The 574,525-nt window shown below is 39.9% G+C and overlaps 4 protein-coding genes across 6 annotated transcripts; 3 read left to right on the top strand and 1 right to left on the bottom strand.

Annotated features, from left to right (window-relative positions):
• Positions 1 to 33,124: 33,124 nt before the first annotated feature.
• LOC115930192 (large ribosomal subunit protein uL22-like) lies at positions 33,125 to 33,737 on the top strand. The gene has a single exon (XM_055372262.2). The coding sequence runs from the start codon at positions 33,149 to 33,151 to the stop codon at positions 33,680 to 33,682; it is 534 nt and encodes a 177-aa protein (XP_055228237.2). The 5' UTR covers positions 33,125 to 33,148; the 3' UTR covers positions 33,683 to 33,737.
• Positions 33,738 to 113,754: 80,017 nt separating this feature from the next.
• Positions 113,755 to 163,500, bottom strand: SELENOF (selenoprotein F). 2 transcript variants are annotated; one of them, XM_019025241.4, is made up of 5 exons: positions 163,046 to 163,495; positions 152,267 to 152,434; positions 131,646 to 131,709; positions 119,059 to 119,108; positions 113,755 to 114,639 (listed from the first exon to the last, which is right to left on the bottom strand). In XM_019025241.4, the coding sequence occupies exons 1-5, from the start codon at positions 163,127 to 163,129 to the stop codon at positions 114,508 to 114,510; spliced, it is 498 nt and encodes a 165-aa protein (XP_018880786.1). In that variant the 5' UTR covers positions 163,130 to 163,495; the 3' UTR covers positions 113,755 to 114,507. The 2 variants fall into 2 exon arrangements, with proteins under 2 accessions (XP_018880786.1, XP_018880834.1); XM_019025289.3 differs by lacking the exon at positions 119,059 to 119,108 and having other exon boundaries at positions 163,046 to 163,500.
• A 136-nt stretch (positions 163,501 to 163,636) lies between these two features.
• Positions 163,637 to 360,093, top strand: HS2ST1 (heparan sulfate 2-O-sulfotransferase 1). 2 transcript variants are annotated; one of them, XM_004026089.5, is made up of 7 exons: positions 163,637 to 164,178; positions 324,883 to 325,121; positions 336,138 to 336,223; positions 344,456 to 344,594; positions 350,082 to 350,179; positions 355,681 to 355,838; positions 356,716 to 360,093. In XM_004026089.5, the coding sequence occupies exons 1-7, from the start codon at positions 164,055 to 164,057 to the stop codon at positions 356,940 to 356,942; spliced, it is 1,071 nt and encodes a 356-aa protein (XP_004026138.2). In that variant the 5' UTR covers positions 163,637 to 164,054; the 3' UTR covers positions 356,943 to 360,093. The 2 variants fall into 2 exon arrangements, with proteins under 2 accessions (XP_004026138.2, XP_018880911.1); XM_019025366.4 differs by having other exon boundaries at positions 163,643 to 164,178; positions 356,713 to 360,093.
• Positions 360,094 to 383,873: 23,780 nt separating this feature from the next.
• Positions 383,874 to 421,507, top strand: LOC101126927 (uncharacterized). The gene is made up of 4 exons (XM_055380543.2): positions 383,874 to 383,975; positions 384,216 to 385,440; positions 385,900 to 386,004; positions 420,439 to 421,507. Exons 1-2 carry the CDS (start codon positions 383,874 to 383,876, stop codon positions 385,203 to 385,205), a joined length of 1,092 nt encoding a protein of 363 aa, XP_055236518.2. The 3' UTR covers positions 385,206 to 385,440; positions 385,900 to 386,004; positions 420,439 to 421,507.
• Positions 421,508 to 574,525: the final 153,018 nt, after the last annotated feature.

Here is a 574,525-nt window from a genome sequence, read left to right as displayed (position 1 = left end):
CCATATGCTTCAATATATTTGGACCCCAGTATTAGGAGCAATAGAGTCCTACTCTATTCCTAAACTATAAAATGTTACTATTCAGCCCAGACAGAATGTTTTATTGCAAAACCACCTAGCACAGAAATTGACTATAGACTTTGGAATCAAAAAAGCAAATTTTCAAATCTCAGCTCTACCACCTTATTAGCTGTGTGTTCAGTAAGTGATACAACCTGAACCTGTTTCTTCATCTACAAAATACAGATTAAAATGCTTACCTCCTAGGTTTGTAGCAAACAGTACTTCTCAGACCAGCAGCATCAGCATCACCTAGAAATTTATTAGACATGCAGTCTCAGGCCGCTACTGAATCAGAAACCCTAAGGATGGGTCAAAGCAATTTGTGTTTTAACAAGCCCTCGGGTGATTTGATGCATGCCAAAGTTGGCGAAACACCAGTTGCAAGGATTAAAAGAAATAATGCACATAAGGGCTGGACTCAGTAACTGGCATATAGTAAATACTTAACAATTTCTAACTACTATTTTGTCACTATTACAATTTTTAAAGAATGAACTACACACTTTTCAGGCAAAGTTTCGTATATATTTCTCATAACAAAGCTTTTCATAGACATTTGGCAGCTGAAGGCTGGAGGTTAAGATCTCAAGAATATGGAGTACAAATCCTTATATTTTAACCAATCATGTAGAAAATGAGTTTAAATTCTTTTCACTAAAAATTGACTGAAATCTATATAGAAAGTCACTCCACTTCTGAAAAAAAAACAGTACTTGGAGAAAGGGTCAAGATTTTTCTCAGAAAACAGTCAGGGTCTGCTTCTACACATGGAAAACTGGGACAATTGAAGCTTCAATAATGGAGCTGCCAGCCCCATTATTGCCACAGCAACTGCCACATCATAGAATATCACCATGATCATATTCACCTGAAGTTTTTCAGAGCATATGCTTCCAATTGCATGGTGTGATTATAAAACAATTTCTATCATATACTCATAAAATGACCAGCTTTATTTCATGTAACTTCCTGATGAATGCCTCAAGATAAATTTGTTTTATAATAACCCTAGGAAACTAATTGAATTTACCTTCTACCCAGGCTGTTTGAATGTAAATCAATTACATGTTACAGAAGACTGAAATGATAGTGGTTTTATAATCGTCCACAAGCCATTCTTTCTGAGAGCATTTACCTAGCAAGTCCAGTAGAAATTAAATGTGTGGTTGTGTACCTTCAGGCAAATTATTCACTTAATTTCTCAGCCCCACAGATTTTTTTATCTGTAAAATAAAAGGATTAAACCAGATGATCTCTAAGGTCCGTCTAGCTCTTGCATCCTAACGTGTTCTAAACAAGCCAAAGTTGTTCATGTTTTAATAATAACTAATGTTAAACCCACAATTATGAATTAACTTGAACAGCATACACATTTCTACTGGGAGCTCGTTGATGGGGTTGTTTTCTTTATATTTTAGAGTATAAAGCTCTTCAGTCTGAGCTTTCTACAAAAGGCTGAATAACACCTTGTGAGAAATTCTTTAGAAATCCCTCTCTACCTGGACTGACTTAGACCTCAAAAGGACCAACTTTGTGCTCAGACATTCTAGTGAATTCTAATGAGTATATAGGAACAGTGGCACTCACAGTCTTAGGCATCATTGGGCTTTTACATCCCCTTGAAAAAGTTGCTAACACTTATTGAGCACTTTATGTGCTTTACCTTCTTTAAACCTGGCAAGAAAGTATACTTTCCCCCATTCTACAGACGAGAAAACAGAATTTAGAAAGCCACACAACTAGAAAAATGGCAAAGAAGTCTCATTGCTTGCCTTCCCAACTCCAAAGCCCAAGCTCTTAATAGTGTGGAACACAGACACCTATTTTTGGAATGTGCCCCCTACATATGGTCAATGGTCCATTATTTCCTGCACTCTTCCCAGGTTAGTACTTTTCTTGGGGCAGAAAAAGTATTGCTCTTAACATAAAGCAGCTATAAACTGCTGCTTAACCAACTAAAGAAACCTACAAAGGTCGTCAAGCCAAGCAGGGAGCTGCCAGTGCCATCACTGCCACAGCTGAAAGTGCAGAGAAATCAGTGTTGGTGTAAGTCAGGGCTTCTCAAAGTGCAGGCCCTGGAATCTGTCAGGGGTGGGACTCTGCCATCTTGTGGTTCAATAAGCTCTCCAGACGATTCTGATGCACATGTTTGAGAGCCACTTGTTTACATGTAGCAGAGAAACCACCTGTCTCTCACCTCAAAGCTGACTCACCTGCAGAAACAATGAAAGATGATAATGACAGCCCCCCCAAAATTCCTCCAAGCTATCAAATGAAACTAAAATGTAGTATCATTTTACTGACTCTATCCAATAAATAGACCACTCATTAATGAGTAATTTGGTAAGCACGTGAACATGCTCAGGATATAATTTTTCCAGGAACAGGGAAAAGAGTCCATGGATTGGAAGTTTATTTTGAAATTCAGCTGTAAGGGAATATGTTCTATGTATCTGTCTTTTATCAAGGTAAGACAGCAATATAATTTTATTGTTTCTTTCTAGCCAGTGTCTCAGTTTCCACTGAGGGGTTTATATGCCCTATTCAGCAGGACAAGAGCACATTATTTTAAAAATAGATGCCAATCATTGGCATTTACCACATGCCAGTCACTGTGTGGGGTGCTTTACACATTCTCTAATTTCATTCCTGCAATAATGCTGTGAGGTAGAGATTGTCCTTGCTCTGCAGATGAGAAAACCAAAGTTTAGATAGAGACATTAAGTGTAAATCTGCTAAGCTCATTTCAAGGCTCCTGAGTCTCTACAGAAAATAGATTTCCTGAGTAACATCTCCCTTTTCTTCTTTCTCTCGATGCTAATGCAACATTCCTTTACCCCAAGACTGCCAGGCACAGGAAGCCGGCGCTCTAGACCTTCCTTCATGGCCCATTCCCACTTTTCCTTTGACTCCCAGCATCATGCCCACTCTAGCAATTTTAACACCATTTTCTGCAAACTTGAGCTCCCCAACACCCAGATAGCTGAGCTAAGTGGGCTGCTGAGACTAAAGGATCTATGGGTCCTGGGGGGAAAGAATGCCCCTGGAGGGAAAAGAAAGAAGGGCAGTAGGTAGCGAAGGCGTGGCTTGGATGGGGGAAATGTGTCAACAGTGATACTGACCATGAACACACTGAACAACTAGCAAAGAGAATGGCTGAAAATATGACTGCTCAATGGAGGAACTAAGGAAAATATAGTCATATTTGTAAATAGTTTATCATTTCTGTTTCACTGCCATACAGCACAACAACTAGGGTGTGTATTATTAAATGGGTTGGATTAACTTTGTGGGTTTGGATTATTTTGCTGGAATAGTGACTTCTTTACTACTGTGACAATGCTATACTACAGAGTTTGCTGAACACACAGCACAGCTGTCTGTTCACTACTTCAGAATTGGAGAGACCACTGGTCATATCTATATTTCCCTAGTTTGGAGAACATATATCCACCAATGGTGCATATATTCCAATGCAAAATGCAAAAACAATGATCTGAGTTTGGTAATAGATCCAGAAACTTGTTAAGCTCTTATCAGCCACGTGTCTATATTAAAAACCACCTGGGCCAGGCGTGGTGGCTCACACCTGTAATCTCAGCACTTTGGGAGGCCGAGGTGGGCGGATCACGAGGTCAGGAGATCGAAACCATCCTGGCTAACACAGTGAAACCCTGTCCCTACTAAAAAGACAAAAAATTAGCCAGGCGTGGTGGCGGGCACCTGTAGTCCCAGCTACCGGGGAGGCTGAGGCAGGAGAATGGCATGAACCCGGGAGGCGGAGCTGGCAGTGAGCCAAGACCGCGCCACTGCACTCCAGCCTGGGCGACAGAGTGAGACTCCGTCTTGGAAAAACAAAAACAAAAACAAAACCACCTGGCTGCAGTTGAAAGATCACCTTCTATTTGCGGTCATTCACTATATTTGCGGTAACTTCACATCACTGATCACAAGAGCTACAGTAATGGGCAGGGTGGCTGAGCAGGGATTCCTTTGCCTGTCTTCCCCAGTCCGTTCCCCAGTTCCTCTCTCCCAAAAGTCCTATCAACAGAGACCTTGCAACTTGAGGCAAAAAGTGAAAGAATAATAGCTGCAGTAACTTAAGTACTTGCTGCATACAAGGCGCTGTGCTTAAAGTGATTTACATTCATTATCTCATTTTAACAACCTGAGAGGTAGGTATGACTCTTATCTGCGTTTTACAAAAGGGGAAGTGAAGGCTCTTAAATCACATAGCCTGGTAGAGTGGTAGAGCCTGGGCTTTGACCCAGGGCTCCCTAATTCCAAAACACTTGCTCTCAATGTCTACAGAGGACTCCCCAATGCACTATTATACCATTTAACTTGGCCAATAGCCAGTGTTTAAAATGGATAGGAGCAGAGACTTATCCTATCTATAACCAAGGTAGAGTGCAGCCTCTGAAATACAGCTGAGCAAACAACTCAAGCACAGTTTGATGTTCCTGCCCAGTGGGTGCTATTCCAGGAACTGATATCCCTTCCCTCATGTTCCTTAAACATATGTGACACCCACTATTATGGTATTGACAATGGGCTGAGAACCCCCTTCTCAGTGTAAGCAGGTACTCTTTCTAACCTCTCCCTGGTATAGGAAATGAGCACCTCTTCTATTCTGTCTCCAGTCTACTTAGCTCTGTCAGTAACTTGTCTAAAGCTTCTTTGGAAACTCAGTTGATTGGAAAACAGAGTACATTTTATATAATATAAATGGTGATGAGGCTTTTAGGTCAGTGCACCAAAGCCTACTTAATCTGCAACGTGCCTGAAAATTGATGGTGCAGCCGAACCCAGAACAGTGCAGAGTTGTTGAAGACCCCTAAATTTCTCCAAGCCCAGGCTTTTTTATGCTCCTCTAGTTCCAGGGCAGTAACCAGCATGTAGTAGGAAATAATACTAGCTCGTGTTTTTTGAGCACTTACAATGTGCTTGACAGCACCGTACATGCATGATCCCATTGGGCCAAGGCAGCTCTAGGCAGTAAGCACAATTATTAGCCTCAAGTAACTGAGGCGTAGAGAAGTTAAGCGACTTCCCAAGGTCACAGAGGTGAGAAGTGATGGAGGATTAGAACCCAGGCAGTCTGGATCCAAAGTCAGTGGGACCAACCACCTGTGGGCCTTTAGTTGCCTGAAAGCGGGGAAGAGGACCCGAGGCTGGGCTGAGGCTCTGCTGTGTAGGCAGCTCCCACAATGCACACATGGAAATCACACACACAAGCAGGTGGGGAGTGGGCTGGACAGGAGCTCTGGTGAATCTCTCCACAAAGGTGAGGGAGAGTATGACAGAGACATCCACACAAGCTTCGGTGCCTCTAGAAGAGGAGGAGGTCCGTGAGCAGGAAGGTGTCCGTGGGGTGGGCCAGGGAGAAGACAGAGCTGCTTGGACTGGAGAACAAACAGCTTGCTCCGTTCTCCACAGTTTCTACTGCTGCTTTGAGGCATGACCTTGGGCAAGTTCGTCCCCTTCTCCGTAAAGGAAGGGCCGTAATAGTTCCCACCTCTAGAGTCTTTGTGCGGATTAAGTGAAATAACTCACTTTGCACGGTGCCTGGTGCCCACTCACTGAGAACATCCTCTTGTGATTAGGACCATTATCATTACATCAGAATGTCATTTGACTCTGAACACAGCCAAAGCCCACGAAAAAGCCTTTCGCAATTGGCCTTGCTAAGACAGGCTTGAGGGTAAGGAGGTTTTGCCCCCTACACTAGGACACAGCGCTGAACGGCAGCCGCAGGACCCCACCTCCCTTGCCTCTGCTGATGAGGGCCGTAGTTCCAGTTTCCTTTCCCTGCCAAGCCCTTACCAGCACCACCAACAAGAGGCATAATAAACTGGCTTGAGTCCCACCTCTTCATTTCCGCTTCTGTACTCTCAGCAGCTAGGGCTAAGAAGCTGTGAAATGAAGGAATGCCCGTTGGCAAGAAGAAAATAGTCACCAAGCCAAGCAGGCCCTGAATAATCAGGTTGGAGAACCGGCCATAATTTACTATAAAACAGTCTCTACTGGTGATGAGGGGTGGGGCAAGAACAGAGGAGAGAAAACAGATGCCCCTTGAAGTTTTTCACCAAAACTCTAATGAGCCATGACTTATGAATGCGATGGTGTTTTGCAATCCACACTGCAATTCTTCACAATGTCTAGGTCCACAGCCAGCTCTCTGTGCTGAGAGGAAGGTTGCTATCTATACCACCACTGGCAAAACAAAAACAAACAAAACTAAAGGCAAGATGGTTGGGTCCTAAACTTAACACTTAGTTTCCCCATTTCTGTTATAAATTAGCTGAGGAGGCATTTGGAAGACCCCACAAAGACATTATATGTAAATCAATAACAATTTTTGTTTTATGTTCAAACCATGAACACTGACTAGCTAATTTTGATGGCATCCCTATAAGTGAGTTTTATGATCCTGCTCCAGTTCAATTCTTCTTCAATACTGTAATCAGCTTAGATGATTTTTTTAATGTATTTCCATAAAATGATTTTTGCCAGCACCTTACATTTTCATCAGATTTTCTTGTCGTAGCTGGATACGGCTGGCACAGACAGTTAAGTGTTGTGAAATGGAGTGGACTGACAAGGATGGAGAATCAAACAAGGCATTGGCATGGGCAAACGTGGAGGGCTGCAGGGAGCAGGCAAGGGGGCATGACCCGGCTAGAAGTGCCTGGGAGAACAGCCTAGTGTTTGTCAGCACAATCTACAAAAGCAATAGCATAGATTAAAAAGCAGGAGCCCAAGCAAGGGTCTTAATAGCTGAGGATATAGGACATTTGACCGCTGTAGAGGATTGTCTCCAAAAGGTGGGTAGACACACCCCTTACTCTTACCTCTATGAGAGGAGTGTCCTTGGCTGCCCCATTGATGGTGGGCTCGGCTACATGCCTTGCTTGGTCCTATGGGTTGTTAGTAGGCATGATAAGCAGAGGCCTGTAATGTGTTTGCACAGTTGGGCTTGCCCTCTTGGGCTTCCGCCAGCACCATGAGAAATGTCCTCCCTGGTAGCACTAGTTCAAACAGGATGAGAGACCTGTGGAGCAGACCTGGATCACACCCACAGCTCAGAGCAAGCCCAGGTAAACACATTTATCAAGCATATTTTTAATGACTTCTTATCCTTCTAGTTGCAACTTACATGTCACTGTCTCAGAGGTCCCTGCCCTGACTCTCCTCCAGGCTAAATTATGCCTCTGTGTTAACTGTGTTTCAATGAAAGAAAATAATTAGGAAGAAATTATTTGCTTATATGTTTGTTTCTTCCATTAAATTACATTCCTTGAAAGCAAGGAGCATATCTTATATGCTTAATATATTCTAGAGATTGTGCTAGAGTTCAATGAAGTCTATTAGGCACTTAGTAAATATTTGTAGAATGAAATATAGAAAGCACTCCTGGAAGATGAGACCACAACTGCTGCAGTGGTGACACAGAACTCTTCTCTCAAGGAACTTTGCATCTACAGGGCCAGACCATCAGCCACTGCACAGTGATAGGCTAGAGCTACTTAAATCCTTTCTCCCTGTGGTCAGAATTGACCTGAGAGACTGAGACAAGGTGTCCAGTTAGCTATTGCCATGGAACAAATTTTGACGAAATTTAGTAGCATCAAAGAACAATTACTATCTCTCAAGGTTTCTGTGGATCAGGAATTTGGAAAGAACTTGGCTGGGGCCGTTCTGGTTCAGCGTTTCTCCTGAGGTTGTAGTCAGGTGGCAGCTGGAGAAGCTGGAGGCTGGCCATACATCTCTTTATTCTTGTAATCTGAGGGCTACTTCCTGTGGTCTCTCTGCACAGGTGAGTTGAGCTTCCACCTAGCATGGCAGCCTCAGGGTAGTTGGACCATGTTCATGGTGGCACAGGACTCAAGGGCAGGTTTTACAGCAAGCAAAGTGGAAGTTGTATCACCTTTTTCTTTTTAATGTGGTTAAAAACACATAACATTATCTGGGTGCAGTGGCTCACACCTGTAATCCCAGCAGTTTGGGAGGCTGAGGTGGGCAGACCACCTGAGGTCAGGAGTTCAAGGCCAGCCTGGCCAACATGGTGAAACCCCGTCTCTACTAAAAATGCAAAAACTAGCTGGGCATGGTAGTGGGCGCCTGTAATCCCAGCTACTCAGGAGGCTGAGGCAGGAGAATCGCTTGAACCCAGGAGGCAGAAGTTGCAGTGAGCTGAGATCATGCCACTGTACTCTAGGCTGGGTGACAGAGCGAGACTCCACCTAAAAGAAAAAAAATAATAAAATCTTCCATCTTAACCATGTTTTAGTGTATGATTCACTAGTGTTATGTACATTGACATTGTTATGCACCCAATCTCCCGAAATTTTACATCTTGCAAAACTGAAACTCTATGCCCATTAAACAGCAACTCCCCATTTTCCTCTCTCCCGAGCCCCTGGAAACCAGTGTTCTACTTTCTGTTTTTATGTATTTGACTACTTTAGATACTTCATACGAGCAGAATCATGCAGCATCTGTCATTCTGTGACTGGTCCACTTCATCCAGCACAATGTCCCTGAGGTTCACCCATGCTGCAGCACACGACAGGATATCCTTCCTTTTGAAGGCTGAATAGTATTCCATTGTGTGTATATGCCATATTTTCTTTATCTATTCATCTGTTGATGGACATTTGGGGTGCTTCCACCTGTTGACTATTGTGAATAATACTGCTATGAATATAGGTGTGCAAATATCTGTTCAATTCTTTGCTTGTTGCATCACTTTTTATGACAGCCTCAGAAGTCACAAAATAATACTTCTTTCAATGTCAGAAACCCACTCATATTTAAAGTGAGGGAGCATAGATCCCACCTCTTGATGAGAGGCACATCAAAGCCACATTATAAGAGGAGCATGTGGAGTAGGAGATATTGTTACAGCCATCTTTGGAAAATACAACCTTCCATGCAAGGATCCAGCTAGAAATGGAAGGGAGCAGAGGGAGAGATTAGGGGAGTGTTGTCAACCGTCAGAGGTTGGCATTCAGACATCTGCCATACCAATGAAGGTCATGGGCAAAGACCTTGCTGGCCACCAGCCTGCATCCTATACGAAATAGCACTCCACCACTTTCTATCTCCTTACCCTGCTTTATTCTTCATAGCACTTACCTTCCCCTCGGTACTTAATTGTTCAATTGCTTATTATATGTCCCTCTCCACTAGAATATAAATTCCAAAAGAACAGGGACTTTGTCTTTTTGTTTGCTGCCATACACCAGAGTCTAGCATGGCAGCTGACACAGGGTAGGCACTCAGTAAAATTTCATTAAATGAACGAATGGATTCAAGAAAGATGAAAATTTGATTTGAGTTCTGTGTTATAAAGCGGAATCAGGGTCATCTGGTGTAGTCAGACAAACCTGCACGTAACTCCTAGTCTCAACCCTTACTGTCTGTGTGGTCTTCAAGGAGCTATTTAAGAAGAGAAAAGGGTGGGTAGCAAGGTAGCTGATGCTGAAACTCATCATCAGTATAGTCACAGCCAACAGAAACATGGGGTCAAGTGATAGAATATTGACCAAGGGACCCCTCAGAACCTATGAAGTCCACCTCCCTCATTCAGCGGAGAAGAAAGCTGAGGCCCGGGGAAGTGAAGATTCCTACCCAAGACCACACAGAGGCAAGACTAAAACTTGGGATCCCAAGTCCTCCGACTCATCAAATGATTGGGTCCATCAGAACTCAAAGTTGCAAATGATATAAATGTATCCCAATAACTAGCCTAGGCACAAGGACAAGTCTCAGCCCCACCTGTGTTTTCTCATGAGTGTGGCAGATGCCCTTGTTGCCCTGCATCTCATCCCGTCACCCACACCTGCAGCTGTGATGGATAGTGTCACGTCGAGTGTACCCTGACTCTGTTCTTCCACCACAAGACTTTCTCAAAAGGCACAGGAGCCCACTCAGCCCACACTCATGTTCAGCCAGAGAGAGAGAGAGAGAGAGAGAGTGTGTAGTCAAAGCCCCCAGGGACCACTCTCAACCACAGAAAAACAGGAGCCATTAGGCAAATGCCCCAACCTTCTCTCCTATGGGTGGACAATTCTGGAGGCTTCAGTGGTCCCTGCAGAGTTGAGCCCCTTTAGCCTAAAGCAGTGACCTTGACAATGCACACTTGATTGACTGTTTCCTTTTCCTTGTGCACTCTCCCTGTCCCCTCACACCTGCTTGCTGGGATCACCTCACAAATAACTACCTTCCTCTGTAAATCCTTGACTTGGGCTCTGCTTTAGGAGAAACCTAAACTAAGAGGTCAGTCTATTGGTGATGTAGCAAAAAATTGAATATGTCTTAGTTATGCAGATATTGATCATTAGGGATAGGTACAGAAGGTAGAGGTTAACTGAGATAACATAAATAGTGCCTAGCCCCTAATGCCTAACCATCATAGATGCTTACTCAATGTTACCATAGTTTATCTATTCTAAGACACACCCTGTCTTTCACATTTCAACATTTCTAAAAACAAGACATACCTTAAAATCAGTGATATCTTACAACTATAATTGGCAGGTTTTTTTTTTTGTTTATTGGGGATATATAAATATTGGATGCATCTTGCAATCATTGTCATTTTAGAGTCTTAGGTATTTTACAGTTCTCACTCAGTTTCTTCCTACACCGTGAGTCAGGGAAAGGAAATGAATTGTCAAAGTACGAAGGCAATACGTGGAACAGAGCTAGTCGAGAGACCCATATTTCCCTAAAACATGATAAACCTGAAAATCCCCCAGCCAAGAGGGAAAGAGACTGGGGGAGCCTAAAGGTCATGCAGGTAGATGTTGAGATTCCACTCCAAGCAAATCAACAGAGACTGCGTTTCATTCATCCTTAGCACCTGAGCACCTGGCTCAAGGCAGAGTCTTGCAAATGTTTGTGTACAGAAACAAAGTGAGTGGGATGCCGAGGTGGTCTGTCCTGCCCATCCCGGAAGCTCACATAGGAGGTGGAACAGGTAGGGCAAAGAATGGGGGGTATCTTTGGAACATCAGGAATATCAATGTGCTGGTCCAACTAAAGAGAGTGAGCCAGCCCATCGGCACGGCCTCTCACACTGGGGAGGGGCTCTCACTTGAATGGGTACATGCTGGGGGCTACAGACCCCACAGGGCATAGCTAACTTGCATTCGCTTCATCGCCTACCCTTTTTTCTCACTTCATATGGCTCTGAGAGCTCCCCACACAGGGCTCCCAGTGCCTTTCTCTTTCTCCTCCTGTTTGCAGTCTTTTCGCTTCACAGGTTTATCTGACGACCACAAGCACTTTGGAGCCTGGTCTTTATAACTTTTTTCTTCCATCAGCACTTAGTCACTCTGGGTCCCATCTGTTTAGGCTAAGACCACTCTGTAACAAACCCGATGGATGCATCTGGCATTCAGGGTTGATAATGAGTTATCCCTGTGAAGAACCTTTCTATCTTAGGGACTTTTTTTTTTCTTTTTTTGAGACGGAGTCTCACTCTGGCGCCCAGGCTGGAGTGCAGTGGCATAATCTCGGCTCACTGCAAGCTCCACCTCCCGGGTTCACGCCATTCTCCTGCCTCAGCCACCTGAGTAGCTGGGACTACAGGCACCCACCACCACGCCCAGCTAATTTTTTGTAGTTTTAGAAGAGACGGGGTTTCACTGTTTTAGCCAGGATGGTCTCGATCTCCTGACCTCGTGATCCACCCGCCTTGGCCTCCCAAAGTGCTGGGATTACAGGTATGAGCCACCGCGCCCGGCCGTATCTTAGGGACTTTCTATGCCTTAAGTTCATAATGACAAACATATACTAAGTATTCCATAGTTAACTCACGGGGGCACGGTGGAACATTTTAAATTTTCTCAGGGGAAGCCCAGACACATCTGTCAGACCCTAAACAAATACTACTATTAAGTTATTTGGACTTACTTAATAAACAGAAGTGTTAGATATTTCTTTTGGCTTTTTTCATGAAAAAAGTGTTGAGACACTAAATGTGCTGTAAAATAAAAAAAGTTTGGGAGCTTCTTTTCTTTCTTTCTTTCTTTCTTTCTTTTTTAAATGTGATAGGATCTCGCTCTGCTGCCCAGGCTGGAGTGCAGTGGCACAATCATAGCTCACTGCAGCCTCCACCTCCCAGGCTCAAGTGATCCTTCCACCTCAGCCTCCCAAGTAGCTTGGACTACAGGCGTGCACCACCATGCCTGGCTAATTTTGTATTTTTATTTTTTCGAGAGATGGGGTCTTGCCTATGTTCCCCAGACCAATCTCAAACTCCTAGACTCAAGCGATCCTCCCACTTCAGCATTCCAAACTGCTTGGATTACAGGTGTGAGGCACTGCGCCTGGACAAGTTTGGGAACTTCTACCTTAGACCAAAAGAGTCAGTAAGGGTAGCATTTGCAGCACCATAAAAAGCCTTGGGAAAATAATCTATGGGCCAAAGAACCCCTTCAGGAGCCCTAACTCACACCATGTAGGTAGGTATCCACTCTTCCTGTGGGTCAAGATCCCCAGCCTTGTCACCAAATCCCTAGTCCCATCTGAGGTGATACCTAACTTCAGGACTATCTGTCCCTAAAAGTACAGCCTGACCATGACCCCATGAACAAAAAGTCATGTGCTTAGGGATTATGCACTTCAGTGGTCAGAGCTGGTAAGAGCCTGCCCTTTCAGCCCTTCTCATTGCAGGAAGGAGTGGAAAGCAGCCAGGTCCAAGATCCATTTCCATATGGCCTGGCCTTCCCAGACCATGTTAAATGACCTCCCCTTCCCTTCTACTATGCAAATGTTTTCTTCAAGATCCGGGTATATAACATATATATTATGTTTATTCTGAATCTGAATTCTTCACTAAAATGTAAGCTCCATGAAGGCAGGGACTTCATTTTTTTACAACTGTATAACCAGTACCGATAAGAATGCCTGCCAGAAAGTAGGCACTCAGTAAATATATTGAATAAATGAACTAGAGTCCATGAAAGAATTAAGCCTTAATGTCCCAATTATTCACTATGTGAATTAACTTTTCTACTATGCTTCATGAATGGCACTAGCTATGTACCATTTTTGGAAGAATCGAGAAGATAGTCATCCAAATCAATTTCTGTGTGCTATGGTTCAGGTGAGGAACCATTGTTGAGAAAGCCTGAGTTCATGAGCAAATTAATGGGTAAAAAGACCTACTTCTTCCAAGTAACCTCCTCTGATCATCCCAACCACATGATGTTGTAACTCTCCCTGCATCTATTAAATATGTCTTGGATTGGAAATGGTTAAGAGTGAAAGGCTCCTGCTTAATGACCAGTGTGCATTTAGTGATGCTCAACCATCCCTGTAAGGTGACTTTTAGGACCCCACAGTTAATGGCTCTGTAAGCAGATCCAGCCTTTTAAAGGTTTCACAGAAGAACACTCCCACAATTGAGGCTGCAGTCTGAGTACTGTCTGGTACTGATAAGGCTGCCTGGGAATGCCCTGTCCTATCCCTTCCCCAAATCAAAAGCTTTTTGAAAGGCAGCCAAGCATTTGAGACCAACCAAGCAGTACTAAGTACATTATCTTGTCTAAGCAAAGCATGAGAAGTAAATTAAGATCCCTGCTGACCTCACTGACTAAAGAAAAAAAAAAAACTCTGCTTTTACCTAATGTATGCTCATGGCCATAAAGAGACTCTCCTCCTTTCCATTAAAATTATATTTAGCCTAAGGAGATTCAGTACTCTCTGCAGTGTTATTTTATTTCTTTTTTAAATAGTTTCCACTTTTATTTTAGATATGGGGGCACATGTGCAAGTGTGTTACATAGGTATATCATGTGATGCTGAGGTTTGTGATACAAATGATCCTGTCACCCAGATACTGAACATAATACCCAACAGTTAGTTTTTCAGGCTTTGCTCCCTCCCTCCCCCTATATTAGTCTCCAGTGTCTATTATTGCCATCTTTATGTACTCAATATTTAGCTCCCACTAATAAGTAAGAACATGTGACATTTGATTTTCTGTTCTGGCATTAATTTGCTTAGGATAATGGCCTCCAGCTCCATCCATGTTGCTGCAAAGGACATGATCTCATCCTTTTCTATGGCTACATAGTATTCCATGGTGTATACATATCACATTTTCTTTATTCAATCCACTGTTGATGGGCATCTAGGTTGGTTCCCTGTCTCTGCTGTTGTGAATAGCGCTGTGATGAACATACAAGTGCATGTGTCTTTTGGTAGAATGATTTGTTTTCTTTTGGACATAAACTCAGTAATGGGATTCCTGGGTTGAATGGTAGTTCTGTTTTAAGTTCTTCAAGAAATCTCCAAACTGCTTTCCACAGTGGTTGAACTAATTTACATTCACACCAACAGCGTATAAGCATTCCTTTTTCTCAATAGCCTTACCGGTATCTACTGTTTTCTTGACTTTTTAGTAATAGCCATTCCAACAGGTGTGAGATGAAATCTCATTGTGGTTTTGATTTGCATTTCTCTAATGACTAGTGATGTTGACCATTTTTTCATATTTGTATGTCTTCTTCACAGAAGTGTTTGTTCATGTCTTTTGTCCACTTTTTAATGGGGTTATTTGTTTTTTGCCTGTTGAATTGTGTAAATTCCTTATAGATTCTGGATATGGACCTTTGTTGGCTGCACAGTTTATGAATATTTTCTCCCATTCTATAAGTTATCTATTTACTCTGTTGATAATTTATTTTGTTGTTCAAAGCCTCTTTTGTTTAACTAGGTCCCACTTGTCAATTTTTTGTTTTGTTGCAATTATTTTTGAGACCTTAGTCAGAAATTCTTTCCCAAGGCTGATGTCCAGAATGGTGTTTCCTAGGTTTCCTTCTAGAATTCTAGAATATAGAATCTATAAAATATAGATTGAGGTCTTATATTTAAATCTTTAATCCATCTTGAGTTAATGTTTGTATATGGTGAAAGGAAAGGGTCCAGTTTCATTCTTCTGCATAACTAGCCAGCTATCCCCAGCACCATTTATTGAATAGGGAGTTCTTTCCCCATTGCTTATTTTTGTCAACTTTGTTGAAGATCAGATAGTGGTAGATGTGCAGCTTTATTTCTGGGTTCCCTATTCTGTTCCATTGGTCTATGTGTCTGTTCTTGTACCAGTAGAATGCTGTTTTGTTTATTGTAGCTTTAGAGTACAGTTTGAACTTGGGTAGTCTGATGCCTCCTGCAGTGTCATTTTATAAGGACAATTCTGTTTCAACTTTCTCCGGTCATTTCTAAACCAATTAATAGCAACAGGAATGGGATTACTATAATTAGCTTAGACTTTTTGACTCTATCCTAGGAACTGGGGATGAAGTCTCCTAAATCATATGAGGAAAAGGTAGATACCTGAAAAGAAAATGAGGGTTCTCTTAGCTGGGAAGCAAGGCATGGACTGACTATGCAATTAGTATGCATCGTGAAAGATTTAATAGACAGTACAGACTTTTAGGGTAAAGATAACAACTTTAATGTTGACCACATTCAATACTGAATGTAAAAAAAAAGTCTCTATTATTATCTCTGGACTGCTTTTTCAGATGTTCTCTGCCATCTGCAGTGGCCCAGTGGTTAAAAGAAGAAAAAAAAAAACCTAGTTGTTTCTTTGAAGTGTTGCTTTTTAATTACTGCATATCATTTATGTGTGATTTATATATCAGACTTCATGCACCTAACAGCACAGTGGAAATCAGTGACAAATAAGTAAGGGATTATACACCAGATCAAAAGTGCAAAGCTACGGGCAAAGTATGATAGCGGACAGAAAAGAAAGTATTTACTTTCAGCTGGAGGGATTGGGGGATGTCTCCATTGAAGAGGTGGAGTTTAAGCTGATATCAGCAGGATTGGCAAGCATTTCATCCTGCAGGGATGACGGAAGCAAGAAGCACAAGGAAGAAAGCAAAGGAATGTTTCTGTGTAGGAGTAGGGAAGTGTGTTAGTTTTCTATTACTGTGCTAACAAATTGCCACAAACTCGGTGGCTTAAAGAATACGAATATTTTGTATTACAGTTCTGTAGCTCAGAAATCTGACTTGGGTCACACTGAGCTAAAATCAAGGTGCTGGCAGGGCCACATTCTTTCTGGAGGCTCTGAGGGAGAATCAATTTCTTTGACTTTTCTAGGTTTTCAAGACTGCTTGCATTCCTTGGCTTGTGGCCCCCTTCCTACTTCTTCAAAACAAGCAACAGTGAATTGAATGCTTTTCCTATTGCTATCTCTGGTTCTCTGTTTCTAAGGACTTGTGTGATTAGATTGAGTCCTGCACAATCCAGTGTAATTGTCCCATATCAAATCCTTAACCTTAATGACAGCTGTGAAATTGCCTTTACAATTGTAAGATAACATATTCACAAGGTGGATTAGACATGGACATCTTTGGGGGCCACTATTCTATCTACCACAAGAAGGAGAGCAGCTGGCTCAAGAACTGGCCCAGCAGAGGGATTAAAGAGTGTGGAAGGAGATGGAGGTAAAATTTCTACATATGTGATACTTCTGGGTCTAGAGTTTTTGATAATGGAATTTTCTACACTTTCAATTCATATTCCCTTCATCCCGTAGATCTTATTGTTTAGCCTAGAGCTTCCTCAGAAACCATATGTGACTTGTGTGCTTCCCCTTTCCAGCTCAGTAATACAAAGAAGAAGCGTTCCCTCCACCAGCACTACCCCTCTGTCAATTAGAATAGGTTAAATTTTTCTGTGATAATAAATAGTCTCCAATTCTCAGTTGCTTAAGATAGCAAAAGTTTATTTCTTACTGATGCAACATGTCCACCACAGGTTGACCAACAAGCTCTGCTCCAAATCTCCTCACTCCAGATCCCAGACTGATAGAGCAGCCACTATTTCAAACATCACCAGGTGCCACAGCAGAGGGAATGAAAGTTCTGGAGGGTCTCACACCAGCTATTATATGCCCCAGCCTGGAAGTGACACACATCAATTCTACCCACATCTTATTACCTTGAACTCTTCACATGACTCTACCCACATGAAAGGTCCAAGAAGTATAAGCTTATCATGTACACACAGGCAGAGAGCTAGAAATGTGTGAGCAGCATTAATGATGCTACAACCCCCTACTTTAATTTTTATATGAATGGTACCCATATTCTTCCAATGTCTGGGGTTCCAAGCCTTGGTGACCTTTTTAACTGACTCTTATAGCCAATCAAATGTTAAGTCCTGTCCAGGCATGATGGCACACACTTGTAGTCCTGGCTACTCAGGAGGCTGAGACAAGAGGATCCTTTGAGGCCAGGAACTGCACTTCAACCTGGGCAACATAGCAAGACTCCAAGAAAGGAAGGAAAGAAAGAGGGAGGGAGGGAGGGAAAGAAGGAAGGAAGGAAGGGAGGGAGGGAGGGAGGGAGGGAAAGAGAATGAAAGAAAGGGAGAAAAAGAGAAAGAAAGAAAGAAAGAAAGAGACAAAAATGTCATGTTATGTCCACTCTTGCTTCAAAGCGTCCCTCCCGTCAATCCTTTATTTTCTACTAGCACTATCACTACTTAGTTCAGGCATAAAAGTATACAGTACTTCATTTTCCAAACTTTTTCACTATGATCCATAGTAAGAAATGCATTTTACATTGAGACCAAGTACAAACACACACTTACACGCACACACACACACACACATACATAACTGAAAAGTTAGTAAAGTTACTCTTATTCTGTTCTATTCTCTTTTTATAATGCTGGTTATGATTCATGTATTAGAGTTCTCCAGAGAGACAGAACCAATAGGATGGATGGATGAATGGATGGAGAGACGGAGGGATAGATAGATAGATGATAGATAGATAGATAGATAGATAGATAGATAGATAGATAGATAGACAGACAAGAGGGATTGATTAGAGAAATTGGCTCATGTGATTATGGAGGCTGAGAAGTTCTGTGATAGGCCATCTGCAAACTGGAGAACCAGGGAAGCTGGTAACATGGCTCAGGCCAAGTCTGAAGGCCTCAGAACCAAGGAAGCCAAGGTGTAACTGACAGTTTGAGGCCGAAGGCCTAAGAACCTAGGGGGCCATTCTGGTGCAAGTTCCAGAGTCAAAAGGGCAGAGAACCTGAAGTTCTGATGTCCAAAATCAGGAGAAGGATGTTTCCATTCCAGAAAAGAGAAAGTGAGAGAGAGCAAATTCACCTTTCCACTACCTTTTCGTTCTATCTGGACCCTCAGCTGATTGGATGAGGGTGGATCTTCCTTACTCAGTCCACTGATTCAAATGTCAGTCTCTTCCAGAAACACCCTTACAGACACACACAGAAACAATGCTTTGCCAGCTATCTGGACATGCCTTAATCATAAGCCACTAACGAGTTGTGACCTACAGTTCGATAGACAACAAAGGAAAATTCCTATATACTTTAGAACTAAACTCACTTCAGAAATGACTTCACAACTCACTACTTATACAAATTTAGACATCATCTCCTCAGCTTTCAGACTACAACAGTGTTTCCTACCCCACAGGTGGGAATTAGCTTGATGACTAAAAGTCCTTGGTACCTAAAACTACTTAGCAGTATTAGTCCTTTTTTCCTAGTTTGTCCCTCTTCACCTTTCTTTTGGATTTCTTTTGTTCATTTTTTCATTCATTAATAAAAAGTTTATTAAGATCCCATTGCTTGAGGGGAAATGTGCCAGGCCCTGGGGCTACAAAGACAAATAAGACATAATCCATGTTCTGGAAACGTTTACAGACTAATAGAGGAGATCAGCATGTAAACAAATGATTGCCATGACATGCCAATCCTATAGCAAAAGAATGGAAATGACTTTATGGAGATTCGGAGGAAGAACAACACACCCTGAGAGAAGATGAGAGAGATTAACATTGATTAAACTCTGCTTTGTTCGTGTGGCTTAAAATCTAGATTTCTTTATGGGGCTTTTAAAGCTTTTTCTAACTTGCCTTATTGCCCATTCACCTATTCAATCTGCCCTCTTTCTACTCCCCAGCAAGTGAGATATTAAATCTTTTCAGGCTAAGACAGGTGACCAGCGTTATTGTTCCTACCATTCCAATGGTTGTTGTCCTGAGACTAAGCTGGTCACATTACCATCTCTCCACTCATGTTTGGTACAACCTCAAGTTGTACCAAACACATTATCCTGTTGACACTAAATAAATAACCAGACAGCCTTTCTCTGCCTTTTCACTTTGAACTATCTTACCATCCTCTAAAACCCAGCTCAGTTCTAGCACTTCAAGAAACCTCCTCAAATTGCTCCAGCCTAGACTAGCCCTCTAAGAATCCCTAATGCAGTTGTCAAATTTTCTTGTATATTTCCTTAAATTTTTTTGAAAAATAATCTATGTGCACTCTACATAATTTTAAACTAAAAAAAATGTTAATTATAAGCTTAATTCCCAACATGTTCTATGATGCATACGGGCTCTGAATATATTTTTTTTGTCAAAATCTTGGAACTGTATACTAAGATCAATTTATAGGCAACATCCACCATAGAACTTGGCAAACCTAGTCATTGTCAAACCAGTCATCTAAATCAGACTTACTTTCTGTCAGAAAAAGTCTTACTTCATTTTTCAATTCAAATAAGCATATTTATGCTCATCCCTGGGACGATCATCTCACTTTTAAATTCTAATTGAAAGATGGATGAGTGGATAGACGGATGGATGGATGGATGGACGGATGGAAGAATGGATGAATGAGCCCTCAGAGCCTTGCCAAGAGTTTCCCTCTTGGATAAGAATAAAAAGTTCCCTTCAACATTTCCTTCTGGCACCCATGGGACTCCCCTCAGGAGCAAGGCATCCTGGAATTGTCCCTTCGATTAGTGCCCTGGGAAATCCACATTAATAGGATTTAGAATGGATGAGAGGTTTGTTTGTCATTAATAAAAAAGGGAATTTTAAAAGGAGGTGGGAAGAGCCAACCAATCACAGACTTGGCAGATCAATCTTAGGAAAAATACAGTTGGAAATTGAGAATATAAAAATTAATTTCCTTACAAGAAATGTAAGGGCCTCATGGAAAGTCATTTGCTCTCCTCCCAAGGGTGGGCATTCCCGTTGGGTTGAAGACCACTGCCCGGAGGTCAAAAGTCTAATTTCACACATGGACTTGTGTGAGTCTAAGCATTAGAGCTTGCCAGCTTTCTGACCCACCTCTTAGTTTCAGGAGACTCCTTCGAGGTCATGTACTCAATTCCTCTCAGCTTTGTGTCAACTGTTCATTGTGGCCTATTTTCATTTTATTTCCTTTATAAAGTTCTAAATTTCTCTGTTTTTTTTAAAGTAAATAACCACTTTCATTCTAGTTTTCTGTGGTTATGTAATTGTAGTTTAGTTTATGTAATCATTTTTAGTTAAAATTTCTTATTGATACATGATTGTATATATTTATGAGGTGCATGTGATATTTTGATACATGCATACAATGTATAATGATTAAATTAGGGTATTTAGGATATCCATCACCTCAAACATTTATCCTTTCTTTGTGTTGGGAACATTTAAGTCTCTTCTAGCTATTTTGAAATATACAATAAATTATCATTAACTATAATCACCCTACTGTGAACACTACTGTGAATGGCTATCAAATACTAGAACTTATGCCTTCTATTTAACCTCAATTTCTTGAATGAAGAGGCTGTGAAAACTTATTTTAGCTTCTCTCCTCTTTCTCTCTCAAAAAAATTCCTGGCCTGGGCATCTTTTTCCTGGTTGAAAGGTGTCTAGATAACCACCTTGGTAGTTTCAGGTGGGTTGGTGAACACAGAAACTGGATTTGGAGTTGGATAGTCTTACATAAACCTGTGGAAACATCTTAGTAACTTTTCATGCCCCCACAAAGACCACACACCCCTCTATAGAGATAGGAGTATTTTTAGTAAAATATGCTTCTAGTTGCAGGTTGATTTTCAGCCTGCCATTTTCTGAAGTCCTACTAGACTTGCTGGAAACTTGGAAAATGCTGTATCTGCTCTAGTCTACAGCAGTAGGACACCAAGCAGTCCACTGAGTTCAGTTCAGCCACAGTTATTACACTTTGTGCACCTACTAAACAAAAGAAAAACACAGTATTTCTGCCTTCGAAGAGCTCACAGATTACAGGTAAATCCAGGGTATATACACATACAATCTCAGTTATGATGGCTGCCAGGCTAACCACCTTCCTAGTGATTTAGGCTGCTGAAAGTCTTAGAAAAGGACTGTAAAATCTCCTAACATAAAAAGTGGCTAAAAGAGGTATTAGGAGTTGATCACTTGGCTCCACTCTCTGGGTCTTGCCCAACTCTAGCCACCACGACAAGCATCCAAGTTAAATTCTCACTTCCAAATCTAATACCTGCTTGAAGAACTTCCCAGTTGCCTCTTAGCTTTGCTTCATGGCACATTCCTGGTAAATCAAAATTCTAAACAAATTTATCCTGTCAACAAGGGACTATTTACCACTCCATAAATCAACCCAGATTTTTCATCCTGCTCTACTATATACGATGGGTAAAGTATTCTAAGTGATCTTTGAGCATTTTATCTCTTTCTTGAGAGAGGCAGATTTGGGGCACGATTCCAAATCTTCTGGGGCAGGCAGGTGCTCTCAGACTTTGGTTTTGATGTAGTGGTGACAGCTGTGGTCTTCACTGCGCTACAGGCCAGCTGACAGGGATGTTGCTCTCCTTCCAACCTGGGGCTCTTGGTTATCCTCGAAGGAGAGGAAGTGAAATCTTCTTATTTTAATGACCTAATCAGAGGAGTTGAATCAAAACACCATTTGGCAATACCTCGGTACATGATTCTCTAAGGCTCACAAAAAAGTTTTGAAGGAAAGGGTAGTTTGTACTTTCTATCTAAATAAACATTTTCTGAAGTCACAGTACAAAGAGTAGACTACAAGTCCTAATGACCATGGATATCATATACAAAACAAGATTAGTACCTGAGCTTAGGAGGGAGTATTTGTACTTACAACATCTAAAACATCAAATTAATGAGTCAGAACTTTGGCCTTCACTCTATCTGCCTTTGTAAAACATATCTCAGACTTCTCAGGGTAAACTTGATCTGATTCAAACTGGAAACAAGGTATCTCCTGGCCGAGATCTTCTCCTTTCAGATTAAACATTCTGAAAGGAAAAATGGGATTTTCCCCATTTTAAGAGAATAAACATGTGTCTCTGAGGGGAAAAGAAAATGAAAACATTCTATCAACCAGCACAGCACACTGAGGAAGAGCCAGGTGCAAGCTCAGGGCAACAAGACACGTTTTCTCATTCTCCTTCACTGCCACCGTCCTTTCCCAACCCCTGCACTCCCTCTGTCCCCCTCCATCCCCATTAAAAAACAGCAACAAACCGCTATGATTAATGACTAAAGAATAAGAGCAGGTGTACAATCTTTATACATTTTAGATTTGGATCAAATTCACTCTTCTCAATTCCTCTTCCTAAAGCCCCACCGATAATCCTTTGCCATCTGCCCCTCCTCCCCTTTCCTTTCTGAGGCTGCTAATGAAAGTGGGGCGGCCAGGACTGAAGAAGGACTTGAGCTGGTTGTCTCTGATGGACTCCTAGCTATCTCGTGCCCCCGCTTCCTGCTGGCAGAAAGCAATGCAAAGTGACTGCTGTAGGAGCAGCTGCTGAAGCTCATTTCCCTCCCCCGATGCCTGTCACATTCTTGGGCAATATTTCAGAAGCTTACTCATCCTGCCACTCACTTCCCCCGCCCCCATACCCCTGCCCCCAAACAAGACATTAGGAAGGAAACATGAGAGATTTTATTTTATCCTAATTGAGCAACAGCCCTTACTTCATCTTGAGTAAGATAAATGGGCTGTCCAACTTCACTTCTCACTTTATCTGTAATGAGGTTTCTCTCTCAACTGTTTACCAAAGTATTAAAAAGCACTTGGTAGCGCCAGCTGGTATATTCCATCAAAGAGAGTCAATAGAACAGATGAAGACATATGAGAAAGTCAGGAGATAAGGTGCCTTTTATGAAAGATCAGATTCCAGACCTATTAAAAAGAACTACTTCCCCCTCTGTGAATTCAGGGACAAAAAAATCAACCTTTTCCTCTTTGACAGTAAGGTGGTTTCTCATAGGGTAGGACAGCACCTGGCAGGTTTTCCCAGAGTCTGATCGAGGTGAATAATTAATTGTAGTCATTAATGTCCAGGTGGTAAGAAATTGCCAGAATTGTAAGATCCTAATAGGCCATTAGCATCTCTATACTGGATGCACTTTAGTGGACTCTTCCTCTGACCAGCAGCGATGAAACACTGTTCTGTTCTTGCTCAGGCTCTGTCTCCAGCTATTCTGGAAGAGTCGGTCACATTCAGATGTTGAAAGGTACAAGATAGGGAGTCCAAGGAGCAGACCCTGCTCAAGATTTTGACACTAAATGCTGTGTGACCTTAAATGAGCCACTAAATCTCACCACTATATAATTTCTTCCCTTACAAAGTAGGGAGGAACTATCTCATGCTGATAAGTGTTCTGATAGGAAATCTGTTTGATATATTGTGATTTTTACCTAAGAATTAAGTATGGATATTCTGTTGCATTATAGCCTCAGTCCTGTTTGTAGTTGTCATTCAACAGTGTGAGGGCCTACTATGCCTGTACTTGTGGTAGGGAGGAAGACAAGACATATAAACCTGAAAAGTGAAATAAAAGACACAGCCCTATTGGAATGGGAAGCCAAATTTCTACTCCTCATTCAAAACCTCATGAAATATCTCTCCCTGACTGCCTGCCCAGCTATCTTGGCAAAGAGTGCATTCCATAGAAGATCAGGGCCTTTATCACCTTGTGCAGTCATCCGTCTTTTCAACCTCCTCTGCCAGCCTGTTATCTTCTAAAAGAAAGGACAGTGTCCTGCTCATTTCCTTATTCCCCCATCCCTAGCATAGTTCCTGAAATATGGTGGGCATGCAATATTTCTACATAAGTAAATGGATGGAGTGAATAATAAATGCCAAATACAGAACATAAGATACAAAAGAGAGGCAGCCATGGTGGACAGAGCCCTGAAATAGGAACCAGAAGATCAGGGTGCAAATCATCAACTTATTATTCCATGAAACTCTGACTTTGGGCTCTCTGTGACCCAGTGTCCACATCTGAAAAGTGCTAATGCCCAAACCAAACAGGGTTATTGTGGGAATTAGGTAAAATGCTCTAAACAAAATTTAGCTCCCTTATCTTGTATTCCTTTTCCCTAAATAGTTGGAATACAACACTGGAGTCCAAGTTGCAACCCAAGGTGCAACTACAGGTTTCTAGGTTATCCAAGAAGAAAGAAGTTGTAAACCACAGGAGTAGATGAATTCTCAAGGAGAAAATGAAGAGAAAGAGGCTGATAACAATATTCAAAGGAATATACACGATTACAGGGCTGCAGAGATCACGAGCTAAAGAAAAGACTGAAGAAAGAGGACATTGTATCATGCATCTAATTCAAGAACAGTACGGTGAAGTCTACGGAATGTCATAACAAGGTCCAGGAAATAAAAGACTAATTCATTATGCATGATTATTTTGGCTTCTAGACCTTAAATCTGGGTCACGGTTTAAAGCTCTTCTAGTTGGATGACCATAAAAATTCTCAATGCATTTTCAACAGTCTTACAAAAATGGAAGACAAATTTTGTGATGGGAAAGAGAACTTATGAATATATCCTTTTTCCTTTCTTCTTTCTTTTTTTTTTTTTTGTTTTTTTTTTGTTTTTTGAGACAGGGTCTCACTCTGTCATCTAGGCTGGACGGTGGTGGCATGTTCATGGCTCACTGCAGTTTCAACCTCTGAGACTCAAGCATTCCTTTCACCTCAGGCCCCCACATAGCTGGGACTACAAGCATGCACCACCAGGCACCACTAGTTTTTGTAGAGACGGGGTTACACCATGTTGTCCAGGCTGGTCTCGAACTCCTAAGCTCAAGCAACCCACCCACATCAGCTTCCCAAAGTGTTGGGATTACAGGTGTAAGCCACCACGACTGGCCAAACATCCTTTTTAAAATGAGTCATATGAAGACTTTTTAGGCCCAGGCATGGTGGTGCGTGCCTGTAATTCCAGCTACTCAGGAGGCTGAGGCAAGAGAATCACTTGAACCCAGGAGGTGGAGGTCGCAATAAGCCAAGATCGCACCACTACACTCCAGCCTGGGTGACAGAGTGAGACTCTGTCTCAAAAAAAAAAAAAAGACTCTAGACCAAGAATGGACCAAAACAGACAATAGTGGTGGTACACCACTTGTCCTGGACACGCTACTTCTATTATTCTATTATTTCATCCTTGGGTTGCACTCATGTTTGTGGCAAACTCATTCTGGCTCATATTAAGTCTGTGGCTGACTAAAGCAACATTACTGCTTTTTTTTTTTTTTTTTTGAGACAGTCTCGCTTTGTCACCCAGGCTGAAGTGCACTGGTATGACCTCGACTCACACCTCCACCTCCTAGGTTCAAGCAATTCTCGTGCCTCAACCTCTTGAGTAGCTGGGATTACAGGCACGTGCCACCACACCCAGCTAATTTTTACATTTTTAGTAGAAACAGAGTTTTATCATGTTGGCCAGGCTGGTCTTGAACTCCTGACCTCAGGTGATCTGTCCACCTCGGCCTCCCTAAGTGCTGGGATTATAGGTGTGAGCCACTAGCCCCGGCCAACATTACTTTTTTAAAGTGTAATTTAAGCCCAAATTTGCTTAACAGTCTACTCACCTAATTAATTATTTTGAACTTAAGTTAGGTTAAACTTGGACTTAATTGATTCTGTCAAAACATATTTAAAGGATTGATTCAGACATTCAAATTTGAGTTAGTCCTCCAAGATTTTTGTCACCTAAAAATTTGACTGTCATGCCTTTGCTGTGTTTCCTTACCATTGATTGTTTTTTAAGATTGAATAGCATTTTACTAGAAACAGGACCCCAGTTAACTATTCCTTAATCCATACACTTCTGTTTTGTTTTGTTTTTTTTTACTTCTTAGAATTAATCTAAATAAAAATCCACTAAATTAAGGGCTCCTTGAGGGCAAGAACTGGGCTTATGTAGCTTAATATTTCGATCAAACCAAGGCCTGGCAGACAGTTGTATCCAGCTACATTTCTCCCTCCATGTCCTTCAGGAAGTGCGGTCTAACTCTCTGAAAGCCAGACCTCCTGGGTCTGCAACTTCCCATGGTCTCTAACTGGGCAACCAACATTTTTAGTAAAAGCATTACTAATTCCTACCATGTTCTTTCTGGCTCAGAGAGGTGCCACTTTCTTTTCTTAATTTTCACAAAACATCTATTTTTTAATCTCGCCAAGCTTATAAGTAGCTTAATACCTGTAGACATAGTCAAGAAATAGTTTGAAGAACTAGCCTTATTTCTAGGCTTTACAAGATTGAAACCATGTTTTTCTGGGATTAGTTTTCTTACTTTTCCTAACGTGATTCAGGGTGGACCTAATCCCGTCATTCCTTACAGTTACATGCTCATCCTGGGCTTGCCCCCATGTCTGAGCAGGAGGCAGTGGCACACAGGCAGTTAAAATATGATGGATGGAGAGAAGAGAACCCACAGCACCTTGCTCTGCAGAGACCTCTCCTGGGGTTAGGTGGCCGTAGGGATGAGTGCAGACAGTGGTTTCACAATTCTCTCACTTCCATTTTCTGATTCTGCTGCAGAGCTATCCCAGTGCTTGGCTTCATCCCTGGATTCAGCCCATTAGCTCCCCATGGACACACTGAGTCTCACACCCTAAGCAGAGCTCCCAAAGGCAGGCACAGACTCGGGCACTTAAGTCAGGCCTCTTTGGGCAGCCAAAGAGTCTCGTGACCTAACAGAATTTCAGGCCTATCCTGGAGGCCTAGTCAGCATAGGCAGGGAGTGACTTTTTTCTGATCGCAGCCTCTACCTTATTTTTCTTTTGGAGGTAGAAAGAATCATGTTCTGGTTACCTTCCAGAGATAAGAAACCATCATGACTCACATTTATGCCAAGTGCAGTTTATAACACACTTTTGCAATGAATTCCCACAATAACTTCCATTTTTCAGTTACAAAAATGGCTGCACTACAAAGTCAATTGACCTACCCAAAATCACCTAATTGGTAAGTGGCCATGTAACAAACTCTGGTATGTTTGACTCCTGATGCCTTGTTCTTCCCGTTGCACTACCCACATTGCTATCTATTCAACAAGTATTTATTGGGCCCTGATGATGCCAGGCCCCAGGCCAAGTTCCAGGATATACTAGTGAACAAGCAATAGAACTTTCACTTACACATGGAAAACAGAGAGTAAATAAACACATGCTGAGAAGAACAATTATCACATAGTGGTTAAAAGTTTAGGTTCTGAACAAGATGCCTGTGTTTGAATTTATACCATTTTATTTTATCTTAAGGAAGTTAATTAGGTTTTCTATGTCTTAACTTCTTCATGGGGATATAATATTACTATCAATCTTACAGGTTTTGAGGACCAAATGAGTTAATACGTGTCAGCGCTCCTAATTGGTGCCCAACAGTAGCCGTGATAACAGGAAGCTCTGAAAGAAATGGGGTCTCTTACCCTACGGGAATGCGGATGGGGTAGGGATTGCTGAGGTTTAAGAAAGTTTTCCTGAAATCAATGCAGTCTAATCTGAGGCCTGAAGGATGAGGAGGAGTAAGGTCTGCGGAGGCTGAGTGCATGTGAGAGAGAGAATGTTGAGAGGTGTGGAGGCAAGTGCAGGGTGGAAGAAAGAGCTGGCAGAGAACAGCGCGTGCATAGGATCCATCAGACTGTAAATTGAGCCCATAGTTGCTACATCTCAGGGCTGGCTCCATTCCCAGATCTTACTAAAACACTTGTCAGGGTAAAGGTGGGAAGTTTATCAGAAAGAGAAAACTTAAGGCTTTTAGCCTCTGTCTTATCTCAACGTCTCCTGCTCCTTCTCCCTCTCGCTTTCTCAGCAACATACAATGGGAAAAGCCCCAGACTCCAAAGGTAACACTGGACTGATGCTCTGGCTCCATTTCCCACACCCATGACCCTGGGCATTCCATGTCTTCTCTAGGTCTCAGATTCCTTCTCTGTAAAAAGTGGTAACAACAATTCTTCCTTCAAATGCTCATAAAATATGAAAGTTGCACAAACCTACTCAGGTTGAATTCTCAACTTTGTTATTGTGTGACCGAGAGTAAGCTACTTAAACATTTTGAACCTCATTTTTCTCATCTGTAAAATGGGAATGATAAGAATAATGTCTCCTAGGGCTTATCTCCCCAACTTTTTATTTTGAAAAATAATTTTATAAAAAGTTTAAAGAATACCTTTATAATCTTCGTATAGATTCATCAACTGTTGACATTTTGTCATATATTTGTTCATCCCCTGTACATGTATGTGTGTGTTGTGACATTGTGACATTTCCGCCGTAAACATTCCAAGATAAATTTCCTAAGAACAAGGAAATTCTTTTACGTATCTACCATACCATTATCACACCCAAAACATTTACCATTATTTAAAAATACCATCTAATAAGCAGCATATATCCAAAGTTACTCAATTATCTTCAAAATGACTTTTAAGGCATTTTTAAAAACTCAGAATCTAATCAAGCTTCATGGACCTATTACCTATTATATCTCTTTTGTCTCTTTTAACACTCTCCTTTTTTTTTTTTTTTTTTTGGTGGGAGGTGGAGGTTCATGACATTGATATTTTTTAAGGATTTATGCTAGTTGTCTTTAAATTGTCCCCAGATTTATATGATTATTCCCTCATTATTAGATTTAGGTAAAATGTTCTTGGCAAAAAGACTGCATAGGTGATGGAGTTACAGCAGCAAGATGGTAGAATGGGAAGCCCCAAACTTTATTCCCCCATGGAGACATTGATTTAACAACAACATACTGTCCAAAGCCTTTATGAAAACTTCAGAAACAGTTCAGAAGTTGCAATATCCCAGGCAAGCTCAAAACCAAAAACACCACATCCAAATGGTTAAGAAGAACCATTTCATTTCGGTTGCATCAGCCTTTCCCCCAAGTTGGCACAGCGTATTGTAACTGGGAAAAAGTATCCAGCTTACACCTTCTCCCTTGGGAGAGAAAGAGAAGATTGGAACATGTGTCCAACATTCTGGCTATCTAGATGGCTGGCCTACGATCTAATTTCTATCTACCTGACCCAGAGTACTAATCAAATAAGCATATGTTGGATACCTGAGGGCCACAGTGAACAGAGGAGAGATCATCAGCTTGATACAATGCCAGACAGTCTGCAATATTCCAGACAAACACCAGAGGGAACAAGATATTACAAACTCCTTTTTAAAAAGCAAGCAGGCAGGGAGCAGTGACTCACGCCTGTAATCCCAGCACTTTGGGAGGCCGAGGCATGCAGATCACTAGGTCAGGAGCTTGAGACGAGCCTGGCCAATATGGTGAAACCCCGTCTCTACCAAAAATACCAAAAAAAAAAAGATTAGCCGGGCACAGTGGTGAGCACCTGTGATCCCAGCTACTCAGGAGGCTGAGGCAGGAGAATCCCTTGAACCTGGGAGGTGGAGCTTGCTGTGAGCCGAGATCGTGCCATTGCACTCCAGCCTGGGCAACAAGAGCAAAACACCATCTAAAAAAAAAGGGAGCAAATGTCTCTAATTGTAAAATTATACACACAAACTGAGAGAAGATATAACCCCACAAAAGGTTTCAGAGACCCCAGAATTGCTAGCCAGGATGATTGCTAAGGTTCTTCCCTTGCATGAAACCAGTCTATAAGACCAGGAGAGGTGGCTGAGTTTTCAATTGCCCGAGTCGCAATTACCTGCATCCCTGCCAGCCCCCACTCCAAAAAAAGGCACACAAAGAAACAGGGAACATGATGCAATACACACACACACACACACACACACACACACACACACATATGAAAATCTCCAGAAACTGAACCTAAAGAAATGGAGATTTACAAGTTACCTGACAAATAATTCAAAATAATCTTTAAGAAGCTCAGTGCTCAAGAGAACACAGATAGACAACTAAATAAAATCAGGAAAACTACACGTGAACAAAATGAGAAAATCAACAAAGAGAAACTATAAACAAGAACCAAACAAAAATTCTGGTGCTGAAAAATACAATAATAGAGTTGAAAATTTAATCAATAGATGACTCGATTGAGCAGAAAAAAGAATCAACTCACAGATCACTTGAAACTATCAAGTCAGAGGAACAAAAAGAAAAATGAATGGAAAAAAGTGAAGAAAGCCTAAATAGCTTATATAACACCATTAAGTGGACTAATATACATATTATGAGAGTCTCAGAAAAAGAGAGAAAAAGGTGGAGAGCTTATTTGAAGAAATAATTGCCAAAAACTTCCCAAATCTGAGGAAGGAAATAGACATGCAAATTCAAGCAGCTCAAAGAATTTCAAATAAGAAGAATATAAAGAGGCCCACACTAAGTGACATTGTAATCAAACTGTCAAAAATCAGAGTCAAAGACTCTTGAAAGCAGCAAGAGAAAAGCCACTGGTCAAATACAAGTTACCTCTCATAAAATTTTCAGCAACTTTATCAGCAAAAACATTACAAGCCAGAAGTGAGTGAAATAATATATTCAAAGTGCTGAAACAGGCTGGGCATGGTGTCTCATGCCTATAATCCCAGCACTTTGGAAGGCCAAGGCAGAATTGCTTGAGCCCAGGAGTCTGAGACCAACCTAGACAACATGGTGAGATCCCATCTCTACAAAAAATTTTTAAAAATTGCTGGGCATGTTGGTCATGCTTGTGGTCCCAGCTACTGAAGAAGCTAAGGTGGGAGGATCATTTGAGCCCAGAGGTCAAGGCTGCAGGGAGCCATGTTTACACCACTGCAATCCAGCAAGTGAGCAACAGAGCAAGCAAGACCTTGTCTCAAAAAAAAAGTGCTGAAAGAAAAAAAAAAAAACTACCAGCCAAGGATACTATATTCCCAAGAAACCGTCCTTCAAAAATTAAGGAGAAATAAGTATTTTCCCAGATAAACAAAAGCTGAAGGAGTTCATCACCGTTAGATATGCCTTACAAAAATTGCTAAAGGGAATCCCTCAAGTTAAAATGAAAGAGCACTAGACAGCAGCATAAGAATAGGAAAATAGAAAGATGATAATCCTTTTGGTCAAACGTTGATGAAAAGAGAGCAGAAGTGGACATACTTTTATCAGGCAAAATATAATTTCATAAAGAAAAAAATATTATGTAAGGATAAAAGGGTGATTTCACCAGAAAGATATAACAATTATAAACGCACCTAACCACAGAGCACACAAATATATAAAGCAAACATTGACAGAATTGAAGAGAGATATAGAAAGTAAAACAATATCAGTATATTTCAATATCCCACTTTCAATAATGGATTAAATCAACCAGACAGAAGATCAGTAAGAAAACAGATGACCTTCACGCCTGTAATCCCAGCACTTTAGGAGGCTGAGGCGGGCGGATCACGAGATCTGGAGATTGAGACCATCCTGGCTAACACGGTGAAATACCATCTCTACTAAAAATACAAAAAATTAGCCGGACATGGTGGTGGGCGCCTATAGTAACAGCTACTCGGGAGGCTGAGGCAGCAGAATGGCATGAACCTGGGAGGCGGAGCTTGCAGTGAGCCAAGATTGTGCCACTGTACTCCAGCCTGGGCGACAGAGCGAGACTCCGTCTCAAAAAAAAAAAGAAAGAAAGAAAACGGATGACTTGACCAACGCTAAAGACCAATGGGATGTGACAGACATATACCAAATGCTCTAACCAACAACAGCAGAATACACAGTCTTCTCAGAAACATATATAACATTTTTTAGGATAGATTGCATATTAGGCCACAAAACAAGTATAAAGAAATTTAATACCAAATTTTTTTCAACCAAATATTTTTTCTAACCACAATGAAATGAAACTAGAAATTAATAGCAGAAGGAAAACTGGAAATTATATAAATATATGGAAATTAAGCAACACACACTTGAACAACCAATGAATCAAAGAATACCTCCCAAGGGAAATTAGAAAATACCTTGAGATAAATAAAAATGAAAACACAACATGCCACAACTTAAGGGATGCAGCAAAAATAGTACCAAGAGGGAAGTTTATAGTGGTAAATGCCTACATTTAAAAAAGAAAGATCACAAATCAACAACCTAACTTTACAACTCAAGGGACTAAGAAAAGAGCAAACTAAACACAAAGTTACCCAAAGGAAGGAAATAAATAAAGATTAGAGAATAAATAACAAAACAGGAAATAGGAAACATCAGAAAAAAATCAATAAAATAAGAGTTGGCTTTTTGGAAAAAATACAAAATTGACAAACCCTTAACTAGAATAACTACAAAAAAATACAGAAGACTCAAATAACAAAAATCAGAAATGAAAAATGAGATGTTACATCTAATGCCACAGAAATAAAACAGATCATAAGACACTACTATGAACAATTGTATGCCAACAAATGGAATAACTCAGAAAAAATAGACGAATTTCTAGGAACATATGATCTACCAAGATTGAATGATAAAGAAATAAAAAGCTGAACAGACCTGTCACTATTAATAAGGTTGACTTAGCAGTCAAAAACCTCTAAACAAAGAAAAGCCCAGGATCAGATAGATGGCTTTACTGGAGAAGCAACAAACATTTAAGGGAAAGTTAACATCAATTCTTTCCAAACTCTTCCGACAAATTAAAGAGGAGGGAACATTTTCTTTTTCATTTTGTCTTTTTATTTTTATTTTTTTTTTTTTTTTTGAGACAGAATCTTGCTCTTCCACCCAGCCTGGAGTGCAGTGGCGTGATCTCGGAAGAGAAGGGAACATTTTCAAATTCATTTTATCAGGCCAATATTACCTGATACCAAAATCAGACAAAGATACTAAAAGAAAGGAAAACTACAAATATGCACAATGAATATTAATGCAAAAATCATCAACAAAATACTTGCAAACTAAATCCAGTAACACATTAAAAGTATTACACATCATGACCAAGAGTGATTTGTGGAATATAAAGATGGTTCAGCTCTTTCCCTAAGCAGCCTGAGGTAATCTGTGAAAATGGTTCGCTATTCACTTGACCCGGAGAACCCCATGAAATCATGCAAATCAAGAGGTTCCAATCTCCGTGTTCACTTTAAGAACACTCGTGAAACTGCTCAGGCCATCAAGGGTATGCATATACGAAAAGCCACGAAGTATCTTAAAGATGTCACTTTACAGAAACAGTGCATACCATCCCGACGTTACAATGGTGGAGTTGGCAAGTGTGCGCAGGCCAAGCAGTGGGGCTGGACACAAGGTCGGTGGCCCAAAAAGAGTGCTGAATTTTTGCTGCACATGCTTAAAAACACAGAGGGTAATACTGAACTTAAGGGTTTAGATGTAGATTCTCTGGTCATTGAGCATATCCAAGTGAACAAAGCACCTAAGATGCGCCACCGGACCTACAGAGCTCATAGTCGGATTAACTCATACATGAGCTCTCCCTGGCACATTGAGATGATCCTTACTGAAAAGGAACAGATTGTTCCTAAACCAGAAGAGGAGGTTGCCCAGAAGAAAAAGATATCCCAGAAGAAACTGAAGAAATAAAAACTTATGGCACGGAAGTAAATTCAGCATTAAAATAAATGTAATTAAAAGGAAAAAAAAAGATGGTTCAACGTATGAAAATCATCAGTATAATACACCATATTAACAGAATGAAGAGCAAAAACCACACGATCGTCTCAATTGATGCAGGAAAAGCATTTGACAAAATTCAATACCTTTCACGATTAAAAACTACTCAAAAACTAGGAAGTGAAGGAAATTAGCTCAACATAATAAAGACCATATATGAAAAGCCCACAATTAACATTGCATTCAAAGGTGAATAAATGAAATCTTTCTCACTAAGATCAGGATTAAGGCAAGGATGCCCACTCTTGTCACTTCTTCCCAACATAGTAGTGCAAGTCCTAGCCAGAGAAATCAGGCAAGAAAAAGAATTATGAAGCACACGAATTGGAAAAAAAAGAAGTGAAATTATTTCTGTTCACAGGAGACAGATTTTGTCTGCAGAAAACCCTAATTTCACCAAGATTTCACCAAGAAAAACCTGCTAAAACTATTAAACTAATTCAGTAAAGTTATAGGATACAAAATCAACACACCAAAATAAATTGTGTTTCTATATACTACTGATGAACAATCTGAAAAGTAAATTAAGAAAAGAATATCATCTATGATAGCATCAACATCAATAAAATGCTTAGGAATGAACTTAACCAGGGAGGTGAAAGATTTGTACACTGAAAACTACAAAACATTACTGAAAGAAATTAAAGACACATATAAATTGAAAGACATGCTGTCTACATGGGATAGAAGAATACACTGAATCTGTAGATTGTTCTGGGTAGCATGGACATTTTAATATTGCTAAAACAATAATGTTAACAATATTAAAATGTCCATGCTACCTAGAGCATTCTACAGATTCAATGTAATCTCTATCAAAATCCCCATGGCATTTTTTTTCCAGAAATAAAAAAGAGTTCTCAAACTCATATGGAATCTCAAAGGACTCCACAGCCAAAACAATATTGAAAAGGAAAAACAAAGCTGGAGGCCTCACAGTTTCTGATTTCAAAACATATTATTAAGCTACAAAAATCAAAACAGTATGATACTGACATAAAGACAGACATGATGAACAATGGAACAGAATAGAGAACCCAGAAATAAACCCTAACATATATGGTCAAATGATCTTTGCCATATATGTATATGCCAAGTATACATAATTAGGAAAGGATAGTCTCTTTAGCAAATGATGCTGGGAAAACTCGATATCCAATTGCAAAAGGATGAATTTGTACTCTTACCTTATGATATGGTTTGGATGTTTGTCCCCTCCAAATCTCATGTTGAAATGTAATCCCCAGTGTTGGAGGTAGGGCCTGGTGGGAGGTGTTTGGATAATGAAGGCAGATCCTTCATGAATGGCTTAGCACCATCCCCTTGGTGACGAATGACTTCTCTGACCTCACACGAGATATGGTTGTTTAAAAGCATGCGACCTTGTAGTCCCAGCTACTCGGGAGGCTGAGGCAGGAGAATGGTGTGAACCTGGGATGCAGAGCTTGCAGTGAGCTGAGATCACACCACTGCACTCCAGCCTGGGTGACAGAGTGAGACTCCATCTCCAAAAAAAAAAAATGCATGTGGCACCTCCCCACTCTGTCACTCCTGCTTTTGCCATGTGACACTGCCTGCTCCTCCTTTGCCTTCCACCATGATTATAAGCTTTCTGAGGCCCTAACCAGAAGCAGATGCCAGCACCATACTTCTTCCTGTATGGTCAGCAGAACCATGAGCCAATAAATTTCTTTTCTTTATAAATTACCCAGCCTTAAGTATTCCTTTATAGTAACACAAAATGAACTAATACACTTTATACTATATATAAAAACTAACTCAAAATGTATTAAAGACCTACATGTAAGATCTGAAACTATAAAACTCCAGGAAGAAAAAAAAAATAAGGAAAAAGATTTATGACATTGGATTTGATAAAAATTTCTTGGATGTGACACCAAAAGCATAAGCAACAAAAGTAAGAATAGATAAATGGAACTACATCAAACTTTAAAACTTCTGGGAGCAAAGAAAACAATCAACAAAGTGAAAAGGCAACCAACAGAATGGAAGAAAATATTTTCAAACCACATATTGGACAGGGGTTAGTAGCTAGAATATATAAAGCACTCCTTCACCTCAGCAACAACAACCAAAACAAATAATTCAATCTTAAGATGGACAAAGGACTTGAATAGATATTTTTCCAAAAAGATACACAAATGGCCAAGAAGCATATGAAGAGATGCTCAGTATTACTAATCATCAGGAAAATGCAAATCAAAATTACAGTGATATATCTCACACCCATTAGAATGGTCACTATTACAAAAACAGGAAATAATGTGTTGGCAAGGATGTGGAGAAACTGGAGCACTTGTGCACTGCTGGTGGGAATTGAAAATGTGCAACTGTTATGGGAAACAGTATGGAGGTTCATCACAAAGTTGAAAATAGAATTACTATATGATCTGGTAATTCCACTTCTGAGTATATATCAAAAAGAATTAAAAATGGGATGTCAAAGAGTTATTTGCACATGTGTGTTCATGGCAGCATTATTCATAATAGCCAAGAGGTGGGAGCAATCTAAACGCCCATCACTGACAGATTAATGAATTAAAAAAATGTGGTATATACATACAATGGAAAATTATTCAACCTTAAAAAGGAAGGTGATTTTATCATATGCTGCAGCATGGATGAACCTTGGGACATTATGCTGGGTGAAGTAGGCCAATTTCAGGATAGATACTGATGCTTCCACTTAGGTGGGGTATCTAGAGCAGTCAAGCTCTTACAAACAAAAAGTAGAATAGCGATTGCTACAGGTTGAGGAGACGGAAAAGAGGGAAGTTGTTTGTAAATATACAGGTTGGTTTTGCAAGATAAAAAAGTTCTACAGATCTGTTGACAACAATGTACATATAGTTAATGCTATTGTACTGTACACTTGGGAGTGGTTGAGATGGTAAATTTGTGTCATGTGTTGCTTACCATTATGAAAAAGAAATACTGCATGGGTGATGTGTACTTCCCTTTGAACCACATCAGAAATCACATGATGCCAGTTTACCCTGTTATTGGTGATTCATTGTTTATTTAGCGTATTTCTAGGATTCAGTGAGTTAATAAAGGGAAAGAACAGTACAGTGGCAGTCAACCATGCAATAAGAGACAGCTGTTATAGTGATGATTATTTTTTTTGAACCGCCTTCCCTGTGCAAAACTCCTTATTTCTTTTCTTCTGTCACTGTGGTACAGTCTACTCAGGAGAACTGCCCACAATCTTGTGGTTGGATCTGTCAAAGTCCCTAGTTTTTAGTCTGTGCATAGAGGCTCTGAATCATTCCGGTAACAAGATAACAGCATGTTCCCAGAATAAAGATCTCTGAACTATCTTTGGAGTTAGTCTGACCACTTCCCTATGGGAATAATTGATCTAGTAATGTCCTCATTTATCTGAATGCTGAGTAATTTTTTTAACATGAAGCAATCAGTCTTTCTTAGCCATCTAAATTTAGAATCAAAGACTTCATCAGGGCTAGAATAGGAGATTTCTTCATTCCCTCAATCAGCCAACATAACAAGAACTGACCAGGCGCTGGCACTAAGACATGGTCTTTACTCCAGAAGCTTGCAGTCTCATGAGGGAGACAGGCTTCCAAGCCGGCCCTCATAGAGGAGTGCAATGCTGAGGGCAGTTCCGTGTGCACGGCATGGAGCTGTGGTACTGGGGCGGGGGACACAGGAAAGGTTTGTGCCCAAGTCAAAAAGCATCATTCACACCATGTGCTCAGATTTGGTCCTTGTGTGACTTCTTTCTATCCCCTATTTAAGTAAATAGACTCAAGTAGGAAATAGACTAAAATAAATAATATCCAGTTAGCTAAAAGACCACTCACAGAAGTGAAAGAGTTGAATTATGTAGGTGCCATGAAAATTGGCAATAGAGAATGGGAAGGAAGAGCACAGAAACTGAAGTCAACTGAACTGTCCGACTTTACTGCTCTCTCAACCTTTCTGTGCTTAAGTTTCCTTATCCGTAAAATGAGACAATAATGGTACCCACTCACAGTTGTTGTGGGGGTTACATGAGGTTTTACGATAAAACATTTTCCCCTAGCAAGCATGAGCACTAGCAATGTTAGTTGATCTTTTCATTATTTGGGTATAGACATAGTCTTTTTTTTTTTCTTGTCAACCAGGCTGGAGTACAGTGGTGCAACCCCGGCTCACTGCAGCCTCATCCTTCTGTGCCCAAGCAATGCTCCCACCTCAGCCTCTCAATTAGCTGGGACTACAGGAACACACCACCATGACTGGCTAATTTTATTCTATTTTTGTAGAGTTGAGGTCTTACTATGTTGCCCAGGCTGGTCTTGAACTCCTGGGCTCAAGTGATCCTCCCACCTTGGCCTCCCAAAATGCTGGGAGTATAAGTGTGGGCCCAATCTAGACATAATCTTTAGTTTATATGTAATTTAAAATATAGTAGTAAGGATCTGGCTTCCTATGGGGGCAGCTGGAGAATTTCTCCTGCTAAAATGCAGAGGCAGCCAACACCTGTGTAGAGAGCCATGGCAGAATTCCCCAATGGCAGAATTCGAGTCATTTTATCCTTGATTCATGGATGATTTGGGCCTAATTTGCTGGTCTTTATTATCCCCTGTGGTTGAAGACAAAATTACTTTCCCCATACACCCCAGAAACCCAATTCAGTGGCTTTATTCTCCCCTGGAGTTGCACTTATGAAAATCTCACCACCATAGTATTCTAATTTAGTCCAGATTTCCTTGTGGTACTGTAATTTTGTTTTATCAAATTTTGCTTGAAATAAGTAGACATGCACCAGAACCTGGATATCTTTTAGCTATTTGATTGTTCTGGTAATGAGATTTGACCAGAAAAGAACTCACTAGGCCATATTTAAAAATCACAGATGTTACAGAATCATGGTGTGGAGAAAAGAAAGCAAATAAACTATTTTCTAAAAGAATTTTAGGCCGGGATCAGTGGCTCATGCATGTAATCCTAGCACTTTGGGAGGCTGAGGTGGGCAGATCGCCTGAGGTCCGGAGTTGGTGACCAGCCTGGCCAACATGGTGAAACCCCGTCTCTACTAAAATTACAAAAATTAACTGGGCGTGGTGGTGCAAACCTGTAATCCCAGCTACTCGGGAGGCTGAGGCAGGAGAATCCCGAGAGGCAGAGGTTGCAGTGAGCTGAGATCTTGCCATTGCACTCCAGCCTAGGTGACAAGAGCTAGACTTCATCTCAAAAAAAAAAAAAAAAAAGGATTTTAACAATCACAGATCCGAGAAGGCACTTAAAATTATGTCAGGTCCATCACATTGCCTAAATGGTGCTCTCATCTTTTAGAAAATTTATCAGAAAAACTAACAAGTTGGACTTCATCAAAATTAAGAATTTCTGCTCTTCAAAAGACTATGAAGAGAGTGAAAAAATAAGACACAGCCTGAAATATTTGCATAGCATACTGTATCTGATAGAGGACTTGTATTCAGAATATATAAAAAACTTGTAAAAATAAACAACCCAGTTTTTAAAATGGGCAAAAGATTTGAACAGGCACTTCATATATATATATACACACACACACATATATATATACACACACATATATATATATACACACACACAAAATATACACAAATGTATACAAATATACACACACACACAAATGGCAAATAAGCATAGGAAAATATGGTCATCATCTGTAATCATTAGAAAAATTCAAATTAAAACCCAATGTGCTACTACTACACATCTATTAGAATGTCCAAAATTAAAAAGAGTAACAATATCAACTGTTGATGAGGAGGAAAATTGGAAGCCTCATATACTGCCGGTGAGAATATAAAATAGTACAACCCCTTTGGAAAGCAGTTTGGCCATTTCTTTAAAAATTTAATATATTCTGGGCCAGGTGCAGTGGCTCATGCCCATAGTCCCAGCACTTTTGGAGGCAGAGGCAGGTGGATCACTTGAGGCCAGGAGTTTGAGACCAGCCTGGCCAACACGGCAAAACCCCATCTCTACAAAAATTACAAAAATTAGCTGGGCGTGGTGGTGCACACCTGTAGTCCCAGCTACTTGGGAGGCTGAGGCACAAGAATGGCTTGAACCTGGGAGGCGGACGTTGCAGTCAGCCAAGATTGTGTCACTACACTTCAGCCTAGGTGACAGAGTGAGACCCTGTTTCTGGAAAAATAATAATTATTATTCCTACCACATGATCCAGCCACTCATTCCTGGGTATTTACTCCAGAGATCTGAAAGTGTATGTCCATACAAAGACTTGTACATGAATGTTTATATTAACTTTACTTACAATAATCAAAAACCCAAACAACACAATGCCTATTAACAGGTGAATAGACAAATTGTGGTATAGCCATAACCCTACATTGACACATCGTTATGGTGTAGAAGTGTATACATATGTCAAAACTTTTCAAATTGTATACTTTAACCACGTGCAATTCATTATATGGCATTTGTATTCCACAAATGGAATATTATTCAGCAATAAAAAGAATAAACTATTGATAAGTACAACAACATCTTCTAAAAGAAGTCAGACAAAAAAAGAGTACAGAATGTATATTTCATTTATATAAAACTCTAGAAAACATCACTAATCTTTAGTAACAGAAAGCCAATCAGTAGTCCCCTGGGGATGGGGAAAAGTGAGTGTGGGAAGGACTGGCCCTGGAGAGAAATGATTACAAAGGGTCAGAAGGAAACTTTTGGGGTTGATAATTCTGATTGTGGTGATGCACTTTTTTTTGTAAATCTTTTTTTAAATAGACTTTCTTTTTAGAACAACTTTGTGTTCACAGCAAAATTGAGAGGAAGGTAGAGAGATTTCCCACATCACCAGCACACACACATGCATATCCTGCCGGACTATTAATCTCCCCCCACCAGAGCGGTGCGTTGCTTACAACTGATAACCCTACATGGACACGTCATTATGGTGATGGACTTTTTACAAGTGTATACATATGTCAAAGCTTCTCCAATTGTATACTTTAACCATGTGCAATTCATTATATGGCAATTACGCCTCAATAAAGCTGGTTTTAAGAAGAAAAATTATCAGAGGGCTTACACTATTTCAATTGGAGAATGGGCTTCACTGTGTTTTCCTTAATATTCAGCCTCTTTTACCTAATGTCTAATTTACTATGCACCACAAATAGAAATAAACTCATTGCATATTTTTCTCTTCTTTATATTTCTGGTATTGCCCTCAGCAGTTAGTAACTACAGTTCTAGAAATCTGTTTCCACCCTCATAATACATCTCAGCAGCTGCCAGTGGATGGAAGCTACCCAAGCCCCATGGCAACTGTTCAAACAGCTGAGGGAAGCTTTAGGGTGGAGAGTGGGGCCAGGCCGGAGCCAGTGAGAGCCGCAGGCAGGTAGAGTGGCACGCACCTGCCACAGGACACCTGGCTGACACACAGCCCTGGGCACAGGAAGGGAGGACTTAACACACACAAAAACTCATCTTTGATGGCAGTTCAGCTCCTTCTCTCTCCTGTCCTATTGACCTCTTAGACTTTGTCACCTTTCGGGAGCCAGTTGTATTTATCTGTCTGCCATGCTTGAGACTTGCTCACAGACGAGGGCTGGTTAGCAAGCCTGTCCCTTTGTTCCTAAGAGGCAGAGAAAGAATCTTTGACCCTGATTTCTAAGCACAGTAAACAAAGGCCTTCTTGGCTGCCAGTAAGCTCAAAGTGTTCATTAAGCAAGAAGTTTTCTGGCCAGTGGTTGAAATGACATCATGCTTCCTCCTGGAATCCAACCAGAGATAAAAATCAGGTCATTCAATTTACAAAGAGAGAATGCTCCCTTCTGCTGCCAGCATTCAGGGGCTGCTGGCTTTCAAAGAGATCGAGGGCAAGAAGAGCCTATTTGAACCCAGGCTTTGAGATGGTCTCTGAAACTACCTCCACTTAATTCCTCATGATATGCAAAGAAATTCCACCCCAAATGTCCTCATGTCAGAGAGCAGCTTATCTTTGCTGATTTTTCAAACTGAGTGTTTAACCAGATGTGGCAGTGAGCAGGTAGGTCTTATTAGCCGATAATGGAATAGTCCTTCAGGCCCTCTAAATACAAGAGGATGGAAGAAATGGATTATCTTCATCTTTTGACACCATTGATCAAAATTTGAAGTGGGGAAGAAAAAAGTATTGTGGTCTTAAAGATGTCCATTGAGATTCTTTTCAGAAAAAAAAAAGTACATTTTTCAGAGGACAGTGATCTATGTCCTGTGTCTGTCTGTCTTTCTTTTTCTTTCTTTCTTTCTCTTCTTTCTTTTTCTTTCCTTTTTAAGACCACTGTAGGGCTACTTAAAACAACCAATAGTCAGCAATTTTTTAAATATCCAAATGAGGGCCAAGCACGGTGGCTCACACCTATAATCCCAGCACTTTGGGAGGCCAGGGCGAGTGGATCACTTGAGGTCAGGAGTTTGAGACAAGTCTGGCCAACATGGCGAAACCTGCCTCTACTGAAAATAAAAAAATTAGCCCGGCGTGGTGATAGGCACTTGTAAACGCAGCTACTCCGGAGGCTGAGGCGGGACAATCATTTGAACCCGGGAGGCGGAGTTTGCAGTGAGCCGGTGGAGATCACGCCACTGCACTCCAGCCTGGGCAACAAGAATGAAACTCTGTCTCAAAAAAAAAAAAAAAAAAAAAAAAAATCAAATGAATCGGCCGGGCACGGTGGCTCACGCCTGTAATCCTAGCACTTTGGAAAGCCGAGGCAGGTGGATCACCTGAGGTCAGGAGTTCGAGACCAGCCTGGCAAACATGGTGAAACCCCATCTCTATTAAAAATACAATAATTAACTGGATGTGGTGGTGGGCGCCTGTAATCCCAGCTCTCGGGAGGCTGAGACAGGAGAATCACTCGTAATTGGGGTTGGAGGTTGCAGTGAGCCAAGATCGCACCACTTAACTCCAGCCTGGGCAAAAGATGGAGGCTCTGTCCCATCTCCCCCACCCCCACCCCGCCAAGAAAAAGATTCTAGTATAACAGATGTTTTCCTAAAGATTCTTTCCCAGTAAGGAAAATCTGGACATCTGTAACCAGTTTCCAGATCCAGAATTTCCAAATAATTTCATCAAAATACTAGATACACTTAATAAAAACTAAAACAGAAAACAAAACTCCTACATGATAGAGAAACTTTGTTTTGATAATTTATGTTACATGTTTTATTCAATATCAAAATGTGCTGCATTTATAATTTTTAAAATGTCTTTAAAACGTATTTTGTTGTTCCAAACAAGTGAAATGAGTGTTTCAAAACATATACAAACACACACACATTTCACAACTTACTGATCTGCCACTAAGAATGTCACATTCATTAGCCCACAGATTACTTATAAGCCACCATAAAAGTCTCCTGTTGGCCGGGCACGGTGGCTCACGCCTGTAAACCCAGCATTTTGGGAGGCCGAGGCGGGCAGATCACCAGAGGTCGCGAATTTAAGATCAGCCTGGCTAACATGGTGAAACCCCATCTCTACTAAATATACAAAATTAGCTAGGCGTGGTGGTGCGCGCCTGTAATCCCAGCCTCAGAGACTGAGGCAGGAGAATCACTTGAACCCGGAAGGCAGAGATTACCGTGAGCCGGGATCTTGCCACTGCACTCCAGCCTGGGCAAAAGAGTGAGACTCAGTCTCCAAAAAAAAAAAAAAGTCTCCTGTTGCTCCAAAAATGATTCCAAACTTGGAAATAAGTAAAAAAGATAACTGGGTGACCTTTGATCATGCTAAGCCCCATCTAATGTGAGTAGGGTCTAACATTGTTTGACTTACTAGTACTAATTAATCAGTGACCCAGACCCATTCTAGTCTATAAAATTAGAGTTCATCTCTGTAGAGTTCATCTCTGTAAGTTATAATGATATTTGTTCCTCTAAGTAATAACATAACTCAAAGGTTATGATGTAATTCCCCTGTAGGACATTAAGCAGTTTTACATCTAATATAGCAGTCTTATTTCAGCATTCCTTTTTTCACTGACTACACACATTGAATCAGCTTTGTTATCCTGCCAGTTCCCTCATAAATGAACTAAATAAAGCCTTGACACATGCATCTATTTGTATGGGAATTATCTTTATAGTAGTTTGGAAATTATGCCTTGATACTCTATCAGCATGTAACAGAATATGAAATAGCAGAAATTTTAAACAAATGAGTCTGTCTTAGTTTGGTTTCCCAAGAAGTAAACCCTAGGACATAGATTTGAGTAGAATAGCTTATTTTAGAGGTGCAGGGACTACTAGAAGGGAAGTGAGGAAATGACAGAGGGAATAGCAGGCAGCCACCAAAGGGTGGTCATTAAGCCTGCTACCATCCTGGGCAGCGATGCAGCTCAATCCACAGGGAAACTGCAAGACAAAGTAGAAAATATGTGTGTCAGAATTATCCCACTCAAAACTGGGGGAGCTGGGATATTTATACACCAATTCCTATAAGTATTAATTGAAGACTGCTCCTGGGTAGTATCAATTCCCCAGCACTTCCTGCCACCTACATGGCAACTTTTCTCAGTGCTGGAGAAAGTTCTTGTGCATGAAGAGACAGACACAAGCCACAGGAAATCTTGGCGTTTACTGAAATGGTAGCATCCAAGGGATATAGACAGGATACTCAAGACCTTTTTAAAAAAACAAACAAAACATTCGCATTTAGTGGGAAATAATGTTATACTCAAGGTCACAGAACCCAAGTTCAATGCATCAACTTCCTCATGAAACAAAATAACGCTTTTTTTTTTTTTTGATGGAATTTCGCTCTTGTTGCCCAGGCTGGAGTGCAATGGCATAATCTCTGCTCACTGCAAACTTCACCTCCCAGTTTCAAGCGATTCGCCTGCCTCAGCCTCCCGAGTAGCTGGGATTACAGGCATGCACTACCACGCCCGGCTAATTTTTGTATTTTTAATATAGACAGGGTTTCTCCAATTTGGTCAGGCTGGTCTCGAACTCCCGACCTCAGGTGATTCATCTGCCTCAGCCTCCCAAAGTGCTGAGATTACAGGCGTGAGTCACCACGCCCAGCCTAGGAACTCTTTTTTAACTCTTTTTTCTATGATAAAATATCCAGATTTGATTCTTCATCAAAGGACCTTTCCTCACGATTAGTCAACTGCAAAGTACTCAGAGCACAAGGCAGCTGCTTTTCTAAAAGAAATCTCTATTTCCAGACACTTGAGGGGTCTTGAGTAGTACATTTGCCATCAGAAGTAAATGTATTAACTATATAAGATGGTAAATGATCTTTTTGCAACATGAATGGAAATTATTGGTCAAATATTTCATTGTGTCTTCTTTAAGGCATATTTAGAACTTTTTATAATTAAATAGAAGCCTTTACAAAGTATTGGCCTAAATCCTAAATTATTTTCAAAAGTATTGATTTAACGTGGTTTAAAAAAAAAAATGGCCGGGCACGGTGACTCACACCTCTAATCCCAGCACCTTGGGAGGCCGAGGCAGGTGGATCACCTGAGGTCAGGAATTCTAGACCAGCCTGGCCAACATGGTAAAACCCCATCTCTACTGAAAATACAAAAAACTAGCCAGGCGTGGTGGCAGGCGCCTATAATCCCAGCTACTCAGAGGGCAGAGGCAGGAGAATTGCTTGAACCCGGGAGGCGGAGGTTGCAGTGAGCCTAGATCACACCATCGCACTCTAGCCTGGGGGACAAGAGTGAGAGTTCATCTCAAAAATATATATATATTATATATATTATATATATTTTATATATTATATATTATATATATCATATATATTTTATATATTATATATTATATACTATATATATTTTATATATTATATATTATATACTATATATATTTTATATATTATATATTATATACTATATATATTTTATATATTATATATTATATATATTATATATATTTTATATATTATATATTATATATATTATATATATTTTATATATTATATATTATATATATTTTATATATTATATATTATATATATTATATATATTTTATATTATATATATTATATATATTTTATATATTATATATTATATATATTATATATTTTATATATTATATATTATATATATTATATGTATTTATATATTATATATTATATATATTATATATTTATATATTATATATTATATATATTATATATTTATATATTATATATTATATATTTATATATTATATATTTATATATTATATATTATATATATTATATATTATATATTATATATTTATATATTATATATTTATATATTATATATATTATATATTATATATTATATATTATATATATTATATATTATGTATTATGTATATTATATTTACATATTATATATTATATATATTATATATTTATATATTATATATTATTAATTATTAACATAATTATTATCATATTTATTATAATTATTATAATTATTATATTATATTATAATTATATATAATTATAATTATTATTAATATAATAATTATTAATATAAATATTATTATATATTATATATAATATATAAATATATAATATATAATATATTATATATAATATATAATATATAATATATAATATATTATATATTATATATTATATATGATATATTATATAATATATTATATATAAATATAATATATAATATATTATATATAAATATAATATATAATATATTATATATTATATATTATATATAATATATTATATATTATATATTATATATAATATATTATATATTATATATTATATATAATATATTATATATTATATATAATACATTATATATAATATATATTATATTATATATAATATATGATATATTATATATTATATATATGATATATTATATATTATATATATTATATATGATATATTATATATATATTATATATGATATATATAATATATTATATTATATATCATATATAATATATTATATTATATATCATATATAATATATTATATTATATATCATATATAATATATTATATTATATATTATATATAATATATTATATTATATATTATATATAATATATTATATTATATATTATATAATATATTATATTATATATTATATATTATATTATATATTATATATTATATATTATATTATATATTATATATAATATATTATATTATATATTATATATTATATATTATATTATATATTATATATTATATATTATATTATATATTATATATTATATATTATATATTATATATTATATATATTATATATTATATATTATATATTATATATATTATATATTATATATTATATATTATATATTATATATTATATTATATATATTATATATTATATATTATATAATATATATTATATATATTATATATTATATAATATATATTATATATTATATATTATATAATATATATTATATATTATATATTATATAATATATATTATATATTATATATTATTTAAATAATATATATTATATATTATATATTATTTAAATAATATATTATATATTATTTATATATTACATATTATATATTATTTATATATTATATATTATATATTATATATTATATATATATTATACATTATACATTATACATTATATATTATACATTATACATTATATATTATATATATATTATATATAATATATTATATATATTATATATTATATATTATATATTATATATATATTATACATTATACATTATACATTATATATTATACATTATACATTATATATTATATATATATTACACATTATATATTATATATATATTATATATTATATATTATGTATATATTATATATTATATATTATATATATATTATATATTATGTATTATATATATTATATATTATGTATTATATATATTATGTATTATATATATTATATATTATATATATTATATATTATATATAATATATAATATATATATTATATATAATATATATTATATATTATATATTATATATATTATATATATTATATATTATATATATTATATATATTATATATTATATATAATATATATATTATATATTATATATAATATATATTATATATTATATATAATATATATTATATATTATATATAATAAATATATTATATATTATATATAATAAATATATTATATATTATATATAATAAATATATTATATATTATATATAATAAATATATTATATATTATATATAATATATATATTATATATTATATAATATATATATTATATATTATATAGTATAATATATATTATATATTATATATATTATATAATAAAATATATATTATATATAATAAAATATATAATATATAATAAAATATATATAATATATAATAAAATATATATAATATATAATAAAATATATTATATTTAATTACATATATTAATTTAATTATATATTAATTTAATTATATAATAATTTAATGATATATATTATATTTTATATATATATTATATATATTTAATTATATATATATAATTATATATATTATATATATTATATATATTAAAATTTAATATATATAATATATTATATATAATATATAATATATATTATATATATTATATATATGTTATATATAATATATATAATATGATATATATATAATATATATAATAAAATATATACTATATAATAAAATATATATACTATATAATAAAATATATACTATATAATAAAATATATACTATATAATAAAATATATACTATATACTATATAATAAAATATATACTATATACTATATAATAAAATATATACTATATACTATATAATAAAATATATACTATATTATACTATATAATATATATACTATATTATACTATATAATATATATACTATATTATACTATATAATATATATACTATATTATACTATATAATATATATACTATATTATACTATATAATATATATACTATATTATACTATATAATATATATACTATATTATACTATGTAATATATATACTATATTATACTATGTAATATATATACTATATTATACTATGTAATATATAATATGTATAATAAAAAATATATATGATGTGTACAATAAATATATAATATATATAATAAAATATATATATATATATTTTTCACCTTACAAGAGGATTTCTTGGCCTGGTACCATGGCTCATGTGTGTAATCCCAGCACTTTGGGAGGCCGAGGCAGGCAGATCACGAGGTCAAGAGATTGAGACCATCCTGGCCAACGTGGTGAAAACCCGTCTCTACTAAAAATACAAAAATTAGCTGGGTGTGGTGGTGGGCGCCTGTAATCCCAGCTACTCGGGATGCTGAGGCAGGAGAATTGCTTGAACCTGGGAGGCAGAGGTTGCAATGAGCCGAGATCGCGCCACTGCACTCCGGCCTGGCGACAGAGCAAGACTCTGTCCCAAAAAAACAAAAAAAAAAATTAGCTAGGCATGGTGGCAGATGCCTGTAATCTCAGCTACTCGAGAGGCTGAGGCAGGAGAATTGCTTGAACCCAGGAGGCGGAGATCGTGCCACTGCACTCCAGCCTGGGCAACAGAGCGAGATTTCATCTAAAAAAAAAAAAAAGGAGGACTTCTAGATACCAAAAAAAAAAAGAAGGAAGACTATGGGGCAGGAGAATTGCTTGAACTCAGTGACTCGAGATTGTGCCACTGCACTCCAGCCTGGGCAACAGAGCAAGATTCCATCTCAAAAAAAAAAAAAAAAAAAAAAAGGAGGACTTCTAGATACCAAAAAAGAAGGAAGACTATGGACCACACCATCAGATTTATAAAAGAGAAACTTCCATGTTCCTGGGTTGCTAAAAAGCCCCATTGTGAGCCTGGGGGAACTTTATGAATGGTCCAGCTCAGCTGTGCTGCTCTGAGGCCTCCGAAGATCCACACTGAGGCCACATCGGCATGGTAGTATGTCCTGTGCACTCAGAGAGTGAGCAAAAATACCTCCCCTCAAGTGACATGGGCACAAAATTAAAACTACTTCAACTCAAATTCTTGCTCAGGATGTTCTCTATTTGTTTCCTGAACACCAGATTATCTGGGTCAAAAACCAAGCCTCCAGCCTATAACTAGAAAATGAGGGTTCCTCAGAGTTCTACCCAAATCACAAGGGCATGATCTCCCACGCCACCTTCTTTGCATTGTTACATGCACATATGCAAACACATACACTGCAACCAGAACTCAGGATTTCCCCTTAAGTCCCCTTCCTCTCTCCCCAGGTATTTCTGAAATGGGAACTCCATGTAGGCCCAGGCAACACTGTCAGCTGCAGGTGCCCACAGCAGCTACCCTGTTCTTCTGCCTGGCTCCCACACCATTTTCTGTGAGTAGCTGTCATCAGCCTCACCCCCTCCCAAGTTTCACAGAGAATCACTAGAAAATAATTCCTTTAGTTTCTTCTAACCAAAGAGACCAAGATGGGAAGGAGATCTATACCATCTATACCATTCAGCACTCCTCCTCCAGCTGCTTCTCCTTCTGCTCCTTCTTTTTCTCCCCCACCTCCTCTCTTTCTTTCTCCTTCTCCTCTCAACCTGGCCCTCAACCATAACTCTTCTCTCCTTCCTGAGTTACAGAGCTGAAGTTTCCTGGCACATCGAGGGATGCAAAGAGTTACAAATGGCAGTGGGAGAAAGAGCCTTTAATACATCTTTCAGCGGTGCTGACCTGCAGCCAGAATTTACCAGCCCTTCCTCTGTTCTAGTGCCATTGATCACCAAAGCAACAAGAAATATCTGAACTAGAGGGAGCCACTCCAGTTTATCTGATTTCTAAGTTGCTATCGCTCAAAAAAAATCCTAATATAAATCAGGCACTGTGTAATGTGCGTGTCCTAAGATCAACATAACTTTTTTCTTCTTCTTACTATTACTACCTTAGTTCAGACCACCAACACCCCCTCTCACCTAAATTACCTCAATGCCTCCATTTTCCCCAACCCCAACATATTCTCGTATGGTTCCCAGAATAATTTGTCCAACAAAACATTTGATGGTGTCAATGTTGTAAAGAAAAAAGCGAGTTATCTTTTAAAATCTTTAATACATTCCCTCAGAACTCACAGCAAAGTCCTAACATGGTAAAGCTTAAAAGACCCTTTGTGATCTACCTTCTGCTCATTTTTCCAGGCTCATCTCTTGTCCCTGGCCTCCCTGGAGATGGCCAGAGATGCCCCCTTCTCTCTACTCATGCTTCTCACAATTACAGGAATACGCTCTTCTCATCCCTTCATCTGTTAATTCTCATTAGTCTTCAAAGTCTTAGCCTAGGCATGAATTCCTGTAGGAAGTGTCCTCTGACTCAAGGCTGGGTTAGAGTCCCTCCTGGAGTTGACACCTTTGGAAGTATCTAATTAGCCCATGAGCCACACCTCCTTCTTTAAGAACTGAGCCTCACTTGCCCACTCCCCCAATTTACAATCACTGGCCCCAGAGCCATGTTTTTACTATGCCTTGCCAATTAGACAAGGGTTAAACCCTTCATTGAAGGGGGACAAATTAAATTCCCCTCCCCAAGAATTTGGCATAGGGGCAGGCCATCCAGCCTCCTGGTCAGGCTTCAACATGTAAACCCAGGAATGAGCTGTGGGATGGTCATATCCCTCTGTGGGGACAAAGAAGCATGAGGCTAGGCTGCAGAGAAAAGTGCAGCCCACCAGCAGAGAAAGACTACTTCTGGGGCTCCCAGTGGCTCTCCAGTTCCTGGTTCTATAATAGTCCTATTTGACATACTGCTACATTTTTATTTTTTTAACTCCTCTCTTTTGTTTAAGAGAGCTCAGTTGTTTTTTGTTTCTCTAAGCCAAAGTCTTAACTAATACATCCTTCTTGTGCTCATTTACCACATGCTTCAATGGCCTGTTCACTAGTTTGTATCTTTCATTGAAAGTTGTAACCTCCTTAAGGACAAAGATTATGTTTTATTCACTATTGTTGTATCTCAAACACAGTGTTTGGTACATCATAGGTATTCAAAAATTGTTTATTGAATGAAGGTCATAGTGAATACTTATTGCATACTGATTATGTACCAGGCACTATTGTATTCACTCATTCAATTCTCACAAGAAAAAGTAATTACTGTTTTGTTTTGTTTTGCTGATGGACTCTCGCTCTATCACCCAGGCTGGAGTGCAGTGGCGCCATCTTGGCTCACTGAAACCTCCGCCTCCCGGGTTCAAGCAATTCTCTGCCTCAGCCTCCTGAGTAGCTGGGATTACAGGCATGCGCCACCACCCTCAGCTAATTTTTATATTTTTAGTAGAGACAAGGTTTCACCATCCTGGCCAGGCTTGTCTTGAACTCCTGACCTCATGATCCACCTGCCTCGGCCTCCCAAAGTGCTAGGATTACAGGCATGAGCCGCAGTGCCCAGCGCTAATTACTGTCTTTTTATACCTACTTTACAGATCAGAAAATTAAGGTGCAGAAAAGTTACTAGCCCAAGACCACAAAACTAGCAAATGGAATTTAAGTCTATGCAATTTAAGTGGGATTTAAGATAAGCTGGGAATTAAGTCTATGCAATCTGACTCCAGAGACCATGCTCTTAAGGAGGCCTCGCCCTGCTTAACAGAAATAAGAGAGAAGGGATGCAGGACACAGTGCCTTTCCCAGAGTAGCTTATAGCATTCTTTTCTATCTTTCCTATGGTTTTCATGGTTTCGTGACACCCATTTGGTACTGTATCTTATGCAGTCACGTTGTGTCTAGAATTGGTGGGTTCTTGGTCGTGCTGACTTCAAGAATGAAGCTGCGGATCCTCACAGTGAGTGTTACAGTTCTTAAAGATGGTGTGTCCGGAGTTTTTTCCTTCTGATGTTTGGACGTGTCCGGAGTTTCTTCCTTCTGGTGGGTTCGTGGTCTCACTGACTTCAGGACTGAATCTGCAGACCTTCGCGGTGAGTGTTACAGCCCTTAAAGGTGGCGCATCTGGAGTTGTTTGTTCCTCCTGGTGGGTTCATGGTCTTGCTGGCTTCAGGAGTGAAGCTGCAGACCTTCACAGTGAGTGTTACAGCTCATAAAGGTAGTGTGGACCCAAAGAGTGAGCACCAACAAGATTTATTGCGAAGAGTGAAAGAACAAAACTTACACAGCGTGGAAGGGGACCCGAGTGAGTTGCCGCTGCTGGCTAGGGTGGCCTGCTTTTACTCCCTTATTTGGCCCCACCTACATCCCTACATCCTGCTGATTGGTCCATTTTACAGAGAGCTGATTGGTCTGTTTTGACAGAGTGCTGATTCGTGCATTTACAAACCTTTAGCTAGACACAGAGTGCTGATTGGTGCATTTACAATCTTTTAGCTAGACCCAAAGTTCTCCAAGTCCCCACCCAACTAGCTAGACACAGAGTGCTGATTGGTGTGTTTACAATCCTTTAGCTAGACAGAAAAGTTCTCCAAGTCCCCACTTGACCCAGAAGCCCAGCCAGCTTCACCTCTTAATCCCCCCCTAAACAGGACACCCCAACTGCTGTTGGGAATTTGGCTGATGACCGCTCTAGCTACTTCCTGCTGGATAGGGGTGAAGAAGGGGCCCTGCAGTTGTAGTGTCCTCCAGAGGGGAACTCTTTAGGCCAGTGGAAGGGCCAGCGGGTTGGTCCAGGGGTCCTCAGTAGAAGTTGTTAGTTGAACTCATTTGGGGTTCCATTTGTAAGACCATCTGTAGCTTGATGGACTTAATTCTAGGGGAAACAAATTTGACAAGGAGGTTAAAAACACAGGGCCTGAAGGCAAGTAATAGCAAGATGGCTACCACGGGACCTAGAAAGGGGAGAAGCCATGTTGCCCAACTCCAGAGGTTGGTATAAGAATTGTGAAAGGTGTTTTCTGATTTCAGAAGCCTTTTCCTGTAATCGCTGGGCAGCATCTCATACTATTCCTAACTGGTTAATGTAAAAAGAACACTCTTCCCCTAAGAAGGTTCAGAGTCCTCCTTTCTCGGCAGTGAGGAGGTCTAGGCCTCAGTGGTTTTGGAGAGTCACTGCTGCCAAAGAATCTATTTGGGATTGTAGAGTAAGGATAGATTTCATTATTTCTTGCAAACTGTCTGAGAAAGCCTTTGAGAGTGTGTGGTAGTAAGATAATGCATGTTACACTGTTAACTTTTAGCAAACTCTACTTTAGTAGAAAACCTTGTAAGTTTGGAATTTTAATTTTTCTTTGCTATTAATAAAACCTCATTCAGTCCATATTAACTTAGAATTGGTATAGATGTCTCCTTCCTGATTCTGTAAGTACTTTAAGATTTGGTTTAGTGCAAACAACTCGCACATTTGAGCAGACCAATTATTAGGCAATTTTCCTAACTCTGCTTCTACAAGAGTTTCCTTAACATTTACTGAATACCCATTGTGTCTTTTTTCCTTAATCGCCCAGGAGGAACCATCTATCCTCCTGTCCTAAAGGGAGTTCCTCCTCTGTCTGGTCGGACCTTCAGATTTAGATCCCCTGTTAGGAAACCTGCCAGGTTAAGGATTTTTGATAGGAAGGCTACGGGTTGTCAGTGGCCTCAGTGCTTTCGGGCTACCCCCTTGTTTACACTAACAAGGTGGTATTGGAGTGTTATAGGGTCACAGAGAAGACCTTCAATTATCAATTATAGGTTTTAAATTTACCCTGGCTTTTAAAGGAATATGGTACACTGTTTTTTCTTTACTACTTCCATCTCCCTTTCTTTCTCTTTGACTTCTTCATCTCTCACTTTCTCACTCTCTCTTTGTCTGTCTCTTCCTCTCTTTCTTTGACTTTCTATGTCTTTCTCTTGCTTTCTCTGTCTCTCTCTTTGACTCCTTCTCTTTGTCTCTCTGTTTCTTCCTCTCTCTCTTTTTCTCTTTCTGTCTCTTTCTCTCTTTCCTTTCTGCTGGTCTTTCCCTGACTCTGCTAGCTGCTTATGCTGCTGTTCTCCCTTCTCCTTCCCCTTTTTGATGGCTTTGGCAGTGTAAGACTGCCAAATCCTTGGGTTTTTGCACTGTGTGCAATAACTCTATGATTTCCTTGTGGTATTTAATGGGCGTCCTCCAGAGGTTAGGAACTCCCTTTCTTTCCATATTGCAGCATGGGCATGTAAGATTAGATAAGCATACTTGCTATCTGTATACACATTTATTCTTCTTCCATTTCCCAGTTCTAAGGCTCAGGTAAGTGCCACTAGTTCTGCTAACTGGATGCTGGTCCCTTGGGGAAGAGGCTTACTTTCAAGTATGGTTACATCACTAACTATGGCATAACCTGCCCTTCATATCCCATTCTCCACAAATGAACTTCCATCAGTATATAGGTTAAGGTCATGATTAGCTAAGGGGACTTCTAAGAGATCATCTCAGGTGGCATAAATCTGGACTATAATTTGTTGGCAGTCATGCTCGACTGGTTCCCCATCCTCTGGGAGAAAAGTGGCAGGGTTGAGGGCCATGCATGTATGTATTTGAAGCACTGGTCCCTCAAGGAGTAGTGCCTGGTATCTAAGTAGGCAGTTGTCTGATAGGCATAAACTTCCTTTGGCACCTAGTATGCCATTTACATCATGAGTAGTCCAGACAGTGTGATCCTTTCCTTGTATTATTTTGATAGCCTCTGACACTAAGACAGCCACCGCCACAACTACCCTTAAACAGTGAGGTTAGCCTTTTACTACTACATCAGTTTCCTTACTTAGGTATGCCACTGGTTGTGGGTTTGTCCCATGAGTCTGAATAAGGACCCCAAGAGCTATTCCTGCTCTCTCTGTGACATATAAAGAGAAGTTTTTTCCTGTGGGAAGACTTAAAGCTGGAGCTTGTACTAGGGCCTGCTTTGAGGTTTTGAAGGCTGTTTCTGCCCCTGGTTCCCATTCTGCTAGATGAGTATTTGCTCTCTGGGTCTCCTTGATTAGAGTATAGAGGGGCCTGGCTATCTCACTGTATCCGGGGATCCATAGTCAGCAAAAGCTGGTGATTCAAAGGAACCCCCACAACTGTTTTAATGTCTTAGGGTGAGGATAAGCCAGTATAGGCTGTATTTGTTCCTTGCTAAGGGCCCTGGTTCCTCTGGCTAAGATTAGGCCTAGATATTTGACCTGCTATAGGCAAAGCTGGGCCTTCGACCTAGATGCCTTTTACCCTTGATTAGCTAGAAAGTTCAAGAGTAGCCTGCTGGCATGAGGCTTCCGAACTGGTAGCCAAAAGTAAATCATCCATATACTGAAGGACCAGAGTGCCTGGACTTGAGAAGTGGCCTAGATCTTGGGCCAGTGCCTCACCAAACAGATGAGGGCTATCCCTAAACCTTTGGGGCAAGACCATCCACATAAGTTGGGACATGTGGTCTGTGGGATCCTCAAAGGCAAAGAGAAACTGGGAGCCAGAGTGCAGGAGAATACAGAAGAAGGCATCCTTGAGGTCCAGAACCATAAACCATTCTGCTTCCTCTGGTATTTGAGAGAGCAGGGTATAGGGGTTTGGTACAACTAGATATACAGGAATTACTGCCTCATTGATGAGTCTAAGATCTTGCATTAATCTCCACTGACCATTTGGTTTTTGTACTCCTAGAACTGGGGTGTTGCAGGGAATGCTGCATTTCCTTACTAAGCCTTGAGCTGTTAAATGTTTTACAATATCCTGTAATCCTTTATGAGCTTCAGGCCTTAAGGGATATTGCCTTTGATAAGGAAAAGTGGTGGGGTCTTTTATCCTGATTTGGACTGGGCAGGCATTTTTTGCCCTTCCAAATTGTCTTTCCAATGCCCAGACTTCAGGGTTGATTCCCTCCTCAAGTAGGGGACAACAAATGGGTAACTTGTTCCCCATATTCATGTAGATAATAGCTCCACCTTTGGCTAATATATCCCTCCCTAATAAGGGTGTGGGACTTTGAGGCATAACAAGAAAGGCATGTGAAAAGAGCAAAGTCTCCCAATTACAACTGAGGAGGTGGGAGAAATACCTGGTTACAGGCTGTCCCAGGATTCCTCGGATGGTAATTGACCTTGAAGACAGTCATCCAGGACAGGAGATTAATACTGAGAAGGCTATGCCAGTGTCCAGGAGGAAGTCAATTTCCTGGCCCTCAATGGTTAAACGTACCCAGGGCTCAGCGAGGGTGATGATATGGGCTGGTGCTTGCCCCGCACAACCTCAGTCCTGTTGTTGGATCATCTGGTTGGGGGCTTCTGACCCAGAGAACCTTTGCACTCTGGGGCAGTGTGCCTTCCAGTGATTGCGTCAGCATAGTGGACATGGATGAGGGGGCGGCTTGTTTCTCGTTGCACAATCTTTTTTAAAGTGTCCTTGTAAACCACACTGATAACAAGCCCTACTGGGTGATTGGCCTGCTCCATATTCTGTCCTCTCTGAACCACCAAGGTTTGTTTGTCTGAGGGCCCTGACTAAGGCTGCAGCCTTTCTCTGATCTCGCTTTTCCTTTTGGGCCTGTTCCTCTTGGTCCCTGTTATAGAACACCAAGGTTGCCAGGTTTAATAATTCCTCCAGATTTTGTTCAGGGCCCAGGGCTTGCTTTTGGAGCTGTCTCCTGATATCTGCAGCTGATTGGGTAATAAACTTATCTTTTAGAATCAATTGACCCTCGAGTGATTCAGGTGACAGGGGAGTATATTTTCTTAAGGCCTCTCCTAGCCACTCGAGGAAGGCAGAAGGCTTTTCTTCCTGTCCGTGAGTTATAGTGGACATCATTGAATAATTCATGGGCTTTTTCCTAATTCCCTTTAGTCCTTCTAGAACACAGGTCAACAGATGTTTACGACTCCAGTCCCCATGATCTGAGTCAAAGTCCCAGTGGGGATCCATAGTGGGGATGGCTTGCTGACCAGTAGGGAATTTGTCCCTTTCTTTGGCTGTCATTCTATCATTTACTTGACTAAGATACCAGGTATCTCCAAACTCTCAGGCTGCAGCTAAAGCTGCATTCTTTTCAATAAAGGCTAGGGTTTGATCTAACAATAGCATGACATCTCTCCAAGTGTGATCGAATGTTTGCCCTAGACCCTGTAGGATATCAATGTACCCATCAGGATCATCTGAAAACTTCCCCAGGTCTGCCTTGATCTGCTTTAAATCAGAGAGGGAGAAGGGGACATGGAGAACTTTTGTGTCTAGCTAAAGGATTGTAAATGCACCAATCAGCACTCTGTGTCTAGCTAAAGGTTTGTAAATGCACCAATCAGCACTCTGTCAAAATGGACCAATCAGCTCTCTGTAAAAGGGACCAATCAGCTCTCTGTAAAATGGACCAATCAGCAGGATGTAGGTGGGGCCAAATAAGGGAATAAAAGCAGGCCACCTGAGCCAGCAGTGGCAACCCACTCGGGTCCCCTTCCATGCTGTGGAAGCTTTGTTCTTTAGCTCTTCACAATAAATCTTGCTGCTGCTCACTCTTTGGTTCCACACTACCTTTATGAGCTGTAACATTCACCGTGAAGGTCTGCAGCTTCACTCCTGAAGCCAGCAAGACCATGAACCCACTGGGAGGAACGAACAACTCTGGAAGTGCCGCCTTTATGAGCTGTAACACTCACCATGAAGGTCTGCAGCTTCACTCCTGAAGTCAGCGAGACCATGAACCCACCAGGAGGAAGAAACTCTGGACACATCCACACATCAGAAGGAACAAACTCTGGACACACTATCTTTAAGAAATGTAACACTCACCACAAGAGTCCATGGCTTCATTCTTGAAGTCAGTGAGACCAAGAACCCACCAATTCTGGACACATTTTGGCGACCACAAAGGGACCATTGCTTATCACCAAGTGGTGAGACTATCACCTATCACCAAGTGGTGAGTACCATTGAACCCCTTTCGCTTGCTATTCTGTCCTATTTTTCCATAGAATTTGGGGGCTAAATACCGGGCACCTGTCAGCCAGTTAAAAGCAACTAGCATGGCTGCCAGACTAAAGACACAGGTGTCAGGCTTTCTGGCAAAGGGCTCTCTAACAACGCCCAACTACTTCCCTCAGGTGGCCATTTTTCCCCATCAAAGAGAGAATATTGGGGCCAGGCCATAGTGCAGAAAAAAGTGAGCTGCCTCTTTTTCAGGGTTTGTGGGTCAAATTGGTCCCAATGTCTTACAATGCATTTCAAGGGGGAGCCTGTTGATGCCTGAGTGTTTCCCATCTGAAAGACAAAACCACCCATGGTTTTGGTTTGTTTTGTTTCTCCCCCTGCCCAAGAACCCGCAATGGGTCCCTGGACCCTGCTGATTGGAATAGTTGCACTCACTGATGCAGTAGCAGAAACAACCCCTGCCCAAGTACCCGCAATGATCCCTGGGTTGTGCTCACCGACGCAGCAACAGAAACATTAGTTTTCCTCCCAGACCACAAGGAAGACTGACGAAGGTCAGATTTTGTGGCTCTTACCAATGCATTCTCAAAAACCTGCACCCTTTCCTGTCCTCCTAGATCACAAAGAGGACCGAGAAAAATCAGATTTAGTGGCCCTTACTGATGCATTCTCGAAAAACTGTTAGAGTCCTAAGCATTCTCCTGTTAGTATTGGGACCTTACCCATGTCCTATAAAGATGTTATGTCCCAAAAATGAAATGCAGGGCCATACCCTGAGGGAAGGAAGGGCTCTCCAGAGTTGGAAGAGTGATGCCTTTTGTCCCCACTTATATGAATAGGAAGGATACAATTTCTGAGGCTCCCCATATCCTAGCTTCAGGAATAGCTTTTGTTAGGCCTGCTAGTCTGAGGAGGGATCCTAAAATTCCAGATAGTCCCCCCTATGATGGGGCTTTGGGCAAAAATTATGTGTTTCTGATTGGTGAGCCCGGGTGCCTAAAGAAGGTAACAGAATCCTGGAGTTTATACTAGATATCATTCTTATAGGAGAAACTAGAAAAGCCCAAGAGACAGGGAGTGGTTTTTTAGAAGCGGGACTAGCCTCGGAGAAGAGAGGTGAGACGAAGTTTTTCTGGCAGGCGTTAGGACCCAGGGAGCAAGGGTCAGGATAGATAGGAGAGATGGGTGAGTCTCACTTGGGCAACATGCCTTTGAGAGTTCCGCTCATGGCCACAGGGCCAACCAACTTGTTGCGACCCCGGAGCTGAATGGCTTTCCTCTCTGTTAACCCTCAGTTCAGCCCAGAAGTACAGGAAAAGCAGAAGCTGGTTCCAGGCAAACCAACACTCCCAACTCCGAAGAGTCGGGGATTGTTACAGAGCCCTTTGCCAGAAAGCCTGACACCCATGACTTTAGTCCAGCAGCTGCACTAGTCGCCTTTAACTGGCCAACAGGTGCCCGGTATTTAGCCCCCAAATTCTACAGAAAAATAGGACAGAATAGCAAGTGAAACGGGTTCAATGGTACTCACCACTTGGCGATAGGTGATAGTCTCACCGCTTGGCAATAAGTGATGTTCTCTTCATGGTCACCAAAATGTGTCCAGAATTGGAGAATTGCTGGGTTCTTGGTCTCACTGACTTCAAGAATGAAGCCACAGACCCTCACAGTGAGTGTTACAGTTCTTATAGATGGTGTGTCCAGAGTTTGTTCCTTCTGATGTTCAGATGTGTCCAGAGTTTCTTCCTTCTGGTGGGTTCGTGGTCTTGCTGGCTTCAGGAGTGAAGCTGCAGACCTTCACAGTGAATGTTACAGCTCATAAAGGTAGTGTGGACCCAAAGAGTGAGCAGCAGCAAGATTTATTGTGAAGAGCTAAAGAACAAAGCTTCCACAGCATGGAAGGGGACCCGAGTGGGTTGCCACTGCTGGCTCAGGTGGCCTGCTTTTACTCCCTTATTTGGCCCCACCTACATCCTGCTGATTGGTCCATTTTACAGAGCAGATTGGTCCATTTTGACAGAGTGCTGATTGGTGCATTTACAAACCTTTAGCTAGACACAGAGTGCTGATTGGTGCATTTACAATCCTTTAGCTAGACACAAAAGTTCTCCAAGTCCCCACCCGATTAGCTAGACACAGAGTGCTGACTGGTGCATTTACAATCCTTTAGCTAGACAGAAAAATTCTCCAAGTCCCCACCTGACCCAGAAGCCCAGCTAGCTTCACCTCTCAATGTCTAATATCTATATTCTTCTTCTGTGCTGCTCTACTTATCCTATAAAAATGTCTCATCTTCCTAGCTATATTGGAAGCTCTTTCTTTGATGTCAGAGACTGAGATGTACACGTCTCACTATTGCCCTTACATTGGTTAAGGTGCTTTTATTTGCAAATAACAAAAACACCAACTAAGACTGATTCAGATAATCAAGAGATTTTATAGATGTTTGCACTAAAAGGTCCAAAGGTAGATCTAGCCTAAGGTAAGGATTGATTCATGACTTCACATCACCAAGGACCTTGTTTCCTTTCTTCCCCTATTTCTGCCTTCCTCCAAAAGATGGCTTTTGGAGTGGTCCTCCAAAAATATCTGCCAACAGCAATAAAGACCCTTTTCTTCCTTACTCTTATTTAGCATAAAAGAAGGAGAACTGGCCGGGCACGGTGGCTCACTGCTGTAATCCCAGCACTTTGGGAGGCTGAGGTGGGTGGGTCACCTGACATCGAGAGTTCAAGACCAGCCTGACCAACATGGAGAAACCCTGTCTCAACTAAAAATACAAAATTAGCTGGTGTGGTGGCGCATGCCTGTAATCCTAGCTACTCGGGAGGCTGAGGCAGGAGAATCACTTGAACCTGGGAGGCAGAGGTTGCGGTGAGCCAATATTGCGCCATTGCACTCCAGCCTGGGCAACAAGAGTGAGACTCCATCTCAAAAAAAAAAAAAAAAAAAAAAAAAGAAAGAGGACACCAGTTTCAGTATTCCTAGCAAATTATTATGATTTACTTTAAAGGATATGCCCAGTAATTACTGAATCAATCACCATAACTCTGTGTGTGTGTGTGTGTGTGTGTGTGTGTGTGTGTGTGTGTGTGTGTGTGTGTCAGAGAGAGAGAGAGAAAGAGAGAGAGAGAGAGAGAGATGAGTTCATCAGTTTAGCCCAAGACACCTGGTGGGCCACATAGAATGTGCTCCTAGAATAGTGTGTGGTGTTCAAACCAAAATGGAAGTGGTTGAGAAGTGGGACACAGAACCTCAGGATTGGCAGAGGCTTTGAAAGTTGGTCAGTACAGCCTCTCTTATAGTGCTTCTACCTCCTAGAATAATCCTTTTCTTTGAACAATTCAGTCTTTTAGAATACTAATATCTGAATCTAGACCCTAGTGGTAGGTCCAAGTTCACTTAGAATAAGCCTAATCTCTTCTCCATGAGGATGCTTTTTGCACTGGAGCATGGCTATCCTGCTTTCCTTCAGCGGTTCCAAGTGGCAGGGTTCACACTCTTTCACCACCTGTTTATTGCACAGAAGCCCCCAGGAAGCCCTGATGTTGGGAAAACTGGGAGCTCCCAATACAATGAGCTTCCTTGATGACCCTGCCTACTCCCACTGCTCTGGGCCCAGTTCTTGTAGGGAGCAGGGACAGTTGTTTCTCGCTGCAGTGGCCCGTGAGGCCCTGTCTGAGGCTGCTGATCTTCCTACTGCAACACACCAGGGCTGGCAAGTGTCGAGCTTTCAGAAGCATATCTCTAAGTATTTTTCCCTCTAACTCGGTTTCTTGCTCTCTGGAGAAAAGGGAAGATGCGACCACAGTTCTTTATTTTGTTGACACCCTGGAACAGATAGAAATGTCTAGCTGCTACAGAGAGTAATCTAAGGAAAGAAAGCCTTTTGTGGCTTCAGAAGCCATTTGCAGAGGGCATAAGTGTTAACACACACCGCTTAGATTCAAAAGCCCAATTTGGCCCTCAGTTAGCTTCTCAGGATTGTTTCTACTCCCATGAGCGTTGCCTTGGCTGCAGTTGGAGAGAAGAGAAAAAGTAAAAGCATAGCCTCAGAGTGCCGTGCAGTGCAGGGAAAGCAAAGTTCACCAGGAGAGGGGGCAGCTGTGTGCGGTGCCTCAGGGCCGCTATTGATTTGCCAATGAGATTCTGTTGCTGGAAGCTGAACTTATTTTGGGTTCCAAAGCAGGTAAGAAGAGGAGAGAATGGGAGTTATCAGACTAAAGGAGACAGCAGAGGAGGTGTGTTTTGTTTGAAGCACCCTCAATCTTTTGCTTTTTAAAAACTGAAATACAACTGTTGAAGATAAGAACGACGTGCTAGTTCTTTTTGTTTGTTTGTTTTTGAGATGGAATCTTGCTCTGTCGCCCAGGCTAGAGTGCAGTGGTGTGACCTCAGCTCACTGCAACCTCCGCCTCCCAGATTCAAGTGATTCTCCTGCCTCAGCCACCCAAGTAGCTGGGATTACAGGTGCCCAGCTAATTTTTGTATTTTTAGTAGAGACGCGGTTTCGCCATCTTGGCCAGGCTGGTCTCGAATTCCTGACCTCATGATCCACCTGCCTCGGCCTCCCAAAATGCTGGGATTACAGGTTTGAGCGACCGCATCCAACCAGCGAGGTGCTAGTTCTAACGCCGAGCAACAGAAGGCAGGGCTCATCCCTTTTCACAGTGTGGAAAGCAATGAGATGGGGCCTTCCTTCTTGGTCCTGAGCATATTCAGCTCATTGGCATTTTGGAAGGGGAAACTGAGGCATTTTTGCACCAGTCAGTCTGCTGCTTAGGATTACACAAGCCAAAGCATTCCATCTTAAAGCAAACAATGACAGGGTTCTGGATGACGTCATGCTCTTTAGGAAGTTCTAGTGCCCAAACGTAGGCCCTCCTTCACTTAAGGTAGAAAATTGGATTTTGTGTGTGTGTGTCCGGGTGGGGGGGGGGGGGGGATTGGTGACACTGTTCCCATCACCACCACTTTACTGTGTTTGATGCCCCCTCCCAGAGCCTTCACTCATTGTTCTGGAAGTGCCCATTTCTCCCTCTTTGACCTCCATTGCATTTAGCATCCTAGCAGCTGAACTACATTTTCTAATTATTAGGTTGGTAAAAAAGTAATGCAGTTTTTGCAATTACTTTTAATATTTCTCTTCACAAAACCTGTATGCTCTTGGAAGGGAGGGGCTAACATTTTTGAGCACTCCATGGGCCAGGCCTGGGGGCAGGTACTTTTACATCCACTTCTGTGAGATACTTACACCTACCCATATTTTACAGATGAGGAAAGTTCAAGTTGTTCACCCAAGACCCCACAGCAAATAGGTGTAGAGCCAGGATCCTTACCCAACCTCCAGGACCCCCTCTCTGCTACACCAGCAGGCATTATCTCGTATTTGTTACATTCCTGTCAGCATGTGTTAGATTTGGAGTAATAGTCACTGATTTTTTAACAGTACTTTTTAGTTTTTAATTTTTTTTAAAGACGGGGTCACACTCTGCGGTGCAGGCTGGAGTGCAGTGGTGGGATCATAGCTCACTGCAACCTCAAACTCCCCGGGGCTCAAGCAGTCCTTCCACCTCAGCCTCCCAAATAGCTAAGATTGCATGTGCACACCACCACACCCAGCTAATTTATTTATTTTTTTAATTTCTGGTATTCTTGTTCACTTGGTTACATTTGTATAAAGTTCTGATTGCTGGTTGCTCAGATAACAAGTAACAAGGCAGAATTCTTTAAAGCATTAAAGTTCCTTAAACCTAAAGCTAAATCTTGAATACATTATTGAATTCTTTAATATCCTGATGGCAAAGAGATTGATAGCTGCACATTTGGCATGCTTTGTTTTTTGGATTTTATTTTTCATCACAGATTTATTCGGATATGTTACAGTAAATTTTGGAAACCTGCATCAGGTTTATGAATAAAGAACCATTTAAAAATTTAAAAACAAACAAACAAAAAAACAAGTCTCTCTGTTGCCCAGGCTGGTCTCCAACTCCTGGCTTCAAGCAGTCCTCCTGCCCCAGCCTTCCAAGTAGCTGGGATTACAGGCACAAACCACCTTACCAGCTCACTGCTTATTAACTTCATGTTTACCATGTCTATCTGAAATCTGATTTGAAATTAACTAAGAGTAGAGGGGACTGTAGCCAAGATGGCCAAATAGGAACAGCTCCAGTCTACAGCTCCCAGCATGAGTGACGCAGAAGAAGAATGACTTCTGCATTTCCAACTGAGGTACCAGGTTCATCTCACTGGGGAGTGTCAGACAGCAGGTGCAGGACAGTGGAGGCAGTGCACCGAGCGTGAGCCAAAGCAGGGCGAGGCATTGCCTCACCTGGGAAGCACAAGGGGTCAGGGAATTCCCTTTCCTAGTCAAGGAAAGGGGTGACAGATGGCACCTGGAAAATCAGGTCACTCCCACCCTAATACTGAGCTTTCCAATGGTCTTAGCAAATGGCATACCAGGAGATTACCCTCCAGCGCACCTGGCTTGGAGGGTCCTACGCCCACAGAGCCTTGCTCATTGCTAGCACAGCAGTCTGAGATCAAACTGCAAGGCAGCAGTGAGGCTGGGGGAGGGGTGCCCGCCATTGCTGAGGCTTGAGTAGGTAAACAGAGCAACTAGGAAGCTCAAACTGGGTGGAGCCCACCACAGCTCAAGGAGGCCCGCCTGCCTCTGTAGACTCCACCTCTGGGGGCAGGGCATAGCAAACAAAAGGCAGCAGAAACCTCTGCAGACTTAAGTGTCCCTGACAGCTTTGAAGAGAGTAGTGGTTCTCCCAGCATGCAGCTTGAGATCTGAGAACGGACAGACTGCCTCCTCAAATGGGTCCCTGACCCCCAAGTAGCCTAACTGGGAGGCACCCCCCAGTAGGGGCAGACTGACACCTCACACAGCCGGGTACTCCCCAGAGGAATGATCAGGCAGCTATATTTGCTGTTCATCAATATTCGCTGTTCTGCAGCCTCTGCTGCTGATACCCAGGTAAACAGGGTCTGGAGTGGACCTCCAGAAAACTCCAACAGACTTGCAGCTGGGGGTCCTGACTGTTAGAAGGAAAACTAACAAACAAAAAGGACATCCACACCAAAACCCCGTCTGTACGTCACCATCATCAAAGACCAAAGGAGACAAAACAACAAAGATGGGGGAAAAAACAGAGCAGAAAAACTGAAAATTCTAAAAATCAGAGCATCTCTCCTACTCCAAAGGAATGCAGCTCCTCACAAGCAATGGAACAAAGCTGGATGGAGAATGACTTTGACGAGTTGAGAGAAGGAGGCTTCAGATGATCACACTTCTCCGAGCTAAAGGAGGAATTTCGAACCCATGGCAAAGAAGTTAAAAACCTTGAAAAAAGATTAGACAAATGGATAACTAGAATAACCAATGCAGAGAAGTCCTTAAAGGACCTCAAGGAGCTGAAAACCACAGCACGAGATCTACGTGACGAATGCACAAGCCTTAGTAGCCGATTCGATCAACTGGAAGAAAGGGTATCAGTGATGGAAGATCAAATGAATGAAATGAAGTGAGAAGAGAAATTTAGAGAAAAAAGAATAAAAAGAAATGAACAAAGCATCCAAGAAATATGGGACTATGTGAAAAGACAAAATCTACATCTGATTGGTGTACCTGAAAGTGACGGGGAGAATGGAACCAAGTTGGAAAACACTCTGCAGGATATTATCCAGGAGAACTTCCCCAATCTAGCAAGGCAGGCCAACATTCAAATTCAGGAAATACAGAGAATGCCACAAAGATACTACTCGAGAAGAGCAACTCCAAGACACATAATTGTCAGATTCACCAAAGCTGAAATGAAGGAAAAAGTGTTAAGGGCAGCCAGACAGAAAGGTCGGGTTACCTACAAAGGGAAGCCCATCAGACTAACAGCGGATCTCTCAGCAGAAACTCTACAAGCCAGAAGAGAGTGGGGGCCAATATTCAACATTCTTAAAGAAAAGAATTTTCAACCCAGAATGTCATATCTAGCCAAACTAAGCTTCATAAGTGAAGGAGAAATAAAATCCTTTACAGACAAGCAAATGCTGAGAGGTTTTGTCACCACCAGGCCTGCCCTAAAAGAGCTCCTGAAGGAAGCACTAAACATGGAAAGGAACAACCGGTACCAGCCACTGCAAAAACATGCCAAATTGTAAAGACCATCGAGGCTAGGAAGAAACTGCATCAACTAATGAGCAAAATAACCAGCTAACATCATAATGACAGGATCAAATTCACACATAACAATATTAACCTTAAATGTAAATGGGCTAAATGCTCCCATTAAAAGACACAGACTGGCAAATTGGATGAAGAGTCAAGACCCATCAGTGTGCTGTATTCAGGAAACCCATCTCATGTGCAGAGACATACATAGGCTCAAAATAAAGGGATGGAGGAAGATCTACCAAGCAAATGGAAAACAAAAAAAGGCAGGGGTTGCAATCCTAGTCTCTGATAAAACAGACTTTAAACCAACAAAGATCAAAAGAGACAGAGAAGGCCATTACATAATGGTAAAGGGATCAATTCAGCAAGAAGAGCTAACTATCCTAAATATATATGCACCAAATACAGGAACACCCAGATTCATAAAGCAAGTCCTTAGAGACCTACAAAGAGAGTTAGATTCCCACACAATAATAGTGGGAGACTTTAACACCCCACTGTCAACATTAGACAGATCAACGAGACAGAAAGTTAACAAGGATATCCAGGAATTGAACTCAGCTCTGCACCAAGCAGACCTAATAGACATCTACAGAACTCTCCACCCCAAATCAACAGAATATACATTTTTTTCAGCACCACACCACACCTATTCCAAAATGGACCACATAGTTGGAAGTAAAGCTCTCCTCAGCAAATGTAAAAGAACAGAAATTATAACAAACTGTCTCTCAGACCACAGTGCAATCAAACTAGAACTCAGGATTAAGAAACTCACTCAAAACTGCTCAACTACATGGAAACTGAACAACCTGCTCCTGAATGACTACTGAGTACATAACGAAATGAAGGCAGAAATAAAGATGTTCTTTGAAACCAATGAGAACAAAGACACAACATACCAGAATCTCTGGGACACATTCAAAGCAGTGTGTAGAGGGAAATTTATAGCACTAAATGCCCACAAGAGGAAGCAGGAAAGATCTAAAATTGGCACCCTAACATCATAACTAAAAGAACTAGAGAAGCAAGAGCAAACATATTCAAAAGCTAGCAGAAGGCAAGAAATAACTAAGATCAGAGCAGAACTGAAGGAAATAGAGACACAAAAAACTCTTCAAAAAATCAATGAATCCAGGAACTGGTTTTTTGAAAAGATCAACAAAATTGATAGACTGCTAGCAAGACTAATAAAGAAGAAAAGAGAAAAGAATCAAATACATGCAATAAAAAATGATAAAGGGGATATCAACACCGATCCCACAGAAATACAAATTACCATCAGAGAATACTATTAACACCTCATTGCAAATAAACTAGAAAATCAAGAAGAAATGGATAAATTCCTGGGCACATACAGCCTCTGAAGACAAAATGAGGAAGAAGTTGAATCTCTGAATACACCAATAACAGGCTCTGAAATTGAGGCAATAATTAATAGCTTACCAATGAAAAAAAGTCCAATAATTAATAGCTTACCAACGACAAAAACCATATGATTATCTCAATAGATGCAGAAAAGGCCTTTGACAAAATTCAACAGCCCTTCATGCTAAAAAAGTCTGCAGAGGTTTCTGCTGCCTTTTGTTTGGCTATGCCCTGCCCCCAGAGTGGAGTCTACAGAGGCAGGCAGGCAGGCCTCCTTGAGCTGTGGTGCGCTCCACCCAGTTTGAGCTTCCTAATTGCTCTGTTTACCTACTCAAGCCTCAACAATGGCGGGCACCCCTCTCCCAGCCTCACTGCTGCCTTGCAGTTTGATCTCAGACTGCTGTGCTAGCAATGAGCAAGGCTCTGTGGGCGTAGGACCCTCTGAGCCAGGTGCTGGAGGGTAATCTCCTGGTATGCTATTTGCTAAGACCATCGGAAAGCGCAGTATTAGGGTGGGAGTGACCTGATTTTCCAGGTGCCATCTGTCACCCCTTTCCTTGACTAGGAGAGTGAATTCCCTGACCCCTTTCACTTCCCGGGTAAGGTGACGCCTCAACGAAAAAAATTGAGGCAATAATTAATAGCTTACCAACGAAAAAAATACCAGATGGATTCACAGCCGAATTCTACCAGAGGTACAAGGAGGAGCTGGTACCATTCCTTCTGAAACTATTCCAATCAATAGAAAAACAGGGAATCCTCCCTAACTCATTTTATGAGGCCAGTATCATCCTGATACCAAAGCCTGGCAGAGACACAATAAAAAAGAGAATTTTAGACCAATATCCCTGATGAACATTGATGCAAAAATCCTCAATAAAATACTGGTAAACCGAATCCAGCAGCACATCAAAAAGCTTATCCATCATGATCAAGCAGGCTTCATCCCTGGGATGCAAGGCTGGTTCAACATATGCAAATCAATAAACGTAATCCAGCATATAAACAGAACCAACGACAACAATCACATGATTATCTCAATAGATGCAGAAAAGGCCTTTGACAAAATTCAACAGCCTTTCATGCTAAAAACTCTCAATAAATTAGGTATTGATGGGACGTATCTCAAAATAATAAGAGCTATGTATGACAAACCCACAGCCAATATCATACTGAATGGGCAAAAACTGGAAGCACTCTCTTTGAAAACTGGCACAAGACAGGGATGCCCTCTCTCACCACTCCTATTCAACACAGTGTTGGAAGTTCTGGCCAGGGCAATCAGGCAGGAGAAGGAAATAAAGGGTATTCCATTAGGAAAAGAGGAAGTCAAATTGTCCCTGTTTGCAGATGACATGATTGTATATCTAGAAAACCCCATCATCTCCGCTCAAAATCTCCTTAAGCTGATGAGCAAGTTCAGCAAAGTCTCAGGATACAAAATCAATGTGCAAAAATCACAAGCATTCTTATACACCAATAACAGACAAACAGAGAGCCAAATCATGAGTGAATTCCCATTCACAATTGCTTCAAAGAGAATAAAATACCTAGGAATCCAATTTACAAGGGATGTGAAGGACCTCTTTAAGGAGAACTACAAACCACTGCTCAACAAAATAAAAGAGGATACAAACAAATGGAAGAACATTCCGTGCTCATGGGTAGGAAGAATCAATATTGTGAAAATGGCCATACTGCCCAAGGTAATTTATAGATTCAATGCCATCCCCATCAAGCTACCAATGACTTTCTTCACAGAATTGGAAAAAACTACTTTAAAGTTCATCTGGAACCAAAAAAGAGCCCACATTGCCAAGTCAATCCTAAGCCAAAAGAACAAAGCTGGAGGCATCATGCTAACTGACTTCAAACTATACTACAAGGCTACAGTAACCAAAACAGCATGGTACTGGTACCAAAACAGAGATATAGACCAACAGAACAGAACAGAGTCCTCAGAGATAAAGCCACATATCTACAACTATCTGATCTTTGACAAACCTGAGAAAAACAAGCAATGGGGAAAGGATTCCCTATTTAATAAATGGTGCTGGGAAAACTGGCTAGCCATATGTAGAAAGCTGAAACTGGATCCCTTCCTTACACTTTATACAAAAATTAATTCAGAATGGATTAAAGACTTAAATGTTAGACCTAAAACCATAAAAACCCTAGAAGAAAACCTAGGCAATACCATTCAGGACATAGGCATGGGCAAGGACTTCATGTCTAAAACACCAAAAACAATGTCAACAAAAGCCAAAATTGACAAATGGGATCTAATTAAACTCAAGAGCTTCTGCATAGCAAAAGAAACTACCATCAGAGTGAACAGGCAACCTACAGAATGGGAGAAAATTTTTGCAATCTACACATCTGACAAAGGGCTAATATCCAGAATCTACAAAGAACTCAAACAAATTTACAAGAAAAAAACAAACAACCCCATCAATAAGTGGGCAAAGGATATGGACAGACACTTCTCAAAAAAAGACATTTATGCAGCCAAAAGACACATGAAAAAATGCTCATCATCACTGGTCATCAGAGAAATGCAAATCAAAACCACAATGAGATACCATCTCACACCAGTTAGACTGGTGGTCATTAAAAAGTCAGGAAACAACAGGTGCTGGAGAGGATGTGGAGAAATAGGAACACTTTTACACTGTTGGTGGGACTGTAAACTAGTTCGACCATTGTGGAAGTCAGTGTGGTGATTCCTCAGGGATCTAGAACTAGAAGTACCATTTGACCCAGCCATCCCATTACTGGGTATATACCCAAAGGACTATAAATCATGCTGCTATAAAGACACATGCACACGTGTGTTTATTGCGGCACTATTCACAAGAGGAAAGACTAGGAACCAACCCAAGCGTCCAACAATGATAGACTGGATTAAGAAAATGTGGCACATATACACCATGGAATACTATGCAGCCATAAAAAATGATGAGTTCATGTCCTTTGTAGGGACATGGATGAACCTGGAAACCATCATTCTCAGCAAACTATCGCAAGGACAAAAAACCAAACACCACATGTTCTTACTCATAGGTGGGAATTGAACAATGAGAACACATGGACACGAGAAGGGGAACATCACACACCGGGGCTTGTTATGGGGTGGAGGGGGGAGGGATAGCATTAGGAGATATACCTAATGTTAAATGACCAGTTAATGGGTGTAGCACACCAACATGGCACATGTATACATATGTAACAAACCCACACGTTCTGCACATGTACCCTAAAACTTAAAGTATAATAAAAAAAAAGAAATCAACTAAGAGTATTTATAAGTGGAAGAGCATGATAAATAATTTTTACAATGTCTATCTTAGACAGTTCAGGCTACTATAACAGAATACCATACACTGGATGGCTTAAACAACAAACTTTTTTTCTCACAGTTCTGGAGGCTGGGAAGTCTAAGATCAAGTCACTGGCATCAAGGGGCTCTCTTCCTGGTTTGCAGATGGCCACCTTCTCATCATATCCTCACATGGCAGAAGTAGGTGGGAGCCAAGCTCTTGCATCTCTGCTTAGAAAGGCACTGATCCCACTCATGAGGGTTTCACCCTCATGACCTAATTACCTCCCAAAGCCCTACCTCCTAATATTATCACACTGGTGATTAGGTTTGGTTTTTTTGTTTTGTTTTGTTTTTGTTTTTTGAGACAGAGTCTCACTCTGTTGCCCAGGCTGGAATGCAATGGTGCAATCTCAGCTCACTGCAACCTCCACGTCCCGGGTTCAAGAGATTCTCCTGCCTCAGCCTCCTGAGTAGCTGGGACTACAGGCGCGTGACACCACACCTGGCTAATTTTTGTATTTTTTAGTAGAGACGGGGTTTCCCCATGTTGGTCATGCTAGTCTTGAACTCCTGAACTCTTGATCCACCCACCTCAGCCTCCCAACGTGCTGGGATTACAGGCATGAGCCACCGCGCCTGGCCATGTTTTGGTTTTTTAAGACGGAGTCTTGCTCTGTTGCCCAGGCTGGAGTGCAGTGGTGCGATCTTGGCTCACTGCAACCTCCACCTCCCAAGTTCAAGCGATTCTCCCTCCTCAGCCTCCCGGGTAGCTGGGACTACAGGCATGTGCCACCATGCCCAGCTAATTTTTTGTATTTTTAGTAGAGATGGGGTTTCACCATGTTAGCCAGGATGGTCTTGATCTGCTGACCTCATGATCCACCCACTTTGGCCTCCCAAAGTGCTGGGATTACAGGCGTGATCCACCACGCCCAGCCAGTGATTAGGTTTTAAGATATAAATTTGGGGAGGATACAAACACTCAGTCCATAAAAATGTCTAATGATATCTTGTAACTCATGTCATATTATTTACTTGTCTTGATAAATTTTTATTCAATACCCATAATTTCTACAAAGCTAGTGTATTTCCAGTTCCATAGATGAAGGTAAACTTCCATCTCCAATCTCCATCTTCTTTTAAGCTTTTATTTCAGTTGTACCTGTGAGTAATAGAAATGGCTCTTAACTCATTCTTCCCTGAAAATAATGGACAAACAGTAGTTTTGCCACTATGTCAATGACATATATTCTCTGTGTGTGTGTGTGTGTGTGCATGTGTATGTGTGTGTAGCTAGAACTTAAAAAGCAGTTAGTATCAGCCATCCTAGGAGCTTCACCTTGATGTTGCCTCAGGGGTAAGTACTGTTGCTCCATTTAGTAGTTGGGGAAACTGAAGCTCAGATGATTTTGACTTGCTCAAGGTCACATAGCTAGGAAGAGGTCACACTGAGGCACAGACCAGGTCTGATTCCAAAGTCATGCTCTTAACCACTGCATATACTGCTGCCTCATTTCCCACAGCAGTGGTCAGCAGCCTCTTAAGAAGAAAGAGACTAAGGAGGATCAAAGATAAAGGATAGCATAACAAATAGAAGAGGTTGACAGACAGCATTTTTAAGATTGGGGGAGTGTAGAAAAACATTTCCCACATGTAAAACTATAAAACGACTTTCTGCATATTAAGCCTTGTACAAATAGTTTTGTGACAGCAGTGACTGATGGAAAACACATTAACATGGAGAACAAGCAGCAAGTTAATAATCTGAATTTTAAAGAGGCTTTTTTTCTGACAGATCAGAATCATCTTATAAATTTTTAAGAAATGTGAATAGTGTCTGACATGAATGATTAAAGGGGAACTATTTAGTATTGCAAAATGAATTAAACCTCTAAAATGTCTCCACGCAATTATGGGTAGAGGCAAAACTGTTAAAACTGGAGGAATAAATTGGGAAATTGCCACTTCCAAAAAGAAAAGGAAAAATCTGAAAGTTATCCTTCTGCAAACAAAATGCTCTTAATGGGGATGGGCCCAGAAGGCAGGGGTCTAAGCCTTAAGGGTAGGCATTGATAGGTTGTGAAGCCCGAGCCTCCTAACAGGCACTGTGGTCTGGCAGAGGGAAGGCAACAGCATTGCGACTGGTACCATGGCTTCCTCTTTCTGTTTCTCCTCCCCTGACTCCAGCTGTGCTCTTCCTTCTAGACATGCAATTTCTGTTGAGCACATTCACTGCTTCTCACAGGTGTGATGGCTCCATCATCATACATTTAATAGTTTTCCAAAATCAATACCTCTTCAACATAGTGCTTTTGAAGTCATAGTTCTCCACTGAAAAGTACTCATGATGGTCCGTACTTGATAATAACTTCACCCACCAGGGAACATATTATAAAGTGGGCTTGAGAGCATGGTTATAACACAGGGTGTCCATTTTCTTCATCTGCAGCTAATTCTATGGTGTGGAAATACTGCTGACACCAAGAACTTCATTCTGTAATTTAGAATAGAAAAAAAATCCCGACCATCCGTATTTCTTAGGAAAGCATTTTAGGAAGGAACACAGGGTTTATTCACAGTTCTGAACTCATTGTGAGGGGCAAAAATTACAGATATTTGTTAATGTCATAATTTTTCTTTCCTCAAATGGTTATTCTTTATGGACGTGAATTTACTCAAATATTTGATGGAAAAGGAAACTGCGGTATTTCAGGCTGACAGTTTGAAGGAGTCTGGGAACTGGAGGGTTTGAATTCAACTCTAGTGAAATAAATGCCATGGTGGTTGATTGGGAGAGTGTTTAAAACCTTCTCACACTGATTACCCCTTGTTGTCCTCTCCCAGATACCTCTCTGAAGATAGAGCTTGTCCAATTTTGGATGGATGGTTTAACAAATTATCAACTAGCTACATAGTAGGAAGCCATTCAAAAGGAAGATGCAGATAAGCAGTTTTCACGCCTTTTTAAACCAGCTAAAAATCTTCTGCAGAACCCAAAATCACAGAGGAAAGTAAAGAGAACAGCTTTGCTGTAATCCAAGACGGGGACCTGAAACGCTGTCCATGTGTTCTCTTGGGTGCAGGCCAGACACTTCCATATCCCAAGTTCTCTGGAGCACAGTTTAAAAACCATATTATATGTCAACATGCAATCAATGGTTTTCTTTAGATGATGGAATTAATCTTTCTTTCATTTTTTCTCTCTGTATTTTTTTAAATTTCCACAAAAATGTATTTTTATAAATAGCAGAAAATAACAATTGTTTTCAAGTGACATATATAAGGAAGCCGAAAAAAGTATAGAACTCAGCTTTCTGACTCTTACTGGGGAACAAATAAGTGACAAAATAAAGTGATCCATTTTGGGTTATGTGAGAACAGAGGATTGTAGGAGAGAGATATTTGGTCTTTCCTAATTCAAAGGCTCATGTTTACTTTTCCTTCACCTGGAGATAGCAGGGATTAACAGATGTTTATTTTAACTCTGCCCTAGATACCCTGCAATAGCTCCCAGCAAATACAGTGGCCAAATCTGCTCTCCCACTGTTTAAGATTGAAGAACAAGACTGACTTCATTTTGGGAACTCGGGGGGCTCTTGTTACTTAACCTAATGGGCACTGAGGGTGGTCACTTTTGAGAGAATGATGTAAATTACCTGCAGCATTTCTACCTGAAACCTGTTCCACCCTTTCTTTTTCTAACATGCCATCATCTCCTTTTAAACTCTGAATCTCTGCGAGCTCCTTTGTTCAAGTGCTTCTTATTCCAGTGCTGTTTCCTAGCCTGGCTTTCCAGTCTTCCTGATTTCCCAGCAGACTACAGCCAGACCACATCTATCATTTGATGGAGTTTACACTGACAGTGAGTTCAAAGTCAGTGTAAGGCTGGGCGCAGTGGCCCATGCCTTTAATCCCAGCACTTTGGGGGGCTGAGGTGGGCAGATCACGAGTTCAGGAGTTCAAGACCAGCCTGGTCAACACAGTGAAACCCTGTCTCTACTAAAAATACAAAAATTAGCCAGACATGGTGGTGCACACCCGTAGTCCCAGCTACTCGGGAGGCTGAGGCAGGAGAATCACTTGAACCTGGGAGGTGGAAGTTGCAGTGAGCTGAGATCATGCCACCACACTCCAGTCTGGGTGACAGAGTGAGACTCTGTCTCGGGGGAAAAGAAAAAAAAAAGTCAGTGTGATGGGGTGATCCCAAGAGCAAATAACCTACTAGTTATAAAAGTACCTGCTTTGGAGTCAAGCAGTCAGACAAAAATCCCTGCTCTGCCATTTCTATGCTGCATGACTTGTGCCAAATTACTTAATCTCTCTAAGACTCAAGTTTTTCATTTAAAAAATAAAAATAATAAATAAAACCTGCCTCACAGCGTTGTGTCACAAGCTTGCTGTGAGAATTAAATGAAATCATTTATGTAGAACACTTGTCACAACTTGTGGCATATTTTTTAAGAATTCAAATGACAGCTATTAATTATTATTATTATATGCTTAATATTTCTATTCTAGATTCTGGAACAAGCGAGGTGATGACGGTGGGGAGGAAAAGATCATGGACTTGTCCAGGAGACCTCAGTTCTACTTGCTCAACCTCTGTGCTGTGAAGTGAAGCTACTGTACTAGGTGAGGATCTCACCAGACAGGGTCCCAGTAAGACACAGATGGTGAACTTAATGGGTGAATTAAAAGGAGTGTAATCAAGAGATTATGTACAGAGGTGTGGACAGGGTTAAGGGAGACCATGAAGCATCCAGGGATTCACATCAGCAAGGAGCCATTGCCACCCTTGATCCCCACCTGAAAGGAACAAGGGTAGGGAATGGTGTTACTAGAAGCTGGTGAGAGTTGGAGCCCTGGAAGAGAGCCAGCCCACAAGAGCTGTAGTTATGGAGGAATTCAGGCACTACAAAAACCCTAGCCCAGCAGGCAAAAGCAAAGGAATATATTCCAGATTTGTCTCTCCTCTGACCACTAATCACTGCTGGTGCCTCGCTAGTTAAATCCATCAGAAAACCATAGTATGTGGAAGTCAGCGTGCTCCACAGGGCAGGGCAGAGAAGGGAGGGAGAGTAGGCACAGAGAGTAACCAGCCTGGCAGATTTATGATTCTGAAAGTCTCAGAGAGTCTGCTACACTGGCCTGGTCATCCTGGCCTGGAGGAATGTGTTAAATAGGTGCAATGGCTCAGCAATAGATGCCCTAACTCCTCCCAGGAAAAGTGAGAACCCAAATTGCTGATCTTAGGTTGGGAAATAGAGATCTCAGATATACCTTGGGACGTGAACTATGGCTCTAAGAATGATCTGAGAGGCAGCTTCAAAAAAGCAAAACCTAAATTACAAACCAGGCAGATGATCCAAAAGAGGTGTCGGGCTGAAGGAGCTGCGTAGAGATAGAATTCTGGGAAAAGGATAATGCAGAACCCTCAAGTAACTAGTGATTGATGATGACGTTTGGAATACAAGTATGAGGCTGGGACTGGGGACTTTCTGAGACACTAAAGTGCATTCGTCAGAGCTCTTCCAGGGCCTCTGTGGTTCAGGAATAGAATGGTATGCAATTCATTTGCTCATTAATTAATTACTTAATTCAACAAGTATGTAATTTTTTAAATTGAGATGGGGGTTGGGGTCTCACTATGGTGCCCAGGCTGGACTTGAACTCCTAGGCTCAAGCAATCCTCCCACCTCAGCCTCCTGAGAAGCTGGGATTTTTAAGTGTGTACCACCATGCCTGGCTCCAACAAGTATGTACTGAATTATCTTGTCTGTGCTAGGCAGGGGGCCAGGTGCTAAGGCTAGAACAATCAAAAAAACACAAATCCTGTCCTGAAGGAGCTCAACTAGATGATTCCTCAAATAGGGTCAACAGCCAATCACAACACAGTATGTATGATGAGTGGTCCTGAGGGATCACAGAAGAGGGACACAACACTAGTCTGGGTGGGTAAGGAGAGCTTCTCAAGGAAGGGACCTCTATACTGACCCTGAATGCTGAATTAGCCAGAGAGGACAGGGTCAGAGAGGGAGGTGGGAACAGCTGGAGGAAGCTCCCATGTATTTAGGGGACTGCTAACAGTTCAGTAAAGTTAAGTGGGAAGTGATGAAAGTTGAGCCTGGAGGGGTAGGCAGAGGCAGATCCTAATAAGCATTCTTTGTCAGGGTGAAGACACTGAAGTCAAAGGACAGAGGAGTGACATGATCAGATTTGAATTTTAGAAAAATCATTCTGGTTCCAGTGTGAAGGACAGAGAAGGGGAGGCTGGGCACAAAAGACAGGGAGACCAGTAAAAAAGATGTTTCAACTACCTGAGAGAGAAACCGTGATGTTTAGGTGTGCCTGAACCAGGTAGCACCAGTGGACATGAGTGAACAGACTCAGACACATTTAGTGGAAGAACTGGCCAGGCTAGGTGACTGTCAGGATATCAGGATGAGAAAGAGGGAGAACTCTAGTTTGGTCACTGGGTTGCTGCTAATGCCAGTCACTGAGAGTCAAGCCACAGATGAATGAGGCACAGCTGGGTAGAGGGCAATGTGGGAACAGTTTGATAAAGATGTATCTCTATTTTTAGTGAGTCAGCATGCTTTATATGACTGAGAATAAATCATTAAACAGATTACACTTCATGCTATATTCTGAAAGTTTGTATTACCCCAAAATTCATATGTTGAAATGTAATCCCCCATGCAAAAATGACTGACATTATTAAGAGGTGGGATCTTTAGGAGGAGTTTAGATCATGAGAGTGGAGTCTTCATGAATGGGATTAGTGCCCTTATAAAAGATGCCCAAGGGAGCTTGCTGGCCCCTTCCTCCATGTAAGAATACAATGAGAAGGTGCCATCGATAAAGAGGTGGGCCATCATCAGACACCAAATCCGCTAGAGCCTTGATTTTGGACTTCCCAGCCTCCAGAACTGTGAGAAATAAACTTCTGTTATTTATAAGCCACCTAGTTTATAGTATTTTTGTCATAGTAGCCCAAACATACTAAGATACTTCATAAATGTGTTAATGGTATTGCTGGGCTGGGGTCAGGGAAGTGTCCCCATCCTATAAGATTGGGAAACACTGAATTAAATGAAGCTAAACAGTTTTTGTTATCTCAGAACTTCTCAGAGTCATTAACAGCCTAGGGCCTTTGATGTCCTAAACAGGATATCACTTGCTGTATTTATCAAATCTATTTTAGCCCCATCCCCCCACACCACCACACAACACCTATTTATATCCCTTGTAAATGTATTTCTCAGAATGGTGTTACTTAAAGTGTAGCCCAAAGACCAGCTTCAGTGTGCAAACTATTATAGTCTATGACAAGGTAAGTACAGAAATTGACACTGCTTAGAAAATTTTAATAGCAATTTTGTGTCTTTGAATCTAATAAAAAATCTAGGTTTGTATGTTGTGTGTCTGCTTTTTCATCTTATTTTTCTAGTGAGTTATTTCTTTGTATTTTACAAAAATGTCAGTTAGCAAAGGATTGAAAGTTAAAAACAATAACGACCACACACACACACACACACACACACACACACACACACACACACAAACAAAAAAACCAAAGCTGGTCCTTTACCACTGGTAGTTTGAGTGTCTCAGAAGACCCTATGGAAACATGCTAGCTCAGTGGCTCTCAAACTTGGCTACCTGTTTTCATATCCTGAGGAACTTATACAGATCCTGGGTTCCACCCCTGGAGAGTATGACGTAATTCATCTGGGAAGCAGCCTGGCACTGGGATTTGGAAAGATCCCTAGACGATTCTAATGTGTACCCAGGTTGAGAATCAGTGTGGCTCAAGGGAAAGCTCAGGTTCCAGGTATTCTTGGTTGTACTCTCACACACCTGGACAAGGATCAAGGGGGAGTTGGGAGGTGTGGGGTGGGCCCTGGCTGTACAGAGGAATCATCAGGACTCTTTAAAATGGACTTAGGCCTGGGACCCTCCTAAACCAATGAGATCAGAATCTTTGCTCATAGTTTCTGGGCACTGGTATTTTAAAGAAATGATTCTAGATCATTCCTAAGGCAGTCAGGGTTGAGAACGATTGGATTAGGAAGTCTAGTTGCAGATGGGACAGTGTGAAAGTCATCACAATAAAAATGGAGTCACTAATGTTTTTTTAAAAAAACCTTGGCAGGCCGGGTGAGGTGGTTCACACTTGTAATCCCAGCACTTTGGGAGGCTGAGGCAGGTAGATCACAAAGTCAGGAGTTCGAGACCAGCCTGGCCAACAGGGTGAAACTCCATCTCTACTAAAAATACAAAAATTAGCCAGGTGTGGTGGCACGTGCCTGTAGTCCCAGCTACTCAAGTGGCTGAGGCAGAAGAATTGCTTGAACCCAGCAGGTGGAGGTTGCAGTGAGCCAAGATTGCACCACTGCACTCCAGCCTGGGCAACAGAGCGAGACTCCCTCAAAAAAAAAAAAAAAAAAAAAAAACCTTGACAAGAAGCAAAAAGGCATGGCTCGTTATGCCTGAAGTTGTAGCCTTTGTGCTGAGCAACCACTTTCAGCCCTTGTGACAGCTGTGTTTCGGCACGTTCCATTACTTCCTAATGTGTCCTCTGAAAGAGTCTAGCTGTTTATTTCCATCAGTCACTGAAACGGATGCCTTTTACTTGGGGAAAGCACAAATGCATTAGGACTTTGTGTCTAAGAGAGAAAAAGAGAGAGGAAAGGGGAAACACATGTAGTGTAAAGACTGGCTCTGACATTTGCTGGTAGAAGTTGGGGGCAAATGATTACAGCTATTTAACAAAAATTTGTAGGAGAGTGATGGGACAGGCCTGGAAGCAACTGAATATGCCCATTTTGTTGCCATGCTGCTAAGTATGATAACAGTGATTTCTCACAACAAAACTCTGGAACATACCATTGTCTTGCCTATGTGACTGTTATGGTCTGAATGCTTGTGACCTCCCCAAATTTGTATGTTGAAACCTAGTCCCCAGTGTGGTAGTATTAAGAGGTGGGGTATGTGGGAGGTGATTAGGTCATGAGGGCGAGTCCTAACCAGTGGGATTGATGCCTTGTGAAAGAGGCCTGAGGGAGCTTGTGTGTCCTTCCTGCCATGTAAGGACACAACTATTGATAGAAAGCACAAACTGTGAAGCAGAGAAACCTCACCAGACAGCATATCTGCTAGAAAGTTGATTGTGGACTTAGCCTCTAGAACTGTAAGCAATACATTTTACTGTTTATAAACGGCTCAGTCTAGGGCATCTTTTGTTATAGCAACATGAGTGGACTAAGACATTAGCCAACATCAATTTTACCAAATGCTACAGGACAGTAATATTTGAAATTGTCTTGAAATACAGCTTTGTATTGAAATTCTTAGTTCAAAAAAATCTATTTTAAACAATATGAAACTCCAAAACCAAAGAAATATTTAATAACAACAAAAGCTCAGTAAGTAAGATCTCTTTACCCCAGGGCACTCAGCCTTAGAGAACATAAAAAGGTGTCATAGTTTGGTTTCTAGTTTGGAAAGCTCACAGACTATTTGGACTATGTAAATACTAGTAATTGTTTATGTCTGTTGTGTTATAAACTGTTCAATAGTTGTAATTTTGCTATTGCTGTTTTACACAACTTAATCATTTATCCAAAACCTCAAGTACTTACAATGTGCTAGGCGTAAAGAGCCATCGTGTTAGGCCCTGGGTTTCAATCCAAAAATGAGCAAAGCAGGCATGGTTGTTACCTTCATGGAGTTTTTCTTTTAGTGGAGAAAATAACCATCAAACAAAGAATTTATTACGATAGTGGTAAGAGGTCCATTAAAAATGTACGTGACTGGGCTGGGTGTGATGCCTCACGCCTGTAATCCCAACACTTTGGGAGGCCGAGGTGGACGGATCATGAGGTCAGGAGATTGAGACCATCCTGGCAAACATCGTGAAATGCTGTCTCTACCAAAAATACAAAAATTAGCTGGGCGTTGTGGCGCGCACCTGTAATACCAGCTACTCAGGAGGCTGAGGCAGGAGAATCGCTTGAACACGGGAGATGGAGGTTGCAGTGAGCGGAGATTGTGCCATTGCACTCCAGCCTGGGCGGCAGGGCAAGACTCCATCTCAAAAAAAAAAAAAAAAAAAACACTATGTGATTGGCCAAGTGCAATGGCTCATGCCTGTAATCCCAGCTGCTTGGGAGGCTGAGGTGGAAGGACCACTTGAGCTCAGGAGTTTGAGGCTGCAATGAGCTATGATCACACCACGGTACCCCAGCCTGGGTGACAGAACAAGACCCCATCTCTAAAACTCTAAGAAAGTAAAAACTAGGCCAGGTGTGGTGGCTCATGCCTGGAATCCCAGCACTTTGGATTCTAGGCCGAGGTGGGCGGGTCATGAGGTCAAGAGTTCAAGACCAGCCTGGCCAACATGGTGAAGCCCCGTCTCTACTAAAAGTACAAAAATTAGCCGGACATGGTGGCGGGCGCCTGTAGTCCCAGCTTCTCAGGAGGCTGAGGCAGGAGAATCGCTTGAACCTGGGAGGCGGAGGTTGCAGTGAGCCGAGATCGTGCCACTGCACTCCAGCCTGAGTGACAGAGCAAGACTCCGTCTCAAGAAAAAAAAAAAGAAAGAAAGTAAAAACTACAGAAGTACATGATCATCTCTTTCCTTTCCTTCCCTTAGAAAAAAACTATTGTCTCCCTTTCTCCTTCTCCCTCCCTCTCTCCCTTCCTCCCTTCCTTCATTCCTCACAAAGCCATTAGGTAGGCCCAAACAAGGCAGGCAGAGTGGAGGAGACAGGCCTGAGCCAGGATAGCCTATACAAGAAGGAGCGGCAGTCCAGCAGGGCCAAAGAGATCGGCTAGAGGCCAGGTGCAGTGGTTCATGCCTATAATTCCAACACTTTGGGAGGCTGAGGCAGGCAGATCACTTGAAATCAGGAGTTTGAGACCAGCCTGGCCAACATGGTGAAAACCTGTCTCCACCGAAAAGTACAAAAATTAGCCAGGCATGGTGGTGTGCACTTGTAGTCCCCAGCTACTTGGGAGGCTGAGGCAGGAGAATCGCTAGAACCCAGGAGGCAGAGGTTGCAGTGAGTTGAGATCATGCCACTGCACTCCAGCCTGAGCGACAGAGTGAGACTCTGTCTCAAAAAAAAAAAAAAAAAAAAAAAAAGAGAAAGAGAGAGACAGAGAAGATAGGCTACATACAGGAAGACTGGACACATATGTAAATATATCAAAGGTTAATCTAAGCCAGATTTCTCACAAGGGAAGCATAAATATGGAAAGAAGAAAACTTGAACAAACCCTTGGGTGTTGAATTGAAATTGGAGGTATTGAAGTTCTTGGTTTTCAATATATACAAATAGAGAAATAGAGATGTAAATGTGTGTGCATATACATGCATGTATTTTCCAGCTCTGTCAACTGAAAGGAACTGGGAGCAATGAGTACACCTACTACCCAGATGTTGGTTTGCAAACCCCTCTCTCCACCAAAAGGAAGCAGGCCTCCTTGGAGAAATGGCTGATTCCAGGATTGGGGCAGGGAAATTACAAGATGAGTCTAGACTATCTATCTTTTTATGGCCAAAAATAAGGAGGTGTTCAAGCAAGATGAGGACATGTTAAAAGGACACAAAAGGCAGCTTGAAGGGGCTCCCACTGGTCAAATCTGCAACAATTCATACATCAAAAAATGCCAGTAGTAATAAAGCATAATCTATTGAACTAAATAAGAAACCCATGAGTCCACATTGGTATAAATAAATGAATTATTCAGTAAAGGGGGAGAAGAGAAACTTCCTTTGTGTATTAGAAAGCCTACTAATAAATGTAAAAGGAGTTATAGAGTTAGAAAATCACCATTTGGCATCAGTAGTAATTATAGCAACAATTAGGCAGGAAGCATCAAAGGATGCTAAAACTTACGTGTGAAAGTGGGGTAAGTAACAGGAATTTCCACAGTCTCAAAGTTGCTGAGGAGCAGAATCATAGCCCCTCAAAGATGTCTCCATTCAAATCCCCAGAACCTGTGAACAGGACAAGAGAGACTTTGCAGGTGTGAGTAAATTAATGATCTGGAGATAGGGAGGTTGTTCAGGTGGGTCTGATGTAATCACAGGGGTCCTTGTGAGTGAAAGACAGCAGCAACAGAATCAGAGAAGGAGATGAGATGATGAAAACAGGAGTCAGAGTCTGAGAAAGATTTGAAGATGCAACACTGCTGGCTTTGAGGATGGAGGAAGGGGCCAAGGAATAGAAGCTGGAGGAAACAAGGAAACAGATTCTCTTTTAGAGCCTCCAGAAGGAACGCAGCCCTGCTGACACCTTGCTTGTAGCCCAGTGGGACTCCTTTCAGACTTATGACCTTCAGAACTGTAAGATTATTAAAATTGTGTTGTTTTAAGTCACTAAGTTTGTGGTAATTTGTTGCAGAAACAATAGGAAACTAACACCATTACAAAAGAAAAAAGTAAGTTTACAGTGGAGAAATTTTGACAGATACTATCTTAGTGAAAGTAACCAAAATTAACACCATCAGAAACAGGCCAATAAGGGTGTACTACCAGATAAGATAGTACAATCTTATTGTATGCAATGAAAAGACACAGCATCTGTTATGTTTTAACCAAAAAATGCGTAAGGAAAAGACACAGCATCTGTTATATTTTAACCAAAAAATGCGTAAGGAAAAGACACAGCATCTGTTATATTTTAACCAAAAAATGCGTAAAACTGAGGCATAAGACAACATCAGACAAGCCCAAATTGAGAGACATTTTACAAAATGCCTGGCATGTAACTTTTTAAAATGTCAAACTTATGAAGGTCCAGGATAGGGTGGCAATTTACAGATTGAAAGATACTAAAAACAAACAAAAAAATGACAACTAGAGCAATGTATGACCCTGGACTGATTCTTTGCTACAAAGGAGCTACTGAGGCAACTGAAAAAATTTATAATGATACTGGGAGACGGATCAAGGGGAATTCTTTGTACTATTCTTACAATTTTTCTATGTAGAACTGTTTCCAAAAAAAAATTTTAAGTGGATGATTGTCATGGTAATACGAGTCTTGCGCAAGCCTAATGGATAAAGGATGTCAGAGGATTGGTGGGAGATGGGCGGGGGGTATGAAACGTGAGGCTGGACAAGATAGCACATTTGTAGGATGGAGATAATGGCCTGAGAGTGTTTCTGATTTGACCGGTGAGGCCCTTGTTCCTGAATGGAAATTAGGCTGGAGCCGCCTTTGCCTGAGTCCCTGCGCAGTCAGAGCCTCATTTAGAAACTTGGAAAACATCAACGTGATGATTATTTTAACTTAATATGGCCAGCAGATGGCAGCAGGCAACTCAGGGAAAGAACAAGAGCGAGAGACCTGGAGATGGGAGGCCCGTGGTTGCTGCTTCAGCTTAGCCAGGAGAGAGCAAAGGCCGGCTGGCTCATTGAATTGTTGGCCATCTTTGAATTAAAGGGTTCCTGCCAGGCAACAGAACCTCTGACGGCCCAACCTCACCCCCTGGACATCATGGCGGAAAGAGGAGGACTGAGAGAAATGTCTTCATTGTGTTTTAAAGAAAGAAACGCTTACTTTTTCCTAGTAATATAAAAAAGAAAAAGATAAGACATCATTTAATGGAACCTGAATTAGATGCGTCGAGAGACCCAAACATTAAGAACAGAAAGAGCTGGATTCACGAGTCATGGGGCCCAAAATGGCATCAAGTATTTCTGAGGCCGGGCGCCGTGGTTCACGCCTGTAATCCCAGCACTTTGGGAGGCCGAGGTGGGCGGATCACAAGGTCAGGAGATCGAGACCATCCTGGCTAACACGGTAAAACCTCGTCTCTACTAAAAATACAAAAAAAATTAGCTGGGCGTGGTGGCGAGTGCCTGTAGTCCCAGCTACTCGGGAGGCTGAGGCAGGAGAATGGCGTGAACCCGGGAGGCGGAGCTTGCAGTGAGCCGAGGTCACGCCACTGCACTCCAGCCTGGGAGACAGAGCAAGACTCCGTCTCAAAAAAAAAAAAAAAAAAGTATTTCTGACAATGATAATAAAAATAGAGCCTCAGTTTATTTACCTGTAAAATGGGAACAGAGTATTTCGCAAATCAGATGAGTCAATATATGCAGAGTTTTTTATTATTTATTTTTTTGAAACAGGGTCTCACTCTGTCATCCAGGCTGCAGAGAGTTTAGAATAGTGACTGGCATGTGGTCAGTACTTAATAAAAATTACCTGCAATTATTATTATTTACTGAACACTTACTGTGGCCCAGGCATTCAGTTAAGTGTTTTATGTATGTTATTATTATTTATTCCTTACAGCAGTCTTGTACTATATATTTTATTAACTCAATTAAAAAATTTCAGACTCAGAAAATTTAAATAATTTACACATGTACCGAATTCCTATTAGGGACACTGTGCATTCAGTAGGAATAAGGACAGACATGGTCCCTGTCCTCCTGTAACAGCCATCTGTCTAGTTAAGGGTCATATAGCTAGCCAGAGTACAGTCAGAATTTGAACCCAGGTCTCTCTAATTCAAAAGCCTTGCTCCTCTTTGGCTGCCTTCCATAATAAAAAGAGTGAATTGGCTGGGCGCGGTGGCTCACGCCTGTAATCCCAGCACTTTGGGAGGCCGAGGTGGGCAGATAATGAGGTCAGAAGATCGGGACCATCCTGGCCAACATGGTGAAACCCTGTCTCTACTAAAAATACAAAAATTAGCTGAGCATGGTGGCGTGTGCCTCTAATCTCAGCTACTCAGGAGGCTGAGGCAGGAGAATCACTTGAACCAAGGAGCTGGAGGTTGCAGTGAGCCAAGATTGCGCCATTGCATTCCAGCCTGGCAACAGAGCGAGACTCTGTCTCAAAAAAAAAAGTGAACTTTTACGGAATACCCATTGTGTGCCAGGAACTTTACATACTATGTAGTTTACATATTCCCCAACCCAATGAAATAAGAATTATTGTCACCACCATTATACACATGAGGAGATAATCAGTGACTTGCCCAAAGACCATGCCACTAAGGAGCAAGCACAAGTACGTTATGTATTTGAAGTCCATGCTTTTTCCATGGCAACACACTCTAGATGCTTCCTAGGGTTAGAAGGGATCTGCACCAGCATCATCCTCATTCTGTCCACAAGTTACATCAAAGTCCAACCCAGGCAGGTCATGCAATCAAAAAGATATCTTGGTAGTAAGGATCCTCTGAGATCTTCAGATTCAACTCTTTGAGCAACTTTTTTTTTTTTTTTTTTTTTTTTTTTTTTTTTGAGACAGAGCTTTGCTCTTGTTGCCCAGGCTGGTGTGCAATGGTGCAATCTCGGCTCACCGCAACCTCCGCCTCCTGGGTTCAAGTGATTCTCCTGCCTCAGCCTCCTGAGTAGCTAGGATTACAGGCATGTGCCACCTCACCCGGCTAATTTTGTATTTTTAATAGAGACGAGGTTTCTCCATGTTGGTCAGGCTGGTCTCAAACTCCCAACCTCAGGTGATCTGCCTGCCTTGGCCTCCCAAACTGCTGGGATTACCCGTGTGAGCTGCCGCGCCTGGCCTGAGCAACGTATTTTAAAGTAGACACAGAAATCCCTATCAAAACTGGCACAGCAAACAAAGGGAATGTATTGGTTAAAGTAATAATTGGTTGATTGATGAAATACTCAAGGAATACTTCAGCTTCAGAAATGTCTTCATTAGGAACGAATTTCTCTCTCACTCTATCATTGGATGCCTTTCTTCTGTGCTGGCTCCATTCGCAGTCCATTAGAAAGAGAATTCTCACAGCTGAGTTCTAACTCAATCTTTGCCACATTCAAACACAAGTCTTGGGTCTGATTCTCATTGGTCTAAGTTGGGTCACCTGCTCATCACTGAACCAATCACTTTGGCCAATTAGGGCCTACCCTTGAAGCTGAAGATTGTCAACCTCTTTCACACCTGATGAGATTTAACAGCAGGGAGGGGTTATTCTCCAAATACAATTTGGGGCATCTTTCTACTCAAAGGATGAATGATTGTGGTGGTTGGATGACAAAAACAGCAGATGTCTCCCACACCTACATTCTAATCAAACTGAACTATTTTGTAGTGTCTGAGGCACATTCTGTACTTTCCTTCTGGCAGGCTGTTGGTCACATTCTTCTCTTGATTAGTACACATTGTTCTCTTGGAACACTTGATCTCCCCCTTCCAATATTTCCCAAACAATCCTCTCTGGCCTTCACAATTTAAATACTATCTCCTTATTTCCAATGGATATAATCCCTTCTTTCTCTGAGTGTGAACACCTCTCACAGTTCTCTTATCTTCCCATTATATTTTAGTTATTTATATAAATATAAATAATCCTAAATTTTGAGTTAGATTCCTTATGTTAGTGAAGAAGATGCTTATAATCTACAGAGGAAAGAATTATATTTAGAAATTTTAATCAATAGCAAAGATGAATACCTTAGTGAGTTCCTTAAAATCTACATCGGTAGACTCCAAATGAGTGAGAATTTACTATAACTAGAGACAGATTACATTTTAACAGTAAAATTTATTTTCAGATTAACTGAAGTTAAGCACCACATTTCCATTGCAACCCTTAATGAAATATTTGACACTGGGCCATCTTTAATGCTGTAAGATATCTCAGTGTCTAAAAGTGAATCATTCTGGAAATGGGTATTCCTCCTTGAGTGAGTGCAATAGGTAAATTCCTCAGTTATTTGTCTGTCCCTCATGGGTCTGTAAAATCCTTCACACATATGCTGGACTTATATCACTACAGCCAAACACAGTGCTTAGAATATTTCAGGCACTCCATAAATGTTTGCTAAATGAAGAAATGAAGGAATAAAAGCAACAATGATTGAGAAAAGTATATGTTTATGTGTTTATCCTTTTAGATGTTTTGAAAAACAATCTCCAGATGTCAGTTTATTTTGCTGTCTTTTGCCCGCTTCTGCTGAAAAGGGAGCACTAAAATAATTTCCAATGAAGGGTTTTAGGTCATAGGTTGAAAGAATGCTAGTGCTAAAGGAAATATCCACTGCCCACTGTTCCTGGCAGTTAGCAGACACTAAAGTGGTGTGAGAATGGATATAAAAGAAGGATAGGTGACTTTTACTATGCATAAAACCATAAATCCTGAAGTCCTAACAGATTATACAGTCAAGGTTCTGATGGTCCACTTAAAATGCGCGGATGAGGAGTATTTAAGGAAGAAACTATTTACAAGGGTATAGACAGAAATTGAGCACATTTTCGTTTTCCTTTTTTTTTCTTTTTTTTTTTTTTTTTTTTGAGACAGAGTCTTGCTTTTGTCCCCCAGGCTGGAGTGCAATGGTGAAATCTCAGCTCACTACAACTTCTGCCTCCCAAATTCAGGCGATTCTCCTGCCTCAGCCTCCCGAGTAGCTGGGATTACAGGCATCTGCCACCACGCCTGGCTAATTTTTGTATTTTTAGTAGAGACAGGGTTTCACCACGTTGACCAGGCTGGTCTCAAACTCCTGACCTCAGGTGATCTGCCTGCCTCGGCCTCCCAAAGTGCTGGGATTACAGGTGTGAGCCACCACGCCTGGCCAATGGGGCACATTTTCATTGCAACAACAAAGCAAAGGATAGTGATGCACCCAAGGGCTACCAACAGTAGTGAGCCATTGTCATCCCCAAATCAGGTGGGACCAGAGAATGGAGCAGTTCCCCAAACTCAGAAAGAGCTGAAAAGGAGGGCCAGTGAACATGAGTTGGGGTCTTTGAACTCAGCCACACAGCTGGGGAAATTAATACCTAACCTTTCTCTTCTTTTGCCCTTTGTTTTGCTGCTGCTCTAGCCTACAATGGGAAGCCATAGTACAGGGAAGCTGTTGATGTGGAGTCCGTACAGGTCAGCCACCCAAGGCACAGAACAGGATGGAGAAAAGGGAGGATGGGTTTTGCAAGAGCAAGCAAAGAATATTGACAGAGATCTTGAAGATCTTCTAGTCTCATGGTTAAAAAAAATTTTTTTTTTTGCAGGCACCTTTATTTTTTACATATTAGACATAAGAAGAAGCCCAGTAGAAGCCAAGCATGGTGGCTTACACCTGTAATCCCAGCACTTTGGGAGGCCGAGGCGGGTGGATCATGAGGTCAGGAGATCAAGACCATCCTGGCTAACATGGTGAAACCCCATCTCTACTAAAAAGACAAAAATTATTAGCTGGGCATGGTGGCAGGCACCTGTAGTCTCAGCTACTCGGGAGGCTGGGGCAGGAGAATGTCATGAACCCGGGAGGCGGAGCTTGCAGTGAGCCGAGATTGCGCCACTGCACAACTGAGCAAGACTCCGTCTCAAAAAAAAGAGAAGCCCAGTAGAAAGCAATAGCAATGATATGATAAAATAAATGTGAAGGCCGGGTGCGGTGGCTCACGCCTGTAATCCCAGCACTTTGGGAGGCTGATGCAGGCAGATCATGAGATCAAGAGATTGAGATCATCCTGGCCAACATGGTGAAACCCCGTCTCTACTAAAAATACAAAAATTAGCTGGGTGTGGTGGTGTGCACCTGTAGTCCCAGCTACTGGGGAGGCTGAGGCGGGAGAATTGCTTGAACCCGGGAGGTGGAGGTTGCAGTGAGCCAAGATCATGCCACTGCACTCCAGCCTGGCAACATAGCAAGACTGCATCTCAAAAATAAATAAATAAATAAAATAAATGTGAGGGAGCAATTTTGGGGTGTTCCCTTGCTCCCTATGGCAGACTCTAAGGCACTGCTACAGCAGTTGCTACACTCTATAGAGCATAGTTTGAAAATCACCCCGGATTAATCTGTTCATTTTACAGATGAGGAAACTGATATAGCATAAATTGAGTAAATAACTTGTTAAAAGTCATCCAATAAGTTAGTGACAGAGCTGTTCACTGGAACTCAGGCCTCCTGGTCCCCAGTTCCGTGCTCATGCATTATTCAGATGGTGAGAGTGTGGCGGGACATTCTCAGAAATGTGAGGCTCTACTGGGTTGGAGAGGCAAGACAGCATTGCCCAAGTTTGGAGTTAGACAGAACTAGCTTCCAATCCTGACTCTGGGACCTTTAGGGCAAGTTTTTATTAAACTCATTCTTAGTTACCTCATTAGTAAAATGGAAATAAAAATGCCCAGTTTTTAGAGTTGTTGGGAGGATAAACAAGATAATGTTTATTAAGTGCTTAGCATAGTGTCTGGCACTGAACATCATCAAAAACTGGTCATTGTTATTAATAGTAACTGATTTAAGGGTCTGAAATCACACAAAGATCTCATTGATATGCTTTAAGAAATGTCCAAGATCAGAATGTGACCAACCAAGAAGTGGAGGGAAAGTTTTTATAATGGGCATTTGTTGTTTTGGCTTGCTAACATCCTTCCCCTTGGAGAACCTCTCCCTGATTCTCAGTCCATGTGACTTGGCTTGGCTGACCCAACCCTAGCACCAGGGAAGGCGTTGTGACGTAGGCCAAGCCAATCAGTGTGACTCCATTCTCCTTGCCACAAGACATCAAATCAAAGATAGGTACCTCACTGAAGTTGTCAGTTTAGAGTAAATGCAAGGACTTTTGCAAGAGTTACCAGAAAAGAACTGGTCTTTTTCACCTGGGATTGTTAGCAGAAGGAATATCAACATGCGGCTGCTGTGGACCATGTAAAGCCTGAAAGTGAAGCCATCTCAAAGAAAGATCACAGCCAAGAGATGGCCAGAGAATACTGATGACATCATCTGAGCCCCTTGACCAGCAGCTGGCAAACTTTTTCTGAAAAGAGCCAGCCAGTAAATATTTCAGGTTTTGTCAGCTATGAGGGCTCTCTTGCAAGGACTCAGCCCTACTTTTGTAGCTTCAAAGCAGCCTTAGATAATATGTTTAAAAAAAAAAAAACGAGCATGGCTGTGTGCCAACAGCACTTTATTTACAAAATCAGTCAATGGGCTGTTGTTTGCCAATTCCTGTCCCAGGCCATGCCCAAAGCCAGAAAACTCTGGGACTTTTCGGTTAGGTTTGCTATTAAATTTCATTTTTAGCTTGGGTTGGTTTGAGATAGATTTATATCATTACATTGGAAAGAGTACTGATGCAAGCCTCCATTTGATAAAATATGGCCTTAACTAGTCCAGTATGTCATAGATTGACTAATGGTTGAGAAATTGGTAATTCCTGTCATCAAATAAACATTCTGGGCTGGGCGCGGTGGCTGTCGCGTGTAATCCCAGCACTTTGGGAGGCTGAGGTGGGCAGATAACTTGAGGTCAGGAGTTCAAGACCAGTCTGGCCAACATGGTGAAACCCTGTCTCTACTAAAAATATAAAAATTACCCGGGTATGGTGGCGCATGCCTGTAGTCCCAGCTACTCGGGAGGCTGAGTCAGGAGAATCACTTGAATCCAGGAGTTAGAGGTTGCAGTGAGCTGAGATTGCACCATTGCACTCCAGCCCGGGCAACAAGAGCGAAACTCTGTCTCAAAAAAAAAAAAAAAATCCTGGTAGAGGGGGAAGTCCCCCCTTTTTCCCTAAGTCCATTCTGCAATTGCTAGTTATTTGGGGTCATATGTTGCTGCCACAAAAGTTGAAGTTTAACTGGCATTTATCTCCTTCTTGCAACAAAGGAAAAACAAGTACCTCCGTAAGTCTTTGCCTTAGAGCAAGCAGTTCAATAAGAGACCAAAATACTCATTTGAATCTCTGCAGGGCAAAATGATCCCAGAGGCTGTCATCCTCAAATATTTAAGAACCCCGTAGAAGAGTTCTTATTTAATTCATGTAAAAACAGGGCAAGGGTGTGTTGTGTGGAAGGGAAGGATGGGCTCTTTAGGAAAGACAGGCCCAAATGTTCCTGTCAAGGGAATTTATCACCCTTATTAGGAAATGACTTTGCTATATGGGAGATCTCATGTTCCTTGGATCAGGGCTGCTTGTTCTATTCTTTCTGACTAATTTCTTGCAGTTACTCAGACTTTCCTGGAATAAAGCTGATTTATTTGAAAGCTGAACACTGCAATCCTGATCTTTAAAACATGTGTGGAGCTTCTGCTGGAAAGGTGTTAGATATTATATCTAAGTGTCTAATTATAAGGAATTTTGGTATCCACTGAGCAACCATAGGTGCTAGGAGCAGCAAAGATCCTAACAGTCAACAGCATCTTTACCTGAATATTGAAAGAATATCGCCAATGTGGGATATAATCATAGGCTAAATTCTATAACACAAACTTGAAATGCCATCCCCATTAAAAGAGTAGATTAGTGTGGGTTAGAGAATTTGAGGAGGGCCTCAGAAGGACATTCCAGGTAGAGAGAATTATTAGGACAAAGACCCAGAACTGTGAATGAGGATTTCATTTAATTTAACAAATATTGGCCAGCCACGGTAGCTCATGCCTGTAATTCCAGCACTTTGGGAGGCCGAGGCAGGATTGCTTGAGCCCAGAAGTTCAAAACCAGCCTGGGCAAATAGCGAGACCCTGTCTCTAATATTTAAAAGAAAAATAATTAGGAATTTAAAAAATAAAAATTGTATAAACAAGTTTTAAATTTAAAAAAAATTTAACAAGTATTGACCAGGCACGGTGGCTCACGCCTGTAATCTCAGCACTTTGGGAGGCCAAGGCGGGTGGATCACGAGGTCAGGAGATCGAGATCATCCTGGCTAACACGGTGAAACCCCGTCTCTACTAAAAATACAAAAAGTTGGGCCAGGTGAGGTGGCTCACGCCTGTAATCCCAGCACTTTGGGAGGCCGAGGCGGGCAGATCACGAGGTCAGGAGATCAAGACCATCCTGTCTAACACGGTGAAACCCCATCTCTACTAAAAATACAAAAAAATTAGCCGGGCGTGATGGCGGGCGCCTATAGTCCCAGCTACTCGGGAGGCTGAGGCAGGAGAATGGTGTGAACCCGGGAGGCAGAGCTTGCAGTGAGCCGAGATCATGCCACTGCACTCCAGCCTGGGTGACAGAGCGAGACTCCGTCTCAAAAAAAAAAAAAAAAAAAAAAAAAAAAGTTAGCTGGGTGTGGTGGTGGGTGCCTGTAGTCCCAGCTACTCGGGAGGCTGAGGCAGGAGAATGGTGTGAACCTGGGAGGCGGAGCTTGCAGTGAGCCGAGATCATGCCACTGCACTCCAGCCTGGGCGACAAAGCGAGACTCCGTCTCAAAAAATAAATAAATAAATAAATAAATAAATAATTTAACAAGTATTTATGAAGCAGCTCCTTTGTGCCAGACACTGGACTTAGCCCCGTGAGTACAATGGTAATAAGAGAAATATGGTCTCTGCCCCTGCAGCACTTACAGGTTAGTGGGGTATACACGGAACATCAGAGGAGGAGATGGAATATATTTGTGTTAAGTGTTAAAGGCTAGTTGGAGGGAAAGGGCAGGCCAGTGAATTGGGGGAGGATGGATATGACGCAACTGCTTCAAGGGAGCACTTGATGGGAATGCATGGTATTTTTATCTGTGGTATACAGGGGAGCTTGAGGTAGGGGCAAGTGGAGGAATGGAAACCAACATGAGTGTGGGAGTGTGGCAGGAAAGCCTGAACTCAGGCCTTGTGCTTCCTTGTGTGTCTGTTTTTATCTGGTACTCCTACAACCTGAGTCCTCTTTTATTAATTAATTAATTAATTAATTTTTGAGATGGAGTTTCACTCTTGTTGCCCAGGCTGGAGTGCAATGGCCCAATCTCGGCTCACTGCAACCTCCGCCTCCCAGGTTCAAGCAGTTCTCCTGCCTCAGCCTCCCGAGTAGCTGGGATTACAGGCATGTGCTACCACACCTGGCTAATTTTGTATTTTTAGTAGAGAGAGGGTTTCTCCATGTTGGTCAGGCTGTTCTCGAACTCCCGACCTCAGGTGATCGGCCCTCCTCAGCCTCCCAAAGTGCTGGGATTAAAGGCGTGAGCCACTGCGCCCCACCGAGTCCTCTTTTATTTAGTCAGTTTAAGGCAAGACTGTTTCACATGTTTAGAACCCTGCAAAATGAGGGACATTGGTTCTTGAGCCAAACTGAACTGCCTCTGCTGAGCTGGCGATTACACATCATGAGGAAGAAGAAGAGTGATACCTTTTTAGTGTCAATGAAAAGAGTCAAACTCTGTAAAATATTTAAAGAGATTTATTCTGAGGCAAATATGAGTAACCATGGCCCGTGACACAGCCCTCAGGAGGTCCTGAGAACATGTGCCCAAGGCAGTCAGGGTTCAGCTTGGTTTTACACATTTTAGGAAGGCATGAGACATCAATCAAATACATTTGAGAAGTACATTGGTTTGATCCAGAAAGGCAGGACAATTCAAAGCAGGGTGGCAGGGGTGGTGGGGGTGGGGCGTATGGGTGGGTTGTTAGTGGGGAGGTTTCCAGGCTTTAGGTAGATTTAAACATTTTCTGGTTGACAATTGGTTGAGTTTGTCTAAAGACCTGGGATCAATAGAAAGGAAATGTTCAGGTTAAAACAAAAAATTGTGGAGACCAAGGTTTTTTTGAAGTCTCATTGTGGCTGCCCTTAGAGACAATAGATGACAAATGTTTCCTATTCAGAACTTTTAAAAGGTGATAGACTCTAGTTAATCTCTTCAGGATTGGAGGGCCTGGAAGAAAAAGATCTAGCTATGTTAATAGAGATTCTTTACAGATGCAATTTTTCCCCACAAAGGATGGCTTTGCAGAGCCGTTTCAAAATCTGGCAAATAAACATGTTTTCGGGTAAAGTATTTTGATTTTCTTCTTTGTCCCATAATGTTATACCAGAGTCAGATTGGAAAGTAAGTCATGACATATAGGGTTAAATAAAACCCATCTCATGAGAATTTATGGTTTGCACGGCATGACTCCCCAGACCCCTTAGATAGGAATTTGGGCAAGATTTTAAAAATCAGAGCTTAGTCCTCATTAGTCTTTGCTCCAAGAGAAATTCCTCTGGTGTCTTCATAACAGCTTTTGCAAACATGAAAAGTACTGTGTGAGGTTGTGCATCATTTCGAGAACGTTCTCAAGCAAATACTTTCTGATTTTTTTTATATTGTTTACTCTGTGCAAGAAAAAGCACCTTCAGATGTTGTGTTTTCATGCAGATTCTTTATTAAATCAAATTTTCTCACAGGAAAGTTGAACTTTAGTGAGAAAAGATGTTAAATAAATACATATTTCTGGTTGCTAAACCTAAGAAAATAATCTTTCAGCATTGCACCGGCAGAGCATAAAGAAATAAGATTTCTGGATGAAGAAGGTGAGTTCTTCCCTTCTTATAAGCCATGGTGATCACTTATGAACTCTGCATAAATGTCAGATATAACAGTGTAAGTAAACTCTAGGTGGGTATCACATATGGGAAAGAACCTCAGAATGCAGGAAGGTGACACTTCTAAGTTAGAAAAACAGAAGGCCCTTTGGAAAACTTTAAAGATAAAAATGATATCACTAAGAGTAAAATGTTTGCATCATATTTAGAAACAAATGTATAAGTGAACTTCTGGGGTAGCCTGTTTTACATATTAAAAGTAAGTCATGCGGCCGGGTACAGTGGCTCACGCCTGTAATCCCAGTACTTTGGAGGCTAAGGTGGGCAGATCACCTGAGGTCAGGAGTTTGAAACCAGCTTGGCCAACATGGTGAAACTCCCTCTCTACAAAAATACAAAAATTAGCTGGGCATGATGTTGGGTGCCTGTAGTCCCAGCTACTTGGGAGGCTGAAGCGGGAGAATCACTTGAACCCTGGAGGCGGAGGTTGCAGTGAGCCAAGATGGTGCCACTGCACTCCAGCTTGGGCAACAGAGCGAGACTCCTTCTCAAAAAAAAAAAAAAAAAAAAAAAAAGGATATCATGTTGGGTGACTTAGGACCCTGAACTCAAATTCAGGAATGATTACTGATGTATTCTGCAGAGGTTAAGTGGTACACAAAACACCCTATAAATGGGTCCTGTCCTTAGAGTCTTGGACAAGAAGACCTGGTTTCTGAGAACAGCTCTGTTATTAAAAAGCCATACGGCTTAGTCTATAAAGTTTTTTGGCCACGATGGTATTTAAAAAGCTTTCAGTTGTAGGTGCCTTCATATGGGGTATGCGTCTTCTCTTTGCCAGAGTCCCCACGCTACCTATTAATTATATCTGACTTTCATTTTACCTACCTGGCCTAGTCCCTGCTACCATTTGAATTTCTGACACTTGACAGCAGGAGGGACAATGACATTAACCCTGGGACAACTGCAGCATTCCAGGGGTAGGTACAGGAGTAAGAAGTAATCAGTGAAGAAAGATAGAAGGTCACTAGGAAAAAAATGCTGTCTTGGAAACAAAAGGTCTTTCAATACAGAGGTGATATTGGTACAGAAACTTCAAATAAAGGCCGGGCACAGTGGCTCATTCCTGTAATCCCAGCACTTCAGGAGGCTGAGGTGGGTGGATCACCTGAGGTCAGGAGGTTGAGGCCAGCCTGGCCAACATGGTGAAGCCCCATCTCTACTAAAAATACAAAAAATTAGCCAGGTGTGGTGGCACATGCCTGTAATCCCAGCTACTCGGGAGGCTGAGGCAGGAAAATCGCTTCAATCTGGGAGGTGGAGGTTGCGGTGAGCCGAGATCACGTCATTGCACTCCATCCTGGGCAACAAGAGCGAGACTCCGTCTTAAATAAAAACAAAACAAAACAAAAAACAACATCAACTAAAAGAAAGTTCAGATAGAATAAGAACAAAGTGTTGGCAATTAGGAGATTACTGGTAGTGAAGGAAAGTTTCAGTGGTACAGTTGGGACAAAAACCAGATTGAAATCATGTTAAGCAATGTGAGAGGTTCAAATACGACTAATAGCTAGTGTAACTTTGACTGTAAAGTCATGATTCAGACGTGGAATCCAACCCTCCCACTGATATGTAGCAATCATCACCAAGCTAATGCATTTCCAGAAAAAATAAACTTTCAGTGATGAATCTTAGCTACATTATCATACTGACTCAGGTTGATAGAAGGATCTTAATGGGGTCACTGGGGAATATAAATGAGACGCCAAGTAGAAAACATGTTAATTTCTTGGCACAAGGAAGCCCGAGGTGTTCTGGAAGCCACTAATGCATTTTACATGATTGCTTAATTTCAGGAAATCCTGACTCACTGCCCCTATAGGGTAAGAAGCAAAGGCTGGTCTCAATTTACAATCCTACAAACCAGCTTTGAGTAGAGCTTAGATTATTCCTGGCATCAATATGTCTGTTCAGTGCCTATTTTAATTTGAAAATGTTTTGGTATATGTATATTCTATTTTCTTTGAGAAAAAGCAGGCTTCATTTGGAATGTCCTGAAAACCACTGTGACTAAATAGGTAAGGTAACACCTCCTCACTTAACTTTTGAATGGACATGGAGTGGCGTCATCATATCTACAGTCAGACCACTGAGCCATTGAAAATGGTCCAGGTGAAGCTTGAATAAAGAAAAATAAGACGAAAGTTAGAACTAGCTTGCTAGCATTGGGTAATGAAAGAAGCAGAATGATACTCATAATGTCACTGAAAATGCACCCATTTTATTATTTAATGTTCCCAATAATGCGTTCATAGTAGTTATTATTAACCCTACTTCATATAGGCGAATAACATGAAAAGGAATAATTAGACAATTTAGCTAAAGTCACAAGGTAAACCAGTGAAGATCCAGGGTTAGAATTCAAATAGGATCAGTGTCACTCCAGATTTGTCCTCCATCTACTCCCTCTCCTACCTTCCTCAGCAACAATTCCAAACTTTCCTTACAAGCCCATCACGCAACACTTAGCTGCTCTCTCAAATCCTGATGAATGGCCTTGTGTCCCACTTGGCTGAGAAAGCTGAGATCCTTTCCTTTCTGTGTTATCTGATTGTGTGCATTCCTACCCATCCTCATCTCTTTTCCCCTAGGCTCTCTTCCTTCCATGTGAAGCCAAGCACCCATGTGTTTGACCCATTGCCTCTCCCACACACACCTTTTTTTTTTTTTTTTTTTTTTTTTTTTTTTGAGATGTAGTCTCTCCCTGTCACCCAGGCTAGAGTGCAGTGGCGCAATCTCGGCTCACTGCAACCTCCGCCTCCTGGGTTCAAGCAATTCTCCTGCCTCAGCCTCCCAAGTAGCTGGGACTACAGGCGCACACCACTGCACCTGGCTAATTTTTGTATTTTTAGTTGAGACGGGGTTTCACCATGTTGGCCAGGCTGGTCTTGAACTCCTGACCTCGTGATCCGCTCACCTCGGCCTCCCAAAGTGCTGGGATTACAGGTGGGACCCACCGTGCCTGGCCTCCCACACACTTTTATTTCCTCTTCTTAACTGGTATCTTCCCCTCAGCTTATCAACATCTTGAGTTTTTCCCAGGTTAAAAAGCTCTTCCTTTGATTGTCAAAGCCAATCTAGCTGTTCCCTGTCTTATTCAGATTTCTCCAGTTGTTTCTACTTCCCACCTCCCCATTTCTCTTCAATTCACTTATCTCCCCACTACCCTGAAATCTGGTTTCTTCTGAAGTGTGTCCCTCCACTCCCATCCCAAAATTATATGTTGAAGTCCTAATTTCCAACACCTCAGAATGTGACTGTATTTGGAGGTAGGGTCTTTTTTATTTTATTTTATTTTATTTTGAGACAGAGTCTCGCTCTGTCACCAGGGTGGAGTGCAGTGGCACAATCTCAGCTCACTGCAACCTCCGCCCCCGGGGTTCAAGTGATTCTCCTGCGTCAGCCTCGCAAGTAGCTGGGACTACAAGCGTGTGCCACCACGCCCAGCTAATTTTTGTATTTTTAGTAGAGACAGGGTTTCACCATGTTGGCCAGGCTGGTCTTGATCTCTTGACCTTGTGATCTACCCTCCTTGGGCTCCCAAAGTGTTGGGATTACAGGCATAAGCCACTGCGCCCCACCGAGATACGGTCTTTAAAGAGGTAATGAAGTCAAAATGAGTTCACAAGGGTAGGCCCTAATCCAATATGACTGGTGTCCTTATAAGAAGCGATTAGGACACAGATACATGCACAGATGGACAACTGTGTAAGGCCATGTGAAGACACTGAGAGAAGACAGTTACCTGCATGTCAAGGAGAGAGGCCTCAGAAGAAAGCAACCCTGCTGACACCTTAATCTCTGATGTCTAGCCTCCAGAACTGTGAGAATGTAAATTCCTGTTGTTTAAGCCACCCAGTCTGTGATACTTTGTTACGGCAGCACTGGCAAACTTATCCAGGCAGTTTGAAAGAGTTCTTACTAAGGTCACCAATGACCTTCCAATTGTAAAAATCTAATGAACATATTTTCAGTCCTTATGCTACTGGAATTTTCTTCTGTATATGACATAAAAGACCAATGTATTGGTGTCCCTGATACTCTTTGGGGCTTCTTCATAGCCTTTTATTTGTTTCCTTTCTTTTCCACGGGTTCTTTCCTTCTCAGACACTGATGTTCTCCTGGATCCAGTGCTACACCACTGCTCTTTTCATTACATTCTTCTCTAGGATGATCTCATCCTTTCTTACGGTTTTAATATAGCGGACTCAGAAATTGGAAGGGAGGCTCTAAAATTAGTGTGTAAGGCAAAAATATTGCATGTAAATTTACCCTTGAAAATTCCTTAGCAAAGTACGTAGAATTAGACATAGTACAACAAAGTGGCTTACCTGTTAGTAATGTGAGGAACTGAGATGAAATGAGGGAAGAGACTCTCATTTTCCATTGCAAACTCACTTTGGTGCATATGCTGAGTGGGGAAATTATTCTGTTTAGTTTGTTTTTCTCTCTCTCCATTTTGCCATCTGTGTTTGATTGAATTTGCACAGGTTAAATGTACATGTGATGATGTACATTATACTGGCATACTTGCTTATCCTAAACCTCTCTCTCTCAGATCTTTCTTCTGAGCTTCAGACACATACAGCAACTTCTACCTGAACGTCTCCCCTTGGAAATCTCAGACTTCTTAAGCTCAAACTCAAAAAAGATGCCTTCATTTTTCCCTTAATGGCCCTTTGTTCTGAATTCTCAGTGTGAGCATCCATGAGTCAGTTAAGTCATCCATGATGTTTCCCTTTTCCTCTTCATCAAAAAAAAGAGGTTGCAAATGGATCTGTGGGCCATCGTGTTTGGCTTCCATTGAAAGAATTTAAATTTGTTGCCACTATTTAAAAATGAGGATGTTTTGCATTTTAAATGCCAAATTCTAGATTCTTTTGAAAAACTAGAGTCTTTGGTAACATTGGAGCCATACTCCAGTATAGCCAAGATCAGCCAGAAGAGAAAGGCAGCGTTTTTTTTTTTTTTTTTTTTTTTTTTTTTTTGAGATGGAGTTTCACTTTGTCACCCAGGCTGGAAGTGCAGTGGTGCGATCTCGGCTCACTGCAAACTCCACCTCCCGGGTTCAAGCTATTCTCCCACCTCAGCCTCCCAAGTTGCTGGGACTACAGGTGTGTGCCACCATACCCGGCTAATTTTTGTATGTTTTAGTAGAGATGGGGTTTCACCATGTTGGCCAGTTGGTCTCAAACTCCTGACCTCAAGTGGTCCACCTGCCTTGGGTTCCAAACTGCTAGGATTAAAGGCGTGAGCCACCACACCCAGCTGCAGCTGTCTTCTTTAGATGGGGGCATGCCCTGTACATCTGTCACTACTTACAGTCTTTTCTTGAGTCTCTGCACTTGTTTATGTTACCTGACTAGCTCCTATAGGCATTTTAATTTAGAACTACCAATATACTTTCATATTTATCTTCTCCTTTCAGTCCTTACTAATATCCTGCCCCATCTCCATCATTGCTTTCTTGGGCTACTGAAATAGCCTCCAAACTGGTCCTTCTTCCAGTTCATCTGCAGCAAAACCCATTTAAAATACATGTCTGATCATGCCACAATACCACACACTTGCTTGGGAGCCTTTAGTATCTCTCTTCCTACAATAGTGTTTTTCAAAGTACGGTCTAAGGACTTTTTTTTTTTTTTTTTTTTTTTTTTGAGACGGAGCCTCACTCTGTCGCCCAGGCTGGAGTGCAGTGGAGCGATCTCGGCTCACGGCAAGCTCCGCCTCCCGGTTTCACGCCATTTTCCTGCCTCAGTCCCCAGAGTAGCTGGGACTACAGGCGCCCGCCATCACGCCCGGCTAATCTTTTTGTATTTTTAGTAGAGACGGGGTTTCACCGTGTCAGCCAGGAATGGTCTCGATCTCCTGACCTCGTGATCCTCCTGTCTTGGCCTCCCAAAGTGCTGGGATTACAGGCGTAAGCCGCCGCGCCCGGCCAGTCTAAGGACTTTCTATATCGCAATTACCTATGGTGCTTGGACAAATGCAGATTACTGTGTCCAACCCAGACTTACTGAACTGGAAGCTCTGGGATTAGGGCCTTAGATTCTGTACTTTTTAGTAATTTTCGTAGGGAATACTAATATACTCTAAACTTTGAGACCCACTGATCTATAGAGTAAAGCCCAAGCTTCTTAATATGCATTGATGAGTTCCTGAGAATTCCTTGTTAAATTTAAGCCATAGTTTAAACATATTAAATTTTGTCTTGTAAAGAAAATATGTGATGTGTTACTCTATAAAGAATCCCTTAAAAATGTAGTTCTTTTAAAATTTTTTAGAAAGTGCGAGTGATATGATCTTTATGTGGGACAGACTCTAATACCAACAGCTGATAATTCATAGCAGTGGAAGAAGGGTACATTGAGAAGGTCAAAATCCGAATAAATCTTTAACTCATACTTGTAGAAATCTTAGAGGGCTTCCCCTGGACAAGAGCTCACAGCTCCAATGTGCTCCATGAGAAAAATCAACAAAATGCCAAATATTAAAAAGAAAGCACAGAGGGTCAACCTTTACAGATGACTGGCACTATGAAGTGTAAGATGTAGAGGCAAATTTATATCCTATTCCAGGACAAGGCACAGGGAGGGAAGAAATAAAAGTCAATCGCCAATGGAAAAAACGACATGGAATTAAAAGAATCCCCAATTGTTGGTACCCTTTTCTCCTACTCATGGCTACTTACCGCCAAGTACCATAGTTCTAGGCACAGTCATATCACAATGGAAACCTGAAGATGCCACTTGCTTTGCTCTTGGTAGTGATCTATTGAAAATGAACCCGGGAGGCGGAGGTTGTAGTGAGCCGAGAACGCACCATTGCACTCCAGCCTGGGCAACAAGAGCAAAACTCCGTCTCAAAACAAAAAAACAAAAACAAAAACAAACAAACAAACAAAAAACTGAGAACAAATCCTTTAGCATTCTCAAATACACCCACTTAAGAACTGAGGTGTTAGATTATGTTTTATTTTTCCTAGTTTACAAGTAACTAAGTAATGTCAGACAGGATAAAATACCTGGCTACATTGAGGACAAATGACATCCATCACTTCCTCCCATTCCAACAGACAAATAACTCTGTTGAAAAAAATTACATTAATTTGACAAGAGGTATTTCTTCCAGAGCTATGTTGGTTTATTACTTGATAACTTTTCCACTTCTGTTTGCAAATCAATTACAAAACATATTTTCCCCACTCTTGTTCTGCCTATCAGAAACTTCTGAACCAGTCAACATCACTGTTTATACTCAAAAGATACACGTTTTTTTTCATCTGTTAAGTCTTTTCTTGTAAACAATGTTGAGTGACTCACTTAATCAACTTTGAGGGTATATACTATGTACAGCTAAATGTAAACATAATCCCATACATTACTGCAAATGAGGAAACCATCACCATGTTGGCAATGGCACTTTGGCTAGGTGGCTATGAGGAGGAGACTGTCAAAATTTTGTCCAGTATCACAGACTGATTGTGTTAGTCCATTCTCGAGTTGCTACAAAGAAGTACCTGAGACTGGGTAATTTATAAAGAAGTTTAATTGGCTCATGGTTCTGCAGGCTGTACAGGAAGCATGATTCTGGCATCTGCTTGGCTTCTGGGCAGGCTTTCAGAAACTTATAATCATTGTGGAAGATGAAGCAGGAGGGGGGCACTTCGAATGGCCAGGAGCAGGAGGAAGGGAGAGACGGGGGAGATGCTACATGCATTTTTTTTTTTTCTTGAGCCAGGGTCTTTGCTCTGTTGCCCAGGCTGGAGTGGAAGTGGTTCAGTCTCGGTTCACTGCAGCCTTGACATCTGGGCTCAAGTGATCCTTTCATCTGAGCCTCCAGAGTAGCTGGGACCACAGTCTTGCACCACAACGTCCAGCTATTTTTTTGTATTTTTGGTAGAGATGAGGCTTTGCCGTGTTGCCCAGGCTGGTCTCGAACTCCTGGACTCAGGCAATCCACCTGCCGCTGCCTCCAAAAATGCTGGGATTACGGGCGTGTGCCACCATGCCTGGCTGCTGTGTACTTTTAAACAACCAGATCTCAATGTAACTCACTCAGTATCGTGATAATAGCACCAAGGGGTGGTGCTAAACCATTCATGAGAATTCGTCCCCATGATCTAATCACCTCCCATCACGCCCCATCTCCAACATTGGGGATTACAATGGAACATGAGATTTGGGTGGGGACAAAGTCCCAAACCCTATCACTGATAGCCTCTGAACATAGGTTGTATACAGAGCCTCTGACAGTCTAGATTTACGTTGATTTTTTTCCTTGCAAATCTTTATAAGTTCAAGTTAATCATTAACACACAGAATATTACAAAAGGTGAGTTCATGCTCTCTAGAGAAACAGAGCCAATAGAATCTCTCATTTCTTTCTGTATCTAAATATATTTTAAGATTTTTTTTCTATTTTAAATAATTGGTTTATGCAATTGTGGGGATTGGGAAGTCTGAAATCTGTACTATAGTCCAGCAGGCCGGAAATGCAGTTAGGAGCTGATGCAGCAGCTTTGAGTCTGAAACCTGTAGGGAGGGCCAGCAAGCAGGAAGCTCAAGCAGGGTTTCTATGTTGTAGTCTTGAGGCAGAATTCTTTCTACTTTGGGAAAGCTCAGTCTTTATTCTTAAGGTCTTCAACTGATTGGATGAGGCCACCTACATCATAGTGGTAATCTGCTTTTATAAATGTTAATCATGTCTAAAAATTACCTTCACAGCAACGTCTACACTAGTGTTTGACCAACAGTTGGGTACCATAGCCTAGCCATGGTAACACATCACAAGAGGGAATGTCAAACTATTTAAAACAAATCACTGGACTCATGAATATGATGCTCAGGTACACCACCTACAGATAAGGAGACCAGATATACAGAATTATTGACTTGTGTAGGGGGGTAGTGGGCAGGTGTCCTATACTAACTAGTTCTACTTTAAGGTTGAGAGGGTCTTGTGTGAAGATAACTTAGAGATGTTTATATAGCATTGGCATTTTTTTTTTTTCGAGACAAAGTTTTGCTCGTCTCCCAGGATGGAGTGCAGTGGCACGATCTCGGCTCACTGCAACATCTGCTTCCTGGGTTCAATCGATTCTCCTGCCTCAGCCTCCCCAGTAGCTGGGATTTCAAGCGCCTGCCACCATGCCCGGCTAATTTTTTTGTATTTTTAGTAGAGACACGGTTTCACCATGTTGGGCAGGTTGGTCTTGAACTCCTGACTTCAGGTGATCCGCCCGCCTCGGCCTCCCAAAGTGCTGGGATTACAGGAGTGAGCCACCGCACCTGGCCTGGAAAGTACCTTACAAAGCTGATGAAGTTGCTTTGCTCTAATTAGAAATCTAGGAGGCAAAAAAAAAAAAAAAAAAAGAAATCTAGGAGGCAAATTCTCGTTTCCAGTTAAATCATTGATGTGCCTGACCAATGGATGTCACTCAGAATTTCTCGAACAGTCCTAAAAACAAGTCTGAAGTGAGAAAAATACCCCTTAAGGCAAAATAAACATATATTAAATATATATAAAAATCACCCAAATGCATTGAGCCGTAGATGAGTAGGTGTGGAATTTTTCAAACACGGCTCTAAGATTTTTTTGACACCCCTACATTCAGTCTATGTCCCCTTCTCCTGAATCTGGCCTTTGGGACTGCTTGACCCATAGAAGATGGTAGAAATGACGCTGTGCCATTTCTGGGCCTAGGCCTCAAGAAATTGGCAGTTTTCACTTTCTGCCTCTTAGGATGCTTACTTTTGGAACCCAATCACCATGCTGTGAGGAAGCCCAAGCTGCTTAATGAAAAGGAACTGACTGCCAGTGTCAGTGTCAGTGTCAGCTGTGTGAGTAATCCATCTTGGACAGGCATATGCTAGCCCCAGTTGAGCTACTCCAGCCAATACCTTGTAGATCACAGATAAGGGCTCCTCACTGAGCCCTGCCCAAATTAGATTTGTAACGCAAATAGATAATTGCTTTTTAAATTTTTGAGACAGAGTCTCGCTGTGTCGCACAGTCTGGAGTGCAGTTGTGTGCTCATGGCTCACTGCAGCCTCAACCTTCTGGGTTCAAGTGATCCTCCCACCTGAGCCTCTTGAGTAGCTGGGACTACAGGCATGCAACAACCAACCAGCTAATTTTTTATTTTTTGTAGAGGAGGGGGTCTCACTATGTTGCCCAGGCTAGTCTTGAATTCCTGGCCTCAAGCAATCCTCTCACCTTGGCCTCTCCCAAAGTGCTGGGATTACAGGTATGAGCCAATGCCCACCTGATGTTTTAAACCAGGGATGTCCAACCTTTCGGCTTCTCTGGGCCACATTTGAAGAACTGTCTCGGACCACACATAAAATATGTCTAATACATAAAATAGTCTAAAAATAGTTAATGAGCTAAAAAAAAAATTGCAAAGGCTGGGCGTGGTGACTCACACCTGTAATCCCAGCACTTTGGGAGGCCAAGGTGGGTGGATCACGCGGTCAGGAGATCGAGACCATCCTGGCTAACACGGTGAAACCCCATCTCTACTAAAAAATACAAAAAATTAGCTGGGTGTGGTGGCGGGCACCTGTAGTCCCAGCTACTTGGAAGGCTGAGGCAGGAGAATGGTGTGAACCCAGGAGATGGAGCTTGCAGTGAGCCAAGATCACGCCACTGCACTCCAGTCTGGGTGACAGAGCAAGACTCTCTCAAAAAAAAAAAAAAAAAAATTCTTTTAAAAAAAATTGCAAAAAAACTCATAATGTTTTAAGCAACTATGAATTTATGTTAGGTTGCATTCCAAGTCATCTTGGGCCACAGTTTGGACAAACTTGTTTTATTTATTTGTTTATTTATTTGAGATGGAGCTTCACTCTTGTCACCTAGGCTGGAGTGCAATGGCATGATCTTGGCTCACTGCAACCTCCACCCCCCGGGTTCCAGTGATTCTCCTGCCTCAGCCTCCCAAGTAGCTGGGATTACAGGCAGGCACCACCATGCCTGGCTAATTTTTGTGTTTTTAGTTGAGACGGGGTTTCACCATGTTGGCCAGGCTGGTCTCGAACTCCCGACCTCAGGTGATCCGCCCACCTCAGCCTCCCAAAGTGCTAGGATTATAGGTATGAGCCACTGCGCCCGGCCACAAGCTTGTTTTAAACCATTAGGTTTAAGGGTGTTTTTTAATGCAGCAATAGAAACTAGACCAGAAGAGGCTTAACTGGGCTCTGGGCTGTGCCTGTGCAGGGTAAAAAGTTGATAGAGTGGATAGGCAAGGGACAGAGCTGGACAAGATTTCATTCCATGTGGAGAAGAACTGAATCCTATATTGTTGGGCTAAAATGAAGAGATATGGACTTAAAGAAGACAAGTTAGGATGGGTGTGGTGGCTCACGCCTGTAACAATCCCAGCACTTTGGTTTGCTGAGGTGGGTGGATCACCTGAGGTCGGGAGTTTGAGACCGGCTTGGCCAGCATGGCAAAACCCCGTTTCTACTAAAAATACAAAAAATTAGCCAGGCATGGTGGCAGGCGCCTGTAATCCCAGCTACTTGGGAGGCTGAGGCAGAAGAATTGCTTGAACCCAGGAGGTGGAGATTGCAGTAAGCCGAGATCGCGTCGTTGCATTCCAGCCTGGCAACGGCAGAGCAAGACTCTGTCTTAAAAAAAAAAAAAAAAAAAAGACGAGTTACTCATTGTTCATAGGAGAAGGTTAGGCAGGAAAATGTAGAAATCACATCAGTTTGAGCTATAGGTCAGTATCCAGATGTTCATGTTAAAAGTAGAAACACGATTCAGGCCAGGAGAATAGATTTTAAAAATCTGTTATGGCAAATAGGGTAGTCTACATGGGCACATGAGGATTCATGATCTGGGAGATCAGGCAACAGGAATCAGGGACTTAGGTGGAAAGTCTGAATGCAGGAGGAGGTAAAACCAGCCCCAAGAACGCTTTGTATTAGTTACAGTGGGGATGGGGACAGAAAGTGAAGATCTTAGATAAGGATCAAATTATTCCAAGAATGGAGCTCCATGGTCTTTCATTGGGCCTAGAATTGAGATTAGTATTTAGCTCAAAGATGGGGGCGGGGGATAGTGGTAGAATCAATGACCAAGTATGGTGTGAACTAATAGGCACTTACCATTAGTTAACATAACTAGGGAATAAAGATCCTTTAAGCATATTTGAGAATATTAAAATGAACATTGGGATCTCAAAAAATTTAACATTTATACTTAGGTTTGTCTTTTTTTTGTTCTCAAAGTAAACTGATGTGTAGTTTTAAAAAGAAAATTGTAGGCCGGGCACGGTGGTTCATGCCTGTAATCCCAGCACTTTGGTAGGCCGAGGCGCAAGAGGCTGAGTTCGAGACCAGCCTGACCAACATGGTGAAACCCCGTCTCTACTAAAAATACAAAAAGAAGCCAGGCATGGCGGCACGCCCCTGTAGTCCCAGCTACTCAAGAGGCTGAGGCAGGAGAATTGCTTGAACCCGGGAGGTGGAGGTTGCAGTGAGCCGAGACACGCCATTGCACTCCAGCATGGGCGACAGAGCGAGACTCCATCTCAAAAAAAAATAAAAAGGCAAGTCGTAGCTGGAAAGGGTAGCGGGGAAGTGGTGGTTGGGGAATTGGGGAGAGTTAACGGGTATGAAAAAAATAGAATAAGACCTAGTATTTGCTAGCACAGCAGGGTGACTACAGTAAAAAATAATTTTTTTTTTTTTTGAGACAGAGTCTCGCTCTGTCGCCCAGGCTGGAGTGCAGTGGCCAATCTCGGCTCACTGCAATCTCCACCTCCCGGGTTCACACCATTTTCCTGCCTCAGCCTCCCGAGTAGCTGGGACTACAGGCACCCCCCACCACGCCTGGCTAATTTTTTGTATTTTAGTAGAGACGGGGTTTCACCGTGTTAGCCAGGATGATCTCGATCTCCTGACCTCGTGATCCGCCTGCCTCGGCCTCCCAAAGTGCTGGGATTACAGGTGTGAGCCACTGCACCTAGCCAAAAATAATTATTGTACATTTAGAAATAACTAAGAGCATAATTGAGTTGTTTGTATAACAAAGGATAAATGCTTAAGGTGATGGATACCCTATTTACCCTGATGTAATTGCATGCATGTATCAAAATAGCTCATGTAATCCACAAATATATACACCTACTGTGTACCCACAAAAATGAAAAGCAAATTGTATACTAGAAGCTCCTAAAGAGGTTAGTGGTCATTAATGAAAGCACTAGATAAAGCACTTTGTGTTTACGTAGGCATAACTGAATATCTGCTGATTGTTCAAGACCTTTAGAGTTGATCTTATTAGATTCTGTCATTCCATTGTTTAAGGTTTTTTCCATTCTGGTTTTATTCTAAAAGTAACTTAGAATACAGCTAAATTCTCAAGATGGGATGAACTGTATCCTCTTTGCTTACCTTTTCAATCTCATTTCCCTACCACTCTTGCCCCTGGCTCACTAGGTTCCAGACATGTTGCCCTTCTTTCAGGTATGTGGAACTGCTAGACTTTCTCCTAAGTCAGGTCATTGCACAGGCTTTTCCCTGACTGGAAGGCATTTCAGTTTACTCTTTCCCTGGATGGCTTCTGTTCATCTTTTAGGCCTGTTTAAATGTTACACCCTTAGACATCCCTAAACGCATTTATGCCCCCTTTGTAATTCTCTCCTAGTAACTTTTCTTCATTGCTTTTCATGTAACTGTAATTGTGTATTTGCACTTTAGGTGTTCAGTGGTGGCCACTCCCATTACAATGTGACCTCTACCAGATGGGAGGACATTATGGATTTTTTCATGACTGAAGCTCAGGCACAGGAAAATGAGTCAAAATCCAATAAAGTGAGAGAAGGCAGAAGAGGCAAATTGAGAGAATTAAAAACACCTTTCAAAGAATTGCAGTCTCACAACTTTTTGGGGGAGAGCAAAGTGCTTTATTACATCTAAATGGTCCCAGATTGAGTCTTCTCTTCATGAGCGATCAAGAAGGTCTAGGATGTGCAGAAGTTGGAGCCCTCATACCTTGCTGGTGGGAATGCAAAATGGTGTAGCCGCTTTGGAAAAGTTTGGTAGTTCCTCAAAAAGCTAAACAGCATGACTCAATAATTCCACTCCTAGGTATCTAACAGAAATGAAAACATTTGCACACAAAAGTTGTACATGAAAGAGTACAGCTGCATTCATAATAGCAAAAACAAAAACAAAAAAAATCCCCAAATGTCTACCAAATAATAAATAAAATGTGGTATATCCATACAAGGGAATGTTGTTCAACTATAAAAAGGAATGAAGTATACGCTATACTAAGGATGAGCCGTGAAGACATGCTAAGTGAAAGATGCCAGACAAAAGGCCTAAGTGATAATTCATTTATACAAACTGTGCATAATAGGGACATCTAGAGACAGAAAGTAGATTAGTGGTTGCCCAGTGCTGGGGAAGTAGGTGTGAGGGTGACCCTTAATAGATATAGGGTTTTTTGGGGGGGATAAAATATTCTAAATTTAAATTGTGGTGATAGTTCCACAATTCTGAATATCAGGTTGAGCATTCCTAATCTGAAAATTTGAAATCCAAAAAGCTCCTAAATCTGAAACTTTTTGGGCACCGACACGACACTCAAGGGAAATGCTCACTACAGCATTTCAGATTTTTGGATTAGGAATGTTCAACTGGTAATACACGTATCTCCAAATCTGAAATTCAAAACACTTCTGTCCCAAGCATTTCGGATCAGGGATACTCAACCTGTCTTAAAAAGTCATTGACTTGTACACTCCAAATGGGTCAACTTTTTATGTGAATTATATGTCAGTAAAAATGTTTAAAAAGATGGCCAGGTGCGGTGGCTCACGCCTGTAATCCCAGCACTATGGGAGGCCAAGGCAGGCAGATCACCTGAGGTCAGGAGTTGGAGACCAGCCTGGCCAACATGGTGAAACCCCGTCTCTACTAAAAATACAAAAATTAGCCAGGCACGGTGGCAGGCATCTGTAATCCCAGCTATTCGGGAGGCTGAGGCAGGGGAATCGTTTGAACCCAGGAGGTGGAGGTTACAGTGAGCTGAGATTGCGCCATCGCACTCCAGCCTGGGGAACAAGAGCGAGACTTCGTCTCAAAAAAAAAAAAAAAAAATTAAAAAAGTGACAGATTACTCTTGTTACCTATGGTAAAGTCCTTGGAGCCATTGAATTAGTGAATGCTGAACCACTGCTTCCAGGAAAAATAGAGAGGTTCCTGGGAGACTCTCATCACTGACTTCTGTCAGTCAATCAACATGTAACATTGTTTTTACGTTGTTTCTGTTTAAAGACATATTATTTTATATTAATATATTAAAATTGAATGGCCAATAGCACTGTAACTCATGCCTGAATAACGCTATCTGAAACACATATTTTTTCTGGGAGGTCTCTTGTACTCAGAATGCCAGATAGCACTTTATTACTAAGCTTGGGGTCATTTTAAACAGTAAAACCCCAACAAAAAGGAGAAAAATGTGAAATATGTGGCACTAAATACTGTTAAAAGGACACTCATTTGTAGTATGAGAGTTGAAACAATGGTGTCACCTTGTTCGACCTCAGCTGGGAACATGTAGGTTGGGCACTCAAATATTTGGATGCTCTGTGCATACTGTGAATGACTATGGAAGTGCTGTATTACGGGGTTACAAAGACATTTTAGCAAACAGGTGAATTCAAAAAAGGAATCTGTGAAAAATGACGATAAAGTATATGATAAAAACCATTTCTATCAAAAAAAATTTTTTTTTTTAAGTTCTGAATTTCAAGGTCTAAACTTCAACTTCTTCATACGGCTGGATAGATAAAATACAGAATTTGAGATACATGTTCAGGACTGGTTAAAAGGAAAAGTCTGTTTTAGAGACTTTAATCCTTAGTTTTATTCTTTCAGTATTTCTTCATAACCATGTTTCAGGCTGATTCCTGAGTCAAGGGACAGTTCAAAGGTTAAAGTGTTGTTTGTATTTCATCAGCAAAAGTCTATTTTGAATTTTTGATCACAAATGCAGGACCTATCCTCCCCATAAAGAGTCCTCTGCCACAACAGGATTTAATTAAAAGGCACTTTAATTTTCAAATAAAAGAAATACTTACATCTGATATGTAAGTATACTTATATCTGGACTATATATATCTGTAGTAAGTTGCTCATATCTGGAATCTGTACTCTTACTTCCCATGTATTTGTACATGTTTTCATATACTAGCTACTGCCAATTTTAATGTCTAAAGTTATTTGCAGTATTTGGTTTCAAAATTTTTATTAATTTTAATTTTAGAATGGCTTTCAAGCCTCAACTCCTCTTAAAACAGAAAATGTCAGTTCTTGCTCATAGCTCCTTGTAAGAGGTTTTTGCCAAATTCAGAAATTTAGAGATAAATTAACTGCATTAGGTTATAAGTAACATAATTTTGGCAGGGGGAGCAGTCATAAATATCAAATGACTATTACACATCATGTTTGTGATTATGAATAAGCTTAATCAAATGTCTGATTTTGGCTACAAAATGGTACTTTTTGGATCAGTATTTATACCCCTTTATTGGTAATCAGCAGTTTTGTTTCTTTAAAAAGATGTTCTTTGATTATAATTGGTGAAATACAATTGGAATTGGCTGGTTAACTTGAACTTCCCAATTAAAACAGTGGGGCTTTGGTAGACACTTTTATTCATCAGCTTGAGAACTTGGAAGCACTAAGATACTGTGGGGCTCTTCAGCCTCTTTGATCTCTCATAATAACTTGAATACAATAGACTTTTTAGGCCTCTCTTCACTTAAAAAAAAAAAAAAACAAACTCAATGCCAGATACTCATTCAACTAGCTCTTCCTGCCTAGAAACCAGTCCAATTAGTTCTCTATGCTAATCGCAGAAGTTTTGAAGTTTCATTCTTCAGTCCCACTATTCTTTTGTATGTGGTGGCAACTCCTCTCTTGCTGTTTTTTCCACTGTCTGTAACTAGCTTATTCTTCCTCTTGTTCTAAACTAGTAATAACCAGTGGGGATTAGTGGCACATTTAACCAGGGCCTTGTACTATCAAAATGATGGCCCTCTCCATTGCTATGGGTGATCAAAAGTAGACCACAGTCTGCCAGGATTTCTTACTTTATTTTGATTAGCCAAATTACTCAGGGCTTATATTCATTATCTTGCTGGCTTTAAAAATATATTTCTTAATTTTAAATATTACATAACACAAACTGCTAGTAAAGATTAGTAACTCATCTCTATTCAAAATAAATGCTTTATAGGCCAGGCGTGGTGGCTCACGCCTGTAATCCCAGCACTTTGGGAGGTCGAGGTGGGCAGATCACCTGAGGTCGGGAGTTCAAGACTAGCCTGACCAACCTGGAGAAACCCCGTCTATACTAAAAATACAAAATTAGCTGGGCGTGGTGGCACATGCCTGTAATCCCAGCTACTCTGGAGGCTAAGGCAGGAGAATCGCTTGAACCCAGGAGGCAGAGGTTGCTGCGAGCTGAGATCACGCCATTGCACTCCAGGCCTGGGAAACAAGAACAAAACTCCGTCTCAATAAATAAATACATACATACATACTTTATAAACATTCTCTGATAGAGCTGCCTTTATAGATTTCCAACTATCCTTCATTAAAATAATTTAATTCAAAATCAACAGTTAGGGAAGTTTCTAGATTATGAAGAATTTATCCTGAGGTAAAGCCGACATAATAGAATATTAGACCAATTTGATACATCTTATGAAGAAGTCACCTTGAACCACACAGAAGGTTAAGCAAAGAAAAATCATTTTTAATATAAAAATTCTATATCAAGAGATATTCCTTAAATAATATACCAATGAAAATGTGTTCATAAATGAAAAAACTTTGAAAAATAAAATCAGACAAATATAAAGCACTATTACCAACAATAAGATGTTATAAGTTTTAAATATTACAGCCATTTTTATATTTTGGCTAAAAAAAGGGCTTATATGAAAAAAATGCACTGAAAAACATCATTTTTAAACATGAAAGAACAAACCAGAAGAATTCCAAATTCAGATAGATTTTTGAAACTTTTTATTTATATTTTGGTCTTACAAATGATCACTTTTAAATGGACTTTTCTGTAAGAATGTAAAACTCAAAAATTTGCCAAGTATGTATCTGATCCACACAAATCCTTAGAAAGGTTTTCTGTGTAGTCTTCATTAATGCAAATCTTTGTGAATGTTTCACTCTTACTGTAGGATCTTGAATATGTTTTACAATAATGAAGCTACAAAGTTTTTATGCAGTGCATTCATTATAAACTATAAATAACATTTGTATTAAAAAGAAAGCTGGGTAATACAAAAATAGGAGAGACTCTGAGGAGCAGGCAGTCTGTTGAGGCTCAGTATATCTTATTTGCTTTGTAGTCTGCTGTCATTCCTTTCAAAGAGCACAAAGCACATGAGGCATAGTAATCATCTGTCTTGTTAACCTCTCTAATTTAAAAATCTGTTGTTCATAAAACTGGACCAATTATCACAAACTATCATTTGCATAATTAACCGCAAGTCTGTTACAAAGCATTTTGTTAGTGGTATCAACAAATGCAGGAGGATGGAAATTTATAAAAAATGGGTTTTGTTAAGCTTGCCAACTCCTTAGATATCATGGACTATACTGCCATTTCACGATTTAATTAGATATTTAATGCCTCAAGTAAAAGACTGATCAATGGAAGCAAGCAAAACTAAATTATTTTCTAGGTGCTGTAATATTTCATTTGATAAGGTAACAAAAGGATAGGACAAAATTTAAGCAAGATTTATATGCGTTCCAACTTTTCACTCAGGAATTCTTCTACACTGTCTGTGTTCCATTTGAGAATGCTTAGTTCTTCAGCAATGTTCCCATTGTCGTCCAAAAGCTTTAATACAGGGTCTGAACCACGGACATACTACAAAAAAGAGGGACATCATCATTACTTTCTGTTCAGAAACAGCCTTCTCAGCCTCATCTAAGACAAAGCAATTCAATCCAGTTTAAATTTAGTAATTAAAAAAAGGCTTTTAGACATGACAATAAACAAGTCTTAAAGGAAATCTTTAAGGAGAAGAGTTTTACAGGATTTCGGAAAAAAAAGGAGAATTAAAAAAATCATTCATTCATTCATTCATGAGAAAGGGTCTTGCTCTGTCACCCAGGCTGCAGTGCAGTGGCACAATCTCAGCTCACTGCAACCTCCACCTCCCGATTTCAAGTGATCCTCCCACCTCAGCCTCCCTGGGACTAGAGGCAAGTGAAATTACTTTACTTTTAAAGAGAAAAATATCTATTAGTAGCAAGACAGTTTATTGGGGATTTGAGCTTATTATTGAAATTAACAAATATGTAATGCCCACATGATACTCTCAAATGAACTTAAAATTGAATGGAGGCAGACAAGTTGAAAATAGTTGAGAAAATGATGGTATAAGAGCAATGTTTTAAAATAGGCTGTGCATATAAATTTGCAGACACAGAATCAATCACACACTGGATCATACATTTTTCTTGGCTTAACAAATCTAATGATTTTATTTGTAATCAGTTTAGAATTAGGCTGGGTTCCTGAAACTTCAAATCCATTAGTTGGGTCCAATATTTCTCCAGAGAGCTCTGAGAAATTCTAATTCTGGGTAAATGTGACAACAGCCATTCATTAAGAGATCAAATATCCAATTTTAAATTAAGTAGCATTGGATAACTAAAAATGTAGTTATGTAGTTCGGCAGTGATGACAGAGTTCTTAGAACTTCTTCCAGAATTACGCTTCAGTTTATCTAGGGAATTCTGGGGTTGTGAACTCCAAAGATGGAGACTAGCTCAGATGTGATTATTAACACTTGGTATATTCCCAACCCATTTGTGGAGTTTAGAAAAATAGGCCATCCAGGCTAATGAATCAATAATAACATTACTACTTAACCATTTTTGGTCAGGTTACTTTTTTTTTTTTTTTTTGGGACGGAGTTTCGCTTGTTGTCCAGGCTAGAGTGCAATGGCGTGATCTCGGTTCACTGCCACCTCTGCCTCCTGGGTTCAAGCAATTCTCCTGCCTCAGCCTCCCGAGTAGCTGGGATTACAGGCCCCTGCTACCAACCCGGCATTTTGTATTTTTAGTAGAGATGGGGTTTCACCATGTTGGCCAGGTTGGTCTCGAACTCCTGACCTCAGGTTATCTGCCCACCTCGGCCTCCCAAAGTGCTGGGATTACATAGGTGGGAGCCACCGCACCCAGCCGGTCAGGTTACTTCTTAAGTTAAGGATTTTTTTTTCTTTTTTGCTTGGATTTGAGATCCCAATATTTAAAAATATTTATTTATTAAAAAACTTATTATAATCCCAAAAGGAAATAAGAAATTAGATATAATATAGTTGTAAAAATCCTCAACAAAATATGAGCAGTCAAATCCAGCAATGTGTATAAGGAATTATATGCCACAATCAGTTGCAAAACACCTATCTGATAAAGAACTTGTATTCAAAATATACAAAGAACTCTTAAAGCTCAGCTTACCAAACAAACAAACAAACAAACAAAAAACCTCAATTTAAAAGTAGGCAAAAAAACAAAAACAGTAACAGGACCACTCAAACTTATAAACTTCAGTGCATCAAATGAAACAATGAACAGAATGAAAAGACAACCCAGAGAAGGGAAGAAAATATTTGCAAATCATATATATCTGATAAAGGTTTAATATCCAGAATAGATGGAACCTCCACAACTTAACAACAACAACAAAAAATCCCAATTATAAAATAGGCAAAGGACTTGAATAAACAATGTTCTAAAGAAGATAAACAAATGGTCAACAAAATGTTCAACACCATTTATTTTAAGAGAAATGCAAATCAAAGCCACAGTGAGACAGTACCTCATACCTATTAGGATGGCTACTACCAAAAAACAGAAAATAACAAGTGTTGATGAGGATATAGAGATATTGGAACGCTTGTGCCCTGTTGGTGGGACTGTAAAATGGTGAAGTCATTATGGAAAACAGTATAGAGGTTCCTCAAAAAATTAAAAATAGAATTACCATATGATCCAGAAATTCCACTTCTTGGAATATAGACTCCAAAGAACTAAGAAAAGGGCCTTGAAGAGGTATTTGCACACCCAAATGTCACAAAAGCATTATTTACAATAGCCAAGGGATGGAAGCAACTCAAATGTCCACTGATGGATGCATGGTAAAGAAAATGGGAGCTGGGCACAGCGGCTCATGCCTGTAAATCCCCGTTCTTTGGAAGGCTGAGGCAGGAGGATCGCCTGAGCCCAGGAATACAAGACGAGCTTAGGTAACATAGCAAGACCCTATCTCTATAAAAAAATAAAAAAAATTAGCTGGTCATGTTGGTGTGTACCTGTGGTCCCAGAATCTTGGGAGGCTGAGGTGGTGGGATTGCTTGAGCCTTAGAGGGTGAGGATGCAGTGAGCTGTGATCACATCACTGCCTTCCAGCCTGGGTGACAGAGTAAGACCTTGTCCAAAAAAAAAAAAAAAAAAAAAAAAAAAAGTGTGTGTCTCTGTGTGTGAGTGTGTGTGTGTAGTGGAATACTATGCATTCTTAAAAAGGAAGGAAATCCTGTCACACAATACAACATGGATGAACCCTGATCCAAGTAAATCAGTCACAAGGACAAATACTATATGATTCCACTCATAGTAAGTATCTGAAGTAGTCAAAACTATAGAAACAGAAAACAGGTAGTTGTCACAGGCTGGCAGGAGGGCGGGGGTGGTGGTGGGCACAGAAAGATAAAATTAAGTGTTTAATGGGCGTAGAGTTTCAGTTTCACAAGATGAAAAAGTTATAGAGAACTGTTACAGAACAATGTGAAAATACTTAATACTGGACTGTAGTACACTTAAAATTGGTTAAGATTGTACATTTAATACTTTTTACCACAATTTAAAAAAAGAGGGCAAAAGATCTGAACAGACATCTCACCAAAGACACACAGATGGCAAATAAACACATGAAATAATATTCAAATCATGTATCATTAGGGAATTGCAAATTAAAACAACAATGAAATAACATCACATACTTATTAGAACAACTAAAATCCAAAACAGTAACAATACCTAAAGCTGGTGAGGATGTGGGGTAATAGGACCTCTTAATCACTGCTAGGGCAAATGCAACATGATGTCATCACTTTGGAAGACAGTTTTGCAGTTTCTTACAAAGTTAAACAATCTTAACTGTATGGCCCAGCAATTGCACTCAGTTATTTACCTCAATGAGTTGAAAACTTATGTGTACACAGAAATTACACAAAAATATTTATATTAGATTTACTCAAAATTGCCCCAAATTGGAAGCAATCAAGATGTCCTTCCACAGGTGAATGACAAAACTGGTAATAATGAGTAATATTCAGTAATAAGAAGCCAATCTGAAAAGGCTACATATTGTATGGTTCCAAATATATAACATTCTGGAAAAGGCAAAATTATAGAGATAATAAAAAAACCAGTGGTGGCCAGGCGCAGTGGCTCACACCTGTAATATTACCCAGCACTTTGGGAGGCTGGGGCAGGTGGATCACTTGAGGTCAGGAGTTTGAGACCAGCCTGACCAATGTGGCGAAACCCCATCTCTACTAAAAATACAAAAAAACTAGCTGGGCATGGTGGCGTGCTCCTGTAATAAAGCTGCTCAGGAAGCTGAGACATGAGAATTGCTTGAACCCAGGAGGCGGAGGTTGCAGTGAACCAAGATGGTGCCACTGCACTCCAGCCTGGGCAACAGAGCAAGACTCCGTCTCAACAACAACAACAACAACAACAACAACAACAAATCAGTGGTTGCCAGGGGGTGGGGAAGAGGGAGAGAAATGACCTGAACGTGTGAGGACTGGAGATTTCTTAGGGCAGTGAAACTATTCTGTATGATACTGTAATGGTAGATATGTAATATTATGCATTTGGCAAAACTCCTATAATTATACAACACAAAGAATGAATGCTAATGTGAACTATTAAATTTAATTAATATATCAATATTAATTCATCAACTGTAACAAATGTACCACACCAATGCAAGATGTTACAACAGGAAAACTGAGGGTGGGGGTGGGGGCCAGGGAGTATATGGGAATACTCTTTCCTTTGCATTCAAATTTTCATAAACCTAAAAGTGCTCTAAAAAATAAACTCTATTAATTTAAAAAATTATTTTTCAGTGAAATTAAAAATTTAAATTGATACATAATATTTGTACATGTTTATGGGGGAAATCATTTATTCAAATATTTACTTTAATTATAAAATAAAGAAATTAAGGCTGGAAAAAAGAGATTTCCACTACAATCACCTTACCTTGATTTGCAGTCCTCTGAACAGTTTGGGTTTATCACTCCTAACAAAAGCTTATAAAAAAAGAAAAAAAGATTCAGTAGTTCACTTCCAAATCCAAGCTAGCTAAAAAGATTAATATAAAAGTGGAAATAAACAACAAATCAAACATTATATCCTATATGAAAAAACTAAGAAAATTTAAACATCTGTGGATAAATGGAGAGACATACCATATTCTCCAATATTTTAAGACACTAATTGTTTCAAATTAATAGAAATCCCAAATTCCAATAGGATTTTAAGATTTGACAAAAGTGACAGACAGTACAGCTCAATTTTAAGAGTAATGTGTAAGAATAGTCAGGGCAGTTTTTAAAAAGATATGGAGAGAGAATTTGTTCCATTGTTATTAATATACTATGTGATACTGATACCAGAACAGATAAAAGAATAGAATAGGAAATTAAAAGAGATAAAAATGTCTGTAAGAATTTTTTAATGTGCTAAAGCTATCAAATCAGAGAGAGGGAGAGGGGAAGGGGAGAGGGAAAAAGAGATATATGTTTGTCTGGTGGTATGTATGAGTTACTCAATAAACACTTCTGAGAAAACTGCCAAACTGTTTATAGAAAAAAAAAAAACACAGAACTAATGAGTCATAACAACTGCTAAAAAGGAGAGGTTAAAAATACTACCAAAGCCTATAGCACAGACAACTTACATAAATATGGAACACAAAAATCTACTCCTAAGCATGACCCAAAAGGAAATGTTTTATAGATATGCCTATGTAAAAATGGAAACATCAGGACAGCAAAACACCACTATAAGCAAATTAAAAATAAAAATGATAAACTGAAGAAAATTATCTCTACCATCTAATATATAAAAGGGCTCTTACAAATAATTAAGAAAAAACACTATGTATAGCAATATGTACAAATATACAAATGGTCAATAAACATTTGAAATAAATGTTCAACTTCACATATAATTGAAGAAATGCCATAACAATGAGGTACTCACATTCGGAATTACAAAGATTACAAAGAATACTAAAGGTTAGAGAGGGAACAGGGACAGGGATTTTGCTGGGAATGAGCTATGGGAGGAATATAAATAGGCACATCCTTCCTGAAGGGTATTTAGCAAAATCAACCAAGAGTCTTAAAATGTACGTACTTTGTAAACCTGCAAGTACACTTCTAGGACTTTATTCTGAGGAAATAACTTATAAAAAGTCTCGCTAAACCAAGTCTGAAAATTTGGAAATAATCTAAATGTGTAAAACGATATTGGTTAAACAAATTAATATGTACCACATAATCATTGAAAAATTATGGTCTATATTTAGTGACAAAGAAAACTTTTATGTGTAAAAAGCAAGGATTTTTCCTTTCTTTTTCAATTTGTTTCCTACTGTTTTAAAAAGGCGAATATTTTCACGTGCAAATGAAAAAGCTCTAAACAAATCTTAAAATATATAAAGTGGTTCAAAAAATGTTTACTGTTATTATTTTAATAGAGGCCTATACATGAGGCATTTATTTGGGAAAGTTTTAAATGAATATTTTCCCGTTTTGGTTGTTATCAATCTATACTTTACCAATTTTCAATAATGATCATGCCTAATAAATTCAAATTAAAAGGTGTGTAATACATTTTTCTTTCTTTCTTTCTTTTTTTGAGACGGGGTCTCACTCGGCTGAGCGCGGGGTCAGCCTCGGTCTTGCCCAGGCTGGAGTGCAGTGGCGCAATCTCGGCTCACTGCAACCTCTGCTTCCCGGGTTCAAGTGATTCTCCTGCCTCAGCCTCCCAAGCAGCAGGGACTACAGACGCGTGACACCACACCTGGCTAATTTTTTTATTTTTAGTAGAGATGGGGGTTTCACCATGTTAGCCAGGATGGTCTCGATCTCCTGACCTTGTGATCCGCCTGCCTTGGCCTCCCAAAGTGCTGGGATTATAGGCGTGAGCCACTGTACCCAGCCTGTAATACATTTTTCTAAAATAAAAACAATTGTTTCATTTAGATACTTGATTGTTAATACCAGTTATTGATCATTTGCATAATTCTCATCTTAGATTTTATAGTGACACATGCTTTTGAGAACTTATTTTTACTTTAGAATTAGATAGCAATAGCACTATAGATTTGCTTCATTATGAACGTCTTCACACATTTGACTCAAATATCTCACCTAATCCCCTACAAAATTTATTTCAAAATGAAACCAATTATGCTATTCTGGCTTATTAAAATATCATTTCTAATATTAACTTTATCCTTTAGGATTTTTCCAGATATTCTGCAAACTCCTGAATCCCCAAACAAAAATGATCTTATGATTTTTAATGCCTTTTATGCTGTTCCTCTGGCAAATGCTATTTGCATGTCTGTGCAAAATACTATGTAACATGCAGTAACTGGGTCTATATGCCTTCTCTACTACATACGAAACCTTCTGGTAAAAGGACTATTTTTATACATATATTTTTGGATCCATAACAGAGCTTAGCATAGTTAATAAATAGCTCACTTGTTAAAAATATATATATATATATATTTTTTGAGATGGAGTCTTGCTCTGTCACCTAGGCTGGAGTGCAGTGGCGCGATCTCGGCTCACTGCAAGCTCCACCTTCCTGGGTTCACGCCATTCTCCTGCCTCAGCCTCCCCAGCAGCTGGGACTACAGGCACCCGCCACCACGCCTGGCTAATTTTTTTGTATTTTTAGTAGAGACGGGGTTTCACCGTGTTAGCCAGGATGGTCTCGATCTCCTGACCTCGTGATCTGCCCACCTCGGCCTCCCAAAGTGCTGGGATTACAGGCGTGAGCCACGGTGCCCGGCCAGCTAAAAATATATATATTTTTTTTAACAGACTGCAATAAGTGAACAAATTTAAAAGGAATACTAAGATGAGTCACTAATTACTATTTTTCATCAGTTCTTTCCTTTTCTCTCTCTGCTAAACGTAGATCCATAGCTTCCTAATTTTGAATGAGAATATGTTAAATACCTTGTAGCAGCAAATCACATTTTACAGGCAGTAAATAAATCTTTTAACAAATATTTGAGTACTCATTATATACACATGGCATTCGATAAGCTACATGAGAATATGAGGAAACTGAGTTCTTTAATGTCAATACATCTACAGTCTGCTTAAACAGATCTGCAACAAATAGAAAGATAAGGTGATAATAAAAACAATGTCGTTAATTTAACAATTGACAATAAGTACTCTAAGTTCAGAGCAAGGAGATCTTAGTATGTTAGAGTCATAAAGAAACAAGAAACAAAATAAGAACTGAGAATTTATGTTCACTTGAACATAAAACAGTCCTTCTTTTGACATAATTCTAAAGGATTCAAAAGAATTTTCTCTTACTACTTCAAAATACTCCTAAAATTTGATATTTCTTAATAGTCAAAATAGCCCCAAAGTCAACTTCAAATGTTTTACTGAAGAAAGTAAACTGAAAAAGTATGATAAAAATGTATGCTAAGAAAGGCAACTGTGCTGGTGGATCTTCAGCCAGTCAGGAAAAACTACAGTTCCTCAAGTTCAAAGATTTTGGCCTCTATTTTATTACTAAACCTACCACTGTTATTTCATTTCTCAATGTAAACATACATCATGGCTCATTTATGAATGAGAAAAAAACTCAAGATGTTTTACAAATTATAAGCAAAATAACGATGGTGAATTTTAAAATTGTATAAAAAGATTGGTATTTGAATACATAGTATTATTTGTTGTATTCTTCTGACTTGATCACATTGTAATCACCTCGTGCTCTATAGCTGCATGAGTCATTAAATATGCAAATAGCAAATAAAGTCCAAGAAAAGAAATAATGGAGCTTATGGCAACCTTAAAGAGACTTTTTTTTTCTTTTAAAAGATTCTGGAGGAGGGCAGCTGGAATATTTTATTAATAACTTTCGGTATACAAGAAAAAATAGTCATCACCACCATTTACCATCTGGGTTCAGTGAACTCTGTTTATTTTTGTATTTTTAAATGATTTTATGAATAATTTTACGAAAGAAAGGGATAGTGAAAAACAAATCTATTCGAAAGTTTAGTATTAACCACATAAACGCAAATATTTATTCCGTATTTTCCTGATTTTGAAGGTAAATATAACCAAAATGAGCAATGTGCTTTGAATGCAACTAACTGCTCATTGACTATCATGCATGAAATGGGAACACAGCCAAGCTGTAAATACTGATTCCAGATTCCAAATACATTTCTAATAGGCTGTAACTTTTTACTCTGGCTCTTTTTTTGTTTTGTTTTGTTTTTTATTTGAAGCATAGTTTCGCTCTTGTTGCCCAGGCTGGAATGCAATTGCACGATCTTGGCTCACCACAACCTCCGCCTCTCGGGTTCAGGCGATTCTCCTGCCTCAGCCTCCCGAGCAGCTGGGATTACAGGCATGCGCCACAACGCCCAGCTAATTTTTTTTTTTTTTTTTTTTGTATTTTTAGTAAAGATGAGGTTTCTCCATGTTGGTCAGGCTGGTCTCGAATTCCCAACCTCAGGTGATCCACCCGCCTCGGCCTTCCAAAGTGCTGGGATTATAGTCGTGAGCCACGAATGCGGGCAGATCACCTGAGGTCGAGTTACAGACCAGCCTGGCCAACATGGTGAAACCCCGTCTCAATACAAAAATTAGCCAGGCACAGGCCCGGCGTGGTGGCTCACGCCTGTAATCCCAGCACTTTGGGAGGCTGAGGCAGTTGGATCACGAGGTCAGGAGATCGAGACCATCCTGGCTAACACGGTGAAACTCCGTCTCTACTAAAAATACAAAAAATTAGCTGGCGTGCTGGCAGGCGCCTGTAGCGCGGCTACTCCGGAGGCTGAGGCAGGAGAATGGCGTGAACCTGGGAGGCGGAGCTTGTAGTGAGCCAAAATCGCGCCACTGCACTCCAGCCTGGGCGACAGTGTGACTCCGTCTAAAATAAATAAATAAATAAATAAATAAATAAATAAATAAATAAATAAATAAATAAAATAAAAAATAAATTAGCCAGGCACGGTGGTGCATGCCTGTATTCCCAGCTACTTGGGAGACTAAGGTAGGAGGATTGTTTGAACCTGGGAGGCAGAGGTTGCAGTGAGCCGAGATCCCGCCACTGCACTCCAGCCTGGACAACACAGCGAGACTCCGTCTCAAAGAAACAAAACAAAACAAACAAAACTATTATTTCCTTTCTGACCTTGGTAATATATTGTTTACTCACTCTTGACTTCTGAGAAAATTCATTCAGGATATTGTCAAATGAGGTATCAGAGTCTCAGCTTCTGCTCATATGATCAATTTTACTATCATTAGAGTCTAGAATAGGACTTTCTAATAGAACTTTCTGAGATAAAGGAAATATTCTTCATCTGTTCTTTTTGGTATGGTGGTTACTGACCATCTGAAATGTAGCTAGTGTGTCTAAGGAACTGAATGTTTAATTTTATATAATTTAAAAAAATTAGGCTGGGCACGGTGGCTCATGCCTGTATTTCCAGCACTTTGGGAGGCTGAGGCAGGCAGATCACCTGAGGTCGAGAGTTCAAGACCAGCCTGACCACCATGGAGAAACCCCGTCTCTACAAAAAATACAAAAAATTAGCTGGGCGTGGTGGTGCATGCCTGTAATCCCAGCTACTTGGGAGGCTGAGGTAGGAAAATCACTTGAACCCAGAAGGTGGAAGTTGTGGTGAGCCAAGATTGTGCCATCGCACTCCAGCCTGAACAACAGGAGTGAAACTCCGTCACAAAAAAAAAAAAAAAAAAAAAAAAAAATTATTTAAAACAGCCATGTTTGGCTAGTTGGTCACTCCAGGTCTAAAGTGTTATTTTATCCCTTTGCATTCATTTTCTGATCCATTTAATCCTTAGAAGCGTTTCTCTCAATTTTCTTCTCTACCATTATGGGCAGAAAGCAAAAAATTCCAAATTCTCAAATGTGTTCAATGAAAGCTTAAAAAAAAAAGACTACAGAAATGGTGTCATACTATGTGGGTCACACAATAAAAAAATCAAAGAATGATTCCCTGTTAATTTTTTTTTTTTGTATATTTAGTAGAGACGGGGTTTCACCATGCTAGTAAGGCTGGTCTCGAACGCCTGACCTCGTGATCTGCCTGCCTCGGCCTCCCAAAGTGGTGGGATTACAGGCGTGAGCCACCTTGCCCAGCCACAAATTTGGAGATTTCTAAAGAAAATCCAATCACTCTAATTTCCAGAAAATGTTCCTATGTCAATTTAACTATTTGTCACTAATAAAGGCAATTTTGTAAATAACACTCAGAGTGATCAAACAAACAGAAGTGATTTAAAGACAGATTAAATGTTTCAGTTTTTCCCTTAGGACTATTAGCAAGTCATTCATGCTGCCCCCTAGAAGAGCTAAGTTTTGCTATACACACTGCTCAGAATGTCAAGGGATTTAGAGCTAACTTTAAGGAGTATTAAAAAGGAGTATTTTTTAAAAAAGTATTAAGGAGTATTAAAAAAAAAAACCCCAAAACCCAAACCCACATCTGTCCTCCTCCTTGTTCTAGAAAGAGGGTATATGTGGAAATGGGGGAAGTATATGTTCTGAGGTTAAAGAAAAATGTTTGAATTATGTTATTTTCAAAATCACAAACACGTGAAAATATAAATGAAAAAAGAGACAAAATATACTCGGACAAAATATAATCCTGTTGATTAGAAATAAGTATATTTGAATTAGAACATACTCTAAATAACAATGTCATACCATATCCAGAAACATCAATATAGAGAATGGCAACAATAGACAACCTAATTCTCAACTGCGTTCAACAAAAGCTATTCAGTAATCAAAAAAGTATTTCTAAAACAGAAAATTGGCTGGGCATGGTGGCTCACGCCTGTAATGCCAGCACTCTGGGAGGCCAAGATGGGCAGATCACCCGAGGTCAGGAGTTCCAGACCAGCATGGCCAACATGGTGAAACTCCATCTCTACCAAAATACACACACACAAAAGTTAGCTGGGTGTGGTGGCGCATGCCTGTAATCCCAGCTACTCGGGAGGCTGAGGCAGGAGAATTGCTGGAACCTGGGAGGTGGAGGTTGCAGTGAGCCGAGATCACGCTACTGCACTCCAGCCTGGGAGACAAGGTGAGACTCCGTCTCGAAAAAAAACAAAAAAGAAAAGAAAATTTACTATTATATACATCTGGGCTGCAAAATTGTGTCATCCCATTAGGACAATTTAGAAGCACTTGAAAACAGAGAAGGGAAACTTAAGAGAATGTAGGAAGACTGGAGGTACAAAATGAAGACAAGACAAACTAAAAAAATTATGACTTTTAGGAAAAGATGAGAACTTTTTATAAATGTTTGAATCCTGTAAATTCATCAAGGGCATATAACAAATGGAAACACAGGCTTTTCACCAGATTCTCACTTGTCAAAAGTGGGGGCATCCCTTGAATTAGATAGATTTAATAAATCAGTGCATTCATTCCATAAATATTTCAATTCCTCTTAATACCAGGTGCAATGTTACATAGATTTTGGGTATATCAATGATTAAAAAACAAAAAACAGAACACAAACTTTGAGTTCTAAAGACTTCCTAGTTTGATAGAGGCAAAAGACCAGTATGCCAAATATAATCTTATGTAGGAGGTGTTATGGAACATAAAAAGAAAAGTAAAACACTGTTTAAACACCACCCAAAAACAATGCTGGAGCTAAATTTTGAATGAACTGGAATTTGCCACAAGAATTAGGAAGCAGCACAAGTTAGCAAGAATATTCAGTGTGTGCAAACACACAGAAGTCAGAGCTCAGAGAGTTGCACATAGTTTTGCATAAACTAGAGATGTGAATCTAGAAAAGAGAAACCATGTCATGGCGGGTCTTGTATTTGATTTTGTATGTGACAGAGAACTATAAAGGATTTTAAGCAAGAGAGAGACACAATCAGATTTGTTTTATGAAAAGGGTCTCTTTTGGTTGTTGTGTTGAAGAGGTAATGAAGTAAGAAAAGGGAAAAGAGGCAGACTAGATAACAAGTACCTAGTCCTTTTGGATAAAGATGTTAAGGTCCTGATTGAAAATACAGAAAAGAGAAAGGGACTATGAAGGTTATTACTGACGGAAAAGAGACACAACATGGTGACTAACTGGATATAAAGTGTGAAAGATCAATCATGATTCTTGTGTTTCATGCTTATGCCTTTGCCTGATCATAATGCCATTTATAGAAACAGGGAAGATGGTATACTTTTAACAGAGAAGAGGATTAATACAATTTTTGGACATGCTGTGTTTAAAGCCTTTATATTAAAAATGTGGACCACAGTCTGTAGGACTGTAAGAAATATAGACTCTCAGGACCCATCCCAAATTTATAGAATTATACTCTGTATTTTAAGAAGATCTCCAGGTGATTCTTATATGTATACTGGTTTAAGGTACCTATGAAATCATCTAAATGGAAATGTCCCATGGAAGTAAAAAAATATAAGAAATACAATTTCTAACAAAACTTTATGTAAAGATATAGATTGGGAGTCACCAGATAAGTACTGTAATTGAAATTGAGGGAGTGGGACACCATTCGGTAGAGTCAGAAGAGAAGAAAATCTGAAGATAATAGACCCTGACTAACAACAACGTTTGAAGTGCAGGCAGTAGAAGAGATGCCAGAACAGAAGAGAAAGATATGTTGAAAGTAGCAGAAAGCTAGGAGATAATGAAGTCACACAAGTGAAGACAGTTTCAAAGGCTAGGGCCAAAGATTTAGTAGTCAGGAGGTAAAACAGTAGAAAGAGAAGCCCTATTAGGGTACTTTGAAAAATGGCTAGAGGTCAATATTCAGAATATTGCGTATGAGAAAGGCTGCAGTTATAATACATATTGACTTGAATGTTTTTTAAAGATGGCCAATATATGAGTATATAAATGTTTGATGGTTCATAATTGAAACTTATTATTAACCAAGGAGCAAATATAAGATACAATAACAATACTTACCATTTAACATCTTCATTACTGGAATAGTGATTGTCATACAGTAAGCATCAATACATATTTATAGAATTATGGAATGATTTACTCTGTTTTTGGTGGTGCCAGACACATACTAAGTGACTTACATGTTATCTCATTAATCCTCAGAACAGCCCTATAAGGTAGATATTTAACCTACTATACCTCATCTGTAACCCATTTTATAAACAAGAGAATCAATGAAGATAATGCTAATGGATCAGTATTCTTTCCAGCAAAACTCCAATGAAGCACTGTAACCTTAAGCATGTCTACCAATCAATCATAGTTGGCATGAGAAGCAGGTTGAGTATCCTTAACTGAAATGCATGGGACCATAAATGTTTTATTTTTTGGACTTGGAAATACTTGCATATATAGAATGACATATCTTGGGGATAGGACCCAAATATAAACCTGAAATTCACTTATGTTTCATATATACCTTATACATATAGCCTGAAGGTAATTTTATGCAGTATTTTTAAAGTTTCAGACTTCGGAGCATTCTAGATTTCAGATTTTTGAATTATGAGGATGCTCAATTTGTACTACATTATTTCAAAACTCCTTTTTGCGTCTGAACGTTTATGATTCTAATACAGAGGTTGCCAAACTGAGGCCCATGGGCCAAATCTGTCCTGCTTGCTTTTGTTAATAAAGTTCTACAGGAACACAGTGACGTGCATTCGTTTAAGAACTGTCTATGGCTGCTTCCATGCTATAATAGCAGAGTTCGATAGTTATGACAGAGCCCATGTTGCCTATGAAGCTGAAAACTTTTACTATCTAGTCCTTTATAGAAAGTTTGCCAAGCCCATACAAAATTAGGGACAAACCACATTACTTTCTGAGAGACAGCCACATTCTTAATACAGAAGACTCAAGCGAGAGAAAAAAAACATGATTACTTAGGATGTCACAAGTGAAGTGACAGAATACTAGACAAAATCTACTATGAGAAATTATTATAGACAGCCTTCTATATTTAAACAACTAGAATAAGGAAAAAAGGTATTTCAGAAGGCATATTTGGAATTGACTAAGAAATATGATCTGAGATTTTTTTTTACACAACTGTGAGTGGTTTAATGTGGGTGAAACATACCAAAATTTAAATCCTTCCTCCTGAAATAATTTAACATTAATTTACTCTTGTTTCATGAAATGGTTAATTTAAATTAAGTGACCTTAAAAACTGACAATGTATTATAAGCTAGAGTATAATGAAGGTTATCATGATAATCCCAGAAGCTACTTGATGTTGAAGATAAAGAATATGAAGCAGTGGCTGGGTGTGGTGGCTCATGCCTGTAATCCCGGCATTGGGAGGCCAAGGCAGGTGGATCACCCGATGTCAGGAGTTCGAGACCAGCCTGGCCAACATGGCAAAACCCCACCTCTACTAAAAATAAAAATAAATTAGCTGGGTGTGGTGGCGTGCGCCTGTAGTCCCAGCTACTCAGGAGACTGAGGCAGGAGAATCACTTGAACCTGGGAGGCAGAGGTTGCGGTGAGCTGAAATTGCGCCACTGCACTCCAGTGTGGGCGACAGTGAGACTCTGTCTCAAAAAAAAAGAGAGAAAAGAATATGAAGCAGTGATGACATGAAAGTTAGTTTGGTATTTGTAATTACTGTGTAAATCAACAACTCTCCATGTTCTATTTCAGAATATCTTTAAGATGGAAATTCTGAGGGTGGGAATTTAATAATGATTTTATCACAATTATAACAACTTTTCATGGGCTCAGAAAATATTGGTATTATACATAACAATATTAAATACAGTTACACATTATGGAATTAATAATTTTTATTTTAAGCAAGTAGATAAATATTTACACAAAGCATTAAAATTCAATTGTTTTCAAAAGGAAAAGACAGTATGATATATATACCCTAAGGTTTGATAATTTACATAAGAAATATATATTACCGTAGATAATAAAATCTGATATCATAACTAGGAAGGCTAATCACAGTATCTAAGCTACTCTTGATTCTCATGAAAATGTAAGTTTTAAAATGTTGTTTTTAATAAAACAAGTAAGTATAAATAATCAATGCAGCTAAAAATCAATTGCTAAAACTTTCTAGAAATAAGAATGCTCACACTATCATTCAGAGAATGGATATAAAAAAGCCAAAACAACTGTGGTACAATTCTGAGTTTAAGTGTTTGACGCAAAATAAATAAATAAATAAATCAGAGTAAGAAATTTTTTTCCCAAGCAAAAGTAAATATCTTCTTTGCTACATCAGAATGTGTTATTCTAACAAAGACTGTTTTTGATTAGATATGTATCTGCTTTGGGCCTCATTGAGTATCCCAAGTCAAACTACTATATTACATTTCTGTGCCAAATGATCAATATTTTATTATAAACAATTCTAGGTCAGCAATATAAAGCACGTGCTAATACAGGCAATGTTATAAAATATTAAATCCAAAAAATTCTCTTGCCATTAACTAAATAAGGCAAGAAATCACGGGAATGTCAGCAAAAATCGAGGTAGAATGAGGTATGTAAATTGAATACTTATGTATTTCAGTTAAAAAAAAAGAGAAAGCGTTATTACCTTCAGACAAGTTCAGTTTCATAAAACTGATTTTCAAAGTGACATGCAAGGACAGAAGACAAAAGCCTTAGTTCAAGCCTTTCTTGGCAATGCAAAGCTCCTCATTACTATTGGATGTCAACCCAAAGAATATACCTTCACAATTATCCTTTAACATGTTTACCCTTAAAATTCCCTGTGAAGATATATACATATGACTTTCTCTCTTTTGTATTTCAAATTCTTTGGCAATTACTTCTTTCCTTGGTGATTTGTTATTTTGTACAGGTCTACTCTTAATGCAATTGTTCCACATAAATCAATTCACATTTAAAATAAACTACAGTGGTGTGCTACTTAAAGAAATTACACTTACATCTTGTAAAGGAAAGGCTCCTGCAAAATTCCCACCCAGCAAAGGAAAGGCTCTTCTTTTAAGAAAATAACCCCTTCATGTGTTGTATTTTAAATCTGAATTTCTTTTTTTTTTTTTTTTTGAGACAGAGTATCGTTCTGTCGCCCAGGCTGGAGTGCAGTGGCGTGATCACGGCTCACTGCAACCTCTGCCTCCCGGGTTCAAGTGATTCTCCTGCCTCCGCCTCCTGAGTAGCTGGGATTATAGGCACCCGCCACCGCGCCCAGCTAATTTTTGTATTTTTAGTAGAGATGGGGTTTCACCATCTTGGCCAGGCTGGTCTCGAACTCCTGACCTCGTGATCCACCCACCTTGGCCTCCCAAAGTGCTGGGATTACAGGCATGAGCTGAGTGTGACCCACCACGCCTGGCCTCTAAATTTCATATATTGTGTTTTTTTAAAGTAACATAGCATTCACCAATTACTTTAACAAACCACCTCCATGAAAACAAATTGAAAAAAAAAGCATATATTGTTAAGAAAGTATAATCCTAAAAATTCTTATTCCTGGGAATATATAGTGAAAATGATTCACATAAAATGTTGATTTTAAATGACTGAACAGTTTATTGGAGTAAATTTTATATACCTTGGACTTGAGGGAACCTTCCCAATTTTCATCCACAAACTTCAAGAATAGCTCCTGCATACAGCTACAAAAGGAAAAACAGGAATTTAAAAAACTGCTATAAATTAAAAATGTACTTATAAAATAAATATAAATTTTCACAGTATAAACATTACAGTTAGCAGATATATAGATCAAAGAAATGTCAAAGCTGGTTAGCCAGACAGGACCATGTAGTTCCAGTCTAATGGAAGAGAAGATGGAGGCCCAAGTATAATAAATGGTAGAGAAACTTCCAACCTACTTCAATTATTCTTAAACCTAGCCAAAAAGACCGAAGGAGATAAGGAGATTTGACAATAAACTTTAAATAGGTAAGATGTCCTAGGAAGCTCTACAAAATATTAAAGGTTTCCTACCTTTTTTTTTAGGGTGATATGAATATAGGTATATATCATCTATCCAAGATAGTTACTTAATAAAAATTCTTTGTTTGCTTTTAATATTAAGTGATCAAAGTTTTAAATTAAAACAATCGTTATAGAAAGCACTATGTGGAGATATTATAAGAAAAGCAGTAAAATCTCATTATAAAGAACTCAAATGCAAATATTTTCCTTTAATGAAATTTAGCTGAAATGGATTCAATGGTAAGTATCTCTTTTCTAGCTATAGAACCTGCACATTCTCTTTATAGTAAAAGCTCATTATAAAAAACTCAAATGCAAATATTTTATTGCAATGAATTCAGCTGAAATGGATTCAATGGTAAACATCACTTTTTTTGTACTTGCAGAGCCTGACTATTCTTTTTATAGGGCAGGAATATACTTGGAAATGCTGTGACCATAAGAGAAGGCTGGCAATTTTAAGAACGTATCATATCCATTTCATTTCTTCTTGGTTTTTAGATTTGTTTTTTATGGAGGTTCAAGAAAGATGGACTTTACTTTTTCAGGTTCTAAAACAGCATTTACTTAATTAAAAACAACAACAACAACAACACATGCCCTATGCATGTTTATTTAAAATAGTTTGGAAAATACAGAAAGGCATAAAGTAGTGATTAAAAAACTACCTTAATGTGACCTAAAAAGACAATGATTCTTAACAGTTTGATGACTTTGGGCTGGATCAATTCTTACGTTTTTGGGGAGTCACTGACCCTTCTGAGAATCTGATAGAATTTTGCTTTAATGCAGGCTGTTCATGGACTCTGAAACCAATGACGGATTTCAGATTAAGAATTCTGATGATCTCTAAGGGTCACTGCAGCAATAAAACTTTAAGAATAGGTTAATTTAGCCAGGCATGGTGGCTCATGCCTGTAATTGCAGCTCTTAGGGAGGCTGAGGTGGGCGGATCACGAGGTCAAGAGATAGAGACCATCCTGGCCAACATGGTGAAACCCCGTCACTACTAAAAATACAAAAATTAGCTGGGCGTGGTGGCGCATGCCTGTAATCCCAGCTATTCGTGGGGCTGAGGCGGAAGAATCGCTTGAACCCAGGAGGCGGAGGTTGCAGTGAGCCGAAGGTTGCAGTGAGCCGAGATCACGCCACTGCACTCCAGCCTGGCAACAGAGCAAGACTCTGTCTCAAAAAAAAAAAAAAAAAAGAAAGAATAGGTTAACTTAATTTTATGCAATAAGTTGCTTTTCAAAAAGATATGGCTAATCTTGGCTAGACAACTCCAGAAAAAAAATCTTGAAAAATATAAGGCCATATTACCAATAAGCTAATGAAGCGATGGTCAACATTACTAGAGATGAGGGAAATGCATATCAAAACCACAATGAGATCCCACTTCACATCACTGGGATAGCTATTATTAAAAAAAAAAAAGAGATGAGGATGTGGAGAAACTGGAACCCTTGTACACTGCTGTTGGGAATGAGAAGTGGTCCAGTGGCTATAGAAAATGGAATTGCAGTTTTTCAAAAAATTAAAAATAGAATTACCATATGATCTGCAATTCTACTTCTGGGTATATACTCAAAAGAAGTGAAAGCAAGGCCTCAAACAGATATTTATACACCCATGTTCACAGCAACATTATTCACAATAGCCAAAAGGTGGGAAAAAACTCATGTGTTCATTAACAGACGAATGGAAAAACAAAATATGGTATATACATACAACAGAGCATTATCCAGCTTTTAAAAGGAAGCAAATTCTGACCGGGTGCAGTGGCTCACGCCTGTAATTCCAGCACTTTGGGACGCCGAGGTGGGCGGATCATCTGAGGTCAGGAGTTCGAGACCAGCCTGGCCAACATGGTGAAACCCTGTCTCTACTAAAAAATACAAAAATTAGCTGGGTGTGGTGGCAGGCGCCTTAATCCCAGCTGCTTGGGAGGCAGAGGCAGGAGAATTGTTTGAACCCAGGAAGCGGAGGTTGCAGTGAGCTGAGATAAAGCCACTGCACTCAAACCTGGGGGACAAGAGCGAGACTTCTCTCAAAAAAAAAAAAATTCGGACACATTACAATATAAACGAATCTTATTACAACATTAATGACATCTGGCTAAGTGAAATAAGGCAGTCACAAAAGGACAAATGTTTAAATGAGGTAACTAGAGTAGTCAAAAATTCACAATGGTAGTTGTCAGTGGGGGCAAGGAATAGGGAGTTATTGTTTCATGCGTGTAAGTTTCAGTTTGGGAAGACTCCGGAGAAAGATGGTTAACACAGTTGTACAACAATGCGAATGTACTTAATGCCATAGCACTCTACACTTAAAAATGGTTAAAATAGTGAATTTTAGTGTACGTTTTACACTAAATAGTGTATAGTGTACGTACACTAAATAGTGTATAGTGTACATACACAGTGTATAGTTAAAATAGTGAATAGTGTACATTTTACTACAATTAAAAGCATATAAGGCCATATTTAGATTTGGTTATTAGATTTATCTTTTGTTTATAAGACTTTAGAAACTCTTGGTGGAGATTCCACTACCTTACCTAATAATATTTCTCTACACCACTGTTTCTTTATATCATGATACATGTGGGAAATGATAATGATTGTACGGAGAACTGCAGTAAAAGGATGAAGCAGCTTTTAAATGGGCAAGACTAGCCTGGGAGCCCTGCTTACCTCAGGCCCCACTTGGTTGTCTCAAGGGCTCAAGGACTCAGTATCTTACCACACCCATAACCCACTCATGGGAAGCTTGTCTCTGCACCACAAAATATCAACTGATTAACCAAAAATATTAGAAACATATCCTTTAATGAGCAGGCAGCTCAGATGTGACCTTTTTCAAAAAAACTTTTGTTGATTTCCTCGTCTCAGGTAAGGATTTTCCTAGTAAACTTTCACAGAACTTTGTTCTCATCATAATGTGCATCAAATAGCCTGTAACTTGACAGCAGACAGGAAATGTCTTAATTTTCCCCAGAATCAGACACAAAGCTTCTCAATATAGGTGTGCTGAAGGGAGATAACTATTCATATAACAAAATTAAATGCCTCTTTTTTCATGACAAAACTTCAAAAATATTTCAAGTTCCTTTGACAAAGTTTGTAGAGTAGTTCCAGTCCAGGGTAAACAAAAGAAAATGGATAGAACTCAAAGTTGCAGAACATTATTAAAAGTCAAACTCTAAAAGCATTAATGTGTGTTGTTAGCGGGCACACATACATATACACACACACACATATATACACACACACATATATATACATGCACACACATATATATATATGATTTGTGGTGTTCACTGGAAAATATTTGTTTTCCATGGCGAATAAATAACTACAGATTGTAGTAAATTTAAAATGCCATATAATCCTAAGTATCTTTGGCACTACATACAAATTCACACACAATGAAATATATGCTACTTATAAATAGTAGAAATTCTCTAGCGCATGAAGAAATGACAAATAAAGTTAATTCCTCGATTTAACCAAGTTCCAACCTCAGTATTTTTACTTTTTAAAGTGACTAGCATACAAAATTTTTAATCTTCAAACATTTAGGGAAAAATACCATTACAAGAGAAAAATCAAAGAAGAAAGTCATATAACTTCTAACAGCAAGTTGGTAGGCCTTTTTAAAAATAGGAATTAGAGGAGTCTTACTTGTACAGACAATCTAACTCTAGCCCATTATTGTATTAGGACTAGGGAAATGTAAGAAATCATTAGGAAAATATGAGAACGATACACAAACTGCATCTTTTCCCTTTGGAGTCTCTATTTCCACGTAACTTATGACCGTCAGATTTTTCTAAACTTCTGATATGGTTCTCTGGGTGGGGGAAGTAGAAATGTCTAACTACCTCAGCTCTATCACTAATGTGCCTTAGTTGTAACAGGATTTTAAAATATGCGAATTTCCCATTTAAAAAGGTGATTTTTATTCATTAGTCTTCGGATAAATTCCAGCTTTGTGGTTAGTTGATGTTTTTCCAGTTTAAATATTTTAAGTACTACAGGTACTACAGGTTGAGCATCCCAAATCTGAAAAAAATCTGAAATCCAAAACACTTCTAGTCCCAATAATTCCAGATAAGAGCTACTCAAACTGTACTGAGATTAGTAAGGGGTTAAGTGAGGTTTCACATGTAGAAAAAGGCCACACTATTTTTGTAGCTATCTTTGTTATAATTAAGGTCCAACTAGTTGCCACAAAAATGTTCAAAAAGCTGGTCTATGCTGTTTCTCACCAGATAGCTAGATTCCAAAATAAGTTCATTTATAACACTGAACAAAGGTGACACTTGAGAATTACACACATTTTCTGAATTTTTTAAAAAAGTGCAGTATTTGTTAACTCTTGTGCCATCATCATACCACTACCACCACCACCAGCACCATTACACATTTATAAACCTGTCCAAGTCAGAAATACTCTACTACTTTCCAATACGAAGCACTTAAAGTATTTTTGTTGGTAACAATAACCACGGCTCTAAAGAAACATGACCTTAAGAAAACCTTGATAAACTAATTATTTAAGTTGAGTCAAACTAAATATCAAATTTTCACACGGCATGGTATAGTGAAAAGAGTCCAAGTTGTCAAATCAAAGTTGTATGTGGTCCAGTTCTGGCTCTGCCACTTACAAGCAGTATGCCCCCTTGGGTAAGTCATTCACTGAGCTTCAGTTTACTGTCTCAACAAAAGGGTTATTTACCTACCTTCCAGAATTGCTATAAGAAGTCACCAAAAAAAGCGAAAAGCCTGGATTTTTTAGATGCTCAATATATAACATCTTTTATTATAACATTAATACTTCCACAGTATTGGTTAAGTTCAAGTTGTGTACGTGAGGCCATTATCATGCCTACTTAATAGAATTTTCAGTTCAGGGACTATTCAGGGATATTACTCATTGTTCGTCTGTAATGAAAATGGCCACTCCAAATTTTCTTAAGCTTTCAAATTCAAACTACCTTAGAGCAGAGTTCTCAACCCTGACAGTACACTAGAATCACCTGGAAATATTTTGAACATTACTGATCCCTAAAACCTACCCCAGATAAACTAAATTAGGATATCTAGGGGTGAGATCCATGCATCAGTATTTTTAATTACTACTCAAATGATTGTAATGGGCAGGCAGGGATGAGGAATACTGCCTTATACTATGTTATATTAATAGGGCAAAAATTGCAAAATGGTAAAACAGTAGGCTTTTTGTTCAACAGATTAACTGCATTAATCTGAAAAGGTAAACCATAAACATTGACTGAAGCAAGACAAATGTTACAGTACTTTTTTTTTTTCCCTTTCCTTATGAGGTACTGCTTGTAGCTATAGATTCTCATTTTGGAAACTATTTTATTTAAAATCGAAAGGTTAGTATTAAAGCAATTCCACAGTACCAACAGAAAAAAACTAAGATATTTTAAAAACTGTAATTAAACTTGGTTTTTATCCTCCTAAAGTGCTAGTTTTGTTTATGTTAAAAGAAGTTTTTCAAACCAAGTTAATATAACCATTAGCATAATAATTATAAATGCTATGTAGCAATATGAAGAAAATGCTGTTAGGTGAACAAAAGCAAAAATTTTTACTGCTCAAGAGAATTCATATCTGAGGAATAACTGTATTTTATAGGTCTATTGAAGGTTTGCCTTTAAATAAAATGAAGGGATTTTAAAATAAGGAAGCATGGCTATAGTATGATAAAAGCTGAGCACTGTATTATTTAGATATTCCAATGAAAAATCAATTATGATACACTCAAATATAAATGAGTCACTTTTCCAAACACTAATAGTATCCAGTATAATTTTAAAAAATCAACTTTATTCCTTTCATACAGCAGAAAAATACATCACACAGAAACTATTTTTAGCAAAATTTGGTCAGCGAATTCTCAGGGAAAGTATTATCACCTAAACCATGTTTAGTGATCTGCTGGTGTTTTAAATTTGCTGTTCATCTTCAAGTCCTCCCCATACTTTCTGATTAATGACACTTTCATACTCACTTTGAGTGATGGCATTCTTGCTTAGAAACAATGGATGAATACTGAGGATTAGGGGAAAAAAAATCAGCGTTATAATTTTAACAAACAAAGCTGGCAAATATAATTCTCCAATACTAAACCTGAGATTAAATTACTACTCATCTTGGAGTGCTTTTTACTAAATTCTGAAAAAATACAAAGCAATGAGTTTATGCCTAAGGAAACTCACTAAGTTTAAAACTTATTTTACTATACCATTAAAGTGTTATTCCTTTTTGTATCTTTAGTTTCTGCCTTGAAACTGAGAAGAAAAGTTATAAAACAAGCAAGTAACATCTACCTTGATTTAAACTAGGCTCTACAGATGCTAAGAATACATTGGAGGAATCTTTCCATAAAGATACAATGTTGAACTAAAAAGCTCAATGAAAATATACAAAAAAACCCCCTGAAAATGAAAATGATATCAATGCATTCTAGATTAGACCATTCTAACTATGAAACCTGAGAGAAAAAAGGACTAGGTTTCTTTCAATACTGTGATGACAAACAGGAGTTCTATATACACCTATAGAATTTACATACACACCTAAAACAAGGGGTAAGACTGTAACGATGAGACTCTCATTAGGAAAAAAAATACATCCCCAGTCCCCACCCCTATGTATACTTTAGCTACAAGTATGAATGATCCAGGGTCATCACTTGGGAACAATGCATTCAGTTCTGCCAATACTTAGGAAATATCACATGACGAAAAAAAAAGTAACTTGAGGAAATGAGAATGTGACCACTATATTTTCTGAGATCCAATATCCAAAGAATTGGTAAAAATGACTCAAAGCGGCCAGGCGCGGTGGCTCACACTTGTAATCCCAGCACTTTGGGAGGCCAAGGTGGGCGGATCACCTGAGGTCAGGAGTTCCAGATCAGCCTGGCCAACATGGTGAAACCCTGTCTCCATAAAAATACAAAAATTAGCCAGGCATGATGGCGGGTGCCTGTAATCCCAGCTACTGGGCAGGCTGAGGTGGGAGAATCACTTGGACCCGGGAGGTGGAGGTTGCAGTGAGCTGAGATCACCCCACTACATTCCTCCAGCCTGGGCAACAGAGTGAGACTCCATCTCAAAAAAATAAACAACAACAAAAAAACAAAACCAAAACAGACTCAAAGCTTGAATACCATAGTAAGTGTTTTTAAATGAAACCAACTACCCCCTTGGTAATACTAAAAGTATTTTAGAAAATGGAAAACTGAAAATGAAGGTCCAATAATATATGGAAGCAAGGATGCCTTTCAGAAGAAATCTTTTTTTTTAAACTTTTTGTAGAGATGGGGTCTTGCTATGTTGCCCAGGTTGGTCTCAAACTCCTGGACAAAGTGATCTTCCTGCCTTGTTCTCCCGAAGTGTTAGGATTACAGGTGTGAGCCACCGTGCCCTGGCAGAATAAATAATTTCTTTGCATCACTGCTGATATTATCCCTCCAATACTGAACAACCACTATTTGTCATAAAAAGAATAGTTATGATCAACATTTTTTTTTTTTTGAGACGGAGTCTCGCTCCCATCGCGCAAGCTAGAGTGCAGTGGTGCGATCTCGGCTCACTGCAACCTCCACCTCCCAGGTTCAAGCGATTCTCCTTCCTCAGCCTCCCAAGTAGCTGGGATTACAGGCGTGCGCCACCACGCCTGGCTAATTTTTGTATTTTTGCCATGTTGGCCAGGCTAGTCTTGAAATCCTGACCTCAGGTGATCCACCCCCGCCTTGGCCTCCCAAAGTGCTAGTTTTACAGGCGTGCCTGGCCAGTTATGATCATCTTTAAGAAAGATTATAAATATCTGAAAACAATAAGAAACAAAGCTACTAAAACAAATTCAATTATGGTATCTCCCTATAGATAGTAATCACCTAATACATTTGAACTTTAAAAAGATACAAAAATAAAGCTATAATAATCCAAGAGTTTCAATATTATACAAAATTTAAGAGCAGCAATATAAAACTAGAAAAAAAAGAAACGAGGCCATTCCACACATTTAAAATTTTTGCTTTACTCTGTCAATATACTATTTTAGAATTCACTATGGCAGCCAAATAAAATTCATGGCCTTTTAAATTAAAACTGTTTTCTTCAAAAAAGTTTTTCTTCAAAATAAATTTTTCTTCAAAAATAAAACTGTTGGCTGGGCGCGGTGGCTCAGGTCTGTAATCCCAGCATTTTGGGAGGCGGAGCTGGGTGGATCATGAGGTCAGGAGTTCAAGACAAGCCTGGCCAAGATGGTGAAACCCTGTTTCTACTAAAAATATGAAAATCAGCTGGGTGTGGTGGCACATGCCTGTAATCCCAGCCACTGGGGAGGCTGAGACAGGAGAATCACTTGAACCTAGGAGGTGGAGGTAGTAGTGAGCTGAGATCACGTCACTGCACTCCAGTCTGGGCGACAGAGCAAGACTCCATCTCAAAAACAAACAAACAAAACAACAACAACAAAAAAACTATTTACAGCTAAGGGGTATGCTTTATTAAAAGTTATTCTGTTGCTGCCCCTTCTCTCATCCATTATTGCCTTAATGGGCCATCTTGTAAGTAGCTGGTCTCTCTCCTGTGTTAGGGTTACCAGTTTCTCCAGTAAGAACACTGGGAAGCATCCCCACTTACCCCTTTTCTCTCCAATTCAGTCTAATAAATCCAAATAAATAAATTTATTGCCTAAATTGATTTCAAATCTGTCCCTTTTTCATTTTCACAGCCAATGTGTTGGTTTAAGCCCTTGTATCTTGCCTCTGGAAAACGGCAAATTATTTTTCTGGCATAAGTATTCCCCTCTGCCTTATCAACTATTGTTCACACCAACAAAAGTTATTAAAATACAAATCTGATACCAGTTTACTCTTTATAATCCTTTAATTTTGTCCCCTGCATATAGAATAAAGTTCAACTTCTTATGAACGTATATAAGGCCCTCTATTATTTGGCCCCTGCTTACCTAATCATCATCTTCTCTCATCATAACCCAGCTATCTGATTTATCTTAGATGGCCATACTCTCATGCCTCTGTGCCTTTCCACTAACTTTTCCTTTTGCGAGAGAAAAGGCCTTCTCTCAACCATTTGCCTACTTACTATAAGCATTAACTCCTACATAAGCAAGTGGTGATATTTACCTGTCCTGCCAAGTGGTTATGCCCTCCTTCTAAGAGCTTTCATTGCATACATGCATGTTTTGTTTATAGCACATATCTCATTGAATTCTTTTAAAAAAATCAATGCATGTGGACATAATAAAAAACAGTATAAAAGGGTTATAAAATAAGAAGTAAACATTTCCTCTGCCTTCTACCCTCCACTTAATAACTCTTTTTTTCTTTTTTAATTTGGAGACAGAGCTCGCTCTGTTACGCAAGCTGGAGTGAAGTGGTGTGACCATGTATCACTGTAGCCTCGACCTCCTAGGCTCGAGTTATCCTCCGGTAGCCTCAGCCTCCCAAATAGCTAGGACCACAGGTGTGTGTCATCACACCCAGCTTTTTTTTTTTTTTTTTTTTAATTTTTTGTAGAGATGGAGGTCTTGGTCTTGCCATTTTGCCCAGGCTGGTCTCAAACTCCCGGCCTCAAGTGATCCTCTCGCCTTCGTCTTCCAAAGTGTTGGGTGGGATTACAGGCATGAGCCATCATGCCTGGCCTACGCATTAATATTTAAACTGTTTTTAGTTCTGTTGGTCACTTCCATAAAGATTAATATGGTTGTATCTATAGCTCATGAGATACCAACTTTAAGAGCTCTATTAGTTCCCCTTTCCTTCCAACTTTAATTTAACTTAATTTAATTCTTTTAGTGGTTACCTTCGTAACATTAGATATTATGTTTTCGCCCAACAAACAGAATATCATATCAACAGTACTCTGGCAGTCCAGTTTCCATGCCTATTTTTTCTTTTTTCTTTTTTTTTTTTTTTTAGACGGAGTTTCATTCTTGTTGCCCAGGCTGGAGTGCAATGGCAAGATCTCAGCTCACTGCAACCTCTACCCCCTGGGTTCAAGCGATTCTCCTGCTTCAGCCTCCCGAGTAGCTGAGGTTACAGGCATGTGCCACCACGCCTGGCTAATTTTGTATTTTTAGTAGAGATGGGGTTTCTCCATGTTGGTCAGGCTGGTCTCAAACTCCCGACCTCAGGTGATCCGCCTACCTCAGCCTCCCAAAGCGGTGGGATTACAGGTGTGAGTCACCACACCTGGCTTCCATGCCTATTTTTTCTACTCCTTGAAGACAAGGAGTCTTGTTTTTCTTTGATCTTAACCCTGGAAGAAATATTTAGTGTATAAATGGAAAGTTTATTTTGATTCTGAGGTGGGTATGTCTAGGAAATGCAGTTGTAAGGCAGTTTGAATTACTTTAAGGGTTTATTTTCGTTTTGAGCATTGCAGTCTGCAAATGTGGCAGAAAGTTGTAATATGTTTAGATAGAATCTGATCCTAATTTGTAATTATGTAAAAGAACTGACTGCATTTATATTTCATATTAAAAGCAGATATAAAAAAATTTTAAATAATATTTTGGGTTCAATTAAATAACATCATAAAATAAACTTAAAATTCTGTTATACAAATACATGAAACATATATTGATACTTAATTCACTCTATGATCTTAGGTAAGATCTCTATGCCTAAGACTCAACTACGAAATAAAGATAATAATGGAATTTACCGAGTTGTTGTGAGGTTCTATAAATTCATTTAAAGTGGCTGGAACAGTACCTTCAGATAACAACTTAATGAATGTTAGTGGTTATTATTAAATAAACATTTATGTTATTATTTAGTTTTTTTTTTCTTGAGATGAAGTCTCGCTCTGTTGCCCAGGCTGGAGTGCAGTGGCATGATCTCGGTTCAATGCAACCTCTGCCTCCCAGGTTCAAGCGATTCTCCTGCCTCAGCCTCTGGAGTAGCTGAGATTACAGGAGCCCGCCACCATGCCCAGTTAATTTTTTTTGTATTTTTAGTAGAGACGGGGTTTCACCATGTTAGCCAGGATGGTCTCGATCTGCTGACCGCATGATCCACCCCGCCGCACGTGGCCTCCCAAAGTGCTGGGATTACAGGTGTGAGCCACCGCCCCCGGCCTATGTTATTATTTAGTATTACTGCTACTCAGGAGTCTTAGTGATTCTTACATTGAATGTGAACTGTTGCCAAACATTATTCATACGTTTTAAAAAACCTTCTTTGTGAATAATGCTTTTATACTATAATTAGAATATGTTAAAGACATTTAGATTTTTGCTTTGAAGATACCAGTCCATGTACTGACGCTTACAGACACACGACAAAAGTGAAGCTATTTTAAGCAACTGTGAAATTTCTTTAGTGACTACAATTTCACGCACAGTTAGCTTAACCTCCATTTCATTCTTCTATGTTTTACACATCAGTAGCATTCTCTTTCTGACAGCCTGAAGCTTAAAAGTTGCCACTGTCTTGAATAATGCTGTTTAAGCTGACTTATGAGTAACTGCAACTGGCTACACAATAGCCACGCAAATTGAAAACAACTAAATGTTTTGATGCTCTTTTACCGAATTAAGAAAAATTACATGATTTATATAAAATATTATCTGGCTGGGCCTTAAATAAAGCCCAATTTGGGAACATATTCTTGAAAAACACCAAGTGACAGGAGCCATTAAAGTCTGTGGTAAGTGGTAAACTGAGAAATAAGGATTTGGTAATTTTAAATAAAAACTAGTAACGAAATTCTATTATTAATATTGTTAAGTACAAATGGCAAAAGGGGCCTTCAGAAAGGCAGCCCGGTGTTTTATATTGAACTCATTCAACTTCTTAAAGTAACTCTGAAGCAGGTCTTACTATTAACATTTTCAAAATAAAAGGTAAAATAGCACAGAGGTTTAAAAACCTGGGGCTCTAGAATCAAACAGACCTGAGATAAAACCAGGTTTTGGCATCTAATCGCCAGCTAACGGTAGGCAGATTATACCCTAGTTCCCTCTTCTATTAAATAGGGATAATAGTATTTACATTATAGGGTTGTTGTGAGGATTAAATAGATAATGTAGGTAAAACACTCAGCGTATAACCAGTGTAAAATAAACACTAATGTAAGGTAATGTAATTATGACAAAATTGAAGATCCTGGAGTAATTTGCTAGCTCAATCACAAAGTCAGTAAGAAGCTGAGATGAAAATTAAACTCTTGGCTAGGGTACGGTGGCTCACGCCTGTAATCCCAGCGCTTTGGGAGGCCAAGGTGGGCGGATCACGAAGTCAGGAGATTGAGACCATCCTGGCCAACATGGTGAAACCCCATCTCTACTAAAATACAAAAAAAAAAAAAAAAAAAAAATAGCCGGGCGTGGTGGCGCACACCAGTAGTCCCAGCTACTCAGGAGGATGAGGCTGGGGAATTGCTTGAAACCGGGAGGCAGAGGTTGCAGTAAGCCAAGATTGCACCACTGTACTCCAGCCTGGTGACAGAGCAAGACTCTGTCTCATAAATAAATAAATAAATAAACAAACAAATAAATAGAAAATTAAACTCTCTCAACAATTCTTATAAAAAGAGAGAAAGAGATAAGCTTCTAATGAGGTATACATGTTAATTAATATTACTTCTGTACTGTCTCTGGCCTGTTGAAGTGCATGCAAATATCAAGGCAGAGTGTAATACATATAAAAAAATGATAATGCTACTATATAAAGCAGGTGACTTAAATTAGTCTAGTTCCAACTAGGAAATGGGAGTGGGAAGTGGAGGGCATCCAATTATATTCATAAATTTATGTTATACACTGCTTAGGTCCACTTATTCAATTCTAGTATAATAAGATTAATATTGAAGATAAGTATTTTTATTATTTTCCTATTATCTGGAAAGTAGATCTTTAAGTGAAAACAAAAGGCTTTTATCAAATCCCAGACCTGTTGAATTATTTGCCAGAAAAAGTAATGGCATGATTTGGTGATCTGCAGCCTGTGCTTCTACTGGTATTTTGTGAAGGGGACCAAGATGTTCTAAAACTCAGATAAATGTCTTCTCAACCTGGGGTTTTTTAATATTACTTTTAAGCTTTTCTCTTCCTAATTTTTCTTAAGCCTTTGAAATCTGTTACCAGGTGATAGGTTACACATATAAATAAGAGAAGAATATTAGTAGAAAAATTTGAAATAATTGTGATTCGTTTGATAGCTTGCTTTGTTTTTTTATGAAATAATTATTTTCATATTACATATAGCTCAATTTATTTTCTGCTATAATGTTACTTCTAATTTTAAAAATATCATGGTTTCCTCCTGATCTGTCATCTGACTAGTAAAAACCAATAAATAATATATTTTATTCTAAACTGACTTTAAAATATGAGTCTCCTTCAATTTTCTGACTAGGTTTGTCATAGAAAATTGAGCTCTACCTTGACAACTGGGTGTGTTGGCTTATGCTTGTAATCCCAGTGACTTGGGAGGCCCAGGGAGAGGATAGCTTGAGGCCAGGAGTTCAAGACCAGTTTGGGCAACATGGTGAGACCTTGTCTCTACAAAATAGAAAATTAGCTGGGGGTGATGACGCATGTCAATAATCCCAGCTACCTGGGAGGCTGAGGCAGGAGCATCACCTGAGCCCTGGAGTTGGAGGCTGCTGTGAGCTATGACTGCACCACTACATTCCAGCTTGGGTGACAGAGGGAAACCCTATCTCTAAAACAACAACAAGAACAACAACAACAACAGCAAACAAACAAACAAAAAAACCAAAGAAAATTAAGCTCCACTTTAACATTGGTCTTGAGACATTTTTTATTAGCACAACCTTTTTTCCTCCAAATGCAATCTTTCATACATTTTCAAGTGATCAAAACGGCACACATTTATAAAGTGGAAAATTTGTAGTATTTTCCTTTTTAAAATGTGTCAGTTGAAAGGACTTAAAAATTTGAAAGTAGGATTGTGTTTGACATAATTTATGTCTGTATTACGTTTCATACAAGTAGTTATAAATAGTAAAAATTTTCATGCCAATTCTGTAAGAATATATTTCCTCTTGATTCGACTAATCCAGGAACTTGAAAGTGGAATAACAGAAAATATTGCTCCAAATTTTATCACTGGCAAATCTGATAGTTTATATTTCATATCTATTTTCTTTTACCCTATTTTGTCAATAGCAATTATTATCATGCTATTCTGAGTTCTCCAAATTTTCTGTTCTTTCTGGCTTTTATCATCAGCAAACCAGATTACTACTACTACTATTACTGCTGCTGCTGTCATTGCCACCTGCAGCAAGTATTTACCTACTACTTGTTATATGCTAGACACAATTTTAAGCAGTGTATGCATATTAACTTATTTAATCCTCATAATCACCCTATGAGACAGGAACTATAATTATCCCCAATTTATAGTTATAAAAACAGACACACAGTAATCAGGTAATTTGTCCAAGAACACTCGCTGAGTAGCAGAGAATATCTGAATCTAGGCAGTCTGGTTCTATAGTCTATCTTAACCATTAGTCTAAACTTCTTTGTTTTTAATCAAAACTGAACAATAAATTAGGCTGAAATAATTTGTTTATTATTTCACACAGATAAGTAATTCAGCTAAGTGAATTCTTATCTCCAGAGGTGCTCTGGTTTGGTACCAGCTTGACCTTCAGAATAGTAGTTCAGAAATAAGGCAAGTATAAATGCAAAAGACTAAAAATGCTAAAACCAATTATATCAAAATATTTTGAAGGAGGAAGAAAGAAACTACAAGGACCTTGGGAAACCAAGATTTAAAAAAGAAAAGGTACTAACTAAAGAAATAGTGGGATATAGGCCAGGCTCGGTGGCTCACGCCTGTAATCCCAGCACTTTGGGAGGCCGAGGGGAGTGGAACACCTGAGGTCAGTAGTTTGAGACCAGCCTGTCCAACATGGTGAAACCCCGTTTCTACTAAAAATACAAAAACTAGCTGGGTGTGTTGGCAGGTGCCTGGAATCCCAGCTGCTTAAGAGGCTGAGGCAGGAGAACTGCTTGAACCTGCAGGAGAATTGCTTGAACCTGGGAGGTTGCAGTGAGCTGAGATCCTGCCATTGCACTCCAGCCTGGGCAACAAGAGCAAAACTTTGTCTCAAAACAAAGAGGGGGGGAGGGGGAGGGGCGGATATAGTTAGGGAAAAAAAAGTTCTAAAATAACATCTGAAAGCAGCTGAAATCATTATTAAGAACTTTGATTAAGGAAATAATGAAAAAAAGCATCCAGCAGCCATAAGCAAGTTCAAGTGCACAGAATTTGCAAGATTATAAAAAGATGAGAAAAATAACCCACTTATTTAACCCACTAAAATACTACACTTAATCTTATACATCTTAGAAAATAGTGAATAGTTCAAAAATTCTAACAGAAAAAATATTTATATGTATCTCAAGAAAATCCCAGGAAACAATTTTAATCTGATGGTCATGTACACTTTGAAAAAATACCTATTAAGGTGAGTGGTCAAATTGGAATCACTAAAAAGTTGTGCTAAATAATTAACATTATCTCTTTTTAGATAGATTTGGGATGCTTATGGCATCCTTGTAAGTAAAATGTAGAAATGGGAGATCTATATTTGTAGTTAGATAATTATAACCAAAGAGTGTTACCAATGGCTAACTGCCAAAATGGAGACAAGTTTCCTTATTCTTTCAGTTTTTAAAAATATATTTCAGGATATAAGTGAAATATATGAAAAAGATATTTATCAAGTAGCTATAAAGTTATGTATATTTTCCACATAGCTTTTAAAAAAATCACCTTTTCCAACTTGTTCTTAGTAAAAACAGCCTCATTCAAGGGCAAGAACTTATGAAATACTGTGTGCTAAAGGCTGGAGATTCATAAACATTTAAAAAAAAAAATCAAAGAGCAGGCCGGGCACGGTGGCTCACGCCTGTAATTCTAGCACTTTGGGAGGCCGAGTTGGGTGGATCACCTGAGGTCAGGAGTTTGAGACCAGCCTGGCCAACATGATGAAACCCTGTCTCTACTAAAAATACAAAAAATTAGCTGGGCGTGGTGGCGGGTGGGAGGCTGAGGCAGGAGAATCTCTTGAACCCAGAGGGTGGAGGTTGCAGTGAGCCGAGATGGCACCATTGCACTCCAGCCTGGGCAACAAGAGTGAAACTCCGTCTTGGCGGGGAGGGGGGTGGTGGAAAAAAATCAAACAGCATTATTTTCTGGGAGAGAAAGAAAAGCAAAACAATAGATATAATATAGTGTAAATCAAAGTATCCCTAAGTGCTTTGGGAATACAAAAGTGTAGCTAACATAACCTGGGAGTGATACTGGTGGTGTGTAAGGTTGGGGAGAAGTCTAAGAAGACGGGAAGCTGAGCTAAATCTTCTAAATCATCTAAAGTAGAAGTGGTTTACTCCAGTAATTGAGGAATAAAGATATAAAATATCTAGAGGACTGCTTACCTAGTACCTAGCTCTGCTCTTTACCTGAGAACTGCTTCATCTGTCTGCTTTCCAATACACCATTCTACACAGCTACTATGCAGCTAACAGGTTCTTGCATTATTCCACAACCCTAGCTAATAAGTGGTTAGTGATCCAACTAGGACAAACAACAATCCTTGTCAAAAATTTCAAAAAAATTTTTTGAAAGCCAGTCAGTAGTGAGACAAAGAATATGCAAAAGCAAAAAAGAGGCTGCAAGAGCCTGTCAGTCTCCGATTTTTAGCTGCTCCTTCCTCCCAGGTTGCTGCTCAACTGTGGAGTCCATGAGTCAAAAGATTAACTACTTTCCTTAAACCAGCTAAAATGGTTGGACAAGGAAGTTCACATACAAGATCAATGGGAAGAGTTATACTCAACTGGACTGGGTATCTTTACCCTTCTAAAGATTCAATATATAAAGCTGAAGTCAGTTATATGCCTTAGTAAATATTAACTGTACAAAAACAGTACTAAAATTTAAGTATGTTTTGTTTCATTAGTTTACATTTTCTTCAAGCTACAAATTAGTTATGATTTTTACAATAAGTCAACATCCTTACCAATAATGTCTGTAAATTATACCCGGGTTGTGAGCAAAGCCATTTAAAACAGTAGTAAAATAACTGATCAAAAATCTCATTCTAGCTTGTATTTGAGACGCTGAGTAGGTCTTTTATGATCAAAACTGGAAGGGAGGGAGACCAAATAAAAATAGTGGAATATCAATCAGCAGAATGACAAGGGGTTTCAAAGACATTTTCTGCTTTTTTGGGAACAATTTCTAACAAAAATTTTATGCTTCTGGCTACCAAAGGCTAAATTCAGTTGAAAAAGTGACCATTACTAAAAATGAGTCTCATCCTTAGATAGACCTATATAAAGCATCCAACTAATTAAGAACCAAAAATGAATGTCCTGGTAACATTTTTTTATTATGTACAAATAGCTAAAGTTTATATAGATAAACTCTGACTTTCTCCTCTTCTTTTTTTTTTTTTTTTGAGACAGAATCTTGCTCTGTCGCCCAGGTTGGAGTGCAGTGGTGCGATCTCGGCTCACAGCAACCTCTGCTTCACGGGTTCAAGCGATTCTCCTGCCTCAGCCTCCCAAGTAGCTGGGACTACAGGTGTGTGCCACCACACCCAGCTAATTTTTTGTATTTTTAGTAGAGATGGGGTTTCACCATATTAGCCAGGATGGTCTCGATCTCCTGACCTCGTGATCTGCCTGCCTCGGCCTCCCAAAGTGCTGGGATTACAGGGGTGAGCCACCACACCCGAGTTGACTTTTTAAAGAATTTATACTCACGATGATTCCACACACACAGAGCTATGTTTAAATATATGTATCTTTTTTGAGACAGGGTCTCTCTCCGCTGCTCAGGCTGGAGTGCAGTGGCATGATCTCAGCTCACTGCAACCTCTGCCTCCCAGGCTCAAGCTATCCTTCCACCTCAGGCTCCTGAGTAGCTGGTACTATAGGCGTAAACCACCACACTTGGCTAATTTTTGTATTTTTTGTAGAAACGGGGTTTCACCACGTTGCCCAGACTTAAATATTTTTAATGTAAGGCACTAGTCTACATATTAGACTTTTACTTTTATTGACAACTAAATTAAACTGTGATTTTAAATTAAGCCTTGAGCCAGAGTTGAGTGACACAGAAAAGTATATTATATATATTGTGTTATCCATGATCATGTACCAAAAATCCAGAGAACAATATTGCACAGATTAAATCTAGCACTATTTCTATACTTGCATGTGGTTTGCATCTAAATGGGAGGATTGCCCAACATACCGTACTTTTATATTTCCAGTAATATTTTTAAGTGTTTTTTGCTATGTTTTGGTTTCACTAGTCTTACTAAAAAAAAAAAAATTCACCAGTTGTGTGCAAAGAGTGCTAGTCAATGCTAATAAAAAGTACATCTTAGAGATTAGGGGCTAGGAGCAAAGTTAAAAACACTGGATTCAGTGTAAAAGATGCATTAAGACAGGCTTACTTGTACTTAGATACGATAATCACTCCAGCTTGTAATTAGCTGGGCACATATTAATTGGCAGATCTACTTTTATTGCTGAGCTGCAACTGCTGAAATGTGTCAAGATACAACATATAGCTCCATTAACAATGAAAATTGAATAGGAATATAATTAATTTTAGAAGTTTGTGGTGCAAGTTTGGTTCTACTAAAATTATACCAAAAAACTGGGGTATTATGAAGAACTACTAAGAAAAGGCAGTAAGTAAAAATAGCTTTTACATGCATTTGGTTTACAGTTTTGGCAGATCTGTTGTCAAATAGCAGACCTCTCAATTTACCCTAATCACAAGGGGGTGTGTGTGGTAAACACTGTTTATTATAAAATGCCCCTTGTTCTTCAGTCCTTCCGAGTTTGGTGTTTCAGTGAAAAAGGATGTTGGTTGAGTAGTAGTACAGCCCATAGAACAGCTTAAAGATAAGGAGAGGATGGCTCATACAGATTTATTCAGCAATTTGTCCCATGTGAATACCTCAGCAAAAAGAACAGAGGGGCAGCAAAAGGTCTACTAAACTAGTTAAGTTGTATGTCTTAAATCTATTTAAAATCAAGTTTTAAAAACTTGTTTAGATTTTATTTACATGCAAGAAAAAGAATAACTTACATGTAAAGAAATCTTCTAAACATTAAAATGTTTTACTGGTATATGTGAACCAGTAAAGTGAAAAACATGTAAGGCTTTGCAAGCCATTTTTGAGATACTTGGAATTTCAGGTTCAGATACAGAGAAATCAAGGGTTAAATTTTGGCTGAATACTAACATTTCAAAGCTTGCCTGCTTGTTTTTCTTTTAGAACTCCGAAAATGTACTTACTGTTAAAAACAAACCTTTACTACCAATAATAATAACACATCATTATGCCTGAAAGCTTTACAAACCATAATACTTCAAACAGAATTCAGCATGTACAAGTCAAAGACAGTACTGGAAGGAAACAACAGAAATATGCTAACATTTTTTTCTCACCACAAACACAGGTATCTTACCAATTTAGTTTTAACTGGATAACTCAAATGATCTTTCCAGTCTACTTTATAATTTAAATAGATCTAAGAGTTTTGATGAAAATATTTAAAAGATGAGCAAGTTCACTATTAATTTGTTTGAACAGCAGGTTTTAAAACATAGTAGGTTTACCTGGAGAGACTGAACTACCTATCCTTGGCTCTATTTTCAGATGTTAAAGGTGAGGTTAGGTGTCTCAAATTACTAGCAATAGGTGTGTAAACAGTCCATATTCTTTTTAACCAGATTTCATGTTACAATTTATTGTAGACAATTAAGTGCCAGGTATTATGTGCTTTACTTTCATTTCAAGTTTCATCCAACACTGGGTTCTTACTATAAATGAACAAAAGCACCTATTATTTTTTGGCTTCATTTGGCCAGAAGTTAGGAAGACTGGAGAACTACAGGATCAAAGCATGTTATAGGGATTCTACTTCCCCTTTGCTTGACAATCATGGTGGAATGGGATCCTGGTATGCAACCATACTTCGCCTTCATATTTGCTTTGATTGAACTAATAGGCCAGACAAGAAATCAGTTGAGTTTTACTAAAAAATGTAAAAGCTTAGAGGCTTTTTTACACTTAAATTGATTAAGCAACTTACATTTTTACCTTATCTCAACTAAACCATCCAATGGAAGGAATATACTAGAAAACAGTACCTTTTTGGTTTCAAATTGTGCTTCCTCCTGACAGCATCCTCTGCAATCAGGATCCAGCTGAAGCAGGTTGAACTGTCCGAGAAGATCACAAGAGCTGCAGAGCAAGTTGCTAGAAAAGCCTAACTCTCTGCATGCCTCTGATGAAAACTCTGCCCCAAAAGCAGACACCTGAAAATAAAAAATGGAAAATAAAACACAATTCCATATTTATATTACAAAGCTTTCCAAAAAGAGAACACGGGGTTGTCAAAAACTAACACATTGAAGACAAGTTACTGAAATGTTTCATTTGGAGATAAATTCTTTTAAATTTAAATTTAATTTAATTTTTTTTTTTTGAGACGGAGTCTTGCTGTCGCCAGGCTGGAGGGCAGTGGTGCAATCTCGGCTCACTGCAACCTCTGCCACCTGGGTTCAAGTGATTCTCCTGCCTCAGCCTCCCTAGTAGCTGGGATTACAGGCGCACGCCACCACGCCCAGCTAATTTTTGTATTTTTAATAGAGACGGGGGCCACGATGGTCTTGATCTCCTGACCTCGTGATCCGCCCACCTTGGCTTCCCAAAGTGTTGGGATTACAGGCATGAGCCACCTCGCCCAGCAATAAATTCTTTTTTAAACTCTGTAACCTTATGTAATAGTCTGGTTTCTCCCACCTCCCCTACAAGCTTTTTTTCTTAAACATCCATCATCTTTCAGCTTAGCTAAAATATGGATTAACAAGAAAAGACATATCATTGTTCATGATGTTTATCACATAAATGTTTTCTTAAAGATTTATTGTTTAAAAAGGAATTTTCTTATAAGAAAAAATAATTTTTGTTTCATTTTAAGAACTCAACATCTGTTCATATGGGTCTATGGAGTAAGATTAACTGTAGGGTTTATCTACAGTTACATCCAGCAGAAGAAGGACGGGAAAGGGGATGGTGCAGGTAAGAGCACGCCAGAATTCAAACTTTTGGTTTTAGGTAATAGTGCCACCACTTACAAGATTCGTGACCCTGGGCAAACTATCCTCCCTAAGCTTTAATTTCCTCACTCATAAATTAAGGGGCAATACTTCCTACATAAAACAGATTGCTATGGCTACTTTACATAAATCGCTACATTTAATCAGAGATGATTTAATCAATCAGAATGGCTGACAAAAGCAGGCTTTCAACAATATTCCCTTCCCTCATCCATTCTTTTTTACCTATCAGTGAATGTGGTATACCTCCATTTGTCTAAGGCCAATCCCTCTACTTCCTCTTTGGATTCTATCTTAACAGATACTTCATTTCATCAATACTTCAAGCTTTAGCTATATTTAAGCCCTATGGTCCTAACTGCTCTTCCCACGTTCTGTCATTTCTGAATTGTTACTATAACTTGGTTTCTATTATCTTTATTTTTTCCTAACACCCCAAACTCATTAATATAGCCTGGTTTCTGCTCCTACTACTCCACAAAATTTGCCCAAAATTACCAAATGCAAAGGCATTCAAAACTGTTCTGCTTCAACTACCCTGTCCAAAGGCCTGTCCTCCTTTACTTTTCTCTTCTATGCATCTCTTAAACGCTATTGTTTCCCACAGTTCTGTTTTTGGCTCTCTCTTAGCTTTACATGCCTTCTATTTATTACTGCATATTTATCCATGGCTTCAGATATGCATTTATTGAAAACTCTCAAGTATTTCTCTTGAATGTCAGGCTTCCAAAGCCAACAGTCCACTGAATATCACATTTAGGTGTTGAATATGCATTGCAAGTTCAAAATCTGCAACAGTGAAACTTATATTTTTCTTAAATCTATTCTTCCTAAGGTATTCAGTATCTTAGTAAAATGGCATCATTTCTCTGACAAGCTAGTTGCCCAGATCAGTCATCCTACTGACCTACACTCCATATTCTTCACCATTCTCACAACCAATTAATATATTTTCATAATTCTCTTAAAAAGCTCTCAAGTCTTTTCCTGCCTCAGTGGCTTAAATGCTCACTGCCAAGGCTACTTCTCATTACTTCCTCAATTCCTCCTGCTATAAGGAATTCCTATAGTACCTTGAAGTATAAAAAGCCCTACTCAAACACACTTTTGCTCACAGTCTCCCCTATATTTAAGGTTCTGTTTCCACTTCTTCACCTTGTAACATCCTACTTATTTTCAAGAATCTAATCAGTATTAGTCTTTTAGGAAGCTTTCACTGACCAAAAAAATCAGATCTCAATCATTAGCCAGAGTACTTTTCTTCTCCGAGAAAGTTGTGCACAGTTGTAAAACAGTACCGTTCGTGACACTGTACTATGTAAATCTGACTCCTCAACAATACTATGAACTCTTCTGAAGGCAAGCTAATTAAGTTGTTTCTCTGTCTTTCCCTCACTTGTGACAGTTTTCATATATCTGTTGGATAAATAAATTGGACAAAGCCATAGCTTCAGGTAGGGGAAATTTCAGATTGACTGCAACTGACTGATCTTCTAGACTAAGGGTATGCAAACTTTATGTGAAGGGCCAGATAATTTTGTTAGGCTTTTGTGGCCATATGGTTTCTGTACAACTATTTAACTCAGCTATGGCAGTGCAAAAACTAGTCACAGATAACACATGAATGAATGAATGAGTGTGTCTGTGTTCCAATGAAACTTTGCTTCATTTTGTTATTTATGTTAATTTGTTCTACAAAAACCGAGTTGACTGAATTTGGCCCACCAGCTGCAGTGTGTCAATCCTTTTCTAAACTCACCAGGTAGATTAATATCCAGTGGCATTTCCCAATGAAAAGAAAATTTAAGTACTTGTTGGCATATTCACCCAAAATGCTGATTTGATATTTTATACATCTTTAATCCTATCTCTGTAATAATGTCATATGTATAATTTTTCAAAACAGATGAGACATCCCAGCCTAGTGGGAGGGAACTGTGACTTTATTGGTTAATTTGTGTGTTTGATCTCTCTAGTTTAACTATAAGACACTTGCTACCATACTAGTACTTTGGGTAATTTCTCCATCAGTAAAGTGATCTGCCTCATTTATTTCACAGGATAATTTGAAAATCAAATATAACAATGAGCAGATTGTGTTTTCCAAAGACAAGACAATCAACATGTATCGAAGGCTGCATCAATGTGTACATATCATTTTACATGTTCTTACAATGTTAGTCCTCCACTGAGAAGTGGGGTCTATGTTTCCTCCCCTTGAATCTGGGCACGGGCCATGACTGTTCTGAACAACAGAGTTTAAAGGAAGTTATGTGATTCTGAGGGTAGGTCGTAAAAGAGCAAACAGCCTCCGCCTGGCTAGTATTCTTTCTTTCTAGGAACATCAACTTTGGAACTTAGCCAACCTGCTGTAAAGAAGTCTATACAAGAGAGACAACATGGAAGGGCCCATGTAGAGAGCAACTGAAAACTCCAGCTGACAACCAGTATCAGCTACTAGACATGTGAGTAAACCACCTTCAGATTTCAGGCCCTAGTGTTTCAACTGAGGTCTGAGACATCATAGAACAGACAAGCCATCCCTGCTGTGCCCTGTCAGAATTGCTAACTCACAAGATTTGAAAGCAAAATAACCAATTGTTTTATGTCACTAAATTTTAGGGTAATTCTGTTTTGCAGCCATAGTTACTGAAAGAGGCAATAAGAATGAAATTACTTTGGAGACTGTGAACTCCTTAACAAATGTATAAAACTGTTACCAAAACCTTTTAAACAACAAAATAAGAACCTCAAATGAATAATCATGCAATTATACTATTTGGTTTTATTCTGGCATTTATGGAGCACCTACTGACAGGTAGCATGACTATGCAAAACATCATGTATTTCAAAGTCTTAACACACATCTAGATTCAAATGCCATCACAGAGCAACCTTATTTCTAAACAGGGAGTATTATCATTTATCTCGTGGAGTTTTGAGGATTAAAGAAGCAAGTGCACAGAAAGCATCTAGCATCCCACCCAGTACACAGTAGGTACTGAATACATGTTGGTATTAGGCTCACCTTCCACTGTGAAAGCACACTTAAAAATTACAAAACACTATATAAATGTTTTTATCACTATACTAGACATGGGATAAAAGATAAGTATAGGGGAGATACAAGGTATCGAGTTTCTTAGGTAAACTACTTTTTTCTAGCTGTTCTATCACTGGTTTTGCAGACTTAAGGCTTTGAATTTAAGGACATCAGAAAGTATTTTTAAGTACCTGACAGATAAATGCTAATATATGAGAGTTTGATATTATTCCTGCCATCCTTTTATTGCCAAAAGTAACTGATTGGCATTTAAATTTGCACATTAAGATCAAATATTAAATTTTAGATTAATTAGCCACACTTGTAAGAAAGACAAAGATTCTAAGGACAGGGTTCCTGGCTAGGATAACCATTTAGCTTTCTCTATTTCAAAGCAAAATTGACAAATTAAGAGGTTCAGCTGGATGCGGTGGCTCACGTCTATAATCTCAGCGCTTTGGTAGGCCAAGGTGGGTGGATCACCTAAGGTCAGGAGTTCGAGACCAGCCTGGCCAACATGGTGAAACCCCGTCTCTACTAATAATACAAAAAAAATTAGCCAGGGTGGTGGCGCACACCTGTAATCTGAGTTACTCAGGAGGCTGAGGCAGGAGAATCGCTTGAACCCGGGAGGCGGAGATTGCAGTAAGCTGAGATTGCACCATTGCACTCCAGCCTGGGCGGTAAGTGTGAATCGCCATCTCAAAAAAAAAAAAAAAAAAAAAACAAGGCTCTATTCCCTCCTTCTCTATGCATTACTCATTGTTTTATTTTTCCAGTACTAATGAGTTCCTTCTAGATGAGAGTTGGCAGCAGAGAAACTGGGTTAACTATACTATACCATTACCTTAAAAATCTGATCTAGCTATATATTTTGTTACACTTACACCTACATATTCGTTGTCTCTTCACTGGTCTTTATAACTTTCAGGAAACTCAGAGGTTTCTCATGTAATTCTGAGCAAACTCCAAATCTGAGACAAAAGCAAATAGATGGGATTACAGAATGAACTCCATGAAAATGAATACCAGAAACATGGCCATTACAGCAAGCTCTTATAAACCAGCAGATATTTTGTTAAGTACTTTACATTATTATTCCATCTAATCTTAACCATCTTGTGAAAAAGGTATTGTTATCACCATTTTATAAAGAAAGAAACAGGTTTAGGATAGTTAAGGTAATTTGTCTAAGACCACACAGGAAACAAGAGATGACAGCAACAAGATTCTAATTCTGGCCTGCTCTCTATGCCCCTAACCACTGTTACTGACTACCATATTTCACAGAATCCATGATACACCATTATCGTATGTACCACTAATAACAAAAGCACCAACAATTTTAACTGTGTGATCCATAAGGCCCAGCGAGATATTAACCTGGGAAGAAATGGAGTGGGGGGCATCTCAGAAAGAATGATACACAATTATCATTCTATACTGCTTTTTAGTGTAGTGCCTTTTTGAATGAGAAAATATTACACATGATCTGAATGAAGGATTGAATATCATCACTTAGTTCTGGGGAGCGTTAATAAACAGCTCCCTAAGACTGTACTAAAATATCACTTTTCTATTGCTTATTTAAGCATACTCAATGTATTTTCAGATTAAATCACTTTATAACCAGTTGTTACCTCACTGAAATATTGACAAATATGCAGTTATTAACTTGAAATTAAAGCTATTCAGAGGAGTAGACAGTGATAAAAACTCAACTTGTCAAGTATAAGAAACTCAGAGGTATCAATTAACAAAACACGAGTGCAGTCCCAATGACAGTTTTATCCATAGCAGTATCTCAATCTCAAAGTGTCAAGAAATTGTTCCTTCATCCCCCTTTAATTCCTATGGAAGTTTCCAAAGATTTCACTACTGCCAACTACTTATGCCACCTGATCTTTTTTTCCCCTTGGGCTAACTGTGACATGCAGTTTCCAACTTCTTACTGTTTTTTTCAACAATTACCTATACTCCTTTTCATTTTCAGGGTTTTTCTTGCTTTCTTTTCTTAAAAGCACTAGTTACTACAGAAGAGACATGAATAAACCTTAGGGAAGTTATAACAGTTCAATAAGGGTGAATTGTCCAGTACTCTCTCTTTTCTGAGTCATTTTTGTATTTTTGAGAGTGGTTGGGCTTCCTCACTGCTCTACACAAATTGCAAATATCCTGATGACTTTGATGGCATGGAGCAACAACACAAATGAACTGGGGCCATTTACGCTTCAGAGGGATTTAAATGTACAAATACATATGAGACACAATGAAGGGAATATAAAATAAAAATGGTCCCTGTATTCTCTTTGGCTACATTCTAATTGGCACGGGGACAGGAGGAGTGGAGGGATACTAACACACACACACACAGAGCTATGATTTGGTTAAGACCATGTGGATTTGTGTAATACAGTATAAAGTATGATGATACAAGGCCAGGGGTGGTGGTTCAAGCCTGTAATCCCAGCACCTTGGGAGGCTGAGGCGGGTGGATCACAGGGTCAGGAGTTCGAGACCAGCCTGGCCAACATGGTGAAACCCCGTCTCCACTAAAGATACAAAAAATTAGCTGGGCGTGGGGGCGCGTGCCTGTAATCATAGCTACTCTGGAGGCTGATGCAGGAGAATCGCTTGAACCCGAGAGGCGGAGATTGCACCACCGCACTTCATCCCGGGTGACAGTGCGAGACTTCGTCTCAAAAAAAAAGAAAAAAAAAGTATGATGATACAATATGCAAGGGAGAAATTACATCTAACTTTGCAAGTCTGGAAGTGGAATGTGAGTTAAGCTTTGCATTCTACTGAAACATCTTAGTTCAGGGAGAAAGAGATAAAGAAACAAAGGCCAAGAGTAAATTAATTTGCCTTAGTCAGTTATTAGAAGTTAAAACTAAAAAATACATTTCGTTAAAGTAGTGTACTTCCCACTAAATTATACGTCATGAGTATGAATTCAATAGGCAGAGTTTGATAGAAAAAGGCTGTGTATGATGGCTGTCTTTGGGAATATTTGGTGGAATGGTGTGGCTGTGGCTGATAACCCAGTAGTTTTATTTGATGGTAAGTTAGGATGTTCCATCCTGTGGGGGTCACATTCACAAAAAAATGGGTAAGTTGATTCCTGCCTCAAAAGGTTTCAGTCTGGCTGGGCACGGTGGCTCACGCCTGTAATCCCAGCACTTTGGGAGGCTGAGGCAGGCAGATCATGAGGTCAAGAGATCAAGACCATCCTGGCCAACATGGTGAAACCCCATCTCTACTAAAAATACAAAAATTAGCTGGGCGTGGTGGCATGCACCTGTAATCCCAGCTACTTGGGAGGCTGAGGCAGGAGACTGGCTTTATCCCGGGAGGCAGAGGTTGCAGTGAGCCGAGATCATGCCACTGCACTCCAGCCTGGCAACAGAGCAAGACTCCATCTCAAAAAACAAAAAAAGGTTTCAGTCTAACATGTACTTACCAGCTAGAGTTGCACAGCTACCACAAATTTTTGAATCATATCCAAGGCAGAGTCCAAGCACGTGTATTTTTTAACCTCTCCTCCTCCCAACAATTTTCATCTACACACCTCCAGTTGGGATCACTAATAATAGAGCTCTATGAAGGTAACTGAAGCTGATTTTAATAGTTTCCAAACAGATTTCATACTTCCAGGTTTTCAGACCTTTGCTTGTGGATTCTCTAATTCATTCATCAAACATTTCACTTATACATCAAGTATAGTACTACTCTGTATATGTGTCACTAGAGATAAAACAGTATATGTGTCACTAGAGATAAAACAGTCAACAGGAAAGACAGGGTACTTCCCTTTGGGAGTGGGTAGGAGAATGCCAAAGAACAAGAAATTATTAAAGAAAACTATGGAACGTATCTCAGAGAATAAATATTGATCACCACTGGAGCACATAGAAAGACTCTTAATCCAAACTTGAGGTATAGCGAAGCTTTGTTGGAGGAAGTGATTTCTCTGCTAAGAACAGAAAGAGAGTAAGTAGAAGACAGCCATTTTTGTTGTAGGGTAGGAGAAAGGGAGGAAAGGATGAGAAGCTGGGAAGCGGCTTCTAGGTAATGAAAACACCATGCTCAAAGGTCTGGTGAGGGAGAATACAGTATGTGAAATAAGCTAAACAAGTGATGCCAATTCTCCACTTGTACCTTTCTGCTCTCCTAATAGAAGTAAATGTTGGGGAATAAGCCTGGATAGACAAACAAGTGCCTCCTTAAGGAACACTGAGGAAGACAGACTTCACCTTAAAAACAATAAGCAGCCACTGAAGAGTTTTAATCATGACAGATTTAAATTTTAGGCAGATCACTTGATGCACTGTAGAGATTGGAAATGAAATAATGAGATGGGAGACTAGTTAAGGAAGCTGTTGTAATTCTAGGCAAAGATAGTAGCCTGAATATAAGTACTAACTGTGGAAACAAAAGTATTAAGTGGACTGGCTTAGAGATTTTTAAGGCTTTAACGACTAATTGAATTCAGACAGTGAAAGGAAAGAGGATTTAAAATGACTATCTTTTTTTTTGAGACAGAGTCCTGCTCTGTTACCCAGACTGGAGTGCAATGGTGCAATCTCGGCTCAGTGCAACCTCCGCCTCCTGGGTTCAAGTGATTCTCCTGCCTCAGCCTCCCGAGTAGGCATGCGCCACCACACCCAGCTAATTTTTATATTTTTACTAGAGACGGGGTTTCACCGTGTTGGCCAGACTAGTCTTGAACTCCTGACCTCAGGTGATTTGCCCACCTCAGCCTCCCAAAGTGCACTGGAATGAGCCACCGCAACTGGCCAAAAATGACTAATTTTTGGCTTGGGCAATTGGGAAGCTGACAAAGGCAAAGCCAACCATTTAGATTCTGAATACAGCCAGGGATAATTCAAACGGTGAACCAAGACGCTGTTATTTCTGAGGAGAGAGATGTTTATGGCCTGAGTGATTAACAATAAGTGGATGGATTTGAGATATTTAGGAATTAAAATCAGTAAGTTTCAGTAATTCCCTGGATATGAGATATGTAAGGAAAGGAGTCAAATATGACATCCAAATTTCTGGTTTGGATTCTGTGCACAGTCACTGTGGTACGCTGTTTAATTAATTCCTATCATTATTACATATGGAATTAGTTAATTCCATAAATACCTCCTATCCTGGTATGCACACTTCGCAAAGTGACTGTCATTCCTCCCACGTAGAGATGAAATCTATTTCTCCATCCCTGAAATGTGAATTAGTCTTGTGACTTGCTTTGAGAAATATGTGATGGAAGTAATATATGTGATTTCCAAGGCAAGGCTTTAGAAGGCATTGTAGCTTTTGCTCTTTTGGAGTGCTGCCCTGAGAGTGCCATGAAAAGAAGTTGGTCTAGCCGACTGGAGGATGAGAGGTCACACGGAACAGAACCAAGTCCTCGAGCTGACAGCACCAACTATAAACAGTGGTAATCCTGGAACCTTTCGGTTTAGCTGACATACTAGGTCAACAAAAAGCATAAATGAGGCAAGGGGAAAACCAACATAGGTGGAGCAGTTCTACTCCACTGACCCAGAATTATGAGAAATCATTGCTGTTTTAAGCTACTAGGTTTTAGGGTGGTTACACAGCTATAGACAACTGACAGTCAAAGACAGAGGGAGATCAAAAAAAGACAACCTGAAATGTTATTTCGAATGACCTAAAGATGTGCAAAAACCCTTAAACAGTAGAAAGTTTAGGGAGAGGTGATCCAGTAATTCCTAGCGCCAAATACCTGAATAACAAGATAATTGGAATGTTAATCACAGAAGTTAAGAATCTACCTTTTGGTTAAAGTAGCCAAAGAAAACAGCCAGGATGCTTTCAAGCTCTTTGAGAAAGGTAAGTACAGGTGTTCATAGAGGACTCCGGTGTAGTCCCTAACACCCTCAACCTTGGTGAGGACCTAAACCAGGTCTCCTTATTAGAGACTACCCGAAGAATTAAGCTAGGATAAAAAAAGTAAAAGCTTTCAGCACTGTGCCTAAAATTTTACTATTCACACAGCAGAACATGGATATGAGAAGAAATAAGTTAAAAGTACACTTTTCCCATTCAAAGGTCACCCATCTATTCTGCCAACAGAGAAAAATGAAATAAAAAACACTGCCTTATTTTAAAGAAGACAACCAACATCATTTAAAAAACTAACTTCAAAAATGAATTATACTTTGGTATAGATAGCTCCTTTTACTCCAACAACATTGTTTAAAAGCACAAATCGCACTCAAGCGCAACCAGCCGTATATGAATAGCAGAGGAGAACGGAAGTTAAGAGACTAACAGAAGTAGTGAAAATGAGAGGGCACGCGCGCGAGAGAGGTAAACAGAAACTGTTCGCCTGGACCAACGACTTGAAGACTTGCCTCTAAGAGTTGGAAGTCTCGTCATGAGTCTCTTGCATTTCTGTCCATTTAAAAACAACCTCCACTTCTTGCCAAGCTTTATTATTCTCCCCTCCCACCTGGTGTGGTTTACAGATTGTTTTTAGCAAGAGCCGTATAAGAGAAGCTAAGTACCCAAGACAATCTGAAGTCAAGAGAAAACTGCTGCTAGAAACCCAAGGCGGGGAAGGAGAAGGATCAACCGAGAAATTAAGCCACGTTGCATTCTGGCCGCAGCAGTCATTAAGGAAGCGCAGTCCTCCCCACCCTTTTCAACCAGGACCGAATGTTGCGTCTTCCTCAGCTGCAATCTCTCCTACTCTCCCTGTGGCAGCTGCGAAGGTGATCTGCACTCACCGCTTGAAGCACAGTCGCCAACAACAACCGTAGCCCAAACGCCGGCACCAGACACCCACTCGGCCCAGCCGCCATCGCTCCCATTTTCCGCAGATTTCTGGCTGCCTAGAAGGACCCCTAAGCTAGGGGCGTCCACTCCAGAGCCTGATCCAAAACAGAACGCTAACGGCCGTTGCCCTTACATCTCTCATTTGGAAGTGACAGGTATTAAATAACGGCATATGAAAGCTTAAAAGTCATCAAATACAATCACTGGGTGCTTTCGATTACCCAAATCAGGCACTTTCCTAAACTCCCCACTTCTTTACTTCTGCGGTCTCCTTTCTTTCATTCACGACACTTCGTCAAGCAGCCAAGAAGCCACGCCTTCGCCAGTTTTAGCCCCGCCTTCTTCTCCAAGTTTACCCAATTGAATGTCGTCTTGATTGAGCTCTGTGGCAGAGGAAACCAACCGTAAACCGAACCAAGAGCGAAGCGCAGGAGCTCTTCCGTCCAATAAGCGGACCCGAACGGGAGGAGGGGCGGGGCTTCTGGTTGCCGAGCAGCGTACGCGGATGCGTGCGCGTGGTGGCGGAGGGGGATGGGCGGGGGCGGGGATGAGGGCGGCGCAGCCGCAGCGCCGGTGGAGGGGCGCGCGGCCGCGAGCAAAGGAGGGAGGGAAGGAAGGAAGAGAGGGAGGCGGGCAAGCAGGCGGGCGCGGGGGTCGGGGACTGAGGCAGTAGAGGGAGGCGAGAGCCCGGCAGCCGCTTCGCGCTGTTTGCTGCGCGGGCTTTTGGAGGGGGCGGCCGTTGAGTCGGCTGAGGAGAAGCGGACACCAGCACCGTTGGTGATAGCGCCTGGGGGAGGGGGACTGGAGAGGCAAGAAGGGGGGTCGCTGCGGTGGTTCTCTCGCTGTCGCGCTCTCTTTGCCTCGCTCCCGGCTCGGCGGGCTCCTCCCGGCGTTTCTCTCGCCTCCGGGGCCCCGCTCCCCGCCCCCCGCGGTATGTCTTGATCCCGAGCAGCGGGTTTCATGGGGCTCCTCAGGATTATGATGCCGCCCAAGTTGCAGCTGCTGGCGGTGGTGGCCTTCGCGGTGGCGATGCTCTTCTTGGAAAACCAGATCCAGAAACTGGAGGAGTCCCGCTCGAAGCTAGGTGAGGAACTGAAGTGCCCCGGGCTGAGTGCTGTGGAAGGGGCCGAGGAGGCTCTGCCGCCGGAGCAAGTGGGCGTTCATCTAACCTGGGGTCTGGCTCGGGGGCTGAAAGCGGTTTCAAAGAGAACCGGGAACGAGGGGCAGCGAGAGCACGAGCTCCAAGAATGGGTTGAATTAAGCTTGAGCGGCGTGCTGGGCTCGCGAGGTCACGGGGCAGAGGTTGCAAGGTTGGGCTTCCCTAGCCAAAGGGTAGCCCCGAAGTAGGCATTCCGCGGAGAGAGAGCGAGAGAGAAGACCGAACTCAGTGGGGAGCGTGTGTTGCTGGTCTCCGGAGACAGAAGCGCTTAGCATCGCGTGTTCTCTTGGAAGTCGTACAGGAAGCCCTGGCAATGTCAGACGAGGGGTATTCTAATTTGAGCTATACGCATCTGGATACGAATTCTTTTGGGGGCTCATGAAGGGATAGGTGCGCAGAAATGGAAGGAGATGCTGGGATGACGGAGAGCAACATGTGAACACTGTAGCGAGTTGCACTCTTGTGCTCCGGGCAGCAAGGGACCTTGTAATTGCCAGCTGAGGGAGGCTGGCCGGGTAGTGCAGGAACGCGAGTGAAAAGCTTTATCGAAGTACGGAAATGAGGGTCCGGAGATTTAAATTCTTCTTTAGTGGCGCTAAACTGATGAATTGGGGCTTGAGAATAGGGATGCCTATGTATGTTGCTTCGCGGCAGTGTTGATGTGAATTTCGAAGAGGAGGGAACGCTGAAGGGGAATTATGTAGTGAAGTTTGTGTTTGTTAAAGGAAAAGTAGGATTATGCGGAAAGCTAACCATATGGTTAAATACCTTAAAGGGTTAACAGGTGCTTTCATGGGTGAGGGGGTCTAAAGTACAAAAAGTTGGTGTGAAGTTGTGAAAGGCCAGAAAAAAGCACAGATAATAGGTACTTTCGGATTAATAGGGCACTTTGGCATTTGGAAGAGCTCAGCATGGAGAGCGAGAGTTAAAAGAATGACAGTGATAAATTTTGATTTAAAAATGTACATGGCACTTAAAAATCAGCTCAAGAGGATGTAATTTGAATATGGAAAAGTAATATGAAGTGTTTTTTGCATACTCTCACCTCAAAATCATTTTAAATACCTTTTGAGAAGCCAGCAAAAACAAAAACAAAAAACCCTCAGCAGTGTAATTTAGACTAAGAAATAGATGTTACTGTGAGTGGATGATTAATTTTTAGGAAAAATGTACCAGAAAATAATTGTAATATTATGTATAGTAGCTATTTTGGTACAAGGCTTTGCAAAAGCCTTGACATTTTAAAGAGCCTTGAAAGAAAAACCATCAAGTAAATCTGAGTGAAGTGCAACTAAAGTTGGAGAAAAACTAGAGATACTTCCAGTCCTTAATTCTGGAGTAAAATTTGAAGAGATACTCAGTTTATTTACGAATTCTTTTATTAATATGTATCTTGTGTGGTGGAAAAAAATGTCCACTTTAAATATTGAAGGTTATCCAGTATGGTTTTTCTTTTCTTTTGGATCCATTTAGCGACATTCAGGGTCATATTCTGGCGTTATTAATGATCCAGCTCTACAGAAAAAAAGACTCCTCTTGAAGTGGAAAGTTATATTAAAATTAAAATTTGTACTTATTTTTTGTTTTGTTACTATTTGGAATTCTCTGGAGTTGATCTCTTAGACACGTTACAGTGGCTTAGAATGACTTAAGTTTTTGATTTTCCTCCTTTCCTAACATTTCTTTCCCCATATACTTGAAAATTGCTTCCATAGACACAATCTGAATGATTTTTAAAAGAAAGTTATCTGAAGATGTATAATGCCACAGTTAAAATATAAAGTGCTTTCTTGTGGTACAAGAAAGAAAATTTCATAAAAAGTAGTAAATATGCATCAAAATCCTCCTGGGACTACAGATGGGTATACCTGGGACTACAGGTGGGTGTTACCATGCCTAGCAGAGGAAACCATATTTTGACAACCAGATTCTGTACTAGGCACTTTTCATCGTAGATACTCGTGTTTAAAGTAAGAACACCATTTAAAGCCATTTTTGACCAGACACGGTGGCTCACGCCTGTAATCCCAGCACTTTGGGAGGCAGAGGCCGGCGGATCATTTGAGGTCAGGAGTTCGAGACCAGCCTCGCCAACATGGTGAAACCCTATCTCTACTAAAAATACAAAAATTAGTCGGGCGGGGTGGCGGGCGCCTGTAATCCCACCTACTCGGGAGGCTAAGGCATGAGAACCGCTTGAACCTGGGAGGCAGAGATTGCAGTGAGCCAAGATCACACCACTGCGCTCCAGCCTGGGCAATAGAGTGAGACTCAGTCTCAAAAAAAAAAACCAAAAAACAACAGAAAGCCATTTTTGCAGATGCAGGAACAGGCTTAGAGAGGTTATATAACTTGCCCAAGACCACATCGCATTTAAGTGGCAGAGCCAGGATTGCAACCCAGGTATGTATGATTCCAAATCAAGTGCTCCTTTAATTATGTCCGGCTGCTTAAGACTTTATATTGACATTACGCTGAGATTTAGGTATTTGAATAGAGTTTTAAAATTGTAATATCAGTGTTTAATTGCATTTATTGCTAAGAATGAATATCATTCAGAGAAAATTGAATTTCTGATACAAAGGAATTGGTTTAGTGTAACGTCTGCCCCTTGTTTATATTCATGTAATGAACATAATTATGTTGCCCAATGAAACAACTGAATTAGATAGCTTATTTTTACTATAGGAAAGAAAAATCTAGCTGTTTTCCATACGTGCAAAATCACAATGTTAAAAAAGCATTTTTATTTTGGCATAAAAAACCTATTAAACATTTTGTCCTTAAAAGTAGTTATTATCATTTTCATTGTAGAAGATTCCAAAGGATAGTATTATCTGGTAGTGGCTTTAATATACCTTGATTTGAGAGTACAGTATTTTGATGGTGAGACTTCTAATAGAGCAATAGATGTATTCAAAACTGAGGTGTACTCATTGACTACTTGGGAAATTCACTAATTAGGAATTCCTAAAAAAAAAAATTCAGTAATACAGCTTTTTATTTTTAATTTTTAAAAAACAAATATGGCATTGTAGTCCACATATTACAATGCAGCTTGCTTTTTTTGCCTTGAATGTTATACACATCTTTCCAGGTCAGTACATATAGATGTGACTTACTCATTCTATTAATAATAGCTGTATAGTATTCCAAAGTATGCATGTATCATAAATTATTAAGCCATTATTCTAGTAACGGACATTCAGTTTGTCCCCCATCTGTCGTGTGTGTGCGTGTGTATATATACATATATATATAATTTTTTTGAGTGTTTCTTTTCTTTCTTGGTATTATAAACAATTACAGGAAACATCCTTATATGTCCGTTTAATTCATGTTGATGTCATTTTGTGCTAGGATGAATTCTGTATGTGAGATTGCTGGGACAAAGAATAGACATATTTTATAATTTAACAGATTTAAAAATCTACTTTTCAACATTTTTTTGTTTTTCAAAAGATGTAGTAATCTACACTGCCAGCACACATTCATTAGCACTAGAAGATAATCAGCTTTTAATTTTTGCCAGTGTGGGGCTGTGAAATGATATATTCAATTAATTTACCTTCTAATTTCTAGGTAGGTTGAACATCTTTACATATGTTTATTGCCCTTTTATTTGTTAATTTTTTCTATTTTTCTATTGGGTGATTTACTTTTTTTTTTAAATGTTAGAATTAGTAATCCTTTATCTGTCATATGTCTTTTTTAAATTTTTTTATATTTATTTATTTATTTATTTATTTATTTTTGAGATGAGCCTTGCTCTGTCACCCAGGCTGGAGTGCAGTGGCACGATTTCGGCTCACTCCTGCCTCAGCCTCCCAAGTAGCGGGGATTACAGGTACGTGCCACCACGCCCAGCTAATTTTTGTATTTTTAGTAGAGACAGGGTTTCACCACATTGACCAGGCTGGCCTTGAACTCCTGACCTCAAGTGATCTGCCCCCCTCTGCCTTCCAAAATGCTGGGATTACAGGCATGAGCCACTGCACCCGGCCTCTTGCATTTGTTTTTGTCCAAGTTTGCCATTTGTTTCTTGACTTTATGGTGTGTTTTGCTCATATAGAAGTTTTAAAATACACACAGTTAAATCTATCAATTTAGGGAAGTCGTTTTCATATGTTGCTTAGGAAGACTTACCCAGAGCCAGGATTGTGTACATTTTCTGTATTTTATTATAGTATTTTATAGTTTATTACATTTGGCTCTTTAAACCATTTGTGTGTTTACAGAGATTTACCATGATTTTCTCAGTAAATCATTTTTTCCAACTGTATGTTAACATTCCTTCTTTTAATCACATACTAAGTTTTCATATGTTCTTGGATCAATTTTGGATGCTATTTTCCATTAATCAGAGATTCTTTAAACCTCGGGGACCCATAAATAGGCTTCAAGGTATCAGTGAATTCCCTGAAATTATATACATAACTTTCATCAGATTTGCAAAGGAGTATGTGATTCCTTTAATGGCAAGGATCACAGATTTATAGATGTTTCATATTTAGTGGACTTTTTGTTGTTTTTAGTAACATAACATGCAGATGGTGAGTTAAATTTAGGAGATAAGCTTATTACCTGTGAAAAAGAGAAGTTTTTCAGCTTCAAATGAAGTTAATACTTCATTGTATTAAAATGTAGACTTAATTTTCTAGTGAGAAATGGAAAAGGACAGGGAATCCAAATGAAAACTATTTAACTGTGACTCGTTACTATAAAATGTCAGAATTTGTGGCTGGTAAAAAGTAGTTCTTCCCGAATTTCAAGAGCGCACTTGTTGCTAATATTGACTGGTCGAACAGTGCAGTGAAACATTTTCTCACATAAGTGATAGAACTATGTGCTTGGTAACTTTATTTTCTATAGGGTTTTAGCATTGTAAATAATATTCGTTGACTGTATTCTTACATCCCTATATGGATTTATGAGCACATTAGGAATAATCTTTTACATGGGGAAAATAATTGAGAATGGATTATGTAATCATCCATTGGTGAGAATTAATGTTAGTCATTATATTCTTAAAACTCTACTAGACTAAACAACTAATTCCAGGGCCAAGGTTGAGACTGCTTTTTGGAATTTGGTAGTTTTTACAAGTAAGTTCCTGAAACCATGCAGCAATACCTGTAAGATGTTCCAGAGAATGCTAGATTTCCTCACTTCTGAAATCATTTGGAAAACCTCATAGTAGCTACTGTGTTGAGGACTTTGGGTTAATAGGAATACAGTTATTCTAGAATTGGTAATTGGTGCCTCACTTATTAGTCTTGAATAGGATGTCTAGTGCCATGGAGTGGTCACCTGAAATAGTTGATCTCAATTAAGATAATTCCAGGATGTCTGTCCACCACTCTGGTAGGCCTTCTAATAGCTTTTTGGCACTTAGAGAAATTGAAATAATAATGAATGTTCAAATATTGCTCTCTAGAAAGACCATTTTTGAAGGATGTACTTATAGATGAACTTCATAATCATGGTTCACTATAGCCTAGTTGTTTTTAAGATCTACCCACCTACCAGTACCTGTACTTACGTATTCTGCCTTTCTGCCTGTTAACAATAGATGGTAACTGTCAGTGCTCCTGTTGGGTCATTTGTGCACCTGATTCTGTTGCCTCACTTACCTGAAGACATGGTTCCCAAAGCTTTCCCTCATTCTCCTGTCACAATGTATTCTTGAAAATTGCTAAGAGAGTGGATTTTAAGTGTTTTCACCATACCAAAAAAAAAAAGTATGTGAGGTAATGCATGTTGTGTTAATTAGCTTGATTTAGCCATCCATGATATATACATGTTTTAAAACATGTACATGATAAATATATACAGTTTTGTCAATTACAAATGAAAAAAAAACTATCTTGGTAAATGTTCCAGGTGAACGTGAAAAATATGTATTCTGTTGTTATTGGCTGAAGTATGCTGTAGATGTCAGTTGGTTGGTAGTATTGTTAAGGTGTTTTGTATTCTTGATTTTTTTCTGCCTCTTCATCAGTTATGGAGAGGGGTTTTGAAATCTTTGATAATTGTGGATTTGTCTGTTTTTCTTGTAGTTATGTCACTTTTTGCTTCATGTATTTTGAAGTGCTGTGATTAAGTATATGCACATTTAGGCTGTCATGTCTTCTTGATGGACCAACCCTTTTTTTTGTACAAGATACCATCTTTATCCTTGGTAATATTCTTTGCTCTGAAACCTACTGCTGTGGTGTTAATGTCTCCCCCAAAATTCACGTGTTGGAAACTTAATCTCCGATGCAACAGTATTGGGGCGGGGGGTGGAGGGTGTTTAGGTGATGAGGGCTCTCCCTTCATAACTGTATTAATACTGTTATAAAAGAGCTTGTGGCAGTGCGTTCTCTTTTTTCTACGTAAGAAGACAGCATTTGTCCCCCTTTTGCCATTTCTACCCCCAACCATGTGAGGATGCCACAAGAAGTCCCTCAACAGATGCTGGTGTCTTGATTTTGGACTCTCAGTTTCCAGAACTGTGAAGAAATACATTTCTGTTTTCTGTAAATTACCCAGTCTCAGGTATTTTGTTATAGTACCACACAATGGACTATGATACTTACTTTGTCTAATACTAATACAGACACTTCGGTTTTCTTTTGATTAGTGTCAGGTGGTATATCTTTTGCCATCCTGTTAATATTAACCTACTTATGTATTTATATTTAAAGTGGATTTTTGGTAGACAGCTTCTGATCTTTCATCTAATTTCACAATCTCTTTTGTTAATGGAATGTTTAGAACACTAAATGTGATTATTGATGTGGTTGGGTTTAAATTCGTGAGTTGCTATTTGTTTTCTGTTTGTCTTAACTGTTCTGTGTTTCCTTTTTTTCCTTTGTCTTTAGGATTAAAGGGGTATTTTTAAATTCCATTTTTTTATTTGATGACTTACTAGCAGTGCTCTTTGTTGTTGTTGTTTTTTTTTTTAGTGGTTGCTTAAGGGTTTATGGTATACATGATAGAATTTCATGTGTAGTATAAGAACCTTAATATATTACCACTTTTTTCTGGGTTCTTGCTATCATCATTATACATTTTACTTCTATACATGAGTCCTACAATACATTCTTATTTTTGCTTTAACTTAGTTATATTTTAAAAATATATAAAATGTTTAAAAATTTTTTAAAAATTTGCTGACATATTTACCATTCCCAGTGTTCTTCATTTTGTGTGTGTGTGTATGTGTGTGTGTGTGTGTGTGTGTATGCAGATTTTCATGTGGTACCATTTTTTTCACTCTGAAGAATTTCTTTTAACATTACTTACACTTAAAAATATACTGGTGATGAATTCTTTTCATTTTGTGCGTCTGAAAAAGTCTTTATTTGCTATAGTGTTTGAAGGATATTTTTGTTGGGTATAGAATTCTAAGCTGACATTTTTGTTGTTTCAGTACTTTAAAGAAGTTGCTTCGTTGTCTTCTGGCTTGCATTGTTTCTGATGAGAAGGTTGCCATCATTCTTTGTTCAACTATATGTAGCGTGTCTTTTATTTTTCCTCTTTTGCCTACTTTTAAGAGTTTCACTAGGTTTTTAATTATTTAATTATAATGGCCCTTGTATTATGTTTCTTGTGACTGGGGTTTGTTGAGCTTCTTGGATCTGTGAGTTTACAGTTTTTATTACATTTAAACATTTTTGGCTATTATTTCTTCACATGTTAGTTTTTCTATGCTGCTTCTCCTCTCAGGAACTCAAAATACACTTACATTAGACCACATGAAATTGTTCTACAGTTCAGTGATGTTCTATTCATCATTCTCAGTCTTTTTGTGTGTGTGTGTTGTTTTAGATAGTTTTTACTGCTAGGTCTTTAATTCACCAATCCTTCTGCAGTGTGTAATCCACTTTTTAATATTACCCAGTTTATTTTTTATCTCAGGCATTGCCTCCCATCCCTCCCCCTGCCCTTCTAGAAGTTCAATATAGGCCTTTAAAAAATTATCTATCATTTCTTTCCTTAACATCCTGTATTAGCCTGTTTTGACGCCCGAGACTGAGTAACTTACAAAAGAAAGAGGCTTAATTGGACTTACAGTTCACATGGCTGGGGGAGCCTCACAACTGTGACAGAAGGCAAGGAGAAGCAAGCCACATCTTATGGTGGCAGGCAAAAAATGAGAAAGCTTATGCAGGGGAACGCCTTTTTTTTTTTTTTTTTTTTTTTTGAGACAGAGTCTTACTCTGTTGCCCAGGCTGGAGTGCAGTGGCACAATCTCAGCTCACTGCAAGCTCCGCCTCCTGGGTTCACGCCATTCTCCTGCCTCAGCCTCCCGAGTAGCTGGGACTACAGGTGCCTGCCACCACGCCTGGCCAATATTTTGTATTTTTAGTAGAGACGGGGTTTCACTGTGTTAGCCAGGCTGGTCTTGATCTCCTGACCTCGTGATCCACCCACCTTGGCCCCTCAAAGTGCTGGAATTACAGGTGTGAGCCACTTCGCCTGGCGGGAATGCCTCTTTTTAAAACCATCAGATATTTTGAGACTTATTCACTATCATGGGAACAGCATGGGAAAGACTTGCCCCCATGATTCAGTTACCTCCCACCAGATCCCTCCCACAACACAGGGGAATTCAAGATGGGATTTGTGTGGGGACACAGCCAATCCATATCATTCCACCCCTGGCCCCTCCCAAATCTCATGTCCTCACATTTCAAAACCAATCATGCCTTCCCACAGTCCCCCAAAGTCTTAATTCATTTCAACATTAACTCAGATGTCCACAGTCCAAAGTCTCATCTGAGACAAGGCAAGTCCCTTTTGCCTATAAGCCTGTAAAATCAAAAGCAAGTTAGTTACTTCCTAGATATATTGGGTAAATACAGCCATTCCAAGTGGGAGAAATTGGCCAAAACAAAGGTGTTACAGGCCCCATGCAAGTCTGAAATCCAGCGGGGCAGTCAAATCTTAAACCTTCAAAATGATATCCTTTGACTCCATGTCTCACATCCAGGTCACGCTGATGCAAGAGTTGGGCTCCCACGGCCTTGGGCAGCTCCACCCCTGTGGCTTTGCATGATATAGCCCCCCACTCCTGGCTACTTTCACAGGCTGGCATTGAGTGTCTGTGGCTTTTCCAGGTGCACGGTGCAAACTGTCAGTGGATCTACCATTCTGAGGTCTAGAGGACAGTGGCCCTCTTCTCACAGCGCCACTAGGTGGTGCCTCAGTAGGGAATCTGTGTGGGGGCTGCAACCCCACATTTCCCTTCCACACTGCCTTAGCAGAGGTTCTCCATGAGGGCCCCGCCCCACAGCAAACTTCTGCTTGGGTATCCAGGTGTTTCCATACATCTTCTGAAATCTAGGCTGAGGTTCTCAAACCTCAGTTCTTGACTTCTGTGCACTCGCAGGCTCAACACCATGTGGAAGCTGCCAAGGCTTGGGGATTGCACCCTCTGAAGGCATGGCCCGAGCTCTACATTGGCCCTTTTCAGCGATGGCAGGAGGTCTGGGACAAAGGGTGCCAAGTCCCTAGGTTGCGCATAGCACGGGGACCCTGGGCCCGGCCCACGAAACCATTTTTTCCTTCTAAACCTCTGGGCCTGTGATGGGGGGGCACTGCCGTGGAAACCTCTGACATGCCTTGGAGACATTTTCCCCATTGTCTAGGGGATTAACATTCAGCTCCTTGTTACTTATGCAATTTCTTCAGTGGGCTTGGATTTCTCCTGAGAAAATGAAATTTTCTTTTCTATCGCATTGTCAGTCTTAAAATTTTCCTAACTTTGATGCTCTGTTTCCCTTTTAAAATTGAATGCCTTTAACGGCACCCAAGTTATCTCTTGAATGCTTTGCTGCTTAGAAATTTCTTTCACCAGAAACCCTAAATCATCTCTCTCAAGTTCAAAGTTCCACAGATCTCTAGGGCAGGGGCAAAATGCCGCCAGTCTCTTTTCTAAAACATAACAAGAGCCACCTTTGCTCCAGTTCCCAACAAATTCCTTGTCTCCATCTGAGACCACCTTAGACTGGACCTTATTGTTCATATCACTATCAGCAATTCAACAAGTCTCTAGGAAGTTCCCAAACTTTCCCACATTTTCCTATCTTGTTCTGAGCCCTCAAAACTGTTCTAACCTCTGCCTATTACCCAGTCCCAAAGTAGCTTCCACATTTTTGGGTATCTTTTCAGCAATGCCCCACTCTATGATACCAGTTTACTGTTTTAGTCCATTTTCATGCTGCTGATAAAGACATGCCCAAGACAACAATTAACTAAAAGACATTTAATAGTTCTACATGGCTGGGGAAACCTCACAATCATGGTGGAAAGCAAGGAGGGGTAAGTCACATCTTATGTGGATGGTGGCAGGCAAAAAATGAGAAAGCTTGTTCAGGGGAACGCCTCTTTTTAAAACCATCAGATCTCATGAGACTTAGTCACTATCATGAGAACAGAATGGGAAAGACTTGCCCCCATGATTCAGTTACCTCCTACCAGGTCCCTCCTACAACACATGTGAATTCAACATGAGATTTGGGTGGGGACACAGCCAAACCATATCACATGCTTTTCCTAATTTTTTTTGAACAAGTGGAATATTGTTATAATAACTCTTTCTGATGTTGTTGTCTACTAATTCTATCATCTGGGTCGTCTCTGGGTTGCTTTCTATTGATTTGCTTTTCTCTACATTATGGGCCATATTTTCTTCTTTACGTATCTGGTAATTTTTAACTGGATGGCAGACATTATTTTACCTTGCTAGGTACTAGATATTTCCATATTCCTGTAAATACTTTCAGACTTTGTTTTGGGACATACTTAAGTTATCTAGAGACAGTTTTGTCTTTTTGAGGCTTGCTTTTAAGTTTGTTTGATGGCACCACAAAGCCTTTAGCCTAGGACTAATTTTGCTCCATTACTGGCAGTCCCTTGTAGTGCCCTTCAGAGTATTCCACCCAGTGCCCTGTGTATTACAAGGTTTTGCCACTTTGGCTGAAGGGAACACTGGTTGAGTGAATCCCCAAAATTGTTCCACCTGCCCATTTTGAATGGTTCTTTTTTGGCCTCAGTTTCTTAACACATATACACTGAGAGGTACTCTGCTGAAAATTCTGTTTTTAGCTCTGTCCTCTTCAGTGCACTGCCTGGCAAACTTCAGCTGCCTTGTCTTTCCTAAAACCTTGATTCTCGCTCCTTAATTCAAGGAGAATGTTGGATCCCTGAATTAGACTGAGTTCTCCCTCTCTGTGCTATAGCCTAGAAACTCTCTCAGGCAGTCATAAGACTCACTTCATTTCCTTTTTCTCAGGAATCCTCATACTATGCTGATTTCCTGTTTAATGTCCAAAGTCTGAAAATTGTTGTTCTCTATTTTATCATTTTGTTTTGTTGTTTCAGGTAAGAGGGTAAATCCAGTCTCTTTTACTCCATCTTGGCTAGTGGTAGAAACTGGGTGAATCTTTGATTGTGTATCCCCAAGTTGACTGAGGGGAAAGTAGTGAAGTTGGATCATTTGAATTATACTTAGTAATTAAAACTAATATTGTAAATTCAGGGAAAGAATCATGGTTTTATTATGCCTCTTGATTTCTTCATAATCTCTAGCATGGTATTGAGCACAGGCCTTAGCAAGTTGTTAACTGAAAGTTAGGCGAGACTTATCCATGATAGTCCCACCTTCCTCCTTCCTTATAGAAGTTTCAAGTGTATGTTAGTTAATTCTTTGAAGTGTTATCAATTTTATTCTGATTTTAAGAAACCAGGCCTTTTGTATCCCTTTAGATACAGCTGAGTCTAAGAGGAAGACTCTTTCAGACTGGCTGATGAACCATCTGGCTCCAGAAGAGGTTTTTGCTTTTCCTGTTAGTATGGTTCTTGAGCTAACTGGTCACATTCTTACTGGGTGTGGCTGGATAAATAGTTCTGTTCAGAGGCTTCTTTCCTGTATTCCTTCCAGAATACCTTTATACCAAGCTAAGTAATGGGGAAGAGAATCAGAGGGATGGTAGTGCTAATAGTAGTTATATTCAATATGTTGCATGTATAGAAAATGCATATAGTTTGCCCTATGGTGAATATTATCATTATAGTCCTCAGATCTTCAACGTGGCATGGTACAATTCTTGCTAAAGGTAGTTAGGTTGTGCTGAACCTGTGAGTACTCTAAAGTGTCAAGGAGAAGTCTTTTAAATTGTAACTCTTGGCTTCTCCTGTGGGAAGGTAGTGATTTGAAAATGGTGAATTGATTTGCTGCTTATATAGCAGCTTAAAACTGGATTTAGAGGGAAAGTAATGTCCACTTTCCTAAATTCCAGCACAAGTTAGGAATAATCCCATTAGTATCACCTTATGTTTTTCCATTATTTATTTTTAAATTCGTGACATAGCTAGAAATAAGTGATTTGTACAGGTAAGCACTCAGAAATGACTAGAGAGAGTGATCAGATGATGTCAGTTGGGAAAGGAGAGTTGTGTTGAAAACCCTTAGATTTTTGCTTGGTATGGTTAAGGATTTGAGGTTAAGTGGCTATGCAAGTGCAGACTAACTCTCGGCATATTTATTTCTAATTATAAACTACTTTTGAGTTGGGCTTAATGAATGTAATTTAAAGATGTTATTGGTTCATTGATAAGCTTCTGCTATGTAGTCCCTGTATGCTGTGAAGCAAAACACTATAGGAAATGGGCTAATCAAACTAGTTTTATTTTTTTCTGCTGCGTAAGTTGGTAGTCTGAGTCTCCATAGCTTGTCTTCAGACAATGAATTGTATATCAAGTACTCTGTTACTATCATGCTTTCAAAATAATGCTTTATTACAGTATGTCTTTGTTAATAGTAACTTAAAAATTGAAATCTTTAGAAGAAACTAACTGCACAGCGTAAAACATTCGAACTAAAATCTTGCTGCAAACCTGAATTTTTATAGTGTATTCAGTAGAGTTGTAAATTCTGCCCTATTTTTGTTCTAAGACTTTGATGATTAGGGCTATCTGCGTCTTTCAGTTTCTAAGGTGTGATGTAAAAGGACATTATCTAAGTTTTCAGTGATAAAAAATATACTATTTTAAATATAGGCAGGAATATTAGAGCTTTGAGTAAAATTGAATTACTGGATTAAAATCAATAAAATCCTTCTTCAACCTTGTATTTGATTAACTTGTTCAAGTTTTGTCCATGACAAACTGAAACTGGCTCAGCAGTGAGGTTTGACACTAAGATTCTTGATCTATATTTAGATTTGATCTGTATTTAAGATTCTTGATTTATATTCTGTATTTGGGTGTTAAGAAAGTGCCTCCAATTGCCAGTATTTTTATTTCAACACAGTCTTATTGCTTTTCAACACACCCACCTCTTATTAACTGTTGGATGTTCCCAGAATGTTATACACCTCTGGCAGAAAAACTCAGTTGTTTCCTCTATAGAAGGGCTGATTAGAAAGACTGGCTTAACATGATTTTAATGTATTTTAATAGATAGTTTCAGCATTTTTAAAAATAAAATAGAAGAAAACATTCATCATTGTCTTCTAGGACATAAATTTCTTATCTTTCCTTCCTACTTTGAAGGTTAAAACAAAAAAGCAAAGTTGTGTGATGATATTTTAGTGTCTTGAAATGGATTTCTCAGCCATTAAAATAAGGGATATGTATGACTTTTGCACCTCACCTGGGATTTGTCAGTGATACTCTCTGACTTGATATGTACCTTTTCAGGTTTGTCTTATAGATAAGATGCCATCGTGTGCCCTTTTTCTTTTACCCTAGGTTGGAACTTTGCGTTTAATTAGTAAGCCATCATGACCTCTGAACCTTCACTTGTAACAGACAGTAACTAACAGTTATAGAGTACTTACTGTGTGTTTATAAGTGTTTTATGTGTATAGTTTCATTTAATGTAAATGATACTTGTTTTACTTTCTTCAGAGAATTGCTGTGAAGTTAAATGATCTTCAAATGAGATAATGAATGTTTGTACAAACACTTTAGTTATAAATTGTTATTAATAATGACAATAATATCTAACTACTTTCTCTTTGCCATTGTTGTCTTTAAGGTTTAATATAGTCTACAGCCTACATTTTTTGGTGCTGTAGTTTTTCCCAGTGCCTCATCTCATAGGATGACACTTGTCTGATAAGTCCTCAGATAAATCACATGATGTTACATGAGTTATAGATTTGACATTCAGCTTAGCTTTTTATTCTTTCCTTCCTTAGGAAGAAGTAATAATCACTGGCAATTCATATTGTTATTTGCCTCCTTAAAGTAGAAATCTATTTGTTTTCATATAAATTCTAGAAAAGCTATGGCTTTTTGATGTTACTGGACTCTCTTCACTCTTTCCTATTAATACCTGTGAAATTGACAATTTAAAGATAGATTTATAAAATGCAAATTAAATTTAAATTGTGATGGAGTTTTTGCATGTGTATATGTATGTGTTTATGTGCGTATACATGTATAAAATAACTCTTTGGCCTCTAAATTTTTAAAGGATTAATGATAGTCAAATTAATGAAAGAAGAAAGAACCTAAGCCTATTTCTCCATTTTAGAAAAAGTTTTGTGTGATAGTTGCTTTATTATATTGTCAGTTTTCCCATGGTGATTCATTGTCATATCTCAAATAGAGGAATATGTTCTGTGTCCTTTATTTAAATTAGGAAAGTTCAGTTTTTCTTACCTTTTTCACTCAAATACAGAACAGCATAGGCTGTACATTAATATTTATTGCCAAGATTTTGAGGATGACTTTAGAAAAGACAAAATTCTTGAATCTTACACAGCTTCAAACACTATTAACTCAGGTAAAGAGTTACTTGCCATTCTACAATCAGAAATTTTGGTAGACTGAAATGGTGGACTATGAGAGGTAAACTGTGTTGTGATCACCTATTTTGTCATATATATTGCTGCTACTTTTTTTCAGGAATTATAGCATTATTCTTAAGTACAGGTCAGCCTTACTGTTGAATTTAACATGTAGCTGTTGTGTACAATTTGAAGAGTAGAGCAGTGATTTCATTTGCGTATTATAATGTTTTATGTTTATGGATATCTTTAAAATTTTTCCTAATTAGCAGTGAAAACATTTTGAAAGAAATGCTGGATTTGTTGGAAGCTCAGCTTGCATTTTAGCTATACCTTTAAAACTTTAAAAAATTCATTTCTTAATGACTTTACCAATCTAGAATTGAGAAAGACAGAATGGAGAAACAACATGAACCTTTTACATTTCACCTAACCTTCCTCTATCCCCACATGAAGCGTAATACCCCATAGGTGGAAACTGTCTTAAATTTTATTTTGTTTCCAAAAACTTAAGCATACGTTAGTCTGGGCTTTTGGGAGTTACCTTGTAGAATAAGATTATTAAAGGACCTTACCATTTTCTAAGTAGATTTTATCCTAAATTTATAATTGCATTGGAAAAGTGGGCTTTTTAAAAAAATTTAACCAATGTCATATGACACCATCCTCCCCATTCCTCCCACCCTGAGTTACCAGTTTAATTTGAAAACTTTGAATTTCCCGCCTATCCAAGTATGCAAGATTTTGCATTGTCCTCACATAAATGAACAAATCTTCAAAGCACGAAAAGTTTAGTATTTGTTTTATGTGCTCTTCATCTAGGTGCTTGTAGTAATGTTGGCACTTACAGGAGAAATTAAGAGATGAGGCAGAGAGGTGAAGAAAGGAGTCTTTAAAATAAGTGATTAAATTTTGGGCATTTATAGTATGTTGTGTGAGTACTTTTTGAAAATGACCAGTTAGTGGGGGAAAATAACATTTCTACCTTTAAAAAGAATGTTCTTTGAAATGAGAAGTAGTTTTAAAAGTTACTTAAATAAGAATGGTAGGTTATTTTAGTTACAATCTCACAAAAATGATGTTGTAGTATGTGACATGAAATATAGTAGGTTTTGAGAGTTTTGACTATGTACATGACGTTGAGTGTAGTCAAAAGTTGGCAATGTAATTTTTAAATTGAATTGTATTATACATTATTTCACATTTATTATTCGGTTTAATTCTACCTTGTCCTGAAAAAGAGTTGAAGAGATACACAGATGTGTTTGTGTAATGCGGAATGGGTAAAAAGGCAAATGAGGTAGGAAAATAAGTCAAAGTAAAGTATTTGTATGGATATTAAATAACTTATTTTAATTTTGTAGCCTATTTGTTTTGTTTTGTTTTTGTGGGTAGTGAGGTATTAAAGTACCAAAAAGATCTCTATGTGTAACCCTTACTTCAGATTCTGAGGTAATTTGGAGTGATAGCATTTTTGCAGCCTTTTATTTAAGGAGCCAGGAAAGCAGATTTCATACTTGCATTTTGGTCACAGAATAAAAGTGAAAGTTTTATTAAATAATAACAAGGATAGTTTGGGAAGATGAGGCATCTAGTGATAAGAATTGAGTTAGGATTTTTGCCATACATGATTTATGATAAAGCTTTTCTTACTATGATACTAAAGGCTTTGATTGTAAGTTCAAGTAGTTTTCAATGCAGAATCCATCAGTGTGGAACCTTATATAATGATTGTTGAGCACATTTTGACATAATTTAACATCATGTTGTTGCTTATTTAGAAAAAATGCTTAATACCAGTAATCTTTTTATTTTTTCTATCAAGTATATTTTGTTTCTGAGAGCATTAAAAATAACACGGTGCACTGAAGTGATATTTCTTGGTGGTTTTTAATTTAAGAAAATCTGATAAAGTAGTTTATAACTTTTCTTTCTTCTTTTTGTAGAGACAAGGTCTTGCTTTCTTGCCTAAGCTGGTCTTGAACTCCCGCCCTTTAATGATCCTCCCATCTTAGCCTCCCAAAGTGTTGGGATTACAAGCATGAGCCACTGTGCACAGCTAGATAGCTAAGAGAAATATGGATTAAGTTGACTATTATAAGTTACGGTTTTCAAATATGATTTAAAATAAATATTGTTAGATTAACATTAAGGGCTAAAGTGAAATTACCAAAGCACGTATTAAAGACAAATTTGGGGCGATATCACATGTTCTCACATATGTGAGAGCTAAAAAAATTTGATCACATGAGAGTAGAGAGTAAAAAGATAAGAGACTGGGAAAGGTGAGTGTTGGGGAGAATGAAGAGAAGTGGGTTAAAGGGTGCAAACATGCAGTCAGACAGACGGAATAAATTTAATGTTATAATTCCCCTGGTTTGTTCATGATATACCATGTACCATTTCATATAATTCATGTAATATACCCTCTTATTTTATAGGCAAAGCAACAGCAGCCTAAGTCTTGCTGGGGGATAAAAATATTTCTGAATAAATAAAGTGATATATAAATCATACAACTTTCATTTTAGGCTAGGGTCATGATCAAATACATTGATTTGTTATTTGTAAAATTAAAATTACTGATTTAATAAATAGTGGTACCTGTCTTTTCCTCTGTCTGTATTAGAACAGCATTAGTAATAGGAAGCAAGCAGGATAGTCACTAAAAGCACATGCAGTGTCAGAAATAAGAAGTGGGATCTCTTTTCAAGGGGAGGAGACAGAAGAAGGCAGGAAAAGTGCAGCAATCCAGGTTAGGTTATTGTGGTAAACCTCTCTTTCTCAGAAGCTTCTGAGCACAGTTCTGAAGAAGGCAACAATTATAATGTGCTTGTAAAATAATGGGGCAAAAAAATATTCTTCAAAGTAGTTACCTTGAGGAAGTTATACATTAGAAAATATAATTGCTAAAAATATTTTGAAATTCTTTATGAAATTGGTTTCAGAACCTTTTAAAACTGCAAGATCATTTTTGTAGCCATAGATTAAAATTATAATTAAAATTTTTAAATTGTAAAAGTAATTATAGAATATTTAGAGAACATGAAAAGTAACGCTTTTTTCACATACTAATAAAACCATTGTTCTTTGCAAAGTTTTTTCATATGGATTCTTTAGATAAAACTTATTTTAATCTACTCAGGTGTAGATTTTTTGGTGTTTATCCCTCCCCTCTTGAGTTCTTTGAGCTTCATGGATCTGTAGTTTGGTGTCTGTCAGTTTTGGAGAATTAACCACCATTATTCACATATTTCTTCTGTTTCTTTTCTCCTGATATTCTCATTATCCATAGTTACACCTTTTGTAATTGTCCAACAGTTCTTAAATGTTCTGTTACTTTTTAAAAAAATTCTTTTTGCCTTTCAGTTTGGGAAGTTTCTATCAACGTATCTTCAAGTTCACTGATTGTTTTCTCTGCTGTGTCTAGTCTGCTGTTGAATCCATCAAAGGCATTCTTCATTTCTGTTACTGATTTTTGTTATTTCCATTTCAGTTTGTCTTAGAGTTTTCATGTCTCTGCCTACAGTGGGCATCAGTTTTTGAATGTCGTGTAGTTTTTTCCATTAAAGCCCTTAGCACATTAATTATAGTTACTAAATTCTCACAGTGATGATTCCAAAATCTCTGCCATATGTGAGTCTGGTTTTGATGCCCGCGTTGTCTTTTCAGACTCTGTTTTTTGCCTTTATCATGCGTTGTAATTTTTTTTTTTTTTTTTTGGTAAGCTGGATGTGACATAAGGGGTAAAAAGAACTGAGATAAATAGGCCTTTAGTGTGGCCTAGAGGCCTATCTGGCTAGGAGTTAGGCTGTGTTTACTGTTTGCTGTAGCTTTGGTGTCAGAGATTAAAATTTCCTCTTGTGTAACTGCTTTTGTCTCCTTTGTTGTCTTTGGGTTTCCCTAATAACTCCTTCATAAGTAGGTTCCAAGGCTTGTAGTTATTTAAGCTATAAGCCCCTGTTATTACACAGGAGCCCTATTGATGTGGTGTGTGTGTGTGTGTGTGTGTGTGTAAAAGTGTTCTATAATCTTATGATTAGCTCTTAGTGAGCCTGTGTCTTTGGACTGTGACCTTCATGAGTGCTTTTTAGCTCCTGCAACCTTTACCGCCCAATACTTAAGTGAGAAAGTAGGAAGGCTGGGAGGCGGCTGGAGTTTTGTATTTCTCTTCCCACAAGTTGGTTAGTTGGTGGATAACAAACTGGAATGTGAAACCTCGGATGAGGGGAGGCTACTGTAGTTTCTTTTGAGGACAGGTCTTTGTTATTGAGAACAGAGATCGCTGGGCAATTTCAGAATGGTTATTTTTTCTCTCCTATTGGAAGCTAGAGGGAATTTTTCTTTGATCTTCACTTGTGAATCTCTGATGGGGCACCTGGAGGTAAAACTCAGGAAAGTTTCCTCTCTCTCTCCCCCAGCCAGACTGCCCATCCCCTGAGCTTTTAATTCTCAAGCTAGTCCACGTTGAACCTCCAGCAATTTACATTACAGTGTTCCTATGGATACTGGCTCCAGCTGTGTGTTTCTCTTGCTGGGGTTTGTGATACCCGTAGCTGTGGTTTTCTATAGTCACATCTCTCTCCAGTTTTGGGAGCAGCAGTTTGCCCTGAACCTCAATTCTCTATTGGGTCTAAGAAGAGTTAACTGATTTTCGGCCGGGCATGGTGGCTCACGCCAGTAATCCCAGCACTTTGGGAGGCCGAGGTGGGCGGATCACGAGGTCAGGAGATCCAGACCATCCTGGCTAACATGGTGAAACACTGTCTCTACTAAAAATACAAAAAAATTAGCTGGGCGTGGTGGCGGGCACCTGTAGTCCCAGCTACTTGGGAGACAGAGCCAGGAGAATGGCGTGAACCTGGGAGGCGGAGCTTGCAGTGAGCCGAGATCCTGCCACTGCATTCCTGCCTGGGCGACAAAGCCAGACTCCATCTCAAAAAAAACAAAACAAAACAAAACAAAACAAGAAGAGTTACTGATTTTCAGTTTGTTCGGCTTTCTGGTTGTGAGGATGGGAGTGTTGACTTCCAAGCTCTGTCCACGTCAGACCAGAAATCCTTAATGATATTTCCTTTTCTGTACCTTTTTGACTGTTTCGTTCTTTAGTCTATCTGGAATTTAGCTGTGTAGGGATGCAGGGAATAGGATATGTGTCTAGACCATCTGATTATGCTACTTTGTCTAATAGTTCTTGTGTTAGGATTATACTATTTTAATTTTTTATAGCATTAAATTCTTTAGTATCTGGTAGGGCTAATCTTGCTTTACTTTCCTATTGTTGCATATGAACCTCAGAATTGTTTTGTCAAGTCATTAAAAGAAGGAAGTAGAATTATAAATAGAACTGCTTAAAATTAGTAATATAATTAGAATGATAGTGTTATGATGTTTGGACTTCTCTGGAAATTTATTTCTCTTTGTTGACTCAGATCTTCTTTTATGTTTTGGAGGTTTTGTAATTTTCTTTTTCTCCTTTTTTTTTTTTTGAGATAGAGGCTTGCTCTGTTGCCCAGGGTAGTGTGCATTGGCACAATCTCGGCTCACTGCAACCACTGTCTCCAGGGTGTAAGCGATTCTTGTGTCTCAGCCTCTTGAGTAGCTGAGATTTCAGGCGTGCACCACCACTCCCAGCTTATTTTTTATATGTTTAGTAGAGATGGGGTTTTGCCGTGTTGACCAGGCTAGTCTCAAACTCCTGGCCTCAAGTGATCTGCGCACCTCGGCCTCCTAAAGTGCTGGAATTACAGGTGTGAGCCACCACACACGGCCTCATAATTTTCTTTGTCTCATTTATAGAAGTTTCTTGTGAGGTGTATTTTCTGCATTTTTAAAGCCCTTTTATTTTGAAATAATCTTTAATTCACATGAAAGTTGCGCAGATAGTACAGAGTTCATGTGTATCCTTCACCCAGTTTTCCCCATCATGACAGCTTATGAAACCGTAATACAATTATCAAACACGGGAAATTGATGGTGGTATGATACTATTAACTAAACTATAGACCTTATTTAGATTTTACCAGTTTTTACCTGTACTTTTTTTGTCATATGTATAGTTTTGCTATTATTATTGCAATGGCTTTCTACAACATTTCTCTCTCTCTCTCTCTGTGTCTGTCTCTTTGCCTCCTTCCCTGCCTTCTGAAGAGTAAAAATGGTGTTAATTTTCAGAAGCTGCTTTGCTAATAGATTTTAAATTCTGAGTTTTTAGTTGCTTTCATTGAATGTTTTTTAAATTTTTAAATTATTTTTAAATTTTTTCTCTTCAAAGGTACTGATCATTGAATTTTTAGGGATGTAATTTTCTCATTTGCTAAAAATGTTATTTTTGTTTCTATAACATGTCATTGCATTGGCTAGGCTAGATTTCCAAATTATACTTTTTGTGCCTAATTTTTGTATAATAGTCTTCGAGTTTCCCTTTAAGAGAAAAATTAGCTACTGTGTACATTATTAGTTGATTTCTCTAATATCTGACATTAAAATTAATCATTGATATGCAATGAATGCTTTACCAAGTTTCAGGAGTTATAATCATTTCAGATAAATCATGTAATTTAACCCTTACAACCTCCTAAGATAGGTGTCAATATTATTCCTGTTTACAGGTGAGTAAATTCGGTTGGGTTAAATAATTTGTTTGTTCAAGGTCACATAGTTTAGGTAAGAAGCTCAAACCTTAGTTTTAGGTTTCTTACTCATTTTGCATTTAACCGTTCTTTTATATTCTCTTCTATTGCAATAGAAAAGATCAATTGTAAACTATTCAGATGAATTTCATTCTACAGCATACGTTTATTCCATGGAACTGGCATTCCAGAATGGAGTGAATTAGGGCATGGTGGCTCAGGCCTGTAATCCCAGCACTTTGGGAGGCTGAGGTGGGTGGATCACCTGAGGTCAGGAGCTTGAGACCAGCCTGGCCAACATGGTGAAACCCCGTCTCTACTAAAAAAAAAAAAAAAAAATTAGCCGGGCATGGTGTTGCATGCCTGTAAGTCCTAGCTGCTCGGTAGGCTGAGGCAGGACAATCGCTTGAACCCGGGAGGTGGAGGTTGCAGTAAGCTGAGATCATGCTACTGCACTCCAGCCTGGGCAACAGAGCAAGACTGTCTCCAAAAAAAAAAAAAAAAAGAATGGAGTGAATTAATTTCGTAAAGAAAATTCAGGTTAAACACTATTTGCAAACTGATATTCCCGAATTTAAATAGACTTATCAAAATTGTATGTTTGTATTTTAAAGGATCAAAATACTGAGCCTGCACCTTCCTCCCTCCTTCCTTCCAGAGGTATTAATTAAGTATAGCCCCTATTGAGAACCTAAATATGTCAAAATTTACTTAGGTGGATATGGAATTAAGTGTGGGAATACAAGGAAATTAATATTTTATATTTAAATATGAAGGACAATGTATAGTTAGCTTTTTGAAGAACATCAAATATTAACTTTTCTGTCATGCAAGTTGTATGCATTCTTTCTTATTTGTGATAACTTTAAGATGATGTCAAAGTTTCACTGTGACTTAAGAGTGAGTAAATTATAAAACAGTAGAATCATTTATTTGAAAGAGGCCTTGGTTTTACTCAGCTTCCTTCCCGTTGTGGGAATGCCTTCCTCTCCTACATTTTTTCAGCATCTTATTTGGGAGAAAAGGTTTAATTTTTTATTCCTAGCTGCAGTCTTTAACAGTTTTCTTAAAATATTTATTCTTCTCAGATTGCCTTTCCTTCTATCTTATATATATATAAAATCCCTTTCAAATCTGAGCTAATCAGTCTTTTTTTTTTTTTTTTCTGGTAGCTATATTGATTTCTTTAGGTACCTTTATCTTCTGCATTGGCATTTGTTGGTACCTTCTCTTCCACCTGTCCTACTCTTATTTCAGTTATTTAGATGAGGTAAAATTTGTAAAAATCACACTTGCGCTTACAGATCTTAACTATATAATAAAACTTTAAAAATGCATTATATTTTTGTCATTGACCTTTATTACATGTGTACTCAGACAATAATCATTGTCTGATATTTAACTAGAGCATGTGTTTAGCATGAATACCTAGCACTGTTCTATTACTGTAACATTCATATTCTGAAATCCTCTGGAAGTAAACAGTAAGATTATATGTTGATTTCTTCTTATTTAAGGAAAGATTCATTGGTTGAACATGGTTTTCTGTTTTGTGTTTGGAGATGAACTGTATTTAGAGACATCTCTTTTTTCCCCCATAAGTTCTGTTTTAAATTAATGAGAAATTGGGTGAACTTATTTTCTTGCTGAGGTACACAGCTTGAAGTTTTGGAAGTAAAGTATACATAGTCTTTTCTATATGGGAATGGTGGAATTTTCTAGACTTGATTAAAGTACTGTTGTTTAATTTTTTAATGAGAACCTTCTTTCCCAATACTTAGAATGTCAGTACTTTCAATTAAGTTGCTGTGAATAATTCCTCCTGCCCATTTTTTCTTCAGCTTTTTTATTTTTCCAAGTTGAGTTTTGAATTTCTGATCTCTTTTGACAGCCTTTTTTTTTTTTTTTTTTTTTTTTTTGGCTAGGACTCTACATAACTTTTGTGATAGTTATGGAAAACAGTGGGATAGATGTTCAGATGTTATAACTTCTCTTTTTTGGCTGGGATGGGGTGGATGAGTAAAAAGAAAAAATGAATAAGTCAGTGAATGTTGGCAGGTGTTCAGAGATTTTTTCTGTTGTGTCATTCACCGTGGCACAGTTAAGTAACTGCTTATGATTGTTTTTCACAGTCTCAGAAAATAAGGAGTTTCAAATAATAATGTGGGTAACTGATTAGTATCCAACTAGCAGTGGTGTTGGATGGATTAATTGATTCTTAGAGAGTCTAGGAAATGTCAGAACAGTATACATTCAAACTGCTGTTACGACAAAGTAAAAGTTACCTTGAAAAATAAGTAATTCAACTGGTAGAAGAAACTTTAAGGGACAGACTAGATTTGGTTTTCTATATGGTCTTTCATTCTGAATACTAATTAGTACTTGAACATATGTAAAGCTCAAGTGTTGTTTTTTTAGAAATACAGTTGTGAAGTGGTTATGCAAATAAATTCAATTTGAATTTCTTGTCATGTAAAATGTGTAGAAGGACTTATTGAGGTTACTTTCAGTCTTGTTTTTTTCTCAGATAGCGATGAACCATTTTCATCATTATTGTTTGGACTTTTATTATATTTAAGGACAGGAGTTAAATGTAAGTCCTGAAGAAAAACAAATGTTTCATATCACACTTACTTCAGAGTAAAGCTTAGTTGTAGCTGTGTACAATAATCAGTTGTAAAAAGGTGTTTCCATTCCTCCATTGTCCTTTTGGCTTATTTCTCTTGTCTTATTCAGTTTGCTGTGGATTTGTTTTTGTAGTGGGAAAATTAATTTGAGCTGAAGTGTGTCAGGATTACTTAGCAAAAAATTACTGTTTGTTGTCCCACAAAAAAAGTAGATACTACTTAACCTTTTTTACTCCATGTCATTGATGCACTTATGTTTTCACCTTGTGGAATACTGAATCAAGTTTACACTCTTAGGATCTTAGAATAGTGGTTTTCGCTTTTGGCTACATGTTGGAATCATGTTGGAAGATTTAAAAAATGCTGGTGCATGTGTCCCACCCTTGAAAGATTGATTGATTGCCTTGGGGTGTGGCCTGCGCCTCAGTTACTATGTGCACTAAGGTTTAAGAGCCTCTAGAGACTCACACACAATAACACGTGTTAAAATTGGCTCCTAAAAATTGTCATATAGTCATAAGATTAATATATCATGAATGTGTAAAATGATATTCTTGAGTGTGCCGTGTCTTCTAAAATGAGCAGTGTTAATAATACTACACATATTTTGAGAGGTGTTTACCACATTTGGCCAAAAGACCAAAAAGCTCAGCAATTAACTGCCTAAAGTAACAAAGCAGGTAGAGAAATAATGTTTTCTTAGTTAGCCTAATAATGTATATTTCAAGGGGATGGATAAGATTCCAGTTAAACTATTTACTGTTAGCAGTATTTTTTTGTAAGCTGTTTTTGTAAATCCACAGTGTGCCTTCTAGGTTTTTTTTCTCTTACTCTCAAAACTGAAATAGGCTTGGTACAGTGGCTCATGCCTGTAATGCCAGCATTTTGGGAGGCCAAGGTGGGAGGACTGTGTGAGGTCAGGAGTTCAAAAGTTCAAGACCAGCCTGGACAACAATGTGAGATTCCCCGTCTCTACAAAAAATTAAAAAATTAGCCAGGCATGGTGGCGTGTGCCTGTAGACCCAGTTACTCAGGAGGCTGAGATGAGAAGATAATTTGAGTCCAGGAGGTAAAGTCTGCAGTGAGCTATGGTCTCGCCACTGCACTCCAGCCTGGGCAACAGAGCAAGTCCCTATTAAAAAGGAAAAACAAAAACCTGAAACAGATGATCGAAGTTGCATGTATAAACGTTATTAAAAAAGATTCATCATTTGAATATTTAGTTACTATTTACTAAAGCTGCGTGTTTAAGAGTTTCTTTAGGTGACTTCACATATATTAGTGTCATATTCATTAGGCTATGGTAGGAAGTCCAGTTAGATTTAAACTGATGCTTGTTCTACTCAGAATAATTTATGTCACCTGAAGAGAGGCTGATGGCTGTATTCTTATTTCAGCATATTTGGATATGGGAAAATTGATTAAACTAAAATTCTCATATGACTTTGGAAATGACTATTGAAAACACACTGGTGACTGGGCACAGTGGCTTACACCTGTAATCCTAGCTAGCCCTTTGGGAGGCTGGGGCAGTAGGATTGCTTAGGCAAGGAGTTCAAGACCAGCCTGGGCAACATAGCAAGACCCCATCTCTACAAAGTATACAAAAATTTACCATGTGTGGTGGCATGTGCTTGTGGTCCCAGCTACTTGAGGGGCTGAGGTGTCAGGATCACTTGAGCCTGGGAGGTGCAGTCGGGTGAGATGGTGCCACTGCACTCCAGCATGGGTGACAGAACAAGACCCTGTCTCAAAAAAAGAAAAAACACATTGGGAAGTAGAAAAGCTACTCATGAGCCATCTAAGTGACATGTAGCCCAAACATCTGTAATATGCTGTAGAACTGGAACAAAATGATATTAAGGATAATTTTAGAAGCATCTTCATGAATAGTTACTGATGTAGGCCAGTTCTTGGCAAAATTATGTCATTGGTTTGTATTTGGTCCTTGCCTGTTTTCTGGAGACCCTCCTACTCTGTCCCTAGTGCTGTGACACTTTCCCTTTCATTCTTCTCTGAAGTATCTGGATTTGTCTTCCTATAAATTATATAATATTTCTCCATTTTTTCTTCTCCTTTGACCAAAATCTTTTCTTAGCCATGGAGTTTTTATTCTTGGGGAGGGGCTGCCAGGTTGAGAGACAAAGCAATTATACCATTTTCTCCCCAATTATTTACTTAACCATAAATCTGTGTACCTACTACTTGGTTTTATTAAATATTAATATACTTCTACATTTATAAAAAAAAATTACAGCCGGGCACGGTGGCTCACACCTGTAATCCCAGCACTTTGGGAGGCTGAGGCGGGTGGATCAGTTGAGGTCAGGAGTTGAAGACCAGCCTGGCCAACATGGTGAAACCCTGTCTCTACTGAAAATACAAAAAAATTAGCCGGGCATTGTGGCGGGTGTCTGTAATCCCAGCTACTCAGGAGGCTAAGGCAGGAGAGTGGCTTGAACCCGGGAGACGGAGGTTGCAGTGAGCCGAGATTGCACCACTGTACTCCAGCCTGGGCAACAGAGCAAGACTCCATCTCAAAAAAACAAAACAAAAAAACTACAGCTATATCAAAGCCCCTGGCACCTGCTACTGAACCTGTTTTCCTCTGTTCTGCTCACAGGTAACTGCCAAGTAGAGTTTATCTTTTTCAGAAACATTTTCAGAAACCAAGTCAATCTTTTAAGTAATAAATCAAAATGAGTGAAATTTAGGAGGGAAATGTTTATGAGCAGAAGCTTAATACTGTACTTAGAGGTTATAAATAGTTGATAAAACCATTTCTGGATCTGGATTGTTTTCATCCTTCTGTGTTTGACTATTCAGAGCTAATTGTTTACAGACTTTCCTAATAAAAATTTGAAAATGCTTGCAAACCTAGGCTATAAGGAGACACAAAGGATTAATTCTACTTTGTTAAAATCTACTAATGTGTGTTGAAATGTGATTATGGCTTGTCGACAAGGAACCATTGGATGAACAGAATTCAGTGTTTATAGAACTAGATTGTTGGCAGGCACACTTAACTACTGCCAGCATCACTCAAACCAGCCAACTCTTTCATCTTTAGTAAATACTTTGTCAAATAAGTTATCAGTCTCTTTAAAATTTAGATAATGAATAGAATTCATTTAGTTGTTAGTTAACAGTGCAGTTAAAATAGGCTATCTTAGATTATTCTTCTGTTCTATTTGGTTTAGATTAAAAGTGCTAAAGGAATGCTGAAGAGGGTGGAACAAGAGCATAAACATTTTTGAGAGGGTGGAACAGAGAACATATACATTTTTGGAGTTCTAAATCTAAATAAAATTATTTCAGAAATAATGAAAATATTTTGTATTATTTCTGAGGAAAATCAGCTTTTTGGGGGGTACTTTTTCTGCAGCACTGTTTAGCTATTTTTGGCAAATGAAAAAGGTATTGGGGTAGAGACAGAGATTTCCTATTTGAAGTTGAGGCAATGAATAACTTCTTGCCCCTACTCTAATCTCCTTAAGAAGAAATAAGCTTTTCTTCATTGATAAGGTGAAGTTAGTTTTATACTGTTTATTTAAAACACCACCACCACCAGCATCTCAGCTCTTCCCCCAAATTAGCTTTGTGTCTGAACTCTACTTTAGGCAATGATTCCTTTATATTTTTATATCTCTTAGGCTTGAAAACTAGGAGTCATCCTTGATTTTTTTTTCCCCCTTATCTACAATCATCAAACTTTCTGGCTCTGTCTCCTTGGGGCTTGCTTTAAGCTTTACATTTCATAACAAACATGATATGTTAGTGGTTTCTTTCAGCTTTAAAATATTATGACCTTTAAGATCTAAAATTAAATGTTGAAATGTAAAATTTAAAGGCTTATTGAAAGAATATTAATAACTTTTTAAAAAAGTACTGGTTTAAGATTAGATTCTCCTAACTAAAAGGATCCTAAAAATTAAGAGTAAGATATTTAGAACTTTGTACTAAGTGTAAAGTCTTAGTATTACAAATAAATCATTGGGTATTTATTATTATTTAAATGTCTGATACTGAGCTTTGCATCTTATTATGGAGAAAAACTTTGGATTCCAATAGAAACGAGAAGAAATTATTGTTATATCTTAACCAGCATCTAGGCAACTTGGACCCTTCAGATACTGACACTGAGAGAACTTAATCCCAAAATAAATAAAAATTTTGAATTAACATTCTTTTTAGTCCGGGTGCAGTGCCCCACGCCTTTAATCCCAGCACTTTGGAGGCTGAGGTTGAGGCTGGTGGATCACTTGAGCCTAGAAGTTTGAGACCAGCCTGGGCAACATGGCAAAACGTTGTCTCTACAAAAAGTACAAAAATTAGCCAGGTATGGTGGCAGGCACCTGTGGTTCCAGCTATTCGTGAAGCTGAAGTGGGAGGATCTGAGCCCTGGGAGATTGAGAGTACAGTGAGCAGTGATTACACCACTGCACTCCAGCCTGGGCAGAACTAGACCCTATCTCAGAAAAAAAAAAGAAATAAAAAATTCTGGCCAGGCAGGGTAGCTCACACCTGTAATCCCAGCACTTTGGGTGGCTGAGGCAGGTGGATTACCTGAGATCAGGAGTTTGAGACCAGCCTGGCCAACATGGTGAAACCCCATCTCTACTAAAAATACAAAAATTAGTTGGGCGTGGTGGTGGGTACCTGTAATCCCAGCTACTTGGGAGGCTGAGGCAGGAGAATCGCTTGAACCCAGGAGGTGGAGGTTTGCAGTGAGCCAAGACTGCGCCATTGCACTCCCTGGGTAACGAGTGAAACTCCGTCTCAAAAAAAAAAAAAAATTATTTTAAAAGTCACCTTGAAACATTTAATGTTGTTTATTTCCTTCGTGGTGGGTAGGGGGTGATAAATTGCAAAAAGGGATAATGTATAGGTTGGTCTTATGCAAATACCCTAAAATTAAGAAAAAAATTATTCGATAGTGGAGGATGTCCAGGAGAATTAATAGGAAGCATAAACAGTTTTGAAGACAGGGAACTTCTGAGGGTATAACTTTTGAGGTAGAGTGGGTGATAAATTTGAGTAGATAACTTAGAAAATGTTAAATGCCAGAATGACATGGACGTTTTTTGGCCTAGTGATTTTAAAAAATTGACATGTTTTTCTTTTTTATTTTTTTGAGACAGTCTCATACTGTTGCCCAGGCTGGAGTGCAGTGGCGTGATCTTGACTTACTGCAACCTCCCCCTTCTGGGTTCTAGGAGTTCTCATGCCTCAGCCTCCCGAGTAGCTGGAATTACAAGTGTGCACCACCATGCCCGGCTCATTTTTGTATTTTTAGTAGAGATGGGGTTTCACCATGTTGGCCAGGCTGGTCTTGAACTCCTGACCTCAAGTGATCCACCACCTTGGCCTCCCATAGTGCTGGGATTACAGGCGTGAGCCACTGCGCCCTGCCAAAATTGACATGCTTTTCTGAATGGTGTCTTGCTATTTAGGAAATTTTATTTTTAATGATAAAAGCATATTTGCTTGAAGAAAATGCTGTGGTGTGCCTTTTTCTCTACTAAACTATCCCCATTCCTAAATCTGCATAGAACCATGAAAAATATTGTTTTTAAGTTCCTAGGCCTTTTTGCTTATGTTCATTAAGTCAACTCAAATTGTCATGAAGCAACTCCTGTGTATACTAGATACTCCGCTGTTTTTACCCCACTTCCATTGTACGTTTAGCTTCAAACGTAAGATTCATTCCTTTGGCCTATTTCTAATTTGCAACCTGCTATATTCTACTTTCTATGAAACTAGTGTGTATTATCTCTTATATCCCTCTAAATTTTCTTGACGGTTAATAGTATGTTTCCCTTTGATCACCACCAGCAAGCTTCGGGGGTCAGACTGACTCTGAAAGGAGCAGATATTTGAAGTTCTCTTGAAGGAACATGAGATTTTATTAAGGATTTTAAGAATGGATAGGAATTTGATGAGGAAAATTCATGCAGAGAGGATGGCATGATCTAAGGTGTGAAAATGGAGTGCTCAACGTAAGAGATGTGATATGGTAGAAATATAGAATATTATTGGGATATAGTAGGGGATATCATTGGGAAGATGGAGAAAAGATCATCGAAATGAGTTTCTGGTCATTTAGTAATGTCTGTCATTTATTGAATGCTTACTGCATATCCAACTGTGTTAGGCTCTTTATGAAAAATCTAATTATGACAACAGTTTTGTGTGGCAGATATTATTCTCTGAAGAAATTGGGATTTAGACAGACTAAATAGGTTATAAGACTCATGGAGCTAATAAATTATATTTGATTCCACATCTCTTTTAAAATATGCTGCCATCATAAGCCTCTTCAATTAATTGCTTTGCAGTGATCTCTAGATTCTATACAAGAAGAAATTTGCGACAATCTTGAACTTGTACTTATAGACTAGGTGGTTATTTTAACAGGGAAGAACCATGATTATGAATATGCCAGGCATCGGAAGAACTTCAAATATAAATCTACTACAGGAATATGAACTGATGGCCTGAAAAAGACTGCATTTATTTTGGATAACAAAATAATTTCTTGGCCAGGTGCAGTGGCTCATGCCTGTAATCTCAGCACTTTGGAAGGGCGATGCAGGTGGATGGATTGAGCCCAGGAGTTTGAGACCACCCTGGGCAGCATGGCAAAAACTGGTCTCTACAAAAATAAAAATAAAATAACCTTTATCCGAGGCTCTTTAAAACAAAATTCAAGTCTCCAAAACAAATACTGAAAGCTGTATGTTCAAAGAGGTCTTCATCGCTCTTTCTAAGTCTTAAGTATTTGACAGTTTAGGTCTGGGCGAAATAAACATTGGGTTTTACTAATAATATGGTTGCCTATTTTGGCACCTTAAATTTAGAAGTTGGTTTTTATGTGTTAAAATTTTTTTTAATCCAAACGTAACATTGTTTATACCTTAAAAGAATGCCAGACTGACGTATTTTTGTTATTATTGTTTAGTTTGGTAGGATAATAATGTTTTCCATTGAACTGCAACATTTACTGCAACTGGTAGCATGTAAATTAAAGAATTTTAGAGTTGAAAGGATCTTAGTGATTGTCCAGTAAAGTCTTCTTGCTGTACAGATAAGGCAAATGAAGCACTTTTGAATTAGATGAATGTGGCTCCAGTCAATTAATGCTGTTCTAGGATTAGAACTCTTTTTACCAAACTACACTACTTCAGTGTTTATAAGAGGGTATATGTAGATCACCACCATAACAGTACATGATTCTGTTACTGGTTATGAGGCTGGCTTGCCTGAAGTAATGGTCTTAGCTGGGTAAGATATAGATGGTCACATAACAGAATCTCTTAGGATTCTTTTTACAAAATACATATACCAACCCCTCTTTGAAATCCACTTGGCTGAAGAGACTGTCAGATTAAGAGCATCTTTAATCAGTAAGCATAGGCCCCCTGGCAACAAAAATAGGCAAAATATTCTTGTGCTTTGGAAATAGGTGTCTAGAAAATGTGTAGCTTAGTAACCTAATTAATGCACATAGCATTGCAGATGTGTACCATAAAGCTATCCTTTCCACTGTTCACTAACAAAAGACATTTGACTCAGTTACCATATATGTTCTGAAAAACTATTAGTAAAAAACTTAGACTTGTGAGACCTCTTATTTTTTCATATTATTATTTTTATGGATGTACAAATTCTCCTTGTCAAGAATTGTGAAGGGTCTGAGATTTTATTGCAGGCTAATAAATTAGCCTACTACAGGATAGAAATTATGGATAACTGAAGGTAAAAAGACATGAGTATCAACATGTTTTGCACCAGTTTTCTGAGCTCTAGCTACCATAGAATGACATGAAGTGGGCTGGATGATATCTGCACATGCATGGGATGCAGACAGGAACCTTAAGTTGAGGGAGCTCACATTTTTGCTCCAGAGGGAGACATACTTTCTTTATCTTCCAAGGTTTTTGCTAAGTAACCACCCTTGAAAAGATAGTCTGAAGCAAAGAGCATGTTTGCAGCTTGCAGGACAGGCAGAAATGTGAGAGACCAATGGAGAATTGTCTCCTAATAGGCATTATATTATATTAGACCAATGAGACCATTATTTATTCTCAATGTAAATGAAATATGTTCAGAAATTCTTAGTGTGTTAGGAATGTGACCTCTGTGCACTTTGTTTTTAATTCCAGAAAAATATCTGTTGTTTGCATATTACTTGCCCTTGTTTAGTATAGTAACATGAAAGTTAACTTGCTTTAGTTTTGATGAAGGGTGTTCTGGTTAATTGGATTTTATTTTTAAATATTTAAATTCCTTTATGCCAAATGGACATACCCTGTTCCTTTGTCCCTTCTCCTTTTTTTTTTTTTTAAAGTGAAAACCTTTATCCTCCATGTTTTAATTTCAGCAAATACTTAACAGTGTGCCTATCATAGGCCAAATTCTGAATGCTAGCCAGGTGTATAGATAAGAAAGATTGTGCATTCATTTATTCAGAGTTATTATATGGTGGGTGTGTTTATATTTATTTAATCCTCTCACCAAATGTGTGCCGTTTGAGGGAAGGAGACACAAGTTAGGCTAAATATTAGAATGATGTTCCTGGGAGAGCAAATAGTATGTGCAAAGGGTTTGGAGAAGATGGGATAGGCAGAAAAGCACATCCCAAGAAGAAGAGCAATATATATGGAACATTCAGAAGAGAGAAAGAATGTAGGTTGTGAGTACTTCATGATACTGATATTAACCTATTTTTAAAACTGAACTTCCAAATTTAAACTGTTGAGGTTCTTGCAAAGTATACTGTATCAGGGAGTGAAGTTTGGATATCATGGATCTCTGGTTGTGCTTACCATATATGAAGCTTTCCATGAAGACTTCTCAAAGCTCCAGAAACAAAAAAAAACAAAAAAGACTTCTCAACTCTTCTTTGGGAGTGCAGGGGGAGAAACATCTCACTATATATCTTTTAGGTTTAGAATGCTACAGTATAAGAAGTATATTTTTTGAGGAGACTGCATATGAGTTTGCTGGGGCTTTTCTCATTAGTTAACGTTTATTTGTATAGAGACTAGGTCTTGCTATGTTGCTGAAGCAGGACTGCAGTGGCTGTTCATGGGCATAATCATAGTGTACAGCAGCCTGGAATTTCTGGGCTCTAGTAAACCTCCCACTTCGGCCCGAGTCTAGCTGGGCCTACACGCCTGTACCACTGCACCTGCAAAGTTTGCTGTTTAAAGCATAGCGTTCATTCATGTGTAGTTGTTAGTAATGAAATTTTCAAAGTAGATTTATTTAACCAGGCCTCTTTTACTTAATGACCAGAATTGTGGTTTGTTTTTCACCTGAAAAATTGGTCACTTCTTCCAGTCACAATATGGTCTATATTCTTAAACTGTCCAGTGACATTAGAAATTAATGTGCCATTTATTTTTAATTAGAATAGTAAAGGTGTTGCTACATTCAAAAAACAGTCTAACAATTAGAAGTTTCCATTAACTATTGGTTCCCTCTAACTTACGGTTTTAGGATCTGTTATTAAAATTTTAGCACATAAAAATGTAGATTACATTAACATTTTAAGTGGCCCTTGTTTTTCTGAATGTACTTTGTTCAAGAGAGCTCTGCTATAATTAATTACAAGGGTGATTTCATTATGAAAAATTTCTTAAAAAGGTTTGTTTAGAGTCATAGCAAGGCTTAAATGAGAGTCTGTGTAAAGTACCTGTTATAAAATTTGGCCTACAGAAAGTTCTCAAAGTAATAGTTACTACTTCTTTTACCGTATTATTATTTTAAAAAGCTGATTAAGTTTCTGTTACATGTATTTGCATTTAGGTAGGAAACTTCCCTTAAAAAATGATAAAAAATTTATTTTATTTTATTTATTTATTTTAAGATAGAGTCTTGCTCTTTCGCTCAGGCCGGAGTGCAATGCTGTGATCTCAGCTCACTACAACCTTTGCCTCCTGGGTTCAAGTGATTCTCTCACCTCAGCCTCCCGAATAGATGGGATTACAGGCGCATACCACCATGTCCGTCTAATTTTTGTATTTTTAGTAGAGACAGGGTTTCGCCATGTTGGCCAGGCTGGTCTCAAACTCCTGACCTCAAGTGATCTTCCGGCCTTGGCCTCCCAAAGTGCTGAGATTACAGGTGTGAGCCACCATGCCCACCCAAGAATCTTCACTTTAAATTTTTTATATTTTTTGGCCATACGTCTCTACAGAAATAGAGGCTTAAGCAGGAGAATCACTTGAGCCCAAAAGGCAGAGGTTGCAGTGAGCCGAGATAGAGCCACTGCACTCCACCCTGGGTGACAGAGCGAGACTCCATCTCAGAAAAGAGAAAAAAAGATTCTCTAAGCTTACCCTGTCCGATACAGTAGCTACTAGCTGTATGTGGTTGTTTAAAGTAAATTAAAAATTCTGTTCTTTGGTTCTACTAACCACGTTTCAAGTGCTCAAATATCCACGTGTGGCTAGTGGTTCCTGTCGACGGTGCAGAACATTTTCATCTTTCCAGAAACTTACATTGGACACTGTTGTTCTAAGCTATGTTTTCAGTTTTACCCCCAATAATTAGACTCCTATTATCATAACATTTTAAATAGAATACCATATAAAAAGGTAGTGAGATGCAGTTGTGCTTTTCAGGAGATGCAAAATCTACTTCATTTAACCTCCCCATGGCCTTCAGAACACAGGGCTTTTAGGACCCTAGTTGGCCATTTGTTCTTTGTTTTAAACAACTAATAAATGTAGAAGGAATTATAGAAAATCCATAAATAGAAAAAGCACTATAGAAACATTTGATTAAGATAAGATGCTGAAACCATTTGGTGAAAGATTGTTGGGACTGGATTTGGAGAAATCTGACCAGTTTAACTTAATGATCAAACTTAACATCAACATTATGGGACAAACTGACGTTACGTATTCCTTGATGTGGTGCGCTGAGAAGAGTACAACTTCACCTGAGTGATACTTAATGCCATTTTTTTCTTTTTGCCAGAACTTATTGAAGAAATAATAAGGCAGTTCTAAATAGGAAATCTTCATGTCTTGGACCCTTCAAAAATGCTAGTAGTTGGTATCATGAAAGACTAGATAGATACATGGGTGGGTAGATAGATAGATAGATAGGTAGGTAGATAGATAGATAGATAGGTAGGTAGATAGACAGACAGAAAGTTAAAGGAGAGACGTGGAAATTAACTGTGTTGTGCAGTGGATCCTGCATTGGGTCTTGGACTGGAGGACAAAACAGATATAAAGGACATTATTAGGGTGACTGGAGAAATTGTAGAATGGATTTGAATGGTGTAATATGAATATTAAATTTTCTGAGTGATAATTTATTCTGATTACATAGGAAAATACTCTTCTTCTTAATGGGGTACATGTTGACATATTTAGGAGTGAAATGTCATGATGCTGCAAGTAACATTCAAATTGTTAACCAAAGAAAAATTGTGTCTGTGTAAGTATGTGTAAAGAGAGAAAGCAAATGTGGCAAAATGTTAACAATTGGTCAGAGACTGAATAATTTAGATGAAGAAGGAAGAATGTACTTCATTGTATTTTTTTACGGCCTTTTAGTAGGTTTGAAGTTTTCAGCATAAAAAGTGGGTAAAAGAAATGACCTCTTTATTCTGTCTGCTTAGCAGACAGTTCCAGGAAAAGCCCCTCCCTCTTTCCGGCTACATGATTGCAATAGAATGGATCTGTCAAGTTTCTACAGTCCTTTCCAGAGAAATTGATGTGGAGCTGAACCTCTGATAGAGTGTTCAGTTGGATTAGTAGGAAAGCAGGCATTTAAGGCAAGGAAACACATAAGTAAAACATCTTAGTAGTTTGTAAGTTTCAATATTTGTTTCAGCCAGAATTTATTAGCAGTACATGCTTCAGATTTATTCTTTCCTTTTAATGGCAAATTGGGAATGCATATGAAAAACATTTACATATCAGTTCTCTAGGAGCACTCTCCCTCATCCCCCCCTCCATGCATAGTCTCAATGTCTTAAAGCTAGGCAACTATAGGTAGACTCAATTGGAGACTGCCTGTTTCTGCCTTCTTAACATTCTGGTGACCACCTGGATTCAGATATTTGTTATAAAAACAGGCATATCTCAGAAATATTATGGGTTCAATTCCAGAGCACCGAAATAAGGCAAATAGTGCAATAAAGCAAGTGACACGAATATTTTGACTTCTCAGTGCATGTAAAAGTTATGTTTACACTATGCTGTAGTCTATTAAGTGTGCAGTAGCATTATGTCTAAAGACAATGCACGTATCTAAATTAAAATGTACTTTATTGCTAAAAAAAATGCTAACAATCATCTGAGCCTTTAGTGAGTTGTAAATTTTTTGCTGATAGGAGGACCTTGCATTGATTTAAATGACTGCTGACTAATCAGAGTGGTGGCTGGAGGTGGGGGTGACTGTGGCAGTTTCTTCAAATAAGACAACAGTGAGGTTTAGATTTCTCTGTAGCACGGAGTGCTGTTTGATAGCATTTTACCCACAGTAGAAATTCCTTCAAAATTGGAGTCAATCTCAAACCCTGATGCTGCTTTATCAACTATGTTTACGGGATATTCTATGTCCTTTGTTGTCATTTCAACATGTTCACAGCATCTTCACCAGGCATAGATTTCATCTCAAACCATTTCCTTTGCTCATCCCTAAGAAGCAACTCCTCATTTGTTCAAGTTTTGTCATGAAATTGCAGGAATTCAGTCACATTTTCAGTCCCTGCTTCTAACTCTAGTTCTGTTGCTAATCCCACCACGTGTAGTGACTTCCTCCATCGGAGTCTTGAACCCCACAAAGTCATTCATGAGAGTTAGAATTCTTCCAAACTTAATATTGATATTTTGAAATCCTTCCATGAATCATGAATGTTCTGAATGGCATCTAGAATGGTGAGTCCTTTCTAGAACGTTTTCAGTTTACTTTGCCCAGATCCATCAGAGGAATCACTGTCTGTGGCAGCTATAGCCTTACAAAATGTTTTTCTTAAATAATAAATACTTTTTTTGAGATAGAATCTCGCTGTGTTGCCCAGGCTGGAGTCCTGTGGTGTGATCTTGGCTCACTGCAGCCTTTGCCTCCTGGGCTCAAGTGATTCTCCTGCCTCAGTCTCCTGAGTAGCTGGGATTACAGGCACGTACCACCACGCCCGGCAAATTTTTATGTTTTTAGTAGAGATGGGGTTTCACCATGTTGGCCAGGCTGGTCTTGAACTCCTGGTCTCAAGTGATCTGCCTGCCCTGGTCTCCCAAACTGCTGGGATAACAGGCATGAGCCAGCATGCCAAGCCAAATAATAAAACTTGAAAGTCAAAATTACTCCCTGATGTGTGGGTTGCAGAATAAATGTTGTGTTAGCAGTTATGAAAACAACTTTAATCTCATTGTATTCTCCATCAGAGTTATTGGGTAACTAGGTGTGTTGTCAATGAGCAGTAACATTTTGAGAGGAATCTTTTTTCCTGAGCAATAGGTCTCAACAGTGGGCTTAAAATATTCAGTAAACCAGGTGGTAAACTGAGGTGCTATCAGCTAGCTAGTCTTTGTTGTCCCATTTATAGATCACAGGCAGAGTCGATTTAGCATAATTCTTAAAGGCCCTAGGAATTTTCATATGGTAAATGAGCATTGGCTTCAACTTAAAGTCACTAGCTTTCTTTAGTTCCTGGTAAGAGTCAGCTTGTTCTTCGAAGGCAGACATTGACTTCTTTGTAGCTATGAAAGTCCTAGATGCCATATTCTTCCAGTACAATGCTGTTTCATCTACATGGAAAATCTAAAGTTTATTGTAGCCACCTTCATCAGGTATCCTAGCTAGACTGGGATAACTTCCTACAGCTTCTGCATCTGCACCTGTTGCTTTACCTTGCACTTTTATATTATGAAGATGGCATGATTCTTTAAACCTGTACTAGCTTCATACTTTACTTCTGCAGCTTCCTCACTTCTCTCAGCCTTCTTGGAATTAAAGAGAGTTAAGCATTTGCTCTGGGTTAGGCTTTGACTTAAGGGAATGTTGTGGCCAGTTTGATCTATCAAGGTCACTTAAACTTTCTCCATTTCAGCAATAAAGCAGTTTTGTTTTCTTATCATGGTGTGTTCACTGGAGTGGCACTTTTAATTTCCTTCAAGAACTCTTCCTTTGCATTCTCAACTTGACTCTTTGGCACAAGAGTCCTAGCTTTCAGCCTATCTTGGCTTTCAGCATGCCTTTGATTTAAAGTGAGTGATGAGGGAGTGATGGCTCATGCCTGTAATCCCAGCACTTTGGGTAGCCAAGGCAGGCAGCAGATCACTTGAGGTCAGGAGTTTGTGACCAGCCTGGCCAACATGGTGAAACCCTGTCTCTACTAAAAATACAAAAATTAGCTGGGCATGGTGGTGGGTGCCTGTAATCCAGCTACTCGGGTGGCTGAGGCAGGAGAATCGCTTGAACCTGGGAGACGGAGATTGCAGTGAGCTGAGATTGCACCACTGCACTCCATCCTGGGTGACAGAGTGAGACTCCTGTCTCAAAAAATAAAAAAATTTAAAAATAAAGTGAATGACGTGGGACTCTTCCTTTCACTTGAGCACTTAGAGGCCATTATAAGGGTTATTATTAGGCCTAATTTCAATATTGTTGTATACCCAGGAATAGGGAAGCCTGAGCAGAGGGGGAAAAATGGGGAATGGCTGGTCTGCGGAACAGTCAGAAAACACACAACTTGTATTAAGTTCACTGTTTTATGTGGGCATGGTTTGTGACGCCCCAAAACAATTGCAATAGTAATAACAAACATCACTGTTTTTTTTAAAAAAAAAAAAAAAAAAAAGGCCGGGCTTGGTGGCTCACTCGTCTAATTGCAGCACTTTGGGAGGTCGAGGCGGGCAGGTCACAAGGTCAGGAGTTTGAGACCAACCTGGCCAACATGGTAAAACCCAGTCTCTCTAAAAATACAAAAATCAGCCTGGCGTGGTGCCACACGCCTGTAGTCCTAGCTACTTGGGAGGCTGAGGCAGGAGAATCACTTGAACCCGGGAGGCAGAGGTTGCAGTGAGCCAAGATCGTGCCATTGTACTCCAGCCTGGGTGACAGAGCAAGACTCTGTCTCCAAAAAAAAAGGCAGTATCTGTGAAGTGCATTGACGTGAAGTGCAATAAAATCTATGTCTGTAATATTTGGTTTAGGTTCTTGAATTAAGATTTATGATAAAAAAGACGTTGATTTGAGAATAACTTATCCATGCTCAATATGAACACATTGTAATAGGCTTACCAAATTGTTTAATTATACATTGTTCAACTAATTATAAATATCCTGTATAGGATCAGTAACCAGTGTGAATTTTATTTGAACCATTAATTCCTTTCCTCTGGGAAATTGTTGATAACGATTCATTGGTTAGAATTGGCTGAGTCAAAGCACCAGTCTGTTTTGTTCCACTTTCTTCTCATGTATGTTACAGGGTATTTTCAGGTTTCTTCTGAATCTCAGTGGGGAAAAATAGGATCAGTATAAAATATATATTCAATGAGAAAAGAGTCAAGTTTTTTAGCATCAGGACAAAATATATATCAGAATAGAAAGGCCAGATGATAGGAACATTAGAGTACATATGCTATCTCAAGAGTCTGAAATCCACTTGAGCCCAGGAGTTTGAGACCAGCCTATGCAACATAGTGAGACATCATCTCTACAAAAAATAGAAAAAATTAGCCAGGTGTGGTGGCTCATGCCTGTAGTCCCAGCTACTCAGGAGGCTGAGGTGGGCGAATCACTTGAACTGGGGAGATCGAGGCTGCAGTGAGCTGTGATCGTGAGGTGAAATTTTTTATTTATCTAGAGTGAAATGTACAAATCTTAAGTGTACAGCTTGATAAATTTGAGCTATGAATTTGGTTCTGCATTTCTGTGTCTAAAGACAAAAATAATTTCTTAGAGGAGATTAAACTTTTCTTAGTGCTTATTTCTGAAATACAATTTTTGAATGAGACCTCAATATAGGGAATATTGAGTCATGTAGTGTAGGAGTCCCCAACCCTGGGGCCACTGACTGGGCCGCACGTGAGGTGCAGGCCAGCATTAGCACCTGGCAGTGGCATTAGATTCTCATGGGAACGTGAACTCTACTGTGAATTGCGCTTGCCAGGAGGGATCTAGGTGGTGCTCCTTAAGAAAATCTAATCCCAGGTGGAACAGTTTTTATCCCGAAACCATTCCCACCCACCCCCTGTGGAAAAATTGTCTTCCACAAAACCCGTCCCTGGTGCCAAAAAGGTTTTTACAGTATACCAAGTGAAATCTCAGGTCATGAAGCTCAGGTGCAATTTTTAATGGAAGTGAAGGGTGGGGAGCTAAATAAATAATCTTCATCCAAAAATAAAACCTAGAGTATATAAAGAAATTGGACACTTTTTGGCTTCTTTTGGTTTCCTTGTAATCGAAATAAAACAAAAACAAAAAAATGGCCAGTACAGTGGCTTACACCTGTAGTCCCAGCACTTTGGGAGGCCAAGGTGGGTGGATTGCCTGAGTCCAGGAGTTTGGGACCAGCCTAGGCAACATAGCAAAACCCCCTCTCTACCAAAAATACAAAAAATTATACGTGCATGGGTGGTGCACGCCTGTGGTCCCAGCAACTCAGGAAGCTGAGGTGGGAGGATCACTGGAGTCCTGGAGGGGTGGAGGTTGAACTGAGCTGTGATCCTGCCACTGTACTCCAGCCTGGGTTGCAGAGTGAGACCTGTTTCAAAAAAGATAAAATAAAAAAAGGAGAAATAGTTGATCTGCATATTCTGTAAATAAAATAGCTAAATAGCTGTCTCTCCATACATATATGTGTGTATATATACGTAAGTGAATATATGCACACATGTGTAATTTCTTTGAACATATTTGTTAAGAATTAGGCATGGAAAGGACTTCAGCAACAATTGTTTGGGGTTATTTACTAGGGGTGGATCTATTGCTTTAAGGAATAAGTAAGCAAGTGATAATATTGACTCCTTTTCTGAAAATTCCAGATTAAAAAAAGATTTCCTTTTGATTCCAAGATTGTCCCACATTCAGAGGAAAGAGTAATAGAGAACCTGCAGACAAAGCCAGGATTTTTCTGAAGGAACAATTCTGTGTTTGATTCAATGCCTGAAAAGGAATCAGTTAAGTCCTCAAAGTTCTTTAAAACAGAGCATGGCCTAGATCCTTTTAGCTGGAAAGATAGCTTAAAACAAATGTTTCCACTTGGTCACTATGGCTGTAGAAAAATAACAGTACTGCTCCCATGAAAATCTGATTTTCAGCAGTGTGAACCTGCCCAGAAGGAACTGATGGTGAGAGGTACTTTTTTTCTTCTATAAATTCTTTGTGATGCCTACCCTAAATCACTTTCTGTGATCTGACTTTTTTGGCTCTGCTACCTTGATTTTATGTTATTAGAAAACCTGTAGCTTAGTTAGGGGAGGATTGACTTCTTTATAGGTTGCCACCAAGAATACTTTTCACCAGAAAAAATATATTACCCTATGGTGCTCGATGCATCTCTGTTGTAACTTACCCTGCATTTAGAGAGGTTTATACTTCTACATGGTTTTCTCTTTACACTTTGAGTAACGTGTTCTTGCTAGTTGAATTTAAGGAGTTAGTAGCATATATTCAGTAATTGCAAAACAGACCTTCTTTCCTCACCCCTGAATCTTTGGACAGTAAAAATACATTATATAACATTGAAATCATTCACAATTTAGTGGTTTGAAATTCCAGATGGTAATGCCATGAAAAGACCTGTCATATTTTGTACCTTACATTATGAAGAGGGTTATATTAATCACAATTAGCAAGTGAGTTGTGGGCTTCAAGTTGTCAAGTGAATTTTTAGGTAATGAACAAGTTTCAGGACATTTATAGTCTAAGTTTCTTGAATAAATTTTGTCATTTTAAAGAGCAAGGATAAATGATTGAAAAAGAATTTCTGAATTTAAATTTTTATATGAATTATTTAATTTGACAATTTAATTCTTACATGGGTAAGTAATGTTAATCATCCCATTTTACAGAGGAAGAAACATGACTCTCATAGGACAAATGGCCCATCACATGTTTAGCAAGTGATGGAAACCAGATTTAAACTCCAGCAGTCTTATGCTTAACCACTTTGCTGTGCTTCTCAAAATGTGTAGAATAAACACAATTGCAACATGTGATGTCTCAGCTCTCTCCTAAGACTGAATTGCTAAGGTCTCTGCTCTTTTATTTTACTTCTCTTTTTACTTCCTAATCCCCAGTTTTTGCTTGTTTTAATAATAAAATCTAGAGGAAATAGAACTGTTACAGTTAAATATACCTGGATTGAAAGACCAGATCTTTTATTTATTCATAGCTACATGACAAGTTACTTCATTTGAGCTCACTTAAAAAAAAATGTAATAATGTACTAATAAGGGAGTTAAAAACATAATGTTTTGTTGTGAATAGTACACAGGTATAATTTTTAAAGTATTGAAATCGTTACCTGGAAGATATTAAAGGTTTTTTTGGATTTTTTTTTTTTTTTTTGAGATGGAGTTTCATTCTAGTCACCCAGGCTGGAGTGCAGTGGCGTGCTCTCAGCTCACTGCAAACTCTGCCTCCCGGGTTCAGCGTTTCTCCTGCCTAGCCTCCTGAGTAGCTGGGATTACAGGCATGCATCACCACATCCAGCTGATTTTTGTATTTTTAGTAAAGACGGGGTTTCACCATGTTGGCCAGGCTGTTCTCGAACTCCTGATCTCGGTGATCCACCTGCCTCGGCCTCCCAAAGTGCTGGGATTACAGGCATGAGCCATCACACCCAGCTAAGGGGTTTATATATAGGTAGCTACAGTTGACCCTTCAACAATGAGAGGATCAGGGGCATCAGCGCCCCTGCTGCACAGTGGGAAATCCACATGTAACTTTTGACTTTCTAAAAAACTTAACTACTGATAGCCTACTGTTAACTGGAAGACTCACCGATAACATTAACAGCCACTTAACACATATTTTGTGTGTATGTTATGTGTATTCTGTACTGTATTGTTACAGTAAAGTAGCTAGAGAAAAGGTTATTAAGAAAATCACAAGGAATAGAAAATGTATTCCTGTTTATTAAATGGGAGTGAATCATCATAAAGGTCTTCATCCTTGCCGTGTTCACACTGAATAAGTTGAGGAGGAAGAGGAGGAGTTGGTCTTGCTGTCTCAGGAGTGGCAAAGGTGGAAGAAAATTCTTGTGTAAGTGGACGTGTGCAGTTCAAACCCATGTTGTTCAAGGGTCAACTACAGTGTTATTTTGTAATTAACATTATGCATATTATTATCTACATTTCTACTTTAAAAGCTAAATGTTTTATTTTTAAAAATCTCCCTGATTCTACTATGCATTTAAGGAAGAAATTATACCAGTTCTCTACAGTCTCTTCAAGAAAATAGAAACAGAGGGAATGCTTCTTAACTCAGCATTACTCTTAATACCAAAGAGTACCTAATACCGAAGACCATACAAGAAAGGAAAACTAAACTACAGACCAAAATCTTTTGTGAATATAAATGTAAAAATCCTCAACCGAATATTAGCAAATCAAATCCAAAAATGTATAAAAAGAATTACATACTATAGCTAAGTGGGATTTATTCCAGGTATGCAAGGCTGGTTCAACATGTGGAAATCAATTCATGTAATCGATCACATCCACAGTCTAAATAAGAAAAATCATACGGTCATATCAGTAGATGCAGAAAAAGCATTTGATAAAATCCAACATCCATTCTTGATTAAAATCTCTCAGGAAACTAGGAATGGGGGAAAATTCCTCAACTTGATAAAGAAAATCTACAAAAAACTTACAGCTAACATCATATTTACTAATGAGAACATAGATCCTTTTCTGTTATGATTAGGGAAAAGGCAAATACGTCCGCTCTCACTACTCTTCAGCATCATCCTGGAAGTCCTGGTTAATGCAATAAGACAGGAAAAGAAAATAAAAGGTATACAGATTGAGAAGGAAGAAATAAAACTTAATTCACAAATGACATGTTGGTATATGTAGAAAGTCCCAACAAATCACAAGTGCTCTGTAACTAATAAGTGTTTATAGTAGGTTGGGTGCAGTGGCTCACGCCTGTAATCCCAGCACTTTGGGAGGCAGAGGTGGGCGGATTGCCTGAGGTCAGGAGTTTGAGACCAGCCTGGCTAACATGGTGAAACCCTGTCTCTACTAAAAATACAAAAATCAGCTGGGCATGGTGGTGCACGCCTGTAGTCCCAGCTACTTGGGAGGCTGAGGCAGGAGAATCGCTTGAACCTCGGAGGTGGATGTTGCAGAGAGGTGAGATCATGCCACTGCTCTCCAGCCTGGGTGACAGAGCAAGACTTTGTCTCCAAAAAAAATAAAAGACTATAGCAGTGTTGCAATACCATTTATATTAGCACAAAAAAATTAAAATCCTTATATATAAATCTTGCAACATAAGTACAAGATCTATATGAGGAAAATGACAAAAATAAAAAATCGAAGATCTAAATAAACAGATATTCCATGTTCATGCTTAGGCAGACTCAATATTGTTAAGATGTCAAGTTCTTCCCAACATGATCTATAGATTCAGTGTAATTTAATTCAGAATCCCAGCAGGTTATTTTGTGGCTATCAGCAAAGTTATTCTAAAGTTTATATTGGTCAGAGACCTAGACTAGGCAACACAATATTGTAGGAGAACAAAGTCAGACTGACACTATTGTACTTAAAGTCTTATGAAGCCACAGTAATCAAGACATTGTGGTATTGTTGAAAGAATAAATAGATCATTGAAGCAAAATAGCGCATAGGTAGACCTACACGAATATAGTAAATTGATCCTTGACAAAGGAGCAGAGACAAGGAAAAATGGTAATTTTTTCCACAAGTGGCACTGGAATAACAGGATATCTCATTCCCCTCCCCGCCACCAAAAAAAAAAAAAAAAAAAAAAAAGAATCTTGACACAGACTTTATACCTTTCACAAAAACTACCTCAGAGTGAATTGTAGCCTTTAATGTTAAGCACAAAAACGTAAAACTCCTAGAAGATAATAAAGGAGAAAATCTGGTGACCTTAGGTTTGGTGATAACTTTTTAGACAAAACACCAAAAGCATACTCCATGAAAGAAAGACGTTGTTAAGTTGGACTTCGTTAAAATAAAATATGTACGTTTTGTGAAAGATACTGTTTAGGGACTAAAGAGGTAAGTCACAGACTGGGAGAAAATCTTTGGAAAATAACATACCTGAAAAAGAACTGGCATCCAAAAATATTCAGAGAACCCTTATAACTCAATAATAAATGAACAACACAATTAAATGGACAAAAAAATCTGAACCTCCTTGGAGAAGATATACAGATGGCAAGCAAGCATTTCAAAAGATGTTTCCACATATCATTAGAGAACATGCAAATTTAAACCACAGTGAGATACTATACACCTATTAGAGTGATGAAAATTCCAAACACTGACAATACCACATGCTGGTGAGTATGTGGAGTAATGGGAATTCTCATTCATTGCTGGTGGGAATGCAAAATAATAACCTTCAAAAGACACTTGGGCAGTTTCTTTAAAAGCTAAACATATTCTTACCATATGATCCAGCAGTCATGTTCCTTGGTGTTTATCCAAATGAACTGAAAACTTTAAGTCCACATAAAAATCTGCTCATACATGTTTGTAGCAACTTTATTTGTAATTGCCCAAACTTGGAAGCAGCCAAGATGTCCTTCAGTAGGTTAATGGATAAACAAACTGTGGTACATCCAGACGATGCAATATTATCTAGCCATAAAAAGAAATGAGTTATCAGGCCATGAAAAGATATGCACAGAGTCTATTTAATAAAAAAAAAATCTCCTTGGAGATTGAGGTTACAGTGAGCTATGACCACACCACTGTACCCCAGCCTGGGTGAACAGAGTGAGACTCTGTCCATTAAAAAAAAAAAAAAAAATTCCTTGAACTATATAAGCAATAAAATGAACTACAGATGTGATGAATATTACAAATACAGTGGTGAGTACAAGAAATCAAGGGAAAACATACACTATGATGAAATTTTACTATATTGTTTAATGTTTGAATAAGAATATATTGTTGATAAAACAAGAAAAGCTAAGAAATGATTACTGGAAGGATAGTTTTTATCTCTGTGGAAGGGAGAATCAAGAAGGAACACTTGAGAGATTTCTGAGGGTGGTGGAAGAGTTTTATTTCCCATCATCATGGTGGTGTGTTATTTAAGTACTCATTTTCTAAGTCTTTAAATTGTACATATTTTTCTTCAAATACATTCTTTTAATTGAGGTGAAAATCACTTCACAGTCAAATAATCATTGTCAAGTGTACTTTTCGGTGTTATTTAGTGTATTCATAATGTGCAACCAAAACCAACAGCTCTTTCTAGTTTCAAAATTTTTTCATCACACTCCAGAAACACCCTATACTCCATTAGGTAATCATTCCCTAACCTCCCTCTACGCAGGTCCCCTCATAACTTTTAATCTGCTTTTTCTCTATATGGATGTGCCTGTCCTGAATGTATCATAAAAAGGAATCATACATTATGTGACCTTTTTTGTGTGGCTTCTTTCGTTTAATATAATGGTCTCAAGATTCATCCAAGTTATAGTATATATGAGTTTTTTTTTATGACTAATATTTCATTATCTGTATATAACTGTTCACCCACTTATCACTGATGGACATCTGGTTTATTTTCGTATTTCGAGTATTGTAAGTAATGCTGCCATTAATGTTCTATACATCTAGTTTCATGTATTGCAATATATGTAAGATACATATTGTGAAAAAAATAAGAAGGAAAAACATCTTGTTGGGACCGTGTGCATTACCAATAGTGGCATTTTGTTAAATATTGACAGACACAAAGATAAATTAAGCATGATCCTTACCCTCAAGGGTATGTACGGAATTTTGTTGTGGAATTACAAAAACAGTAATCTAACATTGCATATTTTAGAGCATCATTGTAGAATTGAGGCTCCCCCTTGAAGTAGTTTTAAGGTAATACAAATTGAGATAACACAGATAATTATAAAATATGAAGTTTGTACACGGATGATTAAGATACTTGGATCCTTAAGCATGATCATGATTAAGCATAATCCTTACCCTCAAGGGTATATATGGAATTTTACTGTGGAATTACAAAAACAGTAACCTAACATTGCACATTTTAGAGCTTCATTGTAGAATTGAGCCTCCCCTTGAAGTAGTTTTAAGGTAATACAAATTGAGATAATGCAGATAATTATAAAATATGAAGTTTGGACACATGATTGGGTAAGATACTTGGCTTGCCTGGATGCTGTGTTCAGCTAGACAGCTGTGATTTACAGATGAATTACAAAAACCAACAACAACAACAAAACAAAACTACAACTCTGAGATTCCTAATGATCATTGAAAAGAGAGCCTAGTCTGTACAATAAGAGATTTTTTTTTCAAAGTAAATATAGGTTATAGGTAGTTGTAGATAAGTTTTTGGATTGGAACATACAGTTTTATTTTTTTCCCAAGCATCCTCTAAAAGATATGAAGTCATATATCCATTGCCTAAAGTCAGTAAGTTCCATAAGTGAAAATAATTGATTTCTTCAATTGATAATTGATTTCTTCTCTTCCAAGGTAGTGATTCTCCTCTAGTCTTCAACCACTAGAAAAAGGTGGTAGTATAGAAAGAGGTGGTATTGCTATATTTATTTTTGGATAAGCTAAAAGCAGGGGGCTAATTCTCTATTAGTAGCTAAAAACAAAAAGTCCTGAGAAAGTTCGAATTTTTTTTCATATTTTTCTGTCAGAAGGTACAGAAAAATTGTGTTTATTAAATCTTTTTGTTTGTTTTGTTTTGTTTTTTTTTTCTTTATTGATCATTCTTGGGTGTTTCTCGCATAGGGGGATTTGGCAGGGTCATAGGACAATAGTGGAGGGAAGGTCAGCAGATAAACAAGTGAACAAAGGTCTCTGGTTTTCCTAGGCAGAGGACCCTGCGGCCTTCCGCAGTGTTTGTGTTCCTGGGTACTTGAGATTAGGGAGTGGTGATGACTCTTAACGAGCATGCTGCCTTCAAGCATCTGTTTAACAAAGCACATCTTGCACCGCCCTTAATCCATTTAACCCTGAGTGGACACAGCACATGTTTCAGAGAGCACCGGGTTGGGGGTAAGGTCATAGACCAACAGCATCCCAAGGCAGAAGAATTTTTCTTAGTACAGAACAAAATGGAGTCTCCTATGTCTACTTCTTTTTACACAGACACAGCAATAATCTGATTTCTCTATCTTTTCCCCACATTTCCCCCTTTTTTATTCGACAAAACCGCCATCGTCATCATGGCCCGTTCTCAATGAGCTGTTGGGTACACCTCCCAGACACGGTGGCGGCCGGGCAGAGGGGCTCCTCACTTCCGAGAAGGGGTGGCCGGGCAGAGGCGCCCCCCACCTCCCAGACGGGGCGGCGGCCGGGTGGAGGCACCCCCCACCTCCCGGACGGGGCGGCTGGCCAGGCGGGGGCTGCCCCCCACCTCCCGGATGGGGCGGCTGCCGGGCGGAGACGCTCCTCACTTCCCAGATGGGGCGGCTGCCAGGCGGAGGGGATCCTCACTTCTCAGACGGGGCGGCTGCCGGGCGGAGGGGCTCCTCACTTCTCAGATGGGGCGGCCGGACAGGGACGCTCCTCACCTCCCAGACGGGGTCGCGGCCGGGCAGAGGGGCTCCTCACATCACAGACAGGGCGGCGGGGCAGAGGCGCTCCCCACATCTCAGACGATGGGCGGCCGGGCAGAGACGCTTCTCACTTCCTAGACAGGATGGCAGCCGGGAAGAGGCGCTCCTCACTTCCCAGGCTGGGCAGCCGGGCAGAGGGGCTCCTCACATCCCAGACAATGGGCGGCCAGGCAGACGCTCCTTACTTCCCAGACGGGGTGGCGGCCGGGCAGAGGCTGCAATCTCGGCACTTTGGGAGGCCAAGGCAGGCAGCTGGGAGGTGGAGGTTGTAGCTAGCCGAGATCATGCCACTGCACTCCAGCCTGGGCAACATTGAGCACTGTGTGAATGAGACTCCATCTGCAATCCTGGCACCTTGGGAGGCCAAGGCTGGCAGATCACTCGAGGTTAGGAGCTGGAGACCAGCCCGGCCAACACAGCGAAACCCCGTCTCCACCAAAAAAATACGAAAACCAGTCAGGCGTGGTGGCGTGCGCCTGCAATCGCAGGCACTGGGCAGGCTGAGGCAGGAGAATCAGGCAGGGAGGTTGCAGTGAGCCGAGATGGCAGCAGTACAGTGCAGCTTCGGTTCGGCATCAGAGGGAGACTGGGGGGGGAGGGGGAGGGGGAACTGTGTTTATTAAGTCTTAAAGCTAAATATCTTTAAGAATATTCTTTAGTAATTGCTTTCTTTCTACACACAGACACACATGTATATTTCTTTATCATGAATAAGTGACAGGTGATTCAGTGCCAATCTGAGTTCCTAAAGGTTACACAGTTCAATTTATTTGTTTTTATTGTTTTGTGATTAGCAGCAATAATGTTAGTAATAGTAGATATACTGTCTTCATATGTGAAGACTGATGATGTCCCGTGTGCTTAGAGCTATTTTTCTAGTAGTCATGGTAGATTTGCACTAGTTTACTCATTCTAGATCTCCTTTAAACATTATACATTTGTAGTATTACTGGTAATGTGTGTAAATGACTGGTCTGTTAGCCAAGATTAGGTGTGTCTGGGTCATATTTTAAGTGATCCCCTTAATTTCAGACTTGTTTCAAAAACGATTTTATGCATCTTTCAGTAATAGAGTAAGACAAAGTAATTAGCTAAGGAAATCAGGATGACTGGAAAATGAGCATAATTGAGTGGCATTTTGTGCCTGGTACTTTTCTGACCATCTACTGGCTCTCTCTTTTTCCTTCACCTTACCCTGCTTGGGGGCTTATCTCTGCTTGGTTCCTTACCATTCATTCATTAGTTCCCACTTGAGCCATGGCATTTATCCCAGAATTCTTGAACCTCAGTGGGCTTTTCCCCCCTCTGCACAGCTCCTAAGGGACTAAGGTACTAGGGCCCCTTATTTTTTCTTTTGTGGCCTTCCAGAATAGTTCCTTGCTGCCCTCTTCTGGCTGAGACCTTAGGGTGTTGTTGAGCAAATTTTGGTTTTTAATCCTTTTAATTCCAGCAATATTTTGGATAAACCAGTGGTTCTCAAGCCTGGCTGCGTATTAGAATCACTCTGGGGAGTTTTAAGAAAACTACCACTGTGTGGGCCCCACTTTTGGAGGTTCTGATTTAATTGGTCTTGGGGTGGAGGTGGGAGGCTGTTTTTTTTTTTTAGGGGATTAAAATCTCTAGCCAGTGATTAAGATCTAACCACTAGGACAAATGACCCTTGGAATCCTGAAGGGCTTGTGCTACTTAGATATAGTCCTCACATTTTTAGATATCATAATGGATTTTTAAAAAATAGCATTAAAGTTAGAAATACAGGAGTATTTCTACCCTCTCAGGAAAAGAATAGTTTATACAAGGAATGATATGAATAAGCAATAGGATCTAAGGTCTTTGTAGTGTCTACTAATACCAGAAGAGATTTTGGGAAGATACTTTGTGTTATCATTTGCCTGTTTGGTTTTCTATTTCTGAATTTTCATTTCCTCTGTTTCTGTTTTAAGGGCTGAGCCACAGGCTTCTGCATGAGTTTGGCCATTGACAGATACTAGCGGAAGATTGGAGGACAGGTAGAAGGGAGAAGCCAGGGTATTTTTGGTTGTCATGTCTGGTAAAGGCTATTTCTCTGGTAGTGGCTTCTTGTCCTTTGTGACTTTAGCTCTTATCAGAGAGCTCCTCCTTGCATGGTCCAAATGTGTGCTGGAAAATTTCCTGTATTAGTAGCTATGTCTTCTATTAAATATATGGAGAGGTTTCTGTTTTCTTGATTGGACTCCTATTTGATGTACCCTGTAAATACTACAATATGCTTCTCTTTCCTCTCTTCTGTGTTTCTACCTTTCCTCCTGTCTGTTCTTTGGTACTTTTCCTACTCCGGTGATAGCCACCTGAATTCTGAACAATATTTATAACAGTTAGGGTTAGGGGGCATTGCTCTTAAATTGGAGTCTCTAATTTTATGGAATGTTCTAAGTTTTACTTTTTTACTTTCTGAAACTTGTAAAGCATTCATACGATATTATTTCTTAGTTGGATTAGAAACGTGATGGGAAATAAAACTTTAATATGAACTTGTTGAATACAATTTGTTAGTAGATACAATTTGTAATCATCATCCTGTTTTGTTTGCTTGTTTTTGTTTTTTGTTTGTTTGAGGTAGAGGTCTTACAGCCCAGGCTGATTTTGAACTCTTGGGCTCAAATGATCCTAACCATTGAAACCTCTTGAGTAGCTGGTAGATTACCAGCACATGCTACCATGCCCAATTTATCATCTTTTTAATAATGCTTTTTGTTTGTTAATTATTTTGTTAAGAATACTGTTGCAGCTACTTTGTTTTTGACATTTTGACCCATGATACAAATCTCTCTTACTAAACTTTAGTTTGGGTCATTTAAGAAAATAACAGAGTGCATTCTTTTTTTTTTGAGGCGGAATTTCGCTCTTGTTGCCCAGGCTGGAGTGCAATGGTGCGATCTCAGCTCACTGCAACCTCTGCCTCCCAGGTTTAAGCGATTCTCCTGCATCAGCCTCCTGAGTAGCTGGGATTACAGGCATATGCCACCATGCCCAGCCAGTTTTGCATTTTTAGTAGAGATGGGGTTTCTCCATGTTGGTCAGGCTGGTCTCGAACTCCTGACCTCAGGTGATCCGCCCACCTTGGCCTCCCAAAGTGCTGGGATTACAGGTAGGATTACAGCCACCGTGCCCGGCTTATTTAGTCTTTGAAGGAATATTAGGATCTTTAGTTTTTAAAAGTGGCGTATTAACTAGCTCTTTATTATGTAACCATTTGTACTATATTTCTTATTTTTTAATTTTTAAAAATTTCAAGAGCTTTTGGGGTACAGGTGGTTTTTGGTTACATGGATGGATTATATCGTGGTAAATTCTGAGATTTTAGTTTACCTCTCACCAAAGTAGTGTACATTGTACCCAATATGTAGTCTTTTATTCCACATTCCCCTCCGCTTCTCCCCCTACTGAGTCTCCAAAGTCCATTACGTCACCCTGATTGGTTTTGCATACTCATAATGTAGCTCCTACTTATAAGTGAGAACATAGGGTATTTGGTTGTCCATTCCTGAGTTACTTCACTTAGAATAATGGCTTCCAGTTCCATCCAAGTTGCTGCAGAGGACATTATTCTGTTCCATTTTATGGCTGAGTAGCATTCCATGGTGTATATATACCACATTTTGTTTATCCACTCATTGGTCATTGGGCACTTAGGTTGGTTCCATACCTTTGCAGTTGTGAATTGTGCTGCAACAAACATTTATGTGCATGCGTCTTTTTCATATAATGACTTCTTTTCCTTTAGGTAGATATCCAGTAGTGGGATTGCTGGATTGAATGGTAGACCTACTTTTAGTTCTTTAAGGAATCTCCATACTGTTTTCCATAGAGGCTGCACTAATTAACATCTGCACCAGCAGGGTGTAAGTTTCTGTTTTCACCACATCCATGCCAACATATATTGTTTTATGACTTTTTAATGGCCATTCCTTCAGGAATAAAGTGATATCTCATTGCGGTGTTAATTTGCATTTCCCTGATGATTAGTGATGTTGAGCAGCGTTTCATATGTTTTTTGGCCATTTGTATATCTTCTTTTGAAAAATGTCGTTTGCCCGCTTATTGATGGGATTATTTGTTTTCTTCTTACTGATTTCTTTGAGTTCCTTGGAGATTGTGGATACTAGTACTTTGTCAGATGCATAGCTGGCAATTATTTTCTCCCATTCTGTGGGTTGTCTGTACATTCTGATGATTATTTGTTTTGCTGATTTGCACTATATTTCTTTTGATATGGGATTTATTTATTTAGATGTAGGCTTTGCATGATATCCAAAGCATATATATGTATTTGGTAACACAGTTTTTGAAGTCTTGAGTTTTGTGTGGTTTTGGCTTAGGTAATCTTTGGATTACTTATTTCTCCAATCCTTTTTTTTTTTTTGAGCGAGGTCTCACTCTGTTACCCAGGCTAGAGTGCAGCGGCACAGTTGAACCCTCCAGGCTCAAGTGATTCTCCCACCTCAGCCTCCCGAGTAGCTGGAACTACAGGTGTATGCCACCAGGCCCAGCTGTTTTTTTGACTTTTTTGTAGAAATGAGGTCTCACTATATTGCCCAGGCTGGTCTCGGGACTCCTGGCCTCAAGCATTCCTCCTACCTCCACCTTCCTAAGTGGTGGATTACAGGCATGAGCCAGCACACCCAGCCTCCAGTCCTCATAAGTGGTTCCTCTAACTTTCTCTATTATTGTAGACGGTTTAAACGTCTTTACTTTAATCATTTGTTTAAAAAAAAAAAAAGCTTCATGCTGCTAGATTTAAGATGCCAAGAAATCATATTTTTGGGAATTTAACTCTGTTAAAAATGAATGTTGTAAACTAATTTTATTGTCTCTTATTTGTGTGGAGACATAAGATGAATCATTAGTACCATTCAGCTGAGTAGTGTAGAAAACGGAATTGTTTTTCTTTGCTGAAAGAATTGAATAAAAATATTTTCATGAAGTTATTCTTTGTACCAATTCCATGTAAGTAAGGTTGCTACAAATATATGATTTCTTGACATATATGCATGTCGAAGTATGTACTAAATATAAAGTGTTACTTTTCATACTTAATACTTTATCTTAATACTTTACCTACAGAGGTTTTCACTTAAAGGCCTGTTCTTAAAATTACATTAATCTTTCAGGCTTAAAATTGCCTTTCAGGTTTAAAATTTTACTTCTTAGTTCTAAACTCAGTTATAAGTCCCTGGTTAGGGTTCTTCTGAAACCTCAATTTGGATTTAAGGATACATTTTCTTTCTATGCCCTTTTCTTTCTGAAGCACACATTTTTAACTTGTTTATTGAGCCTTTTTCTCTACTTCTGACTTATGGAAGTAGCTTTATAAACGTGTGTGTGTGTGTGTGTGCACGTGCCTCTGTGTGTGTGTGTGTGTGTGTGCACGTGCCTGTGTGGAAATGCAGCAGAAGTCATTCCTTCTCAGCTAATTTCATGTAATTCATTTCAGCGTGAAGGTTGGAATGATCTAATGGTTTTCTAAGAGCTAGACTTTCATAATAATGTTACACATTAAAACACAAACACAGTTACTTGTATAGATGTTACTGAAATTTAGAATTATGATCATACGAAGTAGAAGAGTTAATTTTACAAATTTATAAAAACAATTTGGAGTTGGCTTTTTACTTTTAGCTGTAACTTGTTTACTGACAAGACTGAGTTATATAAAATATTTTAATTAAGTATAAAATAATTTAAATATTTTAATTAAATTATATAAAATATCTTAATTAAGAGTTGGCTTTTTACTTTTAGCAGTAACTTGTTTACTGACAAGACTGAGTTATATAAAATATTTTAATTAAGAGTATTTAGTTGGGGCCGGGTGTGGTGGCTCACGCCTGTAATCCCAGCACTTTGGGAGGCCGAGGCAGGTGGATCACCTGAAGTCAGGAGTTTGAGACCAGCCTGACCAACGTGGAGAAACCTCGTCTCTACTAAATATACAAAATTAGCCAGGCATGGTGGCACATGCCTGTAATCCCAGCTACTCGGGGGGCTGAGGCAGGAGAATCACTTGAACCTGGGAGGCAGAGATTGCGGTGAGTCAAGATCGTGCCATTGCACTCCAGCCTGGGCAACAAGAGCGAAACTCCATCTCAAAAAAAAAAAAAAAAAAATGAGTATTTAGTTAAAGAGACAACTTTAACATTTTATAACAGAATGATTTTATTTTGTTTTGGTTATTCATCTTAACAATGCACATTTTACAAGTAATAATGTATTAATGCAAATAAACATGATTAAAATAGTTTCCTCTGTAAGCCATAACAGTGCTGGGAAGAATCCACAAGGAGTATAGGTCAGTTGTGAATTAAAAAACTGAATGAAAAATCTGCTTAATGAAATATAAATTAAAAGATTTTAAGCATAATTTTAATTTATAATTTTTTTTTTGAGACAGAGTCTTGCTCAGTTGCCCAGGCTGGAGGGCAGTGGCGTGATCTCAGATCACTGCAGCCTCCACCTCCTGGGTTCAAGTGATTGTTGTGCCTCAGCCTCCCAAGTTGCTGGGACTACAGGCATGCACCACCATGCTTGGCAAATTTTTGTTTTGAAATGGGGTTTCACCATGTTGGCCAGGCTGGTCTCGAACACCTGACCTCAAGTGATCCACCCTCCTTGGCCTCCCAAAGTGCTGGGATTACAGGCATGAGCCACTGTGCCCTGCCTGTAATTTTTATTTAATTTTTCCGGTGATGGCATGAGTGAATGTCCACATTTAAAGTTATTTTGGTTCACACATGGCCTTTGTTTATTATTTATGAGAAAAAATTATAGAAATAATTTAAGGGTGGTATAGAAATGCAAATCTAGAGGACTTAAAATGTACATGAAAACTCCATTTGATATGACAGAATAATTTACAGGTCAAATATTTTAATATTTATATATATAATAGATGCCAGTTAGCACAATTGACAAGTTTCTGTTTTACAGAAAAGGCCCCAAAATGTCTTCTACTGATGCCAGATCAGTTGATTATCTAGGGATAGATATCTGAAATAAGCTAGGCCAATTTGATTTTCTCACTCAGGAATTACTTTATTGACTAATTTTATTAGTTCATTCAGTCAGCAAGTATTTATTGAAGGCCTGTTACATGTTTGGTTGCTAGAGATACAATGATGGAAAATTCAGATAAAGTTTCTGCTCAAACAAAGAAATTAAATTGGCTAGACATGGAAATAGTGGCATCCAAGAGGGAAGGTCTATACATTTGTGCTGTTAAGGCCTATAGAACTCCTCTGATTCCTGTCATTATTAAAAACAAAACAAAACAAAACAAAAAAAAACCTTGGCGATTTAGTTATTTCTTCAGTTCTGTGAGCTACCCAAGCATCCTTCCAGTCTTTGCAATAAAACGGACCACCTCCTTCTTACTCTTATTTTTAATTTCTTAAATTTGTTTTAAGCCAAAAAACCCTAACCAATATATAAACTGGACCTAGGGTGGGGTTTTATTATGGACTCAGCTTAGGTCAGATGGTTAGATGTCTAGTCTTATATCTAACAGATTGGCTATGAAGATGTGGAATTTGAATAAAAGTGATAGCTTCTTTACAATTCCAATCTTAGAGTAGGGAAATGAGCATTTCACAGCAGAAAGTTTTGTTCTGAACAAAACAGAGTCCATTGTAGTGTATATCTATCATATATACTGCATTATGTTTGGTTAGGACTTGAAAATTTTATTTCATTGCATCATGTTTTTGATCAAGAATTTGTAGGAATTTTGTGCAACAAGAGGTTATAATGTTAATATGTATTAATATTCTGACCGAGGTTGAAGTCTTCATTCTTGAAAGAAAAAAAAATGCAGAAGTATTCTGATCTCGGAAGATATGAAAACTATCACTCTTCAGAATTACTGGCTTTGTGTTTTGAACTAGCTCTTTCAATAGTTTAACCTTCAACTTTTTATACTTGTCATAACTTGTTTATTAAATGAATCACTATGTCACCACATTCTATACTGATTTACATAGAGAAGATGTTCAGTAAAAGTTGGCATGATTTAAATTTTACAACAATTAACCATAGAGTTTCATCATAAGATTGGTTTAAGTGCATTCATTATTGCAGTTGCAAGTTTATGAGTTGTTAGTGTTTCAGAAAAATTTTTAAGGACCCCTTTTAAAAAACGTTTTGTGTTTACATATATACATACCTCCTTCATCCTAGGTTTCACTTTCTCTAGTTTCAGTTAGCCAAGGTCAACCTTGGTCTGAAAATTGGTGAGTACAGTATAATAAAATATTTTGAGAGGGAGAGAGAGAACATTCACATGACTTGTATTACAATGTTATTATAATCTATTTAATAATAATTTTTTTGTGTGTAAGAGATGGAGGTCTCATTCTATTGCCCAGGCTGGAGTGCAGTGGTGTAATCATAGCTCACTGTAGCCTTGAACTCTAGGGCTCAAGCCATCCTCCTGGCTCAGCCCCAAGTAGCTGGGATTACAGCCAAGAACCACCACACCTGGCTATTTTATTATTGTTGCTGTTAATCTCTTATTGTGCCTAATTTGTAAATTAAACTTGATCATAGGTATGTATAGGATAAAACTTAGTACATATGTAGTGTTCAATATTGTTTGCAGTTTCAAGCATCCACTGGGGGTCTTGGGGCACATCCCCTGGGGATAGGGTGCTGGGACTACTGTGTTCCTTACACAGTTTCATCTAACGTTAACATTTTGCATAACCATGGGACAGTTATTAAAACTAGGAGGTTGACATACATGTTATTAACTGCAGGCCTTATTTGAATTCCACGTATTTTTCTTCTAATGCCTTTCTTCTGATCAGGATATAATCCAGGATTGCACATTAGATTTAGTTGTCTTTATTCTGCAGTCTATAATAGTTCTGCAGACTTTTTGTCTTCTGTGGCTACACTTTGAGTTTGTACAATGTGCTCTCATGATTGGGCCAGAGTTATGCATATTTGACCACAATATCACAGAAACAATATGTCTTTTGTCATGGGGTTCATGATGTATGTCTTCTTTACTGGTGATAGCGACCTTGATCACTTGTTAAGGTGGTTTCTGCTGGGTTTCTCCACTGTGAAGCTATCTTTCCATTTGCAGTTAATAAATTTCTTGGGAGACACTTTGAGACTATGCAGATAAAATCTAAGGATCTTTCTTTGTTCTTAAAATTTTTTTTAATTTGTGTAAATTTATGGTCTTTTTTTTTTAATCTAACTAATTACCAAGATCTATGGATTTATCATTCAAAATCAATCTTTCCTTTTTTTTGGATCAAGTTTAGATCAGTTTCCTTAAATTCGTTTTGTCATTCAATGATCAAGTATGCTAAAATGAAAAACGCTAGGGATGCGAAAATGAACAAGATGTAAATCTTGTAGTATCACCTAATAGTAGGCCTTGGCATTAGACAGATCTGATTTCAAACCCTAAATTCTAATCTTGGAGTCCTGTGAAGTTGTGCAAGTTGCTTAGTTGCTTACCTTTGTTGGGCCTCAAATTACCTCACAGAATTATTAGTAAGGGATAAATATGAAATTCTAGAAAGGCAAAACTAGTCTACAATGCCAGTACGTTGTTGATTGCCTTGGGCTAAGAGTGGGAAGTTGACCCAAAGGGAGCTGAGGAACCTTTTGGGATGAAGGAAATATCTTCTATCTTAATTTTTTTCCCAAAACCTTATAGTGTACATTTGAAGTGAGTATATTTTATTGTAGGCAAATTATATTTTAATGAAATTGATTTGAAAACCAAGGTGGTTCTCCTTGAACCCAGTTTTCCATTTAATGGGATAAAATATGATATGTAGAATTCATAAGTCTTAAGGTTTTAGAAATCAGTCATCTAGTTCTCCCTTATCCAGAGGAGTCTTGTGACAATTTAGCATTTGCAGAGCAATTTAAGAGTTTAAGTCTATAGTTGTGACAGAGTAAGAAATATATTTTTGGTCCTACCCCCAGTTCCTGACACAGAGAACATGAAAGCCCTTATAATTTCCTGAGTTGTGGGAGTACTGTCCTATATTCTGTTTTAATATTTGGTCATTGACCCTGGTTCCTGTCTCAGAACTCCTAAATCCCTTTAAATTTTTGGGGTGATAGTAGAGTCTTTTGTTCTAATGGGGTGACACTTGGGCTCCTGCATAGCTTCAGAATGGGGGCTGGTCACCAGAAAGTCCACACCATAATTAGAACCTTGGAAATTTCAGCCCCACTCCCATCTTCTGGAAAGGGGAGAGGGACTGGAGATTGAATTAATAATGGATTATACCTACATGATGAATGCTAAAAATTATTAAACTATGGGATTTGGAGAGCTTCTAGGTTGCATTGAAATGAGTCCAGAGAGGCCATGGGAGTTCTGTGCACCTCCTCTATCTTGCCTTACACATCTCTTCCATTTGGCTGTTTCTGAGTTGCATTCATTATAATAAACTGGTAAATGTAACTAAAGTGCTTTCCTGAATTTTGTGAATTGTCATAGTAAATTATCAAACCAAATGGAGGATGTCATGGAAACCTCTGATTTATAACCAAGCCAAACAGAAGTTTGTGAATAACCTGAGGACCCCTACTTGGAATTGGCATCTGAAGTGGGAGCAGTCTTGTGGGACTGAACCTTTAAGCTGTGGGTTCTGCACTAACTCTGAGCAGAATTGGGTTAAATTGTAGGACAGTCAGTTGGTGACTGCAGAGAATTGGAGAATTGCTTGGTGTGGAAAACCCACACATTAAGACCCACTGGTGTTTCTGTGTGAGTATAGGAGAAAAGCAATGTTTTCCTTTAGTAGTCATCGCATTTTGGCATGTCTTTAGGTCTGAGACTCTCAAGTTATTCTTTTTCTTAAGTAGATTCCAAACTCAGGATCTTTCTGATCTCTTTTGGTCTCTTTAGAATCTTTTAAATTGATTATCTATGGAGTTTGATTATCTAGAGATTCAAATTGACTGAAGTCAACATCTTGGGACTCCTTTGAGTACAGAATTTTATTCTTCCCTTTGCAACCACAGAACTGGCTGGATTCTGGTGAGCTCCTGAGAGTTATTATTTGGTAATCTGTAGTTTTTAAGATCTGTTAGGTTGGCATACCCTTATGTATCTACATGAACCTTACATTTAATTTATTCTCTTCCAAAGTACTCAGGGACTTTGGTAGAGAAAAAAGTTTTATATGCATATTTTAAAATCATGTTACTTTCCATGTGATCTAAAAGTCATTTTCTGTGGAAAAGAGATCAGTGTTTTAAAATTATAGCTTTTTCTTTTTTTTAAGCTTTTCGTATTTTGGTGGTAGGCAAAGGAAGAAGTACTGTTGTAATTTATAGTGCTCAAAATGCTAATTGCTGCATAAAAAAAGGCACCTTAATTTTTCTTTTCTCTGATTGAGATAAAATTATTCGGTAGCTCTTAGAAAGACCAAAGGCTGAGGGGAGGAAGCTGAAATGATGACATATAGCTATGTAGCTACTAATATATGTAAATAGAAATTCTGAATCTGTAGATAATCTAAATGAGACTGCTTAAAGGGAATGGCAGAGCTTTTGACTCATATGTAGTTAGTGTAGTTAATAAAATTTTGTTGATATCAAGATGGCATTAAACTGTTGGATAAATTCTAAATATGTGTTCAATTTAAATCTGAGGTAATTTTTACAGTTTAAGGCATTGTTTATTTTATACCTTTTACCAAATGCTATGATATGCTTTTAAATGTAACTGATGGCATTTAGTAAATCTTTATATGTATTTAAAAGCATTATCAATTGGAAAAGTTTATAAATTTTGTTATCTGGTTATACAACTGTGAGAACCTATTTTAAGGGTGAAGTACAGGGGCTAGTAACTAAAAATCATGACCTTTCTACTGGCTATTTCTACAGGCTGTAAATTTTGGCCAAATACTTTGGAGGATTTAAATAGTTCTCATGAGGTTCAGCTTTACAAATCCAAATTTAAAGTGCCATGGCAAATGTATCTTTGGTATTTTTTGTCCTAATTATCTAGAATAAAACCAAAGTGTACATTTATTAAATGCATTATGATTATTAGACTGAATTGCTGCAATTTACGTATCTATAGCAGAAACATAGTTTGGAATAATAGATTTAAAGTTTCTGTTTCTATTCAGTGGCAGATGTTAACACATTCTAAGTTGGAAACCCTCATGGTAATAGATTTTGATTGAGAACTTGTCAGTCATTGTAGCAGCTGCTTTAGACCACATTTATATTTAAATAGGAGAAAGTGATCTGTTTAGAATTTTTAAAGTTGTTGCCGTGGCAAAGTAACTTGCTATTTCATCTTTTTATCTGCCATCGAAGTGATCTATCTGGCTGCTTATTCCCAGGAGTAGGGAAGATGAACTGTTCTGTTGGAAAGCTTATATTAGGACAATGCTGAATGCTTCCTAATGGGATATAAGTTAGAAAGACTAAAGCTTTCAGAAACCATGGCTTTGGTTAGGTATAATTAGAATTGATTTTTTTCTCAATTAAAAACAGGCAAGATAAAGCTAAAACATTTTTTAAGAAGAAAAATATGAGCTTAATTTAACACTACTTTTGACAAATTCAATGAATAACATATTCAAATTAAATGCTATGAAAAAGAATTTCTTTGAATGAGTCTATCATTTCTATAGCATGAAACACTTTGTAAATCCATCTTTTCTTTATAAAATTGTATATATATATATATATATATATATATATATATATATATATTTTAAATGCCCAGTGTCTCCTGCTGCCCATTTTTTTTTTTACTTGTTCTCTTGAAAACCATGGCAGTGGGCTGGGTGTGACAGCTCATACTTGTAATACCAGCACTATGGGAGGCCAAGGCCAGAGGACCCCTTGAGGCCAGAAGTTCCAGTCCAGCCTGGGCAGCATAGTGAGACTCTTGTCTCTATCAGAAATAAAAAATGTGCCTTGTAGTCCTAGCTACTTGAGAGGCTGAGGTGGGAGGATCTTTGAGCCTGGTTTTTCAAGGATACATGAGCTATGTTCACACCACTGTGTTCCAGCCTGGGCAACAGAGAGAAACCTTGTCTCAAAAAACAAAACAACAGCAACAACAAAAACCATGGCATCATAATCTGATTTGGTATAAATGATTTTGTGTTTCATATTGACTTTGATTACATTAAATTTCTTAAAAGGAAGAATATTAGTGCAGTTCTTTTCAGGCTAATAATTACCTACATGATGGATATTAACCCCATACTAAAGCTTAATTTTTTCATTTGTTTATGTCATCAGACAATGTATACACTAGTAGTCAAAGCCACACAAATTGAGGGTGATTGGCAAGTGGCAAATTGTCATTTGCCAGCAAAGTCCTCCCGAATAAAAGAATTTGACTTTCAGAGGCACGCACAAGGGAGTGAGAAGATTTGCACCAGTAGTTGTATATTGTAAGGCTGACATGTCTTTGATTAACTTGAGATATTTTGTATTATATTGGCTTGGCAGCTTTAAGGCATACTGCATATTTGTAATGTCATATGCTAAAATAACGTGACTATTGTGACATTTACTGAGACATAATTATGATTCCTTGGTCATCTGAGCATATGGAAGACCATCTAATAAAATATCAAGTCTTGTACTTAAAAGGAAGATACTCACTTAATACCTAAGCAGCTTTTCAAATAGGAAAGGACTTTTAACCTCAAGCCCAAGAGAAAGCAAGGCAGTGTCAAATTTATCAGGTCTTCTTTCTATTCTACTGGCTATTCGGTAATGCTTTTATGGCTAACTGCTTGAGAGAAATGAGTACATTAGCTGAAGGTAACACTTATTTTGTTTTTCAGAGATGCAGAAATATAAAGATACGGAGAACATGAGAAGTTAAAAAGCAACTAAAGGAAAGTTTGGGTCATTGATTTTGTGGTTTCAGTACAGTCATGTACCACATAAGGATGTTTTAATCAACAAACAACTGCGTATGCAATGGTGGTCCCATAAAATTATAGTAAAGCTAAAAAAATTCCTATCTCCTAATGACATCATACCTGTCATAACTTGTATTGCAACACATGATCTTTTCTACGCCTAGATACACAAGTACCATTGTGTTACAATTGCCTAAATTTAGTACAGCAACATGCTGTATAGGTTTGTAGCCTATAAGCAATAGGCTATAGCATCTATTAACAGGTTTGTGTAAATGCACTCTGATGTTTGCACAATGATGAAATCACTGAATAAAGGCAGTTTTCAGAACATCTATCTGTCAGGAGATGCATAACTGTACACATATAAAAGCTAATAAAAATCTTAGAGAACCCTAAATATTTGTAAGTTTTAACTGAATTTTAAGAATTTATCATGTATTATGCATGTTTTAATCACTTAAATATTGGGCAGTGTCTCAGAGACAAATTCAGATATATCTCTGCTAGGTAAGTTTTACTCAAAAAGGGAATACTCATGAGAAATTTTTAAAGAGGCAGTTTTCTGTTTAGTAAGTCTGGAATACCAGTTTTGAAATCCTTAATAAATGTCCTTTTTCTTGAATCCTCATATCCACATATGGCCACAAATTAGACTCTCTGTATTTGAATAGACTAGCATCTAAATTATCAGATGATACTGTGGTTAAACATTTAGTAAGTTTGTGGTTGTATAATTTGGCATGTTGCAGAAGATCTGAACATTGAGAATATATAGCTCATAATTACATTCCAACTGAATAATTATATATAATAATAGAAATGGAATTTTAAAAATTAAGAATATAATATATTGATAGTGGTAAAATAGATGCAGGACTGTATCTCAGTCCCTTTTGCCTAAAAGGAGAAATATTTTATTTGAAAAATACTGATTCCTGATTCCTAAGGGTTTTTACTTGTGAATCTTTTTTTTTTTTTGAGACAGGCCCTCACTTTGTCACCCAGGCTGGAGTGCAGTGGCGTGATCTTGGCTCACTGCAGCCTCTACCTGGACTCAAGCGATCCTCCCACCTCAGCACCCCAAGTAGCTGGGATTACAGGCACGCGCCACCACACCTGGTTAATTTTTTTTTGTAGAGATGGGGTTTTGCCATGTTGCCCAGGCCAGTCTTGAACTCCTGAGCTTAAGCAATCCGCCTGCCTCAGCCCCCTAAAATGCTAGGATTATAGGCGTGAGCCACTGCCGCTGGCTGTGAATCTTTATTCTTATTTGCTTTTCAATTATTTTTCATTGTAATAAAATATACGTAAAACTTGTCATTTAAAACAATTTTTAAGCGTATATAGTTCATTAACATTACGTTCATAGAGTTGTGCAACCATTATCACTATCTATTTACAGAACTTTATTATCATGTCAAACTCAAACTCTATACCCATTAAACAATAACTTTCCATTTTCTTCTTCCCCCAGCCCCTGGGTAACCACTGTTCTATCTCTGTATGTGAATTTGACTATTCCAGATATCTCATGTAAATAGTCATATAGCACTGGATTTTGTGTTCGTATTGTTGTGTCTTTTTTCACTTAACATAATGTCTTCAATGTTTATTCATGTTATATAGCATGTGTGGAATTTCATTTTTAAGGCTGAGTACTATTACATTGAATGTATACACATTTTGTTAATCCATTCATCTATTCATGGACACTTGGATTGCTTCTACCTTTTGGCTTTTTGTGACTAGTGCTGCCATGAACCTGGGTGTACAAATATCTGTTTGAGTGCCTGCCTTTACTTCTTTTGACTGTAGACCCAGAAGTGGAATTGCTCAGTCATATGGTAATTCTATCTTTCACTTTTTGAGGAATCATCATACCATTTTCCATGGCAGCTGCATAGTTTTACATTTCCACCAGTAATGCACAAGGATTCCAGTTAATTCACATCCTTGCTAACACTTGTTATTTTCTTTCTTTTTTTTAGTAGCCATCCTAAAGGTCATGAAGTATATTCTTATTTGTTTTTACTTCTGCATAAGATTACCCTGTCTTCACTGGATATGCTATTTCTTCTTTGGAAAATCTTGCTCAATATAAAAGACAAATTACTTAGATAAGGTATAGCGAGAAAAAGCTCAATGTATTTGTTACATTAAGGAGGAATTATCTCTAACAAGAGAATTGTTAAATAAGTTCATTCATTCATTCAAAAATGTGTATTGAATGCCTGCTCACTCTATGTTGGGCAATGTGCTAAGCATTGAGTATACAGTGATAAATGAGAAAATCATGGCCCCTGCTTTGAGGGAACTTGCATTGTAGTGAGAGAGACATATGACAAATAAATGAATACAAAATTAAAATATAACTGTCATGAAATTTATCCGACATGGTGCCTTCAAAGACAATGTATACAATATTCAGTGAAAATAGTAATATTAAATAAAGAATATATATTGCAAGATTGTATTTATACCAACTATAACCTCATTTTTAAAAATGCTTGTGAAAGAAAACAATGTCAAGAAAATGCTAACAGTGGTTCTAGGATGATCCAATTCATTGATTTTTTTTTCTTAACTAAAATTTCTTCAGTGTGCATATATTATTAATTTAGAAATTGCAAATAATTACATAAACAATAAATTAATAATTTAGGGATGATGTTTAATTTGACTTTCCTGTTGCCAGTGGTGACCAAAAAGTGCTAAGTATTATTGAACATTTTATCTACCTTAATTATGCCAAGTAAATCCAGGGCTTATTGTGATTTATACAAAGTAAATCCAAGGTTTTTTATGACTGAATGTTAATTTTAGCTCTAGGAAGGTAGTTCTTATTTTTGGTCAGTGTGCAATACTATTAGGATATCGGGGACAAAATGGAAAGTATGATTTTAAAAACTGCTCAGTATTAACGGAAAATTGTCATTTTTATAAAAAAGAAATAGTGGAAAATTCACTATAGTTCTTTCTGGCTAAAAAGTGTGTAATATATGAGTATATAAAATATGAATTAGTCTGTTTTCACACTGCTATAAAAAACACCTGAGACTGGATAATTTATAAAAGAAGCGGTTTAATTGACATACAGTTCCACATGGCTAGGGAGGCCTCAGGAAACTTACAATCATGGTGGAAGGCAAAGGGGAGGGAAGCAAGGTGTGGTCTTACAAGGCAACAGGAGAGGGGTGGAACCACTTTTTAACCATCAGATCATGTGAGAACTCACTGTCACGAGAACAGCGTGGGGGAACCTGCCTCCATGATTCAATCACCTCCCTTGCTCCCTCAACATGTGGGGATTACAGGTTCCTCCCCCAACACATGGGAATTACAATTTGAGATGAGATTTGGGTTGGGATGCAAAGCCAAACCATATTATTCCACCCTAGACCCCTCCCAAATCTCATGTCCTTCTCACATTTCAAAACACAATCATACCTTCCCAACAGTACCCCAAAGTCTTAACTCATTCTAACATTAACCCAAAAGTCCAAGTCCAAAGTCTCATCTGACACAAGACAAGTCCCTTCTACCTGTGAGCCTGTAAAATGACAAACAAGTTAGTTACTTCCAAGATACAGTGCGGGTACAGGCATTGGGTAAATGTTCCCATTGCAACTTGGAGAAATTGGCCAAAACAAAGGGGCCATAGGCTCCATGCAAGTCAGAAACCCGGCCAGGCAGTCATTAAATCTTAAAGCTCCAAAATCTCATTTGACTCCATGTCTCACATCCAGGACACACTGATGCAAGGGATAGGCTCCCACGGCCTTGGGCACTCTGCCCTTGTGGCTCTGCAGGGTATGGCCCTTGTGGCTGCTTTCCTGGGCTGGCATTGAGTGCTTGCAGCGTTTCCAGGTACCCAGTGCAAGCTATTGGTGGACCTACCTTTCTGGGGTCTGGAGGACGGTGGCCCTTTTCTCACAGCTCAACTAGGCAGTGCCCCAGTAGGGACTCTCTGTTGGGGCTCCAACCCCACATTTCCTTTCCACACTGTCCTAGCAGAGATTCTCCATGAGAGCTCTGCCCCTGCAGCACACTTCTGCCTGGCCATCCAAGTGTTTCCATACATGCTGTGAAATCTAGGTAGAGGTTCCCAAACATCAGTTCTTGCCTTCTATGCACCCACAGGCCCAACACCACATGGAAGCTGCCAGTGCTTGGGGGCATGCACCCTCTGAAGCAACGGCCTAAGCTGTACCTTGGCCCCTTTTAGCCACAGCTGGAGCTGGAGCAGCTGGAATGCAGGGTGCTCTCCTGGGGCTGCACAGAGCAGCAGAGGCCCAGCTGATGATACCATTGTTCCTTCTTAGGCGTCTGGGCCTATGATGGGAGGGGCTGCCATGAAGATCTCTGACATGCTCTAGAGACATTTTCTCCATTGTCTTGGCCATTAAATTTGGCTCCTTATTACTTACACACATTTCTGCAGCTGGCTTGAATTCCTCCCCAGAAAATGACTTTTTCTTTTCTACCACAAGTCAGGCTGCAGATTTTCCAAACCTTTAGACTCTGCTTCCCTTTTAAACAAAAGTTGCAAAATTTCAATTTCTTTGTGAACAATATGACTGAACGCTTTCAGAAAAAGCCATGTCACCCCATTTTTGTTTTTTTTGAGACGGAGTCTTGCTGTGTCGCCCAGGCTGGAGTGCAGTGGCGCCATCTCAGCTCACTGCAAGCTCCGCCTCCCAGGTTCATGCCATTCTCCTGCCTCAGCCTCCCGAGTAGCTGGGACTACAAGCGCCCACCACCATGCCCGGCTAATTTTTTGTATTTTTGTTAGAGATGGTATTTCACCGTGTTAGCCAGGATGGTCTCAATCTCCTGACCTCGTGATCCTCCCACCTCGGCCTCCCAAAGTGCTGGGATTACAGGCTTGAGCCACTGCGCCTGGCCGCCATGTCACCTCTTGAATGCTTTGCTGCTTAGAAATTTATTCTGTCAGATAACCTAAATCGTCTCTCTCAAGTTCAAAGTTCTGCAGATCTCTAGGGCAGAGGAAAATGCCACCAGTCTCTTTGCTAAAGCATAGCAAGAGGGACCTTTGCTTCAATATCCAATAAATGACTCGTCTGCATCTGAGACCACCTCAGCCTGGACCCCATTGTCCATATCACTATCAGCCTTTTGGTCACAGCCATTCAACAGGTCTCTAGGAGGTTCCAAACTTTCCCTCTTCCTGTCTTTTCCTGAGCCCTCCAAACTGTCCCGGCCTCTGTCTGTTACCCAGTTCCAACATCACTTCCACATTTTCAGGAAGCAAAAATGATTTCACTTTCACATGATCTCTATAGCAGTGCCCTACTCCTGGTAACAATTTTCTGTATCAGTCTGTTTTTACACTGCTGTAAAGAATACCTGAGACTGGGTAATTTATAAAGGAAAGAGGGTTAATTGTCTCTCAGTTCCACATGGCGGGGGAGATCTCAGGAAAATTAAAATCATGGCAGAAGGTGAAGGGGAAACAAGGCATGTCTTACATGGTGGTAGGAGAGAGAATGCAGGGGAAACTGCCACTTTTTAACTATCAGATCTTGCGAGAACTCACTCGCTATCACGAGAACAGCATGGGGGAAACCACCCTTATGATCCAATCACCTCCCTCCCTCGACACATGGGATTACAATTTGAGATGAGATTTGGGTGGGGACACAAAGCCAAACCATATTAAAATAGTACTGAATTTTGAATAACTGTTACTGTGAATTGATGTTAAAATCTGATGAAAGAATATATCTTAGCACAACAATACGGTATATTGCCTAGTAATAGAATAATGCTTCAAGAAGGAGCTCTGGAGAGGGGACAGGGTGCTTCTTTAAAAAAAAAAAAAATTTGGCAAGGCAAGGTACGGTGGCTCACACCTGTAATCCCAGCCCTTTGGGAGGCCGAGGCAGGTGGATCACAAGGTCAGGAGTTCAAGACCAGCTGGCCAAGGTGGTGAAACTCCGACTCTACTAAAATTACAAAAATTAGCTGGGCGCGGTGGCGGGTGCCTCTGATCCCAGCTACTTGGGATGCTGAGGCAGGAGAATCGCTTGAACCCAGGAGGCAAAGGTTGTGGTGAGCTGAGATCGTGCCATTGAACTCTAGCCTGGGTGACAGAGCAAGGCTCCATCTCAAAAAAAAAAAAAAAAAAATTTCAACTTAGTAATAACCGTTTACTAGATGCCTGATATTTATCATACATTGCATGAGGCATTAGCATGCAGTATTTCTAACCTTGTAAAAGTAGGTAGTATAGATGAGAAAATTGAAGCCCAGGAGAGTCAGTTAATTTTTCCAAAGTCACAAATTAATATGTATATTTGGAGTAAAAAACAGTTATTAAGAGAGAGCCTGAAGGTAATTTCCAATAAGCCCTAGAAATGGATGTTTCCATAGGATTCTGATGTCTGATTCAGAATTACTAGCTACATAGTAATCTGACCTGCCCAGTTTACAAGATAACTAGCTTGGAATTCATTTGGTTTCCTCGACGCTTTCTAGGAGGAAGCTTTTCTCAAGAAGCAATCCCTGCATTGAAGTGAGAGAAAATGGAGGTCAGGTGACTAATTAGAGTTTGGATGTATAAGAATTCAATAAAAGGAAGGAAAAGTAGATATTATTTAAGATATGCTGAGCTTAATCGTGTTTTCTTATGGGATTTAAGTAGCTTCTTGTGATTTAAATGTTTAAAAGAAATGTAAGGCTGGATGCTGTGGTTCGCGCCTGTAATCCCAGCACTTTGGGAGGCCAGAGGTGGGCAGATCACCTGAGGTCAGGAGTTGGAGACCAGCTTGGCCAACACAGTGAAACCCCATCTCTACTAATAAAATACTAAATAAAAAACTAAAATACTAAAATAAAAAATTAGCTGGGTGTGGTGGCGTGCACCTGTAATCCCAGCTACTAGGGAGGCTGAGGCGGGAGAACCTGGGAGGCAGAGGTTGCAGCGAGTTCAGATCATGCCACTGCACTCCAGCCTGGGTGACAAGAAGAAATCTCCGTCTCAAAAAAAAAAAAAAAAAAAAGTTATGCCGTTTCTTACAGATAGGAGTTGAGTCTAATTGAATGGAAGAATTATTCATTAAAAAGTATCCTGTTAGCATTTATAGGAAATTACAAAGATATATCAGACTCCCATAGTACCCTAAACGTTTATATCCATTTATTCTGTTTTGGCCAGGCGCAGTGGCTCACGCCTGTAATCCCAACACTTTGGGAGGCCGAGGTGGGCAGATCACGAGGTCAGGAGATCGACACCATCCTGGCTAACACGGTGAAACCCCGTCTCTACTAAAAATACAAAAAATTAGCTAGGCGTGGTGGCAGGCGCCCAGCTGTAGTCCCAGCTACTCGGGAGGCTGAGGCAGGAGAATGGCGTGAACCCAGGAGGCGGAGCTTGCAGTGAGCCGAGATCGTGCCACTGCACTCCAGCCTGGGAGACAGCGAGACTCGTCTCAAAAAAAAAAAAAAAAGTATATATATATATATATATATATATATATATATATACGCACACACACACACATACACACACACACACACACACACACATATATATACACACACACATTTCTAACAGAATCCCAATTTCAATCTTGGTATACATTTAAAATTGATTTTTGGAATACATTTGAGGTTAAATTTCCTTAAAAAATAACAACAACCTATGTTGTTCGCTTGAAAAATACCTGGCAGGAGCATAAATGGCAATCTTACTCTCCTTAGTTTAGAGAGAGTTCATCTGTAAGAAAAAATTTTCAAAGGCCAAAGCTTCTAAACCTTTTATGATATTTTTTACTACATGCTTGTTCCCCCTTACTGTACCTTAATTCATGGTACTTAAAATTTTAATCTACAGCAACCAGCCAAAGAAACCAACAATTTCTGTTCAACTAGAAGGTAGGAATTGACACCTGTGTTTTTGTTTTTTTGAAAAAACACAAATTATTCTTCTTTTATAAAATCACCTAAATTGTGTGAGCTTTGCTTGACATGTTAATGTGATCATTACCTGTTAGTAATACACTAATGAGCTTGGCCTCTTTTTTTTTTTTTTTTTTTTAAATAGTTCTCCCACATTTTCCAGAACAGCCCCAATTTGTTACAATCAGGATTATTTTATCTGCTGTATTTGCTAAGTATTATTTTACTCTCCTTCTTAATTTATTTTATTAAAAGTGATTTTCTTAAGTATGTGATTTAAGGTTTATCAGTAGGTTTTATTTTCAAGTAACTTCTTATATAAATATTTATGTAAATTTATAACAGAAAAGGCCTTTTCTGGACTGTGTTTTGTTACAGTTTTCTTAGTTATACTTTGTCAGCTTCAGGGCTTCATTAAGTTCCACTAGGTTGGTATCTTATTGCTTGAAAATTGTTCTATCGAAACACGCTATTACCCAGCCAGTCTTCCGATTCTCTCACTTGTAGTAGGCAGAATAATCCGCCTCCCTGCAAGATGTCTGTGTCCTAATACCTGGAATTTGTGGATATATTAATTTACGTGCCAAAGGAGAATTAAAATAACAAATGACATTAAGGTTGTTAATTAGGTATCTTTAAAATAAGATTATTTTGGATTATCTACATTGCCCAGTGGTAATCACTAGGATCCTTAAATTGTGGAAGAGGGAACCAAAAGTGCTATTTGAGAAAGACTTTATTAGCCATTGCTGGCGTTGAGGATGGAGGAGTGGGAAGCATGAACAAAGGAATTAGGGCAATATTTAAAAGCTGGTTAAGGCAAGAAAATGGATTCTCCCTCTAGAGATTCCAGAATGAAACAGTCCTGCTGACATCTTGATTTTTGCCTAGTGGGACTCGTTTTAGTTTTCTCATCCCCAGAACAGTAACATAATAAATTTGTTTTCCTTTAAGCCACCAAATTATGGTAATTTGTTATGACAGTCATAGAAAAATAATAACACCACCTAACTGTCATGACCTTTGCATTTTGTCACTCACCATAGGCCTGGGTAGATACTCCCTGTTCTGCCTGGGACTGCTTTTTTCCCTCCCTGATTTCAGAGCTACTGTTACACGCTTTCTGCCACTATTAAGGTTGTGTTAGCCAGGTTTTTTTTTTTTGTTTTTTTTTTTTGAGATAGAGTCTCACTCTATTGCCCAGGCTAGAGTGCAGTGGCATGATCTTGACTCACTGCATCCTCCACCTCCCAGGTTAAAGTGATTCTCCTGCCTCAGCCCTCCAAGTAGCTGGAATTACAGGTGCCCACTGCCTGCCGCCACGCCCGGCTAATTTTTGTATTTTAGTAGAGACAGGGTTTTACCATGTCGGCCAGGCTGGTCTCGAACTCCCGACTTCGTGATCCATATGCCTCAGCCCCCCAAAGTGCTGGGATTACAGGTGTGAGCCACCATGCCTGGCCTAACTAGGGTTCTTATTTGCAGGCAAAAGAATCCACTGTAGCTAGTTTCAGCAAGATTTTAAAGCATAGAGAATTGTTAGGAGGGCTAAAGGAGCAGGTTGAGCTTCCAGGAAAGGTTCTCAAAACCGTACTACAGAATCAGCCTAAGGAGGTGATAATAATGCTTTGTTCTGAAAGCCACAGAGTCAGGTAGCTCCTACCCCAGGTTCCAGATCATTTTGGAGATCTGGCTGCAGATTATCTTGCCTCTTCCTTGACCTAAATCTTCTGTGGTCCACACTGCAATAGACTGTCTGACCCTGCCATTACCTTTCTGATCTTATCTCCTGTTAGTCTGTCTCTATTCACTTTGTTCTAGGAACATCATTGTCTTGCTGTTTACAAGTCAAATGGCCCTGTAGCAGGAACATGCCTGTAATTCATGGCACTTAAAATTTTAATCTACAGCAACAATTCAAAGAAACCAACCATTTCTGTTCAACTAGAAGGTAAGAACTGACACCAGATAAAATAATCCTGATTGTAAGAAATTGGGGCTGTTTTGGAAAATCTTCCCTTTTTACCTTTTTTGTCTGTGGCCACTGGATCACCATTCATTTTTTCAATTACAATTCCTATGTCCAGGATGAGAGAGACTCATCGTCCATGCTGATCCAAATAAAGGTTGCTAGCTAGTCTCTCTCACCTCAGCTCCACTTGCAGTGGGGATGAAGATCTGTGGGAAAATGAAAGGGTTTTCTTTTTCAGTTACATCAAGAAGATGGAAAGTAAGTTTTTTTAAAAATAGCCTTTTCTAAACTTTCTGATGACTGATGGAGCCATCATTTGCTCAAACAAGGAAAGATGTAGCAAAGGGAAGACTTGTTATGTAAATTTAAGCCACCACTGAGCCCAGAACACCCAGAACTTTGGAAATTGGCTATTGCCATGTCTGGACTGTGAGTATGGAAAGGGGACACTGTTCTGTCTGTTGTCCCCACTACCGTCCCTCTCTCTCAGTATCAACGTAGATCCAGACATTCTGCTTTGCTTACCTCCAACCTGACTGTTCCCATACAGAGTTGTGTTAAGCCTCCTTACATGCTGTTAGTGGGAAATACCAAAATTTGGACAAACAAACTGTCCAGTGCATTAATTGTCACTTATACACTTGTATTAACTCCCATTTTGACTCCAGAAAAAGTGTAATGTTGGTTCGAGCTCGAGAAGGAATCTGGATTCCGGTAGCTTTGCCCAGACCTTGGGAATCCTCCTCCTCAATACATTTAATTAATGAAATGTTACAGTGAATTCTAAAAAGAGCTAAGAGATTTGTTTTCACTTTAATCGCTGTGATCATGGGCCTAATTACAGTCACTGCACTGGCCACCACTGCCGGAATGGCATTCATCAATCTATTCAAACGGGTCATTTTGTTAATGATTGGCAAGCCAATTCCACCCAAATGTGGAATTCTCAACAAGGCATTGATCAAAAATTGGCTAATCAAATTAATGATTTAAGACAGTCTGTTATTTGGCTTGGAGATTGGGTAGTGAGTCTCGAACATTACATGCAAATGCAGTGCGATTGGAATACTTCGGATTTCTGTATCACCCCGTATTCCTATAACGAGACTGATCATTCATGGGAAACGGTCAAAGACACCTTCTGGGCATGTGATCTTAATGGTAAGAGTTTCACTACTCAGTCTTCCCTTTCTTTCTGGTGCAGAGGCAGACACCCTTAAAAATGGAGATTTCCTTTATAGATGTAGATTTCTTTTATAAACATGTTTCAAAATAGCCAGCTAAAAGACAGAAAGGTGTATTTTAGAGACCGATTTAGTTCAGTAGACAGTTTTTATAACTTAGCTATAGTTTTTTAACTAAAATGACTGAGCTTAGGGCTAAGCCTATTAACTAATAGGGCAAAGAAAGTATTCTCTCTACCTGGACTCCACATGGATAGCTCTTATAAAGAAGCAAGCCTATTTTACCTGAGGGCTTACCTTCTATTAACAAACACTTTATCCACCTTTATTTTCACATTGAGGACAGTATAATAATTTAGCCAAAAGATTCGCAGATTCAATTTTTTTAAATCAACTAGTTCCTTAAGCTTTTTATTTGCTTTTTATAAAGAGGCTTTCAAAAGAAGCAATAAAAATATTGCAACATTTTTAGAAGCTTCTGCACATCAATAGGCATCCTCGGGTCAGCCAAATTCAGGAGAACTTATTTATTTATTATTATACTTTAAGTTCTGGGATACATGTGCAGAACATACAGGTTTGTTACATAGGTATACACGTGCCATGGTGGTTTGCAGCACCCATCAACCTGTCATCTACATTAGGTATTTCTCCTAATGCTATCCCTTGCCTAGCCCCCTAGCCCCCAGCAGGCCCCAGTGTGTGATATTCCCCTTCCTGTGTCCATGTGTTCTCATTGTTCAGCTCCCACTTATGAGTGAGAACATGTGATGTTTGGTTTTCTGTTTTTGTGTTAGTTTGCTGAGAATGATGGTTTCCAGCTTCATCCATGTCCCTGCAAAGGACATGAACTCATCCTTTTTATGGCTGCATAATATTCCATGGGGTATGTGCCACATTTTCTTTATCTAGTCTGTCATTGATGGGCATTTGGGTGGGTTCCAAGTCTTTGCTATTGTGAACGGTGCTGCAGTAAACATACGTGTGCATGTGTCTTTATAGTAGAATGAATTATAATCCTTTGGGTATATACCCAGTAATGGGATTGCTGGGTCAAATGATATTTCTGGTTCTAGATCCTTCAGGAATTGCCACACGGTCTTCCACAATGGTTGAACTAATTTACACTCCCATCAACAGTGTAAAAGCGTTCTTATTTAGGAGAACTTATTTTTAAATGCAGTTCTTAAAATGCAATGTTGTTTATTTGGAACATTCCACGGTAATTTAAGATTGTTGTTTGTATGACTTTGCCATTTTTTGTGAACATTTGCTGCTTCTGGGGCCTAAACCTTCTATGTGTAAATGTAGATGTAGCTAGAAGGTAGAGTAGTCAGTTCTTCAGAAATTAAGCATCACATTTTTACGTTGAATCTTGGTTTTGCCTCTCAGATTTCTTTGATCAGCTTAGCCAATGATTTTTCCTACCTAAGCATGCAAGAAAAAGGATCAAAGGGGATAGAATAAATAAATCCCTGTGAAGTTTCAAAAGCTAGAGTTTGTACCCCCTGTAGTATTGCCATTTATCGCCAGTTTTTGTTTGACCCAGTCAGATATTTAAGGCCTCTAGCCAGATTCAATCCAGATAATTATTGGATCCTGTCCAGTTTCTTTTTTTTTTGAAACGGAGTTTTGCTCTTGTTGCCAAGGCTAGAGTGCAATGGCGTGATCTTGGTTCATCGCAACTTCCATCTCCCGGGTTCAAGCGATTCTCCTGCCTCACCTCCCGAGTAACTGGGATTACAGGCATATGCCACCATGCCTCGCTAATTATATATATATATATATATATTTTTTTTTTTTTTAGTAGAGATGGGGTTTCTCCATGTTGGTCAGGCTGATCTCAAACTCCTGACCTCAGGGGATCCGCCTGCCTGGGCCTCCCAAAGTGCTGGGATTATAGGCCTGAGTGCCCAGCCGGACCCTGTCCAGTTTCTGTTGTGACTTCTGAACCAAGTTCAGATAAAAAATTTACTCAAACCTGTATAGCTCAAAACCGCAAAATCTTGGATTCTGAAGCTCCACTGAGAGAACTTACCCACAGTCTCTGGTTGTTGTGAGAGAGGAATGGACAGAATGGGTCCAGTGGGTATTTCTCTTGGTCACTGGCTGCTCTTGGGGCTTGCTAGATGCTCCACTTCATGTCCCACTCTGATGCCATCTGTTACAAAAAAAGACTTTAGACGAATTTAACAGAGTTTAATTGAGCAAGGAATGATTTGCAAATCTGGTAGCCCCCCTGAACATGAAACATCATAGGTTCAGGGTGACTCTAGGGTTCCCACATGGTCAGATAATATTTAAGGACAGAAAAAGGAAAATGCGTACAGAAAACAGAAGTGAGGTACAGAAAATGCTGTATTGGTTACAGGTTGGTGTTTGCCTTATGTGAACAGGGATTGAATAGGTAGCCTCTTGTGATTGGCCGAAGCCTTGTAATTGGTACAATAGTAGGTTATAATGTATTTACACATCTACTTAGGTTATAGTTCACTATATCCAGAAACCTTTAGGCTGAACCTAAAATAGGTGAGGAGGCAGCTTCAGGCTATGCTTAATTTAACAACGTAAAGAGCTTATATTTGAGTTAAACATACTAAGCTTATATCTCAAGTGTGCCACTTCCTTTGGTAAGAAGCTTAAACTTTCCAAGGTTCTGTTTTCTCATCTGCAAAATGGAGATAAGACTTGTACCTCACAGAGTTGCTGTGTGGATTAAATGAGAAAATGTATGCTTAGTGTAGTTTGGCTCTTTACTACTCACATTAACGTATTAATAGAAGAGGATAAAGTATGTACAAAATGCTCTTTCTAAGAAAGAAGACACATTTTAGTAATCAGAATGATTAAATATACTTTAAGCCAAGGGTCCCCAACCCCAGCGCCACGGACTGGTCCTGGTTTGTGGTCTGTTAGGAACCGGGCTGCACAGCAGGAGGTGAGTGGCATTATCGCCTGAGCTCTGCCTCCCGTCAGATCAGTGGCAGCATTAGATTCTCACAGGAGCTGTTAACCCTATTGTGAACTGCGCATCTAAGGGATCTGGGTTCCACTCCTTAAGAAAATCTAATCTGAGGTAGAACAGTTTCATCCCGAAACCACTCCCCCCACTCCCCATTCCACCACTCCCCCCACCCCCCCATTCCCCCACTCCTCCACCCCTGTTGTGTGAAAAAATTGTCTTCCTTGAAACTGGTCCTGCTGATTTAAGCCTTAAAAAGAATAGGTTTTAACATTCTCATCTTGAATAACTCATGCACTGAAAATTTGGGCTACTTGGAGTTTGTAACACTTTAATTTTCTGTTTCTTTTTTTTTTTTTTTTTTTTTTTGTGAGATGGAGTTTCGCTCTTGCTGCCCAGGCCTGGAGTGCAATGGCACGATCTCGGCTCACCACAGCCTCCACCTCCCGGGTCCAAGAGATTCTCCTGCCTCAGCCTCCCGAGTAGCTGGGATTACAGGCATGCGCCACCACGCCTGGCTAATTTTGTATTTTAGAGACGGGGTTTCTCCATGTTGGTCAGGCTGGTCTCTAACTCCTGACCTCTAGTGATCTGCACGCCTCGGCCTCCCAAATTGCTGGGATTACAGGCATGAGCCACCGCACCTGGCAAATTTTTTGTTTCTTTTATGCACCGTATAGGGGAAGAAAAATATCTTTTTCTTTTACCAGTCTTGGATTCATTGGCTGGGGCCCTTTACAAGACAGATGCACAAGACAAAACCGTACAAATTTAGTTAACGTAAGTTTTATTTGACACAGGAGCCTTCATAAGGAAATGAAGACCTGAAGTAGCTGAACCTGAGTGTTTTTATTCTAGTTTTGATGAAGGGGAAGATTGTAGAAGAATTTAATAAGATAAAAAGTATGAGCTAACTGTAATAAACTGGGGGAAACTTAGCAAGGCGTGTTTGTTCATATTCTTCTTGGCGTCTGTGTCTATGTTCCTTTCCTCCCAGTGTAGGGAGGGTACCTCTCACAGAAGAGTCTTATGACTGGCATCAGGGGAAGGTCACCAAGTCTTTCCTGTACATGCTGTTTATCAAATTCATTCGTCTTGAAGTATTCAGTATGCCAGGTACTGTATTTTGGGGTAGCATGTCCTAAACCCTCATCAACTGACTTTCATTTCAAAAGCTTTTAAATCCCCTGTGATAAAAGGTACAGTTTGTAATGTACGCAGCCATACTTAGAAATCTAAAAACTGATAATAGGATTTGGCAGGGGGGTACCCCATATTGATTACATATGTTTATCTAGTGCTTTGATCAAAATTGTTTCCCTTTGAAAAATACAGCAGTGTTGACTTTGGTGGGCTGTGGGGGCGGGGGTTGTTCCTGCTTACATGTCTGCTGAAGCATAGTATTTTAAGGTTTTGTTTTCTTTATTTATAGATAATTTAAAAGCTGACTAGTTACCCTCTCCTTAGAGGCTTTATAAGTGCATTCTTATCAGTAAGATACATGTTTACTATATGACTCAGCTAGATTCTATATAGATAGCGTCCTTGTATCATTACCAGTACCATATAAAAATACTATATGGATATATAGGGGTGAAAACATAATTTATTTTCTTTCTTTTTTAGATTTTTAGTTGAGACATTCTCTTGAAAACAAAAGTCAGATTAACGAAAAAGAAGTTTATTAAAGTGTGCTGTACCTATCACTTGGGAGAGGCCTCAGTTCAAAAGTGTTTCTCTTTCAAGGCAGTGGCATGGGGGACTTGCTTAAATAGTATCTTAACAAAAAGCCAGAAATTCTATGTAGTGACAAGACAAAAAAGATTTATCTTCAGACTTCCAAAAGGTGGGGTAATATGGGAACACATATTTACTACTGCTGTCTCTGAGCTGATAAGCAGTGTTGCAAAAGGGGCCTAGTTTTAGGTGAGAAAGGCAGCGAGGAGGGGTGGGCAAAGTGTGCCCATTTTGTTAAGCTTTTAACTTTAACTAAAATCCTCAGTATTTTAGAGAGGAAAATTTTGTTTTCCTCCAGATACTTAACAGTTTATAAATCTAGTGTTCTAAGAAGTATGTTAAAAAAACACCTTATTCCTGCTTCCATGTGAATTATATTACCTATGAAGCATCATTGTACATTTATGAAAATTCACATTTGCTAAATCACACTGAGGGAAAGCTTAATATAATCATTTCATCATTATATAATCCATTAAGTATGATTGCATTTCCTCCTGATGCAATTTGATAAACTTGTGTTTGTATAGCTACAAGATAATGTTCCACAGATAATGCAGTTTTATACATTTTATTTTCAATGCTCTTTAGTGGGTGTATGTGTATGCTATGTAGAGAAATTAGATGAAGTTTCTCTTAACTTCATTATGGGCAACAAAATTCCTTGGCTTTGTTACAGTTTACTAGGCCCCATAGTTAAAACACCTCTGAGTGTAGGCCAATTCTATACAAAATTACTTGTGATAAGAGCTGTAATATGAGATGGAAATTTGTTACACAAAGAGGTTACTATCCTTTTTTTGAGGATAATTAAACAATTTGTTTCTTTAAAACAAATTAATAGTGATTGTTTCAGGATAGTATAAAGTACAATTTAATCTTTAACAGTGAGAGAGGCTTTGTAGTGGGGTCTCAGTGGTTAAGTCCAATTCTGGGACAAGTAAAAATGTTTTAGGGTCTTCTTATTACAGAATGAAAGCTATAGTGTTTCTTAAGGAATTTAATGAACTAAAAAACATTTTTGCTTAACACTCTTGATTTGTAGTACATCGACCAAGTATCTTCATTTAACAGAAAGTACATACTTTTGTTAAATAATGAAGTTTTCTGGAAATCTGTTAACTAAGGGTACTTAGAGTAGGAATGTGAATATTTCAAATTTCAAATCATCCTTTTCTTACGACAAAACTCTTTTTGTAGCATTACACTGCTTTAGAATAAAGTTCCTTAATGCTTGCTTAAAAAAACATAAGGGGTACTGTATGTGTCAAAAATAAAAAGTTGGAACTTCATAAAGTTATAGGGTTTTTTTCTTCCTTTCCCAACTCTACTGTTTTCTCATTGCTCTTTGAGATGAAAGAGTCTAAACTTGTATGTTTATTTAACTGTTGGATTTCTTGTTCTCAATTAGGAAATGAAAGCAAAAATCTACACTTGATTTTATAATTGACCTATTTGTTTTCAAAAGTATGCACATAAATGTCAAAATTTAAGTCTAATGTAAGCTATTTACCCTAAGCATTAACATATCTGTATAAAAATAGTTACCCATATTGCATGTTTAGTTACCTTGGTGTTTAAGAGCTCTGATGAATATTAATAATTTACCAGGATTTGATCTGGAATTATTTTCACTCTGTGATATTAGAAAACTCTTAAAAACACCAACATTATGTTTTATTTCTGTCACTACATAGCAATTCCTGGGCAACATAGAGGTGACATGAAGAGTAAGAGAGAAAGGGGATTAGATGTCGCCACTTGGGATTGAGCTGTTAGAAATAGTATGTTTGTCTAAAGAGAGGAAGTGAAATTTTTTTTCTTTTTTCTATGCATAAGAAATGAAATTTTGTGGGGTAAATGAGGAGATCTCTGGTTTGTGATCTTCTTTATTGACTTAATGCATTCTTTCAGTATCTGTAGGAAGTTATGTCAGTAACTGGTAGATAAATTCTGGCGTTACATACCAAACAGGAGAGACAAGCTTCTGCCTTCATTGGAGCTTATATTCTCTTTAGGGATAGCAAAAAAAAAATAAGTAAACAAGACAATTTCATTGACTAGTAAGTGCTATGCCAGAAATAACAGAGGGTAGAGTGATAAAGAATGATTGGTGGAGTGATTTTAGATTCAGTGCTCTGGTAAGGTCTCTGAAAAGGTGATAATTAAGATGATGAGAAAGCACCAAGTGGTGGCTGGTTTCTTAAAATGAGGTATTAAATTACCTAGATCAACATATTGGATAAAATATATAATATTTAAATGCTTTAAACTCTTAAGCTCTAAAAAGATAGCCTTTTTTTAATGATAGCCTGCAACTAGGTAGGGACAGTAGATAAGGATGGTTTAATGCTGTGCAGAAAAGGAAAACGAAATGGAAAGAGATTTTTGAAAGAAGTACCAAAGGCCGGGTACAGTGGCTCATGCCTGTAATCCCAGCACTTTGGGAGGCCAAGGCGGGCGGATCACTTGAGATTGGGAGTTCGAGACCAGCCTGATCAACATGGAAAAACCCCGTCTCTACTAAAAATACAAAATTAGCTGGGCATGGTGGCACATCCTGGTAATCCCAGCTACTCGGGAGGCTGAGGCAGGAGAATCGCTTGAACCCGGGAGGCAGAGGTTGTGGTGAGTTGAGATCGTGCCATTGCACTCCAGCCTGGGCAACAAGAGTGAAACTCTGTCTCAAAAAAAAAAAAAAAAAAAAAAAAAGTAACAGAAGTATGGCCATAGACTGCCTTTCATAAGTATTTGTGTTGCAGGTACATGTAGCCCATCTTGGCTGGAGATGGTCCAATCTCATACTGTCCCCCAAAGCAAATGTAAGCCTCTACAGATGAGACATATTATCCTAGACCTCAGTGAACCCCTACAATTAGATTTTCCAGCAAGTAGTCAAAGATAACAAAGCATATGGAGAAACAGACAACTGAAGGAGAACCAGCAAGAAGAGACAGCAGAATTGGAATTCCATAGACTTGGGATATTGAAAATATTAGACACATATTTAAAATAACTATGCTTATGAATTATAATACATATGAAGATATCTCCAAGGAAATCACAAAAAGCAGCATAGCAGATTTGAAAAGGAACCAGACAAAACTTTTGGAAATGAAAATCCCAGTAACTGAAATTTAATAAGCCTGGTTTTGTGTTGAGTACTTTGTATCAAATGAATTCTCCTACTGAAACCTTATAAACGTTAGGCCATATATATATATACAACAGCTATTTGAAAGCCTTGGAGAGCAGCCGGTGCAGGTTCGACTTGAGGGTCTGTGATTCTTGAGAAAAGAGAAGCTCATGAAGTGATCTCCATATTTATTCTGGTCTTTTCCTTGAGGGAATTTTCTAATTCTCAGTGCCAGATGGAGATCAAGCAAAAAGAAGTAGTTTTACGTGGCTAAGGAGCCCAGAGAGGCTGGTAACAGAGGCCTAATCATGGGGGTTGGGGGTGGGAGGAAAACTGCAGAGAACTGAATATTCTGCACATAATATCTGCATATAAGTTCTCCTTCAAGTATGGTAGTTTAATCACTACCCAGGCCCAGGGCAGGATTTCTGGAAACCCATCTGATAACAGTGACTTTGAGGCTTAAGAGCTGAGCAGAAATTTCAGCAACTTTGAAATACAGATCGAGTTCGAATACATAAAATAACTAGTAACTGGTACACTGAAGCCATTATCTAAAAAGTATATCCTTTATGATATATTCACCTGTGTAAATTGTGTTCTTAAAAGCTAAAGATGAAAGAGAATTTGTTTAAAGAAATACAGTAATAGGCTAAGTTCTGTGATCTTTATCTTATATGGAGGAGTAAGGCTGTGTCCCAAATGCAAATACAGCTTCAGGTATTTGAGATTAAATTAAGAAAATACAGTAGTCCCCTCCTTATCCATGGGGAATATGTTCTAAGACCCCCCAGTAGATGCCTGAAACCACAGGTAGTACTGAACTCTACGTGCAGTGTCAGTTAATCTGATAAAAGTGACTGTGTGGGTGGGGAGGGAAGGGTAGCACATACAGCATGAATGCACTGGCAAAGGAACAATAATGTCCTGAGTGGGACAGGGTGGTTTAAGATTTCATCACACTACTCACAATAGTGTGCAATTTAAAACTTTTGAATTGTTTATTTCTGGAAATTTTCACTTAATATTTTCAGACTGTGGTTGACTGTGAATAATTAAAACCATGGGTCGTGAAACTGCAGATGAAGGAGGCCTACTGTATTACACCTTTGATCATAATTGTCCACTGTCTGAATGAAGCAATATATGATTCTTACTAACTTTTCACTTGCTGTACCAGATTGTACAGAAGGTAAGACCTACTTAGAGGTCAAGGATATCCTTGTGTTGGTCCATACATAATTCTTTAAGTCATCTTTGTTTTTATCTTGCTAAGGGTTTCCAATATATCTTTGTTCTAATACATAAACAGCTTTTAAATGCTTAGGAAAATTTGATGTAAGTACTAAAATGTCCTCAGGATTGACCAGTACAATTAATGCATGACCAAATACATTCAACATCCACAGGAACATACAGCATTCAGGAGCTTGTTTTTTATAGGTCATTGAATTTTCTACAGAGCTACTGCTGAGAATTATTTTTTAAAGTAATATGCTTGTCTCAGATATGCTTGTCTAAGTCAATAAGTCCATTTCACTAGAAAGTTTTCAGGCAGTAAATAAAGCAATACACTGAGCGAATTTTTATTGTCTCGAGTGACATAATGTCTCTAGTTTTCTACAGTTCACAGTGGTTTTACTACAGAAGCACAACAGTCATTCCTGTTCTCTTAGTGGAATTATTCATGGCTTTTAATAAGGTAGATTTTATTATGTTTCAAGATCTTGAATTTTTTTAGGCTTCTGTTTCCATACACACACGTACACATTTAATATGGCTTTCTGAAGTACCTTTAAATCAGAATTTATCTTACTTTTGCTGTGTTTAAAGCATTTTCTATTGAACTTTTCAATGAAATTCAATAAATGTAATATTTTTCAACTTTCCCAAAAATTTAATATTAAGGCTGATTTATAGAAATTCATCTAAAACTTTGCTACTCAAACTGTGGTTCATGGACTAGCACTCTTTGGCCATCACATGGGAGCTTATTAGAAATGAAGAATCCTCCTCCTCCCCCATGCTGTCACTTACTGACTCATACTCTGCATTTTAATAAGCTCAGGTGATTCATATACACATTTAAGTTTGAGAAGTGTAGATCTACAGATCTAAAGGCTTATTTACTAGTGCTTATACTTCATCTAGTTAACCCTCAAAGGGAAAGAGCCCTGTGTTTTGGAAAATGTATACCACAGCATGAAAGATCAAGGTATTTTAAAAGGTTTCTAGGAATATCTTAGAGGCTGATATAATCTGTTCTTTTTGGAAACAATAATTTTTATTTTCTTTTTCTTTTTTTTTTGAGATGGAGTTTCGCTGTTGTTGCCCAGGCTAGAGTGCAATGGTGTGATCTCGGCTCACCGCGGTCTCCGCCTTCTGGGTTCAAGCAATTCTCCTGCCTCAGCCTCCCGAGTAGCTGGGATTACAGGCATGCACCGCCATGCCCGGCTAATTTTGTATTTTCAGTAGAGACAGGGTTTCTCCATGTTGCTCAGGCTGGTCTCGAACTCCCGACTTCAGATGATCCACCCACCTCAGCCTCCCAAAGTGCTGGGATTACAGGCGTGAGCCACCGCACCTGGCCTTTTATTTTCTTCTTAGTGGTTTTACCATGTCATTTGTTATATCCCTTTCTTTTTGTTTATCTATTAATAATCTAGCTACACATCTTCAGTTTCAGCTCTTTTCTGTAGACTTTTAAAACCAATGTCTGTTCTCTCTCCCATTTGACTCAATTTATGTTTCTGACATTTTCCATATCCAAAAAGAATATATCGTCATTCTTTTCAAATTATGCTTTTCCCCCCTAACTTACTTTTGTTAATCATACATCTGTTTTAGGCCTAGTAAAGTCAAATATTCTGCAAGAGTCTTTTCACAGCTTTTCTAATACACAGTGATTTTTCTTTTCTTTGTTCCTGTAACCCTAGAGTAGGTATGGAATTCACGTCTTTAACCCGACTTTCTATTTCCACGTTATTTGTACTTCTGATAATAAAGTTTCTGACAATAAAATATGTTCTTGGAATGCCTCCTTGTAAATGGCAGTAATATTCCAAATGATTAGTTATGCCAAAAAAAAAGGGAGAAAATAGTTATGCCAGCAAGTACACCTTGCCTATTGGTTGAATGTAAACATTAATTTTTTTGTTTCTGTGTTTTCAGTTAACAGGGTTGGTTATGTAGTAACCAACTCCTAGCAAATCTTGACTCATTAAAAAAAAAAAACTAAATGAAAATCCCAAAAGTAGTACAGTTCTTATAAAGCAAATAATGAGTAGTCTTACCTTTAAGTACATAAGAAGTGGACTTAAAATTTATGCTTGAGACCTTATCAAATGTACAGGTAATCATTTCTTAAAGCTGTATTGGATTATACAAATGTAAACTAATGGAATACTAACTTAAAAAACACAATTTTAAGACTAAGGAACATTGAAGATTATCGTCCCCTTATTTTAATGTAATGGAAACTGACACAGCAATTAAATGCCTGTTTCTGGTATTTCTTACCAAAAAGTATGTAGAACATATCTCTCAGCTTTTGAGTTTTAGTCTAAAGTCCAGAAGCTCCAAGATGATAAATTTCCAAATTATGCCCACTTCAAATAGGGAATAAAACTTGGACTAAGTGGCGTCTGGCATCAGACTGCATGTGAATAGTTTTAACACAAAAGACTTCCTGTTCCAAAAAAATGATCCGAAGAGTAGAATGTAGTTGGTAGTTTGCCCCAATCGATTGTTGGGGACATCTAGAGTTGTGCATTTGAAAGCTTGTAAGACTTTGCCCAGTTTCACTCTATGCATATTTTCTACTATTGTTTTCTTTATAGGGCATGACAGTCATTTACCTTTTATAGCTTTTGTATGCTTCAGCTATGTAGCACAGTGGGAACATACACAATTTTGCACTTGGGAAAGTACTACCCTGTTTTCTGGGTTATAACTACTGAAACAATTTTACCAGTTCTACCCTCAGTTTCTGTTGAGGAGTAGCCAAACATGCCTACTGTTCTAGAGATATTTAAGATACCAGTCCCTCAGAATCAAAATTAATGCCTGCAGTATATTGGTTTCCAGGGTTTGTTGCTTTGTAGTGGTCAGGTATCCAGAAGCTTCATCTTAAGTATAATGGAAGAAAGCTTTTGTTTTTGTACAAGTGGATATAACCCTGATAATGTTGTATATCACTTTGAGAAATAGGAAAAATAGCTGAAAAATGAGAGCAAAAATATTTTAAAATCTTTATTTTTCCAAAATGCCAAAATGTTGTGTGGAGATAATCAGGAGAAGAGAGGTGCTGTATGTGAATACCTTTGGATTTACTGTACACAGGCTACTCCTCATAATCCATTGCTTATCTTTTTGAACCAAGTTCCTATCTCCCCAAAATACCATGTAATCTTCTGGTTAAATTTTGTTAATATTATAAGTTTCAAATCTTTATTTCCTTTTGGGGGATAAAAAAGTCTGTTGTAGTGGTTGTTTTCCAAATTTTCCTTGCCCTGTCATTTTTTATGTGGGCTATCTGCGAAGAAGAAAATTTGTAATCTAAATTTAATAAAACTTCAAATATTTAAATGGTTTCTAAAAGTCCAAGACAGTTTTCCTCTGAAAATTAAAAGAAAGAGCCTTCTAGAACTTTAGAGCTCAGAATTAAAGAACTTTAAAAATAAAGTATTACTTTTAAAAAGACTATTTATGAAAAGTTGTTATTGTGGTATTACTATTGTAGTTTTTTTTGAGACGAAGTTTCACTCTTTTTGCCGAGTCGGGAGTGCAATGGCACCATCTTGGCTCACCGCAATCTCCGCCTCTCGGGTTCAAGTGATTCTCCTCCTTCAGCCTCCTGAGTAGCTGGGATTACAGGCATGTGCCACCACACCTGGCTAATTTTGTATATTTAGTAGAGACCAGGTTTCTTCATGTTGATCAGGCTGGTCTCAAACTCCCGACCTCATGTGATCCGTCCACCTCGGCCTCCCAAAGTGCTGGGATTACAGGTGTGAGCCACCCCCCTGCCAGGAGTATTTTTTTTTTTTTTTTTTGAGATGAAATCTTGCTCTGTTGCCCAGGCTGTAGTGCAGTGGTGCGATCTCGGCTCATTGCAAGATCCGCCTCCAGGGTTCACGCCATTCTCCTACCTCAGACACCCGAGTAGCTGGGACTGCAGGTGCCCGCCACCACTCCTGGCTAATGTTTTGTATGTTTAGTAGAGATGGGGTTTCACCATGTTAGCCAGGATGGTCTCGATCTCCTGACCTTGTGATCCACCCGCTTCGGCCTCCCAAAGTGCTGGGATTACAGGCGTGAGCCACCGTGCCCGGCCGGACTATTGTATTTTTAAAATAACAACTGCTTCTAAATTTTTTGGTAGGTGAGATAACTTTGTATGTAGCTACTATTTAGACTCTTAAACGTTAAACCTAGCCAGGCGCCATGGCTCACGCTTGTAATCCCATCACTTTGGGAGGCCAAGGCTTGCAGATTGCTTGAGTCCAGGAGTTCCAGACCATCCTGGGCAATATGGTGACACCCTGTCTTTACAAAAATTACAAAAAAATTAGCAGGGCATGGTGGTGTATGCCTGTAGTCCCTGTTACTTGGGAGGCTGAGGTGGGAGGATCACCCAAGCCTGGGAGGTTGAGGCTGCAGTGAGCTGTGCCATGATTGCACCACTGTACTCCAGCCTAGGTGACAAGAGTGAGACCCTGGATACTTTGTCTCAAAAAAAAAAAAAAGAAGAAGAAGAAAAAAAAGAGTTAAACCTCTGTATCTCATTCACTATGTAGTTTGTTTTTTTTACACAAAAGTCTATTTTTTTCCTTGCCCTTTTGACCAAAAAAATAAAAATTTTCCCCCCTGCTGACTACCTTGTATAGGTCCCCTTTTTGGTCACCTACAACCCTGAAAATCCTTGACTCCTGATCGGACGTTTTGGGAGTCATCTAAAGCCATTTGGGAATCATTGATTAGTCTAGAATGTAGATATGGAACAATGGCTCTTGGAACTTTTTAGCAGTGGAACTATTTAATTAAAATCTGTCATAGAAACTTAGGATGTATAAATGTACAACACATAAGTGAACTACTCTTCTCTTGAAGCAAATAGGTGCAGAGGTTGGATTTGGGCCCTATCTACTTGTATAAGCAAGGGGTGCGTGTGGCCCACGCCCTGATGGCTCCACAGATCCCAGTCCAGACTAGAAGATGGCGTCTGTAATAAGTGATGAATCAGGTGAAGAAGGATCTTTGAACAGGGAAAGCAAAGTATTGGTGCCTCATAAGTTTTGAAGAAACCCTTGACTGGCTGTGATTAAAGTAGAACATAAGATTAAATCAAAAGCTCTTTAAGATGCATTTTATCTGTTTTGTGTTAGATATGAAATTAGTTTAGGCTAAGATTCAGGAGAAAAAAATAGAATAATGTTTACACATTGTTAAACGTTAGTATTCATACCAAATGGGATTTTATGTGCAGTTAACTAAAGCTAAAAAATAATTTTTGAATGTATACAGTATTCATGAACAAAAACCAGTTAGTTTTTGTTTTTATGAATAGCATTGTAAAGTTCAGTGCTTACGTTACCATTAACCTATTTAATCAGATGCACTTAGAGTTGCGTATTCTGGGTTTGTGTTAGAACAAAAAGCGTCAATTTTTGTAGTTTCTTTTATGCTTCTCTATTGAATTTTGTTTGATGCTCTTACCTTTATAGACCCTGTCAAATACAGTCAGCTCCCTGTACCCATTGGTTCCATACCTGGATTCAACTAATCACAATAAAAAATATTCAGAGAAAGGATGGTTGCTTCTGTACTGAAGATGTACAGACTTTTTTTTTCTTGTCATTATTCCATGAACAATACAGTATAACAACCATTTACATAAAATTTTCATTGTATTAGGTGTAATAAGCAACCTAAAGATGATATAAGTATACAGGAGGATGTGTGTAGGTTATATGCAGATATTATACAATTTAATGTAAGGGACTTGAGCATCTCCTCTGAAGTTTGGTATTTGCCAGAGTTCCTAAAACCAATCTTCTATGGATACTGAGGGACAGACAACTCTATGTAATCATTTGTTTTTTAGTCCCCAGCTAACTTGTTACATTTTTTAACAATAGGATTCTCAGTATGTGGCTAAGGAAAATGTTTATGCCACCAAACATAGCTTCTGAATCTTTTTTGTTGTTCATTTATTGATTCAAAAAATATTTACTGAATACTGGCCGGGCATGGTGGCTGACACCTGTAATCCCACCACTTTGGGAGGCTGAGATGGGCGGATCACCTGAGGTCAGAAGTTCGAGACCAGCCTGGCCAATGTGGTGAAACCCCATCTCTACTACAAATAGAAAAATTAGGTGAGCATGGTGGCAGGCACCTGTAATCCCAGCTACTTGGGAGGCTGAGGCAGTAGAATTGTTTGAACCTGGGAGGTGGAGGTTGCAGCGAGCCGAGATCACGCCACTGTGCTCCAGCCTGGGCAATGGAGGGAGACTCTGTCTCAAAACAAACGAACAAATACATATATAAGCCTGTGTATCTCAATCACTATGTAGTTTGGTTTTTTTACACAAAAGTCTTTTTTTCCTTACCCTTTTGACATATATATTTATATATAACATTGTTAAGGGGCTGTTAGAGGAATGCATCATACAGCCAGTATTGTTTATAAGCAGAGAAGTATTTACTCTGTATTAGAGTCACTGTTATCTGAAGAATGACAAAGTAAAATTTTTTGTGCCAGTTTGAGTGTATTCCCTGAACTAATTCCATCCATAGTTTGATACGAGAATATAAAAGACAAAATATCCTTTCTAGAAATATTCACAGTGCACTCATGGTGAACACTAACACTGAAGGTGCTATAGAGCTTCAAGTTTTTCGAAGAATATTAAGAGTTACAAGGAGACTTAGGAGCCATATAGTGCATATTCTCAACCAATATAGAAATCCAGGCCATATCATTTTTGATAGGCCAGCATCAGTCCCCTACTTAAAATTTCTACAAATGGTAACATTAGTAAAGGACAATCTATTTCATTTTTAATTAGGTCATCCTTGGAAATAATAGTTTGAATAATTAGTTGAACAAAAAGTGCCTGTTATTTTCCATTCCATGGTCCCAGTTTTGACCTCTGCAGTTAAAAGTTTAAGCCTAATCAGCTTTCCACAGGATGGCAGTTGCATGTTTAAAGATAGTTATCATGTCCCTCTGGTAAGATTTTTTTTTTCTTTGTATCAATATCTTTTAAAGTTGATATCTTTTGCTATGAATCTCAAATTGAGAAGGGTTGCTTATCATAGTGTGAATACCCTTTTGCCCACACAGAGGCAGAATCCTCTTCTGTACATGTTGGTTTTGTTATTTTTCTTGAGCTTTCAATATTTTGTCTTGCTAGCTCAAGGTTGGTGTACCTTATCCTCCAATTTTCCTAAATTTTCAAATAAATCAATCCTGATACCTTTTTAAGCAAATAAAATATTTAATCTATTTTTGTTATTTTAACTAATTGACTCTTAAATCATTATATTAAATTATAAAGTAAATATTAAGGTATAGCCAGTGAAAAAATTAACTACAATAAAAGACAAAATTGAGTGACATTAAACATTTAGCGTATAAATAAACATCAGTGATTTACATTGTTGGCAAAATAATAACACTGTAAACATGATCTCTGTAGCAATTGCAGATTCAATAATTAATGATTAAATGAATGTATACATTTTGAATGCTCTTCCTTTATATATATCATCACTTGCTGGATACCTAAGTATTCAGTTGGCCTTTGTGGCATGTTTTAAGAGATTATCTTTTACTAGGTGAACTGAGATGCTCCTAAATTATAATTACATAGTGAAAGACCTCACATGCCAATCCTTGTTCTCCTCAGTCATATTACCAAAATTTGGTGTACTTTGAAGGATTCGCCTATGATAAAATAACTTTTTAGAATTTTTTAAAGAATCAGAGTGATGGAAGAAAACAGTGGATTTCTGTTAGTATTTTGTGAGAAATGGAAGATTACGTTACTGTTGTCTCTAGTTCTTCCATGTAAAGAAAATATCCTCATTACATTTTTGAGTGAAAAGAAAGATTTATTTCTAGAGCCATATTTTTGTATAAAATTAGGGTTTTCATAACTTTCTAAATATTAGGTAGAATAAGAGAAATTCTTGTCTAATCTGTTATGAAAACAAAACTTTAATTAAAAAATTTTTGTGAAAATCTTGAAATACACTGGTAAATTTTGTATAGGCTGTTTAGCATTCCAGTGCAATTTGGGGAAATGCTTACTGTTTTCCTTGTAATGTTTTCCATTACCTTAAAATGCACTAGTATTGCCCAAGGATAGTAGTGAATTAATGAAACAATTTAGCATTGACATGACCCACTCAGCTTATTTTTTGTTGCCAAAAGGTTCAAAAGAAGACATTTAGTAATGCTGTGAGCCATGGGAGTTGCTGAGCTAGTTTATTATTACAGCACAACCCAGACATGCAAGATATCCTTAAATAAAGGGCATTGAGGTAGATAATGCACACAGAGCACTTACTAGTCAACAGGACTTGGTTTGCATATATAGGCAATGCCTGTCTACTGATTGATGAAGCCTATTATCATGAGATTGTATTTTTATTAAAGGCAACACTTAGTAATTCTGTGCACAGATGATTAATAGCCAAATGGTTATAGATTTTAGTTAATTAGAATGGTTAAGATGAAAATTCTGAATGAAATAAATTGAATCATTTCTTTATATTGATCCATTATACATGAAATTATTAAAGCTTAAGATTGCCATGTAAAGGTAAATCATGCTATGAGTATTCTAACTAAAGTTTGAATCATTTTAGTCAATTCTTCTCATAATATTAACATGCTATGATTAATCTAAAATTGATTTCTAAATATTTGCTAACATAATAGCTTAATCCCTTTATTAGCAATAATTTTTGTTCACTAGCAGCTGCTGAGTTAGAGTGATAAGGACAAGTCATTGTTAACGTTGTGTTGTAGAATTCTTCTAGTCCTTTCATTATACGGCTGCTAGTACTTTTTTTCTCTACAGTATGGAGTGAGTGAAATAGCAATCTTATAAAAGAAGATATTTTAGACTAAGTGAGTAATGCTGTCCATTGCAGTAGGAAGAAGGGTCAATTTTTTTTCTGACAATAGCATAAAGATTTTTTGGTCAACAAGTTCTGTATAGATTGTACCTAAATAACGTCTTAATTTCTTTTCTTAAGCCCTGCACTCATACCAGAAGCAAATGAAAATCATTTAGAAACTCCAGTTTATGATACTACTTGTTCTAGTTTTTTTTAAAAAGGTTATATTCTAGAATATAGTTTCATACACGTACTTTCACACACACATATCCATATAACATCCTAAGAGATCCATGTATATGTGTACATGCATTTTCTATTTATCTTTATATTTTGTGATGCTTGGCTTCCTAACATATGAGTAAAAATATCTACCAAATATTTAATTTGTAGCTCCTGCCACCATTTCTACAATAGTGGGAATACCTAGAGGCGTGGCCCCTAAGTTATTATAGAGGATGCGTAGAAGGACATACACTCAAGCACTGTGAGAGCTTTATATTGGTAATTATACACTCGCAGCATAGCAAGGCTGGTTAAAATGTGATAGGAGAAACCACCTACTGTTTCACTTCATACCTGTTACTTTCTACTCATTTTTTTTCATCTCAAAATACTTTGCACTCCTCTGACATTTCTCCAGTAATTCACATCTTTACGGTATTTTTTTCATTCTAAGGCTACTTCATGACACTTGACTTTACAGTATTTGCAGTGTGACATAGTTTATCATTTATGCACAATGCTAATGCAGAATACCATTTCAGTGCTTGTGTCCTTGTCTGTGTTTCATTAAAAATAATAGCATCAAATTCTCCTTGAAGTGCTGTGTTTATTATTTTCTGTATATTCCTGTGCATCTATTTTTAAATCTGTCAACAGTCTCAGCTGTGTAATCTTAGTTTTCAGTAAAATAAAATGGTAAAAATCTATCTTCTTATTTGCAAATTAATCAAAGTAAAAATTATTTTTTTAAAAAATTTTATTTGTAATTTTTGTGGGTACATAGTGGGTATAAAATAATTTTAAATTGTAGCATATAACTAAGAAAGGTACTCAGATTTCGGAATTGCGAGGAAAGAAATAATATTTTAATAGAAAATTACTTACATTGGGCATCTTGGACACTGCTTTTGGTCTAGTCTTCCTGACAAATAATTTAAGTAGAATGTTTCCTGTATTAAATCTCAGAGAAGCAAAGTCAGTTTACCTGAAATTATATTGAGATATAATCAATATGTAGAGTGACTTAAAAATAAGAAAAGTCCAGTAGGTTATACAGAAATTAGTCTCATTACTTTTCACAACTCGTTCTTAGGGCAAAATAATGTATAACGTATACCATCAGTTAATGACTCATATTTAGAGTTTGATAATTAAATTATATCTAACACTGAAGCAGAAATGAAGACTGATTGCTTGTGTCATGTATTGACAAAACATTTATACACTGTAATATTTTGAAACATAATTACTGAGCAAAAATGACATGAATGTTTTACTTAATTGCATTTGCTTCAGTATCAGTTATCCAGAAACTCCAAGGCAGTTCTTAAGCGAACTTTCTAAATTCAGTAGCAAGTAACCTTTTAGTCCAGCTCATAAATTAATGTTTTGACAGCCATTTAAAATGGCAAGTAGGTAAATTTATTAGGAAACAATGCAGGATAAAATTGAAAAGACTTGGAGTGGGTACAACTGTTTGTGTTTGACTGGCTCAGGAAGGTTTCACAAGCCCCATTACAGTAAAAATTCCTCATAAGCAGTATTTTATAATACTAAAATCTACTTGCTAATTCTCTAGCTACCAAACTACAAAATTCAGAAGGAGTTGTGTTGTGTTGTTTTGTTTTGTTTTATTTATTTATTTGAGACAGGGTCTCACTGTGTCACCCAGGCTAGAGTGCAGTGGTGCAATCATGGCTCACTGCAGCCTCGACCTCCTGGACTCAAGTGATCCCCCTGCCTCAGCCTCCCAAGTAGCTGGGACCACAGGTGCATGCCACCACACCCTGCTGATTTTTGTAGTTTTTCTATAGATGAGATTTTACCATGTTGTCCAAGCTGGTCTCAAACTCCTGAGCTCAAGCGATCGCCCACCTCGGCCTCCCAGATTGTAGGCATGAGCCACCCCATACTGGCCCAGAAGGAGTTTGAAATTAGAAAATTACTGTGGACAATATTGCGAATTCCTAGCTTGTCACTATTACCTCTGTTATGTACAATGTGTATTATGTGTTTACCTTTCCCCATCCCTTTAAACTGTGTATAAAACAGTAAGTGTGATAATTGACCTTCTTTCCTGTGATCTTTCGAAAGAAGTAGGAAAGGTGAACAGGCTCAAATTAAATGCAATCTCAGACATTGAAGAGATTTCCAAGAAAATGGGAGCAACTGGTCTTGTTATTTATGGTAGTTCCCTGACATACAACTAGCCAGTTAGCCAGTGCTAACAGACACAGAAATGGACTTCATGTTGAGTAGTTGCCATAGGTATATACCATTTGACTGTTTTTAACATCTGTATTGCTTATGATATTGGACATCTCTCTCACTCCCCACATATCATGGTTTATTAGTCAGCTTTTGGTAAACCGTGATAGCAAACAACTCCAAAATTTTAGTGGCTTATTTGTTCTCGTGTACTGTGTGAATCTGCTGTGTTCTGCTCTGTGCCCGCTTATTCTGATAACCTAGGCTAAAGGAGAGAGGAAGGTGTGATAGCAGGACCTGTGTCATAGCTCTTAAAACTTCTGCTTGAGGCCAGGTGCGGTGGCTTATGCCTGTAATCTCAGCACTTTGGGAGGCCGAGGCGGGTGGATCATGAGGTCAGGAGATCGAGACCATCCTGGCTAACACGGTGAAACCCCGTCTCTACTAAAAATACAAAAAAATTAGCCGGGCCTGGTGGCGGTCACCTGTAGTCCCAGCTACTCGGGAGGCTGAGGCAGGAGAATGGCGTGAACCAGGGAGGCAGAGCTTGCAGGGAGCCAAGATCGCGCCACTGCACTCCAGCCTGGGTGACAAAGGGAGACTCCGTCTCAAAAACAAAACAAAACAAAACAAAACAAAAACAAAAACAAACTTCTGCTTGAAACTGGCACATAGCACTTTCACATTTCATTAGTAAAGCAGGTCAAATGAAAGCAAGAAATGTAAGCCTTCTATAGGAACAGGCTCAGTAAGGGAAAGGCAGCTCATATAGGACTGTAATACTGTTTGTCACATAGGAGTTAATATTTCTATCTCCCAACTGCACCAACCACTGCCCCATCCCTACTGTTTATGGTAGAGAAGCACAATTTTTTTTTTTTAGCTTTTACATGATTCTTGATTTTCTTCTTAATTACTATTTACATATTATAGAATGTAATTAGGAAATAACAGTAAAATCAGTGACACTGGTGAATGTAGAGAGATTAGTTTACGAAACGTATTATGTCATTTATATCCATACTGGTAACTTCTTACTGCAAAAATAAATTGGCAATAATGTAGGAAAGAAATATTATTCCCTCCTTGTTTTTTTTGTATAGAGTACCATTCTGGTAAAGGAGCCAGTAGAGAAATTTGGAGTAACAAATTAAACATTTTTATTTTTCATGTTAGATATTTTCATATGTAGACTAATACTAGATGTTCTGCTCTTATATTCATTTGGCTATAAATTTGAAATATTTTGAAGTACCAAAGGTTTTAAAGTAATATTTCTTATTTATTTAAAACACAATAAAAGCGTATAAAGACACAAATAGATTTTACTGTTTTTTTTTTTTTTTTTTTTTTTTGAGACAGAGTGCAGTGGCATGATCTCGGCTCACTGCAGCTTCCACTTCCCGGGTTCAAGCGATTCTCCTGCCTCAGCCTCCTGAGTAGCTGGGACTACAGGTGTGTGCTGCCATGCCCAGCTAACTTTTGTATTTTTAGTAGAGATGGGGTTTCACCATGTTGGCCAGGCTGGTCTTGAACTACTGGCCTCAGGTGATCGGCCCACCTCAGCCTCCCAAAGTGCTGGGATTATAGGCATGAGCCACTGTGCCTGGCCTCTTCACATTTCTTATAGAAAAATATTCCTATGAATGAGTAGCAAGTAGTTCTGAACATAAAAAGTGAGATTCTGAATTTCCTTCCTGTCAAATCAAAAAGCCGTCAGTTCCATTATGTTTTTGTTCAGTTATAATTCCTTTTACTTTTTAACAAAATTTTTTCCTCTGGCATTCTTTTTATTATTATTTTTTAAATTTTGCCCAGGGTGGAGTGCAGTGGCATGATCATAGCTCACTGCAGCCTTGAACTCTTGGGCTCAAGCAATTCTGCCTCTGCCTCCCAACAGCTGGGACCACAGGTGCACACCACCACACCCAGCTAATTTTTAAATTTTTTTGTAGTGACAGGATCTCACTATGTTTTCCAAGGTGGTCTGGAACTCCTGGGCTCAAGTGATCTTGAGCCTCAGCCTCCCAAAGTGCTGAGATTACAGGCATGAGCCACTGTGCCCAGCTGTTCCCCAGTATTCTTAATGCCACTTGAATGATTGATTTTATAAATGGGTTCACTTTTCTTTTCATTCTTTAATTAACTCATCAATAATAGAATTAGGGCATTGTATATTGTTATTTTATAGGACAGCCATCTGTCTTACCTAACAAAATCAGCATAATTTAAATCTTAATTTCATATTGAGCACCTCTATTAGGGTAGACAAGAATTTTTCTTATTTGGTAGCACTACAGTCCAAAGCCAAAAGTACTTTGTCAAAGTGACAGATTTAGGTCTAAGATATGTACCTTGAGGAATTGATATTGTTACTTTCTTCTTTATGCATGATTTTGGAGATGGAAGTAGCATAGCTAGGACATACGGTTTTATTTATATTGTTTAGTGGCTAAGGAAGGTTAACATGAAATCTTGTCCAATTTATTTTTTGTATTTGCATAGTAACGTAATTATCAGTTCTCCTTCAGTATGCATGCAATGCGTTGATTCATAATTAATTGATTCCCCTTTCCACAATATTGTCTTCCAGTGCTTTCAGAGGATAGAAATTTCCACTAATGTTTAAAGTGTTCTACTTTTTTTTTCTTCATTTTAGGGTTACTTCCCCATCAGCATTTCACCTTTTTCTAGCACTTTTATCCAAATCATAGATTTTCTATCACTGTCAATATTTGTATTAGTCTGTTCTCACACTGCTAATAAAGACATACCTGAGACTGGTAATTTATAAAGGAAAGAGGTTTAATGAACCCACAGTTACACGTAGCTGGGGAGGCCTGATAATTATGGGGGAAGGTGAAGGGGAAGCAAGACACGTCTTATATGGTAGCAAGCAAAAGAGCTTGTGCAGGGGACAAGCTCTCATGAGACTTATTCACTATCATGAATAAAACAATCAGATCTCGTGAGACTTATACACTATCATGAGAACAGCAGAGGAAAGATCCACCCCCATGATTCAGTTGCCTCCCACTGTGTCCCTTTCACACATGGGAATTATGGGAGCTACAATTCAAGATGAGATATGGGTGAGGACACAGCCAGACCATATCATTCTGCCCCTGGCCCCTCCCAAATCTCATGTCCTCACATTCCAAAATGAATCATGCCTTCCCAACAGTCCCCCAAAGTCTTAACTCATTCAGCATTAACTCAGAAGTCTACAGTTCAATGTCTCATCTGGGACAAGGCAAGTCCCCTCTGCCTGTGAGCCTGAAAAATCAAAAGCAAGTTAGTTACTTCCTAGATACAGTGGCAGTATAGGCATTGGGCAAATACAGCCATTCCAAATGGGAGAAATAGGCCAAAACAAAGGGGCTACAGGCCCCATGCAAGTCCGAAATCCAGTGGGGCAGTCAAATCTTAAAGCTCCAAAATGATCTTTTTTGACTCCATGTCTCACATCCAGGTCATGCTGATGCAGGAGGTGGGCTTCCCCATGGTCTTGGACAGCTCTGCCTCTGTGGCTTTGCAGGGTACAGGCTCCCTTGTGACTGTGTTCACAGGCTAGCTTTGAGCGTCTGCAGCTTTTCCAGGTGCACAATGCAAGCTGTCTACCATTCTAGGGTCTGGAGTACAGTGCCCCTCTTCTCACAGCTCCAGTAGGCAGTTCCCCCGTGGGGACTCTGTATAGGGGCTCTCACAGAGCATTTCCCTTCCACAGTGCCCTAGCAGAGGTTCTCTATGAGGGCCCCATGACTGTAGCACACCTCTGCCTGGAGATATCCAGGCATTTCCATTCAACCTCTGAAATCTAGGTGGAGGTTCCCAAACCTCAATTTTTGACTTCTGTGCACCCACAGGCCCAACATCACTTGTAAGCCACCAAGGCTTGGGGCTTGCACCCTTAGAAGCCACTGCATGAGCTGTACCTTGGCCCCTTTTAGCCATGGCTAGGAAGCAGGGCACCAAGTCCTGAGACTACACAAAACAGCAAGGCTCTGGGCCTGGCCCAGGAAACCATTTTTTCCTCCTAGGCCTCTGAGCCTGTGATGGGAGGGGCTGCCATGAAGACATGTCATGCCCTGGAGACATTTTCCTCATTGTCTTGGTGATTAACATTTGGCTCCTTGTTACTTATGCAAATTTCTACAGCTGGCTTGAATTTCTCCTCAGGAAATGGGTTTTTCTTTTCTATTGCATTGTCAGGCTGCTGATTTTCTGAACTTTATGCTCTGCTTCTTTTTTAAACATAAGTTCTGATTCCAAACCATATCTTTGTAAGTACATAAAGCTGAATGCATTTAACAGCACCCAAGTCACCTCTTGAACACTTTGCTGCTTAGAAATTTCTTCCACCAGATACCCTAAGTTACTTCTTTCAAGTTCAAAGTTCCACAGGTCTCCAGGGCAGGGGCACAATGCCACCAGTTTCTTTGCTAAAACATAGTAAGAGTCACCTTTATTTTAGTTCCCAGAAGTTTCTCATCTCTATCTGAGATGAGCAGCATTTGATCAAAGCCATTCAACAAGTCTCCAGGCAGTTCCAAACTTTCCCACATCTTTCTGTCTTCTGAGCCCTCCAAACTGTTCCAACCTCTGCCTATTACCCACTTTCAAAGTAGCTTCCACATTTGTGGGTATCTTTACAACAGCACCCCACTACCTCAGTAACAATTTACTGTATTAGTCTGTTCTCATGCTGCTAATAAAGACATACCCGAGACTGGTCATTTATAAAGGAAAGAGGTTTAATGGACCCACAGTTCCACATGGCTGGGGAGGCCTCACAATCATGGTGGAAGGTGAAGGTGAAGCAAGACATGTATTACTTGGTGGCAAACAAGACAGCTAGTGCAGGGGAACTCCCCTTTATAAAACCATTAGATCTTGTGGGACTTATTTAATAGTACAAGAACAGCATGGGAAAGACCTGCCCCCATGATTCAGTTACCTCCCACTGGTTCCCTCCCATGACACATGGGAATTATGGGAGCTGCAATTTGAGATGTGATTGGCACACAGCCAAACCATATCAGTATTCATTTTGCAAAATGAAATTTTAGAACAGCTATATAGTGTAAAAGTTGTCAAAGTCAAAAAGGAATCACTAATGTTAAACAAACAAAAAACCCTGACAAATAGAGCTGGAGGAGGCTGTGAAGAGAGGGTTCTCATGCTTGCACGCTTGATAAAAACTATCATAAAAGACTCCACAAAAACCACAACCATGTACAAAGGCCATCACAACTTTACTCAATAAATACTTCTACCCAACACATCTGCCCAGCAACTGGCTGTCCAACCTTTGACTCGTGTCACTCTTGTTATTGATCTTTATAGCCAAGGATAATCATTTTAAAACATTTATCTTATCCTCCTCACTTTTCCTTTAAAAACTATTGTCTTCCTAACTTCCATAAATACACACATGGTTTACTATGACACAGGTATTCTCATGAAAATGCTCTTTCCAAATAAATATCTTTCTTTTAGAGAACCTTTCTCAGTTTGTTATTAAGGTTGACAGTAACATGCCTTTACTTAGCAGTAACTTTGTGGGGATTTTTAGTTTTTTGTTTGTTTGTTTGAGACAGAGTGTCGCTCTGTCACCAAGCTGGAGTGCAGTGGCGTGATCTCAGCTCACTGCAACCTCCGACTTCTGGGTTCAAGTGATTCTCCTGCTTCAGCCTCCCGAGTAGCTGGGACTACAGACATGCCCCACTAAGCCCAGCTATTGTTTATATTTTTAATAGAGACGGGTTTCACCATGTCAGCCAGGATGGTCTCGATCTCTTGACCTCATGATCTGCTCGCCTCGGCCTCCCAAAGTGCTGGGATTACAGGCGTGAGCCAACGTGCCTGGCCCTGTTTTTTTTTTTTTTTTTTTTTTTGAGACAGAGTCTCGTTCTGTGGCCCAGGCTGGAATGCAGTGGCGCGATCTCGGCTCACTGCAAGCTCTGCTTCCCAGGTTCATGCCATTCTCCTGCCTCAGCCTCCTAGTAGCTGGGACTACAGGTGCCCCACCACGCCCAGCTAATTTTTTGTATTTTTAGTGGAGACAGGGTTTCACCGTGTTAGCCAAGATGGTCTCGATTTCCTGACCTCGTGATCTGCCCGCCTCGACCTCCCAAAGTGCTGGGATTACAGGCGTGAGCCACTGCGCCCGGCAAGCCCTGTTATTTTTTATGTTGAGTGTTTCCTTGAAGGGCATGTGGAAGAAAATGCCATAAGGTGGCCCATCTTACTTTAAATTTCTGGTTTAGAGTGATATTATTTTGAATGTCTACCATAGAATTGAAAATTATAGCCAATGAAAAGCAATGCAGCTCTTTTTCTTTCTTTTTTTTTTATTTTTATTTTTTGAGATGGAGTCTATCTCTGTCACCAGGCTAGAGTACAGTGGTGCCATCTAGGCTCACTGCAACCTCCAACTCCTGGGTTTAATCGATTCTCCTTCCTCAGCCTCCTGGGTAGCTGGGATTACAGGCACACACCACCACGCCCTGATAATTTTTATATTTTTAGTAGAGACGGGATTTCACCATGTTGGCCAGGATGATCCCGATCTCCTGACCTCATGATCCGCCAACCTCGGCCTCCCAAAGTGCTGGGATTACAGGTGTGAGCCGCTGTGCCCGGCCTTAGCTCTTTTTCTTAATGAGAATGAAGGGGTTTTTGTGTTGTTGTGTGTTTACTTGTTTGGTTTTGGTTATTATATCTTTATTTAACTCAGAATTTAAAGTCAAAGGTGCTAATCCACCCTGGATAGACCCAGTTAAAAGCAGAGTGACTTATCTTCCATGAATCTTGGTTTATCATTAGGATATTTAACCTTGAGCTCATTACCTCTTCACCTCCCATTAGAAACCTGGATGGGAGACATCAGTTTTGGAGAAGATAGTCTAATGCAGTTTTTTTCCAGGTTAATCAGTCAGTCAGTGAATTAATTAATTCTTTACCCTTTCTTGCTCTCTTTCTTTCCTCTCTCCCTCCATTCCTTTCTCTCTCTCTCCTGGTTTCCCTCCTTTCAGTAGAATTCTTTCTCAAATAAAATTACACAGAAATAACACAATCTATTTTATTACATTGTTTATTTCAGAAAATAATTTGGGTTATATGTAATTGGTAAATAAGGGAATAGCATCAATATAATATAGAAGTGAAGTTGGTTTATAATAATAATTCCCAGGACTTCCAAGTTGCAGCAGCTATACATAAAACACACTAAATTGAATGTAGCAACCAAGTGCCTGTGTCCCATTCACCCCTGCCCCCATTCTACCTTTTGGCTCTGTTCAGCCGTATCCTCTGGACCTGATACCTGTTGGAACAGAGTGAGTTGCTATAGGATGGTGGAGATTTTTGACCGTCAGTTTCTTTAACGGTTATTGGGTTTTTTTTTTCAGGTTTTCACTTTCTTTTTGGGGTCAATTTTTATGACATTTTAAAAGGAACTTGGTTGTTACATATGATATGTTATCTTTAAGGTGCCTTAGGCACCTTAAAGCTTGGAAATTCCAAGCTAATTTCCAAGATTAGCTTGGAAATTCCAAGCTAATTTCCAAGATTAGCTTGGAAATGAAGATTTAGGTATTAACATGGGAGTGAATGAGGTTTCTAGGCTGAGGCTGTAAAATTAAGAGTGCAGGGAATGAAGAACAAAATTTGTGTCTAGTGGAGCAGCCTTTCTCTCTCTCTCTCCTTTCTTTTTTGGGACGGAATCTCACTCTGTCACCCAGGCTGTAGTGCAGTGGTGCCATCTCGGCTCACTGCAACCTCCGCCTCCCAGGTTCAAGCGATTCTCCTGTCTCAACCTCCCGAGTAGCTGGGACTACAGGGATTCACCACCATGTCCAGCTAATTTTTGTATTTTTAGTAGAGAGGGGGGTTTCACCATGTTGACCAGGCTTGTCTTGAACTCCTGACCTCAGGTGATCTGCCTGCCTCGGCCTCCCAAAGTGCTGGGATTACAGGCATGAGCCACCGCGCCAGCCTCTCTCTTTTTAAAATTACCATTTTCTTCATATTTATCATATGCCATAGTCTAGCCATTATAACCATATGTTATATCTACATAGCAAGGAGAAATGTTCTAAGTATTAGCTAATCATGCTTGATAGGCATAGTAACAGAAGACAGTGGGCACAGTCATTCGTCTTTTGTTTCAACAAGAGTAAACTTGTTAAAAACAATTGGCTGAAAAAAAACCCCCAGTTATTTACATATTTGATGCTTTTTTATTTTTGATTTTTGATATATGTGTCCTTTCTTCTGGCTTAGCCTATGTTTGCTTTTTTATTTATTTATTTTATTTTTTTTTACTTTTTTTTTTATTTTTTTATTTTTTATTGATCATTCTTGGGTGTTTCTCGCACAGGGGGATTTGGTAGGGTTACAGGACAATAGTGGAGGGAAGGTCAGCAGATAAACAAGTGAACAAAGTTCTCTGGTTTTCCTAGGCAGAGGACCCTGCGGCCTTCCACAGTGTTTGTGTCCCTGGGTACTTGAGATTAGGGAGTGGTGATGGCTCTTAACGAGCATGCTGCCTTCAAGCATCTGTTTAACAAAGCACATCTTGCACTGCCCTTAATCCATTCAACCCTGAGTGGATACAGCACATGTTTCAGAGAGCACAGGGTTGGGGGTAGGGTCACAGATCAACAGGATCCCAAGGCAGAAGAACCCTTTCTTAGTACAGAACAAAATGAAAAGTCTCCCATGTCTACCTCTTTCTACACAGACACGGCAACCATCCGATTTCTCAATCTTTTCCCCACCTTTCCCCCCTTTCCATTCCACAAAACCGCCATTGTCATCATGACCCGTTCTCAATGAGCTGTTGGGTACACCTCCAAGACGGGGTGGTGGCCGGGCAGAGGGGCTCCTCACTTCCCAGTAGGGGCGGCCGGGCAGAGGTGCCCCTCACCTCCCGGACGGGGCGGCTGGCCGGGCAGGGGGCTGACCCCCCCCACCTCCCTCCTGGACGGGGCGGCTGGCCCGGCAGAGGGGCTCCTCACTTCCCAGTAGGGGCGGCCGGGCAGAGGCGCCCCTCACCTCCCGGATGGGACGGCTGGCCAGGCGGGGGGCCGAACCCCCACCTCCCTCCCGGCCAGGGCGGACAGGGCGGCAGGCTGGGCGGTGGGCTGACCCCCCCACCTCCCTCCCGGACGGGGTGGCTGGTCAGGCGGGGGGCTGACCCCCCCACCTCCCTCCCGGACGGGGCGGCTGGCCGGGCGGGGGGCTGACCCCCCCACCTCCCTCCCGGACGGGGCGGCTGGCCGGGCGGGGGGCTGACCCCCCCACCTCCCTCCCGGACGGAGCGGCTGGCCGGGCAGAGGGGCTCCTCACTTTCCAGTAGGGGCGGCCGGGCAGAGGCGCCCCTCACCTCTCGGACCGGGTGGCCGGCCAGGCGGGGGGCCGAACCCCCACCTCCCTCCCGGACAGGGCAGCAGGCTGGGCGGTGGGCTAACCCCCCCACCTCCCTCCAGGACGGGGCGGCTGGCCGGGCGGGGGGCTGACCCCCCCCCCACCTCCCTTCCGGACAGGGCGGCTCGCCGGGCGGGGGGCTGGCCCCCCCCTCCCTCCCGGACGGGGCGGCTGGCCGGGCGGGGGGCTGGCCCCCCCACCTCCCTCCCGGACGGGGCGGCTGGCCAGGTGGGGGGCTGACCCCCCACCTCCCTCCCGGACGGAGCCGCTGGCTGGGCAGAGGGGCTCCTCACTTCCCAGCAGGGGCGGCCGGGCAGAGGCGCCCCTCACCTCCCGGACAGGGCGGCTGGCCGGGCGGGGGGCTGATCCCCCCACCTCCCTCCCTGACGAGGTGGCTGCCGGGCGGAGACGCTCCTCACTTCCCAGACGGGGTGGCTGCTGGGCGGAGGGGCTCCTCACTTTTCGGGCGGGGCGGCTGCCGGGCGGAGGGGCTCCTCACTTCTCAGACGGGGCGGTTGCCAGGCAGAGGGTCTCCTCACTTCTCAGACGGGGCGGCCGGGCAGAGACGCTCCTCACATCCCAGACGGGGCGGCAGGGCAGAGGTGCTCCCCACATCTCAGACGCTGGGCGGCCGGGCAGAGACGCTCCTCACTTCCCAGATGTGATGGCAGCCGGGAAGAGGCGCTCCTTGTTTCCTAGATGGCATGGCGGCCGGGCAGAGACGCTCCTCACTTTCCAGACTGGGCAGCCAGGCAGAGGGGCTCCTCACATCCCGGACGATGGGCGGCCAGGCGGAGACGCTCCTCACTTCCCAGACGGGGCGGCAGCCGGGCAGAGGCTGCAATCTCAGCACTTTGGGAGGCCAAGGCAGGCGGCTGGGAGGTGGTTGTAGCGGGCCGAGATCACGCCACTGCACTCCAGCCTGGGCACCATTGAGCACTGAGTTAACCAGACTCTGTCTGCAATCCCGGCACCTCGGGAGGCCGAGGCTGGCAGATCACTCGCGATTAGGAGCTGGAGACCAGCCCGGGCAACACAGCGAAACCCCGTCTCCACCAAAAAAATACGAAAACCAGTCAGGCAGGGCGGCGCGCGCCTGCAATCGCAGGCACTCGGCAGGCTGAGGCAGGAGAATGAGGTAGGGAGGTTGCAGTGAGCTGAGACGGCAGCAGTACCGTCCAGCCTCGGCTCGGCATCAGAGGGAGACCGTGGAAAGAGGGGAGAGGGAGAGGGAGGGAGACCGTGGAAAGAGGGGAGAGGGAGAGGGACTGCTTTTTTATTTTTTATTTTTGATATATGTGTCCTTTCTTCTGGCTTAGCCTATGTTTCCGAGGGAAAACAGGCCCCAAATCAGAATATTCAAATTTTGTATTTTATCCATCTATCCCCCACAAAAGTGTCTTGAATATGAATGGTTGTTCCCCTTTTTTAAAATTAGGAAAACTGAGGTTTAAGGAATTGATTTTACCTAAGGTTTTCTCATCCTTGACTCATTGGCTTACATCTTTATTTTCCATTTCCCAAGGTAAAACATAGCAGTTTGGAATTCTAGCTGAGTGTCCTACTCATCAATGTAACTCTCACCTCTTTATTTACCCTTCAAAGATAAAGCCACACACACACACACACACACACACACACACACACACACACACAGACACACTCACACAAAGAAAAAACATATTTACCCTTCATTTACTGCCCTGGGAAAATGGAGATGAATCCTTTAAATATTTTTCCTTTGCCAGCTGGCACAGTATTAACTTTTGTCAGTTAAGGGTACTGACACAATGCCATTAAAGGAGGAAGGGAACTTCTTTACTAGTTTTTGAGTGCTTGCAGCTTCCCTGGCTCCTAAAGTGCAAAATGGTCATCTGCACTCAATGGCCTGTAGCTTCTTGCAGAACCCTATACCCTATCCACCCACGAGGCAGTTTTGTGGCAGAGTAACTCTGCTGCTTTTGCTGCTTGTAGCAATAGCGTTTGGCTCCTGCAGTGCATGGAAACCAGCAGCACCTAGCAGCCAGCATCTTCTGGGTGGTTTTATAGTGGAGTGCTTCCAGTGAGACACCACCCATGAATAGCTTTTCATGATGCTCTAAAGGACAGATTTCCAGCAAGTTCTGCTTGTGCAGCACTACAGCATCTTCTGTGCCATCCAGTGAGCCATAGCTGTGACCTTTCCAACAAAATCTGAATCTTAGTCTGGGGATATAGTAGGTATTCTTTCTTGGCCATTCCGTTTTAGTTCTAAGGGTGGTGGTTGTGCCTTATTATGTTCTAGAGTTCTCCTTACTTCTTAGTAGCCAATCTCTGGTTATTCCAATACTGTTTAGTTATAATAATGATTCTTTATGTTGAATTTTCCCTGTTCAAACTCCTGTGTGATTTCTAATTTCTAATTGGACTTTGACTGATATATTGTATGTTTGTAAAATGCATGGAATCTTAAGCATATAAATGACTAATTATGATGTTTCTTTAGATTGGCATTCTTGAGCACATGCGTCTGGAATATATTTCACTATAATGTTAGTTTTGATGACTGTATTGATTTTCAAAACTGTCAGTTTAGAAACTAGAATTTTAGATTTATCAATCAGCAATGTGGTGTTATGTGGCTAATAGATTAGACATTCATCTGTTGATGAGTTAAAAAGCTCTCCCTGGAATTAAAATTGCTTATCACTGTATAGTACTTTGCATACATTTATTAATTTCCTTAGTAATTTTATGAAGCAGGTTGCAGGTATCACATTTCTGTAAGAAGGAATTAAGTCTTTAAAGTTCAAACGGTATTCCTTAATATCCTTGGATATTTCTTAACCATCATATACTGAGTTTACTAGGACATATAGCACTTGATCCGTTAAAACTATTACATGCAATGTCAGAGTTTGTATGTTGTAGATGTCTTTCATGTCACTCCTTCTCTGGGCCCTGCCCCCATCATAAACTTGAATAAATTTGTGAAATATCTTCTTAATGTTTACTTTTTTCCCCAAAAGTCACAGTACATTAAATTGAATGAATTTATATTCTTATGTCACATTAGCATCACTTTAGCTTACTGGATAGTATTTTGTTTTTAGTTGGTTGCAAATGTTGATTTTTCCTCTTTCAGTTTGCAAAACTATATGACAGGAAATCTGTAGCTAAATATCACTTTATGATTTCCATCTGTTCAAGTACAATAGTGTTTATGGCACAGTCCAGATTTCAATGTGATAGAAATATCCTATTATAGCAGATAGAATTTTAAATGATCATTGTACATTCTAATGAGAAAACATTTTTAAACAAGTACTTCACTTAATTTCAAAGCAGAGTAACTGAATAATACTATAATTTGATGACAGCATCTGCTCTACAGAGTGTTTGTGCTGTCAACAATAAAAACTTTTTCTGACTCCCATAGAAATCTATCAGTTTGCTCAAATTTGTACTAATAATGGAAGCCAAGCGGGCAGGGAGATTATTGTATAAGTCAATTTGAATAACCTTAAAATTTTTTGTTTCTATTAGCATGGAGAGTATCTCTCGTTATTTTCTGTGAAATGACTTTGGGAGTAGAGCTGGAGATGTTATTTTGGCCTTTTTATTACGTGACAGTAAAATTTTTGCTAAATTATATTTTGAGAGTATTAACATTTACTAAATAAAAACAAACCCCTTTATCACAAGGAACTCTGGCCATTTCAAATCTTGTTGGCTCTAAAGTTGAGGGATACAAGAAAGGAGATTAAAATGATGGTTCCTGGAGTGTCAAGTGTTAGTAATTCCAAGGTTTTTAGTTCTCACAGTGTATATTTGCCTCTATTACACTGATGCAAATGCATCTTTCATGTCTGATCAGCTACTATTTGGTCATTCACTTTTATGCTTCCTATTCTAGTACATGCAGTGCTGAAATGAATGGGAAAAACCACTTTCCCACATGAATGCTCTACTGCACTTTTATCTCAAAAGGAGCACTGTATTTCTTGAGTTTCCAAAGGATTTTAGATACCATTCTTAATTTAATTATTTTATGGCCCTTTCTCTTTAGGTCTGTATTAGTTTGTGAGGGCTGCCATAACAAAGTATGACAGACTGGATGGCTTAAACATCTGACAGTTTTGGAGGCTAGGAGTTTGAGATCAAGGAGATCAAAGGTGTTGGCAGGGTTGATTTATTTGAGGCCCCTTCCCTTGGCTTGTAGATCATCTTCTCACTGTGTCTTCACATAGTCTCTGTGCATGTCTGTGTTTTAATCTCCTCTCCTATGAGGACATAATTACCTCTTTAAAGACCTTGTCTTTAAATACAGTTACATTCGGAGGTACTGAGGGTTAAGACTTCAACATATGAATTAGGGGTCAGGGAAACAATTCAGGACATAACAAGATCTTTAGCCCTCATCTAAATGAACCATGACCATAAACAATTCTGAGCCTCATTCTATAGGTACATCAGTTTTCTTCTCTACCTTTGGTTATCAAGTTCCTTAGTACCCCAGCTACTCCTCTTTTCCCATTTAAGATGACCTTTATCCTATTCCAGACATTGGCTGGGAAGTTAGTCAAGAGGTAACTTAAGGAATTTAGTGCAGGGTGTCTACCTTAAGATTTTCACTGATTTGCCTTAAATCGTGTTCTTCCATTACATATAAAAAAAATTACCAGCAGGCCTTGTCCTTCAGGTGTGTTTCTCACTCCCAGAATACATGTTGACTCCACTTGTCCTTCAGGTGTGTTTCTCGCTCCCAGAATACATTTTGAATTTGTAAGAAGTATGCAGTTTAGACCTTGTTCAGAATCCATACAGTATTCATTAGTTCCCCCCTCTAGTCAATATTTGTAGGCCCTACAAACATTCCATGTTCTTCCATAAATCCCTTCTTGAGATAATAAAGAAGTATAGCCTTTTAAACCAGCTACTCAGCTTGCTTGTCAAATTCATATTTTCCAAACAAAAATTAAATAAGGCTTATCTGATAGTTGGTAGTTGACAATATTGTTGGTGGTGGTGGTATTTATTTATTTTGAGACAAGATTTCACTCTGTCATCCAGGGTGGAGTACAATGGCACAATCACTACTCACTACAACCTCGAGTTTCCGGGCTCAAGGGATCCTCCCACCTCAGTCTCCTGAGTAGCTGGAACTACAAGGTGCATACCACCACACCCAGCTAATTGTTTAATTTTTTATGGAGACACAGTCTCACTTTGTTGCATAGACTGGTCTCAAACTCCTGGCCTCAAGTGATCCTTCTGCCTTGGCCTCCCAAAGTGCTGAGATTATAGGCATGAGCCACCAAGCCAAGCTGACAGTGTTATTTCATACCACCAATGATACTTCAGAGATCCATCAACTCTGACTATACATTTCAACTAAAAGTTTTGTTCTCATTTATTTTATGCCAAATTAGAAAATTATTTCCTACTTCTTATGTAGTTTGCAAGATCACAGAAGAATCTGAAAGTAACACAGTATTGTACTTTGAGATAATTTATATGTATGGAGGTATCAGGTATACTGTTTTGACCCAGAATTCCCAAAATTCTTTTGAGAGATTAGAAAGGAAAATTAGTAGAATGGGTGAAGTCAGCAGGTCTCTGTTGACAGAGATTATTTTAATTTGAAAAAAACAGTCGGCTGGTATTATTAAGTGGAAAAAATGTGGATCCTTTCATTTGTTAAAGATAATTTTTCATTACATTAAAAAATTCAAGTAAAATGCAAGGTGACCCTTAATAAGGTAGCTTTCTTACCTGTCATATTAATAAGATTTACAAAGCTGCCAACACACCATTTTCACAGTTATGGGAAGCAGACATACTCATATATTGTTATCAGCGAATACAGTCAGTTCTGCCGTAATTCAACATATATGTTCCTTGGCTGTGTTAGGCGAAATTGCACCATAAAAAACACAGAGCTTGTGAGAAAAATGAGATTAGGAGCACAACACTCAAAAACTTCATCAGTGACACAAAATCTAAGACCCAAATAAAAATTGTGGCACAGTTTTTAAAATACATGTTAAATGGCTAAGTACATGAATGGCTAAATAAAATAAACATGGTACTTTACCTTGAAAAAGACCTGAACTTTGCTTGTGGAAGTGGGCCCTAGAAGGGTTGCACCTTGTGAGTTAATAACGTATCTTTCTTACCTATCATATTAATAAGATTTAAAAAGCTGCCAACACAGTGTTTTCATAGTTATGGGAAAACAGACATATTCATATACCATTATAAAGGAATAGTCAGTTGTGCTATAATAAAGAAGAGATAGTTCTTGTCCTCCAGGAACTCAAAGTCAGGCATATGCAACTCAAAATCTTCCGTATTGGAAAGTGGTAGAGAAAGGTTATCCAAAATGGGTTGGAAACTTGTAACAGTGAATGTGAATGGTTGTGGCTTGTGACACATGTGAGCTCATACCTCTGTAAGCTGAGGTGGATGTAGGAGGTACGTATGATTTGTATATGCCTACCCTGCTCTGTTTAGCTAGGTACTGTTTTCTACATTTATGTGGTTTCTTGAGGATAAAATCAAGCATAAACAAATACAAAATTTGTGTTATGTCCAAATTGTTCCCAATATGTCAATTGTGTTGTAACAAATTCAAATTTCAAAGTTAGTGTAATAGCAGAACTAATGAGTTGGTATAACTTTTATGGAGAATAATTTGGAAAAATTATACAAAATTTTAAATGTACATGCCCTTTTAAAAATCTGCAAACTCTAGTTATCCTAAAGATAAATAACGACTTATGCAAAATGATGTATTTACAAGGATATTCATTGCAGCAGTTTTTTTTTTTGTCATAAAAAAGATCATAAGCATCCTAAATGTCTATTCATAGATGAGTGGTAAAATAAGTTCTGGTTCACGCATTCTGAGAATTACTGTGCTGCTGTTAAAGAAAACCACTTATACAAACTGATGTGTAATGTTCTTCAAGATATGTTAAAAAAAAAAAAAAGTAGGGTTTAGAATAGTATGTATAACATGCTATCACTGGAACAAAAATATAATATATCCTTGTGTATCTCTATGAACAGATTAACACTGAGGCATATGCTAGTATCTTGATATGCCAGACTTTGAGTTCCTTAAGGACAAGAATTGTATCTTATTTATCACTCTGTCTTCAACAGGTAGCATAGTGCCTAGCTCATATTAGGTGCATGATAAGGATATATTGAATGGGATAGATGAATGTGTCTTAACATTCATGTCTCAGAAAATTTGATAAACACAATTCTAAATGTAAAATTGAGGATTATTCTAAGGTATCGTTTGTGTTACTATTTTTTTCAAGCAATGACTTATGCTTAGAACATTACTGCATTTTCAGATTTTGATTTAAATATATCTTTTGAGGTCATGCCGCCACTGGGACATATCCATAGTAGAAAACAACTGATGAAGAGCCATTGGAGAAAGGGCTAACAGGACAAACAGCAGAGTTGGCATTAGGAGGCATTATTTAAGTTCTGTGTTTCTCCAAAGGACAAAAATAGGACTAATGGATGTAGAAGATATAGGGAGACAGATTTCAGCTCAATATAAGAGCATACCAATAGGTATTAACAATTTAAAGAGCAGTGTCTTAAAGACTTTTGGTGGTGGTTATGCAGAGATTGCTATCAGGATTAATGGAAGGAGGAAGCATGGTGAAATGGAGAGATCAGTAGTCATTTTTAAGAATCAGGCAGATCTGGCCGGGCGCAGTGGCTCACACCTATAATCCCAGGCACTTTGGGAGGCCAAGGCAGGCAGATCATGAGGTCAGGAGTTCAAGACCAGCCTGATAAATATGGTGAAACCCCGTCTCTACTAAAAATACAAAAATTAGGTGGCGTGGTGGCGCACGACTGTAATCCCAGCTAATCAGGAGGCTGAGGCAGGAGAATCTCTTGAACCCAGGAGGTGGAGGCTTCAGTGAGCCGAGATTGTGCCATTGCACTTCAGCCTGGGCGACAGAGTGAGACTCCGTCTCAAAGAAAAAAAAAAAAAACAGGAAAAGAAAGAATCAGGCAGATTAGGTTTGAGTGCTCTGCCACTTAGGGACTATTGTGACCTTGAGCAAGAAACATAACCTTTTAAATTTCCTTAACTATGAAATAGGGATAATTAAATGTATCTCATGGGATTGCTATGAGGATTGAGAAAAGGTAAAGTACCCTACTTCATGTTACGTTAAGCCCTCAATAAATGGTGACAATTGCCATTGAAATAGGAATACTTTTTTAGGTAGAAGGTATATGGTATTTGGTTTCTAAGGTCCGTTTTCAACCTGATATTTCCTAAGTTTTATTTTACCTATTTTAAGTAAGAAACATTTATACATCTGTGTTTCAATTGTATTATACCAAAAATATAATTTCTGAATTGTGAGAAATTGTTTATTAAATGCCTATATAACAATCATGCTTAATGTATGTTTTAATTATTAAGAGATGATTTGCATTTAATTATCTAAGGTCGACTACCACAGTAGGGACTGTAACAGCCATGGTTCCTTCAGTAAAACAGAAATTCACTATGCATTTCAATGAGGGACTATAACATAGAGAATTGGTTACATACATGTCAGAGGATTGAATGAGCAAAAGTGAGAGCTCTGAGGTAACTGAGTGATAATAACTGCTGAAAGCAGCTAACACTTCTGGAACTGGAGAAGTAAAGAAGAACAGGGGACCTGCAGACTGGGACTCAAAGACCTGAGGAGATGGTGCTGCCTGGCGGCTGTTGCTACCTGTAAAGAATTAGTATGAAACTTGAACCTGGAACCCAACAGTTGTGGCCAAGGGCAAAGCATTGTTGCTTATAGGACACCTACAGCAATATCAAGTAAACAGGGAACACATTTGTCATGCTTTCTAGTCTCCCTCTAGTGTTCCTTATTGGCAGAACCTAGCAGGAAGCCAGATGGCAAATGGGAAATACAGTTTTCAGATCCTCAGCCCTAGGATCACAAAGCAGAGTATAAAAGGGTAAATTTGGAATTAAGACACAATAGCTTGACAAATGCACAGAGACATCTGTGTAGAATATCTCATATTTTAACACCAAATTTATATATTTTTCATATAGAAAATTTGCATTTTAAAATGTTTTTGTCTAGAAGGAATTTGCCTGTACATATACTTTCCATCAATAATTTAAGATGTGTTCCTTTCAGAAAGGATGACTGAGTTCACTAAGAATTCCACATAATTTGCTTTTCTTCCCACAACCCCCAACTCTTGCTGAAAATTTGATATAAACCCTCATGAATCTCTAGGAAACCTTTTCCTTCTTTATTGCATGTGATTCTTCCAGGAATTAAGATTTGCAGAATGTAACATGAATTAAAAATTAAATTTGAAATATTTGCAATCATATGTTTATTGTTACTGAGTAAAATTGCTAGTGTGGCTTCAGTTTCTTGCAGTTAAAGCAGGGTGGACTTGTAGAGCTAAGGCTGTTTCTATGATTTAAAAGATACTGTGTTAAAAAAATATGTTCTTATTCTTCTTTGCTAAAGTGAGCCAATAGATTGCAACTGTATTTTTGATTAAATATAGTTTGGTATTTTTGCAAATTATTTTTTTAAAAGATACTAGTATTCACAGCAAATGTGCAGACATAACTAAGACATCCCCAAACCTCTGTTACAACTAGAGATGTTCATTCGATTTTGGTAGTTATACAGTTCCCAGTGAAGTCACCAATGTTTATTGGCCCCTTCCTTCACTGAGATACGTTTATGGGTTCTGATGAGAAATACTTGTAATTATTCTAAGAGCATGGTTTAGCATGCAACCTTGGTAAAAATATGGTAGGATCATACTTTTAAAACATCTTTTCTTTTGTCTGAGTGCAGGCATTAGGTGAATTATGTCACACACAGCACTGCAGTGATTTATGGAAGTTAAATAAATGTTCATAAGTAATCTTAATACCTTTAAAATATTTTGGGAGGTAAGGTTTTACATTATGAAAATATTCTGAGCATTTTATAAAATTATTCAACATTTATACTTTGGTTATAGTTTTTGTTAAATAGGAAATATCTAATTATATAAAAAACGGGATATATTGGCAGAGTTTCTTAATAGGAGTTCTTTTTGATGTTTCCTTTCATCTCATTGGTTACAAGGTTTAAATTCTATGCCCTAAGTTCATTGGCATTTCACAGGTAGAGTTTTTGCTGCTATTTTCCAACTTTAGATGTGTGAAGCCTGTACTACAGCCTCTGGATGAATGGCAACATAAAACTAGGGTCTTCAATTACCAGCTTAAAAAAATAAGATATTAAATATAAATATCAGAAAACTTGATTATAAGCACTATTGATGGGAAGAAAAAAAAACTTGATTAAAATATCCTGAATTGTAAGGGGACCCATTCATTAAGATATTGATTATAATAGTGAAATTTAAAGTTAACTTGTTTTTCTAATTTATGTTAATCATAATTACCCCTCCATAACATTGTAATACATGTTGGTAATAGTCTGAAGCAGACTGTTGTATGTATAGAAACAATTTCTTCATATTTTTAACTACCTGAAAATATGAGTAAGTTAATAGTTGAGAGTAGTACAGATTTTTGGTTTTGAAATACCATTAGAATAGCAGTGTCACTTTTTAAGCACTGTGCAGCTTCCTGTGTTATTCCCTTCTTTGTCCAACTGTTACTTTTTCTTGTGAGAGGCTTCCACACCCTATTTGGTATCCACTTTCTTTTTATCAAATAAGGATAATTGCATAATGAAACTACTGTGATTTCATGCTCTAACTTATTCACTGTCTTTGAGTTTCATAAGATAAGCACTATAATTAAAGTCATTTTACCAACAATTAGTGGGAAGGAAGCATACAGTGGACAACATGTTTTACAATCATAGAAAGGAGGAATGCATGATTTTAGAAATCTGAATGAGAACTCATAGCATGTAGAGCTCAAATTATTCTTCCTCAACTAGCAGCAGATCAAAATAGGTGGTGGTATAGTTTGAAAAAGCATATTTAACATTATCACATAATTTTATACTGGGAAAATGAAAATAAAAAAGATGATGTTTTGTAATACAGTCCACATGAGTAAGATTTGATAACTGGTGGGAGTGAGTAGTTACAGATTCTCAACTGAGAAGGGTGGCAAAAAAAAGGCTTTTATATTTATCAGAATGGGACATAGATGTTTTTTCTTTTTTTGAGGTAGGCTCTCACTCTGTCACCCAGACTGGAATGCAGTGGCACGATCTTGGCTTACTGCCAACCTCTGCCTCCTAAGTTCAAGAGATTCTTGTGCCTCAGCCTCCCTAGTAGCTGGGACAACAGGAATGGGCCACCACACCTGGCTGATTTTTGTATTTTTTAATAGAGATGGGGTTTCACCATGTTGGCCAGGCTGGTCTTGAACTCCTGACCTCAAGTGATCTGCCCGCCTTGGCCTCCCGAAGTGCTGGGATTACAGGCATGAGCCACCACGCCCGGCTGGGACATAGAGTTTTAAAATGTTAAGAAATGCTACCTTAGATTGTATCTGGATATCTTCTGGTATTAATTGTTGCCTCCCTTCCCTGTCTCACAGGTCTGTCATAAGATTTATTTTAAAGTTTAAACCGAGTTCTAGCCTAACAATAGAGGGTAACTACTTTAAGTAGACAATTTCACGTACACTACTAGACAAGTGATTTTCATGTCAGGAGAACTCCAAATTGAGACTCCCATCTACGGTACATCTGGGCCACAATTTCTAAACTGTGTGCCAAGAAACTCAAATCCTCACAAAGGTGACTCAAGGCCAACTCACAGCCAGGGAGAAGCCTGCTGGTCTTCCAATCACCCTTCAAATAATTTATGTTTTTTACTTAGTTTTCAAAAGACTTTACTGGGAGAAGAAAATAGTTTTACTGTCTTAAAAAAAATAATTTGGGTACCCATTGAAGAGTATCCCAACAAATAGCACCATTTTCTTTCTTGTGGCTGGCATAGCCAGTTGAGGACATTCTGTTTTTTTAAAAGAGCTTTTCTCACTGTTTTTCCACATGAGACTGAGAACATTGTTTTATTTACCAGGCTGTGAATAAACTGTAGAAAATTAGAAAGTAGATTAAAACCTTATTTTGGATATTTTAACGGTGGGTATATACCATATGTTGGATACATGTATACACACACGTTTTTGCAAACTCTAAATTTTGGGAGAATAGCAACATATTCCTAAAGGAATTTCTAAAGAGCAGGTACTGGATAGTTGAAAAGAATTACAGGAAATGACTAGTGTAAAAACGGAAAAGCTGATATTTTTGAAATTTACTGCCACTGTTCTATTATTATATTTGTACTAAAAATAAATTTCTGCTAAAAAAGTATAGTTTCTGATTTTTGTTTTTAATCTCTACTGAAATCAGAGCCTACTTTATACAAAGGTAGCGAAACAAAATTTGCCCTAGTGTTCTATTCCTGGTTGAAATAACCAGATGTACTTAGTTTTAGACATGAGGAACAAACTTTCCCAAGTGTTATCTTTTTATCTTAATATTTTAATAAGTAGTTATATAAATATTAGCAAATCTAATCCAGCAGTGTTTTAAAATAATAAATCTGGACCAAGTAGCATTTATCCCTGGAATGCAGGGATGGTTTAGTATTAGGAATTATACCTAATATAATTTAGTAGATTAGCAGACTAAAGAAAATATTATGTGAGTCATAAACCATGTATGGGCACTTTTGCCACATAGGTGCAATATTCTAACAGTCAAAAATAACCACCTTCTTTTAATAGTGTCATGTGAATTATTCTTTTTTTGCATTAGAATTTCTACACATGGTTTCTGTTACTATTGTACTGTTATTCTAAACATTTGTTTGATTTTAAGTCTTTATATCTTTTCTTAATGTCATTCAGCAGGGCGTCAATAGTAATTCTGAAAAATATTGTCCCAGAAATCAGTAACTTTGGGGAAAAAGTTAATTATGGTAAAATGTAGTGAAGAAAACCAAACAAATTGATGTTAAATGAGAGACAAAATTGTACAAAATACTAGTGATAAAGCTGAGAAAAGGCAACAGTAAAACAAAAATGTTGCAGCGATTATAGATTTATGTGCTCTCACACCATGTCATGTACAGTTTCTTTTTCCTATGGGAAAATTAATACTCAATACTGAGTTTTGACTTATGTGAAATCTACAGGAATAAATACTTTTCATAAAAGAACAAAAAGAAGAGGTACTTAATTTAGCTAGAGCAGGACAGGAGGATGATGGTAGGGAAAATGACTAGAAAAATTTATCCAGATGAGGAAGTCAAAGCTTCAGAAGGTGAATAAACATATTCAAGGACACTTACAAATGGATAAAGTCGAAGTTTAAGTGTGTTGGTCTTAGGAGTAGAATTGAGTATGACTCTATAGTATGCTTACTACTTATTTTGGTTTCTTGCCCAGAAGAAAGGTGTTTCGGTAAAAAGGAAAGCAAATTTGTATACAGTTTTCCTTTCAAATGCAAAAGAAGCAAAACACGCTAGCACTTACAAATATTAATTTCAGCTTGCTCTCATCTGTGTTTTTGCCAGTTTGTAGGACTTGCTAAAAAAAATTACACAGCCCTGGGGTCCTTAGCTAACCAACACATTCTTGTTACTGACCAGGATATGCTGGTTGACTGTTTTACCATGTGCGTTAAATTAGGCGAAAGAGATATACAAGTTCATTTGGCTTTTATGTGCACAGAATCTTTTCAAATTGTAAAAATAAAATTACCTATCCACTGGAGGATATCTTGGGCCAGGAGTTCAAGACCAGCCTGGGCAACATAGGAGACCCTATCTCTACAAAAAGTGTAAAAATTTGTCAGGTGTGGTGGTGTGTGCTTGTAGTCCTAGATACTTGGGAGGCTGAAGCAGGAGGATCGCTTGAGCCCAAGAGTTCAAGGTTACCGTGAGATATGATCATGCCTCTGCACTCCAACCTGGGTGACAGAGTGAGACCCTGTCTCATTCATTCATATACACAGACATGCATGCACACGCACACACACACACATGCCTCTCCACTTGAAATAAAAATAATTCAGTATTTTGAAGAAATCAGAGTATTTGACTTAGTAATATTTCTTTCCGGATTTTTTCTAAGTAACAAAGAAATTTATTTATATATTGTGATATGATTAATCCTTCAGTTAATCTAAGTTTAGCCATGTAATGCTTTCTTTCTACTTTGTCTGTTACTCCAATAATAAGAAAGAAAAAATTTCACAGGCAAATATTTCTGTTCTTCCAGTGTCCTGAATACAGAGTGGGACTGTAAGAATTTTAACTAATCTTATGTATGGGGTATTATGTAAAGCAAAACTATACTGAGAGTCAGTTGTTTTATTCTCAGGTTCTGTAAACTGAGACTAAGTTGTTTGGTTCTTTAAGTCTCAGTATTGTTTGTGTTTCGTTTTGAGATGGAGTCTTGCTCTGTCGCCCAGGCTGGAGTACAGTGGCCTGATCTCAGCTCACTGAAGCCTTGATCTCCTGAGGTTAAGTGATCCTCTCACCTCAGCCTCCTGAGTAGCTGGGACCATAGACTCACGCCCCCACACCCAGCTAATTTTTGTATTTTTTTGTGGTGACAGGGTTTTGCCATGTTTCCCAGGCTAGTCTTGAGCTCCTGGCCTCAAGCAATCTGCCTGCCTCAGCCTCCCAAAGTGCTGGGATTTCAGGCATGTGCCACGTCACCTGGCTAAGTCTCAGTGCTCTTATCTCCAAAATGGGATAGGCCTATATCTATGGAAATACTGCTGCAGCCCTATTCCAGACCAACTACATCAGAGTCTCTAGAGGCAAAACTCATATACATGTTTTCTAAAGTTTTCTGGATGATTCTCATGTTGGGAGTCATCGCTGAGAACCACTAAACTAGATTATTTATAAGATTCATTCTACTCAGAGTGTGGTCCACAGACTGGCTGCCAATATACCAACTGTTTATTGCCAGTCCTCAAGTACACGTGCAGCTAGCTTGTGCCAAAATGTAAATCAGCTAAAGCACTAGTGTGCTATTTAGTTTGGTTGGCATTCTTTTTTTGGTAGCAAGATTATTGATTAAGGAAATAGTAAATTTAATTTACACTTTGGTACAAGCTCCTTATTTGGTTTCAGACCAGCAGTTGGAGTAGCACTTCTTTGAGTTCTTTCCTAGTTCTTAAATTCTGTGACTGAATATATAATATATGGTTGTTTAAAATTTGCTGATCTACAGTGTTATTGCAATACTACTGAACATTATAATAAACAGAAGGTTGTTATTTAGATAATGGAAATGGAAGAATTTGGAAGGTTAAAAATGTTGGTGACAATTTTTTTAAGAAAAAATGAAATGTTTAGGTGCCAGTCTTCTAAAATGGAAAAATGTTTCATTCAACCACCATATTATGACTAATATTTTATGGCATAATTTACTGGTTCAGTGCACCATTCTTTCTTTATTGTTGCAAGAGATAATTGAATTACACATGGCTAATTATTAAAAATGATTGCAGGGCAGTTTTAAAATGTAAAAAATTCCATGTGATATTTAATAGGACTTCAATAGTGGTACCTGAAGAAAATTAAGAAAATAATTGCTCTTAAATATATCAGTTAATCAGTAAACACTATTCTGCAAATAATTCATATGGAAAGGATTGTTTATGAGTAGACTGATAATACCAGGCTCACGAGAAAGTTTTGACTATTATAGAAAAACATTTAAAATTCATGGTATGATGTGAAACTTTTAACTTGTAACCTTCTTTATATTTGAAGACAGTAGTATTAAAAACAGTGTTGGGTGAGAATTAATCTATTTTGGATATGTGTTGTGTCAGGTCTCTTTCCCAGCCTTGTATAACTTTATTTGTTAAAGGACGAAAAAGAGACCTGAATATTATAGTGCTGATTTAATACAAAGTTCATTCTGAACCCCCACTATCAAAATAAATTAAGGTCAGTTTTGATTTCTCTCAATACATTTGAAACTCCCTTTTTTATTATTATGATTTCATTTATAGAATATTATAGGAAATTATTTGCTTTAAAAAGTACCTCAGGACAAGTATTCACAGATTGTTCCAGATCAGCAGTGACAGTTCTTTACTATCAGAGATTAATTTACAATGTAATCAGGATTCTCCTTATTCATAGTCCTGCTTATTATCTACCTTGAGTTCTTGTTCTTAGTAAAAATGCATTGTTCTTTTTTCAATTATTTGGACAGTGAAGGTAAGCCTAATAACAGATATTGTTGGCCTAAAAAAAACTATGAAATGTATATATGGAACCCCAGTATAATTAAAAGTTTTGAATAGGCTATATGATGGGTTGACTCCACAGATTTTCTGGGTAAACAGCTGACTCAGACCATGTGTGATTACTGTCCTTTAAAAAAAAAAATGGTTTTCTTCCCTTTCATCTGACTCATTCTTAGTCTTTGGTTTTTCTTTTTCCTAATTCATTTAGTGTGTTGTAAACCCCATCTTCCAATCATGATGAACCTCCAGATTAAAAAATAATAATGATAAATGCCATTGTTTAAATGTTTTAATAAATTGTAGAACCTGAGATTATATATATTTATGAATTGTTATGGATATTTTCAAAATATACATAAGTAGAATAGTAAAATAGATCCCTACGTATTTATCACCAGGCTACAGAAATTACTGACCCATGTCTAATCTTTTTCCATCTGTACCTTTCCCCACTGCAGTATATTTTAGACATGATTCCATTAATTCATAAATATTCCTCAAGGGAATTATCGAAACATAGTTGGTGAACTAGAATGGATGAGCTCCAAGAACCTCATTAGGTAATGAGGAATCTTTGCTAGAAAGAAATACGGAATTTCTGTTAGAGTTCAAAGACCATGTCACATAATAACTACATTACTTAGATTCTATGCAGTGTATGAAATGCCTTCACAGCAGCTCCATAGTAAGAACCTGAAATTATCTTCTTTCTCTAATTCTTCTATATAAATTTTTAAAGTGGTGTTTTTTTGTTTGTTTTTTAAACTGAGTTTCACTCTTGTCACCCAGGCTGGAGTGCAATGGCGAGACTTAGCTCACTGCAACCTCCGCCTTCTGGGTTCAAGCAATTCTCCTGCTTCAGCCTCCCCAGTAGCTGGATTACAGGTGCCTGCCACCACGTCCAGCTAATTTTTGTATTTTTAGTAGAGGCAGGGTTTTCACTATGTTGGCCAGACTGGTCTCGAACTCCTGACCTCAGGTGATCCACCTGCCTCGGCCTCCCAAAGTGCTGGGATTACAGGCATGAGCCACCGCCCCTGGCCTTAAAGTGGTAAATTTTTTAGTTTGCATAATACTTTGACTTTTGTTGACTTATAATTCCTTATAGTGAATAACAGTATACCACCACAGTGAGCAATGACGAGCTTAATGAGGGACAGGAATGGAAAAATTACAGTTTTACTGGTTTAGAAGTTCAGACACAGTAGCTAACATATTGTCTAATGAGTAATATTTTGCAAATATTGAGGATTATTAATTTTTAAATATAAAGATGTAGTAATAGTTCTTTGGTAAGTCTAAAAAATAAGTAGACCATCTACCGTTTTATTTGTTTCAAAGTGTCAAAACAAAAATAGAATCAATGGTGAGAATGGCTTTGATGAAATACCAGTGAGGAAGGTCACAGTAAATTATTATTTCATGACAAACAAAAATGTAAATTCTTTTACATTGCAAATATAATATTACAAGAGAATAGCAAATTTACAGTATACACTTGGAGAATCATTCTAAAGCAGTTGAAGTCTCCCCAACGCCACACTTCAATTTTTTGTGATCTGTGGTCTCCAGAGTAACTATTATAAGTGGTTTTCCCAGATTCTGGAGGGGAGAAAATAAATTAACAACGGATTGATAACTTTATTGTTCAAGCTATAGTAATTCTTTTCACTGTGAGATTTTACATAATTCACTAAAATTACCTTTGTTTTGTAAATATGGAACCATTCAACGAACTACTTTTGAAAATGCAAATATTGTACTCTAGCTAGTACAATGAGCTCTAGGAAATCAGAATCACATTTTGAAAGAATCTTGAGGTTTCAAAGCCTTTCAAATTCTCTCAGTTGAGAAACTGTTACAGTGTAAAGTATATGTACGAAGCTTTCCCTTTTAAAAGACAATAAAAAATAGTTTTGAATTGAAGAGTAATAGGATTAGTAATCTTTATAAAATTAAAGAGCCAGATATGCCCATTGTTTTCAGCTAAATAATGGTTCCTTAAATATGTCCATATCTTAATCCCCAGAACCTGTGAATATGTCACTTTATATGGCAAAAAGGACTTTGTAGGTGTGATTAAATTAAGGATCTTGAGATGGGGCGATTATCCTGGATTATGTAGGTAGTCTCAATGTAATTTCAAGTATCCTTATAAGAGGGAGGCAAGAGAATCAGAGTCCTAAAAAAGAAATGTAATGACAGAAGCAGGAGTCTTAGTCAGTGAGAGAGAGATTTTAAGGTGCTGTGCAGCTGGAGAATGGAGGCTCAGGCCATGAGCCAAGGAGTGAATGCAGGTGGCTCCCAGGAGCTAGAAAAGGATTCTAGGGAATGGATTTTCTTCTAGATCCTCCAGAAGGAACATAACCTAGCTGACACCTTGATTTTAGGACTTCTGACCTTTAGAACTCTTAAGATAATACATTTGTTTTCCTATGAGCTAGTAATTTTGTGGTCATTTGTTACAGCAGCAGTAGGAACTAATTAACCTATGAACAATTTTTAACCTATCGGTATTATAAGCAGTACTTCTAATTATTCTTTTAAATATATCTTTCTTTGAAAAACTTATTCTTCTTTAGGATTCAGACTTTTCATGTACTCAGGGAGAATAAATGAGTCCTGTTCTAAGTTACTTTTTTCTCTTGGAGATATCACATAGTTGAGTTCATGGCCTAGAAGATTTTCTGATGTTTGTACATGCCCATGAGAGAATGTGTTATCATAATAATTTTTAGTATGCAGCCTCTTGACTTGATTTTTCACTTATAGTGTAGACCATAATATTTATCAATTTCTTATGCATCTACTATGTATCCAGCATTGATATAGAAATCTTCTGTACATAATACATTCCACAATAACCTTGCAAGTTTGGTATTATTTTTATTTTATAAGAAAGTATCCTAAGTATGACCCATTAGTTTGAAATAAATTAGTATTTGTTGTGTAAATCTTTACCTCCCAGTACTGTTGTTTAAGAATTAAAACAGGTTGTTCAGAGAAGACGAAAGACTTTTTTTTTTTAAATTATTACTATACTCTAAGTTCTGAGATACATGTGCAAAACGTGCAGGTTTGTTACGTTAAGTATACACGTGCCATGGTGGTTTGCTGCATCCATCAACCCATCATGTACAATAGGTATTTCTCCTAATGCTATCCCTTTTCTAGTCTTCCACCCCCTGACAGGCCCCGATGTGTGATGTTCCCCAACCTGTGTCCATGTGTTCTCATTGTTCAACTCCCACTTATGAGTGAAAACATTGGTTTTCTGTTCCTGTTAGTTTGCTGAGAATGGTTTCCAGCTTCATCCATGTCCCTGCAAAAGACATGAATTCATCCTGTTTTATGGCCACATCATGGTGTATATGTGCCACAGTTTCTTTATCCAGTCTATCATTGATGGGCATTTGGGTTGGTTCCAAGTCTTTGCTATTGTGAGCAGTGCTGCAATAGACATACATGTGCATGTGTCTTTATAGCACATGATTTATAATCCGTTGGGTATATACCCAGTAATGGGATTGCTGGGTCAAATGGTATTTCTGGGTCTAGATCCTTGAGGAATTACCACACTGGGAGACCAAAAGACTTTAAAGCACTGTTAATTTAATTGGGAAGATAAGAAATACTATTCACATTATGGTTGAGATTTGAGATGGGCTTTGAAGGATGAACAGGTTTTTTGACAGCAATTGGAGGGAGGATATTCCAAGTGAAATAAATACTGAGCAAAGACTCAAAGATGAGAAAACATGGACTAGGTTATAGGGATGTAACAGTTTGGCTAGAATATTTGTGTAGGGAAAAAATAAAAGATATGCTGGAATGAGTGAAAAGGTGTTTAGATATTTCCAATTTTGTAGAATTTTATTTTTAATTCAGTTGGTGTACTAATTGTAAAGTTACCTTGACCAAACTGATATCAAGATGACAATGTCAACATTGCACACTCTTTGAAGACAGTTCTCATTTGCTGAATGAATGAATGAATGCTGACCCACACATTTTCAAGGAAAACCTTGGTTATGTTCAATACATGTATTTTAAAACTGAGGGAAGTATGTCCTTTCTGAGAGATTGTCATCAACATGGATAACTGAAAGGTTTTGATGCTTAAAAGGATAAGCTCCAAATATCTGGAACATTCACTTGCATGTATCACTACGTTTCCCAATAGTATTTGTTAAATTAAACCTTAGGTAATAAAGTGCTAGGGTTCTTTTTCCTGTTCTAATGAAGTGAATATGATAAATCAATTCATTTGTTTTGCTGATTTATCACATTCATGGGTGCTGACTTTTTTTTAATCTGCTCCCAACTTTTGCTTTATTGTCATTGAAATATGCTTTTCTTCTGGTGGTGAAAGTAGTATGTGAATGTTTAATATGTAATTCTATTATACTGTGAATTCTGCATATCTTGTTGTTCTGTTTTGCTAAAAAAGTGAAAAAATATTTGCCTGTGATGTGAAACAGCCATTGAAGTTTGGTGAAGTTTATGAGTTGGATAACTATTATAATTACTCAGTGTATCTTGCTGTTGAAAAGCATAAGTTAAAATGTTTTCATTTCATTTATTCTACTTGGTTGTAGTTATAAAATTATATGGTCCAATAAATCTGTACAATAAATGGCCTTTTAATATATATATTTTAATTTTTAGAAATTAAAAGATTACAGAAAAGTCCAAAGGTTATGTCAGAATTATCAAACATTAATATTTTTGCGTATTTAGCTATCCTTCTAAAATTATATCAATAATATGTCTTTAAAAATAGAATATTTCAAATAAAGTTGAATTTTTTTTTTTTTTACCACCATCTCCAATTCTGATCCTCTGTCTTGTATAAAGTAACCTATTATAAATTGGGTATGTATGTTCCTAGTACTTTTTTGGTATTTTTACTCATATTTGTGTAACCATACATTTTTAAAGTTTTTATTTGCAGAGATGGTTATCATAGTGAATGTATTCTACAACTTGCATTTTTTCACTCAGTAATTCTGATATCTAGCCATCTTGGTACTTCCAGACGTAGTTCATTCTTTTAACTGCTATGTAGCATATATCTATGATATATCTCTAACAGATTTTAGATTGTCTGCAGTTATGAGCAGTTCATCTGTGAACATTTTTCTTCATATTTTCTTATACATTCAAGCAAATGTTTTTCTAGTAGGTGCCTAGAAATAAAATTGCATGGCATATGACAGTGAAAATCTTTATATTGTTAATGATTAATGTACTTTAACCAATAGTTTTTTAGTCATAAATGACTGTAGACTCTTACTTAATATTACAGTTTTTAAAACTTGTCAAATTTTATTTAGTTAGGTCACAACCATCTGTTTTATCAAGGTGGATTTGGTCTGTTCTATGACAATATGCTGTGTTCTTAACAATCAGCAGTTATCTCATAATCTTATAACTACTGAGGAAAGCAGTGAAATAAATGGATGGATGCACAGATGGGCAAAGTCTATCACTACCACTGAAATAATTATTTTAAGTACATGCCATATTTAACTGTGTCAATACATTTTATTTTGAGTTTGGGGATGCCATCCTAGAAACTGAATATACATGTAAATAATTAAACTGTTGTATATTATTCCAACAAGTACATTTAGGGTACTGTTGTAAAACATTTTCAAAATTAAATGTCAAATGGAAATTCAAATTCAATAAAATTAAGGATTATAAAACTAAAGCTAAGCATGTTGTATGTAACAGAAGTTATTCTGGAAAGTCCTGCAGAAATTAGAATTTGCATCCATATTGTGAATTACTGTACTGCTTTAAAAAGGAACAAGGAAGGTATTTATGTTTTGATGTAGAAAGATCTTGAAGATCTATTTAAGTTACATAAAGGCAAGACAAAGCAAAGTACATATTGTCCTAATATTTGTGTAAAAATTAAGTATTTGTTTTAACTTACATATACGTGAAGTGATCTCTGAACCAAAAACTAATAATAGTGATTATGTGTTGTGAAGGTTGGGAATTGGGCAGATAGATACGGAACAAGAGAAAAACTAAAAAAAAAATGGATTCTGACAGAGAAACTTTTTACATACCTTTTTAAAAATACCTTTTCACATTTGAAGCTTTGAGTATATTGCCGTTTTTTAAAAAAAGTAATCTATAATTTTAATATAATTTCTATTGTATACAATTGAAAAGTATTTTTAAATTTCCCATGTATATGGAAAAAATAAATCAGTAAAAACAATCATGAGCCAAATGACAACTTTGGCTGAACCCTGTACTGATATGGAAGGTAATAATGATAACGTGGGTTAGTAATAAAGCACCTCTCCTTTGGTAATTGTAAGGGTCCTAGTTTTCAAAATGGCAGTTCATGACTTTCCACAGCCTCTTCCTGTGGTGGATTTCTGGCCAGTTGGATGACAGAAATACAGGGCTTGCTAAAAGTTAAAGTATCTTGGCAGTTCTGGAAAGAGATCATCTAAACCACCAGCCAATGCTACCTCAGCAATATTACCAATAACCAGTTGTTCACTAAGAACCTGTCAGGGCGGGGTGTGGACCATAGGTATCTTTGCTATTCTGGACTGTTAGTTTGCTTCCTGATGTGCCTCTGCTTATCTTTTCTTCCTCTCAGTTTCATTGGGATCCTCAGCTATTGAGTTCTGTCCTGGTGCATTACAGCCCCACTGCAAAAGAATAGGAATGAGCATCTAACACATCCATCTCTGAATGCAGAAGAGGTTGAAGTATAACAACCTTATTCATTATTATTACTTGCTTAATGAATTTCTGGATTTTTATTATCTGTCATTAAATATCCAGGACAGGTGTCATCCATTTATCCTTATATCAGTTCAATAATTTATTCAGTGAATATCAGAACTGGGTGACATCCTGATTTTACCACTTACTGGCTCTGTGGCACTGGCTATGGTTTTATCCTCACAGAGCTTCAGTTGCTTCATCTTTAAAGTTTGACCAGTAGTAACTAATTAAACAGGTAGGTGGAAGATACCATACGTAAAGTTTCTAGACTAGGTGCCAGAGCATAGGAGTCGCTCAAGAGATGGTAGCTGAAAAAGGAAGTTTCTTACAGTTTTTGACGGTGTATGGAGTGACAGTATTCAATGCAAGTAGTGTCTATACTTGTGTAGTCTAATTAGTGGCATTTTAAAATCCCATTGTAGGCTTTAAAAAAATCTGAGGGATTGAATGTTGTTCTTCTTACTATATTAGAAAAGAAGATTAAGAAGGAACAAAAGTAGTTTCCTTTTAATAGATCCATTAATGGAAAACAAGCAGATTTCTTTGGAATGAAAAATAATGGAAAGTTCATAGGCAAATGCTTGAAAAGCATTTTTCCCCACAGAGGACAGTTTAGAGATTTTAAGAAATAAGAGTCTCATGTTTGTGGAAAATTAGAAATAATACCTCCTTATTCTGATATAATTGAGCAAGAATTGAGGACTGAATTTCCATCTCTGTCTCCTCCTCCCCGCTCCCTGAACAGAGAGATTTTGCCTTTCAAGGTCTCAGTCTGAGGATTTTTGCTTGATATAGGACCTGTGTTCTTTTCTCATTCTGCTCCTGTGATATTTTTAGAAGTATCCATTTTCCTTCTGATATGCCCATTCTGCCCGTCTTTGAAGTACCTATATCTCTAAATGATGCCTGTATTCACCAGTCTGAAGACTCTTCTGACTGGGTTTTGCAGGGAGCTTGTGGTGCATGGGGCATGGGGCATTGACTCAGCCAAGGTGCTTTGCAGGCTAGGCATAACTTATCCAGGTGAGGACAGGTACTAGAAGGAAGTGAGAAGAATAATGTTCTGTGGCCCTTTCAGAACCTCAAGAATACCTTGGCAGATCCAAGCCTTCTGCTTATAGAATGTTAGCAGTAGTAGAGCATGATTCCTGTAATTAGGCACATAGGCAAGAGTTAAGTAAAAAGTCCGGAATATTAACCTTAAAAAGGAAGACTTGGTAGCACAGAATATCTGTGTCTCGGGGAAAAAAGCCAGTAGGCATGTTCTGTGACACCTCAAAAAACTGTAAAAGGTGGAAAGTAGTACAATTTCCAAGAATTAGTTAGCTCTTCAAGGAGAGTAAGTTCCCCACCATTGGCGTTACTGAAGGAAAAAGAAGGGCAACCACTTTTCAGGGTTATTGAAGGAATTTACCCATCAGATTCATTTTGATGTCAATAACCACTAAGCTCTCCTCTGTCTTAAAGATTAAATAATTTTTCAAATTAGATTCATTTTTTACCTTTTATCCATTGGACAGTTTTTACATCAGTGTTTTATTTAGCATCATTCTGATTGTTGTTTACTTTTTAAAGGGGAGAAGGAGAAAAGGGGAGAGGAAAGGAAGACCACATTAAATTCCCAAATAAAAGAAGCAATACAATCTGGGAAAAATAGCGAGACCTTGTCTCTACTAAAAAAAAAAAAAAAAAAAAAAGTGGGCACCTGTACTCCTAGCTACTCCAGAGGATGAGGTGGGAGGATTGCTTGAGCCAGGTTTTTGATGCTGCAGTGATCTCTGATCATGCCACTGCACTCCAGTGTGGGTTATAGAATGAGATCCTGTCTCAAAAAGTATATATAAATTTAAAAAAAGAAGAAATAAATTTTAAAAATTAAATGTAAAATATTATGAACCTTCCCCCGCCCTTAACAAAATTTTAAGTGTATAGGACATTATTGTTAACACAACATTAAGCACAGTGTTGTACAGCAGACCTCTAGAACTTCATCTTGCATAACTGACACTTTATACACATTAACAGCAACTGCTTCCCCACCTCAGTTCGTGGCAACCATCATTCTACTTTCTGCATCTATGAGTCTGACTACTTTAGACACTTCATCAGTGGAGGCATGCAGTATTTGTCCTTCTGTGACTGGCTTATTTCACTTTGCATAATGTTCTCAAGGTTCATCTGTGTTGTTGCATACGATGGAATTTCATTCTTTTAAAAGGCTGAATAATATTTTACTGTGTGTATATCACACAGTAAATCCATTTCATCCATTCATCTGTTGATGGACACTAAAGTTGTTTTTACATATTGGCTGTTGTGTACAGTGCTTCATTGTACATATGGGAGTGCCACTATCTCTTAAAGATTCTGACTTCAGTTCTTTTAAAAAATTAAACACAGAACTACCATATCCCAGAAGTGGGATTGGTAGATCATATGTTAGTTCTGTGTTTAATTTTTTTTAAAAGCATTTACCTTATTATTGTTTGGATATGCATTTCCCTGATGATTAGTGATGTCCAGCGTCTTCCTATACCTGTTAGTCATTGGTGTGTCTTCTTTGGAGAAGTGTCAATTCAAGTCCTTTGCCCATTTTTTAATTGAGATATTTGGAGTTTTTTGCTATTGAGTTATAGCAGTTTCTTATATGTTACAGCTATTAACCCCTTATCAGATATGTGGTTAGCAAATATATTCTCCGATCTTGTAGGTTGCCATTTCATTGTTGCCTTTGCTATGCAGAAACTTTTTAGTTTGATACAGTCATGCTCCTTGTCTGTTTTTTCTTCTTTTGCCTGTGCTTTTGATGTCATAGCCAACAAATCGTTGCCAAGACCCATGTAATAAAAATTTCCCCCTATGTTCTAGGAATTTTACAGTTCTAGGTCCTTTGTTTCAGTCCTTAATCCATTTTTAGTTGGTATTGCTTTTTAAGGAAGCCATTATTTTAAAAATAAAAATGAAAAACCCATCTCCTTTTTATATATACCTCCTCTTGATATTTTTTGGATAGATATACCTTCACTGTGCTAACTAGAGAGAGGAAGTACTCTTTTGCAATGCCTGTGAGGCATAACTAAACATAAAGGCCCTTTTCTTTCAGAAAAAATTGGCTTCCTGATGAAAAGATCCTGTATTATTTAGTGTTTCCAGAATATCAAGATGATAAAGTATCACTGGAAATTATACATTTCCACAGTCATCATTGGATAGATTATAATTGGCGATATTTTGTAATTCTGTATGTCTGGGAATATGTTAACTGAAATACTTTGTAAAAAGTATACGACTCATAGGAATTTACTTTTCTGACTTTTTGTTTACAAGCTTTACACCACATGAAAAAGTTAAATGACTACATGCTTCCTATAAAGCATGTCTGAAACCCAGCCCTCTCTAATCATGGTAGCCATTTAAAGTGAAGCTGAAGAGGAGCCATGCTATTATTCTTCCTTTCCCCCAGCCCTTTCAAGATTAGATTTTGCCAGAGAAATAACAGACACATCTGGTATAGGGGACACTTATAACAAATCTTTCTATGTAGAGAACCGTTTTATTAATTGTGCCTTCTAATTCAAAATATACTACAAAGTTAAATAAATGTGATTAGAAAGGTTCTTTGTGATAATTTTAAGTACTGTTTGATTGGGAGATGGGCTGATGGAGAGGGGAAATAATCTAGATTTATTTCATCAGAATTAGTCCTACATTGATTATTCTGGGTAAAAAATAATAAATTATGTAAGTTTAAGAACTATTAAACTTTTAAGATTAACAATGTAGAATACAGGGTCATTTTGTAGGTGGCTCTAAATTAAGCCTTTAGACTGAATCATTTTATGAGACCAAATAATCAGTTTAAAGTACCTTATGCTTTACCTGATTTAATAATCAACAAAACATTTTATTCTAAATTTATTGTAAAGCAAGATAGTAATTGGATTTTTTATCCCCAAGAATCAACTGCTGGAGGTATTTTGTTTACTATATTCATGTAGTCAGAAGTGAAAAGTAACTGAAGACTTTATTGTTACAGTCCTGTCTTATATTCTATGTATGTCTGCGCCCTGCCTTAAGTGTGGTCGTTTGGAACTGAAATAACATCTTTCTTGTTGAAAAATGTGGATGTATATGTCTTATGTGCATTAACAATGCTTCTGAAACATGACCTTACTAAATATATCAAGCCTTTCCATATATCAGCTTTAGCATTTATCAATAAATACATACAGGAAGCTATGGAATATATGTATAGAAATAAATATTTAATATTTTAGTTGGGTGACTATATTTGTACCATATTTTGTGAGAATAAATTTTCTTTGGATTATAATAGTAATGTTTATTTTAGAAAATTTAGAAAAATGCTTTTGTATTTGAAGTCTCAGAGCAAGTAAGGTAAAATGCTGTAAAATTTATATAACCATTGAAATGTTAGGCTCACAACAAATCTTTGATAATCTATATTCAGTTCAGCAGGCCAAGACACTGGGGAGGAGAAAGGTTCTGTGGTAGTAAATACTAGCACTATTTAGTCACATAATTTTGAAATGCGGCATTATTTTTGTTACGTAGAACTAGAAAATAGGAAAATAAAAATCATTAAATAAATAGCAGTAACAGACAGTACCGACATTTTTGGACATTACAGCTCTACTAGTTCTTAGCTTTCTAGTTCACACCATTACTATTTATGTATTTATTTAATTTTGTAACAAGAATGCAGATGCCATTTATTTGGTCCATAAGTATAGCCATTGAGTTTTACAAAACATCAACTATAAATAACCTCATACTATAACAATACACAAAAATTGGCTTCATACACAGACATACCAGGCAGTACAAACTGAAAAAGTGAGTAAATTAACATTGTTTTACATTAATATACATAGTGCCATTTAAGATTTAAAAACAAGTTTCAATACATAGCATTTGATACTTCTTTGAATCTGTTTCAGTCAGAGTATGAAAATGGTTAGATCTAGGCTAAAATTAATTTTTCTAGCCAAAAATAAAGGCATGATATTTATAACCAGGTATCAACTTAACCACAATATTTTGAAACTGTTAATGATACCTAAGGGTATTTACATTAAAAAGGCAACATGCATTGTGTTATCTCATGACTGGTTGTGCACATATTTTGTTCAAAGGGTTTTTAAAGCTATATTCCTACTTTCAGTATAGCATACTGCAGTGTGTCTAACAGTTCTAGCAAAATGAATGCTTTCAGAGGGAGCAGAATCATTTTCAAGTCACTGGTGTCAATTTTTTCCCTTTGGAACAAAGGACATAACAAATAATCTGGTTCTGCCTAGATAAACTAAGTAGTAAGAGGGCTCTGTTTAAAGGCATTTCTGTTCAATCTAATGCTATGACATCATCCAGCTCTTCCTTCTGTTCTATACGTGACCTCTTTGCACTGAGATTCTCTTTCTCGTCTGATTTCCTCTTGCGGCTTCTCTCTTCTTCACTGACGTCAGCATACTTTGAAGAATCTTCTTCATCCGAATCAACTGTGAGAACATCATCTTGCTCTTGAGCTGTGGAGGTGGAAGGCTGAGCTCCATCATTACTGCCATTGGTTATGCTTTTGGCAGCATCTTCAGCTTGTTTTGCCCCCACTTTTTCTGGGGCATCACCAACACTTCAAATTCAACATCCTTTCCTAGGTCTTCACTGTGAAGGATGTTGATCAATAAAGTATAGTCCTGGAGGAAGTAATCTGCTTGAAGCCAGCTGCAATTTCTCATTCCAAATTCTGACAACTTCTTGTGATTATTAGCTTCTGTCTCTCCCTCTTCGGAAGATATTAGGATTGTTCCTTTCCCATCTTCAATTTGGACATCTGGTGCTACCACAGCAAATTTTTCTTTCACTACCTTGTCTTGTAAGGTGAGAACAGTCACTTTATGGACATTCAGCCATACAGTCACCTCTGGCTTGCTGGCACATACGTAACAATTGGGGTTGGGAGGATCCAGTGCACAAGGCGCAAGAAACTTCTTTCTTGGATTTGCTTGTTTATTCAAAACAGTTGTTCTGCAGTGGTCTATTTTTCCTGATAAGATCTTCAATCTTTCCAGTACTGTCAACCCAGCAATCACTGCATTAGTAGTAGCAATAGCAGGAATAATATGCTATGATCAGATCAACAGAATGAACCCCAGTTAGGCCTGAAAGACCGGCAGGTTCTAGATGTAAAAAGCTGTGCACGTCGATTTTATTTATTTTTGAGATGGAGTGTAGCTCTGTTGCCCAGGCTGGAGTGCAATGGTGCGATCTCGGCTCACTGCAACCTGTGTCTCGCAGGTTCAAGTGATTCTCCTGCCTCAGCCTCCCAAGTAGCTGGGATTACAGGTGCCCACCACCACGCCCAGCTGATTTTTGTATTTTTAGTAGAGACGGGGTTTCGCCATGTTGACCAGGCTGGTCTCGAACTGCTGACCTCAGGCAGTCCATGCGCCTCGGCCTCCCAAATTGCTCGGATTACAGGCGTGAGCCATCGCACCCGGCCTACCATTACCATTTCTATCTTCATTATTTTTATTTTATCGATTCCCTAGAAAGCAAACATAGGAAGACAGCAACTAGACAACTAGGCATGAAATGTCAGTGCATATTTCTGCCTTCACACATAAGTGAGGGATGTTTTTAAAACCCCTTTTTAAAACTCCACATAGGTAATTGCTTTTACTGTTCACCTTTGAAGTGAGAAGTGTTTTGATAACTGCCACAGGTTGTTGAGTTAATAGCAATTTTCTGGTCAGTAGTTTTTCGAAGAAGCTGCTCTTATAGATTTGAATAAACAGGTAATAGATGAGAATAAAGGGGACAAATATTCGGCCAGGACTTTTTTCTTTTTTAAGTAAAGAAGTAGTTCATTGCCTATGACATCTAAATTGAGAATCCAGTTTTAAACTCTTCTTAATCCGTATTATCTTTAATTCCTGCGTGTCAATTCAAGAAGAGTGAGAAATGAATGACGCTTTGTACCTCATTATAGGTAGACATTGGTGCGTGTATGCACGGATTCAGTAACTTTAAAAGCCTGTGCCAGATGCAACTATTTAAAAGAACAATGTTTTCAATAATATGGGGGAACTAGCTTGTTTGTCAAGTTAAGAGGAAAAGATAAGATTCAAATGAGTTTATGTGTTATTAATCGATGCTTAATAAATGCATAAGAAAAAAACAGTAAAGAGATGTTGCCAAAGATATAACAGTGGTTGTATTTGGATGGTGAGATTGTTTATTTTCCCCTTTCTTTCTGGTTTTGGCCATTTCTTTTTGGGAGTGTATTTGCTTTTGTGGCAGGAAAAAACTGAACTCAGAACACCTTAGGAACTCTTTTTAGTCATTGAGATTAAGTCCCTGTTTTTATTAGTTGATACATGTAGAAATTATACCTTAACTATTTTAAGTCAGAATATGTAAGTGTACACTCATTGGTGCACATGTCAAAAATATAAAAGAGTATTTTTTTCCTTGAGTATGGGTCTACTTATGAGAGTTCCACATTATCTTTGTTTTATAAAGCAAACCTATAATACTTAGTCTATATTTTCCATTTTGGACTGCTTTAAAATGTAACCAAAAAATTTAAGACCTTTGCAAAACAACTTAGATCTCCAGATTTTTCCCTCAAGTCTTTTGCAATTTCTTTGTCAATGTCTGTCCTAAGAGCAGTGTTTCCTAGGTCTTTCTGGAGTATTCAGTTTGATTTTCATGGAAGCAATAGTCCTCTTTCATTTCACACTCATATGAATTGATTTTTGCAGTTACAGTAAGAGAGAAAACTGCCATAAACTAGTTTGGGAATAAACAGCCAACTAAAATGAGAACTTTATGAAACTAGCAACTAAGTTGTTCATTACTGTGTATAGCTTAATATGTATCCTTTTTGTGGGAGGTGGGATCTGGGCTTTAACTCAGCATGATGATTTTGAGATCCATGGTGTACATATCAGTAGTTCTTTGATAATAGATACTATTGGGCAGTAATCCGTTGTATGGATATGTTACCATTGGTTTAAAAAAAAAAAAAATATATCTAACCGTATAACCCAGCCATTCCACTCCTATTTATCCAAGAGAAAGAAAAGCATATATCCATACAGAGTCTTACACCAAAATGTTCATCGGCTTTTATTTTCAATAAGCCCAAATGGGAAACAACCCACATGTCCATCCACATGTTGTTTCCCATTTGGGCATATTGAAAATAAAAGCCGATGAACATTTTGGCGGAAGACTCTGTATGGATATATGCTTTTCTTTCTCTTGGATAAATAGGAGTGGAATGGTTGGGTTATATGGTTAGTTATATGTTTAACTTTTTTTTTTGAGACGGAGTTTTGCTCTTGTCACACAGGCTAGAGTGCAATGGTGCTATCTTGGCTCACTGCAACCTCCGCCTCCTGGGTTCAAGCAATTCTCCTGACTCAGCCTCCCAAGTAGCTGGGATTATAGGCACCCACCACGCCCAGCTGATTTTTGTATTTTTAGTAGAGACGGGCTTTCACCATGTTGTCCAGGCTGGTCTCGAACTCCTGACCTCAGGTGATCCACCCGCCTTGGCCTCCCAAAGTGCTGGGATTACAGGCGCAAGCCACCGCGCCCAGCCTATATGTTTAACTTTTTAAGAAATTGTCCAACTGTTTTCCATAATGGTTGTCTCATTTTATATTCCCACCAGCAGTTCATGAGAATTCCAGTTACTCCACATTCTTGACAAGTCTCGGTATGACCGGTCTTCAATTTTAGCCATTCTTACAAATTTTTGTGTTATCTCATTGTAGTTTTCCTTTTATTTTCTCTAATGACAAACATCTTTCATCTTCTTATCTGCATATCTCTTTTTTGGGGAAGTGTCCAAATCTTTAGTTCATTTAAAAAAATGGACTGGCTATTTTCTCATTAGGTTGTAAGATACACATTTTTTGTTGATATGATACAAATCTTTTGTTGGCTATACATTTCACAAATATTTTTTCCTTTATGTGGCTTTCCTTTTCATTTCTGTATCTTTTAATTTCAGTGAAGTCCACTATATTGATGTTTGTTTTTGTAGTTCTTGTTTACTGTGTCATATTTAAGAAATCTTTGCCAAACCTAAAATTACTAGGATTGTTTCTTCTATAAGTTTTTTAATTTTAGCTCTTATATTTAGGTCTGTGATTCATTTTAAATTCATTTTTGTATATGATGTGAAGAATGAAGAAAGAATGAAGATTCCCTTAAAAAAATGGCTATCCAGTTGTTCCCATACTATTTGTTGAAGAGGTGATCATTTTCTTCATTGAACTATCTTACCAAGTTTTTCTAAAATCAATTGGTCATATTTGTATCCAAGTTTTTCTAAAATCAATTGATCATATTTGTATAGTTATATTTCTGGATTCACTATTCTGTTCCATTGATCTGGATGTCTGTCTTCATGCCAGTACTATACTGTCTGGATTACTGTAACTTGATAACAAGTCTTGAGATAAGGTAGTGTAAATCCTTCAATTTTTTTATTTTTCAATTTGTTTCGCCTATTCCAAATTATTTACATTTCCATATTAGTTGGTCAATTCATACCAAAAAGTGCCCCGGGATTTTGATTGGGATTGCATGGCATCTGTATATAAATTTTGGGAGAATTGACATCTTAACAGTAGTCTTTCAATCATGAATGTGGCATATCTATTTAGATCTTATTTAATTTTTCTCAGCAGAGTTTTATAATTTTTACTGTATGGTCTTGTACATCTTATTGCAAATTTATTTATATTTTTGTGCTATTTTACATGGTATTTTTAATGTGAATTTCTGATTGTTATTAGTAATATACAATTGATTTAGGTATATTGATTTTTATATCCTGCAACCTTGCTAAACTCATTAATTCTTGTAGCTTTTTTATTAGATTCTTTTGGAATTTCTACACATTCAGTCATGCTGTCTGTGACAAAAGACAGTTTTACTTCTTGCTCTCTAATCTGTGTGCCTTTCTTTTTCTTGCCTTATTGCACAGACTAGAGCCTCCAAGACAGTGTTGTGTAAAACTGATGAGGGTGGACATCCTTGCCTCATTCATGGTTTTAGGGTGAAAGTATCCAGTCTGTCTTTCAGTAAAGTATGATACCAGCTGAACATTTTTACAGATATCCTTTTATTAGTTTGAGGAAGTTCCCTTCTGTTCCCAGTTTGCTGAGATTTTTATCATGCTTCTAGTCCCAGTTTGCTGAGATTTTTATCATGCTTCTAGTCCCAGTTTGCTGAGATTTTTATCATGAATTGATGTTGGATTTTGTTTATGTGCATGTATTAAGATGAATACATGGTCTTTAGCTTGTTTAATAAGGTAAGTTACGTTGACTTTTGCATGTTAAACCAGTCTGTATCCTTGGGATAAACTACATAGGTATGATAATTGTCCTTTCATTTCACTAAATTTTGTTAATTTTTACCTCTATAAGGGATTTCATGTCTGATTTTGGTATCAAAGGCTGGCTTCAGAGACTCAACTGGAAAGCGTTTTCTCCTTTTCAGTTTTCTTCAAGAGTTTGTGTTGATGTTTTCTTATGTTGGTATTTTTGGTATTGGTATTTTTTTTGTTTGGTAGAATTTTCTAAAGCCATTTGGGCCTTTTGTTTATCTGTGAGAAAGATTCGTTTTCATTTTTTGTGTGAAGGTTTTTTATCTATACATTTAATAGATTTAAAAGGTTATTCTGTTTAGGTGTCTGTGAGCTTCGTTAATTTTTGTGTTTCAAGGAATTTAGCAATTTATCAAGTTTATTGGCTACAGTTGCTTATAATATTCTTTTATTGTCTGTAGTATTCTCTCCTTTGTCATTTCTGATATTAATAATTTGTATCTTCCCTCTTTTTTCTTATTAGTCTGGCTAGAAGTTTATCAGTTTTATTTTTATTTATTTATTTATTTTTTGGCACAAAGAACTAGCTGTGGTTTAGGTCACTGGTGTTAGAACTGCCTTCTTTTCTAATATGATCGTGTAGTGCTGTATGTTTCCCTAAAAGCACTGCTTCAGTTACATCTTACAATTTTGATGTTTTTGTTTTATTAGGTTCAAAATACTTTTCTACTTTCCTTTTTGTTTTTTTCTTTGTCCTGTAGGTTACTTGAAGTGTGTTATTTAGTCCAAGTATTTGTGGACATTTCAGATGTCTCTTCTGTTATTTTAAATTTAATTGTGTTTTAGTCAGAGAACATATTTTGTATGATTTGAGTACTTTCAAATATTTTGAACCTTGTTTTATGACTGAGGATATGGTCTCTCTTATCAAATGTTCCATGTACACTTGAAAAGAATGTGTGTCTGCATTCTGGATGGAGTGTTCTCTAAATGCCAATTGGCTAATTAGTTGATGATATTGTTCAAATTTGCTGTATCTTAGTGATTTTCTGTTTACTATCAATTGTTGTGAGCATGATGGTGAAATCTTTAATTATACTTGCAGATTTGTCTGTTTTTTCCTATGAGCTTTTAATTCATATGTTTTTAAAACTCTCTTATAAAGGTACAAAATTGTTTAGGATTGTTATGTCTTTTTGATAAATTGACCCCTTTATCATTATGAAATGATCCTTTTTATCTTTGCCAGTATTCTTTACTCTGAAATCCATTTGTCATTAATATGGCTACACCAGCTTTTTTTGATTTGTGATAATGTGATATATCTTTTCTCATCCTTTTGCTTTTAAGTTATTTAATGTTTCTCTCATTTAAAGTGGTTTTCTTGTGGTCAGGATATAGTTGAATCTTGCTTTTTTATCTAGTCTGACAATCTCAGCCTTTTCTATGGTGTGTATGGATCCTGATAATTAGTACATTATCTTTTAATGTGCAAATATAAATGTTAATTATAAATTAAGATTTAAGAATTTGAATAATTTGATAGATCCCATCAAGTAATCTTATTCCTCAAATTTCTATTTTCTTTATTTTTCGAACTTTGTTTTATTTAGACTTATTATTTCTAGGTTATCTTAGGCCACCAAAAAAAAGCCAAAATTGGGAAATAAACTGGGACTACATTAGAAATAAAATGGCCTCCAAATATGAGAGATTATGCTACAGAGACTCCTGTAAAATTTTAGCTATAAAAGGGTAAAATGGGGAATGGTACCCACAGGGTCACAAACCAGAGTCAACAAATGTTGACTCCAGTGTTGCTTTCTAATATCTTCTGTTTGTTATTGATTTTAGACTACTTGCTCTTATATCAACTTGGGAGCTTTTAAGAAATACAGATTCTCCAGTCCCATGGAATTTGTTATATCCTGTAATCTATTTTAAGGTAATGTAACTTTCCATGTGATTCTTAGATTACTCTAGGGTCAGAAATCATGGTCCTGCCCTAGTTATCTGACCACTTTAATCTCTGACTTTTCTGCCACTATCACTTTCTCCTACAGAGTCTTGGCACCATTACAGGAAAAAACCTCTGAGGATTAGTCAGGTGTGATATACCTAGAATATTATACTAAACAGTCTTGACATGTATGGAGCTTTAGCTTTGACTGTGCTATATGTAACATTAGGTTAGTAGAGATCAAATCACCTCAAACCTTCACTTTTAACATTATCCTTCACTTCCTTTTAACATTTCTTAGATTGTGGAGTGAAGAACTCTGTCTCCCATATGGTTTAATGTAGTATGCTATATTATTTTTATTAAGCAAATTTGTGTGTCTGCTGTATACTGGGTAATAATGGTCATCACCTTTCTTTCAGAGAAAGAAGTAGCTTTTAAACAAGTTATGCTCTCCTCCCCCAAAAAAGTCACGTTAATTCTACATGATTTTTTTTTCAGTTTTCGTGGTTTGATTGGTTCCAGTGTTCAATTAGAATGTACTTAAATTTATGTTGCCTAATTCAAATAGATTAATGGGGATGAGGCAGAGTAACTCAAAATAGAACAAACAGTTTTGAGTTACTTTGCCTTATCCCCATTAATTTTATCAACCCATACCTTTTCATAATGATCATAATTTTATTTCTGGCATAGGAAAATAAGCCAAAAATATTAATGGATTTAAAAAGCTAATATATAGGGTATGTAAAGATCAACAAATTATTTTAAAGTAGATATTAAAATGTCTATTGTATAGTAAATGTTCAGTAGTCTGCAAAATAAAGAATATTCTACTTGAGAATTTTTTTTACACTTGTTTCATATGATTAAAATTCAGTAAAACACAATTAAAACTCAAATTATGGTCAAGCATTAGTTTTTGTTGATTGATACAGCTGTCCAGCATTTTACTGGTCATTATTGAGAATGTCAATTATCATTGCATTGTGGGCATGTTGAAGTGTCACTAGTAAAGAATTGTAGTTTACAGGATCCTGAATAATGGTTCTTTTTTGTTACACAAGACAAATGCAAAGGAAGACAGTTTTTGGAAATCGATGTTTAAAAAAGAACATCTTTAGAATATTAATACCTGTGACTAATTTTTAAAGATTCATTAAAAATACAAATTCAACTGAAAAGCTATAACAGTTTCTCAGAAGATACAAAGCTGTAAAATATAAAAAGTTTTAGGCCAGGTGCAATGGTTTACACCTGTAATCCCAGCATCTTGGGAGGCCGAGGTGGGCTAATCGCTTGAGCCTGGGAGTTTGAGACCAGCCTAGGCAACATGCTGAAACCCTGTATCTACAAAAAATACAAAAATTAGCCAGGCATGGTAGTGCACACCTGTAGTCCCAGCTACTCTGGAAGCTGAGGTGAGAGGATCACTTGAGCCTGGGAGGTCGAGGCTGCAGTGAGCCCTAATCATGCCACTGCACTGCAGGCTAGGTGACAGAGTGAGACCCTGTCTCAAAAAAAATTTTTTTTAACTCACTTTTTTAGTCCTAACAATGGGTAGTGTACAATCTACTTGAACTTCAGTTTTTAACTAGTAAGCCGGGACTGGAACTTGTAGTTTAATCAGAATTTCTTCATATATACGTGAATGTTCCTAGATGAATATCTTTAACATGGTTCTTGAATTCTTGGTTGTACCCCAAAAATGGTTTCAGTTTAAAAGGGTGTGGGGCAATGACCATGATTCAGAATTAATTAATGTTGCATTTTCACAGGGTTTTGTAACAGTTTATGCTCAAGAACAATGTAAACATTTCACTTGTGCTTTCCATAATGATGGTTACAGCATGCTTTAAAGAGGAACTGACTAGCCTTAGGAGACGTAGTGGTTGGTGGCGAGCAGTGAGGAAGATGGGAAATCCAGTTAGTCCAGTAGAATCAGTGCCATGAGTGAAAGGGTAATGGATGTGATGACCAGAATACCCTCACAACTAGTTTATACCATTACGTTGTTTTTCACAGATCTAAGGTATATCTAAAATTCCAATTAATGGGGTACAAATTAATTAGTTACATGGAAAAGATAATATTCTGTATCTGTCTTCTTAATAAGCCAACAGAAATGCCCTCTAGAACACCGATTCTCAAAGTGTTCCTGGACCATCATATCGGCATTGGGAACTGGATTGGCAAATTCTTAGTCCTTGGAATTAGGAGCTAGGGAATGTGGGAAGGCAGGAATTTGTATTTTAACAAATGCTCCAAGTAATTCTGATGCATGCTCAATTTGAGAACCACTGCTCTAGAATATGATGCATATCAAACTCCAGTAAAATAATAGCAAGTTTTCAGCATTGCTAATTCTAATTTTCAACAGCTGCTGCATTAGGTTTTCGTTAATGATACCCAAACCCAGCTGGAGTTGAATCCTAGTTACTTCTTACTCTTTTTACTTACTAGTGAGTGGAGCACCAGGTGCAGTTGTTGAAGTGTGAAAATAATTTAGCTTTGTAGACAGTTCTGGCATTTCTTGATTTTGAAAATGCTTTAATCTTCTTGGTATGATATTTCAACAATCAAAGCACATCTATTTTAATGGCAGTATGGACTTGTGCTAAGAATTTAAGGAAATCTCTGAATATTCCTACCAGTTTAATATCAAAATTAATATTTTAGCTGAATTACAAAGCTTACATATAATTTACTCCTATTTTATTTTTCCACCAGTATGTGCATTAAAAATTTTTTAATGTCTTCCTGAATAATTTGCTTTCAACCTTTTTCACATCTTCTACAATATTATGTTTAGTTTTACTTTGGAAAAAAATGCTAGCAGAGATTTTAGTTAAATGCATTCTTAGTAGTAAGGTCCAGCTGTGTGCTTTGTGAGTTGCAAAACTCATGAGTCCTTCAGAAAACATTTTAAAGGCATGTCAATAAGACATGAAGCTAGCATTTATCTGCTGCAGTATACTTTGAGTATTTACAAGTGGACAACGTGGTCAAAAGCACTTAAAATGTTTGTTAATAGATTAGTACATGATCTTGCAGTGATAGTGCAGATTTGTTTTTGGTTGTATTGCACATGTGTTATAGGTAGTGTTGGTAATACAGATATTTAGAACCAAAAGCTGATGAATTCAAAATTCTCTTTTGATGTTTAAAAATAAAAATAAAGTGAAAAATAAAATTCTCTTTTTTTAACTGTGTACCTTCATGATCTCATTTACTCCTTTTACATCAGCTGTTGTAACGAAATCTCGATTGTTTACTACACAAACTAAACTTCTTGTGTAGTTTACTTCTTGTGTAGAATGGGCTTGGTCCTTTATATTACAAAGCCCTTCTTTGAAACAGCTCCTTAATCATTTCCCTGCATTCCCTTTCTGTAAAAACTCAAACACATAAATATCTGGAAATTCATGGGGCTGGGAGGGAACAGATGCCATATTACATTCTAATCCAGAACTTTTCTGCCATTGTGCCCTCCCCATCCTATTCCCTAGACCTGTTAGGCTTGGATATTGTTCTTACACAAGCTTGAAATAAAGCCTTATGAAAATGGGTTCTTCCACAGACCAGCTACATACTTGGTTTCTCAGTTTGAACCTCAGTGTAGACTACAAACTATCCTGAATTCCTTTCTTCGTCCCCATTTGTTCTTCCTTCCCCAATTCTCAAATTCACTGAATGGTACCATCTTCCTCCTCAGTAAAGAAACCTAGAGACAGCACCTTAGCCACTTCCAATTCTGTCTTCTACTCTTGTCACCTAAGCCTCTAACCCATTAACCTGTCTCCTTCCAGTCCCCATGCTTCTTCCTTATTGCAGTTGCTTTCCTTCAAGTCTTAATCCTCACTATGTCTTCAGGCCATTGATACTCAACTGTAAGCGTTATCACTCTATGAAATCTTGCATTGTAGAAGTCCCACATGGGTTACTTAAAACTCTTTAAAAAAATGGCTCTTTATCGCTTATAGAAGTTGTTCTGAAAGTGCAGTCCATGTACCATAGGGATGCTTAAGGCTCCTTTAGGGCTTTCACAAAATAGTTCACAATCATTTTCATAATAATTCTAAGATGTTAGTTGCCTTTTTCACTAGTTGACATTTGTCCTTATGGTAAAAAGCATTGGTGGTACCAAACTGTACTAGTAGGCATTGTGTTTTTTGCTGCCTTTCTCTAACAGCCCAAACCCTCAAAAGCCATTTTCACATAAGAATGTCTGTCAGAAAGCAATCACTTTATTAAATATTGACTATTTTGTGTATGTCCTTAATATTCTGTCACAATATATAAAGTACATCAAGCACTTCTGCATACCAGATTACAGAGGTTGTCTTGAGGTAAAGCACTTGTGTGATTGAGTTGTGCTGTGGTTTGAATATGGTTTGTCTCTACCAAAACTCATGTTGAGGCTTGGTCCCCATTCTAATGGTGTTGAGAGGTGGTGGGACCTTTAAGAGGCGTTTGGATCATGAGGAATCTGCTCTCATGAAAGAATCAGTGCAGTCTTGAGGGAGTAAGTGAGTCCTCACTCTCTGAGGACTACGTTAGTTACAATGAGATCAGGTTGTTATGAAGCAAGGTTGCCTCTCGTGTTTGCGCTATTTTCTGCATATGTCAGTTTCTCTTCTATTCCTCCATCATTTTTTGATACAGGATGAAGCCCTTACCAGAAGACTACAGATGTGGCTGCCCAGTCTTGAACTTGCCAGCCTAAAGAACCAGGAGCTAAAGAAACTTCTTTATAAACTACCTGGTCTCTGTCATAGCAACAGAAAATAGATTAAGACAAGTTGCAAGCTCAACAAGGCAATTTTTTTCATAGAACACTGTTTTTACTTGACAGAATGATCAACACACAAACTATGTTTATTCAGACTTGTGTAGTTGGGAGATATTTTCTCAAAAATGAACGAAGTGAACTTGTCGCTGTAAGGAAAATAGTTGACAGTATTAGTTGCCAATTATAAAATTCAAAAAAACTTGTATCTGCCACTATGAACATAACAGTTTCCCAATACTTAGACTTCTCTGAGATTGGTGGTGTTATAATGAATGTGATTTTTTAAATTGTATAATTTTTATTATACAATTCTAATGTATTAATATTTGGAGGATCTGCATAACTCCGTATACCAATATTTTTCAAATGACAGTGCAAAGTATATCAATATAACAGTATATATTCACTGATATGAACATGAATAGTGTATATTCATTAATATGGTTTTCTATCACATTGCAGTTAACTTTTAAGAAATTAACACTAGGTTTTAGTGTAGAATTGAAAAAGAATATTTCCAATTATTTGAAAAGGCTACTAAAGTACTCCTTTTCCAACTGTATCTGTATGAGTCTGATTTTCTTCATTGACTCCAACCCAAATAATATATGGTAATATTTTGAATGGAGAAGCAGATATGAAAATCCAGTTGTCTTCTATTAAGCCAGACACTTTATAAGATTTGCAAAAATATGTTACACTAAATTTTTTTGGTTTTGGAAAATTTTTTCACAAAATCATGTCATTTATGCTGACATGTCATATTGTTATTTTAAAGTGAGTTAATAAATGTTTCTCAATTTTAATTACTGATGTGCTGTTGCTAGATGTAACCCACATAAACCAAAGCTCTTTGGTGTCCTTAACAATCTTTAAGTGTATAAAAGGTTCTGAGACCAGCAAGTTTCAGAATGCTGGCTTATAGGATATGGTTCATATTCCTAATATGGTGATTAAGACACTGTGATCTGGCTTCTGCCCACTTTTCTGCCTTATGTTTTACCTTGCCCTTAATTTTTCTCCTATCTTCTAAGCTTATTAAGAACCACTTTTAGGGCCTATATGCACTCTACGGTGTTGTGCCTCCAAGGACTTTGCTCATGCTTCTTCCCTTTGCCTGGAAGGTTTCTTTGTCACCCAGAAGGCACTTTTTTTTTTTTTTAAAGATGAAGTCTCACTCCCAGCACTCTGGGAGGCCGAGGCAGGTGGATCACGAGGTCAGGAGATCGAAACCATCCTGACTAACACGGTGAAACCCCATCTCTACTAAAAATACAAAAAATTAGCCAGGTGTGGTGGCAGGTGCCTGTAGTCCCAGCTACTCAGGAGGCTGAGGCAGGAGAATGGCGTGAACCTGGGAGGCGAAGCTTGCAGTGAGCTGAGATCACGCCACTGCACTCCAGCCTGGGCGACAGAGCGAGACTCTGTCTCAAAAAAAGAAAAAGAGAAAAAAAAAAAACTGTATTTTTTGTCTTAAGCTAAACAAATACATCTGGGTGAAACTGAATAAAATAGGATTGTGGGAGAATAAGTAAGCATCCTACTCCCTTCCTCCCACCCAGTTGTTACTGGCCTGCTTCTCTCTCTATTTCTGCTTCTTTCGATTTTGTTTTAGCCTCGGGGTGAGTGGGTGGAGGGAGTCCAAAAACACATCTGTACTGTAGAGGAGAAATTGATAGCATAGCTTTATGGAACTTATCTCAGGGTTATGCAATCCAGAGGTCCCCTGATTTCAGCTCTCATCAGTGCAGGAATCCTTTTTCCATCATTCTTTGACAGGTCCTCATGCAACCTCTATATGAGTATCTCTGGAGACTAATAACTTACCACCCCCTAAACTGCCTGTGTCTTTACTTTGCACTACTAATTATTTGAAAGCCCATTCTCTCTTGAGCCGCAGTCATATCTTTTTTTCTGGAGTAATGCTACAAAAAGGATTCTGCCTCTTTTTCACAATAACTTTTCAAGTATTTCAAGAGACTGTTAGTCATTTTTATGGATTTTCTCTTAGCTAAGTGCACTGTTTTGTTTTTTTTTTAAGCTTTTTATGTGGCATGATCCATCCAGCTCATTCCCATTCTGGAGTACTCTAGCTTTTAACGTGTGCCTGAAATGACACATAATAGCCCTGTGTGACTAAATACAAATTTCTTAGGAACTGTTCCTTCCTGTGACTTGAAACAGTAATTACTGTGTTTTGGTTAGGAGTATAAGCTTTGGTATCAGACAGATGAGGGTGTGAATTCTGACTTTGTTCCCCTGTAATTCATATCTCTGAGTCTAAATTCCGTAATGTTACCATATAGGATTATTGCAAGAATTAGGTGAAGTAACGTACATTTAAACATGAACCATTGGCTGGGTGCGGTGGCTCATGACTGTAATCCCAGCACTTTGGGAGGCCGAGGCGGGGAATCACGAGGTCAGGAGATCAAACCATCCTGGCTAACATGGTGAAACTCCATCTCTACTAAAAATACAAAAAATTGGCCAGGCGTGGTGGCAGGTGCCTGTAGTCCCAGCTACTCGGGAGGTTGAGGCAGGAGAATGGCGTGAACCCAGGAGGCAGAGCTTGCAGTGAGCTGAGATCGCACCACTGCACTCCAGCCTGGGCAACAGAGTGAGACTCCGTCTCAAAAAAATAAAAAATAAATAAAATATGAAGCATTGTTCCTGGCTCACAGTAAAGGCTCAAAGTAGAAGCACTTGTTACACTGATAATTATATACCTATTGACACAGCCTAAAATTGCCATACGTTTTTTTGCAGCTGCTTCACATTACTGTTAATATTATAATCATTATGCTAGTATATTTGTTGTTTATCAGCTTGTGCTACTACTCAGGCTTTTATGCCTTCTCCAATTAGCCATCCCCACATCTTGAAAGCCAGCTCTGTCCTTCTAAGGCTGAACTTACTCAGTGTATTTTCCAGAAGGTTTTTCTCCAATTCTTGGATCCAGAAGTATTTTGTTCTTACTTATGGCATTTGTTCAATTTTGTACAAGATAGACTATGAAAATAGGAACAGTTCACTTGAGAAATTTATAAAGAGATGAGGGATGATGAGATTAATGTCTTAATAAAGCTCAAGAAAAAGGAAAAGCATATATAGTTGGACTCCCCATTTTGTATCAGCGTACTTATTTCAAGTGACTGAAATGAGTCAAGAAAGAAGCCTTGAAGTCAGCTCACCTATGATTTTTAACTATGATATTTTGTATTTTAAAAATAGATACTTGGTGCAGGCGTTATTGGCAGACAGAAGTAAGAGGCTAGGGTGAACAGGCTATGGGCGTCTGGTAGAAGAATTTTTTTCCCAAAAATGCTCTGGCAGTTTCATTCCCAAAAGATGGATGCAGGTAAATCTGACTCTGGTCAGTACAATCAAGGCAAATTGGTGTTTTTCTAAACTGTGAATTGGGAGAGGATTCTACTTATAATTTGAATAATAGGTCTCATCTCTATACTTATTCTGGTATATTTAAAGAAAAACTTAGGCCCTATATTGGACCTACTTCAGACCTTACAATCCATATAGTAACCCATAAATAAAGAAAACCTTTGTATGTTGTGATTTTTTTCCCTATTCAAGAATGATACCTAGCATATTATACAATTACTAATTTGGGGAATGATATCAAGAATTATGTTGTTTTTGGCTTTGGTTGTGGTTTTTTATAACTTTTTAAATTTTGAGATAATTATATATTCACAGGAAGTTGCAAAGATAGTACAGCAAGTTTTTCTTTTTAGCACCTAGAAGACAATCATCTTCTGTCCCTCTGTTTCACTTATTTACCATGCCTATTTCAAAGGAATGTTGCAGGAAACAATTGCAAAATGCTTTTGCAATCCCAAAATAAAATATATCAAATAATTTTAAAAGGCATTTGCAAAAAAAAGGTAGTTCTATAATATTGTAATGCTGTATTTAACTATAAGGCTCTACCTCTTCCTATAATAGAAATAGACAAAATCTCAGACAATCAGTATAAGTGGAATACGAGCTCTAGAGTCACATTGACCCGTAATGGTATCCTGAATCAGTAAACAGCTGGTGATCACTTAAAGAGACTCAGTTTTCTTATTTAAATGGGGATAATAATTCTGCCTCTTAGGTTTGCTTTAAGAATCATGACATGATGTATATAAACCACAACACAGAGCATGGGTATAACAGATGATATACATAAAACACTTAAAGCATAGTGAGAATTCAATGTTAGCTATTACCAATACTATTTTTTCATGTAGGTGATTAGTATATTTCTCAGATTGGTAATAAAAGAAGGTTATAACTTATAAGGATTTCACATTGTTAAATTAATGTAATAACTGTAGAAAAGTATAGCCAAGCTTGGCAAGTACATTTAGTAAAATATAACTCATATTCCTTTAACGTAGTAACCTTAGCAGTAACACAAAAAGAAAAGAATCGGTGTTTTTTGGATTGATGGGGTATTTAACAATTACTTTAATGTTTTTATCTAATAGATCATCTCAGGAGCATTAACTCCAATATATTTTTAGTGAGAACCTTATCACAGATGAAGTTGTGAAAGAAAATTTGATATTTATTTTGTAATGTATTTTCAGAATGTTAAGGATTAACATATATTTAATGTGGAAGCATTATGTTTGTTTAAAAGATGTGTCTAATAAGGGCCTACAAAAATTTATTGTACATGAAGATAATAAATATTGTTAAATTGAGAATAAATGACTAATTTATAAACAGTTAAATGTTTTATAATTTGTTTTTAATGTTATTATTAAAATGAACCTGTATTATAAGATCTCAATATTTGGTAATTTTTTTTGAAGTGAAACAAACATAAGTTAGCCATTTTACAGGGAACAATTCACTGGCATTTGGAACATTCACAATATTGTACAAGCACCATCTCTATCTAGTTCCAAAACATTACTCCAAAGGAAACCCCATCACCGTTAATCAGGTGCTTTCCATTTCTCCCTCTGCCATTCCCTGGCAACCACCAATATATTAATATATACTGTTTCATTTTTACCTATTCTGGATATTTCATATTAATCTAATTATATATGACCTTTGGTATCTGGCTTCTTAGCATATTTTTGATGTTCATCTATATTGTATTACTAACATATATGAGTACTTCATTCCTTTTTATAGTTGCATAATATTCTATTGCTCTGTATATGGTACCACAATTTATTTGTTCATTCATCTGCTGATGGACATTTGCATTGTTTCTACCTTTTGGCTATAGTGAGTTAGTGCTTTAAACATTTATAAGTATTTGAGTACCTGTTTTCAGTTCTCTGGGGTGGTATATACCTTGGAGTAGAATTACTGAGGTATTTGGTAATTCTGTTTAACTTTTTTGAGAAACTGCCAAACTGTTTTTCATCATGACTTCACCATGTTACATCCCCTCCAGCAATGTGTGAGGGTTACAATTTGTCACTTCCTCACTAACATTTGTTATTTTCCTATTCGTTTCTCTTTTTTTTTTTTAAGTTTTTGGTTTATCTGTTTTTAATTATAGCCATCCTAGTGTGTATGAAGTGGTACTTTGTTGTGGTTTTGATTTGCATGTCCCAGTGACTAATGATGTTGAACATCTGTTCATGTTTGTTAGTCATTTGTATATCTTCTTTGATTATTGATTAGAGACTGTTCTTTTCTAAAGTCTGCATACAGTGCTGTAAATTTCCCTCTCAGTCCTGCCTTAACTATGTCCCACAAATTTTGATTTGCTTATTTTCATTTTCATTCATGTCAATGTATTTTTAAAATTTCCCTTGACATTTCTATATATTTGTCTTCTGTTTTTTTCACTTCTGTTTTCTCTTTCTGCATTCCTGTGGGTTACTTATTTTTTTTTTTAGAATTGCATTTTGATTTGAGTTTAATGTCTTTATATAGTCTTTTTCATGCTTGTTTTACATATTTTATTATATAAATGTCACCTGTCAGTTCACTGGTATCATTTTACCAGTTCAGGTGAAGTATAGAAACCTTACCTCCACTTACATCTTTTTATTCTCCCTCACTTACAATGTAATTGTCTTAAATATTTGCTCTGCCTTCATTTAGAGCCACATCACAGAATGCCATAATAATTTTGCTTTCTCTGTCAAACTTGCTTTTGAAAACTCAAGAGGAAAGGGAAAGTTTATTGTATTTACACATATTTTTACTCTCCATTTTTTGTTTGTTCTTTTTGATGTTTTAAGATTTCTTCTTTTATCTTTTCCTTTTTGTTTATTTATAGAGTTTTTTTAGCCAGTCTTTTAGGGTAGGTCTACTGGCAATAAATGCTAATTTTCTTTCATGTGAGTTACTTTCCCTTTCATTCCTGAAAATTATTTTCTCTAGGTATACGATTATTTTATTTCAGCACTTGAAAAACATTGTGCCACTTCCTATTGGCTCCATGGTTTGTGATAAGAAATCTGCTGTTAATCCAGTTTTCTCTTGTAGGCTTCATATAGGTGCATTCAAGACTTTTTTTGTCTTTTGTTTTCAGAAGTTTGATTATGGTATGTCTTGACATGGATATCTTTGGGTTTACCTTATTTGGAATTTGTTCAGCTTCTCTATCTAAATGTTTATGTCTCTTTTTAAGTGTGTAAAGTTGTCAGCCATGATTTCTTTGAGCACTTTTCAACCCTGCTTTCTTTCTCCTATTTTTTTAAGACTGTGTGACACCAATGTTAGATCTTTTGTTCTAGACCACAGTTTCTTGAGCTCTTGTTTGTTTTTGTTTCTCCTTTTCTTGGTCTGTTTTCCCACTGCTGTTAGGTTCAGTAATTTCTTTTGTTTTTTCTTTCAGTTCATTAAACTTTTCTTCATCTCTTCCATTCTGCTATTGAACCCATTCACTGAGCTTTTTATTTTAGTTCGCGTATTTCCATTTGGTTCTTTTTTGAGACAAAGTCTTGCTGTGTTGCCCAGGCTGGAGTGCAATGGCGTGACTTCCGCTCACCGCAGCCTCTGCTTCCCAGGTTCAAGTGATTCTCCAGCCTCAGCCTCCTAAGTAGCTGAGACTACAGGCATGCATCACCACGCCTGGCTAATTTTTGTATTTTTGGTAGAGACAAGGTTTCACTATGTTGGCCAGGCTGGTCTTGAACTCCTGACCTCATGATCCACCCGCCTCGGCTTCCCAAAATGCTGGGATTACAAGCGTGAGGCACCATGCCCGGCCTGGTTCTTTTTTTGTATCTTCATTTTCTCTACTGAGATTGTATTGCTGGGGCTTTCCATTTTTTTCATTTGGTTCAAGCATGTTCATAATTGCTCATTAAAGAATTTTTATCATGGCTGCTTTAAGTCTTTGATAAATTTTAACATTCCTGTCATTTTGGTGTTGGTCATTTCTTGATTGTCTTTATTCGTTGAGTTTGAGATCCCGCTGGTTCTTGGTATGATGAATAAGTATTTTATTGAAACCTGAGCATTTTTGTATTATAAGACTCTGGGTCTAATTATAATCTTCTGTTTCCTTGCTTGGACTCCACTGATACTGCAGAGGTGCCTTGTTACCTGCTGTCTGAGATGAAAGTTCTGACCCTGTACTTGGCCTTCTCTGACATCACCCCATCAGGGATATTGGGCATTGTGAGGGTGGAAGTCTAGGCTCCCTACTTGTCCTGTAGAGTTGGTGGGGGGGGCCGGTTTTTCCTATGAAATTGGCTACTGTAGAGTGGTTATTATCTAAGCTTTCTTTTTTTTTTTTTTTTTTTTTTTTTTTTTGAGACGGAGTCTTGCTCTGTCGCCCAGGCTGGAGTGCAGTGGCGCGATCTCGGCTCACTGCAAGCTCCGCCTCCTGGGTTCACGCCATTCTCCTGCCTCAGCCTCCCGAGTAGCTGGGACTACAGGCGCCCGCCACCACGCCCGGCTAATTTTTAGTATTTTTAGTAGAGACGGGGTTTCACTGTGTTAGCCAGGATGGTCTCGATCTCCTGACCTCGTGATCCACCCGCCTCGGCCTCCCAAAGTGCTGGGATTACAGGCGTGAGCCACCGCGCCCGGCCTTATCTAAGCTTTCTATCTTGCTATGCTGTTCCTTTCCTGGTCCTTTGGCTACAGAGAATAGGTTTTTGTAGGGATTCTTTTGTCTGTACCTGTTTCTAGATTGCCAGCTTCTGTAGCTCCAAGTCTGGAATATATGAGGCATAAATAAAACTTAGGGCAACTCAGCACTTTATTGTCCTTAGGTCCCAGGGGTTCCAGTAGTCTACTGTCTTCTCTTTTAGAGTCTTATATTTGTTTCATGTATTGTGTGCCAGGTTTTTAGGTGTACTCAGAAGGGGCAATAGTGAAACATAAGTCTACTCCATCTTCCCTTAAAGTGGAAGTCACTGTTAGCTCTTTTTTATAGGATGATTCATATAACCATAACTTGTAAGTTTTAATGGTACCATATGCATCCCTGTTGACTATCTGGAAACCACACAAGAAAGCATTTGTCAGTGTTCAGAATCTCTCTACCTTGCATATAGAAATTTATTTTGTTAGTCCCCCATGGTGATTGTGCTCAGGGAGACTGATTCAAGCTAATAATACTCTTTTTGAGACAGGGGCTTGCTCTGTCATCCAGGCTGGAGCGCAGTGGCGTGAACATGGCTCACTGCAGCCTCAAACTCCTGGGCTCAGGCAATCTACCCACCTCAGCTTCCCGAGTAGCTGGGACTACAGGCATGCACCACCACACTCAGCTAATTTTTAAAAATTTTTAGTAGAGACAAGGTGTTGCCGTGTTGCTCAGGCTGGTCTTGAACTCCTCAGCTCAAGTAAGTGATCTTCCTGCCTTGGCTTCCCAAAGTGCTGGGATTACAGACATGAGCTACCGCACCTGGCCAGGCTAACAATACTCTTAAGAAAATAGTGTATACAGTCAGACAGTCAATTTACTTAATTCTCAGTGATTACAAAACATTACTTCCATGAGGATCAGATGGTGTTTGGCTGGGCAGTCAACTCACAGTAAGTGATGCTGAAGCAAGAATCAGTTAAATAGCCTCACAACAGCTTTCTTTTGGTGCACCTGTATTGCTCCCTATTCCTCATTGTGTATTCATTTTATGGGGAATGAGTTACACGTCAGAGCAGTTATTGGAGATGCACACAGCTCAAGATTCATTCCTAGAAAATGCAAAGGATCCAATTTAATTCAGACATTTAATGGCACTGAGCTTTTAGAGCCTAGCTTATCTAGCTCTACAATAGGCATACTTGCCAGGAGGATCTGACTACACAAGCTGATATGCCAAGGCTCCTCCACCCATAGACAACTCTTGGGTAGACACTGCTGGTTTCCCCTTTGATTTCTACTTGCCTTTGATCTTTACTTACTAGTAACCTATTTTTTCTGCATACTTACCAGTGTCTTTTGGTAGGTTATCATCAGGCCTCATTGTCCTAGGAGCTGTTTTGTTTTTAAGGGTAGTTAATCTAGGGTCATAGACCCCCTTGCCTGTGGTTGGGCTCTAAGAGGAAGCCCTGAAATGCACAAGCCAACCTTGTAAGAGAGCATAATTTTCTCATCATATTCTCAAAGGAGTCCATGATCCCAAAATCATTATGAGCCACTAATGTGTAGTGTTGCTTTGCTCTGTTATGCATGTATAGTTCAGTCTCTTATAAAACACCTTAGCTTGTCATTACTGAAGTGTTATTATTGCTGATTTCTGTGTTTTCTTACTATAGTTAAAGATATGAAAATCTGGTCTTTTTTGTTAATATTTTTTGCTTTGGATTTATTACTTATCTACTTGTTATCAATGTATTTCTTTTTTATTTTAACACTAGAAGTTTCAGTATTTGAGGGCAAGACAATTTATTGCTCTTTCTCTTTGCTGTTTCTTATATCCCTCTCGTCCTAAAATGTTACCCATAATATAGAACTATTGCACGTTTTCAGTTCTCTTTTCTTCAGTTATCCTGCAGTCTGATACAGAATACATCCTTGTCATTTTAATGCTGTGTAGATTTTAGTTTAATGTAATGTTTTATACTTAACTATCATTTTATTCTGTTAATAAATAAAGTCTTTAAGGGCCTGTCAGTATGGAAATAGGTAAATATTACTGTTATCTTTTACAAGAATTGAGTTTGTTGCTAATCTGACACGTGGAAAAGCATCAAGCTCAGATATGTGCTGCCTTCATCAGGAGCCTGGAAAAACTAGAATTGCCATGGAGCTAAGTGTCCATCTTCAGTTGGAAATAATAGTGCCATTGGTGCCTGGCCTGCCTGCAATTTCATGACTCCTAGATTGCACCCCGTGTGATCTGTAGGCTATACATTTCATGGTGAACCTGAGATAGCTTGCATAGCAGATTTTCTATACATTTGGATCTTGAACAATGTGGGAGCTAGGGCACCACTCCCCACCCCTGTGCCATCAAATCTGTATATAACTTTTGACTTCCCAACAACTTTTTAAAAAAATTTTTATCTTAAAAAATTTTTTTTATTATTATACTTGAAGTTCTGGGGTACATGTGCAGAACATGCAGGTTTGTTACATAGGTATACATGTGCCATGGTGGTTTGCTGCACCCATCAACCCATCATCTGCATTAGGTATTTCTCTTAATGCTATCCCTCCCCTAGCCCCCATCCCCCAACAGGCCCCGGTGTGTGATGTTCCCCTCCCTGTGTCCATGTGTTCTCATTGTTCAACTCCCACTTATGAGTGAGAACATGTGGTGTTTGGTTTTCTGTTCTTATGTTAGTTTGCTGAGAATGATAGTTTCCAGCTTTATCCATGTCCCTGCAAAGGACATGGACTCATCCTTTTTATGGCTGCATAGTATTCCATGGTGTATATGTGCCACATTTTCTTTATCCAGTCTATCATTGATGGGGATTTGGGTTGGTTCCACATCTTTACTATTGTAAACAGTGCCACAGTAAACATACTTGTGCATGTGTCTCTATAGTAGAATAATTTATAATCCTTTGGGTATATACCCAGTAATGGGATTGCTGGGTCAAATGGTATTTCTGGTTCTAGATCCTTGAGGAATCTCCACATTGTTTTCCACAATGGTTGAACTAATTTACACTCCCACCAACAGTGTAAAAGCATTCCTGTTTCTCCACATCCTCTCCAGCATCTCTTGTTTTCTGACTTTTTAATGATTGCCATTCTAACTGGCGTAAGATGGTATCTTGTTGTGGTTTTGATTTGCATTTCTCTAATGACCAGTGATGATGAGCTTTTTTTCATATGTTTGTTGGCTGCATAAATGTCTTCTTTTGAGAAGTGTCTGTTCATGTCCTTCACCCACTTTTTGATGGGGTTGTTTTTTTCTTGTAAATTTGTTTAAGTTCTTTGTAGATTCTGGATATTAGCCCTTTGTCAGATGGGTAGATTGCAAAAATTTTCTCCCATTCTGTAGGTTGCCTGTTCACTCTGATGATAGTTTCTTTGGCTGTGCAGAAGCTCTTTAGTTTAATTAGATCCCATTTGTCAATTTTGTCTTTTGTTGCCATTGCTTTTGGTGTTTTAGTCATGAAGTCTTTGCCCATGCCTATGTCCTGAATGGTGTTGCCTAGGTTTTCTTGTAGGGTTTTTATGGTTTTAAGTCTTATGTTTAAGTCTTTAATCCATCTTGAGTTAATTTTTATGTAAGGTGTAAGGAAGGGGTCCAGTTTCAGTTCTCTGTATATGGCTAGCCAGTTTTCCCAACACCACTTATTAAATAGGGAATCCTTTCCCCATTTCTTGTTTTTGTCAGGTTTGTCAAAGATCAGATGGTTCTAGATGTGTGGTGTTATTTCTGAGGCCTCTGTTCTGTTCCATTGGTCTGTATTTATGTTTTGATACCAGTACCATGCTGTTTTGGTAGTGTAGCCTTGTAATATAGTTTGAAGTCGGTAGCGTGATGCCTCCAGCTTTGTTCTTTTTGTTTAGGATTGTCTTGGCTATGCAGGGTCTTTTTTGGTTCCATTTGAAATTTAAGGTAGTTTTTTCCAATTCTGTGAAGAAAGTCAGTGGTAGCTTGATGGGGATAGCATTGAATCTATAAATTACCTTGGGCAGTATGGCCATTTTCATGATACTGATTCTTCCCATCCATGAGCATGGAGTGTTTTTCCATTTATTTGTGTCCTCTCTTATTTCCTTGAGCAAAGTTTATAGTTCTCCTTGAAGAGGTCCTTCACATCCCTTGTAAGTTGTATTCCTAGGTATTTTATTCTCTTTGTAGCAATTGTGAATGGGAGTTCACTCATGATTTGGCTCTCTATTATTGGTGTATAGGAATGCTTGTGATTTTTGCACATTGATTTTGTATCCTGAGACTTTGCTGAAGTTGCTTATCAGCTTAAGGAGATTTTGGGCTGAGACGATGGGGTTTTCTAAATATACAATCATGTCATCTGCAAACAGAGACAATATGACTTCCTCTTTTCCTAATTGAATACCCTTTATTTCTTTCTCCTACCTGATTGCCCTGGCCAGAACTTCCAATACTATGTTGAATAGGAGTGGTGAGAGAGGGCATCTTTGTCTTGCACCGGTTGTCAAAGGACTTCCCAACACCTTTAAACTTAACTATTAATAGCTTACTGTTGGCCAGAAGCCTGGCCAATCAATAAACAGTTGATTAACACATATTGTATATTACATGCTGTATTCTTGTGACGCTATATACTATATTCTTACAATAAAGTAAACTAGAGAAAAGAAAATGTTATTTAACATACAAGAAATAGAAAATACGTATTTTTTATTTTTTTATTTAAAAATTTTTTTTAAGAGATGGGGGTCTAGCTGCGTTGCCCAGGCTTGTCTCAAACTCCTCGGCTTAAGCAATCCTCCTACCTTAAGTCCTGAGTAGCAGTAGCTGGGACTACAGGTGCATGCCACCATGCCAGGCTCTGAGAAAATATGTTAAGTTTTCTATTTGTTAAGTGGAAATAGATTATCACAAACATCTTCATCCTCGTCATCTTCACACTGAGCAGGCTGAGGAGGAAGAGGTGGGCCTAGTCTTGCTGTCTCATGGGTGCCAGAGGCAGAATCAGTAAAGGAGGTAGGAGGCAGGAGAAGCAGGCACACTCAGTGTAAATTTTATTGAAAAAGAATCCACGTATTGGACTCGTGCAGTTCAAATCCACGTTGTTCAAGGGTGAACTGCAATTTATTACTCAAAGATGAAGAAAACATTATGACAAAATGTATCCTAAGTATTTTGAATATACTGCCTACATTCTAAATGCACTACAAATGTGGCGTAACTAGTTAACTTTCTTCAGTGATTTAAGAAAGCCTCACAAGAGGCTGTACTAACTAGATGTAGAGCATCTTTGCTAAAAAAAGAATTATAACTATCTAATATTTGCTTAGTAAATAAAGAAAATGACCATATTGAAAACACTCTAATTTTAAGTATTGCCACAGAGGAAAGATAGTAATTTATCATCAATAATAGTTACTGCTGTTCAACTGAGATATGATTTAATATTACTAACAAAATTGTTCTTAATTTTCCATACAATTTTTATATTTTTATGTAGTTTTAGGCCTAACATTATATTAATAATTGTCCTATATATTTAAGCAAAGTAAAAACACTTGAAAGATAGAAAATGCATGTAAATACTATTTGAATGAGGAAAGTAGTGATTCCAATATTTCTACCTTTTCATAATTTAAGACATTTCTAAAATTGTATGAAATACACAGTTTATATGATTTAATACACATAATGAACCAAGAATAATAATTACTTTTTAAAAACATGTTTGTTTCATGGCCCTGCCGGAGGTGTAGCAAAGTTGATGAGGTAATTTTAAAACAGTTTTGCAGTTTGTCTCATGTTTTTTATAGATAAAATAGATACCTGCTTATGAAATAACACAAAAAATATTTTTTTCCAAGTATTTGATTTGAAGAAAAAACTAGTGTGAGTAAATTCAGCATTGTTGATTGTAAGTGAATCTTTTTTTTTCTTTAGTGCAAACTCCTACTTGTGTGAGTAGGTGAATCTTTTAAAGGCAATTTCACATATGTCTGTGTTGCTAGAGGAAACCTCTCACGCTTCTGTCAGCGCTTAAATGCCAACACCACTGTTGTATTTCCCTTAGTAGAAAAGGGGAGGGTGTTTGGACGTAACATTACCATAATAGTTTTGAACTGTTTAGAAGATAATGTTCCTTTAAAATTGTTGAATATAATAATGTTCAGGCCAGGTACAGTGGCTCACACCTACAATCCCAACACCTTGGGAGGCTGAGGAGGGAGGATCACTTGAGCCTGGGAGTTCAAGACCAGCCTGGGCAACATGGTGAAACGCCGTCTCTACAAAAAATACAAAAATTAGCCAGATGTGATCATGTGCACCTGTAGTCCCAGCTATTTGGGAGGCTGATGTGGGAGGATAACCTAAGCCTGGGGAGGTCGAGGCTGCAGTGAGCCATGGTCACACCACTGCACTCCAGCCTGGGTGACAGAGTGAGAGCCTGTCTCAAAAAAATAATAATAATGTTCATAGGGTCTCAATACAAATTCGTTGAATTTAATCTAAGACAACTTCCAAATCTTGTATGGATGCTTATCGTATGTTACCTTGATTTGTAGGTTTATTTATAAAGCACTATTTATTTAAAAAATAGTATGGTATGTGCTTCTTAAAAGTCTCTCCTGGCTCTTTTTTCTTTCTTATTCTTAGTTTATTTTATGGATTATCTTTTCCTACTTGCCTTTTAAATATTGGTATTATCTAAGATTCTATCCTAGGGTCTCTGTCTGTGCTACATACTGTATATTGTCTAGGCAGCTGTCTATCTGCTACTTGAACCTTTATTCTCAACTGTACACCTATAAACCCAATTATCTTATATCTCCTGGATGACCCAGGCTATGCAACAGTGTATTCAATATTAAGCTCATTATGTCTTTCTCTCTCCATTTTCAGTTCATACCTTCCTCCAGAATAAAAGAGTATGTATATTTGCATATAAATATATAACACATATGTGTATCTCTCATATATGTACTTCTGTTTTGGAAGGCCCACTGCTAGTAAGCAGCAGGCCTGGAATTTTTAATTCTGGTTTTTTGAATGCAAATCCTCAGCTCAGAGTGTATTCTATATAACATGGTGTCCGTATCTTTTCAACCAAAATCAAAGATGCATGCTCTGACAATATTTGAAGCCTGCACTTGTTGCTGTAATTATACCACATTGCTTTTCATCTTACTTTATTAAGTTGTCAGCATCATAGGGGACACTAATAACCACACATACAATGTAAAACTGCAATTATGATAAATATAATGAGACATGTAGTATAAGATAGATGAATGTATATTTTTTAAAAGATAGCCGGGCGTGGGGACTCATGCCTGTAATCCCAGCACTTTGGGAGGCCGAGGCAGGTGGATCACGAGGTCAGGAGTTCAAGACCAGCCTGGCCAAGATGGTGAAACCGTGTCTTTACTAAAAATACAAAAATTAGCTGGGTGTGGTGGCGGGCGCCTGTAATCCCAACTACTCAGTAGGCTGAGGCAGAGAATTGCTTGAACCCAGGAGGCAGAGGTTGCAGTGAGCCAAGTTCGAACCACTGTACTCCAGACTGGGTGACAAAGCGAGACTCCGTCTCCGAAAAAAAAAAAAGATGATTTGACCTAGTCAGAGCTATCAGATGCTTCCCTGGGAAGCAATTGAGTTGAAATGTAAAGGTTGGGTGGGGAAATGGAAGATTATTCAAGATAGGTGAGATAGCTTGCACAAAGACTTGGGGGTTAAGAGAGTACATGCTATGTGTGTAACTATCCCCGTGCAAAGTATTTGCAATCTTGCTAGAGATTTCACGCTCATTTCCTTCTTTCCTCTCCTTTTCTTGCATCCTTATTCATATATATTTATAAAAGAAAATATATATATTTGAATATATATTAGAATGTATAGATATTTGAATATATATATTTGAAGCTGAAGTTTGCATTAAATAGAGAATACTAGAAAGCAAAATGTAACTGCTTTTGAAACCACATAGCAGATAGGTGATTTTAGAGGAACCATGAAATTTAAGTGAAAAGCATAGCCATGTGCTAAACATAGTTTCTAATGCAACACCAAAAAGAAAAAGGATTTATGGTAGTATTGTTTCTACCCTTGTAAGTCATATTGTTTCTACTCTTGTTAAGTCATATTAGCATTTATAATCACTTTATAATCACTGTCCTGCTACAGTTTAATAATTTATAATTTATAATCACTTTATAATCACTGTCCTGCTACATTTTTATAAACCAGAGAATAACTAAATCGGGTAATAAATTTCAAAACCTTTTCTTAAATTATAAGTAATTTCTCTTCTAAGTGCATTTTTATACTGTGAAGTTTAGTATTCCATGCAATCTTTGTGTGTTTGAGAATTAATTCAGGCTGTAGGAATTCTATTAGAATGTAAAGTGACTTTTGAACTGCACTGAAGTACTCTGTGGTCTGTGCTATTCTGCATTTGTTGACTCTTTATTCCTTTGTTCTCGATGTACATATGTATTATCCTTCATAAGGAATTCTGAAGCTTTGGTCCTCAAAACATTTCTTCAACAGCTCTCACCTAGTTCTTGAATAGGAAGATTATGTTCCAGGCTGTACAGCTGTTTTAGAATCAACTAGATCCTCTTAGAAACCCAAGCAATTTACCCATGTTTTCCATATCCCTTGGTTCTTTGCTTTTTTTTTTTGTTTTCTTTTTTGTATCTTTTCTAATCATGGTCCAAAGTTCAGTGTTCATAACTTCCTTATAGTGTCCTTAAAAACTTAGTTCGTATCTGTTTTTCTTTCCAGAAAGGGCTATTGCAAGACATGAAGTCCGAGAAATTGAGCAGCGACATACAATGGATGGCCCTCGGCAAGATGCCACTTTAGATGAGGAAGAGGACATGGTGATCATTTATAACAGAGTTCCCAAAACGGCAAGCACTTCATTTACCAATATTGCCTATGACCTGTGTGCAAAGAATAAATACCATGTTCTTCATATCAACACTACCAAAAATAATCCAGTGATGTCATTGCAAGATCAGGTAATTACCACTTAAGGAATGCCCAAATATTTTCTAATACTTCCTCACTCAAATTTTCTAGCTCAAGGGGATAAAGTACTTTAAAGGGATGTGAGTGCTGATCTCAATGGATCATAAGCCTTTTAGGGGAGAGGGCCAGCTAACTTTTGTATAATTTTACTTGACAGTATTTGACACATTTCCTTGCATATAGTGTGTACTCAAATATTTGTGAAGTAAATGAATTAATGAATAGCTTGAATTTTTGAGAAAACTGATGTTCCTGAGCGTAGTATCCTTCTAAAAATATAATTTTGGCATGGTACCCTGCAATAAAAATTATTGTCTCAACTTATGATGGAGAAATATTTGATGGATACTTGTATTCAATTTTGTGACCAGCCCCTCTTTACTAGATAGAGATAGAGATAGATACAGAGAGAGTTTATATATACATTGCTTATAAATGTATATATAGTTTAGTTGTGGCTTCTTCAACATAATCTTACCTTTTAAATTCTCACGAAGTTTTAGATAAACAGATGAATAAATAATTTTGTGAAATGGTTTTAAGAAAAGTAGAGGAAATTATCTTATGAAATAAAATTTGCTCATCTCTTTAATAGTAGTAGCATACATTTCTCCCACACCTGGAATTTTGACTGCAATTATAAATAAAGTTCTCTCTATAAATATGGAAGGGCATGGGAATTCCACCCCATGAGAAGGAAAGATAATGTTTGCAAATACTACTTAGGATCAAATACCAAATTGGAGTAGGCTTATTAGAAAGATATTTATGATGGTCCTGTAGTTACAATGATATTTATCTGTTTGAAAGCAGTGAACTTGTTACAGAATTGACTGTCATCTCACTATTTAGCATAACTATAATCCTTACACTTAAACAAGAGAATTACATTGATACACAAGACTAAGGTTGGCTTTCTTGCTAGAGAGCTGTTTGTAAAGGCTAGTAGTATATGGTATGTCATCTGCCCATGTAATTTTTGGCTCTTTGCAGAATCCTGGAGTACTCTTTTTCGTAGAACCAAAATTCCACATCTGTCGGCCAAACCAAATAACTCTTCTATGAATGAGAAGAAACATGAGTTGTTTTTAGCTATGTGTGTCATAAAAACTATTCATTATGTAATATTGTGTATCTCAAGGGCAAGTATCCTAAATATTCTGTTTTTATACAGTGTGTAGTAGGTTTTAAATCTTTTTGCCTTACTGCTCTTCAAAATATGCTTTGGTTTAAAAGGAATATGTATTCATGCTTAGATAATAATTTGAGATTTATTCAGTAGTACTTCTTAGAAAAATAATGTTAATTTGTTTGTTCAGCATTACAAAGTCCTGGTAACTGCAAGATGTCTGGCAATGACATCAACCATTATTTTCATGAAATATAAATCTGGAGGAGCTCACCACATATGACATTTATAGGCATCATGTAGTAGTATAGTTTCCCAGTTGCATTTGGATGAGATAAAGCTTCTGTTTTTCTTTTAATAACTTGTTCGTTATATATAGGAAAAAAAAAACAGCAGGAGAGAAGCATAAATGCTATCTTAAAAGCAATTGGATTGCATAATGACCAACACTTAAAAAATGTTTGTGTGGGGCAGCGTAAAAGAATAGTCTTAATCATTAGCTGACATACGTCAAAATTATCAGCTGGTAGTCCAAAACCTGATCTTAATTAAGAGTGACTTACTTAACAAATGTTCTTTATATACCCTATCTCCAGTTTTGTGATCTCTTGTTCTATGTAGACGCAGTTCTTCAAACAAGTTATATTTACTGCTTTCCTTTCTTTTGTGTGACATGTTTTCATGTTTACTTCACTTTTAATCTAGTAAGCTTCATCTAAATATAAACTAAAAATATACTGTATTTCTTAAAAATAATTTTTAAATATTCCCTGAACCCCATCTGATATAACACACTTTTATTTTAATAATATCATATTTTGTTGTCTCTGTGTACTGTTCTCAGCTACCTTTTTTTTTTGGAGACAGAGTTTTGCTCTTGTTGCCCAGGCTGGAGTGCAATGGTGTGATCTCGGCTCATTGCAACCTCTGCCTCCCACGTTCAAGCAATTCTCCTGCCTCAGCCTCCCAAGTAGTGAGGATTATAGGCATGCGCCACCACGCCCAGCTAATTTTTGTATTTTTAGTAGAGACAGAGTCTCACCGTGTTAGTCAGGCTGGTCACAAACTCCTGACCTCAGGTGATCCGCCCACCTAGGCCTCCCAAAGTGCTGGGATTACAGGCGCCTGGCCTCTCAGCTGCTTAAATAAGAATTAAATGAACTATTTTGCGCTTTTTTCTTCTCTAAGAAATAGTTTCTAATCAAGTACAACTTAAAAGATGAGATCTTTCTTAAATCTGTTGTCTCCAGCTTCCGTGTAAAGCTCAGTTTACTCATAAAAATATTTTGAGATACGTTACCTGACCATCCTCTTTATTCCCTCACCTTCCAATCTTAGTTCAGTCTGCTTGATATCTGCCTTTAGCCCCAGCTTTCCTAGACATTTTTTGTACATACTATATTAGGTATTGTTCTAAACTGTTTACCTGCTTAATTATTTCTCTCAAAAATTTTAGAGGCAAAGCCCAAATATTTTTAGTCTGGTATAAAACCACTCAATGTATAATAGTTATATATATTCTGCTATCCTTAGAAATAGTTGTCAACTCTGCTTTTGAGTTTTTCATTTATTTGTTGTGTATGTAATATACACAAAGGTTGTACTACATTCTTTGGGGAAATAACAAAGAAATAGAAAGCATGGCCACATCCTTGAAGGAGCTTATTTAAAATTTACTTGGGAACATAAAACATAAACACAGGGGCTAATAAAACATCAATTTGTGGTGATCTCACTGAAATATTTAACCAAAAGTGTTCCCTACCAAAATGTTTGATTTGGACCTAATCCTGAGAAAACAAATTTATGTAGAATATTCTACAGAACAACTGACTTCTAAAGTGTCAGTATCATAACAACCAAAAAAGTTGGAGGGAGGCTTCTCTAGACTAGAGAGACATGGAAACCAAATGTAATGTATGGTCTGTGATCAGATCCTTGATCAAAAATGATAACATCTTTGTTCATAGACATAGTACATGCTGAGGTAATTAGGGGTTAAATATGAATGACAACTGTTTGCTTTCAAATAGGTCAGAAAAAATTGAGTATGTATGTGCATACATAGAGAAAAAAGATAAAAGTGACAAAATGTTAATAATTAGTGAATCTAGGTGAAGAGTATAGAGATGTTCCCTGTCCTATTTTTTCATCTTTTCTGTAGTTTAGAAATTTTTTTAAATAAAAAAGTTGAAAAGTTAAAAGAAGGATATTAAAAGATAAACATTTGAGAATATAAGGTATGAGAAACTAAGCAATTAGAATAAGGTGTGGACTCAGTCATTAAAGATACATTTTTGAGATGGGCTTTACTTAGTTAATAGAGAGGAATTGGCAAGAGATAGGTAATCAATCAACTCTTCTAGTTGAAAAATGGAGTTTGCTTTGCTGTCATGTGAATATCTTTACATTAGAGAACATCATGTCTTTAAAGCAGCCATACCATATATGTGATTAGCCACATCTTTTATGATTTTTCAAAAAAAGAATTCTTTTTTGCTCTCATATGTTTAGGTCTATGATTATATTTAACCCCTTTTGTTAAAACATTGGAAATACCTAGAATTTGTATTCTCTGAAGAACAACATGAATTTTTTTCTTTTTGAAATTCACTCTCAAGCCAACTTTAGGTTATCTGCGTTAGAGCCCACAGTGCACCAGGAGTTGCAGATACTTTTCAGAGCAGCACTTTAGATGAATTTTCTCCACCTATAATGTGTATGCTAATCACTGGTTAAAATGCAGATTCAGATTCAGAAGGACCAAGATGGAGCCCAGTTTTCAATTTCTAAACAACTCCCACTGGATGCCAAAATTAATGCCGCTGGTCTTTAAACTGCAGTTTGAGTAACAAAGATACAGATGATGATTCTCAGTAGGGATATGGGAAGATGAATACTTTAGTCTTCCCAGGATGGTAGGGTACTTATCTTTAAATTGTTATTCCTACCTCCCCTACAAAATCCACATTTCTAACATAGACCAAGAGGCCCTTTTTAATCTAGCCCTTGTGTGCACCAACTTCTTACCCACTAGCCACACTGGCCTTGTGTTTCATTGAATACGCCAAGCCTTTCCCATTTTAAGGCCTCCGCACTTATCCTTTCCTCTTAGAATGCACTTCTCCTGGCTTCTTCCAGAGTTGGCTTCATGTTATCCATTTAAGGTTTAATGACATCCTCTTAGAAAAACCATGCCTGGCCATCCTACATATTAATTACCTCTTCTAAGTTACTGTGTACTGTATCACTCTTGTTGTGTCTTCTCTGATACTAATCAGCTTACTAACTTATCTTATATATTGGTTTGTTTACTGCCTGTCTTTTCCTCTATTATAAGATCTTTAAGGATAGGAACCTTGTCTGTCTTGTTCACTACTATATCCCTTATGTTTAGAATAGTGCCTGAGACATAGTAGAAACTATACATTTTTTGTTAAATAAATGATGAATGAATGAACAAATGGACCAGCATAGATTTTGATAGCGGTAGATGATAATAATTACTGGCAGAGTGAGCACCTCTGATTGACAGCAGTATGATCTATTCTTATCTCTCAGTTGGATTGGGAACCAGCCCCTTGCCCTACACTCCTAAAACAGGTTGAGCAGCACAGCTCTGAACTTCAGTGAAGATATGTTCAATTACTGCAAACTTTTATTATATTTTTATCCAACCACTACTTTGTTTTCCTGTGAGTGTAGAAAACTTTCTCCCTGGCTTAGTCTCATAAAAGTATCCACAGCCATACAAGAAATGTTTAAGTAAATGCATGAGTGGGAGTTCGGTATATAGTAATTACTCAAGTTAATAGTAGCATTCATTCAACAGATAGTAATTACAGAGTTGGAATTTGGCCAGAATGTTCAGGATGACATTCCTGCTCTTTTAGATACTGAAAACAAATGCTTTTGTGATCACAGATAATCATAATATTGAGGTTGATCTATTAAGAATATAGGTCAAGACACTACTGTTAAGTGAGAAGGGTGCTTCTTAGCTTTTTCCTGTAACATCAGTTTAGGTCTGATTCAGCTAACAAAAAACCCCAACACCATTACCTATATTGTTTGTGTTTTTCCTTAAGGTCTCTTCTTATTACTTGCTAGCCTGACTTGAGTCATCAAATCCAACAAAAATCACGGTTTACACTCTGCTTCAGGCTAGCTGCATTTCATGTACTATATCTGACTACTACATCTGAAACATTCTTCTTGGTAGTATATTTCAATCAGAGTATGAAAATTTTCTATGACTAAAGTCACTATAGTGGCCTTATTTCTTCTCCCCAAGCCAGAGTTTTCAGTGTCTTCAGTCTCCTTAACTTCAATTGATACTATTAAGTTTTGCTCCTTTTTTGGTCTATCACTTTACCTTTCATTTGTGCCAAGTATAGTCAGTAAGAATCCATAAAGTGAACTGAGTAGAAGTTTGCTTACCTAATCTCAGTGTCCTCTTCTTACTCCTCTGTATTTTCGAACCTTGTCTCAAGGTCTTAGGCAGCATGCCCAAGAGAAATACCAGAAGAAAACAAACTGAAAGACAAAGCAAGCGGTGCAGGGAGGTGAGAAGGCAGATCATGATAGAGCAGAACTGGGACTAGACTGATGAGAGAGAAAAGATGAAGGTGAAGGAGTAGAGACCAGGAAAGTTCTGGAGAACTAAGGATAAATATTAAACTGTAAAAGGAGAAGTGGCCGAATTAATACTTTAAAAATAAAACTTTTAAAAGTACTGTTTTTCAAAGGGAGTTACTCATATTATTTCCTTGGAGAACAGTTTTGAAGAGGAGATAAAGATAATATGGAATTTCAGCAGTATGTAAATGATACTTTTTTTTTTTTTTTTTGAGACACAGCCTTGCTCGGTCGCCCAGGCTGGACCAGGCTGGAGTGCAGTGGCGCGATCTAGGCTCACTGCAACCTCCACCTCCCGGGTCCAAGCGATTCTCCTGTCTCAGCCTCCCGTGTAGCTAGGATTACAGGCATGAGCCATCATGCCTGGCTAATTTTTTGTGTTTTAGTAGGGACGGGGTTTTACCATGTTGCCTTGGCTGGTCTCAAACCCCTGAGCTCAGGAAGTCCACCCGCCTCGGCTTTCCAAAGTGCTAGGATTATAGGCGTGAGCCACTGCACCTGGCCAACACTTTCAAATGCTCAGACTGTTTTCTAGATTAGTGTGAACCATGTTAGCCATACTGACATCATTTATTTGCTTCACACTTTTTTCTTCGTCATAAAGAGAAGGTAAACCTCAGTTCAGCATCTTTTGATTCATTGTAAATTTTAAATCGGCCACAGCTATGTTAATGAAACTTTAACATATTGCCTTAGTTAAATGCTGATGAGATGAAAGAAAAATACGTATGCCAGATATATTACATGTGTAGCCTTTAGTATGCTTTTAGTTTGAGCTTAGAAAGAGATTCTGTGTGTTTTGAGGACTTTAACAATAGTAGAGGCCAGGCACGGTGGCTCAGGCCTGTGAGCACTTTGGGATTCTGGGAGGCTGAGGTGGGAGGATCACTTGAGCCCAGGAGTTTAAGAACAGCCCTAGTAACAACTCTACAAAAATATATATATTTTTTTTTTCTTTAAATCTTGGCTTGGCATGGTGGTGTACTCCTGCAGTGCTGGCTACTTGGGAGGCTGAGGTGGGAGGACCACTTGAGCCCAGGAGTTAGAGGTTACAGTGAGTTATGATCATGCCACTATGCTGTCCGGCATGAGTGACAGAATGAGATTCTGTCTCAAGAAAGAAAAAACAAATAGATTCTAGAGAATTTTAAAGCAATAATAATCACCTGAATTTACCTCAGATAGCATGGATTTAGGAAGTAAAATTCAAAATCCTACATAGATATTTAGATGTAGTCTCTTGGTTTCAACCAGGAGTACTCAGCAATCCCAGTGGTTACCCAAGATAATAAAAAGACAAGGGAACAAACGTCAAGGGTTATTGTTAAAATGGTTGTCCGGTAAAGAGAGTAGTGATCAGGGTGAATTGGAAGTTGATATGACAATAAAGTTGATGAATGAATTCATAAGGAAATAAACAATTGAGAGAGTTATATCAACAGAGCTTTGAGATGTTGGAGAGATGGAGTAGTTTTGAACAACTGGATCTGAGGGATTGCCTTAGTAGTGGATAAAAGTTGAGATTTTCAGTGTCCAATTTGTTAAAGCAGAATCATGATATGGGGGAGGAAGACAGAGCAATATGATCAAATAGAAGCCTTCAGCAATTGTCCCCCAGCAGGAACATCAAATTGAAAAACTATCCACACAAAAAAGCACCCCCATAAGAACCAAAAATCAGGTGAGCAATCATAGTACCTAGTTTTAACATATTAAGGAAAGAGGCACTGAAGAGGATAGGAAACACAGTCTTATATCTCCTATACCACCCCTCCTCCATTCCCCCTGGTAGCTGCCACATGGCGCAGAAAGAGAATCTGCACCCTGGGTAGGGGGAGAGCACAGTGATTGCGGGACTTTGCGTTTGAATATGGTGCTGCCCTGTCACATCAGAAAGTAACAAGGGGCAGAGCTCAGCTGGTGCCCACAGAAGGAACATTTAGACAGCTCTAGCCAGAGGTTAATCTTCCATCTCAGCAGTTGGTATCTCAGTTCCAGCAGCCCCTGCCACCATGGGCTAAAGTGCTTAGGGGTCCTAAATAACGATAAAGGAGTCAATTCAGCAAGAGAATATAAAATTTTTAAACATACGTCTATCCAACACTGGAGCATCCAGATATATAAAGCAAATATTACTAGAGCTAAAGAGATAGATAGACCCCAATACAATAAGAGCTAGAGACTTGAAGACCCTTCTTTCAGCACTGGACAGAACAACCAGACAGAAAAACCACAAAGAAATATCATACTTAATCTGCAGCTTACACCAAATGGACCTAATAGATATTTACAGAACATTTCATGCAATGACTGCAGAATACACATTCTTCTCCTCAGCATATGGGTCATTGTCAAGGACAGACCATATGTTAAGTCACAAAACAAGTCTTTAAAAGTTCAAAAAAAAGATTGAAATTATATCAAATATCTTCTCTGATCACAGTGGAATAAAACTAGAAACCAATAGCAAGACACATGGAAATTAAACAACGTGCTCCTGAGTGACCAGTGGGTCAATAAATTAAGAAGGAAATTTAACAATTTCTTGAAAGAAATGAAAATGGAAATACAACCTTCCAAAATGTATGGGATACAGCAAAATCTGTGCTAACAGGAAAGTTTATAGCAATCAGTGCCTATATCAAAAAAGTAGACAAACTTCAAATAAACAACCTAGTGTTGCATCTTAAAGAGCTAGAAAAGCAAGAGCAAACCAAATCCAAAATGAATAGAAGAAATAATGATGATCAGAACAGAAATAAATGAAATTGAAACAAAAAAATACAAAAAGATCAGTAATCTCAGCACTTTGGGAGGCCGAGGCAGGCAGATCACGAGGTCAAGAGATCGAGACCGTCCTGGCCAACATGGCGAAACCCCGTCTCTACTAAAAATACAAAAATTATCTGGGTGCTCTAGTCCCAGCTACTCAGGAGGCTGAGGCAGGAGAATCACTTGAACCTGGAAGGCGGAGGTTGCAGTGAGCTGAGATCGTGTCACTACATTCCAGCCTGGCGACAGAGCAAGACTCCGTCTCAAAGAAAAAAAAAAGAAGGTTTTTTTGAAGAGATAAACAAAATCAAGAAACTTTTAGCCCAGGATAAAAAGGGAGACCTTACAACTAATACCACAGAAATTCAAAGGATCATTAGAGGCTACTATGAGCAACTATATGCCAGTAAATTGGAAAACCTAGAAGAAATGAGAAGCCTTGCAGTAGTGTACACATTATCCAGCTTCCTGGGCTTTTTTCACTTTGTGTTGAAGGATACACATTGGATGAGATATCATTCATCCTCAGGAGAGGGTTTAGTTTAATATTGACCATCCTTAGGAAGCTTTGTTGGAGGAAAAAGAATATTTGAATTTGTACCTGACTCTTATTTCTGCCCAAGTCTTTCACCACAGTATACTCCAAGCTTGTACTATGATCTTCCCTGCTGTTTAGTTTATATAACACTATTTTTTCAGACCTCAATGTAGCATCTTTCATTTCCCTCCTACATCACCATGTCCACATTAAATCTCAGCTTCTGGAAAACAGAGGTGAGTTGCTAAATATATCTTAAGCTCACTTTAGCCACCATCTTCAATGCCTTATTCTCTTTGCCTTCTTTTTTCCTCTCATTTTTGGCTGAAATACTAGAACTGATTTTCATAGAACCAAAGGTTTATAGGAAATAAGCTACCATTAAGTGGCAGTTATAAAGACTTTTCATATTCAGCATGTAAAGTATGTTAAAGACGCAGGCTCTGGATTATTTAATTTTATGTTTTGTTTCTGTTTCATTTGCAATTTGGTATTTTCATTCTGTTTGGTGCCTTAGTTGAAGAATTGGAAAGAATATGAAAACCTCAAATCACATTTATTTGGCTCTTTCAGTTTCAGTGGGGAAATAATTGAAAATATCTGCTAAAATGACATTGTATGCTTTCTAATGCAAACTAATTTTTATCTGCAATTCATTTTTCAGATTTTAATTTAAGGATGTATATGTGTATTGAGAGGCCAAGTAAGGCATATAACCATTTCCATTCTAAAAGCTTCATGATTTCTCTTAGTATGTGAGTTATTAATGCTTCCCCTAAAGATAAATTATCCCAGAACTCTTCCATTTTTCTCTAGTTCACATTCTCTGACATATAGCTATATCTGCACTGTTTCCCCTCCCTCACCTACCAATAGGCCTTTAACAGGAGGCAGCTATCATCATTCATTGATATTATTGAGTGTAGTGTAGTATGAAGTGTTCCAGAATATCTCCATGTGACTATCCCTATTCTATGATTTAAGTGAAAGATTGATAAGTTGTCAGAATTATGCAATTGACAGTTCTGTGTTTGAGAGGCTGAAGTCATAGCTTGCAGATGCTTTCGGTGCGGTATAGGTTGGTGGACCTCACTGCCCCCACTTTCTGCACTCTATCTAGGTTCTAAAAGAGATTCTTAACCACTTGCTATTTATCATGCAGAGATTTGCTTATCAAAAATGTATACCATTTTCCATTGAGAAATTGTGTATCACTGCTTTGCAGCTAGTGATACTTAGGTTTATCAAATTCTATATTAACCAGTTATTAGACATTTTAAAATATACTTATATAATTTTTCATATTAATTTTTGTGTATGTTAATTCCAATAAGTTAAATATTCAGAAATTTTAAATATTTTGACCTGTATTACATCTCTAATTTTATTAATCTTTTTATCAACAAGCTTGTGATATCTGCTCTTAACTCTTAAATATCTTCTGATAACCATCACCTTTTTAAAAATCATTTTGGTTTTAAATATTACTTTTTATTTGTTGAGTCATTAATAAAAATAAACTTTTATGAACAGCAAGCCTCTGAGAAGAAAACATTTGATATGCTGGAATGTTCCTGTATTGCCTGCTTTAGCATGTGTGTTGGCAGGGTGTAGATACATATACCCCCACAACGACCCTCCTCCCACCCTATGTAAATGTACTCACTCTACAGCATTGTAAAGGATTTCATTGTGCCATTTTGTTTTCAGAATCATCTTTCACTCTTTTGTGAGTATAATGATAGTAGCTGTCTCTATGATGAATTTTAATAGTTACAGATTACAGTATACTTTCCTTAGTCCAAACCTGTGTTTCAAACTCTGTAAAAGTGGTTTTAGGTTTTTAAATTCCTATCTTGGAAATATTTTGCTATCATCAAATTTCATTTTCTTTAAATTGTATATAATGAGTGTGTTCTCCCTTTTTAGGTGCGCTTTGTAAAGAATATAACTTCCTGGAAAGAGATGAAACCAGGATTTTATCATGGACACGTTTCTTACTTGGATTTTGCAAAGTAAGTTACACTGAAATGACACGCTAAAGAATGCTTTGTACTCTAGTAACCTAAAAAGGAATAAATTCATTAAATTGTTATGATTTTCTAATAAAAGAATGTACTGTCTTGCCTTTGCCAGTTTTAGATCTGTAATTTAAATATACCTTCTTAGTGTTTTACTGCCCTCTAGTGTTCATAAATTGGCAATTCTTATATTAATTACATATTAGTTATTACTCTTTAAAGTTTATTATTATTGTGTGTGTATGCCTTGTACAACCAGAATGACACTACTTCAGGAGAGCTCAAGTTATAACCTAGAGGCCAGATTATGACTTACCACATCATTGAGAAAGCAAAAAAGCTCTCACTAAGTTATTCGTGCTCCAATGTGTCTGCTTCTCACCCAAGACATAGTGAAGTGTACACTTTCCTTTGGGCTACCTTATTTTAGCTTTAAAATTATGATGTATTACGAGGCTTTTTAAAAAAAAATTAATGATTTCCTCTCTCTCCCCCTCTCTCCTTCTCCCTCTCTCCCTCTCTCCCTCTCTCCTGCTCTCTCTCCCTCCCTGTCACTCACTCACTCACTCACTCCTGGACTCAGGTGATCCTCCTGCCTCAGCCTCCCAAAGTGCTGGGATTATAGGCATGAGCCACTGTGCCCGGCCTCTGTCATATTAATAGTTCTCTCAAGAAGGGTTCAGAAAACTATATGCCTGCTCACAGTATTCAAGCACTATGTGGCTTTCTGTACAGTCTGTGCCACATTATTAATCAGAAAATTAATTAAACTTAATATTCCAAACATAACAGTCTTATGGATACATTTGAACTTTTTTGGTAGTACACATCCATTGTAGTAAACCTCAAATCCAAATGTTTTGCCTAAGATTCTGCATTAACTTCAAAAACACTAAAAAAATTTTTTTTATTATTTAGCTTAGACATGTTTATTCAGTTTTTAAATTAGCTATTATGATTTCAGTGTAACACACCTTGATATATTGGTCAACTTTAAAAGGCATTTTTTATAAAATTTAAAATAAAAGTGATATCCCACTCTCAGTTTTACTTAATTTTGAAAAGAAAAAGTAGAATGAAATATTACTGATTCAAACTGATAATCTTAACTTTTTGGGAAATCATGTAATTAAAAAAGAATCACCCAAATATTACATACATAAAGTGATATGTTCCTATTTCTAGTTCCTCTCATAGTACTCAAGATCTTTCAATAAAATTGTAGCTCTAAAGTTAGATGTATGTTTTTCTATAAATAATTCATACTGCAATATTGAAAATATTTTATAGGCAGCTTTAAAATAAACTAATTATTTTTTTCTTTGCATAGGCATTGAACCAATTTCATAAGCTTCGTTCATGTGCATATTTTCCCTCAGGGCTGCATTATCCTTGAATTGAATGTTTGTTACCCTTTCACCTAAATGATTTATTCTTTCCACACACAGCTTGGTTTCTAATAGTCTAGGTTTTCATTATTAAAATTATAAATTGAGTGCTTTTGCTTTTGGCAAAGTCTTATACTTAGAACAAAGCTCTGATATATGCTGAGGTTCTTGTAGTTGAAAAAATAAGGCTTTTTGAAGAGATTAATCTCATTTATTAAATGCTGACATGAATTTTTAAGGGTTTGAATATTTTCATAGTGAGTCTTATGTTATTTGAAGGGAAAAGTATTGTGAAAATTTTTCATAGATTTTTCCAAGATTTTAAATACCTGAACAAAATCAGCCTAGGTGAAATGTATTTTGATGTATCTATGTAGTCAAGAACTGTTGTAGATGTAACTAGTATCCTCAAATATCTTTTAGCTTAATAGCCATATACTCCATAAATGGGGAAGGAAAAGGAAAGAAACATCGCCTTACCAATTTTTTAAATTACAGTCGTTCCTGGGGTATGTCCAGGGTATTGGTTCTTGGACTGCCTGAGTATATAAAAATCGCATACTCAAGTCCTCCCTCCGTTGGCCCTGTGAAACCCACGAATTTGAAAGTCACCCCTTGTACACGGGTTTCAAATCTCTCAAGTACTGTATCTGTGTGTGGTTGAAAAAAATCTATGTATGCATGGGCCTGCACAGTTCAGACTCGTGTTGTTCAAGGGTCAATTGTGCTTTACTCTTCAAAACAATATTCTTGACTGGCATAGTACTTTGTGGAGTCCAGTAAAATACATGCTTTCAGGAGAAAGTGGTGAATTTGGCAAAATACTTATTTAACACATAGTTTTTTTAAACTTACCTTATCAGAGACATTAAAACGAATGTAAGCCCCAAGAAACCTAGGAAATAAGATAGAGAAAGAAAAAATGAAAGCTCCTTTCTAGTTTAGCCCAACCACAAAGAAATACACATTATATTTGCAAGCTTGTCTACTCAAGCCATGTTTTGATTACATATATTTGTTTTTTACTGAACTTTAGAATAATAACAAAAATATCTTTTTTACATTTTTGCATTCCTATCCCATCTTGCTCCTTTTTGTCTGAATCTTATTCTTTGATTTTTTTAAAGTATATTTCCTAGTTCTTCTTCCTTTCCATTTTTCCCTTTAATGTTAGGTTATGTTTTGTTTTCTTTTTAATTGGTGAATGATACAATTTTAAGATAATGTAGATATAAATTATTATTATAAATTTGAAAATTTTCCAGTTTAAAATTGTTAGGTTGAACATTTTCAAAATGTCATAGTATGCAGGAAATATAAAGTTGAGTAAGTTGCAGTTCTTGACCTTAATGAGTTCACTGAAATCTTTTTTTCTGTAATTATCAGTTCATGAAGTTTCATTATAAACAGTGAAAATATTAAATATTCCTCCCCTTTTAAATGTGTACTATTTATTTTTTAATAGCATCTATTAGCCCATTTTGATTTTCTTCAAACTTTAGAAAATTAAAATGTTAGAAGTCTCTTTCAAAAACACTTCTTCAGCAATAAACATTTTCATTTATAATGAATAATAGCTAAAAGAACACTTTTAATGCTGTACTTTCTGTCAGACTCTGCTAAGTTTTTTATGATCTAGCTACCTCAGTGTCACATGTCAGCATCTGTCTTGAGAGGTATTTGAAAATTATTTTTGATATAACAGTTTTATTCAGGCACGTATCAGGTATGCACCTTTGTAGTTGTCCCTAGAAATGAGAATGAGTTTTCATTGCTGTCATTTTGGTTCCTCCATATTGCCGCTAGTATCATTTTCAGAACAAGTGAGGTGAATCAGTAAAGAAGCAGCTATGTCACGACAAGAAACAACTAAATGCTTCATTAGGTCTGAAATTCTAAACAGTAATCAAGTGACAACATTTTAGGCCTAAATAGAATTAGTTAATATATAGAGTCATGTGAGATTGTCCTTTCTACCTAATACTTCTCTGCTAAACCAGATGACGTTTGCCCCATTTTCTACAACTTTTAACAAATATGTCACAACATTGTAGATACTTTAGAAAATTATTTTAATCATTCCAGACAATATGTGGGAGTTGCATTTTTATTAACTTTGTACTACTAGCTCTTTCTACAGCATTGATCCTGTAGACTGCTAAGAAGCAATCTCTGAAGTCTGTCTCTAAAGTCAGACAGATCTGCCATTAAATCCACTTAGACTCCTTGCTAGCTGTGTGATCTCACCCACATTGTTTCAGATCTTTGAGCTTCAGTGTCCTGTTTTTAATTTGAGAATAATTAAAGTAATTACTTCATGGGGTGGTGGTGAGGATTAAATGTGGTAATGTAGATGGAGCACTTAGTTCTGTGCCTCACACAGAGCAGTATGGTGATTCTTTTTAAAATTCTGTCTTCTTTCAGTTACCATATTGTCTTAACTGGTGTTTTCTTCTTCTCCTTGTCTGAATCTCTGCTGGTCCTTATTTCCAACTCTTAATTGGGCATTGTATAAGACTCTTAGCCTCCATTATTCTCTTTTGGAAGGTTTACACATTTTTATCTGTCATGACACCCAAACAAGAAACTTTCAAGTAATCTTGGACAACTTTTTTTTATCACCACCTGTATCTTATCAGTCATCAAGTCTTTTGAGTGTCTTCTTTCATTTAACATGATGCTTTTGACATTCATCTAATTTGATGTACATATCAGTAGTTAGTTCCTTGCTAAGTAGTACTTCATGTATGGGTGTACTTCGATTGATCCATTCACCAGTTTCTGGATATTGAGGTTGTTTATGGCTTTTGGTGATTATGAATAAAGCTGTCAAAACATTTGCATACAGGTTTTGTGCGGACTTATGTCTTAACTTCTCTTGGATAAAAACCTCAAAGTGGGATGGCTGGATTGTATGGTAACTCAATAAGAAACTGCCAAACTGTTTTCCCAAGTGATTGTATCATTTTGCCACCAAACCAACAGTGTTTTAAGAGTTCCAGCTGTTGTGTATCCTCACTAGTATTTAAATTGTTAGACTTGCTCTTTATTACAAAATGTGAGCCATTCTAATAGGTGCACAGTTGATGAATGCCCCTTTTAAGACATAAATTACTTTAAAAATATTTATTTACAGTATCATCAGTGAGACCAACAAATACCAACAGGTCATTCACTTTTTTGGATACAGGACAGTGGGACCTTGCCACTAGGGTTAGAAAGTTTCTATGAAGCTTTAGGGCTGAGAGAGTCCAGAATAACTATGTACAATGTCTCCAGCAAGATTGTTGCCTAAGTAGAGAAGTTAAATTCAGTATGAAGCAGAAAAATTTCAAAACATAATGATTCCCAAAGGCCATTCAGCCCTCTTTCAGGTTCATCACCTCCTTTTTTGACTTTTTCCAGCCAGTTGACAAGGTTCCTTACAAATGTTCTGAGTGTGCAGTTGATCTTTTAACCATTATTGTTGTTCATTTGCATATTGATACTGTTCACTTGATAGGCTATTGATAGAATGTAATTGTAAAAAAATGAGCCTAGTTTATGTTCTTGCTTTGTCACACTTCGTATGCTGACATGGCAAGAATGAAATTCCTAAAATATCTTTTTACCAACCTGCTGCTCAGATTATATCTTTTCGTTTCTGGTTTTCATCTGCAGATTCCTACCAAATATGCTCTTCTTTTCCCAGGAAGATCGTGTTCTAACAGGTCAACAGTAGTTTATTTTCTGCTAGTAGAAATGGGTTTTTATTCTTCTACCTGAGCTTTTTTGAGAAATAGCTGAAATGATTGACCAGAGTTAAAGGTGAGGTCAGACCACAGACTTCCTATATAAACTAGCTCCTATAGAAACTAGCTGGTTGGCAAAAGAGTAAAACCAACAAACCTCGTTAGCTCTTGTTTTCTAACTGGCTGAGCTGTGTGGTCCAGTTGCTATTTTTAATCATGCCCATTATCTGTTATAATCCCTTGCCTCCAGCCCTTCGTGTCTATATAAATGTTCCCTAAGTTACATATAATAGTTCATATCCATTTTCAAAATGAGTTCACAGATTATATCTCATTAAAATCATGCTTCCTAATAAATGCCACCCAAAGCCATTCCACACATAGATAGTCATTTTCCTGGACAGCAAAAAGAGTTTTGTAAAATGCCATATTCCCTTTTACTGCTGCCTGGTAATTGCTGTCTGCTCCACATGTCAGGGACCAGGGGAAAGGAGGAAACATTGGTAGGAGATGTTCTTCTGCGAGGAGATTATTCTCAAAGGAATGGCTCAGGATGGAGCAGTGGCTAATAATGGAGAGGATAGAGAGGATTCCCAGGAATCTCAGTCTTAAGAATGGAATCACTAACCCATTGTCCTGTAATCTCTCCTTGTAGTTTCCTATTAAAAACCTCTCAGCTCTGTGAGCTAAGGGAGCAGCAATATATTGCTGTTGCCTCCTTACTTTCTTACTACTCAGTGTACTCTCTGGCAGGAAGGCTTTTGTTAGTGGCTAATTCACAACGGTCTCCTCAACCTAATTCTATTAATATTCAGCACCTGTGTGTTGGGCACAGTGCTGAGCATTAGTGATAAAGCCATGAACAAGAGAGAAATGGTCCCTGCCTTGGTGGAACTTCTACTCTAATACTGAATGTGACAGTGCTATGTATTTGCAACAGTACTGTTTCCTTCTTTTAAAAAAAACTGTGAAAGAAAATTTTACTGCACTATTGGTACTATGCCTACCCTCAGGTGACTTATAATGCTGTTGGGGAGAAAGACTTACAGGAGAAACACTAGTAGGATAAGCTAAGAGTTAAGTTGCTTGATAGCTCTTAGGTGCAGGATGTGTCAAATGAAAGCAAATAGAACTGTATGCTAGAGTCATCAGGAAGAGAGGTCACAAGATTTTGTTGTAGCCCCTCTGTTTATTCCAAAACAGCAGCCAATGACCTTTTAATATGAGTTGTGTCATGGTAATTCTCTGTTTAAATCTTTCAGTGGCCTCCTCCTGACTCTATAAAATAATGCTTGTAACAGTATAGAAGACCCACACAGTCTGCACTCACTCCACCTCACCCCCACCTCTCTTATCTTCGATAGTATTCCCTTTTTGATTCTACAGGCAGCTTGATCTCCTTGCTGTTCCTCAAAACACCTGGCACTTAGCTGCCTCAAGGACCTCTTACTTGGAAATCCCATCTTTCCAGAACACTTTCTCACAGATGTTTGCATGGTACCTTCCTCATTACATAAGACTAGTGATGTCTTCCCAAAAAACACTATTTCGAATTGTATTCTCCCTCACCTCCCTAGCACTCCTTATTCCCTTTCACTGAATTATTTTTCTCCTTTGCACTTTTTACCATCTGTTATATATGCTTATTTGTTTATTGCCTATCTGTCCCAAGTAGAATGTTAGCTCTAGAAGGACAAGAAATTTAGTCTTTTTGTTCATTGCTGTATTCCTAGTACCTAGAATAGTATTATATCTGGCAATATTGGGTTCATACAAAAAGTATTTTTGAAGGAATTAATGTAGAAAAAGAAAAGAAAAATGAGAGCGGCACTCAAGGAAGACAGAATAAGCAAAGATATATAAAGAGAAATAGAATAAGTATTGATATGGGAGGAGATAAAAGAGGCCAACCTAACTATAACAGATAAATGGTTTCTTGTTTGAGGAGAGTTAAAGAAAAAGTTAGATCAATAAGGTGGTACCTAAGACATAAGGTAAAAGAATCCTAAGACAACCAGCAACGGAGTTTGGGTTTCATATCGATAAATCAGTAGAGTTATTTCAGATTCCTAAGAAGAGTGATTTAACAAATGATGTTTAGGAACATCCTTTGAGAATTGGTATGGAAGATAGATTGAAAGGGAGAGAAACTGAATGTTAGAAAACTATATTCTTGCAGTAATCTAAGCAAGCACTGAGAAAAAGGGAAGTGGTAAAGAGAAGGAATGATGAAGACAGGCCACATCTGCGAGAAAGCTTACAAAACAATCAAAATGACTTTGAAATTTTATTAAATGAAGAATAATGGAAAAGTAAGAATCAAGATAGCTGTAACATTTTAAGACTGGGACAAGGGAGTATAATAAAACAGGGAGCCAGTTGTACAGTTCTAGGGTCTGCAAGGGTTGCTAAAGTAAAAGTCTTCAGTGTTCCATCAACTCTTTATCATTCCCTAAGGAAATAATGCTGAAAACCTAGTGTCTTTCACCTCTATCTTGTCTTTAAAATCAGCAACAGAAGGTAGATTGACATGTTCACACTTGTGTTCACTAATGCTGTATCCATTGATGGTGTTCAAAAAACACTATCAAATCTGGCTAGTGTGATGAGCCAGAAGTGAGAAATCATTGCTACATAGTTAATGCAGATTTGAAACTTTCTGTAGCACCAGATGATTTATTCAGGAATGTAATAAAGCAATTTTTAAAATAAGTTTGTTTAAAAATTATAAATATTAAATTCTTTCCTAGTAATATGTGGGTACTAATTTGAGAGGGGATTTTCTACTTGGACTTAAAGTATAATGAAGGCATAGAAATAAAATGTTTTATATAATTCTTGCTGGTAAAGTTTAAAATTATTTTTCATTCATTTTTATCTCCTTTATCTTCAGACATAATTTTTAAATTCATATTTCTTGTTTACTTTATTCTGACATGAATAATCATGAAATAGTTCCCAATCGCCACATATACAAATTATTTAAATTAATTCATGTTCTTTTTTCCTTATAGGACCAGTACTTCAGACTTAAACATATAATTTCAGGGCACTCCTAAACAGATTGAAAATGTTGATTTCACCTTTGAAATTTTGTTGTATTTCAGATTTGGTGTGAAGAAGAAACCAATTTACATTAATGTCATAAGGGATCCTATTGAGAGGCTAGTTTCTTATTATTACTTTCTGAGATTTGGAGATGATTATAGACCAGGGTTACGGAGACGAAAACAAGGAGACAAAAAGGTAATATTTTAGTTTTAAGATTTTTATAAAGATAATTGTTTATGAACTGCAGTGAGCAATGTGCTTTTAAAATTTGTTGTTAATTATAAATTTATTACTTGCTTATTGTGGAAATTTTGAAGAGAACCCAAAATATAAAGAAGCAAAATGAAGACAATTATATAGCTGATATATTGTAGTATACATTTTTTGGTGATTTTTAAAAATATTTCTTTTCCAGGGCGGAATCGTGTTTTCTTTATGGTTCTGTTAACAATTTTCTGTGCGATTATTGTAATTATTCACTAATATGATATATTTTTGTGTATTTTTTGGTTCTCTAAGTATTGATGGCAGTTTATATTTGTGATCATCAGTTTAAGGACACTATTTTGCTGAAGCAGCTATTTTTTTCTGGCAAGAAGAGAATAATGGCTCAACAAAGTTCTTAACAGGCTTGAATTTGGGTTGTCTTCCATTTCATGGCATTTTCTAGAGTATCACCAGAGTTACATTTCTAAGAAATCAAACTGACTTGTCACTTCTCTGGTGGAAAACTTTTACTGGGACTTCATGCTCATGGATTAAGACATAGGAGACACAACTGGACACGATCTCAGACCTAGCTCTCCTGTCTGATTTTCCTTTAGGTGCCCAGTGCTTCGGCCACATGAAATGTCACCATCCTCTGAACTTATTGCTTAAGTTATTAATGCTTCATACTTTTTTACACATGTATTATTCCCTATATTGAGAATGCCTTTCCTTTACTCTGGAAAACTCTTTATCCACCTTTAAGATCTAGCTCAAACATGACCACTTCCGTAAAGTCTTTTCTGATGCCTCCAGGCAGTGAGTCATATCTCTTTCAGGGCTCCCAGAGCACTTCATTCAAAGCTCTCTTTTAAGCATTTATTTTGTGATATTTGGATTACCAGTTTACCTACTGTCTTTTCCAAAATGTGGTGAATTTCCTGAAGCATATATTTAATTCATCTTCGTTTCCTCAGAATTTAGCATCATACCTAGGTTACCCGTAAGTGCTTAACAAATGGTTGAATGTGTGAATTCTGCACGTTTTAAACCTAAACTATTACACAGTAGTGATGCCAGATACTTGGTATGTTAATGATAATTAACATCCAACAGTATTTTTTTCTAAGTTAGTTATACCCTCTGTGTCACATGACAGGGGCAGTGGTTTTTTGTTTTGTTTTCCTTTTTTAATGATTTCTAGAAATTGCTGTTTCTTTAATCTCAAAGCTTTAGGCAGAAGATACTGATCCAAATGCAGATAACTAACCAAATCTGTTTTCTTAAATAATGCTATCTCTCAGCATTATTTAATCTTCTAGAAATATTTATTGTGGAGATTCTGCGAAGTTTTATAAAATCTATTAGTATAACTCTTATGACTTACTACTTTAGAATTTATTGATATTTATTTCTAAATTCACTTGTGCGCTTTCTTTTTACTTTTTATTTTAGCCCTGCTTACACTAACTCTGGACTCAGTAAATGTTAGTATCTGTCTCCCTCCCTTGACCAAAGTAATATTAGCATCAGTGTTGGAAAGGAAAAGATTGCAGTCATGTAGGCCCCTATATCCATCATTTATCATTGTCAGCCCTGGATAGCATGGTTTTGTGGTTCCTAGCCTGTGTAGTTTGGGGGATTGGGTAATAATAACTAATAATAATTATTAACAGTAATAATAGCTCACATTTACGGTACACCATACCAAGCAGTGTTTTAAGTTATTTTATATGTATTTTTTCAGGTAGCTTGCACAACAATTTTATGGGGTGGTTGCTGTTATTGTCCTCATTTTACAGAAAAGGAAACGGGGGCACAGAAAGGCTAAGTATTTTGCACGGTGTCATTCAGCTAGTAAATGGTAGAGCTGGAATTTAAAACCAAGCACTCTAATTCCAGAGCCCATACATCTTACATCCTTTGAAAAGAAGAGAAGAAATGCAACATGTCACTCGACATTTTTCTGTGAAACGTGATCCAAAGTTGCATATTCAATATTCACAAAAAAATCCAGGCAGCGTTTTAACATCATCTCCCTTTCATGTTTGAAAGTTTTAGGTAGATAGGCCATCCTGGAGCTTTATCTGTTCTTCACCCTGACTATAATAAGGCCTGGGGTTTTGTTTTGTTTTTTATTTTTTAACTTCATTATAAAATACACATTAATATGCCTGCTTATTTAGATGTAGTGTTGATAACATCAGCAAAATACTATTGCATTGTCTTACTTCTTATGAGGACAGGGCTGTCTGTAAATAATTGATTTATAAAAATAAGAAATTACTTTGTTTTGTGCTAGACAGAATGTACCTTTTCAATCTTGAAACATATTGGTGATTAGACATTTTTAGTAATTTGGCTTGTTTCTTGTGATACACATGTTGGTAACCTAATGCTGATACCCTAATGAGTTAAGTGGTGTTTATTGCAAATAACTCCTTAATATCTTTAACTAGCAGGAGTTTTCATTAAACTCATCTGTAAAGTTGATAAGACTGCATACATATAACATTTCTAAAGCTGGACAGGTTTTAGAAAGATACTGGGTGTTAAAGGGTGGCCATGATTATGTTGGAAATACCTTGCAATGGTGCTTTTTCTCAAAAATGTGTAGATAGCTTTATTTCTATAAACTTCTAGATTATTTGCACCTCAGGTGATATTTTGAGGTGTATTAAACAGTATTCAGTTCAGCACTTATGGCAACTATTATGTTTTAAACTGACGTACTCTAGTAATCTGAACTGCTCCGTGGTTACACTTCAAACACATTTTAGATATATGTGCACCTGCACCTAGGATAGCTTTCACTTGATCTTGTAAAGAATGGAAGGCTTGGCCGGGCGCGGTGGCTCACGCCTGTAATCCCAGCACTTTGGGAGGCCGAGGCGGGCGGATCACGAGGTCAGGAGATCGAGACCATCCTGGCTAACATGGTGAAACCCCGTCTCTACTAAAAATACAAAAAATTAGCCGGGCGTGGTGGCGGGCGCCTGTAGTCCCAGCTACTCGGGAGGCTGAGGCAGGAGAATGGCGTGAATCCGGGAGGTGGAGCTTGCAGTGAGCTGAGATTGCGCCACTGCACTCCAGCCTGGGCGACAGAGCCAGACTCCATCTCAAAAAAAAAAAAAAAAAAAAGAATGGAAGGCTTTTGATTTGGGAGATTTCAAATTTGCACATTTTAGAACTAGAGTTTTACTTAATTTAACCTTTGCCCAGTACCTGGGAAAATAGGGATATTAAGTAATCCAAAGATGAGCATTGAATAACTATATCAATCAAATCAGTGGTTCTCAAACTTTTTGATATAGGAACTCCTTTTATACTCTTAAAAATTATTAAGGATTGCCCAAAGAGCTTTTGTTTTGTTTTGTTTTGGGTTATATATATTGATATTTACCAATATCAGTACATTTGCCATTTACTGAAAAAATTTTAAAATATTAAAACAATAGTAAAGCCATCATGTTAACATAAATTATATTTTAATGCACATAACTATTTCTCCTCCGACAAAAAAATGAGAAGAGTGGCATCGGTTTACATTTTTGCAAATCTTTCTATCATCTGGCTTACTATAGACAGCCGATTTTCTTTTTTTTTTTTTTTTCATTTTCTGTTTTTTTGTTTTGTTTTGTTTTGAACCCTGAGAAGCTAGACAGCTGATTTTCATATTTGCTCCGGAATTCAATTTGTTCGAAATGTTCTTTTGGTTGAATTGAGGAAATCCAGCTTCACACAGATATATAATTGGAAAAGAGAGGATTTTAATAGCTTTTCAAAAAATTGCGGCTATTCTTTAATAAATACTAAAACTTGACAAGTGGTAGTTTCAAAAGTTAGTTGCAATGTAGAATCTGAAACCATAGCAGTGAACTTTTTATACTTTGCTACATTAAAATCTATTGATATGTTTTACACTTTGAATGAATCTTTTAACCAAGCATAATTTTGAAACATCATACATTGGTCATTTGGAACATACTGGTTCACTGAGTTATGTGGACTTTTCAAATGTTAACATATTTTGTTATACAGCGTTAAAAACTCATATTCATTAATATCACCACTAATCTCATCAGAAAAGTCTTTAAGTATTGGGAGACTGTCAAGCTTATGGTGGCAGATACAAGTTTTCCAAAATTTTATTTTTTGCTTGAAAGCTTAATTTTTATCATTGGCCTATCACAGGATTTCTCAACCTCAACATTATTGTTGTTTTGGGCCAGATAATTCTTTGTTGTGGGGGGCTTCTTATACATTGTAGGATGTTTACCAGCATCTCTTACTTCTACCTGGTAGCATCCCCCATACCTCAGCTGTGAGAACGAGAATTGTCTTCAAACATTGCCAAATATCACCTGAGGGTCAGAATAGTTTCCAGCTGAGAACCCGTGGGATATCAACACTGTCAGTTGTTCCTTCAAGTGACGGGCATAATTTATTCATTTTGAGAAAATATCACCAAATACTCAAATTCAAATAGCTATAGTTTGGGATATGGTAGATGCATGGATATATAAGGTTTTATTTCTTATTTCTTCTTATGAGCTACAAAATCTGGCACAAATGATAATAAAACCACTTTTTAGAAAATGGCCTAGGCTGGCAAATCTAAGACCATGTAGAAAAATTCAGAAATAATATCAAATGCCTCATGAAAATATTTTATTTCCTCTGTCTTCACCTCCACTAGAGCTATGCCTTTAATACCCATGTAAATCCCCAAGGTGCAGTCTTTTCAGTAGTCATTTACAAATATTAATAGTGCAAGTGGTTTATATAGCACTATTCTATATGCTCTGGAGGACACAAATGCTACTGCTTGATCCACAGATGCTACTTCAGGAAGTTTTCACTGTAGTTGGAAAGACAGAATATAACACATAACACATTTAAAAAGCATATGAAACAAGTTACGTAGATAAAGATATAGACAGACAGATCAACCTATCCTAAGATTCTAAACCAGATCCTAAGAGCTGCCTGTTACAAGGCAGTATGTGATTTTGTTTTGTTTTGTTTTGTTTTGTTTTTGTTTTTGTTTTGAGACGGAGTCTTGCTCTGTCGCCAGGCTGGAGTGCAGTGGCTCGATCTCGGCTCACTGCAGCTTCCACCTCCTGGGTTCAAGCGATTCTCCCGCCTCAGCCTCCTGAGTAGCTGGGACTACAGGCGCGCACTACCACGCCCAGCTAATTTTTCTATTTTTAGTAGAGACGGGGTTTCACCACGTTAACTAGGATGGTCTCGATCTCTTGACCTCGCGATCCGCCCGCCTCGGCCTCCCAAAGTGCTGGGATTACAGGTGTGAGCCACCGTGCCCAACTGTGATTAATTTACATGACTCCAAAAAAATAAGAGTGTCTCATCCCACCTACTCTGGCCCATTTATTTAATAATTTACCACATTAGATATTTGATAGGTGAGACTTGGATTTATGGCTTACCCGTGCTGCTTTGTCTTTGTTCTAGACCTTTGATGAATGTGTAGCAGAAGGTGGCTCAGACTGTGCTCCAGAGAAGCTCTGGCTTCAAATCCCGTTCTTCTGTGGCCATAGCTCCGAATGCTGGTAAGGAGATAAAGTTGGCTCAGATTGATTATCATCCTTATTATCTCTATAATCTGTGTTTCATTTCACAAGGGCTAGATATAGGGAAATCAGTGAAAGACTAGACTAAAAATAACATGTAATTCAGTAATATCTAGTTTTGCAGTTACTTTTAAATGCATTTAAAAGATTCATCATGTAGAGTGATATCCTAATATCCTTGCATTGTTTTCTGAGACGCTGGTTTTTAATATTTCTTATTTTTGGTGTTATGTTTTGCTGTATTCCAGCAGAGCTCTTAGAGACCGGGGGTGGGGGTGGGGGTCATAAATCTTATTTTGTCCAAAGCTTACTGTTTTAGCTATTCATGTTAAATTAAGAAAAGGCTTAGTGGGTTAAAATTCACCTGGTTTTACTGTTAAACTGATTTTGACTTTAAGAGAAGCCAAGGTTATGGCTGTGGTTTAGTTTGCTAGTAAACATCAAGTGGAAAATAAAGATACTTTAATAAAAACTGTATTTCCTCAGAATGTGTTGAGTTTTCAGTTTTTAAAAATAATTTTACGTATTTATTTGTTATATTCAATCATTTTAATAGGAGAAGTAGGAGAAAAAAGGAACATATTCAAAGTTTCTTCCATAAACCATAATGAGAAATACAAGGAATGTCTTCATTATTTGAGATAATATTATTAGATTGCTGTGGAGTTTAAGGTCCTACTCATTAGATTACATCAAAGCCTCATAATAGTATAAGAATTGGAAGCCTATAAAGAATGCCTTCTCAATTTTTAACCATTTCTTTAGAACAGGGATTGGCAAACTACAGGTTGTATCCTGCAGACCCAATTTGGCCTTTCACCTGTTTTATTTTTTATTTTTTTGAGACAGAATCTCACTCTATCACCCAAGCTGGAGTGCAGGGGCACAATCTTGGCTCACTGCAACCTCCGCCTCCTGGGTTCACAATTCTTCTGTCTCAGCCTCCCGAATAGCTGGGACTACAGGTGCCTGCACTACCCTGGCTAATTTTTGTATTTTTAGTAGAGATGGGGTTTCACCATGTTGGCCAGGCTGGTCTCGAACTCCTGACCTCAAGGGATCCACCTGCCTCGGCCTCCCAAAGTGCTGGGATTACAGGCATGAGTCACCGTGCCCAGCTGTGTCACCTGTTTTATAAATAAAGTTTTATTGAAACACAGCCACATACATTTTTTACTTATTGCTTGTGGCTGTTTTCACACTGCAGCAGCAGAGTTGAGTAATTGTAACCTAAACCATGTGTATTAGCTGTTCTTGCGTTACTATAAAGTACTACCTGAGACTGGGTAATTTATAAAGAAAAGAGGTTTAATTGGCTCACTGTTCTGCAGGATGTACAAGCATGGCACCAACAAGGGCCTCAGGAAGCTTACACTCGTGGCAGAAGGTGACGCAGGAACAGGCATATCACATGGTGGGAGCAAGAAAGTGGGCAGTAGGGGTGGGGGTATGGTTCCCAGACTTTCAAACAACCAGATCTTACATGAACTGAGCGAGAGCTCAGTTATCACCAAGGGGATGGCACTAAACCATTCATGACAGATCTGCTCCCATGAGCCAATCACCTCCCACCAGGCCCTACCTCCAGCATTGGGAATCACATTTCAACATGAGATTTGGAGGGAACAAACATCCAAACCATATTATTCTGCCCCTGGCTCACCAAATCTCATGTCTTTCTTATATTTCAAAATATATTCATCCCTTCACAGTAGTCCTAAAGTCTTATTCCAGCATTAACTCAAAAGTCCCAAGTCCAAAATCTCATCTGGAGATGAGTTCCTTCTACCTATGAGCCTGTGAGATAAAAAACAAGTTATTTATTCCCAGTAACAATGGTGGTATAGGCATTGGATAAACATTTCCCTTCCAAAAGGGAGAAATTGGCCAAAAGAAAGGCGCAGTAGGCCCCACACAAGTCTGAAACCCAGCAGGGCAGTCATTAAATCTTAAAGCTCCAACATAATCCTTGACTTCATCTCCTGCATCCTGGTGCAAGGGGTGGGCTCCCAAGGCCTTGAGCAGCCCTGCCCCCATGGCTTTGCAGGGTACAGCCCACATGGCTGCTCTCATGGGTTGGAATTGAGTGTACCTGCAGTTTTTCCAGGCAAAGCGTGCAAGCCGATGGTGAGCCAACCATTCTGGGGTCTGGAGGGCATAATCACCTTCCCACAGCTCCACTAGGCAGTTCCCTGTTTGGGTCTTTGTGTGGGGTGAGGGCTGCAGTGCAACCCACTTCTGAAATCTAGGTGGAACCTGCAATCTAGGTGCAATCTAGGTGGAATGCAAGCTCCTTCATGCTTGCATTCTGAGCATCTGCAGACTTAACACCACCTGGAAACCACCAATGTTTACAGTTTATGCTCCCCCAGAGTGGTGGCCCAAGCTATACCTGGACTCCTTTGAGCCGAGGCTAGAACTGGAGTGGCCGGGATGTGGGGAGCAATGTCCCAAGGCTTCTCAGGGCAGCAGAACCCTGGGCCTGCCCCCTTAAATCATTCTTCCCCCCAAGGCTTCTGGGCCTGTGATGGGAGGGGCAGCCTGAAAGATCTCTGAAATGCCTTTGAGGCCTTTTTCCCATTGTCTTGGATATTAGCAGTTGGCTCCCTTTTAGTCATGCTAACCTCCTTAATAAGTGATTGCTCCACAGTGTTATTAAATTCCTTCCCTATTCCCTGCCCTATTCCCTGGAAAATAGGCTTTCCAGTGGGAGTGGTTGCTCATGCCTGTAATTCCAGCACTTTGGAAGACCAAAGTGGGAGGATCACTTGAGCCCAGAAATTTGAGACTAGCCTGGGCAACCTCGTCTCTACAAAACATAAAGTTAGCCAGGTGTGGTGGCATATGCCCATAGTCCCAGCTACTTGGGAGGCTAAGGTAGGAAGAACACGTGAGTCCGGGAGGTTAAGGCTGCAGTGAGCCAAGATCCAGCCTGGGTAACAGAGCAAGACCCTGTCTTTAAAATAAAAAACAACAAAAAGAGGGGGCTTTCCTTCTTTACCACATGGCCAGGCTGTGAATTTTCCAAATGTTTATGCTCTGCCTCCCTTTAAAATGTAAGTTCCAACTTTAAGTCATTCCTTTGCTCTTGCATTTGATTGTAGCCTCTTAGACACAGCCAGGCCACATCTTAAATGCTTTGCTGCTTAGAAATTTATTCTGCCAGATGTCCTAAGTCATCACTTTTGTATGTGTGTGTGTGTGTGTTTTTTTTGTTTTTTTTTTTTTTTTTGAGGCAGTCTCACTCTGTCAGCCAGGCTGGAGTGAAGTGGCACGATCTCGGTTCACTGCAACCTCCGCCTCCTTGGCTCAAGCAATTCTCCTGCCGCAGCCTCCCGAGTACAGGCGTGTGCCACCATGCCCAGCTAATTTTTGTATTTTTAGTAAAGATGGGGTTTCACTATGTTGGCCAGGCTGGTCTCGAACTCCAGACCTCAGGTAATCTGCCTGTCTCGGCCTCCCAAAGTGCTGGGATTACAGGTGTGAGCCACTGCACCTGACCAGTCATCACTCTTTAAGTTCAAACTTCCATAGATCTCTAGAACTTGGACACCACATAGCCAAGTTCTTTGCTAAGGCATAACACAGGTGACCTTTACTCCAGTTCTCAGTAACTTCTTCATTTCCCTCTGAGACCTCATCAGCCTGGACTTCTGTCCATATTTCTGTCAGCATTTTTGTCACAATCATTAAACCAGTCTCCACTTAAGAAATTTCAAAGTTTCCCTCTTCTTCCTGTCTTCTGAGCCCTTCAAATTCTTGCAACCTCTGCCCATTACCCAGTTCCAAAGCCACTTTCCCATTTTCAGGTATCTTTATAGCAATACCCAACTCCTTAGTACCAATTTTCTCTATTAGGCCATTCTTACATTACTGTGAAGGAATACCTGAGATGGTAATTTATAATGAAAAAAGGTTTACTTGGCTCATGGTTCTGCAGGCTGTGCAAGCATGGCACCAACATCTGTTTGGCTTATGATGCAGGCCTCAGGAAGCTTACAATCATGGCAGAAAGTGAAGTGGGAGCAGGCACATCATATGGCAGGAGTGGGAGAAAGAGAGTGAAGGGGGAGGTCCCAGTCATTTATTATTATTATTATTATTATTATTTTTTTTTGAGACAAAGTTTTGCTCTTGTCGCCCAGGCTGGAGTGCAATGGTGTGATCTCGGCTCACCGCAAACCTCCACCTCCCGGGTTCAAGCAATTCTCCTGCCTCAGCCTCCTGAGTAGCTGGGAATATAGGCATGCACCACCATGCCCAGCTAATTTTGTATTTTTAGTAGAGATGGGGTTTCTCCATGTTGGTCGGGCTGGTCTTGAACTCCCAACCTGAGGTGACCCGCCCACCTTGGCCTCCCAAAGTGCTGGGATTACAGGTGTGAGCCACCACACCAGGCCCCCAGTCTTTTAAATAACTAGATCTCTAATGAACTAACTGAGCCCAGAACTCGGTTATCACCAAGGGGATGGTGCTAAACCATTCACAAGGGACCTGCTCCCATGATCCAGTTACCTCCCACCAAGCCCAGCCTCCAACACTGGGAATCACATTTCAGAATGAGAGTTAGAGGGAACAAATATCCAAACCATATCACTATGTAGTCTGCAAAACCTAAAATATTTATCCTCTGGCCTTTTATATAAAAAGTTTGCCAATCCCTGCCTTAGAACAATAAAGACTATTGCTCTATTGGGCATTTTTGAGGAGAAGTTAATTGTATTTCTTTAGTATGTTTCATAGATTCACAGAACTGGGAGGGTTCTTAGAAACCAATTAATCACTGTTCCCGTCCCCCTCTTTGTTTTTTTTTAATAGTTTGAGAAAACAAAATTGAGAAAGGTGAAGCCACCAGCTCAAGATCATACTGCTACTTAAATGCAGAGCTAGAATTTGGATTAAGGAATATTCGTGCTAAAAAGAACCCAAAAGTATAGTTTATTTTGGATCAAATCTCTGTTAATAGCATTAGCTGACAATGTAAATTAAAATAAAAATAAAAGATCCTTAGCAGAGCCATTATCTATTTTCTGTTCCTCAGAAATTTCAGAAAACACTTAGCTCACAAAAACCCGAAACTCACACAATAAGCAGTAAACACAAATTGTTTACACTTTGCTAGAGAGCTCTTAACAGAATTTAGAGTAGTTTAAAAAAGTTAAAACACACACTAAATCATATGGGAGGGGTATATGTTTCTTATATCCATATACATTTTTAAAGTGCCCTTAAACTAAATTGCTCATGTTAAGAGTCCTCTGGTAAACTCTGAATTAGCACTCATAGTTGAGCAGAAACTGGAGATGGAAGCAAATGAAATTGGAAACAGGTGTGCCTCCCAGAGGATGGTAATAAAAAGGCATTGAGGCTTTGGATATACATGTGTTTATCTATTTTCTCTGTAATATATGGTGTCAAAGGCACCAGAAACACTCAGCAGATTTCACAACCAGGTTTTAATTCCTTTTCTTTGGTTTCAGGAATGTGGGAAGCAGGTGGGCTATGGATCAAGCCAAGTATAACCTAATTAATGAATATTTTCTGGTGGGAGTTACTGAAGAACTTGAAGATTTTATCATGTTATTGGAGGCAGCATTGCCCCGGTTTTTCAGGGGTGCTACTGAACTCTATCGCACAGGTATATAAAGGAAGGGTTTCTTTTTAAACCTTTCTTTGGTTTGGTTTTTTGGTTTGCAACTTCTAAATATGTGATTTGAAGTTTCTTCAGTGAAACACAACAGATAGCTCCAGAAAGGCAGGTATCTTGTTGGTTTCTGCTCACTATTTTCAATTGAGTAACTGTGAATTAGGTGAAAATTAGAAGGCACTGTAGAAATAGTGGAATGATACAAAGTACAGAACCAGCCATAGAAATGTATAGTATTCAATAATGCCAGATATCAAACATTAGGCCTGTGTATAAGTCCTGCCTACTACCATTTTGAAGTAGAGGTGTGATAGGGGAACTGAAGTATGCCTAAGCCATGTTTTAGCAGCCTCAGCCATATCATGTGTCTGAAAGTGATGAGCTAATTGTGTTTTTGTTTTGTTTCATTTTTTGCTGTTGCTTGATAAGATGCAGTCATAGGAACTCTTTTCCTTGAGGATGCATATGCCCTAGCTTGTAACACATAATTTTAGAGAATACAGATTATGAGAAAATAGAATACAGTTTGACAATAGATATTTTATCAAAAATAAACTAGTCTCAGAGCACCAAGCACTTGAGAATATAGTGTGTGAGGTGACAGCCTACACTTTACTGTGTGCCAATCCTTACATTGACTATTTGACATTTCATTAAGTCTTTACTAGGTTAAGGATTAACATTCTAAAGGACTGAATCATGGCTCTAGTTTGATCAAGGCTCCGTTTTTACCTGAATTGTATAAGACAATTATGTTACCTGTTCTTAATGTGTCATATTAACCACCTCTTCAAATAAAGAGGCATTGATCTTTTGTGTGTTCTCCAAGAATTATTTACCTTTCCTTTTTTTCCCCCTTTGTAAGTAGGAAAGAAATCTCATCTTAGGAAAACCACAGAGAAGAAACTCCCCACTAAACAAACCATTGCAAAACTACAGCAATCTGATATTTGGAAAATGGAGAATGAGTTCTATGAATTTGCACTAGAGCAGTTCCAATTCATCAGAGCCCATGCCGTTCGAGAAAAAGATGGAGACCTCTACATCCTCGCACAAAACTTTTTCTATGAAAAGATTTACCCTAAGTCGAACTGAGTATAAGGTGTGACTATTGGATTCTTGAACTAAAATTTGACCCTGTCTTCACCTTTGTTCTCAGCTCCACAGTCTGGATTGCTGACAGTAGGTGTATGTGACAATTTGTATTGAGCCAAATTAGGAAACAGACAGTAACGTCAAGAAAGTAGATACTGGCTGGCATTGTCAGTGTTCTAAGTTTCAGGCATTTTTATTTTTCCTGGGTAAACGTTGGTGAAAGTTATAACCTCCTGCCTGGGAGAAAATATACATCACCTAAAATGAACTTATGGCAGGTCTAATCAAAGGTTAAATACAATTTCAGAAAAGGTTCTGATACTCTTGTTTTTGATAAAGCATTTTTTCAACTAACCATGAATGAAGATGAGTCCATTTGCCTCTTCTGCCTTCACTGAGGGTTTGGGTTATACACCTCTACTGAATTGTGTTAATAACTGTTTGGCAGTGTGTACTTTGTTTTTGTGAGTCATGTCTCATGAAATTTATTGGAATGTTTAATCATATTTGCTAAGAAATGTTTCTGCTGTAGTTGGATTTGCCCATATTTATGTAGGTGGTTTTAATTTTTTAAATGGTGATTAGTGTTAAAAATCAATTTAAATCATGACTAATATGGTAAAAAGATAAAGCATCAAAGCAGTATTTCTCATTCCTGCCTCCTCAATATCTAATATTGGGAAGATACTTCAAAGAATATTGAGATTGTCTGAAGTTTTAGTTAAGATTTTCACACATTAATATCAAAAAAGTAAGTTTAGTATTTGTTTCTCCATGGGTTATTTGTAAAGCTGTAAACTGAGATATCGGTGACTCCGTATTATGACTCCATTAGTGAGCTGTGGTATGGGTAGGATTTTCCTACTTCTTCTGTACTTTTACCTGTAGACTATTTTTACTAAGGTGCTTTATAATGTGTTTTAAAGCATTGCATTTACAAAAAAAGGAAAATGCTGTAAATATTGCATATTTTATGTATTTGGACCAAAAGGTTACAAGTAATTAGACAAAAGTGGTTTTGCACCAATTTTATGTCAAGTAAAACCATCAGACCTACTGTTCTTGTATTTCTCATTTAACTTTACTGTTAAGACATCACTGAAATGAACTTCAGTAAGCTTTCAATTTTGATACACAGTTCATTATTCATAACTTGAGGCAGTAATTACAGTGGAATGAGTACTGGACAAGGAGTCAAAAAACTTGATTTCAGGTCCTAGCTCTACCACTTACAGCTGTGTGATCTTGGGCAAGTCACTTAACCTCTCTTTGCCTCAATTTCCTCATCTTGAAATGAGGATATTAATACCTGCTGTACCTACCTCACAGGGCTGTTGTGAGGATTAAATGAGATGGCATGTGAAAGCACTTTGAAAATTGTAAAGCGCTATATAAATGTAAGGTATTATAGAAACATCTTTAACATATAGTTTCATACCATTCATTTTTTAACAAAGAAAGGGAAAAGTCTGCTTGTAAGCTGGTTGAAAAAGTTAATCTTGATATAAATTTGTGTTTGATAAATATCCTCTCAGTGTTTTATCTTCCATGTTTCAACAACTATTGAAATATGAAATGCCTGTAAACTCTTAAAGCTTCATGAGCAGCTGCTTGAGTTCAGGAAGTTCACTGTTAGAAATAGGCTTTGTTAGCTGACTAGGGTCAGGGAAACTTTGCTCTTCAAATTTGAAAGCTGTTTCTATTTTACATTACTATTCAGAAATGGTAGCTATTCTATACCTATGGTTTAAGTAAATATTTCTGAATAAGGCTTCACCATACTGTAAGCATTTTAGGTAGATTGCCTTAAAGGTTATGGGAGGGCATGAGGGAACACTTCTTATGAGAAAACATTTATAAACAAAAGAAACATTTATAAACTAAAGAAAAACTAAAAGAATGACAGAACAATCATCTTAGCACCCTTTCCTCGCAATAATATAAAAATATTAAAAGAACATAGGCAGGCTTTTTTTAAATTTGGCTTTTTTCTTTCCTTTTTTCAAATTGACTTTTATAGGTATTTCCTGAAAGTGTATACAAATTATTTCCTCGCCCAAAATAAAGCACCACTTCAAGGTATGGTTTGACATTACCTGCTAATGAACAAACCCCAGTATGCAAGTTATTCTTGCACCACATGCTCAAATCTTCTTGAGGTGCATTAACTCTTTTAGGTAACTAGAGCAGTACTTGGTGAACTAGATCAGGAGGTCAGTAAACTTTCTGTGGAAGGGCCAGAGAGTAAATATTTTAGGCTTTGCAGCCCATACAGTCTCTGTCACAGCTAGTCAACCCTGCCATTGTACCACAAAAGCAGCAATAGACATTATGTAAACAAATGAGCACAGTTATGTTCCAATAAAACTTTATTTACAAAAACAGATGACATCCCAGATGCAGACCATGGGCAACCAACCATTGCACTGGCTAAATCATTATTTATGGAGAAATCATCTTTGTGTCTGTACTCTAGATGCCTAAAAGAGTTTATATACTTCTAAAAGCTCCTAACTTATATCCAAAGAATTGCTTTCTGATTCGTGTAGTCTCTCCCACAGATTCATAAACTTTTATGACTTATATTGTTTCCAGGTGGGCATGGTTTATTTCCCAGTTTAACAGTTCAGAATAGGGGCATTTATTTTATCATATTTTAGTGTGGGTTAGGAGTATCCTTTCTGGATACTGAGAAAGGGGTGTATTTAATTCCATCAGGTCCAGTACAGTACTAGGAGTCATAATACTTTATAATCAATTAAATAAATAGAACCACTGAGACAATAATGTATTTTTTTAAAGTGGCAAATGTGGTTTTCTTTTTTCAGCCTTTGCGCTTTTTCAGTATTTTGACCTTAGGGAGATAATTTTTTTATAATACAAAAGTAAATTAACCACTTGGAATTTTAAAGATAATGTTATGTGTGTATGTGAAATATATATACATATATATATATGTTTATTTCCTAAAAGAAGAAAAGATACCTTTCTGTTCAACTTGTATCAACTCCTGTTTTCTAATTGCTGTGAAATGGCAACTGTTGATAAATTATTGTGATTGTTTTAAAATCTAATGGGAAGTAAAATATATTTTGATTTTACCCAGCTTAATCTGTAAAGTAGCACTTAAATATATGATAGCAACACTTAAGATATTGCATGGGGATTACTTTCCTATCATCCATATGCATTTGTGCAACTTCAAACATATTGGGTGCTTCTGAATTCCTGATGATTGGATTTAAGCTATTGAAAATTGGATAATTTAAACTTAATGATTTTTATAATTTTCTGATCTTAAAATTTGGTTAATGCCTATAATCTGTTGCTTTTTCTCAATATGTGTCCTATTGGAAATTCCTCAAATCGTTGGTGCCATCAGTGATTTACAAACAATATTTTGATATTGCAGATGACTTGCTTACTGTATTTGCATTGTTAGAAAACAGTTTGTAGACAATGATTCTTTTTTAATAAAATCAAATAATTCTAAAAGCGCTAGAGAATTTAACTAAAAGCTGGTTCCCAAATGCATAGCTGGCATTTTAATTTAAATTCAAATCTACATAGAGAACATCTGTGTAAATCATCTAACTGGATTTTCCCATTGGTCATTCCCAAACACAACTATGGTCCTAGAATCCTTAAGAGAAGCACCCTGTAACCTTTTATGTGGTTTGCCTTTAAGAGGCCCAGGTGCTTCTCCTTTATGATTTGAGTTGGCCTCTTCATAAATTAGTGCTGTTTACTTTCAGAGGAAGCAGAGAAGTTGCTGTTACGTTTTTGCATCCGTTTACCCATGCAAAGTTGCTGTATGATGCCAACTAAACTGCTCTTTAGGCAGCCTTCTGAGGAGAAAAGCAACCCTGTTTCAAATCCACTGCCAATTCAGCTCCTCTGGAGTGGAGCTTTCTGATTTCTTGGAGCAGGAATTTTAGAGATTGAAATGAATGATCATTTAGTCAGATTTATCCTGTAATTTCATGCAGCTTTGTGGCCTTTGCAGTACTATTTATAAAATGGACCCTGATGGTGATGAACTCTTTAGAACGCATTACTGTTAAGCCTGTGTTGAGACATTGATGCTGTCTATCTCATTTTTTAGACAGTTTTTGTAGCTTTCTATTGAGAGTCAGGTATGTGAGCATCTCTGAAGCAGTGTTGAATGTAATTTTCAGAAACATGGATTGTGTATTTTGACTTTTATTTTATAAATACACAGCTCAACAGTGCCTTTTTTTTCCTCATAGTCCTGTTGGAAGATGCTCACTACTTTCTCTCTTCTCTCTCCCTGCCCTCCCCCACTCCATTCAGTTGATTCATTTATGCAAATTCTGTTTCCAACTTAAAACCATTTTGTCACATCTGTTGGAGAGATAATCACTCCTTTTCCTTAACATTCTGCCAGCTTTCTGATGTTGAAGTGTTTCAGTTGACTACCTGATGCAAAAGCTATAAAATAAACAGTGGGAAGGGGAAAAATTGGTGTCCTGTTTTAATATTTTCTTTTGTAGCCTTGACACTGATGGACATTTTCCAAGCTGACTCAGTGTTCAATGTCAACTTAACTCTCAGATAGTGTTGCCATCAAGAAAGCATGCAACATCATTGGTTTCTAATGATTTTATGGCTTGTGACAATATTTTATCTGGACTGACATGCCTCTGCTGCTTTTGCTTTGTACTTCATTGCTGGTAATAAAATTTCAGATGGAAAACTTACAAAATATATACTTAATTAGAAAAAAATAGAGAAAGGGCTATTAGAATAAAAAAATTTGAAAGTAACTTAATCTAACATTTATGGCACGGTTTGGACATATCCATAATTTTTTTTGGGAACACACATTTCTGATTTTTTTTTTCCCCCTTAAAGAAGAAAGTCTCAATTCCATTGATTTTCAATTCTTAGCCACTGGCTCATTGCTTTGAGCAATGCTTGATTGATTCTATTTATATTATATGATATTGGGTTGATAAAATACCAGTTCAATGATGAGTTTTCTTAACAGAATTTGGTTTGTACTTGCAGTGGCTGAACAAAGAGCATGGCTTGAGAATCAAAGGGATCTGCATTTAGCAATGTGATGTCAGTAAATGGACATAACAGGATTGTTGTAAAGGTTGGGCATGATGTATGCAAAGTACTGGCCAGGGTAGACTAATAACTGATGGCATTTATATGCTGTGCTGGAATATTGTTACCAAGCTGATATGCCGGTCTCACCCTGCAGAATACTGGTTTTGTCATTTCATAAATGATATTTTTATAAATATTTTTGAATGTACTTTTTACTGATTATCTTAATACCGCCTCACTATCTTAATACCGCCTCACTATCTTAATACCGCCTCACTTATGTACCTGTAGCATAAATATTCCTGGTTCTGATTCTTGCTGTTCTTTCCACATACAGATCACTCATTTGTACAGATTAAAGGGGGGAAACGCTAACTGTTCTAAAGAAGGTAGGACTTGCTTATTCCGGAAATGACTGAGTTCATATCTTAGTATATTTGAACAGTAAGTACTGCTAAATAGTACACACATAAAATTCAGGATCACAGGAGTGAAATGATTTGCACTCTTTGAACAGAAAGGACAGCAGCAGTGTAAGGAATAGGCTCTCAAGCTAAAAACTGAGAACATGAAAACCTCTGAGGACCTGACTGCAGTTGTCAAGAAAAGTAGAGATAAGGTTGGGGAGAAGCAGATAGATCTCAGGGCCAGAAACGCCAACATTTGGTGACAGGTGGGATATAATCAATAAATGGGGAATGAAGGCATTAACTTGGGTTTGTAACACAATGCATCTGTGCAAATTTTTAGCACCCCTTGCTTTTGCCTCAATTAGGCAATGATGATTACTTCCTGTGTCAAAGCTTATAAAACAGACTAGTGTTTTCCCAAAGAACATAGGATCACAAAGAAGGAATTCACTGTCTTCCTATCAGATGTTTGGCTTCCTTGCCTCTTTTGCTCTTCCAGATTTTGTGACCTGGGTTAGAGTTTAGAAAGAACCCCCTAGAAACTTTTCTGATGTTCTCTGGTTTGATGATGAAGGCTTCTAATAAAACACATCAACTCTAAGCCTCTACCTCTACTTCTCTAAACCTGAAGTTTAAAAATGAAAGTCATGCCTGGAAATGCTTCACATCATCAGCACTGACAGCATTTACAGGGAAATAGAGAAAAAGTATATGGATTAATTTTCTTTTAGATCAAGGGTGTGGGCAACTAGATTTCTAGAGCCTTCAGCCTGTCTATCGGTGATGCTGGAAAAGGGAGAGGATGAGCTGTAAGTGCAGTAACTGACCCCTGTCTAGGTTTTCTTGCTAAATACGCCCTCCATGAAACAGACAACATAAGTATTTTGAACTGTAAGAATGTTAAGAAATTTCTGTCCCTGAGCAGCAGATCGAAGAGTGATTATTCTGGGATTCTAGAATCAGTTCATTGTTTTCTTTCTCCCTCTGCCTCCGCTCTCCTTTCTTTCCAGTTTAAAATCACTCAGTCTCTTAGTAGAAATTTAACATCAAAGAACTGTCAAACTTGCTAATTTGTGATTTTTTTAAGCATGTGCCGCCTTAAACTATCAAAGCTTTAACCTGTATCTAATTAAATGTTAAAATCTGGCGAAGAGTAGACCTACAGTCCCCAAGTGATCTGGCTTCTGAACTTTGTTTTGCTTTCACAAATGTGAACCAATTTGACCTAAATCTGGGTATTTCATGTAGCATCTTGAGAGATGTATTTAAAGTGCCTGTGACAATAACATTTCATTTGTACCCATTTTGATGATTCTGGGTGCCCTCTTGATAAGGCAGCCAGGTTGTGCTGTAAAAAAAACAATGTAGAGGTTTCAGTCTTAGGTGTTTGAAACTGTTGGATCTCTCAAAATTGATTAGCTGAAATATACCTTTTCTGCATAACTGAACTCACCAGTAATTCCATTTGAAGCGGGCAGAGCCTTTCTGAAAATGGCTGATCAGAAATGAGTGACATTTTATTCAACCAAGAGTTACCAGAGACATATTTTTTTTTCCTTTAAAAGTAATTTAAAATTCGCCAGAGGATTACTAATTAGGTCTCTTGGCATAGCATGGTTATCTGATCAGACTGTCATGCCCATAAACAGTGAAAATGCAGCATGTTGATCCATTCATGTCTGTTTTTAAAGGAGGCTGTGGACTTCAGACTCGCAGGCTTGCTCTTTGTTTCGTGTGGGGGCTCTTTGAATAACACCTTAGATGAGAACAATGTTTAAGAAATAGGCCGGTTATATTTTGCTTTTCTATTTCTACCATGCTAATGGCTCTCTACTTGATCGTTTAATCACTGATTCAAATCCAGATGGAATTAGATGCTCCTTCCTGCTGTAGTCCTGCAGTCAGACAGTCTATAATGTTTGATACGGATCTTCTGAGTGGACAAGATGAGATTAGATTAGTCTCTCTGGGAGCCAGCCCTATTCATTTTCTAAGAAAGTTACCCTGGAGGCCTGAGGACTGCCAAGAGCAAAGTGGAAACAGAGCCCAGCCTTTTCCTCTTATCAAGATCCACAGTGGTTCCACATTAAGTAGTGGAGATTTGAATAATATTGTATCAGAATCCAGGAAGGAGGTCCTTGCCACCCACAATTGGAATGTGAACTTCATGTGTTACAACTTTATTACCTTTTCTTATTTTAATATATGACAAAGACTGAAATCTCTGGCATGGAGTCAGTGGCAAATTTTACTTTCGTGGGTTTTTTTTTTCTACATTTAGTATTTATTGAGCCCCCACTGTTTGCCAGGCACTGCACTACAGGCTCTCTCTGCACCATGAGCTTTAACCTTTCAGTAATCCTCATATTCAATCCTTTACAACTGTTTAGAACTTTATAATTTACAAGGCGCTTTCATTTCACATTCATCCTCTCATTAGATTCTCACGTGGAAGGGTAGATACCATCATCCTTGTTTTACAGTTGAAACTGACACAGCTAGGAGGTGGAAGATGGGCTCCCCAGCCCTCAAGATTCCTAGTCCATCAAACCCTGATGCCCTTCCTGCTATGTGCCTGTCTCTCAAAGTGAGCAAGGGCTGTAATACAGATTAAACAATTGCAGTGGTTCTTAGGCTATAATCCCATCTCTGGACCAATAGTGTCAGCATCCCCTAGGAACTTGTTGAAAGGCAGATTCTTAGGCCCTAGCCGTCTGAGTAGGACCTAGCACTATGTTTATTAATAAGCTTTCAGGTGGTTCTGACCAAGACTAAAGTTAAGAACCACTGGTCTAGAGCACCAGTTTATAGATGAGATGACTGAAGCTCTAGCTGAGCTTAACCTAGCTGGTTAAGTAACCTAAGGCTTCTCATAACAAAAGTTATGAACTAGGACGTGAACCCAGGTCAGTCTGGCTCCAACACCATCTGTTTTCTACATTGGACTGCCTTATAAACTATAGTGTATCTTATATATTTCATTATTGGTAAATTCCTCTCTGAAATATCGTTTTGGGGGACCACAGAGCAGGTCAATAAGAAGAAAAAAGTCCCAATGTGCTCTTCTGGAGTAAGGCAAACAATGCCACCCCTTCTAATGAGTTTCTGTTTTCTGTGTGAGGTGAACGTGGGGGCTAAACCTCAGCGTGGCTACTAGTGTGCTCAGGAAATTCAGGGACAGAGCCGAGAATCCAAAATGGCTACCCAAACTAAGTGCATTTCATCTGGACTTTCTGGTTCCAGTGTTCTTTGGTCATACTTAATAGTTTACTGCGATGGATTTAATGGCAAGAGAGCTCCTTGCCCTGGCTTGGCAATATCTGTGGAGCCATGGGTTGACGTAGTGTGGGAATACTTGTGGCTACTTGGAAGTCCCTGTTGCTGTCATCATTGGCAGTGCTTCCCAGCCGAGATTCTTAGTCTGTGGTCACATGTGAGCTCTTCCAGTCATGCAGCTTAAACAGAAGTGCCCACTTGTTTCTCACAAATTCTACCTGCATTTTTTTTTTCTCCTTGACGTAAGAGCCCAGACCAAGGGTTAGTCGATAGCTCAAGGGACTTCCAGGGAAATCAGAATTGATCTTCGTGCATAGCAATGCTTATAGGCTTCCTTCCACACACACTGAGAGATCAGCAGGGCAGTGGACTGAGCCTTCAGGTGCAATGCATTTCCTCAACACATTATTTTTGAAAGAGGAAGACTGTCGCCCATGTATAGTGTACTTCTTATGTGCCGGCACTGTACCAAGTGTTATGCATTTGTTAACACTCATTTCATCCCCCCGTTTTTTTAAGAGAAAGAGGATCTCACTCTGTCACCCATGCTGGAGTGCAGTGGCACAACCATGGCTCACTGCAGCCTCGAACTCATGGGCTCAAGTCTCAGCCTCCCAAAGTGCTAAGATTACACGCTTGAGCCCCCATGGCTGGCCTCATTTCATCCTCTTAATCCTCTGAGGAAGGTACTACTAGCAGCCCCATTTTACAGATGAGAATGAATTAGAAGTTCAGTTGCTTTCTTACAGTCACACAGCTAGAAAGTGGTGGAGCAGGATTCAAATCCAAGTCTAGCTACAAATTTTCTGCTCTTAACCATCCTGTTGCATAGGCTCTGACAGCTGTGACAGGCAGTAGTGGGGGGTTGTTTTGAAAGTCTTGGCATCGGCTGGGTGCAGTGGCTCACACCCGTAATCCCAGCACTTTGGGAGGCCCAGGTGGGGGGGATCACCTGAGATCAGGAGTTCGAGACCAGCCTGGCCAACGTGGTGAAACCTGAGGTCAGGAGTTCGAGACCAGCCTGGCCAACATGGTGAAACCCTGTCTCTACTAAAAATACAAAAATTAGCCAGGTGTGGTGGTGTGCGCCTGTAATCCCAGCTACTCAGGAGGCTGAGGCAGGATAATTGCTTGAACCCAGGAGATGGAGGCTGTTGTGAGCCAAGATTACGCCACTGCACTCCAACATGGGTGACAGAGTGAGACTCCGTCTAAAAAAAAAGTCTTGCCATGTCTTTTCTTTCTCTTTTACACAGCCCCACAGGGCTTGGCAACAGGAAAAGCATGACCTAGGGCTATGGCAGTCACCCATGTGGGCTACAGCTATGGCTGCAACTCAGTGCGGCCTCCAACGACGAGGACTGGGAGTTTGGAGGGGCAAATTTAGGCCATTTTGTTTTCTTGAAATGCTTCCTCCTAGTCCCTAAATTCATTCCCAGGTCAATAAATGGCAGTTAGTTATTCGTGGTGGTAGTGGTGATGTCTAAAGACTAACAGGATTCCCAGATTCAATGTTGGGAAAATCACCTTGAGTCCACTTTTCAATGTGCTGGGGAGTGAGTACAGGCCAAGTTCAAGTCATCAGTTCCCAGTGGTTCAGCCAGAGTGTCTTGTGAATTCTCCCAGGGCTCTCTGGTTTTAGCAGGGTCTCCATGTGCAAACCTTGCCTTTGCACAAGAGCCGCTATGGCAGGAGGTTGACCAAGCTGTTCTGGGGAGGTGAAAGGTGCCGAGAAGTTGATGCTTCCTCCTAAGTGCTGTATGGAGCAGGCTTGGCCCAGATCCAACATGGGCACCCAGCAAAGGCTGGTTGTCTCCTGGTGTCCCTGCAGCCCTCCCAGCCATCCCCTCACTTCCCACTGTGGCATGCTGCTTACAGCTCTCTCCCTCCACATGCCTGAGGGCCTTTCTGCAAAGAGGGGTTCAGAGATATCCATGACCAGCCAGTCTAACCTTTTCAGGGTGGGAGGGCAGAGCAGAAGTTTTACAGTGGATACAAGGCCTGAAGCCAAAGGAGTAAAACCTCTGCCTCATGGGAGTCCAGGCATGCTTAGGCAGGAGGGGTGGCAGGTGGGTAGGACAGCCTCTTGACTCCAGAAATCTCACTTCATAAGTGGCACCTGCTCTGAGCTCTCCAGATTTCCCTGAATTTGGTTTTACCCTCTGTTCTTGCCTCTTCCTGTCTCCCTCCTCCTCCTCAGTCCCTCACCACAACATTCCTTTTGTGTTTAGGGAGATTTCCTAGCACCTCCCTGGCTAACAGATCAGATCCATCTGAGTCACACTGAGCCTCCCATTTAGTAACTTAGGACTCTGGAGTCCGGGTGGCCCAGGCGTTATGCCAAACTCACTACTGCTAATAGTAATGCTATTATAATGGCTTTTATACTTAAATCTCCTTTCTTCCAGGAGCCCCAAGGTCTTTAACAAATGCAAGAATTACACTACTGTCCAAAAAATAGAAACTGAAGGAAAATACATTCCTTATTCCAAGTCTACTCCTTCATGGCCTTACATAGTTGCTTTGAAGGATGGATCTTTAAAGATTCATAAGCTTTGGTGGGTGAGTGGGGTGGATAAAGGAGATAGGCTTTCTTATTGCCTGAGGCCCCACCAGTTTCACCATCTTATCTTTCGTTGGTTTTGCAGCTCAAAGACCTTGAAACTACATCTGGATGAGTCTAATAAACTGGTATCTTAGAAGAAGAGATAAGGTTCAATATGAAGATGTTTGGCTCTCATACCCCCAGAGGTTATGGGCCCAACAGATGCTCACTGAGCTCAGCTTGTCATTGCGTGGTTTAGGACAGACAACAAGGAACCTTGAAGGATGGAGTCAGCTTAAAAGGCAAGCATTAGGTTTGGCTACACACCCCTATCCTTAGCACCTGTGAAGATCTCAGAGTGCAAAGAGAAATACAGATCATGGCCCACTCCTCTATGCCTGGCACTGCTGGGTGCAGAGGAAGGGAAGAAGCACCAGGGGTGGGCTTGGCCAGGACGTGCCCTCCTTTCAAGGGTCCAGCCACCTTGTTTAATGTAAGGGAAAGAGAATTCATCTTGATGCCAAGCAACATAGCTTCCCGTTCTGACTGCACCTTTTCTCACCTGGCATTCCCTCAGTGTCCACCAGATTGCTTTCTTTCTGTCGGAGGAGAAAATGCTATCTAACTTTAAGTATTAAGATCTGATCTCCTGATTCAAACTCATTCTTCACACTGATGCCAGAAAGAAAGTTTCTGTCTTCCAGAGGGAAAGTTCATGTTGCTTCTTCCCTCAGAAAGTCTCAGTGGCTTCCCACCCACTGTGGGAAGAGGTGCGGCTCCTTTAAGATAGCATTCAAGACCTTCTATGCTAGGTCCCTAACTTCCCTTTCAGCCTTGTTTATCACCCCAGCTCTCTGGTAGCCTGGACCAACCAGGTCACTTATGCCTGCTTTCATACCTTTCTCCCTGTTCTTCTCCCAGTTCTCTATGGAAATCTTTCTCACCGTTCAAGACCTAGCTCAAACAGCATCTCTCTGGGACAGGTTCTTTGATCCTGAAAGTCAGAATTTACTGTTTGTCACTACACTCACAAAGCCCATTGCTTGTTCCTGTGTTCAATAATAGTGACATGGGAAGCACATGCTTTTTGAATAAGACAGACGTGAATTTAAGTCCTGGCTTGCTCACCTGTCACGTGCCTTTTGGAAAATCACTAATCTCTAAGTTTCCTTGTTCTACCAAAAGTAAAACCAAAGCCAACTTCACCTTATGTGTTGTAAGAATTGAATGAGGTCATAGCTCTAAAATCCTTGGGAGAAGAACATTGTGGGTGAGCTGAAGGCGTCAGCGTTCCCTAACATTTTGTTCTTGGTATTGTCCACCTGCACTTCTTCCCCTTAGGTGGCAAACTCCAGGTGAGGGCCTTTTCTGGCTCTTGATGTTGACCCCATCCAACTCCAACACCATGTCTTGTATAGGGACACTCACTAAACATTTACAACATTGAAAGCACTTAATTTCTCAGTTCCTCAGTTTCTCTATCTGGACAGTAGTGAAAAAGAATAGCAAAAAAGAACATTCTGGGCTCTAAAGAAAAACTCCCCATATGCCCCTCCCAGGACAGAGCCTGTTGTTAATTGGAAAATAAATAGTTCTCAGCTGAGCATGTCTTTTCCTTTCATGGGGCCCCCTGCGATGCTGTTTGGGAGACAGTTACAGCTACTTTGAGGATAATAATGACTGCCCCAAACTCCTTTGGAAGAATGTTGGGAAGATAAATGAGATAATCCATCTGACAGCTCTTTGAGCTCTTATGAAAAAGATACGCTTGAAATGCAGGATACAGGTGTGCCTTGCTTTGGTAGGTGAATTTTGGAGATTTTATAAAAATCTGAACCTACAAAACAGACAAATTAAGGGGTGAAAATTAGCATCGCAAACAGCCTCTTGGTTTGACAGAAAGATTCACAGCAGGGTCCCTTTCAATAGCCAGCTCCCCTGGTGCATCTAAAATATGACTCAATCTATAAAGAATTTGATTTACATATACCCAGTCAGGAACACTTCTAATACAGAGGAGGAAGCACATATGTTTTTTATAATAAAAATCGATAACTTTGGGGTTTTAAAAATATAAAATATTTCTTTCTTATCATCATCTTTAATCCTGCAGTTAACAGTTCCACTGCTAGGAAGTCGCTCTGAAAAACAACTGCATGTTCTGCAGAGGCCGGGCCCTCACGAGCACAGCTCCAGGAGTGTGCAGGTAGAAAATGGCTGTTCAGCTGATGCCCATCATATCTAAATGCAACTTGCTGTTCCTAATTGGGCTAAAGCTTTTTTTTTTTTTTTTTGAGACAGAGTCATGCTCTGTCACCAGGCTGGAGTGCAGTGGAACGATCTCAGCTTACTGCAACTTCTGCCTCCCGGGTTCAAGCGATTCTTCTGCCTCAGCCTCCCAAGTAGCTGGGACTACAGGCGCGTGCCACCATGCCCAGCTAATTTTTGTATTTTTAATAGAGACGGGGTTTCACCATATTGGCCAGGATGGTCTCGATTTCTTGCCCTCATGATCTGCCCACCTCAGCCTCCCAAAGTGCTGGGATTACAGGTGTAAGCCACCGTGCCTGGCCCATTTATTTTTTTTAATTTTTTTTAATTTTTTTTGAGGTGGAGTCTCGCTGTGTCACCCAGGCTAGAGTGCAGTGGCGCAAGCTCAGCTCATTGCAACCTCCACCAACTGGGTTCAGGCGATTCTCCTGCCTCAGCCTCCCAAGTAACTGGGATTACAGGTACGTGCCACCAAGCCCAGCTAATGTTTTTGTATTTTTTTAGTAGAGATGGGGTTTTGCCATGTTGGCCAGTCTGGTCTTGAACTCCTGACCTCAGGTGATCCACCTGCCTTGGCCTCCCAAAGTGCTGGTATTACAGGCATGGGCCACTGCGCCCTGCTGGCTAAAGCATTTTTAACTTAACGTAAGATTGAAAGCAAGTGGTAGACCGCTGACATCTGAAAAAGTAAAGCCCAGCCTTATTTAGAAGCGGGACGATATTTGGCAGATGCAGGAGCTTCTAGAAATGAGTGAGCTCATTGTTCAACTTTCCTCTTCGGGAGTCTCTCAGGGGTGTGTGTGTGTGTGTGTGTGTGTGTGTGTGTGTGTGTGTGTGTGTGTACATGCATGTATGCATAACAGCCAGTGCTTGGAACAATCTCCCAAAGATGTCCACATTCCTAATTCCCAGAACCTTCACATATGCTATGTTACATGGCAAGGGGACATTAAGGTTGCAGATGGAATTAAGTTTGCTAATCACCTGACTTTAAAATAGGAAGATTTTCCTAGATTATCCAGGTGGGCCTGGATTATCTAGTGTAATCACAAAGGTCCTTAAAAGATGGAAGAGGAAGAAAAATCAGTGTCAAGTGATGCCATGTGAAAAAAACTGGCCTGTTCAGTGCTGGCTTTGAAGATGGAAGTGACACCAGCCTAGTGAGACCCATTTGGACTTCTGATCTCAAGAACTGTAAGGTTATACATTCATTTTGCTGTGAGGCACTAAATTTCTGGTAATTTGTTATAGCAGCCATAGAAAACAAATCTGGTAGTAGGAAGGTGGGTGGTAGCAGGGGTTATTGCAGATTCACTGCATATTTCATGCTGAGGAGGCCCGTGTAAAATCTCTGATTGTTTTTGTAAACATGGATGCAAATTCATATTCAATTGCTACAGGCCCCATGTGTCTAGAACCACATTCTAACCAACAGGCGAGATGCAGGGGAAAACAGAAATATTGTGGGCTGGCCCTTGAATCATCCTGTGTGCCACACAGGAGAAGACGTAGAATTTCCTCCAATGACAATGACTGCTTTCTTCTGGTTAACTTCCCACTTGTAGGTTACCCCACAAAGCCAATGGCACAAGTATGAACAATTCCAAGTTCCTCCCTTCCTCAAAATTACTGTGTCTCTAGGCCCCTCCTCTGGCTTCAGCAGCTCCCTCTCCAATGCAGAGCCCTGGTTCTAGCCGACCAACCATCTTGGAGCTCCTCTATGCCTCCCAGACCTTCCCTTAGTCCCTCCAGAGCAAGAGGATGTGGTAAGCTGGCTGGCCTGCCTGAGCATATCCTAGAAAACGGTTTGTGTTGGAGGAGCAATGGAACACTGCTCTGCCTTTGACAGCCTCCTGACCCCTGAGGGTTCAACACACTTGTCTCCCTCACCTGCCCCTGGTGGGTTGCCCTCTTGCCACTTCCATTGATGACCCCTTTGCTCCTTCAACTGAAGCACCCATTCCCACCTCCTCTTACAGCCTCAGCTCATCCCTGATGACTCAGATCAAGTTTCCTTAGGGTGAAATGAAGTGGGGTGAAGCTTTGTCTGCTTCTTAGAGTTCAGGGAATATCCAAAACAATCTAACAGTCACACCACCCTGACCAACTTTGTGACCTTATCCACATGAGGAGAAGGCAAGAATCTCAACAGCTGAAGTGTGCCAGAAACATTATGTTTTGTTTTAGTGAATCCGTTACAAGTCCCCATTTGGCTTGCTGATTGGCAATTTCAGTTACTGCTGGATAGTCTTTCTCTCGCTGGGGGTTGTGTCTCCATTGTAGGTGGCTTATTACTATCACAACAGCCTGTGTGTGTGTGTGTGTCCATGCATGCACAGAGGGGCCCTCTGACCCAGGTTGTCCATCCACACCAGCCTCCCAGGTCTGTATCACCCCATCCCACCCTTGATCACTGATACCCACAGGTTTGTGGCTGCCCTCTCTCACCCCCCACTGCAAGGTCTGTGCAGATTTGACTCTTTCTTAACTACTTCTGTGCCCCCTTTTGAGGGCCTGTAGGGAATTCTGCTATGCCTCTGCCCCATACCCCACACAACTACTCTAGGGCTGTGGGAATTCTATGGGGCTGTCACAGGCCTCTCGATCTGGGCACACCAGGAATCACTTTCTACTCTGCTGCTCCTGTCCATGCTGGGCACCCAGGAAACAGACAGTGGTGTCTTTGCTCTTCCATCCCACAACCTCTTTTGTTGTTCTCTTATTCCCCTCCATCCTCCAGGGGGCAGCAGTAATGCAGCTCTTTCTCAGGGACCCCACTGAGGAGTCCTCTCTTTCCTTCTGCTCTCCTTTGGAGACTCCATCTCATCTTGGGTGGCAAGTGGGGTGGATACACCAAATCTTTTATATCTTAGACAGACTTCACTTTTGAATCTCAAAACTCAAACAGTTGGATCTTGGGTGCTTTAGTTCCACTGGGACAACTTTTCTTTGACCTAGAAATGCCACATGTGGGAGGGTCACAACACAACAGTGACACTAGTGAATATGTCTCTGTGTTGTCCCCATATGCGGCAAATGGGTGCAAGATGCTGCCTGCCACTCGCTGTGCAAAGACTACCCACACCAGGAAAAAGCAGAGCCTGTGCTCCATGAGTCTGCAATCACGGGCATCTAAGCTTAGAATATCCCACTCTGTTGCAAGTGAAAACATGTAGGTGTATCTCTTTGGCCCAACTCAAAAGGTAGATGTTTTCTCCCTTTTAATACAGTCACTTGGCAGTTTCAGCTTTCTATGAACATTCTTCTGGAAAAGAACCTCAGCTTGTTGTGTAGTTAAGTTTATTCAGCATATAAATCTCTTAAAATCCATGCCCTTAAATGTTTATGGTCATGTGGGATATTATCAGTGTCAGAGATGGGCAGGGTTGAAGGCATTTGGGGTCAGACTACTTTCTTTTAATCTTCTCCAAACATTTTAGGTTTGGCAAAACTTGAATTGCATTTTGCCAAGCCCCTGTGCCTGTAATTTGTAAACCCCTGTGTATTTTCAGTTAAATGTAGTCCATATGTTTCTGATTGATTTACACTTAACTCATCTAAACGTTGTTTTGTTAGTGTTATTTGATGTCCAAAGGGCCTCAGAGCCTGTTTACATCTGTCTAAGCTGCTCGTTTTCCTCCCTGAGACTCAGGAAGATCTGTTTTGCCAAGAGTAAACTAAGTCGAATACTGCACCGCCCCTCCCCGCCTCCACCCCCTAGGATTGGATCAGACTTGGGTAGAATCTGACAAAGAGCTGAGGAAGTTGCACTGGGCTTTGAAGTTGACCAAACACTCTACCCTACATTTCACCAAGAGGAATCAGAGCGCAAAGCCTCCCCCTTGGGGACTGTGACCAATAACACGAATACAGAGACCAGATCCTAGGCCAGGCCAACTTCCCAGCCTGGCCCTTTTCCTTATGGCACTGACATTCGGCTGCAACTAGCCACCACCGACCTCAATAGGCCCGTCCCTTACAACTCTTTCATCCAAGCTTCAGTGGGAAGGGTGGAATAGATTTTATACAGTGAATGAAAGCAATCAGGCCTCTTGCTAGATCTGTGGTAACAATCTCATAGAGCAAGAGTGTGGTTTTAAAATGAAGCAAAAGAAATCCTTAGCTAGTGCCCCATTTCACTGAACCTTAATTTTAGATAGCTTGCATTTGCCTTGCAAATGAGTCCACAAATTACCAAGCCACAAGCATTTAAAACCATCCTGCCCACTGCCAGAAGGAGTATGCCTGGCAGAACCAATAAGGCTGGCCCCCTACTGCTCCACCACAGTAAAAGTGAGTTATAGGAGTGATGCTTGAACTGAGATGGCATCCCACAATTTTGGAAACATGGTAACTAGGGATGGGGACAAACTCACTGCAACTTTATGATTCAACATTGAGGGAAATGGCGCTTTGTTTTGAAAGAAGCGCAGTGGCTCACGCCTGTAATCCCACCACTTTGGGAGGCCCAGGAGGGCAGATCATGAGGTCAGGAGATGGAGACCATCCTGGCCAACATGGTGAAACCCCGTCTCTACTAAAAATACAAAAATTAGCTGGGTGTGGTGGCGCATACTTGTAATCCTAGCTACTGGCGGGGCTGAGGCAGGAGAATCGCTTGAACCAGGGAGTAGGAGGTTGCCATGAGCCGAGATCATTCCAGTGTACTCCAGCCTGGCGACAGAGCCAGACTCCATCTCAAAAAAAAAAAAAAAAAAGCAGCACTTTAATGTGTATTTGGTCGTGTTCAAGCAAACTCTATTTGGAATGGAGGTATTTGAGACAAAGAGGAGCCAAGTAACTCTGTAAAATAATATGACGGGTTGTCTTCTCTATATGCAGAGTTGCATCTCAGAGATAATTATTTCATTGGACTTGGAGGACCCTCTGGGAGATTTCTCTCTTTCTTGGACCCCAAAATGTATCAGGGAAGCCAGATTCTAGGTAGAAGGAACATGGTCAAAGCATTTGGGGAAAAGCAGGCTGGCCCCTGAAATGTGGGACAAATTAGGAGTTAAGGACGAAGATAGTTAGGACTTCCGATCTCTGGGGTTTAACCTTTCTGTTTCTATTTTGTAATTCCCTTCTGCTATCTTTGAGCTTTCAGAAAATTTCGATCAATATTATAGTTTGGTCTTATGTTCTGGGAGACTAAAGGAGGGGTATGGGTGTATGCAGTGGGGGAGCCAGTGACCTGGAGAAGCCAAGGGTGACTTAGAGGCAGTGGAAAACTTGTCCATCCAGGGCAACCTGATGTGGCAAACAGGCCTGATCTTTGGAATGTGGATGCATTCCTGGGTGATTCTTAGAAACAACTGGGGTAGGAGAAGCTCACTAAAGACTGGCTTTCCTGCAGCCTCCTGGGATAGGAGCTAAGGTTGTAGCTGTTTGCATGTTAAGGGAAGAGTCGAGTCTTGAAGGCTGAAGAACTTGGGGACATGAGTATCACATCAGTGTTAACTCTGGTGGGTGGCCAAGTGGCCATATTTGCATGTCTCACTTTCAAACTGGGCAGCAGTGGTGCTATCACAAGTTCCTTCCTGCTGGAGCCTCTGCAGAAGGCCAGGCAGGCTGCTCTCCCACAGTCACGTGAGCAGATGTCCTCTCCTGCCTCCATGAACCATCCCGTTTGGTTACCTGGACGCCATCATATCCCCCTGCCCCACCATAGTGCTTTCTCTGAACTGCATTTTAGCGTGAAGCCATCAACCTCCACTGAAGGCTGAGAAATGCGTCTCCTGTGAGCATGTTGTTGAAGCTGCCATTTGCAACCTTAAACGTCTCCTTTTGGTGGAACTCTAATTAGAGAACTTCTTCCTCATCTTCCTGTCAGAAGGAGAAGTAGTTCAGCTCCTCAGGGCCTGGCTTTTTTTTTTTTCTTTTCTTTCCTTTTTTAAGTCATAACTTTAGAATTGCGGTAAAATGCACACGACATAAAATTTACCATCTTAACCGTTTTTATGTGTGTAGTTCAGTAGCAGTCAGTGCCTACACTGCTGTGCCACCATCACCACCATCTATTTCCTGAACTCTTTTCGTCTTCCCAAATGGAAACCTTGTACCCGTTATACAATAACTCCCCATTCCCCTTCTCTACACTTCCTGGCAGCCAGCGTTCTACTTTCTCTCTCTGTGAATTTGACTCCTCTGGGTACCTCCTCTAAGAGGAATCAGACAGTATTTGTCTTTTTGTGACTGGCTTATTTCGTGGTTCTGGTTTGTTATGATCACTGAATTCTCTAACAAATCAGATGTCTCTCCTCCCCCATTTTTTGCTTTGCCATGGCAGCTAGAAAACAAAGCCAAATCTCTGCCTGATCCAAAATAAGCATATGTGCTAGAAATTTTTGATGTAGCTTCATCCTTTATTCCATTTTTTATTTATAGTCTTGTGTTTTTTTAAAAATTGCTGACCCACCTGTGATTTATTAAATAGTTCTTTATAGAAGGCATCTTTAATCCTCTTTGTAATGAAGAAGAATGCACATTTAAAAATACAGGTTGAGTAGCCCTTATCCAAAATGCTTGGGACTAAAAGTTGCTGACCCACCTGTGATTTATCCAACAGTTCTTATAGAAGGCATCTCTAATCCTCTTTATAACGAGGAAGAATATATATTTAAAAATACAGGTTGAGTAGCCCCTATCCAAAATGCTTGGGACCAGGAATATTTCAGATTTAGAAAATTGTTGGGGATTTTGGAATGTTTGCATTATAAAATCTGATTCTGAAATGCTCCAGTGAGCATTTCCTTTGAGCATTTTGATGGCACTCAAAAAGTTTTGGACTTTGGAGCAGTTTGGATTTGGGATACCCGAATTTGGGATACTCAGTCTGTATTAACAAGTAGTTGATGGAGGGATTTAGGGGATTGGGTCAAGCACGTAGTGAAGTGGGTTCTCACAGCCGATGTGAGGCTCATCCAACCAATTGCACCCATCCTTGCCCCTGGACGGCACCTCCTGTTGCAGGTGCAGGCAGTGGGGCTGCTCTCACTAATCTCTTCTTCCATGCTGACCCCCTCCGCTCCAAAGTCAATGAATTCAGATTACAAATTAGAAGCCCAGGAACTTTTCTTATAACTAAATGTACTGGTCTAAGCTAGTGGGTTTCTAAAAGTGTTCTGTGTCTTGCCGCCAACACCTTGGTCTTTTAGGGACCCCAGTAAACACTTTCTCTTGGAAGTTCCTGGCATCCAGGAATGGGTTAGCCACTCTGACCAGTGGGCTTTCACGGGTGAGATTGGGGCTGAGGCTGGGCTTGGAGGTGAGGGTTCTGGCTTGAAAGATGAGGACTTCTTATTTAAAGCCAATACTACCAAGCCAGGATCTGAGTGCTTTTCCTTGGAGTTATTTTTCCACACTGGAGAACTGTTTGTGACCATTAGGCCCTGAGGAGTCAGTTTCTTTTTGCTCATCCTTGAGTGACCACTTAAGGCTGAACTAGTGCTGGGTGGGGTCTGCCACTGGGCCTTCCAGGGGCTTCTCCTTCATAACCTTTACCACCTGGCAAACCCTGTTGTTAAACTTAGCTAACTTTATTTTATTATTATTATTTTTTTGAGACAGAGTTTTGTTCTTGTTGCCCAGGCTGGAGTGCAGTGGCATAATCTCAGCTCACTGCAACCTCTGCCCCCCAGGTTCAAGTGATTCTCCTGCCTCAGCCTCCCGAGTAGCTGGGATTACAGGTGCCCACCACCACACCCTGCTAATTTTTGTATTTTCAGTAGAGACAGGGTTTCACCATGTTGGCCAGGCTGCTCTCGAACTCCTGACCTCATGATCCGCCTACCTCGGCCTCCCAAAGTGCTGGGATTACAGGCATGAGCCACCACGCCCGGCCCACTTAGCTAACTTTAAGGAGGACTGGTCCGTGCAGGCCATGAGGGTTGAGTACCGTGTTTGCAGTCAGGAGACTCAAAACCTGTCCCTGCCATTCACTAGCAGCATGGCTTTGGGCTAACTGATTCACGTCTCTGAAACTCCATTTCCTGCTCTAAAAGAGGGATGATAATACCCTTCTTTCAGAGTTGTTGTCAGAGTAAGGGAATAACCACAAAGTTAATAACATGTTGTTTTTACAATAATTATTATGGAGAAAACTGATTATTAGACATTATCCCCTGAATCCAGCTCTTTGCAGCAACTTTGTGCTTCCTCTCTTGACTTAATTTTTACAAATCTCAGAGAATTAATGCTGAAGGACTTTAAAAGGTCATCTGGACCACGGTTCCCAAAGCTAGCTGACATCAAAGTCACCTGCAGAGCTTTAAAAGGCATTTAAAGTGGAGGCCTCGGACTCCGTATTTTTAGGTGGCTTTCCTGGTGGTTTGGTTTTGTCTATAGATGCACGTTTGAGCTACCCCTGGTCTAGACCCTCTCTCTGCTATTTGCCAAGAACTCTTTTCTGCTATTTCAGGCAGGTAAAAACCCATCCCGTGTTTACAGTTTTCACTAAGCAGGACTCCACACCTTGCTGCAGAGTTCACATAGTGTCTAATATCCTCTCACGGCTCTACTCTTCCCTTTGCATTCTCTGCTTATGTCTCCAAAGATCTTGAATGGCTTGTGATGACTGTCCTGCCAGTTTCTTTGTCTCTCAATCTGGTTACTATCATGATCATCTCCTTTGGGAGATGGGTTCTACCATTTATCTCTTCTCGTTATTCTCTGAGGCTAGAGGTTTGCTAGACTCTAACTTCAACTCTTCATTCCTTTCCCACACTTTCTCCTGTCTGGAGTTTGGGTTTATTTTTCTTCCTGCCTAACTACTCCTAATATACTAAGTCAATAAACAGATTCTCTGCGGTTACATATGGCAAACAGCTGAAATTTACAGTTGAGAGTACAATTTCCTCATTTGGGAAAAAAACCCCATCATTTCACAGATTTAGAAAGTGGTCATTCTGATCTCCAGGGCAAATAAAAGTGTTTTATAACCTTCCACAAAAGCTTATGCCTTGATTAAATTTTTATTATGAATTATTAATTAAACCAAGGAAATGCAGAGGCCTAAACCGTTGCTTAAATTTGCTCCAGATTGAGACACAAACCAAAGGCGGCAAGAAACCCTGAAGGGGAGGTTTAATGATGAGCAACACATATAAAACCATCCGCACACTTTCATCTGCCAAAGGCTCCAAACCAGCCATGTAAATGAGCCCATGTGCCCAGACCCGGACAGAGGCTGGCAATGGGCCTGGAAGAAACAGGACCTCCCCGGCTTCTCTCTCCTGGGGTCTGTGTTTGGTTTGCATGGGGCACTGTGCCGTTAGAGACACAGGGGCTTATCTACCTCGTGGGGCAGCTATAGTTAGAGGGAGTAGCTGGTAGTAGAGCAGAAAAGCAGCCTGGTGTCTTGGAAGCTGAGCCAGAGGTCAGGAGAAGTGGGTCACTGCTCTCTGGATGGAGTGATTGATCCAACCAGAGCCAACCAATACAGTTGTGCAGGTTACCTGGAGCCTGGGCCCAGTGGGTGCTGACATCCAGCTCATCTCCTACTCACCACGCCTTGCTCCTTGCTGTAGAGCTGCACCCAGTATGAGGAGGGAGAACCTTTTTCTGACTTGAACAAGGGAGTCACATGGCCTTGCTTGGAGGCTGACAGTGTGCGTATGGCGTGAGTGGGAGGGATGGGGCTGCATTCTTCTTTTTCTTAGAACACAGAGGTGTTGTTTGGGCAAGTGGTAGCCTAGAACTGAACCAGTAGATACTGGGGATGCAAACCTGAACAAGACTCTCATTCAAAGAGCTCACAGTACCTTGAGGAAGCAGACAGATATGCAGAGTATTCTAACACGTGGGGACAAGGTGTACAGGACATCTCTATGGGTACCCACCCAGATGGGACTGGACAGTGGGGAATCAGAAGCTTTCTTGGGGATGATGTCTAAATGAGTCTTGAAAAGTGGAAGGGGTTGGGATGAGGGTGTAAAGAGTGAGAAGGCACTGAAGGTAAACAGAACCGCAAGATCAAAATCATGGAGGATGAAGGAGCATGGTCCAAGAGCTCTCGGGGAAGACGTGGAGATCCTGTGGGGGCTCCCCACTTCATGTTGTTGCAGTTGAAGACATTTTCAAGTATGAGCAGTTATTCAAATATGAACTAAGTGGGTGATACCCACTCCCTTCCCCAGTGGCCAAGACTGGAGGGCTTGAGAACTCCAAGTTCCCAGCATGATGCTTGGCGTTTTAATGCTACTTTCTTCCCCTTCCTCACTTCCTCCTGCCCTTTCATTTTTAATATGAAAACATTTTAATATGAAAACATAAAATATATACATCTGTGTATCTTTCATAACATTCAATAAAGAGCTAAAAAATGTGAAGTGAAGGGTAATAGCATGATGCTTTGGCCATGGTCGGCTCCCCATGATTTTGTGTCCCTGATTCTGAGCTGGCTTCTTACAGCGGATTGCAGCTATGCCCCAGCAAGAAGCTGGCCTCTCTGGATCAATCACTCCAGAAGCGCAGAGGAAAGGGGAGCTTGCCTCAGTAAGCAAAAGTCACCATTATCTGATTATCTTTAGGGATTCCCTACTATCTGGATAGCTAGTCATGACTAGAGAAGATTCTGCATGGAGACAATATATCATTTATTTGGCTTTTATTTTTACTGAATTCAGTGCTCATGGAAAGTGGCACATTGACAACGCTGCTTCCTAGCATGACATCACATAAATAAGTTTGAAGATACTTCTTAATAAGAACCCTTTAAAGATAAGAGAAATGGTAGAAAGAATTGAAGGATGCTGTTTCCTTTTTAATATCTGCCATGAATCATAGTCCAGAGAGAAGACAGCCGAGGCATGCAGGGACAAGACACTAGCACAAGGGTCAGGAGATGGGCGTTCACAGTGGGTACAGCTCAGATCCCTGCCTTTGCTTTGGCCTGAGGCTGGGCAGACAGGGACATGGAAAGCTATGGGGCTGGTCTGAAGGGTAGGGTGGGGTGGTTAAGCCTTTGCTGGCACATGGCTTTGCAATCTTGTACACTGAATAAATCCATCAGAGCACTGCATCCACTCACCCAATTAGCCTGCACCTCATGAACACCTATTGTGAGGCCAGCACCATGGGGAAACTGAAAGAACCAGATATTCTACCACCATGGAGGAATGATCTCACCCTGGGTAGTAACTCTTCCCTTCTGCTCATCTACCCAAAGGGAAAAGAAAGTGCAAGTTTCCTAGTTTACATTGTGTTTCTTGAGGGAGAAAAGGCTCTTGGTAAAACAATGCCTTATTCCTTTCGTTTGGAAGGTCTTTCTGCAGAATACAGCTCAACTGGGGGTTCCCAAAAGGCCCCTGAATAATTAAAAAAAAAAAAAAGAGGTGGTGTCAGGCAAGGGCTTTAGGACGTAGAAGGTCACTTTTGGTTGTTGTCCTGTTGATACAACTGCTTTACTAACTGGAGCTATCGCTCAAGCTGGAGGGTGAGGGAATGGGTGGGGCTGAGGCTGGGAGTTGCTCAGTAGTCAACCCCAAGTGATCTTGTTTGAGGAAAACTCCTGCGATCCCCCATCAGAATATTCTGAAAGTGGAAGAGTCTGCTGGCAGGAAGGGAGAAGAGTGGGAGGAGGAAATAAGCAACAGGCAGCTTCCTTTCTTGACAGATGGAAAATAAAGGGCCTGTCCACAGCTTGGCGAACTGCTCCGTGGACCTCCCAGCGGGGCTGCTTTCTGAGGTGATGGTCTCCTCGCTCCTTAGCCAGCCTGGTGGAGCCAGCTACTGACGTTGGAAAGGAGTTGGAGGATGGAGGTTTGTGGCCGGCAAATGAGAGGTGTCGGGGAGGGGGAAGAGAAAAGCAAGCGGGCTGAGGAAAAATGTAAGGGAGGGAGATGGTTCTTCGATGAAACCTCTGACCTCTTTTAAACCATAAAGAGGTCTGGCTGGTTTGATTCCAGTCCATAAAATGGCTCAGTAGGATCTTAGGGATTATTTAGCTCAAACCCCTGAGAGGTGAGGAAACTGAGGCCCAGAGGTCCCACTTGCCTTTGGTCATGGGGTGAGTATGTAGCCCAGCAGGGTCCCAGCTCCTGTGAGCTGCGATTCATGGTGTTATCTTTGCTGGGGAGGCCTGAAGTTCCTTTAGCTTGTCCATGTGAAACAGAGGAAGAGCCCACGAGGAACGCATTCATCTCAGAGTTAGGTGACCTTGGCTTTGGGATCTAGTTGCCCATTACTTCCACTTTCCTTGCCAACATCTTTCCTAAGCCTTCCAGATCAGGGCACAGTACCACTCCCTTGCTGCCAGACAGGTGGCCTGTCTTGTGAGCAGGAAGGGGAGTTCAAGGCAAGCAAGGCCCACTGTGAACCCCCTGCTAGAAGTGCTCTCCCCTTCCTTCTTTTGGAGGTGGCAGTTACTGGGCAGCATGACCCAGAGGAGGAGATAAGCTGCCTCTGATAGGAAGGTTTTATCTTTGAGGTTATTGCAGATATGCCTGACTTCTTCATCTGGTTCTGTCCGGATCTGAACTGGTAGCCAGATAAACTGTTGGCGGTCCCATTTCATGTATTTATCAAGTCTAAACAATTGTCAGGAGGCAATTATCCCCCAGGAAGCCAATGGCAGATAAATAGTGTCCCGCAGTCTGGTTCCAGCCATGGAATCTGTAAGTTGTCCCTCCTTGCCCTGTGCAGATTTTCTCCTCTGTCCCTGCTGCCCTAAATTTTAAAGGAGGTTTGATGTTCCAACACGTTTGCTTTGGTGTTCTTTGCCCACAGCCCCAAATAAAATCTAATGGTTTTTATAGGTGGATAAATCCTTTTAAAAGGCTCTTTTGTTATCACCACGGGGTTTGTGAGCACTAAAACTGGGTTTTAAGGGATCAGTGAAACCTTAGAATCACGGTTTGCTGTATCTGGAAGGAACCATGACCACTTGGTACAGCCCCTTCAAGCGGTAGATGAAGAGGCCAAAGCACGAAGGGATTTGATGGCTTGTGAAGGCAACGTGCTCTTCAGAGTCGGGCAGACGTGCAGCTGAAGCTTGGTCTGGCCACTGATCTGCTGCCCGGCCTTGGGTAAACTCCTGGAGCCCCTATTTCCTTACTGATTACATGGAGATACCAATGCAGACTGCACAGTATTGTGAGAGGTAGTAAAACTGTTTCCCTCTGGTCGAGGTCAAACAGACAACTGGGGGGCAGAGCTAATGCCAGAACCTTAGTATCCTGGCTCCCAGGTCTTTATCCTTTCCATTATTCTGCAGGAGGTCTTCAGGCTACTGTTAAATAAAAAGTAAAGCTTCTACTTTGTTCCACCCAAAATTCTAGTTCAGTGTTTCCCAGACAGAGCACCTCCAGCGGGTCTGAGGCTCAGTTCTATGTGGAGACTCATGTTTATACGATGACAGCATCTATATTTTTTCTGGATGAACTAATAATCGACTGGCCATTGTATTTAGGAAAAACCAGACATCACCTCATGGACGTCTCATTGAAAGGGACCGTCAGTTATTCCATTCATTCTGGCAAATTTTCTTTTTAGCTTTGGTTGCAGCAGGAAGAGAGAGACGTCTGGGGGGCTTTTTGCCTGGTGGAAGGGCATCACTCGTCCACAGCTGGGGCCCCTGGGATGACCCATCCCAAGGTCCCAGCCTAAGTCTGAGGTCCCAGGGCTGGTCGCAGGCCGTCCTTGCAGCCCTCGCCAGAGCGTTGTCTGCACCTCCGACACTAGGTGGCGCCATAGGAACATCCTCGCGGCCCGAGGCGCGGTCGCAGCTGGGGAGCACTCGCCGCGGTGCTGTGGAATTCTCTGGTTTTTCACGCAAGGTCAGGCGTCCTGCTGGCGCCCTCTCGCCACCCTGCCCTCCCGTCAGAAGCCCGGCTCCTCGCCGGGGAAGGCCGGGTGCTGGCCCGCCGGGACCTGGGACTTGTGCCACATGGAGTGTCGGGAGTCTCCAGTGCCGCGCGTTCTACACCACAGGGCCAGGCTGTTTGCTCCCCATCGGTCGCTGCCCCCAGCACCCTGTTGTTATTAAGGACTCATTTGCTTGGAGCGGCATCATTACAAGGGTGTGGGGTACTACATATACTCCCTATTTTTCTATTTTCGAAAGGCTGCAGGCGCGATGCACAGTGCGCTTGCACGGTGGGGCCTAGTGCTAGCCCGAGGAGCGGACGGGGGCCAGGCAGGGGCGGTGGGCGCCGGCCTCGTCTCGGTGCTGCTCGGTCAGGCTGTCCCGGCGCGGCGGCCTCGGGAGGCCCTGCCGTCCTTCACCCCTGGAGGCGGGCTGGGGGGCGGGGGCGGGGCGCTTCCCCTCCTCAGGGCCCTCAAACCGCAAGGGGGTTTCCGCTTCCCAGTCGATGGTCGTCCTTTCCCATCCCCGGCTGCATCTCCACTTACCCGTCGCCCATTTCCTTTGCCCATCCAGGCTCCTTGGCTCCACTGGGGTCTCCGTTCCCTTCTCCCGGTCCCCCCTCCAGGTCGCGGCTCCTTTGTCCAGGACTACGCAGGGGCTTGACCCCAGGGCGCTGGTTTAGGCCGGATCTGGGGTCCCTTGTCACTCCCAGGCTTCTTCCACTTCCGGATTCTGGAGAACCGGGAATCAAGCCCTGCGCGTTCCTCTTCTTCCTCCTTCGTGCTGAAAGCACGCTTCATGTCTGCCAGGGCATCAGTTCTGAAAGTCAGTGGAGAACAAGGAGTTTCTTTTTCTTCCCCAGAAGTTGCCTTTTGTAAGGACTGTGTCTGCGCCAGGGCTTGATACATGTTGCTACTCCTGGGAGTGTGAGACTGGGAAGTTGATGGAAATGTCAGCATTAGCTTTAATGGTGAGGCCAAAGGGAGGATGGACCCAGCATCAAGCCTGGGTAGAGGAGAACGGGAGAGGGAGGACCAGAACCAGGGGCCCCCTGTTCACTGCCTTGAGGTGTCTGAATCCTGCCTTTGCTGTTTGTGAGCTCTAGCACTATGGGTAAGTTGGTTAACTTTTTGAGCCTCAGTTTCCTGTTCTGTCAAGTGGGAATACAACTCCCTAGCTCACAGAGTTGTGGTGAGGATTATGAACTATTATGCATCTACAGTGTCCTCCTGGCGAGTGAAAAGGCTCAGTAAAGGGTAACTGTTATCATGGTCCAGTCTAAACTTCCGTGCTAGCCCTTCACCAAATTGATCTTACAGAAATCAAAAGGTTCCTGCTTTTCCCACCTTGTTTGGAATTAGAAAAAACTTCCCCTGCACTATTAGTGTTTTATAGGCCTCTTCTCTCCAAGACAGAAAGGAAGAGAGGGTAACGGGGCTTATTTTCTTCTCCCAGGACTCTTGAAGGATTCAGGATGTGGCTGTGCCACTGGGGATAAACGGTGTAACACTGGGGCAGGTCAGTTTCCTTGTTGGTACAATGGGACTCTTATACAGGCCCCTTTCTTTCCAGCACCAGATACTGCTACACCATCTCATTGGCATGGACCTATATGTGGCAGCAAGTCCATCTCATCGCTTTTGGTGAAAGTCAGTCCAGTTTGTAAAGATTCTCATTGTGAGTATGGCTAAACCATCCCTTTGACTAAAAACCAAACCAGATATTCCTTTACCTATCAATACCTCCTGCTGCTAAAAAGCAGCAGCTAAAAAGCAGCAGGAGGTATTGATAAGGGAAGTCGTATCTAAATTCCTGGTTTAGAGAATGACTATCCTCATTTTATGAGTTAAACATTACCCCCATTAACACCTCTGAAAAACCCTCCCAACATGTTTATCTCATTGATATCACGGGGTTGGCAGGTCACTGTAGACGAGGAACTGGGACACCAAAAGGAGAAACTCTGGCCACCCTTGTACCCTGTTCCCAATCCTGGTCCAGTGTCACCCACAGATGGTAAGGAGCTCTAGAGACCTCACCAGCCCCTGGGATTGGTCACCTCACTCTTCTATAGACAGAGATTCCTGCTGGGATCCTTTGAGGGCAAGCAGACCCTTCTTCCAGCTTGGACTGTGAACTCCACTGCAGCCGTAAGGACTGTCTGTGACAGTAAGCCCGAGATGACTGGGCTCTGTGCTCCCTCCCGGCCCTCCAATCCTTGGCCTGCCACAGAGAACTGAGCTCTTTTATTAGCACCATGAATGTGACTGATACAGCTAGCCATTCCCTCGTGCGAATGACTCAGTTTATTAATGCTCTGCTAAAGATGGCTTCTTTGCTTGCCAGCAGCCTTAAACAGTATTTCATTAAAACTGGCTTAATTATTTTGAGAAGACGGCCCAATTAAAAGCTATACACTCCCTCTATGTGAGTGTTTATACATAGAGCTGTATATATAATACATATTTGTAAGTGTGTATATATATATATGTGTATGTATGTGTCTATAAATATATAGGCTTAGCAATTTCATTACATGGGATAAATTGTTGGAAAAAATACCCGGGAGCTGGTCCCCTTTCTGTTGCTAGATTCAGAGTAGAGGCCACCCCTCCACTCTGGGAGAGGCTGGTGTTGGTGATCTCTCAATGACTCTACAATGGAAGTCCCAACTGCACAGAGCCCTGCCCCAGTTTCAGGAGCCAGCAGCCTCGGGAGAGGCGGATCCTGACCTCTGCTCTGCTCTTGGGATAGCCTTTCCCTTCCCAGCAGGGTTGAGATACTTGGGCCGGGAAATGTTGTGGCAGAGTGTTTGCCAAAGCTCAGGAGAGACACAGACTTGGGGCTTTTGTTTCTTGAGCTGGCTGTCTAGCTTTCCTAATGAGCGAATATGTTCTCTTTAAGGAAACAAACAAACAAAGCAAAAACACAAATTCATCTGGATTTTATTCATTTGTTTTAAATACAAACAAACAAAAGGAGAGTGGTTATTTCTGCAGCAACTATTTCAAATGCAAGTTACTCCATCGCCCGGGGTGGTTGGATGGTGCTTGTCACCATAGGACCCACAGGGCTAGTTCCAACTGTTATCGGTAAGGCTTTCTTCTTTCCAAAATTCCCAGTGTTCCTTTAAGGCCCATTTAGCTGCGGGTTTTGTTTATTCTCCCGGCAATCAGCATTTAAAATAAGACAAACAAGCATTTTTTCCTGGGCTGTGAATCCCCCCGGCCAGCCTCCACCTGCACACCTGAAGCCAGCATGTCCAATCAAGTTTCTCTGTAACCCATATCCCCTTTAGAGACTTGCCCCCTTCGTATACCAGGCTGGAAATAGAGAACTTAAGCAGGGCAAATGTAATTTTAAGAATTGCTAATGATGCTAGAAATCTGCAATGCAATTAGCGTCATTGGATTTGGCGCTCCTCCGAAGGCACAAAACTCCTTGTCATAGCGCAGTGGCAGCAGCGGCAAGTGCCTCCGCATGTGCCGGGCTGTCCGGGTATGCTGGCAGCCGCTTTGCACTGAGATGTGAGCAGTTGGTTAGGCTTCCTCTCTTTCTTTCTCACAGATACTGACTTCTTTGTCTCTTTTCTGGGTTGCAGAGGGATGGGTATTTTCCATTGATTATTACTTTAGCATTTGACCCTCCAGTGGAGTCACCCTGTTTTTTTTTTAGAAAACTGAGACTCTCACTTTGTGAACTCACTGTGCTCTCTGGGATTTCAGTGCTGTAGTTCAACCACCAATCCCCCTGTCCTGAACTCCAGTACTTCTGATGCTATTAATTGGTTCCTCAACAATTGTGGTGGCCTTTCCATCATTGCCCACCATAGTATATACTTTTCTTTCTCTCTCTCTCTTTTTTCTAATTTCCTTGTCTTCTTCACTCTCCATGGAGCCAGAGGTAGTATGAAGAGTTAAAAATAGGAATATAAAGAAAGCCAGAGGGAGAGAGGGAGTGAGAAAGAAAAATTTTAAAAAGGGAGGAAATGAATTATTGGATTAAAAATAAACTTTTACTTTTTTGCAGAAAAATTATTTTTGCTCTCTGGAAAAATAACATGGGCCAGGCATAAAAAGCATGTCAGCTGGCTAAAAGATTGCAAAATCCAGAAGATGATCTCGATGTGTCTGTTCAATTTAGCAAGGGTATCTACTAGGGGATCCTCTTTTAAATATGGAGGCCCAAATCAGAAGCTTGTAGAGGGGAGCTATTCTTCCAAGATTCCAGATGTGTCTGTGAGACAACACGTTATGGGGCAAATTGATTTCACCCTTGGGAAACCAGGGAGATTTTCAAAGTTATGTCTGCAAAGCCAGCTAATGCAATTCCCCATTAGTGCATTAAAGTGCGCCCTTATTAATTCAAACATAAAGGCAACAAAATAAGCTGTTAAATTTAAAATATAATACATATATAATGAGCATGTGTGAAAGCCTTATTCAAATGAAAATACAGGAGTGTTTGAACTACTGAGGTATCTTTTGTATTGAATTATGAGCATATGTAATAGATTTAATTATTAATTTCCCCATTGTTCTATGCACACAGACAGGGTTCAAGGCACAGTCATTCTCTGTCTTTCATAGATCTAATTTGTATAATTATTGCCAGAATAAAAAATTGCTCCAATTCCTAGCTCTCTTTCTTTCTTTCCCCCTTCTAAATACTATTTCAATGCTGCATTCCAAAAGGGGAACACCTGCCACTTCTTCAAAGTCAGCTGATCATTTGGAATGATGGACGGCGCTGCTGCCGATGACGTCCCCTTTCAAGTCTCTTTGTCTAAGTGAATTATCGTGCATCCTTTTAATTTTATTGAACAAATTACATTTGTCAAGGTCTATCTTTGTAAATAAATGATAACTAGAGACACATGGATGCGTATTTCTGCTGTTCAAGGGCTCTTGTTCCATTTCTGGAAGCCAGATGAACATGGAACAAAGGAGAAACTTTCCTCTAAAAGCAATTATCTTTCTGCATTCCCATCAGTATAATTATATTGCAGGGAATTTTAAGAAGCTGTAGAAGTAGAATTGAATGCTTAAAACTGTGTTTGCTGAATTGCTATGCAAAAGTTGAACAGGCTGTATTGCATCACACAAAATAGTCTAACTCTCTCCTGGCCACATTTCTGTAAGTTTAGAATGTGCCTGAAGGGTGGAGATGGTGTGGGGGAGGCGGTGGGGATGGGGATGAGGTAGATCGCATTTAGGGTTTCCTATGTTTCTTGAATGGAATATTTAATGACATTTCTGAAACCTGAGGGCTGTTAGCAAGGTGACTGGGAATGTGTCTAATAAAGCCACCCATTCCAGTCTAGTTGGAAAGCTTCTGATTTGCAGATTGCTCTCTGTCTGAAACAGTCCTGCTAGTTTACTAACTAATCCATGAACGGTGGTGGGATGAAGAGGGGACCGTTCATGAAATGATGGCAGCAGCAATTACACTGCCCCCAAAACAAGCCAGCAGCTGGCTTACAGAGATATTGAATGTGGTTTGTGTGGCTACTGTGTCAATACTGCGCATCAACCAGGATCATTCCTTTCTCATTGGCTCCCCCACAATTTAGTGAAGTAAACTGTTGCTGTGAGGTAAATTGTATTGTCTGATCAATGACAGCTCAATAACCTCATTCCTGCCCCTTCCCAATTTTTAACAAACTCCCTGATGAACATTCAGGAGGAAAATAAAGCACCAGTGAAAAGTGGCAACAGAGAATGCCATAATCATGGGTTAGTTTAGTATGGCTGGTAGGTTTTGAGTTACTGGACAATGGATGGGATAATATTATAGTCTAGAGATCTTGAAGAAAGGAAACATACAAGCGAGGATGACCTTGTATCCTCTCAGAGAAGTGAAGGGTGAATCAGGAGCCTGGCGATAACTCCCAGTTCACAGAGACTGCATGGAACAGCGGGATGAGCATGGGCTTGGGTTGGGATGGAGACAACCCCTGGCCCCTGCATTCAGTGTCCACAGTGGTAAGATGAGGGATCTGGACCAGATGATTGAATAGCCTATCTTTAGATTCCGGGTCTAAGGTCATGAAACCCATTGTATGGGGCATTGATCGCCATAGGAAAGTGGGGGAGGCAAGGTCCATGTACTAGGATTGCATTGTTAAAGCTTTATGAATGTGTTGAAGGGGAAAAATGATTTTTTCTCATAAGAAAAATGAGTCCAGTGCTTTTGATCTCTAATTTCTGTGGCTGAGGTTTGGTGATAAGCAAGAACGGAAACCCATGGGATCATTGCAGGTGACATGATCAGAAAGTGGTAGGCCTATAAAATAGGTTTAAAATGGTGCCTTGGCCATCTTGGTGATTGAAAAGCCTCCTCTCTCAGGAGAAAGTGGCCAGTGGGACTGATTTGTTTGATTCAGATCATCTCACTAAGCAGGCAATGAAGGGAATTGCAGAGAGAACTAGCATGTCCAGCTTAGTGTTGAATTCAGTGCTCCCTGAAAGTGTCAGACCCTCTGCTGGAGCTAGGAATAGAAGGTCATATGGTCCCTGTCATCAGGATCATGTTGCATACATATGACCGTGAAGCCAGGTAGGAACATCTGTGATTCTAGGACACAGTGATCGGGGCCATGACACAGTTCTCCTCGGAGGGAGCCTGGTGGGGGCTGAGGTAGTCAGGGAAGGCCATGGAAGGAAGTGAGGCTTGAGTAGACACAGTCAGATAAAGGTAGGGGTAGACAATGGTAACAGAGGGAAGAATACGTGACGAGCAGTGACATAAAGCAGCAAGACATGTTCAAAAAGCTGCTAATGCTTCAAGATGGCCAAGGCGGAGGGTGAGTGTGGGTGAGCAGAAGGGGATGGGGCTGAGGAAATCAGCACGTGCCAGACAAGGGGACCTAGCCAGGAGGCTCGAACTTTCTGCTCTGAGTTACAGGAAAGGGGAAAACACTGAAGGAGTGTCACAGGTAAGCAGTGTGTCAGGGTCAGAATTTAGAAGGGTCATGTTTACAGCCAGGACTGGATCCTGGGGTTCCTGTGCAAAATGAAAATGTGGGGCCATTTCTTCAAAAACCAGAAAAAAAAAGGTGCTGTTAAAGGCATTAAAATACAGAGCATTTCCCTTCATTCTGCAGCCTCTCAATCTGTCGTGGCATTTTTTTATCCTCTTTAATGTCACATCCCTCCGGTCCTCATGGCAGGACACTTGTGGGACAAGTACAGACTTTCACGGGAGCTGGAGCCCTCCCTAAGACTTGGGACACATGTGGTCCACTGGCAGCTGGCTCCGCCTCTCCATAGCCATGGGACTGATGTGTCATGCTTCAGCTAGGGGTAGGAAGATGCAGCCAGGTGTCTCTCCTTCCCGGAGGCCTGGTGCTGTCACCCTTGGTAAGCAGGTAACCCCCAAGGGTATTGCAACTTCCCTGTCAAGATGTACTGGGCATCTTGGTTAAGGTTGAGCCTGAGGCTTCCTGTACCAAGTTGCCTGCTAAGTGCATGGTAGCACTGACAGCCTGGGGTGAGGATGGCCACTGCCACACCCCTTGCAAGATACTGTGAAGCACGCTCACCAACCCTGCCCCTCTCCACCCTGCGCCCAACCCTCCACTGAAGTGGAGTGGACAGTGTCACTGGGACAGGTTGTGGGGGAGGTTGGGCAGGGCCCAGAGTGCCAGGGGCAGTGAAATGGGTAGCTGAGTACCTGTCCTGGGAGGCAGGGAGGTGGTAAGAGATGCTGCACATGAGAGCCAAGACCCTAAGCCCCCGGCCCATGTTCATGTGCCATGGACTTCACTTCCAAAACGGTAAATCATTAAGAATTTCAAAATGGCAACCAGAGGGCATTTGCTCTCAAGCATGGGCCCTTCTGAGCATGGATCCCTGTGCTTTGTGACTACAGGAATCACTCACCCTTCATGAAGCCCATTGGCAGCAAGGCAACTGTAGCAGAGCTAGGCTTAAGGCAGGGAACTCACCAGGAAGGGGCTGGAGCTATCTGGTAATGAGTGCTGAGAACCGCAGTGAAGATACTGGTGGTGAGAATGGAGAGGAAGCAATGAAGGGAGATATTAGGAGGTAGAAGCTGTAGGATTAAGAGGCAAACAGGACGTAGCAGGGGTGAGTGAGGCCGTGGGATACAGGGTCACTTACAGGGTTCTCATATGGGTAGCTGGTACTTTATGAAATACTTTTACATAATTTTATCACTTTTACATAAATTTTATCACTTAATCTGCAAAACATATTATTGTTACTTCCATCTTATTGGGGGGAAATAGCTGAAATAAGTGAGGTAATTCACTCAAACTCGTCTGGTCAGAAGACTTGGGATCAGCCCAAGGCATTTGATTTTGATGGCACATTCAATCTACCATGACTCCTCTGCTGCTCTGGATGAGTCTGCCTTGTTTGTTTGTTCATTCATTTATTTATTCGTTGCTTCACTCAACAAGTACTTATGAGGGGAGCACAAGGTGCTGGGCATTCGTCTAGGTGCTGAACAAGCCAGGCAAGGCTTCCGCTCTCATGGAGTGCACATTCTAGCAGGGCCCAGGTGCCAGATTTAATCAGAAGTTTCGCTCGGGCTTTAAGGGCCAGTGGAAGCCATTATTTATTTATATTTTCTGTTTCTTGTCCCAGTTTCTAATGAATTAGAGTTTGATTAGCTTCAACAGAGCGCTATGACTAGAGGGAGAATAATAAAGTGTCCTTTAATCCACCCCTATCCAAAAGCTGTGTGTAATTAGAGGAATCAAACCCTGTACTCTTCATCTCCACCTGGGTTGGCAGAGGTCAGTTTATTCTGTAGATATGTAATTATGTTGTTTTGCTCTTTCATTTAAAAAATATATTATCTCTTTCAATGAATCTTATAAATCTCAGGCTAGGAGACTGGATACCCCTGATAAAGAATAAATTTCTAGGTGTTACATTGTTGTCGTGCCAACAGCAATGGTTCTGAATGCTGATCAGATGACTCAACTGCACAGGTCAGAAAGGCATTTACTGGCAACTCAGCCCCTCCCAATGGCTTACACCATAGAAGACCATCAGTAATGCATGTGTTGAATGGTGTTGGGATGAACCAGTTTTCTTCCTTGGTGCACAGCCCCAGGGAACTAGAATGGCTGCCAAATGGCTCCGGGTGCTAGGGCATGAGCATTCATTGTGTGAAGGAAGTTTGGAGACTGAAATCCTTTTAAAGACAATGTTTCACTGATAGGAAACAACACTACAATAAGACTAATCAAGACCACTGAGTTAGTAGTCATGGAGAACTAAAATCATTATTCTTGCAGCACAAATTCCTGGACCTGATGATACCTCTGTAGCCTGTCATGTGTCAGAGAGTCTGCAGGAATGTAACCTGAAAACCTGTAATACCAGAGGTGTAGAGCACACTCCAGTCTATTCGCTCTGGAATGTCTGGGGATGGCCCTTGGCTTCTGAGCTGATGGCCAAGACAGGGTGGAAGAATAAGTGGAGGAGTTGGTCTTAGAAGGTCTGCTCTACAGTAGGCCTGGGGAGAGTGGTGGATCAAGAGGAAGATTCAAACCAAGTGCATTGAGGGATCTGAAGACCATACCCATACCAGTCAGTACTCCCCTGGACCAGCGTCATCATCCTGGGCCCCATGTGGCTGCCCATCGCATACAGGAGGCCTTATTGTATGTCTGCTGTGTGTGGCATGACTCCTTCGAATGGCGTTCCTTTTCCCACCCCGTGTCATTGCTCTGCTCTCGCAGTCTCTCTCCATAGTAACAGAAGCTTCCACTGAGTTAACACCTCAACCTATTAAGCTTAAGTGCTTTTCAAAACATTTTATTATTGGCTGAGTGTTTGTGAAGCAGTTTACCTTGGACTCCGACTGGCTTCAAGAGGTTTGAGCCTGTCTTGTATTCCAGGGAAGCGTCATTGCAAACCCAGCACATCACAGCACCCAGATTTCCACCCTTTCTTTACCTCTCTCACCAAATGGTGTGAGGCCATTCATGGGAAGGCCACGATGAATTTTGATTTCAGTCGTTGTATCATTACTTAGCTAATTTAAAGATGGATATCGGCCCTTAAAATTAAAAATTGTATGTTACATGGAAGGACTCCACCCACCCAGGGTCAGGCAATGAGTATATGATTAGACAAATGAGGGAGTGGCGCTTTCCATGTTCCTCTGTTGAGTGAGGATCCCGGTGGACCATGTCCTGGGTCCTTTCTGGGACACTTCCTGGTGTCAAGTTCCCTAACTTCTGTGGGCTGCCAGGCACAAGTGTCAGCATTCATGTTGCAATCCTGATGCCATAGTGTGGCTACTTCAAGGAGATAGTATTCATAATATTGACCTCTTCTTAAAATTATTTAAATAGGCACCCCAGTCCTTCAGGTAAGAGCCATGAATCTTGAGCAAATTTGACTCATGAGGTAACTTCAGAGAACCATTTTAGCTGGTATGTGTGTGTAAGGTGGGGCAGGGGTAGGGTTGGGTATTAAACATCAAAAGGTCATGCTATGTAATACATGCAATATATAAAGTACTGATTCAATAGAACTATGGCAGGTGCTGTTGTAATTCTTTTTTCTGCATATATGCAGAATTTGCAATATAAAAATTAATGCATGTTATAAACTTAAGGTAGCTTCAGCAAATAGGATAAAGAACTCCATGATAACAAATCACAGTGTATATTCACCGCTGGTGAGATAAATTCCATTCATGAGGAGATTTTGATTTCAACCCCTTATAAGAGAATTGTAAGATAGTGGCAGCATCTAATCTTGAGGTAGGTAGATAGTGGTGAGATGGCTACTCATGAATAATTTTAAAATCAATCATCTGTGGCTAAATGTAGTGACTTCAAATCGCTTCACAGCTTTGGGCTGTGGAGGGGAAAAGCCATTGTGGTGAAACAGAATAAGAAACAGGAGATGTAAAGCTTTCCTCATTTCTTGCTTCAATTCGATCCCTGTTCTTTAATTGCTCTGGGACTTAAGATTCCTTTTCCTGAAGCTACAGTGTGTTCTACATCTTCTCAGAGCTGGGTCCTGCCGCCCTCCTCACACAGCGGGTGAAGCTGCTCCCTTGCTTCCGGCTGCTGGTGGCTCAGCAACTTGGGGGAAGCCCAGTTTGCTACCTTTCTGGACATCCTAGGGGACCTGCAGTTCAGCCACAGCGAGGCCCAGGGAGGGGACAGCTGGTGTCCTGGCAGCTGGGCTTCTGCACTGCCCATGACTTTGAAGACACAGCATCAGAGAACAGAATGGTGCCTTAGGTTTCTGGAGGGTCCTTGAACTAAAATGTGATGAGAAAATCTGTGTCAGGAGAAGATGGCAAGGAGGGAAGAGTGGTCTTCTGGCCACAGCAGGACTCGGGGTGGTGCTGGGCCACAGATGTGTGCCCACCTCATTGGAGTGCAGGGCTTGTGGTGGGAGCTGGTGGGCACAGCAGCATTTACACTGTACAAAGTAGACACTCTTCTGCAAACCTTCCTCCCATAACTCCCTGCCCTCAAGTGTGGCCTAAACTGCATGAACCTAAAACATTCCAACAGTATATTGATGACAGCTAAACTGTCATAACACAACAACATGGTTATATTGAATGCTACCTTTTAGCCATCCATGATGTCTCTGTATTGGTGACAAAATATTTTCCTACAACCACACATCTGTTTTCACTCTCAGGTCTTTGTATCATATCCTTATTCACAATTCAGGATGATGATGATGATGATGGTGATGGTGATGATAATAATAGTAGCTAACGCTATGTAATATTAGGCACTACGCTCATTTCATCTGTTAACTCATTTAATCTCCATAAGACCCACCTGAGGTAGGTACTTTATTATTTCTATTGAAGTCACATAAGGTCACATTTTGGTAAGTGGTAGAACCAGGTTTCAAATCCATGCACTCTGGCTTTGCTCTCTGTGCTCTTAACCACTTTGCAATGGTGCCTCTCATTTCCTCTATTCTTAAATAAAGAGGAGAGCAACTCAGAACAATTACCTACAGTATTCAAAGGTTAGAACATTTTCTGTTAGTTACAAAGTATCAGCAACCAATCCACATAGCCCAGGGAATTAGCTTTGCATTTTTGCATTCTTGCGTGGGTGCATTCAGAAATTTATTGATTACTTACCACCTGCCAGACCACCATGCTGGGAGTAAGACCAAGGCAGACATGGTCCCTGACCTCATAGAGCTTCCACTCATTCTGGAAAGTTAACAAATTAAATAGGCATCACGGTGATGTGTGATGAGGATTATGCTAGATGAAAGTATAGAATAACAACAGCTAATATTTACTGAGCATTTTGCTATGTATTGTGTGATGGTTAATATTAGGTGTCAACTTTACTGGATTGAGGGATGCCTAGATAGCTGGTGAAGTCTTGGCTCTGGGTGCGTCTGTGAGGGTGTTGCCAGAGGAGATTGACAGTTGAGTCAGTGGACTGGGAGAGGAAGACCCACCCTCGTGGGTGGGCACCATGCAATCGGCTGCCAGCCCAGCTGGAACAAAGCAGGAGGAAGAAGGATGAGCTGGCTTGCTGAGGCTTCTGGCATTCCTCTTTCTCTTGTGCTGGATGCATCTGTCTGTTCCTCCTGCCCTTGGACATCAGACTCCAGGTTCTTCAGCCTTTGGACTCTTGGACATACACTAGTGGTTTCCCGAGGGTTCTCGGGCCTTCGACCACAGACTGAAGGCTGCACTGTCGGCTTCCCTACTTTTGAGGCTTTTGGTCTCAGACTGAGCCATTACTGGCTTCTTCTTCCTCTGCTTGCAGGCAGCCTATCATGGGACTTTGCCTTGTGACCGTGTGAGCTAATTCTCCTCAATAAGCTCCCTTTCATATATACATGTATCCTATTAGTTGTGTCCCTCTGGAGAACCCTAACACGTATTGCTAGGCACTATTCTCAGTGCTTTTAGTGGACTCATTCATTTGATCCTGATAGCTACCCCATGAGGTAGGTACTATTTTATTCCCATTTTACAGATGAAGAAATGGAGGCACATCAGGGTTATAGAAATGCTGAGTGACACAGCTATTTAATGGTGGAGCCAGCAGAACACATCGGGGAGGGTTAGCTTTGCCTGGGAGTTTGGGAGTCCAGTTTCAATAAATTGGTGAGCAGTACTCATGGAGATAATGAAAAATGGGAGGTCCTTCATTCAGTTAGTGACTTTGTTCATTCAAAAGCATTTATTAGTAGGCATCTTTGATGTGCAAAGATCAAGGGAGTGGGTGGTGGTTGGTGGTAGATGGCTATAGAGTTGGATAACATAGGGTGTTTACATTTGAGACATAATTCAGTAGGCAATACTGTATTAAGTATTTAAGGGTATAAAAATAAAGAATTGCTCCTTAGTCTCAAATTGATATATTTTAAATATATATATATAAAATTATAAAATGATAAAATTATGCAAATATATTCATCACCTCACATACTTATCATTTCTTTGTGGTAAGAACATTTAAAATTCAAACTTTTAGAAATTTAGAAATATACAATACATTCTTATTAACTATAGCCACCTTGCTGTGCAATGGAACACCAGAACTTGTTTCTCTTGTCTGACTAAAACTTTGGACTCTTTGGCCGACATCTTTCCATTACCCACTCCCTCCTCCCCAGCCTCTGGTAACCACCAGTCTACTCTCTACTTTTAGGAGTTCAGATTCCACATATAAATGAAATCATGCAGTATTTGCCTCTCTGTGCCTGGTCTATTTTACTTCTCAATTTAATATTCTCTAGATTTATCCACTTTGTCACAAATGACAGAATTTCATTCTTTTTTAAGGCTGAATAGTATTCCATTGTGTATATATACGACATTTTAAAAAATCCATTCACTCATTGATAGACACTTAGGTTAATTCCGCCTTTTGGCTGTTGTGAATAGTACTGCAATTAACATGGCAGTGCAGACATCTCTCCAACATACTGATTTTAATTCCTTTGGATATACCCAGAAGTGAGATTGCTGGATCACGTGGTAGTTCCATTGTTAGTTTTGGTATGTATTTAACAGAGGAGTTCAGGCAGATGAATTGGCTTGTGCTTGTATGTGCACACAGAGCTTGATGGAGTGGAGAGTGTGGCCTTCAGATAGGAGCAGGCTCCACTTCTAGCCTGCATTGTCATACCTCTAGCTGTGTAACCTTGACCAAGCCTTGGACTTCTAGAACCTTAGAATGAAGACCCTGTACCCTCATTTTACAGATGAAAAAACTGAAGCTTAGAAAGTTGTCATAAGCTAGAGGAATATTTGAAAATGGACCAATTCTGATTCAAAAGTCCCTTTCAGCCCCGAGACATAGAAATCTTAACTTGTAAGTGATTGTTGAATTTTCCCATACTCAATGTACATGTTAGAGGCTTTAACAAGATGTATATTTGGGAATTCAGTACTAGAGGAAGCCTTCCTAGAGTCAATGAGAGGAACTTCCAAGGAAGAGAGGAAAGCAGCACAGGAAACAAGAAGGAGATGCTCCCAGCATTTGGGGGTATCTTGGGTGGGAGCTTGGAAGTAACATGAAGGAGAATTGTGGGGCCACACAAAGCTAGACTTGGCTGGAATGAAGGAGGGCTGCAAGAAATGCTGTAGGGCCAGTGGTAGTACTGGGGAGGTTTGGGAAAGCAGAGGAGATAAGGACAGAAAGAATGTTTCCCTAGGTTTAAAACTTTGTCTTGTTTATCAACATACCCAAGGGACACTTGCGCAAGTAATTGACAAGAGGTTTCTGTGCTGGTTTCGGTTGCTTTGGGAAAATGGAAGGGAAGTGTTTAATTACAAGTTCAGGTGGTAGAGGATGAGGCCTTCAAAGCCTCCCACATGGGAGCAGGATAATTCTTCCTCTTCCTCCTCATCCTCCTTCTCCTTCTTCTTCTCCTTCTCCTCCTTCTTCCTCTTCCTTTTCTTCTTCCTCTTCTTCTTAGAGACAAGATCTTGCTTGGTCACCCAGGCTAGAGTGTGGTGACCCAATCATAGCTCACTGCAACACTGAACTCCTGGGCTCAAGCAATCCTTCCACCCCAGCCTCCCTAATAGCTGAGACTACAGGCACATGCCAGCACACCTGGCTAATTAAAAAAAAAATTTTTTTTTTGTAGAGATAGGGTCTTGCTCTGTTGCCTAGGCTAGTCTCAAACTGCTGGCCTCAAGCGATCTTTCTGCCACTGCCTCCCAAAGTGCTAGAATTACAAGCATGAGCCACTGGGTCCAGCCCAGAATTTGCATAATCTACTTGCACAATCAGCCTTTCACATTCACCTGAAGCCTTTATATCTTCAACAAGACCACTCTTTAGTTTGGCCCCATTCACCTGCTAGAGTTGGCGGGGGTGGGGTTGGGGGTGGGGGGGTGGGGGAGGAAGAATGCAGAAATAAAAGAGTTTCCTATTTCCTCTTAGACAGTGACTATATCATGGGCATCATCTAGTAATGGAGAGAGGAAAAAGAGGAAGAAATAGGAGAGAGAGAGAGAGAAGGTTTGAGGGGAAGGGGAAGGTACATAGCACTTGGTAGCTCCAGTTCCTTTCAGCTAGATGCTTCCCTGGCTGATGCTGCTTCGAAAGCCATGTTGATGTCGCTGAAGTCTGTATGTGATTTCTTTCCTCATTTTCTTCCTTTGCCAAAAAAACAACTATGGCTCTTATTCCAAGTATAGTCAATGAGCAGCTACCAAGAGGGTCCTAGAAAGCATGTTTCTGAAGAATGTCATCTTGGCAACGTTGTTCCATCTGCACCAGTCAGGGAGGAATGGAGGCAGAATGCCTCCAACACACACTTTAGATCTGGAGATATTCTAAGGTGTAAGGGAAGGATGGTCTCTCCTGGAGAACTTTGGTTTAATCCCTGAATACATTCCCCCAGGAGTACAACATGTATATTTCCTCAGACTGCCAGAGCATTTTAGAGTGTTATTTGACCAGTATATAAGAGATATTTGCTGTAATAAAAGTTACACTGGGCTTGGAATCTGAAGACTTTGGTCTGCGATCTGGCCATTTTTACTTCCTAGCTACGGGTAAGTTGCCTTCTTCACAGCCTGGTAATGAAGAGCAAATGAGAAAAATGATGACAACACTTTGTAAACTGTAAAGTGGTGCAAATATTACTTGTTATTGTTACCTAGCAATACTCGGGGATTTTCCTTGTTTGGTTCCAGTTTAAGTAACCAGGGCCTGTGTTAGGCTTGGAAGCTTCAATTACAACTGAAGGGTGAAATTAGGTGATAAAGGCTTTAATACAGGTTTTGTGTTGAGGACCTAAGACGACACTAAGAGTGAACCCTGTATGAGTTCACAATCCTGAACAGTTGCTTTGGGTGGTAGCTAGCAATTCCTTCTCACCAGGGATTGGTCATGTATTTAATGGTCATGTATTTAATGGCAGACCCTCCCTTCCCCTACCTTCCCTGCTTCCCCACATTTTCCCCTGGGTGTCCTAAAGGCTTGGCACCCTTAACAGTGCCTTCTCCTCCCATGGGCTCCGCCACAGGTATTTCTTAAGAGTCTCACCTCCTCAGGTGACTTTTCCAGCCTGTCTTCCTGGCTCATCCCACTGCCTTGCCTGGGCTCAACGGCTGATGCTTTGCTCCATTTCAGTTCCCACTTTCCTTCTCCTCCCTTGACTTGATAGTTCCTACTCCCCCTTGCTTCCCAGGGTCCCTTCCCCTCCCATGTTGATCACTTGAGAGGAGAGGTAGGTGACTGGGTTCCACAGCCCCACCTTGGGGCAGGTTGGAGGTCCTTCTGTTGGAGGATGTATTTGGAAGTGTTCTGACCAAGGGGTCTTCTCACGCTCCTCAGCATTTCCTAAAGTGCACTTTCTGATGGCGTGGGCACTCCACTTTCACTGTGGCTGCTGTTCTACTGTTGAGACACTTCCCTATTTCACCGGACAGTCTCTTTGAAGCTTCCACAGTTGCCCATTACATTTTGCTAGGAACAGGGAGTCACTTCTCTCTGGCTGGGAGGAGACCTCTGAGTCTAGTCAGGTTCCAGGGTCCCTGGATGACTGGCTTTTGCCTCGGTGGCCTTACTCTTCCTATGGCACACTCACTGTCTGCCTCTGCTAACCTACACCACCTTCTTAGACTGCTGTTTGCATCTTCCCAAGACAGAGTTTTCCCTGTGACCCCTTGTGCCTAAGGACGAGTCTTAAGCCTCCAAGTCTTCCCAAGAAACTGACCTTAACTCAAGGATCACTTTGTTACACACCAGGCTACTTCAATCCTCTGGCCTTGTTTCCATTCTTGATCCCTTTGATCTCTGCTGAGCCTTGAGGCTTATGATCCTGTTTCAGGGCTTCAGTGATTCCCCTTGCTTCCAGCTCTGGGGACTGGTCTGCTTATCCTGTCTCCAGTCCCCATGGTTGGAGCTGCGAAGCAAGAGCTTCTGGGCAAGATGCCACTAGAAAGCCTGTCTCCCTAAGAACAACAGACCGCTTTTCTCTCTAGTTGTTCTGAAACTTACCCCTTCTCTCTCGCAGCTGTGTGAAAATAAGCCAAATGCCCATTCTTAATGTGTGACAACTGAGGCTCACATGCAAACTGCTGTTATCTCAGCAGGAGAGCAATTTGCAATCATTTAAAATCCTTTCACTCTTCCCTTCTCCTCAGTGTATGGTTATACACACACCAGTCCATATTTATTAGTGCAGATGGTGAGAAACTCGTCATTGAAAGGGCTTAGAGCACAGAGGAAAATGGATTTTTGGCCTCACTCTGGCCTTATAAACAAGAAGGCTTAAATGATTTTAGGTTCCTGATTCTTGCCTCAAAAGAGCACAGTTTGCTTCTCTCCAAACACAAGAGGTTGTAAATTGGTAATTCATCTCAACCAAAGGCCACATGATGAGCAATTGTAGAAGTATTTTTTTTCTTGTTGTGCAAAGGAGGAACCAGACATCTGAGTATAGGTTCCAGCTGGAATTTGCCTTTCACCATTTGTAGCCTGAAGGCACTGTCTTGGCCAGCCCTGGGCTTCGTGCAGCTTCTGCCTCTTCACCTGCATCACTAACAGGGCGATCGCTATCACAAGGGTAGAAATCAGCTCAGCATTTCCATGTGACTTCTTTTTTATTTTTTCCCAGCTAAAAAATAAATCTGTTCTAATAAAAACATTTATACTATATTCTTTATTGTCAGCTAATCCTGCCCAAACTCATTAAATGGCAGTGTGTGGGTTATTTGCTGTCAGTGAAATTATCAAAGGCATTTTTCAGCTGGGGCACCAGGAAAACATATGCTTCAATGCTAACTAAAACAATAATGAGGAAATGTTATGATCAGTCTTGACCAGATGACCCTGCCCATTTTAGATTAGTTCTTAATTTCAGCACAAGGGTCATCCTGTGAATTCTTACAATAAGTCACTGCTCACCACTCACATGAAAAAGATGTGACTTATTAGAAAACTCACTGTACTCATTGCAGTTAATGAGATGCGGAAAGCTTTGTAATTTGATTTGCTGGGCCATATGCTGTAAAGGGATACTGCTGATTTCATTCCTCCGTATTTAATTTAAGCTGTATGCAATACCTTCTTCATATGGCTACTTATATAATAAAAATTAACTTGGGGTATAAAAAATACACCATTGTGGGGTTTATGACTTGGTGTGGTTCAGTTTCAAGTGTTTTGCATGGAAACATCTGTAAGTAATGTGTGCGGGTCTAATTTTAAATCCCGCCAAATATTTTCCATTTAACATTTGGTTTAACTGACAGGCTTGCAGAGGTGGTTTTCAGAATTGTCGGTAACAGATATGTACAGTATTCCCAAGGCCGTAGCCTTTTTTTTTTTTTTTAAAGGAAGATAGTAATTCAAACTTGTTTTTTTTTTTTAATTTTTTTAATGTTTACATTTCAGTAGATACAAATAGCAGTTCAGAATATGGCTACTCCTGTCCCTTGAAGACCCAGCTGCAGTTTAATCTATTACCCCCTAAAAAGAGTTACCTTGGTTTTGACTTTTGCTTCAACATCTGCGAGCTAGGACACCTGAGGCTGACTGGGAAGGTTGACCGTGGGAACGGGACCCTTCAGGACAGGGTCCTGCCTCCACAGTGGAGAGACAGGGAGGGAGAGAAGAGGGTAGGACTGAGAAGGCGGGCAATGTCCAGGGAGGTCTGAGCCTCCAGAGAGGCTCCGAGAATCCACATTCGGACTATTTTCTTACCGTTTAAAAATAAGTCTCACCTAACTCTTAGGAGAGGCCCAGGCCCCCTGAACTATCCCGATCTGCTCGGAAGCTGAGCTGTAAAACCATAAAACAGAACCTCTCCTTTCTCTACTGGGTAGGATTGCCAGATAAAATAGAAGGCCCCGAGTTAAATGTGAATTTCAGATAGACCACAAATATGTTTTAGTACAAACATATCCCTTGCAATATTTGGGACATACTTATACTAAAAACGTATTTGTGGTTTATCTGAATTCAATCTTAACTGGGCATCTTGTATTTTTACTTGCTAAATCCGGCGACTCTACCGCCGGGGTCGGACGTTGTTTGCTGACTGCATTCTATTCGTGGCCGCGGAGGCCTTATTTCAGGTTGTTTGATTCCGGTGGCTGACAATATGAAACAGCTTGAACAGGCAGGCCGGTGGGCAGAAGCCATAAATAGCCACTTCGGGGGCCCCCCTGGTCGCTGGGAGCGCCACGCTGCTCTGTTAATAAACATGCGCTCGCTGGAGTCCTCATCCTGGGACTCGCGGAAGCGCTGACTCAGCACCGGGGCAGGGAGGATGCGGGGACCCCCAGAAACATAATTAAACTGTTTCCATGACTGACTTGAAAATAAAATTGTGTGTGGGAAGAGAAACTTGAGGGGGAAGTTAAACAACAAATGGAGAGGTGTGGAGTGAAACCTCAGGGAAACTGTTGGTTTTGCTTCAAGGGAATTGAATTGTGAAACTTGCAGTTGTGAAATTTCACTCGGTTGATTCTTGTGAGAACCGAAGTTTGTTTTAATTGTCAATTAAAGCGAATGGTGCTTGGGTCCCTGGGATCCAGGGAACCTCAGGGCGGTGCTCGCCTCTGCCCGGCAGCGAGAGAGGGACCCGGTGCGGGCCCGATGACAGGGTCGACCGCTGGGGGTCAGGATAAGCTTGCAGAGTGGCCCCGCCGCCGTCCTGAACTTTCTCGGGAGGGGAAGGCGGCTGTGTACAGAACAGCACGCCCTGGGAAGCAAAGGCCTGTCGGAGAAGTTGATGAAAGATGCACCTTAGGTGTCCCCGAGCAGGGCCGCCGGCCTCCCCGGAGGTTTCCTTGGCAGCCCTTATTTGTAAGGCAAATCCAGGCCCGCGCACACGTTGCTCGAATGTCAGGTACTAAATTGCCTTTATGAGAGTCGAGCAGGCTTGCCGATGACAACACTCTGATAACAAAAGAAGTGTGGCCTCGTTGAAGATTTTATGTAAAAGGAAATGATTCATTTGAATTCAGAAGGAGCCTTAAAACAGGGCAGAGACAGCCAAACCCTAGATTTTCTGCCTTATGACTTGTTTCTTAAACTTGTTAAAGAAAAAAGGGGAGAAAATTTAAACAAGAAAAGCTACCCCAAATCGCCAACCAAGGTTTAGATTTTCGTGGGTTGCTATTTTCTTCAGATCAAGGTTGCCTTCTTGTTAACCCGAGACTGCAGCCGCAGAAAATTAGATTCCCCCCACTCAGGGATTAACCACATAGAACAGTTAGGGAATGTGGAGGTCTGGAGAGACTTGAGATCAACGAGTTCGAAACATTTGAAAGAAAAAAATCTTCAGTGGTTTGAGAGCTTCACTAAGATACTTAAAAAAAAAATCAAAATTGCTCTTATTTAAGAGCTTTGGAGATCCAAATATAAGTCCCTTTTCTTTTGCCAAGACGGCCCTTATTCATTTTGTGTGTCTTTAATGCTCAAAAGAGATGCTGGGATTCCTAGTCAATTCCTAAACAGGAGTCTGACAACCAACTATATGATTTTTTTTTGCAAAGACCTTTTTTTTCCTTAAAGCTTCAAATTTCTGTTCCTTTTGATGATGATATGTTGAAGAAGGAATCAGTGCCTTTCTCAGTAAGTGAATGAGAGAAAGGCCTTACATCTTTTGAGTGGGCCAGCGTTTGGGTGGCAGGGCTGCTTGGATGGGGAGCGATGTGACAGGGCTCTTGGACAAACTGCTCCTTGGCTTAGGGATGGTTTATTTTGAACATTCATTCATTCACTTATTCAACCAGTGTTTATTAAGCATTCACGGCCTCTGTGCAGGTCTAGGTGTGAGGGCTATAATGTCTAATAACACAGAGTCGTGGTCTCACCCTCCAGGAGTTTGCAGTCTGCTGGGGAAGCCAACAACATGAGAAGGTTATTCTGCTCTACTGGAAAAGGCACTGATCTTGTCCTCTCTTTTTCTTCCAGAAGCAAGAAAAAAACCCAGATTGGTCAACACAGTTTTATAAACAAGTGGTACTTTAGCAACAGCAACCAAAGTCCTATTTAATTAGCCAGTGGAAGGTATCCATCTGTGATGGCCAACTGTTTCCTTTTTCCAAGGGGCTCATCTTCTCATTTGGTGACCCAAAATGCCTTTTACTTTGAGCCACACCCTCTGCCTGAAATCCTGCAGGATAAAATGGGGATGGAGGTAGAAAGCAAGTGGATCACTTGGTACTGTCTGACTTGATAACCAGCTGTTGAATGGCCTGCCATGGCTTCACTACAAGAATGGGGAAACCGTTCTTTTACTTCTGGAAGAAGGAGAAGCCAGAAGTTTATTTAATCTTTTCTAGGCAACTTATTTTATTGCATTTTTAATTTCCTCTCTTGCATTAACATGACCCTTTTCACTGGCTTCCCACGCCTGGTACTTAATTACTTATCATTAGCAATGTACACGGGGGCCTTGCTGCATATTTATAAATGTGATCATTAGTACATGGAAAGACAAAGCCTTCTTTAAGACTGTCATTAGTTATTCTGTTTTCATGGAAATGTTCATTAGGAGAAACTACCCACCTGGTTAAATAATTATAATTAAGAATTGGTAATCTCCTTTGCATTTTTAACTTGATCTTCCGTCTGTTTGTGTGAAGCTAAACAAGCCTTATTTGGCAAGTATTCTATCTTTCATTTTCACAAGAATTGTCAACAAATACGTACTCTTTGTTTTTAACCTATAGGTGCTGACTGATTTGCAGCATGATAAATATAATTTTTGTAATTCAGCAGTTAATCTCCAAACACGTTAACCAGCTGTGGAATGGTGAGTCAGTGAATGGAGTTAAAGGATCTCTGGTTGATTTTATTTTCTGGACTTTAGTCAGTGGTGCAAATTGGACTCCAGGCTCCCAGTCAAACTTTGCAAAGGGTCCCCTTTAACTCTTCAACCACAGAGACACCACGCTGGGTGGCCACTGGCCACTGCTCCTTTGGGTGTGCCAGGCAAGACAAGTGGCAGTTGGATGGCCCGAGTCTTTGTGTGTCAGCATCTGAGTCTTTATGTGTTTGTGACTAGGGGTAACCACAGCAGTGTCATAGCTGTGGCCCTGCCAATGGCTAGGCAAATAGAGTCCACAAGCACTGTTTGAATTGCTAGCAAATGGTCATGCGGCTCGTACGTGGTTACGTGTCAGCTGAGCTGAAACAAACGAGGTGACAGAAACACAATAAAGGAAGCTCGGTTATGCTGCCGCCCACTCCCCTCTGCCCAGACTGGTTCAAGCCGCCACCCTGGACTGATGAGAATATGCCAGGGATAAACCACAACTGTGGGAAACGCTGGGTGGGGGCATAAATATCATCTGTAAACAATTAGGCAGCCACTGCTCATTCAGTGCCGTTTTGAGAAGCTAAGGAAGTCTGCAATCAGTTATATCTCCAATTACCATAAAAATATATTAGCCATTCATTCATTTATTAATGATTCATCAGTTAACCACACATAATGAGCAAATAATTAGCAGTGCTGTACGGTTGCCAAAATTGAAGAAGTGTTGGCATTTTAAAGATGAAAGGTTGAATTTATGCAAAAGTCTGGTGATGATGAAGTTAATATGGAAGATAATTATAAAAGTGGCTGTCCTCTATTACAGGCTGAGGTACCACAAAACTTGCCTAATTGAACTGAAATTAATATTCTTCCAAAGTCTGTGTGTTGCCACACACAAACTGCTGAATTTCTCTTGAAGATCTCCCTTCAGTAAGGTGCACCGCACAATACAAGTTAATAAAATGCCAGACAGCTAGACTGTGTTCTTTGTTTGCTTGGTTCAGGGCCTCGTGGAAAACAATAAATTGCATTCATGTCAGCTGAGGCCCATCCCTTTGCTAATTACCGTTTGGTGCTGAAATGACTTCTGTGAAATTGGGAGCATGAGGAAACATACAGCCATACAAGGGAGGCTTTTCAGAGTTTTGCAGTAAATGTGAGATAGGCCTCAGGCACACAGATGTTAAAACAGCGAATTCCCCCACAGATTACACTAATGGAAACCCTGTCAGGGTAAGTCAAATCCGGGTCTGTGGTCAAAATCTAATTAAGGTTTCTGTACTTAAAAAGAATATGAATGCCTGGGGGTGGCGATGAATGTATAAGAAACTCACTTGTTTGTAAAATTGTTAGCATGAATAGTAAGTACCGTGGGGCTGTTACCTGCAATGTAACACCTGTTTTCTGAGGCTTTGCTGAATGTCTCAGGATGGGTTATTTCAGAGGTCAGCAAACTAGGCTCAGGCCTGGTGCAAGGCATGGTTTGAGGTCACAGATGCAAATGGATCCCTTAGAAGTTGCCCTGGAATCCCAAAGGATGCTTTACTTTGCCACATGAAAACCACCCCAGATGATCCTGCCCAACTGCCTGGCGCCACTGAGGAAATAGTTCTTGCCGAGGGTGTTGGACTGGCCAAATCTCCCCTGCTGGGGAAACAAAGGGTCGTCTGCTCCCGGCTCGCCCTCCAGCCTGTCGGGACTGCCTCCTGGAACAGCTGCAGCGTGCAGGCGCAGCCCTGCTTCTAATAGAGGAAATGAATTTATAATGCTGCAGTCTCTTCATTTTCACCCAGCACAAATTTCCCCTTAAATACTTAAAAACAACACCCAGAGCTGGATATACCTTAAATTTCCAATAAATGAAACCTTAATCCAGTCTGTTGCTGAGTCTGAGCTGTTATTAAAGAAATAAATTTGAAACAGCAAGTGGTTTGAGAATTTTTGAATTTAATTATTTAAATCTACTTAGGGCAACTCTCACGCGCTATTTCAGTTTCCCATGGAGAACATGAATTCTGGGAAAGGTATCCCACGCAGGGCCCTGGAAATATTAACTTTCATATACAACTGTGGGCTCAGCCATAGACAGACTGTGCCACCCTCCTCCCCGGAAGAGCAGAAGAAAGAAACTCAGATTTCTTTTTCTGTATGATCCAGCCAAGGGATACAGGATATATTTTTCAAAGAACGAGGGAAGCCAAGCCCTCTTCTTTCAAGTTCTGCGGGCCCCTTCAGATGCACTGTTTACATGGAGTTCGTTTGAAGCTCTTTGGAGAGCGGCAGTTCATACAGTCATTCACTGAGCAACGTTAGGGAGCAAAAGGAAAAGAGAAAGTGTAACCTGTATGATTTAAGTGGCCGGCAGCTAATTTAGGGTGTACTCTGGCCTCGTGAGTGTCTGGAGCCTGATTTTTGACATTTGTGAAAATGGACCATCTGCTGTGACTGTCCCAAGGGTGATAGCACCAGGCTTGGGCTGGAGCATCTGAGACTTTTGGTGCCACTTCAGTCTTCAGGCTTGGAGAGAGTCTGCTTTCATGATTAGAGACAGATGACACCCTGGCCTTAGTTCTGAGAGTGCAGGATACCTTCCAGATATTAGCAATTGAGATTTTTAATGGCATCCACGTTGGGATGTGGCGGGGTAGAAGGTGAACAATTTGGACACACACTCGTAAGTATCTCCTTCCCCAGTTCGCCGGGACTTTGCTATGGCACAAGATGGCTTTGTTTTGGACCCTGTACAAGTTGGTTAAATTACCAGACACCTGTGAAGCATCTCACTAGAGCATGATCTCACCAACACAGTGAGACCCCAAGACCTGAGTCAGAGAGATGCTCAATATCCAATTTGTTTCTCTTTTGTGCTAGCCATTTGATAGTAGTTGGGACCTCAGAGCTGCCAAGTGGAACTTTCCCACACCCAACCCAGACTACCAAGAGGATATTGACTTGGAGTGATTTCTAGATCCAGAGTTCTATTTTTCCTTCCAATATAAAAATCTTCATAGAAGCCAAAAGTCTTTAAGAGCAGCTCTTAGTGTGGGGCCCGTCTCAGCCTCTACCTTGTCCCCAGTAAATGCAAAGGGCTGTGGAAATTGCACACAATTCACAATGTTCAGAGGATGAATGAATGTTTTACCATCTCAAAGAGGAGATTATGGGGTTCCACAGGAAATAAGGTCCAGCGGCTAGCAATGCCTCAGAAGTCAAGAGTTTTGGGGTTTATGTTTTTTAATAATGGTAGCAGAGACTTATAGGTAATGCTGGGTATTTAATTTAAAAAATCTATAAATATTTATGGAATAAAACTTCTTTCCAGGTGCAGTTTTGGGCTGTAAGACTTCAGAGAGAAAAAGTCATGGTTCCTGCTCTTGGGAGGCTCTCATTGTGTCTGGGGGAGCAGGCAGGCACCCAACAGCCTGAATCAAACTCCATGTAGCCAAATTTCTACATCATTACAATGCTTAGCATGTAGGAACCCAATAAAAGTTTGTTGAATGAATGGATCTGTTAAAAAGGGAGTGTCACGCTTTCTCTCTTTCTAAGGAGTTATTGTGTGAATTAGAGGGTTAACATTTATGACACCTTTTATGCCCCTACATGCTATATAAGTACAAGTTATTAAATATCATAATAAGCTAGGGTCCTAGGCAGTCAATTACATTTTCTTCTGAAGTTAGTGACATTTAGATTCTTTTGTTGGGCAGATGGTGTAATATTGCACCTGTTGGAAGAGTAGGCATTTTGGGAAGGGACCTTAATTCAGAACTATTTATAATATAGCAAAGCTCTGGCTTCTTAATAAGTGTATTTGTATTGTTTCTCAAGGAGGTAACATAGCTGAACAGTCTGACTCTTTGAATTGGAACTTCTGAAATTGGAAGACCATTATTTCTTAAAACTCTATTTACTCTACATTTTCTCTTCACTTTCTTCACTTCTGATTTTCTTTTGCACTCTCTGGATTGGCTTTTAATACCCAATTTGTTTCCAGCCTTCTCTCTCCTCCACATGTCTCTCTGCTCCTCATTCCTCTCTCTTCGCTGTCTCCCTCCATCTTCCTTCCTTTCCCTCTCCTGCCAAGACATTCCATTTCTCCGGAATGCCCCTCAAGCCACTTTCGAGTCCAACTAAACTATGGTCTGTTGGGAAGTCCAGAGCTGCTGTTTCTGCTTGGATGTCTAAGCTTTCCATAATCCACCCACCTCCTAGTCTACTTCTGGGCAAGAAACACTGCAGTGGCCAGGCCGACTTCATCATTGCTCTGCAAATACCATGTTTGTTGGGCCTTTGCTCTTGTTAATATCTCATCTGGAAGCTGTCTTCTTCTGTTACACCTTTCTAAAGTCCATGTATCAATTGACTGTCTGCTCTTTGAAATTGCTCTTATTTACTTCCTTGATCTTTACCTCTTCTAAGCTCCCAGTGCCCACAGTTTAGCAACCCCTTTTGTTGCATCTCATAATTTAGTAGCTTCTCATATAGGCCCCAAGCTTCTTCTATCTAGAAGCTACAGTGTTCCTTATTATGTGCCAGGCTCTGATTAAGGTGCATTGCATTATTATTTCATTTAATCTCCATGACAACCCTATGAGGTAGACATTTTTGTCATTTCCATTTTACAGATCAGGAAACTAAGGCCCAGAGAATATGACTGACTTGCCCAAGGTCATAAAGTTAGTAAGAGCTAGAGCTAGGTTCTATGGAAGTCACTATTTGCTACCACCCAGATCCCCCTTCAGGATTGAAGCCTTACTCCTCCAGCTGCTGAGAGTACCGTTGGCTGACAGCCCTCAGCTGTCTCCCTCTCTGCTCATTGCCCTCTATGTAAGTGAGCCTCTTCACTCAAGGTAACAACCCCTTTCCTGGGTTAGCCTGTGTCCAAAACCTTATATTGCAGGGCTATAAAGGTCTCTCCACCTCACCACAACTTCAGAAAACTCCTAAGTGCAAATCAGCTTCTGAGCTCTCTGTGAGGTTAGCTGATGCCTTCTTTGTGACTGTATCACAGCCCAACTTCTCCCTTGACCCAGTCCTGTTTCTTTCCCTGTGCTTTCACTTCTATGAATGGTGATTTCCAAGGGCAGGCACTGATAAACTTCCTATGCAAATCCCTGATTCAAAGTCTGCTTCTCAAGGAACCCAACCTAAACAGTTGGTACAAGGACTGGTCCGAGAAAGGCAATGCTAAGATGGGATTCTGGAGCTAGATCACCTGCCGGCTACTGACAGTGAGGACCTCATCTCTGGGAGCGGGAGTGGGTGGAGCAGAGTAGATCCTGGCACAGGGTCGCAGTGATGATGTGGAATGGTATGCTGGTGAAAGGGGATGCACTAGTAGGTGAATGTACCAGGCACTGGAGAAATACGGGGAAATAGTAATGATAAGAGCAATGACAATGGTTGGATATTACTGGAGGCAATTAATGCATTGGATAAGAAGGCAATTCATAAGCAATTAGTATGTAAACCACAGGGCCTCACGACTGGATATCAAGTAAGCCTCATATCCTGTAGTTAGAAGCCAGAAAAAGTTGATATCAGGGCTAGGACTTAAACATAAGATTGAGAGAATTCCTGGGAAGGTTGAATGCTCAACCTAGGCATGTGCACTATGCCAGGCAAGGTTCTGATTGGGAAAGAACAAGCCCTTGAGATATTAGATAGTGACGTCTGACTTGATGCACTTAAATATCTTGAGTCTCCAGACTCCCTTAAACTCTCTGGGCCTGCAGAAGTGGCCTACTCCTGTCTGCTAAAGGCTAGCATTACTCCTCTCTTGCTTGAAGAAGATGCAGGGGCCTCTGCCTTAGAAGACAAATGTGTCCTTCCCACTTTAAGATCTGCCCCCACGGTCCCTTTCTTGGCAGCCAGACTAATAAATAGGGTTAAATCACAGCATTGCCTGGCTGGGGAAGTGCTGGGCCCACTAGCAAAGGAAAGGTACTGCAGGAACTGCAGGATGTAGCTAACAGGCACTGGCAGAATATCAAACATTATTTAAGGACTGGGTTCTGAGAGTACTGGATCAAGGTAGATGGAATGTAAAGTTATATAAGGGAAAATTTATCAATATGGGATCACTCTCTTGGGCTACAGGATTTAGCATCTGGCAAAGATCCTGGGATCCTGCTGATGTACTGCTAGGATGGCTCTCAGAAGCTTGGAGAAAGTAAGAGCTCACATAAAAGGAAGTAGAAATGAATTACTGTGACAGTTGGTGGGAGAAAGGACAAAAAAGCTCAGAGAAATGGGCATGGCAGGATGGGCCAGAAAACCCACCAAGTGACTATGTTCAGTGAGAGGGTTCAAAGCAGAGGTTACACACATTTTGAAAAGCAACTCTTGGTATGCTTTGGGACTGTACCTGTTAGTCATCCAATGGTAATGAAGCCAGAACTGGCCATCATGAACTTCTTACTGTCAGACCCAATACGTTATAAGGTTGGTGGGTGACCAGAAGTAATTCTTATAAGATGAAAAGGGTACATTTGGGACTGGACACGATCAGGGCCAGAGGTCAGCAGTAAGTTGCAGGATCCAGTGGCTCAGACTGCCAAGTTTTCATCCACCACCATCACGTTACCTCTGCCTCAGTGCACACCTGTGGCCACATGGGGGTCCCTTATGGCCAGCTGATGGAATATGTGAAAGGTTGAGCTTGGTTCATGAGAAGGTTGGTTTGGCTTGGTATGTGGGTACAAGCTGAAAATGAACTGCTGCTGCACTTTAGCCCTACTCAGGGTGACCTTGAAGTCACTAATTAGTAGAAATCATCCCAATGGTCATAGCTTTAAGTGGTGTACCTGCTCATCCACTTTGTGTGGAAAGAGAATATGTCTAAGCTCATGGGCAGTGGGAAATGGCTTAGTCAAATGGTCAGAGGACTGGAAGGAAAAAGACAAGGGGATTTGGGGAACGGCTACACATATAGGAGTGGGCATGAAGTGTGAAGAGTTTTGTATCACATGTTAACTAACACCCACCAGAAAGCATTCAACACAAAGGTAGAATGACCAGGCCAGTTGACGTAAGCCAGCCTCTGCCATGGGTCACAGCAGTGCTGGCACAATGGGTGCATAAGCGGAGTAGCCAGAGTGGTAGGGTTGGAGGTAATATATGGGTCCACAGCATGGCTCATACTCACCAAATTAATATAGCTCTTGCTGCTGCTCAATGTCTGATTGTCAGCAGCAGAGAACAATTACCAACATGATACTATCTTTTGAGGTCAAAAAGAAGCCACTTGGTGGCAAATTAGCTACATGGCTAGAAGGAGCACCGATTCATTTTAACTTGAAAAAATGATATTTCACAATGGGATTGCCTTTCCCTGCTGCAGAGCCTCAGCCTGCGCCACCATCTAAGAGCTTAGAGTATTTGATATATCAATAGGGATCCCACATCACATTGTATCATACCACAGGACTCACTTTATGGCAAAGGGGGTGCACCAGAAGAAATACAGCCAATGGTCCTATCTCATATAGCACCACACAGAAGAATCTGGTCTGCTGGAGTGAATGGCCTGTTGAAGGCACAGTGGAGGGACCAGCTTGAAGATGGTATCTGCGAGGATCAGGCACTATTCTCCAGGATGCAGTGTACACTTTAAATCAATGACCATTACCTGGAGCTGTTCGCCAATAGGCGGAACACATGAGTTCAGGAACCAAGGAGTGAAAGTCACTGTGGCTCTGCTTACCATCACTCCTGGTAACCCACTTGGGGAATTTATACTTTGCTTTCCTACAATTCTAGGTTTTGCAGGCTTAGAGGTCTTGGCTTCCAAAGGGAGAAAGCTTCCACCAGGGGACACAGCAGGGTCCCATTGAACTCTAAGCTGTGGTTACTGGTGGGGCACTTCAGATGCCATGTGCTGAGGAACCACCCTCTTAGCAGCACTATTTGATCCTGATCAAGAAGAGGAGGGCTGCTCTTACACAATGGAAGCAGGAAGACCTATTTTTACCACCCAGGTGAGCCATTTGGATGTTCTCTTTGGATGGTCCCTTGCCCAGTTTTGAAAGTAAATGGACAAATGCTGTAACCATGGCCTGAGAAGAGGCTGAGAGGCTCAGATCCCTCAAGGATGAGGGTCTGGGTCACTCCACCAGTTAAGGCACACAGACAACGAGATGCCAGCTGAGGGTGAAGAGAATCTAAAATTTGTAGTAGAAGAGAGAGACAATGATATCTATTGCAATATTGAGACCAGCAGATGTAGTTTGCCCCAGCCACAGTAGTAGGGGCTGTGTCTGCACAGCTGGAGCTGGTGGGGATATATATTGCTACTCTTAGTGACTCAAGTTCCTTACCTTCCAGTCTACACAATGATTTGGTTCAAAAGTAGTCCTCCCATTTCTGATATAACACATTAGATGTGTTGGATGGTAGTTACCATTTTTCCACAGCCTTTTCGTATTGTTTGAAGACGATTTTTCATCCAGTGAACATTTATTAAGCATCTACTCTGTGACAGGCTTTGTGCTTGGTACAGGGAATATGAAAATGACAAAGAGAAATAAGAAATAGCCCTTGCCTTTAAGGGCCTTGCGGTCAAGTGGAGCAAAAGATAATTAACTACTGTAAACATTATGGTGAATGCAGTGGTAGAGCTGAGCATAGAGGAGTGATGCCTTATGTAGTTGGAGAAGGATGGTAAAGGCAAGTTTCTAGGAGGAGTTGATACCTGAGCTTAGCCTTGTGGAATAAAAAAAGAGCCCAAGATATGGCAGGAGAATATTCTAGGCAGAGCAAAGGTACAGGATGAAAAATGGCATGGATGAGTGTTTCTGTAGCATAGAGGACAAGGTCAGAGATACTGAAGGGTCACATAATGAAGGCTCTTATAGCCCATGCTAATGAGCATAAACTTCACTGTGCGGATGATGTGGAGCCATTGACAGATGTTCAGTGGGGAGTGTGGTTCTCGAGTGTCCTTCAGTCTATTTTCTTCAGCCTCCTGCTTGCAGTCGCCTCTGCTTGAGTGTCTTTTAGTCATTGTCTGTGGCATCTTACAAAAGCCCTACCTGAAGCATGTGGGGATGACGTGTTTACACTAACAGCAAATCTCAGTTCTGGCAGATACCAAGCAAATCTGGCTGCTGAAAAGACATCCTTAAGGTCACTACCTATTGGTAGGGTCTTCAGCATCAGAGTTGCTGATGCCTTTTCAGCTTTTCTATATTGCTGAAAATTGCCCCTTTTCCTGCAAGTTATTTAAAATGGCAGTGCTCAAAGGCACAGCAGGGGAAGTCGGTGATTGATTATGGGCCCAGAGCTCCCAAAGAACACTGGTTTTTTGACATCGTCATCCAGAAGCTCCTGCACTTTGATAGTGCTCTGAAAGGCCTCATGTTGGCATGAGCTACTTTGCTAAGTCATTAACATTCACTGATGATAGTTCTGAAGACAGAGACTCCATACAAGATCATCACATCATCCTAGCCACAAAACCTGAGATGTCAGCATCCCAGGGGAGCTTAAAGCAGGTAATGAACTCTGATGATCAGACAATATGTTATCTAGTGATGACCTGAGGGGCATGGAAGGAAAAACAGTCAGGAAAGACCATTATGTATTAGGAGACAAGGAGACTTGGTAGCTATTTCCGCAATAAGCTCCTGACCAAGTTAAAGGTCAACATTGAATCGCAGGGTGAATCCAGTATTCCCTGTAGATGAACTTAAATATGAGGTAGAAACCTTTGGTTTCTTGGTTGTTTCCTTTGCTAATAACCATACAGAACACATATTGGTTGGTTAGAATAATCGACAATGAATTTGAGAACTACAGCCAGTCTAGTGGGATAGAAACCATGTTTGTTTGCAGAAATGTGATATTTTTGAAAAATTATAATGTCAGCAGGATGTCCTACTTGGGCAACTGTTCTAAATTAGAGATCCATAAAAATCTCTAAAAATGGAACCGTTTGTATCCTGGGTTAGTACTTGGTCTTCCCTCATTTCCCATCTAGTCCACATAGACATAATGCCAGATGTTGTTCCAGCATAGCCCAAGGTGTCAACCTACGTACTGCACACAGAGACTCAGAGTGAGGCTTTGCTACTGAAAATCAAGTTTGAAACCAGACATCATAATTGATGATACAGAGTGCCCTTTAGAAATTTGATAAAAGCTTAATGTAGCAAAGACTGTATAAGACAACAACAAAAGGTGAATGCTACAACCAAAATTGTGGGGCCAGCCTTTTGTGAGTAGTTTTTGTGAGCAAAACACCTGGTATAGATTTAATGTGGGAAAAGCTTTTAAAAGTTTTTTTTTAAACCTATTAAAGCAACTGTTAAATTTAATTTAAATGTTTTAGATCTGCATAAAATGGTCATATTTCCAAATGGATGGAAGAACTGAGGATTGATAGTCCTCTAGGAGTTTCTAGTTTTCTAACCATGTCTCTTTCCCCTCCTTCAATCAATTGCTCCTCCCCTTCCTTCTCCTGTCGCTAAAGCTCCTTTCAGTCGCTAGCAAGTTGAATTCTTTAAGCCCAGTATAGTTTTCATCCTGTTTCCATTAGAAGCCCAGAGGTTCCCACAGTGTTTCACTTGGTTGCTCTGCCTAGAAGAGACTGAAGTATAGACATCAACTGCCATTGATTCTTGTTGAGCTGGGCTGAAAGATTGACTGAAAGGGAAGTGAGTGATGCTTGGTTCCCAAAAGACAATAGAGAGAGTAAAAGAAGCAAGCTTTCTTGGTGGAGAGAAGGACTGTTTCAAGGAAGTGATAACATTGGATCCAAATGGACTTTCTAGCCCCAAATTTGATGTGTCAGTTTCATCCATTTTTGAGTCATTGAAACCGAGATAAAGATGTGAAGTTTCTAGACCCAATTGTTATTAACTTTAGGACCTGGGTTTCCTTACCTGAAGCATGGAGGGATGATGCAATGATCTCCAAGTTTCCTTTCAACTTGAAAACTTTATGAAAAAGAATCACATATGGCCCCCCGGCTGGTTATATTGCTACTGTTATGTTTTCTTTAAACCAAGTCTCAAATCCATTCAATATGAGGTAGATTAGTAATGGGAACCAGAAACTCGGGAGAGGCCACCCTCATATACAGGGAATTTACTGTCTTGCCCTTTGTGTTTGTGTTTATTTTTACTGACTCCTTGGTGACGGTCGATTCTAGGGAAGTAACATTGATATAAATCCAAGTGGAGGGAGAAGTTTTCTCCTTCATGTCCCCTTCCCAAACAACCTAGCTTAGTTCATCAGCTTCTGTTGACATTATTTATAAATGCTAATGAACTCATAAGTGCTAATTAATAACTCCATGTGCTGCTATTTACTAGCAAATATAGGAATCCAGGTGCAGTATAGACCTGTCCCCAAATACAGTACATTTCTTCATCTCTGAGCCAAGTAGCATGTCTGGGATGACTCTGTTCCAATACTGCCGAAGTCAGTGCCATACACACTTAAAAAATACACCCAGGAGCTACACTTAAACTCTCACAACAGCATCATCTTCTTATTACCCACTTAGATAAGAAACCAGGGTCAAGTCCAGCTGTATTAGTCAGGGTTCTCCAGAGAAACAGAATCAATAGGATATATATATATAGCTCTATAGAATGAGATTTGTTATGAGGCTGAGAAGTCCCGCAATCTGCTGTCTGCAAGCTGGAGGCACAAGAAAGCTGGTGGTGCAGTTCCATTCCAAACCCAAAAGCCTGAAAACCGGGGGAGCCAATGATGTAAGTCCTGGTTCAAGTCTGAAGGCCTAAACACCAGGAGTTCCAATGTCCAAGCTCAGGAGAATGTGGATGTCACAGCTCAAGCAGAACAAGGGAATTCACCATTCTGCCTTTTTGTTCGATCTGATCACCCAACAGATTGAATGATGTGCCCACCTGTGTTGGTAAGGTGGTGAGGGAGTGAGGGAGTTTTTTTGTTTTGTTTTGTTTTTTTCAGACAGGGTCTGGCTCTGTTGCCCAGGCTGGAGTGCAGTGGTACAATCACAGCTCACTGCAGCCCTGAACCCCTGGGCTCAAAGAATCGTCCCACCACAGCTTCCCAAGTAGTTGGGACTACCAACGTCTGCCACTACGCTCAAGCAAATTTATTTTATTTTCTGTAGACATGGGGTCTTTGTATATTGCTCAGGCTCGTCTTAAACTTCTGGCCTCAAGCAATCTTCCCCCCTTGGCCTCCTAAAATGCTGGGATTATAGGCATGAGCCACCACCCTCAACCTGGGAGCACTTCTTTACTCAGCCTACCAATTTAAATGCTATGCTCTTCCAGAAACACACAGATAAGCCCAGAGATAATGTTTTCCCAGCCATCTGGGCATCCCTTAGGCCAATCAAGTTGACACATTTGGTCAACCATCACACGAGCAAATGGCAAGATTAGGTTGGACTCCCGATCTTGAGAATGGAATGCTTCAAGTCAGTGAACTCACCCCAGCCTGATCTGGAGCGTATCAAGGCATTGTCTCCTTGCTACAGAGTAGGACAGGAATCCCATAGGGGCAGTATGGAATGCTCTGCAAGGTTGGACTAAAGAAGGTCTGTGGGGCTTTAAGGGGCACTGGATGCCAGTGCCTTTGCTCTTTTATGGGTGTAGCTGCCTCTGTCTCCACCAATGGCTGGTAATCTCTGGAAAGCCAGGAGCTCAGTCTGTCAGGAGCCAAGCCTCCCTACACATGTGCCATATTGATATTGCTGATGGATGTGTGGACTTGTGGTCTTCTTTGGGAGACCTTGAACTTTCTTCAGCAAACAAAGAGATGAGGCCAGACCTTGGTTCTAGTGATCATATTACCTGGAGTTTATCAAACACGTATGATGTACCACTTACTATGTACCAATTTAGCATCAAATTCCCAAAACAGTGCTATTTTGTAGTTATTATTTATCACTGTTCCATTTGAGCATTTTGTAAACTGAGACAGAAGGATAATGTAACTTGGCCAAGGTCATGCAGCTGGTGAGTAGCAAAGCTGGGGTTTGAACTGCCTGGTCACCCTGAATGAAGCCCCTGTCTAGCCCACTGCCTTGGGTGCAGCTCCCAGTGTGACTGCAGACTCCAGCAATGGAGGCCTGTCCCTGCACAGGTGGCTCTGTGCTGTCGGCAGCCCTGCTCCCTGGGCGTCTTCCTTCCTCTCTCTTTCCAGGACCTGTTTTCTCTCCAGATTGAGGAATTGGATCCAATTCCCTTTCCCAGCTGCAATTTGCCTCTGAGCCCCCAGAACCCCTCCTGAATTGGAATCGCCCTTTCCCCCAGCAGCGCTCTCCAGCCCTCTCCTTTCCTCTCAGGGCCCAGCTCCATCCCTTAAAAGCACTGTCTGGGCTACATTTTAAAAGTCACTGTTAAATAAACTTAGGACCGACCCCCTCAGAGAGAGAGCCGTGGTTACAGGGGAGCAGAGCTGAAGGCAAACACTTGTATCCTTGTATTAGACCCAGGCTGGGGAGCAGCACAAGCTATTTCTTTTGGATGCGCCTCCTAGGAGTGGAGGAACTTTTCTTTGTAAAGAAAGAGAGGATCTTTATAAACCTTGGACTTTTGTCAAGGAGGCTTTATGGGTGGCAAGGATAAAGCTATAGAGGCAGGAAAAAGAGTTGCTAACTATATGCCAGTACAGCATACTTTTTAAGGGTGGGGTGTGGGAGGAGGTGGGGAGCTTCCCCTCAGCTGCTCTTTCCCTGGATGCAATGAACTCATGGTCCTTTGACACCTCTGCCACCGCTCCATGGGACAGCCTGACCCCCTCCATCTCTGCTCCTCACACTGGGTGGTGCTGGAGGGAGAGGGACCTGTGGCTGTGTCTGCCAGTCCCAAATGCCAGCAGCTGCACAGTCCTGCTATAATTGCTAATATCTGTTTCTTCTCCTTTCCAGGCCTTGGAAAGTGTTCCAGGAATGGACTTTCTGCAGTATGATGACCTGCAAAAGCAGCCCTTCCATTTACATTTCAAACTCCAAGTCAGCCGTGTCAAAGTTTGAACCAGGACTGTGGAGGATAATGGGTCAGATGCAATTAGCAGCCCAGAGAACCGCACGTTGCAGTCTGATTTATTTTTTTGCCCATCAGATTCCAAGAATCCTAGTGCTTAAAAGCAACCAAACAATCGCTCTATTGTACTGAAATAAAGCCCGGTTAATTCAGAAATCAATTGCACCACCAGGTGGGGCACACTCTGGCCCCAAACAGATGGGGTTGAAAACTCCCCCCAAAATGCAGTCTTGTTAAATTAAAAACTTGATCCAGGAGTGGAACAAATAGGGAGCCATGAATGGAATGGAGTCAGGTCCACTCAGGCGGATTCTTTCTTCTCCCACTCCTTTTCCTTTAAAAAAGAAAAATTCCCCATTTCACTTTCATCAGTGTTAGCATCTATGCAGAAACGCAGCCATCCACCCTTTGCAGTTGAATGTGTTACTTTAATTAGTCTGAAAATTAAAGGGCAACTCCGGGCCAATGTGAATGATTATGAAAATACATGTGCATCCCATGCAATCTTCTCATTTAATTAATAGTCTTGTAAACTATATGGCTCACTTTAAGTCAGTCAAGAGGTATAACAACTCCATTTTAAATATCCACTTAATACTTAACAGGATGTGAGGAACACACTATAGCATACGGTCCCTTCTCAAGTTTCACTGTCTGAAATTTTTCAAAGCTGACCCAAGTCAACCCGAAAAATGTTTAACACCCTGGGCTTGAACACAAGAAACTCTGTGATGAACAGACATTCAATTACATTTTTTAAAAGTGAGAAGCATTTTTGTAAAATAGCGACTCTGGAAACTAATTGGCAGCCGCAAAACTTGTGAGCAAAGGCCAAATCTTGTGGGGAACTTTTACTACAGTAACACGACTCAAAGAAAATGTGAATAAAAGGCATCTTTGTTTCCCAGTCAAATTAGCTGATTAAGAAATAAAACATCTTAACATGTTTTTAAATGTAGAATTAATTATTTATATGAGAAAAATTAATGCCTGGTTATGTGAATTCTACTCTGTGTGTGAATTGAATGGGGCAGAAAGAGTAATCCGTGTGGATCCATGTCTTAGGTCATTAAGCAAAACTAAATATTAAGAGCTCCAGTTATGGAAAAAAAATCACATTCAGGTCACATGTTGTGCTCCCCATTTTGATTTTCAAAGTCCAGATTAGTTATGGTCTACATTGAAAATGTGATTCAGAACAAGGAAACTGCTTTGTATTGGCTGAGTACTGACAGTTGAGTGGAAGAAGAAAACACACAGCTATACAAAGAGCACAGCCAACTCCTGGGAGGGAACACAGGCCTTTTGCTCCAAAGAAACCTGGGAAAGATTCACAGAAAGAATTTGAACAGGCCATTCTTTATTTCCTAATGGTTGAGTGTGGAACTCATGAAAACAAGACAACCTAAGTTATGTGTCAGACTCAGAAAAGAAGTGGGCAGGTGACCTTTGACATCTCAGGCCCCCATGTCTCAACCCAAGCCCTTCGTTCCTGACCTCTTAACATTCCAATATCCTGAAGCCAGGCTCTCCCCAAACCAGGGCTGCAAATTATCTCTGCCATGTGGATAAACATTCACTGGGTCAGTGTTTTTCAAGGTGTGGTCCTGGGACCACCTGCATCAGAATTGCTTGCTGAGCTTTCAAAAATATAGGTTTCTGGGCCCCAGGAATTACTGGGTCAGATAGCAGTGGGGCCCAGGAGTGTGCATTTTCAACAAATCTCCTAGGATTCTGTGAGGATGTGAAAGTTTGAGAATCACTGCCCCCGTGTCTACTTAGAGATCACGAGAGTAACTTTCACTAAGTTTCTTTAATGGGTTTCCTTTATTGAAAGGCATTTACAAAAATGTCTACTAATCTCTCATTAAATAAAAAAAGGTCCTCCAGCCATTTTCTTCATTTCTCATGGTATCTCTTAACAGAGGGAGTATAGAAATGCTTTGTCCTTTAAAATAAGTTCAGTGAGTACTTGAAAAGTCATTTGGCAAGAGATGAGGGATGAGACAAAGGGGGAAGATTAATGACGAACAGAATCAGAGTCCTTGCTAAAATAAAAATGGATTCACACCCAACTTCTTCTGAAGGGTAAGACATATGGCAGCTCGTGTGGGAAGCGAGCGTGTTTAGTAGAGAGAGGTCCTGCTGCAGAGCTGTGTGACGCAGGGTACAGCTTCCTCAGCCAAAAACAGAACATCACATGCTATGGGAAGACGAATCATCCCTCCTATGTGATGAGAGGCTGACTTTCTAAAGAAATTTGAGCAAACGGTTGCCTGAATGGCTTTAACAAGTTTCTCAGAGTCAAGATGATCAGGTTTGGGCATTCAGACCTTAGTTTTGCTCTGATGTTTGGGTTTGGCCTGACAGCACAGCATTTTCTGTGACTGTTTGTGGAAGCTGCTGACGGTCTAAATTTCCGCATTTATAAAATGGAAGAACTGAAAGGAGGAAAGTGCTGGCCACTAGAAATTGTGGGTCAGAGCTTCAGCTACAAACTATGGGTGTACTGTTCTATATTCTCTTTTGAGATTTTTTTTTTTTTTCAGTTTTACCAGGAAAAAGCCAAGACATACCTGCTAAGTTTTTTTTTCTTTGAATAGAAAAGAAGGGCAATCCATTTGCACTTTGTCATCTGTTATGTACCAGCGTTAAAGTAGCAAGTGCCCAATGATAGACCTCAGGATTCTGTTTCTAGGTTTCATTAAAAGCTATAAATGGGTATACAAAGGCCATTTACAAATGTGCCTGTGATTATGCTTATAGTAGCAGTGATGAGAGTTCAGTTTTTGTCCGTGGAAAATTGCTGCTTAATAAGAACTTTCCCCAATCCATGTCTCCTTTGAGATAAAAATTTCCACACTAAATTTCATCGCCGTACTAGAATTTCCTTTGGAATGTTTGTGTTAAATTCCTTTCTCCCTGATTGAAGTATACAACACAAAATCTAGCTTAAAGACTTGAATACACTGAAAGGCACAGATTTATAGAGTAACTTGGGAGGAGACTGGAGAGGGGGAAAGCAGAGGAGATTTGGGGAAATGAATTAAAACCTCCCAATAATTAAGAAATGATTTACTTGGCACATTAAGTATTTGGAATGCTTGTACGGGAGGGTAGGGTATGACTTCCTCATATGCCATGGGCAACTTCAGAGACTCAGTTTTGCTGCAAGAAGTTTTGGCTTTGTTGTTGTTGTTGTTATTTCCTGATTTGCTGTGTGCTGTTGTGAACTTAATTAACACACTAGTGATTCTGCACCCTCAGGGAAAAATGGTAAATTTTGTAAAGTGTAACTACAGAAACAAAAGGGAAGTCCTTTCCGTCCTGATCGTAGCTGTTTTTATTCCTTCTCTTGTATTATGCATTAGAAAAACGTGAAAGCCACATGAAGCTTTAGAGAGTCCAACCCTCAGACTCATAAGGCACAATACCCCAGGATTCCTCTAGATCACTGTTCTATCTTGTAGACTATCGTAACTGCTTTTGTGTGAGAGAAAGCAGGGTTCATAGGTAGCAAAAGTTAGCCCTTTAGATGGCAACAGTGCATTTTATGTGCTTTTTAAAAATCATATTGCTCTCATTTGGAAGTAGCTTGAACAATTCTGTTTTGAATCAAGCCCTATAAATTTGATCAATGTCATTATTTTCATGAGACAAGTTTAAACCAATAAAGTTGTCTTGCTTTGTCCCTCTTCCCTCCCACCCACCCTCTTAAAAAAAAAAACAAACAAAAAAAACTAAGGAGAGTCACAACTTTGACGTGAAACTTGAGTGTGAAGTGCAGGTAGGGAAAAGTTTTTGAAAGATGACATTTATAGATGGGTACATATATATTTAATTTCTTGTATGTGAGTGTGTATGTATATATATTTCTACTTCTGTTCGTGGAGAATACAACATCATATTAAGGACATTTTACTTTATCCAATGAAGAGTTTTTTCAGTTTCCTTTAATTGGTAATTTAATTACAGAGCTAATCAGGAACATAGTGGGTGTTGGGACTACAATAATTGTCTTTAACTGGAAAGTCTTACCACTTACAAAGCAAGAAAGTTTTTAAATTATGGAACACTTAAATAATGGATTAATAAGTTAGTAAGTACAACTCCATGAAGGTAGATCATTCACATGCTCGTCAATTGACAAAATTTTTAATGCGAGTCTGATCTATTCCACTAAGTAATTATCACTCTGCTTTTCCAGCATACTGGGGGGTCTATGCTGAGGCCCCAGGAAATTTATGTGCTAAACTCCGGGGCTGGAATTCCTGGACCAGAGCTGGGGCAGAAGGTGGAGCAGCTGAAAGTTGTTTGGGAGGAAATACAGTCCAATACTTAGAGCAAAGAGGATTTCTGTTATTGGACTCTGCCGCTCACTTATTGGGTCCTGGTGAAAGCTAAATGAGCTAGATGCATATAAAGTACTTATATGCATCAGCTAGCCCAGCCTTCTCTCTGCCTCAGTTTCTCTCCACCTATGCCCATTTCAGCAGACACCTATACCCCAGGACAACAGAGAAGCATTTGGAGGTGGTTGAAAATGGACTCGGGCAGGGGTGGCTTTGGCACATGCTGGGTGGCCCCTTGGGCCTTGAGTCCTCTGGATGAGAGGGCTGGAGCTGCGTGAGAAAATCCATCCCCTGCGAATGGGAGACCTGTGAGATGAGGGCCCTCTGGGGGCTGAGCTTAACCCGGGAGCAGTGGGGAAACTAATAATCCAACCAGAATATAGCCTCTGTAATTTGGGAAGAGTTGTGATTTTAGGAGGACAATCATTTGTTCTTTCATCAAACATTTCGCAGTATTCATGTGAAGGGCTACTATATACAAGATGCACATTAAAAACACAAAAACATTGAATGTAAAATTGTCTCTGAGCAGAAAATACAAGGAATTACCTAGAGGGCCGATTTCCACAAGTGCCTGGAAAAAAGCTAGATCAGAACCCAGTCTTCTGGGCCTCTTTCTGGGAAGATCTCATCTGAAAAAATGGGATCCCAGAAAGGCCAGCAGTTTGTAATGGAAAATGCTCAAGGTAATCAGGTTCAAAGGATACATTTGGTAAACTAAAATTTCTCATGTCACAGTGACTGCAGGGGGATGGTGTGAGGGAGACAGAAAGAGAAGAAGAGAGATAACTGGACTAAGTGAAATCCACAGAAAATCCCTAAACTTGATTTCAGCCAATAGCTTCACTCAAACCCATTCTCCCCCAAAACTTGGACCATAATTACCATCTGTGAGCTGAATGGACTTGAGATTTGCTGGTTTCTTTCTGCTGCATAGCATGGCCAAGAAAGGCTTCAGTGGGCCTAGCTGGGAAGATGCACATACACCAAGCTAAGGCTGGATCACAGACCAGCTGTTAGCAACCCGGCTCCCCCCGCCAAAATAGCTACTTGAAAACAGACAGAAGCTGGAAAGAAATGAATTTTTAAAAGTTCCACCCTTAAAGATTATTTTTTCATTAAATTATTGAATTTACATTTCATCAGAACTTTTATTTATTAATACATTTACAAATATCTATCCAGGGTTTATGATGAGTAAGGGTCATGTAATTTTAATCCTGACTGTCCTCTATGAGTTTCTAGTTAAATTGGAAAGCTGCTATGTGCACAAATTCTATTACATGAAAGAGGATAATAAATTCCACGTGTGAGCAACCTGTGATATAAGGCTTTTGAGAAGTCGGGAGAGAGAAAGCTCTCTTTCAGCTGGAGTGATCTGGGAAAGCTTCATGGAAGGGGAAGGTGGGATTCAAGTTGGGACTTGGAGCAATATGATAGAGAGCATTGAGGGTAGGGCATTTCAGACAGGGGAAAGAGCTTACATTTGCCAGACACCTACTTTTAGCCAAGAATTATGCTAAGTACTTTATATGTATCTAGCTCATTTAGCTTTCACCAGGACCCAATTAGGGAGGAATGATTATTTTTCCCTAAAAGCAAATCCTAACTTTATTGAGAATTTACTGTGTGTCAGGCACTGTTCTAAGTGCTTTAATGGATTAAATATTTTATAATAGTCACAACTCGATGAAGAGTATACTACTCCTACTATTTTTATTATTCCCATTTTCCAGATGAAGAAACCAAGTCACAGGGAGGTATGAAGCTTGCCCAAGTTTACCCTGCCAGTGTGTGGCAGAGCTGGGACTAGAACCCGGACTCTTGCTCCTGAGTCCCCCTTCACTTTTAATTTTAGTCTACTGCTTCTCATGGGAAATGACACAGAAGCAGGAAAAGCCAGGAAAATGTCTAAGAACGCAGTGCTTAAATTTCTTTGGAATGGGTTTGCAAAACTCACACAAATTAAAACATGTTTAATAGTGACCAACCTTGGAAAATATTTAAATTGCTACAGGTATTGCTCTGGAGGTGAAAAGATCATTTTCAACTCATGACTTCTTGCTTCTGCTGACTTAACAGAGCTGCGGAGGGTGGGTGGGGAGGTCTGGAGAAGCAGGTAGAGGGACAAGGAGAGGAGGAGGAAGAAATCTCTGTGGAGGAGGTGCTAGTGGGGCAACTTTCTAGCAATGGTGAACTAATTTTCTTTGCCCACAGTGGAAGCCTTTTTCAGGCATGGAGGGTGGGAGTGAATTATTTAGGCAAGGCATTTTGTGGAATTTGTTGATGCAGAAGGGGTGGACCTGGATGTACAGCTGAGCATGTCTGAGCATGTCTTCTCCAGGATGTAGCTTGTGATGTCTACGGTGATTTGGATGGATGGTACTAGCCAATGGGGCTCATAAGAGTGCCAGGTTCTGGTAATGAGTGACTGGCACTCTGCTGCTCAGTGTTCAATCATAGAAGCATGATCTTGATAAATCATTTGCTCTAAGAGTCACTTGAGCAGTGAAGGATTCAAATAGCATTCTTAAAGGGCAAGTGTAATTTTGTCTTCAAACCTTTGTGGAGTATTTTACAGTTTTCAATGCAGTTTCCCATGTACTCTATCACTAGATCTGCAGATTCAGCAGGGAGATCCGGGCATTTTACAGATAAGGAAACTGAAGTTGGTGAGTTTAAGTCAACGGGCTAAGGTCTCACTCTTGGGTTCAGGTCTGGCACTCTGCCTCCTGGTGCCTGCCCTTGCAGAGACATTGCACCTTGCTTACAGAGGTCCTTTTCTCACTGCTGACAAGAAGGGCCTGGAGGTGCGTAAATGGGGAGTTCAAACTTGATGAGGGCTGAAACTCCAGAGGATAAATATGACCAGCCTTTTCTGAGTGGACCTGGGGAGGGAGAATAGGACCAATGAAGAAAGAATTCAAAACAGAGAGGTAGTAACTTCATTTTTTATTGGGAAACACTATGTAGAAAGCCCTGCATATAAAATCCTCAAGATAGATTCCCTAAAGCCGAGATTTTAACCACCAGCAAAGCAAGGAACATAAGTGGGAAAGGAAACGAACACTCATACATTCATTTGACAAACCTTTAATAAGCAACCACTGTGCCCCTGGCAACAGGGACACTGAGATGAATTAGATACATCTTGTCCTTAAGGAACTCCTGGTAAGAGTGGGTGGGTAGACAGATATGTAAATAAGTTCTGACAAAGACTAATGAGGGCTCACCTAGAGAAACACTCTGGGAGTGCAGTGGGGGCACAGGGGAGGGGCAGCAAATTCCTATGTGGCCAACGCTTAGCCAGAACTTTCTAGATGCCATTCTCTATGGTACCTCAGAGGAGTCTCACATCATCATGCGATTTTTCAGAAGTGAAACTGAGGCTCAACAAGGTTGAGAAACTTGCTCAAGGCGACATGGTTTAAGGGGTAGAGGAAAGATTCAAACACACATTTGACTGATGTTGAAGCTCACATTGTTTGAGATGTCCACATTTTGAGTGATCAAAGGGCCATGTCATTTTCATCTGTTCTACCTATGAGTACTTACAGTTTGGATGTGGCTTGTTTCTATCAAAACTCAGATTGAAAGTTAATTGCCCATATAATGGTGTTGGGAAGAAGGACCTTAAAGAGGTGATTAGGTTAAGATAGATTAATGTCTTTCTCACGATACTAGGTTAGTTTTCCAGGGACTGGATTAGTTCCTGAGAGAATGTGTTATTACAAAGTGAGGCTGCGTCTCCTACTTCCCTGTTTCAAGTGCACCTGCTTCCTCTTCTGCTTCTCCGCCATGTAGGATGCAGCACGAGGCTCTTATCAGAAACTGACCAGGTGCCGATGTCGTGCTTCTTGGATTTCCCAGCCTCCAGAATTGTAAGCCAAATAAACCTTTCTTTGTTAATTACCCAGTCTCTGGTATTCTGTTATAGCTACACAAAATGGGCTAAGACCAAGACTATGCCCTGTTTTCTCCCTTGTCCATGCAAATGTGATGGTGGGTGTAGGGAGTAAAAAAGGGAGAATAGGAGTGAGCTTCAGGCAAATGCTGAGCAGATACATTGCAGAATGGAATTCACCTTGAATTCTGACAAAGAACTAGTAAACTCTGCAGATCCTTGAGCCCAAATCTCTGAGGGGCAGGCAGAGTCCTAGAAAAGAGAACTAACTGCATGCTGGGTTGTATTAAACAATCTGATGGTGGTTTCCATGCATTTCCTGTGATGTTAGGTTTAGGAAGAAGCAGAGAATAAGGCATGGATTCCCAAAGTCATTTAATCTGTCCTCCTGCCCTTGTTCAACTTTTTAAATACTCTTTTAAGAGATCTGTTGGCCTGAGTGTATTAAGAACAAAAAAGGCTCATTGGTTCAATGACCTTCATGGATAAGACATGACCAATTGTAGCCCACTTGTCTTCTGGAAAGGAGGCCTGTGTTGTTTAGGCATCCCATTCCATTGATTTACCACTGCCACACACATTGTGGGGCCCATGGCTAGGAGGGTGTGTGTGTGCAGAGAAACTGCTAACAGACATCTTGCCACCTGAGCAGGAGCACTCTGGGGGTTAACTCTAAAACAATTTCCCACCTTTGGATAATTATTTTGTTGGAAATGAAACCTCTGGTGTTCCCTGGGCTCATTTCGCTACCTGCCATCCCTCCTTTCCCTCTTTGGAGTCCTATAGTAATGTCATTAAAGCCTCTGGAAAATGTCAGCTGAAACCAAGGTTTCTGTTGGTTATAAGCCATGAAAAATGTATTGGATTTAATATGTTTGGTTTGGGAAATCAGTTTTTGTCCACTATAACCAATTGTCCATAATGACCATGTCTGTTGTAAGTGGTGTGCACTGTAATAACCCTCATATAAAGGGTAAAATGAAAGACAAACCATTTCAGATGGTAGCTGGAGCCATATCAATATAGATCACTGCCTACGTATATCAAATGATTGATGGCCATTTTTAAGGCTTTTTCAATTCAATGCCAGTGCCGTCTAATGGCAGTAAAGCACACAGTATTTGCTGATACCCTTCCTGATAAACCATCTGGTTGCAAGTGAGAACAGCTTAAGGAATGAAAAGGCACCGGGAGCCATTTCTTTCAAATGATCCATTTCCAGTGTCCTGGCGGGAGGACAGTCGTCACTGCAGAAGATGGGAACATGCTGGAAAGCAGGAGGCAGATCTGTGGCAGGACATGCCTCTGGCCAGGGAAAGGCTGTATTCTAAACTCTACTCAGGTGCAGGTCGGACAAGGCTGAGCACTGCTGGTAAGGAGAGGCGTGAGAAGCAGCGTGAAGGGCGAGAACAATCCTGGCTCCCAACAGGAACAGAGTGTGTGTGACCTTCATGATGATAGCGAACACTCACATGCACAGTTGTAAGCACCTTATGCTTGTTAATTCATTTAATCCACAGATAAACCTCACGAGGTCAGTATTCCTATTAGTCCTACTTTACAGTTGAGGAAATAGAGACACACAGAGGCTAAATAACTCACCCAAAATTGCACGGTTAGTGAGTGATCAAGCTAAGAGTGGGTCCAAAGTCTGAGCTTACAGTTGGTAAGCTAGTCTACCTTGTGGGCAACAGAAACATATGGGTACTTAACTGTTGGAGTAAATGTTGGCAGCTCATAAGGCTGTTTGTTGCTGACACCCTTTTCTTGAGGATGCCTTTAGTTGCTTCCAAGCCCTGCCTTACCCCCATGGTGCCAGCTGACAACTCCGCCCTTCCCCCAGGAGCAGGCACCAAAACAAGACTGTGCCAACCCGGCTGGTTTTCCCAGCATACATTCACATAGGAAGCTGCACAGTCCGTTCAAGTTTTACCCTAAACAATCATTTGCATAATTTTTTAAAAATAGAAGTCCTTCAAAATAGACTATAAACTGCTGGGGACAGAGATCATTTGTCTTATTCGTTGCTATCCCTCCAGTGACAGCCCAATAATGAGCCTGGCACACAGTAGGATTCAAGAATTGTTAAAGAAAAGTAAAATGAATGAAATTCTTCCATACTGAAAGGAAAAGAAGGTATTTTATCTATCTTTCCTGCCCTTTATCCAGGATGAGAAAAGAGATAAATCTTCTTCAAAAGGATTACTTTCCTTAAAATATCCATGTCTCGGTTAAGAAAATGAAATTCCACAAGAGCCAGGACCTTCCAATATGAAACCAGTGCAACTTTCAGAAGTCTTGCCTCCAGATGCACACGCATGCACACCCCCGTGTGCGTCCCATTAAACCCACCAAGCCTACACTTCTGCTCTTGCGTCCTCCCGCGAGGCTTCCTTCCTCCCGGGGAGCACGCATCAAAGGGGTTATCGTACTATCTCAGCGGAATCCTCCTGATGTTCACTTGCTTTGGGAACACATGCAGATACTCAGTTTAGCACATGGGCCCTGTCTTTTCAGCTGTCTTTTAATCTTTGGTAAATTGAACAAGCGTGGAGAACTTGCAGGTGACAACCAGCTCGGCTGAGACTGCAGGGATGAAAACCTTGTCAGTACAGTCCCTAAAAGTCCTCCAATGTGCTTGAAGCATATAAAGAGAACCCTTGATCCTGGCTATCAAAGGGTGCAGAAAGATCAAGAAGAATTAAAACTGATGGTGTGCCAGAAACCACCTGCAACAGAAGGTCATTACTTCCCCTCGTTAAAACAGCCTCAGTTCTGGGGCCTGATCTGAAGCTTAATTGAAATGTTTCTAACAGTGGATTATAAGGAAGATGAGACGTCCCCTGCCCATATCATGACCTTTGCTAAGAAAGGCAGATTGGTAATAAGGTTAAAAAAAAAAAATTCTGAGCGATTGCCTAAAGACAGCCAAGGCCTCTTAATGATATGAGCCAGGACACCTTTCTTGGTAAAGGAGAGCTCTCCAGGATGCTGAAGGGATAGGGGCAATCAATGTGAAGGCAAGAAGACCCAGGCCTCACGATCCCAGCCTCTCCCCTGGAATCTGTTTCTATGTCATAATTACTGTGACTTTTCCTTCCCTAAACAGGAATGGAGGAACCCCAGATGCAGCACTACCTCTGGGATAACTGTCTGTTGTTCCAAACGTTCTATTTGTGGTGCAAAGAGTGCATTCCTTGTCACGCTTCTTTTGCAATCTTTCTGTCTAACTTGGGTAACCACACATGACCCCCTTGATAGACGAAGATGAGGAAGGCCCTCCAGGTCTTCAGAGAATGGGACTGCATCGGGAGGGGGACTGGCAGGAGATAGCTCAGCTCCGATGCTATCAAATATCCTGAAAAAAAATCACAATGCTTCTGCCACTTAGGCTTTTCACATGATAATAAATTGCAAGTCATATTTGCCCGGAGATTTGAATGCCTTCTGGCTCTCTTCCCCTTTTTGGTATGATTATCTGTCCTGGCAATAAAGTCCATGTCTGAAGTCCTGTGATTATCTCAACCTCCAGCTGGCACGTTGTGAAAGTCACTGTTTTGGGGATACTGTTGCAGCAGCTGATATGAAAGCTTTACAGAAGTTCCTGCATCTTCTGGCTATGTCTGCTTTCATCTTATGGCTATGTCTGCTTTGGACTCACCTGTCCTAACCAGATGCATGTTTGAAGTCTGTTAAATGAGCGCTCAGATGCTCGTCCTTGGGAATCCCCTGAGACTTCACTATGCAAAGCCTTGTCCACAGCACCAAGATCACAGTAGCTCTTGTTAGAAATGCAGAGTCTCAGGCCCCCTCCAGGCACCATCTCCAGGTTATTAACATGCACAGTAAAGTTCGAGAACAACTTTGGAAGGAGGAAACTGCATTGGCCGATGGGTTTCAGGAATCAGATTGAGTGTTCCTGGGTGCAGAACACCTACTATTGGATTTAGTTGATCCAGTTACTGAGCAGGCCCAGAGGAACCCTTTGCTTCTCTTGCATGGTTCTAACGGAACACAGTTAATAAGTCCTTCAACAGCTGGAGCTATTTTGCAATCAAGGATCAACATAAAAAGACAGCAGGCCAGGCACCAAGGCCAGCCTGCCAGAGCTGTTGGATTAGAGCTCCTAACACAGCCTAAGAGAAAGTACTAGTTGTTCCTTCTGACTTTATTAAACTTTTGTGTGGTGGCAAAGTTTGTTTGAACTTCACTAAATCCTCCAAATAAAAGACTAGCTTAGACCATCTGGTTCACTAAGATGAAATAATTTAATTCAGAGGAAGCAATTGTCAATCACTGTTTTAGAATAGTTAAGAATGGAAACTCTTGGTCCCACCTGTTCTGTTTCCCTCCTGAAAGTATTTTTTTCCCAACAACTTTGAGTGGAGAATTCAACTAGGGAAATTAGTTTTATTTCTACATCTTGCTTTGGGTATCTGATTCTACCTCATTTCATCCTAATGTAGTGCTTCCTTCAAAATTTACTGCTTTCTTCCCCTGAACTTTGTTTCCACTATTTTGTCTACATTTCTCCTGTCTCTGGATTTCTTCTTTATTTCTTTCTTCCTGTTTCAGCCTGTGATACTTTGGGGTACTCTTCATGATATTTAATACTCCTCCCAAAATTTTTCCTTGTTTTTCTTTCCCATTAGTCTCAGACCCACAGATATATCTGAAAAGCATTCATTAAAATGTCCAAAAAGGCACTTCTATTGAGATCTATATCCTGATGTAATTTTTTATAATTGTGTGCCTATATCCAAGAAACCCAATTTGTAATTTCTATCCTGTTACTTCCCCAGACTCCAGAGCTTTGGGGCTACTTTCGCAGGTTATATCCTCATTTGAATCTTTCTGTGACTGAGCAAGAATCAACATCGTTCACTGTGCTTTGGAGCTCTTGGTCCAGAGTTCCCAGATGATCACAGGAAGAAGTCCCACAAGTCTGTCAAGTGGCTCATTTTTCTTGTCTGAAAAGGGAGGTATGTGCCACCTCCATATCCTCATGGAAATAAGAGGGCTAATGAGGGGGCAACAAAGGCTCTGAGCTTTTTCTCCATGGGGATGAGTGCCCTGAGCCTAACATTACGTTGAATGCCACACTGCCCTTCTGCTCCTCCCTACTCCTGTCTCATCTCCTTGTGCCCTTGCTGAACCAGGTGCTTCAGCACATGGAATCTTTATAGCTCCCTAAGCATGCCAGATTGTTCCATCCTGCTCATGTCTGTGTGTGCTTGTCCTTCTGTGGGATAAGCTTCCCCCTCGGCTGCGCTAGCCATCTTCTGAGATCTCCTTTCAGCAGCCTTCCTTGATTTCCCCAGGTGAGGCTCACCACCCTGGCTTTGTAACTCCTCTGTTCACTATACATTCCTTTATCATTGAATCTGCTGCCTACTTGAGGTATTTACCTACGTTGTGTGTGTTTTTCAAATGTATTTCTGTCTGCCCCATTAAATATAAGGTTTTTGGAGTTAAAGATTTTGACTAAGTGACGTCTGTGTTTTTAGTGCCTGGTTTGGCAAATGATTGTGAAATAAATGAATGCATGGCCTTTGAGACCAAGCTACATTTCTAAAAAGTATTTTGGATAAGGCTCTTGGGTTGCAAGCAACAGAAACAAACTTGATTATGCAAAAAGGAGGAAGTTTATTATAAGAATTCCAGGACATCTCATGGAGCCCAAGGTTAGGAATTTAGCCAGGATGTAGGATGAGAATGGACCTGAAAACTTCCTAAAAAGCAGGGATCTGATTTCTCATTTCTGCTCTGATTTATTCATCTGCCTTTTCCACCTCCTCCTTTTTATTTTTTCTCTCCTTTCTTTCCTCTCCTCTCTCTCCTTATGGGTTTCTCTGCTTCTCAGATAACAGGAAGAGACTATATGTTACATGTCTTGGCTTCTTCAGAGTCTGATAAATGCTCCCTTGATTCCCACTCTAAATACCCAGTAGAGAATTTGGTTGGCCCAGCTGGGGTCAAGTGTCCAGCTCTGGATTAATCATCTGTAGCCTGGGGGAGTAACAGAAATTCCCAGAGAACAGGGCAAGAACTGGCACCTCCCAAATGTGACCAGGATGATTACCTAATTGGAGAGTAATTTAAATGCCAAATTGGAGATGAGTTCAAATGGCTAAGCTATATATATTAAACAATGATTTTTGTAACCACATAGAACAATAAATTTTATTAAAACATGTGCCTCTAAAGTTAATTTTCACAGGCATTTGGGGGTCCTTATAATTTTTAATGTGGTTCTTTGTGTTGATCTTTAAGTCCTTGATAATCACTTCTTAACATTTTTCTAGAAAAATATGAAGTAATACGCCACCTAAGGCCTATATTACTTATTTTATATGAAGTGTGGTAACTGTGGGTGTCTGGTATTCTTAGAACTGTTTGTTAAAGCTCTCACTTAAAAATTCATGGAAAACCTTCAAGCCAGGTCACTGCGCGATGTTGGTTGTGATAGAAGACAACACAGGGACTTTATTGACACACTGACTTTCAGCTAATTTTTAAAGGAAAACAGTATGTCTTTGTCCACAAATTATGTTTTCATTTTCTTTCCGAATCTGTTATTCTATGGATTCCCACAAAGTGTAATCCCTGTCTAAAAGATGGCAGTTTTAATCTTTGTTCTCTGGAGGTTGGGGGACTGAGTGTATATTAACAATTGCAGATAGGATATCACAAAGCCTTCTGGGTCTGTGGCCTCGAATCGCAGTGTGCTTGGAGATGTTTGGACAATCTCCCAACTAGCGAAAATGATACTTTCACAAATACAAGGGCTGTAATAAAAGGTGAGATGGGATCATCTATTGAGAGGTTTTCTTTCGGAACTTAGCCTTGCTGTATGTAGCTGAATGGAGCAGTAAATAAACAATTATATACCTTCAACCTCTGTTATTTTTGAATACTATCAGTGGATGTCCATTGTTCTTCAATGATGGATACTGGATTTTCAAAGTAATATTGTCTTCCATGTAATTCTCCATTATAAGCATAATTACTACTTACAACTTGCCAGAAACAGGACTGGGAATAGACCTAGTACGTAAGTGTTGTTGATGTTTCTGTTATTGGTTCACAATACAAAGAATGGTAACAACAACAACAACAACAATATTAACAATGACAACAATGCATTTCCAATAGTGCTTTATACTTTGGAGATCGTCCTAATGATATAATGAATGTGAAAGCACTTTGTAATTCTACAAATCCTAGTCTTCTATATTACTATCAATGATCTTTTGCTTCATTTAGGTCATTTGTATGTTACAGATGATGTTGTAGGAAATTTGGAAGGCAACGAAAACATTGGTCTTTGCTTTCAAGGAAGTTCAGTTTTACCTAAGGATGTAGGAAAAATAGAAAAAATATAAAAACATCACGAACTTGTGAGATATAATCTATATGTTTGGCATGTGTTCAGAAGAGATGAGGGATCAGGAGAGATCTAGAATATAAGTTCCATGAGGTCAGGGAATTTTTTTACTCACTCCCATATCCTTATCACCTAAAACAATGTGTGGAGTAAAATAGGTGCTCAATAAACATTTGATGATTGTTTAATGAATGAGGAAAGACTTAAGCATTGAAAGATGGATATACTTTGTATATGTGGAGAATAGAGGGGAGGGAATCTAAGTAGTAAGAGAAAACCATACATAGAAAAATAGTAATCCCAGCACTTTGGGAGGCTGGGGTGAGTGGATCACTAGATCTCAGTAGTTCAAGACCAGCCTGGGCAACATGGTGAAAACCCATATCTAAAAAAAAAAAAAGAAGAAGAAGAAGAAAAATTAGCCAGGTGTTGTGGCACATGCCTATGGTTCCAGCTGCTTGGGAAGCTGAGATGGGAGGATCACTTGAGCCTTGGAGGCAGAGGTTGCAGTGAGCCGAGATGGTGCCACTGCACTCTAGCCTAGGTAATAGAGTGAGATTGTTAAAAAAAAAAAAAAAAAAAAAAAAAAGGAAAAATGGGCAATGAATAATATCTGGAGGAAAATCAGTATTGAAGGAGCAATTGTTTTGCAGTGACGCATGGAATGGCTCATAGACTGGAAACAGCAGACAGTGGAAGAACAGTTGGGAGCCTGTCAAAATAATCCCACGTTGAATCCACTACTATATCCTTTTAGTTTATCCTCTCATATACCTCCAGGTTGCACCAGCATCTCTCCATCACTACTCCCAACCTAGCTTTGTTAGTCTTCTCTCACCCGCAAACTGCAAACATTTCCTAAGCAGACCATTGGAATCCACCCTCGCCCTTCCCCCATCCATCTTTCAGACACTGCAGTTGGAATGTCATTTGCAAAATTAACATCTAGTCATGTCACCCTTCTGCTTCTCATTGTTCTTATGATAAAAACAAAGCAGCTTGATGTTGAATCACGTTACCCCTTGCTTTTGTAGTTTCAATTGTAATGACCGTCTCTGAGTCTTCTAAATGTGCCACGCTTCCGCCCACCTCAGGGCCTTTGCACACACTGTTCATTCTGTGTGGCAGACTCTCCCTCCACCTCATTCTTTGAAACTTTCCTAACAGTCATTTCCTCAGGGAAACATTCACTGACTTCTCCAATTTAGCTTGATTTCTGTTATGTGTGTTCAGAGTCCTACATGTATCTTATTACCATTCTTTAAATCTAATATTTATTTCCATGATTATCTAATTAACATCTGCCTCCTCTACTGGACTATAAACTCTATGAGGGAAGAAATAAATCTTTTTAGCTTACCATTGTATTCTCAGTATATATATCTGCCTGGCACTCAATACATACCCTTTTCTTTTTTTAGACGAAGTCTTGCTGTGTCGCCAAGGCTGGAGTGCAGTGGTGTGATCTCAGCTTACTGCAACCTCTACCTCCCAGGTTCAAGTGATTCTCCTGCCTCAGACTCTGGAGTAGCTGGGACTACAGGTGTGTGCCACCATGCCTGGCTAATTTTTGTATTTTGAGTACAGATGGGATTTCACCATGTTGGTCAGGCTGGTCTCAAACTCCTGACCTCAAGTGATCCACCTGCTTCAGCCTCCCAATCAATACATATCTGCTGAATGAGCAAATGAATGAATGGCTGACTGAGGGTCGGATTGGTGACGGTGACACTAGGAACGTGAAGGATGAGATGGTTGCATGCAGCTTTGGGAAGATGATCAGTGCTGTGCCCAGGAAGGAACATGAAGGATGAGATGGTTGCATGCAGCTTTGAGAAGATGATCAGTGCTGTGCACAGGAAGGAACATGGTTTTGGTGTCAGAAAACCAGGATTTGAGTCCTCACTTTTCTACCAGTTGACATAAATTATTTTGAATCATTTCCTTAGCTATTTTTAGTCTCCATATCCTAACTTTTAAATGGAAACAATACCTACCCCCAAAAGCAGTGAAAATGAATGAATGTACACAGAAGTGCTTTTTAAAACTACAAAGCTCTTCAAAAATGTATCATTTTATAGCCAGAAATGACATTAGAGAGAATTTTGTCAGAACTCTGGCTTTATGGATCAAGAAGACGAGACTAAGTGAAATTAAATGACTTGTCCAAACTCACCTCCCTGCTTAATAAAAATACGAATAATGATAATGATATTAACATTTGTGAACACTTATTATATACCAGTTGCTTCACCAATATGTTCCTACCTTACCTAATTTTTGCAACGACTGATGAAGCAGAAATTATTTCTATTTTATAATTAAGGAAACTTGTTAAGGAGCTCAAGGAAGAATAGAGTTGGGACCAGAGCTTAGCTGTTCTGGCTTCCTGTTTTGTGACAGACTGTTCAATTCCCTCATTGTGGGGAGAGGGAAGAACCAGGCACGCCTTCAAGTTTCCAAGCTTGGATTGGCCACTGTCGGAGTTAGCTGAGGAACTCAAGGTGGGAAGAATCAGTTTTATCTTTGTGAAGATAAAACTGTGATATTTTAATAGAACTAATTTTTGATGAAATTATTGAAGTTTTCAGAGAAGGAAAGACAACCCTTGGGAGTTATTTAACTGGCATTTCTAGTTCTTGTGTGGGTTTTACTTCCACTTATGGATGAGAAGAATAGAAGTGTTTATTATTGTGAGGCTCCTATAACAAGACATTTTACAATATGAAATTTATAATTGTATTGCCATATTCAGTATAAAATGCAAGTAAATCTTGATTGTGAGTGAAGGAAAGGATAGTATGTTATTTTAAAGTACCATCTTTTTATCACAGTACTGCAAGTATAGTTTCTAGCTTCCTCAATGATAGGACCCTATGTTCCTGCTCTCTCCCTTTTTCTCGTTCCTTCCTCCCTCTCTCCTTTCTTTTTTCTTCTATTTCTTCTTTATGTATCTCATCCAGTATGATTTTGTTCATCCAAAATGTGCCAGGCTGGTGCTAGGAGTAGCTATGAGCATTTCACTCATGTTGCCTTTCGAGGATATGGTGAGTGTTTCACAGCAGGAAGTGTTGCTGGGGGTTAGTAGCCTGGGAGTTCACTCACGCAACAGATATTTACTGGACTCAAATATTCTGTACAGTGATTAAAGAGGAAGGCAAAGCACAAGGTAAACAAAGGAGATGAGGGCAGATGAAGGGGTGGAATGGGAAATGGATGATAACCTTTTCCGCCCTGCAAACTACCACTGTACAGCGCAGTGCAAGAAGCCCTGCTCTCTGGTTTTCTAGTAGTAACCTCTATAACAATAGCTAAATCTTACTCCCATGGGCCAGGCATTGTACCATGTGCATTTTAATTATCATAATGACTTTATATCGTGGGTCTGATTTACTACTATAATGTGTCAAATGAACACATGAGGAAATGGAGGCACAGAGAGATTAAGCCCAGTTGGCCCAACTAACAAGTGTTGCAGGGAGAAATTTGAACCTAAGTAATCTGACACCTGAGCCCATGCTTGTAACCCTGTTCTGTGTTGCCCTGGGTACAAACCACATCCCTGAGCATCAAGAATATACTGGTCCTGGCCAGGCACCATGGCTCACGCCTGTAATCCCAGAACTTTGGGAGGCCCAGGTGGGCAGATCACTTGAGGCCAGGAGTTTGAGACCAGCCTGGCCAACATGGCAAAATGCCATCTCTACTAAAAATACAAAAAAATAGCTGGTTGTGGTGGCATGTGCCTGTAATCACAGCTACTCGGGAGGCTGAGGCAGGGGAATCGCTTGAATCTGGGAGGTGGAGGTTGCAGTGGGCCAATATCGCGCCACTGCACTCCAGCCTGGGGGACAGAGTGAGACTCTGTTTCAAAAAAAAAAAAAAAAAAAAGAATATAGTCACCCTTTTTCAAAGAGAGTCCAGGGAAAGCAGGAGAGGTTAGGAGGCCAAACCCTGTCTGAATAAAACTGCTAACCCAGGCCTGTTTTCTGAAATGGCTGTCATTCTTAGCAGCCCTCCCTTCCCAGGATTTGAGATGGTCTGTCACGATCCACCTGTACTTTCGACCTGGAAATGGGTATGTTCATTATTCACCCAGCCTTTGATTTGAGAGAGTGATGTGTAGAGGGGGCTGTTGGGTGGCTTCCTCCTGCCAGATTCTCTGGCTATATTTAAAGCCATGTTTGCGCATTAATATTTTATACTTAGCTAAATTGCGTGCATTGCATTTAAGGCCAGGTTTGCCTTGTTTAAAAACATCCAAATTGGGATTAAGTATTCAAGCTGTAATCTCTTTAGTGGGCGTCTGTCTACTGGATTTGTATAACATAAAGAGGGTTATTGAAATACTGTAACTTTAATATTTTTTATCCTGTAGATAGAAATGAGTTCTAAATGAATTTAGAAACTAGGAAAGACATTGGACAGATACCAAAGAACAGAGCAGCCTGCATTATTTTTCAGACTAGTTATAGTAGAGACCACATCTGTGTAAGCTTCTCCATCCAGATTCTTCCTTTCTAGCAGTCTTATGCTATGCTTCTTGGTGCAGGACAGTAACTGCCCTTGGGGTCTCTGATATCTCCCTTCTCCCTGTCGCAATGGTGTTGTTCGAAGCTGACAAAGTTTCCCTTACTCTTTACCCCTGGGCTGCCAGAGAATTTGATTCATCCAAATTTAGACTATTTCCAGGAATGAGGCAGGGGTAGGGTGGAGTGGGGGTTAGGATGAGTGTCACGAAATTTACGTATTTGTATCTAATTGAAGAGTGTGCAGCTCTAGTTAGTATTCTGCAAATATTGAATATGAATAATCAGATAAGACATGTAATAGTATAAAGAAACCAATAAATTTTATGTTTGTGGTACATTAAAATAAAATTCAGATAAAAATTTTAAATCATAGCATATCCAGAATAACCATTTGATAGCTATATATAAATCTATTTTAGAGATGTGCAAGCACAAATTATGGAATGCCAGGGCAAGTTGACTTAGGCTGCTTTTTCTCTAATATAAATAATGCAGAGTGCCGCAAATATTCAAGTACACTTAACTGAACATAATTAAAATATTGGAATATATTTTAAAAATAAATAATTAAGTAGTTAGAAGTATCTGCAATACTAATTCAAAGTGATAGTCATATGGTGATTATATTATGCAGTTTACCCAGCACTTTTGCTTTAAAGTGCAATAATAAAATTTGCATTTAATAAAAATTATGATTCTGTAATATTTGAGGATATGGGCAGATTATATGTCAAGTACAAAACACCACCCTTGTCTCTCTGATCCACCAACAGATGGACTGAGAACAATTTTCAGCTAAGCTGAGCAGCTTGCCTGCTGAGACATTGTTTTCACCCATTATCACGTTTTTTAATGCCATGGGGGAATTTTTGTTTGCCTGTCTCCCTTTCTAAATAGTCAGCTCCTTGAGGGTAGAGACCTCTATGTATCTTTGTATACTCATTGCTGAGTACAATGCTGGTGAGTAGTAGGTGCTTAATAAATATTGCTAAATTAATGAATCCAAGGGTGAATGTTTGTGCCCTTCAGCTCCAGGTATTTGCCTCTTGCTCTTCCCTCTGGAAAGCTCTTTTCTCTTACCTCCTGCAGTCTTTGTTCAAATGCCACCTTCTCCATGAGGCTTTCTCTGACTATTCTATTGTAAATAAAATTGATCCCCCTCCCATTCCCCCCCACCACATACTCTCAAACTCCAGTGGAATCACTACAGAAGATACTTGTTATTTACTTGCTGGTTTTGTATATTACCTATCACTCTCACTAAAAAATGTAAGTTCCATGGAGGGAAAGGAGAGGAGGGCCAGGATGTGAGAGGAGAGGTTCTGGGGAAAGAATGTGCCTTCTTGTAGCCCCCTCGTTAGACTTGGGAAGACATAGCCCAATTGAAGACTCCATTCTCAAGCTAAGGGAAAGCTTATCTTTCTTTCTGCCCAGCAACCGCATCAGTTTACTATCAGTCATCTCAACTGCTCTTGCTTTCTTCAGCTTTAAACCCTCCGCAGTCTGTTTGCTGCTGTATCCCCAGCCCTCAGCACAGTGTTTGATTTAGTAGATGTTCAATAGTACTTTGTTGTGGGAACAAATAAATAAATGAATGAGTTGAAGGTGGGGAAAAGGGCATTGCCTTGAAGGTATAAGTTGAATAAATGTGACTGTAGCCTATGTTTAGTGATTTGGGGTTCACAGAATAGATGAGGCACACTTGCATAGCTTTCTGCCTCACCTGCCAAATGGCTCCTCAAGTGGAGATGGGCATTTTTATTTACTCAAAATGCTTGTGCAATGTTCCATTGACTCTATGATCTCCTCTGGAGATCTGAGTCTGCACTGAAGCCTTGGCCCAGATGAATAACACTTAATTCATCTATTCAGGACAGTATGGAGCCTTCCTGGGGACTTCATTCACTAGCCTCCTCCTCTAGCCGTTTATTGTCCCTGCCCTTGTCTTGTGACCCTCCCCACACCCGTAACTCCCTTATAGCCTTGAGTCCTCATTGCAGCATTATCCTTGTCCCACACCCACAGATCTGGAAGCATTAAGTCCTGTCAAAAATTCTGAGTCTGTTGCCCTTGTGTGACCTTAAGCAACAGGGTAGTTTAGAGATGGTTGCAAGTTTCTAGTTACTGTCTTTTTTTCAGAGGTGCTGTTGCATTTAGGCTGGTTTTGTGACTGGCTTTGACCAATAGAATATGGTGGACGTGCTGTCATGCCAGTTCCAGACTAGGCTTTAAGATGACTGGCAGCTTCTGCTTCCTTCTCTTCACAGCCCTGATCCCCCATGTAAGAAGTCTGGCTTTTCTGCTGGAGAGGGAGGGGCCTTACAACTACATAAAAAGAGAGTTAAGTCCTGGACTTCAGCATCCCAGCTGCACCCAGCCTAGTGGCTGTCCCTTGCACCAGTCATGTGAGTGACATCTAAGAGATTCAAGTGAGACCGTTGGGAAGAAATGTCTAGCTGAGTCCTAGTCAATCCACAAAATTGTAAGAAATAATCAGTTATTGTTTTAAGCCACTAAGTTCTGGGGTAGTTTGTTATACAGTAACAGACAACTGAAATAGGCAAGTTATACAACCTCTTTGAGCCTTTATGTTCTTCTCTAGAAAATGAAAACAGTTATCTCTACTTTGAGGGGTTGCTATGAGGCTGTAGGTAAGGCACCTAAGATAGCACCTGGAAAACATAATCATTAGTAAATATCAGTTTCCTTCCTTTTCCCTTCCCTGCGCAGGGCTGTAAGCTCCGGGCTTATCCTTCCAATTTTACTACTCATCAAAAACTTCCCTCTCCCTGCCCAGCCCATTTCCTTTTACAATTTATTCTGGGGAAGACAACTTGAAAAACTCATCCCAGAGGATAACAGACAACAGCTTCATTTGTTAGTGCTTCAGGACAATCTGTACTTAGGAGAAAGCCTGGTAAAGCACAGATCTTTTTCCCAAGGATTGAAACTTTCAGCAGATTCCAGGCACAGTGACCGGGAGGAGGGCTGGCATGTGAGAGGAGAGGTTTTGGGGAAAGAATATATCTTCTTGTAGCCCCTCATTAGCCTTAGGAAGAGATAGCCCAGTTTAAGACTCAAGCTAAGGAAAGCTTATCCTTCCTTCTACCCAGTAACCACATCAATTTACTATCAGTCATCTCAACTGCTCTTGCTCTTTCCTTAGCTTTAAACCCTCCACAATCTGTGCATTTTTGCAAAGTGTTGCAGAACTGGAAAGGAAGACAAACTTCATTTTACAGCTAGCCCTCAAGTCTTCAGTTGTGAAGCCAAGAATCTTCTTTTTTTTTTCCAGAGTGAAACGGAGGAAGAAATGGAAGAGGCTTGGGGTTGAAAATGACCCACCAAGCCACAACTGATTTGTTTATTTTTTTCCCCAGGCAGATTTTCTCTGATGTATGGCTGAGGAGGACTTTGGGAGAGCATGCACGGGGACATATCTTGTCTACTTGGTAACCACTGACTTTTTTTTTTTTTAATTGTTTAGGGATACTGTTTCTGCTTTGGAGAATATACATAATATTTTTTCAATTCCCACCCCCATTTTTATAAAACTGATAGAAAAATATTAAAGAAAACTTTCCCGTACCCCCAAAAGAAAAATAATTCCCTTGATAAGGATCAAGATTTATTTTCAAGTTAAGTCAATGGTATTCAAATCTGATATGAAACAGGTTGTTTCCAACATTGATTCTTTCTTCTGCTAGTGGGAGGGATGCATAACATGGAGAGATGAAATTCCCAGCAAATACCACAAACTTAGTGTACTTTTTTTTTTTCAGTCAAAACTCTTAACAGGACATATAGTAATGATGATTGAGGAAATTGGGAATAGTAAAAGAGTGGAAAACAAAAGGAAACATTAAAATCATTATGTAAAACAACAGATTGTAAAAGGTCTGGATAATGCACCAACTACATAATTGGTCACTAAATAATAGTAAACTGGTTATTTCTAAAAGCATGTTTTTATAACTGTTCATAGTAGAGAAAGGAGTACAAAAGATAATTGTTTAAGATCTCTTCAGATTACAGAAGAGTATTTTTGTTTTTGAACTCATAGTTCAGATCAAGCTATCAGGCTAAGAAAAAGGGATATTTTATTGGTTTCTTCCAAACTTTGATTAATTGAATTTATAATGGTTTGGGGATATGTGTGTGGTGAAGGTTGATGGCTTTCTCATTAACCTTATGGTCATTGAGTAAATAGAAGCTGCAGCCTTTTCATTTCCTTGCCTTCAGCAATGTAAAAATCCTGTCCTCTTATCTGAGTGTGATAAGGGAGTTAGAGTAACTGGGTTTAAGTCCTGGGACTTTTCCACTTAATTTCTTGGTGTGCCCATTTGATCATCTATGATGTGGAAATAATAATAATTCTGTCCACACCTACCCCAGGGAGATAATGCCTGCATAAAAACGCAACACACTTGAAAGGGGTGAGTCTCGCCATAAGAACCATCCTGTGGCTGGTGGCTGTCCCTGTCACCAATTAATATGGAAAGATGCGGTGGAAACTGGCCACATAAAGTAGCCTTTCTACTTTCAACGGGGCCTTCTAAGAGCTTTCATTCTGCCACGGCCTAGTTAGAACAGCCTGCCCAGTCAACGATGAGTTTTCCTTAGAACTACAGTGATTAATTCTAATTGGGTGGATGGCTCAATTTTTGTCAAAAAGAGATATTTCAAAATAAATAATTTCTTTTGGTCTTTGGAGATTGTGAAGGAACATAATCCAAAGCTTGAAAGATATTAATTTTAAATTAGAAAAATAATACAAATGCATGTAAAGAATGGTAAAATGGGGAGTGCTATAAGATAACAAGCCACTCATAGGTAATAACTGTTAAAAGTGTTTAACTCTTTAGTTCTTGTCATAGTTACTGTTATAACTTCAAGTAGTGTACTTCTACCCACTAATTTATCAACTTTGGATCTATTGACTCCTTGCTATGCAACATGAAGTTAGATTAATTTACTTACACTTTCTTGTAATTCTTCTCTTTTTCTCCCAATTTTGATTAATTATGTCATTTTCACATTGTTAAAGTTTACATTTACATTTTTGGTGATTATATGTTTTCTGTACTGAGTTCATAGTTTGACTTAAAAAATTAAAAAACAGTCCTATGGTTATGCAAATATTATTCACTACACAACCCATGAGTCTGTGTTTGGGTCTAAAGAATAAAAAACGAATCCTGGGTCACCATTGTATTTCCCTCAAGTGAGAATTCTGACTGTTAAGGTCAAAGGGATTCTTTTAAAATGCCTTTTTAGCTGTATTCATGTCTTCTGGCTAAACTGGACTCTTTTTAAAAAATCTCTCATGTTGTCTATCTTTGACTTCTTTGTTTGTTTGCTTTTCTGAGTAATTTTTCACATAGAATTGATAGTGGCAAACTTTTTAGCCTTTGCAGTTTTTCAGATATCTTTATTTTATCCCGTTTCTCTCTCTCTCTCACACACACACACACACAAACACACACACACACACACACCATTTAGTTGTTTCAGGGCTCAGAACACAATATCTCAAAATGTGGCGCTGTGGCATGCTGAGTACTTTGAACTGAAAGAGAAAGGAGAACTTCAGAAGCAAGGCCTTCCTGATCTCCCCACTCCCTTTTCTCCTTCTCTCATTCTCCCCAGAGATGGGTCATAAGAAACTAGAATTCCTCTTTCCCAAAGCAAGCCATGAAACCTAGAAAAATCACTCTCCAAAGTACCTCTTCTGAAAGTAGGTCATAAGGCCTTCATGTGACACACGTCCTACTCCATACCTGGAGGTAAGAAATGCTACAAAGGCAGGCCAAGAAGAATCTGAACAAACAGTCCTTGTGGGGTTCCTCTCTCAATTTGTTACCATTTGATCATACCCTTTTTGTCCAGTCATGTTTCTCCACAACTAGCCACTTCTTTCATCAGACTCAGCATAAAAAAAATACAGTTTTCCCTGAATTTTCGGGGAAAATTCAGGGAAAATCTGGAGGCTCCTATACCACATAAAACTTTGTTGAATAAATTTGTTATGTTTTCCTCCTGCTAACCTGTCTTTTGTTATAGGAGTGTCTGTCATGATCCTTGTGATGGGTGAAGAAAAATATTACCTTTCCCTCCTACAGTTGAATACAGAATTCTAATTTTGAAATACTTTTTTCTTAGGACTTTGAATGCACTACTCTACTTACTTTTTAGCATCAAGTATTGTTAAGAAATCTGTCAATCTACCCTTTATTGTGAATAGTCTATTTTTTCTCTATGGTAGTGTAAGATTTTCTCTTTATCCTTGGCTTCCTGAAATTTCATCAGGATATATCTTGAAATGGATCTTTCTTTTTCTTTCTTTCTTTTTTTTTTTAATTCACACTGCTCATCATGTGGTCTGGCTTTTAAATCTGAAGACTTGTGTCTTCCACCAGAGCAAAAACTTCTCTTGTATTATGTCTTTGGTTATTTCTTTTCTTCTGTAGATTTTGTCCTATGTTTCTAGAATTCTGATTAGCCAGTTACTGACTCCATAATCTCTATTTTTTATCACATTTACTATCTTGTCAGTTTGTGCCATATTTTGACAGATTTCTTGGAGTTTTCCAGATCTCCATTTGTCATCCATAGTGTATTCAGTTATTCAGATTGTCCATTAAATTTCTTATTTAGATATTATGTTTTTCTATTTCCAATAATTCCTTTTTGTTCTCTGAACAATTTAAGAAAAACAGCACCTTGTTTTTAGTTATTGAATATGTTGTCTTCTTGAATCTCTTCTGAAATTAATTGAATTTTTAAAGTGTTATTTTATTTTTTGAATAATCTCTGTTCCCTATAAGGTAAATTGTTCCTCCTTCTTTGCTTTCATCATTTCCTTAAATGTTTAGTAATTCTTGGAATGTGTCTCTACTATATATTCTTAGGAGTTGACGAGTCCTAAAATTTAAGAGAATTTAAAATTTGGTTTTCATTTTAGTGACAATCTTTTAAAATATCAATTGCACATTCTGAAGTACCCAATATGACAAACATGTAAGAACCCACATTTGCATTTGTGTTTACTATGGCATCCAAGTCTTGTGTTGGACAAATGACGTGAGAGCCCAATGTATGGATGATGATTTGAACAGACAGACAAGTCTGGGAAGGATCGAATCCTTATACAGTGCCTGGGCTTGGGTTTGAAAAATGTGGCTTCATTGTTTTTCACTCATGGATAAAGTGACTACATAACTTATAATTCAAGCTAGGATATATTTGAGAGTGAAAGGAAAAATGTTAATTGTGTGGAGATTATAACATAAACTGGAGCAATCTGAGTCACCCAGGATAACTGGTTATCTAATATTTAAGGCTGAGCCACCTTACATTTTACAGTTTTCTTCTTGGCAGCTGTTGCAGAAGTCCAGAATTCTCTCCAGCTCTACTCTGCTTCTACCTCAGTGCCCAGCCCCAAAACAGGACCCCCATCTAGGCAGAATACTCCCCTTTTCTAGGGAGAAATTCTGGCTTTAACTGGAAGGCAAAAGCCACTAAATTGTTAACTGATCTGCAGGCATGGGCGAGGGGTGTGGAGAAATTTTGCCTCATTGGTTCAGCTGTTCCAAATGCAGTTCTTTTAATTAATTGCTCCACGGTTTCTCACTCCCCACCCTGCTACCTCTCCCTACCCCTCCAGCTTTGCATTTGTTGAGCTTGGAACTTGTCCAGGACTTCTTTGCAGCTTCCTCAGTTCTAATTTCACTGTCATTCTAGTGTCATGTGCTTTGTGTTGTCCAGGAATTCCTCCATTTCTACTACGTTGCATTCTACTTTTCTTGAACAGTTTTGGTTTCATTATTTTCAAAGACATCTTTTCTATAATTTCTATAGGATCTTTGGAGGAAGGGAAGGCAGATATCTGTGCTCAGAACATCATCATGAACCAGAGCTCTTTGTTCTATAATTTTGAATTTGTCTCTGAATATGGATGTATCTGCTCTCCTGGGTGTATGCACTACCTCGAAGTAAACAGCAGGAAAGACCCATGCATGAGACTCCTGCCTTATAGTCTGTCCTCCCCTTTCCTAAATAAATTCCTAACCCTATACTCTATGAGGAAGTCAATTCTCAGGAGAGAACTTTCTTAATTAGAACTCCACTCACTCTTTAGTTAACTATCTTTTTAGCTCATACTTATCCTGTATTAAAGAAGGAATAGTTAAGTGGTTTAAAATAGAAGACTTTTTTCTTCTAATGTTCTTTGGATATATCAGAAAACAGCCAGAATTTTTTTTTTAATTAAACATTTGTTGAGAAACTATTACAATGTTGGGCTGAGTAACAAAGGGAAGTATAACAAACTAATTTCTGTGCTCATTATGTTAATTACCCAATGGAGTTGCAAATATATGCAGGGAAAATTAGGGGAAAACAGAGATAAGGTAGATGTCAGTACCTAAGTGCTAGGTCAGAGGCCAGACCTTCAGAGTCATGAATTCACAGGTTGGGAACTCTAGGATTAGGGGCTCAGGGAAGCCTTCTTATGTCTGTAGGACATAGTTTGTCCTTTGAAGAAAAAGTAGAATTTTGACTGGTGAACAAGAGAGGCCAAATAATTGAGGCAAATAATATATTATGGCTAAGAGTATATTATGGCCAAGAGGCAGAGCCTGCTGTATTCAGTGTTTGGTGGGTGAGTCGGAAAGCCGAGTGCAGAGTGTCCATGTGGTAACAGTGCAGGAAGTGGTCAGTTAGCAAGAGAGCTGGGAGCTTAGGGAAGTTCTGGAATACCAGCCAAGATAGTTGAATTATAGACTTGCCAGGAGATTAGGAGAATAAATACATAATTAGAGTTCTCCTTAAGAGGCTACAAAGTGTTTAAGAAGTGTTTGTGAATCCAAGTTGTGAAGGAGGAAGAAAGAATGATGGTGCAAAGACCAGATAGAAGATTATTAGTTAATTATATCTTTGGTATTTATTAAAAAGTTACCATTTTTTGTTATAAAGTTAACAGAAGTCTTTGGAAAATAAATTAGATGACAATACCACCAATTGTTTTACACCAAGGTGTACTTATTAATTGATAGGGTTTGGCTATGTGTCTCCACCCAAATCTTATCTTGTAGCTTCTATAATTCCCACATGTTGTGGGAGGGACCTGGTGGGCGATAACTGAATCATGGGGATGGGCCTTTCCCATGCTGTTCTCGTGATAGTGAATAAGTTTCACAAGATCTGATGGTTTTAAAAACAGGAGTTTCCATGCACAAGCTCTCTCTCTTTTTGCCTGACACCATCCCCATAAAATGTGACTTGCTCCTCCTTGCCTTCTGCCATGATTATGAGGCCTCCCCAGCCATGTGGAACTGTAAGCCCACTAAACCTCTTTCTTTTGTAAATTGCCCACTCTTGAGTATGTCTTTATCAGCAGTGTAAAAACACACTAATACAGTAATAAACCAAAAATTTTAATGAATTTAAGGTTTAAAATAAACCTTCTTAAAGTTTGTTCCAAAATTTTTTGAATGCCTGGGCATCCTGAGACTAAGGAATATAGCTTTCTCATATCATACCCCATAGGGATTCCAAAGGAACTTATTATTTAAAGATGTGTGTGTGTATGTATGTGTATGTGTGCGCACACGCATGCATTTGGCCAAAATTATGTAAAGATGGACCAGTGGGTATGAGCACCACATTTATTGTATGTTGTGGTGCCTAATTCATTAGAAAAACTACAGGCATTTGGCAGATGACAAGAAAATGGGTAAGACCCACATTTTAAAATAGATTTTAAAAGCATTTTTGTTTATGTTAATGATAGGGCCTAAGAAGAAATACAAGAACTCCATCATTATAAATAAAGTTCTTCTGGAAGCAACGAGACAATCAAGGTGATGGCACTGTCTCTGAAACTCAGTAGCATATCAGATTTGGGTTTGCAGAATTAGATTTATAAAAACTCCAGATAGATTGAGGTACTTTAGTTCCAGCCTCTCTGTGCATCTTTGTTGTGCCAATCACTTTGGGAATTACAAAGTAGTTAAAGATAGGGTCCTTGTGTTCTAAGAGCTTGCCATTGAGTAGGGGCATAGAAGCCAAATTTTGTTATAATCTCAGAGTGGAATATTCTTAGGTTGTTAGCATATACTAACAGAATGGTCAAATAAAGCAACTCACTTACCACATTTCTTTACTTCCATCTGGTGAGAAACACAGGCATCTTGTTGATTTTCTGAAGCATCTCTCCTGTTGCCCTCTGCCTTGATAGAGTCCTGCTTTGTATATTTTTGCAATCACAGCATTGGATTGATTCAGGCCTAAGGAGGTAGGTGAGTGACCTTAGGCTCACATCTTGCCAGATCTAAGGTAAATTTAGGGTCCTTCTTTGGATACTTTATGGATTTGTTGAGCAGTCAACGTGGGTTCTCCAAAAACCCACTGGTAGCCACTACTGCATTGGCTGGGAAAGCAAAACAGCAGTGGCCAGTGGACACTGTATGAACTCTTAGGCTTTTTAAAACAGGACATTGTGTTCCCTTGTCTAGAACTTAGGGTATTTGATTGGCACTCAGAGAATCCATTCATTCATATATTTAACAAATATTCATTGGGCATTCCCATGTGCCAGGTACCAAGGACAGATAATGACCAAAGCTCAGTTATATCCACAAGTAGCTTTCAGCGGATGCAAGAGGCAGACATGTTGTGTAGTGAATATATATTGTTTTTGTTTATCTAGTATCTTTTTTTTTTGTAATAAGATTCTCTTTCCTATGGAGAAGTTCTCTTTTTTAATTCCAATTGGTTTTGGGAAGGGTGGCAATCATAGTAGTTCACCTCTACTCCCCATGATACTGTGGTGGGGGACAGGTTACAGACTTCATTTCCATGCCTGCGGCCACAGTGATTAGCCCAGGAATAAACCTGCAAACTGAAGCAAGCTCAATGAGAGCAGTTCCCTGGGGTTTACTGTGTGGCTGCTGGGAGAAGGCAGCTCCATTTCCTTGGAGGCTGTTGTGATGATTAAACCCAGTATCCTCAAAGTCAGACTGTCCTCTAGCACTCTCTTCCCCCTTCTAGTTTCTGCTGCGTAGAGGATAAGAAGCAGAGCCACTAGATAGAGAAAAAGTGAAAGAGAATGAGGAGAAACCAAGAGAGAATGTAAACTGGCCACATACTTTGAGTCCAGCTTTACCCTGGCCATTGCAGATACCTGAGCCAATAGATTACCTAGTTTTCTTAGCTTGAGTTGCTTCTCCATCACACATAATCAAAAGGGTCTTAAAACGAACACATAGTATAACTATCACTGGTTGGAGTTAACATAGCTGCTGGGGGATCCAACCCTCATCTGGTCTCATGGAGGTAAGGGAGGACTCACTGAAAGCAGTGATATCTAAGCTGAGGCCAAGTAGCTTTCCAGGAAAACCAGAGCTGGAGGAGTAGGGAGTGTGAAAGTTGAAGAGTTCCAGGTAAAAGGAACATCTCACGCAAATACCTGGAAATAAGAGATAAAATGGTACATTTGTGGAATTACAGGGACTCTGGGATGCCTGGAATGGATTGTGCACAGTCTAGCTAAATGGCATTGAACAATCACTAAAACACTGCCTGTTCTAGGTCCTCTTGGGGCAGAGACAGGTGAGAAAGACGGTCTCCACCCACAAGGAACCTATGATTTCCCTAGGAATACTGTACACAAATATCTACAAAGTTAAACAACAACATACATTTACCTAAGATGATATACCAGATCACTGACTGTAAAGTGGACAGGAGCTATGAGAATTCAAAGAAGACAACCATCATTGATGATTCCACAGAGGAGCAAGCACTGGGCTGGCCTGAGCAAAGGGCAGGGTGTGTATGGATGTGGGGTCCAGTGCAGAGCAGAGCTGGTTTGGGGACCAGTGAGGACAACAGCTAAAAGCTCAGCAGGGTTAAGTTGGGGAATCATAGAAAATAAGCTTGGAAAGGTAGCTGGTGGAGGGCTTGGGCATCAAGAGACTGTAGACTTTATGCTGAAGGCAATCAAAACTAGCTTTTGAAGATCAGGCAGGATGAGGTATTCAGTGGGTCAGGGTAGGGATGACATGACAGCAGCATGCAGAGTGACCTGGGCCAACTGTAGTCAGGAGGCCAGTGGCAACTTGCTTATGGCCTGTGCCAGGTCAGTAGCAGGGACAATAAGAAAGGATGGAAGGGAGACCCTTATGAAGACAAAAGAAAGGATGGACTTGAGTTCTGGGATGTGGAAAAGAAAGGAGAAGGATGAGCAGGGCTGCGCACCTGTCAGACAGCATAGCCTCTTGCTATCCCACGGAGATGGGCTCTGCCACCATGATCCCTGCACGCCACGCGGGGTGCTCCACCACACTCAGTCTCTGGGGAAATATGCAGCTGCTCCCACAGTGGCGGCAGCAGCCTTGCCGAAGGACAGGGATGGATGACAGAAGTGATTATGCAGCGATGCATAACAATTGAATTGCTATAGGTTACACCTCCTGTGTCAATCTGCAGAACCGGTTTGACTGAATTCAGTGAAAAGAACACCTGAATTCAGGAAGACAACACATTTTCTGAAGTGTCAGCATGACATCAAGGACCCTGCCTAAACGTTTCAACTTTCTTTCTTTCTTTTTTTTTTAAAAAACAAAACAAAAACAAACAAACAAAAAACAGCTCTATTGTTACCCAGACAAATCAGAATAGTTTGGTAGCATGCCAGGCTACCGAGGCCAGCTCACTTGCTATCTTACCATAGGTCAGTTAGCTCCCCATAAACTTCCCCCTGTGGTGTCAGTACAATAAGTGTGCACTGAGGGCCTATAAGTGCCTGGAAAGTGCTAGTGCTGGGGCTACTGAAATGGATACAATAGGATTCCAGCCTCAGGGTGCTGAAATCATTGGGGGCAAGTGTGGCTTGTGGGGGCAGAAAGTCCTAATTTCAAATCCCAAGTCTGCCATTTACTAGTTGCAGGACTTCAATCTTGTTGACCTTCAACTTCCTCACCTGTAAAATGGGGATGATAGTACCTCGGGTGAAAAGAGATATTTATGTGTGAAGTGCTTAGCACGGTGAGTGGCACGTGTGTCTTCAATAAAATGATGCCTATTTATCATACAATGTGGGCGATGGCGTTCCTGAGGTATGTGCATGATGCTATGGAAACACAGAGGGGGGCACAGTTAGCCCAAGTTTAAGGAGTTCTAGAGAGGCTACCTGGAGAAGATGACACCTGAGTGGAGTATTGGTGGTGGATAAGGATGGAAATAGGAGAGAGGAATTCCAGGCAGAGGACAAGCGGCGCCTCCTGACAGAGGCAGGTTGCCACCTGCGGATTAGCTAAGGCTGTGTGGCTAGCCCAGGGCCCACCCGCCACCTGGCTGGAACGGCACCTTCTGAGTTGTGCCTTGCTGAGTGTGAGTCTGACTTTCACCCTGGGTTCCAGGACCTGCAGAACAATAGCCGGTGATGCTGGTTACGTTTCATCCAATCGTTTACACTCAGCCAGGGAAGCAGCTCTGCGCTGCCCCAGACAGTAAACCAGCCTGTGTCTGTCATTGCACTCATCCCACTGGACTCCTGAGGTCAAGGGGAAGCATGCGGAAATTGTTTAGGGAATGTCCCCCAGTTGCCTGACCTAGGTTTAAAAACCGGAAATAAGGCAATTAGTAAAATGTCCTGGTGCTCACAGATCATGGCTTTCTCTAGGCCCAGAAAGCAACTCCCTTCTTTTATGTATGTCTTGCTATTAATGCTCTGTAGATGGTTTCTTCGGGACCACATTGTTATGCCCAAGTTCTAGATGGGGCAATTAAAGACGGACAGTCGGGCTGTTATTTTAGTTGCCTTTGGAAACAGAATTTACAGTGCTTGCTTGTCGTTTTCAATTTTCCCCTAATAGAGCCGTTTCCTCCTTTCACCTTGGAGGAAGCAGCGCCTTGGTGGTGGAAGGAGCCTCTCACTGGGCTGGCTTTTGCAGGGGCCATGGCGTCCCTCTGGATGAAAGGCTCAGCGGAACTCTAAGTCATTATCGTGATCAAGGACGAAGGAATCGTTTCCGCGTGTAAATGCAGATGCTCTCTTGGTTTCTGTGATAGATGTGTTCCCAGTGCCAGTGCAGCAGTGTGTTGAATTCTTTTTAAAATCTGAAAGACCTGCAGGCTCTTCTCTCCTTTTCGTAAATCCATTTCCCCGTTGAGATGAAAAATGTAATACTTTTCAGCTTACTTTAGACTTTCTTCAAAAGTATTTCTGGAAAAGGATCCTTCATGTGGAGCATATGAAAACTGTCAGAGGATAGGAGAAAGCGAGGTTTTAAAAACACACTAATGGATAGCCATTATGCCGTGGGGAGTTCCCCTGGAGAGCAGAAAAATACGAGCTGGGGAAGTCGGGGGTGGGAGTGAGTGGGGAGCGGAGCACAGAGCCTATGGGTTAACAGACGAACACAATTTAGAGACAGAAAAAACTGGGTATGTACGTTAGTCCCCTTATCTGTGGTTTCGCTTTTCACAGTTTCGGTTACCCGTGGTCAACTGAGTCTGAAAATAGGTGAGTACAGTACAGTGAGATATTTTGAGAGAGAGAAGGAGGGGGGAGAGAGAGAAAGAGAGAGAGAGGCAGAGAGAGAGAGAGAGAGAGAGAATGAACATTCACATAACTTATTACAGCATATTGTTATAATTGTTCTATTTTATTATTGTTGTTAATTTTTCACTGTGCCTAATTTAGAAATCAAACTTTATCATAGGTGTGTATGTATAGGCGGGAACATAGTCTGCATGGGGTTCAGTACTATCCTCACTTTCAGGTGTCCACTGGGGGTCTTGAAGTGCAACCTCTGCAGATAAGAGGTGACTGCTGTAATAAGATGGGAAAACATTAATGGCCAAGATAAAGAACGCTGTCAAGGTTTCCCTTTCAGAGCGCTAGAAAACATCAGTTTTGTAGTCTGACAGATGGAGTTCAGATGCTGACTTTTGCATTTGCTAGCCATGACACTGGACAAGTTAGGTTTTGTGTGACTCAGTTTCCTTGCCCAAAAAATGGCCATAAAAATGACTTCTTCATAGGGTTTTGAGCTAATTAAACGAAGTAATGTATGCAGAGTGTCCATCTTATTCTCTGGTATACAGTAAATGTTCAGTAAGTGCTAGCTTTTATTATTATCATTATGGTTATTCTTGCTGACATGAGGAAATAGGTAGCATCATAGATAGCTTTCAAGGAGGTGGCCAGTCTCAATTCCCATCCAAGTAAATATGTGCATGCCTTTCATTTAGCTGACTGGCACCCTTCTCTCTGGCTGGCAGCAGATTAGCACACTGAATCCCATCACTGAGATGTCCTGGCACACATCCTGGGCCCCTCTGTGAAGTGTCTGCCATGGCCTCGAGCCCCTCAGGTTGAGTGCACTTGTCTGCAAAGGGCTGTGTTCTCTAGCAACGTGGGACCCACGAAGGAAGCCTTATGATTCATTTTTCATCTCATCATTACTCGCCTTGCCTGTATGCCAAGGCTGGGAAGCAATGGGCCAGAGGTTTGTGCTCTGAGCAATTCTGAATCATGTGGAGAATATGAAGGAAAATGAGAAGTTTAAAAATACTCCATAGGAAAGAAATGGTAAGTAACATGGTTTCTTTTAAACTTTCCCAATTCAACTTCTAGAAAAGGTGTCATAAACCTCTGCAGGGGTGACTAAGAGCTGGGACAAAGGCAAGTCTGTTACAGACGTCCCCGTAACTCCAGGAGCAAATCTCTTTCTTCCCCTCCTAAATAACTCCAGAACATTACATGGCATTAACAAGTTTCCCAGGACAGGAACTTCTAGTTTATTACTTGCTCACATTGTCATCAGAAATTAATTTTGTCCCTGAAAGACAAATTGGCTGGTAGCTTATGAAGTTAAATGGAAAGAACAAGTGCGCATCTGTTTCTTCTGCATTTTGTCTCCTTGGTGTCTTACATATAAATGAATCAGAGTGTTCAAACTTAAATTAAGATCTTTGGCTAGATAAACAGTTAAAACTGGTTCCCATAGCTACCTCTCACACATAGCTGTGATTGCATTATAATCCCCTAGTAATCAGCTCTAAATGAAAGAAAGATGATAAGGGTGCTCTTTTCAGTTTTCAGTACTGATTTTTATTAGCTCTCAATCAGTCCGGGACTACTCTGTCTTTCATCACATTGTGGTAGTGTTTGTAGAATCATTAGAGTAATAAAGTGTAAATCTTACTGAGGTGCATTTTTCTTGAGGTGTTTTATATAACGAAAACTCTGAAGATTACACTGGCTGGTACAAGGAAGATTTGTTTCTGCGACGAAAGTAAGAATGTAATGTATGCTATATTCATTTAATCTTTACCAGAGTCAAAACCTAATGAATTATCCGGCCTAGGTAAAGCAACTGCCGCAGAAAGCTCTTGGACTTAACGCGGCCAAGTATTGCCCTAATATAGATTTGCATGTATTTGGCTATTTCCTAATTTGGCTTGTTATCCTTCTTCAACACACTTCCAGTGTAAAACCCTCACATCTACAAATGCATTACCCACAAAACCGCAAGCTTTGCTATTCCCAGTGTGATTTCTCTAGCAAACGAGTGTAATCCAATAAAACATCATGTCCCACCAACATTGAAGTATTTATTGTGGAATACATTTCAGTTTAAAAAAGCGTGCTTGCCCCCCTTCATTCTCATATATCATAAGAGTGACCAGTCCTCTCAGCTTCCTTTGGGCTGGGGATCACTAAGTGGGGAAAAGTGGCAGCTGGAGATAACAGCTCTCTGATGCTTCGCTGCATTTGTTCTGGATTTTTCTAGGCCTGTCCAAGAGATGGTAGCATGGAAAGGAACTTGCAGTGACTTTCCCAAAATGTGGGATTTTTCACAGATTTTGCAGGTGTGCTACACATTTGCAATGAACAGAATACTTAATCCTGACGTGCCTTTCCCTTCCCGTAGGCTTTATTATAGCTGGAATATGTGACAAGGCATCATACCTATAAAAATGCCTGCTTGTTTTAAATGTTGGATTTTATGCATTTTATATTTATATTAGGATGAGAGTGTCCCTATATTTTAGTGACAGACATTTACGCTCATCCACAGGGTAAGAAACAATATAATGTAGCAGTATGTAGTCTCTGCAAGAGTTTATAGAAATGTGGTGGTTTTATATTTAATTTTAAGTTACTATTTTTTAAAGAAAGATTTTGCCTGAGATAATTATTACAGTTTCCATGCTCACATGGTGATAATGCGCATCTTTGCAACAAGCAGAGTATCTGAAAGATTCAGGTAGTCAGAGAGTCAGTTGGTGGCACTGTGAGGATTTTCTCCAGGTATCTTTTTGGTTTATACCATTATATGTAAAAATATGTGTAGGATTTGACCTGCAGATAGAATTTTTAGAGAGCAAGAGGAAGAAATCACTTGATTTGGGTGGATCAAAATGATAAAGGAAATTTTGTTTTCAGTGTTCTTTTTTAACCCTTATATAGCCTTGAAAGAGACTTCACATGTTATTTACTATTATATCCAAAAATATAAAAGCCTGAATACATGCATTGGCTCTCTCTCTCTTTCTTAAAGAAAGCAAATAAAATATTTTGCTGATGATGGTGCTTTTTGTATGTGTTTGCATGTTGGTACTTAAATGCAATATGTCTGGAAGATGTTGCTATTTCACACTACACGCACAAGAAAGAGTAAATTGTAGGTCCTGATTATCAACAGATAACAAGACATACTGTATATAAATAAATGCTCAGCATCAAAACCCATTATTGGATTAGCTATATAATCATGTCTCAGGCTGTAAGTCTGTGCTGACAAATGAACACTTTTCATTTGGCTCAAGGTCCTCATCAGCAACGGAACTAATTTTACATTCTCACCCATTAAGTGAATAAGATGTGGAAAAAGCTGTCTGCTTTTTGAAGTGTAAATTTGCTGCTACAGGCTGTGCAGACCAAAGCGCTTTTGAAGCAGGCAAATGAGATCATCTCTAGGGACATGTGAACCTCACTAAGTTTAGGTCATTTCTGTTGAAGGGACAGGGCGTGCGTCTGTGTGTTCACCAATGTTCATACGATGTAGGTAGCTGCGTACCTTGGGCTGTGTGGGTGTTCCTGGACGTAGATGATGAATAGTTTGTATAAACCTGGGAGAGAATTTGGAGCACTGTCTTCATGTTCTCTAGAAACCAAGGACCCAGAGAATCTGTGGGAAGCCTGAGATGGAACAGTCAGGGGTTGGCTTGTTTGACAGTCAGGATCTCAGCCCTCTGAGAAGAATGACCAACCCTGAGAAGGAGCAACAATGGCTCTGCACCTCAGTTGTTCTTGGTGACTTTAATTCCTCTCTACACTCATGACTGCACATTTAAATCTCTAGAGTACACCTCTCCTTGGAGTTCCAGATCCTTATATGCAACTTTCTACTTGGTATAACTACTTGGATGGTTCATACATATCTCAAACTTAACATTACCCAAATAAAACCATGGGAGTCTACCCCAAAACATGTCTCTATCCCCCAATTCCTTTTCATCTCCTCAAGTACATCAACATCTTCCTCCTTGCTCAAGCCAGAAACTGAAGTGTTATTTTTGCTTCACCCCTTTCCGTTACCAGTGAAATACAGTCTATCAGCAGTCATGCTGGTTTTAGCAACAAAATATCTCCTGGGACACCTAGCCCAGGCCCACATCAACTCTCACCTTGGCAGCAGTGACCCTAGTCTCCCAGATCTTGCCTCTGCACCTCCACTCCAATCACCCCTTCTTCCCATTCATACTTAGCAGAGACTAATCTTAAAATGTGGGTTTTATGGGTTGACTTGTGTCCCCACCCCAAAATTATACGAAGTTGTAACCCCAGTACCTTAGAATGTGACCATATTTGGAAATAGGGTCATTGCAGATATAGTTAGTTAAGATGAAGTCATGCGGAATTAGAGTGGGCTTCTACCCAATATGACTGTTGTCCTTATAAAAAGAATGCCGCTTGGAGAGAAAGAGCCTTGTACAGAGAAAAGATGTTGAGAAGGCACAGTTAAGCACCGTCTACAAGTAGTGCCAAAGATTGCCAGCCAACCACTGAAAGCTAGGAGAGGGACCTGCAACTGATCTTCCCTCAGAGCCTACAGGAGGAAATGACACGGCCAACACCTGGCTCTTGGACTTCTAGCCTCCAGAACGATGAGACAGTAAATTTCTGCTGTTTAAGTCACTCAGCCTGTGGTACTTTGTTATGGCCACCCTAGCTAACTAATACAGTTGGAATCATGTCCCTTCACATCTTAAAGGCCCTGATGGCTTCTTGTTTCATTCAGATTCAAATTCAAATGCCTCCCATCATGACCTATAAAACTCTTCATGATCTGGTTCTGGCTGGCTTCTCCAGTTTCATCTCCCACTCATGCTTCCTTCCTCATCTTTAGCCACACTGGCAACTCTCTGTTCCTCGGTCACACTGCACTCTCCCTTTCCCAGCCCCTGCACATGCTGTGTCCTCTACTTGCAGTGCCCACCTCCTCCCTCACTCCCTTTGCGTGGCTAACACCTTATCCTTAGGGTCTTCATTTACACATCACCCTTCCCCATTCCTGCTGTTATGCTCTGCCTTGGCCTGATTTTTTTCTTGTAATTATCATGATATGTGTTTCCTTTATATTCTCGTGTACTTTCTTCCTTCGATCTAGTCTCTGAGGTCCGCAAGACACATCATTCTGGTTCATCAGTGTATCTCTTGTGCCTAATACAGTGCCTGGCACACACCGGATGTTCAGTAAACATGTGTTCAGGGGGTGAATGCGTGGAAGGTGTCTAGGAAGCCCCTTTCCTCAAGTCTCATGGCTGCTGAATTTATTGTCACATAAGCCTTTATCTTTTTGGTTACTATTTGGAAAAAGATGAATTTTACATGGGAAGCATCCTTTGATTTCTCCTTAGGTTGGAAATGTCTGGATCACTTCACATCCTTAAGGTTTTATGTCTAGTATTGGAGGACTTAACCAAGAATCTAGGTGTAGTGATACCACAGGAAAAATGGGTGGAGTCAGGTCTTTGCCCATTAATCGCACCAAGATATTTGTGAAACTTCTCACATAAAAAATGTGGCCTCTTGGCAGGCCAAAGAGTACGTTGCTGTATAGAAATACTCCCTGGACTCAGCTTTTGCCAAGTTGAAAAATAGGAAGTTGTGTGGGCGAGTGTGGGGGAGACTGCTAGCTGTCCACTAAAATCTGTTCTTTCTTCCTGGGCACACGATGAAATGATATATTCCAGCCCCCCTAGCAGTTAAGTGTGGTCACATGACTGAGTTCTCTCCAGTGGTTTGTGGGCAGAGGTGCTGGGTACTATTTTCAGGCCCAGCCCACTGAAAACCTCCCACATGCACTGCCCGTGATCTTTTCTCTCCGGTTGGTGGGGCTTTCAATGCCTAGGGCAACCTTAGAAACCATGGTTGAAAATGGAAAACCACCATCAGCCTGGGTATCTGAAGACGATATGGAGAAAACCCTCCCTTCAGCCCTGAACTGACCAGGTGATCCTGCTGAGCACTTTATATTAAGCCACTGCAATTTCAGGGTCTATCTGTAAGTGCAGGTTAGTCAATCCTAACAGCATCATGACCTCTTCTTTAGGAAGATCACACTCATGAAAGGAGTGAAGCCATCAAACACCGAGTTGCTGATAATGCTGGCTAAAGGAGACAGGCTTGGGGAAGGAGGGGAGTGGACTGTTAGAACTGACTCAGGCAGGAATCTCTTCTCTCTCATGCACCATACAAAAAGGGTTTTGGAAAGAAACCACGTAAAAACTCATTTGTTTTAACACTCTGTGAGACAAGAGAGATTAAGGAAAAGATGACATCTGTAAGTATCTCACCATCTTCTACTACAGTCCCTGGATGCTGTGCCACTCTCGATTAGTCCTCTGTCTTTTCTGGCAATGACCCCTCTTGAAACCATTGCAAAAGCTTTTAAGCCAACGATAGGGAGATAAAATTTGTGAGGTGAGCACTCAGGGCCTGGAAGGGGAAGAAAAGGGCAAACAAACTTTGAATGATATTCTGATAAGTTTGGTGTCTTCTGAGTGGTTATATCTGCCAGGAGGGTGGCAACTGTGGCTTATTGATCCTTGTATCTATATCCTTGTATCCAGTCCAGTGCTTGGTAGATCTTATGTGCTTAATGATTGTTTGAAAAATGAGTTAATACATTATCTTATTTGAATGTCACAAAAACCTGCTGAGGAAATAAGACTTTATTGCAGACATTGTTGTTTGCCTAATAGGGTCAGAACAATTCCTGCTTCGTTTTCTTCTTTCCAGTACATGGGAGACTACACTTTCAGTTAGGCAGGGTCACTCACTGGTTCTGTCCAAAGAAATATAAGGGAAAGTGACGTCTCCAGCTTCTCCCTCTGCTGCTGGAGTAAACCTGAGGCCTTGTGCTGATAGGATGGAGCCTCTGTGAGTCTGATCTTGAGTCACTCTGTGCAGAAAGAAAGAGCCCTTCACTGACTTGTGCTGGGCATGTAGTGAGGGCAAGAGATAAGTTTCTATTGGGTTAATCATCATGTATGTTATACTCCAGCATGGCCTAGCCTGTGCAAACTAACACACTTACCCAACGGCAACTTGCCCCTCTTCATTTCACATGGACAGAACTTCAAATTTTGCCAGCTCTTCTCTGGATGGCCATTGGCTCCAGGGGAGGCCAGGCCTCTCCCAGCCTCAGGGGTGAAATGTGGGTTGTCTCAGACAATCAGGATAATCTCGATCCACTCAGCCAGTGATGATTTTAGGGGTAGGCATGTAAGCTGGTTCTGGCCAAGATGACACCTGGGGAATTCTGCTGGGGGACCTTTTGGGGAAATTTTTTCATACCCATAGATCAGGAGACAAGAATGCTTCCTTTTCGTGCCCAGGGGCATTATTTTGGGAAGGCATGAGGCTTGGAGCTGCTACAAACGTCCTGTGGCCATAAGGGGAGATGCCAACACATAGAAGGTGGCAGACTAGGAAAAGACAAAATTCTCTTTAGATTTTTTAAGTTGAGTATTCTGTTCCTTTTACCTCAGAGCATCCAAATAGATTATCTCTACTTTATCAATGAGGAAAATGAAGTTCTGAGAGTATAAATGACCTGCCTAAAGCCTGTTGGCTTGTAAGTAGAAATCAGGCCTTCTAACTTGGAGTTTTCTTCTCTTTGCATTGTTCTAGGGACAGCAAGAGTTTTCTTTCATCTCTGAACAACTGATTGGGGGTGCCTGCTTGGAGAGTTGTGTTGGGAAGGGTTGTAAGACCACATCCAAAAAGAAAGAGGGTTTTGGTTGATTAGCAAGTTCGTGGGCGTGAGGTAGGGCAGCAGTGTACTTTTCCTCATGACTGTAGTATGCCATGAGGCAGGTCTTTCTGGATTATCTTGACTGTGGGAGGGATGGTGTAATAGTTATCTACTACTGAGTAACAAATTTAGCAGCTTAAGAAAAACAGGCATTTACTGTCTCACAGTCTCTGTGAGATGTGGAAATAGAGACGTGGATTAGCTGAGTGCTTCTGTCTCAAAATTGGTTATGTGGTGGCAATCAGTTTGGGGCTGGGGCTGTGTCCTTTTCTGTATCCTCAGCTGGGGGAAGGATCTGCTTCCATGCCCACTTGTGTGGTTATTGGTAGGATTCTGTTCCTCATGGGCTCTAGGACAAAGGGCCTCCATGTTTCATTGGCTGTTCCTTAGGTTCTTGCCACCTGGGCCTCATCATGGGACAACTTACCCCGTGGCAGCTGCTTTCCTTGGTGTGAGCCAGCAGGTGAGAGAAGGCATCCAGAAGAGAAGCCACAGCCTTTCTGCAGCCCAACCTCAGAAGGGCCATCCCATCACTTGTACAGTATTCTACCCCCAACAAGCAACAGATGAAAAAAACGTGCAGTTACTTCTTCTGTTACCATTTCTGTCATTGTCATGGTTGGCTATTTTGCTTCAAAAATTGTGATTTATCTTCTTGAAGCTCAGTCTCTTTCTGTGCATTCAGCAATAGTACAAGGGCCTGCCTCGTGTCCCCTTTCCGTGTCAGGGGCTTAAGCATGGAATAATGGTATTATTGCTTATTATAATTCGTAATTTTAGTTAATAATAACCAATAATTTAGAAAAGAGTGCCACAGGGCAGTGAGTGCCAGTGGTGTTGGCATGTTCCCTCTCACTCCTGTCCAATCCCGTTCACATCACATGTGTGTCTGTTTTGAAATCGAACATGACCAGTGGTCCCTTCGCTGACTCTCTGGCCTCCTTCCCTTGCAGGACATGGCTGGAGGCTGAGTTTCAATCTTTTCTGCCTCTGGGAATTTGCCTGTTGAGAGAGGGCACAAGAAAGGAAAGGAGGAAGGAAGTCATCTGTGAGGGCAAGGTCCATTCTTTAACGTCCGGTGCTTCCTTAGGCACCAGGCACACAGTTTGGGGAGAAAAAGAAACTCTTTCAGGGACTCTGGATAAGAAAAAGAAGGAAGTAGAGTGGGTTAATGTTAATCAAAGGGGCTGAAGAGTTGTGGGGCTTTTACTAGCCTATCAGGGTGGATAAGATGAGGGGAAGAAAACTGGACTTTCAATAAAGGGAGACAGATTAAATTAATCAGACAGGAAAATGAGCAAGAAATGCTTTCACATTGTTATTTAATAAGAAAAATGTGTAATTAACTGATAAAAATAGTTTTTGCAAGAAGCAGGCAGTTAAATAGTTTATAAAGCCAGCCAGGCCCAATCCTCAGCATCCCTGACTGTTAGCAATCAGAATGCTTTTTATATGGTGTCTTTCTTTGGAAACGCACAAACCATCTCACCACAGACATTACCTCATTTGCTTCACAGCCTAATGAATGCTTTATGGCTGAGAAATGATGGAGGAAGCGAGTGAGACTGAAGAGATGAAGAAACTGAGGCACACAGAGAGAGACCCGGACGTGGCATTCCCAGCAGTACTCAGGTTTTCTCCTTCCTAACCTCCTGCCCTTTAATTGTGTTTTAGGCATTGACTAATGAATTTAAATGAAGCAATTGCTCATGTCTTCCAAAAGCTGCATAGAGGAACCTGGGCTGTGTATTATGGCCGATATGATACTAGTCTTCCGAACGGGAGGTGGGGGTGGGAAGAGATCCTGGCATTTGCCATCTGGTAAGCCTGTCTTTAATCCTCAGTAAAGTAATGGAATGGAGATGAGGAAAAAAATGTGTAAGAATCAAGAGCATAATGCCACCATGAGCAAGCAGCTGTCTGGATTTTTAAAGAGCAAATTCCATGAGACAAATTTAATTGCATTTTTTAATAGAATTAAAAAAAATCCACAACATTAGTGGGTGAAGGAAATGAAATGGATGCATCCAGAAATCTCACTTGAAAGATGAATTCAACGGGGCTGGTTCTGAGCTGTCTCCTGTATTGAAAGCCGGCTGGAAGGCCACGTGAGCAGCCGGTGGGCGGCCGTGGAGTGACTGGGAGCTGGTGGCCAGCGGCGTGCTTCTGGCAGGCTCTGAGATGGGCCGGCGTCTACAGAGCATCATTATTAATGACTTGCAGGAGGTGATGAGCAGAACATTAATTAAACATGCACATGTGGCCAAGTAGGAAATTGGCGGCGAAAACACCAGAGAGGCAGGCACATAATACCCAGGTACTTGTTTTTCAGCTTTTGTGATCTGGCCTGTGAGACCTGACTTTGCCTCCCCTGCTCTCTCCCTGCTGTCTTGGGCTTGAACCAGATTTTTGCACGGTGCCACAGGAGAAGTGGCAGAGGAGGTGCCCTTTAGAGCAGGCTCACAAATCCCCTTGCCAAACACCAGGATGCGTACAAGTTGCACCTCTAGCCTGATGTGCTGAGAAAGGAAGCCTGCAAAAATTAATATTGATATTAGTAGAGTAATGAAGCAGCTGCAAAGCTGGTTCGCAAATGTCTTGCCCTGTTTTGTGGCATGTTTACATCTGCAAAAGGGAGAAGAAGCAAGAGAGATAGGGAAGTGGAGGCATCTCCTCTGAATCATCGTTAGGGGAGTCTGTTGGTCTAGCTCATCTTTCTCAGAGAAATCAGGATGGCTTGATTTCTGAATACATCCAGGCATTTGGAAATTAGGTGGCTGGCCCCAAACCCTAAAAAATACCATGCTGTTGAAGTGAAGGTCGAGCATTATATAGTTTTCACATTCAATCAACATTTAGTTCTCTTCTTAGGAGATCATCCCTAATAACTCTATTCGTTTGGCTGGTCGCTTTGTCACAACTGGATCTTGGCACTGTACCTATTGGAACTTATATTTATTTGAAAATTACTCTGCTGCCAAGGTAAAAAGAATAGCTCCAGGAGAATGCAGGCTCCTTGCTCTGCAATATCAAGTACTGTGTGTTCCAAGATGGTAGATTATCTTTTGTATTTTATTTAATTTGAGAGCCATTCGCCAAACTCTGTATAAACAAGGAGAAGTCAGTAATGGGGAAGGTGACACCGGCCAAACTTATGTCATTTTGAAATTGTACTGTGGCCAAGCAAGTGTTTAGGAAGAAGGATAAAGACACTACCCCCACCATTGCACCAAAAACAATAACACAACAATAATGTGATTTCCAGCATTCACTGGTTGCTATCAGGCATTATCTAAACTGTTCATACAACAATGCTATGGGGGTAAGTATTATCATTGTTCCTATTTTACAAATCAAAAAATTGATCATAATTGAGACAAAAGCTTCCAGAGTGCAGTGTAAATGTCAGAGATTGAAGCCTGAGTCTCAAGCCCATTGCTTCAGCATTGTGTCCATCACTCAACCTTGAACCAAGGTTACTTGGGTGGGAGATTTGATGCCTAGAATAATGGGTCTAGAGTCCAGGGCCAGACAGTGAAATGCCACTCTTTAATTATTTGTTTAATGTTTCTTTAGAGAAGTTGAGGTTGACTTGAGGGATGTGCAGAGATGATGGGATGGTGGTAGCACTCTGCCTGCTTTCTACTCTTACAAACAATTCATCTCTGGTCCCAGACTTGCATAATCTATCCAGGAAGGCAAAAGTTCTGAGTTGCCTGGATCTACTCTCCTGAGAATGTACTTCAGTGACCCTCTGCTGTTACTTAAGCATGCCTCCTTTTGAGTCTCACTTCCTACCTCTGAGGGTCTATCAAGCCATTCGTTCCAATGATACACTGCATGCTGCCTTAGAGGACTTCTGATGTGTTCAATTTTCTCCATATTATTTTACTTCCAGTAATTTTATTTTAGGTCTAAGTGTTAATTTAGCACCCTTTATAGATTGATGCCCCAAGTCACTACCTTGCTGGCCCTGCCAGAGCCACATCCACTAAGTCTTTGAGTGGGATGGCAGGAAGTAGGTATTATAGGATTGCACTGTGTGAACAAACAACTTCAGATCAGGGCAAAGAATCTGTCAATGAAGACAAAGCCATTTTTGGCCTTAAAGCTATTGGATATTTTAGATACCATGCCATGGGAAGGCAATCAGAGACTTTTGTCCCCAGTCCCCAGTTACAGATTTTATTTTGCAGTAATATCCCCATCCTACATATCTTCTAAAATGTGACTTTGCACTTTGCTATTTGAGAGGAACCTAATATCCCTCCTTTGAATCTGGGTTGACCTTATGACTTGCTTAGACTCAATAGAATGAAGTGGAAGTGACACCACATGGCCTCCAAGATTAGGTCAGAGAAGGCCATAAAGCTCCTCATAGATTCTCTCGAGACACTTTTTCTAGGAGAAGTCAATGTCATGTAACTAGTCCGGCTGCCCTGAGACCACCGTACAGGAGAGGCCAAGTGTAGGTGTTCTGGTCAGCAACCACAATGGAGCCCAGCCTTCTAGCTATCCTTAAGGTACCAGACATGTGAGTAAAGTCATCTTGAAACTACCTACCCTTATGCCAACTAAGTACCACTCAGTAACCTCAGTTGACTTCATGAGGAGCAGATGAATCACCCAGCTGAGCCCTGTTTGATTCCTGACCTGACAATTCATGAAATACAATAAAATGGTCATTGTTTTAAGTCAGTAAGTTCTAAGGTAGTTTGTTACACAGGATGGAGACTGGAATGTTTCTTACTACTCATATTTAATTCCATTCAAATCCTGTACATCGTTTAAAACACAAAAATAAAACCAAAAATAGACATTTTATCCTGTATTAGGAAATAAGCTGACTTTGGCCTGCATCACCATTGTCCCCTTATTAACATGCCCTTTAGTAAGGAATTGGGTTCATTTCATGCATGATTTCCTATCTTGCTTTCTAGTCAGTAGAACTGGCTTGGTGTGGAACCAATATTTTTACATGATCCATGACAACACTCATGAAAGTTCTTTATGCCCCATAGTATGGTCTATATGAATTAATCAGATTTTTTGAATGGCATAGGTAAAAATACCAGGCTCAGAGCCTAAAGATTCAATTGCTAGAAAACAGTTGGATTAGAGAATTATTTTCTGAGTTTAGGACTGTTTGGAGTTTCACCAAATTTGGATGACCACTGAAGGACAGCAGGCTTTGCAAATAAGGGTGCCAACTATGAGGGAGCCCATACGGAAATGACTCCTTCAGAATGCAGAGCGTTTTAGTAGAAATATTTCTGTGAGTGAATTAGCATTTGTTTTTCCAATGCGGAATCTGTGGGGGATGATAGTTCTTTTCTGACTGAGAAGAAGGCCTTTTTACCTTCTCACTCTGCGCCAAGGCTGCCTTCTCTGAAACTGTGATTAACATTGCGTAAGAAGGGCTCTTAGGCAGAGTCCCACTTGCTCTTCAGCAGCAGCCTCTTCCTTTCCTGTTCTTTGGGCCCCATGTCTAAGCCATTCTTTTTCCATTCTCTCTCCCCTTCTCCCCCACCACACCTTTCCTTTTGCATCCATCCCCTTCTCCTGTGCATCCGCCTAATTTTTCTTTTTCTTGTCAACTCCCCTTCCATCTCCTGAGTAGGGGAGACACAGGAAAGGGAGCTCATGTGTGCAAGGCGATCGTCCTGCGGGGTGCTGTGCTAGAAGCTTTATAGATGTGATCAGGTTTTAGCACCTGACAAACCTTTGAGCTAAGTAGTAGTATTCCTATTTTTTCAGATGAGGAAACTGAGTCCCAGAGGAATGGAGTAACTTGCTGAAGTTCACCCAGCACATGCTGGAGCTGGGTATGTTTCTAGAACTGTCTATTTAAAAAACCACCCTCTTTCCATTGGTGGCATGACTTGGGGTTTGGAGGAGAACCTCATTTACAGCACATAGTTATGTTTAAATGAACGGTTTAGTAAACCATAGAGTGTTCTTCCACACTAAGGATTTGATCAGTTCAATAAATCCTTTGTTGTCTGTATAAAGTCTAGAGTTAAACAAACAACACAGAGCACAATATCCAGGTTTTGTCAAGTTTCTGGTGAACATAACAGGCAAATATCTAAAAGCTTTCTTTAACAAGGTTTATTTCCATGTGAGAGAGCTGTGTGTTACACTGATGATGCAGGAGCTTAAGGAAGTGAGTATCTATCATAAGCTTAAAAAGTGTAGCATCAAAATGGCAGCAACCAGTAATAAGTGTCCAATACACACACACACATATATACATATATATATATATATATATTTTTTTTTTTTTTTTTTTTGAGACAGAGTCTCACTCCGTCACCCAGGATGGAGTGCCGTGGTGCGATCTCGGTTCATTGCAGCCTCGACCTCCCAGGTTCAAGCGATTCTCCCACCTCAGCCTACCAAGTAGCTGGGACTACATGCACACACAACCATGCCCGGCTAATTTTTGTATTTCTGGTAGAGACAAGGTTTTGCCATGTTGGCCAGGCTGATCTCGAACTCTTGACCTCAAGCGAACCACCTGCCTCGGCCTCCCAAAGTGCTGGGATTACAGGCGTGAGCCACCACGCCCATCCCAGTAAGCATTTATTGAATAAATAAATGATTTTTTTTTTGTTTTTGGCTGGGGCATAGCTGATGTTTTAGTTTCTGCTGAATTTTGTGACTGTACATCCCACTGTGAATGTGTGGTGGGGTGAGGTGGAAGCATGGCGGGCAAGGGTGGCTGTGGCTGCCTGGAGAATTGTAAAAGGCCAGGCCCTCACATGGGCAAACCATGGTATCATTCTGGACCTCGATTTTCTCATTTGCAAAGTAAAAGTTGGAGTGAGATGATCTTCTGGGTCGCTCCAGTTCTGTATGTGACCATCTAAAGCGTTACATGGAGACAGAGATATATTATTCAATGTGGAATCTGGGAAACTGGTAGCAAGAATGCTGAGTACAATCATACAGAGGGATTTTTTAACCGAAACATTATTTATCCAACACTAATCAAAAATGCAATGAAAGGATTTAAAAAAATAAAGAGCAAACTGAGAAACTGCCAGACTATAAAACAAATGCTTTTCCTCTCTAGCTCTTACAGACTCATTCTACCATCTGGGGGATTTACAGGTGTTAAAATTGCCCCTGAAAGGAGCCTTTTTATTTCCTGGGGTGATGGAAATATATTGACAATTACAGGGGGAAATGAGGTTTTTTAATAAAACAATTAAAAGGGCTTAGTGTTTAAATGAAGGAGAATGTAATTTTCCTTTATTTTATCTATCACTAAATTGATATTACAAGCTATTATAAGAGTTTAGTCAAGGCCGATTTTCAAATACAATCCATACTTATGTGGATAGTCAGAGAAGAGGTGGGAAAAGCTCAGTTCCCGTGCACACACGTGTACACACACACACACCTCAGGGGGTTGTTAATTTAAAAATTATGAACACTGAAATGGTGACCAAGGAGTGGCAGAATGTGGAATTAGGGGCATATGGGGAACTAAAGGAGCAATCTCTGTTTCGTGTGAGGAGGCTATTCTTGATTTAGTGAGAATGCTGTACAATATTTCCTTTTTTTTTAGTTGTAAGTGCCTGACTTAATTTGTAAGCACCAATATGTGACATCTGAATACATCTGAGCAGATTTGAGACTACTGTCAGAGGCGCCCTGGGCCTGTCACATGACTCTTGATTGCTCCATTCTCTTCCCAACTCTGTGCCCAGAGTTCTAACTACCATCACATTGGTAGTTAGAAATCGGCCAGGGTGGTAGTATTGAAACATCATGGAAATCAGCAAATGATACAAATCAGGGATCTAGTTGTGATTTAACTATAATTGTTAGTATATATTTATCAACACATCACTGATCACAGTGAAATAAAACTTACAATAAAATTAATGGGACATATTACATTTGTTATTGTTTGCAATAATAATTAAACATGAATGATTCATATCCATTTGTATGCAGAACCAGCTGCCCTTTACTGAGCTCCTACTATGTGTCAGATCCTGTACCTGTTATAGATTGTCTGTAGTCCTCATAACAGCCCTAAGAGGCCAGTGTTATTGTCTACATTTGACAGGTAAAGAAACAGAGACTCAAACTGAAAGTCAAAAAATTGCCTGTGGCCACACAGCTAGCTAATTGTTCAATCAGAACTAGAACCCAACACTCCCCACCTGCATTGAGTGAACACAATGTTGCTGAGATCAGCTCATGAGGTTGCAGGGAGAGGATGATGCTGAGGGAAACTAAAAACCATCAATGCTTCTTGCAAGACTCAAGGATCTCAAAGTTTGGAGGCTGAGCTTCACCTCATTTCTGCAGTGGGGCCTGCCTGTGAAGAGTGTCAGATAAGATGCCAGCATCCTGGGAGGCCTAGATTCCCAGCTACACTGGTAGTGGGTGCTTGTGAGTTTCCACAGTGCTGAGAAATAGTTCTGCTGGCTTAGCTCTGGTGAAAGATTTTCTTGCTGCCCTTGCCTTGATGTCTTTTTCAGAGGGGTTTTCCTGCAGACCCCCAAAGACTGGTTTTTCCTCTCCTTGAACTCTCTCTCTTCCTTTTCCCTTTCTTATTTGGCCATCTGTGCAGCCCATGTCTTAATCTACCTGTTCAGTTCCTGCTTGCCCTCCCTCCCTCTTACGTAACTTCGTTTGCTCCCAGTGACGTCTCAGCAGAACACTCCCTCTTCCCGTGTTCTGAACAGTCCCAAGGTTTTCCAGGGTAACAAGATAGAGAAAATTTTATAATAATTGACAACAGAGTTTCTTTAAGGGAAAAGAGTCTTTGGTTCCAAGAGATGGCTGATGGGTGCTTGGGGAGAGGAGCCTGGACTGGCACCCAGGCCCCTGGGGCAAAGGCAGCTGCTGGGCATGATAAGTGGATGAATGGAATCTAGAAGTGAAGACAGGAAGTGGAGGGAGAAAGCAGAAACCTGCCTGGGGTGGTTCAGTAAAGTTTATAAAACTGAGCAAGAGCTGGGTGAAGGATTTTTTCATTTGATTGCAGAAAAGGAAGAAAGTACCGGATTCCACACTGGGATTGATATGTGTGGGACAAAGGTAGCTGGTTCAGAAATTGGAGCTAAAACCCTTGAGAAGAGGCCCCTTGGAAGTGGCAGCAATCTGGAGGAGAGCTTTGGGTTTCCAAAGGCCACAGAATGGGTGGGAGGTAGGTTCTGGTCAATTTTCTTCATACCCACAAAGAGCTGGGGAGCCTCTGGCTGGCATCTGTGTTACCCTCAACAGCTACAGCTTCTCCAAACTAACTACCAGCCTGCTCTGGTCTTGACTGGCTCAAATATTCTCTTGCTCCTTCTCCCCACGTGTCTACCTGGGCAGTGTGTGTAGGCGTAAGAGAACCAGCTGGTAGTATGAGGATGCTGGTTAGGAAAGATGGAGGACCAGGCAGTGGAAGAGAGACAGGGTCCAAGAAAAGGGAGAATCAGTAAAGAAAGCAGAAGCTCCATTTCATAGCCCTCCCTCTACCATATGAAAGAAAGCAAAACAAATGCATGTCCCAAGCCAAAACTGACACAAAAACTGATCCCCTCTGCCAAAAAAAACCATCACCACAACAAGAAAACCCCACTTTCCAGTGGTAAGGTAAAGGGAGAACAGGCAACAACAGCAAAGTGTGGGTAACCTCGTTGCATGTGGCACAAATGATGAGCTAAGATGGAGTTTTAGGCCAAGACAGCAGAAGGTGGCCACAGGGATATTTCATGCCTTATTCAGTGTTCACAGATACACACTAGTGAGAACCCATGTCTTAAATTCTGTCCCTGAGTGTAAAGTTGAAGCAGAAGGCCCATTAAAAAGGGCCTTTAAGAGTGCTGTGGAGAGTTGATAAAGGTGTGAGAATCCTGCAATGGCTGACATCACAAAGAGAGAACTTGAAATCCCCTTTCAAGTCCTGGCTGAGGGTTTTGAACTGGAAAAGCTGGTTTTAAACACTGACATTATGAATGCTTGGGATGTGAGTAAAACACCTCAAATTCTTCAGCCAATTGTGAATAGAGGAATAGTCCCATTTTTTAATGGCTTGCCTTAGTCACTGAAGGTGATTTCCTAAACCCCAGAAAATTGTTACAAACCATCAGACTGTGGGTGCCACAGCCCTTAGTCAGTAAAATAGCCCCACACGGTGGGAAAACATTCCAATCTCTCCAAAATGGGAATAAAGGCATTCAACAAAATTACTCGGACTTTAAAAACACAATACCATTTCTCACTTTGCGTTAGTGTAGTAACAAATTCTAATGGAGGTAATTCTCAGTATGCAATTGTATAAACTTGCCTTCTGAATGGAAAGATTGGAATTTAGGCAGCTGACCCGTGGCGTGATGTTTATGATCAGATCCAAGACAGGGCTGTTTGCCTGTCATGTCCCAGTCGGTACCACCCTGCCCAGCATCTGTGTTTGCTAAGGGTGTACATATACAGCAAGATCTGAATCAATGAAAACATATCCCATGTCTTTATGGAGTGACCCAGAAAGAATAGCGTTTATACTGACCAAGAATACGGTTCACAGAAGTTTAAGGAGATTTATTGGGCTGCCATTTACTAGCTGTAAAATCGGGGTTGTGATAGTCTCTACCTCATAGAGTTGTTGGGAGAATCAAATATGATCACTATAATAAAACTTTAGGCTAGAGCCTGACACTCAGCAAGTATACAGTATACACATAGGAAATGGTACTAGAACTTTTGTTAATACGTGATGGGAAGTTTCTATGGTGTGGAAAATTTTTAAATGAATGAAACACAGTCCTTTCTTTAAGAATCTCACTGAAGAGGGAGTAGAAGAAGACAGGTCAGTGGATAATTATGATATACAGGCCATAGTAAATACAATGTATAATAATAGGAGTAAATATTGAGTATTGCTTTAGGAGACGTGTCAGTGCTCTGACATAGGGAATCATTAAGGGTGAAAGGGCTATCTACTTGCATGAAGCCTGTAAAGGTGAAAGACTAGGTCCTAGCAAGGCCAGCATTGCCATTCTGCTGTCCTAATGATGGATGGGGATTCGTGAACAATTGAATTGAGCCACTGCCATTACTATTGATTGTTGGGATAGACTTCTCCATCAGAGCCAGTAGGCCACAGTCTGGGTCAGTGGCCAGACTGACATAGGTTTATGACCTTTCATAGGCTTCCCATGTGTCTCACCACACACCCATCTGCCCGGGGCCTAGGATCAAGCTGGCGGTAAAGGACTTGAGAAAATGAGGCTTGAATTAAGTAACCTCAGATCTAAACCAAATGTGGCTGGAACCTCTTTCTTGTTTTGAGAAGGATTTTTTGTTGTTGTTGTTGTTGTTATCAGAGCTTTGGAAGCAGTTTAATGAAGGGCGTAGATGTGGAAATGAGATGCATGTAGGTTTCAATAGTAGCTCCTATTGCCTTGCTCTTTGACCTTAAGAAAGTTTCTTATCCACTTTGAATCTCAGTTCGTTGTCTACCAAACAGGGAAAATGAGACCTACCTTATTAGGATTTTGGGGTTTTGTTGTTCATAACAGCTTCTTCGAGATATAATTTACATACTATAACATTTCACCCTTTTAAAGTGATTTCAGTCAGTGATTTTTTAGTATATTTAGAGTCATGCAACAATTGCCACTAACTAATTCCAGAATATTTTCATCACCCCCATAAGAAACTCATACCCATTAATAGTCACTCTCCATTCCTCCTTTCTCCTATCCCTCCCAGCAACCACTTATTTCAGTTTCTCTGGATTTGTCTATGCTAGACATTTCATGTAAAAGAAACCATACAGTATGTGGTTTTTTGTGACTGGCTTCTTTTACTTAACATAATGTTTTTAAGATTCATCCAATCTTTTGCATGTATCAGTACTTCATTCCTTTTTATTGCTGAGTAATATTTCATTGTATGAATATACCATATTTTGTTTATCTATTCATCAGTGTATGGACATTTGGGTTTTCTTTGGCAATTATGGATAATGCTGCTGTGAACATTTGTATACAAGCTTTTGTATTGAATTATCTATCTTCATATCTCTTGGGTATATGCCTAAAAGTGGAATTGCTGGAACTGAAGGTAATTCTATGTTTAACTTTTTGAGGACCTATCTAATTATTTTCCAAAGCAGTTGTACCATTTATAGTCCCGCCAACAATAAATAAGAGTTTCCACTTCTTCACATCCTTGACAAAATTTGTTATATTCTGTCCTTTTGATTTTAGCCATCTTGGTGTGAAGTGCTGTCACATTATGATTTTTATTTGCATTTCTTTAACAACAGATGATATTGAAGATCTTTTGCGTGCTTATTGGCCATTTGTATATTTTCTTTGGAGAAATGTCTATTAAAATTCTTTGCTGATTTTTAATTGGGTTGTCTTTTTATTGTTGAGTTATAAGAATTATTTATATTCTGGATACAATTTCCTCATCAAATATATGATTTGCAAGTATTTCCTCCTATTTTATGGGTTCTCTTCACTTTCTTAATGGTGTCCTCTGTTGCCCAAAATTTCAAAATTTTGTTGAAGTTCAATTTTTCTGTTTTTTCCTTTTGTAGCTTGTACTTTTTGTGCCCTGTATAAGAAACTATTGCCTAGCCCAAGATTATAAAGATTCAGTCCTATGTTTTTCTCTAAGAGTTTTATAGTTTGGTTCTTACATTTAGGTCTATAATCCATTTTGAATTTTTGTATATGGTGTGAGGAAGGGGTCTACCTTTATTATTTTGTACATATATGGATATGTCATTGTCCTGGCATCATTCGTTAAAAAGAATATTCTTTCCCTATTTAGTTATCTTGGTGTCCTTCATTAGGTTTGTAGTAATATATGATATGATCTATGTAAATTTCCTGGTATATGATAAGTTTCAATACATGGTAACTATTATTTTATTCCAGTCAGCTTAAGATCTATTTAAGGTTTGCAAACAATAATAGCAATAGCAGGAGCTAACATTTTATTGAGTACTGCCTATTCACCTGGCATTTTCCTTCAAACAAACTCAATCATGAGATCAGTACTATTTTAATCTCTTTTATTCAGATGAGGAAATTTGAACTTAGAGTGGCCAAAGAACTGATTCAAAGTCACACAAGTAGCAAGCCACAAAGTGGATAATTTAATTCAGACAGTCCTTGGTTGTGATGGAAATGAATCTCATGAGATATGAGTAAGAGGCTTGTTAGAATGAGAGAAACACAATGACGTGTCGAGTGACTAACATAGTTAACATGACTACTGCTAACAAGCAGTAGAAGGTGGCTAACAGCTAGATCATGTGGGTTTGAATCTTGGCTCAGCCACTTACAAGCTGTACGACCTTGGGCAGCTCAATTTGTTCAATATATAATGGGGCTACTTGGACTTCTTTTTGCATGGGCTTGCTGTGAGGCATCAGTGAGTTAATATGGGTAAAGCACTTAGAACAGTTCCTGGTAACATAGGAAGTGCTTAAAAATTGTCAGCTGTGACACTGATGGAGAGCTCTAAATCTGAGCCCAAGCTTGTGTTCCAGAATTTTTCCTACTCAGGGCTGGCTCCATAAGTGTACAAACTATGCAACTGTATAGGACTCTGTGCTCAGAAGGACCTTGGACTTGGTTTAATGTTCTGTTGTTAACATCTTGAACTTCTTAATTATTTTTGAACAAGGAGTTATTTTCATTTTGCACTGGGGCCCACAAATTATGCAGCCAGTCCTCAGGGTGTAGGCCTGGCTGGATGAGTTCCCTCCTCCTAGTGATGCCTAGCACAACCCACGCAAGGTGTCTCTTCACAAACACTGTAGAACCTCCTTGGCTGCCCTGAGCTCCAGTGGATCTCAACATGGAGGATAGTGCTGTTAGGTTTAAGTTTCACATCATCGAAGCCCACGCACATCTACTTGACATTCCTGATTTATTACCTAAAAGTAAATGCAATGCATCGTGGGCCCCGAATCTTGCCTCTATTATTGGACTGAAAACCTCCATTGACTTCAGCTGGCAGCCGGCACCACTAATTGAGGACAGAGTTTGGCCCCGCGGGTTTTATATAGAACATTTTTCTTTATTTCTTGTTTTCATGGTTGTGTGTTGTGGGCTGGGGATTATTTTTATGTTTTTCCACTTCCTGATTAGTTTTAGGACTTGTTTATTTGGAGACTGCTTTAATAAATTTGCACAGCAGGGTGAGTTAGTAACAGAGTTGGTGTATTTAACCAGGAACTGCCTTCATTTCAGTTTGGTGTTTGGTGTTTAACTTCAGTCACTTTGTTTCAGTACCGAACCTCTGCCAAAGATCACCTATCCTTGATCTACACACACCTTGGTGGTTTAACATAAGGGCAGAGCTCTGCTCCCCCAAGGCCCTGTACAGCTCACCACCAGAGTGCATCCCCATTGCACTTCTAAAGTGTACTTGAGTTCAGATAATATTTTCTTATCTGCTTACCCCTCTAGGCTGTGGAGCCCAAGGTGGGGGGTCTTGGTCATTGGTGGAGTTTCTGCGCTTCGTACAGCTCCTGTTACAAAACCTTTCATTCGAGGAATATTTCCTGAGCATCTATTGTGTGCCAAATGCAGATGCAGATGTGACACAAGCAAGACAAATGGTCTCTGCTCTCAAGGGGCTTACATTCTGTGGGTGAAACACAGGTACAGATGGGTAAAGGATTGTAGCAATAATTGTAGAGTCAGATTGTTATTAAAAATAAAAGTAAATAATAGAATACAGGGATACAGTGGTTCGTGGGGTGTGTGTGTGTGTGTGTGTGTGTGTGTGTGTGTGTGTGTGTGTGGTGGTGGTGAAGGAAGGGCTCCCAGAGGAGATGACTGCTGAGTGGAGACCTGAGGCAAGAGGGAACCAGACATATGCAAATTGGCACTGCAGGCCCAGGGTGCAGCTGATGCAAAGGCCCCAGAGCGACGCTGGCTTGGCTTTGAGGAGCAGAAGGGAGGTAGGAACACAGTGAGCGTGAGGAGAGTGTTCAGAGATGACCCTGGCACTGGTAAGGAATTAGGTTTATTCTAAGGGCAATGAAAACCTTAGGGAGAAATGCTGCATTTTCAAAGAGCACTACGGCTGCTTTGTGGAAAAGGAGCTGTAGGTGGGGTGGGCAAGTTTGGGAGCAGGAAGATCAGGAAGGGGCTTTTGTGGTAATCTGTTGAACTGACTGGATTATTTCCAGAAAGAAACTGGGGCTTTCCTTGCTGAGGCTGGTAGTAGAAAGCGGAAGTGGAGTAGCAGATCAGGGTTCACAGCGTGTGGCTGAGAGCCAGGGTGACATTCCTCTGGATATTCTTCTGGACTGAATCCTTGCATCATCTACATTTAAAATGAACCTCAGAAGCCCTGGCCCTGTGATGCTGATGCTATTGAGGTTGAATTCTCAGGGAGCGAAGAAAGGGCCTGGCTGAGAACAGAGAGGGGGGAGTCCCACATCAAGGGATGACTTCGCTAAGGAGGGAAACTGGAGAGAGGTGGGCATTTCCAGGCAGAACAACAGCGTGGCAGAGAGTGAGGGAGCTGATGGCAGGAGTGATAGCTGCTTTAATAGAGGGTGCGTTGCGGTGCTATCAGCAGTGTGGAGTGGGATGGCGAGGCTGCATGCTGGAACTTATTTAAAGAGGCTATTGTAAAAGTCTCTGAGCCAGTTAATTACCAGTTTTTGTTATGTCAGGAACTCCTTGAGTTAAAGCAGAAAGAAACCATTCACAAGTATGTTCCAGTTCTGTAGTTTAATGGGACATGTAAAAAAAAATAAAAAACTGATATAATGATTTAGTTCATGGAAGGATTGAAAACCATCACAAGAAAAGCTGAAATTACATATTGTGTTCCATCTCCTCCTACAGAAGCCATTGAAATGGGTGCAGACTTAATTGGACTAATGACCCATTGCTGTTATGCACAAAACTCTGGTGTTCACAGAAAATTGACAAAGCTGTGGAAACGGTCCACAAATATGAACCCAGGTGAGCACAAAGACCCAGAGGGCTTTCTGAAGCACGTGTCCAAAGGTAAAAAGGAAAAAAAAGATGGAAGCAATGTGTACACACAGCTGGGAAGCCTTCTATGACTAGGTTCCAATCTAACTTGTGGCCCAAAACCTGAGTGGAAAACAAATTAAAAAAAAAAAAAGAAATCCATATTTTCAATCTAAGACAAATTTTTGAAGGGTTGGGAGGTGCAGGTTCAGGATGCAGGGAAAGAGGAGGATTTTTAAAATGTGTATAACCTAAATTTATCAGGTAACAAGTGTAATTGTATAAAATGAACACTTGAGATAAGAGGAGGCAGACTGTGAATATCTTCTTCATGTCTAGTTTTATTTCTTGCTCACCTATTCTGGTTAACTCATGTCTCTGTTTGGGAATGCATCAAATCCCAAAAGTAGATCTCTGCAATGGTGGTTGGAGAAGACACATATTCATGGAATTTGCCTCCAGATTTTACTTACTGTTGTCACTGGAGTTAAATGGATTTAGCTTCTGGCCCTGGTTCTGGCACTTACAGGGGTGTGATATTGGACCGTTTCTACTATCTTCTCATCTATCCAATAGAGACAATGTCCCCTCCCCATGGATGGGCCCGGTACTAGGTGATGGGTGGCCCTGGAAGGATATGGAGGGTGCTGAGTAGGTTGCCTGCTGGAGGACCCTTGTGGGAACAGCTTGGCAGTCTGAGGCCACCTCTGCCAGCTGTCTCACAGAGCTCCTGGAGCAGCCCCTTTCAGCCAGCAGGCATGGTCCTGCCCCCACCTGAGACAGTTGGATTCTCAGCGAAATATACGTTATATTTTAATCTTGGTGGTTATATGAAAGAAAAACTGATAGGGGCTAAAGAGGAACAAGGGGATTTTAAATTAGCTTCCCAAAGGAGAGCTGGGTCTTGCTTTATTTTGTTGTTGTGAATCAGAGCGTCTTCTCTGAGGGGCCATCTTGGAGCCTGGAGAAGGTCTTTGCAATTTGCAATGAAAGGGTGAAAATGCCATTAATAACTAGGCCTTCCAGGGAGTAAACAGAATGTCAGTGACAACTGCAGAGCATACTAAATGTGTCCGCCCTGGTGAAATGGAGAAGCAGCCCATAGGGTCCAGTTGAGGAGGACTGGTGGTAGAAAAGGGCATGAGACTCAATGGGAGAAAAGACAAAAGAGAAAGATGTGCCTGGGCAGAGGGGACTGAAGGCTAAGATGCAGAACCGTGAAAGCACTGTGCAGCCTATGGGGCCACTTCAGGGTGATGCCGGTCACCATGAGGCTCACTTTGTCCGCATGATTTGGTGATCTGACTGCAGAAGCATGCTTGGAGGGGCCACTTGCTCAGCCCTTGACCAGGAACTTAACTGAAAACGTAGCAACTTTGTGATGACTGCAAATTCCAAAGAGAAAGAAAATGAGTGGAAATGCTTCAATAGGGAATGTAGAACTCTTGGTACAAATTTGACGCGTGTGGTAACCTGAATAATGGTCCCCAGACACATCAACTTCTAATCTCTGGAACCTTATATGGTAAAAGAGGCTTTGCAGATGTGTTTAAGTCAGGGATCTTGAGATGGGGGAGATTATCTTGAGTGATCAGGTAGGTTCTAAATGAAATCACGAGTGTGGCAGAGATTTGACTACAGAAGAGGAAGAAGGCCATGTGATGACGATACAGGGAAAAAAGGTAACCCCTCACTATACAAGAATAAGTTTGTGTTGTTTTAAGCCACCAAGTTGGTGGTAATTTGTTACAACAGCCAGGGGAAACTAATATAGAATAATGTGTGACTTTGGCCTCACTAAGCCTCAGTCCCCCCAACTGTAGCATGGAGGTATTACTACTAATCCTTTCCCTCTCATGGGTTTGCTCTGAGGTTCAAATGAAACAATTTATGGGAGTGCTTGCTATTAATTATAATGCACTATATACATGTGAGTTAACAATGTTCTTGAAGGACACTCATCATGATGGTCGCTCTTTTTAACAATATGAATCCTGAGCAATGAGGGGATCAGTGAAAGTTAGAGGTGCTCCAGGATAGGGCAGATGACAGTGATGGTAGAGGGAGAGGAGAAAGAGATGGGAAGAGGGTAGACATTGGGGCTGAGGTACAGCCTTGCCACAGGATGCCCAGGGCCCAAGCCTGGCTGAGGGGAAGGTTTCCCAAGGTTTAACCTGGCACAGCAGCCAGGTTATGGCTTCAGATGTCTCCAGAGGAGTTCACCAGTCCTCAGGAGCCCAAGATTCTGTGTTGCTTGGAAAAAAAAAAGGGGGGGTAAAAAGGAATCAGTGATCAGGGAGGTATTTTCTTAATTGGGGGCAGGGACAAGAAAAGCTTCCTTGATTAAAAGAGGCATCTTGAACTTCTGGCCCCCAGAATGGTCAGATAATGCCTTTGTTCCCCACCCACCCCCCCACCAAAAAAAGGAATTGCTGTTAGAGCACATTTGAAGACCTTGCAGAGCTGACCTGGGATACTGAGGTAGTTTCTTTCTTTCTTTCTTTTTTTTAATTTAATTTAAAGTTTCAGGATATATGTGCAGGACATGCAGGTTTGTTACATAGGTAAACGTGTGCCATGGTGGTTTGCTGCATCTATCAAGCCATCACCTAGGTATTAAGCCCAGCATGCATTAGCTATTTACCTTGATGCTCTCCCTCCCCCGCCCCCTGATAGGCCCTGGTGTGTGTTGTTCCCTTCCCTGTGTCCATGTGTTCTCATTATTCAGCTCCCACTTAAGCGTGAGAACATGCAGTGTTTGGCTTTCTATTCCTGTGTTAGTTTTTAACTACTTCAGTTTTTAGGGGTCCTTGTCTATCCAAGACTTAGGCCTAGCATTAATGATTATGTTTATTATAACATAAACTCAGAGGGTTATTCCACTGGATATCTTGAAGTCACCCTATTACTATATGCCTTGTCAGTAACTTAAGTGAAATATGATGTTTTCTTTATTTATAGTTTAAACCCAGCCAATACCCAGGAAGGTTTCATAACAGCTAGAATAACTAAAATATCACGTATAAGGCCTTGATTTCCCTTAGGATACTTTGTAGCTCTTCACAATATATTCTCCAACAATCCTGTGAAGTAGGTGGTTCATACTTTCACTCCCATTTTCTCTAATAAGCGACTAGTAGGGCTTTATAGGATGTTTGCTTTAATGAATGGCTGAGATCTTCAGGTCCTCTGTGTCCCAGTTAGCACTGCAACTTGGCTATCTGATATGTAGGGTCATTGTCATCCCTGCATTTCATGCACGATCACAGGTCCTCTTCAGTAACCACTTTCTCAAATGGGCAATAATCCAATCCAAAAATGATCATGGTTTCACTGTGTCTTAAATGAGCAGGTTCTCATCTAAATTAAGGTTATCTATGGCAACAGAGAAAAAGGCAGGCACCACCGGCACAGAACAAGGTGATGGATGAATGAAGTGAGGGATTGGTTTTCCAGGGTTTGTCAGTTGTCTTGACAACAGTGTTTTACAGATGTGTGCATACAGATCTGCATGATTTAAAGCAATGAAGTCATTTTTGTATTTTCTCTTTTCATTTTGCATTTCCAGGAAAGGTTCTGTCAGTAGGCTCAGCTTATAGCCATAGGGGACTAACTATCAGATGTAGTTTCACTACTGTCTGGACTTGCTTCTGAGCTGCTTCAGAGAGAATGAGGTCCACACTTGCTGGCTCCATTTCTTCACCTCTCCTTCACGCCTCACTCCACCAGCTGCTCCTGAATCCACTAATGAAGTGTAAATTGCCAAATCTGATAGACAATGTTTGGTCCTTACCTGATCTGACCTTTCTGAGGACTCCGACTCTGCCCGCCATGCATTTCCTTTTTCAGACTGTTTCTCTGTTGACTACCAGGACAGTGGTGTGCATTTTTGCCTATTCACCTCCTCCCTGCTGGGCCTCCCCTCTGTCTAACATTGTCCTCCCAGGGCTCTGAGCTCAACCCTTCTCTCTCCTCCCTCTGTACTCTCTCTCTGCAACTCACAAACACAACAAGGTTTCAAACACCCGGGACCTGTGAATCTTTACCTCTAGCATGGCTCGCCCAGATGGGTTTCTCAACTGTCTGACCCTACCCCAGCCACTAACTCCTGTGCCCTTCCATTACCAACCCTGGCAGCTCTTCTATACTCTCAAATTACTGCCCCACTCTTGGCCCCCAGCTCCTATCTTTCCAGCTCATTCTTTTTTTTTTTTTTTTGAGATGGAACCTTGCTCTGTTGCCAGGCTGGAGTGCAATGGCCTGATCTTGGCTCACTGCAACCTCCGCCTCCCTGGTTCGAGTGCTTCCCCTGCTTCAGCCTCCTGAGTAGCTGGGACTATGGGCATGTGCCACCATGCCTGGCTAATTTTTTTGTATTTTAGTAGAGACAGGGTATCACCATGTTGGCCAGGATGGTCTCGATCTCCTGACCTCATGATCCACCTGCCTCGGCCTCCCAAAGTGTGGGGATTACAAGCATGAGCCACTGTGCCTGGCCTCCAGCTCATTCTCTTTAGTACCCATGCTGAATGATGCCCTTGGCCATGAGGACCATACTTGATTGGTATTTCCACTTTTTCCCTGTCCCTCACCCCTTTGGTGTCCCCATTCTTCTTACTGAGCTTAAATCTCAGGCTCAATCCTCATAATCACATCCTGCTCTATCTTGTTGACCCCCCTTGCCCCTTTCTCATTTCCTCAAACTTATTTAGTGAAACCACAATCTTGGTTAAATCCAACTCGCTTCCTCCCGCATCCGTGCAGCTGAATATGACTAGAGAAAAACACAGCCACATGGACTGGTCTCTCTTTAAATTCATGACCATGAACCCTAAGTGGGTCCTTAATGCTGCCAGGCAATCATTCTGTTAGTTCCTGGTCCTTTCATTCTCCCAGTTAACTAATTTCTCTCCCCATACCCACTCTCAGCTAATGACCCTGCTTCGTACTTCACTGAGAAAACTGAAGCAGGCAGAAGAGAAAGTCCACAGACTCCTGCCCTACTTCCCCCTACCTACTACCATCTGTACCCACAGACTCCACCTTGCAGCCTGTTTTTATAGATGATCTGTCTGTGCTCCCTTCTAAAGCCAGTCCGTCTGCCTGTGCAGTATGCCATGCCTCCCTCTTCTACTCAAGGATATTGCTACAGAACTGTATTAGTCAGGGTTCTCTAGAGGGACAGAACTAATAGCATATATGTGTGTGTGTGTATATATATATACACACACACACATATATACACACACACATATATACACACACATATATATACATATATATATATATATATGGGAATTTATTAAGTATTTACTTACACGATCACAATGTCCCACAATATGTTTTCTGCAAGCTGAGGAGCAAGGAGAGCCAATTCGAGTCCCAAAACTGAAGAACTTGGAGTCCGATGTGCAGGAAGCATCCAGCACAGGAGAAAGATGTAGGCTGGGAGGCTAGGCCCGTCTCTCCTTTTCACATGTTTCTGCCTGCTTTATATTCACTGGCAGCTTATTAGATTGTGCCCACCAGATTAAGGGTGGATCTGCCTTCCCCAGCCCACTGACTCAAATGTTAAATCTCTTTTGGCAACACCCTCACAGACACACCCAGGATCCATACTTTGTATCATTCAATGCAATCACATTGACACTCAGTATTAACCATCACAAGCACCTCTCCCTTCTGACATTTGCAATGTCTTACTCTCTACTGCAGCATTCCTGTCACCTCAGCTCCCTTGCCCTCAGAGTAAAAGCCAAAGTCCTCACAGTGGCCTATATGGCCCTTCGCAATCCAACTGCCCTATAGGCTCTCTCTGACCTCACCTCCTGATTCTCTCTCCTTGCTCCTTTCCCTTCAGGCTCCCTGGTCTCCCTGTTGGTCTTCCAAACTTAGGACTTTTTTTTTTTTTTTTCTGTCTAAGATGCTCTTCTCCGAGGTATCTGCTTGGCTGACTCCCTTACCTCCTTTGAGTCTTTGTTCAAATCTCACTTCTCATTGCGGCCTGCCTTGGCCACCCTAGTTAGAACTGCAACACTCCCTCCCCCAACTCCTGACCCCCTTACCTCTTGTACTGTTTTTTAGTTTATCGTCGGCCTTATTATAGAGTTTGCTTATTTATTATGTTTATTGCTGCTTGCCTCTCTGCATTAGCATGTAGGCTCCTTAAGGGCAGGTATCTTTGATTTGCTCACTGATGTATTCCAGACATCTAAAACAGTCCTTGGCATAGAGCAGGAGCTTGAGAAACCTTTGTTGAGTGAGTGAATATCTGCTGGTCCTATCCATGTGGATGCTTTTTTAGTTCTCTCCTCTTCTAATCCTTCTGGCCTGATTTCCTACAATATCTGCTCATATAATGGATAGCATGTCATTTCTCACATATCATACAGCCCTTCCTCCCCATCACCCTATGGAGTTAACTTAGGTTCCAGTCACACAGACGTTCTGGCCATTTCCTGCACATGCCATGCTCTTTTGCACTCCAGACTTCTGCCCTTGCTCCCTTTCCCCGGAGTGCTCTCCACTCCTTTGTCTGATGTGGACTTCTACTGCGGAGTCGGCCCAAATAACTTTTCTTTTGTGAACACTTTCTGGAAGTTTCAGGCCCTACCCTGGGGTATTAGAGGAGCTTATGTGTAACTTTATTACAGGGGAAGAGACTGTCTTCCTCCTCTCTGTGGTGCCAGCAGCTCCTCAGTGCTTGGTACTATGTGAATGAGTGCATGCTTGGTTCGTCAGTAGAACTGACTAATGATACAGGCAGTGGCTACTAACCAGCAAAGATTGTAGGCATAGCTCCTGCTCACGTTTGTCAGACCATGTCTGGCTCCTGACATTTGCAACCCTTTTCTCCCTCTCCTGAGGCCCCTCCAGCAGCATCTGCTGACTTGTACCTGTACTTCCACCATCAGGGTTGAGGAACATTGTTGACCATGGCAGAAGTGATAGAAGAAACTTCTTTCCATCAGCTTTGAGTCAAAATAATGCCAGCTCTATCCCTTGTATCCTGAAAATTGGTCCTTTACCTTTTTTTTTTTTTTTAAAAGAAAGACCTAGTTTTCACCTTGAGCTCTATTTTACCTGCTCAGAAACAACTGTAGAGTAAATCAATACAGTGCATTTCTGTTCACATTGTATTGGCTGGATCTAGTCCTAACACTCCATCTGATTGCAGGAGAGATTGTAAAATGTAGTTAACTGTATGTCCGGGAATAAGAGGAGAAAGGGGATAGTGGGGGTACTAGGGTCCCCTCCACACCCTTTTTTTGTAACTATGAATATTTTCCCAAGGAATAGATATTTCATTAATAGCTAGGGTATGGCTTTAATTACTATCTGGTTTGCTCACTTGGTGAACTGGGATGGAGCTCGTGGAAGAACAAAGACTAGTTTTGACCTATAAGCTTAAACCCAAGCCCTTTTCCTCTACTCCTATGCATGCCTGTTTAGTCTTCCAGGTAATACTATGCTAATGGCTAAAGGAGAAATGAATCATAAAACCTCTTTCCTATACCTGCTAGTTCTTTCAGGGATAGGGGCTACTTTCAAGTGGGAGGGGACCAAATCCTGTCTAATTGCAGCTGCCATAATACTGAAAAGACAGAGGAGAGGAGAAAAAGCTGTATTAATTAGGAATATTGCAGTTACAGGTGATAGAGGGTTAGGTCATAACTTTATTTTAAAAAAGGATATTAATTTGCTCAGGTACCTGGGAAGTTCATGAGAGACAGCCAACTTTAGGAACAGTTGGATCTAGTGCTTCAAATAAGGTTTCTCCCTCTTTCCATCTCTATCTCTATCTCTAAACTCTCTCATCTCTATGCCTCTGCTTGGCCTAATCTTCAAGTAGTTTCTCTTCATGAATAGGTAAGATGACTGCTGGCAGCCCCAAATAATTATATGTCTCAAGAACTCTGGTAAAATACCAGGAAAGGCTGATTAGTCTGATCGAGTTGTAAACCCACTTCTGCACCTGTCACCATGGCTAGAAGGGTGGAGGAGTCTATCAACTAGGCGTAAGGCAACGCAAAAGTCCTTCTGTGTATTTTGCGGGGCACAACTTGTGGGTATGTCAGCCCTACCTGAACTGAACAGATTGAGCCATGTTGTTATAGAACGGGTAACAGATGAAAAGAAGGGAAAATAAAAAATAAATGTCCACAATAGAAGCAATCTGAAACAACCAGACTGTGTGGAATAGAGAGCTTTTGCCCTTTTTGTTACACAAATATGCTCAATAGATGGTCGTTTTTAAATCCTGTACTTGAAGCTTCCCAACCGCCTGGTCTTCTCATCTTCACTACCTCTAGTGTTCCTTGTGGAACTCAGGTGCCTGTGTTCAATGCCATGATAACACTGATTGTTGGTTCGGTGGCTGAGTTAAATTCCACATCCTGAGCTTTCTCCATCTGCCACATCCCATTGCTGATTGTAGGTCAGGTTTAATTGTGTCCTGAATGTGCACAAAACCAGGGTTGGTACCTCTGTTTTTGGTGTAAGGGTGAGTTTGATTTTTGAATATGTTAGCACATCAGTGTTTCATCTAAGATGATGTGTGAGGATTATGAGTACTTTTTTTGTTGTTTAGGAATATGATTTCTTTTGCTTGAATTAAGCCTTCAATGTAAAAATATTAATATTTTGTGCAACATTTTTTTCTGATGATAAATACATGTTTATTAAAGAAAATCCAGAAAATACAAAAGAATACAAGAAGAAAAAAACTGCAATTTCTCATCCCACTGAGAATAATATTAAAATTGTGTTTGATTTTTAAATATGTGGTGTGTGTATATGTATGTGTAACTAATTATAAAATTAAAACCATAAGATATATATATATATATACCTCATTTAAACCTGTTCTTGATTTAGCATGAAATATTTTCATTCATTAAATAATCTTCTAAAGCATAATTTTTAATGGGTGCAGAGTTCATAATATATAAGTGTTGCTAAATGTATTTAATTCCCTTTTGGACATTTAGGTTGTTTACGATTTTGTATTATAAATAATACTGTAATATGCATCTTTCATTTTTCAAATCTTTGATTGTGATTTTAGATAAATTCCTGGACATTGACTCCTGAACTGTTCTAGGATTTTTATACATATTTAAGTTCATGTCAGAGAATTTATACTGCTTTACACTTCTCGCAAGTATGAATGAGCATATACATTTCCCTCACCTTTTCCCACAGTAGTAACATTTAAAAATTGATAGTTTGATAATGGAAAAAAAGTACCTGGCTTTTGTTTTAATTTATATATGTTGATTTCTGGTGAGTTTGCCCATTTTTTTGCATTTATTAGCCATTTGTGTTTCTTCTGCTAGATGTCTACTCATAAAGGACTGTGCTTATGTTTTTTTGGTATGTTCACCTTTTTCATTTTGAACAAACTTTTGGTGATAGACATACTGGCCTGAGAGTCAAAATTACTGGGTTCCGCAGTTTCCTTATCTATAAAATGGGGATAATGTCAGGCGGATCCATAGTCTATTCTAATAGGTCTAAGTAGTCAAACATTAGCCTTTTCAGAAAGTTCAACCTGTACTTATCTTACTTCTCTCACAGGGAGTTTAAGAGACTCAAATGAGCTGAGTGTGCAAATGCTTTATAAGCAACAAGAATGAATCAAAGTGAGGATCACTATTTCCTCCATAGTGATCTAGGCACAGACATTTTACTTTCAATATCTCATTTACTTCTCACCACATATTCTTTTCCCATTTAGCAGGGGAGGAGAATAAGGCTCTGCCAGTTTAAGCCACACAGCTTATGAGGAACAGAACCGGATGCTAGCCTGGGATGGCTGACCTCCTGTCCCACCATCTTTCCACTGTGGGATCCTGCTTCCCTCCAAGTCCTTTAAAAGGCGGATGAATTTACTTCCTCCCAGGCATAATCTACTTCAGTTATGCACCCAGTAATAGACATTTGCCAAAGCTGTGCAGACATAGCCTGGATCAGTGTGGTGACCAACCAAGTCTCATTAGCAACATAAAGAGCATTATTGAGTAGTAATTATTTTCTTTGGAAATGATTATTTTTCAGAAACATGCAATTCTGGGCTCCTGGAAAGTGGAATCATGGCCATCTTGGGTAACTGCTTAAGTCATCCTCATTTACTGTTGCTTACATTATGACGAGGCAGATTCACAACTCTTAAAGTGCAGGTTGGGAGAATGAAACTTTTAGCATTCTGAAATTTCCAGAGGTATCATGTTCTTCATCGTCCCTTTGCTCTCCATTCTGGGCATGTGAGAATAAACATAATCCCTGGCAGAATAATATTTCTAGAAATATGAGGAAAAACTTAATTTCTTTCATTTTACGTCCAGATGTTTTCCAGCAGGAAAGAAAATCTCCATAGAATGCAAGGTTCCCAAACAAATAAAACTTCCAAAAGAATCCTCCTTTTAGCAGATCACATGGTATTACTTGCAAACTAGCTGGTGAATAAGAGAAGCTTTGAAGTTTGCATAGTCAATCAAAAATGTTTCTTAGAGATAAAAAGACACATAATCTATCAACAAGTATTTTTTTCTTGGTATCTTCTATGTTAGTTAATCTTTATATATAGTATTTTTTTTTGAGACGGAGTTTCGCTCTTGTTGCCCAGGCTGGAGTGCAATGGCATGATCTCGGCTCACCGCAACCTCCGCCTCCCAGGTTCAAGCGATTCTCCTGCCTCAGCCTCTCAAGTAGCTGGGATTACAGGCATGTGCCACCACTTCCAGCTAATTTTGTGTTTTTAGTAGAGATGGGGTTTCTCCATGTTGGTCAGGCTGGTCTCGAACTCTATATACAGTATTTTAATACTCAAAGCAACATTTGGAATTTATTAACAAGACCCTGGACCAGGCAGCATGGAGATGCCAGAATGAGCAAGTCTTGGTCATTGACGTAGGTGGCCTTCCAATTTAGGAAAGGGGTTAAATCTAAGGCAAGAAACTTGTAATAAATGTTAATACATGACAAATTTTATAAAAGAGAAACAAACAAAGTTCCATGGGAGATAGGGTGGGAAGAGATCATTTCTGCCTGGAGAGATCATGGCAGACTCCATGGAGGAGGCGGCATATGGGATGGAAGGCTTTGGGCAGGCTGGGAGTGGGTAGAGGATTCCAGACAAAGGACACAGCAGAGGCCAGGTCATGGGGTTGCCACAGCATGGGGGCAGGGAAGCTAGATAGGAGTGGCATCTGGTTGGCTGGTAGGTGGACGGGAGAATGGGAGCACCAGGAAAGTGAGCACTGGTGCTGCCATCAACTTTGCTCCTTGCCACACTGCTAGTCCTTGGCACAATGCCTTTCTCAGGAGGCTCAAGGATATTGATGAATTCAATAAATGAACAAATGAGAGAACAAGACCCAGTGAGCAATCAAGGAGCAAAAGTCTTCATGTTGGTGGCAGCACATTCTTTTGTCTAATTCACTGTCTGGGTGCATTGGTATATTTACCTCTTAGTACAGTAGAAGCCCCCTCTTCAGTCTAGGGTTGGTTATGTGGAAAAAATTTAGTTGAAGAGGCAAGCCATGGAAAAGTATGGATTTACACCTTAAATGTTTTTAATTTATCTTAAATAAATATACTTTAATTCACCATCTCTATTATTTTTATTATTACCTAGGGCTAAGACTTTTCCTTTGAGTAAGCACCCACTGAAGGAAGCTCCCCTACCTCGTTTTGAATAAACCACACCTGTAACTCAATAGCTATGATTTTATGATTTCCAGCTTAGGTTCTTTTAATGCAGAAGGCAAACATAAATAAAACTGTGAAGCAATCTGAACGCAGAACCATTTGGGGCTTTTATGTTTTGCCCCAATCCTGTACAGTTGTCTTTCTCATACACCATTAGGCAATATTTTTTTTTTTAGCAATAGCCTTTACCAATTCTTTTCAAATCATTCTACTTAGTTTTCATGCAAACAGTCCTTTTTTTCCCTGAACTCATATTTCATCAGGTTACATAATATTGATCAAAATTATGTAATTATGATAACAAGGACATTTAGAATGAGGAATCTGAGAACCATCACAACTACCTCTTGATCAGAACATAATTGAGGCTGTGGGAGTACAAACACACAGGCTAAGTAGAGAGACCTCTTCTTTTAGATGGTTGCATGTGCCGAGGGCCTCAGTTGTGTGTCCTCCAGAGAGCTGGTTAATCCTGAGTTCAGAGAGCTTCTAGCATTCCACTAGCACCTTTTATCACAATGCACTGAAACCTTGGCCAACACAGAGGCATGTCATGCAAACCGGACATAGAGCTGGTCTACCCTAGAGTACATCTGGGGTGCCTTGCCTTAGAAATGCCAAGGGGATGGCTGCTGTAACACTTTTACTATCATGGGGTCCCATGGGGGTCCCCTCCAGCCGACTTCAGGAATGAAGCTCCAGGGTGTGTAATTGTTTTAGCATAAATCAATTCAAAGTGGGGAGGAAGGCTCTCGGGGATCATGGAACAGTGCTTGGCATGTGGCTAATACTTATTAAATAGCTCCAAATAAAAATGGACATGGTTTTCTGCTACAGTAGGCAGATTGCTTGACTCTCTGGGAGTTGAGTACTTGGAGGAGAAAAATGAAGGTTTCCAAGACTCTGGCTGTTTTCCTAGCAAGACTCATCTTCTGTTGTCGAGGTGGCTGGTTCCCTGTGAGAAGGGAGGGAAGCCAGGCCCATCTGAGCATCTCAGGCCAATGCCCAGAGCCCTGACCCTGCACCAAGCATGCAGAGTGACCTCGTGGGGAGAAGACTTGGGCAGGGGTCAGGAGCCAGCGGTGTTGTCCTTTCTTATGCTTAGCTGGCCACATAACCTAAAGAAAATTCCTTGATCCCTGAAAGGCTACTTTTTCTTCTTTTTCTGTAAATTGAGGGTAAACTGAAAGCATTTGTGAAAGTCAAAAGCTAACAGTCATGCACTGTTCAAGACACTACAAGGCCATGGGGTTTCTTAAGACATAAATCACTCAGTTCATTCAGGGGCAAGAGACATGCCCCATCTGTCTCCTCAGCCTCCCTTCACTTGAAGGAACTGAGGACGATCTGCCTGATGCCTGTCACACCATCCATCCACCCACCATGGCTAATTAGTGTCTCTGCCCTTGAAGATGATCCCACCCCTCAAGATTAGCCTTGGGACATGAAGATCATTGCCTAGAAGAATATGGTGAGTCAGGGAGTTGAAATAACTGAGATTTTTTTTCCCCCTATCTTGTGACTACACTGAGGATTTTAGATTCTTTTCACCAAACTCCCTCAGTCTTCTATGAATACCCACCACCCCAGTCTTCCTAAAACCTCCTACCGCAGAGCAGATGTTTACAGCCTCCCGCCAGGGAATAAGCCTGGCCTTTCTGTGCATCATGTTAACCTGTCATGAAGTCAGACAGCAGAACAGGCAAAATGGGGACCCAGGTCAGCCAGTGCAAAGCTCCCACCAGGAACCCCAGGCTTTGAGATCTCCTGGAACCTTCCTGTGCTTCTCTGTTACGGGACAAGGAGTCCAACAAGTTTATCATTGAGTCAGCTGGTGAAATGGCCCTTTACGGTGTGCAAAATGCCACCACCACCAGTAAAACAAGCAAAGGAAAAGCAAAACCTCCGTAACTAAAGAAATGATTTCTTTCCAATAAGTGGATGGTGTTTAAATCTGATAAGGAACAAATGAACCTGTGGTTCTTCCTGGTTCATTGTGACTCAGGCCCAGAAAAAGGCTTAGAATGTATTTCTGGAAGTGGTATAAAGGAAGCCTTTCTTTAGGGCCACCTTTGAGACCTGGGCAAGTAGAGGAGGGGTAAGAACGGGAGACCCAGGCCAGTGGATGGAGCTCTGAGGGCTGGCAGGGATGGAGGCCTGGGGCAGCAGGGACCGAGTGGCACTGCCATCTGGCTTTGGTTGCGTGGGCTTTGGAAAGTAAGTTGGTGTTCTGAAGGCAAGGCAGGAGGGATCCCAGTGCCAGGGAACAGAGTAAATGAGAACTTGTCTCTAAGCCATGGATTCTGGAATTTCCCATAATTAACATTCCAGCTGAATATTCAAAAGGCCCGGGCTTTTGGTAGGCCTGTAAATTAAAACAGAATAAAGTATTTAGGGTCTACTTATGAGGGTAATGGTCTGGGAAACCATGGCTTTTGTTATTTGTGAAATGTGACTCAGTTTTTGCATCTGTAAAGTGGCAATAGATTCAGAAATTTTTAAAATGTTAGTCCTGAGAGGGATCTTAGAGATAATTTAACTCTTTTTATTTTAGAGAAAAGGATCCTGAAGCCAGAGAGATTTGTTACTCTAATGGTATTAATATTAATAATGGTGTTGACTATGCTGTCTGTAGTACATAAATTCATTTAATCCTCACAAGTTCTTTCTGAATAGTTATTACTATTATCCCTACTTTACAGATGAGAAAACTGAGACTTAATAAGGTTGTGCATCTTGCCCAAGGCCACACAGCTCATAATGGGCATAACTGGAACTTGAGACCAAGTCTGCTGGATTCTAGATTCTGAGTCTTAGAGAAGGAACTCACAGCAGCTCATATAAAAACTTTTCTTCACTTTAGGAGGCCGAGGCAGGCAGATCACTTGAAGTCGGGAGTTTGAGACCAGCCTGGCCAACATGGTGAAACCCTGTCTCTACTAAAAATACAAAAAAAATTAGCCAAGCATGGTGGCGCACACCTGTAATCCCAGCTACTGGGGAGGCTGAGGCAGAAGAATCACTTGAGCGTGGGAGGCAGAAGTTGCAGTGAGCTGAGATTGCACCACTGCACTCCAGCCTGGGTGACAGAACAAGACTCTGTCTGGAAAACAAAAACAAAAACAAGGACAAGGGGTTTACAACCATGGAGTAGGGTGGGGGTCAGTGGATAGAAAATTACTAAGAGTGAACATTGAGAATAAGGGGGTTTCTGGCTAAACCGACTTGATGGGATTATTGTTGAAGGCAGGCCAGGGTGATCAGATACCAAGGGCAGAGGATTTTTTTTTTTTTTTTTTTGACAGGGTTTTGCTCTTGTTGCCCGGGCTGGAATGCAACAGCGCGATCTGGGCTCACTGCAACCTCCACTTCCTGGGTTTAAGCGATTCTCCTGCCTCAGCTTCCTGAGTAGCTGGGATTACAGGCGCCCACCACCATGCCCGGCTAATTTTCGTAATTTTAGTAGAGACAGTTCACCATATTGACCAGGCTGGTCTCAAACTCCTGACGTCAGGTGATCTGCCCGCCTCAGCCTCCCAAAGTGCTGGGATTACAGGAATGAGCCATGGCGCCTGGCCGAGGATTTTTGTTAGTAGGATTCTTGTTCAAAATGGATTCTACAAAGACAGAGAGGGAAGCCCAAGTTCAGGCCCAGTCAAGCTGAGGACTCAGAGGAGCCTGACTAAAGTTTCAGTCAAAGGAGAGAGTCTTTGTCAAACTCTATGAGATAAGCAATATTATTCCCATTTTATAGATTAGTAAACTGAGGCACAAAGATGAGTCAAGGTCACACAGTTGGTAAATGGTGGAAACAGGATTTAAACCTATGGAGTAGGATTTGAACCTCTGTGCTATATGTATATCTAAGGTGCCTATTATTGACATGTACTTCCACACAACTACCATACAATGACAATTTATGTGTAATATGATGCCCTTGATCATTAAAGACAGATTAAACATAACACCGTGTCTTTGTTGGGAGATTTATTCTATTGTATTCAAGTATTTTGGGGATCGGTCATCCATCTAGTTTCCAGATAACATTTGCAGATTAATATCTCAATTCCTGGCCATTCATCCAGAAGGAGCTATTTGCTTAAGTGGACGGGATTGACCTGGCTACAGCTCACCCTTGTCCTGCCCTTTCCTCTTCAGAATTGGAAGGGAATCCTGCCCTGCCGTTAGGCACTTCTTTCTCCCTTTGACTGGTTATACTGGAAGTCATTTTGCAGATAAGACCAGCATTAAGTTTTGTGAAATAGTGGCGTCCATCGGTGTTGAAAGGTGTAGAATGAAATCACTTAAAGTAGAAGCTCTTTTCCAAATGATTTCATGTCTCAGATCTAAATTATTCATTTGAGAAATTAATCAGTTCAGATTTTAAGAGTTACTGTTGGGTGATGTTTTTCTTCTTCTTTTGCCTCTAATGGATGATTTGAGGGAATCAGCTTTTATATTAAGAAGATAAAACATGAGTTTGCAAAGTTGCCATCTGATCTTATTGCCTGGTGGGCCACCTAGGAAAAGGAGTCTCTGATGGATATTGGATCCTGAGGTGCATGAGGGCAGGAGCTACATATAGACAATTCCCTTTGTCTTTTATTTAATGCAAAGCCTTGCACGACTGGGCACCACACATTTGCCTACTAATGATACGTGGGAGCTGGAGAGTTACCCCCATTCTTCATTCTAAACATCTCTCTTGGCTTTCTTTGTCCCACTGCCTGCCTGAATCTGGCCCTGAGTAGGATGGCCACCCCACAGGACATAAGGTATGGGTTTGGAAAGTTGAGAAAATGATCTGTGTTAGCTGGCTTCTGTGTTCCATGTACATTTTATTGGAGCCTGTCTGAAGATAGTGCCTTGCTTTTGGAATGAGGCCTACTGAGTCATGCCAGACTGTTTAGCTTTTCTTCTTTCACAGTAATGCCTTATCTCTGAGCATGAAATTGGCCCCATGTTTGTCTATCTGGTCACTACCATGGTTCCCAAGCCCATAAACATCCCCTAATCTTTTTCTTTGCTACTCATGCAGTTTTTCTACTCATATTCAATACTTTAAGAAACTCACTCTTTCATTCTGTATTACTAACCCATGACCCCTTCCTGTTCCTTCTTCACTTTAGTATTTTCTTTTTCTGAGAGGAGATCTTGGATGAAAGTTATTATAGCTATAATTTATTAAATGTCTTCTGTGTGTCTGGGTCTGTGCTTAGAACTAATAATTATTTGTAACAATTGTCATTACTGTACACTTACTATGTGTCCAGCAGTGCTAAGTGCTTTGCAGACATAGATTCATTTAAGTCTTATAACAAACTTATGACACGAATACTATTAATAAACCCATTTTACAGATGTGGAGACTGAAGATTAGTGAAATTAATTAACTTGCCCAAGGTTACTAAGCTAGTAAATGGCAGTCTTGAATCAGGCAGTCCAACTCCCAAGCCCTACTCTTAATCACTACAATATATTGTCCTTCTTTTAAGCCTGTGGCCTTTCCTATTGTTCACAGGTATCCCGCAAGGGCAGTGTTTTGCTGTGCAGACCTAATAAGATCCATGCTTTGACCTCAGGCTTGCCTGCCTCCAAAGCCCATGCTTTTTCCACTCTCCAAATTGCCTTTGAGGAAGATAGACTCTGAGTTGCCCGCTATCACCTCACCAGTTTTTCCTTTCTTCGGCATGGAGAGAATGATGTAGGATTAACTACATCACATATGATACCCAAACAAATCCATTGGTTTACTCCAGTGGCTTCCCAATGTCTTTATCATCCTTTCTTCACATTTTACATGGTACGAGAGATCAAGACCGAGCTACTCTCGTTGAATTCACAATAGGGGACCTGTGCCCTCTTGTGCCCCTGCTCTACCTCCCATGAGCCATGGTTTCTGCAGTTCTTCCATCAAACCCTGAAGGACACCTGAAAGCACAGCTGTAATATCAGTTAACCTCATCTTAAGTCAGGAACACATACCAACCTTCACTAGGTGGATAGTTGTTTATTCCATTTTTGCATTTATCAAGTATAACATTATTCCAAGACATCTATGGTTAAAACCAACAACAACAACAACAACAACAACAACAACAACAACAACAACAACAACAGCAATGTTTTGTCCTCATTCCAGCCAAAAATATATTTTCTAAGCCCATCTTCCTATAATTACCATTAAAAGAAACATATTGGTCAGATCAAATCCATAAACACTTGTCTAGTGCCTGCCAGCCCTGGGGAAACAAATCTCAGTATGACACGGTAACTTCTAAGTTATGTGATGATGATCATGATTATTATTATTCTCAGTTTTCTGAATGGCTTAAGCACAGGCAATTAGGTCCTCTCTAAGATTATAGCAAAACAATCATGTGTTGGATTTCTCTTCCCACAGGAACTCCAACATCCAAACCATAGACACAACACTAAGGCAGGTCACATTATGATTTCACCTAAGCAACTAGAGTAAGCCATGGCTTACTTTCTTCCTATAGACAGTCCAGGGCACATGCTAGCCATGGACTTTAGCTGCTGACACCCAGGTATGAAACTAAAATGAATGATAGACAACTCATAGCAAGATGTAGAGTACCATGAAGCCAAATCTAAAAAGTTTTCTGGATGTATCTGTTATCTTTACCACTGTATTATCAGACCAATGTTTTGAATTTTGATCTTCATATTTAGTGGAAGGAAAATCTGATTCCTCTGGAGTAAGAAAGGTGAAAAAGATGACATACGTGTACGTCTTTTAGGTTATGAGTATGGAATGGTGGCAAAGAATACTATGTGTCCGCCAAGTCCTATCACTTTGCCTTTTAGGCACATACCCAGACTATACCTCCAAGCGTTTTTTGTGACTAGGTGGCATCATGTCAATGAGTTCTGGCCAATAGATGTTGCCAGAAGCAATGTGTACCATTTCCAGGCCTGGCCCACAAAATCACCCTATGCAACCCTCCATGGTCTCTCCTCCTGTATTCACTGGTTGAATGGAGAGGACTCTGTAGATTTGGAGTATAGTGGACCCAGAGGAGAGAAAGAGTGTAGATCTCTAAATGAGCAAAGAGTTTGTAGAGTAAGACCTGCACTTGGCTGTGAAATAAGCAATAACCAATTTTTTTGTGTTAAGCTGTTGAGATTTGAGGAATGCTAATTACAGAATTTAGCCTACCTTACTAATACAGAGGCACAGTGAATAAGAGCCTAAGTATTAGACAATTCTGGGTTCTATACAAACTTTTCCACTTACCAGCTGGGTGACCTTGCACAAATTACTTACCCTCTCAGAGTTTCAACTTCATTTGTAAAATGGGAATATAATAACACTTACCTCATAGGATGGTGGGAGAACTCTATGAAAACATATGTATATAATGTCTGTTACATAGCAGGTGTAGCAAGATTACAAATTCACTCACACAATCCAATTGTGCAAAGAAAATGTGCTCCTTTATTTCTCTACAACTGATTGAATTTTCTTCAAGATCCTCCAGCCCTGGGGTAGCAGGGAAACAAATGTGAACTTTAAATGAGCCAATTAACAATATGTCAGTCTCCTTTTGGTTTAAAATAGTTCCTTTCAGGTAACTGCTCAGGCTTTCAGAATCCTCACCCTCAAGAGGGTCGATGGGTGAGTTTACTCTGTAGCCCAGAGGTGGCCCCAGAGGTCTTTGTGCAGGCCTCTGGCTGCTCTCAGAGTCCTCACTGGTCCTGCTGGGTTGTGTCCTTTCCCTGTACTGTTAGTGCTTGCCCATGTGGCAGCTGCTGCTGGAAACTTGAGAGCTCTTCTTTTCTCAGCTTGGAAATGGCTTGGTGGGCTTCTCTTTTGAGCCAGCTGGTGCTATGTATCCTTCTGAGGCCTGGCTGTGACTACCACTTGCTCTCTGGCCTTGGCTGCCCTTGGCCACAGGGTCATTTTGCTCCCCCATGGTGACCACTCTGGCGAGCTGACTGTTCAGCAAGTCGGTTACTTTCTCGTTCCTCCTAAAGAGCATCCAGGAATTTCTGAGTATTTTCCATACAAGGATGGAGACTCCAGCAAACCAACTCAGGCCTGCTTTCAGCCTAATCATGACTTTGCTCTGATATGGCCACCACGTGTTGGGTGTGGGGGGGGGACAGTACCCTGCAAGGTTTCTTCTCAGAGACTCAGAGAAGGACAAGAGCCTCTTTGCTTTTGGTTTTGTGGCAGACAGGCTCTAAGGTGATTCCTTATGATCCTCACATCCTGGTGCACATACCTTTGTATAATCCCCTCCTCTTGAGTTGTGGGGGTGGGACCTGTGATTGCTTCTAACCAATAAAATATAAAAAATGGATACAGCATCACTCTGGTGATTATGTTACATTATATAAAAAATTTCATCTTGCTAGCTGACTTGCAGGAGACTTTGCTTGCTGACTTGATGGAGTGGCCGTTTAGGGAAAGCCAGTGTGGTGAGGAACTGTAGGTTTCGGTTACCCCTAGGAACTGTGGGTGGCCTCTAGGACCTGAAGACAGCCACCAGCCAGTAGGAAGCCAGGATCCCCAGTTTTACAACCACAAGGAAATGAAAACTACCAATAACCTGAGTGAGCTTGGAGATGGATTCTTCTCCAGTCATGCCTCCAGATGAGAATGCAGCCCAGCTGCCATCTTGGTTGTAGTCTTGTGTGACCCTAAGCAGAGGATCCAGCTAATCCTGATCCACAGAAACTGTAAGATAATAAATGTCCATTGTTTTAAGCTGCTAAATTTGTGGTTTAAATAACAAGCTGCTAACTTGTTATGCAGCAATGAACTTTGGCTGAGAGAGAGTCGGAGGCACGCATGTCCATTATTTCTCCTCCTCCAGCTCTTTTACACTTCTCACAACCTGCTGGGGGGTAGAAGAGCACACTTGCATTTTCCTCCTTCAGTCTGATGGGAGGACCCCTCCTGCTGTCCCCAGTCACACACACATCATCACTTACTCCTGATGCCCAAAGTGGCATTTACTCACTCTGTTTCTTTGGGCTCAAAATGTGGAGTGGCTGCTGTGAGACATAATTTAGAAGAAGAGGTAATAAATACACAAAGAATTAATATTTTAAGAATATTATCCCCGTTACAAAGATCATTATATTTAGTTTCTGTATTAGTCTGTTTTCACAGTGCTATACAGAACTACCTGAGACTGGGTAGTTTATAAGCAAAAGAGATTTAATTGACTTACGGTTCCACATGGCTGGGGAGGCCTCAGGAAACTTATAATCATGGCAGAAGGTGAAGGGAAAGCAAGGCATATCTTACATGGCAGCAGGAGAGAGAGAGAGAATGAGGCAGGGAACTGTCAAACACTTTTAAACCATGAGATCTCATGAGAACTCACTCATTATCACGACAACAGCATGGGGAAAACCACCCCCATGACCCAATCACCTCACACCAGGTTGCTCCTTCGACTTGTGGGGATTACAGTTTGAGATGAGATTTGGGTGGGGACACAGAGCCAAATCATATCAGTTTCCTTCCCTTTAGATTCAGTTGGTTGAGCCTCATTGTTTTCCCAGATCAGGAAGTTAACAAACCGTTTTTAACTCTAATTTTCTCTTTAGTTTTTCCCTATTTCAAACTTCTCCTGGCATAGGAAAGGCCATTAGGGCTGGGTGGCCCACCTCCTTAGAGACTAAATAGGGCTTGCTATAAATGCTTGGGGAGTCTGGTTTCCCATGGGGATGCTGATCCTGATAAGTAACTATCTAGTTAGGGTCCACGGAATACAGTCACAGATTATTAGAACTGAAAGGAGAGCTATAAAGTCCAAATGCTATCATTTTATAGAAAAGGAAGTCAAGGCCCAGGGAGGTAAAATGACTTGCAAAAAGTCACCATGTTGGTTATTCCAAAGCTGGAACAAAAATCTGAACATTCCAATTCACAGACCATGCACCAGTTATCTTAAGATATCATGTACAAACTGCAAATCGATATGTAGCAGAAAATTCTTTAATGAGGCACGTTTTGCCAGAGTGGATTATTTTTTAGATTCACTTATTGAAATCTCTTCCTTTGAAAGAATTAAGTTTTTATCCTTTTCTGCTGATAAAAGAAAATCTTTCCAGGTAAAACCAAAGAATATCATCTTTCCTCTGACCTGCTAAATGGTAATAACAGCTGTTAGGAATATGTCCCATCAGGCCCCAGGGAGTGAGGTATGGGGCATTTACAAACTTTGGGTTGCATTTGGAATTGTCTGAATCTGGGCAGCCTGCTGACCTTGGTTGGAGACAGATCTTTTAACTGTGCTTTTATGTATCATCACTTCTTCTCTGTATTCTTTTTTTCTCTCTTAAGAAGGGGAGTTAGTCTTTACTTTTTCCCCTTTCTGGCCTTTCAAGACAAAGCACTTGAAATATGAATATGATCTTTGTGGAAATTGGTGAGATTAAAAAAATTCTTCTATCATTTTGCAGAGATTTTTCTACCCCTGGAATTAGAAAATTGTTTGGGTCATAGAGAATGGCCTTTTAAAAGCATGTTGTTATTTTATTCCTAATTCTCATAAGCGAGCTTCCTGCAGATGAGTAGCTTGAGACACTGCCACCGCTGCTTCATGTTACTGTTTCTCAGTCCTGACAGTCAGTTTACGATGTCAAGCATGGCACCACATTTCAGCTTTGTGAGAAATGCTGTAGTGTGGTGGGGAAGGACTCTAGTGATGGAGTCGAGCAGACCTCAGTTCAGAATCTGTGATTTGGGGCAAGTTACTTAACATCTTTAAGTCTGAGTTTCCTCACAGGTAAAGTGGAGAGATTAATAGTGCTTACCAGATATAGATGTTGCATACGTTAAATGAGATAAGAATATGGCACAGCTAGCACATGCCTGGCACATAGTGGGTGTTGTCATAACATGCAGGACACTGTATTAGAATTACTGTACATGTTCATAATCCCAGCCACACTGAAAACTCAATCAGAGCAGAAACTATGTCTGTCTCGGTGTAATCCCAACTCTCAGTTTAATGCTTACTGTATCATAGGTGTTTATATTTTTGTGAATTAACAAATAAATAAATGATCAAAAATTGATAATTATTACTAGTGTTCCCCTTAACTTGAGTGGCACACCAGCAGATGACTCAGACTAGCTGAGTCATCTCGGCAATACCTTGTTGCCTAAACGCATTCAAGCTTGCTCATACAGAGATGCAGGTACCAGTTGCTTCCAGGCTTCCTACCTTTGACATATTTAGTTCAGGTTTAGGAATTTGGAAAGGCATTTCTTCATAATCTGGCATTGACTGGAGCTTACAGAAAATTCTCAGTCTGAAGTTTATAAACCAATATCTGAAGAACTAGAAAGGGCAAGTGTTACAATAATCTAGTTAGAAAAACAAAGTTTCTTCTAACTTAGTTCTTAAAATTCAAAACCCAATGTGAACCCCTCATGAGTTCAATAATTACCAAGGAAACTGAGGCTTTTAATGTTCCTGTTCCATTATAGATAATTTCCTTCTCATAGGAGACCTCTAACAGCAGTCAAGATGGAAATAAAAATAGTCTGAGGAGAGACAGTGGAAGAAATAAAAAAGGAACATAATATGGAGGAAAGATAGACCCCTAGGAGATGGAGAGTTTTGTAAACAAGCTTTCTCTACACAGAGGTTGGATATGCCTTTGTGTCTCCAGGGCCCAGCACAGAGCTTGGACGTGTGAGCTGCTCCACCCATATTCGTTGGGTGAAAGGTGCCTAGGAGATGGCGTGGCAGAGAAGGAAAATGTGCTGGAGTGGAAGAAACCAGAGCGAGAGAAGCTAACTTGCCAGAGTCCATTGCCTGGCCAAAGAGCAGAAAAAGGAAGACAAACGCTTGGAAGGAAAGAGGGAAGGACAAAAAGCTGGACTGAGAAGTTCTACTTTCACTTTTTGTTGTTTTTGTTTCTTTATTTAAGAAAAGCAACAAGGGGGCCAGGCACAGTGGCTCACGCCTGTAATCCCAGCACTTTGGGAGACCGAGGTGGGCGGAACACGTGAGGCTAGGAGTTCGAGACTAGCCTGGCCAACATGGTGAAACCCCATCAGTATGAAAAATACAAAGGTTAGCCAGGCATGGTGGTGCACACCTGTAGTCCCAGCTACTCAGGAGGCTGAGGCAAGAGAATCGCTTGAACCCAGGAGGTGGAGGTTGCAGTGCACCAAGATCGCGCCACTGTACTCCATCCAGGGCAACAGAGCAAGACTCCAAAAAACCAAACAAACAAACAAAAAAAAACAAAAAAAAAAAAGAAGAAGAAGAAGAAGAAAGAAAGTAAAGCAACAAGGGAGAAATGTCAAGAGAGTGCTAGAAGGAAGTGAAGGCAAATGTGGGAGATAAGAATTAATTCTTTGTTTCTCTTTTCTCTCTGAGAATGTTAGACCTCTGATCTAATTCTCCACTGCTTCCTGCTCTTTGTATCTGTTTTTATTATTCTCTCCCATTAAACTATAAGCAACTTGAGGGCAGACAATCAGTTTTACTCCTTTTATATCCACCACTGGACCTAAGTGGGTGTCTGGTTCATTTGATGCTTAATGAATTAAATTGGCAAGAACAGATGATACTTGTCAATGGATGTATCTATATAAAGAAACTCCACTTTTCCATGACAATGGGACAATCAATTCTTTCTCCTCTCTCTGTCTTATGAGATATACACAAGAAACAGAAAATTGAAAACTATAGGGAATTTTTTTTACAGTTCTACACATGATGTTGCTGGAATTCACTGGAATTTAATCAAAATAATATACTACAACATATGTCAACTCAACTTCTGTGGTTGTTGAAGGAAAAGTTTATCTCCAAGTGAGACAAAGTGCATTTGGAAATATGCAACGGTGTTTTGTTATAATCTACTAGTTCTCATCTCAGATTAAGTCACTCCATGGTGTTGGGTAATCTACTTTCTTCCTGCTATAAAGTCTAATCTATTACAAGTCATTGAAAGTTAGAAATAGGTCAAGTCATGTCCAGGGATATGGCTAGAACATTGGAAAAATAGAATACACAGGAGGTAAGCTGGAATGGGAGAAATAAAATAAGGACACATGGAGGACAGAAAAAAATAGGAGCCAAAAAGGATCCTTCAGTGGAGAATAATAGAGCTTCATTTCTATTTCCTTTGATATTTATGATTGATCAAGCCTACATTTCTTCATACTGAGGAAGGAAGATGTGACTTAAGACAATAAAAGTTGCAAGTTGGCCTTTGAGTAATGGGAAAAGTATATCACATAATTCTGTGTGAGACCAGGTTCTTAGTTTTTTTGTGAGTCCATAGGATCACTTTAATAATCTGATGAAAGCTAATGAATCTTTCCTCCACAAAGTGCACAAACATCTAAAATTTGGCTTGTGATTTTATTTTGAAGGCTCACAGACTCCTGCAGCCCCTCAATTAATTCTGTGCAAGACTACTTCTGGTAGATAAGTTTTCTGTGTCCCTTACATCTTATATTGGAATTGAGATTTCAGTTGCCGTTTACCCCAGAGAAGACAAGATACAAGTGCTCCCATCTGTGGGTAGGGGTTATCTGGTGTCTGTGTTCTACATTTTTGGTGCAAGCAGTTGGCCTTCCAGAAATGGGAATAGCTATAAATAGCAAATGTCTGGCTGAGACAATCTGAAGCAGTTTTCTCCAAATGCTCTATGGGCAACATGAATGAGGGAACCAAACCAAACACAAATGGTTTACGTAAGTCTGTCAAGGGCAACGAGGGGGTTAGTGGTAAAGGAAGGGGATGAAGAGGACACGCATGAGTGCATGATGCCTCAGAGCCAACATGTGGCAATGTTACTGTATGATGTGGCACATCTGTTTGCAAGCTGTGTATGCTTCAGAATTGAGCAAATAGGTGTAGCAAAAGGTCAAGAATAGCAAATAGAATCCATCTTCCTTACCAATTCCAGTAGTCTGTATTGCAGTCTGCTATATCAATTTCCCCCAGTGGATCAACTCTCCTGGTATTGACACCATTGTGTAACCACCTCCCCTTGAAGCTGGGCTGTTCCTCTGATTTGCTTTAACCAGTAGAAGGTGGAAGAAGTGGAGTTGTGCCCGTTCTGGCCTAAACCTTAAGAGGCCCTGGAAGTCTGCTTTCTGCTCTTGGGAGCCCTGAGCTGCCACAGAAAAAATCTGTTTGCTGTGCTACAGCAACCATGTGGAGAGGCCATGTGGAGAGGGAGGGAACCTGCGACTCCATGAAGGAGAACTGAAGATCCAGCCACCAATGAGAACTGAGGATCCAGACACAGGACTGCAGGCAAGTCATTCCAGCCACCGCCTAGCCCTTTGAGCCATCTCACCTGAAGCACCATCAGACATGTAAGTGAAGAAGCCATTTTGGATGATCTAGTCCCAGCAGAAGACATGAGAAGAAGAGATGAGCAATCTCTGCTGCGCTCTATCGAATTCCTGACCCACAGAGTTGTGAGAAACAATAAACGTGATTGTTGTTTTAAGCTACTAAGTTTAATTTTTATATTTAAGTTCCAGAGTTCATGTGCAGGATGTGCAAGTTTGTTACATAGGTAAACGTGTGCCATGGTGGTTTGTTGCACCTATCAACGCATCATCTGGGAATTAAGCGCAGCATGCATTACCTATTTATCCTGATGCTCTCCCTCCCTCTCCCTCCGGACAGGCCCCAGTGTGTATTATTGTCCTCCCTATGTCCATGTCCATGCATTCTCATAGTTTAGCTCCCACTTATAAGTGAGAACATGCTGTGTTTGGTTTTCTATTCCTGTGTTAGTTTGCTGAGGATAATGGCTTCCAGCTCCATCCATGTCCTTGCAAAGGACATGATCTCATTCCTTTTTATGGCTGCATAGTATTCCATGGTATGTATACACTACATTTTCTTTATCTAATCTATCATTGGTGGACATTTGGGTTGATTGCATGTCTTTGCTATTGTGAATAGTGCTGCAATAAACATATGCGTGCATGCATCTTTGTAGTAGAATGATTTATATTCCTTTGGGTATATACCCAGTAATGGGATTGCTGGGTTAAGTAGTATTTCCAGTTCTAGATCTTTGAGGAATCGCCATACTGTCTTCCACAATGGTTGAATTAATTTACATTCCCACCAACAGTGTAACCTCACCAGCATCTGTTGTTTCTTGACTTTGTAATAATCGACATTCTGACTGATGTGAGATGGTATCTCATTGTGGGTTTGATTAGCATTTCTCTAATGATCAGTGATGTTAAGCTTTTTTTATATGTTTGTTGGCTGCATGAATGTCTTCTTTTGAGAAGTGCCATTCATGTCCTTTGCCCACTTTTTAATGGGTTTTTTTTTTTGTAAATTTATTTAAGTTCTTTGTAGATTCTGGATATTAGACCTTTGTCGGATAGATAGATTGCAAGAATTTTCTCCCACTTTGTAGGTTGCCTGTTTGCTCTGGTGATAGTTTCTTTTGCTGTGCAGAAGCTCTTTAGTTTAATTAGATCTCATTTGTCAATTTTAGCTTTGTTGCAATTGCTTTTGGCAATTTTGTCATAAAATCTTTTCCCATGTCTATGTCCTGAATGGTATTGCCTAGATTTTCTTCTAGGGTTTTTATAGTTTTACATTTAAGTCTTTAATCTATCTTGAGTTAATTTTTGTATAAGGTGTTAGGAAGGAGTCCCATTTCAATTTTCTGCATATAGCTAGCCAGTTCTTCCAGCATCATTTATTAAATAAGGAATCCTTTCTCCATTGCTTGTTTTTTGTCAGGTTTGTCGAGGATCAGATGGTTGTAGATGTGTGGTCTTGTTTCTGAGTTCTGTATTCTGTTCCATGGGTCTATGTGTCTGTTTTTCTACCAGTACCATGATGTTTTGGTTATCATAGCCTTGTAGTATAGTTTGGAGTCCAGTAGCATGATACCTCCTTAAGCTACTAAGTTTTTAATAGTAATGGACTACTAAAACAGTAACTTTTACCTAGAAGTGGGGCACTGCCGTAATAAAAACCTAAATCTGTGGCATTGGTTTTGGGACCAGGCAATGAGTGAAATTCAGAAGGTTTTTGAGGAGATTGTTCACAGAAACTAAAATGACTGTAGGAGAACTGTGTTGGAGGCTGGAGAAAAAGGTGATTCTAATTATGAAATGGTGGTTAGTGGCAATGCAATAATATAAAATATATGTCTAATGAATTTGTGGATTTTCCTGAGATTATCAGGAAGAATGTTGAAAGGGCATGTGATAGCTTTTAATTGTGCCTGATAAAGTACAGAGATAAAAAAAAGAGATGAATGAAAGAAGGGACTGTTCAGTTTTCAAGAAGAATCAAGAAGCAACATTCCTAATCCAGGATTTGCTGAGTTACAGAATAAAACAGTTCTCATTCTTGGCCTCCCCAGCCTACAAAATATTCTCAAAGTAAATAAAAACCTGAGGGAAGAGATTGATTCCATGTCACTTCTAGGAAAACATGGCCTTGGAGGTCTAGATCAGATCAAGGTTTTGGCTGTAAGACCTGTTGTGGAAACCTCAATAAGATTTAAGTTTGAGTCTTATCAATCCTCCGAGATAGACAGTAGGATTTTAAGACTCTTGGAGGACTGTTTCCTATACTCCCTCTGCTAGAAAAACATAATTTCTAAGAGTATAATAGCATTTGTTTTCACAGCACCCTTATTTTCAGCCAAAGGTGGAAAGGGTCTTATTTTTGAAAGATTTATGAGTGTGAAATGTTTTTAATGGATTGCAGGATACTTTTATATATAGTAAGCCTAAAAAATTAAATGAATTATTTCAGCTTGGATTAAAAGGGACAGATAAAATGAAAAGAAGTCTCTGAGGACCTAACTTCCTATGGTCAAGAAGATTGAAAAAGCTACTTAGTTGTAATCATAAAGCATTTCTAATGAAAAAGAATGACTCAGAGAGGATGAAGCCAAGAGCTCAGAGGGCAGACACAATAGCCATTGTTGTAACAAAAGCCATTCTGCTCTCAGCGGGCAAAACTGAACCTTACTCCAGGAACACTCCCTGACTTTGGAATTGGAGGATTTCAAAATTGCAATGGACCAGTGCTTTTATATGTCTTTTATACCCCTCTTCCATTTATGAATGGAAATGTCTACTGCAGTTATTCTATCTCTTTCTCACTGTTGTGCATTGCATGTGTAGGGAGCACAGAACTTATCTTTTTAGTTCACAGTCCTTGTACTTGAGAAACCATACCTGAGTAGCTGCACAAATGGGGCCACACATTAAGAGTACCATCTATAATTATGCCTGAGATTTAGCTAATAAGATTTTAGACTTTGAGCTAGTGCTAAAAGGATGGGGCTTTTAGGGGATCTCGGGTAGGAGAGAGAGTATATTTTGCACTTGAGAAGAATGTGAATTTCTCTGGTCAGAGAGCAGATTGTGGTAGCTCTCAAAAGTTGTCTCTTAACAATTCCTCTTCTCAGTATGCACAAGCTGCTCTTCACATCGAGAGGTGGAGATTATTTCTCTTCCTCTTGAATCGGGACTGCAGTTGTGACTCACTTTCATCAGAAGAATGTGGTGGAAGTGAAGTCTGGGACTGGCAGCTTCCACTTTCTCTCCCTTGAAGTCTAGCCATCATGCTGTGATAAGCCCAAGTGAAACAGGGAGACCAGGTGGAGAAGAACTGAGGCTCTCCAGTGGACAGCTCAGATTAAGCTCCCAACCAAAAGCCAGCATCAACTATCAGCCATGTGAGTGAACCATCTTGGACACTGTAGCCTAGCTGACCCCCCAGATATCTGCAGCCCAGGTGTCATTACATGGTGTAGAAAAACCATCTAGCTGATTCCAGTCAACCCCTTGGACTGTGAGAGATAATAAAATGGTTGCTATGGCACATGTATACATATGTAACAAACCTGCACGATGTGCACATATACCCTAGAACTTAAAGTATAATAAAAAATAAAAATAAAAATATAAAATGGTTGGTTTAAGTCACTAGATTTTTGGGATGGTTTGTTATGCCACATGGATAAGTCAAACAGGTTGGTGGTGGCTTCTTGGAACACTGTATTGAGAAAGACTTTTAGGCAATACCCAAGATTAGTGGGAAATGTGCTATGACTGATTACCAATCTCTTTATAGAGGCAAGAAGGGAGAGTATAGTCCTATATAAAATGGTAACAGAATAACAAAATTACAATTTATGCTATCTCAGTGGAGCTCAGGAGTAGCTGTTGGCAGTTTTTTGTAAGAAAGTTGTGATTTAGAATCAAAATAATTAAAGATCCTGGCTTTTGATTAGCACTAAACTCTTCTATGTTCCAAGGTTTGAATTTGTTAATTTCTGAAGAACTTTAACCCAGGAGAACAGACAGAAACTCCATGAAAGTTAGACCAAGTGAGACCTCAAGGATAACCACTAGGATTCATCCATTGCTGTTTTCTCCCTTCTCTCTTTCCTTCCAAACTCAGGGCTGCAAACGGTTATGGAGGGTCCCTGGAACAGTAAGCATCCCTGTAGACTAGTCTACATTTTCCTGCAGATGTCTAAACCCAAACCCTGCAAATTGTAATATAGAGGTGCTAAGTATGTCTGTGAAAACCCCACTTGCCTACTCACTCACTCATTCATTTTAATTTATGTACAGTTATGTTATGTACAGTATTCTTTGTGCCAAATATCTCTCTAAGGACTGGGGAAAGAGAAATAAACATGGCATAGGTTCTAAGCAAAGCATCGTCCCTATCTTCAGGAAGCTCATGTTCTAGTGTGGGAAACAGAAAACTAAACTAATCTGGAATTATGGCAGGATAAGATCAATACAACAACAACAGAGGTAACTGGCATTTATTGTGTACTTATCTAAATCTTTTAACATTTTAAATTAGTTTTAATTATTTTTATGGCAGCTTTATTGAAATATAATTCACATACCATAAAATTCACCCCTTTAATGTGTATAATTCAGTGTTTTTAGTGTACTCACAGAGTTGGGCAACCATCACCACTATTTAATTCCAGAACATTTTCATCACCTATCTATCAGCAGTCACTCCCTATTTCTCCTGTCTTCCTGTACTTGACAATCACCAGTCTACTTTCTGTCTTTATGGATTTGCCTGTTTGAAACATTTCATGTAAATGGAATCATTTATGTCTGTGTCTGATTTGTTTTACTTAGCATGTTTTCAAGATTCATCCATGTTGTAGTATGTATTGGTACTTACAATATTCCACTGTATGGATATGCCATGTTTTGTTTCTTTGTCCATTGACGGACATTTTAGTGGTTTTTGGTTACATGAATAAGTTCTTTAGTAGTGCTTTCTGAGATTTTAGTGCACCCATCACTGGGGCAGGTGTATGCTATACCCAATAAGTAGTCTTTTATCCCTCACCCACCACCCAACCTTCCCTCCTGAGACCCAAACTCCATTATATCATTCTTATGCCTTTTCATCCTCATACCTTAGCTTCAACTTAGAAGTGAGAACATGTGATATTTGGTTTTCCATTCCTGAGTTACTTCACTTAGAATAATAGCCTCCAGCTCCACCCAAGTTGCTGCAAAAGGCATTATTTCCTTCCTTTTTATGGCTGAGTAGTATTCCATGGTAGATACATACCACATTTTCTTTATCCACTCGTTGGTTAATGGGCACTTAGGTTGGTTCCATATTTTTGCAATTGCGAATTGTGCTGCTATAAACATGGCTGTGCATGTGCCTTTTTCATATAATGACTTGTGTTCCTGTAGGTAGATATCCAGTAGTGGGATTGCTGGATTGAATGGTAGTTCTACTTTTAGTTCCTTAAAGACTCTCCATACTGTTTTCCACAGTGGTTCTACTAGTTTACATTCCCACCGGCAGTGTAAAAGTGTTCCCTTTTCAGTATATTTATGCCAACACAGGTTGTTTTTTGATTTTTTTTTTTTTTGAGATGGAGTTTCACTCTTGTTGCCCAGGCTGGAGTGCACTGGCACATTCTTGACTCACTGCAACTTCTGCCTCTTGGGTTCAAGCAATTCTTTTACCTCAGCCTCCCTGGTAGGTGGGATTACAGGCACCTGCCACCATGCCCGGCTAATTTTTGACTTTTTAATTATGGCCATTCTTGCAAGAAAAAGTGGTATCTCATTGTGATTATAATTTGCATTGCCCTGATAATTAGTGATGTTGAACATTTTTGCATATGTTCGTTGACCATTTGTGTATCTTCTTTTGAGAATTATTTATTCATGTCCTTTGCCCACTTTTTGATAGAACTATTTGTTTTTTTCTTGCTGATTTGTTTGAATTCCTTGTAGATTTTGGATATTACTCCTTTGTCAGATGCATAGTTTATGAATATTTTCTCCCACTCTGTGGGTTTTCTGTTTACTCTGCTGATTATTTCTTTTGCTGCCAGGACCATTTATTGAATAGGGTATCCTTTCCCTTAGTGGGTGTGAAGTGGTATTTCATTGTGGTTTTGACTTGCATTTTCCTAATACCAATAATGTTGAACATCCTTTCATGTGCTATTGGCCATCTGTGGGTTTTCTTTTGGGACAATTGTCTATTCTAAGCCTTTGCCTATTTCTTAATTGGTTTTTTAAATTTTTAAATTGTAAGTGTTCTTTGTATATGCTGGATACAAATCCCTTATTAGATAAATACTTTGCAATTATTTTCTTACATTTTGTTTTTCACCTTGGTGGTGTCTTTTGAAGCACAAAATTCTTTAATTTTGATGAAATCCAATTTAACTATTTCTTATTTTGTCACTAGTGCTTTTTATGTCATGTCTAAGAAATCATTGTCCAATCCAAGGTCATCACTGTTTACTCCTATGTCTTCTTTTAAAAGTTTTATAGTTTAGCTCTTATATTTAGGCCTACTACTCACTTTGAGTTTATTTTTGTATATAATGTGAAGTAGGGGTCTAAGTTATTTCTTTTCAAAGCAGGTTGGTGTTTAGTTATCTCAGCATGCTTTGTTGAATTGTCTTAGCATCCTTATAGAAAATCAATTTTACCATAAAAAAGGTAAGGTTTTATTTCTGGACTCTCAATTCTAGTCCTTTGACCTGTATGTCTATCCAATGCCAGTGCCTTAGTCTTTATAGGAACTATGTGAGGAAGGTTAGTATCTAGTAATTTAAAGGCTCAGGAATTTTGAGCATGTTCTTCAAGATCATATAATTAGTATACAGTAAAGCTGAGACTAGAAATTTGGATTTTCTATTGCCAGAGCCCAGATTAGAAAGTTAATACTCTGCAGTCACAGAAGGGAATTACTGTGACATGGGCTTATTATTAGACAGAGAATGACAGGATGGAAGAAATTTGGATTCAGGGAAGATGTCACCTGTGGGGATATAAGAATATACAAGGCAAAGCCAAGACCCAGGGGACAATGGGAGTGGAAGGAGGCCAAGACACCATAATTAATTAGTGCCCTTGAAAGCTCAGAGGAAGCCAGGGAAGGTTTGCAAGAGGATCTCACATTTTGACAATGTCAGGGAAGTTCTGCAGAGGTTTGCCGGGTGTGTGAGTGTTGGGTGAGATAGAAGAGATTCCGGGTAAAAGAAATAGCATGCATGACAAACTAATGGTAAGAATATAGCATAGCCAGGCAATGGCAAGAACCCAGCTGAAAACCAGGGGGAGCTTCAGGAACTAGTTGGAGATGAGACTGGAAAAGTAATCTGATGGTAGACTATGAAGGTCCTTGAATATATTGTCAAAGAGTTTGGTTTTTCTCTTGTAATCAACTGGGAACAATTGTAGAGTTTATATAAGGGAGTTATGTCTTCAGACAACTGGTAGCAGAGAACAGGATAGACTAGAGGAGGAAACAGAGGCAGTAAAACTGGGTTGGGAGCTATTGCAGGAGAGATGATGAGGAGAGTAGGGATGGAGAGGAAAAGGCAGTTCTTTAGGAAGCATGATTGATAAGACTTGATGACTGATTTGTTGTGGGAAGGGGAGGGAGAGCGACAGGGAAAGAGATAGAGAAAGAGAGAGAGCAGAGGAAGAGGAGCAGGAGGAAGAGGAGGGTGAGGAGGATGCAGCAGTGGCTGCTGCTGGTGACAGGGAGGGAAGTGGGAAGGGAGAGAAGAGAAGAGAGAAGGAAAGAAAGGAAATGAACATTTCCTGAAGGCCTAATATGTGATAGCTCTGTTAGCATATTTATATTTTCAGGTGAGAAAACATACTCAGAGAAGCTAAGAAAATTATTCAAAATCACAGAACTGCTAGTCGATGGTTGAAACAAATTTCAAATCCAGTCTTGTCGGACTCCAAATCCCCTGCCCTTTGCTCCACAGCATGTTGTCAAAGACAAAGCTCAGCTTTGGTAAAGGCAAGAGAGTGAGTACTGATACCACTTAGAAAGAAAAGGAAGAGAAGTGAACCTCTGTGCCCTTTTTCTTTAACAGGCACAAAGGCTTCTGCTCTAGAACTCCCTTCTTCTTACTCCTGAAATGTTGGATGATGCTATGGGAAACAGATGAGTTTGTCCAGGGAACCATGTGGAGTATGAACAGAAGGAAGGCAAGAAAGGAACTCATCAAACGGATCGAAGATAAGAGATGGGTGGGCCCGGGACATCTTCCCCGGTGGCTCTTGTCCACGGGACACCTGGCTTGTACCCACAGAAAGTTGGCTTCCAGCCATGCTTGAGTGAGAACAGTGAGGGCCCTTGCCTTCCTACAGTGAGTACTCGATAAATGATCACTGCCATTGTCACATAATAATGTGGCTATTACGATCATGGACAGAGCAAAAATAAGTGACTATTTTTCAAGAGTCTATTTGGTGTAGACTTCTCCAGAGGCAGAACTGTGGAATAAAATTATTTCCAGTGGTCCCTCCCAGCCCCTTGGCTCCATAATTCTCCCACTTTAATATGTGACTAGTAATTAAGAACTATCTTGAAATTTTGATTTCTGGCCCAGAGTCTATCATTATACTTCCAAATTTTATTGAGAAAATATTTGAAGCCAAAGAGAGATTTTCATTTTGCTGACTTTAAAAGAAGCATTGTTCATATTCATCCAACAAATATTCATTTATCACTTGCTCACATAAACAGCCCTCTGCTAGGTACAATGGTGAAGCCAGGTAAGTACAAAATCTCTGTCCCCAGGCTGTCTGTAATCTAGATAAGGGGGAGGTGAGCATACATGTAGAGGTAAATATCAATGGAAGAGGTACTTGATCAAAATCAACTTTTTTGAGAGTTATTTCAAAGCGATTTATGGCTAAGTCTTGGAAAATATAGATTACAGAAGGATAGAGGTGAGAGAGACAGACAGACATTGAGAGTGAGAGCAAGAAAGAGAAGAATGAGAAGGAATGAGAGAAGGGAATGAGCTTGAAGCTGGCCTTGAGATTGGGTAGGATTTGAACAGTCAGAGATGAGGCCAATTCCAGGAGGGAGAGAAGGTCTGAGTGGAAAAGAGTAGGCAAAGATAGTCCAGGTGTGTTGTAAGAAGGGGAGCCAATTAGCCTGAGGTTAGCAGGGAACTGTCCAGGTACATCCTTGGGGTCTAAGGTAGAAAGAGGAAGGGAGGGTTACAGGTCACGGACTATAAATGTGTCTTCACACATTCACTTGGACCAGGCTCATCCTAGACTTCTCATGGTCATCCTGGGGAGGCCATCATCTGTCCCTTACAAAGTGGATTTTACAGGCAACTCAGTCCCAAGCCATCCTCTTGAGATGTGTATTTTGAAAGAAACGTGGTTACCAACTTCTCTCAGGCACTGGAAAAAACCATTCACTGCATGCATATTGGTGACTATCACAGTTCTGTCCATTTCCCAGAACTTTTACTATTACTGGAATGCCTCCTCTTCACTCCCTTTCCCAAGGTCATGAAGCCTGCCAGGATGCTGCCATGGTAAGAAACTGAGGCAAGGTTCTGAGGACAACCAATGATTGAAAGGCTGTTTGATTTCTCCTTCCTATAGCTTCTAATCTGGTTCCTCAGTGATTTGTGTCCTCTACTTATTTGGGATGCAAACCCTGATAGTAAGGCCTGGGATGCACTCCCAGCTTTGTGTAGCGCCTGGATAGCCAAAGATAGGGCCTAGGGAAAGGTTTCTTAGACACCAAATAACATGTAGATGATTTATACATAAATGAGTCAGAAATATGGAGATTAAGTTTTTGCTGAGATGCACATGAATTAAGGAGAAAAGTGTTTGAGGCAATTTAAAAAGAAATGCCATGAAACTTAAAGCGTATGGAAAATAATACAAGATGTTGGAGAAATCTCTAAACGGATGGGGTTTGGCCTAACAAGTCCTTGGAGCCCCTCCCCATTTCACAAAAAATCTCATGATTTAAAGGAATTAACTTGACTTTAGAGACTGGCTGAAAAGGGTCTATGGCTCCAGCTTTGACTGGCTCATCCCCAGTCTAATTGTTCAGATTTTAATTTTTTTTTTTACCTTGTTCTGTGGTTCATGTCTAAATACTCGAAGATGTTTATATTGCATACATTCGGCTCTAATTGGCCCTTAAAAGAAGGTGTTGATTAGAATCTGCTCAACATCAACAGCTAGCTCACACAACATTCTGTAATTACTGTTTATTAATTTAGTTCAAGTGGCATAGTTGAAAGCTCTGTTCAGATGGGAGAAGTAAATTGTCACTGGTATTGAATATGTAAATTATGTGCATTGTAAATTTCCATGAAGAAATGTTTAAAGTTAAATGCTGTGCACATAAACCCTTCTGGTTTTATCTAACCCAGCCCTTGGAGTCGAATCAGGTCTTCACTCAGAAAGCACACAGCAGAGCAACCTGTGGGGGCTATGCCATTGTCCCAGGGTGGTGCATCTTACCTAGAGTTCCTAAAATGAGATTTTGTAATCAAGTTTTGTTGTGTGTGTTCCCTTTTTTTATGAAACAAGTCAACGCTAATGTGCCCTCTTTATCCTTGTTCACAAAGCCCTTCTGTGGAGTTCCCCAGCAGATTTTCTAAGGATGTTTGGCAACCTAGCAAATTCCCCTCTTTCCCTGAGGAAGCTTCTAGATGCTGTTGGGTGGCATGCTGAAAACAACAGGAATTGAAGACAGCTTTTCTTCAGCAAATAGCTGAAATAAGTTACTGTGAATGTGTGGGGTTTTTTCTTCCCCCAGAGCATTAAAGAAGATGGCAGGAACTGGGACATACTCTCTAGTTGGGCTTGTTTCCTGAAGCCCAAACACTATGATCTCAGGAAGCTGTATTAAAGGCTCTGCAGCTCTTCCCAGGAGAGGGTGTGGCTTAATCTGGTTGGGATAACCTTATTATACCAAAGATTGTCTTGGATTCTTGCTGTATTAAGGTTGAATTAAGTGAAATTTTTCTTTAAACATCAACCAAAACATTTTTCTTTTTTCTGTCTTAATGGTGCTTCGGGCAAGTTACTTAATTGATCTATTCCTTGGATTCCTTACCTATAAAATAGAAAAAATAGTAGTACCAATTTCATGAATTGAATGCAAAGATTAAGTGAAATAATACCTGTAAGGTGCTTAAAAGACAGCTTGCCCATAGTTTAGGGACAATACGTGTTAACTATTATTTGTCCCTGTAAAATTTTACATGGTTACAACTGAACCCCAGAATGCTTTTGTATGTTATTATAAGATTTCCTTTTGTAGAAATTTCTGATTATTTGAGAGAATCTTAAATTTACAACTAGTCCAAAAAGATACTTTTAAAAAATTAGGGATGAAAACCAAAGGTTTTTGTAAGCATGAAAATTTAATTATTATTTTAGTCTTTCTTAAGGTTGAAAAGAGTAGTTGAGGCAAAAAATACATCTGGCTCCTCTGCCACTGAAGCCCACACGTGCCCATTTGGGGGGCTTTCTGTCTTTGTATAAGTTTTTCAGCCCAGATGTTGGATGTTTTCAATTTCGCCGAATCTGACTATAAATGAACTGAAAAAAAATGGCCCAACTGTTACTGGGACTAATTATGATGGTTCCAAGGAGAATGTGCATGCTTTCACTTTTTCTTTATGAAGTCTTCCTGAAGAAAGGCTTTTGATTGAAATAACCCATTTGGATGATAGCTAACATTTTCAGAAGTAATAATAATACAACTTCAGATCCGTAGAGAGGAAGGAATGGGAACATGAAGCGCTTTACAGATGCTGGCTCATTCATCAGCATTACCCTCCTGTGTGGCAGGTGGCAAACATTATTCTTCCTGTTTTACAGATGCAGAAACTGAGGCACTGAGAAATAAAAGCATGAGGCATAAAAGTTCCAGAGCAAGTCAGTGATAGAAACAGGAAGCCTAGAGCCTTGTAGTCTGGTTAGCTGCTATCCACTAAGGAAAATCTGGTTAGGAGCCATCCACTGAAAACACTGCTGCTAGTGAGTTCCCCTCACCCAGGAGAGCCTGCCTTTGTCCACCAGATGTTTCAGCTCAGTTGTCTGTTTATTCCTGTAAAGCAAATCCCATTTTCCTATTAATTTCTATTGAAAAATCAGCGATATGGACCCCCAGATTCTTCCCATACATAGAGCTGAATGTTTTTGACATGGGAGAACCGAACGTGGTTGCCCAGGCTCTGGTTGTTTTTTGACCTCTCCACTTCCCACCTTACTCCCATCCCAGTAGTGTTTTGAGAAGTTGGGGAAAAAACATGATGCAGAGTGGAGAGGGCATGGGCAGTGCTTTCTCACTTTTGGTGCTCACTCTGGACAATATTTCTTAAGGTCAGGAGGGGTTCTGTCCAGTCGGAGGCCCCCAGAGCAGATTCTTAATACCCCCGGGATTTGGCTTTGCATCTTCCTTGGGTGATTCTAAGCTCTATTCTCACAGATTGCAAATAAGTGACACCATTTTACACATGGTTTAATTTCTTGAAATATTTTGTTTATTAATATAACTGCCCACTAATGTCTTCGTTGCATGTTAGGTAGAGACATGGGGACTGAGAAGGTGGAAGGAGGTAAGTAGGGAGATAAACAGGGGGTCCCTGCCCTCAAGGAGGTAGAAGATTTATGGGGGAGACAGAAGGAAACCAACATCTATCATGCAGGGTTACTTGTAACTAGGTAATGATTGGTAACAGGGGCACCTAGCTAACCCTGTCCTCTGGGAGTTCTCAGGGGAAGTTTTGAAGAATGACTAAGAATTAGCCAGGTGACCAGGGGGTGGTGTGTCACTCTAGGCAGAGGCTACAGTGTGTGCAAAGGTATAGAAACTTGCAAGATCTTGCCCTCCGGGAAGCAGTGAGCAGTGAGAAGTACTGCACGGCTCTTGTGCACACCGTACACTGACGCTGACTGGATGTAGAGGTCAAGGTGGGTGGAAGCCAGGCTTAGAAGTCACTTTAGTGCTAAGAAACATTTGAGTGTTTCCCTGAAGACCACAGGGCATCTTTGAAAGCTGCTGTGATGGGGATTTGCACATGCCCAAAAGTAAGGCTTCCAGTTCTACAGAGCCAACTGGTTTCCTGCTTTGCTAATGGAATAAATCTGTGGTGTATTTATGTGTTTATTAGTCAAGGCTCTCCAGAGAAACAGAACCAACAGGAGATTTATTTATTTGTCTATTTATTGACTAATTGATTTTAGGCAATTGGCTAACAAGATTATGGAGGCTAGCAAATCCAAAATCTGCAGGGTGGGCTGGCAGACTGAAGTCAGGAGAGGAGCCAGTGCTGCAGTTCACATCCAGAGGCCATCTACTGGCAGCATTCTGCTTGCTGAGGGATGACTTGGGGGCAGTGTGTGTGCCAACCTTCTGTTCTATTCCGGCCCTCAAGTGATTGAATAAGGAGCACCTACAGCATGGAGGACAATCTGCTTTACTCAAAGTCTACCAGTTTAAATGATGATCTCCACCAAAAACATCCAGAAGAATGTTTTACACATATCTGGGCATCATGGCCAGTCAAGTTGACACATAAGGTTAGCCATCACAAAGGGAATATATATATTCACATGGGTGTAGTATTCCTACAACTGTCTGCTTCCAATAGGACTTCATTTATTCTTTAAAAATTCCTAATTGAGTGCCTACTTCGTGTCAACCCTTAGAGACCCAAGAGTGAGCAAGACAGTATTACTGACCTCATGGAGCTTTCTACAGGAGCAGGGGTTGGCAAATTATGGCCCATGCCATATCTGGCCCACAGCTTATTTTGGTCAACAAAGATTTATTGTGGCACAACTGTGTCCATTTATTTATGCATTGTTTATAGCTGCTTAGGTGCCACAATGGCAGAGTTTAGTAGTTACAACAGACTTTATGGTCTGCAAATCCTAAAATATTTACCGTCTGGGTCTTTATGGTGTTCATAGAAAAAGCTTGATGATCCTCATATTGGAAGGTATGAATATTAAGAAAGTAAATATATAGACATATAATATGATGTCAATTAGTCATAAGTGCTTTGAAGAAAAGCAAGACAGGATAAAAGGATAAAATACTGCGGGTGCTTTTTTTTGACACAGTGGTTAGGAAAGGGTCTCTCTGTAAAAATGATATTTGAGCAGGGACCTCTGTAAAAATGATAAAGGAGAGGCAGCCATGAGAATGCCTGGGGGTCATGAGTCCCAGGCAGAGGAATCTGCAAATTGCTGGCATGCTTGAGAATCTAAAGGCTAAGAAATATCAGGGCCAATCACCTGCAATTTGTTCTCTCATTTGATGTGTGCAGGAAGGCCTGTGTTTCACTAAAGTTGGCTGAGAGGTTGAATTCTTGAAAAGTACAGTCTGAGTGTTTTGATTCTGAGCATTAGAACCCCAATCTTCATAATTTCCCCATTGGGTTACCAATGCCCATATGGGATCAAATGCCTCCATTGTTACTCTTTCCCCTCCACAAATCTCCACCGTTGCAGAGTCCAAAAATGCAAATTCTTCAGCCTGGCAATGCAAATCTTGGATGGTCAGTCCTACCTCAACTGACCCTTCTAACATGACATCCTGGTTTGTTACCCTGCAATTCTCCCATGCTATCCCCAGTTCCTCCCATATCAAGTGCCTGTGTTTCTCCTTTCTTCATGTTCCATTCACCTTCCCCTCCCCAACCAGAGCCACTGCTCATACCACCTCCTCCTCCTGAGATGCTCTCAGCTCCATCTCTTTTGCTCTGTCTCTCCTTTTCTTCCTCTCTTCCTCCTTCTATTCTCCGTACCTCTAAGTCCCCTCCCACTCATTGCTTGTTTGAATTTCCATTACAACATTGACTTCAGTTTCTCTGATCCTGGCTCATGCTCCTGTGTCTCTCTTCCAGTCACCTATGAGGCCTGACAGTAGAAATGCAAGGAGAGCAAAGTAGTTTTCTGTGCAGAAGGAATGAGGTCGAGTAAATTACCATTACTCGACATCTTACTAGGGACTTGTTAGTGGCAAGTACTGTGCAAAGGCCCTGAGGAGATAGCCATGAATCAGACATAATCTTGACCTTTAGGGAGCTCACAGTATAATGGGGGAGAAAACACATGAAGAAATGCTGATGGTACAATACAGATGCTTATATGTGCCTCAGAAACAGAGATAGTGTGTGGCTACCTCTGCCCACATGAGTCAGCAGGTGCTTTATTGAAGAGGTGATGTTTTAGTAAGGTCTAGGCAGAAGAAAAGAGAAAAAGCAGCATGTGTAACAGCAGGAAGCTGAAAAGGAGTTGTGCTTACCTGAGACTTGGGGAGAAAGTTGTAAGTAGTGAAGCCTAGAGAGGGAGTCAGTGGGAATGGTAGGAAATGGGGCAGTAAAAATAGAGTCCTGATGTGGGTGAGCAAGTAAGAAAGAAAACTTTATTTTTATATTTGCATCTTCCTCACTTAACCTAGTCCCTTTAACAGGGTTATAAATACTCATCAGTTTCTTGACTTGAACTGAGCAAATTAAACACATTTTTCTATATATCTTGGCAACCTTTCAAACATGGTACAGCAATAATTTTTGTAATGTGATACACATCACATATAATGATCGTGTCCGATATATACTGCTATAGTCTGAATGTTTGGGTCCCCTTATGATTCATATATTGGCACTTAAACCCCAATATGATAATATTAACAGGTGGGGTATTCAGGATGTGATTAGATTATCAGGGCTCTGCCCCCATCAATAGGATTAGTGCATTTATGAAAGAGGCTTGGGAAAGCCCTTTTCACCTTCTGCCTTGTACGGACACAAAGAAGGGGCCATCTATGAGTAACGGGCTGTCACCAGACACCAGATCTGTTGGCACCTTGATCTTGGACTACCCAGCCTCTGGAACTGTGAGCAATAAATTTCTGTTGTTTATAAATTATCCAATCTAAGGTATTTTGTTATAGCAGCCCAAACAGACTAAAATGTATACAGTTCATTGCATCATATATTACATGATTTTCTTGAGCTCAAGGCAGAGCCAGGCATCTATCAATCTCCTGATCCTAGCTGTGGTTTCCTCTGTGAGACCAATGTATTTACTATGTATAAAAACTTTTTCTCATTAAAGTAAGAATTGTGCCCCATGCTTCAGCAATGAGATATGTTGAAGCCAGCAGACCTACCTGGCATTTTACTTTTATAGAACCCTTGCTAGATTGTAATAGAGTCAGGACAACTGGCTGTGACAAGATTTCCTTCAGAGGAGACTGAAGAAATAGTGACCAATGATCATTTAGTGTCAATATTTAATTACTAAATGAGGTGAGCATGATCTAATAGCAATTTGATTTCCTTCTCATATAGCCCAAGCCAGACAAGGCTGACCATGTGTTCTTGCCAGGAAGCTAACACCATCTTAAAGATGAATTTTTTCTCTATTAGGTCAATGAGGAGTGAACCAAATATTTCCTACTTGGGTCTTCACATGATAAAAGCTTAACAGCTTTGAAGGAGCTATTACAGGCAAATGCCTGAAAGAAATAACCGTTTTGAAAGGTCTATAATTATGTACTTCTGTAATAGTGTGTAAGGGGATCACAGTTCCCATCAAGAGTTATTGAGTAAATAGTGAGTTCTTAAGTCAGTAACTACTTATTTACATCATAGTCAGTAATGGCAGTCAAAGAACCATTGCAAGCTACTGAGTAGATCTTATTCATCCATGTAGTAAGGTACGTAAGGCACTGAGGTCTGTTCTCTGCTCAGATATGAAAAAACATTGTAGCAACTTGGAGCAAAGGTGAGGTACCATCTTGCCATTGAGCCAGGGGATGCTAATGAGTTCCAAAGGTCCCTGCAAATGATTTAGGTTCAAAGTGACTGGAATGGCACTGCCTAGAGGACATCTGCCTTTGACCTTCCAGCCTCCATTATCCTTCCTTCTGATGAAAGGTTCTTTTCCTTCCTTTTGGATTCACCTTTCCTAAATTCTCTGTGACTCAGGTAGGGATGTCAATCAAATGGTCAGGCTGCCCAATCAGCAAGAGTTCCAAGCAGCACTCTTAAGAGTCCTTTTGGGGATTTGATATAATTTCTGGGAAATAGACATAATTTTTTTGTAGGATCCCTGGTAGAATGTCCTTGGTAAAAGTGTAAGCTTGGAGCTGCTGTACCTTTCTTTACCACCCAATAGAAAAATCTTGCCTAAAGCTAAAACCAACACAGAGTAAAATAGAGAAAAGAGATGGTGGGAAAGAAATAGATTTCTGACCACATTGTTTGAGCACCTGAGCGAGCCATGCCTGAAGCTAGACCATGCCTTGAACTTCTCAGTTACAGGACCAGTAGATTTCTGTTTTGTATTTATGTGCTTCGAATTGGATTTTATGTTGCCGTCACTGTTGGACTCTCCAGTGTGGAGTACCTTATTTGTGATTTTTATTTTCTTCTCTCTAGTGCCTACCTAATTTGTGAGAATTCCATGAGTATGTCTGTATGTATTCTGTGAGTATATTAGGAGACATTGATCTCTGTATTGGGACATGACCCCAGCTGCTTGACATCTCTCAATAGTCCCAGTAATGTTAGAATTATAGAGAAGTTGAAACTAAAGGGTTGGCTTTATCAGTCTAATGCCTCCTCCATCGGCAGAATCAGCAGGAGTTGTCTAACTGTATCTGAATAACAATCCCAGGAAAGAAATATCCCTGCTCATACTTTCCCCCTTTCATTCTTTTGTTTCATCTTTGTCAAATATATGAAGTTTCTATCTTCTTAACTTTAAACCTGATGACTAGCATGAGATGATGCTGCATTATAGAATATTTTCCTTACATATTTAATATTTTAACACTTATAAAAAAGAAAAGGCAGTGTTGGGAATGATGCACTGTTGAGCCTGTGATTATGGCTGAGAGAGACCACTCACTACTCAGGGTGAAGTCATTGTCAATCCTCTCTGCAAAGGCTAAGCCTCTAAGAGGATGACAAAATACAACGTTAATTGGCATAAGTCTTCTTTATAGCTAAACAGAAGCTTTTATGATGGAATGAATGAAAATGCAGGATGTTGACAAAGCCCCAAAGAAGTGTTCAAAAGAATAAGTGACTGCAAAGTCTCTAGGAAGTGAAATTGCACCAAAATTTGGCCTTGTTTTTCAGTAGCTAAAGGCATAGAGTTAAAAATTCAAGAACTAGACTGGAGTCTTTTCAGAAATATGGTTGCCCTGGGTGCCCCTGGGGTCTCAGAGTTAGGGTTCAAGTATCTAATTGTTAGTTCTGAGCTTTCCTCAGAATGTCATCCTTTCATTTTATTTAGTATTTGTTTTATGGTTTCTCAGCAACTACCATCATTTCTGCATCTGGAACAGGTCAACAATGGATATACATCTCTTAATCTTGCTCCAGATGTTGAAAATCTTAATTGGTGGAGTGACAAGGTAGCTGAGAGTGGCTGTTTCTATAAGGGGAATCAACATCTTTCTTCAGTTGGAGAACTTCTTTAATGTTGTGTCCAAGTAATGGATGGTCAAAATCTAGAGGAGAGGATAGCAGGTGACATGAGTAAAGAAACAATTTTTTAAATAAAAGATGCCCAGAGGGAAGGTAGATGGGGAGGGGAACCAGCCAAAGATGCGCAAGGGCAAGTTGGAGAAGAAAAGTTCACTAATGTTGTTTATGTCTATACAAGACTCAGCAGATTCCCATAGGACGCACTTGTCCATCACTTCAAGCACTTTCAAGGACTATTTCATGAGCCTTTCACGGGTATGCCTCCAATTTTCTTTTTTGTACAAGAGTACTGTACAATTATTCTCCATATCTTTTTAAAATATTCTTTTAGTTGGAAACTTAGACCTACATTTAGGTGGTTTTACAAGCATATCTCCAACTTTAAAATTTTCACTTGCATTTGGGAGTCTTAAATCATTTGGGCATGAAATCAGGTAGGCAGGAATAGGGTATAAAGAAGGAGTGCATGTATATAGAGTTGATTCTGTTCTTCTTGACTTACAAAGCTTAATTTCTATCAAAATAGCAGAATGAGAAAACTTGAGACATTTTCAATGGCTTCAGAGAGGCTCGAGATTTGACTTAGCTGGCAGAACAACTAAAATGGCCTAAGATTCTTTATCTTTGGCTACAATGTGAGGAATGCGTTCTGTCTTGGTGGCTGGCTTTCTTTGCCTCCTTACCATGCTTGCTAATGGTTTCATAAACCCCTCTCCACTAAGTAATGGCTTCTCTCCTGCTTCAGCCTCTACCCTCAGTCTCCCTCAATGCTTCCCGGATTGCTACTCCTATTCTTTCTCTCTTCTCTTTTCCTGCTTGTGGCTCATCTCCGTTTGTGTCCCAGTAGCAGTAGAAATGGGGTAAACTTCTCCCAGAAGATATTGTATAGCAGTTCCAACTTCCATGAATATGATTACTGTGCTGCATAGAATACTTTCTATTCTCTTATAATGTATTCATAATGCTAAGATTCAGGCCATTCAGAACTTTAAAGTTCCTACCATGTATATGAGGACTTGATTTATATATCTTCTAGAAAAGCAAGGAAGACAATAGTTAACCTAAACCAATTCCTTGGTCATTTAGCCCTGGACATCCTAAATACCTTCTACATTTTAGTGAAGAATGTATTTTCCATTTGATAGCTTAATGAATGATATTGTTGTGTCTTGCATAATGATCATTACAATTCAATGGCCAGGGGAATGAAAGCACCCAGCCAATATACCTATTTTGGCTCTCAGTTTTATTGAGGGTAAAGTATAGAAATGTTATCTGAGTTTCTAATGGACCCGCTCCTGTTCCTCAAGGGGTTATCACCAACTATCAGAGAGATCCCAATCTTTAAGACTATGGGATGCAGAGTAATTAGGCTTCAATGTTTTCAGGAGTGTGTGTGGGTTTTTTTTTTTTTTTTGCCCAGAAAAAAAACAAAAAAAAGCCTCTTTCCAGACGTAGAACTGAAGTATCTGTTGCTTCTGATGTTGCTACCAGAGGCCAATTGGGAAGCAAAGTATCAAACACAATGGCTCTTTTGAATTCCTTTGCAAGAGGCAGAACATTCCCAGCCTCAAGATTCCTGTCCTTCTTGCCTTGGTGTGGGGAAAAAAGCAAATCCCCTCCAACTCGAAGAAAGAGTCTTCCTCTCCCCACCTTGTGCCCCTGACCTCTGAACCCAGCCTAGTTCTGCTATTTCTTAGGAAATGATTCACCTCAGAAGTGTGGCATTTGAAGGTGAAAGACGGGGAGATTAGAGGAATTCGAGACTGTTTTCACAATTCCAGTTGGGAAGTTGGAGAAAATTTCGGTGACATTTAAACTGCCAGTTACTTTATTAGATTTTAATTTCTAAAGCAAAACTAAATAAATGCAGTCAGTCAATGACTGGCCAAAATCTGTGCATGCATAGGCTCATTAGGAGCATTTCTTCTCTTAACTGAAAAGCTCTAAGTGTTGACCTTGAGTGGAAGCACCGTGGAGAATCAAGCATAACGGTTTCTCATTTCGGTCTCAAATGTACTTGAGCATTTTTTTTTTTTAATAAGGAATCACACATTTGGGACCAAAAAAAGGAAAAAAAGAAAATAAAGTACTGAGTCATTGTTGTCCCTTTCTTGGATATTGGTTTTCCTTTTTAAAAAAATTAGAAATGAGGTGGATTTATTGCTGAAGTTTTAGGCCAGCACGGTTTTGAAAGCAACCCTGTTGCTATCAGCACAGGCTAGGCAGATCACAAATAAGAAATGTTTATGACGTTTTCTTCCCCTCTTCCGTGCTCTGATCCTCCTTAGAATAAAATTTTACTTAGAACACATATAGATCAGATCAGGGAAAATGTGGATGAGGACAGTAGGTTGGAATTTTTCTTGTGGGTTTTTTGTTGTTGTTGTTGTTGTTGTTGTTGTTGATGATTTGTTTTTCTACTAGCTGTTTGGGGGTTAGGGGAAGGGGTTGTGCATTTTCAAGATGGAATTGCTCACCAGGCCCCTTTTTTGCATTATCTTTGAAATTAGATTCTTTTCAATTATTCAGGAGCAGATGATCAGTTTGCAGATTATCTGGGTATTTTGTTTCTTCCCTTTCCTCTCTTTTGTTTGCCAGCTTTTTTGACAGTTTGCTTACTCTGCTGACATCCACAAAATTGACCATAAAAGGAAGGAAACATCCAATCAGTTTTGCTTGTTAATTGCACTAGTACAATTTATTCAGAAAGAAACGAAAATATAGACCAAACTGGAGCTTGAAGATTATCTGTGAATCAAATCTACCCATACTTTCTTTAAGCCTCATTTGTACAGATAATCGAGGGTTGGCAGAACTTCAGAGAAGTATCTCTTAAGGGAGATCAAACACTTCTCAAAACCCAACTCCCTCTGAAATGGCAAATTTTTTCGTTCCCATGGGAAAGTCATTGCTTAGAGAAGCAAGTAGACAGAGGTGCTGAGAGAAAGGGAATTCCTCTGGTCTGAGCTACCTTTGATGGGACAGGTTCAATAAAGTTTGGCTAAGTTGGTGATTTGTTCTAGGCCCAGACATGTACATAAACGTGTGAGTGCGCATGTGCACGTGCCCGTGTGTAATATTCAAATCCACCTCAAGGCAAGATGCCAGGAGCGGGTATGGAGGTCAGTGCCTGTGACTTGCACGTTTCTTAATAATGAGAGCTCTCCCCAGCCTGGGGCCCCTGCTCTCCGCCTCTTTGGGTTCAAGGGCTGCTCTTCCAACTCTGACCACCCAGTGGTGTGAAACTAATGATTAACCCTTTGGCACCAGCACTGGAGGGTTTTCTCCACTAATTGGTAACGCAAAACCCATTAGTGATTATTGTGGGGATATTCCGAGTCCAGATGTCAGAAGGCTAATGAAAAATTAAGTATTGTATTTTGCTGGAGGGGATTAAAAATTTTAGGAGGGGTGATGATGTCTTTTTCTTCTTTCTGCCAGCAACTGAGATTGAACATCAAGCTATTGTCCTCCATGAGCTGGTTGGGCTTTATCTGGAAGGTCAGAAAAGTTTTGCCACCAGATCCAAACAAATACCATCTAGAACTATCCTTCACAGTTCAGAAATGGAGATGGTTCCCAGGGGCCATGTAAGAAGTGAATTTAATTGCCCAATAATTGCAGGCATTTTGCCTGTAAATATATTTGTTAATTGAAAAAATATATATATTTTTGCTATATTTAGGCTCCTGGAAATGGATAAGAGGGAAATTTATTGGAGAATTTTATTTGGACTTGAGGACCTATTTGTGCAAGTCCATTCCTTATTAATAGGTCTTTATTTTCGCTGTAAGCCACAGACAGGGATTTTGAGAAACATACTCATTTTCTTCTAAGTTATATCAGCATAGTAATCTCTCTTGGCTAAAAACCAGCTTCCATTTGCATGTTTAACAAAAATATAACACTAATATCATATTGAAAACTATTTTTTCCTTTTAGACAAAGCCTTCAAAATAACCTGGTTCCTTATATCTACCATAAATGCTGTTTATCCCGGGTTGGAGTCTTTAATATAGGAAGAGAATGCTAAAACAGCTTGATTACTCTTTCCTTCTTCTATCAGTCACAAACCATCTCTCTTAATTATGGTGTAAGGACATTTACATAACCAGGGAGAGGGTCCTTTAACTACATTTCTATTATGCTTGGCACTTGTGTGAAAGGATATTATATTCATGTGCATTAGAGATTGCTTATAAAAGATCAAGACAATAATAGCCGATCAGACGATAAAGGTCTCTTTTCTCCTCCCAGACAGGCTGTCTCTGACAGAAGAATACAGTTCATCAAAAGTGTCTGCAGGTTGTCAAACTCAGAGAGGTTTGGGGACCCTCTGAGGCTGTCGTGGTCAACAAGAAGATTTTCTGTCGGGCTTTTCCATCACTCACCCTGAGGAAATAATCACTCACTACATTCTGCATGTTCTCATGATAGAGTTCTCCATTTGAGAGAAAAGAGCCATTTTATCAAAGGACAATATAGCCCTTCTCTGGGTCCATGTAGCTTCCATTATCAGACCATAATAAATCATATTTATGTTCCCAGTTAATAAGACTGATTACAACACAGGTTCCAGACGTGGGAAAAGCAAAGCAGGTGAAAAGATGTTTTAATGAAAATATGATAAGAAAACAGCTTCTTGTGAACATTCTGTGCTATTATTTGTAATGATTACAGACAATTTTTGATGCATCTTGTTTAGCAATGGTTTAAGCTGCATAAATTGGCTCACTGGTAGATAAGTAAAAATGATAAGAAAAAATCATGAAATCTTCTTATGTTGTCTAGAATCATTATGTACATAACAAGGGCAAAATGGGTTTAATGTATATGCTGGGGATGGAGGGGAAACAGGCTTCTCAGAAAAGCATGGCTTGGGTATTATTTGAAATGATTTAGAAATTTTCTCCTCATCTTGCTTATTAAAGATGTGTTCTCCCTGAAACTTGGGGGTGCTAGGCATTAATTTCATCTTTGTAAATGAATCTACAGCTCTACTTCTTTTATCCAATCTCAAAGTTGTTGTTTTTTTTTTCTTGCTTTCTTTTTTTCCCTTCTTGGACCTCAGTGCAAAGAGACAAAGAGATATATATTTCCTACTCAATGTTTGTGCACACTTGCCATTAGTGCTAATGGGAATTAAGTGCCTGCTTGGGAGGAAAACAGACCCCAAAGTTTAATATTGGAAGCTACCTTATTAAGAAGGTCTGGACATTTTTAGCTTCAGTGAGTTCAATTACATTAAAGTACCAACTTTCTAAATTAGTACAAAAAAAAGAAAAAATCATATAAAATATTGAAATAGCTTCAGCCTTTAACTGTATAAAACAGAAGAGCATCTGAAGGCTGAGGACTCAGGGTGTGCGGTATGGCTTGTTTGTTCATATTAATTTACTGGTTTGATAGTGTAACACATAACAATTTCAGGTTAGCACCCAGCACTTGGAGTAATTCTTTCCACTGTTCGTTTGTGGCTTTGATGAGAATTTTGTTGTCCTTGGCTTTGGGGTTTCTAAAAAGGCAAATGAAGCTTCTTGGAGTCCATGTTATTCTGAGAGTGGCATTCTGAAATTTTAGATTAGCACAATTCAGATTCAGCAAGTGGTTGGGATATTTTATTTATTTTGGATGGGGAGTGCAGGGGTGGTTGGTATCTTTCTCACATATACATGTAGGCCTCACAGTGTGCACCTGTGAGGGATTCCTTAATAATCTGCCCGTGGAATAACCATTGTTATGAACTGAAGAAGAGAGTATTCTCCATAATACAATTGTCATGGCTGTACTGCTAGAAAGGCACGGGGATGGCATTGCAAACCCTTCTTGCCAAAAGAAAACACCATTCAATATCTCCCAGACAATTTTGCTCAGAGATTCTTGGATTCTACTTTTTCTAAGGCAGTTTGCACTAAAGTTAAATATTGGGAGAGTGGATGAGATTCAGTCCCCTCCTCCTAGATCATTGCTTTCTTTGTTGGCAATTTCTCTTTGTTCTATTTTAACATGAATAGAAGAGGGGAAGGGCGATTGGCCCCACGTCATTCACATTGTCTGTTTTCCATGGAAATAACTGTCAGGACTTCTACTGCATCTTCCTTTGCTTTTTAGCTTGCGCTCCATTTTTCTTTTCATAGGTTGACCAAAAAATATTGCCTGCAAGAGAATTCCATAATGCCACCATATATCTAATATCCATGAGGCGTTTTGTTTTAGCGTTACTGGACTTAACCACAAAAGGCATTTGACTTTGATAAAGAATCTGTCAAGTCTACCCTGATCAGTGCACTGAAATCACTCATGACAGGGAAGACACCAACTCCCCAAAGCAGTGGTAGATTAGGGGAAAAATGATTAGAAGCTTTGTCATTGTGAAGCCATCTCATGTTGGACCCTACACTGAGCCAAATGTGTTTTACTTGTCACACTCCATTAGCATGTGTGAAACAGTTGGGAAAATGGCCATATGATTAGACAGAAGGAAACCCAAATTCTTCATATTGGGACTTGTTACCACTGAATAATGTCTTTGCAAGAGGGATTGGTTTAGATTTTGTTAATTTCTTGTGTGATGAAAAATAAATGGCATTTATGGATAGACTCTACAAAGGTTGACCACAAACAGTCCCTCTAAATCTCCCCTGTGTTAAAACACTTATAAAAGAAGATGTGTTGAAATCCACAATTTTACTGGCAAAATGGTCACTGATATCAGACTCCTAAAATTTGCTCCCTCAACACCTCCTCACCATGGGCACCAGGAGATTACATTTGCCCAGAGCTGAGCATCTTTCTATGGCTAAGAAAAAGCAGAGGACTGGTGTCAGATGAGGACTTCCCTCTGGAGTACTTCTTACCTGAACAAAATCCGAATTTATGTAGATATTTTCTGCTAAAAAATTGTTGTTGTTGCTTTGTTTGTTTTGAGAGAGAATGTCAGTGAAAAGATGACTTTAAGGATGAGAAGATAAGAAAGACTTGGATACAAAGGAAATTCCAGTAATGCTTAAAACACCATGACCTCAGCACTGTAAGGAAAGGACAGAGTAGGCGGTATTTTCCTCTTGGGGCCAATCTGTTGAAAACTCACATAGAATGAAAGAAAATCTATTATGGGAAAGAAAGATAGCTTTCTTGAATACTGCCTGTATAATTACATATGTATGAGTGTTACAATTCCTGAGAATGAAATCTCATTCCACATATGATTGGGGAATTATTAAATGTTGACTATTAAATATTTTAGTTAGTTTCACACTGTGTTTATTTCTCCAGAATGATGAATATGCAGATTTAAAATTGAATTTCTTCATCCCAAGAAAATGATGAAGCCAAGTCCTTGACGATGTCTAGCTTTTACAGATGGGCCCTCAGACAGGGTGACTAACCACAGCAGGCAGCCCATGTGTCAAGAAAAACCACGCCACCTCCCACCTCCGTGAAGGAGGACCATTTAGATTGGGAAACTGCCCTAATTCTGATGATGGTCCCTGGGTATTTGTGCAAAACTATGGCCTGATTTAGTTACTGTGGGTAACAGTTACCCAGCCCAAAACCCAAGCACAGGCAGAAAACAGATATTATTTCTAATAGCAGGAAAGGGCAAGGACAAACAAAAGGGCACAGGAAAGAGGCTTCCGCCCCTGGACAGACCAGCGTGGTGGGCAGTAATTAGCACAAAACACCCACTCTGTGTTTTTCTTGAGCCTGTTCAGCTTGTCTGGCCCCCAAAGCTTCATAGTTGGTCCAAGAATTCAATGCAGTCCTCCCTTGTGACTACACAGAATGTGTTTGCAGTGTTGAAGGCCAGCCCAGGACTAATTTTGAAAAGTAAATCTGGGAAACAGCTTAATTTCATTTCCCTAGAGATTTTTCTGGGACAAAGTTAGAAGGGAAGACAAGTTGAATAAAATAGCAGTTAGAGGCAGAGGCTACTTTGAGCAAAAGTCTCCTACACTCTCCTTGCTCCTCAGTTACTGTACTATGTAGGAAATTTAATAAGTTTTCAGTAAATGGTGGTAGTTTTTGATGCTACACTACAGTGTTTTACAACCCTTGTGATGCAGGTATAAACTGCAGGATCTTTAATTAAAGTGGTCTCTTAAATACTCAGAAGAAAGTCATAATCAAATGTACACAGGTGACTTGTGCTTCATGATTCTACACAAAGCACCTACTATGTGTTAGGCCTTGTGACCCATAGACTAGGCCTCCTAGTCCTGGGCTCTTGCTACTACTACGCCACACACTGCTGTCTTGGTAGAACTGACAGAGCTAGTGACCCAAAGTCAATGCTGTTGACTTTGTAGGTCTCAAATTAAAAACAGCAATTTTGGCAGAAACTCTAAAATAGGAATATAAGCGAAAGATGTACTTAACTTACCAAGAGGTGTCAGTATAGAGTGGTGTATACTGTAAGAGCATGAGCTTTGAAATGACATATTCTAGTTCAAACCCTGACTCTACTGTTTTCCAGTTAGTTTGTTACTTAATCACTCTCAGCTTCAATTTATTAATCTGTAAAATGGGTATAATAATACTTATTTTCTTACCATTGTTGTGAGGATTAAATGCATGTGAACAGTTGGCACAGTCAAAGCCAGATTAAGAGCTGGCCATCAGGGCAGCTGCCTGAGGGTCTATGGGTCTATGCTGAAGGGAGACCAAATACCCCAGGAATAAATGATAAACATGGTGCCAGTAACTCAGGTGTCTACACGTCATCCTGGCGAAATGGAATTGGCTCTGTCCTGCCGGAATAGACAGCCCCTTGGAATAGAGCAAAAAACTATCCTGATTGGCCAGTGTGGCTGAGTTGCATAGGACACATGCAGGTTCTGCCACCACCCAGCCTGAAGCTGGAAGTCATAGCCAGCTGAAAATCTAAAACCAAATGATGCCGGGCTTATGGCTGTATTCTGGAGAATTATGCTATTATCTAAATTAGAATCCTGATACCAGGCTTCCCAAACGGGGTTGTCTGCTTTTAAAGAATCGTAAGAGAAAACAAGAACAAAAACACGGGAAACATTCTGTCAACATGAAAGTCAGAGAAATTAGATTTTTAAGCAAAATTTGAACAAGATTTTACAACTCTATCAGTATGTTATCTTAATGCTTTGAAAAGAACACTATTCAGTTGTGAGAGTGAAATAAGTGAAATGGAAGGCAATTTTAATTAAGTCAAAATGTTTCAGTACATGAAATAAGTCTCTTATTTTGAACATCAAGATCGATGAATATGAATTATATTAACAGAAAATCAGTTTCTCTCACCCTCAGCGAAAGACTGTTGGTCAATAGGATATTGGTTTGTAGTGACACCAAATGGTGAGTCAACCCAAGCTGCCCATATTCTGTCTGGCCCTGAGCGCAGTGCCTGCCACACAATGACTGTCAATTAGCATTTGCTATTAGAATATAAGCATTTGCAGTTAGAGCAAATTTTAAAGGGTCTGATTATGAATTCCTGAGAAAATGTTGAGTAGGTGACTTGAGGATTTCAAACCTGTGACACAAAAACAAAGGAAGAAACAGCTGTTTTAAGTGTGATTCTTGGAACTTCTTGGCCGGTGTGGCCCCTGCCTCTCCCATCCTTCTTTCCTCTACTCCTTTCTCCTTTATATTCTTCCTTGTCAGCTCCTGTCTCACTTCATGCTCTTCTACACAGGCCAAGCACCTGACACCTTGCATGGTGCAGGCCTCAGATGTGCCAGCTTTCTTCTCCCTTCTATTCTCCTCTTCTCCCCCATCCCACCTTCCACAAAGTATAACAGTGATGGTTAATATTAAGCGTCAACTTGATTGGGTTGAAGGATGCAAAGTATTGTTTCTGGGTGTGTCTGTGAGGGTGTTGCCAAAGGAGATGAACATTTAAGTCAGTGGACTGGGAAAGGCAGACCCACCCTTAATGTGGGTGCGAACCATCCAATCAGCTGCCAGCGTGGCTAGGATAAAGCAGGCAGAAGGTGGGAGATGCCGACTTGCTGAGTCTTCTGGCCTTCATCTTTCTCCCATGCTGGATGCTTCCTGCCCTCGAACATCAGACTCCAAAATTGTGGCTCTTGGACTTTTGGACTTACAGCAATGGCTCTTGGGCCTTCGGCCACAGACTGAAGGCTGTACTGTCAGCTTCCCTACTTTTAAGGTTTTGGAATTGGGACTGAGCCACGACTGGCTTTCTTGCTCCTCAGCTTGCAGAAGGCCTATCGTGGGACTTCACCTTGTGATTTTGTGAGTCAATTCTCCTTAATAAACTCCCCTTCATATATCCACCTATCTTATTAGTTCTGTCCCTCTAGAGAACCCTAATACAGTACTACTCACTACCCTGTAGAATAGTGAATGACTCAAGAGAAGGATCTTTCTTCTTTGAATTTCTGCATGAGACCTCTTGACAATGGTTTTATCTGGCTGTTCATGTAAGTGAAGTGAGGCTTGGTGGTAGAACGGTGGTGGCCTGGTGTCAGGAGGAGAGGGCTCTAGACCCAAGCCTGCCTTAGCCAGCCAGGTCTTATTTAAATGTGGCAATTAAATGCATGTAAGAGGCAGATCTGGGCATTGAAATCTGCAGGAGCAACATAAGGAAGCTGGACTATATCTGTAGTGTTCAAACACTTTTAAAGGAGTAAAAACCTTTTTTACAAACACTATTTTTTGTGATATGCCTCTATACAGAGCAGATGTAGCAGGAGACATTCTGGAAGAAGAACCGGGAGCTCAGAACTCATCAGCTCAACCTATTATGATCCGTCCTCCCCACCACTCCAGCTCCCCTCCCCCAACTCTTTGGTGGCTTCCCAGGAACTTTCAGGGAAATATCTGTGGACTAGATGATCTCCATGATCTACTTCTGGTCCCAGGTAACTTCCGTAGTGGGTAAGCTCCTTGAGGCAGGCATTGAAACTTACTTTTTCCAACTCCTGTTCCCACACGGTCCCCTTAATGCTCAGCGAAATATTGGACACACATAAGCAGTTCATATTTATTTACTCTAGTCAACTTCCTGGTGATTAGAAAATAATTAGGAAAGTATTACTATATGCTTGTAGTTACACAGATTTAGCCTATTTATGCCAGTATTTTAGGGCTAGTTTAAGGTTTTAATTGTGAAATGATTAAAAAAAAAAACTGGGTGCAATTTCTTAGTAATGATACCTTTCACTCCCGAGTGTTCTGAGCATTGAATTAGTAGATATCTGCTGGGGTGGCTCTTGGTTCAGAGTTCCCCCATCTCTGGGACTGACACCAACAAGGGTTGCCATGGCTTTTTCCAAGCAGCGCAACCCTATCTTCTCCCCAAACCCTGCCTATGGTTTATTTGTCTAGGGATGGACACCCATCGAAAACAGGCCAATCAGAATCTTTCCCTGGGGTTTTCTGAATTGGAACCAAGAGAAGATTGCCTCTCTCCCTCTGATGGCAGCAGCCCCTGCATGCCGGATTCAGGGGCTTTCTGAGCTGTGATCCCCACCACATGAAGGCAGTCAGTCTGTGGAAGAGAGTGAAGCCTTCCTCTGAGAAGAATGACAGGGAGTCATGGTGGTGTTTAAGCTTCACTTTCAAGTTGTTTCTGGGTCCCTGCTCTTATTCCTGATTATGGTCCAGTATCATTCTAAATCCCAGTGTGGCCTAAACTAGTTTGAATCAAGTTTCTGTCACTTACAACCAAGACAATCCAGACTAATATAAGAGTCTTACCTTCTTTGTGTTTCTTATCTGACTTCATATTAAGTTTATTCTCCATGATGTTAGTATTGAGATGTGCACACCTTCTGTGCCTCTACTTGATACTCAGATGGTAATCCATGCCAAGGCATGCCACGAGGAGGTCCTTGAAGACCTAAACTAGTTGTGGGTGACTGTTTTCTGCAAGACAGGTTGGCGCTTCTCCTTTGTGTTGGCATCATGTCCTCTAGTTGCCTCTTATAATATTTGTGAACAGCATGGTGCTCATCTGTCTGCTTTCTCTCCTAAGCTGTTTCCGAACTTCTCTGAGGACAGGGACAGTGTCTTATCAATCTCTATGAACAATTTCTAGAAATTTCATTGATTTCTGATTGATTACCTATGCCAAAGACAATACCTGGGACATTGTAGGCACTCAATTTTATTTTTTATTTGTTTATAGCAAAATGTCTTGCCAGATGGTACAATCAGCTTCTCCTCACTTTTCTTCATTGAGGGGTTACACCCTCAATCACTGGAAATCACTGAGAGTAGCACCACCTCCCTCAAAGGGTAGGGGAGTCTGTCTTAGATGGCTAAAATGTCTCTGAGTCACTGAAGGTGGTTTCTCTCCAAAGAGTGGGTATAAGGTGCCCTAGAGGCATGGAACTCAGCCTATCACAGGGAAAGTGAATAGCTTCAACATCTAGAAAAGGGGGCAGAGTACTTTGGATGTTTAAGCTTTAAGAGAAAAAAAAAACAAAAACAAAAACAAAGCAACTGAACTGCAAACGTAGAGCCCTGGGAAGGAAGGGAGAAGGTGGCTCTGGATCCCAGAGGTAGTACACAGTGGAACCAACACCAACTCAGTGCCTCTGCAGCTAATGAGTACCCAGGGATGCCAGTGGGAAGAGCTGGGCGTTGGGAGCTGCATGGTGGGAGCAGAGAAGTGGGATATTCTTGGCTGCAGCCAGCACTGAGGAAATGGCACCATCCTTTCATGGAGAAGCCTGCCAGGCCTGTGCAGAGATCTGGACCTGTGAGGCAGTTTTCCCTAGGGAATCACTTTCACGTGACAGATGACGCAGCACTGCCACTCAATCGAAACACTGTATGGTACAAGAAGCCAAGCAACAATGGAGGACTGAACAGGCTTCCGTATTTTTCCTGATCTGACACATGAGGCTGCAAGGACCTCCTGAACAGTTGCTCAGGGAGCAGGACAGTGTCCGAGAGACGCTGGAGCATCCTACTAATAAAGAGCCTCCGGCAATGAATTAGAAACAGTAAAAGTGCCATGACCAGATTCTGTATTCCATTTTTGAAAGACAGATAATACTGCCTACACATGGCATTTGGGTCCATTCTGATGGACTGTGTCACAAAACTTCAGTATGTCAAAAGGCCCCTGCTGGTCTGTTACAACATAGGAATGCCAGACGTTTACATAGGGTTCGTGTCTCACAGCAGTCCCGTGAAGGTAAGCAGGGCAGTTAGCGCTATCTCCATTTTCAAGGTGAAGAAATTATTGCTCAGAGAGATGGAGTGACTCGTTATTGTTAAAAGGACAGTTAATGGTAGAGCGCTTTCCACTATGTGGAGGTTTCTCCTTCACCAGGCAGTTAACAGATATCCCCCCAGTCCACTTCTATCTTCTATGGAATTTGGAAAACTGGGAGGCAATGTGGAGGGGTGGAGAGAACACTTGGCCCCTTGTCAAGCCATCTAGCTTCTGGTTCTACCCATCAGCTGGCTGGGCAGCAAGACGCAAGCTCTTTCTATGGGACCTTTAGGCTTTCTGTTCTTCATCTTGAGAGATAAGTCAAATGGCCTTGAAAGTCCTCTCTAGCATGAACATCTCTTGGATTTGTAGGTGCAAAGAGAAAGATATGGCTTCTAGGTGGGGTGGGACAACTAATTAATTGCTAGTTGTCCTCCAATTTTGAGTCTCCCTTTATTTTTAAAACTAAACTTAGTCTTGGGATGGTTTTAGATTTACAGACTTATTGAAAGGATAGTACAAAAGTTTCCCATATATCCCATGCCAAGCTTCCCATATGAATACCTTATATTGGTACAGCACATTTGTCACTATTAATAAACCAGTATCCAGGGCCGGGTGCAGTGGCTCACGCCTGTAATCCCAGCACTTTGGGAGGCCGAGGCAGGTGGATCACCTGAGGTCAGGAGTTCGAGACCAGCCTGACCAACATGGCAAAACCCTGTCTCTACTAAAAATACAAAATTAGCTGGGCTTGGTGGCGCATGCCTGTAATCCCAGCTACTTGGGAGGCTGAGGCAGGAGAATCGCTTGAACTCGGGAGGCAGAATTTGCAGTGATCCGAGATGGCACCATTGCCCTCCAGTCTGGGCAACAACAGCGAAACTCTGTCTGAAAATAATATAATAATAATAATGTTAATCAACCAGTATCCAATATTGATACATTCTTATTAACTGAAGTCCATGCTTTGTTCTGTTTTCCTCAGTTTTTCCCTAATGTCCTTTGTTGTTGTTGCTGTTGTTCCAGGATTGCATCCAACATGCCACATGACATTTATTAGTCGGGTCTCCTTAGGCTACTCTTGGCTGTGACAGTTTCTCAGACTTTCCTTGTTTTTGATGACCTTGACAGTTGTGAGGAATACTGACTGGTCAGGTATTTTGTAAAATGACCCTCAACTGGGATTTGTTTGATGTTTTTTTATAATTAGACTGAAGTAATGTGTTTTGGGGAAGAGGACCACAGAGGTAAAATGCCATTCTAACCATATTATATCAAGGGTACATACTATCAACATGATTTATCACTGTTGATGTTAACCTTGATTACCTGGCTTCAGGTAGTATTTGTCAGGTTTCTCCACTGTAAAGTTTCTTATTTTTTTTCCTCCTTTTCCAAACTGTACTTTTGGAAGAAAGTCACTACATGTAGCCCACACTTAAAAGTGGAGAATTGGCCAGGCGTGGTGGCTCACGCCTATAATCCCAGCACTTTGGGAGGCCGAGGCGGGCAGATCACGAGGTCAGGAGATGGAGATCAACCTGGCTAACACAGTGAAACCCGTTTCTACTAAAAATACAAAAAATTAGCCTGGCGTGGTGGCTGGTGCCTGTAGTCCCAGCTACTCGGGAGGCTGAGGCAGGAGAATGGCGTAAGTAAACCCAGGAGGCGGAGCTTGCGGTAAGCCTAGATCGCACCACTGCACTCCAGGATGGGCAACAGAGTGAGACTTCATCTCAAAAAAAAAAAGGGGAGAATTATGCTTCCTCTCTTTAAGGGTAGAATATGTAAATAAATTACAGTGTTTGGAATTTTTCTGCATAGGAGATTTGTCTATTCCCCTCTATTTACTTATGCAATCATTTATTTATATCAGCCGTTCTCATAGATATTTGTTTTATACTTTGGGTTATAATCCAATACTACTTCAATTTATTTTGATGCTCCTTTCTTTTATGACCACTCTCTAGTTTTTAGCAGAATATATAGCTGTCATAAATAAGACTACATTTCCCAAAGTCCCTTGCAGCTAGGTGTGACCATGTGATTAAGTTCTAGCCAATGGGATGTGAGCCAGGGTCACATGTACAACTTCTTTCTTTTCTTCTCACTTGTTTGCTGAAATGTAGGATTGAAGCTAGAACTGGAGTAGTCATGGTGGAAAAGAAGATGACCTTAGGAATGGAAGCCACATAGTGGTGCACTAAGATAAGGACTTGGTCCCTGACCCTGTGGAGCTCCATTGAAACCCTGAATGTTGTGACTGTATTTTACCTGAGATAGAAAAAAATTTCTACCTTGTGTAAGCTTTACAGTCTTGAGTTTTCTGCTACTCCCTGAAGAACTTTGTCCTAACACAGTGTGCATAGGGCATGTGTATTCTTGCAAGTGTGTACATAGGCGTAAGGGATGACTCCAAGGAATGACATTGATTTTTAAAAAGAAAATAAGCCGGGTGTGGTGGCTCACGCCTGTAATCCCAGCACTTTGGGAGGCCGAGGTGGGTGGATCACCTGAGGTCAGGAGTTTGAGACCAGCCTGGCCAACATGGTGAAACCCCGTCTGTACTAAAAATACGCAAAAAATTAGCTGGGTGTGGTGGCAGGCGCCTGTAATCCCAGCTACTTGGGAGGCTGTGGCAGGAGAATCACTTGAACCCGGGAGGCAGAGGTTGAAGTGAGCCAAGATCGTGCCACCACACTCCAGCCTGGGTGACAAGAGCAAGACTCCATCTCAAAAAAAAAAAAAAAAAAAAGAAAGAAAAAGAAAGAAAATACACCAGAATCTTCTGGCTAGTTTTAGAGAAGGGTTTTGTGTGTGTGTGTGTGTTATATTATTATCATTAAAATGTTTGTAAAGATGCAGCCATGGGTAGTTGAATGTTGTTTGCTAGCTGTTTGATTCTCTGACTTCTTCTAAGATTGGTTCTTTTGTACAAACGTAAGGCAAGTTCCACCCATTATCCTTTCAGTAAGCCCTGAGGACATTTGAAATCTCTTGGCAGATAATGCGATGTTCTACTTAGTTATTTGAATGAGTCTTTTGCTGTGCTTTTGAAGGAAGAGCAGAAGAGATTTTTTGAGAAAGATTTAGTTAGAATAGTGTGCTGGTATTCCCTGACGTGAGGTTAAATTTGTGCATGTAAGGTCGCTATGGACTTTGGGCAAGGAAGAATTGTATTAGTCCTTAAAGCACAGTGCTGCTATGGGCTAAATTGTGTCTCCCTCAAAATTCATATGTTGGCCAGGCACGGTGGCTCACGCCTGTAATCCCGACACTTTGGGAGGCCGAGGTGGGTGGATCATCTGAGGTCAGGAGGTCCAGACCAGCCTGGCCAACACATGGTGAAACTATGTCTTTACTAAAATACAAAACAGCCAGGTGTGGTGGTATGCACCTGTAATCCCAGCTACTAGAGAGGCTGAGGCAGGAGAATGGCTTGAACCCAGGAGGCAGAGGTTGCAGTGAGGAGAGAGATCATGCTATTGCACTCTAGTCTGGGCGACAGAGACCCCGTCTCAAAAAAAAAAATTCCGATGTTGAAGTCCTAACTTCTAATACTTCAGAATGTAATTGTATTTAGAAATACGGTATTTAACGAGGTAATTAAGAGAAATTGAGGTCATTAGGCTGGGCCCTAAACCAATATTACTAGTGTCCTTATAAGAAGAGGAAGTTAGGACCTGGCTAATGGGTAGCATAGGAATGATTAGGATTGTTGGAAGAGGAATTGGCTGTGAGCTCTATAGTAACAGCTGGATTTATCTTTCCATCTCCAGTGCCTAGCAAGGAGCTGTAGGAATGAATAAATGAATGCTTGAAAGAAAACCAGGATGAGAGAGATTATCACGACACGAAGTGTCCGGGAGTCCTTCCCAGCCTCATCTTCCTGAGGTTTTCTTGAATAGTTGAGAGTTTGGGAATAAAAAGGGGAGGGGAGGACACCAAAGACAAAAGAAGAGAATTAGCAAAGGCACATGATTATAAAGTAACCTGATATAACGCTATGTTTTAGAACTCTGCTGTCTAATAGAGTAACCACTAATCACACGTGGGTATTGACATTTAAATTAACTAAGATTTAAAATTCAGTTCCTTAGTCATACTAGCCACATTTCAAGTGACCAGTGGCCACATAGAGCTAGTGGCTTCTAAATGGGACAGAACGGATGCAGCACATTTTCCCCATCATTACAGAAAGATCTGCTGGACAGTGCGCTTTCAGGGTGAGGTACGAAGGGCAGCACAAGCTGGAAAAGTGAGCGGGGTTGGATCAAAAAGGACTTTGTGCAGCATGCTTGGGAGCTCAGACTTGATCCAGAAATTGAAGTGGAACTATTGAAAGGTTTTTAAAATTATAATAAAATACATTCATAAAATTTACCATTTTAACCTTTATTAAGTGTAAATTCAGTGGCATTAAATACATCCACATTGTTGTGCAACATTGCCACTATCCATCTCCAGAACACTTCCATCATCACAAACTGAAACTCTGTAGACCTCAAACGATAACTTTCCATTCACCTCTCCCCCCAGCGCCTGGTAACCACTCTTCTACTTTCTTTCTCAATGAATTTGACTATTCTATGGACCATATAAAAGGGGAATCATACAATACTTGTCCTGGCTTATTTCACTTAGCGTAATGTTTCAAGGGTCATTCATGTTGTAGCATGGATCAGAATTTTCTTCCTTTTTAAGGCTGAATAATGTATACACCACATTTTGTTTCTCCATTCATCCATTGATGAACATTTGCGTTGCTCCCACCTTTTGGATATTGTGATATTGTTGGTCAGTGAAGTACAGGTGTGGTGGACATGTACTATGCACCTGAACCATCAATATTTCATCCTCTGGGCCACAGTGATTGGCTCAGAGGCTAACATGTGAGCCAAGATGGACCATATTAGAACCACTTTGGTACTATATTGGAATGCTTGAGAACAGCATTCTCTCTGCTGAGGTTGCTAAGCAGCTAGAATTTACACCTGGAGCTGCTAATCACCATCTTGTCACTACAAGGAGAGCCTTCCTGAGAATAAACCAACCTTAAACCCAGAGGACAGCAGAGTGAGAGTTGAAGATAGATGGACTGCTGTCTTCATCTGAACACCTGGGTCTACTTTCCAAGTTACAAGAACCAATACATCTTCTCTTTTGCATATGTCAGTTTGAAATTAGTTTCTGACACTAGCAGTCAAGAGTCCTGAAAAACACAGATTGATATATACAGATTTGCATTTTTAAAAGATATATTGATGATTCTGGGAAGAGAAGATTTGAGAAAGCAAATCTGGAGGCAGATATACAGTTAGGAAGCTATTACAATAGACAGAGGCAGAGATACAGTTAGGAAGCTATTACAATAGACAGAGGCAGAGATGGCTGTGATATCAAGTGGGACAGTGCCAGCAGGGACAGGGAGAAGGGGATGGGGTTTAATGCATATTTAGGAAATGGGACACCCAGAACTGTGTGGCTGATTGGGCTGGGCACTCAAGAAATAGCAAAATGATCCCATCTTTCTGGCCTGGAGGTCTGGGGTTGGTGATGACATTGGCTAAGATAAGCAATATGTAGGGAGGTGTAGTTTGATGGAAAAATGAACTATTCTGAACACGTTAAGTTTGAGGTGCCTGGGGGATGCTCAAATCGAGATGCTGGGCAGAAATTTGCGTAAATGACTTAGAAGATCAGATGAAAGATCAGAGCTAGAGATGAAGGTCTGAGAGGTGTTGTCTGGCCTTTAGAGCCATGGGGGTGAATTAGACAACTCTGAGTGAGTCTGTAGAGAATAGCAGGGACAGAAGGGAACTCTGCGACATCGGTGTTCAACGAAACTGTTTTTTGATGAAAGAGGAGTCCACCCAAGAGATAAAGAAGGAAGAGGCAGAGAGTTAGGAAGGAGGCACGGAATGTTACAAGGAGGCAGTGTTCAACCCTGTCAAAAGCAATGGTGAGGCCATTCAAGTGAGGCTGGACAGGGCACCTCAGAGGTCTCTAAGCAGGTGCCAGGTGAGAAGCAGGTTTTGCTCAACCTTGCCTTGGGGAGGTAGTGCAGTGCCATGAAGTCAGACTCCACCTCTGCCCTGTAGTGCTTGGGAGATGTTTGGCAAGTCTCTCCACCTCTCTGAGTCTCAGGCTCCAAATCTATAAAACGCAGATGGTATCCCATTTATGTAAGATTGTTGTGAGGCTTCACTGAGACATTAATAAAGCTCTAATCCAGAGCCTGACACACCACAGGCATTCAATGCATCCCAGCCTCTTTCTTTTCCATTCCTTTCATATCAGGGATTCCAGTGACCACATTTCTGTTCATTCTTTTGAGTTTGAGAAGAAGGAGGGCCACCTTGAAGTGTCTGGGCAGGGGCTAGATCTTAAGTCAGCCTCTTGCTCCTATAAAAGTTAAAATAAAGGGCGGCATGAGGGGTCAGTAAGCAGCAAGGAGGCATAGGGGAGACAGAAAACGGGTATAGGAATCTTGCTGATTGAGGATTGGAGTCCCGGGGTCGGTGAATGATCTGCGACTCTGAAAGGGTGGGCTGAGAAAAGCAGAGACCTGAGGGCTGGGGATGGAGCCTGTGCTGCCAAACAGTGGGCCACCAGTGGCCTGTAGGTATGGACCCCTATTCAAGGCAGAGGGCCATTCAGGAAGGCAGTACCCTGGCAGGAAAACTGTGGAACTGAAGGGGACTATTTGCCCACAATAAGGAGGATTTCAAGGGTAGGAAATTCTCCCCAGCAGGAAGTTTTTCCTATGCTGTTTTCTATTTTCATAGGAGATATAAGCCTGAACAGGTGGACTTGGGACTTGGAGTAATTCACACACACACACACACACACACACACACATACAATGTGAGTAGCCCACATTATCATCCACATATCATGCAGCCTATAGCTGGAGTTACCCCTCCTTGTGTGCTCATGGAGGTCCCACTGGAAAAGCCTAGCTCAGTCCTACCTCACAGAAAGGGCAGAAGCAATACAAGTTTACTCAGATTTTGTTAATATTTTTATTCCAATAACCTCTAAATAATATCCCATAAAAATGTAAATTATTTTTTCTGTCATCTGTTACTTATGAAAAATATTATAACAACAATAAAGGAATCTTAAAAATGATCTAATTTCACATTTTATGCCAAAATGTGGCCAGGAAGAAAGGTCCCAGTGACTGTGGTGTCTGAAAATGCAGATTTTCAATTTGTGAGCGCTGGTGGCCTCAGAAGGACTGACTTCGTTGGTCAGGCTTAAAGAGACTCTTTGAAGAAGGTGGGATAATGGATAAAGTTTTTTTTTCTTTTTGAGGATTTGAATTTTAAAAGATGTTATTTAAAGTTATTGCACATATATTTTTGTTCAATGAGTTGTGTAAATGGGTTCAATCAATATGATCATTTATATTAAAATAATGTTATTTCATTGGTTTCACACCAGCCCCTGAGAGGTCTAAAGAGTGAGGAATCTCTTATTCGTGCACCAGAGACACAAACAACTAAGAGAAAGGTGGGAGGGGAAGTGAAGAAAAGCCATTCCAGAGAAGGACTAGGGAATGGCGGTTATGGTGTCACAGAAGCTGTGAGAGACAGCACAGGTAGCTTCCTAGAGTCCTGTGTGCTCTGTGGTACGGCAACCCAGGAATTCAGGGTTCAAGGGCAGCCCCTCAAATGAGTGTGTGATTTTCAGGGTTTTTAAAATTTTTTATTATTATTATTTTTTTTTTTGCATGCATGTTGTCTTTTAAGGACCTGGCTGTGATCCTTCTGCATATACCTCAAGGAGAGCTCAAAGAGAGCTCAAGAGACCAGGAAGGCTAGAGATCTCCCTGCAGTGTCTTGCCTGAAGCCTCTGGATGTTAAGGTCTAACTTTGTCTTTCTTACAGAGTTATACCTTGTCTAACCATATGAAAATATCAGGAGGCACAGAGTTTTATCACTTTTTTGTTTTGACAACCCAAGAACTGATTGCTCTGACAATTGTGCTCTGAATTAAGTGTTTAATCTGAGTACCAGCAGATGGCGCCATTTGTCATTTATTGACGCCACTACCCACGGCTAAAGCAGGGGGCTTCTTGCCTCTTTAATTTGGATAGTATTATAAGTAAAGTGTTTTCTACTGTTTACTATGCATGAGCCAAAATTCTATGAATGTGTAACATTTTCTCTTGTATTTCCTTTTTTATAACATCATTTAAATTCCTTATTAATACTTTAAAAATGTTCTGGATTTTAATCACTTTTCTCAACACTAAAATATCTGATGAAGAGATGTTTGTTCCCCTGCTGAAGGTGAGACAGAGGAAACCATCAGCAAGGAAGAAAAAAGAGAATCTCACTTTTAAACCGAGCTCTTCGCCCCTCTCATGTCACCCCATCTTTTCAGTTTAATTGAATAATATTTATTTAATTAATAAAAATATCTGTCTAGTGCAGGTTTCAGAAATCCAAGGCCAGAATAGGCTGCCATTAATAAAACAAGTTTTTTATATCCAAGTTTAATTATGGTGGTGTGTGTTTGATAGCTTGTTACTGTAAATAAAAGAGATAAAGGCAGCCCTTCACTGGAGTAGCTCGAGAGCTGTGAAATATGTACCTAATTAAAACTATTGGTGTAAGAGGCTAATAAAGTACATGTGCCTACTAGATGTCTTATTCTAATGAATCTCGGCTAATTTGCTTTGACTGATGAATTTCGGTGTTAGTGGTAGGGGCTGAATAATTATGAAATTTATCACAAGATACAAGGACTCATTAAGGATTACTCAGGTTGAGTTAGAGGAATGTTTTCTTTGTCAAGAACACAGGCCTTGACCAACATAATTATGGCAATGGGAAAGAGTAGCCGGATTCCTATCCAAACCCCAACAAATGTTCAAGGCCAGAAGCGGCGCACATTTATGAATGGGGGTGGGCGTGTGAGGTGGGGAGGGTGGACAGGACACTGTGTGTCAACTCTGCAAGAGACACCTGTGTGGTATTTATGCCTGAATTTTAAATCAAAGCATTCAGCACTCACGGATGGCTCTAATGACAATGACTGGCTTCCCACCCTCTTATTGAAAACACTTCCCTACTCTTCATGAAGAAAAATGGACGAGACTAGCATTTATTTAGCAAGGACACTGCTGCGGGAAACCACAGTCAGCTCCCAATTCTTTTTTTCTGCTCATAAGTTTTAGGTCTCTGAGACTCCAGACTTACAAATTAATCTGATTTCATTAACTCCCGGTGGCAGACTCCAAAACTGGGGCCATGATTGGAATCCGTTCACGTAATCAGTGTCACGTAATCGCTTGCAGAATGCCCTAAAGGTAAAAAAAAAATCTGTTTATCTTAAAACAGAAATTTTAATTGTTAGAATGCATGCTGCTGGCAACGCAGAGGAACAATATCTTCCCAAGATGAACTGGACATTCTGCTCCTCACCGTCCAGGACCCAGAGCTGAAGGGGAGGACACACCTAGACACCTTTCTGAGGACAACTGGACAAGGAAGCAGGAGCCGGCAGGCAGGACCCCCTCTCTGAGGACAGGAATGAATGAATGAGCGAATGAAGGGCCACTGTGAGCCTGGCTGGTTTCAGTCCCTTCCTCTGGGGACAAGGCAGGGACTGTGGTGGGGGTGGGGGTGCAGAGAGACAGCAATGCCCCAGCAAGTGACACTTGATGACACCCCAGCTGGAAGTCTTGTCAAACAAATGGAGAGTTATTTACCCCCCTACCACCAGAGACGGCTGTTCCCAGGGCTGAAATCAAGGGGGATGCCACAAGGTCTCACGGGGGTTTCGTGACCCTGACCTCCGGGCAATTACAGTGAGAGATTTCCCTTCTTGTTCACATATTGGCATTAGTATGAACAAAGAACTTCAATCTCTGTGACATCAAACCAGATATACAGATATATAAAAATGTGTGTGTGTGTATATACATAATGTACACACACACATAAATATGTTTCTAAATGTGATTTACAACTAAAACAATTAGAAATTCAATTCGTAGATGTCTTACCACTAAAGCTTTCAAATCAGTTAACCCTCTGCTTTGTTTTTCTTTCTGAAAATAACTTTGAAACAAACTTCCAATTTACTTTCCTTTGAAGAGAAATGTCAGGCATAACATTAAGTGAAAGCTCAACTTTTATGCCAAAGACCAAAACTACTGGATAACTTGTTGAATTTTACAATTCTTATTGTCTTTGTCTTCTAACTCAAAAAGGCATCCCTTATTCAGGGAAGGAAATGCCTCTGTGATTCAGGACAAGGCAAAGGGTGCTGAGGGTTTTGGGGTCTCCCCTTCTCTATCCCCCCTTCCTCCTGACCCTTTTCCCTAAAATAAGTAATAATAATAATAAATACTAAATGCTTACCATGTACCAGGCAGATGCTTTTACAGTTATATAATTCTCACAACAACCCTAAGAGGTAGGAGCTATGACTATTTCTTTCATTTTGCAGAATAAATTAATTTTGCACTCTAGTTCAGAGAGCAGAGGGAGTTTGTCCCACCCAGCCGGTAAGCAGTAGAGTCAGCCTCCACTCTGGGTCCGTCCATCTGTCTGTCTAACCTCTATGGAACACAGTCTTCTGATCAAAATATACTCTGTGTTACCTTGAGAGTCTTCTAGAAGTTCACCACCATTTTGACTTTTTTACCACTTAAACAAAAAGGACTCATAACTCCAATACAAATTAATGCCAGATCTGTGGGTTCAAATGAAGGCACGTAATTAGCATCTGTGTGGAAGGCTTTGCTCAAGGGGCTGTGGGCGGGCGGGACGCTGGCACCAAACTGAAAACTGAGCCTGGGCATCAACATGGGCGGGCCACTATTTGCACATTTGTTTTCCTTCTGCCTCGGATCTGTTGTCTGTATATTAGGGTTGGCTGAATAGTACAGATGTCAAAGGGTTGAGATGCTACATTGAGGGGCCTGCTATAAATCCCCAAACAGATCTACCTGCCTCCTAAAACTCGCCTCTTCCCAAGGCATGATTTATATACACTGCCCTGTCTTTTACGGTTTCCTGAGTTAGTTGTTTCAGACTAAAATTTGTGTGTTATAAGACTCAGCATGCATGATTTCTTAGGTTTTTAATTAGAAAATGTAGTTTTGACTTAAATTATGTGTGAGGTAAATTTACCATAATACAGCCTTATTAATCCCCTACAATTAAGAATTTACAGTTCTTTTGCTGAACTTTTTATTGACTTTCCCATGAGGACACTTGCACAACTGATTGTGAAGAAAGTTTTTAGCCCGTAACTAGCAAGCTGACATGGTAGAAGTGAGAATATGATTTAGAAAATCACTTCCCATGTGGAGCCGGACCTCCCATTTTTGCAAACAGTGTCTCACTGAGGCCTCACGACAACTCTGTGAGACAGGCATGTTATTTCTATTTTATAGATGAGGAAACTGAGGTGCAAACCTTGATGTAAGCCGACTAAGGTCACGTAGCTACTGAGGGACAGAGCCAAGGTTTGAACCAGGCCATCCAGATCTTTCGATAATAAACACATATAGCACTTACCATGCTCCTAGCACTGCCCTATGAAAAAATATATTTATTACTCTCTATTTAGGTCATTTATTCTCACAGCAACGCTAGGAGGGGCTGAGGGGGTTGCTATTTATTATTCCCCTTTTATAGATGAGCAAACTGAGGCATAGGAAGATGACACAGCTTACTCACTGTTCCACAGTTGGTAAGGGGTAGAAGCGAGGCATGTGCCCAGCGGGATGCAGAGTCCCTGCTCATAGCCCCACCTGACACTGTCTCATCCTCTCCATGTTTCCATCTCCCCGCCCCATCCCATGCCCCACCGTGAGAACTTCAGCCACAGAAGATTTGCAGCCCTTCTCTTCTCTAAACCCACCCTGTACTTTCCCACCGTGGGCCCTTGGCTACCTCTGTTCTCTTGGGCTGTGTAGGTCTCTTGGGTTCTGAAGGCAGATAGATTTGGGTTTGGCTCTTGCCCAGGCTGGTCCTCAGCTATCCCCATTTGCAAAGTGGGGCAAATTCCCTCTTCACAGTGCTATGTTGGTTTTCTGGTGTGATACACATCAAAAGCTGGTTACGTATTAAGTACTCAGAGAGTGGCAAGGTGTATTAGTCTGTTCTCATGCTGCTAAAAAGACATACCTGAGAATGGGTAATTTATAAAGGAAAGAGTTTTAATGGACTCATAGTTCCACATGACTGGGGAGGCCTCACAATCTTGGTGGAAGATGAAGGAAGAGCAAAGGGATGTCTTACATGGCAGCAGGCAAGACAGAGCATGTGCAGGGGAACTCCTGTTTATAAAACCATCAGATCTTGGCTGAGATGGTGGCTGTAATCCCAGCACTTTCGGAGACTGAGGTGGGTGGATTGCTTGAGGTCAGGAGTTTGAGAACAGCCTGGCCAACATGGCAAAACCCTGTCTCTACTAAAAATACAAGAATTATCTGGGCATGGTGGTGGATGCCTGTAGTCCCAGCTACTTGGGAGACTGAGGCACAAGAATCACTAGAACTCAGGAAGTGGAGGTTGCAGTGAGCCAAGATCATGCCACTGCACTCCACTCTGGGTGACAGAGTGAGACTCTATCTCAAAAAAATAAAATAAAATAAAATAATCAGATCTTGTAAGACTTATTCACTATCATGAGAACAGCATGGGAAAGACCTGCCCCCATGATTCAATTACCTCCCACTGGGTCCGTCCCATGACATGTGGGAATTACGGGAGCTATAATTCAAGATGAGATTTGGATGGGGACACAGCCAAACCGTATCACAAGGCTTCTGCATTTTTTATTTTGAAAGCCCAGTTCAGGTCCCTTCCTCTGCAAATTCCTTCTGTGGACAGTATAATCAGCCAACCTCTGAGCCCCCACAGTCCTCTGTGTATATCTCTATTTAGCACTAATCACCGCTTGCTTTGTATCATGGTTACTTCTGTGTGTGTCTGTCTCTCCCACTAGACTCTAAGGTTTTTAGGGTCAGAGACCATGTCTTATTCATGTCCACGTCTCCAGATGCAAGACCAGGACCTTACGCATTCAAGCTCTTAAAAATTTTTTGGTGAATTGAATTGAAAAACAGTGTGTTGGAATTGTGGGCTCCATTAATTATGTGCTACACGCTCCAAGTAGATCTCTCAGGAAGTCTGGGGGTCACTCCCACTCTGGCATTTAGAAACAGAGCCAGGCCACCTCCTATGTCATCTGTTCCTATTCTCTATTTCCTACTGCTCAAGCCACCAACAGCCTTCCTGACTGAAGCTTTCTTTTCTCGGTGTGTTTCAATTGCTGCAACGTGACCTGAGAAGTCCCTGGGGTGGGTCATGTGAGTTTCGTGAGTGATTGGAGTAGCCTTCTGCTATGATCTGAGTGTTTGGGTCTCCCCAAAATTCATACATTGAAACATAATTCTCAATGTGATGGTATTAGGAGTTGGGGCTTTGGGGGATGATTGGGTCATGAGGACAGAGCCTTGTGAATGGGATCAGTGCCCTTATAAAAGAGGCTCTAGAGAACTCCCCTGATGCTTCTACCACACAAGGACACATCTAGAGCCAGGCCCTCACCAGACACTGAATCTGTAGGTGCATTGATCTTGGACTTCCCAGTCTTCAGAACGGTAAGAAATAAATTCCTGTTGTTTATAAGACACTAGTGTATGGTATTTTGTTACGGCAACTCAATGAGACTAAGATGCCCTCTGTCATTGATTGGATTGGTGGCAGATGTAGCAGACTTGCTCCTCTCCCAAGTCTCCTTCAAATGACCTTTCCTGAGGCCAAAAATTCTGACCTGCAATTTTGAATTAAAAGCATTGTTTTCCAAAGTGTTCTAAACAAATGGGGGCATGGGATACGCTATCAAAGGCTCTATACCTGATGCTTACACCCGTGGCATAACTTGTTGGCAGCTTCATAGCAGAGAACAAGGCCCAGAAGGATGGGGACCTGGAGCTAGCATCCTCTGACCTGGGGTCTAGGTGTTGGGGGTGAGTGAAGAGAGGATTGTGTCAGCAAAGATGGCCGGGACATGGATAAGGCGGATGAAGCTGAGACTCCTAGGCAGGGCATAGGGAATGGAAGACAGAGAAGATGGGTGGTGAGGAAGAACGTCCCTGGGAGCCCTCTGCTTCCTTATTGTGCCGAGAGTAAACTTGGCTGAGGCCCCTCCTGGATTTCCAGCTGGTGGCTGAAGGTCACCCTGCAAAAGAAGGCACTTAATTCCCAAGTTGCTCCATTAAGGAGCAAAGAGGGAGAGAGGCAGTATACTCTGGCCATTAAAAGCTCTGACTCTGGGGCCTCACAGACTCAGGTTTTCATTCTGGATCTGCTAGGAACTAGCTCGGTGACTTAGGACAGTTACTTAACTCCTCTGTTCCTCACTTTCCTCATCTATAAAATGGGAACATAAATAATGCCTCAGGAGGTTCCAAGGAGGATTAAACTTGGCTGAGATCTTCCATGGTAAGCACTCAATAAAAGGCAGCTAGTCTTACTAAAGGAGGCAGCTCCCGCTACTCTCACCATCTGTGCCTGGGTTCCACTGCAGACAGGACCAGACCAGCCAGAGAGGCAGTGATGGCAGCAGGCAAGCTAAAACTCGGGCCTACAGAATTCTCCAATGTTAGTCCCAGAAGGATTGGATTCAAAGTGTTATCTGATTCAGGCTTCCCTTTTAAGAGCAGAAAATAGGCCTAAAAAGGTCATATAGCTAACAGGAGGAAATAGGCCTAGGCAGATCATGTGGCTTGACATAGCCATATAGAGATGGCTACATAGCTGAGGAAGTCACAGGCGAGGCACTGGGAGCAGCAGGCTTTGTGGGCCATTTCCAAACCCATAGTAATCATCATCCTCAGAATAAAAGCCTCAAAATTCTATGCCCCATAGAAGGAGGTGGCTTTCAGATGGCAGATTGCTTGCAGGTTGGCTCTTTTAGGTGAGGATAATTCCTAGGCACTTACTCAGTGAACCTGGTCCATTTTTCTTCTTTCCAATCCTCTTCTCCTTATGGGGATGTTTTCATTGTTTTCTTTTCAGGCTGGGCTTAGCCCTGGCCTCTCTGCTCCAGGCTTGTGGGTTTTCCCTTCCCCCATCCTCCTCTGCCCTCCCTGGTTTCTATCAGGAATAGGCAGTGATTGAAATTATTGATTCAATCAGTTCATCCTCCTGCCGAGATGCATCTTGGCTGGATCACTAATTCCGGGGCCAAGCCTTAGCACAGTCCACTGGCTTCCCCTGCTCAGCGCCAGGGGCAATTGGAGCTGCAGAACCTCCTGGGGTATCATCAATGAAGACTGGAGGATTTGACTGGTAATGGGCTCCTGGTTCTCAATCTGGCGCTGCAACTGAATCCGGGGAAACAGAGACACGTCCAGCTTCTCTGAAAGCCCACCAGCTTGGTCCATTGCAAACGAGGCTGACTTTCAAGTTCCTAGTTACAGTTCCCACTCACTGTTACAAGAAATCTCTCTGAGGATATTCTTTCCTATAGCATGGAATAATTTGGAATCACAAGAATGAAGACATTGCTGTTTCTCAAGTGATAATAAAAGCATCATCGTGGGGGCAATTTTGGCGGCCAAGTGACTGGACTTAGTATAAATGCCTTCCTATTTTACTAGGTCTCTTCAGTTTCCTTGCCCGCCCTCATTTATTTTACAGGGATTCTGTGTAGCTGAAGTAATGTGCATGAATATTGAGTAACATTTTGTGGACGGATACAATATTGTAGAAATAATTTAATTGACGACCTGTAATGAAAAGAGCGCTGGGTAAGTAGCCTGGGTTGCAGTTTCTCTCTATATTTTTACATCGCCAGGGATAGTGCCGTTGACATGAATAGGCCAGTATTGATTTCATTTAAAATTTTCAACATCTGAATGATGTGAGCAGTGATCTGTGGGAAGATACTGTGGAGTTGTCGGCATAGCCCCTGCTAACAAAATACCATTTAAAAAGGATTTTTCTATTAGCATTCACAAAGAGAAGAGAGAATAAAAAGGGTTATGAGAATGTTAAAATTTTCACTGACCAAAGAAATATGAAGTCACCATCTTCATTTTACTCTTAATTAATTGAGTTATTGGACCTTATATAAGCCTCTGTTAAATTCCTAAAAGAAAGCAGCCTGGGGCCTTGAGGTGGTTATATAGAATACTTTGTTTTCTAAAGGGAGTGACTTCAATCACCCCATGAGAAAGTCCCCAAAGGCAGTCAGACTCCCCCAAGAAATGGATTTCAAATGCGGCAGCAACTCCTTAATGCTGCCCTGCTAATGAGCTCCAATTCAGTGGTTATGAGTTACCATCATTGAACAACAGTAGCATGAATTAGATTTTCAAACTTTCGGAGATGCAGTTTCTCAGGACCCCTGAGTCTACCAGTCAGATCATAGAAGGTTGAGAGGAGATAGATGCTGGGCAGGTGGCCCAAGGAGTGATTTTTAAAAGGCAACCCTGTGGTAAACTGGGGACACTGATTGGGTTCCATTTCTGGGTAGTGGGGGTTTGAGGTTCTCAGTTTGCCCAAGAGATAGGTTTGTTGTGAAAGTATGGACCAAGGCAGAGGTTGCAGTGACCTGAGATTGCGCCACAGCACTCCAGCCTGGCGACAGAGCAAGACTCCATCTCAAAAAAAAAAAAAAATATATGGACCAAGTGGAAGTCGGCAGCTCCTGTCTTCATCCTTTTGTTGGCCTGGAGGTCAAGGAGAGGTAGAGGGACAATGCTGGCTGTGAAGTGCCTGGAGTGGCAAAAAGCCGCCTCTTGAGCATCTTCAGCCTTCCTGTCTTTCTAATGATGAGCTTCAGCTCAGGTATGGCAAAGACATTTGAAGAGAAAACTCAGGGAAGGAGCTTTCCAGAATCACTGGTAATGAGTCTGATAGAAGAGCTATCTGAATGCAGTGCTGCCCCGGCTGTGGATTCTTCCAGAAAGCTGGCCTCAGTTGGGCTGCTTTGGGCTATAAGACTCTGCTGCCTGCCTTGCCAAGCAGAGTGGAGATCTCCAACCTTGGATGAGGAGGCCCATGAAGGAGACCTGGACTAGTGTACACCGGGAGATGAAAGGGGCCTTGCTGGATGTTGTCCTGAGGGGAATGCACTAACTCTGGCTTCAGTTGTGGCAGCAACACAGAGGGAAGGGGCACAGGAGGGATGAAGATGAAAAGGAAGGCGCAGCATGGATACTAGTCTTCACCTGAAGAACAACTGGAAATCATGAAAATGTCTTAAACCAACAGAGACACGTCATTCTAAATGTGTCTGATAAAAGCAGTGCGAATATTTTTATTGACATTCTAAGAACATAACCTAGATTGATATACATAAATAATATATAGAAAAACTATGTATCATTTTTGTAGAACTCAATAAAGCTATTTTCATTTTGAATAGAAAAAAACAATTTGAAAACTTAAAAAAAAAAAAAACCACATTGGTTAGCCAGGTGCAGTGGCTCACACGTGTAATTCCAGCACTTTGGGATGCTGAGGTGGGTGGATTACCTGACGTCAGGAGTTCAAGACCACTTTGACCAACATGGTGAAACCCCATCTCTACTAAAATACAAAAATTAGCCGGACGTGGTGGCAGGCACCTGTAATCTCAGCTACTTGGGAGGCTGAGGCAGGAGAATCGCTGGAACCCAGGAGGCGGAGGTTGCAGTGAGCTGAGATTGTGCCATTGCACTCCAGCCTGGGCAACAACTCCAAACTCCATCTCAAAACTCCATCTCAAAAAAAAAGAAAACAAACAAACAAAAAAAAAAACAAGCAAACAAAAAATGGCATTGGCTTCACATCACTGGAAAAGACTTCCAGAGAGGCTGCTGTAATCCTGACAGGTGCTGGCCAGGCATGTGCCTGGGGTACTTCTGTCAGACTGTTGTCTGTCCTAGTTTTGATTGTCCTCCCATCTGAGTCACAGAATAGGCAACAAAGCAAAAACTCCACCATAAATGCCTCCTCTGGAAGTTTTCCTCCAAAATTGCACGGCAAGCTCACACTCTGGAATGAAGCCACCCCATCGAATCGTGGCTAACCACCTGTGCTCAAGAGTCTCCTCCCACAACCTGCCACTGAGCCTGATGGTCCCACAGTCAGAGCCACATTGGCTCTGGAAAGTCCCCTGAGAGAGCCAGTAGGTCATGATTTAATGCTGGGGTAACCGTGGGATGATATTGTATGATATTATGTTCAGGGACCCAGGAATCCTGAAATCCTTTCTGATGAGGCACTGTCACTCTGAGGGAGGGAAAATGAGGGGGAACAAGAAATGAATGGACATTATACTTTATTATTAGCCAGAGTTTTGGCCTTCAATCCCAATGCAGAGAAATCTGGAATGCTGGGCTGGACCGCATGGAAGGTGGACCCCCTCTGATGTGTCTCTCTCTCTGGGTAGCCTTAGATTGCAGCAGGCTTGAATGTTTGCTCTCTTTTCTTTCTCCACACCCACGCACCAGTTTTGGAGTTTACTGTTAGGATGCTAGAAAAGGCTGATCCACTGTACAGCAGACAAGAACAAGGAACCAGAGAGACAGAGCAACTTTGTTCGCAGTGCCTAGCAGGGATCTGGCTCACCTTTTCCTGTGGGAAGCCCAGTGGGAAGTAGGGAGGGCATTTAAGGAGAGGAAAAAGTTGAGGAAAAGGGAAAGGGTAGCTGCCTCACATGGACACCACACCTTGCCACAGCACCGAAGAGAGCAAGATTTTACCAAAATGACTGAATTTTTAGTCCCTTGAAACCAGAAGAATGAGATCCTGTAACCTATATCTGACTAACCAACCTGATACCCCTGTCCTTGAATCCACATGTTGTCCCATAGTCCAGTTTTCACATTAGGCACCAACAGTTTATCAATGTGTCCTAAGGGTGGGACACTATATTTAAGGTGATTTGGGGTGTTCCATGGACACAGTTATTAAAATATATTGCTTTGTTTAATAAGAAAGTTATTCCATTTAAAGCACTTTCAATCCTTCATATTAATTCTAGGAGATTATCTCGGTTGGTGCTATGTATCTTTAACACTTTTAAAATAATTTAGTTCTTTTTCTTAACAGAGGATAGGCCTCATCCTCAGAGCTCTGAAGCAGCTGCAATATGTAGCAATAATTTAAAAACATGTTTTTATTTTTATTTTTAAATAAATTTCATTAATTTAAGTGAAACAGATAAGATAATTGTCCTCCTAGTTAATAATAATAGCCAAAAGCTATGTATACTTACCAGGGACCAGGAACTATGTGTTTAATGTATATCAACCCCTTTAGTCCCCAACACAACCCTATAAGATAGGTCTATTATTATTCCTATTTTACAGATGCAGAAGCTGTCAGTAATTTTTAACATCTCCGTTTTTGAAAAATATTTTTAAAAAGTTTCCATATTATAAATATAATGTATATTTTACTAGAGAAAAGCACTAAATATAGTTAATGAAAAAGAAGGATCATCGTTAACACCTTGGTCTAAAAGCTTTCTAAGCTTTTTTATATATACAGTTTGAATATCCCTTATCTGAAACACTTGGAATCAAAAGTGTTTCAGATTTCCAATTTTTTTTGGATTTTGGAATATTTTCATTATATATACCTATTAGTTCAGCATCCCAAATTTGAAAATCCAAAGTCCAAAATACTCTCATGGGCATTTCCTTTGAGCATCATGCTGGCACTCAAAAAGTTTTGGATTTTGGAGCATTTCAGATTTCGGATTTTCAAATTCAAAATGCTCAACATACACATATATACATATATGTGCAAATATTTTATTTTTAAAAATGAAAATGAGATCATATCAAATATATGGGGTTATTTTTGGTTTTGTTTGTTTTAAGGAGACAGCATCTCATTCTGTTGCTCAGGCTGAAGTGCAGTGGCTCAATCTCAGCTCAGAGCAGCCTCAACCTCCTGAGCTCAAGCGATCCTCTTGCCTCAGGCTCTCGAGTAACTGAGACTACAGGTGCTCACCACCACACCTGGCTAATTTTTTTAATTTTCTGTAAAGACAAGGTCTCACTCTGTTGCTCAGGCTGGTCTTAAACTCCTGGATTCAAGCGATTCTCCCACCTCGGCCTCCCAAAGTGCTGGGATGACATGCATCCGCCACCACGCTCAGCCAAACATAGGATTTTGAAACTTCCTATTTCACTTAAATCTACTCTACTTTCCCTTACCTTAGTCCCTGTCTCTTTCTAAGAGGCAAGCTTGCTTGTTTCTGATTGGGAAACACTGGGGTTTCAATGGCAGACTCTAGCTTCCCTTTTTCTGAAGATTGTAAACGAAGGGTCTTATGACAGCTGTCAAGAGCCATTAGTGTAACAAGATATCACTCCAAAGTCAGGGGGAAAATCCTTTTGTCTATATGGAGTTTGATCCCTTCGTATATTTGGGGCCTCATCAAAGGGGAGTTTTGAGATAGTCTTGCTTTCCACATAAAACTCAGAAAATTGCTTGATTTAAAATGCAACTTCTGTCTCCTCTTTTCATTTGTCATTTCTAAAACATTTTTAAAAAGTGTTAAAACTAATGGAGTAACAAACTGCCATGCAGTAATAATATTTTAGGTAGATGAAAATGCATCTTGATAGAAAAACAAAGACGTAGTTACCGTCAATGGAAATGGAAGAAAGGGGTAGATGTTGCTTCTGATCTCAATCAATCTGATCTTATCTAATTTAACCAATTAAGCAATTTTGAATTTTGTAATTGTTCTAATGGGGAACCAGTGGAGACATTATGTTATTCTAAGCATGTTTTGTTATGATAACACGGGCCTTTAAAGATTTTTTATGTCTTTTATTTTGAACGTTTTTCACATATTTGAAGTCTTGCCTGGTGGCCAAACCCTAGTGTTCTGTGGCTCTGTGGAAACGGGCTCACCTCCTGCTCCTGGTATCCCACTCCCTCTGGTTTTAATTAATACCATACAATAAAATTCCTACTCTCCAGCCAAACCACCATCGGCTGTAATCTTGTCAGTTCTTATAAGCCGAAGAGAAACACACGCATTTTCTTGTTATTGTTTAATCGTCTGCATCAGCTATTTAATTTCCAGAGGAACCTCATCTTGCTGTTTTGTGTTCCCCTTTCCTCCTTTCTGTTTATTTATTTGCTTTTTAAGTTTTTTTCCAAAGAAAACCATAGGTAACAAGTTTTGTGAATCTAATCCTGAAGGTTTTAATGGCAGATGCCTCAGTTCCTGGCTATCTGCTCTTTCTAAATTACAGCACAAGAAAGATGAATAATTTAAAAAGCTAACCTAGCATAACAGAGAGGGGCTTTAATTTTAACTAGAGCAAGAGTTGAGAACCAGCACATTCTCAACCATTCTCAGTCATATGTAGCAGGTTGCATTGCTTCAAAGTATTAGGGTTGGGCTGGGCCCAGTGGCTCACACCTGTAATTCCAGCACTTTGGTAGGCTGAGGTGGGAGGATCACTTGAAGCCAGGAGTTGGAGACCAACCTGGGCAACATAGCAAGACCCTGTCACTAACAAAATTTTTAAAAAATTAGCCAGGCATGGTAGTGTGCCCCTGTAGCTCCAACTACTTGGGAGGCTGAGGCAGAAGGATTGCTTGAGCCCGGGAATTCTTATCAGGATTGTATTATAATGCTGTTGTTGTTCTTGAAGTGTGCAAAAAATTGCAAGTCACGGACTACTAAGTTTGGCAATAGCCTCTGTTTAAAGGCTGAAGCAAGCATACTTACATACAAGTACCTCTACTCATGGACCATATCTGTACCTACCTGCCCCACTCCCTTTTTTTTAATGGCTCAGAACACCCTTGTACTTGTAGAAGTGATACTCAGACATGTATATAAACCATCCCTATCACCATAACCATAACCATCACCTAAGTCCTGTTCATTTCACTGACACCACCAGCAGCATCCTCCAAATGCAAAGCTTATGTGCTCTCTATGTTATTGATATTGCAACTGTGTGTCATTTCTAGTGCCCTGCAAACATTTTTGGTACTTTAGTGCTTGGATTTGGTTTCTTTCTGTCTATCTTTCTTTTTATCTTACTAAATACAAATTCTATGTACTGTGATAAAGGAATGGAAAGAAACCATGTACTTTTCTCCAGTGTACTTCTCTGGAGCTATTAGAAACAAACTTGCTGTTGAAAATCTTTAACTAAATTCCCTGGCTTTCTGTGAAAGGAATTTCACCTCTAATGCAGCATTAATGGGGTTTTGCATTGAACTGCCTTTTGGGGTTTGATTTGCCTTTTAGAGACGCTGGTGTTTGACTGCATGTTCAAACACAGCATGTATTCTTATGAGCGATGTGAGATTCAAATAAACACAACGAGTGTGTTCATTTTGATGACCTCCCCATCACACATTCAAATAAACACAAATGTTCTCAAATGTATAAAAGCAGCTGTGTTTATGTCAGCGTGCAAAGCACCAGATATATACATTCAGATTCACTCATCTATCTGGAACCATGTACCTCCGCTCATCGTTAAAATTTAGTGGAAAATCATGCATGGGGCATGTGTAATGTGCAATTTTCAACCATACACACATCTCTAAACAAATTTTCTTCAAGCATGTTACTGACATTTGTTCTAATTGGGGATGAAGCCTGGAGAAACTTTGAAGTTTTTGAAAACAAAACAAAGCATAATGCAAGTTGCTACCAGAGGGCATAGCATGTCTAAAGTATTCTAGCAGCACCAGTAAGAGTCACCTTCCCTGATATTCAGAACAATCTTCTTTGCCTTTCTCTTCTCTTTTTTCTTCTTCCCTTCCCTTACTTTTCTTTCCTTTCCTCTCTTCCTCCCTTCTTTCTTTTGTTTAAGAAAAACTAAGAAAAGTTCTTCCTTCCCCCTCCACTTTTCCTCCTTGTCTTTCTTCTTTTTTTCCTTCCTAGCAAAGTCATGCAAAATGCCAGCTCAAGAGTTAGGCTTTTTTTTTTTTTTTTTCTTGTTTGCTTTAAATATCATAAATGTGAGACATGACAAATCTTTTTCTCAGAACCTCAGCTGGAACAGCTCAAGCATTAATGCCGGGTTAAGCTGCACTTTCTGCGTAAGAACCAACTTTGGCTTTGTATGTCAGACTGAAACAACACTTCCATCTTGCATTTCTTCAAATATAAGTACAGTTTGCAGGTCTCCAGGAAAATTCCCAGGCTCCACTTTGCCGGCAAATAGTCATAAAAAGAATAAAAATAACATCTAAAGTTGATTGAGATCTACCTATGAGCCAGGGACTATTCTAAACATTTTGAATGTTTTATCTCATTTAATTCTCAACCACCCTCTGAGAGGGGGACTCTTGCTATCCTCATGTTACACATGAGGAAGTACAAAGAGGTAGTTTCCTCAAGGTCACAGCACCAGTAGGTGATGGGGCCTAATGGACATGCAAGTTTCAGACCTCTTGGTTTTTTAAAGAATCTGTAAATCTAAATATTCACAAACGTTATCCCGATTTTTAAATGTTAGCAAAAAATTTAAACTTCTAAGAAACTCTGTCTGCTGAACAAAGCACATTTGGTGCCTGGATTAAATTCCTGGGTTGCCAGTTTGCCTCCTCTGATTTAGGGGGATACTGTCTCCAATCTTTCAGTGTTACAAAAACCTACTATTAAGACCTAGTTCAATGAGTAGACAGAAAGTAGGATTTGGAGGCAGATAAGTTATATTCACATATGAACTCTACCAATTCCTAATTAAATGACCTTGAACAAGTAACTTCTATTCTCTGAGTTTTAGTTTCCTCATCTGCAAAACAAAGATAATTCCTGCCTTACGAGAGGTATTATAGGATTCATGCAGTTCTCACAGTTCTTACATAATATTTCCATTAAAGCATTTTGTAAACTCTGAGCTTGATATAATTATAAACTATGGTTGTTATTACCATCTCCTTAAATCTGAGTATGAATGGAAAGACATGCACATTTACTGAATGTGAGGCATTGGGCCAGCACATTGACCTGCGAAGTTCACCAACAGTGACTTTAACCCTTTTATAGATGAGGATTCTGTGGCTCAGAGAGATAAGGACATTTCCAAAGGGTGCAAAACTAGTAAGAAGTGAAGCTGAAATTCACAGAGGTTTGTTTAATTCCAAAACCCATGGGTCTCTCTATCCCAACTCCTTGACAGCACCTAATATATTAAGCTTCTATCAGTCATTACAATTTTAGTGGGAACCAGTTTATAAGACTTGTCAAAGGGTCAGCTTAGGATCCTGCTAGAATAAGGCTTGAGATCAGTAACTAGGGATGAGGTAAGGAAGACACACACAATCCAGGGAACAGAGGCAAGTACAGAGCTGGACTGGCATGGACACTCCTTCATGCCGGGCTTGGGGATGTTAGACGCCTAAAAAGAGAAAGGAGAGAGTCCCGGCATTCCTCTCCCTTTACTCTCAAGAGCAAGTCACCTGGGGGGGCCAAACTGTGTCCTGCCTGCTGCTGTGCATTCAGCTGCACTGGAGAGGCCTGTGCTGCTGAGACCATGTTGGGAAGTCAGTCTAATTGTGCCATTTGCTACTATAAAGCTTACTTGGGGCTGGGCATGGTGGCTCACGCCTATTATCCCAGCACTTTGGAAGGCCGAGGTGGGCGGATTGCCTGAGCTCAGGAGTTTTAGACCAGCCTGGGCAACATGGCAAAACCCCATCTCTACCAAAAATACAATTAGCCAGGTGTGGTGGCATGGGCCTGTAATCCCAGCTACTCAGGAGACTGAGGCAGGAGAATCGCTTGAACCTGGGAGGAGGAGGTTTCAGTGAACCAAGATTGCACCACTGCACTCCAGCCTGGGTGACAGAGCAAGACCCTGTCTCCCCCAACCAAAAAAAAAGCTTACTGGACTCCAGATAAAAGTCATTTTTGCAGATACTTGCTCCTTCAGTCTGGGGGTGATATTTGGGCCCCTCCTGCCTTGTCCCTTCGGGTTATATCTTAGTTGGTTCAGCAGTCAGGCAAGAAAAAGGGTGTTGTCTCATGGTCTCCTTAGATCCCAGCACGAGCTTGAGGGGATGAACTTCAGAGTCTCCTGCGTAGCCACTTTCCAGGCCACCTTTAAATGAGTGTAAAACTTCCCCTTTATTTGAGGAATTTTAGGACTAAAAATATTTCCATTTCTTGAGTGCAAGCCCAGGGGTCTATGGCAACCTGGGAAAAATGATCTGGCTCTTTGTAAATGTCTTTTGGCTGTACTGAGTCTCCTTTAGGGTAGGACCTTTACAATGTGGGGGATCTTTTTATGGAGTTCAGTGACCTGTGGGGGAGGGGCGGCTTCTTTAAAGCTAATTTATGTTAAAGCTCTAGTTCTAATTTTCTTTCAGTCATTAAAGGGGAAAGAAATTTAACATGGCGGGTGTAACAAATATCCAGCCCCATGGAATTGTAGAATGGATGGTTTCCCCAGCAGATTCAACAGTGGTAACGATAACAATAATCAATACAAATTAGGGACATGCTTCTGTTTTAATGCACTTAGTAACCAGATCTCTTGTCCTCAAATAAGTCTAAAGGAGAACTGTGTTCTCCTAACCAACCAGAGTGCTGTTGTGAAGGAGGTGTATATGTGTGTGCATATGCGTGTGTGTGTGTGTGTGTGTGTTCTTTTTTCTCCTAGGGATTCTATAGCTTCCTTCATTCTTCGCCTCTCTCATATTACAGAAAGAAGGTAATTTTTCCTGGCCATTTACTAAAGCTCATTAAAGACTGGAGAGAACAAACAATGCTACTCCTCAGAGACTACCATTCAAAGTCACTCTACAATTCTCTGTTCTAATACTTGAGACAAATTAATTATTCCTTAGTGAAAAATGTATAATTCCTATTCTTCATTTTTGGGGGGTGGGGAATAATAATGGGAAGTTTATATCTGAGTGAAAAGCTGTCTGTGCTGAAGGGAAATGAGAAAAAATGTGTGTTCTGAGCAGAGTAAAAGCAATTATTCTAATAATAATTCTAAGAATATTAATGTCTTTTTAAAGTAGATTGCCTTCAAATAAACACAGAGGTTGAAGCAATGGGAGGCTGGTTTATTTATTAATCATTCCAAATGTGCATTCTTCTAAATGAACAACTGCACGATCAACTTTGCTGGCACATATTAAATTTAGTTAAACAGCAACTTGCAAATGTCTCAAAACTTTTGTAACCAGAGACTAATTTGTTTAACAGATTTAAAATGTTATATTGATGTAAAGTCCCACATATTAAACTTCAAAGGGAAAAGCTCTTGAGAGTTCCTCATTTTTAAGACTACATGCTGGAAATGAGATGGAGACAAGGCTCATTCTCCATTCTCTTGTTTTGTTTTGTTTTTAAATACAAGGCAGTCTCTGGGCCCTGGCCCTCATCCTCGGTACTGTGTTTGGTCATCTGCAGAACAGCAAGCATCTAACTGTGGGGACTGTAAGGCGATGGTTTAGAAAGGTCTAGTGTTTCCCTTTCATCTCTATTAATTAATCCTGGCTCCGTTTGCCCAGAGTACGTTGCTGTTGACATCACCTTTTCCTTACACTTTAAAGAGTCCCGAGAGAGACTGGCTGCAGAACAAAACTGGACAAAGAGTACATTTGGTAACCATTTTATTTCTCAATTACCAACCTAAACGTATGGAAAAGATTTGCTCGCTATCCGATTTACACAACAATTATGCTTCAAAAGTTTAGAAATAAATAACTTTTTTCTTGGACTCATTAGTTCGTCTACCAATTGTAATTGGTGTCAACTAACGAGTTTGCTCCATGGCTTGCCCTTAATTACTGATAAAAGCTAAATTGCAACTCTAGCCAATCAGAAACTAGTTTATTCATGAGAGTATAGTATTCTTTTAAAAGCCCTGTTTGTCCTAATAAGTGGTTTTGTGTTTGGCTGAAACCTTCCATAAGCCACCTTACCATAAGCAAAGGACTCTTAATAACTATATACCGTGAAGGAATATCATTACTGCCCCCATTCAAACCGATGAAACAAAGGGAACGTTTTATACATTTCAAATGTACACATCATGAATCTAGCAGACCCTGAAATCTCATCCATCTGGTGGGAAATAGATATTAGTACCCATAAGACTGATACGGAGAATTTGTTTCCTCTCCCAATGTCTATGTTTTTTTCAAGGTCTCCCTAGCCTTCTGAAACAGGCGGTAAGGAACAAGAGAAACCCAACAGAGGCATGAGGCATGTTAAATCCTAATGGTATAAACAAGACTGGGCCGAGGCCAAAATCCCACATTAAAAATAATAGGCGTTCTGGAAACAGGAGTGTTAGGAGATAGCATGTGGTGGAATCAGGCCGCCAGGGAGGCCTTGCTACTGGGAAAGCCTACTTGCAGAAACATCATCCTGAAGGCAGCCCTCTTTGTTGTCATTGTTGTTGTTTTCAGAAAACAAAATAAACCTCTTCAGGATTATCAGAAATTCTGAAGATTGGTTCTTACTTTATAATAATTAGGATGCTTTTGGCTGCAATGATCAGAAAACTCAGTTAAAAGTGTCTAGACTGTAATCCCAGCACTTTGGGAGGCCGAGGTGGGCGGAGCACCTTAGATTAGGAGTTCGAGACCAGCCTGGCCAACACGGTGAAACCCCATCTCTATTAAAAATACAAAAATTAGGCAGGCGTGGTGACATGTACCTGTAATCCTAGCTACTCGCGACGCTGAGGCAGGAGAATCACTTGAACTTGGGAGGCGGAAGTTGCAGCGAGCTGAGATTGCACCACTGCACTCCAGCCTGGGCGACAGAGTGAGACTTAGCCTTCAAAAATAAATTAAAATAAAAAATAAAAGTGGCTAGAACAATAGGGGTATTTATTTACTCAGTAACGACAAGTTAGAAATCCCAAGTTTCCAGTTGGATTAATTCAGCCCCCACCAACATTATTAAAGACACAGTTCTTACTATCCTTTTACTCCCTTTGCCTCATGGCGTTGGTGACTCCCTTCATGGTCACCAGATAACAGGAGGTCCAGGTATGTGGTGCTCACATAACACCATCTAAAGGCATAAGATATGGGACCATTTCTTTCCCACTTTTCTGGGTTTGTTCTGATAAAGAGCAAGGATATCTTTCCTGGAAATACCTTTTCACATCTTACTGGTCAAAAGGAAGCACATGCCTACTCCTAAACCAATCACTAGCAAGGAGTGCTCCAGGTTTCAACCAATCATGATTCACCTCTGTAGTCTGTGAAGTTTTAGGTTCTGGTAAACCACTTGGCACCTTGATAACTGAACAAAACCAAGCTTCCACTAGAGAGGAGAAAGGGGATGGTTGTGAATGATTTGCTGGAAAGATAAACAACAATGCCTGTCACACACTTGAGATTACTATTCTAAGTAACCTATCTCAATGACCTCCAGTCAAAAGTGAAGAGTCAATGTAAAGTATGAAGTCAGAAGACAAAGTTGAGCATGGGGTTTGATCTTTTGTGGCTCTCATATCTGTTCTCTTGATAAATCACCCGTCAATAAAGGGAATCATGTCCTGGGATTGGAAGGGGGTGTAGCCAGCAATTGATGAGGTGGGAAGAGTGCAACCTGGGGCCCGGTAGGCTCTGCCTCTAGCTTGCTTGGTGATTGCTACTGAATCCTGGACCTCTGCACTTCCCTGACTTCATTGTGAAATGAAGGAGTTGGGTCAGAGAAACCTTAATGTCTCTTCTCACCTTGGAATCTGATAGATTTTCCGCTTTACTCACTGCCATCTGGTAGTCTCCTTTGTCTCTTTACTCTGCAGCTGATACAAACAGCATGCCAAAATTCTCTACTTGCCTTTAGTTGTTTCTTTATCCTTTAACTCTTTCTTCTTAGACTAGATTTTAAAAGCCCAGAGGACATGACCCCTCTGTGTGTTTTGCCGTATCTTGTGTTCATTGAGCTATCATTGATTGAGGGCCTACTCGGTGCTGTACACTGCGTGAAGGGCTTTGCTCAGACATAGTGGGCCCTCTGTCATTATTTCCTTATTCATTTTGCTCCAGCAGCTTTTGGTGTCTTCAGATTTTCTTACGAGAGGCAATGTAGCATTCCTAAGGTGCAGGTAATACGTGTGTAGCTTATTATTATTATGAGGATGAGGCCCGGCCCAGTCTCACAGGATCACATTTGCTGTGAATAAGGCAGCACTCCCTGCTTCCCAGCGCTACCCCCTCATTTCATAAGCACAATTTCCACATCCGGTAGCAGAGGTAGAGGAAGTAAGAGAGACTAGTTCCCATAACCTGTCTTAGTCTTTGAGACAAATGACAATGTAATGCTAACTTTAAGGAACTTTATCAAGGCAAGTAAGGGTGATTTTACCAGAGAATGGAGAAGTAGACAGTAAGAGATCCAAATTTTAAGGTAAACATGGAGAATTCTCTTGGATGCTTTTTAAAAAATAATCTCTAGCATCATTTTTTAAACACTTGGTCAGTAATAACTTTGTAGTTTTCATGCATGTGACCAAAAAGTAAACATGCTTTTACTCTTCCAAGCTGACAAGCAGGTGGCTCTAGAATTTTAGAGGGAAAAAAATCCATGCTGTTGATTCCTTTCTTTTTTTTCACTTGACAGCATCTTTATTTAGTTTTAGAAGTCTTTGGTGTGTTGACTTTCTTGAAGATGGGAGTGATTATTTTGCAATTAATAGTATACAAATGCCTGACAAGCAGTTCATCACAAGATCAGTGGCAACAGCGAAAAGAGCACCAGATCACTTTACTACATGTGCCCAATGTAGTACCAGCCCTAACTGTGATGAGGCTTGGAATTTTTATGTCACAATAAAAAGCACTGTGGCAGATACTGTTTATTGCCTAACCATCAGCCATTTCCCTGCCCCCACTTCTCTGCTAATCAATTCCTGAGTTTTTCAAGGCAGAGATCAGTTGATTCAAGAGAAGGTGTTTTTCTCCTTGCTGGCCCAGGGATTTAATCAGGATTGGCGTAGGGCTGAGCATATGATCTTGTTCTAGCCAGTGAGACATAAAGGGGAAGGGAAGTCCAATGGGTACTTCCCTTCCAAATAAAGCCATCCTCCCATATCAATGACCTATTTTCAATCATCACCTTAGCCTCTTAGCAGCATTTGCAGATTTGACTAGTGTTCTTCTTACAACATTTTCTTCATGTATCCTCTGGTTTTCCTCCGACTTTGTTACCTCCTCTTTTTCAAGTACTGGACTTCTCTTCCTCCTCTTCATGACCTTTAAAGTTGGATCAACCCAGGGCTCAATTATTGGCCCCTTATAGTCTTATTCATGGTTGTGAAACCTTTTATATCTTAACAATTTCCAGATCTATTTCTATAGCATAGACTTATCCCATGAGCTCCAGACCTACATATCTAATTGACTTCTCAACTTCACTACATGGATGTTAAATGGGGATCTCAATCTTATTATGCTTAGGTCCAAAACAGAATCTCGATTTACCCCATAATCCTTTCCCAGGCCTCCCATTCAGAAAAGGACAGCTCTCTTTCATCTGCTTATCCCAGAAAATGAAGTCATCCTTGATTTTGTTCTTTCCCTTTAGTTCTCCACAAAGGACACTGGCATGTGCTCTTAACATTACCTTCAAAGTATATTTGGTATCTTACACCTCACAGCACTTCCACCATTTGCCCTGGTCCACATCAACTTCATCTCTCACATGGAATACTGCAGTCATCTCTTTATTAGTTTCTCACTTCCACTTTTGCTTCCTGTGTCAGAATTAATTTCAACTCTCTGCGAAAAATTTAAAAAGTTGTAAGCAAGATATGTTTATTTCTCTCCCATATGTTTGGAAGTAACTATTGCAGTGCTGGTTTGACAACTTCATAGTATTGCCAGGGACCTGCCTTTCACCAAGGCCTCCATCTTTCATCTGTCTGCTCCATCATCTTAGTACAAGGTTTCATCTGTCTGCTCCATCATCTTAGTACGCAACTTCTATCCTCAAGGCCATCTCATGGTGAAGCTTTAGTGATTAGGTCCACATTTCAGGCCCAAAGAAGGAAGAAACAGAAGAGAAGAAGAGAGCTGAATGAGCTCTCTTTAAACACATTCCTAAAAGTCCTATCCACACTTCCTCTTACATAGAATTTATTGGCCAAAATGTAGTCACAAGGTCTATTGAGCTGCAAGGGAAGTTTAGGAAATGCAGCCCTTTATTCCAGGTGCCAATATACACAGTTTAAATTGGGGTTCTATTTCTAAGGAAAAACGAATCCTGTGGTAAGCTTGTAGTAATTTCTGCCACATATCCCTCTAATCAATTCTTCCCCAAAGGCCAGTTAACTTCTTAAAAATTAAATCAGATTACGGCACAACCCCACTTAACACCCTCCAATGGCCTCCCAATATGCTCAGATTAAAATCTAAAGGCTCTGTTTCTCTCTCCAGTATCTTCTGTTACACTCTGTCCCTCTCACTCCATTCTAGCAGCATGAGCTAACACTAAGCATGCCATACTTATTTCCACCCCAGAGTCTTTGCATTTGCTGTTTTTGTTGCCTGAATGCATTTCTGTCAAATCTTGGCACAATTTAGCATCTCACTTCATTCAGGTACAGCCTTGCCCTGTTCCTGATTTCACTCTTTAAAACAATGACTGTAGAGCTATTATCAGAATGCTGTGGAGCCTAGAAAAATCTTACTTTTGGAGTATCTGCCCAAATCATATCAAACACATCCCACAATAATATAATTTGAGTGTGCCTATATAAGAATGAAATATATTGCAATTGTCAAGTTAATTGACTACCATTTGTAGACATTTACTTGGATATTTATTAACTTCCATTTTAGAGTTTTGCTTTTGTATTCTTGAGCTTATATAAGCACACAGCATTGTGCCATGGGGCATACTGGGTAGAACTTCCCTTGATGACTATAAATTTAACCCCAACCAACACTCTGAAATTGTTCTGACTATAGAAAGTTCCTTAGTTTTAGATCTTAATGAAGATTATTAATAAGTGTGTCATAGCTTATGTTACTTCTACTATGACAGTCCAATGATGGAACAATGGTTTAGAGCAGTGGTCTCAATCTAGGCACTTTTAACATTTGGACAGAGAAGGCTGGGTGCAGTGGCTCACGCCTGTAATCCCAGCACTCTGGGAGGCTGAGACGGGTGGATCACCTGAGGTCAGGAGTTCGAGACCAGCCTGGCCAACATGGTGAAACCCCATCTCTACTAAAAATACAGAGTAATTAGCCGGACTTGGTGGCAGGTGCCTGTAATCCCAGCTACTCAGGAGGCTGAGGCAGGAGAATTGCTTGAACCCGGGAGGTGAAGGCTGCAGTGAGGCAAGATCATGCCACTGCACTCCAGCCTGGGCAACAGAGTGAGACTTCATCTCAAAAAAAAAAAAAATTTGGGACAGAATAATTCTTTGTCGTGGGAGGCTTTCTTGTGCCTTGCAGGATGTTTAGCAGCATCCCTGGCCTCTACCCACTGATGCTAGTAGCAACACCCTGTTTCCCCAGTGTGACAACCAAAAGTGTCTCTAGACATTGCCAAATGTCCACTGGGGGGCAAAAACCATCCCCAGTTGAGAACCACGGGTTTAGAAGCTAAAGTTGCACAGACTAATTTATTAGCATGTAGGAGTGGACCGTGGAAGGTTTCTTCAATCTATTAAGCTTTGCTGAATTCCAAGTTTTGCACCTCAGCTTTGATGCTATTCTTGGGCAATCACTTAACATTTATGATTTGAGTTTCTTCAGTGTTAAAATGGAGGCAATGGCAATGATGCCTATTGTATTAGGTAGTTATTATGATTAAATGAATTGCACTATGGAAAGAACCTAGCTTAGTGTCTATATTCCTTGGGAGGTTCAATATTTGTTATTTCTCCCTTCTGAGTTAAAATAGAAATATCTGAGTGAAAAACAATATTGTGGCTATTTCTGACATAAACTCAGAATGTGAGAAGAGGAATTTTGTGAGGTGAGAGATGGGGGGAGGTGCCAGCCCAGCTTCTCAGAAACAGAAGGGAAGGTATAGCTGCCATGAAACATGGAAACACCAAAGATTGTCAAAGGTGCATGAACTCAAATGTAAATTGTGAAATAGAAACCATGGTTCTATCTGCCCCAGATATTCAAAATATATCCAAAATCTGATCACTTCTTACTTTCGCTTCTGCTATCACTGTGGTTCCAGCCACCATCACCTCTTGCTTGATTTCTGCAAGAACCTCGTCATGGTGATCTTTCTGCTTCTTTCTGACTGCTTTGTTGTTTGTTCTCACCCAGCAGCCAGGATGAAGTGTTTAACATGTAAATCAGATTATATCTCTTTTCTGCTCAGAATCCTCCAGTAACATCCAGGTAAAAGCCCAAGTCCCACATCTGTCCCAATCTAAACTCTGATCTCATCTACTACACCCCAGGCAACCTGGTCTCCTACCTGCTTCTAAAACACACCAAACACATCTTCCTTAGGGCATTTGCAACGTTGGTGCTTCTACCTGGAATTATCTTTCCCTTAGGAGCATGGCTCCTTTACTTCCTTATGTCTTTGGGCAAATATTATCTTGTCATTGAAGCCTCCCCTGGCTCACCTACACAAAATTGTGCTCGACCACCAAGAGCCTTTCCACTTGGCCCCACCACTCCCTATCATTTTTACCCCGCTTCCTTTTCTTCCTAGCATGTTCCACCTTCTAACATGCAACAATTTATAAATGCCATAAGGGCAGGGGCTTTGCTTTCTTTGCTGCTGTATCTCTACCACCTTGAACATTGGTTGGCACATAATGGGTCCTCAATAAATGTTTTTTGAATGTATGAATGAACTGAGGATAGCACAATTTTAATTGAGATAAAAATAACAAAGAAAACCAGGAGTCCATTTGTGTATGTCAACTGACACAAATCCTACACAAATGCCCTGAACCTACCAGACTGGTTTTCCCACTGCCCTCCTCAACATGCATATAACAACTGTGAAATGTGTAACATCTTCCCCACCTCCTTTCCCCCTGCAAATAGTCATGGATACTTATAATCCAAAGAGATAGGAAATATGGTGCTTACGATATGGTGACAAGTAAGAAATTGATGAGTGTTAAACACAAAAGAGGTAGATCTCAGTCTTATTCTGGCTGGTCTACATAGGTCTAAACCACCCGAGTGTGGGGCGTGTAGGAAGCCAGTTGGATTCTTGGGTCTAGAATTTGCTCAGATGGCCCTATGTGCTGCAGGTATCTGTTTCTCATACTTATTATGAGGTCTCTTGTGGCCTAAAACTCCTATTTTTTTGATGACCTGCTTTGGATGTGATTGCCTGATGGGCTCTCTGCTCCTCCTCATACCTGATTCTAGCATTCACCCTCTGCTCACCTACAATTTGGCTGACATTCATCACTTAAAAAAAAAAAAAGTCCACTATCTATTTTCCTGTGGGGAATTACCTCTTTCACTCTATAGATTCTGGGAGGGAGGGGACTTCCAGGGTTTGCTCCAACTGCAGACGCCCTAAGAGGGCTGCTCCTCTTCTTAAGAGTCAGGTACATGACAGAGTGCCCAATAGGAGGCTCTTTTTAGGGATTTTGCAACTTGACTAGGTGGCCCAGGAAAGAATAGGAACAGTTAAAGGTCATTTGTCTAGGCAACACCATACTAACCGCCCTATTTCTGCTAGGAGACCACTGTTGAAATTCCTACTTCGTAACTTTTTAGAGCACTTCTGGTTCTTGCTTTTTCTCAGACTGGTCCTCAGGCCTCGTGTTAATTCTAAGAACCCCTGATATCTTTTAATATATTCCCTCATGTATGAGTTAGTTATTGGTATTTCTTGCTTATAACCCAGATCCTAACTGGTACACACCCTGATTATAGTAAGGACACTCCAGCTTTTTGTCCTAGGCTCTGCTAGAGAGGGAGATTGGACAATAGGGAGCAAATGAAAGAATTCATAGTAGAGAGAAATAGGTGGCAACAAAATATCTCATTTGGCTTTTTCTCACAGCATTTGTTAGCTTTCTACTGCTGCATAATAAATGATCATAAATGCAGTGGCTTAAAACAACACCCTTTTGTTATCTCAGAGCCTCTGTAGGCTGGTGTTCATGTATGGTGCAGATGGGTTCTCTGTTCAGGGTCTCACCAGGCTGAAATCAAGGTGTCACCTGGGACTGCCATCTCATCTGGGGCTTATGTTCTCATTCCAAGATCCCTGGTTGTTGGCAGGATGCATGTCCTTACAGCAGTAGGACTGAGGTTTCCAATTCCTTGCCAGCTTTTGGCCAGGGACCGCTCTCAGCTCCTGGAGGCTGCATGCAGGTCCTTGCTTCCTGTGTGGCCTCCCCATACAGCCTCTCACATATGGCAGTCTGCCCCTTGCAGAACAACAGGAGAGCATCTTCTGCAGCTCTGAATCTCTTTCTTGTCTTCTATCTTTAGACCTCTCTCACAAGGGCTCGCCTAATTAACGCAGGCCCACCTACACTCAAGGACGAGGTGTTATGAAGGGCACACACACCCGAGGAGGGGAATCTTGGGGGTATATCTTAGAATTTTGACTACCACGGCATTCCTGGGAGAATGCCATTTGGAGAAGTCTATTACTTAGCCCCAGATTATCATTATGTATTCAAAGAAGGTAAATCCAGGATAGTTGGCTACAGTGGCTAACATCCATGGATGGAGCTTTTGTCGTGTAGGCAATTCCTGGGGCTTGCTGGACAGCAATGTATTTGGGTGCCGATGTGGGGGTTTATTGGTGTTTCTAGAACAATTGATGACACTGTTAAGTAGGCTCTTGCCTTTTGTTTGTTTGGTCAAGGACAAATTTATTTGTGCGTTTTTGGTATTTGTTTCTTTAAATTACACAACCTTTAGAAGCTGTCTTCTGATTGGAATAATCACACAACAGTCTCCTCTAGACACAAAGTATTGCTCTCCATTAATGGGGATATAGCCAGGGTCATTGCCATCCCACAACCATCAGGGAAAGAGGTCATTCTGCATCAGCCATTTGGTAAAATTAAAACACAGTAATTATAACACAACAGTGTCATAGGATCCATGACACCTGCTTTAAAAATAAATATTCTGGCTTTGTCTTTCCCTTTATTTTCAATAAATGCTCCAGTATTATTGCCACTGCATTAATCTAGCAGCAGGAAACCATTATCCTATGACAACAGTCTCTCCCATTAACATTATCTTTTAATTTTAAGATTGTTTAGATGACTGCTAGAAGCTACTAAATTAAGATAAAATGAAAAAAGAATTATTTTCTTTAAGCCAAGCGTTCAGTCAAGTTACCCGCCTCCAATCTTGACGGCTCTGGCAAAAGAGACACCATTATTTTTGCATCAGATTATTAAATACTATTGGGTATAAGATAAAATTTCTAGAAATCTAGGCATGTTTTAAATGTCATCTAGGAAATAACCATTAAATTTTAAATTATTATTTATATTGTTTGCTATATTACATAGTACACATTAAGAGTTGAAAATACTGGTTGTTTTTCTAGAAAGCAATTGTTGTAGTAAATAAAACAATAATGAAATCACAATGATGAAAACTCAGTAAGGAAATAAAAGGAACATTTGTCTAGTAGAGTTTACCCTGAGAAATAATTGAATTTGGAGAAACCCAGCAAAAATGAGACAGGAGGAAAATAAACCTAAAACTGAAAGAGAGTTGTGATTGGTGGTGATTGTTATTTAACGTTCTGGCAAATGAACTTTAAAGTGACAGTCATAACACATTAAATGGTATCTGTACATTTTATATCAAATATATTATAAACTTTTTCCCAAATAATAATGAACTTGCCTACTATCCATTAATTCAAAAAAATTCTCTTTCATTCTATCAGCTGTATTACAACACTTGAAGAGACCTTTTAAAATCTTTCAGTATTTGTTCTGCTCCACCTCTATCTGTTCCAATGATCTTAGGGCTTTCTTTCCAAAAGGCAGACGCTGGTATAACTACAAATGAAGACTATATCTAAATCACTAGTAGAATAGTGATGTTATGCATTCAGTAGTTGAGATCTGTGATTCCTCCCTCTCAGGAGTAAACCACACAGATGAAAATTAATAGAAACTGAGTGACTGTCTTAATAGAAATCACACTAGAAAAAAGAGAAATGCTTAAGTTGTGAATTCCCCCATATTGTTAATGGAGTTCAAGTAGGCCATCAATATGTGTCCTATTTACTGATAGGTGCAAAATAGGTGGTGGGAGATCAATCAAAACCCCCTTCCATAAATTACCATGACTTCTAGAAATTATCAAAACTTCACTGGAATGTCATGCGTAGTCTTCTCAGCAATGAGTTATAGTCAATAATTCATTCCCTGACGGAGCTGATAACAGGCAGATATTCTAATAATGGGCTAGGATTTACTACTGGACACAAGCAGTAAGTAGGAATTTCAATGCAGTGTTAAATGTTATCTCAGTGGAGAAAAGCAATAAAAAGAGGCCAGAGAGAGGCATCTGGGGACAATGCTTGGGTGTTTTAATGCTGTAATTAGAGCAAACATGTATGAAGGTAGTGTTGTTTAAGTTTTCATTCTTTTTTGAGGCAAATTGTTTCCAGAGTATTGTTCTGTAATGACTTCTCCTGGCCTTATTGTCAGAGAGTATAGCAGATGGCATTGAAAAAAAATGCTGAAAAGAAAGTCTATTTTATTCTTCAGTTATTTCTCCAAATTTGAAAATGGCTTCCCTTGAATGTTTTCCTTTTAAATGAAACTTTCAAAAAAATTATTATCTTAGACTAAAGGTCTTAAATATATTTTCAGTGATTTCTTATCACACAGAGAAATTGACAAAT

Source organism: Gorilla gorilla, chromosome 1 (genome assembly GCF_029281585.2).
Source record: "Gorilla gorilla gorilla isolate KB3781 chromosome 1, NHGRI_mGorGor1-v2.1_pri, whole genome shotgun sequence".
NCBI lineage: Eukaryota > Metazoa > Chordata > Mammalia > Primates > Hominidae > Gorilla > Gorilla gorilla.
The sequence above is the reverse complement of the archived record's forward strand: the minus strand, read 5'-3'. Positions and strand labels throughout refer to the sequence as shown.

Coding starts and splice junctions, on each gene's coding strand:
- LOC115930192 (XM_055372262.2), top strand. CDS start 33,149: ATGGTTCGCTATTCACTTGACCCGGAGAACCCCATGAAATCATGCAAA.
- HS2ST1 (XM_019025366.4), top strand. CDS start 164,055: ATGGGGCTCCTCAGGATTATGATGCCGCCCAAGTTGCAGCTGCTGGCG. Junction 325,122..336,137: donor TGATGTCATTGCAAGATCAG/GTAATTACCACT, acceptor CTCCCTTTTTAG/GTGCGCTTTGTAAAGAATAT. Junction 355,839..356,712: donor TACTGAACTCTATCGCACAG/GTATATAAAGGA, acceptor CCCCTTTGTAAG/TAGGAAAGAAATCTCATCTT.
- LOC101126927 (XM_055380543.2), top strand. CDS start 383,874: ATGACAGCATCTATATTTTTTCTGGATGAACTAATAATCGACTGGCCA. Junction 383,976..384,215: donor ACGTCTCATTGAAAGGGACC/GTCAGTTATTCC, acceptor GTGGCGCCATAG/GAACATCCTCGCGGCCCGAG.